Source organism: Panthera onca, chromosome D3 (assembly GCF_046562875.1).
Source record: "Panthera onca isolate mPanOnc1 chromosome D3, mPanOnc1 haplotype 2, whole genome shotgun sequence".
In the NCBI taxonomy this organism is placed as follows: Eukaryota; Metazoa; Chordata; class Mammalia; order Carnivora; family Felidae; genus Panthera; species Panthera onca.
Genome location: NC_138350.1, coordinates 67900465 through 68477180, shown reverse-complemented (window position 1 = coordinate 68477180; position 576716 = coordinate 67900465). Strand labels below are relative to the sequence as shown.

General features: G+C 44.7%; 5 protein-coding genes, 3 long non-coding RNA genes, 5 other non-coding genes and 2 pseudogenes across 26 annotated transcripts; 11 read left to right on the top strand and 4 right to left on the bottom strand.

Annotated features, from left to right (window-relative positions):
• The first annotated feature begins 10868 nt into the window (after positions 1-10868).
• On the top strand, positions 10869-14762 carry LOC132665063 (uncharacterized). Its single transcript, XR_009603945.2, has 3 exons — positions 10869-10972; positions 12227-12426; positions 14450-14762. It is a non-coding gene; the product is annotated as an uncharacterized LOC132665063 (long non-coding RNA).
• A 21344-nt stretch (positions 14763-36106) lies between these two features.
• Positions 36107-58737, bottom strand: LIPG (lipase G, endothelial type). 5 transcript variants are annotated; one of them, XM_060611844.3, is made up of 11 exons: positions 58464-58736; positions 57291-57421; positions 54302-54483; positions 52481-52660; positions 51244-51355; positions 46045-46266; positions 44162-44404; positions 43324-43444; positions 42410-42628; positions 40292-40396; positions 36108-38131 (listed from the first exon to the last, which is right to left on the bottom strand). In XM_060611844.3, exons 2-11 carry the CDS (start codon positions 57385-57387, stop codon positions 38110-38112), a joined length of 1503 nt encoding a protein of 500 aa, XP_060467827.2. In that variant the 5' UTR covers positions 57388-57421; positions 58464-58736; the 3' UTR covers positions 36108-38109. The 5 variants fall into 5 exon arrangements, with proteins under 5 accessions (XP_060467828.2, XP_060467829.2, XP_060467827.2 ...); XM_060611845.3 differs by lacking the exon at positions 57291-57421 and having other exon boundaries at positions 36107-38131; positions 58464-58737; XM_060611846.3 differs by lacking the exon at positions 58464-58736 and having other exon boundaries at positions 36107-38131; positions 44216-44404; positions 57291-57777.
• Positions 58738-94558: 35821 nt separating this feature from the next.
• RPL17 (ribosomal protein L17) lies at positions 94559-98226 on the top strand. Its single transcript, XM_060611853.2, has 7 exons — positions 94559-94568; positions 95115-95167; positions 95259-95299; positions 96049-96183; positions 96425-96523; positions 97384-97575; positions 98092-98226. The coding sequence occupies exons 2-7, from the start codon at positions 95128-95130 to the stop codon at positions 98137-98139; spliced, it is 555 nt and encodes a 184-aa protein (XP_060467836.1). The 5' UTR covers positions 94559-94568; positions 95115-95127; the 3' UTR covers positions 98140-98226.
• LOC132666147 (small nucleolar RNA SNORD58) lies at positions 94966-95031 on the top strand. The gene has a single exon (XR_009604525.1). It is a non-coding gene; the product is annotated as a small nucleolar RNA SNORD58 (small nucleolar RNA).
• Positions 95401-95465, top strand: LOC132666146 (small nucleolar RNA SNORD58). Its single transcript, XR_009604524.1, has one exon. It is a non-coding gene; the product is annotated as a small nucleolar RNA SNORD58 (small nucleolar RNA).
• LOC132666145 (small nucleolar RNA SNORD58) lies at positions 96274-96338 on the top strand. Its single transcript, XR_009604523.1, has one exon. It is a non-coding gene; the product is annotated as a small nucleolar RNA SNORD58 (small nucleolar RNA).
• A 924-nt stretch (positions 98227-99150) lies between the features above and the next one.
• CD3H18orf32 (chromosome D3 C18orf32 homolog) lies at positions 99151-104564 on the top strand. Its single transcript, XM_060611854.1, has 3 exons — positions 99151-99281; positions 102643-102832; positions 103849-104564. Exons 2-3 carry the CDS (start codon positions 102668-102670, stop codon positions 103912-103914), a joined length of 231 nt encoding a protein of 76 aa, XP_060467837.1. The 5' UTR covers positions 99151-99281; positions 102643-102667; the 3' UTR covers positions 103915-104564.
• A 412-nt stretch (positions 104565-104976) lies between these two features.
• LOC145712995 (uncharacterized) lies at positions 104977-110600 on the bottom strand. Its single transcript, XR_014135893.1, has 2 exons — positions 108642-110600; positions 104977-105333 (listed from the first exon to the last, which is right to left on the bottom strand). It is a non-coding gene; the product is annotated as an uncharacterized LOC145712995 (long non-coding RNA).
• A 4037-nt stretch (positions 110601-114637) lies between these two features.
• On the top strand, positions 114638-467300 carry DYM (dymeclin). 9 transcript variants are annotated; one of them, XM_078435252.2, is made up of 19 exons: positions 114638-114907; positions 143230-143421; positions 173410-173462; positions 183686-183779; positions 184752-184885; positions 200796-200868; positions 225302-225427; positions 226852-226994; positions 258552-258734; positions 263836-264014; positions 265807-265932; positions 276876-276989; positions 278395-278489; positions 321355-321519; positions 360212-360314; positions 403243-403425; positions 417196-417309; positions 462548-462640; positions 466898-467300. In XM_078435252.2, exons 2-19 carry the CDS (start codon positions 143282-143284, stop codon positions 467045-467047), a joined length of 2268 nt encoding a protein of 755 aa, XP_078291378.1. In that variant the 5' UTR covers positions 114638-114907; positions 143230-143281; the 3' UTR covers positions 467048-467300. The 9 variants fall into 9 exon arrangements, with proteins under 9 accessions (XP_078291378.1, XP_078291379.1, XP_078291376.1 ...); XM_078435253.2 differs by lacking the exon at positions 114638-114907 and adding an exon at positions 133294-133411; XM_078435250.2 differs by lacking the exon at positions 114638-114907 and adding an exon at positions 133759-133780.
• Positions 140871-140977, top strand: LOC132666186 (U6 spliceosomal RNA). Its single transcript, XR_009604550.1, has one exon. It is a non-coding gene; the product is annotated as a U6 spliceosomal RNA (small nuclear RNA).
• Positions 192724-193432, top strand: LOC132665148 (large ribosomal subunit protein uL1 pseudogene; annotated as a pseudogene).
• On the bottom strand, positions 217809-217874 carry LOC132666157 (small nucleolar RNA SNORD69). The gene has a single exon (XR_009604532.1). It is a non-coding gene; the product is annotated as a small nucleolar RNA SNORD69 (small nucleolar RNA).
• LOC132665059 (L-lactate dehydrogenase A chain pseudogene) lies at positions 237793-238863 on the bottom strand (annotated as a pseudogene).
• On the top strand, positions 284019-288520 carry LOC132665065 (uncharacterized). The gene is made up of 2 exons (XR_009603947.3): positions 284019-287427; positions 288143-288520. It is a non-coding gene; the product is annotated as an uncharacterized LOC132665065 (long non-coding RNA).
• A 77073-nt stretch (positions 467301-544373) lies between the features above and the next one.
• On the top strand, positions 544374-575446 carry SMAD7 (SMAD family member 7). 2 transcript variants are annotated; one of them, XM_060613806.3, is made up of 4 exons: positions 544374-546580; positions 547887-547940; positions 553777-553848; positions 573395-575446. In XM_060613806.3, exons 1-4 carry the CDS (start codon positions 545968-545970, stop codon positions 573931-573933), a joined length of 1278 nt encoding a protein of 425 aa, XP_060469789.1. In that variant the 5' UTR covers positions 544374-545967; the 3' UTR covers positions 573934-575446. The 2 variants fall into 2 exon arrangements, with proteins under 2 accessions (XP_060469789.1, XP_060469788.1); XM_060613805.3 differs by having other exon boundaries at positions 544375-546580; positions 553774-553848.
• Positions 575447-576716: the final 1270 nt, after the last annotated feature.

Genomic DNA, 576716 nt, shown 5'->3' with positions numbered 1-576716 from the left:
TGGCGGCAGCCCTGACCTCAGGCGTGAAGAGGACCAAGGGGGAAAAGGAGGCAGGGAGTGTGTGGCTGGCCCCAGCGCTGCCCCACATGATCAGGATTGCAGCACGTGCGATAACACAGGATATCACATCAAAACATGACACAGCCCAGCACCTTTGCAAAGGGCCAGAGTCGCAGCTGTCAGGCCCTACACGTCCCCTGGCAGCTGGGCGCACCAGCCAAGCTTTCCAACCTTGACTTCTGTTCAAAAAGACCCTTGTTAAAATCAAACACAGCAGAATACCAGACTTGAAAATTCCCCGAGCAGACACAAGCAGTTTCGTCACACAGGCAAAGCTTAGTTTAGCTTATTTTGCAAGACAAGGGAGGCTAACTTTATCTAGGTCACTTCTTGCTTCTGCCTCTGAGAATTGTAGGTGAGATTTATATTGTTCTCTAGAATCGATATGAGGCAACCACCAACCAATTCCTTCTTCATTTAAGAAAATTCTAGGGGCACCTGTGTGGCTCAGTCAGTGAAGCATCGGACTCTTGGTTTCAGCTCAGGTCATGATCTCACGGTTTGTGAGTTCAAGCCCCACATCAAGATCTGTGCTGACAGCGTGAAGCCTGCTTGGGATTCTCTCTCTCCCTCTCTCGCTGCCCCTCCCCTGCCCTCTCTCTCTCTCTCTCTCTCTCAGAAATATATAAATAAACTTAAAAAATTTTTTTTAAAAAGAAAGTTCTAATATTGTAACTCATCACTGTGAAGAAGAACCAGTCCCTGCTTCCACACTATATAAGCCGCTGGATAGCAATACGTCTCTGAGCCTCATTCCATGTTTTGGTTTGAGCGCTCCTGGTTTGCCAACTGTCTTTCTGGTGTGTGCACAATAAACTTCTACCGATTACTATTTCAGTGACTTATTGGTTTTACTTCAGTTTGGGCAGGGAATCTTTTGACACTCTGGAGGGAGCCTATTGAACTAGGACTATGCTTTCAGCCCAGGAGCAGAGGCAGAACAGGGACAGTTGTCCCCATGCCCTTTATAACCACCCAAGGAGTAATGGGATAGAAAAAGCAGAGAATCTAAGGGGAGAAGCTGTCAGGACACCACAAGTGTGCCTCTCAGGCGCAGTGTGCCTTGAGTGCTGGACGGCTGGTCTGAATCTCATTTTCCCTGTCTGCAAAATGACACTAATGAACACCCACAGGTCAACTGTATTAAAAGGGAAAACAAGAAAGTGCTCCTGGTCTTGGTTGGAACCATGGCAATGATTATCCGGTCTCTTGGTTAATCAACATGGTTTTATCACTCTCCTGCTACATGCCAAGGACGTGCTACACATTGCCTCATATTATCTTCACAAGAACCCTAAGAGGAGGGTATCATTCCCATTTTATGGACAAGGAAATGGAGGCTGGGCTGTGAGGTTAATCATTTGCTCAAAGTTGCTTTGCTAAGTGATCATTCACTTGCAAGTGTTGGGCTTCCGAAGCCCATGCTCTTTGCACTACAGGACTCTGCCCCCACCCTCTAGGGCAGGAGACGTACACGAGAGATACAACGCATGTGCATGGAACCAGTAGAACGAGGGTAATGATATCGGGTGTAAGACTCACACTGAAGGAGTTTAGCCTCCAGGGGATCAGTGGAGCCAAGGTGCAGGGAAGCTTTGTGCAAGAGATGAGAGCTGCCTGGGCCTCACATGGAAGGTGGAAGACACAGGTGGGCAGACAGCAGAAACCGTGGCCCGGTGGCCGTCGAGGCCTGGAGCCTACTGGGGCCAAGAAGAGGGCTGGGCACGGTGAGAAAAGGGCACCTGATTTGGGACACCTGCAGCATTGGCTGCGGGCCGGGCATCATCTGGGCGTGGCGGGCATAATGGGTGTCTCTAGGATGCCCCTGTCACCACAGAACTCCCAGTCCAGTGGGAGATTCAGGCAAATAGAGAAGCCACTGGTACACAGACAGCCATGTACTCTGAAACACAGAGGAGACGCACCTCACCCAGCTGGGAACACACATCAAGAGGCTTCCAGGAGTCAGGCTGAGGCAGAAGGGAGGCAGGGCAGGAAAATGGGTTTCCAAGAGCCGCCATAACACATTACCATGAACGTGGTGAATTAAAGCAACAGGAATGTGTCCCCTCACAGTTATGCCAGCTAGAAATCCAAACTCAAGGTGTCACAAGGTGTCACCAAGGCCATACTCCCTCTGCAGGCTCAAGGGGAGAATCTGCTCTCACTTCTTCCTAGCTTCCGGTGGCTCCAACAATCCTGGGCGTCCGTCGCTGTGTCACCCAATCGCTGCCTCTCTCTTCACATGGACTTCGTGTTTATGTGCCTCTCTGTGTCTTCTCTTCTCATAAGGACCCTTGTCCCTGGATTTAGGGCCCACCCCTTGCAGAATGAACTCATCTCCATCTTTAATTATACCTGCAAGGATCTTACCTCCAAAGAAAGTCCCCATTCTGAGGTTTCAGGTGGACGTGAATCTGGGGGCTCACTCTTCAACCCACTGCAGAAGGACAGGATGGAAGTGGAGGGAGACAAGGTCACAGCCACGGGCTAGGGGACGCACACAGACTCTGGACTTCATCCAGGGACATTGGTGACAGGTGGATGTGTTTAGGCCAAAAAGTTATACGACACAATTTAAGCTTTAGAAAGATACGCTGGCTGCAAGGTGGAGAGCAGACTGGGTTCAGGCAAAATTAAATGCACAAGAACCATTTAGAACGGTATGGCAGCAACACAACGAGAAGTCTCTCTGACATTTAATCGCTCTTTGGGGACAGAACTGACAAGCTTCGGTGGTGATTTGGAAGTAGGAGGAAGGAAAGGAATCACATTTTGTTCTCGAGTTTCTGACTCAGGCAACTGAAAGGAGGAGAGGGAACATGGGAGGAGGGACAAGCATGGGGAGGCAGGAGAGGGCAGGTCCGGTGGGGATTCGGGGAGGACTCTGGACTCAGTGCAGTAGACTTTAGCTCAGGGGACCTGTCAGGGCTGGAGAGAGAGAGCCCATGGATGGGCCTGGTGCCATGAGGCGTGAGCCTTGTACAGCGTGAGGGGACAGGAAGGCTCAGAACAAGATTGGAGGGGCACCACCATTCAGGGCTCGGGCAGACAAAGCACTTCCCACAAAGACTGAGAAGGAAGGGAGAGAGCCTAGGAGAGCGGGCGACAGGGAAGTCACCCAAATTTGACAGTGCCCAGATCTTTCCCTGCCCTGCCCCCTGTCCTTGCTTCCCCTCCAGTTCCCTTTCTACTTCGCCACCGCAGTGAAAGCACTTTACCTTTCTCGGGGTGATGGGAGGACAGCCTCACAGGACAGAGTGTTCAGCCCCTTATTTATTTACTCAAGCATGTTCTGTGCTTTTGTTTCCTAATCACAGCCTACACTGGACAAACCTGGGTTCCCCTCTGTCACTTTCCTCCTTTAAGCTCCAGCCCCAGACTCCTGGGTTATCTGGAACCTTCCGCTGTGTCATTCCTGGCAAAGAGCCCACACCTTCCAGCTGCTCTCCACAGTAAGGCAGCTATTAGCCCCAGGTGGCTATTAACCAGAGGAGGTCCAAATAGAGCTGGTCGAAATTGATTAAAATACACACACTTTCACAGACTCAGTATGAAAAAAAAAACGTGCTATCCTGGGAAAGATTTTATGTTGATTACCCCCAAATTATATTTTAAACATACTGGGCTGGGGCGCCTGGATGGGCTCAGTCGGTCGAGCCTCGGACTTCGGCTTAGGCCACGATCTTACCATCACTGAGTTTGAGCCCCATGTCAGGCTCTGTGCTGACAGCTCAGAGCCTGGAGCCTGCTTTGGATTCTGTGTCTCCCTCTCTCTCTGCCCCTCCTCCACTCATGCTCTGTCTCTCTCTCTCTCTCTCTCTCTCTCTCAAAAATAAACATTAATTAATTAATTGGGTTAATTTAAACAGTTTTTAAATTAATGTCACCTGTTTCTTTGTGCTTTTTTTAAAAAAGAAACTATGGTTCTTTTTTTTTTTTTAAGTTTATTTATGTATTTTGAGAGAGAGAGAAAGAGCATAAGTGGGGGAGGTGCAGGGAGAGGGAGACAGAGAATCCCAAGCAGGTTCTTCCCTGTCAGCACAGAGCCCCACACGGAGCTCAATCTCACAAACTGTGAGATCATGATGTCAGGCGAGATCAGTTGGACACTTAACCGACTGAACCACCCAGGCACCCCCGTGCTTTTTTTTTTTTTTAATGTGGTCACTAGAAAACCTAAAAGTACATATATGGCTTGCATTGCATTTCTATTGGACACTGCTGCCTTAGAGATCTTATCTGATGTCAAAACTTACTTGAGGGGCGCCTGGGTGGTTCAGTCGGTTAAGCGGCCGACTTCGGCTCAGGTCACGATCTCTCGGTCTGTGAGTTCGAGCCCCGCGTTGGCCTCTGTGCTGACAGCTCAGAGCCTGGAGCCTGTTTCGGATTCTGTGTCTCCCTCTCTCTGACCCTCCCCCGTTCATGCTCTGTCTCTCCCTGTCTCAAAAATAAATAAACGTTAAAAAAATTTTAATAAAAAAAAAAACAAAACTTACTTGAAACACAGAACACTTTTCCATTTCCCAGAGTCCTGCTGGCACAGTCATGGGAAGGGAGAAAGGCGTGTCCAATGTTGCATCTGTGTTTCACATTTTCATTGTATTTCTTTTTTTTTTTTTTTTAATTTTTTAAATGTTTTTATTTATTTTTGAGACAGAGCACGAGCAGAGGAGGGGCAGAGAGAGAGGGAGACGCAGAATCCCAAGCAGGCTCCAGGCTCTGGGCTGTCAGCACAGAGCCTGACGTGGGGCTCAAACTCATCAACCGTGAGATCATGAGCTAAGCCGAAGTTGGACACTTAACCGACTGAGCCACCCAGGTGCCCCTCGTTGTATTTCTTATAACTCATAAGAATACTTCTTTCTTGGGGCGCCTGGGTGGCTCAGTGGTTGAGCGTCTGACTTCAGCTCAGGTCACGATCTCTGATTTGTGAATTCAAGCCCCGCGTCAGGCTCTGTGCTGACAGTTCGGATTCTGTGTCTCCCTCTCTCTCTGCTCCTCCCCTACTCGCACTCTGTCTCTCTCTCAAAAATAAATACACATTAAAAAAAGTTTATAAAAAAAAAATACTTCTTTCTCCCCCAGATTTTTAGATGACAAAACCTGAGGCCAAGCTTAACTAATGTCTGTTCAACTCCTAAGGCCATAATTTTCCCAATACACAATGTTGTCAAGTCTAATGGTTGATAATAGTCTTTAAAGTACCTCCTCAGATAGTAATAATCCCTTTATGCACATAAAGCATCTCATATCATTTACATCATCCCATTGGCTCCAAAAGAAAACCTTACAACCTTCAATATAAAATACATTTATTTTTAAGTTTTGTTTATACACGGCAGAAAATTAAAAGGTACAAAGATATGTGGAGAAAAGTCAGCCTCCCACCCACCCATGACTTCCTCCCTCCTACCACCCTCCGTCCACACCCATCTCCTTCCCCGACCCCTGCCAACAACATGCTCTGTATATTCAGCCACGGATGTTGATGCACAAATCCAACGAGGTATGTGGGTGGATATATAGCCATTTTTTTCTTAGACTCAAATGGTAGCAGGTTATACCCACATTCCACATTACTCTGTACTTAGCACCTTATCTTGGATACCCTTCCATATCAGTGTATACGGTCTGCCTCTAACATACGTCATATTTAGGGGTGCCTGGGTGGCTCAGTCAGTTAAGCATTCAGTTTGGCTCAGGTCATAATCTCCAAGTTCGTGGGTTCAAGCCCCACATCGGGCTCTGCTTTCAGCTCAGAGCCTGGAGCCTGCTTCGGATTCTGTATCTCCCTCTCTCTCTCTGCCCCTCTCCCTCTTGCGCTCTGTCTCTCTCTCTCTCTCTCAAAAATAAATAAACGTTAAAAAAAAAAGTTGTTTAACTGGTATGTCATATTTAAATGAAAAGAATTTTATAAATCACAAAATACAGTAAAACCTTGGACGGCAAGTAAGTTGGTGTGCGATGAGCAAACATTTCTAGTAAATTTTAACTTGATAAATGAGCAATGGCTTGCCATACGAGTGGTACCTGATGCCAAACAGCACGTGTTCACAAGTGAGCCAGTGGTTCTTGAACTTCTCTTTGATATACAGGCGCTTTGGATTACAAGCATGTTGCTGGAATGACTTATGCTCACAAACCAAGGTTTTATTGTATATTCAAATTAGGAAACGAAGTTTGGAGAGTCATTGGTTCTTTGACAGCGACTGTGAGAGAATGAAGATAGGACTCAGGCCACCCGACCCCTGACCAGAACCTGCTTCTTCTCCTTGAGGCTCCCAGGGTCCCTATCTGTAACATGGTGGAAATAATTCCTGGCCCACCTACTGTGAGCCTGACATGGAGACCAAACACGCTGTCGAAATCTGGAAAGTGTGATCCAAGCAAGAAACGCTGTCATTATTATGACTGTAACTTTTTTATCTGAGTCACACCTAGGTAGAATCTTGAGTAACCCCGGGGAGAATAGGTCTATCTGAACAGGGGACTCCCCCTTGAATCACAGCCCAAGGAAATTATCCACTGAACCCATTGTATCGTCCCCCACCCAGTGTTGCTCTAGCCCAAGACAGATCCTGGCTGTCCTTCCCAAAAAGTTTGCAACGTTCTGAGGGACTCAGGTGTGACCGTCCAGCCCCTTGTCTTATGGGGGATAGGTGGCCACCGTTCTTGGGCCCTGAGAACAGGCCTCCCCTGAGGGAGACTCTATTCACAGGACCAAGACAGAAACACAGACAGACGTAGACCTGGAAATCTGGAGCCAGGTGAATGGAAAACTGTCCTCCGCTCAGGAGTGGCTGGTTGTTTATGTATGGGCAGCCACAGCCTGACGTTTTCCAGGCCCAGGCCCAGCACAGGGAGCTGAGCGGCCTCACAACCACAGCTTTGGCCTCCACGCAGGGAGCAATGTAAACGGGATTAATCACAGCAAAATTAGCCAAGCCAAGGGGTCTGGCTTGTGCCATCGGGTGAGCAACTGACTGGTTAAAGAAACGCAACCTTATTTCCCTTGGTGGTCATGCCCACAGCCTTGGTGTCTGGGACTTGCTTCTTGCTTCTTCCTGGGTCTCCCCTGGCTCAGGGTTTGAGGAGAAAGAAAAGGGAAAAGTAAATCTCCAGGGAAGAAAAAAGCAAACCCAGACTTACCCAGGCGAAACCCAGGCCACTGGCCACCTAGCCTAGATACAGTCCACATGTCCTCCTAGCTTTTCTAAGATGGTCCCAAGGTGCCCAGACTTGCAGGGGAACTGTTTCTGTTGTGTGAATGTGAGGACCAAGCTTCCAGGAGCTCCCTAGAGCCTAGGAGAAGTGCCCACAAAGCACAGGGCTTCCAGAAAGTGTGCCTTCCTTTACCTTGGCAAATATCCACATTGCCTTCACCCAGGGAGGTGGAAGGCAAATCCACCCATCCTGTTTATAGAAAAGGTGTGGGGAGAGTGAAAAGACACCTCCTACAGAAGACACGAATAGACACTTCTCCAAAGAAGACATCCAGATGGCTAATAGACACGTGAAAGAGATGCTTAACATCATTCATCATCAGGGAAATACAAATCAAAACCACAATGAGATACCACCTTCCACCTGTCAGAATGCCTAACATTAACGACTCAGGCAACAACGGATGTTGGCGAGGATGCGGAGAAAGAGGATCTCTTTGGCATTGTTGGTGGGGATGCAAGCTGGTGCAGCCACTCTGGAAAACAGTATGGAGGTTCCTCAAAAACTAAAAATAGAACTACCCTACGACCCGAAAATTGCACTAGTAGGTATTTATCCATGAGATACAGGTGTGCTGTTTTGAAGGGACACATGCACCCCCATGTTTATAGCAGCACTATCAACAACAGCCAAAGTATGGAAAGAGCCCAAATGTCCATCGGTGGATGAATAGATGAAGAAGAAGTGGTAGGGAGATAGATAGATAGATTTATATAGAGAGATAGATAGATATAGATATAGATATAGATATAGATATAGATATAGATATAGATATATAATGGAATATTACTTGGCCATCAAAAAGAATGAAATCTTGCCATTTGCAACAACGTAGATGGAACTAGAGAGTATTATGCTAAGTGAAACAGACATTCTCCCTGATCCATGCTGCCCGGCCATGGCTGAGACAGTCGTGTTTCTCAAACTGCCAAAACCCCGTTGTTACATTTCTACCTGCACTGTCTACAGAAAGCAGAGGAAATGTTACCAGGGCCTGGGGTGAGGGGCGGATGGAGGGTTATTATTCAAAGGTGTACAATTTCTGTTTGGGATAATGACAAAGTTCTGGAAATTGATGGTAGGGATAGTTGCACAGTATTGCAAATGTACTTAATGCCACTAGATTATACACTTAAAAATGGCTAAAAAGGTAAATTTTATGTTATGTATAAATATATGGCATGTGTTTTACCAAAATAAAAAGATTAAAATTTAAAACCATACCATAAAACTGACCCATGGCCCAAAGGTGATCTGAAAGACGCAGAGCGGTAGATCCAGAGAGTCGGCACCTGTTGGGTGGGGGCATTGCCACTGTGAGACATATGGACTAGTGACTCATGGCGGGAGTGGCCTGGGGCCTTTATCCAACCCAGTAAGGGATCACATAGTGGCCAAAGAAATATTTGGATTGAATTGTCTCACAGTCCAGTAGGCTGAGGAGATGAAATCAACATTAAACTGTGTTATTAGTCATGGTTCTCCAGAGAAACAGAACCAGTAGGATGTATACGAGAGAGAGAGAGAGAGAGAGAGAGAGAGAGAGAAGATTTATTGTAAGAATTGGCTCACATAATTATGGAAGCCAAGAAGTCCCAGGATCTGCTGTCAGTAAGCCAGAGAACCAGCAAAGCTGATGGTGTAATGCAGCTCAAGGCTAAAGGCCTGAGGATCGGGGTAGATGGTCTAAGTCCCAGGCTGAGTCCGAAGGCCTGAGAAGCAGGAACACTGGTGTCTGAGGGCAGGAAAAGATTGACATCTCAGTTCAGGCAGAGTGAATTTCCCTCCCCTGATCTTTTCGTTCTTTTCAAGCCCTCAGTACATTGGGTGATTCCTACCCAATATTGGTGAGAGTCTCCATTTTCCTCAGCCTACCGATTGAAATGCAACCCTCATCAGGAGGCATCCTCACAGGCACACTCAGAAATAATGTTTTACCAGCTCTCTGGTCATCCTTTAGCCCAGTCAAGTTGACCCATAAAATGAACTGAAACAAGCTGTTTTAGAAATTAAGAACTATGCCATTGCTTGCAGACCAAAGTTGGTGAACCGGGTCTTCCCAGTTATGAGAGATCTAGAGGTGGTTACTATGGGTGAGGTAGGGTTCAAGCGCACCTTGAGAACAACGGGAAGGGCTTGGGGCAACAAAGAGAGGGACTGGAGAACAGAAAGAGCAAACACGTGACAGCCCAGGTGAGCAGGGAGTGGGTGGCAGGGACGGTGAAGAAATGGCCTTGGCGGAAAGAGTGTCCAAATTAGGGAGCAGGAAGGAAGCCACTTTGAATGTCTCTCCTCCTCAGTATCAAAACACATCTGTCACTGAACACCTCCATGTCCCAGCTTCTGGGCCGTGTGCTGCCGAGTGCAGAGAGAAGTGAATTGCAAGACCTGTGCCTTCTTGAGCTTCGAACTTAGATGATGTATGTACATGGAGTTACACGCTCAAGGCAGAGTGCCAAATTAGTGACATGGGTCATCGAGGCATACTTACTTATCAACCCGGTCCTATTCAGCTTCTTCGTACCATGCTATACTCTAGGGATATGGAGACAGATAATACAAAGCGCCATTCTGGAGAATTGCAGATAAATCACTCCCAGTTGAGGGAGATCTTCCAGAACTGGACCTGCATGGGCCAGTAGACTTTGATGAGTATCTAAGGAGGAAGTAGGTATTCCGCACCTATGGTGCAATGGACACAGGGACAATGGCCTGTGAAACGTCCCAGAGGAGGTGGAGGTGAGGTGGGCAGAGTGGGTCGGTCTGAGAATATCTGAGGTGAGAGCAAAGAGACAGATAGTTGGAAGGTTGGAAGGACAGGAGAGGTTGGAAGCTGACGATAAAGTGTTCTGGATGGCGTTCCAAAGACCTCTGGGCTTCAGACTCTGAGCGCCTGGTGCTACCGAGGACCCCTGATGTGGGGTGGGGTCCTGAACGTGTGTGATGCGCGAAACCTCCCTCTGCTTTCAAAGTGAGTGGCCAATGGACCCAAGTGGGGCTCGGTGTTTTCATGTGGGGAACGTGGCCCAGTAAAGATGATTTGTGGTGCCGACCTCTGAGTAACTCTTCTCCCAGGCTCCTGCCAGCTGTAGGCAGTCACCAGAGCCTGGAGGGGCCCACATGTTCTCGAACAGCTCTGGATTTCCCTGTTTCTTCCAGTCAGACTGGAAGAGACAACAGAGCGTCCCTGTCACATCAACCTCTGTTCCACATTGCTAGCTGAAAGGGGAGGATAAGGAATTCCCGAGGCCCACAGCAGAACCTAAGCTCACTTCCTGAGTCCCAAGAATGCTTAGATGGAGTCAGGGCCAGCCAGGCCTCGCTGACCACAAACTTAGCTATAGGATACACAGAATGTTTCTTCAGGTGCCTGAGGCAGGTCTGTGTGCGGGCACGCACGGGGCTCCTGGGTCCAGGGTGTTGGATAACCCACATCTGATGTCCCAGCCCAACAAGCAGCCAAGGGATTGTGACAGGCTTTACCTCTGAGGGTGCTGACAAACAAGTCTCCTTGTGAGGTCATTGTCCCCAGGAGCCTTGATGTCATGAACACATTGTACCATATGCTCCCTCTTCTCACGGACAGTACAACTGAAACCAAACACCCAAGCAGTGTAGATTTTAAGCGACGAGGCTACGCTTTCACCAACACCCAGGTTCCCAGTGGATGTGTGTTGATTAAAAGGTAAAGCGGTCACAAAAAGACCAACCCACGGCGCTGTAGTGAGTTGGAACTTGTCTGTCCCTTTTCCTCAGGATGGTAGGCATGGCGGTGGAGGCAGTGGGATTGATGGGGAAAGAGAGGGGGGTAGAGATTTGCTGCATCAGAATCTCCGGGGAGTTGGAAACCAGGCACGAATATTTCCTAAAGTACCCCAGATGAGGTCAAAGACTGAGAAACCAGTGTCCCCCAAGAGAGACCCTTGCCCCAAGCGGAATCACGTGCCGGGAATAAACCAGCCCACCACGTCTGGAGAATCCCCTGCCAGATCTCCATGGTCACCCAGATCCTTGCCTCAACCTATGGGCCACATTACAGGCGGGGCTCGAACACCCCTGCTGCCGCTGATAGCTGCTCCCCTAGGAATTTCATCCAGTCCCAGTTCAGAAGAACACAGGATCACCACCTTCCAGACCCCACCATCGCCCACACTGCACATTCAGAGACCCCCCCTATCCTGGAAGAAGTACAAAGAGTTTGGGAATTTTTTATTTATTTATTTATTTATTTATTTATTTATTTATTTTTTGTCCCCACAAGCAAGCGGGGGTCCGGATATGGGCAAAATACGAGCAAACTTGGTGTGTGACTTCTGGACGCTGGGATGAACAGTCAGGCCAGACTGCTGCCCTGCCAGGGTACCAAGCGAGCACTTAGATTCTTTAAATGCAAATTTCCCCTGGGGCAGCCCTGGCTTCCTCCTACAGGGACAGCAGCCACCCTGGGAGGAGAGATGAGATTTAAATTGGTAATAAAGCACTGTACCAAATTGGACTTTGACCTTGTTCAGAATTCCACTGGCCCACGTTCCCTGACCTGCCACCCACCCCCTTTCTGCCCAATTGTTCCCTTGAGTAGCTGTCTAAGGCAGTCGGGCAGGCTGTCACCAGCTTCTGCTTCTCTGGCTGCCTTCCACCTGGCGGGCTTGGAAAGGCTTGGAAATCAAACAGCTCTGCCTTTCCAGCCTTTCTTGCTACCTCTGAGCCTGGAATGAGGCACGAGTGGTCTGGCTGAGGCCTCCGGCCCCGGCTGGGCCTGCTTGTGGGGCATGGGAAGAAGCGAGGACGGCCCCAGCAGGCGACTGTCACACATTCTTGGTTACCAGAGCGATTCCCAGACAAGGCCTGGAATGGCCCGAGTGGGCCCATTCACCTGCTACGTCCATGGAAGCAGCATAGAGCCCTCATTTAGTTTTTTCTGCTCCCTCCACTGCCCCAGAACACCTTCCGCTTGCTGCAAAACACCAACTTTCTTCTGCCTTGTGTCCTTCGCCCGGAAGGTCTCCCACATTCTCTTCCGCGTGTGTAAATTCTGCTCTTCCTTCCACGGCCTGGGAAACCACTTCGCACCACAGAGCCTACACCGCCCTGCAGTCCTGGCGCCCTTCTCTGACCTCCTCAATTCAAGATTCGAATCAAGTATGTGAGGCACCTAGTCACATGCTGATTTGCCTTGTTGTCTAACTGTTTTAAGCCTCATTGTCCCAGTGCGATGGTAAATTCCCCGGGAGCGTGTATTACCTGGAATTGGACCTGGTAGTTCTCCTGAGAAGGAGTAAATCAAAGGACAAATGAATGAGGAAATGGATTGCTTTGGTCAGAGCAATGTTTTCTTTAGACACCCAGAATTCTCCCCAACAAAAGAGCTGTTCTTTCCATTGTCTAAGCCACCGGTGGAAACAGTTGCCAATGCCTCATATAGCACAGGAAGCCAGGCGTGTTTCACCGGGAGTCAGTTACCCAGAATAGCTGGACCTCCATCAGCGTGCAGGGCACTAGTGAGTCCTGGGAGCCTATTTCCTGCCCTCCTTGATCTAATCGGGGTGATAGAATGCGCTCACATGAAGACGTGGCTTCCGGTTGTGCCCACGTATATAAGGTCTTGGAGAGGGACTCAGGCTAGGCTGTCCTAATCAGAGAGCATGTAGAGGATATAGAAAGTAGGGCTGTTGAGTAGAGGCAGAGAGGAGGCAAAGTCTAAGGCGGGGGGGGGGGGGGGGGGGGGTTGCGGCACAGGGAAGAGCACCCCCTCCTCCGTCTTAAAAAAAATAAACTTAAATAAACAAAGGAAGAGTCCAAATACACACGTGTGTGTGCAGGGAAACTTCCTTTCCCATTCTAGCCGGAGACACAGACATCAAGAAAGCAATCAATTAACTAATAATTCTGTAATTATTAATTAGTTAAACAAGTTATTAAATATTTTTATGATTTTTAATGAATGATTGAATCAGAATTGTTATTAAACAATTAAATAATAATTGTTCATGGTTAGCCACTAACCGTGATTACCTGGGGGGAGGAAGGGGTTGTGTGAGAATGTCTTTTATTATGAGGAGGGTGGGTTAAACTCCTAGAACATCTGATAACTACATATTCTTGAGAGCACACACCCACACATATTGTAGTGTTGAGGCCAAGAAACAGTGGAAAAGCACAGTCAGAGAGGGAACAGAAAGGGGGCTGATATGGAAGTTCATGTTCCATCTCCAATCAGTCTACACTGAGTTAAGACTATGGTTCCCACACCGGGCCCTGCGGCAGAATCGCCTGGCAAGGTCAGTGAACATGCAGGTTCTTGGCCCCACTGCTGTCCTGCCAAGTCAAACCCACATGGGGTGGGGAAATTTGTGTGTGTGTGTGTGTGTGTGTGTGTGTGTGTGTGTTCAATGAGGTCCCCTGGGATTCTAATGCCACATGCCTCAACCCTGAGTTTGGAATTGTTTGATTGGTGAGCAAATTCCACGCAATTTGGTGATGCTCTCACTCAAGGCCACAGGCAGCCCTCCAAGGACAGACCCTGAACCCAGAACGTGGAATGGGCAGGCCAGGTCGACTCCCAGGGAAGCACTGCACAGCCTGAGCATGTGCTCACCTTAGGTTGGTTGGGCTTCCATTACTCCCCAGAACCTCTTTTCTAGCACTTCGTGGTTTTCTTTGACAAAATCAACTGTAGCTGAAAGACTTTAAACTGCACAGGAGCACATATTGGTGGTGGGTCTTTTTCAGTAAATACGGCACAGTACTACAAATGTATTTTCTCTTTCTCATGGTTTTCTTAACATTTTCTTTCCCCTAGCTTACTTTATCGTGAGAATATAGTATATGATATATTTAATGTATAAAATATGGGTGAATCTACTGTGCATGCTATTGGTAAGGCTTCTGATCAACAGTAGGCTATTACCAGTTAAGTTTTGGGGGAGTCAAAAGTTAGGTATGAAGTTTGACTGAGCTATGGGTCAGTGCCCCTAACCCCTCTGTTGTTCAAGGGTCAGCTATATTACAAATATTTGATGATAGAAACTTGAATGTTGACTTCCTTCCTGTTTAACATATTTGTCAACCAATCTTACTTATCAGAGGTAAGTGGAAACTTATCAGCCCCTGGCTCATTCAAGACAAGCCTGGGGTCACTAAACCATTATCTTATTTACTTTAGAGTTTCTGTTTGCCTGATCTGTTTTACCTTCCACTGCAAAGTGATCTGGAAAGTCGGGATTAGACCACTACCCCTGAGAGAAACGGCTTGGGCAGATGAGACAGTGCCTCTGTTTCTTTGGGCTTTGTTTGCTCCTAAGGTAAGTATAAGGTCACAGAAGAAAGAACACTCCTTCCACGTTGATGGTGCCGAACCCTTGTAATTTACCGGTGATGTCTTACTCACTCATGAACTATCCTGGGTCTGAGTCACACACAGTGGGGCCGTTAAGAGGAGGGGAAAAAAAAAAATTCTTGAAATAAATGAGTTACCTTCTGGCCAGTGAGGCAAGACAACAGAAGCACTCACTCTCCCCACACAATGGGTACTGATAGCTGGTGGGGATTGGTGGAAAAGGTTGTGAAGTTGGGGAATATGGAAACAACGCCTAAGGCTGTCCCGAGGGTGTGTAGTCGAATAGGACACTGTACTGGATCCCCAAAGGGCTACATGCAAGTGGAAAGAGGGAACTAGAAAAATATCTGCCCACAAAGCAAGGAAGATTACTTGTCTCAATCCTTGTCACTGGGTCCAAGGAAAATCATCTCCCCTGGGAAATGAAGGAAGGAGGCAGGGAAGAAAGAGACAAGAACACTGACACCTATCGAGTGTCGTTTATGTGACATCTGTTATATGATAGGCACTCACATCTTATTAGCATAGTCAGTCCCACAAATTGTCACCTTCTTAATGGAAGAGGAAACTGAGACACAAAGGCCATGACCTACAACATGAGCTTGCAGATCCTATGATCACTGGTGTTGTGGAAGACGCTTTGCTGGGACACCAGCTACCACTGCCAACCACTGCCCGGGAATGGGTTCTCCACATGCACTCCCAGAACAACACCTTCTTTCCATTCATTTGGGATACATGTTTTGCTCTCAGTGGGAGGATCTTGGCATACCAGCCTCCAAGACCAGGAACAAACACCTAGGCCAGTGGGGAACTTCATAGAAAAGCAAGATAACCAGTCTGTGATGGTTAATTTTAGGTATTAACTTGGTTGGCCCACAGTACCCAGATATTTGGCCAAACGTTAGTTGTTTCTGTGAACGTATTTTTTTAGATGAGATTAACATTTTAATCAGTAGACACCAGTAAAGCAGATTATCCTCTTAATGTGGGTGGGCTTCATCCAATGAGTTGAAGAACTTGATAGAAAACAAAGACTAACAACCTCCCCCAGGAAGAAGGGATTGTGTCAGCAGATTGCCTTTGGACTTGAACTGCAACTCCTCCTCTGGGCCTTCGGCCGGCAGCCTAGCCTGTGGATTTTGTGCTTGCCGATCTCCACAATGACATAAGCCAATTCCTTAAAATAATCTATATGTATACACATCCTGTTGGGTAATACGCAGTCCAAGAGACAAGGGCATCCACACCACACTGTAGACCCATGCCACATGCCAGCAAGGAGACCTTTGGCCCTTGCAGTGAGGCCGGCTGTCACAGTCACAAACTCAACACGGACTTAGCCATGGTTTCCGTGTTGCTGCTATCAGGGGCACAGAGATGTACGGGGGGGGGCAGAATGTCTGTCCTCCAGTGGCTTGCTAACTCGTCACAAAGTTCAAGAGTTGCAGTGCTGAAAGGGACCCCGGTGAAACTCATCTAGTTCAACCTGTTTAGTGGACGGAAAACCTGAAGGGAGAAGTCGGGATTAGAGCCTAAGGGGAGCTTAGATGAGAGTGAGATGTGAGAGATGCTCACATGAGAGTGAGCATGAGCGATTACATGTGCATATGACACCCGCACTGAAGGTGGTGGGAAGAGAGTTAGCCGAAGGAGGGGAAGCTTTGTGGGATCTCTTTTCTTTTTTTTTATTTTCAAAAAAAATTTTTTTTAACGTTTATTTATTTTTGAGACAGAGAGAGACAGACCATGAACGGGGGAGGGTCAGAGAGAGAGGGAGACACAGAATCTGAAACAGGCTCCAGGCTCTGAGCAGTCAGCACAGAGCCCGACGCGGGGCTCGAACTCCCGAACCGCGAGATCATGACCTGAGCCAAAGTCGGCCGCTCAACCGACCAAGCCACCCAGGCGCCCCTGTGGGATCTTCTTTTCAACAGCGCTGATCCCATCCCCGAGGGCTCCACCCCCATGACCTCATCACTTCCTGAAGTCCCCAGCTCCTAACACTGCCACTTTGGAGATAAGGCCTCAACATAGGAATCTGGGGGAGACACAAACATTCAGACCAGAGCAATACACACAACACGCATCACACTGTGTTGGCACCTCCCTCATAGCGGTTGTCACAATCCGCTGCGGGTCATAACGACATGTGACTGTATTTAACACCCTTTCTCGTAGATTCCTGACGAGGAAGCATCCTATGTCGTTGATTCTTACATGCCTGTTCAAAATTGCTCTTGGTGTGAAACTGATCATTTTTTTTTTTAACTAAATTCCACAGTCCTGATGCTAACGTTTGGGTTCAGCCACCACTCAGAGATAGCCCCCCAGAAAGCCACCACCCCCTCCTCTGGCACTGACTTGCTTCCCATAAGAGGTGGGGTTTTTTGTGGGTTTTTTTTTAAGTTTGATTATTTACTTATTTTGAGAAAGAGAGCACAAGCGAGAGGGAGAGAGAGAGCAGAAGGGAGAGAGAGAGAGAATTCCAAGCAGGCTCCGCACTGCCAGTGTGGAGATCATGACCTGAGCTGAAGTCAGACATTTAACGACTGAGCCCCCCAGGCGCCCTTCCCATGAGAGGGTTTCAATGAGATGCTGCCCAAGGGCTCATAAGCGACACCTACCCCTTATCCAGATCTTCAGCCCTTCTCAACCCAGCTGCCTCTCAACCACAAGAGAATTTCTGGGACTGTCTGACATTCCAAGCGCACAGTTGTCATTGTCCTGTGCGTGATTCCTGGTCTTCTCGCGTATTCATTCAACACCGGGGTGTGCGACAGAGAGGTGGGCTGGGCTCCAGTCGTGTCGTCACTGGGGGGAGCAGCAAAAGGCCTGCCTGGCCATGAAGGTTATCATTGTCCCAGAGATGAAGGCCAGGCTTTCATCCTTTCCAGCAATGCCCTTCTGGGGGAGCTCAGAGTGCGGCCCTGGGGAGGCTCGGTTTGCTCATGGCAGGAACCAGGAAGACATTTCTGGCTCTAAAGCCCCCACTGCCTCTCCCTTGTGGGGCAAAATGGGCAAGAGATTCAAGACAACAGGTTGTGCTGCCAGTTAGACGGTCCTGGATGGGGTGGAGCGAGCCTCATGCCACATGCAGCCCACACATCCTGCGGGCCCGTGTGGTCTGATCTAGCAGATACCTGGAGGAGGCAGAGCCAGCCGGATCCTGATCAGAAGAACCATCTCTTTCCTCAGGATTGCACGTGGCAGCTTCTAAGGCTCCTTCCTATTTTCATCTCATCGGGTCCTCAAAACTAGGCTGGGAGGGGCAAGGATAATTATTCTTATCCCCACTTTACAGATGAGAAAACTGAGGCCCGGGTTGTGACGTATCCATGGATCTCGAGGGGCAGCACTACTCAGTCTTCTGACTCCAAGTTCATTGCCTCCCCTTTTCAGGGTGTAGTGAAAAACAGACTCCACAGAGGCTGGAATTACTTCACCCTCTCAAGCCAACTTGACGACAAGGCATCAGAAAGGGTCTCCTCAACTTCAAGCTGTAAAGACCACTTCTTAGAGCAAACCCTGCCTGACCAAGTCACAAAACACGCTCTGGCTACCTGATCAGAACCAGAAGGTGACCAAGGCTGCTTTGGGGTGTCCCCACTCTGTGGGGCAGTGGGTGCAGCTGATCCGGGAGTACATTCCACTGTGGGAGAAGGACCCAGGGCACAAAATTCCCACCGTTCAAACAGCTAACTTGAACTTCCTCCTTCGGGATGAGGTTGAAATGGCAGATTTCAACGTATATAAGTACAGAAATGCGAAAAACCGCTTCGCTTTTGCACTTTACAATTGATTTAGTCAATCAGCAAGTATTTTCAGGGCAACACCTGTTTGCCCAGCCCGATGCGAGGCGCGGGGAGAGCTACAAGCACAGCAGAAACACAGGCTCCGTGCAAAGTTAAGGACAGCAGAGCCCTGGGAGGCATCCTCCTATCTGCTTTTCCTGCCTCAAACCTCAAGGTCAAAGAGAAGAAAGAACAAAGCTCTCTCAGAATCTCCGCTCTATCCACTCAGACTCAAAACCAGGCCTTCATGGGCCAGCATCGTCAAGGGCAGAGGGACATTCCTTGCGTGCTTTCGCTGTAGCGGAGGGAGAAGACTGTGCCAAGATGTTCCATCCCCACAGGCTGGGTCTGCTCTGGCCCTGGCTTACCTGGAGAGGTTGATTATGGCACTGGGTAGAACCGGAAGCTGTCCAGGCCAGAGCAGATCCAATGAGAAGGCCCTAGAAAGAATGGTCCCAGGGAGTCCTGAGACCACCTCATGGGCCCTTGGGTTTCTTCCAGGGCAGGTCTGACCTCCTCTGATCCAAACTACTGTTTCCCATTGGATCCCACGTGTATCACTTTGCCCGAACTTGCCGTCACCAAGAACTTGCCTTGACCGTCAGGGTATCTCATGGCTGCTGTCATCCTGACTCCTCAGCTGGATGGGAAGTGACACGAGGGAGGTAGGCAGCTGCTCTCCCAAAGCCATAATCTCCCATCTCTCAGCCTGTCACCCTTCTTTCCTCTCAAACGCTTACCATCCTTCCGGGCTCTTCCTACCAAAACCCAATCTCCAGAAAGCATCTCAAACTGAATCAGAGGCAACAGGAGCTGAAATGACTTGCTGACTTCCCCAGGTGAGGAGGCTGAGGTTACTACGTCGTTCTGTGTCCCTACCCCTGCAGGCCACACTTAGAACAGGACAACTGCAGGCACCAGTGAGGAGTGGGACACTGAGTGGTCAGAGCCTTTCCTCCACAGCACCCATTTATGAAATCAACGCTAGGACCCTGCTTCCCATGAAGACTTTTCATGACCCAGGAAGGACAAGACTTAGCACATCCTTGACACCACAAGCCCCAGTTCCGGGAACAAAGGAGTGAGCCACTCTGGGTCTACGCAGCCGACATGGGCATGCTTGAGCTTGCACTGGCCTCAGCAGGTGATCAGAGCAACCTCAGAGGTTTTGCTCTTTTGTCATTTTTTGCGGTCACGCTAGAGTCACTAGCTGCCTTGAGGCTCCAACCCCCAGACACGCGCAGCCCTTCAGGCTCTAAAATACTTACTGATTGACTGAATTCATCGTAAACTGCAAAAGCCAAGCGGGCAGCGTCTGGAAGCAGGAGCCTCCATCCGATATCTCGCTCCCACAAGCTGGTTCAGGACGCATTTATGGAGCACCTATGTTGTTCCAGGCACTGGCAGGGGTGCTGGGAAACCCACACCACACGCTTCCTCCTGGTCTGATGGGAAGACACATAGGCAACCAACAACCTCAGTTCCTCTCGGGGTGAGGGGAGGCTGAGAGAAGGGTGGGGAGGCAGATGTCCATCTGCACAGATCATTTCTGTAAAATGTGGAAAGTGAAAGGAAAGAGAGATGTACAAAATCTGTCTTAAAAGGGAAGTCTTGGGGCTCCTGGGTGGCTCCATTGGTTAAGCATCTGACTCTCGGTTTCGACTCAGGTGGTGATCTCACAGTTCGTGAGTTCAAGCCGCACATCAGGCTCCAGGCTGAGAGCGCCGAGCCTGCTCGCGGTTTTCTCTCTCTTCTCTCTCTGCCCCTCCTCTGCTCATGTGCTCTCTCTCTCTTTCAAAATAAATGTTAAAGAGAGAGAGAAGTCTTCCCCGGACCTGTTTCCCTTTTGCTTCATTTTATTATCTCCTACCCTTCACAAAAATGTTTTTGCAAATATTATGCACACTCATTTCCCACTCCGCTGAAAGTGCTCTAAAATGACTAGGAACCTCGGGACGGATGAGCTGCAGTCTCCCCCTTCATTCCGTAAGCCCCTGTGATGTCTGGCCTCTTGGACACTCCCTCCTCCCATCTGGGTCCCCCTCACCCCTCTCTCCTAGCTGGCCGGCTGCTGGCTCCTTGGAGATTGTGTTCTTGACTCTCTCCTTTGCACAAGGCTCATGCTCCCCAGGGCCATTTTACCCACACCCGGCTTCAACTTCTCCCTGGTGACTTAAAACGACCAAGTGTCTCGGCGGCCCAGATGCCGTGCCAGGCACCCTCCACATATTCCCTGATGCAGTCCTCCTGCAGCCTGGCAAAGTAGGACTTTGATTCCTTTTCCGCCAAAGTGGAAAGCAACGCACAGACGGCTTGTAGATTGCGTCTTCCTCCGGTTTACGCGACTAGTAAGAGGCAAAGCCAGGATGCAAACTCAGCCAGCCTCCTTGCCTTTCTTCTCGAAGATGGTGACACCACCTCTGATGTCAGATCTCTCCATCCCCTCCCTCTCCTTCACTCCGGGCCCCTCCCATGGGGCAGGTCCTCCCTCGGGCACCACAGACGTTCTGTGTCCGGGACAGAACTTGTCCTCATCCCTGTCCTGATTCCCGTGGCAACATCACAGACACATGACCCTGGGCTGTGTCACCCCAGACGCCCCCCTCCCTCACTGTCTGCTTCCTCTCCCCGCTCCCCCTGCCTGGGTCTCATTCCTCAGCACTTTGATATCTTCCTGGTCCCCCCAATTCCAGGGCGCCCTCCGAGTCCATCCTCAGCACTATGGCCCTCGCTTTCTGAAACACAAACCCCTTACTGGTTGCCCAGTGCTCTCAACCTCCAAACAATTTAGCTTGGAACATCAAATCTTCCAGGACTCAGCCACTCACCTCTCCGTTTTGTCTCCTGTCCCTCTCACAGTGGGCCCACAGTCCAGCCACCTCAGCTGCCTAAGGTCCTAGGAAAGCCCAAACTCTGTCCCGCCGTGGACTTCATAGATGCCTTTCCCTGTCTGGGACACCTATGTGATAAAATGCTACTCATTCTTTTTTTTTTTTTTTTTTTTAACATTTATGTATTATTGAGAGACAGAGCGTGAACAGGGGAGGCGCAGAGAGAGAAGGAGACACAGAATCGGAAGTAGGCTCCGGGCTCTGAGCTGTCAGCACAGAGCCCAAGGCGGGGCTCAAACTCACAAACCGCAAGATCATGACCTGAGCCGAAGTCAGACACTTAACTGACTGAGCCACCCAGGCGCCCCATACTCATTCTTAATAATGTTCCAATGTCACCGCCTCCAGGAAGGCTTCCCCCACACCTCCCCCCCACCCCACACCACCACACCTTCCCAGGCACATTTCCAGACCCCTTCCTCAATGTCCCCAGAGCATCCGATGCATTTCTCTACTCACCACTGGTATGTCACTGTTCACTCAACTGTGTACCCCTATCCCGGGCTGCACCCCCCTCCTTCCGGATGGTGGTGCCTTATTGATCTTGGCACAGTGCTGGGCAAAGAGTTTCTTTAATAAACATTGATTGGTTGATTGGCTGATTAGTGAGTTAAGTGTAAACCAAGGTCCCCTATAAAGGAACTGCAGCCCAGATGGGGAGGAAGGCCAATCTGGGTGAAGTGAAGGCCAATCTGGGCAAAGTCCTACTTTGCCAGGCTGCAGGATGGACACACTCATGCCAAGAACAAGCAGGTTGTCCTGACCACAAAGGACAGGGACCTCGAGTGACTGGAGAGGCAGCAGTCTTCCTGGATGAGAAAGGGGTTAATCATGCACAAGCCTGGGCCGTGGATCCACCTACACCTGGTTTATTTTCCAGCAGCAGCAACATTTGAGCAAGGGTTGGCACCAAGAGGCACCCGGGGTCCCTTCTACACAATTAACATGTCTCTCGGGGAGGCCTGAATCCCACAGTCTGGAATGTAGACAAAGCGTTTCTGTTCCAGTTATGCTAATTGCTGCCGCTCTCCCACAGAGGATGGGGCTGTGAGAGATTCCAGGAGGCGGCCCAGCAGATGGGGAATTCCTCGGCTCACTTCTCCCGGCCGCACCCAGGGAGGGGGCCCTCCCAGCCGAGCAGGCTGAAAGCTGGAGGCAGAGCCACATTCATAAGCCCCCTACACTTTCACTGAGGAAGTGCGGTTTGAAGACCCGGCAGTCTCCTATCCGGGAACCCCAAAGCTTAAAATTCCACTTTAGAATTAGTGCTTTCTCCTGGAAGCCACTTTTTAAATGCAGACGACCCTGGAAGAAGTAACACATTAAGTCCCTAGCACCTCAGTGTAAATGAGGGGGGAGGGGGTACGGCTCTCCCAAGGGGCCTGGAGGCCTGGGAAGGCAGGTGCCCTGCATTGTAGCAGGAATGAAGAGAAGACACGAGGCCCTGGGTCACAGACCCCGTCCTGCCACAAATGCACCCCCAGCCCCCACCGTTATTGCCCAGCAACCCCCTTCGGAACCGGCCCTTCTTTCTGCCACCACCCGGGGCTGAGGACCTCATGAATCCTTGGGAGCACCCACCATCCCTCTCCTACACCCCCTTTTCAAAGCCTTCCTCTCCTCAGAATCAGCCTTCTCCCGAGGCCACAGGCCGTCTCACGGGTTTACAGCCCTCAGCTACTCTACTGAGGTGTTAGTCCATGTTGGGGAAGCATTCATGGGGGGGTGAGAGCATTTGATACATATCTAGCAATGGTTCTCAAACTCCAGTGTGCAGAGAGCTTGTTAGAACAGATCACTGTTGGGGGGGGGGGGCCCTGGGGGGCCCGGTCAGTTAAGTGTCCAACTCTTGATTTCGGCTCAGGTCATGATCTCACGGTTCGCGAGATGGACCCCCACATCAAGCCCTGCACTGGCAGCGTGGAGCCAACTTGAAATTCTCTCTCTCTCTCTCTCTCTCTCTCTCTCTCTCTCTCACACACACACACACACACACACACACAAAACAGATCATTGGGTCCCATCCCCGGTGGGAGGAGCAAATCTGAGGTGGAACCTGAGAATTTTGCATCTCTAACAAGTTCCCAGGTGATGCTAATGCCTGTCCAGGCACCCCACTTTGAGAACCATGGCTCTATAGCCTTGAGACTCAAATGGTGGTCGATGGACCAGTATCCCTGGCATCATCTGAGAGCTGCTTAGAAACGCAGAACCAAAAGCTGCATTTTAATAAGGTCCCAGGTGACTTGTATGCACATTAAATTTTGAGAGGCCTCCTCCAAAGCAGGGTTTCTCAAAGTGTGGTCCAGACCACCTACAGCAGTAACACCAGGGGAGCTTATTAATAATAAAGACTCCCAGGCCCCACTCCAGGCCTCCTGAACCAGAATCTCTGTGGGCAGATTTCAGAAAAGGGCATTTAACAACCCTCGCGGTGATCCTCTGGACCCTAATATTTAGGAACAACATGGTCTCTACTTTGCCCATTAGAATATCCTGTGGAGTCTGTCCAGGCTGCACCCAGAATATTCAAATCAGACTCTTTTGGTAGGGGGGTGGGGGGAACCAGGCATCGGCATTTTTAAAGTTCCCCAAGTCATTCCCAATGTGCATTTGAAGTTGAGAACTCCTGGTCAACCACGTCATCGTCTCAAGGGCAAATGTGGGAGCACATACCCTAGGTTATCTGACACCAGAAGTTCTCAAACCTGCCTGCAAATCAGAATCTCCTGGGAGGCTTTCAAGTTTGTTTGTTTTTTTAAGATACTATTCACAAAACTTAGAATCCATCATTGTGACCATTTTAAAGTGGAAAATTCAGTGGCTTTTAGCATAGTTGCAACGTCCCACCACTATCACCACTATCTAATTCTAAAATATTGTTATGGGGCACATGGCTGCCCAGCCCATTAAGCATCCGACTTTTGATTTTGGCTCAGGTTATGATCTCATGGTTCATGAGATTGAGCCCCAAGTTGGGCTCAGAACTGGGTGTGGAACCTGCTTAGGATTCTCTCTTCCTTTTCCTCTGTCCCTCCCCCACTCATGCTCACTCTCAATAAATAAATAAATAAATAAATAAAATATTACTATCATCCTGAAAGGAAAGCCCATAACTCTCATTTCCACCCTCCCCCATTCCCTGGCAACCATTAATCCACAAAGATGGATTTGCATATTCTGGAGATTTCATATAAATGGAGCCATACAATATGTGGCCTTTGGCTTCTTTCACTTAGCACAATGTTTTTGAAGTTCATCCACACATATAACAGCCACTTCGTTCCTTTTTATGGCTGGGCAATATTCCATTGTATGGCTATACCACATTTGATGTATCTGGTCATCAGTTGATGAACATTTGGGTTGTTTCCACTTTCCAGCAATAATGAATAATGCTACTATGAACATTCACGTACAAGTTTGTGTGGGAATATACGTTTTCTGTTCTCTGGGTCCTATTCCTAGGAATGAAATTGCTGTGTCATGCGACAACTCTGTTTTTAACTTGTTGAGAAATTGCCAAGCTGTTTTCCAAAGCAGCCGCACCATTTTACATTCTCTCCAGCAGTGTTTAAGGGTTCTGATTTCGCCTCATCTTCGCCAACGCTTATCTTTTGTTCTTTATTTTTTTAATGTGTTCTGAATGTTTATTGAATTTTGAGAGAGAGAGAGGCAGACCGCAAGGGGGGGAGGGGCAGAGAGCGAAGGAGAGAGAGAATCGGAAGCAGGATCCAGGCTCCGAGCTGTCAGCACAGAGCCTGACATGGGGTTCGAACCCATGAAGTGTGGGATCATGACCCGAGCCGAAGTTGGACGCCCAACCGACTGAGCCACCCGGGGGGCCCCTCTTTATTTTTTATTACAGCTATCCTATTAGATGTGAAGTACTAGCTCATTGTGGCTTTGATTTGCCTTTCCCTAATGACTAATGAGTTTGCACATCTCTTCACGCACTTACTGGCCATTTGTATACCTTCTTTGAAAAAACGTCTGGCCCAATCTTTTGCCCACGTTTTAGTTGGGTATCGGTCTTTTTGTTGTTGAGTTTTAAGAGCCCAGAAGGCTTTTAAAATCTTCCAGACTTAGGCCCCCAAACAGTTCAATGAAACCGGAACCTGGAGTGCACCTGGGCATCGGTATTTTTTCAATTCCCCTAATCTGCATCCAGGGTGGAAAAGCACTGGATGACACTACATGGCCAAGTGGAAACAAAAGCACCGTGTAAGAGTTTATGCCCTCCTCCACTCACCTCCAGAGCCATGTCTGCTCATCACCCAGCACTAAGTGCCTTCTTCGTGCCAAGCACGGCGCTAAGATGGGGAGAGGCACAGTCCAAGACGAAGTGGATAAGACATGGCTGCTGCGGTGTGAGAATTCTCAGGGCAACAGAGAGGCTGAGCCCCAAGCAAACAATTATAGTCCAATGTTTTAAGTGCTGTGATGGAGGGATGTAGAGTGCATCAAAGGGGCTTCAAGAAAGAGCAACTCAGCTCCTTCCTGACTGCATTAGTATTGCTGATTGTGGGTCGGTGGTCATGCAGGCCCTCTACTCAAAGGTAGTCCCCCGTGAGCTGTGTTAGCACCCCATGGCGGCTTGTTAGAAATGCAGAATCTCGGGCCCCATGCCAGCCCCACTGAATTACAGTCAAGTTTAACAAGATACCCAGGGGGTTCCTATGTACATTAAAGTATGGGATGCGTTGATCTATTTAACTAGGTCAGTTAAGAAGCATTCAGAAAGTCCACCCACCTAAAACAAAATAAAGCAAAAAGATTCTACCACAATGAGGTATGGGGTCATTAAATTGTTCCTTAAGATAATTGACTTGCTCTTTGCAAATGCAACATGTTAAATAACAGTCAAATATGTCTCAGCATGAATTTGCTTCTCAGAATGGTTTAGCCTGAGCCATTGTCTTTCTGCGGCCTCTGCCAGCCATATTGCTAAGGCCCAGGAGTTGAGACCAGACTGGAACAACACTGGTTCTTGGGCTCCAGGCACAGTTGAACTGAAGGACGGAAGTGACAGGGAAAATGAAAGGTGACTGCACAATTTTTTTCCAAACCCATCCCTACGGACACTTTGACACCAGATTTACAGAGGCAAAAGGCTTGCCCCAGCCTAACACAAGAGATTAGTGTAGCGGGAGATGGTTTAAGACTTGATTGAAATGACACAGTTGACTGTGTTCAACCGACCAGATTACTTACATCTGAACTTGATCTTGGGACAGGTGAGATTCCAGCCTCCCCTGGTTGCGGGCTTCCCAGAAGTCAAATAATCCATATCCCAGTCCCATAACTAGTTGCATCTTACTCCCAGGTGCCCTCATACGTGAAAGTTTCCATGTCTTCCAGAGGTGACTTGGTGCACTGTTTTGGGAATTTTGCTGCTAGAAAAAACCTTCATGGTTCTTTTAAATGCCACCTGCTACAATGGGAGATTACATCTTTTAGAGCCATGCAGTTTCCTTATCCATTCCAGGTTTCCACGCTGAGTGCCGGACAAGAGACACCCACTCTCAACCCCTCCATCTAAAAGCACCCAAGCCCCCAATGAGACCCCAGATACAGTGCTCTCTGAGGGATAAGAGGCATACAAATATACCCCCATAGTGTTGGTTCTATGAAAGCCTTAATACAAAATCTCTTTGGGCCACCATCCAAAGCCCTTCCTGGATCCACATCCTGAGACATAAACTTTTTTCTCTCCCTCCTCACTAACTGGGTGTTAACAAAGAAGTAGGAATTCCAGTATCTATTTAGTCATTTATTGAATGCCTCCCGGCTTTAGCCCCTAGTTATCCAGTACAGGAAACTTCTGTCACCGCTTGTGCTGACACTCAGGTCTGGTCCCAGGACTACACCAAGAGGCGCAAACACAGTTGAGGCTTCCCATCTACAGCACCTCAAGTCTTAGTAGAGGTCTCTCCTTATTCCATTTCAACCATTTTATTGAGATATAATTAACATATCGTACAATTCACCTATTTGGAACGTACTATTCAAAGGCTGCTAGTATATCCACAGAGTTGTACAACCATCACCACAGCCAATTTTAAGACTTTTCCATCACCTCTAAAAGAAACCCCATACCGTTTAGCAGCCACACTCCATCCTCTCTGCTCTAGGTCCCTCAGCCCAAGGCAACCATTAATCAACTACATCTGTAGACTTGCCTATATTCTGTATGGTCTCTTTTCCACATAGATGGAATCATACAATATGTTGTCTTTGGGAACTGGCTTCCTGATCTTAGCATATCTTAGCATGTGTCAGAACTTTATTCCTTTTTGTGGCTGAGTGATATTTCATTGTATGGACATACCACATTTTGTTTAATCATTCTTAAGTTGATGGACATTTTAATTGGTTCTCCTTTTTGGCTATTATGAATAATAATGCTATGAACATTCATGTACCCAAAAAAAAGTACCTTTTGCTTTCTGAAAAGACCAGAAGGAAAAAAACAAGGATCTTGTTGGTCACCCCAATATTTTGGGCAGAAAGAAACCAGTACAGGAGGAAAGGCAACAGACTACATCTCCTTGGACCATTTACTGGCATCAGAAACCTCAGGTTAGGTGCCCCTGAGCCATGAGCTCTTGACTAAGCTATTTGCTTTATCTGTGCTTTTTTTTTCCTTCTTTAATTAAGTACTTCCTACCTTTCCTAAGGGAATCAGAAGACTATGCATTAAATCATTATTGGAGTACTTACTTGTTATGAATGAGAGACTTATTCCAGAACAAAAGAAGGGAAAATTGACATCATCATGAATAACCTGGTATCAATCAGTCAGATGTTACATCCATTGCCAAATGTTCTAAACCTTCGTGCCTGTCCTTGTCGTGGTCAGACCCACTCTACCAGGATCTTCCCCGGGGCCCTCATGACACTCCCGGATGGTGTTAGCCAATACACGATCATGGAATTTGGGCAAACTCACCAGTCATCACGGGGAAGTTATGCACACAGCTGCAGGGCAGGGTGATCCATGGCCTGGAACATCCTCTAGGAAACGAAAACTTTCCAAGTGCCCCCTGAGTATTCTTCCAGTCTTTCATTCATAGAATAATCTGCACATCTTTACAGCTCAGGTTAATCTTGTGAATACCGGGTGATAGCCCTTCCTGGCTTTGCACAGATTAGGACAGGCTTCTTGGCACCTCTAGACTGGCTTAAGCCCTAGCCCTATAACATGTGTCTTTTATATTCATTTTCTTCTAAAAATTGTCAGGATTCTGATGAGCACATTATGTAGCAGGTGTAGGCTTTCCTTGCGTCTTCCTTCCTGGCCAGCCACTTCTGGTTATCTTTGCCCATTTCTGTACCTCTCTTTTATTCCCACTTCTCATACATAATTATTTGTGTACAAGCTTTTAGATTTATCTTTTCCTAAGTGTTGAAATTGGATTGGGCAAAGTAAAGATTTGCCACACTGTGGACTGAATTCTTGGTAGGCTACAATCTCCTTGATAAAAATAGGTCTAAATTACACGAAATCACCGTTTTTAGCAATATTCCATTTGATTCATTTTTGACCGGAATGCCACGGACTTCAACCCCAGTAAAGTCTATCGACAATTACAGGGAGTAAATAAAAAGGAGAGAATAGGTTATTTATCACCAAGTGCACATCCTGGGGCAGGCTTCCCAGAAAACGGTCTTTCTATAAGCCCAACTTTCTTCAGATTAATGTGGCTAGATGGGGCCATATTGTTTGGGGCTGTTGACATTCTGAAGGGAAGCAGGGGATGTAGTCTGAGAGAAAGCCACCCAAGCGGGTGACAATTACCTGAAATGATCACCAGGTCCCCTCCCCTCCTGCTCTCCCACTAGGGACGACAGTGTCCGGAACCCTGCTACAAAACAGTGTGGCATGGCCCAGCGGAGGAGGGACACGGTAGAGCCATTTGGCCCGCGGGGGCCCCGTGTTTCCAAGCAGGCTGCCAACCTGGGACAGAGCAGAGAAGGAAGTCATACTGAGCAAAGTCAGAAGACAGAGTACGAGACTTCTTTGAAGTATCCACAGATGTGGTCTGTGATGTGACCGCACGGGGGACAGTGGCAGTGCCTGAAGAGCCCATCTTCGGCACCGTGACCACCCTGGCCACCTCTCAGGGTTTAAACTGCTTATGCTTGTAAGGGATACTCCGATGGGCTTCAGAATGGGGAAGAAGATACCGCTCAATGCGGAGCTCAGGCGAGCACAGTTTCCCCAATGTGCCTTATAAGGTAGAAGGAGGTGGTAACCACGGTATTTTGTCTGCTGAGTGAAGGAGGCTGGACGCTGCCTGCTCCCCCACACCCCATCAACCCTTCCCCTTCTCGGTCTTAATCTTTCCACTAACTAAATGTTGAAGAAATATTTTAAATAGGGGGTCTGAAGGTACGCAATATAATTCCTTATCCCGCTTGCTTCATACACAGTGTAACTCAGTGTTTAAAAACAACCGATTTGGGGGCACCTGGGCCGCTCAGTCAGTTGAGCATCTGACTTCGGCTCAGGTCATGATCTCACGGCTCGTGAGTTCGAGCCCCACGTGCTGACAGCTCAGAGCCTGGAGTCGGCTTCGGATTCTGTGTCCCTCTCTTGCTGTGCCCTTCCCTCGCTCGTGCTCTGTCCCTCTTTCACTCAAGAATAAATAAAACATTTAAAAAAAAAAAACAAAAAAAACCGATTTGGTGTCAATGAGACCTGGGCTCGAAATTTAATTCCAACCTCCACTTATTGCCCTGATATTTGACGATTCAGTCTCTCCAGATCTCAGGGTCCACATTTGAAATAAAGGATGGGAAAATCCATTTCATAGCAGTGCAGTGAAGATTAAATGGAATGGAACTGAAAAGGGCCTAGTTCCACAATGGGTCCTCTACTACTTCCCGAACTTTCCATGCCTGCCTTACTGAGCCATAGCTGGAGCCCTTCTCCTCTTCCTGTAGCTGCTCCTTCCCTTGGGTAGCATCCCCTCCCACCACACTAAGGTGGTTCTGCTGGTAAAACATCTCCAGGCCATTCTTCAGGAATGTGATATCCCACAGCGAGCCAGTTGGGCAAGTTTGGAAATCCTGGTGACATCTCATCTCTCACTCACCTGGAGCACTGAAGAGACTATTTCCTCATTGTCCATTTTCTTATGAGAAAATCGTAGAATGGGTGTTCCCTCACAGAAAGCAGGTGGCCCCACCTCGCAATAAGTGAACATCCAGATTTATACAGAGGACAGACTCCCTCTTCGGAAAGGTAAAGTCTTCTAGTGCTTTTAAGGGAAGGAAATAACACAGGCTTTAATATCTGTGGACCCAAGTTAAATCCAAGTTCATCCACTGACTGAGAGGCCCTGTACCAGCCGCTGACCTCTGGGGACTTCAGTTTGCCCCTCTGCTAAGAGAAGGCATTGTTATGGGCATAACAAAACCTACAGCAGAGATGGTTGTAAGGGAACATAGGCGAGAGGACTTATTAGTCATTATATAATTAAATTTACAAAAACGTAAGTCTGTTGTATAAGGAAAACTCACTTACGTGAGCCAGCCCAAGGTTGTTTTTAAAGACCCCATTCTAACTCTTCAAACATGTGGGGGGATTCCATGAGGCACATATTATTGCGACAGAATAGGACAAGATTTAGGTCAAGGTGAATGTTGCCTGAATAGCAAAGACCACTTAGGAAATCCGTTCGTTAGGATACTGGTTGCCCACCTGTCACCTTGGATAGCTCTGGTTTTCATTCGCATCAGCAGCAGGTGAATAAAAACAAGTTTGAGTATCACAGTCGTATAGTAGTTTTTGGTGCCATTTCCTCCAACTTCCCATCTCACATGCCTGCCCCTGTTGAAAGGGAGTTGAGGAAAGTTACGAAGTGAGTCTTCACCTTCCACAAGTGCTCCCCGAACGCCCCAGCTCTGTGATACCCTGTTCCCCGCGAGCAAGCCTCTCTTCAGCTTCACTTGGCCTTGACTCAAAGCCTCCCTCTTTCCCTGTCTCTCCCACTGCATCATCCCTGTCCCTGCCAGATGCTTCCTCCTCCTCCTCCCCAAATCAGGGCAGCTTCAAAGGGTGCCATGTGAAAGAGAAAGCATGCCTGGGTGATGTAAGTGACTTTGGCCATAAGCAGTCATAACAGGCCAGTGATAATTGGCTTCCTATTTGGCCCAGTCTCATCTCTGAGCCTCAGGGGCTGACCTTATTTTCTCTGTCTACACTCCTCAAAGCTCGGAACTAATTGGAAGCTGGTTAGGAAATAATCTGGCCTCAGCTGAATTCCCAGAGACAGTTGTCTGCGTGAGGTGGAGATCTGCATGCAAAACTTTTGCTGGGGACTGCTCTCAGGGATCACACCTGTGGTGGGGAGGGGATGGGGGGGCGGGGAGTTCAAGGGCAGCAGGAGGGGCTGGTCCCACCAGGAGATCTGCAGGGGTGGGGGGTTGCTAATCACCAGTCAATGGCCAAGTACTGCCCCCCAGGGGAGGAACTGTGCCTTCGAGCTCCTTGGTTGGCTGAGGCCAATTCCTGGAGAGAGGCTCATCTAAGAGCCCTCAACTGCCAACACTCCCAGCAGCCTGGGAAGGAGAGTGGCAGTTCCCCCTACACCATGCAAAGTGGCATCTCGACATTTTTGGCCAAATTTTAAATTTTAAAAATAAAAATGCCACTGTAAGTAAGTGATTGCATATTGCTTAACATGGTTCTACTCAAAAGTAGTTTTTTTGTGCATTCAGAAAGAGTAAGCCAAGCCCCCTGAAGAAATAATGCTGTCTGTCATCGATAGTCAAGCTATAAAATACTGAATTCAATCTAAAAAGTGTTCCGTGTGGAGGTGGAAGGGGGTTACATGGGTGACAGACATAAAAGAGGATACTTTTCTGGATGAGCACTGGGTGTCATATGTAAGAGATGAATCACCGGGTTCTACTCTTGAAGCCAAGACTACACTGTATGTTAAGTAACTTGAATTTAAATAAATTTTTTGAAAAGACGTTGAGGTGCCTGGGTGGTTCAGTCAGTTAAGCGTCCTTCAGCTCAGGTCATGATCTCACGATTCGTGAATTCGAGCCCCACTTGGGGCTCTGTGCTGACAGCTCAGAGCCTGGAGCCTGCTTCACATTCTGGGTCTGCCTCCCTCTGCCCTTCCCCTGCTCATGCTCTGTCTCACTCTTTCTCTCAAAAATAAACCATTAAAAATTGTTTTACACAAAGAAAAAAGACATCAATTCTCAAACAGACCTCTAGATTCAATGCAATCTTACTAAAATCTCAGCCGGCTTTTTGTAGAAATTGGCAGCTGATTCTAAAATGTATATAAAAATGCATATGACCTAGAATAACTAAAACAACTTGGGAACAAAGTGGGAAAACTATCAGGGTGCAATTTCAAGACTTATTATAAAGCTACAGTGATGGAGAGAGTGTGCCGTTGACATCAAAACAAATGAATAGATCAGTGAAACAGAGAGTCTAGAAACAAAGTCACACACACACAGACGACAGCGTTTGACAAAGGTGCTAACACAGTTGTCTAGAGAAAATATGGTATTTCCAACAAATGGTACTGAAACAAATATCTGTATGCAAAAAAAAATGAACTTCGATCAATACCTCACACCATGTAAAACAATTAACCTAAAATGAATCATAGACTTAAATGTAAAACCTAAAACTATAAAACTCCTAGATAAGACAGAAGAGAAAATCTTTGTACCCTTGAGTTAGGTCAATTTTTCTTACAGATGATACTAAAGGCAACATCCATAAAAGAACAAATTGATAAACTGTATTGCGTCAAAATTTTAAACATCGTTCCTCAGAAGACTCCATTAGGTGACTAAAAAGATAAACCATAGCCTGGGAGAAAGTATATGAAAGTCATATGTCTAATAATTTATATCCAGAACATGTAAAGAACCTCCAGAGTTCAATGATAGGAAAACAAACAACTTCCCCTAAAAGGGAGAAAAGAGTTGAGCAGATACTTCACCAAAGATACAGGAATGGAGGAGGGAGGGGGAGATGGGGAGAAAGGGGAGGGGGAGGAGGAGGAGAGGGGAGAAGGGAGGGAAGAAGGGAGAGGGAGGAAGAGGTGGGAAGAGGAGAAGGGGGGAGGAAGGGGAAGGGGAAGGGGAAGGGGAGAGGAAGCAAGGGAGAGGGAGAAGCAGGAGCACAGCTAATGAAGAAGCCTGCCTTGGAGGGAGAGACAAGAGTTGCCTGATCACCAGGAAGATGGCTGTAGGGTTTATGAAGCCACCCTTCTGTCTCTTTTTGACAGGCCAGAAGAAGCCTGCATGGAGAGTTTAGGGTAGCTCAGTCAGAAAGAAGAAAGCTGTGTTTATCTTTAAAAAAGACCCAGGACAGACAGTAGGACTGATATCTCTGACCAAAAAATAAATAAATAAATAAATAAATAAATTGTTGAGCTCACAATACGATGGTGTCCCTCCCAATAAATCGCTGAGGCTTTGACTTCACAACCATCGCACTGAAGTTGTCTTGAGATACTGACCAGGGCAGCAGGCAAGATATCTTTACTTTTAAAGTGTGTTCCAGGGGCGCCTGGGGGCTCAGTTGGTTAAGCCGTCGGTTCTTGGTTGCAATTCAGGTCATGATCTCATTCTGAGAATCTAGCCCTGCGTCCAGGCTCCGCACTGACAGCACGGGACCTGCTTAGGATTCTCTCTCTCTCTCTCTCTCTCTCTCCCTCTTTCTCTGTCCCTCCCCCACTTGAATGCACCCACGCTCTCTCTCTCTCAAAATAAACAAATAAACTTTAAAAATAAAATAAAAATACAAAAATAAAGGGTACTCCCCCAAAAAGGGTGGGGGAACTGAGTGGCTCAGTTGGTTAAGCTCACCGATGCTCACCGAAGCAGACCCTTTGGCTCCAGTCACAATCTCACAATTTGTGAGTTCAAGCCCCTCATTGGGCTTTCTGCCATCAGCACAGAGCCCACTTCAGATACTCTGTCCCCCTCTTTCTGCCCCTTCCCAACTCTCTCTCTGTCTCTCAAAAATAAATCAACACTTAAAAATCATAATAAAGTGTACTCCCACCTTCCACACCCCAGTGAAATAACCCCAGTCTCTGTTCCTGGCCTCAACACTTGCAAGGTTCACATATGGCATCTGACCATGACCACCCACCTCCCGTGAAAGTATAGACAGGTAGAGTGTGCATTCTTTTGGGCTGCCATAACTAACGCTGGGCCAGTTAACTACTCCTTGCTGCTCTCTGGGCCTGAGCCCTTGCCTGCTTAGACCTGTCCTAGCTTCCAGACTCTTTCAGAAGCCCTTCCCCATCACAACACATACATACATGGGCACGCTATAAAGAAAGTCAAGGTTAAATGATATTGCTAACCACAGGTGTTTAGAACAAGTGACTTGAACACTAGTTTGTTTTACCTTTATTCCTTTACTTATTCATCTTTTTTTAGGAGAACCCATCCCCAATTTGTAGATAAACCCGCAGTTACAAAAGATAGCTTCGACACCTCTCGCCACTTCTCCGTGGCAACTACTGCCCCCATGGAAACTATTGGGGAGGAGGGGGAGGGAAAAAACAAATACAGGTGCTCCCGGGAGCTATAGGTCAGGAGTGAAGGCAGGGGATCAACTGTGCAAAACAGCAATATTTTTTGGAGGAAAGATTCCCAAGCAGGACCACCACCCTGACCCAATATTTTCCTGCCCTAACAGGAAAACTTCCTTTTGATTTGCCCTGCCACCTCAGTGCAAATCAAAGATTAATTTGGGTTAACAAGCATCCTATTTTGACAATGGGAATGACTCTGGACTGGCTAAAGCCTTACTAGCCATTGATACATTAGCATGACTGAGTTGAAAGCTTCCAACAATCCCTCTTGGGAGTTAGCTACACCGAATAAACAAGGGCTTGGGTCGAGGGAGTAGAAACTCAAGTAAATTTGGAAAAGGGAACGTCCGAGGGGCAGGGGAGGGGAAGTGCTTGCAGCCACATGAGAGTGTGCAGTAGGAAAGGAGGCACCAGGGGAACGCAGGGGGCAGGGAAGGAACGTGGACCTGATGACCAGCCATGGAGGGACAGCTAAGGAAAAGATGATGGTCCCCTCACTGTACGGACATTTCTGTGGCCATTTACAAAATGACCATTAAGCTCTATTGCAACAAGAGAAGTGCCCTTGATATTGTGTAGTGAAGAAAGCAAGAGGCATAAGAAAGAGATGTCAGAGTTTGACAAATATGAACTTCATCTAGTTCAATATTTTCAATATTGAAATAGTTCAAGAATAATAGTTCAAGAATATTTCAATATTCTTCTCCTCTTCCTTCTCATGGGCTGGAAGGGGACCTGACGGGGGACACTTTGGATTGTGGGGATGAAGCGAACACCCTGGGGTTGGAACAGCAAAAACTTAGAGCCTGGACCCTGCTTTAAGGAGCCGAGCCTCAATACCAACTGAGACTTTAATAAAATAGAGAATTCAGTTTCTACCTGCATAGTTACAGCATAAGTTACTGTTATCTGGGTCCCATGCAATGTGCACCAACGTGCAGCCACCCCTCCTTTTTCCTAACATATACTTCAGGCACTTCTGCCATTCAAACAGTTTTCCTTCTTGTTCTTTAGTGAAAGAAGCTGTTGCCCACTTCCTACCAATAATTAGTACCAAATAGAGACCATAGCTTATATGTAGGTCACTTTTCGTCAAACTCTAGGCTTGGGCAGCCATAATTCTTTCAAATGTTAAGAACTGAGAGGCCAGACCACAAAGAGTTATATAGATTTTTATTATTTTCCTATTAAAAATGTTTAATCTTGAAATTGGTTAATTTTAAAATAAAAACTAACCATATATTTGTTTTTATACATTATATACACTGGAGAAATAAATAGTACTCTAAGTGTTAAAAAAAAAAAAAAGCATCATTATATACAACTAAGGCTTCAAGCCAAATGTATAAATACAGGACCCACTGAGGATTTGATTCCCGAGGCTTCCATTCCTAAAAACAGAAGGCAGAAGTAATCAGGAGGCATGGCCAATAACAGAAGCTCCACTTTGGCTAGAAAGCATTCACAGAAGCAACAGAAGAAGCACACAATTTAAGAAAACACCTTGAACTAAGACTTGACTGGTTACGTCTTCAAAAGTTTGGCATTGAAAATTACACAACTTTGGCACAACATAGGTTAAAACAACATCTTTCGAAAAACCTAAGTACAAAGAAAAATCGCTCTTCTCCCCAATTTGACATCACACCTCCTTCCAAATAAATCTCGTCCATAAAAAGCCCAACCTCTTATTCTCCTGGCTATATACTAATATAAGGGTTTATGGTTTAATGCATGCCTCCAAAAACCAGCTCCTTGTTTGTCACCTCTGAGGCATATCAGGGTGAAAAGGCTGTAGACATCTTGAGGAAGTCGCAGGAATGAACATACCACGGACTTTGCCTCCAGGAAATCTGGGTCCTCACCGGGCTCCACCACCGACCTGGGATATAAATCTAGGCATGTGGCTGAACCTCATTAAGCCTGCGTGTTGTAAAACAGACATTAGCTGCCTTGCGCTCCTCTTGTGAGTCTCCAGCGAAGTGATGCACATGCAAATCTTTTGAAAAGTATAAACCAGTTTCTCAGATATCGCATATATTCATTTATGTCAAGATCTACAATTGGAGGCTTTTCTAAGTTCAACACAGAGAAGGCACTGCTATTAGAGCAAGATATTCCACAGAGGAAAAGGCATTCCATTGAATCTTAGCGCCAGCTCTGTTTGACAGGTGCTGGTTTCTGTATGAACAGATACGTATAACAGATATATGATGCCTTCTACCTCCCCAAGCAGAAGAGATTTTGCTCTGAAGCAATCGCATTTGGAGATGGGCCACTGTTCCCTCCCCAGCACGTGTGGCACTCTGCTCGTTTCCATGCAAGTGATCAAACATGTCGCTCTTACAGGGAGTGTGCACGTTAACTAACAAGAAATAGCTGAAACCACTTCAAGCCTCGGATCCCCGAGGCTTACACCCTGTAGCCCTCCCGGTGTCCATTGTGCCCTTCATCCCATGTATATTCCTGGATCATCTAAACTGGAAGGGAGACTAGAAATCCCAGCTCCGTTAGATTCCGAGTCTGGAACGGTTTACTAATGCGTCTACTGCCTTGTGCTAATCAAGTTTAAGTGCTTAATAAACATCTGTCCAATCAAACAATAAGCGACTGGAAAACCAAGACACCCAATGATGTGTGCTTTAGAGAGTAAGCTGGGGAGCAGGACGGAATGCCTGCAACGTAATGATTATTGACCAATGCAGCCCACCGAACCGCAACAGTGAGGGCCTCGCCACCTCCCCACATCTATACTGCCCTCCCTCTGGGCAAATGAGATCATGGGTCTGCCCATCCTGACACGAGTCAGCTCCCAGTGGAAAGACCTCTCCCCGCCATTCAGATCAGGCAGCTGACAGTCCTCCATGCGCTTTCACAAGTGTCCCCTGTCAGGCGAAGCACAGGCTCATCCAGTCACCCAGAAACCAGTGCAGTGCGCACAGGAGGCCCGGGCGTCCGACCCTTTGCACACAGGTCTGGAGTTAGAGCAATTCTAGAGCGGCAGGAACAGCAGGAACAGCAGCGTATGGTCCCCTCCGGCGAGAAGTCCCAACAGTCATAGGAGGTAAGGTCCTGGGCCCAGCAAACAGTCTCTTGCCAGTGCCTGAGGGTCAAGGCCAAGAGGGGTCCTTCCATCAGGTGGGTCCTCAGCAGTAACTTTCCTCCCTGTGTCTGGAAGGCGGGTGTGAGTGGGCCTCGCTGGCCCCTCAGGAAAGCTCCACAGTTGGGCTGAAAGGAACCGTGTAAGAGATATTTGGCACCTTCACCTGGCTTGCTCGGCAAACGTGCAGCCTGTACTGAGGGTGTGCTCTGTTTGCCACAAGTTCAAGCTTTCTTACACACCTATCACACACACACACACAAACACACACACAAATGCAGGGAAAACTATCCATGATCCTCTTTGCCTTGATCCAGAAATACGAGAGCAACTGTAGGGTGGCAGGAAGGGGGCAAGACAGAATCCAGAGATCTTGATTCTAGTCTCAGCTACATGAACATGCAATTGAACCTCTTGGAACCTCAGTCTCTTTATCGGTGAATAGGTGAACAGTATCCACATCAGGTGAGAGGATACCGAAGGCATAACCTATGTCTAGGGATTGTCACAACTTCCTAGTGTCGATGCATGACTCAGGCTTCTATTGCATTATGTTCTTTTGAGGGTAATGACCGGCTTTCTCAATGAGGTGGGACGAGGTACTAACATTACATAAGTATCAACATAACATCCTCAGCTGTTACAAAGTTCCCGAGCGGAAAAGAAGAAGAAAATGTTTTATCATAAGATATGTTATCATAACAATAATGATAAGAACAGTGATCCTTCCTGGGTGTGTACCATCTACACAGCTATTCTGAGGATCAATGAAATTGATGCACGGGGGAGCACTTTGGAAAGGTAATAATCTGAATATGAACGTAAAGAACTAAAGTTATTATTATAGCAGAATATCCTATGAGCCTGCACTAGGCTGAGCCATTCGATGGGCAGTTTTCAGAATCCTGCACGTCCTGTGATCACCAAGCTTGTGATCAGGCTGGTGATCCTGAACAGGACACAGAGCAGCCAGGATGAAGCCTGGTCCCCAGGGTTGGCAGAGGGCTCATCACACGGGCCCCCTGAATGGGTGCAGCTGCTTGATAATTGATACCCAGATCAAAGTGAGGTGATTTATCTGAGTAAGTGAACCCTCCATGCTCAAGAAAGAGTACAGACAGGGCACCTGGGTGGCTCAGTCAGTTGAGCTTCCGACTTCAGCTCAGGTCACGATTTCACATCCTGAATGTTCGAGCCCCATGTCAGTCTCTGTGCTGACAGCTCAGAGCCTGGAACCTGCTTTGGATTCTGTGTCTCCCTCTCTCTCTTTCTCTCTGATCCTTCCCCCCCCACTCATGCTCTGTCTCTCTCTCAAAAATAAACATGAAAAAAAATTTTTAATTAAAAAAAAAGAAAGAGTACGGGCTTTAAAATAAACCAACATCAAATCTTCACTCTACCATTGCCTGCTGGGGGAGCTGGAAAGAGTGACCTAACTTCCCTGAGCCTCAGGGTCCACAACAGTACACAGGGTTAACAGCACCAATGTCATGGGGCTGGTGATACAAGTAAATGAGCTAACATAGAAAAGGCACTAAACACAGGTGGGCACATGTCGTGTGCTCGGTGTATGGAGGCTGCATTATTATACAGCATCTCAGTTGGGGCAAGTGGTAGAAGCCATCGAGGGGCCCGTCTCTGTCCTCCAGAAGCAGGTGTTTAGGCTCAGAGACTCTGTGATGAATTTCCCTTTTGGATGCACCTGCCGCCTCACACCATGAGATCTGCCTTCCTCAAATCTGAAATAATGGGACTCCGGCATGGGGTCATGGGACACAGAATCAAGACGTGCCTTTTGTCTGGTTCAGTGTCATACACATGAGCACTCCTGCTTCTCCAAAAGGGGGAGAGCTGATCACTATCCCTGACACCCACCCAGGCTCCAGAAAACCTAAAAATGGGGATTATACCATGCTCTTCCCCTTTCCCTCCCACCTGAGTCCCCACTCCAAACTGGCACCCAGAAGGAAGCTAGGAGCCCTGGAATCTTCCTGTAGCCCCTGTCACTATGGAGAAGTTCAACCTAAGATGGCCTGACTCCAGCAGGACCATGGTCTGTGAACATCTTGAAGGGGAGTTGGACCAAGGGGCAAAGGGACACAAACGCCCTCCGACATCCTGCATATTCCATGGATCTGAATATCTCTTCCCAACAGGTCAGCTTCACGAAAGAGGAGATCTGTATCTGGTCTGTTCACTGCTACATCTCAAGCGCCCAGACCCATATCCAGCACATGCTAGGTGACCTAACAGGTACCGCATGACCCTATGAGAAAGTCCCTGGTTACCTGGTTTCATTTTTCATCCTCCAGCCATCCCGACACTTGTGAAACCAGAGCTCTTGGCCGGGAGATATGCTGGTGTGGTCGAGGTCTTCCACACAAAAGGTCAACCTAGGAGGAAGAAGAAACCACTAATGTAGCCAAAACTCAAGTGGGGGAGGCACATTGCCGTGCCTTAGCCAGACGGTGCTTTCTGGATCCAAAGTGGACCAAGTGAGGAGAAAAGGGCTTTCATCATGCCACACCTTGACTCAGAATCTTCAGAACCCCTCATTGCTGCTGCCGTGTCCCACTCTGACATCTCCCGTGGTTTGGTTCATGCAGCCCTTTGATCACACCTTCCACCTGTCTGTCCATCCAAAAGGCTGCCTGCCTTTCAAGGCATAGCCTCTCTGAAGTCTCCCTGACTGCCCAAGCCCTTGACCTTAATAGAAAAGCATATTGTTTTATCAGTGTTGCCTTTGCTGTTGTCATTCCTATGCACGGCATGGAATTAATAATAAATGTGTCGTCTTATTTTACGCATCATACACTGCCTCGAATTGTTCGTGGATTCCCGTATCTATGGTGGACCACAGTCTCCTCAAATGGAGGAATTCAATGTACCTCCAGTGGGGTGCTCATGAGCACCCATCAACAAGCATAACTGGATGCAGCTGTGAGTCAGAAAATGCTCAACCAAGGTCGCAGAAAAAAATCACTAGTCTAATAACCATTTCAACTCTAATGTACAGCCAAACCACGTGGGTTACCGCAGCCTCTGTGGTGTGGCGTTCGTATGACCCCACGACTGACCGATGTACGGGATACCTGATCCTGATGCCGATGGGAAGGACGAACGCCACCTGCAGAACAGGTTTAAGAACCTTTACCAGAGGGGTGCCTGGGTGGCTCAGTTAAGTGTCCAGCTCTTGGTTTTGGCTCAGGTCATGATCTCACGGTTCATGAGTTCAAGCCCCGCCTCAGGCTCTGTGCTGATGGTGCAGAGCCTGCTTGGGATTGTCCCTCCCCCTCTCTGCTCCTTCCCTGCCTGTGCTGGCGCTCTCTCTCTCTCTCTCTCTCTCTCTCTCTCTCTCTCTCTGTCTCCTCCCTCTCTCTCTCTCAAAATAAATAAATAGACATTTAAAAACAAAAGAACCTTTACCAGAAAGCCCAAATGGCCCATAAACATATAAAGAGGTGAGCCATCTCATCTCAATCAGGAAATTAAAACACGTTAAAGCAACAGTAAGGGACCAGTTCACACCCAACAGAATGGCAAGAGTGTCCCCTCCAGTGTAGGTGAGGAGGAAAGGAAAAGGGGGCTCTTACTTTTAGATTGTATTGGTCTAAACACTTTGGACAGAGATTCCATAATATCTAATCAAGTTGGAGAATACATCTACTGTAACCCAGGGACAGGGGTAGGGTGCAAAGAGGCCTCAGCTCTCCCCAGTTCACAGACTTCTAGACCAGAATCACTCAGACAAGGGACCCCCGCCTCTCTCCCCCTAAGGCCACACTATGCCGCAGACGATGGATGGAAACAGGACACATGAAGAACCGTGATGGGGAAAATACCAGATGAGGTACAAGGAGGGTGGTGCCTGCCTCCTATCATCCCCAGGCTGGCGGTGACCTCCTAGCGGTCTGCAGAAAGATATGGCTGAGGAAACCCTCCTCTTTTGACAAAGGTCCCACGGGCTTCCTTGGCTTCTGCTTAGAAGTTTGCTCAGAGAGTCAAGGCGCCATTTTAGGGGATGATACATAAAGGTCTAGAGTTTTCACTCTAAGCCTGAGGTTAAAACTCGTTGGGGAACTGCCCGCTGGCAGGGCATAGAGCATTCTCTGTGACTTGACGTCAGGGCCCCACCCCATACCCTTGACTCAGAGCCTTGGAAGGAAGGATATAATGCTCAAAGGGTCTGGGGAAATCAGGGCCTCTTGCAGACCTCAGCCGTGGGGGCTCCGTAGGCCTGACACTCTGGTATGCTCGGCACAGGGGCAAGCGAAGGCTTTGGTTGTGTGGACCCCACAGCAAACAGGTCATCAGGGCAGTGCTCGTAGGGAGCCCCGTCCAGGAGAAGCCCCCCGTCCTCCAAGCCAAGACAAGGTGCAGCAAAAGAAAGGTCGCGAAGCCCTTACCTCCGCTGGGTCTCCCCAGACTTGACCCGGATGCGCCTGATGTTCAGCTGCCGCTCAGAGCTGCGGGGCTGGGACAGGTAGCTGCGAAGCTCCTTCCACAGGTTGTACCAGGACTGAGCTGCCCCCTCCCAGGTGAGTTTGATCTTCAAGAGGTCTCCAAGGTCCTCCTCGGTGTAGACCAGGAAGGTGTTGGTGGCATTCAGCCCGATCTGCTCCACTCTACAAGGGGAGATAGAAGCAGGTCTCACCGCCTGGCCACCTGGAAAACTGCCCCACCGTGTGGGGTGACGCGGTGGCAGCACCTGCCACATGGTGACTGCAGAGAAATGAGCCCACAGACGCTCGCCTCCCTCTGAACTCCCAGCCCCTTCCTGCCTGTCCCCATCATGTGACCCTTGGGGGGACCTGTCCCATCCCATTTATGGAGGTGAGTGTGTGCATACATACCTGGTCCCCCAGCTAGACCCGGAGCCCTGGGAAGTGAGTACTTTGAGGACATTACTTTGCAGTCCCAACATGACTTGGCATGGCGCCTTGTACCTCGTGTGCGCTTAACAAACATATACCGGTCGCCATGTGCCCCTCCCACAGATCATTAGAAACGGTGCAGGGATAACATTTATGTTCCAAATTTCCCAGAGCCCCAGGTGTCAGGCGTTGCCTGAAACAAAGCAACAGTTTCTGTCCAGCTGACCCAGCAGTTTCTCATGCTGCTGATTCATCCTGGAGCATCCTTCCCAGAAACGGTCTGAGTCAAGGGCTTGGTGGAGAGTGTGGACCACAGAGCCACCCAGCCCCTCCCGCAGGCACTCAGGCTGCACTCCCCTGCACTGGCTCGCACGCTCCCACGCTCGCTCATTCTTAGCCGGACTCATTCTCGGTCCTGAACTCATTAAAGGGAGCCCGGGACTCACATTTCCAAAGGCAGGATCTGGGAGTCTGCGTTGGTGCCATAAAGGGTGACGTAAAAGTTGGGTTCGATGTCTCCCATATTCTTGTAGCTGAAGATGTGGATTTTCATCTGATAATGGTAAACTGCACAGACAGTGGGACAAAGGCATTTGTGAACTTTGCCGGTCATCTCAGGACACGCTGACCCAAACTGAGTCACTCACGACACTGAGTTTTTAGGGGCTAATGTCCCTTTGGTCCAGCCCAGCCTCCCTCTTGTCATCTTCAGTCCAATGGCATAAGGGATCACCTCAGTATAGGAGGAGCCCCAAACTTGGAGTCCAGTGACTCTTTTGGGGATTCCAACCTAGCAACTTTCTAGCTGTGTGACCTTGAATTAAGGACCAAGGTATTAACCGCTTTGGGCCCCAGCCTCCTCACATGTAAAATACCATCGGCAAAACCCTATGGTTTTCTCACATGTTGTAAAAATGCAAGACCTCATTTTGATGCCCTATCGGTCCTCCCTCAGATTTGCTGTGACGATCATGAGAAAAATATGAAATAGCTTTGCAAAAGTTAATTGCAAAGAAATGACAATTTTCCGTCTCAACACAAATTTAAGATACTGATGTTGCGACCATGGAGCGATGGTTTTCATCACAAAAGGAGTCCTCACCATTTATTTTTAAAGATTGACTTTCCTAGGGCACGCACAACATCGTTGATTTGCAATGATTTGGTTTAACTGTGCCCTGCCACATCTCCTGGGCTGGGACGTGCCCTGCTCCACAACATGGTATTAGACAAAGGGAAAGGACGAAGGTCCCTCCTCAGGACACTGTGGGGACAGAGGGTTACCTCTGAAGGGCATGCCTGCCCGGGTTTTGAGGTACATTTTGCTGTTCCTCTTACTCCTGGTTTTCTTGGCATTGTAGCCAATGCTGTTACAACGGTTCTTGCGGCAGCTGAGACAGATCCCCTTTTTGAAGCGATTTGAGTCCGTGCACTGGAACGCAAAACTCGGCTTGTCCTGATTCACCAGGGAGTCAACAAAGAGGTGTACGGCCCGCTCGTGCTCACATTTCACCACTTCCGTGATTGCTGGGGGAGGGGGGGACGGGCAGGATGAGCCTCTCATCAAATATACATTGTGCCCTCAAAGCCCACAGAGATGAAGCCATTTGCTCAGAGTCACATGATCGGTTGGTTAGGAAGTTAGGAGCGTAACTGGGATTTCCATGCCCACGGTACGTCCTATCTCTTGTAACCGGAAGCTACAGCCAACAGCCCGGTAAATCCCAGGACCTTAGGAAAAATTTGACAAAGCCACCCCCACCCCCTCCTCAGTAACACTACTAGTCTTAAGGAATGCCAGCATCTGAGAGAGGTCCTTGCTGGACCTCCAAGCTTTGCAGGGGCTACTTGAATATTATCACATTGGGAGAGGGCTACAGTCTTAAGACTGAATGACAGGGCGGGACATCCAAAGGGCGGAGCATCAGAGTAGAGGGAGCCAATAGGGGCCAAGACTTAGCAATACAGCCGAGACCAGAGGGAGTGAGAAAATGGGAAATCCAGAAAGGGGTTGGTCACTCCAGCCACACGTGGGTTTCGGCAGCAGATTCAGTTCAATCCAAGTCTGCTGGGAACAGGCTCAGGCATCCAGAAGGTAAATCGTAAGTGAATGGAGACCTCATCTTGGTTTTAATTCTTTAAAATGTCACAAAAAATTAAATTATAGAGCATCCATGCTGTAGAATATTGTACAGCCTTTAAAAAGAATAAGGGCGGGGGTGGGCGGGGTGGATGGCACCTGGGTGGCTCAGTTAAGCATCTGACTCTCGATTTCAGCTCGGGTCATGATCTCGTGGGTTCGTGGGTTTGAGCCCCAAACTGGGCTCTGCATAGACAGTGTGGGGCCTGGTTGGGATTCTCTCTCTCCCTTTCTCTGCCCCTCCCCTGCTCACTTGCCTCCCCCCTCTCAAAATAAATAAATAAATGTAAAAATACCTTTCTTTTAAAATGAATAAGATAAGTAAATCTATGTGTTCTGATGTTTAAGAATATTCACTATATATATTATATATATACTATATATATAATATATCTATATATTATATATAGTGACTATATATAATATATAGATATTTTATATATAGTCACTATATATATATAGATATATTATATATATAGTCACTATATATATATATTATATATATAGTCACTATATATAGTGACTATATATATAATATATATATATAGTGACCGAAAAAGGAAAATTACAGGACAATGTGATTTTAAAAAATATAATCTTACACACACACACATACACACACACACAAATGAATTTGCAAAGAAAAAAGACCAGGAGGATACACACAAAATTGTTCATACTGCCTACCTTTAAAGAGTAAAAGAGGCAGCTGGAGGAAGAGGCTTACTGTTTGCTCTAGGCGATTCTACAGTGCTTTTCCCAGCAGCTATATATTCCTTTTCTTATAAAAAGAAATTAGCCAATAACAACTGGGTCCTCAGTGCATGAGAGGGCAAAGCAGAAACCAACAGATGGCTGTTAGTAGACTTGCAGGAAGATAAACTGCACACGGGATCGGCCGCCCCCGTGGGGGGAGTGGGCATCGCGAAATGAACATTGTTGGGAGTACTACGTGCTCTGGCTGACTTAGGAGGAGATGCGATAACCGAGTCAAACCACTGTATGAAGCAGAAAGTAAGGAACTCACTTCCATACGCAATTGACCCCAAGACATCATTGAGTCCACAGCCCGGCTGGAAGTCACCCCCGTTGGGGTAGATGTCGATGTGGCCCACGGGCATCTGAATTCCGATGCTCAAGCCGAAGGAACGTGTGTAGGTGTGGAGGACATCCACAAAGTCCGCGTCGTCGGGGGACAGCCTCCTGTGGATGTCCACCCCTTCAAACAGCGGCCCGGCAGGATCCAAACCTACAGCAGCAGAGCAAGCCAAGAGCAGCTGCATCAGGTGTGCAAAGTCCTGGAGTCTTGATTGAAAAGTAAATCTAAGCGTGCACAGAGAAGCCATCCTCAGAGCCAAGCCCCGTAAATCTGGAACTGTGGGATGCCTGCGGTTGGAGGAACTTTTGCTTTCTTCTGAAGCCCTCACCTATCCTGACAACTCAACTGAGTCACAATGACATATGGCTCCAAGGAACCACAGACTGTCAGACTGGAGCACTCCTAGAAAGAACTCGGGCTGGCTGTGGCTGAACTAAGCCAGCCGTCCCATCTATTCTGCCACTGGGAGCCTTCTGCAGCCTTAATGTAGCAGCCCCTTTACAGAATAACTAAGCTACCTGCAACTTCTGGAGGGAGGACTCAGTTTCCCCAAACCGAGCTATTTGCATTTGGACTTCCTTTTCCCCTTCCTTTAGTTATGAATCAGGCCCAAAGGTGGATCGATGAGATTGAGGCAACGTGGGGGGGGGGGGGGTGGAGAGCAGACACGAGATGCACTGAGGATCCATATCCCAGGCCTCCAAATTCCTCTGTTTTGCAGCAAGAAGGAGAAATCTTTTTGCCTGCACACTTTCTGCATTAGACAGGCAAGCGGCAACGTAGAGAGAATCGGTTCTCACATTTGAAACAGCACAAATATCTCTGGGAGCTTGTTGAAAATTCAAATTCTATCATGTAGCTACAGAAAACTCTGGAAGGACACACAAGCCCCTGGCTAGCTGTGTGTATGTGTGTTGGGCGAGACGGCAGGGAAGGGAACCGAGCAGATGGTAACAACAATAAAAGACTTTCACCATCTTTTAATTTTGGAACCGCATGAATGTAAAACCATTAAAAAAAAAAAAAAAAAAAAGAATTTGCAAAGCATGAAATGCAGATTCCCCAGCCCCGCAGAGATCCTGACTGGCAAGCACCCCCAGGTGATGCTGAAAGGAGGTGAACTAGAGTGGAAAAAACTTCTCCCACCTTCAGCATCGTCAGTCAAATTAAACCTGAACGTCGTAATCCATACAGCGCATGTGAGATATACCAGCTGCTATTGCCAAGCTCGAGTAATTATGGGAGCCGAGTTCATGCCCGCATAGAAGGCTTTCCGCCCTATGGACACAGAAAGAGGACCTGGAAAAAGCTGAGAATACAGTGCACTATAAGGGGTGGGGGGGGTCTGTTGAGCCTGGAACAGGGGTGCCCAGCTAGGTGTGATTTTGCTCCTAAGGGGACACTTGGCAATGTCTGGAGACACTTTTGGTTGTCGCAGTTGCGGGGGGGTGGGGAGAAGGACGAGGACGAGAAGCCGTTAGCGTCTAGTGGGCAGAGGCCAGGGTGGCTGATAAACATCCAGCAATGCTCAGGTCAGCTCCCACAACAAAGCATTAACAGTGCTGAGGTCGAGGCACCCTGATCTAGAAACACCACGTGGGAGAGGAGTTTAGACGGAGAACAGAGTCATTAAAGGAGGAGATGGGTAAAAGAACCCACCAGATCCCAGTGCGATAGAACCAGGGAGCACCCTGTGAGGCCTGACGGGGGTGATTTTAAGCCAAGCAATAGGCCAAGCTATTGGCTGGAGTGGACGGTAAGCTTATGAAATCCGTCACTCACGAGAGCTGCGGCGGCTGGTGGAAGCAAGCGGGCTCCAGAAGAAGTTGAGATAAATGCATATGCATGGCCAAGGCAGAAAAGAAGCCCGAGCTGCCTGGCGGTTCATCCCCAGCCCAGGGCCCACAAGAAGGATGGTACAAAAGCAGTGACCCCCCCGGCACAGCCCACGATGACTCATTTCAGAGGCTGCCAAGGGCTACAGGACTGACACAGGCAGCCTCCCCCTGCCTCTTGCTATGTTTTCTGGAAGGAAAAAAAGAGGAAGGGAGAGAGAGAGAGAGAGAGAGAGAGAGGAACATTCTGCTTTGCAACCAATACAAGAGAGGGGCTCTTTGCCTGATGTGAACAAAAGTCTCCACCAGACGGTCAGTGCCATGGAAACCAAGCTGTGCTGTAGGAATGCAGGCAGCTGACAGGGCTTCTCGAAAGGATGGCTGGGGGGGCAGGCTGAGCCTTCACCCACCCAGACTGACCCAGCCTGACACAGAGCCAGGGCTCACAGACTCTGGGGAAAAGTGGTACGATTTACTTTTTTTCAACTAGGGATGGGAGGGAGAGCTTGTCCCCTCCAAAAAAAGAAAAGGTGGAGAGCCAGCCCTTCTTCCATTCGGTCAGACACCTTCCAAGATGTTCCGTCCAGCAAATGGAAACCACACACGGGTGCACACGCGCACACGCCCGGGAAAGCCTCTGCACTCTGGTCCGGCAGGGCAGGTCCCACTCGGTTCCCACTGCTGGTTTATCTTCACCAACCAAGAAGAGGCAGTGTGGCACAGTGGCCAGGGTAGGCTCTGCAACCCCACAGCCTGGGTCTGAATCCTGGCTCTGCTACTAAGGGTGTAAAATGTTGCACCTGTCATTTAAGCACTGGTTCCTACTACCCCATCCGCAAAATGAAGCCAAAAGGCCCCCTTTGCCCCACCGCAGCGTGTCTTGGAGAAGTAAATAAACATTAAAAAATTTAAGAAAAAGAGAGAGAAGTATAGGACCTCTTTCCTAGTGAGGCACAGAATTCTCTCAAAAGCCTAAGAAGGTAAAACTCTGGCAAACCCCCGTCCACAGCCCTAACCCAAGCAAGACTAGGGTTCAGGTGTCTCCCTGCTGGCCTCTGCATAGCAGCATCATGGGCCTTAGGACCCCACGAGAGCTACAGTCTGGTCCTACTACCAGTTGGGACCACGTGGTTCCCAGACCCAGGGGAAGTCTGCGGACTGAGCGAGAAGAACATCCATGCCCCTCCCCCACACCGGACATGCACAACAGCACCCGTCAGGTGAGCCACATGCCCTCTGAGGTGCTGCTGGGCAACTGGACAGAGGGTACTTCTTCCCGCCGGGCTCACTCAGGCCCCTGCCCGCAGAGAAGGGCTGGAGGAGAGGACCATGCTTGGGACACGCAGGCCCCATGCTGCGTGCAGACAGCACGGAGCACTGATTAGCATTCGGTCAGCAAAGCCCCCATCTCAGCAGCTGCCACCCAAAGAGACAGGGGGAAAGAACTGGAAAACTCTTCCCCAGCTCATTGCAGCTTTAGAAAGAGAATAAGGAAAGATCTGCAACCTGTCCTTGCTGCCCATGACCCTGGGCTGGCGGGGAGGGGGAGGGGTGGCTGGGGATTTGAATGAGCTGCAGTCTGAACACGGCTGGCCTGGTTCTGCAGCATCAGGCCTCTCACTGGGGGCCAGGAGGAGTCGCTCGGACCGTGGAACCCAGAGCGGCTCACAGCCCAACAGGGCTGTGCCAGCAACGGGTTAACGAGCAGTCGTGTGCGGCCACACTATCACTGTCCACCGGGATGATTAGGCCCCACAGTCTTGGTAAACAAAAATGAGGCTCTCAAGCTGTGCTAAATCAAGGAATTGGATCTAAAGGAGAGTGTGTGTATACGTGTGGGTGTGTGTACCTTAGACTGAAGCCCCGGGATGATTTGAGGTGAGCCAATAAAATTTTACAAATATCCATATATATTTAAATCTACCCCACTTGCTTGCTGCTAAAACCTGAAATTCTCCCTTTACTAAATTATTTCTTAGCTAAGGACTCCCTTCTTCCCAAGTCCTGTTTTAAAATAAAAACACTGCCAGGAAAGAAATTGACCAAATCTCTCCTTCGAGGTGAGCAGCTGGGCCTTGGTACCTCGGAGGTGAGAGGGAAGCTGGGAGTAAAGACAAATAAAAGAATTCTGGAAGGAAGATAAAGGTTTAGGACAACAAATCTGCCATTAACTTCAGCCTAGAGGTAGCTCTGTTTACAGATTTGAGGAAGCATAAAAATGGGAAGGAAAATCTTTCACACTTTTTAAATCATTAAATGATTTAATCCAAACACACATCAAAAGCTCAGCAAAAGGGAAACACAATTTTTTGTTGACAACCTGGGTGCCAATATCAGAAAGCCCTCTTTTTTTTTTTTTAATTTTTTTAACGTTTATTTATTTTTGAAAGAGAGAGACAGAAAACGAGCAGGGGAGGGGCAGAGAGAGAGGGAGACACAGAATCCAAAGCAGGGTCCAGGCCCTGAGCTGTAGGCACAGAGCCCATCGTGGGGCTTGAAACCACAAACCATGAAATCGCGACCTGAGCCGAAGTCAGATGCTTCACCGACTGAGCCACCCAGGCACCCCAAGCCCTCTTTTTTTTTTTTATGTTTATTTATTTATTTTGAGAGAGAGAGAGAGAGAGAGACCGTGAGTGGGAGAGGGACAGAGAGGAAGAGAGAGAATCTCAAGCGGCACATTCCAAACAGATAATTATCACTAATAAATGTGCCAGCTAAACATTGGAAAGAGGCTCTTGGTGGATGAAACAGAAATAAGGCAGAATTCAAACTCGACTCCACCACCCGTTCATTTCCCTTGAGGTCCTAAGCATCACTGGTGGAGAAAAGAGTGAGCCTCAAAGGCTGATAGGTCAAGACCCACTGCGGTTCTGTACTTTTCAGTTATTAGCTGTTTGCCTCTCGGTGTTTCCTTGCCTGTCAGACCAGGCCAGCGGTTTTCAAAGTGGGTTCCCTGGTGCTCTGGGATCCTGAGATTTCTCTGGGGATGGGGAAGGCCCAAGAGCAAAGCTAACACTACCCACCATATATCCAGCTTCGACCAGAACATCCCTTCTGTCTGTTTCATTTATCAGGGTCCCACACAAGCTCAACTTGAAAGAGGGATTCTGCGACTGAAAAGAACTTTTGAAAGCTCTGGATTCCATATCCCCAGGGTCCCTTCCAAAGCTAACCCTGTATGGCTCCCTCATGCTGCCTCTTTGGGAACACTCCAGTTCAGAAAAGCCAGCTTGGCCAAGGAGCCGGGGGAGCTCGGGGGTCAGCCGTCAGCGCAGGAAGCAGACCCTACCTGTGATTCTGCCCACCGTGCCTTTCACGAAGTTGCCAGCATACCCTGCCACGTGGGCTCCGAGGCTGTAGCCGATCAAGTGAACATTCCCAAGAGAAAAATCATCCTTCTCCTGCAGAAAACCACAAAAGTGTGTGAGCGCAGCCAGTGGTCCCGAGCCCACCGGGTCACCAACCATTCAATGGCGATGAGGAAGAGCCACGGGAACCAGGGACAGAGACTTCCCAGGGCATGGCCCTCATTGCCGGCAATGAGACAAGGAAGGGATGTAGCCAGGTGAGGGGAAGGCAAAAGGACTTTGTGCCAATTTAAATGCCAAGCGCTGGGGGCAGGGTGGAGGTTATGACTAGAAACCACATACCTGACCCTTTGGCTACGTTCCCATTCTCTCTGGCACTGCAGGAGGTGGGGGTGGCCGTGTGGAAATCAAAGCCACCAGACTCACTGGAGACTAAGTGCCAGCCACAGCCTGCAGCAGCCTACTCTTTCCTCGCTTCTTAGGCCCCAGGAGCTGCTGATCTGCTCACCACAAGCCCACCCAGGACCCCAGAGCTGAAGCACCATACCCTGAGAGGGCACTTCCTGGCAGGGGTGCCGAGGTGGGACTTTGGTCCCACAGCTCAGACACCAAGCTCTACAAAACGACCTAGGCAGAAAAATGAGGTAATGCTAGAGTACCCCTGACCAGGTGCTGCCAGAATTCATCAGATTCCAGGGGCAAAAGGAAAGTCAGGCTGGAATTGCCCAGATAATGGGGTCACTTTGCCAGCGCACCCTTGCCCCCAGGAAAGTCTGTGATCTCAGGCAAATCATTAACCTATAGAGAGTAAAGCTAAGACCTCAAGACATATTTTCCACACTTAATATTTTAAGTGTGGCATTAGGCTGCATTTGTGGGAAGCAACCCTCTCCTCACCCCTGAGGACAGCCACCCTTCAGAGGCAAGAGCAGACTCCAGGAAGTTTTTCATTCCCAACCTGAGGGCATCAGCAAGTAACAACCCATAAGGCAGATTTTCTTCCGGCAAATAAAAGAACAGAAAAGAATCCAGAGATATATCAATAACTAAAAAGCTTTCCCAAAGCGCCAGCCTTCAAGTATTTCAAGCAATACTTAATTCAGTAAAAATTTGCATCCCAGAGATGTTCTCAGACGCCTGAAGTTCACCGGAACACAGTCTGAGCTGTGTTTTCTTAAGAAGGTTCAGGTTCAAGATCCTGCTCTTAAAAGCACTTACCTGCAGCCAATCGAGCATCCTTGCAACACTGTGTCCCACCACCCTCGTGTTATTGACCGCGTCTGTGTAGAGCTGGTGGGCCAGGGGAAGCCAGTCAACCACCACAACATTGGCTTCTTTCTCTCTCATCTGCAGGGCGGACACAAGCTTGTATAGCCAATTTTCAAACATGCCACTCATCTGCAAAGAAAAAAGGACATTTTTAAAAATTCTCCTTGTCGGTTTCAGGAATCCTGATGAATATGGATTTCAGTTCCATGACCCTCTCCCCAGCCAATTCCAGAACGTTCGCAATGGCTGCTCAGGCACCAGACATTTGTACCTGAGCAGGGCCCGCCACAGACAGGACTGCTGCATGAGTGTTTGTCTTCCATTGCTCTTTATATCTTTTTTTTTTTTTTCCCCATCAGAATTTTCATAGCTGGTGTCTTAGGCTGCTACCCACTGTCCAACAGGACCATTACGAGATAAACATTGGTGGCGATACTGGCCTGAGGTTAGCCTGAGTCCCTGTCACAGACAAGCAAGAGGCCTCAAAGGCAGGTAGAAAGGGTAACCCTGGAGAATTAGCTTTTCTCTTGGAGACGCAAGGAGATGCGGTCTCCTAGGCGGATGCAGAGTTAACAAATGACCCCTTCCTACAACCGATCTCTGCCATCCCTCTTGACCCCAGAGTAGGGAAGATCTGTCCCTGGAATCCCAAATTAGAACTCAGAACACATTTTCCCACAGAAACAAAGTTATAAATAGTGACTAGGTCCAGTTGTAAACCTATCCACATGTACATTATTAGATAAATAGGTTTTCTGTGCGTGGCCTGGGAACCCAAACGCCATTTACAATCCTGCTTCTATGGGAAAAAGCTCTTCCAAGTTCCAGATTACAAAAGAACTTTCTGGAATGCAACCCATTTGGAAGTTGCAGGCAGTTTGTATTTGCATTTTGACAGGGGGGCTTAAAAAGGTTCAATTGCATGATTCTAATTGTAGGCTGTGGGATCAGGATGGATAGACAAGCCCCTGAACACCTCTTCAGTCACATTAGGTAGACAGGCGCCCCCACCCACAAGGCCTGACCCCAGCAGTTGGTGATAGACCTAAAGACCCAGAAAGCATGTAACGGATATGAATTTCTCATCATTAAAAGAAGGAATGTCCCCCCCTCAATTAGCCCAGGCAGAAACCTGCTCACTTAATAGTGTCATTTTCCTACAGACCATCATTATAGGAATGAATAAACCCCTCGCTGGTCAAAAGCTTCTAAAGCTGAGCGTTAAAGCCCTTTTTTGTTGAAGTTTGTCATGGGCCTTTCAATGTGAATTGCTCAGCTAGGGCGCATAAAGAGCCCCAGTGCCTTTAAACGGAGCCATCTCTATGCAAACAGGAGGGCACCATGCCAACAGCGGCCAGCGATCTGGGCCAGCTGGCTCTTCATAGACTCTCGGAGCCAGTCAAGTTGCTGCAGTTCAGCTCAGCTCTTAGGGAGGGAAGGCCCCCGCGAGGCAGTGGTTGACCAATGTAATTAAGTGTAATTAGAGGGCCCCTTAAGAGCCAGTGGAACTGGGCCGCTGCCTTCAGGAGAGCCACTTTCTGAAAGCCCGCTGCGTGCCAGCATTAAATACCACCCTGCTGGCGTCCATATAGCCCCCTCAGCGAAGTGCCCATTACATTCTTCACAGCTGTCTGAAACACAAGCAGCCCACAAGAAAAGAGAGAGAGCGAGAGACAGTAGAATCTGGAAGCACCAGCCTTCTTTTTAATTGACCAAAACAAAGGCAACCAAATCTGTGTCAAGCTGCCGAGCTCCCTCCACTGGGCTCACCGTCCATCCGTGAATGATGAAAAAGGTTTTGGCTGTCATGTTGAAGCCACAGTCTTCCAAGGGCTGGTTGTGGCCGAGGGAGAGGTAGCATCCTTCGTGTTCTGAGTCCCCAGAGGTGCGGAGGTTAAATCTCACAAGAGGTTTGGCAACAATCTGTACATTCCTGGGCGTACGGAGCTCATCTGGGGGAAAGAAACAGAGCGTGGGTGCATCTAGTAGGCTCGGGCAGTTAGAGATCTGGAGTCTAGTTCTAGTTCAATCTTGAGCACATTACCTAATCCTCTGGGTTTCAGCTTTTATACCTGCTGAATGTTTTCTCCTCATTTCCCGGAAGAGTTGCAAAGATATTATAAAGGGACATCTCAGAATTTAAGAATATTAGCCATCGGTACTAATTACTGTGACTCTGAAATAAATAGGTTCTCTTACCTTTCTTTCCTCTTCCCTACCAAAACGAGTTCTCCTTCCTATGCTCAAGTGGCTACTTTTAGAGAGTATGCATCCTCGATTCTTTTGCTGAAATGCTGGGGACCAGCCAAGTTTCAAAATTCAGCACTTTTCAGATTTTAGAAAGGCATCATGGCACATAAGCCACACAGTACATGACACCCCCAGTAGGGTCTGGGGGCATTCCCCAGTAATCAAACACACTAAAATTTCTGCAGGGAAATACGAAACTACTCACGCTCAAGGGCAGAAATCAAGTCTATCGATAGCCTCGTGTCAGTTCTGATCAGTTTTTGCTGCCACATGAGTTCAGGGCCGGTGAGGCCAAGTCTCGCTGCCAAACAAATTACCAAACAAATTTTCCAATTTTGAGAGATTCTGGATTTTGGAATTAGAGGTAAGAAGCCATCCGCTATCATACAATGGGCTTCCTCTAGCGTTGCCAGCTAGATTCCAGCACTTACTTCAAACACCTCCTGCATCAGGGCTCTTGCAGTGCTAAACATGGGCCAGACGTTCTTTTAGTTTGTTAAGTAAGTGACTGAGCCATGAGGAAATTCATAAAAGCAGCAAAATCGTAACTTTCAGTGCATACAGAGCCCTTATGCCCTTTTAACACGAAGCACTGTCATCACCACATTATTATGGACAGTCATAAAGGAACCCATCCAGCATTCTTTCAGCCATCCAGGAAACTACCTTTTGATAACAGGCTGGGAAATTAGAAAAATCAAACTCTCCTGTCACCCAGAAATCAAGGGAAAAAATACCAAATGACCAAACCAGGAGCTTCATTTATCCCAGAGTGGGTGGGCAAATGGCATCATGGAAAGAGACAGCAAAACAGTAGAGAAGGTGGTGGTGAAGAGGGCAGTGGGGAGGAAAAGAATACACCAGATGTACAAAGGGTAAGGTTCCAGAAAATGCAACTAAATATACATGAGCAGACATCGGGTTAACTGCCATTAAAGTAATGAACAAAAGCCCCAACCAGCAGAAATTTGAACCATGGACAAAAATAGTCTCCCTCCCCAGTTATCACCCAGATAGCTACTCACAGAGACCAGATGGGGAATTCTAGGAGAAAAGGAGAGAAGTCTGCTGGCTTCCTGGGACAGATTTGTGGATAAACCCACATACTGACATAAAACTTCCACCTTAGCATCCGGCCTTTTCTGACCCCAGAGTTCTCTGGCTTCATTCTTACCGCTTCCAGCCTGGGGCACTTCAACCTCTGGGACTTTGTGATTATTCTTACCCATGTGCTCTCATGGCTCATTCTCTCACCTCCTTCGGTTCCTTGCTCCGTGGTCAACTTCTCAGTGAGGGAAACCAGACCACAGATTAAAACTGTGCCACCTTCTCCCCCAGCACCCTGTTCCTTCCTCCTCTGCTTCACTTTTCTCCCACCGAGTATCATTACATATCTTAATTAGTTCTGCCGTCTGTCTTCCCACCACTGAAATGCAAGCTCCGTGAAGGCAGGGGTCTTCATCTGTCTTGTTCCACATCACATCCCCTGATCCTAGAACAGTGCCTGGCACTGAGCAGGCATACTTTCTCGATGGAGAGAATGGCCCACAAATATTCGGAATCACAGAACACGTGACACGGAAGGAGTGTTACCGATTTACAGGACAGGAGCTAGAGACCTGACCTACCCCAGGTCTCAGTTCCAGTTAGCATTGGAACATGTTAAGTAAAGCAAGGCTTTCCCGTTCATTCAAATTACCCCTCCCACAAGTACATAAACTGACATGGACCAGCATCGTTGGCCCAACCTCAGCAGACTAGAAGAAGGTGAAATAATGGGGTGGAGTTTGGGAGATCTCCCTTCTCCACTGCTTAGCTAATAGATTTGGCACCCAGATGGGTGATCCTACCCTCACTCCACCAGGGCAAGGCTTCCTCTGATGAAAGGAATTTGGAAGAAAAGCTAGCAGCTACAAGGAGGAAGGTGAAGAGAGGTAGGAAGAGGAAGAGCCGGGATGGGAAAGGGTGTTGGGGAGGAGGAGGCTGGCAACCTGGGGGAATCGGCCCAGCAGCTTCTGGGCACAAGTTACTCACCGAACGCTCTCCGCAAGCGCTAATCACACCAGAGCCAGCTACTACCCCTGCCGCCCAACTTTGCCAACACCTACACCCAGACTAGAAGGAAGGGCACCAAGCCACTTAGCTCTAACAACCTTCTCGCCTCGCAAAGGACACGGTTAAAGAGCAGCCGGCAGCCGACTCGGCTGGCTGGACAGCACCGATCCAGGGAATCTTATCAAGGAAGGGGGTGGGGCGAGAGGGTGAGCGCGGGCCAGCGCACACACTCGCCTGCGGCTTCTCGGATGCTTTGCTGGGGACGTGCACGCCCGGAGCGCCAAGAAACAAGTGAACTGCAAGGCTGATTGAGGAAGAGCGAATGGGCAGTGGGAAAGGAAAGCGGATTTCGCAGGCACCGGGAGGGGCTGGAAAAGCGTCGGCGAGACAGAGAGGGGGCATGGCCCGGAGAAGCTGGGGTGGGGGGCGGGTAATAAGGGTAAGTGCACGTTACCTTGCAGCCGTCCCTCCGGACCGGGGGGTGTGGGGCTTCCCGCCGCAAAGCAACAATGGACGCTCCAGAGGCAGAGCAGAGGAACGGAGTTTCGCATCCTTCCCCGCCACACCCCCTCTCCCGAAACAGGACTGAAAAGAAGAAGAAGAGGAAGAAGACCTCTCGGGGTTTCCAGCAGTCCGCGCTGGTAAGACCCGAAGTGGGCAGCCCTCTCTCGCCCAGGGAGAGAGTGGTGGCCTTAGCCAGCTGAAGGTGAAGGTGGAGGGGAAAACTTGGCTAAAGTGAGCCGTGAGGAGGGGACGGGGAGTATGAAGGGGCTTGAACTAGAGGTGCCTTCACCCGGGCCGCCCGCCCGCCGGGGAAGCCAGGACTCGCCGCTGTCACTCCTGGAGCTCCCGGCGAGGTAGTTTTTAAAGTATGGGAGTCATCTGACCCATCGCCAGATGGTGATTTGCATAATTTATTCCCGTCCCCGGACTCTGATTGGTTACACCTTCGCTGACGCCGGAACCTAGGCTCCCCAAAGTTTGAATGAAAGCGCCGCACACACCCACCGCGTGGACGCGCGCCTCGCGCCCAGCCCCGCCCGCCCTGCTGGCAGCCGAGCCCCCACCACCCCACTTCCTGCTAGTGTCCACTCTCAGACCCCCAGATTCTCCTCGCCCCTGCCGCCCCAGGGGGGACATTGCCCCGAAAAGCCGCGCCCGCTGGGGACGCGATCCCCGGAGAAGGAGGGTTACCCTCTCCAAAGTGCGCCCTAAGTGAGCTTTCCGCGCCGCGAGCCAAGGGTCAGGATGGAGGAGAGTCATCTGGGCACCCTTTTGGTCCTTCTCCTCTCGAGCCCCCACCCCCACCCCCAGCGAGGCCCGCGACAGGTGCATACGGAGTGACTTGACAAGGACGCGGCAGAGCTGAGGGGCTGTGGGCTGTGGCCTGGGCTTTTCAGGATCGCACAGTCCCTTCTGGAGTCTTTGCTCCGCCACTAGCAGTAAAACTCTAGCAAAGCCCCCTCCACCCCCCACCCCCCCAGCTTCTCTAAGGTTGTTCCGTCATCCGCAGTACTCGGGTGTTAACAGTGCCCCAAGCTTATGGCACTCGGGGAAATAAAAAGAGATAATGGGGTACAGCGCTCAGCGCGGGGCCTGCCAAGTGACGGGGTAGGCTCTCTCTTACCTTGGGAATGCAGCGCTAGAGGGATACCAGGCGACACTCTCCAAAGGGAACAGTGAGTCAAACTTGGGGTTCTCAGACACGTGGCCATTGCCAAGTCTCGGCCGACGCACGCAACCACCTGTTGAGTGGAATTAAGCAACTTGTTCCTTCGTCATTTTTTCCCTCCAGTCCTTCCCTTTATTGATTCCGGGTCCCTGTTCCTCCCTCCTGCGCTGGCTCCGGCTCCCTGCCCGAAGCGACCTCGGGACTACGAGCGGAGAGCGCCCGAGACCTTGGCCTTGAGTCTGCGTCTGGCGCGCGCTGGGGCACCCGCGGCACCAACCTCCCCTGGGGACGCAGAGCTGCGAGAGGAGGTGGCAAGAGGGGCCGCGGGGCGGGGCTGCGCTCCGCGGTCCCAGCGGGTCCAGCCAGCCAAAGCTGGTTCGGCAAGACTGCACCTTTGACCTCTAGTAACCCCACCATCGCAGGGAACCGGTCCCACCCCCGCCTGGGGAGGAAAAGCGCCCGGGCAGCTTCGCGCCCCTTTCTCCCTGGTGTTGGGGCCCCAGCCGAGGAGATCAGAGTGGGGAAACCAGTCCCGAGGAGCAGGTATTGTTCCGGCCTATCGTTGTTACTTTTGTTACTCCAGCCGCCAACGGAGCAAGCTTTGTCCTTCCCGTGTGCCGTGATTCATTAACAAGAAGTCGACTGGCTTTATTTTTCAGTATAAAATCCCGTGCACTTTATGGGATGGTAAATGGTACCCTTAAATATGTTGCTTCCGTTCCCCTCCAGCTCTCCTCCGTTGGTGAACAATGCAGACATAAGTCAGGTATTACTTACACATGAGGGCAGGCCCCCAGTAAGTCATGGGGGCAGGCTGCAGATTTGAAGGACATTTGACAATTAGGTCTCTCTCTCTCCTCTGCTCTCTGTTTCTTTTGGGCGGTTGACCTCTAACATATGAGCTCTTGGGAACCCTGTCTCCATCTGTCATGCCTCAGGGATGAGGCAATGGGTAACCTGTGAGCCAAAAATCCCCTTCTCTGTTCTGGGTTGCTCAAAGCCATAGTCCCTAGGACTTTAACCGGACAGTGTGGAGGATGTGTCTTGGGAATCTTTGCTACATGTAGATCCCCTAGGGGAATTAGGTATTCCTGCAAAGTTGGTTATCCTACCTGGAAAGGGGGAGAAAGAAAGAAAGAACGAAAGAAAGAAAAAGAAAAAGGGAGGGAAGGGAAGGGAAGGAAGAAAAAACAGATTCAACAAAGCCCATATCCATTTTTTTAAACTGCCAAGGCTATTAAACCACTTAAGTTTTATTGCTGGTTGGTTAGAGTGCCCTCCTGTGTCTCTATAATAAAATCTAATGTGATAACTGTCAAAAGACATAACGAAATTACAATCACAGCATCAGAGTAATGTGTAACATCAACTGTTTGTTATGCTTCATACTTTCCAGAAGAACCACGAGATCTGGGGAGCCTCCTGTGTGGAGGAAGTCTGTCTGAGGAGTTTCAACGGAAAATTCTGGGTGTGTGTTGCAGTCAAAATTTCAAGGTTTCAGGCTATGCTAGTGAAGGATTCTGGTCACTCTTTTTGGCTACCAACATGTGAAGGCCCCTTTCCGTGTTAGAGGAATGAATTCCCCTCTTAGGAGACCTCTCCTGCTTCCCTTGTTGTTAGAGTTCTCACTTTAAATTCCGTCAGTCGAACTCTGCACTGGGAGCCAGTGAGGCTAGAAGCATGTAGCCCCTCTCAGTGGGGCAGCAGCTCTGGCAGGCAGCTCTGTTTCTCTGGCACGGCAGTGGGAAGTGGGATTTAGGCACTGCCTGTGCAACAGAGGAGATCGCTTAATCACCACATGTAAATTGAGCAGCTATTACAGGTAAAGCACTGAGCAGAGCACCCCCAAGGAACGTTCACGAGGCCATCCCGGCTCTCACGAACACAGGCAGAAAGTTAGAAGTGGCAACAGCTTGCTGCGGAGGGGTTACCAGACACCCAGTGCTGTCCGACAGACATATAACACAAGCCACGTGTCTTAATCAGCTCAGGTTACGGTAGCAAAATACCGTAGACTGGATGGCTCGCACAACAGAAATTTATTTTCTCACTTCTGGAAGCTAGAAGTCTGAGATCAGGATGCCAGCATGGTTAGGTTCTGATGAAAACCCTCTTTTTGGCTTATAGATAGTCATCTTCTCACTATGCCCTCACATGCTCACATGGGAGGGAGAAAGAGAGAGAGAGAGAGAGAGAGAGAGAGAGAAAGCTAGCTCCCTGGTCTCTTCTCATAAGGGCACTAATTCCCATCGTTAGGGCCCCAACCTCCTGACCCCATCTAAACCTAATTATCTTTCAAAGGCCCCATCTCTAAATACCATCATACTGGGGGTCAGGGCTCCAACATATGAATTCGGGTGGGGGGACACAATTCTTTCCGTAGCCCCACATGTATAATTTTGCATTTTCTAATAGCAACACAAAAAGATAAAAAGAAACTTGTGAAATTAATTTAAATAATATATTTTTGTGGCACCTGGGTGGCTCAGTCGGTGAAGCATCTGACTCTTGATTTGGGCTCAGGTCAGGATCTTGTGGTTGTGAGATCGAGCCCCATGTCAGGCTCTGAGCTGGCTGTGGAGCCTGCTTGGGATTTTCTCTCTCTCTCTCTCTCTCTCTCTCAAAATAAATAAATACACTTTTTAAAAATAATACATTTTGTGGAACACAATAGGTCTAAAATGGTATTTCAACATGTCGTCAATATAGGAGAGTATTAATGAGATGTCTTACGTTCTTGCTCTTGTACTGTATACTTACAACGCATGTCAAATCAGACCAGCCACATTTCAAGTGCTCAGTAACCACACGTAACTGGTGGCTACCAAGTTGGACGGCAGAAATCTAGTGTTAAAACTAAGACAGATCTTAGAGATCATTCAGTAGAACTATCTCGCTTTACAAATAATGAAAGCAAGACCCAGCCAAAATAACCGACGTGCTCAGAATCACACAGCTGGTAAAAAGGCAGAGATGAGACACAAACCCAGGTTTCTGATTCCAAAATCAGTGCTTTTCTTGTGTCCTCTCTCTGTTCGAGGACAGAAACGATGAGCTGAGAGGACCCAACTTAGTGGAAATCCTGGAATAAAGGTGAATCACTGGTTCCAAGAAAGAAAAGAAAAAAAAAAAAAAAAGAGTACAAACTTGACCCCTTCGAATAGTTATTAAACATCTGTCACATGTCCAGCATACGCTTAATGCTATAAGAAACTCAAAAAAGAAGTCGAAACTATAATTAAATGTACAGCTTACTCAAACTACACATTATACATTCAAAGAAGAAAAAAATATAAGTGAATCCAAGCTATTGGGAAAAGTATTGGGGGGGAAGCAGGACTTGACAAGCCCTTAAAGAATGGAAAAGCCTTATGTCTCAACTCTTGGCTGGCACTGGGATCCTCTAAGTTATTTACTACTTACAATTTTTGGCAAAGGAGTGCAAACCTCCTTCAAGGGAGGAGCATCCTTCTGCTTACTGTCTCTTACTTCTGACCGACTAACAGGAATTAAAGTAAACTGGCTCTCCCTTTGACAAACTCAAAAGCCTGAGGTCTTCAGCTACTGAACTTCATATCAATCAACAGCAGCGTTTCTCCCAAAAGGAAAGACTGGAACAGCATTTCCCAGTGTGTGGGCCAGAAATGGTAACAGGTGCTACACAGAATAAAATGGGAACGCTGAGTAAAAAACAAGCTATAACAGGCATCCTCCCTGCAGAACTTCCAAGGACCTTCAATATGCTTTAACCCTGCAGTGGCTTCAAGTTCAAAATTAAGATCCTTCACATGGCCTACAACCCTCTCCATGGACTGCCCTGGGGAATGGCACCACCCCAGCTCCCACCACCCTCCTCTTCTCTCTCTCCCTTCCTGCCCCATGGGCCTTCTCTTCAGTTCCTCTGTCTGCTCTAATAAAATACCCATGAGCTATCTGTGACTTTTGAGCCCTTGAAATGGGACCAGTCTCAACAAAGATATGCTGTGAGTATGGAAGACATACCGCATTGCAAAGACTTAGAACAAAAAAGTAAATAAAAGACTGCATTCAGGGGCGCCTGGGTGGCTCAGTCGGTTAAGCATCTGACTTCGGCTCAGGTCATGATCTCACAGTGCATGGGTTCGAGCCCCACGTCAGGCTCTGCGCTGACAGCTCAGAGCCTGGAGCCCGCTTCGGATTCTGTGTCTCCCTCTCTCTCTGCCCCTCCCCTGCTCATGCTCTGTCTCTCTCTGTCTCAAAAATAATAAACCTTAAAAAAATTTTTTATGAAAAAATAAAAAAGAATACTGCATTCATAATTGTTTATGTTGATTACTGAAATGACAATATTTTGGATATATTGAGTTAGGCAAAATACATCATTAAAATTAATTTCATATTTTTATGTTTTTGTAACATGGCTGCCATAATGTGAAAATTTTTGATTACATATATGGCTCACATTATATTTCTATTGGATATTCTAAAGCGTCAAGATTTGGCCTTTGACCCTGGTTAATGTTAACTCTTATCAAACTTCAGATATCCATTTGTGTTTTCTTCTTTTAGAGACACTTTCCCTGGCCCCTGGCCTACGTTTTCTATAAGCTTAGACCTTTATTTTATAGAACTTACCTGGCTCTGTAATTAGACATTATTTGTTTGGCTATTTGATTAATGTCCATCTCCCTGTTAGTGTATAAGCTCCATGAAAGCAGCTTCTATATTTGATTTTGGTGTTTTGTTTTGTTTTTTCTCCTGGAGCCCAGCATAAATCCTGGCACATAGAAAGAACTTGTGAAATATCTGTTGAATGATTAATTCCATAAATAAAGTATATGATGAATTTCCAAGAGGGGGACAGAGTATCTGGCTTTTGCTAATTTGATTTGACCACAGAAACCTCACCCCATGAAAAGTTTAGTGAAGGCTCAGAATTCCCCAAAAAGATAGCCTGGAGAGCGCTGTGTTAGGAATTGTAACTACAGAGGAAATTCACTGAGCCTCAGTTTTAATCTCCATTTGTAGTATGACCTCAGCTCTCCCATATGCTGAAGGTAGCTATGGGTAGGCTTGTCTGGATTTGTTTATTTGTTTGTTTCCCTTCCTCTGCAAACCACAACCTCAGCACCTCGGATTCTTTTACTTAGAAGACACCTAGAGGGAGCTAAGTAATTCTCCTTAATAAAGAGATGTTCTTGCAAATCCGTATTTGTGGTTTACACATGGTTGTTTTCCTCCTGCATATATACAGGCATTGAACAGGTCAAATACTGGGTTTAACCAGGGGGTCGGATGGCTTAAGGAATTTACGTGAGAAACTAGTCAGGCCAGGCCCATTACTTTGGGAAGAGACCGTGTGCAGTGCTGGGCTACATTATCAGGATGAGACCCAGGGAAAGGATATTAAGCCCCATTCACACCCTCTACCCCCCACAAAACCAGAGTGGTTCGGCTCAGAGTGCCATTGAATTCACTGTTAGTAATCTTCTCCAACTAGCCCTACATATAAAAACTCAATAACCACTGTGATCCCAGCCAAGAACTTCAGGGTCCTGAGCAGGCCCGGGGGTCACACCTCCCACAGAGAGGACAAAAAGACAGCACCCAACTCCGTGCAGAGGGAGCCCAGCTGAGCAAACCGTGCAGGCCCTGCGAGGACTCTTTCTCTCGCCCGTCACGTCCACACAACAGAACAGGCAAAGGAAAGGCTGAGGCAGAGGGGCTCGTTGCCAAACTGAGAAGCACGGATAATGGCTCAAATGACAGCCTGGAAGACTAGATCACCAAATTAAGTCCATTTTGAAATGCTCTGGCATTTCCAAAGCTCTATAAAAAGAAAAAAATTTAACCTAATTCAGAAAGGTCCATCTTCTAGCAAAATCTGTTACAAAGAACTGACCCCAGAATATCTAGAGACCCAATAACCACAAGAGAAGATTGATAGTGACCAACAATTCTATCCTTACAACCCCCAGAGTGCCAGATGTATATGGTTCCCCAGATAAATTCCCTTAAACTACCAAACGTTCAGTTAAATCCAATTTTTCACATATTCCTATATCTACACCTACATAGCAGATAATAGCTGGGAAAAAAAATACATGAGCTTGCTAAGTTAAAGTAACCACCACTAACCTCACGTGGTCTTTGAAGTTTGCCTAGCAACCAACTTAAATTCCCTTAGACAATTTTCTCTTTCTACTCCTTCTCTTAGACAACTCTCTCCCATCTTGTCCTCTGCCCTCAGACCTCCAATGTCTCCCCCATCCATCATCCTGATGATCTGACTTCCCGTTTCGCTGAGAAAATAAAGTCAATCAGAAGAGAACACCCACAAACCTCTACCATCACACCCATCCATCTGTTCACATCTGTCCCCATGTCCTCAGCCCGCCTCCTGCTGCTAAGGATGAACACTCTACTGCTGTCTAAGCAGCCCCCCCCCCCCGCCCGGGGAGCCCCAGTTAAACACCAGATTCCATCCCCTCTCACCCACACGAGGACATCACCCCAACAATCCCCCTCTCTATTGATTGTTTCCATTGATCATCAGCACACAAACACGAGTTACAATGTCTCCATCTTAAAAAAATTGCATTGACTCTACCTCCTTCTGTCTCAAGACTCAACTTCTCAGATGCTCTTTACAGCAAAATTCCTTTAAAGAGTCCCTAATCCCTGATTCCAATCCCTCTCCTCCCATCCCACTTGGACTCCACCACCTTTCCACAATCTCTCTCATCAAGGTCACCAGTGGCTTCCACACAGCCAGGTCAATCCCCAGCCCTCGTCTTACCCCCATCACGGCCACTCCCTCAGCCTTGGAAACTCATCTGGCTTATAAATCCTCCTTGTTCACTGGTCCCTCCTCCTCAGTCTCTTTGCTGACTGACTTCTCATTGTTGGCATAGCTAGAGCACCCTAGGGCTCCATCTATGGAGCTCTTATGTTCCTTTATCTAAAATCACTCCCTCAATAATCTCACCTATTTTCACCCCTTCAAAGATATCTGTATGTGATTCTCAAACATATAGAGATATATACAGATGTATAGATATGATAGAGAGAGAGAGATAAAGACAGAGATAGAGATATATAACCTCCAGCCTGAACCTCTTCCCTGAACTCTAGACTTGTTCATGACCTTAGATGTCTTAAAGCCATCTCAAACAAACCATGTTTAAAACTGAATCCCTGATCTTTCCCCCCAAAACTACTCCTGCCTCAGTCATCTTTCCAATTTCAATAAATGGCAAACTAATCCTGTCAGTCACTCAAGCCAAAAATGGGAGTTCACTTTAACTTCTCCCTTTTTTTTATCGTCTCACATCCAACATTCAACGGTTCCTGGTGGCTTCCCCTTCAATGCTCATCCAGAATCTGACCACCATTTAACACCTCCATTGCCCCCACTATCATCTGTCACCTGAAATAAACCATCTGAAATACCTTCCAGTGGCTCCCCAATTCCTTTGTAGTAAAGATGAGTCCTTCTAATAAAGGGCCAGGCTCTGCAAGGCCTCCCCTGTACCTCTCTGACATTAATTCACCCTACTTTCCACCTGACTCAACCCCCTCCTCATTCTGGCCTTCTTATTGTTCTCTGAACACACCATCCATGTTCCATCTTGGAGCTTTCACCTTTGCTGTTCCTTCTACTGATTCCCCAGGTATTTACAGGGCTCACTCCCTCCCTGCCTTCAGATCTGTGCTCCCATGTCTTCATGAGGCTTTCCTGATGACCCAGTTGAAAGTTGTAATACCCCCCCACACACTGACATTCCCTATCTCCCTCTCCTGCTTTATTTTTCTCCCTAACACTTACCACCATCTGGCATGTGATGTATCTTAACTTCTTATTTGTTTACAGTCCGCCTTTCCCTGCTAAGATGAAAGGGATTTTTGTGTATGTTGGTCATTGCTGTATCTCCAGAACCAGGACTTAATAAATACTTGTTGAATAAGTGCCTGAATAAAATCTGTAACTAAACTTTTTCAGAGCTTCAAAATAAAAGAAGAAAAGCATCGAAATCCTTTCTACAAAATCAGAATAACACTGATACCAAAATCTGACAAAGATTGAAATGCAGAAAGAAAAAAGGAAAGAAAAAAAACTATAAGCCATCTCATTTCAAATGTTTTCAGTAAAATATGAGGAAAAGAATCTTTAAGAAGGATATAAACACAGAAGATAAATGAAAAACATAGTAAGCTTGACTACACAAAAACTTTTAAAACTTTTTTACTGCAGGAAAAAACACTTCAGGGGCACCTGGCTGGCTTATTTGGTAGAGCACACAACTCTTGATCTCAGGGTTGTTAAGTTCAAGCCCCACGTTAGGTGTCGAGATTATTTTAAAAGAATAAAATATTTTTTAAAAGTTTTAAATGCAGTTAGAAGACAATTTTGGACTGAGTTCCATAATATTTGTTTACATATAAGAACCCATTTCTAAATTTTGAAAGAATTAAAAAAAAAAAGAATCCAGGGGTGCCTGGCTGGTTCAGTCAGAAGAAGCATGTGACTCTTGATCTCAGGGTTGTGAGTCTGACCCACACGTTGGGTGCTGAGATTAGTTGAATAAATAAATAAACTTTAAAAAAAATACAATATGTCACCTTGCGCAAATCAGAGAAAGGACTCCCTTCCTCAAAATATTTTACCTCCACTTTTCTGAAAAAGACCACACCATGCTAATTTTGTAGGACCAGACACTTCACTGCTATCTGCCAGAAAAATGGCATAATATTGAAATCTATGATCTCTGTGATGTGAATAGCAACCCCCTAGGTTGGAGAGTATACAACCCACACAGCCATCGACACCCCCTATATTCTAGACTTAGGTAATGGTAAATAGTATTTTTCACTTTCATGAACATCCACTAAAATTAAAACATGGCGTTCGATGCCAGTAAATTCTTTTTTTTTTTTCCTTGCAGGATGAAAAGCATTCTTGCCCCCTCCCCAAATTCCAGTAATCAGTAATACCCTCTAATCATTGGAGCAATCATAAACACTCTTAGGCTTTTCCAAAATGCCCCCAGGAAATAGCACCCCACCCCCACCCCGCCCTTTGAGAACCAAGAACCAGTGGTGTAGATTGGTTGGAAGGGGTGGAGGAAGATTTTAACTCTTTATTTCATGCTTTTCTATACGGCTTGAATTTTTCACTGTGTGCATGCATAAGAAAATGAATAAAGTATGAAAATATAAGTTAATTAAATTAGTACACGGAAGAGCTAAATATTAGAGATAGAGGAATGATTCCAAGGAAGACACATAATATTGATCCCAGTACCTAATAGTTAACAGAGGTCTGAAGTCTACCACCCTCTCAGCAGTAACTGGTTGAGAGAGCCTGGTCCAGAAAGCCAAGAGCTTGACTCTGCCCCTAGGAAAACCCAAAATCAACAACCACCCTCACAGTGTGTTGCATCTCAAACCAGACAGATGGCATTATCTAGTGCAATAGTGTTCGAGCTCTTTGTAGATGGCAGAGCTCCTAAAGGTCATGATGCTTTTTGCCGAAGAGGGTTAAATGTTAAAATATTCCATTCTATCACAGAAACTATGATCTCACATAAACCATTTATTTAGCTCATCTGGGTTGTTTTAAAATGTCATTTTAATGAAATTTGCAAACTACAAAACGCAGTGTGAAAATACAGATGGAACACCAGCTGTCTCGGCATTATTGGCCAGTCCTGGGTTTTCCGTTACTACCCCTTTGTTACTTGTTGGTGTTCTTTTCTCTGTTAAAGGCACACAGTACTAGAAAGCACAAATAGTTTAAGAAAGATGATGGCTTTTCTGTAAGCCTAAAACTAGTTCAAAATAAAACTTTTTTTTTTTTTTTGCATGATAAAATCCAAATAAGGTTTGCAGTTAGGCTGGGAGTATTGTGCCCACGTCGGGGCCCTTGTTTTGACCATTCCACAGTGGTTATGTAGGGTGTCAACATTAGGGGGAGCTGGGTAAGGGAGAAGGAGCTCTCTGTACGATTGTTGCAACTTGTAAGGCAAAAATTAGTTCAAAACAAAGTTTAAAATTTTAGTTTACAAAATAGGAATACACAGCGCTGATGTAAAATTACAAAAAAAATCCAAGGTTAAAAAAAATTATGGGAGATGTACAACATAGTGACTATAGTTGGTGTAGTGCATATTTGAAATTGCGGTGTAGATCTTGAAAGTTCTCAACACAAGAGAAAAACATTTTATGTGTGGTGATGGATGTGAACCAGACTTATTGTGCTGGTTATTTTGAAATATATACTGATATCAACTCATTTTGCTATATTCCTGAAATGAGTATAATACCTCCATTTTTTTTTAAGTTATGGGAGAAAACTACGGGAGAATATTATTGATGTTAATATTTTTCTGCAAATTAGGGAAAAGCAGTTATTCCATTTTAGTTAAGAATGTTTTTATCTCTTCTTGAAACTCACCAGAAGGAGCACAGTTTGGAAAACACAGGTGGCGGAGGCATTGGAGGGAGCAGAGGAAGGGACAGTGGGGTGAGGGGGTAGTGACCCGGAGAATCCAACCTGGTTTTGCTCTGATTCAATCAGCATAACCCCTTCGTTTCCTCACTTGTAAAATGAGGAGGTAAACCAGATCTTTCTTACCTGAGAAGCCTAGGCACATTTATGTTGAAAAGCCGCTCAAGATGTTTATTCTATTCATCCTTAAAAATCTAAGTCAGAGGTCTCCAGAGGCAAGAGAAATAAAAACAAAAATGAACTATTGGGACCTCACCAAGATAAAAAGCTTCTGCCCTTTGCACTGCAAAGGAAACAATCAATAAAACTAAAAGGCAACCGATGGAATGGGAGAAGATATTTGCAAATGACATATCGGATAAAGGGTTAGTATCTAAAATCTATAAAGAACTTACCAAACTCAGCACCTAAAAAAACAAATAATCTGGAAGAAATGGGCAGAAGATATGAATAGACACTTTTCCAAAGAAGACATCCAGATGGCCAACCGACACATGAAACGATGCTTAACATCTCTCATCATCAGGGAAATACAAATCAAAAACCACAATGAGATACCACCTCACACTGGTCAGAATGGCTAAAATGAACAACTGAGGAAACAACAGATGCTGGCGAGGATGTGGAGAAAGGGGAACCCTTTTGCACTGTTGGTAGGAATGCTTCCTGGTGCAGCCGCTCTGGAAAACAGTGTGGAGGTTCCTCAAAAAATTAAAAATAGAACTAACGACCCTACAACCCAGCAATTGTACTACTAGGAATTTATCCAAAGGATACCAAAATGCTGACTTGAAGGGGCACATGCACCCCAGTATCTACAGCAGTGCTATCAACAATAACCAAATTATGAAAAGATCCCAAATGTCCATCAAGAGATGAATGGATTAAGAAGATGTGGTATATATGCACAACGGAATAGTATTTGGCAAGGAAAATGAATGAAATCTTGCCATCTGCAACAACATGGATGGAACTGAAGGGTATTATGCTAAGCAAAATAAGTCAGTCAGAGAAAGACAGATATCATATGATTTCACTCATACGTGGAATTTGAAAAACTCAACAGATGAACAAAGGGGAAGAGAAGGAAAAATAAGATAAAAACAGAGAGGGAGGTAAGCAAGAGATTCCTAAATACAGAGAAGAAACTGAGGGTTGCCGGAAGGGGGAGTGGGAAGGTGAAATGGGTGACAGGCATTAAGGAGGGCACTTTTGGGGATCACCACTGGGTGTCCTATGTAAGAGATGAATCGCTAGGTTCTACTCCTGAAGACCAGACTACACTGCATGTTAACTAACTTGAATACAAACTTTTAAAAAATCTAAGTCAGAAATCACCTCTTCCATGAAGCCTTCCTTGCCAGGAAAAGGCCAACTAGAATTCTGGAGATGTTCCGAGATGCAGTAAATCTACCTTATAAACCGAAAGGAGCTGACTGGCTCAAGGGTAGACTGTAATGAATACCACGGTGCTTCACCCAAATACCCTTCAGGTGTAAGGCGTGCGCCCTCCCGGCCGATGGAAGTGTGGGCTGCTGACAACTCACAGCAGAGTTCTTCCCGGGAAGTGCTCTTGGTTTAAGGGAATTGCCTGCCCAAAGTCACTCTCCTATCCCCCACTGTAACCTGCATATGCTGTCCGGTAGACCGGGTGGGGGCGGACCGGGTGGCACAAAGGCCAGGTTTCGTTGCCTGCCTCAACTTCACAGGACGCTGCTGGATGACTGGGGCCTCTGTAGCATCACAGTTCGCCACCTTCCTCTGCCCACTTCCGCTGCCTCGTTCCCTCCCTGATAGGACCCCGGGAACGTTCCCCTAATAAACCACCTACACACGAAATGCTGCTTCAAGTCCATTCTCTGGGGAATCCATCCCAAGACAATCACACGCGCCAATACCTTGGAATTACCCAACCCACTTTAAGAAATCTGTCCTTCATTCTTTGTGTACAAAGTCACACACACACAGAATAACTTATTGCAAATAGCAACACATTGTAAACAATGTCCATGGACAGGGAACTAGGCAAATGAGAATACTTATACGTACATGTTTATACAACCACAGAATATTTCTGGAAGGATTTAGAAGAAACTAGAAACATTACTTTCCTCTGGAGAGAGCATTCGGGTGAGTGGGGAGAGGGGGTTTGTTTGTTTGTTTGTTTGTTTTTTTACTCCATAGCTTTTTGGAACCTTTTGAATTTTGAACTGTATGAATACATAATCTATTCAAAGCTAAACTGACGCAAGTAGAGCAAAATAAAATAAGTGTTGCGAACCTAAAGGAGGCCTCTGGGCTTGGAGAACAGTAGCTGTGGATGGTTCTCGGGAAGAGGCTTCAACAGAGTGACCGAAGCAGTACATTTCAGGGGGTGCTGGGAGGAGAGGAGTGGAGAGAGGAAAGGGAGGCCCCCCTTTCTAGATGTCCAGGACAGCAGGCAGCAGACGTTTCCTCTGGACCCCCCACCCCGTCCTTCGTGCCCTCAGTCAAACAAAGCCCCTTCGGGGGCTGGCCAGCAGCCCGTGAGGTTGCCCAGACCCCCAAATTCGCCCATCCAGGAACAAGCGTGGCCAAATTTCTCTCAGCGTTTGAACTGAAGTATGTAGAAGCCAAAGAGCCAAGCCAGAACGATGCACAGAGAGAGGCTGTCAGACAGAGGGATCATGGCCCACGAAGCGAGCCAAAGCCAGGTAGGAGGTGGGGACAAGACACGCAGAGCAGCAGGTGAGGAACTTTCGCCGGAGGGTAAACGCAAGAGCCAGAGCGAGAAGGTAGCTGCGTCCCAACAACGGTGATTGCACAAAGCTAGGGCCGAGATCCACGAACTGCCGCTCTTGAGGCCGCCAGCCCTGCCTTAGACAAGGGGGTCACAAGGTGTGGTCCTCAGACCCATAGCATCAGCATCACCTGGGGATTTGCTCAACATGCAGATTCTCTGGCCCTTCCCTAGTCTGACTGAAAACGCTGGAGGTGGCCCAGCCATCTGTGCCTTAACAAGCCCGCCAGGTGATTCTGATGCACTTGAGAACCACTGGCACCTTAGACCCCGATGCCCAGAGGTACCAGGACTCCTGTGTATGGATCCCTGGCTGTGAGTGTCTTTATCACCAACCCCACTGCTAAAGCCAGCATGAGCTCTCTAGCAGAAGATCTTGCTTCCCGCATCAAAAGAGCCTCGTATAGCCTTACCCCACTGGGCAAGTGAACTCCAACACTTATGACACTTATGTGAAGCTTCGGCTCAAGGGCCACCTCCTCCAAGAAGCTTTCCCAGCAGATCTCTCACCGTCCAGGCTAGGCCTCCCCAAAACCTCTAGCTGAACACTTATGACTCGGTCCCATAACCAGGGATTTATTAGTTCACTTCCCACTGGGATGGGACTATGTCCTCACTGTATCTCCAGCGCTGGAAATGCAATTAATATTAGCTATTAACAGCTATTATTATTAAGCACTCAATAAATGAATATAATACATATATATTGAGTGATTACAGAGTTCCATAAATCACCACGGCTTCCTTAAACAGCGCTTAACTCTTCTCTGGTGAGCCTGCTGAGCCAAGCGATAATTGTTACTAACCGGCTGTGACAGCTCCTGAGCTGAATTAACCCTTTGTTTCTGTGCAGGGAATTCCAAGTAGTCAAGCAGATAATCACGGACAGGAGTAGCAGAAGAAGGCCACAAGACATGCCCAGCCAGTCGGGCCTGTCTTTGAGGTGCAGGTAAAAGGTGCCTTCACTCAAGGATTCTGCCTAACAGGGAGGCAGACCCACAATAGACCCTTAGAACACAAAGGATAAGTTTTACAAGGATGACACAATAATAAGATAATAAAGGGAAAGGCAGGGGAGGGGGGGACAAGAAAATACTTAGTATACATGCATAATATATAACTAAGTTAGCCAAAACCGTGAGTGGATAAATCAGAGAAAATACGCATAGCTGCTATGACCCTCATTTCTATAACAGGTCACAAGGCTGCAGTTGATATTTGTGACTTTCTTCTTCCGCTGCCCATTCCATGTTCCATTTGCCCTGGTGTGGTGAGCCAAACCTTCAATTCCCTGAATGGTCTGAAACCTGAGTGAGCTTGTCTTTTTTTGTCTTTTTTTTTTTAGGTGGTATACTTTTACGTTAGCTTCTATTATAGGACATGGAAGTACCAAGAGGTAGTCAGAGAATGCCCAGGGTCCAGACAGGGTCGTCTTTGCCCCAGTTGCATGACAGCAACCAAATTTCCCAGGTCATGAGGATCGATCCCTCTGGCCACGAGGTGCACTCACCTTTCAATTCTATGGAACCGATATGGTGTCTCCCAGTGCAATCATTCCTCTCTTGGGAACTAAGACCTCCAAACCAACAGAGTCCTGAGTTGCAGGAACAGCAGGCAAAAATTCTATGAATCGGTGAAGTGTAATAATTAATGGAGCCACTCCCTGTCTTTCCCTCGATTCCTAGACCCGTATGCTCTGCCCGTGGGAAAAGTAGCACCATATTTTGGTCACCAATTCAAAGCGTATACCACATCCTGTAAGCCAAAACCTCAGCTTTCCAGCTTGTTCCTCCAACTGGCATGGTATCTACGTGTTCTATTCCACAACTCAGGCCAAATGGGGCACATGGTAAGAACAGTGATCTCCATGGGCTTGAGCCCACTGCTACTTTTTTTCCCCCGGAAATGAAATGAAATGAGCTCCTTGGTCGCAAGCAATGTTGTGTGGTATACATTTCAGTGTAGAAGGCATTCCCTAAATCCACAGATGGTGCTGGTGCCGTGTGTCACAACTGGAGAAGGCAAATCACATTCAGAATACTACCTATTCCCGTTATAACAAAATATTGCTCCTTTCCTAATGAAAGGGACCCAATGTCATCAACCTGCCACCGGGTGGCTTCATAACCCCACCCACCACCCTCCAGGGAAAACTGCTGCACTGGGGGCTTAGCAGGGGTGCCTGCTATTAGCAGATTAGACTCTCAGCAAGAGGGGACCCATGTTTGTTTTGGTGAAGGGAAGACCTTCTCAGAAGTCTGAGCATCAACTAATCAGGGCCTGCCCTCTCATTATGAGGCCCCAGAAGGAGCTAGGAGGCCCCTCCTTCTCAGAAATTTCCGTGGAGCTCGTCCTCCAATACTCTAATTCTGATGCCCCAATCTCTTCTTCTTGTCCCCATCTCCCTCCCCAGGGATGATAGCTGCTTTCTTACTTCCGTGTTGTAGTTTTGTTCTTTTGGCCAATGGGAAGCGAACGGTGGGAGGAAGGAAGAAGCCTGGGTGTTCATCCCCCTCCCTCTCTGTCTCTTGCAGCTTCTCCAGAGGAGGCTCTGTCTGCCCCAGGGCTCCAACGGCTGTCAGACCTGCTGTGGTTCCAATCTTCCTCGGAAGATCCTAGCCTCTGGCTCTGACCACACTACCCCCTCCCTCTGACCCTCTGACCGAGGGGTGGGAGGCACTTCCTTCCATTGCTGTTCTCTGGGGGCCTCATTAGCCTGTTTGGTGCCTCACCTCCTTCATCACCTGTGTAACCCATGCCCACCATTCCACTCCCTCTGGGTCACATACTTCCAGTGGTTTCTCTCACCCTGGTTAGCCCCTAATGACACAGCTATATTTGATTGGGTTTTTTTTTTAATGTTTATTTATTTCTTTTGAAAGGGAGGGGGGAAGCCACAGAGGGAGAGAGAGAATCCCAAGCAGGCTCCTGCTGTCAGTGTCGAGCCCGACATGGAACTCGATCTCGCAAACAGCGAGATCATGACCTGAGCTAAATCAAGAGTCAGACCCTTAACCAACCGAGCCACCCAGGTGCCCCTGATTGGTTTGGTTTTTAAAGACATTTTCACAAATCCATGACACCCCCCCACACACACCTTTGCTTGCTTGCCTGAAAAAATCATATTTCATACTCAGGGTTCAGCTTAGAATTTCTTTCCTTTCTAAAGGCTCTCCCATCTCCCACTCCTACCTCATCTCACCTCAGCTGTCACCCTGAATTCCCTGCCTGCTTCTGGACTCTTCCAGCCCTTGGATTCATCTACTTGTTCCATATAATCATTCCTATGTCTGGCTTTTTTTTTTTTTTTTTTGAGAGATAGAGATAGAGAGAGAGAGAGAGAGAGAGAGAATTCCAAGCAGGCTTCATGCTCAACTTGGAGCCCAACACAGGGCTCAATCCCATAAACCTGGGATCATGACCTGAGCCAAAGTCAAGAGTCAGATGCTCAACTGACTGAGTCACCCAGGCGCCTTAGGACGGCAATTTCTTGATGGCAGAAACTAAATTGTATGCACCTACTTGTGTATTTGAAATATGATAGGTGTGCAATAAATGTTGATGGAACGAGTGAAGGAGTAATGGTGGCTTCCTCTGTTTAAAACAAGAACAAGGAGCGGTAGAGAGACTTGAGAGAGGGGTTAGTGTTTAACGGGGACCGAGGTGCAGTTTGGGAAGTTGAAAGAGTTCTGGAGACGGATGGTGGTGATGGTGGTGCAACAGTGTGAATGCACAGAATGCCACCGAACTGCACGCTTCAAAACAGCTCAAATGGTAGTTTTTACATTATGTATATTTTATCGCAATAAAAACAGCCAAGCTAACCACAATAAAAATACCCTTTATTCTCAACTGTAAAATGAAGCTGCATACCCCATGAACCATCGATTCTCCTTTGGGATTCGTACCTTGGGAACGTTCTCACGCTTGCGCACGAGGAAGGAAGCAAGTCCACTGAATTTCCCAGCAGCTTTGTTTGCAACAGCAGCAGCGAAGGGGGGAAGAGAGACAACCCAAAAGTCCCGTTAGGAAAATGGATGAATAAATGGCACCATTGCAAACTATGGCATGCTATATAATATTGAGAATGAAATCCATGAGAACTTCATTGATCAACGTGGCCAGTGCCAAAACCACAGGGTTAAGTAAAACAGAGGCAGCAAATTATATCTATGGTGTGATACTGTTCCGTAAATCTCAAAACGAAGCAAGAGCATAATGAATTGCCCACAGCTTCATTCATGTACACAGCAAAAGTATGAAAACACGCAATTTTGGGTTAGTGGTTAACCTGAAGGGAGGGAACAAGGTAGAATGAGAGTATTGGCCTGTAATATTTTATTTCCTGCAAAAGGAGGGCATTCTGAAGTACATACGGCAAAATATTATGCATTTCTTAAATCAAGTGAATGGGATGCATGGAGGCCAATTACATTTTTCTGTACTGTTCTGTATTCTTGGAATATCTTATAATTTAAACTCTAAACACTAAATTAAGTTGATCACTGACACATACCAATTCTAACCAAATTCTCACTACATACCAGCTTGCCAACGCAGGCATCTGCCCGCTTCCTGAAGCACGAGGCCGTGTGAGAAGATTTGAATATGGGGAAATAATTGCAACGGGATGATTTGGACAAGTAAAAACCTCACGCTACATCACATGATGCACGCACACACGCCAATCAGTTGTGGAGGGCTGAATAAAAAATACAAATTGCCACAGGAGGATTACAATAGCATAGAAATAGAATATTCTCTCTTTTGTATTAAGAATCAGGTCATTGCTTGAAAGTAAAGTTTCCACTAATGAGAGCCTTTGCAGGGAAGATTGTTTCCCAGGGGCTGGTAACAATGCAGGCAGGGAAGTAGTGAATTTCGTGTTGTCTGGCCTCAGCGGGCCTCCCAGGAAAGCCAGACTGAGGAATGGCAGAACTGATTGAGGAGCATAAGCCAGGACGGCAGGGTGCCAGTGGCTACCTGCCCAAGAGTTCCAGTGACCCACAGAGAAAACTTCACCCAGGCCTGAAGTGCATTGAATCCTTAAAATCTTCTCATCTAACTGCTCACCTACAATCTCTTCCATTGCACCCCTGTCAAACCTCTGCCCCAAGACTTCCAGAGTTGGGGCCCCACTGTTTTTGAGGCATCTGATTATATTATTGGACCATTTTAGTTGTTGAAAGAGTCTTATGGGTTTTAAAAAAAATTTTTTTTGATGTTTCTTTATTTTTGACAGAGAGACAGAGCATGAGCTGGGGCAGGGCGGGGTGGGCAGGGGGGAGGGAGACACAGAATCCGAAGCAGGCTCCAGGCTCCGAGCTGTCAGCACAGAGCCTGACGTGGGGCTCGAACTCACAAACTGTGAGATCGAACTCACAAACCGACTGAGCCACCCAGGCGCCCCTACAATTGACTTATTTTATTTTATTTATTTATTTTTTTAACGTTTTATTTATTTTTGAGACAGGGAGAGACAAAGCATGAATGGGGGAGGGTCAGAGAGAGGGAGACACAGACTCCGAAACAGGCTCCAGGCTCTGAGCCGTCAGCACAGAGCCCAACGCGGGGCTCGAACTCACGGACCGTGAGATCATGACCTGAGCCGGAGTCGGACGCTCAACCGACTGAGCTGTGTGTAGGGTGTGGGCACCTGTGCATTTGGGAGATCACGCCTCAAAATATAAAATATTAATATTCTGAGGGTTGGGATTGCTGGTGATTTTTATTTTCTTCTCTTTGTCTTCATTTCCTAAAATGAACACGTTTTACTTTGGTCAAGTGGGCAGAGGTAACGCACGTATTTTAAACCCAGCGGGGCGAGAAAGTTCTTTCTCACAAACGTGAAATAGGCCCTCTCCCGTCTTGTGTCCATTGGTACCAGTTCCATCAGATCTACTGTCGACTGGGCAGCTCAGAACTTTCGCTGGGCCTGGCTCACACTGGACACATGCCACCCGCCCGTGTGAGAAGAAAGGAGCTTTTCGGTAGCTACAGGAAATGTAAGCATGTCCACCCTTCACATCAGTGAGCTGGGAAAACCCAGGTTCCTCCCTCACATTTCAACCAGCACCTTCCAGAAATGCAATGATTTCCAGCTAAAGACAGGTTAGCAGAGGAATGTTTTGGTCTGAGTGCTCCAGAGTGAGTCGGGGAGGGGCAGAGATGGACAGAGAGAGAGACAACCCCAAGCAAGCTCCAAGCTGCCGGCCCAGAGCCCAACGCAGGGCTTGAACTCACAGAACCGTGAGATCAGGACCTGAGCCAAAACCCAGAGTCAGCCGTTTACCCGATGGAGCCGCCTGCGCCCCTAACAGGGAGCATCTTAACTGACGCTTCACCCGGAATGCCCTCTTCCCCACCACCCCAATCCAGACACACAGCGTGTCCAAACCCCTGCGTGTCTCTGCATGTGCTCACTTTGTTGGAAAGAAGAGCCCAAGCTTTTATCAGAGCCTCAAAAATGTGGGCCCCCTGGGATGATGGGTGCAGCCCAGAGCCGGCTTCTCAGCCAGCCCGCTCTGGGTCCTCATCCCTTACCAGGCAGGGGTGAGCTGTGTGATTTCGGCCATCTCCTGGGGCTCCTGCTGCCCCTCCCTTAGCCCACCATCCAGGCCCTTGGGTACCAGAAATTATTTCAAGAGCCTGGAGGGAGCCCGACCTTCCCTGTCTATCACAGCCTCCCACGGGACCTGCCGGGGAGCAATGAGGATGTCTGCCTGCCTGGTGACAGGATTTTCAGCCAACAAAACCCTCTGGCAGGCAGGAGGCTTGTGTGGCCTGTCCGGCTACAATGTATTCTCTTCGGTCATTTTGACTGAAGCTAAGTGCCAGGAGGGATTTGAATCTCAATGCTGCTGCCTCCGAAATAAGCTTAGAAAATATATACAGGCTCTCTCCAACAAAGAGCAAGCCTGGCTGAGTGTGAAGAACCACGATGGGGTTGGGATAAAGACACCCAGGCAGACACCGTCCAATTGAGCAGGGTCTCAGGACACCAGAAGGAGATTAACCTCTCACTGGAGGGACGGATTGAGCCTGCAGGAGAGACACTGGCTTTGCACAGAAAGGTGGGGTGAAGGCAGGGTGTGACCGGGAGGGACGGGGACTGTGTCAAAAAAAAAACTTGATGGCAGTCACCTGAATGATGCATCAGGGAAGTCGAGGGCCTCAGTAGGGAGAGGGGCTGTGTCAAGGACACACAGGGAAGGATGTTTGCTGCAACACAGTTGTCAACGGCAACAGAGTGGAGGAGAAAACCTGTCCTCACATCGCACATGGCCAGGAGGCTGCATCAGTGCACTAGTTACGTGGAAAAAAAAGCAAGGTGTAGCGTGTGATGTGTGTTGTGTATGTTCCTCTCTATGGGAATATGCCTGTACATCCGCATAATATCTCCAAGAGAATTCCCAAGAAATAGGTTAGGAGTGGGGTGCTGACTCACTTTTCACTATATACCTTTCTAGACCCTTTGAATTGTTTACCATGTGCCTGTATTCATGTTTGAAAATATAAATACATAAATAAATACATACATACAAAAATAACGACTAAAAAGGAAAGGGGTGGGGAGAAGTTTCTCCACCACTCCCCTTCCTCCAGAATCAGTTCTGCCATCCCTTCCCAGGTTTGATGGCTAGTTTTATGTCAACTCAGCTGGGCCCAAACTGGACCCAGATACTTCGACAAACATTATTCCAGATGTTTCTAGGAAGGTATTTTTTACATGAAATTAACATTTAAATCAGTAGACTGGGTGCGCCTGGGTGGCTTAGCAGGTTAAGTGTCCAACTTTGGCTCAGGTCATGATCTCATGGCTCGTGAGTTCGAACCCCATTTCGGGCTCTGTGCTGACAGCTCAGAGCCTGGAGCCTGCTTCGCAATTCTGTGTCTCCCTCTCTCTCTGCCCCTCCCCCACTCATGGCCTGTCTCTCTCTCTCTCTCTCAAAACTGAATAAACATTAAAAATCAATCAATCAATCAGTAGACTGGGCAAAGTAGATTACCCTCTGTGATTTGGGTGGGGCTAATCTAATCAGGTGATGGCTCTGAGAGGAAAAAGGCTGAGAACCCTTAAGGAAGAGCCAGTTTGACCAGCAGATGCAATTTTTGACTCCAACTGCAATTCTTTCCCGGGTCTCCAGCCTGCCAGCCTACTCTGCAAATTTTAGACCTGCCCGCCTCCACAATTGTGTGGACTAATTCCTTAAAACAAATTAAATAGATCTCTTTCCTACACGCTATATATATAGTCAAGAAATAGTCAAGAGTCAAGAAGTAATCCTGCTTTGAGTTCTATCATTTAATCCCTACAGCTACCATATGCCATGCTATTGGTTCTGTTTCTTTGGAGAACTCTGACTTGAGGGCTTAAGGGAATCACTGAGCCCAGGCTTGTGCACAGGCAGAGTGAGGGGACCTTTGTCACCCACTGGGCAAAGGGCAGGGGATGGCCACTGACCTCACTCTGGGGAGCAGGGCTTCGAGAAAGACAAGTGTAGCCCATCCTCGGTCAGCATGTGGAACGAGCCCTCCGGTGGCCCTCCCACAGACACTTGGGAGACTCCGGGAGCGGTAACAGATAGGTTCCTTTGCGTCCTCCTGGCCCTTCCTCACGCTCTGTCTTCTCTTTTTCCTCTCTCACTCTCCAAGTCCTTTCTCTTCCACGTCTTCTCTGTGAACAAGGTTACACCAACAAAGCAAAAATGAAGATGTTGCCTGTTGCTGTTTCCTCCCTGGGTACGATCCTGTTGGCCTCAGTTCAGTTACCCGTCATGGCCTCTGAGGCCAGCACATTCCACTGAGCAGAAAGGACAATCAGCCAGCTACTTCGTCTCAAAGAACCAAGTAAGAAGTTTAACCATTTTCCCCCCAGCTGTTCTTGTTTGACCAAATAAGACCAGGCAATTCAAGTCAAGATGATTGAAAATGACATGTATAGATACCCTGCTTTTTTCTCCCTTCCGAACTCATGACACACTGAATTATTCATTCAGACTGTGTTATTCATTGTCCATTCCACCATGAAAAGGGGCATAAAATGATCTCAAACCTAAGGTCCTTGCATTGGGTGGTCTTTTGAAAATGAGTCTCCTTCCATGGATGCAGCTTCAATTAAGCACTCAATCCACAAAGACTAAACCCAGTTATGATTAAGGCATCACTCTAGGCACCGAAAGGATTCAAAGGACCAGAAAAAGAGCTTATGTACAAGAAGATTAGATAAAGCACACACGTAAATAGATCATAAATTAGCAAAACGGTATAAGGCTATACAAGTGACAAATCAGAGGGGAGCAGTCACTGCGGGCTGGAGTGTTTCTGAAGGCTCTGGTTTGGATGCCAATGATGGCCAGGAGTTAAGAACAATCCTGCTTTAATTTCTGTTACATCATTTAATCCCTACAGCTACCCAGCAGGGTGAATAATTCAGGGAGATCTTCCCACTGTCCGGGTGGGTTCAGTTTGAGTCAATAAATATTTCCTGCCACGCATCAGGAATGAGTGTTCAAAGAAGCCAGGTGCTTTGACCAACGTTTATCCCGCACATCAAAGCCAGAATTGGGGCTGGATTTCCCAAACCCCCTGGTTGGGGCTCTGTTCACTAAATGAGAGAAACAGACAAGGCTTTCCAGGCAAGGGCATCAAAAGGCACAAAGTCCCAGGGGCACAAGGAAAGAGTGAAAAAACCAGGTCACCTGGTACACTGGGAGAGAGGGCTCACTCTCCATCTCCTTAGCATGCACACATACACGCATTCCTTGTTTTCCTCACATTACACTCTGCCTGAGAGAATATGAACAGCAAGCAAAGAATTAATCGCATATCAGCTGAATCAGGATCTGAAAGGACAGCTTTGATCTCCAGGCCCTTGCCCCCCATAGGAATCCGGCTCCAAGCCGATTCAGCAATTAATATAATGATACAAAAGCTTCTACTTGGGGGTAACATTATGTCGGAAACTCCTAGAGGAAGTAATAGTAATGCTATTCAGCAAAATAAATAAATAAATGAAAGGAGCTTTATTATGTATGCAAAGTTATGCGCACTGTTCCAGAACTGATAACGTTTGGCACAATTTCAGCTACACACAAAAGAATTATCAGTGAGACAAGGAATTTGTTCTAGGAGCAGTAAATAGTGGGGTGAGGTGTTCACTTCAGCTCATTGGCCTGGGGCTTCCAACTGGACAAGATTTTGCCATGGGGTGACCGGTACAGATACAGTGTAACTGAGAGCTGTTACAACCCCAGCTGATGTGAGCGGAAAGAATTGAGTGTGACCTGCCAAGAGATACTGGACAGTGACCTCCGCTTTCTCTTCCCTGGTTGGCCAGTTTCCTTATCTGTACAGTCAGGATAATAAAACTCTAAGAAAAGTGTCTTTGAAGGCCTCCGAGGGCACATCCACGTGGGAACAACTGCTCCCATCATCATGACCTTTCCTCCCAGGCAGACATTAGTGAAGACATGGAGAAGCATGCTGGGGGCCTCGTCAAGGGGTCTACCGACTTGGACAGATGCACAGAGTGAAGTGCAACTTCATCTGGGCTCTTTCCTCTACCTGGCTGCTGGGTTCTGCAGGGTCCGCCTTTAATATCCTTTAAGAGATGGGAATGCAAGCTGGCGCAGCCACTCCGGAAAACAGGATGGAGGTGCCTCAAAAAGCTAAAAATAGAACTACCCTACGACCCAGCAATTGCACTACTAGGTGTTTATCCAAGGGATACAGGTGTGCTGTTTCAAAGGGACACATGCACCCCCACGTTTATAGCAGCGCTATCAACAATAGCCAAAGTATGGAAAGAACCCAAATGTCCATCAATGGATGAATGGATAAAGAAGATGTGGTATATATATATATATATATATATATATATATATATATATATATACAATGGAGTACTACTCGGCCATCAAAAAGAATGAAATCTTGCCATTTGCAACTACATGGATGGAACTGGAGGGTATTATGCTAAGTGAAATTAGAGAAAGATAAATATCATATGAGTTCACTCATATGAGGACTTTCAGAGACAAAACAGATGAACATAAGAGAAGGGAAACAAAAATAATATAAAAACAGGGAGGGGGACAAAACAGAAGAGACATAAATATGGAAAACAAACAGAGGGTTACTAGAGGGGTGGTGGGAGGGGGGATGGGCTAAATGGGGAAGGGGCACTAAGGAATCTACTCCTGAAATCATTGTTGCACTATATGCTAACTAATTTGGATGTAAATTTAAAAAAAAAAAAAAAAATATATATATATATATATATATATATATATATATATATATATATATATATCCTTTAAGAGATACAGACTCTCTACTGCTGAGATCTTAATTCCTACTCAGCAGATTCCCATCGAGTGGTAGAATTCCCTCTGGTGTCCTGGACAAATGTTCATGCTTCCATGGATGCTGGTCAAACCCAAGTAATGAAGGGAACAGGCCACTTCAGGAGGCAGCCAGCTTATTCTATGAAGGTCACTGTAAATGGTAGAAGTCCTTTATTCAGAAGTTAAATCTATTCTTGATAATTCCCAGGACTGGGAATTAACTTCTGTCTACACCCTCATCTAAGTGGTTACCCAAGTTCCAAAAGACTATCAATATGAAAACCACCCCTGATCTGAGCTTCTCTGATCCAGGTGAAACACCCACAATTTACCTTTGTAACACAATGACTATATATAAGCTTCAAATCTGACAGGCCATGTTTGGAATCCCTCATCTCCTGTTTTCTACCGAAGTGCCCTTGGGCAAGTTACTTATATGCAAATCTTCCTTTTCTGCACCTGTATGATGAGAATAGAAAGGATAGAAATGCCCACTTCAGAGCTGCTAGGGCAGACACACGTTAAGATGGCCCCTGCGACACTCATCCCCTGGTCTCATGCCCTCATACGATCTCCTCCCCTTGAGTATGGGCAGGAAATGTGACAGGTTCCCAAAGTATACAATATAGCACAGGTGACAGGATATCACTTCCATTATTATGTCACGTAAGAGTCTGACATCCGTCTTGCTAACAGACACTGTCCTTGTTGGCTTTGATGAACTGAGCAGCCACATTGGTGAGGGCCACTTGGCAAGGGACTGAGGGCAGCCTCTGGCCAACAACTAATTAGGAACTGATGATGGCCTCCAGGTGATAACCAGTGAGAAACTGAGGCCCTCAGTCTGACAGCCGGCAAAGACCTGAACCTTGCCGACTACCAGCTGAACTTAGCAGATCCTCTCCCAGTCAAGCCTTCAGCTGAGAACCCAGACCTTGATTAGTCTTACAAAGAATCCAACCTCGCCTGGACTCCTGAACACAGAAAACTTTAAGATAGTACATGTGTTGTTGTAAACCACTAAGTTTGATGGAGTGCCTAGGTGGCTCAGCTGGTGGAGCGTCTGATTTTGGCTCAGGTCACGATCTGGTGGTTGAGTCTGAGCCCCACCTCGGGCCTACAGCCCCGCATCAGACCCGGAGCCTGATTCAGGTTCTGTGTCTTCTTCTCTCTCTGCCCCTGCCCTGCTTGTGCTCTGTCTTACTCTGTCTCTCAAAAATAAATAAATGTAAAAAAAATTTTTTTTATTTTTAATGTTTTATTTATTTTTGAGAGAGAGACAGAGCATGAGCAAGGGAGAGACAGAGAGAGAGAGAGAGGGAGACACAGAATCACAAGCAGGGTCCAGGCTCCAAGCTGTCAGCACAGTGTCAACATAGAGCTGGACGGGGGACTCGAACCCACAAGCGGTGACATCATGACCTGAGCCAAAGTCGGAGGCTTAACCGACTGAGCCACCCAGGCGCCCCTCCAGGCCTCCAGGAAAATGTACCTGTGTTACTGAGCTGGGAAGGGCCCTTCAGGAAAATATATTATCTTCACGCAAGCAAGCTGCCACCCTGGGAAGCAAACACAGGACTCTGAGGGAAAGGGCACAGCTTTGTTTTTGACGTGGGAGGGCCATTTGGAGCACGGAGCACCACCAGGAAAGGGCACATCTGGAAAAGGCCCTGTCTGGGAGGGCTTCCTAGGGGAATAGCATCCAAACACATGGCACAGGGAGAGGACTAAGAAAGGGGAGCGAACCTACCCCAGGGCCCTGTCTAAGGAGGCAGCACCTGCATTTTAAATTTTTTTTTTTTTTTTAACATTTATTTATTTTTGAGACAGAGAGAGACAGAGCATGAACGGGGAAGGGTCAGAGAGAGAGGGAGACACAGAATCTGAAACGGGCTCCAGGCTCTGAGCAGTCAGCACAGAGCCCGATGCGGGGCTCGAACTCACATACCGCGAGATCGTGACCTGAGCCGAAGTCGGACGCTTAACCAACTGAGCCACCCAGGCGCCCCAGCACCTGCATTTTAATATTCCATGCTCCAGCACCTGGAGGGCTCCACAGGTGGGGACTCTCCCAGTCGGACCCAGAAATATCGAGTCCCCACTCTGTGCTCAGCCTGGTTGCACCGCGCCTGTATTCGTGCACAGAACCCCTGTATGTCATTAAATTAGGTCTGAGCTTAAGAGCCTTAGGGACAGAGACCACATCTTTTTTATCTTTGACTCTTCCTCCCCGCAGGTGCTAACTAAGCTGTAGCAAACTGAGCTCTGCGGTGAGGAAATCTCGGTAGCTAGTCTTTGGAGAACTTTCATGGCAAAGGGGGCAAGAAAGGGACGGTGAAGAGTTGGAGGAAGAGAAGGAGGAGCTGGGGGTGTCTAAAGGCAGAGCGGGAGCCTGGCATTCGGCTGAGTAAGGAATGAGTGGGAGCCCCGCGGATGTTGGGGGTGGGGGGAGCCCGGCAGGTGCTGAGCGAGAGGAGCACCCCGGGAAGGGTGGGGGAGGTGAAGAGGCTCCGAAGTGAGGAGGCTAGACAGACGCAGGGTCTCTTGCACGGCTCAGGAAGCAGGAGACAAAGCCTTCCTCCCGGAGTGAAAGGGGACTTGGGAAAAGATGAGGAGCTCTGGACAAGCTGCAGCGACAATAGCTTCCGCATTTTCCAGAACAGGAGCATCATCCAGACACAGTTTTCTGATACTTATCAGGCCTTATGTCTCAACTTTTTATTCCATAAAAAAAAATGCGGTCATTATGGAAATCACCGCTGAGGGCAAGTGAAAATGAAAGGGAATTTAGCAGCAGACGGGAAGCAACAATGGAGAATCATTTCCTGCAAAGAAATAAATATACCTTTCCATGTTTACACTCGGTTGTGTTTGCCTAAAGAACACCCAAGTTAAAATAAGAATGGTGGTTACCAGGCTGCCTGGGTGGCTCAGTCTGTTGAGTGCCGACCTCTGGTCATGATATCACAGTCTGTGAGTTCAAGCCCTGCATCGGGCTCTGTGCTGACATCTCGGAGCCTAGAGCCTGCTTTGGATTCTCTGTCTCCCTCTCTCTCTGCCCCTCCCCTGCTCCTGATCTATCTCTCTCTCTCTCAAAAATAAACATAAAACAATTTTTTTAAATGGTAATTACCTGGAGTTTGAGGGGAGGGGTGAATGAGAGAGATTGGGAAAGGGATAGGAGTGAGACTTTTTATTAGATTTTTTTTATACTGTTTTGATTTTTGGAACCAATTAAATAATAATTAAAAAAGAAAAAACTGGGGTGCCTGGGTGGCTCAGTCGGTTAAGGCTCTGATGCCTCTTTTAGGCTCAGGTCATGATCTCATGGTTTGTGAGTTTGAGCCCCATATGGGGCTCTCTGCTGTTAGCACAGAGCCCCCTTTGGATCCTCTCTACTGCTCCCCCTCACGCGCGTGTGTGCTCTCTCTCTCTCTCTCAATAAACAAACAAACAAACATTTTAGAAAGAAAGAAAGAAAGAAAGAAAAAGAAAGAAAGAAAACTGTTTGAAAACTTTGTCTAGAGAGTGTTATGGGGACAAAAAGAAATCCCTGTCAGAAACAAAGAGGGGAGCAAAAGCCAAAGCCTCACCCTTTATCTAGTTGCCTTACAAAAGGCCCCAGCCACCAGGAAGGCCACAAGGCAAGAAATGTTGGGACAATATTTTTTATTAGGACAACCGGGTAAGTTGGGGATCACTTTCTGTTACACAGAAAACAACAGAATGTTTCTTCATCTGCATAATGAAAGAGTAGGGCTGGAAGAGCTCATCAGACCCTTCCAGCTCTAATGGTCTCACAGTCTTTGAGTGAGTTTTCTTGGTTCGGTGTCGTAGGTCAGTACTGTTTCCCTCTATCTAGCCTGCCAGCTTTCCCTGGGGCTGAGCCTTCATCATTCTGTGTCGTCCCATTCCCACCACCCCCCATAACCCCAACCCCACTCTCCGTCCATTCGGAGCCTCATCTTTGAAAAACTTAAGGCAACCCAGTTCGGAGGAAACACAGAGGCCATTAGATCAAAGTTATATTTACTTGTTAAAGTAAACAGAAGAACTTGCTACCCGCACCCTTTGCCCACAAAAATTACGGAGACAAGCTTTACCCAACGCTGAACTGGTGCCATCTAGTGGCTCATTGTGTCACCCAGCCACCCCACAAGAGACTGTATCCTTCAAAAGAAGTTTTTGTGAACAATATTAAGGTTTCCTTGAGGCTAGCCCTGGGTGAAATTGTGAAATACAAGGGAAATTTTCCCATTTTCCAGTTTTCCTTGTTTGGAATTCTTCCCCCATGACAGGCAGGTGTAATGGCGAGAAAAAAATGCTGGAGTGGAGTAACTAAGCCAAATGTGTCCTGTGCCACCTATTAGCTGCAGGATCCGGGACAAGTTGCAAAACTTCCCTGAGTCTCAGGTCCGTCCTCTGCAAAATGTGGACAGTACAACCTTCTTACAAAGTCATCGTGGGGAATGAGTGTGACGAAGCGTACGTAGCACTGAGCATGTACCCTAAACATGAGCTCCGTCCTCAAGTACATCATTATTTTTGAAATGGGCGTGAAAAAGACAAATATTGAGCTCTGGTCCCTAGAGGTATTCAAATAGAGGGTAGATAACCTCTGTTTATATGCCTGCAGGAAACAATTACATGCAGAGAGTTCACCAGAAGAGGCTTTAAGGAAATTGAGAGATGTGGGCAAACTAATAAGAGACACGGAAACACACCCAGAAACCTCACAGCACAAAGCCGTTTCAATGCCCAGGACTAGTGGGACAAGGAAAGTTGACACTGTAATGGAGTCCAAGGAAATCTGAGCCTGGGAGGAGGGGCAATCTGGCAGGGGTCGTAGTCTTGGAGGGATAGAGCCACTCCAGAACCCAATGCCAAGGCAGCCAGGGAGCTGGGAAGAAATAGCCCGACTTCTCTCCCCGTGACCTCCCAACTCCTGCCCATGCTCACCATTGGCCATCCCCAACCAGGGTAGCAGTCAGTGGGCTCCACCTCAAGGGGCACGGAGCAGGGCACAGACACCAGAGAATGGGTCTGGGGGAGACACCCCGAGGAAAACCACTGCAGAGTGTCGCAGAGGGACAAGTATCCGATCAGGTGATATCCAAGAATAAATTCTGAGGAGAAAGGAAGAGGGAAGGAACGACCCAACATTTACCAAATACCTATTTTATGCTATTCACAATGTCTTTTCACTATCTCCTATGTCTCAGCAATTGGTATTGTTATCTTCCTTTTTTACAGATGAAGGAACAAAGCTGGGCAAAACCAAACCACCTGCATTGAGTCACCCAGCAGGGAAGCACTGGGATCCCATCCCCGGTTTCTGGATGCCAGTATCCCTCTGGGTGATCCCCGCCACCCCAGCGTTAGCTCTGGGAGGTACAGGAAAGACAGACCAGGCAACAGGGAGGAGAGGGCAGCAGCCCATCAGCCTGAGGGGGAAAGAAAAGGCCTCCAACCCCCTGAAGAAGGGATTACATTTTCCTTATTGTCATGAAAAGAATTCCCCTTTCCTGGCAAATAAAGCCCATTTCCAAGTGAAGCTCAAACAGCATTGTGGGGAGGTTTAGAATGAGGAGGGCAGAATAAGTATCTGCCAGGGGATTAAGACGATCCTCCTTGGTTCTCCTGGAGGCCCAGGAGCCAACCCTCTAAGAGTATTATACAAAGGGGCAGGGAAGGTGGGGGACAATGCTAAAAGACAGAACACTGAATATTCACTCATCTGAAAATCCCCCAAAGACATTCTTTTCTGAGAAGATGGTCAGACTAATCCAGACTGGCCGACTGATTGAATGGCCAAGCAGACAGATTTTTTTCCCAACAGATTTATAGCTTCAGCTAAAAAAAAAAAAACCAGTTGTTTGGACAAACTGTCAAACCCCCACAGGGCCCACTTGATATCTTGACTTGTCGGGTCAGAGAGGAGAATGGCTACCACTTGGAAAGACTGAAGGTTTGTTGTTTCCTGCTGCTCCCTGGAGATCTAGGTAGTAAATGGAGCCCCAGAGGTCATCATTAAGGAGAAGCCAATAGGAGGTCTCAGGGGAGTTGTGTTTCTGTCCTGTTTCGAGGAGCCCAGAGGCATTTGCGATTCCCACCTTCTCTACCTTTGCCAAACTCACGACCTCATGCCTGAATATCTGCTAGTTTTTCTGGGGCTCTGCCACGATCCACTCTGAGGTTCCTGATCTCCCCAATCCACCCAGCACCTCAGAGCCAGAATAATCCTCCTCGACCTGCTCTCATTAGGTCCCTCCTATGAATGCAAGCAACAGTATTCTGAGAAGGTGGGAGTGTGGGCCAGGCCTGGAGAGCCTTGCAAAAGCTGGAGTGGAAGTCGAGAAATGGACTGTCCCGAGGCAGGACGCGGAAGTGAGGGCAGCCCCAGTGAGCCACAGGTCACCAGGAAACCTGGAGGTCACTGGGAAGCAGTCGGGAAGACAGGAATGTGGAGAACTGGCGGCAACGATGGTGAGAAAGAACACAGGCACGGAGAGGAGATCTGGGTTCAAATCCCAGCCCTGTCCCTTTGAACCTTGTTTATCTTATCTGTAAAATGAAACAACAGCGCCTGCTGCCGTGGGCACTGAGATGTGCCTCCCTCGTCTCTCTTCAGGAATGAAGGACTTCTCCCTCTGTCAGGAGAACTGTCAGTCCTCGGCCGTCTCAGTTGTCTCTGAGAATTGCCTGAAGACAACTGCTTCACATCTTCCTGGAGAAGCCCCATCCAGTGAGGGATCCATGGGTGGGACAGAGGCCCAGCCCCCACCCAGGTTGGGACAAGTCAGAAGGAACAACCAGCTCCAGAGGTCCCCTAAGTAGGAGCAGGTGCTGGCTGATACCTTCACTGGGACCGCATCCCACCCTAACTTGACCCTCTGATCAGTCCTGTCTCCTTTCCACGATACTGAATCCATGAGCACTACTTAATCTCTATCTCAGACTCTGCTTTCTGGGAAGCCCAATCTGGGCCATCTACCTCATCTATTCAGGAGTTTCCAGAAAGTGGCAAATGTAAAGCATGCAGTCACAACACCCAGTATAAGAGATGTCAATCGGGGTGGCTCCGTCGGTCAGGCGTCTGACTTCAGCTCAGGTCATGATCTCGCAGTTCACGGGTTCGAGCCCCGTGTCCGGCTCTCTGCTGACAGCTCAGAGCCTGGAGCCTGCTTCAGATTCTGTGTCTCCCTCTCTCTCTACCCACCTCCGCCCCCAGTTGTGCGCGCGCTCTCTCTCTCTCTCTCTCTCTCTCCTCTCTCTCTCTCTCTCTCTCTCTCTCTCTCTCAAAAACAAACAAACAAAGATAAACAGAAAGCAAGATGCAGAAGATTGTATACAGTATACTATCCTGGGAGTGTTTGTAATTCATAGAATTTTTCTGGAAGGATATAATACTGATATTGGTAGAAGCCTTGGAAATAGGGAACTGGAAGTTATTGGAGAGAGAAGGTATATCAGTGTGCTTGGGCTTTCATAATAAAGTGCCACAGATTAGCAGGTTTAAACAGAAATTTATTTTCTTAAAATTCTAGAGGCTAGAAGTCCAAGATCAAGGTGTCCAGGTTCTTCTGAAGCCTCGTACTGATCATCCATATAAACTCATTTTACTTTAATTACCTCTTCAATTCAATGCAGTCCCTATCAAAATCCCAGCAGACTTTTTGTAGAAATTAACAAGCTGATCCTAAAATTTATATGGAAACATAGAGGACCCAGGAGAGCAGAAACAACTTCAAAAAGAATAAAGTTGGAAAACATATGCTAGCTGATTTCAAATTTGGCTGTAAAGTTACATGACAGTGACATGTTGCTACAAAGATAATCAAATAGATCGATGGACCAGAAGTGAAAGTCCAGAAATAAATCCTCCCCTTTCTGGTCAATTGATTTTCAATAAAAGTGCCACAGCAGTTCAATAAAGAAAAGACCATGGTCTCAGCAAATGGTGCTAGAAAAAATGGAATATCCACATGCAAAAAGATTGATTTGGACCTTATGTCAAGTGAAACTGAGTTACCAAAATTAATTCAACCCAAATGTAAGAACTAAAACTTTTTTGTTTCAGTTTAGTCTAGGTGAGGTTAGTTTAGTTTAGTTTAGTTTAGAAAACATGGGAAAGAAATAATTACCTTGGGATAGGCAAAGATTTCTTAGGTATAATACCAGAATCACAATTTTTTTTTTTTAAATCAATACATTGAACTTCATCAAAATTTAAAACTTTTGTGGGGCACCTGGGTGGCTCAATCAGTTGAGTGTCCCACTCGTGATTTCAGCTCGAGTCATAATCCCAGAGGCGTGGGATAGAGACCCACACCGGGCTCCATGCTGAGCAGGGAGCCTGCTTAGGATTCTTTCTCTCCCTTTGCCCCTCCCCCCCTACCTCTCTAAAATAAACAATTTTTTTTTTAAAAAGGGAGAAAAAAATGTTAACTTTTTCACTTTGTTAGACATTATTAAGAAAATAAAAAGACAAGTCAGAGTCAGGGAGGACATATTTGCAAAGCTTATAAAACACTTGTATCCAGCATGAATAAATAACTCTTACAACTCGTAAGAAGACAAATAATCCATTTTTAAATGGCCAAAAGAGTTGAACACATACTTCAGAAAGCTGAATGTCAAATAAGCATGTGAAAAGATGCTCAATGTCATTAGACTTTAGGGAAATGCAGTCAAAAACCACAATGATATGCCACTACATAGCCATTACAATGACAATAATTAAAAAGACAGACAATACCACGTTTTGGCAAGGGCAGACAGAAACTGGAACCCTCATACATTGCTGGTGGGAATATCAAAAGATACAGGTGCGTTAGAAAACAGTTTGGGGGTTTCTTAAAAAGTTCAACATAAACTTAACATGTAACCAAGCAATTTCACTCCTAGGTATCTGCCTGAAAATAAATGAAAACACGTGTCCACATGAAAATTTGCACTCAGATGTTCACAACCGGTGTGTGCATCAGAGCCAAACACCTGAAACAACACAAATGTCCGTCTGTGGCTGAACTGATAAATTGTGATATAGCTGTATAACGGAATTCTATTCAATAACAAAAAAGAATGACTGACTGAGACACGCAACTTAGACTGAGACAGTCTAAATGAATTTCAAAAGCATTGTGCTAAACAAAAGAAGCCAGACACAAAACACTGCATACTATATGATTCCATTTACGTGATATTCTGGAAAAGGCAAAACTATAGTGACAGAAAGCAGATCAATAGCTGTTGGGTCCCATGGGTGGGAGAAAGGGATTAGCTATGAAGAGGCAGGATGGAACTTTGGGGAAGATGGAAATGTTCTACATCATGATCATGGTGGTGCCTATATGACTGTATTTATCTGTCAAAACAATAAATTCTATGCCAAAAAACTGGGGGAATTTTATTATACATCAAGTATACCTTAATAAAGCTGATTTGTAAAAATCCAAATCAGTCACCTTTGGCAAACCTTTGAGGAAACCAGCTCATTTTTCTGAAAGTCCATAAATAAATGGGAAGATTAAGTTTTATCCTGCCTTTTCTATATGAACTATATTTCAAGATAATCAAATAATTGAAAGAGGGAAAATTCTTTTTTACACAAGTCCAGCTAAAAAACACTGATAGAATTAGGGAGAAAAAAAATCACCATTTTTAACTCCAGCTGAAATAATGGATATAGGTAAATAATTTCAACAGCTGCTAAAGCCATTAGGTGAAAAGCTGATGTCGAACTTTATAAAGAAGGGATAAGACCTACAACTCCTGAACTCACTTACCCATCTTAACATCAGTACAAATGAGACAATCAGATGACATTACGTGCATTCTGATAGGATGCAAGGGGAAATACCACCTACACAATATCACCTATGAAGTTGTCTTGCCCCTGGTATTGAACTGAATCTAATCAAGCTTCAAGATATAATTCCAAGAAACTTGAATGGTAAGGGTACTTTAGGTTTCAAGTATTTGACCCCCAGACCTGCTGCGAAATATGTCCGGAAAGTTGTTTGATACTTGGGGCTAGTTAAGGCAAGAGATGTGGAATGGAAACCTTAGTTTGGGTGTTCTCAGCCTCTGCTGGAAGCCATGTGAGGGATGGGAACTACTGAGGAAAGACTGTGGAATCCATCATCTGGCAATGGAAGTCGACTCCAGGAGAGGGACCTAGGACTGAGGTCTCTGGAATTGAGGTCAAGAAACCAAGAGCGCTTAGAGCATTGTCCAGAGTTCTTTCACTTAGAGTTCAAATTTGCCTGGAGTGACAGTGCTTTGAAATAGAAGACCCAGTCAGAGGAAGACAGATATATATTTTCATTCATAGGTGGAACTTGAGAAACATAGCAGAAGACCATGGGGGAAGGGAAGGGGGAAAAATAGTTACAAACAGAGAGGGAGATCATAAGAGACTCTTAAATACAGAGAACAATCTGAGGGTTGATGGGCTGCTGGGGGAGAGGGGAAAATGGGTGATGGACATTGAGGAGGACACTTGCTGGGATGAGTACTGGTTATTGTATGTAAGCGATGAACCACGGGAATCTACCCCCAAAACCAAGAGCACGCTGTACACACTTTTGTTAACCAATTTGACAATAAATTATATTAAAAAGAAAAACAAAACAAAAAAAGAAATAGAAGACCCAAAGTGCTAACACCACCAATGGCCGAGAGGGAATAACCAGATAGATGACTTGGGTGAGGAAGAAAGGGAAGATAGTGCCCAAGGGTTTTTCTGCACCGGAAGACCTAGAAGTGGCACTCTTCAGTAGAACTGATTGGGTGGTATTCCCCTCCAGAGAATTCTCTGATTACCATAATTACGTCCCATCCTTTACATCTTCTTAATTGTCCATTTAGCTACCACTTTTAGGGGTACGTGATCACATAACCAAATCTAACAAATGTTGATGAATAAATGTCTCATCTATACCTAATGATATGTGATCCTGTGCTAGAATTACAGACCTGTTCTTGATTGATATTTAAAATCCATAACTTTATTTCTGGATATCAAAAAAGGAGAATTTTGAGACACTCCCTAAGAAGGCAATTCGTTTCCAGATCTTCTCAAATATATCCCACATTCCCTTTCTCTTAGCGCTCCGCCTATCTTCAAATCACGTTCTTCAGGCTGGAGATCTCGCGAGAGGTCGAGTGCGCATGAATTCTCCCAGGAGCCACCGCTCTTCCTCTTCCCGTAAGCGGCCTGAGGTGAGTGACTGTTTGCTATCTCTCTCCGAGAGCTGAATCCTCCAGTTATCGCCGCCATCCGGGCCTCGGTGGCGCTGATGGCTATGCCCGCGGGAGGAAGCCTCCTGCGGCTACCGATTCTTCGCTGAAGGCGATGTCCCTCTGTGCAGGGGGACGTGTCGGAGCAGAAGGCCGCGATGGGCGGGAATGGGGGGTGGAACGGGTACCGGCGGCCTGCCGTCAGTGCCGTTTCCGACTCCCGAGGGCCAGTGTGTTGCGGTGAGTGCTGGCCGCGACGCGGCGCGTGTGTGGCTGCAACGAGAGAGTTTGGGGGAGTAAAAGTGAAGTTGGGTTGAGGCGTCACTTATGCATTTGAACGAGTGTTTCAAGTTCGATGGCGCTTAACCTAATAGCCCAAAAGCACCTGGGAAGATGGCATCACCTTCTGTGGGGAGGGAGCGTGCAGAGGGTTGTAGACGAGCATTCTGCGGTGCCATTGCGTGGAGTCCTTACACTCCTGAGGGATCCAGAGTGGGGTTGAGACAGGCCACGTTCTCCTTCAGAGGGGAAAAGGGCTCATGAGGTCCGAGTCCCTAGTAGATGCAGCGGGGAAGAAAGCTCTGGAGAAAAGGATGGCTGCGATGATGGCATTTCTTAGGACACCTTTGGATTAACCGTGAAAACAACTACTTTCTGAGCGGCTGTCGGTAGCATTTAATATGTATTTAAACTGCATCGGTGACTGTAAATGTGTGTTGACAGAATTTCCTCCTGATCCCTTCCAGGTGATCTCTGAAAATGGTTCGCTATTCACTTGACCCGGAAAACCCGACAAAATGTAAGTGAACCGGAAGAGATCGAAATTCCTTATCTTGGGGTAAGAGGAATCCTAAGATAACCCAAAATTAACCAAAACTTTTATTTTTCAGCATGCAAATCAAGAGGTTCAAATCTTCGTGTTCACTTTAAGGTATGTGAATCCTCATATATGTTCTGAAAGGGTTGTGCCACATTGTTCCAGTGTTTTGTTTTGTTTCGTTTCATTTTGTTTTGACCATTCTAAAAAGGTGGCTGCAGTGATGCGTTTCTTAGGACACCTTTGGATTTACCATGAAAACTAATCAGTTCTGAGCAGTCACCTTTGAGACATCGAGTCTCTAATGATCAATCATATAATGAGCACTTTGATTTGTGGAATTGCGTGAGATGACCAGAGAACTGTTGGAGAACTTGGTGTAGAGATCAAGATAACAAGACCCTTAACATGATGGAGTTAAAGCATTATAGTTAGGGGGCACCTGGGTGGCTCAGTCAGTGAACATCCGACTTTGGGTCATGTCATGATCTCTCAGTTCCCAGGTTCAAGCCTCAGGTCGGGCTTCGTGCTGACCGCCCAGAGCCTGGAGGCTGCTTCAGATTCTGTGTCTTCCCTCTGCCCCTCCCATCTCATGTTCTTTTCTCTCAAAAATAAACATTTAAAATTTTTAAAAAATAAAACCTGTTACACTTAATAGAGGTTTGGGGTTTATTTTTCCCTAACTTCCAAGTCTCCCTGGCTTTTAATCACAGACAGTTTTTCTTCTCATATTCCCTCCCCTTTAAAGAACGGGAAATCTTTTGTCGATGTATGTTGACATTTTAAAAAACAATTTCGTGTTTACTTCAAAAATTGTTACTCTTTCACATCGTTAAGTCACAGTTTATACTGTTTATACTTAGAACACACGGGAAACTGCCCAGGCCATCAAGGGTATGCATATCCGAAAAGCCACCAAGTATCTGAAAGATGTCACTTTGCAGAAGCAATGTGTGCCATTCCGACGCTACAATGGTGGAGTTGGTAGGTGTGCCCAGGTGAGAACTCACAGTGGCTGTCTGAAATGACTTTGTAATGGAGAAGGATCGGGTGGGGTTAGGATCTGCCTGGAATCAGGTTCTTTCTGGTTGCTGGGATGACCATCTTAGGACACCTTTGGATTAACCATGAAAAAAAAACTGTTCTGAGCAACCTTGGTGTTGGATTAAAAATCATATTGGTTGTACCACTGATTAAAATGAGGGCAAATGACTAACCTGTTCCTTGGATTCCTTTCAGGCCAAACAGTGGGGCTGGACACAGGGTCGGTGGCCCAAAAAGAGTGCCGAATTTTTACTGCACATGCTTAAAAATGCAGAGAGTAATGCTGAACTTAAGGTACCTAAACCATTGACTTTTATTTATTTATTTAGAGAGCCAGAGAGTGCACGTGCGGGGGAGAGGCAGAGAGGGGGACAGAGGATCTGAAGTGGGCTCTGCTGACAGCAGAGAGCCCGATGTGGGGTGAACTCCAACAAACTGCTAGATCGTGACCTGATCCAAAGTTGGACACTCAACTGAGCCACCCAGGCACCCCAACATCTTTATTCATATGCATATAACTTGGATGGTTATTCAATTATTGTCGCAATTGTCCAGATTTGTTTCTTTGACTGTCTTGTTTTCTCAGTAACTGAAATTTCCCATTAGTTTTTTTAAATATCTACCTCCCAATTTCCAGAAGACCAAAATTTTGTGTGTGAAGATCTTCAGAAGCATGATCCACTCCCCTTCATGACTTTTAGGGAGGCCCCTCCTTAGAAGCTGCATATAGCACTGAGTTTTTTGTTTGTTTTTTTTTTTTTTTTTTTAATGTTTATTTATTTTTGAGACAGAGCATGAGTGGGGGAGGGTCAGAGAGAGAGAGGGAGACACAGAATCTGAAACAGGCTCCAGGCTCTGCACTGTCAGCACAGAGCCTGACGCAGGGCTCAAACTCACGGACCGTGAGATCATGACCTGAGCCGAAGTCGGACGCTTAACCGACTGAGCCACCCAGGCGCGCCCTGCACTGAGTTTTAATAGTTATTTAGATTTAAGGAAGGACCCTTAGAATAAAGGTGAAAGCAAAAAAATGTTTGACAGGCTATTTGAAGTCTTAAGGTTTGCCTTGCAAAGATGGGGACTTGATTTTCCAGTGATAAGGTTTATGGTGTTGAGCTAAAGATGTCAATTTGATTTTGTTCGTCTCTTCCCAGGGTTTAGATGTAGATTCTCTGGTCATTGAGCACATCCAGGTGAACAAAGCCCCCAAAATGCGGCGTAGAACTTACAGGGCTCATGGTCGGATTAACCCATACATGAGCTCTCCCTGCCACATTGAGATGATCCTTACTGAAAAAGAGCAGATTGTTCCTAAACCAGAAGAGGAGGTTGCACAGAAGAAAAAGGTAAATTACTTACTGTTACTTAGTCGTTGATCGGTTTTGCATATGATACTGGCTTTTTGTATATACGTATATCAGCACTGTATAATTATCTGCTGATGGCCCCACCTGAATTTTTATAGCAACTTAAAATGCAACATGTGCAAAAAAAGGTCCCCTCCGTCCTTCCCAAACTAATCTTGTTTGCAGTAAATGATCCCATTCAGTTCTTTAAGCCGGGAACCTGGGAGTGATTCTAGATCCCCCCCCCCCCCCTTCAGCCTAACTAACTTCTGTCGGTTTAATTGCTTAAATACTGTCTTCCGTTCTTGTTGCCACTTAATCACATGGTCTCCCTGTCTCCAGTCTTCAGCACAAACTCCCCTGCTTACTTTATTTTCTCCTGTCACTCCCCCAGTGCCATTTCTCTATGCCAGAGGAATTCCCTTTACCTCTTCCTTTTAAGATGTAGTGCAGACTTCTCCAGGAAACTTGTAACAGCCTTTTTTTTTTTTTTTTTTTTCTTTTTTCTTTCCCCAGATATCCCAGAAGAAACTGAAGAAACAAAAACTTATGGCCCGGGAGTAAATTCTGCATGAAATACATGCAAATAAAAGTAAAAACAGAATGCTGGTTGTCTTTATTATTAAACGTATTACAAGTATCCTCACAAAATGGATCAAATGGGTTTTCTTCTGATTAGAATTAGAAACTGATTATTCTGTTAGCCCTGTGCCACTAATGTTGATTTGGAGACATGCTGTTTTGAATTTCTTGGTGCTACCTTGCATAAAATGGGATCTGAGTATGGGGATATTTCTGAATTTTTTTCCAACCACTTTTATTGAGACTTAACACATATTCACCCAAACACAATTCAGTTGATGGCTTTTATTATATTGCTACACATCTGTCACCGGGCAAATCTTTGGACATTTTCATTATGCCAAGAGGAACCTTACCTAACCCAATCCAGCCTTGAGCAACTACTAACGTGGATGTATAGATTTGCCTCTTTTGGACATTTCATACGAATGACTGGACAGTATGTGGTCTTTTGTCACTGGCTTTCATTTTACATAGTATTTTGTTTGTGATAAAGCAAGTCTCTATTTTCTGACAAATATGTATGCATGGTATAAACTAATAACGTTTGGACCACTTTTTTAAGCTATTGTGGGTAGTGCAGCTGAAACTACAAGTTTGTGTGGGCGTGTCCTCATTTCTCTTGGGTCTGTACCAGGAGTGGATTTCCTGGATTTTGCCTGTCGTGCTGTTTACAGTCCTAACTGCAGTCTGTGAGGGTCCAATAAGCACTTAAAGCAACTTCGTGTTAATTCCCTGCCTGAATCTCCGACCCTTTTAACTAGCACAGTGAAGTTTAGCCACAACAGCGTTCGGTAACAGCCTGGTCCTCACGCAAGTGGAGTGACTTTCTCTATGGCGGTGAACCACCGGCACCCGCCGCATCCGGATCAACGTTTTGGATTTTGTCCGAGTGTCCGGGACAGCTGACCCCCGACTCCCTTGAGCGCAGGGTTTGCGCTTAAAGTGCCGGCGCCGGAAGTCAGGGCGCGCGTCCGCCTGGGCGTCACCGCTACGTCCTGCGCGTCCTCAGCCTGACGCAGGCGCGCCTTTGTCGGCCCCTTTTGCGGTGCCCATTGGCTCGGCGGCAGCACGTCCCTCCCTCCGGAAGTGCGGACATTTCCACTTGGACCCGGTGGACGCGGGTGAGCGGTGCCCGGTGGGCCGGGGCTTTCGGCTGCGGGTTCGGGGCGGGGGTGCGCGCGGGGGGTTCCTGGTGCCGTCTGACCGCTTCGCAGGCTCCAGCCTGGGTGGTGCTGAGCGAGCCCCACCCGCCTGCAGTTGGCCTGCGCCGGGCACCCCGCGGCCCGCCTGCGCTCTCCCGGGATACCCCGCTTCGCCCTCCAGACGCGCGCCCCTGCCTCCTGCCCTCCCCTCGCCGTTACCTCCTCCGTCCGCGGCCGCCCGCCTCCCGGCCCGCCTCTCCCTTTCCATATGTCCGTTTATCCTCTTCCTTGGCCTGCACTGTCGGCTTCACTTCGCTCTCTTGTCTTCACCACCGTTCGCTCGTATCTTGTCCTGTCCTTTGTCGTTATCTTTGAATCAGCCCGTCCCGTAGAACGATGTGCCAAACTGGGTTACCTGAAGGGAGGTGGCGTTCCGACACGGTACCTGCCAGATTTCTAACAGAGCCTCAGCCTTTTCCTCTGTAGTCCGTTGTCTTGGACTAAGCCGAATGAAAGCGAATTCCTCTCCTCCGACAGTTTAAATGCGTTTTGCCCGCTTTGCTGTAATATCCGAGAACTGGCTTCATGAGAGTAGAATGATAATCATCTTATCAGTTTGTCATAGCCAATTACTAGACCTTCCTAAGCCACAGTTTCCACATGTATGAAGTTCCTCAGAGTGTCATAAAGATTGAGAGATAAAATACAGTAGTTTCATTATGAAGAGAGCTAAACAGTTTTATAAAAGCCATGTTTGTGACATAAGCGATTGGTAGTACTTGCTCTTGAGAGTTTCTTTAAGACAATAATTAGGAGTAGGTAAAGATGAATCTGTGATGGGCTGCCGGTCATTAACTGAACCTAGTCCTAGGAGAGTGTCAGTTGTTTCAAAGGGTTTAAGTTGGTCTTGAAGGCTTGGTAGGAGGGGAATAACTTGATCATTGTACTTTTGTTAGGGGAAAAAGTAAGAGTATTGAGGTAGGAAACCAGAATTGGGAATTCTGATCTTAACCAACTCCAGTTACTATTTGCCTTTGCGTGAACTTTGGACAGGTTGCAGCTTTTGGATCTGGGTTTGTTGGTGGGGGGTGGGGGGTGGGGGGAGGTTCCGGGGGTTTTTTGTGGTAACAACGCTTAGAAGGCACTTAACCCATTCACACACTCTTCTGTCCTTTGTATTCGTTATTAACATATCTAATCCGTCTGCATCCCGTGAGAGAGGCTATTGTCCTAATTTTCCACTGGAAGGAATCAAGATCAGACTCCTTGGATAATTTGCCCAAGGACACCAATTCGAAAGTGGTGAGAACAGGTCTCATATTCTGGCAGCTGCCAACCAGTCTGCTTTGCTTAGTAGGCTGTGGTGTAAGAGTGCAAGACCTAAAAACCACATCCCTTCAGACCAAATTCAGAAGGTCTATGGCCAAAAATAATGATTGCTTGGTAAATGCTGAAAAAGGCTCAGTGCTCGGTTTGGGTTTTTTCGTCAGAAAATATGTTCTTTAAAACTTCGGAGGGGCGCCTGGGTGGCGCAGTCGGTTAAGCGTCCGACTTCAGCCAGGTCACGATCTCGCGGTGCGTGAGTTCGAGCCCCGCGTCAGGCTCTGGGCTGATGGCTCGGAGCCTGGAGCCTGTTTCCGATTCTGTGTCTCCCTCTCTCTCTGCCCCTCCCCCGTTCATGCTCTGTCTCTCTCTGTCCCAAAAATAAATTAAAAAAATAAATAAATAAATAAATAAAAATAAAACTTCGGAACAAAATAGTTTGGTAAATTCTTATAATGTTACTTTAATTTGACCAGAGGACTGTCTCAAAGAATGTAGCTATGAATCCTTTATAAATTAGCTGATCATTCCTTGATGTACATTTATGTTAACTTGTTTATAGCTCTTGTAATTCATTTCAAAGCCACATTCAGATTGGGTTGTCTATACTGCTGCTTGCTTGTATTGTGAATAGTTTCAAATCACCTTAGTGTAGTCATTGTGCCGATTCATTTGCCAGCAAGTACTACCTGATTTGCAATATTTTGAAATAAGTTTTTTGGGGGGTTTATTTTGAGAGAGCGAGAGAGTGAGCATGGGTAGGGGAGAGGCAGAGAGGGAGAGAGAGAGAATCCCAAGCAGGCTCCGAGCTGTTAGTGCAGAGCCTGCAAACCCTGAAATCATGACCTGAGCCAAAATCAGGGGACATTTAACCAACTGAGCCACCCAGGTGCCTCCAAAATAGGAAATTTTAGCATTCTGAACTATTAGTTTTCTGCACTGTTCTGAAGCTTCTTAGTTTTTCATGCCTACTTTAAGGGATTAAAAATTCTTGTAAATTTAAAGTCTTTGGTTCAGTAGTATATTATGGAAGTAGTGTTGGTTTTGAGAAATTTCAAGATTTCTAATTAAGGAAATTCGAGGTATTAATTTTTTTTTTGAAATGGACAATTTACTTATAACGGTAATAATACCGCATAATTTTTTTTTTCTCAGCATACTTTAATTGCTATTAAAAAGACAAAGGCAGGGGAGCCTAGGTGACTCAGTCAGTTAAGCGTCTGACTTCAGCTCAGGTCATGATCTCACAGTTCGTGAGTTCGAGCCCCGCGTCGGGCTCTGTGCTGACAGCTCAGAGCCTGGAGCCTGCTTCAGATTCTGTGTCTGCGTCTCTCTCTGCTCCTTCCCCGGTCACGTGCACTCGCGCTCTCTCCCTTTTTCAAAAATAAATAAACGTTAAAAAGAGAGAGAGAGAGCAAATCTATCAATGGAGAGTTGTTGCCTGGGAAAGTCCAGCTGATTTGCAGCCCAGAGGTCTTCCAAAGTGAGTCCTTAGCAAATTCCATGTTAGAAGATTTGCCCTTAGCCTTGGAGTTTTCGCTGGTCAATATTGTCAGTTTCTGAAGATGATTAGGCCCTGGGAGTTAATTCCCACCAAACTGGAATAGAAGTCATAATTAATGTTCCATGTCTTTGAGCTTACTTTTCTTTGTATGGAAATGGCAAGGGTACTCCATCTCACTGGATTTTTTGAGGATTACATAGTTAATAAATGCAAAGGGCCTAACTGCCTGGTACCCAGCAACTAACTGGTGTCTTTCCTTTATCACATTTCTGGTTGGGAAAAAGTGACTGAAGAGGCCTGGAGACGGGAGCCTCACTATTATTTTTATTATGTCTACACCTGTTACTCCTTTACAGAAAGCAGCGTTTTATTGAATAGACTTGTGCTTTTCGCTAATTAATGATTTAAGTTTTTCCTTTAATGTAGAACTGGTCCTGTCCAGTATCTTAACCTAGGTAAGTTCCTTGAGTCATTCATGTCTACTAACCTAACTTGTGTTTTCACGTGTGCCAGCACTTCGGGACCCCAGCCTGGGAGGATGGTGTGTATCCCTTGCATCGTCATTCCAGTTCTGCTCTGGATCTACAAGAAGTTCCTGGAGCCGTACATATACCCTCTGCTCTCCCCCTTTGTTAGTCGCATGTGGCCTAGTAAAGCCCTCCGAGAATCCCACGACAAAAACAAAGGCCAAGTAGACTGCAAGGTAGGAACACGAAGATACCTTGAATAAGGGCGGGTGAGGGGGGTGGTACAGTCAAGGTAAAATACGTGGCTTTGAAAAGGCAAGCTCTTGGAACCAGAAGCTTCCTTAATGTGCCTTTTTTTTTTTTTTAATGTTTGTTTATTTTTGAGAGAGAGACAGACAGAGCATGAGTAGGGGAGGGGCAAAGAAGGAGACACAGAATCTGAAGCAGGCTCCAGACTCTGTCAGCACAGAGCCCAATGCGGGGCTCAAACCCATGGACCACTAGATCATGACCTGAAGCAGTTGGCCGCTTAACCGACTGAGCCACCCAGGCGCCCCTTCCTTAATGTGTCTTAATTTCTTTGTTTAAAATAAGGGGTTTGGGGTGTTTTTTAAGTAATTAACATTTGGTTTGAACTAAGGTTTTAAACTGGACTTCTGGTCAGTGCATTTACGTCTTGATTTTAAGCCATAATAGTAACCAATATTTCTTAGCTGGTAAGAATAATAGTAAATAGCTAATGGATGAGAAGAGATGATATTAAAATATGCCAGTTTCATTGATTGATAACTTGGGTAAGAGATTTAGTTGGAAGGATCATAGAAATTAAAGCAAAAAAAAAAAAAAAAAACCCACACACACAAAAAGGGGCACCTGGGTGGCTCAGATGAGCATCTGACTTTGGCTCAAGTCGTGACCTCACAGTTCGTGAGTTCAAGCCCCGCGTCGGGGTCTGCGCTGACAACTCAAAGCCTGCTTTGGATTCTCCGTCTCCGTCTCTCTCTCTGCCGCCCTTCCCCAAATAAACTAAAAAAGAAAAAAAATTATTTTTTAAAATGAATATTTGGACAACTCTGTGTTTAGCATTGGCGCTTGTTAAGCTCAACTTCAACTGTGTTCTGCACTAATTTAGCTACCCTGCCCATTTGTGGAACCAGGGTTTTTTCATTCTGAAGTTTGTTTTTAAAGAGAAGATCTCTTAAAATGAGTGTCTTTTTGTCGTACTAATATCTAACCTGGTTTTTTATTTTAGGGTGCAGACATGAATGGGTTACCAACAAAAGGACCAATGGAAATCTCTGATAAAAAGAAAGACTAAAGTGCTTGTCCCAAAGGATCGCATTGTTTAAAAATGGACCTGATAATATGAAGCACCTTGCTTGTAATTGTCTCTGACCTTTTTCTCTGAGACCAGGATTCCGGATAGATAGCTTAGCTGCTTACCTGATACTAATCAGGAAATACGTGATATTTGTATTTAAGATGTGTTTAGTTAGTTATATTTAATGATCTCACTCCTGAGTTCCTTTTTCATTAAAGTAGCTTTAATTTCTCTTATTACAGTTATGAAGAAATAAAAGGGTTGTGCCTGTAGACACTGCTACTAAATCAGTACTCATAAATCCTTGGGCCTCTAGCTTTTGTTCAGACTCTTTGAATTTGAACAGAGCACGATGTTACTGTGAAACAGTGCAGTGAGACTGTGCGGTGAAAGGAAAGAGTGTTTGGAGGGATGATGAGGACTTGAAACTTAAAGATATAATTACTGTCTAATACAACGGAGAAGCTTACTCAGGAGGGTAGCAATTACTGCTTATGGCTCTGAGAAAATAGAAAAGACAGGGAAATTGGGGAGGCGCCTTTGAGAAATGGAATACCTTTTACAGAAATGTCTAATATACACTAATTCTAATCCTTGTTGCATTCCTTCTATTCTTACGAAGTATATTAAATATTCTGTTTAGCGTGTGGTGTCTTTTTTTTCTTTTAACGTTTAAATATTTAGTGGGTTGGCCGGTTAGCTCAGCTGGTTAGAGCGTGGTACTGGTAAAGTTTAAATATTTAAAAGGCCCATTTTGTACCCCATCAAAAAGCGGAATTACAGTGCGATGGCATCTGTATAGTTGTGAAACAACAATCTTTTTTTTTTTTTAAGAGTAGATTGTGGGGCGCCTGGGTGGCTTGGTCGGTTAAGCGTCCGACTTCAGCTCAGGTCATGATCTCTCGGTCCGTGAGTTCGAGCCCCGCGTCGGGCTCTGTGCTGACAGCTCAGAGCCTGGAGCCTGCTTCCGATTCTGTGTCTCCCTCTCTCTCTGACCCTCCCCCATTCACTCTCTGTCTCCAAAATAAATAAACGTTAAAAAAAAAAAAAAAAAAAAAAAAGAGTAGATTGTATCCATTACTGTTGCATAATAAGACACTCCAAAATTGAGTGGTTTTTAACAGGGGACTGGGCAGAGTCCTTTGCTGGTCTGGGTCCCCACATCGTCTTTCTTCCCTGGGCTTCTTCACATTAGTGTCGGGATGTATAAATAGTCAAAGACGATGACCATATCTTTGTATTGGATGTGTGCATTCCCTATGAGTTTAGAAGGAGAAGTTAGAAGGGACTCCTGCCCTCGAAGTCCTCGGTCCTCACCGAGGCTCTGTTAAGCTGTGTGTCGTGTCAGGTCATTGATCCACCCTGGACTTCATCTGATGCAAGGCAGTAGCTTTCAGTTTTTCTCTTCCACCCCACCTGAAGGATAAGAGAAATCCCCTTTAGCGACTGTGTTCAGCTGATTAGGTTTTTTGCACAGGACCCCCCAATGAGGGTTTTTTTTTAAGGTATAAAAACTATTATAAAAATAGATGTAGGGGTGCTTGGCTGGCTCAGTCAGTGGAGTGTGCATCTCTTGATCTTGGGGTTGTGGGTTTAAGCCCCTGCGTTAGGTGTGGAGATTACTTAAAATATTAAAAACAAAACAGCAAATGTTTGTAGTAGGAGAGTTCAAGAGCAAGTTAAATGAGAAGTTAATGTTCTTTCTCTGCCTTTATTCCAGCTCCACAGACGTAACCACTGTTAGTTTTTTGTGTAGCTTTCTAGCAACTTCCCTGATTGTTTTGTTTAAAAAAACTTTTTTAATGTTTATTTTAGAGAAAGAGGGAGAGACAGCGTGAGACACAAAATCTGAAGCAGGCTCCAGGCTCTGAGCTGTCAGTATAGAGCCTGAATGGGGCTCAAACTCACAAACCGTGAGATGGTGACCTGAGCCGAACTCAGGTGCTTAACCGACTGAGCCTCCCAGGCACCCCTTGTTTTCTTTAATGTTTTATTTTACTTTTGAGAGAGTGCTCACGTGAGCAGGGGAGGGGCAGAGAGAGGGAGACAGAGGATCCCAAGCAGGCAGAGAGCCCGATGCGGGGCTCAAACTCCGGAACCACGAGATGAAGACCTGAGCCAAAGTCGGACCCTCAACTGACGGAGCCACCCAGGCACCCCCTTAATTTGTTTTTATTAAATACATCACTTTTTAAAAATCATAATATTGCAAGGCGTATAATGTCCCTACTCCCTTCGTCCCCAAAGGCATTACTCATTTAGGTATTGTTGATCTTCTGCTTATCGCCATGTTAATAAATAACATACATGCTGCTGTCTTTGGAGCTATTAACTCTTACTTTCTACCATGGTTGAGCTCAAGCTATCTTACACTGCAAGTCCCAGTGCTTCTCCCGCACATCCTCCTAATTTTTCTTCTGAATTTGGGTTGTCACTAGTATTTATAGCATCCTGAGTGCGCCAGATGTCTTCCATTTGTCCCTCCAAATCTGCTGCCTTTGCCCTACTCTGCTGCCCAAGAAACGGTATGAACTACATCAACAGACTTCTGGCCTCTAAGATTCTGCTGGGTTTAGCCAGTGGAGATCTATAGCAGGGGGAAGGGGAAGGAAGGAAGGAGGGCGGTCCGGGTATTTATTCCCTTGGCTGCCTCCCTTGAGGGCCTCTTTAGGTCAATTCTGTCCCTCAACCAAAAGTCCCTGTGCCTCAAATTGGCCAACGGCACGTTTTCAGTTTCCATTAACTTCTCCCTCACCTTGTCCTTTGGGGCTTATAGGGGTGATAGCATCTCTTAACTACGGGCTGTGGGTCACTGCATTATCTCGAGTGCCTTCTGCTTTCTGGGACACTAACAACGAGCAGGCAGGAACCACCACTGGGTAGCGTGTGCTGCAGTCGTCCCCCCCCCGCCCCGCCCCTGCCTTCAGTGTTTGACTCACATCATCACAAGGGCAAGTGCGGGACAGTAAGATACTTTGAGGGGCGCCTGGGTGGCTCAGTTGGTTAAGCGTCCGACTCTCGGTTTCAGCTCAGGTCATGATCTCATGGTTGGTGAGTTCAAGTCCCGTGTCAGGCTCTGTGCTGACAGCTCAGAGCCTGGAGCCTGCTTTGGATTCTGTGTCTCCCTCTCTCTGCCCCACCCCAGCTCACGCTCTGACTCTCTCTCTCTCTCTCTCTGGCAAAAATAAATATTAAAAGGTTTTTTTTTTTAATAAGATATTTTGAGAAATCACATTCACAACTTGTCACGGTATAATTCTGTTTCATTATTAATGTCTAATTTATAAATTAAACTTTGTCATAGATATGTATGTGTAGGAAAAAATAGTATATGTGGGGTTCGGTGCTATCCACTGTTTCAGGCATCCACTGTGGGTCTCGGGGCGTATCCCCCACAGATGAGAAGGAACTACGGTAGCGTGATGTGTTTCCTTTCACAACAAGCATGGCTTTCCTAGAGTTGTAAATTACCTTTTTTCTCCCTATGCACTTCCTTTCCTGACTAGTTGTTGCCGAGGCCTGGTGCCCAGGGGCAGTTCTTGGGACTTGCTACCGCTCCTGGATCCCACACCCCACATCTTCCTCTCTCTCGGTTTTTGTCTCTCATTTTTTCTGTAGCACACCATTTTTCTAATTCAATACTCTCAGAGGTTGAGTATGGATACTTTTGTAAAGTTCTCCCCAGTCATCCCAGTTCATGTAAACTCACGTTCCCAAGAATTGCTGGTCTTCCGAGGCCCTTGCCCCTCTAACAGTGTCACACTCCAGCACTGATTCCCAGTCGTGTGTCTTACATACTAGTAAAACGTTCTTAAAAAGGTTGAGGGGACTGGGGCACCTGGGTGGCTCAGTTAAGCGTCCAACTTCGGCTCAGGTCATGATCTCGCGGTTTGTGAGTTCGAGCCCTGCATCGGGCTCTGTGTTGACAGCTCAGAGCCTGGAGCCTGTTTCGGATTCTGTGTCTCCCTCTCTCTCTCTGCCCCTCCCCCCGTCCATGCTGTGTCTCTCTCTCTCTCTGTCTCAAAAATAAATAAATGCTAAAAAAAAGAAAGAAAGGTTGAGGGGACTGATACACAGTTGACATTTTTATTTGGCCAACCAAGAATATTTTAAAAAGCTATAATGTTTTATCACCATTATTTCAGAAAAGACATTTTGACACTAAAAGGATGAAGAAGAACAGGAGAATAAAGGAAAACAATAGCCCGTCAGTTTGAATACGTTTATGAAAAATGTTTTTATGGAAACTTCACACTAATTTTGTCTACATTTTTCTTCTTCTTATAGTCGGTTGGTGAAAACTTATCACCTACCTTAGACAGGATTTGGTAACCATTGTTCTATACCACACCAGTGTTCTCTTGTCCCCAAATATCAGTCCTATCTATCGTGTTTCAAGATTGCCTTTCTAGTAAAAGCTAGAAAGCCCTGAAAAGGTGCTTTAAACGACCTTATCAAACAATTAAGCCACCACTCCACTCCCACACGTAGTGACCCAGTGGAGGGTTTGGAGATTTTGGTCCCTGCTCTCCTGTGCTCTTTCCTCTGGATATCCTGATCCCCATTCTCCATACAATGGCAGGATAGCACAGACGGGGGCCTAAATCCCTTAGGCTCATAGCTTCTGGGAGATTCACTTTGCCTAATGAGACCAGCAGTCTCATTATTGTATAATTATATCTTTCTACAAAACATGATCTAGTGTGTGTTAAAACAACACTTACCTAGTTTGGTTCATTTGTGCCAATAAACTCTAACCGTGTCCTCTGAAATCGGTTACATTTCTTCAAATCTTCTTTGGATTAGTTGGTTGTACCCAGTGTTATGGATTGAATTATGGCACGCAGCCTCCCACGCAATTTTTATGTTGAAGCCCTAACCCCCAGCATCACAAAATGTGACCCTATTTGCAAATAGGGTCATTGCAGATGGGATTAGTTCAAATGAAGTCATTATGGTGGGTCCTAATCCAGTATGACTGGTATTCTTATAAAAAGGAAATTTGGACACACGCGCACACACACCCGTGCAGAGAGAACACAATGAGAAGATGAAAGCAGAGATCGGGTGACCCTTCTACAAGCCACGGAACTCCAAAGGTTGCCAGGAACCCACCGGATGCTAGCTGGAAGGCCTGGAACAGAATCTCCCTCACGGCCTCTGAAAGAGCCAGCTCGGCCGACACCTTGATTTTGGACTTGGCGCCTCAAGAACTTCAAGACAATAAATTCTCTATTGTTTAAATCACCCGATTTGTGGTACGTTGTCACAGCAGCCCTGAATAACACGCCCAGGCATTGTAGTCCACCTTAGTTGGAAAGACAAAATAACCCTGAAGGAGTCAGCGTGGACCTTCACGAGTACCGGTGGTGTCGGTAAAGGGAGCCCTTGAGACGGCCTTGAGACTTCCCGTGGGCAGGTGTGAGCTCTACAGCCAGACCGCCTGGGTTCGAATCGCCACTGGCCAGCTTTGTGGTGTGAGGAAGTCTGGGTACCTATTCTGGAGGGTCATAAAGCCCACTGAGTTAATGCACCTGAAACTTTAGAACAGTGCCTGGCATGGGTAGCTGCTTTCCAGACTAATTCATTGAGTAATATTGTGACTCCTCCTGACTTGTCCCCAGCAGGAAGGAGACTGTGATGACGGCATAGTGCCCCCTCCCCCGGGTTTCTCCAGCAGCAGAGCGGTGGTCGCCTCCTCTCAGGAGGAAAGCTGGCAGGAGCTGTGGTGGTCTGGTTGGCCCAAGCCTTTCTCCCAAGGCTTAGCCTCAGAGCTCAGGATAAGTAAGGAGAGATGAACAGGAACCCTGTAGGCACGGCACAGATGTGTCCCCTACCGGTGGGGGTGGAGGGAATGGAGGGCTAATTGCGTAGCCTCTCGCTTGGCCAAGCAACTCCCTGGAACTGTGTAGTCCCTGCCTTTTGGGCATTCAACACTCTCCGTGGCAGGCGTCTGGCTGACTGCTAACAGCTGGCATCGTTGGGGCTTCGGTAAGGCCTGCGAAAATGGTCCGTCCCATAATCAGCTTACTGGCTGTGTGTCCTTGTCCGATCCTCATCCGTCCCTGGCACTCAGTCCCTCATCTCTCAAATGAAGGGACTTGACTGATTGCCAGTGTTCCTTCCCAGGTGTCCTTTTGACCACCTGTTTACCCAAGACCCAGCTCGAACACAGGTAGAGGGATTGGCATCTCATTTTTCTTCCAAGCGGACCATTTCGCTATCAGTAAGCCAACGTCCACTTAACAAACTATTGTGAAGTCCGAGTCATTTGTTTCCGAGTCATCAGTTTCTACACTAACCCTTTCTCATAGGGTTGTTGGGGGAGTTAAATAAAATAACAGTGCACAGCTCACGGCAAAGAGCCCGTGATGTGAATTGTTAATTATGAGTCCTGGTATTCTTGTCAGAAAGTTCTTTGGTGGAGCTAAAATCTGCATCCTATAACTTCAGACCTTTGGTCCCAGTTTGGCACTCTGCGACAACATAAAACAAGTCTGGTCATGCCTCCTGAGAGCAGTTATAACAACGAGTCTTAGTCTCGCTGTTCATACTCAGTTCTGCCAGGCATGCTACATCTGACATGATTTCCAGGCCTCTCACCGTCCTGATTGCCCTGTCCAGATGATCCAGTTCTGGTTAACCTATACTTCTCTTCAGAGGGATGCCTGGGGACTGGCAACGACAACATGTGAGTTGAGTACCATCTGGATTACGCAGGTGAAATCACATTTATTAAAAAAGGCATGCTAGGGCGCCTGGGTGGCTCAGTTGGTTAAGCGTCCAACTTCAGCCCAGGTCATGATCTCACAGTTCGTGGGTTCAAGCCCCACATCGGGCTCTGTGCTGACAGCTCAGAGCCTGGAGCCTGCTTCAGATTCTGTGTCTCCCTCTCTCTCTGCCCCACTCACACTCTGTCTCTCTCTGTCTCAAAAATAAATAAATATTTAAAAAAAAAAAAAGGCATGCTACCTGCATTACTTAATTCTCATCGCAACGATGAGATGTGAGGGGAGTATTCCTGCCTCTTTACAGAGAAGAAAATGAGGCTCAGAGGAGTCAAATAGCTGTGATGCACTGTGTGTTTGTGTTCTCCTAAACATCCTATCTTTAAACTAACCCTACCTGGGGTGACAGTAGGAAGCGGGGCCTTTGTAGGTAGTTAGATTTCAATAAGGTCATGAGGGTGGAGCCTCCATGATGGCTAAGTGTTTTCATTAGAAGAAACTGGAGCCCCAGGGACATCTGGGTGGCTTAGTTGTTTAAGTGTCAGACTTCGGCTCAGGTCATGATCTCACGGTCTTTGAGTCTGAGCCCGGTGTCGGGCCCTGTGCTGACAGCTCGGAGCCTGGAGCCTACTTCGGATTCTGTATCTCCTTCTCTCTCTGTCCCTTCCCTGCTGTCTCTTTCTTTCAAAAACGAATAAACATGAAAGAAGAAAGAAAGAAAGAAAGAAAGAAAGAAAGAAAGAAAGAAAGAAAGAAAGAAACTGGCACTCTTTCTCCACCATGTGAGGATACGATGAGAAAATGCTGTCTGCAAACCAGGACGAAGGCTGTCACCAGACGCTGGTTCTGATCTTGGACTTCCCACCTTCAGAACTGTGAGAAGTAATTGTCTATTGTTTAAGCCCCCCAGTCTACAGTATTCTGCTTATTTATTTCGAGAGAGAGAGAGAGAGCGCACGGAGCAGGGGAGAGGCAGAGAGAGAGAGAGGTAGAGAGAGGGAGAGAGAGAATCCCAAGCTGGCTTTGCGGGTGGTCAGCATGGACCCTGATTTAGGGCCTGAAACCATGAACTGTGAGATCAGGAACTGAGGCGAAATCAAGAGTAGGACACTCAACCAACTGAACAACCCAGGTGCCCGCTGCCTTCTTTTAAAGATTTTATTTTTAAGTAAGCTCTACACCCACCATGGGGCTCGAACTCACAACCCCGAGATCAAGAGTTGCATGCTCTATGGACTGAGCCACCCAGGCACCCCTACAGTTACTTTCTAAGTAGCATGGATATTTGTACGGTCTCAGACTGAAAATGTGTCGGGAAAACAGGCAGCCATTTGGAAAGTTTTCTTTCTTAAACTTTATATTTTGGAATGTATTCATTTTCCGTTGTTGCTATAATAAGTTACCACAAATTTAGTGGCTTCAGACAACACAGAATTATTATCTTCTAGTTCTGTAGGTCAGAAGTCTGACATAATTCTCACTAAGCTAAAGTCAAGGTATGGGCAAGCCTGTGTTCCCTTCTGGAGGCTCTAGGGGAGAATGTGTTTCCTCATCTTCTCCAGCTTCTAGGGGCCACTGGGCACATCCCAGTCTCTTGCCATCTTCTAAGTCAGAAGTGACCGACCGTCGCATTGCTTCACTTGACCTTCTTGCAGAGCCATATTTAGGACTCTCTTTTGGCTTCCTCTCACTTTTCATTGTCGTGATTACGTTAGATCCCCCTTGATAATCCCGGATAATCTCCCTGCTTGAAGGTCATCTGATTAGCAACCTAATACTATCTGCAACTCTCTGCCTTGTAACCTAACATATTCATAAGTTTGGGGGATTTGGATGTGGATATCTTCAGTGGGATCATTATTCTGCCTACCACATGGAATAATTTTAAATGTTTATTTATTGTGTGTGTGAGAGAGAGAGAGAGAGAGCGAGAGCGAGAGCATTCGAATGGGGAAGGGGCAGAGAGAGAGGGAGATAGAGAATACTAAGCAGGCTCTGCACTGTCAGCTCCGAGCCTGACGTAGGGCTCAATATCACAAACCATGAGATCATGACCTGAGCCAAAATAAACAGTTGGATGCCTAATTGACTGAGCCACCCAGCGCCTCTGCAATAATTTCAGATTTACAAAAGAATTGCAAGGTACAGAGAGTTCCTGTATATCCTTCTCCCAGTTTCCTTTAATGTTAATGTCTTACATAACCGTAACACATTTGTCAAAACTAGGAAATTAACATTGGTACAATACCATTAACTCAACTCCAGGCTTCATTCTGATTTCATAAGTTTTCCCACTATTGCCTTTTTTGGTTCTAGGATCTGACACAGACACTCACTTGCATTTAGTAGCTGGGTTTTCATGACTTTCTGGTAGTGTTTCTGCACCAACTAGACACTGATGTAATCAGGTCAAAGTTATCATGACAGCGGTTCCGGCACTATGGGGAGTTGATGACCAAGGATAATACTTAGCACATTACGTACACAATAAATATTTAGTGAAGGATTGCTACTCCAGCTCATGCTTCATATATTGGGAAAACCATTCCTAATCTAATGCGCTGATTTATGATGTTTGCCCAGCAGCGTTATGACATTTACCTAGGAACAGTGGTAAGACCCTTTTTATTTCAAGCCATCCCAAAACTATAAGAAAAAGGAGAATGTTTAATTTAACAATAGGATTGTCTCCAAGTAGAATGAATTGTTTCTTGGTCTATAGCGCTAGTTCTGGAGAGAGACTCACATTTGTTGCTTGGTCATTTGGGGGCAGGTGGAGGGTATAATTTTTGGTACAGGCAAAAATATAAAGTACTTTGAGTTTGGTTTTGGTGCCTCTCTTTTGCTATAATTTTAAAATAAAAATTATAAAATTATACATGTAATCATATTCATCGCAGAAAAAATAGAAAGCAGGGAACAACTGAATTTAATCACACACCATCTCATACTCCAAAGTTAATAATTAATATTCTTTTAGCCTTTTCCCCTCCTGGGGATATGAGTGTGTGTGCATCTATCTATCTATCTATCTATCTATATACGTAATTCATTTATAAAAATTGGACAAGATTACATATACTATTTCCACTGGATAGATCATGAGCATGTATCCTAGCATTCTTTACAATGGCTGCATAGCAGTGCCCATCTCTTTTTAGCTAGGCTCCAAGGTACCTTGTGTTTTTAGTATGTTTTTCTGTAATAGTCCTGACAGCTCAGGGAGTTTATTGGTAATAGATGCTAGAAAAGTGTATCTAAAATTCGTATAGTACTTCTCGGGGTACATCTGACACACTGACTATAAAAGGGAAATTAGTGATACTTGTCTCACCTTTATTTGTTGAAAGCAGTGCACAGCACATAGAAACCAACCCGGAATGGGAGTTGCTAAATATTGTTATTGATTTGCCAATAGTCCTGTATGGGAAGAATCATCATCATCTTTATGTGTTTAAGAGGAAACTAATGGGAAAAGTTCAAGGACGGACGTTGATCTGGTAACTTCAGCTCATTTGACTTCAAATTCCAAATTTTGGCTGTATAGATACTCTTTCCCAATGGGACGTGTGCTTTCTGTAAATGGTGCAGGTAACAGATCTGCTACCTGCCTCCATCAAAAGTTATTTTCCAAAAGTCAGCTCTCGACACAAGGGTTTGAAAAAAATAAAGATGGAGATTAAAAAAAAACACCAAAAGATTAATCATTTTCCTATTTCCCAATTCTTCAGAGCCCTACAAGGAATTGCTTGACTGTGAGTTGGCTATCCAGTTGGGATAAAGAGGGGCCTTAACAAAGTTAAGCCACCAGAACACGTGGAGCGGGCTAAGCGGTCCAGCAGTCTGTAAGTGGGCTTGGCCGCTTCTCGAATTTGCCACGTGGCTTTGCGGTTGCCCTGGACGCGCGCTAGGTGGGTGGAGAAACGTCTAACGTCTGAAGGACTACATTTCCCAGAAGCCTGCGCGGCCGCGCGCCACGTGACCGTCGGCCGGGGCGCGCCCGGCCGTTCGGTCCCCAGCCGCGTTCTCGGCCGCTTCCCTCTTCTCTCCCCGCCTCCCGGCCTGCGCGCGGACGCGGCCGGGGCGGGAGCCGAGCCGGAGTCGAGCCGGAGCCCGAGCCGCAGAGACGTGGAAACATGGAGGCCTGAGCCGGCGTGCGCCACTCCGGCTGCGGCGGCGACAGCGGCTTCTTCCGATCCCTTTCTGCCACCCTCTCGAGTGTCGCTGGAGCTGGAAGCGGATCTGCCCGCCGGCTGAGACAGGTGGGCTCTGGCGCCGCCCCCAGCGGAGCGGCCCTGAAAATCCGGCGGGGCCCCCGGCCCCTTGTCGGAGCGGGTTTGAGGACACCCGCCAGTCGGTGGGGCTTCTCCGCCAGGGCGGGGTAGAGGGTCCTTTCCTGCCAGTGGGGGACTGGGCCACCCTGGAGGGGCTGTGCCTGGGCCCCAAGAGCTGCCCACATCTTCCCTTCTCCCCGCCCCCTTCCAGGGAACAGTGGCACTCAGAGGGTGAGGGAGTGTGTTAGTCAAGAGTGTGAGAGGGACGTCTGTCCGAGTCGTGGTAAGAGTTGGAGGGATACCGAAGAGCAGGTAGATGCTCCGGGAGATGGGGCGATGTTGGTCTGACAAATGGGCGTGTGATGGGCAGTGTGAGCAATAGTGTTTTGTTTTTTTTTGTTTTTTTTTTTTGACATATACATTGTTATTGAGATGTAATTCACCTACCATAAAATTCACCCTTTAAAAGTACAATTAAAGTATAACTCCGTGGTTTTTAGCATATTCACTAGGTTTGTGCAACTCTCTAATTCCAGAACATTTTTGTCACCCAAAAGAGAAACTCCTACCCATTAACGGTCTGTATTTCCCCCTTTCCCAACCCCTGGCAGCTAGCAGTTGTGTGTCAGCTGAACGGTGAAAGGGTGGGAAGTTAGCCCAGGTGTTTGTGAGTTAGTGGCAGTAGCGGGGTGATAAAGCTGATCGCATGAAAGTACTGAGCTGGGGTAGAGGAGTGATGGGGTGACTGTAATAGGGCCGGCAAAGGGGTACACAGAATGGACAGAATGGGGGGGGGTAGATGAAGCGGGACCCTGAAAAGGAAGAGCGGAGGTTGGTGGGAGAGGCGTGTAGGGAGGAGCTGCTCAGAGATGTGGAAACATGGAGGGTGGAGGCCGGGGAGAGGAGTGTAATCTTACAGAGGAACCCAGGCTTCGGTCTGATGGGTTGAGAGCTCAAGAGAGAAACTGGAGGTGGAAGGGAGGAGATTTATAGGAATAGGTGAGTGGTTGCTGCTGAGCATGAAATTTATGATTTTTGGAAAGATTATTCTGCTTTATAACTTACACCTTGGGTATAATTCTCTTGGCAACTGAGACTAGCCAAATAGAAATACTCCCATTCTGCAGATGAAGAACTAGTCTCTCAGAGCTTAAGTGATTTGCTGAAACTCTTAAGGTTTTAAATAAGGTAAAATGACTTGGAGATTAAAGAATAATTGAACTATAAATTGCAGATGGTTCGAGTGGCAGAGAATTGAGGGGGGCGATGTCACAGGAAGGAGATTCTGTTAAATGTATTAAGTCTTATTTTGATAGAGGCCAAGGACTTTGTTTTTGTAACTTTTAAATACAAATACAGAAGAGTTCAGACATTGAAATAATTTAATATGCCCTCATGTACCCATTACCCAGCTTCACCAGTTAGTAACTCAGGCTAATTTAGTTTCATCTGTGTCCTTTATCCATTCCCATCCCCACTCTGAACTATTTTATTTAATTTTATTTAATTTTAATTTTATTTTATTTTATTCTAGTGTTTATTTATATTTGAGGGCGGGGGAGGGGCAGAGAGAGAGGGAGACAGAATCCGAAGTGGGCTCTGTGTTGGCAGTGCAAAGCCCAACGTGGGGCTAGAACCCACGAACCGTGAGATCATGACCTGAGCCGAAGTCTGCCGCTCAGTTGACTGAATCACCCAGGCTTCCTATTTTAATTTTAATTTAATTTAATTTAATTTAATGTAATGTAATGTAATTTAATTTAATGTAATTTAATTTATTTTTTAAGAGAGAGACAAAGAAGTAAAAAGACACCAGCGGGCAGAGAGGCAGAGAGAAAAGGAAAGAGAGAATCTTAACCAGACTCCTTGCCCAGTGTGGAGCCTGACAGTGGGGCTCAGTCTTACAACCTTGTGATCGTGATCTAAGCTGAAATCAGGAGTCCGATGGTTAACCAACTGAGCCACCCAAGCGCCCCCAAGCTATTTTATTTTATTATTTTTTTTAATTTTAGCAAGAAAGAGAGTGAGTTGGGGAGAGGGACAGTGGGAGAGGGAGAGAGAATCCCAAGCAGGCTTCATACACAGCACGGAGCCAGACTTGGGGGCTCAATGCCAGTATTCTGGGTCATGACCCAGGGCGAAATCAAGAGTGGGTCACTCAACTGACTGAGCCACACAGGTGCCTGGCCCCCTGTTTTAAAGCAGATCATAGGCATACCATTTCATTTGTAAATATGTGAGTGTATATCTGTGGAAGGTTGAGGTACTCTTTGTTTAATATACCCACATACAAGTATCACATCCAAAAAGATCAATGGTAAGCTCTTAATATCAATATTAAGAAGGACTTATTTTTTAAAATGTGGTATCCATTTGATACAAAGAAGTTACACAGTCCAACCACTTTGATGTTTGACTCTCTAAAAAAATATGGTATAATTGTTTCCTGATTTTTTTCCAGTTGTTCCTGGTATCCTGTTCCTTTTTCTTGGTTAATATGGTTCATCTTTTGTAAAAAGTTTGAAGAATTGTCACTTTGGCATTTTTTTTTTTTTTAATTTTTTTTTTTCAACGTTTTTTATTTATTTTTGGGACAGAGAGAGACAGAGCATGAACGGGGGAGGGGCAGAGAGAGAGGGAGACACAGAATCAGAAACAGGCTCCAGGCTCCGAGCCATCAGCCCAGAGCCCGACGCGGGGCTCGAACTCACGGACTGCGAGATCGTGACCTGGCTGAAGTCGGACGCTTAACCGACTGCGCCACCCAGGCGCCCCGTCACTTTGGCATTTTAATCGATGGAGTTTTGTAAGAGCGGGAGAAAGATAGAAGTGAAATGTAACACATGCACAGATTTTTAAAAAGTGAAATGTATATTCACAAATAACTTATGTCTGTTCTAAGTATGGGGCAATTTGATTATGCTTTTCTAGATAATTTCACATATTGTGAGAAGTTGTTTACTGTGTGTGTATTAGTTTTCTATGCCTACTGTAACTAAGTACCACAAATTTAGTGTCCTAAAAACAACACAAATTATTTTTAAAGTTCTGTATTTTAGGGGCACCCGGGTGGCTCAGTCAGTGATGTGTCCAACTTTGGCTTGGGTCTTGCGGTTCGTGGGTTCGGGCCCTGTGTTGGGCTCTCTGCTGTTATCATGGAGCCAGCCTCGGATCCTCTGTTCCCCCACCCCCACTTTTTCTTCTCCCCTGTGCGTGCTCTCTCTCTCTCTCTCTCAAAAATAAAGAAACGTTTAAACAAATTTTTAAAGGTCTCTATTTTAGAAGTCCAAAATGGGTCTCACTGGGCTAAAAAAATTAGTGTGTCAACAAGTCTCTGTTCTCTTCTGGAGTTTTCTAGGGGAGGGTGTTTCCTTACCTCTTCCAGCTTCTAGAGGCCACCCCCCGTTCCTTGGCTTGTGGCCCTCTTATTCTGTCTTCAAAGTGAGTAGTGTTGTATCTCTCCAGTGACAGTTGGGAAAGGTTAAGGACCCATGTGACTAGATCAGGCTTATCTAGATAATTCAGGAGGATCTCCCCTATCTCAAGGTCCTTGACTTAATTATAGCTGCAGAGTCCCCTTTGCCAGGTAAGATAGCAGTCACTGGTTCCATAGATTAGGACATGGACATCTTTGGGGGCTGTTGTTCTTTCTGCCATGGTGTGTTTGGGGACATTTTGCTGAGACTTCGGAAAATAGGTGAGGTGACTTCTTTTGCTACTACAAATTCAATGTAAGTGTCATCTTTCACTGTGTAGGCAATGGGAATGGTTAGTGGTAGAGAGGACCACTCCATCTTCCTTTTTAGTGACCATGACAAACATACGGGAAGTCCCTGTGCACTTGCAGTGTGGGCTTTGGTAAAATGAGACCCTTAAAAGTGATTAAGTGTATGGGAATGTAAGCTGGTACAGCCACTCTGGAAAACAGTATGGAGGTGCCTCAAAAAACTAAAAATAGAACTACCCTACAACCCAGCAATTGCACTACTAGGCATTTATCCACAGGATACAGGTGTGCTGTTTCGAAGGGACTCATGCACCCCCATGTTTATAGCAGCGCTATCGACAATAGCCAAAGTATGGAAAGAGCCCACATGTCCATTGATGGATGAATGGATAAAGATGTGGTATATATATACAATGGAATATTACTTGGCCATCAAAAAGAATGAAATCTTGCCATTTGCAACGACGTGGATGGAACTGGAGGGTATTATGCTAAGTGAAATTAGTCAGAGAAAGACAAAAATCATATGACTTCACTCATATGAGGACTTTAAGAGACAAAACAGATGAACATAAAGGAAGGGAAACAAAAATAATGTAGAAACAGGGAGGGGGACAAAACAGAAGAGACTCATAAATATGGAGAACAAACTGAGGGTTACTGGAGGGGTTGTGGGCGGGGGGATGGGCTAAATGGGGAAGGGGCACTAAGGAATCTACCCCTGAAATCATTGTTTCACCATATGCTAACTAATTTGGATGTAAAAAAAAAAAAAGTGACTAAGCGTAAAAGCGATGTAACAACCTGTGAAGTTTTTTTGTATTTCGTTTCGGTCTCTTTATATTCATGTTTCTAAAGTTTTGTGTACTTGTAATCAGAGTGTGTGTAACACCCAGCAGCTGCTTGAAGTCACAGGGCAGGCTGGGGCAGGGAGGGAGCTCCGACTCAGTGGGTGATCAAGGCACCCCCAGTTCGACGGGAAGCTCTTAAAGTGCGAAAACATTCAGGAAGAGTGAGCTCTTGACAGACCTGGGCTTGAGGCCCCTTCCCTACTTGTCCTTCTGTGACCTGGTTGGTTGAAAAGGGCTTTGAGCCTTTCCCAGGACCAGGGGAAGAGTGAATGTTGGAGGTAGAGAGGGCTTCGGGAAGGCCTCTGGTTTGGTGTCCTGCTTCCGTCCTCAGCTCCCGAGGTTGGGACCGTGTCGGGGCGTGAAGGTGCTGGCTCTGGTGGTGGTGCGTTTCCGGTTACCGCGTCTCAGGAAGAGCCTGTTCAGTATCTGCTCCTGCTCTTTACCTCGTTTCCCCTTGGGAGCTTCGTAGTGGCGCTTAATGCCCTGAACTTCTGCTTAAAACCTGCGTGTAAACAGCCTGTAAGTTATCTGCCTGATACTTCTTTGTAGTCCAAATAATCTAAACTAGCAGCGTTGAGAACAACTTTATAAACAGGTCTCACTTACTAAAATGTTCTGTTTCTTTTCATTCCTTTCGGGAAGTTTGGTTGGTACTTTCTGATCTCTAATATTTTTTAAGAGGTCTTTTTATTTATTTTGAGAGAGAGGGAGAATCTTAAGCAGGCTCTGCGCTGTGAGTGCAGAGCCCAGTGCTGGCCTCGATTCCATGAACCGTGAGATCATGGCCTGAGCTGGAATCGAGAGTCGGCCGCTCCACCGACTGAACCACCCAGGCCCTCCGATTTCTTCTGTAAGTTTGATCCCATTCGTTACATATGCGGACACCAGGCTGGGGTTACGGGGTGGGAGTGGGGCTGGGTGTGTGGACAAAATGGGTAAAGGTGGTCAAAAGGTACAGACTCTAGTTATAAGTCATGGGGGTGTGATGTGCAGCATGGCGACTACAGTTAATAAGGCTCTATTGTATATTTGAAAGTTGCTAACAGTAGATCTTTTAAGTTCTCATCACAAGAAAAAATTGTAATGTCGTACGGTGATGGATGTCAACTAGACTTACTGTGGTGATATTTTTGCAATATATACACGCATAGAATACTCTGTGGTACACCTGAAACTGACAATAATGCTTCATGTCAATTATATCTCAATGTAAAAACAATGCGGGCACTAAAAGTAGCTGTTAACTCTCCAATGACACTGGAAGAATTAAACAATACATATTCTGTATGTGATGTGATTGATAATTTCTTTTTTAGATGGAGTCAGTCACCAAATCATAACAGTCCCTTCAGAATATCTCTTGCAACCCTTCCCTTTAGAATACTTTTAAAAAAAATGTGTTTTTTTTTTTTTTTTTTTTTTTTAACATTTATTCAGTTTTGAGAGACAGAGACAAAGCGTGAGTGGGAGGGGCAGAGAGAGAGGGAGACACAGAATCCGAAGCAGCTCCAGGCTCGGAGCTGTCAGCACAGACCCTGACACAGGGCTCAAACTCATGAACTGCGAGATCATGACCTGAGCCGAAGTCGGACGCTTAACCGACTGAGCCACCCAGGCGCCCCTTGAATGCTTTTGAAGCCTCCTGCATCAGTTAAGATTCGGTTTGGCTGTGCAGAGCAGACTTGATTAAATAATAGCTTAAACGTCTTGTTTGTTTCCCGTGTAAAAGTCCAGAGGTAGACAGCTCAGGGCTGGCATGGTGACTCCACTGTCATTAGTTACCCAGTTTCTTACTCTGTCATCCCCGGGGTGTGGCTTGCTTTCTGGGTCCCGATGGTGCTGCATGGCATGCAGTTAGATAAATGGTCTGGCACCCACAAAGAGTTCTGGACTGGACGTAGGTATTTTGAAATCATCAGTGTATGGGGAAGAGTTCACTGATCTCTTAGAAGACCCAGGGATGTGTGCTATCTTCTGGTTCCAGTGGACAAAGTACAAACCCGTTAGTAAGTCGTCCTGTTGTAAAGCATCAGGCATCAGCCTGCTCTCTGGCCCTTTTTTGCTTCCACTCTGATTCCCTCCCTGCTCCAGCCCTGTTCCAGCCGTGTTGAACTTCTCTCAGTTCCTGGAATGGGCCCTTGCCTGTGTTTGTCTTCACTCTAAGCCTTCACGTGTGGTGTTCCCTTTGCTTTGACAACTTTCCGAACCCTACACCCAGCTAGGCCAGTCCTTCTTATCCTTCAGGCCCTAGCTTTGATGGTATGACCTTTGGGAAGCTTTCACTGAGTCTTGAATAGTTGCCATATTATAATTTCCTGTTGATTTACCTATATCTCTTACTCGACTGTAAGTCAATTCCATTCTTCACAATTTCAGTCTTGGTGCTTAGCATTGTTCTGGTCACTAGTGGGCACTTGGGAAATATCAGCAGACCCCCTGTGTTTGCCTAACATAATGTGATGGTGCTTGGGTACTGCTAGTTTGTGTTTTCACCCTGGCACTCTTCTTTGGTATTTGCACATTGAGTTGTTTATATGAATCAGTGATTGTGATGGTGAGTAGTAAAGCACGTTCTCTCTAATTTTATTTATTTATTTTTAAAGTTTATTTATTTATTTGGGGAGGGAGGGGCAGAGAGAGAGGGGCAGAGAGAGAATCCCAAGCAGGCTTTGCGCTGTCAACGCAGACCCGGAAGCGGGGCTTGAACTCACCAACTGTGAGATCACGACTTGAGCCGAAGTCAAGAGTGGGATTAACCAACTGAGCCACCCTGGTGCCCCTTCTCTACTTTATTTAAAAGTTAATTTTTCTATTTAAAGTAGTGCTTTTATTTTAGAAAAGATAAGAATAATAGTAGAAGAAGGTACATTATACAAAACGGGCAGTGCCTTGCCTTCTCTATCCTTTGGGGTCGGGTTCCCAGAGACAGCTACTTGAACTGTATTTATGACTAATATAACTAAATGGCCATTTTTTGGTTTATCAACTGTGGGTGCTACCTATTGACTCCTTGTTATGGTACACGAGGTGCTCTTCCTCCTCCTCCCCTGTCTTCCAGCCCTTCCATAGGTAAGAATTCTTGGCTCATTGAGCGTTCAGCGTTTACATTGCTAAGAGATATTGCTCGCTGCTGAGCTGAGTAATTTACCTGGTTTCCCTGCTCCCCACCCCCACTTGCTGCTTTTTTCACGGACGTATTACTAATTTTTACCAAATACTTTGAAAGGCCTGTGGGGATTGGGGCCCGGGAAACTGACGCAAGATGTTACTCTGGCGACCGCTGTTGCTGTGAGCACTGAATCATTTTGGTCCCTGTCCCAGAGCCTTCGTGGCTTTGTTAGTGTTCGGGTAAGATAAAATCTCAGACACTTCACACCCAGCCCAGCAGTGTCTACACCTAACACCCCTCTGCTTTGTTCCTGCTTTCTTCTTGGCGCTCCTGTTACTTCTGTCTTCGTGGTGTCTTCTAAGTTTCCATTTCCTGCTTGCCATCTGTCTTCCTGTCCTTTATTATGGGAGTTTCCTTGACCTTATCTTCTCTTTAGTGAATTAAAAAAACTTTTTTTTCAGGTTTATTCATTTATTTTATTATTATTTATTTTTAATGTTTATTTATTTTTGAGACAGAGAGAGACAGAGCATGAACAGGGGAGGGTCAGAGAGAGAGGGAGACACAGAATCTGAAGCAGGTTCCAGGCTCTGAGCTGTCAGCACAAAGCCCGACGCGGGGCTTGAACTCACGGACCATGAGATCATGACCTGAGCCGAAGTCGGACGCTTAACCGACTGAGCCACCCAGGCGCTCCTATTCATTTATTTTTGAGAGGGAGAGGGAAGCAGAGAGAGAGGGAGAAAGTATCCTGAGCGAGCTCCACGCTGTCAGTGCAGAACCCAGTGCGGGGCTTAATCTCACTAACTGAACTGTGAGGTCATGACCTGAGGTGAAATCAAGAGTTGGACAGTTAACCCACTGAGGCACCCAGGCGCCCCTCTCTAGTGAATTCTTTAAACAGTTTTTAATTTCAGGCATCTTTTCTTGTTCTTTGATTGTTTCCTTTTTTTTTAATGACATCTTGTTCTTGGGTCATGGAAACTGTGTGGTGTAGTGGTTAAGAGCATGGTTTCTGCACCCAGCCTGCCTTGGTGTGAAACCCCGGTTCGTCATTTTCTAACTCTATAGTCTTGGGGAAGTCACTTAATCTTTTTTCACCTTCGTTCCTTCTTCTAGGCCAAGAGTTGCCAGACATTTGTGTAAAGGGCCAGATTGTAAATAATTTAGGCATTGTGGGCCAAGAGGCAAAATGAAGGATATTATACAGGTACTTTTTTTTTTTTAATGTTTATTTTTGAGAGAGAGAGGGAGAGAGAGAGAGAGGGAGGGAGACAGAGGATCCGAAGAGGGCTCTGTGCTGAGAGCGGAGAGCCCAGTGTGGGGCTCGAACTCCACAACCATGAGATCATGACCTGAGCCGAAGTTGAACGCTTAACTGACTGGGCCACTCAGGTGCCCCTGTTATACGGGCACTTATGTGATGAGAGAGGAGAAATTTCCATAAGTTTTTTACTGAGGAAGTTGAAAATACAATACTAAAAATGGGTGAGAATAGGTTTTTTGTAATAAAGGTTTTCTAACAAGAAGAATGAAATCTCTTTTTGGAGGAGAGGGGATAACATTTTACCTAATAGGGAATACTGAATGTAAACCTCAGTTGTCAGAATTGATTACAGATGTTCATGTGTACTGTTTAAAAATTTTTTAAAAAATATTGGGGCACCTGGGTGGCTCAGTCGGTTGAGTGTCCGACTTCAGCTCAGGTCACGATCTCACGGTTCGTGAGTTCGAGCCCCGCGTTGGGCTCTGGGCTGATGGCTCAGAGCCTGGAGCCTGCTTCCGATTCTGTGTCTCCCTCTCTGTCTGCCCCTCCCCCATTCATGCTCTGTCTCTCTCTGTCTCAAAAATAAATAAACATTAAAAAAAAAAATTAAAAAAAAATATTTATTTATTTTTGAGAGAGAGAGAGAGACACAGAGCACAAGCTGGGCAGGTGCAGCGATAGAGAGGGAGACACAGAATCTGAAGCAGATTCCAGGCTCTGAGCTGTCAGCACAGAGCCCCGATGCAGGGCTCAAACTCACGAACTGCGAGATCATGACCTGAGCCGAAGTTGGACGCTTAACCAACTGAGCCACCCAGGAGCCCCTTAAATTTTTTTTTAATGTTTATTTTTGAGAGCGTGAGTGAGCACTCATGCACAAGTTGGGGAGGGGCAGAGAGGAGGGGAGACACAGAATCCGAACCAGGTTCCAGGCTCTGAGCCGTCAGCACAGAGCCTGACACGGGGCTTGAACTCACCAACTGCGAGATCATGACCTGAGCCTAAGTCGGATGCTCAACTGACTGAGCCACCCAGGTGTCCCTAACGTGGGTTTTTTTTTTTTTAATGTTTATTTATTTTTGGGAGAGAAAGAGACACAGAGTGTAAGTGGGAGAGAGGCAGAGAGAGAGGGAGACACGGGATCCAAAGCAGGCTCCAGGCTCTGCGCTGTCAGCACAGAGCCTGATCCGGGGCTCGAACCCACAAACTGTGAGATCATGACCTGAGCTGAAGTCAAACACTTAACAGAGTGAGCCACCCAGGTGCCCCCCTAACATGGGTTTTTAATGAGATTTTTTGTGTTTCATCTTTGAAAGTATTTCGTGTAAAGTTTATTTATTTTGAGAGAGAGAGAGAGAGAGAGAGCGAGTGGGGGTAGGGGCAGAGAGAGAGGGAGAGAATCCCAGGCAGGCTCTGAGCCTGTCAGCGCAGAGCCCTGAAGCAGGGCTCAGTCTCACGAACCGAACCATGAGATCATGACCTGAGGTGAAATCAAGAGTTGGACGCTTAACCGACTGAGCCACCCAGGTGCCCCTGAAAGTATCTTTTTCCATGGTGCCTCCAAATACAGATATCAACCCATGAACGTATGATTTTAGTGGAGCGTATTTATTGCTTGGAAGGCATCTGTTGAATTCTGCTAGATTGTTTTCTTGATACTTACTTTTAGCCAATCATCGCATTGCCCGCTAATCACTTATGATGGAAGGTTAGGTAGAAGTGTCTTGTTGCATAGTTAAATGGTTTTCGAAACGTGGAAAGTACTTTTTTTTTCTTTTTTCTTTTTTTTTTAAGATTTTATTTATTTATTTATTTATTTTTAAAAATTTTTTTTAACGTTTATTTATTTTTGAGACAGAGACAGAACATGAATGGGAGAGGGTCAGAGAGAGAGGGAGACACAGAATCTGAAGCAGGCTCCAGGCTCTGAGCTGTCAGCACAGAGCCCGACACGGGGCTCGAACTCACGGACCGTGAGATCATGACCTGAGCTGAAGTCGGACGCCCAACTGACTGAGCCACCCAGGCGCCCCTAAGATTTTATTTTTAAGCAGTCTCTACACCCAACATGGGGCTTGAACTCACAACCCCAAGATCAAGGGTTGCATGCTCCACTGAGCGAGCCACCCAGGTGTCCCTGGAAAGTACTTTTATACTTGTATTGAGGTCTGAAAAATGCTGGAACTGTAGTTTTATTTTGGAAAGTATATCTACTGCATATTTGTTTGGGATTGGAGATCCCATCTCATTTTAATTTTTTTACAGCCTAGAAAGTGTGTAAAGCAGCTTGACATCACTTAAGATTCAGTGTCAGTTGTCCTTGAAATGACTACCTCAGTATAGGTTTTGCATGGAAGTGCTATTGGCCTCCTAATTTTAGATTGAATTCATTGAGAAATATTAGCAAATCAGTAAAAATGAATTTTCAAAGCCATTCAGTGTTCAGTAACAGTGGCTCAGGGGGATGGTTCTTCAGAAAAATTTCATTCTCAGTTCTGAGCTCGAGAAATTTCCATAAAAACATACCCCTGCTAAGTCATGGTACTGTGTGGTAGGACACATCAGGATATTCAGCTTCTGTTTCAGACACAATTTTTATGGAAACGATGGTGGTTAAGTTCATGAAGGTAATGAAGTTAACGGTCGTAACTGGCTTAATAACACATGTTAGATTCAAATATTTTATGCAGTGCTCCTGCTCATTGATCATACAATGACTAATGAGTAGGTTGTTGCAATGAGTAGGTTGTTGCTATTGTTTTTTTTTTTAAAGTTGTTTTGAGAGAGCGAGAGTGTATGAGTGTGCGAGCAGTGGGGCAGAGCAGAGGGAGAGAGAGGATCCCAAGTAGGCTGCGTGCTGCCAGCGCAGAGCCCGATGCGGGTCTCAGACTCGCAAACCATGAGATCATGACCTGAGCCAAAACCAAGAGTCAGATCCTTAACCAACTGAGCCACCCAGGCGCCCCATTGTGTGTGTGTGTGTGTGTGTGTGTGTGTGTGTGTGTGTGTGTGTGTGTTTAAATACTGAATAGGTTATAAACACCTTGCATTTTTACAAGGTTTGTAAATTTGTCCATCTAAGCTTTTCTGATGGTGTATTTTTACCACCATCAGTTATTATGCATGTTAGCAGATCCCACTTCAGGTTGTACCGAATTAGTATTTTCCTCCACTTCTTTGGAAAGTAATCATAGGTGTAGTTGTTCCATTCAGACTGTTCTCTGAACAGTTATTTTCAATGGAGGGTCTGAAAGATGTTTATTTTTCCTGGACACGTTTCTTTGGCTGCTGCACTCACACACGATTTAGTTCATCTCATGATTGGTCAGTGACTTTTCTTGTTTGGTTAATACATGAACCATCCAGAGACTTTGGTTGCAGCCCTCGTTTTCATTCTTTATTGTTGGGAAAGCACCCTGCTGTGATGAAATGCTGTGTTTTGTATTTTTATTTGTTTTTTTAAGTTTATTTTGAGAGAGGAGAGTGTGTACAAGGTCATATGTGTGCGCAAGTGGGGGCGGGGCAGAAAGAGAGGGAGAGAGAAAATCCCAAGCAGGCTCTGCACTGTGAGCACAGAGCCGGACGTGGGGCTCATCTCATGAACCATGAGAATGACCCCGGGCTGAAATCAAGAGTTGGACGCTTAACCAGCTGAGCCATCTGGGCACCCCTGAAATGTTGTGTTTTAAATTTGCTGACTCTCCTGATCGTTGCTTTCGTGAACCGGGAGCGCTCCGTGGTAGGGCATGTGAGGCTGTGCGTAGCTGGTAATGTCTTCCTATGTGGCGTTCCAGTGCAAGCGTGATGCTGTTACCCGACAGACGTGATGCTTCCCCATCTCATCAGGTTTAAAAAAACGATCTCTGCTCTGCTATAAAAGCATGACGTCAAAGTCTGCTTTCTTCTTTTCTTGTTTTGACATGATGTATATCCAGTGGTAGTGAGTGTCACAATAGGCAGGGTACTTGCAGCGCTGACTTCTAACTGTTATTGAGATTTGTAGTGTGGGCAGCAGCGGTATAAGGGGATGAAGGCGTCGTCACATGCGGTCTGGGTAGTAACTATGCAGTTCTGCTGTTGTCACAAAAACAGCTACAGGCAACATGTGAACAAGTGAGTGTTGCAGTGTTCCACTAGAACTCTCATAACGTCCACATGTCACAACATATTCTTTTGTTTTTTTTTTTCATTCGTTTAAAAATGTAAAAATCATTCTTCAGGCAGCAGGCTGGACCTGGCTCCTTGGGTCGTAATTTGCTAACCCATGATCTATGTGACGAGAACGTAGAAATACCACCTTAGGCTGTGGTGAGGAACAGGTGAGTTAATATGTAGAAAGCACTTTGAATAGTGCCTGGGGGACGGGGGGGGGGGGGGGGTGGGGTGGGGTGGGGGGAACACCTGGGTGGCTCGGTTGGTTAAGCCTCATAGTCTTGATTTCAGCTCAGGGCATATTCTCATGGTTCGTGAGTTCGAGCCCCACGTTGGGCTCTGTGCTGACGGCACGGAGTCTGCTGGGGGTTCTGTCTCTCCCTCTCTCTCTGCTCCTCCTCTGTTCACTCATTCACTCTCTCAAAATAAACTTAAAAAAACTGAATAGTGCCTGGGGATATAGCAGGTGCTAAGTAAATATTTGCGTTCATTATTGTTACTGTTTACTCTCTCTGAGGCTATTTTAGTTTTTAATTTTTTCTTAGAATCATCTGTGTTCCAATTCCTTTCTTTGGTTGATTTTGGTTTCTTTATTTTGTGTCGGAGGCATTCCTCACGAGTCTAATCATTTTACACTGGGGCTTCCTCAGCTCTGCTGGTTGTTAGTACCCCTCTGTCACCTTTCCATCTTCCACATCTCTTCTGATCTTTGTGAGCTTAATCTTTTTATTTTCGTTACTCTCATTTCACAGGAGTGGAATACCCCACTGTACTTAATATAGCACTTGGAACATAGTGACCTTTTGGAGAATGTTCCATTACTTGGTGGACCAAAGGCATCTGTGTGTTTAACATGTCCTTTGGCCAGTGACTGTTGTCCACTATTTCTCTCGTCTCCTGTTTCAACCGTGAGGTTTTGTCTTAAAGTCTTGAGTACAGGGGCGCCTGGGTAGCTTAGTCTGTTAAGCGTCTGACTCTTGATTTCTGCCTAGATCATGGGGTGTGAGATCAAGCCATGAGTTGGGCTCCATGCTGAGCTAGCACAGAGCCTGCTTAAGATTCTCTCTCTTCCTCTCCCCCTCTTCCCTGCTCCCTCTCTCTCAAAAACAAAACAAAACAAAACATGTTTCTCTTAAAAACTCTCATACAAATGAGGGGGCATGTGTATTTTTTTTTTTCTTTCTCAGGAAGCAGGTGATTCTGGAATATAGCTTATGATTAATGGATTTTCAGCTTAAGTTGGGATAAAGTACACTGTGGTGTCATTTACATATTTTGAGGGTGTTAGGACAGAATTTGGTTATGGATTTTTCAGATCCACTAACGTTTATTTTCCATTTAAGGCACATTAAATCAGGAGACCGCGAGTCAGTACGCATAAAAGAAGAGACATAATTTTACGTATATATCAAATGTTTCATGAATTAAAAACAGAATATTGAGCATATCATTTCTTGTTCAGAGTATCATTTTTGACCATGGTGGTAAAATTGACTCGGGGAAATAATTGGCCGGAGAAGTTAAATAGCAGTATGAGAGTCAGACAGCAAAACCAGGTATTACCGGAAGGATAGTTAAATTCCAAACGATAGTGAAGATAGTGTGTTTTAGGATTACAGAGGAAAGAGAGGGCTCATTCTGTGGTTAGGGTCAAAGGGGCTGGGGATCGGGGGTGGTGGTCGAAGGCAGGCGTGAATGGCATGAACAGAGGTGTAGATGGGCATGCTAGCTGTTGACAAGAACACTTGCCTCTACTTTGGTTTGTTTGTTTTTTTTTTTAAGTTTATTTCCCTATTTTGAGAGAGAGAGTGTGTGTGCTTACACATGCTGGCATGAGCAGAGGGAGGTGCAGAGAGAAGGGAGAGAGAGAATCCCAAGCAGGTTTTGTACTGTCGGTGCGGAGCCTGACTCAGGGCTCGAACTCACAAACCAACCATGAGATCGTGACCTGAGCTGAAACCAAAAACTAGAAACTTACCGACTGAGCCATCCAGGCACCCTGCTCCACACCCCCCTGCCCCCCGCCCCACCTTTTTTTTTTTTTTTTTTTTTAGCTAGGAGAGCGCATGAATGGGGAGAGGGGCAGAGGGGGAGAGAGAATCCCAAGCAGGCTCCATGCTTAGCTCTGAACCCAACGTGGGGCTTGATCCCACAACCCTGGGATCATGACCTGGACCAAAATCAAGAGTCAGATGCTCAACCAACTGAGCCACCCAGGCTCATAAAATCATAAAATTTTACGAAGCAGCTCCTGCTGCCCCCCCATGCTAGGTCAGCTTCTGTAATCCCACATGATCGAGTGTAACAGTATCCAAATTTGTTTGCTTCCCGCCTCTTCACCTGGATTCACCCTGCACAGGCCACCACCGTATTAATCCTCAACAGGTCATTCAAGCCAGGACTGCGATTAAAACCAAAGGTTCTAGTATGAGACAGACCCTTACTTAAGTCTGTGCTGAGCGAGGGTGAATCTCCATTTTACACCACCGCATAATGGGAAAAACAGTACTTCCAACTCATAAAGTTTTCTGAGGATGAAGCAGGATGAAGCAGCATGCAAAGCACTCAGGAAGGGACCTGGGGGAGCGTGCCTAGCCAAAAAAAAAAGGTGAGATGTAATAGATCTTTAATGTGAGTGAAATTACCACTCCCGTCACTTCACGCACCAGCCCAATAACATTCAGTGATTCTTCATTACCTGAAACACAGAGTACGGTACTGGCATTCCAGACCCTCCACAGTCGGAAAGCTCGCGTTCCAACTTTATTTCCAAGTACCCTCCAAACCAGTGATTCCCAAACTTATTTAAGTACATCAAACACCCGAGGAGCATGTGATTAAAATGCAAATGCCTGTCCCTCCCCCCCCCCCCCCCCCAGGTTCACAATGTCAGAGGAGGGCCCAGGCATCTGCATTTTCAAAAAAGCGTTCATACTAATTTGGATATAAGTAGTCTGTAACCTCAGCCTATAGATAAGTGTCATAACAAAGTACAGGCAGGGCGCCTGGGTGGCTCAGTAGGTTGCAGTTGCACATCCAACTGTTGATTTCGGCTCAGGTCATGATCCCAGGGTTGTGAGATCGAGCCCTGTGTCGGGCTCCATGCTAAGTGTGAAGCTTACCTGAAAAAAGATGATGTTGGGGCGCCTGGGTGGCTCAGTCGGTTGGTTGAGCGTTCGACTTCAGCTCAGGTCGCGATCCCACTGTTGGGGAATTCGAGCCCCACGCTGGGCTCGGGCTCGTTGCTGTCCGCGCAGAGCCGGCTTGGGATCTTCTGTCTCCCTCCCTCTGCCCTTTCCCTGCTTGCACTCTCTCTTGCAAAAATAAAATAAAATAAAACATTAAAAGAAAAAGAGAAAAGATGATACCTAGAATTGTGGATGCCGCAGAAGAACCCACAGGAGTTTTTTTAATTTTTATTTTTATTGAAGTATAGTTGGCATACAGTCCATGAGTTTCAGGTGTGAAACTCATGAAATCGTTTTCTTAGAGAGTATACGCCCTTAAAATTTTGATAGATACTGCCAGATATCTACACACTAAAAGGGTGCCTGTTTCCTATTGCCTTGTGCTGCTATCAAGGTTTGTTTTTTTTTTAACCTTTACTAATACGATGGGTCGAAATAATACCATGTTGTTATAATTAGCATATTTTATTACTAATTTATACTGAAGATGTTTTTATATATTTATTGTTTGCGGGGCCTTGGCTGTTTCAACAGGTTGTTTTTTGGTGTTGGGGTTTATGTTTTTATTTGAGTAATTTCTCTTCAGCAGTGTGCTGCAGATTGATTGGAAATGGGGAAGAAAGGTAAAGCCTGATTCATGCCTCTCAGAAGTAATCGACCTCAGGAGACAGGTCATAGATACTACAGAAAGTTTCAAGATAGTTTTTACATAGTGGGAACTTTATGGGGGTAGCGGGAAGTTGAGAGGGGAAACTGATCTGGGGAGGGAGGATGGTATCCGTTTTTATGTGTGAAGCTCAAGTTCTTGACTACACGGCATTAACGACGGGTCCTTTAAAAGGTTTATTACTGGAAGCATTAGTGATAGCACACTTTATTTATTTATTTATTTTTTACATTTATTTATTTATTTATTAAAAAAAAATTTTTTTTTAATGTTTATTTTTGAGACAGAGAGAGACAGAGCATGAATGGGGGAGGGTCAGAGAGAGGGAGACACAGAATCTGAAACAGGCTCCAGGCTCTGAGCTGTCAGCGCAGAGCCCGACGCAGGGCTCGAACTCATGGACCGCGAGATCATGACCTGAGCCGAAGTCGGCCGCTTAACCGACTGAGCCACCCAGGCACCCCAACATTTATTTATTTTTGAGAGAGCAAGACAGAGCACAAGCGGGGGAGGGGCAGAGGGAGAGGGAGACACAGAATCTGAAGCAGGCTCCAGGCTCTGAGCTGTCAGCATGGATCCTGATGTGAGGTTCAAACTCACTTACCACGAGATCGGGACCTGGGCCGAAGTCGGACACTTAACCACCCAGGTGCCCCAGCACACATTTCATTTCTAGTCTAGACTTAGGTAAGGAGCATGGTTATCCACAAAATTACTGATTATATATACAGTTATATATTCTTGAATTAAAAACAACTGTAAGTATTTTAGGGTTACAGACAGAACTGGCACTCGGGTCAGAGGTTGGGAGTAGAAGCCACGAGTGAAACCGGGAGATAGGCTCTGTTCCTGACAGATTGAGAGAAGGCAGGGCCGAAAGCCCAGGAAGCCTGGTGCCCAGCCAGAGGGAAAAGCAACAGGGCCCTTAGGAGCTGAGGTGATTGGATAGTGGGTTTTTCAAGTTCCGTTTTATTCTGGGTTTCACTGATAAGGGTCTCACTGATAAAGTTCCAAATAAATTGTGTTCAGTTCAGGTGGCGTGTGTGCATGTGTTTGTGTTTGGAATTCTTGGCATGAATCGTTGCAGAGGAGAGACCATTGGGCCTCGGTTTTCTACTTTGCTTTCTGTGAGGGTTGGGAGCAGGTGGAACTTTCTGGCAAGAATCTCCAGTGGCTAGTTGTCTTGCTTGGCTGCCCTTGTTCCTCCTGGGTCTTCCAGCTGCCTGAGGCCTGGCCTTGGGTGCCGCCTTCACTGTTCTCGGCAGATAGTACTTACTGTTGCTCCCTGGGCGAGTGAGGGCAAAGGTGACAGGCTGGGTGTCATCCCTGTCAGTTGTCCCCGGGCTCCCTGGGCTCCGGCATTTTTCTGGCCTTCTGCTTCCGGACTGGAGTTGCTGTTTATACTCTTGCTGCCCTTGATCAGAGGCTCTTCTGCCTGCCTTGGGATGCCGCTTCCCTTCTCAGTCCATCTCTGGCTGTTTTCCAGTTTCCGGGGATGCCTCACAACTTCTGGTCTCCTGTGACATTCTGAGTATGGCCGTGGCATTACTGACAATTAAGCTTTTTTTTTTTTTTTTTTTTTTTTTGAATATTCTGTTCAGTCTCTCCTGAGAAGCTTATAGGCTTGATTCATATTGTTGTTTTAGAAGGGTTTCATAGTGGTCCTGGATTGAACTGACTTTAATACTTTGTGGCCTATCCTCGCAGCTTTGAAAATAAAATTTATTTGCTATAAATCAATAAAAAATAGGCAAAGGAGAAGAACAGGCGATGGCCTCTTTCACAGCAAAAGAAATGCAAACTAAAATCATACTGAAAAACTTTTCTGTCTCAGCCGTTGGCAGGGATCAGAAAGTTTGATGAGACGGTGGTGGCCGTGCTGTGGAGAACAGGTGCGGAGGTGAGCGGGGTGCAGGCTGGCAACCTCTGAAGAGGGCAGCTAAGCGGTACACGGGAGGAAAAGAAGTTCCCCCTCCACCCATCTGAGTTCATAGACCCTTGTCACGGAAGACAGGTTAGCAGGAGAAAACAAGTAGAAGTTTATTAACGTGTGTACCTCATGTATACATGGGAGATACCGAGGGAAAAATGAGCACTTCTCTGAGGTGGCGTAGATTTCAGACTCAAATACCGGACAGGGGAGGGGAGGTGTGGGTCTCTTAGGGGCTCGTAAATGGTTTCTAGGAAAGAGGAATGAGCCCTTAGAAGAACAGACGAGAGGTGCGTTAGTTTGGGACAGTGTGTCTGGTGTGGTGAGTTCTGGCCTTCCCTGTGATGAGTTACCCGGTTGGCAAAACTCTCAGGGGAGGGATTTATAATAATGAAGTTCTTTTGGAGGAACGGTCCTTAGGCAGATAGACAGCTTCGTCCTGCATTTGTTAGTTTTCACATGCCTGTGGCTCAAAATCATCAAAATGCCAAAGTGGCATTTTTAAATATTTCATTGAGACATATTCAGGAGTCTCAGGGATGATTAGAGTATTATAATTCTGTTATTAGAATTGGAAAGCTTTGATAAAAAAGAAGTAGGTAGTTGAGGATGACATCTGCTGTGTATTCCTCAGAATTATACAGTTAACAGGAACTCCCTGATGGACCCAAATGCATGACTTCTTTTGCTTTTATTGAAAAAGCTTGGTTTTGAGTAAGACTTGAAATAATTTATCTGGGGAAAGTAGTCTGTGTAATAAAAGAGTGTTCCAAGCCACCAAGTAAAATAATTGTGAGCTCTTAATATCTCATCATGTGATGTTATAGGTGATGAAGTAACGTAATAGGTAAAAATAAACCTAGTGGTTGTGATAGAAAGTACCTGTAAGACTTGCTGGCACCTTTCTTGGGCACGTGGGTTAGACTTTGAAAGGGTTTGGCTTTTTTTCTTTTTTACCTGATTAAAAAAAAAAAGCCTTTATTTTGTAACGATTATAGACTCGTAAGTTGCAAAAATAATGTGGAGAAATCCCAAGTACCTTTCCCTCAGCTTTCCTCAGTGTTAATATAAGGATTGTACATTATCCATTCCAGGAAGTTCATATTGGCCCAAAATAATAGACGGTGGACTGCACTTGGGTTCTTCAGGCTTTACGTTCTTTTTCCCTTGTGTGTGTGTAGCTCTGTGAAATTTTATCACATGCATAGATTCGTGCAGCCATCACCACCACCGCCGCAGTCAAGATACAGAATTTTTCCATTCCCACAAATGAACTTCCTCAGGCTGCCCTTTTATGGTCACCTTCTGCCCCCTCCACGCCCTGGCAGGCCACCGATCTGTGCTTCCCCACTAGTTTTGTCATCTTGAGCGTTACATAAATAGAGTCACGGTGCGTAACCTCTTTGTTTGCCAAAACTCTTTTTCAATAACAAATTACAAGCATACAGAAAAGTAGAGAGAACAGTACAACACAATATAAACGCCTGTTCCTTCCGTCCGGATTTAATAATTGTTAATAGCTTGCCATGTTTGCTTTGTCTGTATTTTGTTCTGAAACCGTTTGAAAGTTAAGTTGCAGAAAAGATTACTCTTTACCACTAAATGTTCAAGCACACATCTCCTGAGAATTAGGTCATTTTTCTGCTTACACTCTCATTATCTCACTTATGTCCATATGATATCTTCTGTTCAGTCCATATCCAGTTGGGTCTCAAGATTGTCTTTTATAATGGTTTTTTCTCTTTACAAATCTGGGTTCGTTGAAGATTCGTGTATACATTTGGTTGTTACAATATCCCTTCAGTCTCCTCCAGTTGAGAGAAGCCCCCAACCCCATGCACAGGGTGGTGGTTCTTTACAACGAATGTCGTGTATTCTGCATTTGTCAGAATATTGCCGCATGTGGTCATCTCAGTCGTTTCTTTATTCTCAAGCTTCTTGGTTTTGAGCGCTCAAAAGCGCTTCTTTTAAATTTGTTAGGATGTTGTAAGGCCCAGAATGTGGTCTGTTTTGGTGACTATTCAGTGTGAACTGGAGGGCAATGTGTATTCCGCTGTTGTTGGATGAAGTAGGCCGTAGATGTCAGATCCGGTTGATTGATGGTGGTGTATAGATCCGTCAGGTCCTTACTGATTTTATTCCCCGCTGGGTCTGAACATTTCCGAGAGAGGTGTGCTCAGGTCTTTGTTCATAATCGTGGTTTACCTCTCCTTGCAGTTCTGGTAGTTTTTGCCTCCGTATTCTGACGCTGTTGTGTTAGGCGGTACACGTTAAGATTAGGTCTTCTTTGAGGGGCGCCTGGGTGGCTCAGTCGGTTGAGCGTCCGACTTGGGCTCAGGTCACGATCTCACAGTTCGTGAGTTCGAGCCCCGCGTCGGGCTCTGTGCTGACAGCTCAGAGCCTGGAGCCTGCTTCACATTCTGTGTCTCCCTCTCTCTCTGCCCCTTCCCTGCTCATGCTGTGTCTCTCTCTGTCTCAAAAATAAATAAACATTAAAAAAAAATTAAAAAAAAAAAGATTAGGTCTTCTTGGACAGTTGACACCTTTATCATTATGTAATGCTGTTTTGTTTTTTTTAATCTGTGATAAGTTTCCTGGCTCTGAAGTCGACTGTGTCTAAGATTAATACAGCTTCTCCTGCTTTCTTTTGATTAGTGTTAAATGATATATCTCTCTCCATCTCTTTACTTTTAATCTGTATGTGTCTCTTATATTTAAAGTGGGTTTCTTGGGGTGCCTGGTGGCTCAGCACAGAGTCTGCTTTGGGTCCTCTGTCCCCCCTTCTCTCTGCCCCTCCCCCGTTCATGTGCGTGCACACCTTCTCTCCCCCCTAAAACAACAACAACAACAACAACAACAAAATATTAAACAAAACATAAAGTGTTTCTTGTAGACACATTTGGTTGGGTCTTATGTTTTGATCCACTTTGACAATCTCTTTTTTTTTTTTTTTTTTTTTTTTTTTACATTTATTTATTTTTGGGACAGAGAGAGACAGAGCATGAACGGGGGAGGGGCAGAGAGAGAGGGAGACACAGAATCGGAAACAGGCTCCAGGCTCTGAGCCATCAGCCCAGAGCCTGACGCGGGGCTCGAACTCACGGACTGCGAGATCGTGACCTGGCTGAAGTCGGACGCCCAACCGACTGCGCCACCCAGGCGCCCCTTGACAATCTCTTTTAATTGGCAGATGTAGGCCATTGATGTTCAGGGTGATTATTGATAAAGTTGGATTAATGTCTACCAGTGTTTGTTCCTCTTTTCTATTCACTGCCCATATTTTTGTTCCTTTTTTGGTCCTCTCTTTCTCTGCCTTTTGTGGTGCTGATGGAGTACTTACGTGAATCCCTTCTCTCTCCTTTCTTAGCGTGTCCATTGCGCTTTTTAAAACTTTTGTTTAGTGGTTGCCCTTGTGTTTGCAATACACACAGCTAACCCGAGGGCACTTTCAGACCACACCCTACCATTTCACAGGTAGCGCAAGTACCTTGCGATAACAAAGTACATCATCCTCATTCCTCTCTTCTGTTCCTTTTATCATCCCTGTTGTTCATTCACTTTTATATAAACTAGAATCACTAAACACAGTGTGGCTCTTCTTATTTTGAGTCTGTAACTTTTGGGGATGGGCTTTGCTCCCTTATCACAATGCCCTGGAGACCTGTGCAAGTTAATTGGATATATCAAAGGGTTCCTTCTTTTTATTCCATTATACGGAGGGACCTCAGTTCGCTTATTCATTCACGTGTTGAAAGAACATTTGGGTAGTTTTTTTGTGTGAACCTAAGCTTTCATTTCTCTGGGATCATACGTAGTCCCGGAATGCAACTGCTGGGTCAAATGGTATGTCTGTGTTTAACTTGGTAAGAAACCGCGTAACCGTTTGCCAGAGTTGCTGTTCCATGTTACGTTGCGACTGGCACTGTATGAGAGTGCCACTTTCTCTGCATCCTTGGGAGCTTTGGTACTCTCAGTGTTTGTTTGTTTTTTATCTTAGCGATTCCAGTAGATGTGTACTAGCAGTATATCATTGCGCTCTTAATTTGTAGTTCCTTACTGGCTAATAATGATGGAATATCTTTTCATGTGTTTGTCATTTGCCTATCTTCTTTGGTGATGTGTTAAAATCTTCTGCATATTTTCTAATTGGACTGTTTTCTCATTGTGGAGTTTAGAGAGTTCCTTCTGTGTTCTGGGTACAAGTCCTTTGTTGGCTCTGTGACTTATAAATATTTTCTCTAAGTCTGTGGCTTTTTTTTTTTTTTTCATTCTCTTTACAGGGTCTTGCACTGACCAAAAGTTTTTAATTTTTGTGAAGCTTAATTTGTCACCTTTTTTTTTTATGGGCTGTGCTTTTGTGTTATGTCTAATAAGCCCCTCCTAACCCCAGGTCACAAAGATTTTCTCCCTTGTTCTCTCCTAAAAAGGGTTTTATAGACTTTTGTTTTATGTTTAGATCTGTGATTTATTTTGAGTTATTTATTTATTTATTTATTTATTTATTTATTTATTTTTTAAATGAGCTCTGTGTCCAGTGTGGGGCTTGAACTCATGACGCTGAGATCAAGAGTCACAGGCTCTACTGACTGAGCCAGCCAGGTGCCCCTATTTTGAGTTAACTTGTAAGATGCAAGGGTTTTTTGTTAGTGGCCTCTGGATTCCAGCACCATTTGTTCAAAGAACGGTCTTTGCTCTATTGAATCGCTTTTGCATTGTTGACAAAAATCAGCTGGTTGTATTCTAGTGAGTCCCTTTCTGGATTTTCTGTTTTGTTTCATTGATCTATGTGTTTATCCCTACTGTGGGTTTGAATTCAGTTCCTCTTTTCTGACCAAGCTGTGACTACTGCTTGTCAGTAAACACATAATGGTGGAAATCTGAAATTTAGATTTTGGGAGATAACTTTAATAATATAATGACATTAAACTATATCAGACAAATAGATTTCTTAAAGTTTGCTAATTGTTTGCCTCCGTAAAGAATAATTTACATTTTTGGTCACTACGAATTTAGTTATGATGGTAACTTTGTGTTTTCCATATATGTTAAAAATTTAACTATGAGTAGGTGAAGGAGCTTAAACATATTTAATTTTTAAAATCAAAATAATACATAGACATAGTTAAAAAAAACTCAGATAATCCGATGGATGTAAAACAAAAGGACTGCATGACCACCCTCTCCACTCCAGAGAGGGCCACACTCTAGTCTCTTAGCTGTTGTTTCTGGTTATTTATTTCCTGATTTGTAACTAATATACTTTCACTGTTATTTGCCGATTTAGTAACTAGGTATTTTCTGCTGACTTTCTGCCTATTATGGAAGATGAGAATTTCACACTCTTAAAGCATCACTACTGTTTCTTTTTTAAGCATCTTCCCGATATAGTTCCCTCACAATTTTTGGTTAAATGTTTACTTCTTCTATTGTGATGATTATATGAATATTGATAACTGTAGAATTGAGTCATGTACTATGATTACATGACCCTTAAACAATTTTTGTTTTTTTCAAAGTGCATAATTAAAAAATCATTTGTTTTCTGTGTAGCTGTCCTTTGTTCCTACCAGATTCTCCTACAATATTGGTAACGTGCCACAGAATAAGGTCAGACATGTCAGGTGACCTGTCACTCTCTGGCTTGCTTCCCCCCAGAGGTCATGGGGGCCGTCTCGACTCGTGTCCCAGCCTGCTGCACGTGTCTTCTCCTGGGTGTCTCTTACTCCTGTCTTGTGTTGCAGCCTTTGTTTCTTGAATTCCTTGTCTTCATTTTTCTTGATTTATTCACTCACCTTGAAAGGGTACATCTTCCAGTACCTTCCAGAAGATGGAGCCATGGGAGGCTTTTTTGAGTTGCAGCAAGTCTAAAAATGCCTTTATTCTACCTTTATACTTAATTGGTAGCTTGGCTAGCCAAAGAATTATAGTTAAAATTGTTATTATTATTTTCTTAAATGTTTTTATTTATTTTTGAGAGAGCGTGAGCAAGGGAGGGGCAGAGAGAGAGGACAGAGGATCTGAAGCCAGCTCTGTGCTGACTACAGCAAGCTTCATGTGGGGCTTGAACTCACAAATCGTGAGATCATGACCTGAGCCAGGTTGGATGCTTAACCAACTGATCCACCCAGGCACCCCTAAAATTATTTTTTATTAATATTTTAGAGACATTGCTTCCCTATCATTTACCTTCCAGTATTGCTGCTGAGTGATTGAGAAACCATTCTTTTAAAACAACTCTCACTCTATATTTATGGCAGGAACAGAGGGTAATAGGCCAGACCCCTGTACATACTGTCCATTTTCAGCAAGTCTAAATATTTGGCACATGTGCTTCATCCCCTTCCCATAATTTTATTTTTAATTATTTTTTTAACTTTTATTTGTTTTTGAGAGACAGAACGTGAGCGGGGGAGGGGCAGAGAGAGAGAGAGAGAGAGAGAGAGAGAGAGAGACAGAATCTGAAGCAGGGTCCAGGCTCTGAGCTGTCAGCACGGAGCCTGATGCGGGGCTCGAACCCACGAACCGTGAGATCATGACCTGAGCCAAAGTTGGACGCTTAACTGACCGAGCCAACTAGGCGCCCCCATCCCTTTCCCTCTGTTCCTTTCCCCTTTTCTGTTTGAAGAAAGTGTTTATTGATACCACTAAAGCTCCTCTGTTCCTCTCCTGATAACATTCTGTAAAAGCATTCTTCTGAATTTGCTGTGTATTTTTCCCATGTATATTTTAATAAGTTGTAGTAGGTATGAACATATCCATGATATTGTTCGCATGTTTTAAAATCATATAAATGAAATCACACCATGTCTGTTATTCTGTAGCATTTTCTTTAGTGTGTATTTTGTCCGTGTTGGTAATTGTAGCTCTAGTTAATTCATTTTCATTAGTGTAATGTACCCCATTGTAAGATTATATTAAAACATTTCATTTTAAATGACTTAAAATGTCTAAAATAGCTTTGGAATTGGGTGTGACAAGTAAGGCATATATATATTTCAGAATTTTTTTATAGCATTTTCTATTGGGCTTACTAATTCCTCATTTAAGAAATTAAACCACAGTGCTGGCTTGGGCAGCGCACATACGAAAATTGGAACGATACGGAGAAGATTAGCGTGGCCCCTGTGCAAGGGTGACATGTAGATTCGTGAAGCTTCCAGATTTTTTAAAAATAAAAATAAAAAATTAAACCACAATCTAGACGTACGATTAGCTGGCTTGATATGGAGGCTTAGTTGGAGCCAGCTGGTTTTGGGGTCCCTGTCCCCTGGGTAGGGAAGAGGAAAATGCTAGGTGGTGTTGAATTCAGGGCCAGGTGACAGGAAGCCAGATTAGTATTTCTCCCTCCTGTTCAGAAGACCGGCTGTCCGTGTGCACTGGGGGAACCTCATCCATTTAGGTAATGTAGCTTAGTCCAGTCGCAAAGTTCCAAAGAGAATGTGGAAGGCATGCTTCCAAATTCTGATGTTGGCTTCAGTGTCTCTGTGGAGTAAGGAGGGACAGACGTAAGAAAGTAAGTCACTACCAGTGGAGGTTCTCATCCAACCGGAGTTTTCCCTTTGGACGTGGTTTCCTTTCATCGCGATGGTAATTTTAGCATAGTGTAATTATTATTCATCTTACCACCATTTTATATTGTCAGTGAGAGGCTTTCCTGAACAAATTGAGATAGAGCATGATCTAGAACTATGTCAAGTGTGGTTTGATGAAGACAGCAATTCATGCTTTAACTAAACCTTCTGCCTTCACCGTGGTCTCCCTGGGCTGCCTTGGGCACAGCTGGGCCCTACAGCACCACCGTCACTTGTCCACACCTGGCTGGAGGGGCCGGGGCTTTGGGAAGAGAAGAGCGCTTTCCTGCAGAAGTCCCCTCCCTGGCCCCATCTGCACCCACCCTGTCTGCACATCCCCCCCCCCCCCCCCCCCCCCCCCCCGCCGGGGCCTGGGGTGGCCTCGGCAACAGCTGGGCCCTGAGGCCATTACCAGCTTCCGGCCTTTACCAGAACAAGGGGGCTGGACCCTAGTGTGGTTGGCGGACACTTGCCCTGGGGGAGCCCCTTTGACAGGCGCATGAGGAATGGGGGGCTGCCGTGGGGCCGTGAGGCTGGCCTGCTGCTCACGGATGCGCTGAGGGGCGTTTTCACCCCTGTGCTGTGAATGTCCCGAGGAACTGCCGTAAGGCCCACGTTGGGGTCAGTTTGTTCCCCCTCAGTACACACTGGAACTGCTTGTCCCTCGGGGGTCCCCACGCCCTTGGCCAGTGCCTGGCCGCCTCCTGGTGCTCAGACGTCCCTGGCCGTCACTGTCACCTGATGCTGGACTCACCTCTGTGCCTTGCTGTGTCCCAGGCCTGCCGCGGTGCTGTGTGGGGCTCAGTGTGCCCTGATGACCCTGAGGACCACCAGAAGAAGCCCGAATAAATGGTTTGCACTGTTAAAAGAACAAAAAGAAAAACAAACAAAAAAACCTCAAGCACAACAGATGTTGCAGATGCTGATCATTTATTCGCCTAAGCTTTCCTTCAGCGTACTGCTCAGGGCATACCTGTTACTTGCTAGTCTAGACACTGGGGAGAGGAAGGTGAATCAGATAGTTCTTATTGTCAGAGAAACCAAGTGCCTCATGGTTTAGGGGAAGAAGCGTGTCAGCTAATGCTGATATGCATGACAGCACAACGAGAGGGACACTAAGTGTCAGCTTTGGAACGGGGAGCCCGTTCTCTTTCAGCACATAACTCACTTCAGGTTCCTTCTCCCCTGAGTGTAGGTAGCTGATGGCCGTCCCTTCGGCTACTTGCCCCCCTTCTGAGCACGTTCAAGATATGCACTCTCTATCTCTTTATCACCATCATTTGTTGTAAAAGGCCTTCATTTTCAGGGGCGTCTGGGTGACTCCGTCACTTAAGTGTCCGACTTCAGTTGGGGTCATGATTTCATGGCTCATGGGTTCGAGCCCCGTGTCTGGCTCTGTGCTGACAGCTCAGAACCTGGAGCTTGCTTCGGATTCTGTGTCTCCCTCTCTCTCTGCGCCTCCCTTGTGCTCTCTCTCTCTCTCTCCCTCTCAAATATAAATGAACATTAAAAAATAAAAGTAGCTTCATTTTCAGACAGTTGGTAAGAAGTTATCATTGTTAGGGATTTGCTTTGAGACGTTTCCTAGGCAGAGCTATGCTCATTTGAAGATCTAAAGCATGGAGTTGGACTTTTGTGTGTGCGTTAGCTAAGACAGATTTTAATTTTAGCCCCTTTCTCTCCTTTGTGACTTTGTATCTGGTGTCTAATATATTTAAAAATAAAGAGAAGTGTGATTTCCTTAAGTAATTTTCCGGGTTGGGTTTTTTTTTTTTTTCATTTAGGTCAAGGATGGGAAAAGTATGATTAATGTTGAGCAAGTTTGAAATTTCTTTTCATTCTTTGTAGATTGTCTTGCGGAAATGAAGGCTTAAGGACAAGTTATCTACCAGATTGGAAGATGGGATCGAACAGCAGCAGAATCGGTGATCTTCCTAAAAATGAGTACTTAAAAAAGTTATCGGGCACAGAATCCGTCTCTGAGAATGACCCGTTCTGGAATCAGCTCCTCTCGTTTTCTTTCCCTGCACCAACCAGCAGGTAAGAGGTTACTTGGAGATTGAAAATTCATGTAAACTTGTGTGGTATGCCGATTCAAAAAAGAAAGTTTTTAACGTTCTGTCTGTCCATCCTCTGTCATACATGTACCCGTAGAAAATCCAAAAGGTATGGAAAGTTGGAAATAAGTTTTTCTCTTCCCTTTCTTCCACCCAGCCACCTCCCTTCCCTGGAGGTGATTCCTCATAGCAGTTTCTTTTGAATCTTCTAGAATAATACAAGGTTATTTAAGCATATATGTCTCATGTAGTTTTACAACATTGTTTAAACACAAGTGCCAGCATCCTGTACATGTCTTGCTTTTTCTGTTTTTGCTCCTATCCCTTGCTTTTTTTTCCCTACAGTTAAGTAAAATGTATTTTGTAAACGTGTGCTTATATGCAACTGTCTTATTCATTCAAGTGGCTACAGAAAATAAACTTGAAAAAAACAATGAAAAAAATGAAAAAAAACCCCAACGACCCTCTCTCTGCCCCTCCCCTGCTCACTCTCTTGTGTCTCTCTCTCTCTCTTTCTCTCTCAAAAATAAATAAACATTAAAAGAATTTTTTTTTTTTAAATAAAGTGGTTTGAGGGGGGGCGCCTGGGTGGCTCAGTTGGTTAAGCATCGACTTCAGCTCAGGTCATGATCTCATGGTTTGTGGGTTTGAGCCCCTCGTTGGGCTCTGTGCTGACAGCTCACAGCCTGGAGCCTGCTTCAGATCTGTGTGTCCCTTTCTCTCTGTCCCTCCCCTGCTGTGCGTGAGCACGCACTCTATATCCCTCTCTCTCAAAAATAAACATTAAAAAAAAATTAAAAAGAAAGAAAGAAATGTAACTACCAGAAGCAACGAATGCAACTTATTTAGTTCCTAATTCTAACAGACATTATAAAGCAACTGTAGAAATGTCAATATGGACTCGGTAGGAGAATTTATTGTTAATTTTGTTGGGTCTGATAATGGTATTATGGTTAAAGAAGAAAATGTCCTTATTTTACTTTAAAATACTTTGAAAAAAGTAGGTGGAGCAAATATGGAAACAGTCAGAATGGTATTAATTATGAATGGATAAGCCAAATATGGTACATTCATGCAACGGACTATCACTGAGAAATGAAAAGGAATGAGGTATTGATATATGCTGTGACATAACATTCACAGATCCCAGGGACTAGAACATCTTTAGGGGGCTGCTGTTCTGCCTGTCACACTAAACCTGTGTAGGTATTGACTATGTGGGTATTCAGTATTCTAGTCACTCTACATTATTATATGCCTATCGGTTTTTATAATAAAGTTAAAAAGGAGATCTTGGTTTTCATCTGTCAAATTGGCACAGGTCAAAGAGTCTCACATTGCATTAAATTGACAAAAGGGTGGGGAAACAGACCTTCTTGCCCTGCTTGTAGGAGTATAAATTGACACAAGTTCATGGAACAGTGTGGCAAGATCTGTCAAAATTATAAACACGAACACTCTGACCCAGCAATGCTACTTTGCAGAATTTATACTAGAGATGTATTTGGACACAGGGGAAATGATGTATGCAGCATTATTTGTTATGACAGAAGTCTAAAAACAACATCCATAAATAGAAAACTGATTGAATATTTTCTGTAGATACCCTGCAGCCATTAAAATTTAAAAAAAATTTTTTGTTTATTTTTGAGAGAGAGAAAAAAACTTTTTTTTAAGTTTATTTCTTTTAAGAGACAGAGACAGCTTGAGTGGGGGAGGGGCAGGGAGAGGGGGAGGCAGAGAATCCCAAGCAGGCTCTGTGCTTGAACTCACAAAAACTGCGAGATCATGACCTGAGCCGAAATCAAGAGTCCTATGCTCAACCCATTGAGCCACTCCAGCACCCCAGTTACATTTCTTAAATGTCTTTATTTATTTATTTTTAGAGAGAGGGGGAGAGAGAGCATGAGCGGGGCAAGGGTGGAGAGAGAGGGAATCCCAAGCAGGCTCTGCGCTGACAGCTGGATCTCATGAACTGTGACATCATGACCCGAGCGAAACCAAGAGTCAGATGCTTAACCTACTGACCCACCCAGATGCCCTTTAAATGTCTTTATAATAGACATATTCACTCTCCAGCCCCTGCCACATTTTTCCCCCCTGTGCTATTAAATTTTTCAACAAACTGGGTGTGTTTTTCTGTAGAATGTTCCACCTTCTGGATTCACCTGATTGCTTCTCATATCTTGTAACTCTGTGTGTGTGTGTGTGTGTGTGTGTGTGTGTGTGTGTGTGTGTTTTGTAAACTGGAAGTCAGATTTAAAGGCTTGATGCAACTTAAACAGTTTTGGTAAGGGTACTGTGTAAGTGATTCCATATACTTGATATTGTGCTACATCAGGATACAGAAACTGTGGTTTTTTATCAGTTACCGTGCTAAGATTGATTTGAGGTTTGAGTGTGTTTTAGCCTCCATTGATGACTTTGGTCTGAATCACCTGTTTCATAAGAAATTACAAAGTGGTGATATTTTTAATTTGATCCTTTCTTTTGTATTTGTTAACTGGAATTTTTCTGTAAAGAAGAACTCTCCTTCATCTTTTAAGTTATATGCAGTTTTTACTCTATGATTAAATAAGGGTGAACACTTAATTCCTTTCCTTCACCAATTTTCAGTATGAAAATAGGATAACGGTGACAAATAAGTATTTCCCCTCTCCCTCAACCCCAGGCTTGGGAGGCCTGTCTCTCTGCCTTTGGATGGTGAATTAAAAAGAAAAAAAATCTATGGATGTATGTTGTGGTCCTTATGGTTTTAATTTGCCTTTTTTTTTTTTTTTTAAGTTTATTTATTTATTTTGCGAGAGAGTGTGGGCACGAGTGGGAGAGGGGCAGAGAGAGAGAGGGAGAGCAAGAATCCCAACCAGTCTCCACTCTGTCAGCAGAGCCTGACGCTTGGTTTGATCTCACAAACCATGAGATCATGACCTGAGCCGAGGTTAAGGGTCGCTTAACCGACCGAGCCTCCCAGGCACCCCCAATCTGCCTTTCTTTAATGATCAAGCGTATGTGTATTTTTATGTGTTTAAAGAGTAAGGATTATTGCTATTTCCTTTTTGTGAACTATTTATATAGTTTGGCAATAATGTTCCGTTTCTAGTTTCTGGATACAGTTGGATTGGGCCTTGGAAGTTTCACTTAGTTTACGGTTTCATGTGATAGCATGGATTAGTTGCATGTTATAGGAAGTGGGTACTTACTACTGCTTCTGAGATCCTTAGGAAGTTAAAGAAGCCGTGGCTTGGTGGGAGACGTCAAACTGAAGACAATTATAGCATCAGCAGAGTACGAAACCGTTTTCCTTCACAATCAACAAAACTAACAGGCAACCGACAGAATGGGAGAAGATATTTGCAAATGACCTATCGGGTCGAGGGTTAGTATCCAAAATCGATAAAGAAATTACCAAACTCAACACCCAAAAACCAAATAATGTAGTGAAGAGATTGGCAGAAGACACGAATAGACACTTTTCCAAAGACGACATCCGGATGGCCAACAGACACATGTAAAGATGCTCAGCATCACTCATCATCAGGGAAACAAATACAGATCAAAACCACAATGGAATATCACCTCACACCTGTCAGGATGGCTAAAATTAATGACTCAGGAAACAACAGATGTTGGCGAGGATGAGGAGAAAGAGGAACCCTTTTGCACTGCTGGTGGGGTGCAAACTAGTACAGCCACTCCGGAGAACAGTATGGCGGTTCCTCAAAAAATTGAAAATAAAACTACCCTCCGACCCAGCAGTGGCACTACTAGATATTTATCCAAAGAACACAGGAGTGCTGATTTGAAGGGGCACATGCACTCCAGTATTTATAACAGCACTATTGACAGTAGTCGAAGTATGGAAAGAGCCCAAATGTCCATCAACTGGTGGGTGGATAAAGAAGATGTGGTATGTCTATACAATGGAACACTCCTTGGTAGTCAAAAAGAATGAAATCTTGCCATTCACAGCAACGTGGATGGAACTGGAGCGTATTATGTGAGCGAAATAAGTCAGTCAGAGGAGGGCAGATATCCTGTGATTTCACTCATATGTGGAATTTGAAAAACATAACAGATGACATAGCGGAAGGGAAAGAAAAATAAGATAAAAACAGAGAGGGAGGCAAACCATAAGAGACTCGTTAACTACAGAGAACAAACTGGGGGTTGGTGGGGGTGGGTGGGAGGATGGGTTAAAGGGGTGACGGGCATTAAGGCGGGCACTTGTTGGGATGAGCACTGGGTGTCCTTTGTAAGAGTTGAATCACTGGGTTCTACTCCTGAAGCCAAGACTACACTGTATGTTATCTAACTTGAATTAAAAAAAAAGAAAATGAATCTGTTTCCTTACTCCGTGAGGAGTTTCTCACTGAGTGCCACTGCTCGTGTTGAAATAAGACTTAGAGGAAAAAGGGCATAGAGAGACTTCGTCATTTGCTGTCACACACGTTTTCTTTTCACTTGTGTAAGCTACGGTACAGCACAGTTTTTAGTGTCTTCTGAAAGGCATTGAAAAAGACTTAACTAAATGGAGAGAGATACCATGTTGAGAGATGAAGAAGACTACCGTAAAAATGTCAGTTCTTCCCAAATGGACCTACAGAGAAGGTGATTCCAGTTAAAAATCACAACAGCTTTTTATGGGGGCTGAGGGGATAAGGTGGAGAGATTTTGATGAACTGATTCTAAAACTTAAACGGCAAAGAGCAAATGCTAATAATCGAAGAAGAAGAAGGGTGCGTATGCGGACATGTATTTGATTTATGCAGAACTGGCACCTTGGAGCACTGGGGGAAGGATGAACTTCTTAAGGAATAGTGATGGGAAGAATTCGTTACTTTTTGTCTATTTCGTACCCTCTAAAGTTTGCCATATTTTTGCTGGTGCTTCGTGGTTTGAATTACTGTGGCTTCATAGTTAGTTTTGTTAATTACTGCTCCTTCTCGAAGATCCTTTGCTGTCCTCACGTACTTATTCTCTTTGATGTCATACCGTTTTCTTAATTCACCCTAGTTTATACGAAAAAGCATATAGGAATCTTAGAAAGTGTGAAAAGTTGTAAAGTGAATAAGCGGCATCGTGCAAGTGTGTGTGTGGGATGGTCCTGGAGGCTTCGTTTGTGGCATTGTACGTCTGCCCCTTTGTGCTGGTATTGTCCCTGCCCCTCGGTGCTGGTGTTTGATGTGTGACCTGTAGAGCCTTGACATTGAGCAGGCCCTGAGCTAGCAGGTGCCGCCTCATTGGCAGAGTCAGAGATGGGATTACCTAGTGTATGAATTATTCAGCACTACGATGAATCTCTGTAGAGAAGACTGAATTTAGATGGTTTTTAGATTGCTCACTCCTGGAATTTCTTGGATCCATATGTGCGGTTTTCAAGTGCAGCCCATTTTTTGCAGCCAAAAATTGATGTCTGCCTTTTTTTTTAAGACACTGTAAGGCCTTTAGGACTAATCTAATTCTTGCTTACTATAAATTATTTTTGGCACTAGAGTAATCAGATTTTGTTCGAGTTTCCAGGCATGGTTGCAAAATCCTATTAAGATTCTTCAATAGTTTTTAACTTTTCACTGTATTAAAATTACTTGTGAAGCAAAAGTCTGAAATAAAATCAAGATTAATTTAAGAGTAGAGTTTAAATAATATGCTGTTTATTTTTTCTTTTCTTTTTTTTTTTTTTTTTAAATTTTTTTTTCAACGTTTTTTATTTATTTTTGGGACAGAGAGAGACAGAGATGAACGGGGGAGGGGCAGAGAGAGAGGGAGACACAGAATCGGAAACAGGCTCCAGGCTCCGAGCCATCAGCCCAGAGCCTGACGCGGGGCTCGAACTCACTGACCGCGAGATCGTGACCTGGCTGAAGTCGGACGCTTAACCGACTGCGCCACCCAGGCGCCCCATATGCTGTTTATTTTTTCTTAATAAAATATTTAAAATTACTTGCATGGCCAATTTTATATATTTCTAAATACTAAATAATAGCAGCAAAAACAAGAAACAAAACCGTGCTTGTTATTTTTTGGTTTGTGGGCATCCGAGTATCCCCCCGTGAGGGTATGGTATATGGGAACACATTTGTAATATGTGTCGTCCTTGTGACTGGACCAGATGACCTTTCGTTATTTATAAGCTATTATTAATTTTGTAAATGTTTATTTTTTAGTTTTTTGAAAGAGAGAGAGACAGAGCATGAGCGGGGGAGGGGTAGAGGGGGAGACACAGAATCCGAAGCAGGCTCCAGGCTCCGAGCTGTCAGCACAGAGCCCGACGCGGGGCTCGAACCCACCAACCGCGAGATTGTGACCTGAGCTGAAGTCTGAGCTTGACCAACTGAGCCACCCAGGCGCCCCTGTAAGCTAAATTTATCCATTTACATCTCAGGATATAATGAAGAACTAGATAACGTCTCTTGCCCTCGAAGAGCTTATAATCTGTCTGTAAACCAACACATGAGTGCAGTGGAGCATGAACACAGCAGCAGCATCTCAGGGTCTGAGGTAGAGCGGGACAGGGTGAGTCACAGATTTCCTGGGAAGAAGTGGCACTTATGTTTTGAAAGGGAATTCATTCTCATGGTTCAAATCCCAGAAGGTACCAAAGGCTATGTCATGGAAGTCTCCTTCCCACCCCTGTGGCCCTCAGCCAGTAGCCCTTTCTGGAGGCAACTGAAGAAGGAGAGATGCTTAAGTGGCCTCCTGAGCCCTAGGGAATAGGAGGGGCTGGCCCCAGTGGGGGAGGGGCAGAGGGGAGGCCCGGTGTGTGGAACTGGAGGTGAGGGGCGGGGGCTTGGCAGATTTGAGGGGTCTTGTAAAAAAGAAAGCAGTTTCGATTTTGTCCTAATGTGATTGAAAGATTTTTATTACAAAGGCCGGGATCAGACTTTCATTTTATTAGATACTCTGACTGCATCACCTTGTGACTGTCACTGTGTCCTTCAGCAGAAATTACGGTTGACCCTTGAACAGCACAGATTTGAACTCTGCGGGCCCACGTGTATGTGGATTTTTTTTCTAATAAATGTAGCCCTGTACTGTAAATCTGTTTTCTCTTTCTTACGATTTTCTTTAATGGCATAGTCTTTTCTCTAGCTGACGTTCTATAGGATATAATACATATAGCATACAAATACGTGTGAATAGACTGTGTGTTATTGGTAAGGCTTCTGGTCAATAGTAGGCCCTTAGGGGTTAAGTTTGGGTCAGTAGTTATATGTGGTGGTTCCCATGCCAGGGGCACCTGGGTGGTTCAGTTGGTTAAGCGTCCAACTCTTGATTTCAGCTCAGGTCATGATCTCATGGTTGTGAAATTGAACCCCGTGTCTGGCTTTGTACCAGTGTGGAACCTGCTCGGATTTCTCTCTCTCTCTCTCTCTCTCTCTCTGCCTGTCCCTCCCTCTCTTTCTCAAAATAAACAAATTTTGAGAAAAAAGTAATATGTGGATTTTCCACGGTGCAGGAGTCGGTGCTCCTAACCCCCCTTCATTGTTCAGGGTCCACTGTATTACTTCTTCAGTGTCTTTGTTTTGTTTTGTTTTTTAAATAATTCGGTTACAGGATCAGTTATGTATGTTTCAGGTAGGTGGAATGTTAGAAGGTATATGGATGCTGTGTAGGATAGTCAGGATTACAGGACTCTGGAAAGTGTTTTGGAGGGGTTGGAATGTGCCACCCGGGCGCCCCTGTAGCTGGAATTTTAAAAATTATCATTTATTTTTGTCTGAAAAGATAATACATTCTTGAGGTCCCGAATTCAAAAGACACAAAAGGCTACAAAGCACGAAGTCTCCCTTCCTCCATCCTGTCGTGTGTCCAGTTCCCTTCCCCAGAGGCAGCCGATGTTGCCAAGTGTTCTTAGATGTGCTTTCAGAGGACGTCTCATGCTGTCTTAGTCCGTTTAGGCCCCTGTAACAGAAACCCCCCCCGACCGGGAGCTCATGAACAAGCAGAGTTTACTGCTCATGGTTCTAGAGGCCAGGAGTCTGCGGCTGTGACACCAGCATGACTGGGTGAGGGCCCTCTTCCTGGTGCGTAGTCAGGACCTTCTCTGGCCCTCACGTGGTAGAAGGGGTGAGCAGGCTCTGTGGGGGCCTTTCTAATAATGGGAACTGATCCCATGCCTGAAGGTCTCACCCCTCCCCCAAAGGCCCACCTGCTAATCCCATCACCTTTTGGGGTTAGGATTTCAACATATGCATTATGGGAGGGGGATCCAAACATTCAGACCGTAGCACATGCATTTATAAACGCATGCACGTACATCCCCCTTGTTTTAGACACTAACGTATGTTACATGCACTTCTGTACCTTGGGGTTTTGGATTGTGTTTTGGAGAGCCTTCTCTATATTAGCTTCCTCATTCTTTTTGATGAGGGCATAGCATATACCCTGAATATACCAAAATTAATATAGCCAAATACATTAACCATTTGGATTGCTTCCAACGTTTTGTTATTACATTGCAAGCGAGTGCCACAATGAATAGCCATGTACGTGTGGATGAAAGCGATTCTTGTGCTGTGAGTAAAGCATGACCGAAGGACTTCCATTAATTCTTCTAGTTTGTGTTGGCGGGGCACGAGACACACGTGTGATAGGTGGGGACCAGATTTTACGGATCACTAAAAATGCTTCCCAGCGTGATTCATGGTGTTGCAGGGCAGAGTCATAAGCCTGCCCGGGTCTCGTGGCCTGGAGAAGGGTGCTTATTTTGGGCCACACCTGTTGAAAAGCTGAGGATTAGCGTTGTAGGTTCTTGTTGAGTAGGTTTGGTTAAAGTATTGTTTTAGGGAGATCACTTGTTGGGGAGGGTGAATGGTAGATTGGAAGGAGCAGGAAAGAAGAGAAAGTAGGGCAGGAAACCCACACGCCAGGCGCTGCGGGAATGGATCCACCGCGCGATGAAGGTCTGAGTGTCTGTGCCGACGCAGGAAATGGAAAGTACTGCGTCCTCCTGGAACTGGCATAGCCAGCTAACAGAACAATGCATAGAATGACGTATTTTAGGGGCGCCTGGGTGGCTCAGCCTGTTAAGCGTCTGACTTCAGCTCAGGTCATGACCTCACGGTTTGTGAGTTCGAGCCCCACACCGGGCTTTGTGTGGACACCTCAGAGCCTGGAGCCTGCTTCAGATTCTTTGTCTACTCCTCTATATCCTTCCCCACTCCTGCTGTCTGTCTGTCTGTCTCCCTCTCAAAAGTAAATAAACATTAAGAAAACCATTTTTTTTTAAAATGAAAAAGAATGATATATTTTAAAAGTTCTTTTGTTTTAAATTGATGCTTGATTTGAACATAAATACTTAATGAGCTTACAGCTCTAGATTTGAGAGCAATGCTCAGCCATGTAGTGACAGCTTGCGCACTTATTTTTTAATTTTAACTTTTATTGAATTACGGTTCACATGCAGGGTTCTATTAGTTTTAGGTGGACAACCTAGTGATTCAGCAGTTCTTCTGCATTGCGCAGCGCTCCCCACAATGTGTAGTCGCCATACAACGTCATTACAGCATTATTGATTGTGTTGTCTGTTGTACTTTTCATCCCATGACTTATTTTATGACTAGAAGTTTAAACCTCTCAATCCCCTCCACTTATTTCCTCCATTCCTCCACCTCCCTCTCCTAGCAACCACCGGGTTTCTTTCCTTCCTTTCCTTTCCTTTCCTTTCCTTTCCTTTCCTTCCTTCCTTCCTTCCTTCCCCCTCCTCCCCTCCCCTTCCTGTCAAATGTTTATTTTTGAGAGAGACAGTGCAGGCGAGCACGATCAGGGGAGGGGCAGAGAGAGAGAGGGAGACAGAGAGTTCCAAGCAGGCTCCTTGCTGTTAGTGCAGAGCCCCTCTTGGGGCTTGAACTCATGAACCATGATATTATGACCTGAGCTGAAATCAAGACTCGGGTGGATGCTTAACTGACCAAATCACCCAGGTACCCCTGTTCTCTGTGTTTATGATTCTGTTTCTGTTTTTGGTTTGTTTGTTTGTTTGTTTGTTTATTTATTTATTTATTTATCTATTTATTTTATTTTAAGAGTCCACATGCTTTTGTATACTTATTAAGAATGAGAATCATTTTACCGAAAAGGTGCACTGACTTTTTGAGTGACCTGTAAGGAATGGAGGCAGTGAAGCATGATAGGGGGAGCATAGATTTTGGAGCCAGACCAACTTTGTCTGGTTCCACTGTCTCAGCTCCACTACTGACTAGTTTTGTGAATTTAGGCAAGCTGCTTAATCTCACTGGGACTTTTGAAGCTTCTGTAAAATGGAAACAGTAACACCTGCCCTCTAGATTTTTTGGTGTGTGTGTATGGGAGGGGGTATAAAACACCATAAAGCATGTAAAAGTGTTTGACTTTCTGCTTCTTTCAAGGATTAAATATCAATCAGTTTAAAAAAGAGGAAAGGCTCTGTCTTGGGACAGTCTAAAATATTTGAGGGCTGAAAAAAAAAGCAACAGGAATTACCAATTTCTCCGATAACTGCTATTTCCTAAAGTTTGAGAATACTCTGACTCTTTTGAATTAATTGTTCAGTTGTTTCAGAAAATTAGATCAGCCACATAGTATAGTAATACTTGTCTTTGTGCTTGCATAATGTCCTTTTATAAAGATCACCTTTAGAAACCCTTACTGCATTGTGAAAATTGTCTTATGTTTTCCAACCACTAGATGGCGCTCAAACAAGGCAAGAAGGCGGCTTTTGGCACACACAGTTAACTTAAGCTCATTTTTACTTTATTTTATTTTATTAGTTTGTTTTATTTTACTTTATTTATTTTATTTTATTTTTAATATGTGAGATTTATTGTCAAATTTGTTTCCATACAACACCCAGTGCTCATCCCAAAAGGTGCCCTCCTCAATACCCATCACCCACCCTCCCCTCCCTCCCACCCCCGTCAACCTTCAGTTTGTTCTCAGTTTTTAAGAGTCTCTTATGCTTTGGCTCTCTCCCACTCTAACCTCTTTTTTTTTTTTTTCCCTTCCCCCCCCCCATGGGTTTCTGTTAAGTTTCTCAGGATCCACATAAGAGTGAACACATCTGGTATCTGTCTTTCTCTGTATGGCTTATTTCACTTAGCATCACACTCTCCAGTTCCATCCACATTGCTACAAAGGGCCATATTTCATTCTTTCTCATTGCCACGTAGTACTCCATTGTGTATATAAACCACAATTTCTTTATCCATTCATCAGTTGATGGACATTTAGTCTCTTTCCATAATTTGGCTATTGTTGAAAGTGCTGCTATAAACATTGGGGTATAAGTGCCCCTCTGCATCAGTACTCCTGTATCCCTTGGGTAAATTCCTAGCAGTGCTATTTCTGGGTCATAGGGTAGGTCTATTTTTAATTTTTTCAGGAACCTCCACACTGTTTTCCAGAGCAGCTGCCCCAGTTTGCATTCCCACCAACAGTGCAAGAGGGTTCCCATTTCTCCACATCCTCTCCAGCATCCATAGTCTCCTGATTTGTTCATTTTGGCCACTCTGACTGGTGTGAGGTGATATCTGAGTGTGGTTTTGATTTGTATTTCCCTGATGAGGAGCGACGTTGAGTATCTTTTCATGTGCCTGTTGGCCATCTGGATGTCTTCTTTAGAGAAGTGTCTATTCATGTTTTCTGCCCATTTCTTCACTGGGTTATTTGTTTTTCGGGTGTGGAGTTTGGTGAGCTCTTTATAGATTTTGGATACTAGCCCTTTGTCCGATATGTCATTTGCAAATATCTTTTCCCATTCTGTCGGTTGCCTTTTAGTTTTGTTGATTGTTTCCTTTGCTGTGCAGAAGCTTTTTATCTTCATGAGGTCCCAATAGTTCATTTTTGCTTTTAATTCCCTTGCCTTTGGGGATGTGTCAAGTATAAGCTAATTTTTTTGAATACCAGATAATGCATATTTACTTTTGGTACCTTTGTATACAGCAAAGCACAAAGAAGGAAAAAAAAGTAAAAATAATAGCAATCAGAAGTAACTATCATTAACATTTTGGTGTATATGCCATCAATTCTCTTGTTTAAAAAGGTGTCATATTCTACATGTTCTTTCTTTAACTTACATTTTTTAAATGTTTACTTGTATATTTTGGAGAGTGAGAGAGAGAGAGGGAGCGGGGGAGGGACACAGAGAGAGGGAGAGAGAGGATCCCAAGCAGGCTCTGTGCTGTCAGCACAGAACCCCACATGGGGCTCGATCTCACAACCGTGAGATCATAACCTGAGCCAAAATCAGAGAGTCAGAAACTTAATTGGCTGAGCTACCCAAGCGCCCCAACTTACATTTTCCTCATGTCAGTGTTTTTCTACAGCATAGCTTATAAATGGATGTATGGTATTCTGTCTTATGGATGTCACCATGTCAGTAATTTAACTAACATTGAACATTTTGGTTGTCTTTTTTTAAATTTTTTTATTTTTTAACGTTTATGTATTTTTGAGAGAGAGAGAGAGCATGAGCAGGGGAGGGGCAGAGAGAGAGGAAGGCAGAATCCAAAGCAGGCTTCAAGCTCGGAGCTGTCAGCACAGAGCCCGATGTGGGGCTCAAACTCACCAACCCCGAGATCATGACCTGAGGCGAAGTCTGACGCTTAACCGACTGAGCCACCCAGGCGCCCCTGGTTGTCTGGTTTTTGTCATTGTATGTAAAACTATGATGAACTTCTTGTAGTCAAGTCTTTTTACATATCTGTAATTATATAAGTGGAGTGAGCTCTTAGTTGATTTGCTGGTAAAATTGTCTTTTTTTTTTTTTTAATCACACAAATCTTTCATTGTAGAGAAGTTAGAAAATATGAAAACAAGAGGGAAAATAGTCATGTATTTTCTTCACATAAAGAAAGCCACTGTTGATATTTGGTATATATTCTTCCATACTTTTTATAATGCACATGCCTGTAGATAGACATGTGTATTTATATCTGTCTTTTTTTCTCCTACAAATATGGGATTATACTGTATTACTGTTATGCGACCAAAAAATTAATGTATTCTTTTTTTTTTTAAGGTTATTTATTTACTTTAAGAGAGTGAGCGAGTTGGGGAGGGGCAGAGAGAGAGGGAGAGAAAGAATTCCACACAGGCTCCATGTTATCAGTGCAGAGCCTGACCTGGGGCTCGATCTTAGGAATTGTGAGTCCATGGCCTGAGGTGAAACCAAGCGTTGGATGCTTAACTGACCAAGCCACCCAGGTGCCCCTGTATATATATATTTTTTTAATTTTATTTTTAAGTAATCTCTACACCCAGTGTGGGGCTTGAACTCACAACCCTGAGATCAAGAGTCGCATGCTACACTGACTGAGCCAGCCAGATGCCCCAAATTAATATATTCTATATGACATATTTCCTTTTCAGTAATTGTGAATTTTTAACGTTTATTTATCAAAAAAATAGTTACTGAGTGCCCCGTCTTCATGAGACACTGTTTTAAAGGCTGGAAATCTTTCTGTGAACATGAGGAATGAAGTCCGTGCCCTCTTATAGTTTGTATTTTAGTGGAGGAGATGGGCAATACATAAAGAAATAAATACATAAAATCATTTCTGAAAATGCCAAGTGCAGTGAAGAAAAATAAAGCAGAGCAAAGTCGCGGAGAGTGACAGAATGGGAGCAAATACAAGCAGGAGATTTCTTTAGATAGAGGGTCTCTGGGGAAGCAGCATTTAAGTAGAGACAGTAGCGAAACCAGGGACTGAGCCATGCAAATGAAAGAATATTCCAGGTAGAGGGAACGGCAGGTACCGGCATGCACCTGCCGCAGGAGGAAGTCCTACATGGCAGTGGAATGGCAGGAGGCAGAACAGTTAGCAGGGAAGCAATGGGACTTTGGCCACATTCGAGGCTTTTTATGTTGCATGGTATTCCAGAGACGAGCACGTTTTACTGCTGGCGTTTGAGAGGGGAGTCTAGTCTGTTACGACTTACTAACTCTTCTATACCACGGAAAGATTTTACTCACATAGTCTGATTTCTTATGGTAAAATTTACATAACGTGAAATTTACTATTGCAGTTGTTTCTGAGTCTGTGATTCAGTCAAGTACATTCCCCGTGTTGTATGGTCACCACCAGCGTATGTTTCCAGAACTCTTTCATCATCTCAGGTGGAAACTAGGTACCAATTAAATCCTAACCCCCCATTGCCCCTTTCCCAGCCCCTGGTAACCTCTGTTGTACTTTCTGTCTCTGTGAATTTGCCTCTTTGAGGTACTTCTTATAAGTGGAACCATATAACATTTGTCATTTCATGTCTGGCTTCTTTCACTTTCATCCACGTGGCACGTGTCAGAATTTCCTTTTTAGCTTGAATAATGTCCATTTTATGTACATACCATATCGTATTTTCTTAATTAATTAACTTTTTTATTTTAGAGAGAACACAAGCAGGGGAGAGGGGCAGAGAGAGAGAGAGAGAGAATCCCAAGCCCACGCTCAGTGCAGAGCCCGATGTGGGGCCTGATCCCACAACCCTGAGATCGTGACCTGAGCCGAAACCAAGAGTCAGATGCTCGCCTGACTGAGCCACCCAGGTGCCCCATCATATCATGTTTATTTGAACTTCAGTTTGTTGTACTTGCATATTCTTTTTAAAAAGGTCATTATTTTGGGAGCACCTGGATGGCTGAGTTGGTTGAGTGTCTGACTTCGGCTCGGATCATGATCTCACAGTTTGTGGGTTCAAGCCCCACGTCGGGCCCTGCACTGACAGTGTGGAGCCTGCTTTGGATTCTCTGTCTCCTTCTCTCTCTGCCCCTTACCCGCTCAGGCGTCCATGCTCTCTCTCTCTCTCTCTCTCTCTCTCTCTCTCTCTCAAAAAAAAAAAATAATTAAAAAACATAAAAATAAATGTTTTCTATTTCTGTTCAGCATTGTTAGGTTCCAGTCATCACTGTGATTGTTTTTTTGTTTTTTGTTTTTCCAGGGATCCCTCTTACATTATAAGAAACTACGTACATTCAGCCAAGAGACTCGGCTAACGTACACGTCATCATTCATTTAGCAGTGGTTTATTGCACACGTACTGTGTGGCCAGGTGCTGGGCTTGTTGCCTTAGGTGCCTGTCCATGTGTAGATCGCTTGTCGGGTCTGTGAGGTTGGGTCTGCACGTGAGACACTGAGACCTCGGGGGTTGTCCAGGCTCACGTGGCTCGAGGCTGACGGGAACCAGGTTTACACCCAGCTTCTGTAGCTCCAGAGCTGGATTCTGTGGGCCCTCATGGTACACAGTCTCCATTTGGAAGCAGAATCGCAGACGAATTCACACAGTGGTTAAAGAGCTACGACACCAAATTGTATGATGATCTTGGAACACAGAATTGCCAGATCATCTGTTCACATTTTGGAGCACTTTCAAAGCACAGTAGGTCACAATAACAGGTACTTTATGTCTGAGGGCCGTTATATACAATGTAATTGTGAGGATTACATTGTTTACAGCATGGGTAGGCTGTCCCCCATCTAGCCTGGCCTTGAGTGGAGTGTGACTTCCTCCTGTTTGCAGTGAGCTGCCTGAATGATCCTTCCTCGGAGTTTCTTGATGTTCCCTCAGCTGAGAAACAGGAAGAGAGTCTTTTATTTGAATTAGGTCACGTGGTTTTAACTGACAGAAACAATTCAGTGATTGCAACATTTTTTTTTTTTTCTTTGAATTTTTGATGCCTGTGTCCGCTGCTGTGCCTTTATTCCCTTTGGCATGCTTGCTGTTCAGTTTCATTAGCTGTTTCAAGTTGAAGCCGCCTGCTCTGCTGTTGGTGTAGTTGAATGGTGACCAGGGTCACGTACTCGGTGTTTCGCGAAGGGAATAAATAACTTGAGACTTTTTTTGGCACCTTATTTCCTCCAATCGAGGGGCCGAAAGAAGGTCGGTTTTCACATCTTGAGTCAAAACCTTTATTTCCTGTTCTTTCATTTATCCCCTTTTGCAAGACCACTTTAGAAGATGCGTGAGTTTGCCCGGGGTTGATGATTTCTCCCTCAGACTGAAAGTTGAAATGGGGGCAGTAGAACTAGCCTTGTTTAAAACATGAAAATGAGGGGCAAGTGCATTTTACTGCGAAGACTCCCTTCCTTCCTTTCCCCGCTGTGTTGGGTAGCATCTGGATTTTCAAGTCATTTTTTCTATCAGTTTCTTGAGAAAATAAAGACAGTATTATCTTGCACGGTGGCTGCTGAAACTGTGACATTTTAATAGTTATGCTTCCTTTCACTCTGGCAGTTGAATGGCAACATATAGGATTCTCTGTGAATCCCATGAATCTAAACACCTTTTAGGTCCTGCTTGGCGCATTCAAAATTGCTATCATAAATTTATATGCAGTTTTTAGCCTTTGGCTTTTTCCTATGAATAGGCCCTTTTGAAACATTCCCTTTCCCATAGTTGAACCAGTGAATGGGCTGATTCTAGTTAGTTTTGTGAATGATTTCTGCAATTTTCTCTTTGCTAAGGGAAAGAAAAGTCTCTAGGAATGCTTCCATACTTTGCTGAATGGTTACTTGTTTATTTACTCAGGTTGTGTTTTAAACTGGCAAAACATTACATATTTGTCAGAGTGTGTGTGTTGTGGGCTGAAAGAGATAGTACCAATATAATGTCAATTTTGAAATCATTTTATGGCAAAATCCTCAGTGAAAGGGACATAAGCATTTTCAGTTTCTTTTTTGAACCTCATGATTATAGTTTGATTGTTGAGAAATCTATGTATAATTTACCCCAACAGGTTTCTGTCCATCAGCTTTTCATTAAATATGATTTGAACTATGAATTTGTCATCTGTCATTATTGAGATTCATATGTGAGATGGGTGTGCTTGAAAGTGAAATAAAACCAGTCTAAATTGCTGAAAGCTGTGAATTAGGGAATATATAATTTAAAAATTTAGCTTCCTGACCAAAGTATAGTTTATGATTTCTAACAGTTACAAAAAAGTCCCATCTGACATCCTTCCACTTTCCTTATTAGGCTTAAAACTTTGTTTCCTTTAGTTTCTTACCATTCACATAAGCTTTACATGATTTTAATCATAACATACAATTTTTGTGCTGGATAATACGTGTGTGGCACAAGTTGTTTTAGGTATGTATAGAAATTCCAAGTAGTTAGTGGGAGTGTTTTAGATTGATGTCCTGTGGGTTTACTGTAATAAAAAAGCTAAATATTATTCATATTGTAAGGATATTAGATATAAGATGTGTTTATTCCTACATTGTGATCTTGGGCAAGCTACTTGGCTTCTCTGTTTCTGTTGCCTCTAAAATGAGAATACTCCTGGGGCGCCTGGGTGGCGCAGTCGGTTAAGCGTCCGACTTCAGCCAGGTCACGATCTCGCGGTCCGTGAGTTCGAGCCCCGCGTCAGGCTCTGGGCTGATGGCTCGGAGCCTGGAGCCTGTTTCCGATTCTGTGTCTCCCTCTCTCTCTGCCCGTCCCCCGGTCATGCTCTGTCTCTCTCTGTCCCAAAATAAATAAAAAACGTTGGAAAAAAAAAAAATTTAAAATGAGAATACTCCTGTTTTGTCAGGCAGCTTCTTGGGGTTTTGGAAAGCAATCAAGTGAAATGACCATGGTGAGACAACTTTGAATAGTTTCTAGGTCTATACACATTGCAAATTCTAATCAGCAAATTTATTTGCATATCAACAATTAATATGCTAAAGTCCTTAAATATGCTTCTTTTATAGAAGTTTTTTTTTTATTTTTTTTATTTTTTTTTTATTTTTTTTTTTTTAATTTTTTTTTTCAACGTTTTGTATTTATTTTTGGGACAGAGAGAGACAGAGCATGAACGGGGGAGGGGCAGAGAGAGAGGGAGACACAGAATCGGAAACAGGCTCCAGGCTCCGAGCCATCAGCCCAGAGCCTGACGCGGGGCTCGAACTCACGGACCGCGAGATCGTGACCTGGCTGAAGTCGGACGCTTAACCGACTGCGCCACCCAGGCGCCCCGAAGTTTTTTTTTTAAATATTACTTTCCTTTTTTTTTTTTTTTTTAGTTTATTTATTTATTTTGAGAGACAAAGAGGGCACAAGCAGGGGAGGGGCAGAAAGGGGGAGGGAGGGAGGGAGGGAGGGAGGGAGAGAGAATCCCAAGCAGGCTCCACACTGTCAGCACAGAGCCCGATGGGGGGCCCAAACCCAGGAACCGTGAGATCATGACCTGAGCCGAAATCAAGAGGTGGACGCTTAACTGACTGAGCCACCCAGGCACCCCTCTTTTGTAGACATTAAACAACGCTTGTCCTAAAGCTTCTCCCTCGTTGAAGTACTTTGTTTAAAATACAACATGAGGGGCGCCTGGGTGGCTCAGTCGGTTAAGCGTCTGACTTCAGCCCGGGTCACTATCTCACGGTCCGTGAGTTTAAGCCCCGTGTCGGGCTCTGCGCTGATGGCTCAGAGCCTGGAGCCTGCTTCCTATTCTGTCTCCCTCTCTCTCTGCCCCACCCCCGTTCATGCTCTGTGTCTCTCTGTCTCAAAAATAAATAAACGTTAAAAGAAAAAAAAAAATTAAAATACAACACGAAAGTCCGTTTAACCTCCATTTTAGCCAAACAGCCGAAATTCTAAATTAGTGGAGTTCAAATTAATGAAGTCACATTTTTAGTTAAAAAAATGTTTTTCTCTGTAGTGTAAAAACTTAAAAAAAAACAAACACCCTTGCTTTTATGTGGGAACCCACATACTTCTGTATTTGAGAGGATGGTAAGACTGTGTTTAGGCTGCAGTGTTGTTTTACAGCCAACTGGTAATCTCTTTTCTAAGATCGTGTTTATTCAACCTTTTTTTTCTTGCTTTAATCCCTGAGGGCCAGCACCATGGCCTGGCAGCATCCATTGGTACCTCTTATGTTACTCAAATTCCAGAGTGTGGCCGGATGAAGGATGACACAGATGGGTTGGTAGAAAAGAGAAGGAAGAGTCGGGGGCATTGGTGGGGGAGCCACATTGGATCGTAGAAACCACTTGAAGGCCACAGACAGGTCCTTCCGGTGGGTGTTCTTGGCCCCATGACACAGGTCACAGGTCAGCTCAGTCATCAGCCTAAATGCGCTGCCCCTGGGAGCTGCAGTGGTGAGTGTTTTGCTTGGCAGCCACAGCCTGGCTGACCTCGTACACCAGCTGACTAAAATATGGTGGTAAATAACTCTTCCATATTTTCATGTGTGACAATTAACAGGAAGAGGTATTTGGTTTATTAGATGACCCTTTTTATATATTTATTTTGGTTGCAGAACCTTGAATTCTTGAACTACAGGCCTCATTTGAAATTGGCTTTTTTTTCCCCTGCCAACCAATGTTCTTTCTTGTTTATTGGTCAGTTGTGGAAACCGCTCTCCGTCTCGCAGTGGCACTGTGTTGGTGAATGCAGGGACGTGTGCCCTCACACCGAGCTTTGGCCCTTTTGTTCTTTCATTTACCAGCTAATGTCGGGATCTCGGTGAGGTGGTTGTGGAGAGCAGATACCTAACCATCAGGGACAAGGTTGTTTCCCGTCTCTCCTGTCACCTCGTGAATTGCGGCTGAAGATATTTGGAGATATTTTCTGTATAAGTGGCTGATACGGTTGATTATTTTTATAATGAAAAAAATAGCCACAGTTTTTTGTTGTTGTTGTTTAATGTTTATTTATTTTTGAGAGAGAGGGACAGAGTGAGAGCAGGGGAGGGGCAGAGAGAGAGGGAGACACAGAACCCGAAGCGGGCTCCAGCCTCCGAGCTGTCGGCACAGAGCCCGTCGCGGGGCTCGAACTCACAAACCGCGAGATCGTGACCTGAGCAGAAGTCAGATGCTCAACCGACTGAGCCACCCAGGTGCCCCCAAAATGTCCAGTTTTTTACTTAATATTTGCTAATATTTTTCTTTTTCTATCACAACTGAACATTTCTTCTCCTTCCTGTTCTCCTTCTCCTTCTCCTCCTTCTTTTTTTAAAGATTTTTATTTTTAAGCAATGTCTACACCCAGTGTGGGGCTTGAACTTAAACCTCGAGGTCAAGAGTTGCGTGCTCTACTAACTGAGCCAGCCAGACGGACGCCCCACATCTGAACATTTCCGTATCCCTTTCACTGTACCATTTTGAAGTTACAGCCAGAGTTCTTTGTCAGAGGATTGTAACTTCAGAGTTTAAATCCAAAGAAGTCGTAAACTCTCTATACAGCAGTTCTTGATGTACCCCCATGTTATTTCATACAAAAATCGACTTCCTGGTATGATGAAAGAACTTAGGTGGTGTTGAATAGAATTTGCTTTGAATTTACAGTGGCATGATAATAATTTGCCAGACATCACATCCTTAATGAATTCCTCCCAGTAGACCATTTTAGAGGGGAAAAAATTCAATGTGATAAAGGCTCTTAGCTTGCTTTTGGTCAACATATGCTTATCTGAGTATTAGGATCACTGGATTTGGTGTTAAAAGATCTGGGCTAGTAATTTTGCAAATGTAAGAATATGTGTGAGTTTATAAGCCACAGTTATGCGTTTTTGGTGGGTGGTAATTGGTGAAATCTTTCTACAGTGTAATATGCAATATTCATCAGAACAGAAGGGTTCATTGGCCTACCAACTGCACTTCTGGAGTTTATGTTAAGGAAATAATTGGACATGTTCAGAAGAATGTGTAGAAAGATACATGTATAAAGACATTCATAGCAATGTTTATGAAAGAAAATTGCTAACAATCTAAATGTTCATGAGTAAGGAAATTAGATAAAAAAAATAAAAATAATGCATCTGCACACTGTAACATTACAGTCCTTAAAAATGATCATATGTTTATAGAAAGGGGAGGAGATTCACAGCATATTAAGTGGTTAAAGCCAGTTATAAAAAAAGCTCATATATAGTGTAATCTATTCAAGCAAAGTTGTATATAAGTGCGTATTTTAAAAATGTGTATATTTGTATTATTCTTGTATAGGTTTGTGTAGCTTTATTTTTATGATCCAGTTTTTAAAATTTGTTATTTTAAAATAATTACAGATGCATAGGAGGTTGCTAAAAATGTGCAGGGAGGTCTCTTGCATTCTTCACTCACCTCCCCCAGCGGTAACAATTCACATAACTACGGTTCAGTGCCAAAGCCAGGAAACTGACAAAGGTTCTCGGGATTTCAGCAGTTCTATATATGCACTCACTTTTGTGTGTATCTATAGCTCTATACAGTTTTTATCACATGTGTAGACTCGTGTTACCACTGCCACAGTCAAGATGCTCACCTCTTTCATCCCAACAGGGCTCCCTGTGCTTTGCCTTTATAGCCACACTCATCACCTTGCCCCCTCATCGCTAACTCCTGGTAGCCACTGATCAGTTTTCAATCTCTGTTATTTTGTTATTTCAAGAAAGTTATGTAAATGGCATAATACAATATTAAACATTTTGAGATTGACTCTTTTCACTCAGGATAGTCTTGAGACCCATTCAAGTTAGTCTGTATATCAGTAGTTCATTGCCTTTTGAACTACTACTGTGTATCAGTAGTTTTTATTGCTTTTATTGCTGAGTAGTAGCCTATGTTGTGTATGTACCATAGTTTGTTTAAACAATGACCCATTGGAGGACATTTGGACTGTTTCCAGTTTTTTGCAAGTTAAGGTTTCTTTTTTAAAAAATGTATTATCATTATTTTAAATTTATTTTTTAATGTTTTTATTTATTTTTGAGAGAAAGATAGTGCACATGGGGGAGGGGCAGAGAGAGAGGGAGACAGAGGATCCGAAGCGGGATCTGTGCTGACAGCAGTGAGCCCGATGTGGGGCTTGAATCCATGAACTGCGAGATCATGACCTGAGGCAAAGTCAGACGCTTAACCGACTGAGCCACTCAGGCGCCTCAGAATTTATTTTTCATTGAAGTACAGTTGATATATTGTTGGTTTTAGGTATACAGCATAGTGAGGTGATAAACAAAATACTCACCATGGTAAGTGCAGTTACCGGGTGCATATTTGGTTTTGTACAAAACTGCCAAACTGTTTTCTCATGGCTACATCATTTTACATATGATCTTTGTTTCTCTTCATCTTTGCTGGCCTTTGGTGTTGTCACTTGTTTTTTGTTTTTTGTTTTTTTAAGCAGCACTGATAGGTGTGCATGTCTTTAGCATGGTTCAGTTTTGCAATAAAAAAAATAAAAACAATTCTCTTAAAAAAAGAAAAATTGGGGCGCCTGGGTGGCTCAGTCGGTTAAGCATCTGACTTCGGCTCAGGTCATGATCTCGTGGTCTGTGACTTCAAGTTGGGTGTCGGGCTCTGAGCTGACAGCTCAGAGCCCAGACCCTGCTTCAGGTTCTGTGTCTCCCTCTCTCTCTGCCCCTCCCCTGTTTGTGCTCTCTCCCTCTCCCTCCCTCTCCCTCTCTCTCTCTCTCTCTCTCTCTCTCAAAAATAAATAAATGTTAAGAAAAAAAGAAAAACTACCTAGGTAAGCCTGTTCTGCCACTTATTAGAAGTTGCTTAATATTGATTGAGAAGTTTCCTAGGTGAATAAGGACTGTTGATTTCCTTGGCACTCCACTGGGGTTGTTCTTCTATGGTAGAACACTAATGTAAATAAAATCAAAGCCAATCACCTACCCTTGTTTGACACAAAAAGTATAAAACTACTTCAGAAATTGCTGAATTTTGTTTTATACTTCCCTTCTGTGCCATGGTGGGGAAGACTGGCAAATTACTTGTAAGGCGTGGTAAAGAATAATATATGCAAATTTGATATTTTAATACACATGGTTTTGTTGTCATGGTGGGTTAGGAGACTTCCATTGAGCTCTGTGCTGAGCACTTTCCATACCTTGCCATTTATTCCTTACAACTATCCTGCGAGATGGTGGTATCTTTCTCTCTGTTCTACAGACGAGGAAACCAAGACTCTCTCAAAGTAACTTTGATATTGCATATATATACCAAGTGACTTTGGTATAAGCTTATACCAATAGGAAACAAGGAAGCTGGCACTTAAATACATGGCTTCAAAATATGTACTCTTCCCATTATGCATGAACATTGCTTTCATTAACAGGCCACATGATTGGAAATTCAAATGCCGGTGTGTGTGAGTTTGGTAATTGATGGGAACACTTAAGTTGAGAGGTGGTACACCTGATGCAAAAGTATTGAAAATGACCGGCCTGTGAATCTAGTGGCGACAGAGGCCTTCTGTGTTATTCCTGTTGGTGTTCCTTCCCAGCGCTCCAATTTGGTATATCGTTTTAGCGGAATTAAACTAAAATTTTTAAGCGTTATGCACTTGACTGTGTTCTCCTTTAGTCACAGTTAAGTTAGTGATTTATCTACGTTTGCTGGCCCAACACTTGGTCTCATTGGCTAATTGCAGTGTTGTTGTGAGTGCACGATTAGGCTTCACACGCGTCACCAGAGGCATTAGTGTTATTCTTTTTTTTTTTTTTGTCTAAAAATCTCAAGATGGTTGTAGTCAAGGCCAGACATTTCACTGTTGTACACTTGGCTACCTTGGCTGCTGCTCTAAGAGTTCTCTGTGTCTTTGATTCTGTGCTCAGTAGCTTCCCATTGAATGCAGGATGAAATCCAAACTCCCTAACGCGACATGGAGGTTCTTCACTCTTTTTCTCTGCCGTGCCACTCTTCGGTGCTGCCTACACTTCGTAGCTATTTCACTTGGTTTTGCTGTATGTTAGTACATTCCGCAGAGGCGGCATAGAGCGTGTGGGCGATCTGAGACGTAACTTGGCAGTCATTGAGCTGTGTTACCGGTACTCACTGGGGAATTTTGTCTCAGAAGCTCTCCCACAAGCGTGTGGACAGTGTGAGGTTGAAGTCGGTAAGGGTTCTCCTTAGGGAGATTCTCTTCGTGAGAATCAAAGGAAGGAAGAAAGGGAGCAGAAAGGGCAGTTGTAATGTTTAAGAACTTGCCTGTGGTTGTGAAAATTTTAGGAAGTGCTTCATTGCCGAATTATCTTCAGCGAAGTCCAGTGAAGGTTCTTAAAACTGGGAACATCCCTGGAGCAGTTTCACATTTTCTTGTGATGCGTGAGTGTAATTCTTGGGACTGTCTCTCCACGGCCTTAGGCCTCATTGTTTAGCGTGTCACCGGCAACCTGGGGACTCCCGTGACTCCCACGTGTTGCTGCTGGAGTAGTGGCCCAGCCCCAAGCATGAGGAGTGTGATACCTTATCACATAGAAGGATGGCTGCAGACAGAGCCGCACCTGATCATCGGATCCGTCTGGTTGTTTGTCTAGAGTTTACTTCATTTAGCGAAAGTTTGATGACTGGTGTTAAGTATTTCTCCTTAATCTCCTGTCATTGACATTGAAAATATCGACCTGGGCGTTGTGGAGTTTAAGATACTCTGTGTGGTACTAATGTATTGAACCTGTACTGGTGTAAGTATTTGCTGCCCTTTCGCCCCCTTTTTGCACGCTCCCAGTGCCCCAAATTTGCCTTCAGAAACGACATTCGGTTTCTAATTGTAATTGTCTTGGAAACATCGGCATGTTTTGCAGCACCGTTTTACTTTTATTTACTGCAAATGATGATTTGTCAGTTGCCTGGTGCCAGAACATCTGAGTTCATTTGTTTAACTAAAACAGCCCTGTGCATCGATGCCTATAACGCACAGCAACAGTTACCAGCCACCCCCATTGCTTACCACCTCATTTTGGCTCTGAATCTAGCAAGTGAGAAAGAAGATCATTCCTAAAATGTTCCAAGAAGTTTAGAAAATGGGGAGGGTGGAGGGATGAGAGGAAGGGGGATTCTAGTAGGACAGTTGGCGTGTTGCTTTTGGCAGGGGTGTGCCTGGCTGGTTTTCTTTGCGGAAGAAAGTAACGCTTCAGGGTGCGGAGACCACAGCGTGTGCACTACAACAGAGCTCTGGATCTTTGATTTACTAGGTCATTACTCAAGTGTTCCGGCCGAACCACGGCACCAGGCGTGGCGGGTGAATGAGACACGTTCCCTCTTCTCTTGTTGCTCATACTCTGGGCGCTGGAGACGCTTCCGACCCGAGGTGGCGATTGTTGAGGTGGTGGCAGTGAAACGGGACTGTTCCAGGTCGTTCCCTGTGGGGGGGACCCAGGCCTGATGGGCCTGATCACAGGATGGCAGGTGCTGGCTGGCTTAACCACCAGAGGGAGCTTTCCAAGAGACGTGGGGGTGGGATAATTCCCAGCTTTTCTTATCTCTTCATCCAAGAAATCAGACTGCTTCGAAAGGATACATTTTGCCACACCTGGAATTAAATAAGTATTTAAAAATAGTTTAATAAAATTTAAACTTCGGGGCAGGCCTTGCCTTGAGGGCTGGAGAGTGTGAAGTGTTTCTTGAGGAACAAGGGGAAGTAATTAATTTTGTCCTCTGATGAAGTATCTGACGATGGCATTCATTCACTCAGTACATTTTTATTATGTGCCTGCTTTGTACCAGGCTGGGAACGCCGTGATGAGCAAGGAGTCCACAATCCTGGAGTGGAGCGGGGCACAGACAAAGAATTGGGCAATGTTGCTACCGAGTACTCGGTTTTGTAAGTGGGTGCTTTGGGGGCTGAAACCAGTCTTCTCACCTGGTCTTAGACGATCAAAGATTTCCCGGAGGAAGTGATGTCCAAACCAGCCTCGCTAACAGATGTTGAATTGATCCTTTTTTCAGGCTAATATTGTATTAAAAATAAAATCAGAACCCAGTTTTGGGAACATCCAATACCCTTCTGTTGAGAACAGGTTAAAGAACTGAACTCTATGCTCCAGCCATCTAGTATCTACTTTTCTAGTCTTGTAGTTTGCCATTCTCCAGTGTAGACGAACCTCTGCTTTCCAGAACGTGCCAGGCTCTCTGTGATGATTTGCATGCGCTGTCAGTCATGTCTGGAAAGCCCTCTCCTGATGTCTGCCAGACTGAGTTCTCTTGCGGTTACTTCCTCCAGGATGCCTTCCTTGATTGCTCCTAGGGTAGGTTGGGTGCACCTCTTAGGACCTTACATACAGGGCTGGGCTTGATCTTGGTGTTTCCCCCCCAACCCCTCACCCCACCAAATAGTCTAGCGGCTTCTTTATTCCTCCGTGTAACCTGGGGGCTGAGACAGCATCTTTCACGGAACCCAGCATGTCCTGAGCGCCCAGGCAGTGTTTGCTGAATGAACAAGCTTAGAAGGTCTTGAAGGCTGTAGCCACATGTATATAATTGAAGTTCTTGGTTCCATCCAGTTTTAAGAGAGTGTTATTGACTGAGGAAAGTCGAAACACCACCGAAACAGATTTTATGCGTGTGGTCTAGTTATTAACCTCATAAAGCTATTTACAGTCTTTTGCATTTATACCTCTTTACTTTTATTTTTTTGCCTGAGTAACCAATAAACTGAGTAATTCATAGTTTCTACTTCTTGCCAACAAGTGTATATTATTAAATCTGACCACAGTGATTTATTAATAAGAACTCTTTTGGTTATTAACAAGAATCAATTTGATTTGGCATATGGCAGAAAGAGGGGCATATGTGATGAAGAGACAGGGATGTCTCATTGAATCCAAGATCAAGAACACAGACAGGCTTTGGGAAGAGCTGGCCCCAAGAATTGGAAGGCCAGCAGGAATCCTTTAATTGCTCTGTTCATCTCTGCTTCTTTCCTCAAATCTCTTATATTCATTTTCTCTAGTTTCTTACTAACTTGCTTTCTCTGCTTCTCGGTGGATAGAGGATGGTTTCCCATAACTCTCAGCTTTGCAGCCATATTCTAGTTGTATGGAAAACCTTTCTTTCCGTTCCGTTCCAAATTCCCCAGACATTCCAAATGTCTGTCTCTGATTGAGTCAGCAGTGGCCAGGGAGTGGAGTCTTGCTGAACAAGCCTGTCTGGCTCTCCTCACCCCTGGGGAGTAGGGGGGAAGATGGAAGAAAGGGATGGGGACATCAGGCTGACAGACACTGTGAGGTGGGCAGACCCTAAAACTATTTTTGTAAATAAAAATACAGTGATAAAGCCCAGAGACCCACAAATGCTTTATTATAGCATTATTTCTAGGTTATTTTGGCTAAAAAAAACTTCAATGAGAAACTTAGAGATTTAACTTTGACAAGATATTTATCTTTTTGAATGTGAGTATAACTTGAGATTCTTTAAAAAAATATTTTTTTTAATGTTTATTTATTTTTCAGAGAAAGAGAGCATGAGTGGAGGTAGGGAGGTCGTGAGTGAAGGCGGGGGGCGGGGGGGGGGGTGCAGAGAGAGAGAGAGGGAGGCACAGAATCCGAAGCAGGCTCCAGGTTCCAGGCTCCGAGCTGTCAGCACAGAGCCTAACATGGGGCTCAAACCCATGAGCCATGAGATCATGACCTGAGCCAAAGTCGGACGCCCAACTGACCGAGCCACCCAGGTGCCCCTATAACTTGAGAATCTTAAGGTAATGGCCTGTTCGCTGAAGTAGCAAGTGGGTTCCAGCTTTGTGTGTGTGTATAATACTTATAATTCTTAGACATGACACTGCCTTCCGTTGTCAGGAGACAGGTTCCGGAGCAGCTCTCCTGCAAATACAAGGTGAGACACAGGTCATTTAAAGTTTTCCAACAGCCACATTAGAGAAGTGAAGCAGGCGAAATCAGTCTTAATAATACATTTCGTATATATCTATGTGTACATAAAAAGAGGGTTTATAGCTTCTGCTTATCAGAAGAGGTTGTCATGGGGCGCCTGGGTGGCTCAGCAGGTTAAACGACCAACTCTGGATTTCGGCTCAGGTCAGGATCTCACGGTCCCTGAGATTGAGCCCTATGTCAGGCTCTGTGCTGACAGCGTGTAGCCTGCTTGGGATTCTTTCTCTCCCTCTCTCTCTCTGCCCCTTCCCCACTCACTCCCTCTCATGCTCTCGAAATAAATATTTAAAAAAAAAAAAAAAGAAGAGGTTGTCCTGGGATTTAAATGCACTAATAAATTTTAAAGTGCTTTGAAAAATATAACATAAAGCATTATTTTAATTAACCGGGGGAGGGAGGAACCCATTACATTTTGGAATCAAAAATAGCGATCATTTATTAGGTTTTACTCTGTGCCAGATACTGTTCCAAGCACTTCATAACATGTTATGTAATTTAATGATAATGCTGTCTTTGGAGCAGGTACAATTATTTATCATCTCTGTTTTATATAGAAGGAACCTAAGACATAAAGGGTTAAGAAATTAGTCCAAAGTCACGTAGCTGGTAAGTAGTTGAGCTGGAATTGGAATGCACTTTTTTTTTTTTTTAATTGTGGCAAAACACAACATAAAATTGATCACCTTAACCATTTTTAAGTGTATGCTTCTATGACATTAAATACACTCGCATTGTTGTCTGACCCACCATCCGTCTCCAGAACTTTTCATCTTCCCAGACTGAAACCCGACTCATTAAACACTAACTCCCCATTCCCCCCGCCTTCAACTCCACTAACTGCCATTCTTTCTGTCTCTCTGAATCTAACTACTCCAGGGGCCTTCTATAAGTGGAATCATACAGTATTTCTTTTTTTGTGGCTGGTTTGTGTCACTCAGCGTAATGTCTTCAAGGTTCATCTGTGTTGTAGCACGTGTTAGAATTTCTTTCCTTTTTAAGGCTGAATGATGTTACACTGTATGAATGTACCACATTTTGTACCGTGATTCACCCATTGATGGACATTTTGATTGTTTCTACTTTTGGCTGTTATGAGTGATGGTGAATGTGATGTACAGATATCAGGTTGAGTCCCTGCTTTCAGTCCTTTTTGGGTATTTGTATACCCAGAAATGGAATTGCTGGATCACACAGTAATTTTATATTTAACTTTTTGCTGAATTGCCATACTCTTGTTTCAAAGCACCAGCACCATTTTACATAATGCACGAAGGTCCCCATTTCTCTATATCTCCTCCGACACTTCCCTTCTCTCTCTCCTTTTTTTTTTTTTTAAATAGCCATTTTAATAGGTGTGAAAGCAGTATCTCATTGTGGTTTTGATTTGCATTTCCCAGATGAATCGTGTTGCACATCTTTTTATATACCTATTGCCTTTTGTATGTCTTCTTTGGAGAAATGTCTCTTTAAATTTTTGCCCATTTTTAAATTGAGTTGTTTGGTTTTTTGTTGAGTCAGAGGTTTTTGTTTTTGTTTTGGTATATTCTGGGTATCAGTCTCTTATCAGATAGATGATTTGCAAACATTTTCTCCCATTCTGCTGTGTTGGCTTTTCACCCTGAGATAGTATCCTTTGATACGCAAAAGCTTTTCATTTTGATAAAGTCAAACTTACATATTTTTTTTCTTTTAATGTCTGTGTTTTTGGTATCATATCCAAGAAATCATTGCCTAATCCAGTGTCATAAAACTTTCCCCTGTGTTTTTTTCCGAGTTTTGTGTCTGTTTCTGTCTGTGCCTCCTGTCTCCGTGTCACTCATATCTATCTCTGTGTGTTTCTGTTTATCTTTGTTTATAAATTATTGAAGCTTATGTATGTGTTCTCGTGCTTTTCTTGCCTTGTTTCTTCCTTTATTTGTTGTTGATCTATTTTAAAGGTATTGCAGGTATCATGAGACTTCATGTTTCTCCTAAAAATAATGGCATTTTTTTCAAATAACTCTAACCCCATGATTGGTTCTCTCCGAGTACATTTTCTAATTATGTCGAAAACAGAAGCTTAACTTCATTTTGTCTTTTTATTGTTTTTTTTTAATGTTTTTATTTATTTTGAGAGACCAAGTGCAAGCGGGGGAGGGGCAGAGAGAGAGGGAGACACAGAATCTGAAGCAGGCTCCAGGCTCTGAGCTGTCAGCACAGAGCCCGACTTGGGGCTTGAACCCACAAAATGAGATCATGACCTGAGCTGGAGTCAGATATTTAACCAACTGAGCCACCCAATAAAATTTGTGATTTTATTGTTTATCATGGTACATCCTATTTTCCTTCTAAATTGTTTTTCTCTTCTTTATTTTATTTATTCCTTTAACTGGTCAGTGTGTACCTATTTAGCATTGTAGTTATTAATTACCTTTTCTTCTCTCCCTCCAGCACCGAGCTGAAGCTCTTGGAGGAAGCAACTGTTTCAGTCTGCAGGTCTTTAGGTAAGGGGCAAAATGAGTGAGTGAGTGAGTGTGTGTGTGTGTGTGTGTGTGTGTGTGTGTATGGGTGGCATTTATTTAAAAATTTCTGTTACAAGTTTTGGTAGTGTAATATGAATTAAATTAATGAAGTGATATATTCTGGATGATTATATTTAGTAATATTTACTCCTGTTCATGGTGCTCATTGGGGCCGCTAGAAGGTACCATTTGGTCAAGAGCAGTAAGACACGTGCTTGCTCACTTGCAGTGGTAGTAATAGACTCTCCTAAACCACAGACTGTTTTAGCTTGTTTTGTTTGGTGTTTAATTGAGGAATAGTTGGACAGTGTTACTTTGGCTTCAGGTGTATAACATAGTGATTTGATCTTGATTTGACATTTGTATGTATTACAAAATGCTCATCGTAATAAGTCTAGTTACCATCTGTCATCATACACAGTCATAATAGTATTACTGACTGTATTTCTTATGCTGGACTTGATCATCTCTGCGACTTACTTCTTTTATAATTGGAAGTTTGTACCTCTTAATCCCCTTTACCTGTTTCACCCATTCCACCCCCCACCCCACCTGTCAGCTACCGCTTTGTTCTCTATATTTATGAGTCTGTTTTGTTTGTTTTTTCTTTTTTCTTTTTTTTTTTTTTTTTGATTCCACATATAAGTGAAATAACACAGTATTGGTGTTTCTCAGACTTTTCACTTAGCACAGTGCCCTCTGGGTCTATCCATGTTGCCACCAATGGCAAGACTTCATTCTTACTTATGGTGGAGTAATATTCCCTTGTATGTATATACCACCTCTACTTTATCCATTCATCTATCGACGGACATCTGCGTTGTTTGCCTTCACTATTGTAGATGCTGCTGCCGTGAACCTGGGGCCACGTAGGTCTTTTGAAGTTAGTGTTTTCATTTTCTTCAGATAAAGGCTAGAAAGAGTTGCGTCATAGGGTAGTTCTATTTTTCATCTGTTGAGGAACCTCCATACTGTTTTCCACAGTGCCTGCCCCAGTTTGCATTCCCACCAACAGTGCAAGAGGGTTCCCGTTTCTCCCCATCTTCACCCACACTTGTTATTTCTTGTCTTTTTGATTTTAGTCACTCTGAAAGGTGTGAGGTGATACCTAATTGTCGTTTGGATTTGCATTTCCCTGATGATGAGTGATACTGAGCATCCTTTCATGTGTCTGTTGGCCATCTGTATGTCTTCTTTGGGAAAATGTCTGTTCAAGTCCTCAGCCTATTTTTCTTTAATTTTTTTTAATGTTTGTTTATTTTTGAGAGGGAGAGAGACCGTGTGAGCAGGGGAGGGCCAGAGAGAGAGGGAGACACAGAATCTGAAACAGGCTCCAGGCTCTGAGCTGTCAGCACAGAGCCCGATGTGGGGCTCAAACTCATGAATCGTGAGGTCATGGCCCGAGCCGAAGTCAAACACTTAAGTGACTGAGCCACCCAGGTGCCCCGCTCGGCCTATTTTTTAATCAGATGTGGGATTTTTTGGTGTTGAGTTGTATGAATTCTTTACATATTTTGAATATGAACTTTTTTTAAAAAAAGATTTTATTTTCAAGTAATCTCTACACCCAACATGGGGCTCGAACTTACAACCTTGAGGTCAAGAGTCACGTGGTACACCAGCTGAGCCAGCCAGACACCCCTTGAATATTAACTTCTTATGGAATATGTCATTTGCAGATCTCTTCTGCCATTCATTAGGTTGCCTTCTCATTTTGTTCATGGTTTCCTTTGCTGTGCAGAAGCTTTTTAATTTGATGTAGTCCCACTTGTTTATTTTTGCTTTTGTTGCCCTTGCCTGAGGAGACAGATCCAAAAAATATTGCTAAGACTGAATTCCAAATTTATTGCCTATGTATTTTTTAAGAGTTTTATGGTTTCAGGTCTTACATGTAGGTCTTTAATCCATTTCAAATTTATTTTTGTATATGGTTTAAGAAAGTGGTTACTGGAGAGGAAGTCTGAAGATCGTAATTTTTTTTTTTTTTGCTTCTTTGTTTATTACACTTTTTTCATTAACCATTATGATTAAGTGTTTCTCATTATACTTTTTTCTTTTTGATTTTGCCTGAAATTTGATGAGGTTTTTTTTATTGGCTTATTAAAGTCTTTTCAGTTCCAAACTTTTCTTTAGTTATGGTTTTGATTTTCCTTGTGTTTGGGTTTCTTCTCCCCCAACTTAGGATCACCTGTTAACAGTCAGCTTGGACTGTTTTTGCTTTCTGTATCTTTCTTTTTCCTTTTTTAAATGTAATTTTATCATAATATAATTTTATTAATATAATTTTAACATAATTTCTTTAAAAAATTTTTGTTAATGTTTATTTATTTTTGAGACAGAGAGAGACAGAGCATGAATGGGGGGAGGGTCAGAGAGAGAGGGAGACACAGAATCTGAAGCAGGCTCCAGGCTCTGAGCTGTCAGCACAGAGCCCGACGCGGGGCTCGAACCCACAGACCGTGAGATCATGACCTGAGCCGAAGTCGGACACTTAACCGACTGAGCCACCCAGGCGCCCCTATAATTTCTTTTTTAAATAAAATTTCTTTTTCAAATTAATTTATTTTTCAGAGAGAGAGGGGGCACAAGCGAGTGAGGGGCAGAGAGAGAGGGTGAGAGAGAATCCTACACATGCTCTGCACTGTCAGTGTGGAGCTTGAAGTGGGGCTCGAGCTCAACCAATGTGGGGCTCAAACTCAAAAACTGTGAGATCATGACCTGACTTGAAGTCAGAAGTTTAACTGACTGAGCCACCCAGGTGTCCCTGTATCTTCTTTTTCTTCATCATCTTTCTTTTCTTGAGTTTCCTCCTTTATGTCTTTGATTCACTGTTTCTATACATTACAGTTTTGTAAAGATTCTAGTGCATCTTTTATTTCATTTTTAGTTTGTTTTTAATCATTCTTTGTTTTTTCTGGATGTCAGACTACTCTCTTTTCATTATACTCATTTTTCCCAGGGGCTTTCTGGGTTTTTTTTTCTTCTTTCTTTCTTTCTTTCTTTCTTTTTAAATTTTTTATAAAGTTTTTTAACATTTATTTATTTTTGAGAGACAGAGAGGGAGCACAAGCAGGGGAGGGGCAGAGAGAGAGGGAGACACAGAATCTGAAGCAGGCTTCCGTCTCTGAACTGTCAGCACAGAGCCTGACATGGGGCTCGAACCCACCTACCGCGAGATCATGACCTGAACTGAAGCCAGGTGCCTAACCAACTGAGCCACCCAGGGTCCCCTCTTTCTTTCTTTCTTTCTTTCTTTCTTTCTTTCTTTCTTTCTTTCTTTCTTTTTTTTTTTGTTTTTTGAATAGACGTTTGAGGGGCACCTGGGTGGCTCAGTTGGTTAAGTGACTTTTGATTTCAGCTCAGGTCATGATCTCAGGGTCGTGAGATTGAGTCCCATGTTGGACTCTGTGCTGAGTGTGGAGCCTGCTTGGGATTCTCTCTGCCCTTCCCTCCCTCTCCCTGCCCCTACCATTCCCCTGCCCACTCTGTCTCTCTCTCAAAATAAATAAACATAAAAAAAAAATAGTCGATTTTCTCTTCTTCCGCTGATGATGCTTGCTACTCAAATTTGTTTGATAGTTTATTTATTTATTTTTTTAAGGTTTATTTGTTTTTAAGAGAGACTGAGCACAAGTGGGGGAGGAGCAGAGAGAGAGAGGGAGACACAGAATCCGAAGCAGGCTCCAGGCTCTGAGCTTCAGCACAGAGCCTGAAGTGGGACTTGAACTCGTGAACCATGAGATGATGACCTGAGCCTAATTCGGACACTCAGCTGACTGAGTCACCCAGGCGCCCCCTTGTTTGATAGTTTTGATTCAGTTCTTCCTCTGAAGGTTTACCATAGCCTGTTCCTTACTCTGTTGTTACTGTTTTGTTTTTCCTTATTCATGAAACTAGCAAATGTTTATTGAGCACCTACTATATTATAGGCGCTATTCTGTATACTGTGCTATATATTGCATAATATATTCCATATTCTGGCGCAAAAGACTGACCTAGATTCCTGACCTCATGGCTCTGTCTCGTTAGGGGAATCAGACCAGAAATAAACAGACCTACTTTCACATGCTGTGTCTCTTCAGAAAACTAAAGCAGGGTAGACACACAGAGAGTACCCATGTAGGTATGTTGTTTGCTGTCAGAGAGGGTGTAAATACACCTTGTTATTAAGCTTGTTCCTTGTGTGGATCCTGTAGGTGCTTGTTGAATCTGCTATTATTTAAGCTTGAAGGCAGGCTGCTGCTGTTTTCTAACCTAACTTTAGAACCCAGGAAGGTTTTATTTTGTGTAGGTTTTGCTTGGTTTAAATGGGACCTTCTCTTACCCTTACCCCCTGGCTTTGGAGAGAATTATAAAATTCCCTGAAGGAACATCTGGGTCAACATTTTTTGTACATGTACCCTCTAGTGCATGTTGCTCTGTGTCTGGCGTGTTTATTTCTCCCCAGTTGTTTTCAGCGGGGGTGGGGGGTGGGGTAGCCTCAGAGTTGGTGTAGGAAGTAGGAGGGAAGTGTAGGAAGTGGGATGAGTAACGTAAGTTTTCTTGTTGGAGTAGACAGGGGGGAGATTTTGTCCTTAAAGTTACTTTCAAGTGGTTAGCCTTGCTAACCGTCCATTGATTACCAAGTAAATACTCATCGGTTCTATAAACTCTGTAGTTCAAGTGTTCTCTGTTTTGGTGGGGAGAAGGACTGCCTGGAATTAGCATTTGTGTGAACTTGTGTCTTGTTGTATATTTTCAAGGGTGTTTGATATTTAGGTTTCATGCTTCTAGAAATGCAGGCCAAATAATGTAGTAAACTCCCATAAGTTCCTCTTCTGACTTCACTCATTTTCAGCTAATGGGCAGGCTTCATCTATATCTCTCAACCATTCACGGAAGTATGAAACATGTACAGAAAAGCCGACAAACAGAGAGCACGTCCTCGCATATTAGACACCAACCTCAGGCATGTCATTTCATCCATAAATATTTTGGCATAGATCCCCTAAGAGGATTTTTTTGTTTTGTTTTGTTTTGTTTTTAAGGAAAACAATACCACTATCTTACTAGAAAGCAATTAAAAACATTTTTTTTAATGTTTATTTATTTTTGAGAGAGAGGGAGAGAGAGAGTGTGTGAGCAGTGGAGGGGCAGAGAGAGAGGGAGACACAGAATCCGAAACAGGCCCCAGGCTCTGAGCTGTCAGCACAGAGCCCGATGCAGGGCTCAGACTCACAAACTGTGAGATCATGACCTGAGCTGAAGTCAGATGTTCAGCCGAATGAGCCACCCAGGCACCCCTAGAAAATCATTTTTAACATTATAAAATAACCATTGAGTGTTCAAATTTCTTATTGTCTTAGTTTATGTGACTCAGGAACCAAAATAGAGGCTATATGTTGTTATTGGCTGATACGTTTTTATGATTCTTTTCATAGCTAGGTTCCTTCTGCTATTGTCTATCTCTTCTTTTTTCCCCTAGTTATTTATTTATTTATTTATTTATTTATTTATTGAAGAAAGTGGGCAGTAGAGTTTCCCACAATATAAATTTTGTTGAGTGCATCCCCATGGATTGCTACCCTGTCTCTGTCCTAGCTTCTGTATATTTATTGGATTGGGGACTTGGGTATTTTAGTGAAATATTGGGAAAGGTTGTTTCAGGGTCTGGAAGCAAGTCCAACTTTCTTACCCCAGATGGAAATTTTCTTTATAATACCTTTACCTGAATGTTACTCAGACTTTGCTTGAACTCCTGTAGAGACAGGGAAGTCTCTTCTTTACACAAAAGCTATGAACGGATTGCTACAAGTTCAAACTCTAGAGTGAAATGAGTTAGTTTTTAATTTAAGTGCCATTGTTATTTAATTTTACAGTTGAGGAAAGTGAGGCATGGGGTGGGGGGCTGAAAGTAAGTTGCCAGGTGTCACAGCTAGTCAGTGGTGCAGCTGGGATTTGAACCTACTCAGACTCTGTGGTCTAATTCTGTTATGCTTTTCTGCCTTCCTGTCAGTTATCCCCTGTTCCTGCTCTAGCTTATTCAGCTTGAACATCATATTTGATTTTTACCAATTAACTTTGATTCCATTAAAGTACTTTGTACTTTGTACTTTGTTTTATTAGTCTATTTCCCCGTCTGCATCTTGTGTAAGAGTAGTGTAAAAACTGAAATGTTTTAGAATGTCAGCTGCATTAAGACTGTGCGTCCTGTGGGGCGCCTGGGTGGCTCAGTCGGTTAAGCGGCCGACTTCAGCTCAGGTCACCATCTCGCGGTCCGTGAGTTCGAGCCCCGCGTCGGGCTCTGGGCTGATGGCCCAGAACCTGGAGCCTGCTTCTGATTCTGTGTCTCCCTCTCTCTCTGCCCCTCCCCCGTTCATGCTCTGTCTCTCTCTGTCTCAAAAATAAAAAAAACGTTAAAAAAATAAAAAAAAGACTGTGCGTCCTGAGTATCTCCTTAGTACCTGAAAGAGTACTGGGTACGTACGTAGAATTAGCTCAATAAATACATGCTGAATGAATGAATGAAAAGAAAAGGTATCCACAGTGGTAGTAGCTGGTTGCTGTTCCCAACAACACAGTGTTATTTTTTTTTTGTTGTTCGTTTTTAAATAGCTAACCATTTATAAATTCAAACAATTACTTATGAAGTCATTCAGTAATAAAGGACCTGTTGAATGAACACAAGATTGTGAAGCTGGGGTTCTGAATAATGCTTGTAGTCATATCCTCTTTGTTTCAATATTTTTTTTAATTTTAAATTTATTTTTAACGTTTATTCATTTTTGAGAGAGCGTGAGCGGGGGAGGGGCACAGAGACAGGGAGACACAGAATCAGAAGCAGGGTCCAGGCTCTGAGCTGTCAGCACAGAGCCCGACGCGGAGCTTGAACCCCACGAACCGTGAGATCCTGACCTGAGCCGAAGTCAGACACTTAACCGACTGAACAACCCAGGTGCCCCTGTTTTGGTATTTTGTTTCGGTTTACAGTAGCTAGGTAACAATAATTCACACAGAGATGCACTTGCAAACATTAACTTTTTGTTTTTGTGGGTTTTTTTTTGTTTGTTTTTACACAGTGTATCCTGAAATCTCAGGATATTCTTTCATTAAGCCCCAAAGCTTGAAAGAGAAGCAGGAAATTTTTATTTCAAAGTGTAACTGACAAGATTTAACATCTAATCACATATCTATTCTTGATTATAACAGCCGGACAAAACCCGCCCTGACTTACCGCACGTGTCGCACCTTGCTGCCCACAGTGGGGTTCGCCGTTCAGCGGCAAGGAGCACCACCTGGGAGACAGTGTTGTAGACTCTCAGGTCACCCTCGACACCTGCGAGATCAGAATTGGAACTTTAAGAGTGCCTTGTGATTTAAAGGCACGTTAAGCCTTGAGAAGCGCTGTTAACTTCAGCAGGTGCAGGGGGGTGGCCCTGGGGTTCTGTATGTCCGGCAGGCTCCCACATAACGCTGTTGCCACCAGTCCCTGAACCACGCTTGGAATAGCAAGGTGCCGCAACGCTTTATCGCAGAAAGTTACACTGTAACTTGCATTGACTCAAGCTGTGACAAGAACAGCTACCCAGCAGGTTGACCTGAATTAACTTGACAGTTATTGAGCACCGAGCAGGTATGCTGTAATGGTGTACTTAATTCCCATGTGTGATTTTTTTTTTTTTATGTATGTATGTGCATACCTGGATTTTTAACATTTCTGGAGAACTTCGTTCTTTCAAATCTTTGACACATTTTCAACAAGTTCAAATATATTCATAGAGATGCAGCAAAAGATAAGTGTCAGGTCTGAATTTTTCTGGGGCGTCCGTGTGGCTCAGTTAAGCACTGACTTCGGCTCAGGTCATGATCTCACGGTTCGTAGGTTCAAGTCTATTGTCCGGCTCTGTACTGACAGCTCAGAGCCTGGAGCCCGCTTCGGATTCTGTCTCCCCCTCTCTCTGTGCCCCTCTCCTGCTCGTGCTTGGTCTCTCTCTCTCTCTCTCTAAAAATAAAATAAACATTAAAAAATTTTTTTTTAAATGAATTTTTCAGGCAGCAGAGGCCAGTGTGTTTGAGCGTTTGCATTTCTGTTTTTCGAAATAGTTAAAAATAACATTTCGAAAGAGAAACAAATATTCAGAACTCTGGAATCTCTCAGTTTGAAAACCGTTCGTAAAGCAAAAAGACTGGACATTTGTCACTAACATTGTTGACTTTGGGCCCAACACTTAACCTTTCTGGGTCTCTTTTCCTTCATCAATAAAATTAAAGTTTTTGGCTAAATGGTCTCTTCCTTCTGATGAGTTTTTTTTTTTTTTTTTAAGTTTGTATTTAGATTCATACAGTGTATTTAAATAATGTACAGTGTAGTATTAGTTTCAGGCGTACAACACAGTGATTCAGCCTGTCTGTATCACAAGTGCCCTCCTTAATCCCCATCACTTATTTCCCCCCCCCCCCCCACCGCCAGTAACCATCAGTTTGTTCTCTGTAGTTAAGAGCCGGTTTCTTGGTTTGCCTCTCTCTCTCTCTTCCCCACCCCCCCCCCTCCTTTGCTCATTTGTTTCTTAAATTCCACATAGGATGTGTGAAATCGGATGGTAATTGTCTTTCTCTGACTTACTTCACTTAGCATAGTACTCTTTAGCTCTGACTGGTTCTTAACTTCTGTGCTTCTGTGATGTATTAAGGTTGTCCACAGACCCAGTGAAACCAATGGTGTGAATTCCCATTCAAGTCCAAAGGCCTGAAAACCGTAAGAGCCAGTGTTGTAAGTCCCTGTCCAAGGGCAGAAGGCTGACGTTTTAGTTCAACAGTCAGCCAGAGGAGGATTCAGTCTTCCTCCGACATCTGTCCCGTTCATGCCCTTAATGTGTTGGATGATGTGCGCCCACTTTGGAGAGGCCAGGCTGTTTTACTCAGCTGAAAATTAAAATGCAGAGACACCCTCACAGATACACCCAGAAATAAGTTTAACCGGATATCTGGGCATCCTGTGGCTCAGTTAAGTTGACTTGTAAAATTAATCATCACGTGTGTCTTCCTGGGCAGCCTGATAGAGCTTTGTATCTTCATTAAGTCTGATTCCTTGATTAGAGGGGTTGGTGTAGCACAGCATCTTAGAGCCAGGGATTGTAACCAGCAGACAAGGATGTGTCCTTGAGCGGTAACAACAGAGACGTGAGGATCTGTGAAATGGAGGTGATATTGGTGCTTATCCCGTAGTTGGTTTTGAGGATTTGGTGAGGTGATATGTGTAGAGCACTTACTGTATATTGGTCAGTGTGTGTTTCCTGTTGCTTGATGAGAAAACAGGCTGGAGAAGAAAAGTAATTTGTCTGAGGTTTAATATTCTGTTAATTATAGCCTTGGATCTAGAAACCAGATCTTCTGATTCTCATTACTGTATCCGCTCAATTCTTTGGGCTATACTTGTTGAAATGCCCCCCTTTGAACTTAAACAACTTTTTGAGCAAATTCTTTAAAATTGTATTTGATCAAAATAGCTCCCCCCGGCCATAGTGCTTTATGTGTCTGTTTTTCGTTAGAATGATTTACAATGATCTGAACAGAGTTTTTGCCTTTACACTTGATTGTATTCTGTATACTGGGAATCATTTTTTGAGTTTTTTTTTAACATTTGCTTTTCTAAAGAGAAATAATTGTGTGTGTGTGTGTGTGTGTGTGTGTGTGTGTGTGTGTGTGTAAATTGAGTATGTATCAACTATCCTCTCTTTTCTTTACAGTTTTGAATTCTGATATGAATTGGCTACTTTGTCCTATTGTTTCCTTCATTTTCAGTTTGCAAATCATTTTTTTTTAAATTTTCTAAAATGTTTTTTATCTGTGTTTGAGACAGAGAGAGAGAGCGCGCAAGCACTTGGGGGAGAAGGGGGAGGGACAGAGGATCCAAAGCAGGCTCTGTGCCGACAGCAGAGAGCCCAATGCAGGGCTCGAACTCATGGACCGAGAGTTCATGACCTGAGCCTAAGTCAGACGCTTAACTGACTGAGCCACCCAGATGCCCCTTGCAAATCACTTTTTGTTCAAAATTAAGACCAGCAATTTCTCTCATTGTTTATTTTCCTAATTAGATGTGAAGTTGGTCATAAGGTTTGTCTGTGAGCAACTTCAGCTTGACAGCTTGGTTTTATAAGTGTTTTAATATGTTCACTTTGATTTCAGTTTTTAATTTTAACTTTTTAAAACCTTATCTTCTCTTGCAGTTGTAAACAATCCTCGAACAGGAAACCTTGGTGCGCTAATTAAGGTCTTCCTTTCTAGAACCAAAGAACTAAAACTTTCGGCAGAATGTCAGAAGTAAGCTGGCTGATTAAATCATGTTCTCTTTATATTTAGCAATATGAGTATTTTTCATTTTTTGGTGGAAATGGATTATGGTCTTTTTGAAAGCTATAAAGGAATTCTCATTATTAAAAAGTAAAAGAGAGGTTATAATTTACTGTCCAAGTCATTGTGGTGAGGTTATGAATTCTGGAATCTGTTTGATTTCAGCATTTCAGACAATCTTCAGAAATATATTCCTTAAGAAGGTTAATAGCAATGTAATTATTATTAAAAAAGATAGTTTCCCCGCCCCCATTATTATTGCTGTTCATACCTAGTTTAAATTATGACTAAGTTTGAGTATTTCATTCCACATCTGTTTCCTTTCTTCCTTTCCTAGTAGATGAAAGAAAGTTCTGATTAGATATTATAATTTTATTTTTATTTGAATTCCAGTATAGCTAATGTAGATATTAAAATTTTATATTTGATGCCTTGGAAGGTTAATCTTTGATGCCCTCAAGCATTTTTTAAAACCAGTTTTGCTTCCAAACAAATTATATTGAATCTAATTTAAATTTTTCTTGTTGAGTTCCTGGTTACTAATACAAATAGCGACTATTGTCCTGGGCTGCTGGCAGTGCCCCATTTAAAATTTGGGTCGTGTGTTTGCATATAATCTCTTTATGTTACTATATTTAAAAACATTTTTTTTTTCGCTTTTCTTTGCCCTGCCCACGTGTGGGACAAGTACGAAGTTAAGAACAAAGAGCGGCCATACCTAACGAAAATATTTTTGTTAGGTTGACTCACTAAGTAAAATGTACAGCATGAAACATGAAGTGGATTGGCATAGAGTAATATATCACTAGCCATGAAACGATAGGGACGCTGTGTTTATATTACAAACGGAATGGGCAAAACGGCCGAGAAATCATGAACGGCATGGTGCCCGTGCTCCTGATGAAGTGCTGATTCCCGTGTGGTTTGGTCTTTCCTTTCTAGCCACATCTTCATTTGGCAGACACACAACGCTTTGTTTATTATTTGCTGTCTGCTGAAAGTGTTCATCTGTGAGATGTCAGAGGAGGAATTGCAACTTCATTTCACGTACGAAGAAAAATCTCCTGGCAGTTACAGTAAGTATGGCCTTTGAAGATGCACGTGTAACACGGAAGGATGAAACCTGAGGAATCAAAGCGTAGTGTTGAAAATTCTCTCTCTCTTCCCTTTTCATTTTTAAACGACCTGGCACGCTGTCACTCCCTTTTCTCCTATATTTGAATGAGCCAGAGCTCTCAAAGTTCTTTTTTTTTTCCTTTTTCTTTTGAAATAAGGAAGCCGGTAGCAGCGAAGCTTTTACTTACTTTGACTCTGACGCATATGGAAAATAAAATTAAAAACCACAAATACACCTTTCAGAAAACAGGGTTGTCAACTTAAGTATCATTACTAGGGGAATACATTATTAAAGGAGACAACCAATCAGAAGTACGGATTTTAGACATATTGAAGGTTACTTTCATAGGACGCAGCAGTCTCTGGCTCTGTGGGTCTACTTGATCAGAAATAACATTTAAGGGCAGTTTTACGATGCCGAAATGTGCGGTCTTGTTCCGAAGACACAGCGAAATGTTGCCGTTTTCTCCTGATATTGCTGGGTTTTTTGTGTTACTTTTTTTTTTTTTTTTGGGGGGGGGCAGTGGTTAGGAGGGCCTGTAGTTTTCAAGATGGTGTTTTATGTCTTAGCATGAAAACTTACAGCCTGGAAGGTAGAAGGGCGGAAAGGGATTGTTATGTGAAATACAGGGAGTATAGGATTTTGTATCTACCCTTCCCGCTGACTTCTCTCTGAGGTTTGCAAAGGCAGTGTTGCTCCTGGTTCTGGGTTCATTTTTCTTTCTTTAAGAGAGAGAGAGAGGGTGCAAGTGAGTGAGGGGCAGAGAGAGAGAGAGAGAAGTGGGGCTCACCCAAAGTGGGGCCTATGTTTACCTGAAGTGTGGCTCGAGCTCACCTGATAAGGGACTCGAACTCATGAACTGTGAGATCATGACCTGGGCCAAAGTCAGATGCTTATCCTGGACTCATTTTTCAAAATATGTCTCTAGGGGTGCCTGGGTGGCTTATTTGGTTAAGCGTCCAGCTCTTGATTTCAGCTCAGGTCATGAGCTCACGGGTTTGTGCATTTGAGCCCTGCACACGGCTCTGCGCTGACAGCCCGGAGGGAGCCGGCTTGGGATTCTCTCTCCCTCTCTCTCTGGACTGCCTGTCTCCCCCACCCCTGTGTGTGTGTGTGTGTGTGTGTGTGTGTGTGCGCGCGCGCGCTCTCTCAAAATAATTAAACAAACTTAAAAAACCATGTCTCTGTTCTCATTAGACTTATTGTCTACCTAGGGTTTTTTTTTTTAAATGTTTATTTATTTATTTATTTTGAGAGAGACAGAGACAGCACAAGTTGGGGAGGGGCAGAGATGGAGAGAGAGAATCCCAGGCGGGCTCTGTGCTGACAGCGTGGGGCTCGAACTCATGAACTAGGAGATCATGACCTGAGTTGAAATCAGGAGTCGGACACTCAACTGACTGAACCACCCAGGCGCCCCCTACCTAGAGCTTTATATGTTGATTCTGAGTTTCAAGAGAGAAATATGTTCAGTTTACTACTGTGATAATCTGTGTTTGTTAAACATACACGGATGTTTAAACAGAGCTTTTAATCAGAATTCTGTCTGGCATGTGTTAATTTTGTTAATGCTAGGCTTCGTTTTTGTGGTACCGAAAGTGCCAAAGCAGCCCTAGGCAGGGAGGTGCAAACCTTTCCACCAAAGGGGTAGCAGCAGGAATGGAGTGCGTGTTTGCTTCATGGGGCCTGAGAGCTAAGCCAGCCAAGAACCTACAAACCCAACACTTTGCTTTGCTTTATGTCAAAACAATTATGCATATATTGTACTTTATTTACTTAAAAAATTAAAAAAAAAAATTTAATGTTTTATTTATTTTTGAGAGAGAGAGCGAGAGACAGAGTGCAAGCAGGGAAAGGGCAGAAAGAGAGGGAGACACAGAATCCGAAGCAGGCTTCAGACTCTGAGCTGTCATTACAGAGCCCGATGCGGGGCTCGAACTCATGAACCACAAGATCATAGCCTGAGCCGAAGTCAGACACTTAACCAACTGAGCCACTCAGGCACCCCTTGACATTTCTACTTATCAGCAGTCTAAGTCCTTTTTACATTTTCTATCAATGTCTTTTTACAGTTTATAAAAGTAATAAAATTAAATGATTGCATACATACTGTTAAATGGTTAAAAAAAAAAAAAGACGTCATTACGCAGTACCTAAAAACATCCATTTATCAGCTTGTAGGTGCATATCCGCATCAGGTGTGCGGAAGGCTGCAGGTGTAGATAGTATGCAGTTTGGTTGTTTGAAGGTTGAATTGATGGAAGTACAGGACCGTCTACAAACAATTGAGCGCAGTCAGCTGTGGGATTTTAGGATGGTCGGGTCACCACACCCTACAGCATTTTTGTTCCAATTCCTTGTCAAACTGCTGCGGCGAGATGGATATTGCTGGCATGTTCAGGGAAGCCTTCTTTCCAAGGCTAATGTGACTGTCAGTAAGCTCCCAGTTTGTAACAGAAATTTGTGAGGATGTCCTCGGTGAACATTTCCCCACGGGCTGTGGATGATGTGGTAATAGATGGTTCGCTGCGGAGAATTTGTATCCTCTTGTACCTCTAACTCTTGGTGCTCTTCCCCGCCTTTGAGAATAGTCAGAGGGGACAAAGCTAGCCCTAGGGGAAACCAGGAAGCGCGACAAAACGGCTTCTGTTTCCCCTTTGCCTTCGGTGTGAGTTCTGTTCCTCCTAGTGTCCTGCGGTTCTCGGTATCATCTTCCATCACCTCTGATACTTACTTTACATTTTGCATCTCCTAAATCCGATATTTGAAGTCCTTAGGGGTTTGCGTGTATAGTTTGTTTTTGCGAACACTTTGTTTCCTTAAGTATTTGAAGATGTTGGTTGTGAGCTTTTGCTGGTTGGATCTTAATCTGAGGCCCCAAATCAGGGAGGGATTTGCATTTGCTGCTGGAGGGATCTAGGGCTGCATCACCTGAGGCCATTAAGTCTCCTCCAGAGGTTCTGGGCCTAATGTGCCATCTCAGGTTCAGCTTCCCAGTGGCAACCCATACGGCCTTGTACCATCGTTCATCATCAGGGTCACCCTACCCTTAGCGTTTGTTTACTGCCCAGTGTTTTACTCTGGATTCAAGCCAGTTTGTTCGCCTGTGGTTGTGCTTTTTGGTTATGGTGCAAGGGTCCTTAGAGATTTCCTTTACTTTCTGGAAGCCCATCAGTGCACTAAAAAGAGTTATTTTAGCCAAGAACTACTTGTTTTGTATAGGAGGCCTCTTTGGAGTAACTACTCCACTAATATTGCTCCCAGTGGAAGGCAATTATAGTTTATTTACAAACATTTTTACATTTTTTTTAAATGGGGGAAGAAGTGGGGTGCCTGGGTGGCTCAGTCAGTTAAATGTCCGACTTTGGCTCAGGTCATGATCTCACAGTCCATGAGTTCGAGTCCCGCGTCAGACTCTGCACTGACAGCTCAGAGCCTGGAGCCTGTTTCGAATTCTATGTCTTCCTCTCTCTCTGCCCCTCTCCCACTCATGCTCTGTCTCTTTCTCTCTCTCTCTCTCTCTCTCTCTCTCTCTCAAAAATAAATAAACATTAAAAAAATGAAAAAAAAATAAATGAGGGAAGAAGCCTTGAAGATTGAGAGATTGAGAGACTGAAGAGAGAAGAAAAAAAAAGAGGGGGAACGAGCTGAAACGAAAGCCCAGGGAAGTGGGGGATGCTAGGATCAAGAGCACAGAGCGGGGTGCTTTGAAGGAGCATACCATGTGTGCCTGTGAGCAGGTGGTGGTGTGGGTGGGCGTTGAGGGCATGAAGGACATGGGTCATGTGCCAAGAGCTGGGGACAGCACAATGTGGAGCGTGGTGGTCAGTTATGGCTGTGCAGAGAGTAGGTAGAAAAGACGCTGGAGGTTGTCGGGTCCATGCAAAGGCTCACTTAACCACGTTTCCTTGGCATAAACTAGTTCAATATAAATTTATTCTAAAAAATCATACTGCCCTCAAGCATAGTGGATTGAAACTACATGTTTATCTTTGCGTTCTTCTGAAGCCCCAATAAAACATCAGTAAAAGCACTGTTAGAAAGTCATGATTTTCTTATTAAAGAGGAGGCAGGGGGAACACAGTGTTAACGTTTCGCAAGTTGGAAAGTGGAGTAATGGTGAACTCAACTGATCGGTGAAAGCCGAAGAAGGCTACATGCCTTCAGGGTTGGAGAACTCCAGGAAACAGCCAGTTCTTGCCATAGAACCCTGGAAAGGCTGAGGAATTGGAACTGTCTCCGAAGGCAGACACCCAGGAGGAGTGATGGAAAGAAACAGTGGGTCGCCCAGCTCCTCTCCCAAGCTCTGCACAGTCAGGAGACCACCCAAGACCACCCCCCTCCTTTGGGCCACCTGGGGAGCTCAGTCGGTCAAGTGTCCAACTCTTAGTTCAGGTCTTGATCTCAGGGTCATAATAAGTTCAAGCCTCGCATTGGCCTCTGTGTTGGGCAGGAAGCCTATTTAAAAAGAAAAAAAAAAACCACTAGAATCTCTTCTCCAAGAGACTGAACCAAGATACGGGGGCTCCCTGGCCCAGTGGAGGGGTGGTCTACTGAGAACAGGGCTAAGAGCAAACGCTACAAATGGAGAAGTGAGGCATCTTGACTTGGCTTCCAGGAATGTGGGCACTGGGGTTGTACCCACCATCTCGAAGGTTGATGCATACTCTTCTGGAGAAAATGAACCCAAAACAGGGAAAAGACGTGGAGATGCTGTTGTTTGGGTGTCCCTCAATGGAACAGCTCTGGAAGCTCCCCCTGGAGGCAGGCTGTGCCTGTGCACGCAGAAGTTCCATGAACATTGGCTTCCTTCTAGCAAGCAAATGGGGAACCAAGCGTCCTGAGCAGTTGAAAAAAACTTCCAACTTGTGAGAGACCAAAGCAAGGGAAAGACGATCAAGGATAGAATATTTGTGGAAATTTAAAAAAATAATCCATAATCATACCTCTCTAATGTAACTACTCTCCTTTTCATTCTCCTCTGGCTGAAAACCTTTTTGAAACTCTTTGGAAGTACCTTCAGAATCCATGATGAATTCATTTAACTAAATGCAGTAAAGGTAGATCTCCCTCCTTTGAAACTAGTTTTGAATTTTTTCAGATGGCTGAGGTGCTTTGGCTCCCATGGCAGCAGGATTTCACTGTTCTCTTCTCTTTGCTTGAGCTACCCTCTAGGGCCTGGAACAGGCTGTAGCTCAAGAGGTAAACCTGAAATTGTGTAGTGGGTAGGGGAGTTGTTTCTGTCTGGTTTATTTTTGTCTTAGTATAAAACTTAACAGTTTAATTTCATTAGTTGAGTAATGTAAAAAGCAAATAAAACAGTTGCTGGAAAAAGAACACAAGAAAACATGGATTTATTATTTTGAAATATTTAGCATATAAGATTTGTAATCTGTCTTTGCAGAAAAATAAAAGTGCTTCTAGGACCTCCTGAATTGTTCTTGGCCTTACATTAGGTAATACTGTTTTGTGATATTTCTTTTTTCTCTCTTTCTTTTCTGTTATCAGTGGAATAGAATCATTAAACTTTACTAATAGGTTGCTTTCTGATTTCAAACTATATCACAAAGCTATAGTGATCGAAACAGTGTGGTATTGGCATTAAAGCAGATACAGATCAATGTAACAGAATAGAGAGCCCAAAAATAAACCCACGCATATGTGGTCACTTAATTTGTGACAAAGGTGCCAGAAATATACAATAGAGAAAGGACAGTCTCTTCAGTAAATAGTGATGGGAAAGTTGGACAGACACATGCAAAAGAATGAAACTGGCAATCCCTATAAAAATACCACCAGCATTCTTCACAGAGCTAGAACAAACAATCCTAAAATTTGTATGGAGCCAGAAAAGAATAGCCAAAGTAATCTTGAAAAAGAAAACTGATGCTTGAGGCATCACAATCCCGGACTTCAAGCTGTATGACAAAGCTGTAATCATCAAGACAGTATGGAAATGGCACAAAAGCAGACACTCAGATCAATGGAACAGAATAGAGAACCCAGAAATGGACCCACAAACGTATGGCCAACTAATACTTGACAAAGCAAGACAGAGTATCCAGTGGAATAAATAAAGACAGTCTCTTCAGCAAGGGGTGCTGGGAAAACTGGACAGTGACATGCAGAAAAATGAACCTGGACCACTTTCTTACACCATACACAAAAGCAAACTCAAAATGGATGAAAGACCTAAGACAGGAAGCCATCAAAATCCTCGAGGAGAATGCAGGCAGAAACCTCTTTGACCTCAGCTGCAACAACTTCTTATTCAACACGTCTCTGGAAGAAAGGGAAACAAAAGCAAAAATGAATTATTGGGACCTCATCAAAATGCAAAGCTTCTGCACACAAAGGAAATAATCAGCAAAACTAAGAGGCAGCCAAAGGAATGGGAGAAGATATTTGCAAACGACATATCAGATAAAGGGTTAGCATCCAAAATCTATAAAGAACTTATCAAACTCAACACCCAAAAAACAAATAATCCGGTGAAGAAATGGGCAAAAGACATGAATAGACACTTCTCCAAAGAAAACATCCAGATGGCCAAACAACACATGAAAAAATGCTCCACATCACTCATCATCCGGGTAATACAAATTAAAACCACCATGAGATACCACCTCACACCTGCCAGAATGGCTAACATGAACAACTCAGGCAACGACAGATGTTGGCCAGGATGCGGAAAAGGGGGATCTCTTTTGCACTGCTGGTGGGGATGCAAACTGGTGCAGCTACTCTGGAAAATAGTCTGGAGGTTCCTCAAAAAATTAAAAATAGAACTACCCTACGACCCAGCAGTTGCACTACTAGGTGTTTATCCAAGGGTTACAGATGTGCTGTTTCGAAGGGGCACATGCACCCCAATGTTTATAGCAGCGCTATTGACAATAGCCAAAGTATGGAAAGAGCCCATATGTCCATCGATGGATGAATGGATAAAGATGTGGTATGTGTATATACACACACACACACACACACACACACACACACACACACACACACAAAATGGAGTATTACTCGGCCATCAAAAAGAATGAAATCTTGCCATTTGCAACTATGTGGATGGAACTAGAGGGTATTAGGCTAAGTGAAATTAGAGAAAGACAAATTTCATATGACTTCACTCATATGAGGACTTTAGGATACAAAACAGATGAACATAAGGCAAGTGAAGCAAAAATAATATAAAAACAGGGAGGGGGACAAAACATAAGAGATTCTTAAATATAGAGAACAAACAAGAGGTTTGCTGGAGGGGTTGTAGGAGGGGGGATAGGCTAAAGGTAAGGGTCAATCTATTCCTGAAAAAAATATTGTTGCACTATATGCTAACTAACTTTGATGTAAACTTAAAAAAATAAATAAAATAAATAAATAGAATGAAACTGGACCCCTATCTCATACTAAACACAAAAATTAATTCAAAGTGGATTAAAGGCTTGAATGTAGGACCTGAAACCATAGAACTCCTAGAAGAAAATATAGGTGGTAAGCCCCTTGATCTAGGTCTTAGAGATGACTTTTTTGAATCTGACCCCAAAAGTGAAAATAAACAGGTGGGACCACATCAAACTAACCAGTTTCTACCCAGCAAAGGAAACCATCAAGAAAATGAAAAAGCAACTTACTGAATGGGAGAAGTTACTTGCAAGTCATATATCTGATAAGGGGCTAATATCCAAAATATAAAAGGACTCAGCGCCTGGCTGGCTCAGTTGGTGGAACATAGACTCTTGATCTCAGGGTCATGAGTTCAAGCCCAAGTTGGGCATAAAGCTTACTTAACAACAACAAAAAAAAAGCTTAAGGATTCAACAGTTTTTGACCTCTTTTTGGGTTATTGCAGTGCATGGCACCACAAGCTGCAAAGCCTCCCGTAACACCCTGTACGAGGCGGTGCGGGAAGTCCTGCCCGGGAACCAGCGTGGGTCCTGGAAGTTTTGGGAGATGGTGGAGCTGCATATCACCTTGAATATCTGTGGCTCTCAGAAGGACAAATGCTTCTTGGGCACCATTGGGCTTAAGTCCACTCCCTGCCTGAAGTCTCTGTATGTGTTTTGGGGGACCAGCAACACTTGATGAGGCCAAGGCTGTGGATATTCCCCACATGGACATTGATGTGCTGAAGAACTCAACAGGAATAAAAAACTAGGCAAGAAACTGGCCAAGAAGTATGATGCCTTTTTGGCTTCATAATCTTTGATCGAGCAGATCCTGTGAATCCTGGGCCCAGGACTTAATAAGGCTGGCAAGTTCCCTTCCTTGCTGACCCACAGTGAGTACATGGTGGCCAGAATGGATGAAGTGAAGTCCACGATCAAATTCCAGATGAAGAAGGTGCTGTGTCTGGCATGAACGTTATAGATGATAAGCTTGCATACAACAGCTGTCAGTTTCCTGGTGTCATTGCTCAAGAACAATTGGCAGAAATTCTGGGCTTTCTACTTCAGGAGTGCCATGGGGCCCCAACATCTGTACTAAGGCACAGCTTAATAAACCATAGTGCTATCATAAATATATAATATATATATATACACATATATGTACATATATGCACACTATATATAATACATATATATACACATATGTATTATATATTTCAACTCAATAGGGAAAAATAATCTGATTACAAATGGGCAGACGATCTGAATAGACATTTTACCGAAGAAGACAGATGGCAAAGAGGTACATGAAAAGATGCTCAACATCACTAATTATCTGGGAGATGCAAATCAAAACCTTGGTGAGATATCACCTCACACCTGTTGGAATGCCTCTGGTCAAAAAAGGCCAGAAATAGCAAGTGTTGGCAAGAATGTGGAGAAAAGGTGAGCCCTTGTGTACTGTTGGTGGGAATGCAGCACACTGTTGGTGTAACCACTATGGAAAACAGTATGGAGATTACTCAAAAAAATTAAAAACAGAACTACCCTATGACCCAGCAGTTCCATTTCTGGGTATTTGAAAAAAAGGAAAACACTAATTAAAAAAAAATGTATGTACCTGCATGTTCATTTCAGCATTATTTGCATTACCCAAGATATGGAAATAACCTACGTGTCCATTGATGGATGAGTGGACAAAGATGATGTAGTATATATACACAACGGGATATTATTCAGCTATAAAAAACGAAATCCTGTCATTTACCGACAATGTGGATGAGCCTTGAGGGCATTAGGCTATGTGAAATAAGTCAGAGACAAATACCATATGATCTCTCTTATATGTGGAAGCTAAAAAATATTATACATATATCAGGCTCATAGATGGAAAGAACAGATTGGGGGATTGGGGGTGGTAGAAGTAGGTACATTTATTTATTTTTTTAGTATAAATTGAATGCAAAAAAATAACAAAAGTAGAATTTAAGAGGATAGAACTTTCAATTGGCCTAGAATCTAAGTATGTATTATGCAGTACAATACCTTGTCGCATATATATTCTATTTAGCTAGTGGTTACTCACTAAAATCTGTTTCTAAACTTTTTACAATGTACCACGAAACTGTTTTCTACTCTTTTCTGTTATCAGCAGTGTTTATACTATACTCAACTGAGAAATAAAAAAGGCGTATTTTTATTAAACCTGGAAGACTATATTATCCTTGAGTATAATTAGAAACATTTCCATTTGATTGTAGTAATAGCAGGCAGCCGGAATGATTGCAGATTTTATTGGAATGTGTGGGGCACAGGCTTACAAATAGTGTAATACATTAAAATGTAGATCAGTTTTCATTTTAGAAAAGAGTGAGTCCATCTGCTTTCCCTTAACTTATGATTATTTTATAGAAGCATGTTCGATTTTGCTCATTAGAAGTTTCAATATGATTTTTAATATTTTAGAATAATTCCAGGAGCCCCTGGGTGGCTCAGTCGGTTGGGTGTCCGACTTCAGCCCAGGTAATGATCTCGCGGTCTGTGAGTTCGAGCCCCATGTCAGGCTCTGTGCTGACAGCTCAGAGCCTGGAGCCGGCTTCGGATTCTGTGTCTCCGCCTCTCTCTGCCCCTCCGCCACTTGTGCTCTGTCTCTCTCTATCAAAAATAAATAAAAAATTTAAAAAAAATTTAGAATAATTCCAATATTAGTTTTACAAATAAAACTGCCAATTACAGACTTTACTATGGTTTTCTGAATATAAGTTTATAGTAAATACAATCCAGCTTATGTGTCCTCCACCTTAAGGAAGTCAGTTTTGCTCTAAGCTTTTGAGGCACTTTGGAACCTGTTTGTGGCATATGGCTCTGTTAGTTCTTGATTATATTTTTAATACTTGTGTTTGGCACGGTGTGGCTTTAAGCAGCATTTAGAAACTGGCAGCTTTCTACATGCAAAAGGAAACAGCAGTGAGCTCTCTGTGTTTTAATATTTCCATGCTACCTGATTTAAATGACCCATAGGTTTTTCTCTGGCTGCTGCTTTGTTTTCCTTTAGTGATGTTTCTTTCCCTCTTCCTCGAGTGAGTGCTTTTTTCATGATTTTCTCCCTCTCCCTTTCCCCTCCTACTTTGGTGGAAGGTATTTGATTTTAACAGTATCTTGCTCTCCTCTGGTTCCCTCCCTAAGGAGAGTGTGGTGTTTTAGCATGTACTGCATGGGGACTGAACAGCTCAGTTTCAAGTGGAGATGCCTGGAGTTGGAAGGGACCGTGGCTGTCATCTGGTCTTTGCTCCTTCCCCTGGCGTCACTCATAGCGACCAGAGAAGCAGGGTTAGGGCTTCAAAACGGGGAACCCCTGGTACAGAAGTAGGATTTCAGTGGCCTTGTTCTGCATAATACTCACAAAAACAGTTTCTATTTATTCATTGTTTGAGGTTATTTCTAACTTGGGTAGTTTTCTCTTTTTAATTTTAATTTTAATTTTTAACTTTATTTAAACCCAAGTTAGTAACATGTAGTATAATAATGGTTTCAGGAGTAGAATTTAGTGATTCATCACTTACATACAACACCTAGTGCTCAGCCCAGCGAGTGCCTTCTTTAATGCCCATCACCCATTTAGCCCACCATCCTACCCAACACCCCCCCCCCAGCAACCTTCAGTTTGTTCTCTGTATTTAAGAGGCTCTTATGGTTTGCCTCCCTGTTTTTGTCTTATTTTTCCTTCCCTTCCCCTATGTTCATCTGTGTTGTTTCTTGAAATCGTATATTTGTTTTTCCCTGACTGACTTATTTCCCTTAGCATAATACCCTCTAGTTCCATCCATGTTGTTGCAAATGGCAAGATTTCATTCTTTTTGATGGCTGAGTAATATTCCATTGTATGTAGATATATACACATCATGTTTTCTTTACCCATTTGTCAGTGGGCATTTGGACTCTTTCCACAATTTGACTATTGGTGACAGTGCTGCTATAAACATTGGAGTGCATGTGCCCCCTTCAAATCAGCATTTTTGTATCCTTTGGATAAATACCTAGTAGTGCAATTGCTGTGTCTAATATTTTTAATTTTTTGAGGAACCTCCATACTGTTTTCCAGAGTGGCTGCACCAGTTGGCATTCCCTATTTTTTCTTTCTTTCTTTCTTCTTCTTTTTTTTTTTTTTTTAGAGAGAGTGAGCACAAGCAGGGGAGAGGAGCTGAGAGAGAGAGAGAATCTTATGCACACTCCACAGTGTGGAGCCTGTCGCGGGGCCCGATCCCACGACTCTGGGATCATGAGTCGGTCACTCAACCAACTGAGCCACCCAGGTGCCCTTCTAAATGGGATATTTAAATCAAAGACTTCCAGTATGCATTCATGAATGTGTAACATGTCACCTTCATGTGTACCTAACACAGGGTATTTCATATCTCTCCCCTCATTCATTTACCAGGGGTTTGTATTTAGGGTCTTCAGTGAATCATGGGTTGTTGGACCAGGTTTTTTCCAACTTTGTGTAGAAACAGGTCTTTAAAAATCATTCATAATGTTTTTGTTTGTTTCTTTGTTTTTTTTTTTTTTTTTTTCTTTCTATGAGTCCGTCTGGATTTGGGTTCAAATCTAGTCTCTACCACTTACTGTAAGTAAACTGACCTCTCTGACCCTTGGTTTCTTTGTCTGTAATACAATGGTGATGATCATATCTACTTCTGAAGAGTTATTGTCAGGCGGGGGGCTGGCTCAGTTGGTGGGCTGTACAACTCTTGACCTCAGGGTTGTGAGTTCAAGCCCCATGTTGGGTGCAGAGATTACATAAAAATAAAATCTTAAAAAACAGAAAAAGCTATTGTCATGATTAATGTGGAATAAGGAATGAAATGCTTGGCACAGTGCCTCTCAAAGGGTAGAGTACTCAGTAAATATTAGCTATGAATGTTATCTCAGAGAAGCTAACATTGAAAATATGAGCCTATTTGACTGAAGCTATAAGAGGCAATTTAAAACTCTTTAAGAGAGAAAAACTCTGGGTATAAAACTTCACAATATAGTAAACACACTGAATCTCTTCAAAGTCCGTCGCTCATAGAACTTCAATTTACTTTGCCACTGACTTGAAGATTTCAAGGACTTTCTAGATTCTCTTTCCTGTGAGAAAGGCATGAGTGGTACTATAATTTTTGGCAGGTGAGTTTATGTCTACTTGTTTTTATTGGCACTAAGGAAGATATTTGGCCTCAAATGAAAGCTGAGTGATAGAAACACTGCTTGGACATCAGATCTGGTAAGCAGTCGGATCTTGTCCGTCTTCACTTGATACACAATTATCTGCTTCTAGATTAGTCCCAGACATAAGAATATGGTATTCTGTAGGGATATTTTGTTTTAGGAAGTGGAAGTTGTCTGAGATTTCAACTGAAAATTGCTTATTCTTGTCTTCTGTTAGAGTTTTGGCCTTGAAATGGTACCTTTCACTTGCATGAAATGTATTTATCGTCATTTTCATTGGTAGGTTGATGACAAAGCTGTGAATAGACTCCTTAATTGACCTACGCTGTAATCTTGGCCGAAGTCAGGATTTGGATGGCACGTGACATAGAATACAAAGTCCTCCTCAGGGTGTTAAGAGTTGAGAATGAGATGTGTTTATACCCCTGAAAGGAAAAAATCCAACCACGTGTGGGTCCTCAGCATTTGTTCCCTCACATTCTGTAATTAACAGACTGCTGACTACTTGGCTGAACAGGGGACACCGTTCAAGTGGCCTGCTGATTTGGTCTGAAATGTTCTTCAGGGAATCAATGATTGATTTTAAGTGTCCTTACTTGGGTCTGTGTCACTCCGTTCTGTAGGATGAGCCAGCGAATGACATTGCTGCAAGCTTGAATTGGGTATAGATTGTATGCCAGCAGATCAACTTGGAGTAGGTTATTGGCTCACTTGGGTTATGTTGGACGGCTTTTGCAATGAGAAGGATTTTAGTTACGTGTACTTTTTGTGGTGCAGCCTCAGAGACCAGTGTTACACATCTCCAGATTTTACTTTCTTCACTAGTTGAGCTAAGCCTGGCACTGCTCGAATAGATTTAAGGTAGTTATTGAACTTGATTCTTGCTGTGTGTTCTTTCTAGCACTGATCGTTGTGGTCAGTGTGATTTGGTATGTTCTTCAAGTTCTGCGTTTACCTCTCAGAGGGTTACTGTTCCAGTTGTGTTTGTAGCAAGGCAGGACGGAATTTCTTCATAATTTCTGAGTACCAGGTCATATGGTGGTCTAGAAAAAAGAATTGCTAAACTTTGAAGCTCCAAGTGCGCTGATGCCTCAGAATAACCACTAGATTTCTCCTAGACGCCTGGGTTAATTTAGTTCAGCAGACATGTCTTTAGTGTATATGGTGTGTGTGTGAAGCTCTTTGTCAGTCCTCATCCTCGAGAAGTACAGAGTCCAGGAGGAGCCTTCCCACATAGAGACAGGAATCAGGGCATAATGTAACCAACACATGCAGTGAAAGGCCCATGCATGAGGCAAGGTGCTTTGTAGATGATTATTTTTACTCAGAGTGAGGCAGGAGAGGTGGGTTTTATGGAGGAGAGGAAGGCTGTGGAGGATTCAGATGGATAAAAATTGGCCCTTAAAAAAGTCAGGTTTTTATCGTCGGAGGGCAGGCTCGGCAGAGGGAATGTTGTTGAGGAGGCATGAAATGGCGTGTTGCAGGTAGCCGATTTGGTCTGAATATAAGTTGTGTTGTTGGAGTATAAATTGTGAATAATGGGGAAGGGTCATGGTAGAAAGGGGTACAGGGCCTGTGTCTTGAAGCGTCTGGCCTGTGGTACTTTTGCACGTGGAGTATTTTCTTTTTAAAAATTTTTTTTTTTTCAACGTTTTTTATTTATTTTTGGGACAGAGAGAGACAGAGCATGAACGGGGGAGGGGCAGAGAGAGAGGGAGACACAGAGTCGGAAACAGGCTCCAGGCTCCGAGCCATCAGCCCAGAGCCTGACGCGGGGCTCGAACTCACGGACCGCGAGATCGTGACCTGGCTGAAGTCGGACGCTTAACCGACTGCGCCACCCAGGCGCCCCGACGTGGAGTTTTTTCTGATGCCTCGTATTCAGCTTAAAGTAGTTGAAAGGAAGTAAGCCAGGAGAGGGAAAGGAAGGAGTTGGGTTAGCTCTGTCTGGCAGCAGGCTGGAGTCTGGGTTGGAGACGAGGAAAATTGAAGGTGGGAGTTGAAAGAAGATCAGGAGTGAGTTTGAGTTTAGTGAGCTGGTTTAACTGAGCTGAGGTGATGAAGTAACAGAAGCCTGACGAGGAGTGCAGAAAAGAGGAACCGTGAGAGAGGTAGGCTGTGCCTGCCTAGAGTGGACCTAGAGATTGGTTAAGAAAGCTACGGGAGCATAGTCTGGGTTTGGCCCTGGCTTCTTGATGCAGTCACCAGAAGAAAGTAGAAAGAATAGATGGATTTCAAGCATTGGGAACGATGGGGTCAGGTTTGAACACACGGAGCTGGGGTACTACCGAAGCATCTAGGTGGAGATGGCCAGTAGGCCATTGGATATAGAGATAAGCAGTTCAGTGGCGAGGCCAAGAGGAGAAGAGCAGGTGTAGGAATCACCCATGTGTAAGTGATGGTTGATGAAGGAGGACATAGGGAGCAGGAAGAGAGGAAGCCAGTAACACCGCAGTAGTCGACAGAAATGCTAAGGAAGTGGATCCTGAGAACGAATAGAAAAAGAAGTAGATTGGAAATCAGGTGTCGTAGGACCTGAGGGGAGAAAGAATTCTGTGAAGGAGTAGGTGTCAGTAGCATCCACAGCCAGAAGTCACGTGAGCTGCTGATTTGATTGACTTTGGAAATGAGATGGTCGCTTAGAGCAGTTTGGGACAGAGGAGCATTTCTTCTGGATGCTTCTTTTGCATCCTACCATTGCCACTTCCTCTGTGACTCAGGAAAGCCATTTTACCTTTGGCTCTTTACTTGTAAAGGGGTGGTTGGCCTCTTGGTGGGTTTCGGTCTGTGATCTGTGGAGCCCCACGGGTTCAGAAAGGTGCTCTGGGGCCCATCAAGGAGATCCAGCGTTTGGTCACGTGTTTATTGGGGGGAAGAAGTATAGGTATTCTACTCATGATGCAAACAGAGTAGCTAGAGCAGGTTGATTTTTTGGCCTATTTTATATATTTCACTTTAGTGTAAGATTTTGTATGAAACAACATGGTGTAAAATAAGAGATTTGAAAACTGCCGCCCTACAGAACCATAAGAGACTTTGATGTGTTAAAAGTTACATACTTAATAGCTAACGTTCAAAATTCCTATACTAGATGAAGATCGTAGTATGTGCTAACTTGCTCATGGTTCGGATTTTATTAGAGGTCAACATACAGCATCTGACTTTATGTAATCATAACTGTTGTTATTCTTATTAGAAATGAAGACTGAACTAAAAGCTCAATTCTGTTTTACGCTTTGTTAAAAAACCATTTATGTCTCTTACCAGGTTCTGACGCTGAAGATCTTTTGGAAGAATTGCTCTGTTGTTTGATGCAGTTAATCACTGATATTCCACTCTTGTAAGTTCTGGCTCAGCCGGGATTTGTTTTATCTTCTTTTGTATATTGAAGATGGTAATTGATCACGTCAAAGAGTTTGTGGGTCCTGGTGTGGGTGTGGTTTTGTTTTTGTTTGAGAGAGCACGCCTGTGCACACTAGCGAGTGGGACAGGGATGCATAAGAAAAGGGAGAATCTTAAGCAGGCTTCACGCCCAGTGAGGAGCCCGAATCAGGGCTCGATCTCACAACTATGAGATCTTATCTGAGCCGAGTCAAAAGTTGGTCACTTAACTGACTGAGCCACCCAGGTGCCCCTCTGGTGTAGTATTGTTATGTATGCGTTTTATGTATGTCTCTGTGTACATCCATGGAGTTCATCTGTATCTTTTGCCTAATATTTATACTCTCACTATGCATTATCAAAATAAGAATTTTATGTTAAGGGGAAAATAAACTGATCTTTAGGAATATTGAGCAAATGGTAGGCACAGAATTAATCTCCCTAGCGATATCTTACAGAGCTCTGTAAGTAGGATGTAAGAGAGACTCTAATCCGTATGTGGTAGAGGCAGCTAGTTAGCCACCCAGCATCCTCCCCTTCTTCCTTACTTCCTGACCTCTTTTGGAGAGGTTGGATTTCCATTTCTAGCCTTTTTTGAAGATAGGTGTGATCCCTGAGATGTAAGGGGACATCTTCCAATAAAACTTCTGGGTAGGGGCACCTGGATGGCTCAGTCGGTTGAGCGTCCAACTTTGGCTCAGGTCAGGATCTCACGGTACGTGGGTTCGAGCCCCGCGTCGGGCTCTGTGCTGACAGCTCAGAGCCTGGAGCCTGCCTCGGATTCTGTGTCTCCCTCTCTCTCTCTACCTGTCCCCTGCTCATGTGCTGTCTCGCTCTCAAAAATGAATAAATGTTAAAAAAAAAATTAAAAAAAAAACCCAAAGAACTTCTGGGTAAAGCTTTTTAAAGGGCACCTGCCTCAGCTAGGAGATGTATCTTTTTCTTGACAGCTCTTTTTTCCTGCTATCTGGAATGTGGGACCAGGTAATTTGAATTGTGTGGCCATCTTTGCATGAGTCAGGAGACCCACAGAAAATTCTGCTTTGACGTCATTGAGCTGCTGAACCAAAGTCATCAACTACCAGTGCCCCCTTGTCACTTTCACTCCCTTCTCATGTGAGAAAAATACTTGTTTATTGTAACTGGATTTCTGTCACTACAGCCGAATGCAATTCTTGCATGCTATAAAATGTTACTTTTAAAGCAGTTACTCTCAACTTTTGTTTAAAAAAAATTGTCTCTCTAAAGCCTTTTTAGACATTTTTTAAATTGCCTCTCCCCACAAATGAAATTTGAATACCCCAGATAGACTGAATGTATCTTTATGTACTGTGGCCCTTTGGAGGGCCACAAACCATTATAAAAAACTATGCAGTTTTTTCACCCCTGAAGAATCAGTTTTCACTCTCTTACGGGTAAGATCACCCCATTGAGAATGCAGTCTTTTTCATTAAATTTTTTTTTTTTTTTTTTTTTTTTTGAGACAGAGAGGGAGGGAGAGAGACAGAGAGAGAATCCCAAGCAGGCTCCACACACTGTCAGCACGGAGCCTGATGCGGGGCTCGAACTTGCAAACCGCGAGATCATGACCTGAGCTGAAGTCCAAAGCTCAATATGAGCTACCCAGGTGCCCCAAGAATGCATATTTTAAAAGAATTATTATTTAAAAAAAATTTTTTTTAATTTTAATTTTGTATTTTTTAATTTTTTTAAGTATGCTTCATGCCCAGCATGGAACCCAGTGTGGGGCTTGAACTCACCACCCTGAGATCAAGACCTGAACTGAAATCCAGAACCAGACACTTAACCACCCAGGTGCCCCTAAAGATTTTAAAGTAATCTCTATACGCAACATGGAGCTCAGACTTAACAACTCTGAGATCAAGAGTTGCATGCTCTACTAAACAAGCCAGCCAGGCGCACTTAAAGGATTTATTTATTTATTTACTTACACAGAGAGAGGGAGAGAGAGAGAGAGAGAGAGACCGCTCAAATAGGGGAGGGGCAGAGGGAGAGACAGGGAAAATCTTAAGCAGGCTCTATGCCCAGTGCAGAGCCCTATACAGGGCTCAATCTCACAACCGTGAGATCATGACCTGAGCCCAAATCAAGAGTCAGACACTTAACCAACTGAGCCACCCAGGTGCGCCCCAGGAATTATTTTTTAAATAAAGATAAAGATTTTGAGATTGATGAGGACAGAATCTCAGTTAACGTGGTGATATCACTGGCCCTGTGTGCTGCTTGCCTGTGGCCCAAACAGGAAGGACCAGGTGTTTGTGAGAAAACGGGCTCCCGGCCTCTGTTGTGCACAGGTCCAGCATCCAGAATTGTAATCTGGATTTAGAAACGACAACTACCAAACCCTGTCGGGACTTGGTCTGATGATGTGCAGCTTGGAAGGTGGGGCTGAGGCAACTGAGGAATCACCGGGTGGGGAAGGGTACAGGGGACAAGGTCCTGTGGAAGTTGAACTCTGTGAGCGACACAGTTCCTTGCACTTCTGATGGCCCTTCTTGCCCTTTTTCTAACAGATGGCCAGTATTGTTTGGGGGGGGAGGGGGGCAGGCCTTCAGCTTGTCCGTTACCCATCTCTTCCTCCCTGGGATGCGGAGGCGGTACTTGGGTCGTCTTGAAGCCATTATGGTGAGTGCCACCTGCGAAGAATAGTGTCCCAGGAGCCCGGGATATGAATGTTACTATGGAACTATTACACCAGCCCTAGGTGGCTTATCTTAGGATTTCTTCTTAAGTGACAAAAATAAACACTTATTTTGGTTAAGCTACCGTGGTCAGGTTTCTGTTACATATGGTCAAATGTGGGAAGGGGAACCCCTATATCATCTACTATCTACTTGTCATAGTACGTGCGATATTTCGTGTGTTCTTGACTTAATTTTTTTTAATATTTTTTTTTAAATGTATTTTGAGAGAGGGAGAGAGAGAGAGAGAGCAAGCGAGCATGAGCAGGGGAGGGGCAGAGAGAGAGGTAGAGAGAGAATCTTAAGCAGGCTTCTCACTGTCAGCACAGAGCCCTGTGCGGGGCTCGATCTCATGAACTATCAGATCGTGACGTGGGCCGAAACCAAGAGTCGGACGCTTAACCGACTGAGCCACCCAGGTGCCCCTTGACTTAATTTTTAAAAGTTTCATCTCTATTATGCATATGTCATTATCGAATACCAGCAATTTAAGATATATCCTCAGTGAGTACATTCTTTTTTTTTTTTTTCTCCTTTGTTAATAAAATGTCTTGGTGAAGTTAGGGTGGATGGAAATACAAATAAATCTCTTTAGCCGGTAAATAAGCCTTGAATGCAATGAATAGACCAGCCACTTAAACACCCTTGAGGAGCAAGCAGACAGTGTTGCAATATATCAAACATTTCGGTGTCTTAATGTGTTTATACCTTGTTAAATGAACTGAAAATGCACAGACGACCAGATGTCTTATGTTATGTACACTCAGCTTTAACCAGCTGCTGAAACAATTTCTGATGATTTAACGTTCTTGGAACTGCATTCTACAAGAAGGTTTGTCTTAGTAACGGTTTCCATGTGAAACCAAACTACTATTTTAAATGGTTCAACTGCTATAACCGTAGTGCAGTGTGGTGGATCCACTTCTGGCTTAAGGCGGATGCTCTCACGCCTGACCATCCCCAGCCTCAATGTAACTTGTCATGTTTAACACGCCAGTGCGGTGCCAGCAGGTGAGAGCAGGAGGAAGGCAGTGTTTTGTTTGTTGGTTGGTTTGTTTCGAGAGAGAGAGAGAGAGAGAGGGTGTAAGCGACGGGCAGAGAGAGAGAGAGAGGGGGGGAGAGAATCCCACAAGGGGCAGAGAGAGCGAGAGACAGCGAGAGAAAGAGCGAGAGAGAGAAGTGGGCTCACCCAGCTCATGTTTTACCTGAAGCAGGGCTCAAGTTCACCCAAAGCAGGGCTCGAGCTCACTCGATGTGGGACTCGAATTCAGGAACTGTGAGATCAAGACCCGAGCTGTCGGATTCTTAACCGACGGAGCCACCCGGGTGCCCCATGAGGAATGCAGTGTGTTAGCAACCACCGAGGGCAACTTACAACCGGGACTCTGTGTCTCCCTTTCTCTCTGCTCCGCCCCTGCTCATACTCTGTCTCGCTCTCCTTCAAAAGAAATAATCAGAAAATTTTTTTTTTAAAAATAACTGGTTATTTATTATTAAGAGATCAGGATCAACTGTAGTAGTTTAGATAAACTCCCAGAGTTTGTGGGAATTCACTTGTAATAAAGATTGACTTGTAAGGAGTTAGTGGAAACTGCTTCTCTGATAGTTGGATATTTTGGTAAAATAATAATTGTATGAGATGCTAATCTTCAAAGCCTGATCAAAATAGCACATCTTCCAGGAATCCGTTCTTTACTCCATACCTCTCAGCATTTATATATTTCAAATAAAGACTAAGTCGTTCACAGGGTCATGACTTGGCATTTTTCAGTGTATATTGGGTAGATCCCACTAGAATTCAGTAAAAGCCTGTGCTTTGCTCTGCCTTCTCTGTGATCTCGAAGTGACTGGGAAGGAATAACTTAAGTAAGAGGAAGGTATTTTCCTCAAGACATGAATAGAGGGTGTAATACAAGAAATGGTTTGGCATGACAGAGTTGAACGTGTAACACTTAAGAGTTTGTGAATCGGTCCTCGCGGTGTTTCTGTTGGGGGTTGAATGAGACCCGGGTGACGCAGCCCAGTGGTTGAGCTTTGGAAGGGCCCCAGCAGCAGAGCAGTAACGTAACATCTGATACAGGATGGGCCCAATACTTAGGTTTGCTCGTGAGGCTATCTTATTATGAAATAGAAGTTATTTTGAGAACTTGAAGTGGGTTTCTTCTTTTTAAGGTTTATTTATTTATTTTGAGAGAGTGTACGTGCAGGGGAGAGAGAGAGAGGGAGAGAGAGAATCCCAAGAATCTGGCAACGCAGAGCCGGACGCGGGGCTCCTCGTGCGATCCTGACCTGAAATCAGGAGTCCGATTCTTAGCTGACATAGCCACCCAGGCACCCCTTGAATTGGATTTCTTAACTTGTCTGTCTTTTTGTCTGTCTTTGGTGTTGTTTTTGTGAAAGCCATGCCTCTTAGCTGTATATGATGATGCTCTTGTCAACCATGGGTCCTACCCGTCTCTACGGCTACCACTCCATACAGGTCCCGGTGAGGTTGGCTCCAAGTGGGCCATCCCACCGGCCCCAGGTCGGATGTACGGCCTCTTCTTCTGAGATCCATTTCTGTGGTCTCTTTATCAACGTGTGAACTCGCTGAGGATTAGGGCTGTTTAATTCTCAGCCTGGCCCCGATTTGCAGATTTTCCAGTTATGATTTAATCTAAGAACATTCTTCTTTTAGATGAGATACCCCTAATCGATTGCCTTTTTCTGGGTGTCTCTACTCGTGCAGTGTGACTTTGCCTACCGCTCGAGTACGGGGGGTGCTGACGCTCTCCGCTGACCTCATCCGTGTCACTCATTCAGTTTCAGCCACACAAGTGTCCTTGCTAATTTAGGACGTGCCAGCCCACTCCCTGTCTCCAGGGCCTTTGCCCTCTTTTCTTCTTCTGCCTTGAACGTCCCCCCTCAGGTACCCGCGTGGCTCGTGTCCTCACCATCATGCTTCCTTCTGCTCCGAGGAGGCCTGCTTCTTAGAAGCAGCTGCTCTGACCACCCTGAAATAGGACCCCTCTCATTCTCTGTTTTGTCGTCATGCTTTGTTTTTTGTCTCTACTCGACACTTACCACTACTTTCCATATTAGCTATTACTCTTCTTGCTTGTTTCCCTCAAATAAGATTAGGAGGAACGCTCCGTGAAAACCAGGACCGCTCCTGTGCCTGCGTTTGCTTTGCTCAGTGCTGTTACCAGTAGTGTTCAGGCCAGCCGGCACATGGTAGGCTCTCGGCAAATATTTGTCAAATGGCTGAGAGAGTAGGGGCACAACCTGTCCAGTGTGCTGAAAGCATTTTGTCTGTCCTCATCTAGTCTGTATGCAGACAGTATTGTGCTAAGGCACATTCCATGGCAAATGCAGTGGCTCAAAGCCCTTTGCAGATGGTACGTTGTATTATAGAAACTAGGTGTCCTATAGACGTTAGTAGTGGAAGGGGGCTATAGAAACAGAAACACGGAGAAATAACGTCTGACAGTATTTAAGGAAATGGTAGATTAGTTATAAATGCTGAGTGGTCTGAGACCATTGAGTTTAGGGACAGTCAACTTTATATCTCAGTAGTCCTCAGATTATCCCTTTACAGTATAATAATCTCTCATTAAGTTCATTCTCAAAAACCCGTATTGGGAATATGCCGTGTGTCTATACTTTACTAGGCCCTGGACAAAGAAAGGTGTGGTTTCTGAAGAGCTTGGAGATGGATAAGTACGTAGAAAGAGAGCCCAGGAGGAGGCGCAGTGCTGAGTGCTATAGTCATTGGGGTTGTCGTGATTAGCAGTGGCTCGGCCATCGAAGAGCCAGAGAGGAGCCGGCCCAGGGCCTCTTGAGTGTAAATAATGAATTTGAGGAATCATAAGTGCATTAGTTTTTTGTTTTGTTTTGTTTTGTTTTTAAAGAGAGCAAGAGAGAGCTCAAGTGGGGAAGGGGGCAAAGAGAGAGAGAGAGAGACTGACTCCCAAGGGGGCTCCATGCTCAGTGTGGAGCCCAACATGGGGCTCAATCCCACGACCCTGGGGTCATGACCTGAGCTGAGATCAAGAGTTGGACATCCAACCTACTGAGCCACCCAGGCGTCCTCATAAGTCCACTAGCTTGATTAGAGCAGAGGGTTTGTGGGAGATTAGGGATGGACTGTGTTGTTTGATGGGGCAAAGACTTGAATTTTAGAAAGACTGACGATTTGACTATGTTTAGAGTTCTCTGTTTATTAAGATGTAAAAGAAGGTACTTTTAGAGCTGTTTTTCTAAAATCCATTCTGGAAGTGTTTGGGAAGGGATGAAACTGAATAAGAATCTTATTTGTTAAATCACTTTATCCATAGGGTTTCCGAAATGTAATAAAATGATATGAAATGCATATTTATTTGACCCATAAACTAATGATATTGGCTTAGATGTTATACTGTGGAAAATTGGAAAATTCGAAAACTTTGGTGCTACCATTGAGAAGGTTTGAGAGTGTGAAAAACCATGAACAGTTACTTTATGAAGTCTACAGTTGATGGGGACAGTGAGGGAACTAGAGGACCCATTGCTGGCAGTGAAGGGCTAGACTATCGACAAAATGCCTTTCTGTAGAAGCCCCCCGCATGTTAACACCTAAACCCTTCTCCAAATCCAGCCTCAGCAGACCAGGTAGCTGAAAGAGCAAGTCCGCGTTTAAGTTGTAGGTGCTGTAGGGAAATGCCTAGTATGGCTTTCTGATTGAATTAGGGATTTTTGTCATTACGTGCTCCGAATTAAAGGTGATAGCATTTTCATATGCCAAGACAGTATTATATATTAAGTTCACAACAGCTTTTTAGTTTGAAAATTGATTTCTGGTGTGGTGAGGAGGGGGGGATCTCAGTTCTAAGTTCTTAAAAAATATCCAAACCTTGACCATGTTTACTGAAGTCTGGTGTGGCGAGGAGGGGGGTTCTCAGCTAAATTTTTAAAAAATATGTAGATCTACCATGTTGATGGAAGTCTGACTAAAACACCTCCAGTACCACAAATCATGTTGATTTTAGAAGTTATGTGCTCAGATTGCTCATAATTGCACAACTGATTGTTGAGAAGTATAGGACATACTGTGTGGTAAGGAAAAGACATTACTAATTCTGAATCCAGAAGATCGGGCTTGAATCCCAACTCTTCTGCTAACAGGCGATGTCCTCCACGTCTCAGTTTTCTCATTTTAAAGTTAGGGGTAATAGTTCAGACCAGAAATTGATACTTGGAAGAGACGTTTGAAGACATCTAGTTCAGCTGTTCAGCATTTTAGATAAGGAAATTGAAGTGCATCAGTTTGGCGATCAACTCCTGTGGCTGTTGGAGGAACAGCCAAGCCGTACATCATGTCCTTAGATGCAGTGGAGCGGCCAGCGGCTGAGAGGGAGCCCCGGAACCTGGGATGAGGTCTGCCTGGTGTTCTCACTGCCTACTGTGTTGCCAGAGCAGTGCACTTGAAGATGCTTTTGTACATTTTAAAATGCTTTAGGATTATAAAAGTGTATTGTCTTACGCATCCTGAGTACTCAAGAAAAACACTGAATACATTTGCTCTCTGAGTTAATTTTCCTATTTTAGACTTCTCAGTGAAAAGGAGCAGCACTGGGTCACCAACAAGTATAGTGGGCAGAGGGCACATGATGTCTGAGATTGCAGAGAACAAGGCTGAATCATATGGGAACTGAAGGGAGTTTCTGTCATGTTTGGCTGCCCGGGAGGACTGGTGCCAACCTGGCCTTTGGTGGGAAAGATTAGCAGCAGCAGAAGTGGGGTCCTGAATCCTGGCTATCATTTTGCCTGTTTGCATATTTTCCTTGCAGGTTGTGAGCCAGATAATCGTTGGATTTTTAGAACGAGAATTCAGCTTTTCTTTAGCCTAGCCCTTTCATCTTCTGTATGATGTCCCTGGAGTAGAAGGGATATGCGTTTCCTAAGGTCAGTTTGCAGGATTCTTAGGTGGCCCTGAAAACACTGACTGTCTGCCTTCAAAGAATTTTTACTGTCATAAAACCAAGACTGGCACGGAATACATTTGTTAATTCCTCTTGCTGTTATTAGTACACGGATAGCAAAGTATGAATGAGGAAGTTCGATAGTAATAATTGCAAAGTTTAATTCTTCAAGCAAAGAATTGATTTTTTTTTCTTTTTAATTTTGTGTCACTTATAGAAGTTAATTCTTGACACAGTAATTTCTTTTCAGGTATAATCCAGATTACATTACACGTGGATATTTAATACTAGCCATTGATACTGATGCAATTATTTTATTTATTTTATTTTTTAATTTATTTATTTTGAGAGAGAGTGAGGGTGTGCATGCATGCAGGGTAGGGGCAGAGAGAAAGGGAGAGAGAGAGGAATCCCAAGCAGGCTCCACACTGGCAGCACAGAGCCCAACACGGGGCTTGAACACACGAATGAGAGAGAGATCATGACCTAAACTGAAATCGAGAGTCAGACGCTTAACCAACTGAACCACGCAGGCGCCCCTGATGGAATTATTTTAATGGTAATCCATGTGTGCTCATGGCTTTGGAAAAAAACAGATAGCACAGAGGGCTTATGATGAGAACAAATGCTGTTTGTCCTATCCCTTTGATTTCTTTCCTCCCCAGAGACAGTCATTTTTGATGTTTAACTGTTTGGGTGGTTTATAGAAATCTTTACCGTTATTATCCCTTTATGTATATATATTTCTAAATAATGCTATTTCTTTTTCTTTGAATTAGTAGGCTTTAGTTTTCTGAGCAGTTTTTGGTTCACAGCAAAATTGAGCAGAAAATACAGGGAATCCCATCTAATCCTTGTCCCCGCACTTGTGTAGCACTCCTACCCCCCTACAACATCCCACCCCGGAGCGGGACATTTGCTGCAGTCGAGGAACCTACATTGACACATCATTATCACCCAAAGTCACGGTTCATATTAGGGTTCACTCTTCATGCATCATACGTACAATGGGTTTTACCAAACGGGAAATGACCTGGATCCACCATTAATAGTATTATAAGAGTAGACTCACTACCCTGAAAGTCCTCTGTGCTCTGCCTGTTCATCCCGTAGCCACCACTGATCCTTCTGCTGTCTCCTTAGTTGTGCCTTTTCTAGAATGTCATACAGTTGGAACCGTACAGTATGTAGCCTTTTCCAGTTAGCTTTGTTAGCAGTATTCATCTCAGGCTCTTCCATGTTCATGGCTTTATAGCTCATTCGTTTTTAGCACCAAATAATATTCCATTGTTGTGATATACTACATGTACATAAATTAACTTCATGCGTGTGTACAGATATAGCCATCATATAAGTTTTAGAATTGGCATTAAGTGTGTACATTTTAAAATTTGGTAAGAATATAAATTTGGTTAAAAAACCCAAACTGTCCCTTAAAGAGATGATATCAATTATTATTTTTTGAAATTTATTTATTTATTTTGAGAGAGAGAGGGAGAGCATGGGGGAGCGGCAGAGAGAGAGAGAGAGAGAGAGGAGAGAGAGAATCGCAAGCAGGCTCCACGCTGTCAGCACAGAGCCTGGTGTGGGGCTCGAACCCATCAACTGCAAGAAAATGACCTGAACTGAAGTTGGACGCTCAACTGAGCCACCCAGGCACCCTAGATTATACCAATTATAGTCTCACCAAAATCATTTACCAGAGCCTCGCCAATATTGCATAAACTTTTTTGTAAGTTAAAAATGGAAATCGTAGTGTGATTCTTACATGTATTTTCTCATTACGAGATGGTTTAGCAGTCATTTTCAATTCCTGAGAACTCTTTTTCCTCTGATTCTTGTTTTATGAATGCAACATTTTAAGTTGGCATAATTGGAGTCTGGACATCCATATAACCATTTCAAGAAGTTATGTGGCTATATTTTATTGATGCGTTTGATGCATTGTTATATGTAGAGCACTGGCTCTTTAAGAAACCACGAAAAGACGGAATGGATATTTGAGTTTATTTGATCTGCCCCCTTGATTTTTTTTTTTTTTAATTTTTTTTTAACGTTTATTTATTTTTGAGACAGGGAGAGACGGCATGAATGGGGGAGGGTCAGAGAGACAGGGAGACACAGAATCAGAAACAGGCTCCAGGCTCTGAGTGGTCAGCACAGAGCCTGATGCGGGGCTCGAACTCACGGACCGCGAGATCATGACCTGAGCCGAAGTCGGATGCTTAACCGACTGAGCCACCCAGGTGCCCCCTGCCCCCTTGATTTTTACATAAGATGAAGTTGACAGGTGAGGTGGCTTATGAAGGTAATGAGTGACAGTTCTGAGACTAGAATCCAGATTTTTTTGACTCCTAGTCTCCAGGCACTTTCTGTTCCACTATTAAGATTTGTATAAACAAAAGGTATTACCAGGTCTTTGATTTTGTTAACTTTTAAAACCAGCCCCACCACTACTGACAGCATCTGTGATACACTGCACTCCTTCTTAGTCTTTCCTCGTATTTTACTTTCACAGTATCCTTGGTGGCGTGACAGTGATAATTCTAAATTTTGGTCTCAGTCCTTTGAATTTGTCAGTTGTTTTTGTTAAACATATGTTCCATTTACAGTACTGTCCGTTTTCTTATCCAATAGTAAGTAAAAAAGGAGGATGTTTTTCTCCTCCGTATTCGTTGACTTTGTCCTTAGCCAACACTAACACCCATTTCATGAAGGCTTTTGTCTTTATCCAAGTGTTCCACTCTGCCCTAGCAGAGCAGTGCAAGGTCAAGGCGCCTGTCCTTTTTTTCTTCGCATGAAATTAATAACTTGCTCCAACAGTAGTTTGTTTTAGGACGTTTCCAGCCCAGATGGTGGAAAGTTCTTGGGATAATATGGCAGCCAGAGCAACACTTTGGCTTTTTAAAGTTGACTTTGTTTTGGCGATTGTGTGATGCAGATCTTCTGAAGATCATACAAGGACATTAAAACAAGAAAGATCTGTTAGCTTAAAACATTTTTCATCTTTGAAAAACCACCACACTCAGCATGGTACCATTTTGGTTTCTTTTAAGTACTATTGGCCTGTCTGGCTCTTTTCCCTGATTATTTGGCACTTAGGATAGGCCAATTAATACATTTAAAATTTTGTTTTCACAGAAATCTAACATTGCCCTGAATTCCTTTTTTTGAGCGTTATAGAAAGTTACAGCAAGAAATGACAGTAGAGATCATTTTGCCCAAAGTACTTATTTAAAAATAGGAAAGCTGAGGGAGGGGTGCTTGGGTGGCTCAGTTGGTTAAGCGTCCGACTTCAGCTCACGTCATGATCTTGCATTTTGTGAGTTCAAGCCCCGTGTCAGGCTCTGTGCTGACAGCTTGCTCAGAGCCTGGAGGCTGCTCCGGATTCTGTGTCCCTTTCTCTCTGCCCCTCCCCTGCTCACACTCTGTCTCTGCTTCTCTCAAAAATAAATGAACATTAAAAACAAATTTAAAAATAGGAAAGCTGAGACCCAGAGGAATTATTTGTTAAAATTAACAGAATGAGGTTTTTTTTTTGTTTGTTTGTTTGTTTTTAATGAAATTTATTGTCAAATTGGTTTCCATACAACACCTGGTGCTAACAGAATGAGTTTACTAGAGAGCTTAGAGGCAGACCCTGAATCTCCTAATTTTGGACCACTGACTTCTACATCATAGCACAATGTGATTTAAGTTTTTGTTTGCTCTCATTTCAATATGTCAGCAGACGTGAATCAATGAAAGTTTAATTTTAACATTTATGACAGTCCTCTGTTTTTAGTTCTTGATTAATTTAATTTTAGAGCATATTTTTAAAATATCCAAATACCTAAGTGAACAGTCTACTGCCTCTTCTGGTTCCGCATCCCTCCAGCTGTTCTGTTTGCTTCCATAAGTAACCACTGTTCTTAGTCTCTTCTGTATCCTTCCCGAAGATGTTCATGCGATGCATATGCAGTTATGAGCACAGATTCTTATATCTCCCTGCAGTCACACAAAAGATGGGAAATTATACATACTCTTTTGAACTTTCTTCTTTTTCCAGTCAGCACCTTATCCAGGCAGCTTTTGTACACAAGCATTTAAAGAGCTTTCTCATTATGGTTATGAGGATATTCAGATACCCCCAGATTTACCCCTCGAAAGTGTATTATTAGGTGGTCGTTAGTGAATTCACACAAGTTGTGAAACCGTCATTACCATCTAATTATAGGACTCCTAATTGCCCCTTTGTGATATGAATTTAAAGTATTTTTTTTTTCTAAATTTGCCTTTCTTTTTTTTAAAGATTTGAATCTTTTAAGTAATCTCTACACCTATGTGGGGCTCGAACCCACAGCCTTGAGGTCAAGAGTTGCAAGTTCTACCAACCAAACCAGCCAGGCGCCCCTCTAGATTTGCCTTTTGACTTGACTTATTTGCTTATAGCACGCTTTTGTTTTGACGTGGTAAATTTTCAAAAACGACTTTTAAGAGTCTTAATTCATCCATTGTTGATAGCTTCTAGGCCTTCGGATGTATAAACTGGCTCATTGTTAACATTTTTGACCCTTTCTCTTTCTACTTGCCTTCTTGCACATTTCATTGTAGCCCCACTGGCTTTTTTGGCGTTCCTTAAATATGCTAGGCATGTTCCTATCTCCGGGCCTTTGCATGCGCTTATCCCTCTCCCTGGCAGACTCTTCCTGTGCCTCCTTGCTTTTTTTAAGTCTTTGCTCAAAAGTCAGCTTCGTGTTGAGTCTTCTTACTTAAAAGTGTAACACATCTGTGATAGATTGTCAGTGGTCCCTCAGATTCATTCTTCTGTTTATTAGCATTTGGCTGGGCAGTGGTTGTCCAGGCAGAGATGACGTTTCTCAGGCTCGCTTGCCAGCTAGCTACGGGTGTACCGGAGGAATTGATATATACAGCTCTTACGTTATTTAAAAAGAAATGACTCTCCTTGGAGTGCACTTTTCTCCCTTCTCTCTGGTGGGAAATGGTAACCAGAACAAACTTGGAAGCACATGCAAAGGGTGACAGAGCTTCCTTCCCGGCAGAGCCTTTGAGTGATCTTACTAAGTAGATCCTGCTTGATCTGACTGCTAAGTGGCAGAGAAATGAGCTTTGATCTGGTTTAAAACCTCATTTTGGACTTCTATAGTAGCGGCTTAGCCTCACTATTCCTAACCACCCTAACCATGTACTCCTTATCCAACCTTCATGCGTGATTTTCTTCATGGCACTCACAACCTTTTCATTTACTGCACAGCATTTTTGTCCGTCCCTCTAAAATAGAAGCACCAAAAGGCCTTCTTTAAAGCATGTTTTAAGAGAATCTTCCGTCTTGGCCCCTAGGATTTTCTTTTCTTTTTTTTTTTAAGATTTAATCTTCTGATCGATTTGGGATTTCTTTTAGTGTATAGGGTCTGAGGTGTAGATTCAGGTGTTTTTTTCCTTCTGAAAGCAGACCGCGCAGTTGTCTGGACAGTACGTGTACCACTGTGTGTTTGGTGTTGTACTGATGAAGTCCCATTCTTAACTTGTATAACGATGATTTACAAATAAGAAGTGGCTGCTCAGCTCTTCAGTAGATGCCTCACAAGAGAGATCATTGTGGTCTCCATCATGATCAAATCTGAGTGACTACAATGTATTTGAACTGCTTTTTAGTCTATGCAAACAAAGAGACGCTAGATGCCCTTCTTTTCAGGCATTAGTTCTTTTTGGTTCTCTAAATCTTACATTTTTATTCATAGTAAATGGTGTATTGACATATGGGAAGTCTTGGTTTTGGCTCATAGTTACAGGCTATTTTGGAAATCAGAATAGCAAATACTGTATGTGCTAGCTTTATCTTGAGTAAAAAGTTTTTACTGAAATGTGTATTTGCTTTGGATAGTCACTAAAAACTAGGTGTCTGTGTTAGAATGCTGTTTGTTTCTTATGAAGGAACAAAATTTCTACGTATAAAGTCTTTCAAATATGCTTTCAACAACAACAAAAATATATGCTTTCAATGAGACTGAATCTGTGACTCTGTGCCCTCAGCTAGTATTCAAAAGTGTAACTTACATCTTTGATTGGCAAGTGTGATGGTTAATTTTGTGTGACAGCTTAACTGAGCTGAGGGGTGCCTAGAGGTCAGCCATGGTTTCATTATTTCTGGGTGTATCCGTGAGTGTGTTTCCAGAAGTAGTTAGCATTAGAATCAGTAGACTTAGTGAAGAAGATCATACTCACCCATGCTGGTGTCATCCAGTCCTTTGAGGGATGGATAAAGCACAAAGGTGGAGGAAAGAGATAAATTTACTCTCTTGCTTTAGCCGAGACGTCCATCTTCTCATGTCCTTAGACATTGGTCCTCCTGATTCTTGGGCCTTCTGACTTAGCCTGGGGTTTTTCTGGTTCTCAGGCCTTTGGGTTTAGACTGGAACTGTACCAGGCTTTTCCTGGGCGTCCACCTTGCATATGGCAAGTAATGGACCCCTCAACTTCAATAATTGTGTGAGTCAGTCCTTCATAGTAAATCTCTTTTTGTCTATATCTATTCCTATACTATTGATTCTCTTTCTCTGCAGAGCCCTAAGTAATACAAGTGTGGCTGACTCATTGCTGTGACCCGAGTGCTTGTGTCCTTCCAAAATTCTTATGTTGAAACCTAACCTACAAGGTGATGGTATTTGGGGGGAATGATTAGGTCATGCAGACAGAGCCCTCATGAATGGGATTGGTGCCCATGTAAAAGATACCCAAGAAAGCTTCCTTGTCCCCCTTCCACTGTGTGATGACACAGCAAAATGATGTTCACTGTCAGGGGCACCTGCGTGGCTCAGTCAGTTGAGCATCCGACTCTTGATCTCAACTCGGGTCTTGATCTCAGGGTTATGAGTTCAAGCCCCATGTTGGGTTCCACGCTGGGTGTGGAACTTACTTAAAAAACAAGAATAAAAAAAATTCAAAAAAAAAAAAAAAAAAAGCTCACTGTTTGTGAACCCAGAAAGCCAGCTCTTATCAGAAACTGAATTTGCAGGTGCCTTGATTTGGGCCTTTGGAACTGTGAGAAATAAATTTCTGTGCTTTGTGAACCACCCAGTCTGTTAGTTTGTCAATTGCAATCTACAAGCACTAAGGCACTCTCCTGGTAAATTGTTTTTCCCTAGTTACAAAGCTTTGTTACTTTGATTGCTCACAGTGAAGTAAGAGGGGTATCATTAAGAAGACCTATGGTTAAAATGAGGTTAGACATTATCCTCAGACCATCATCACTATGATTTTGTTTCTCAAGGAAATTTCCCAGTAGGCACAGCCATTTGGGAGCAAACATTTCTTATATTCATTTTCTTCATGCTCTTCCTATTTAAAAAGTTTAAATTAAAAATAATAAAAATAGTCACCTGTAATCTCATCTCTCAAGATTGCTTTTTTTATTTTTTGCCTGTTAGCACCTGCATGTATATTCATTCATATAATACATAATGTTCTACTATCTTTGCTCAATATTATGTCGCGAGGCAAATATTTCAGTAAAGTACGTCCCAGAAGCAGATGAGTAATGTGTTTTGTAAGGCTACCATAACCCTGATACTAAAACCTAACGAACATTACGTAAAAAGAAAGTTACAGACTAGTATGTCTTATCAATGTAGGAGAAACATATTTTTTTAAAAAATTAGTAAATTGCACCCAGTAATATATGATAAAGGGCATAGCATCATAAACAAGTGGGGCTTATCGGACGAATGTGATATTGTTAAGACTTGAAAATCCATCAACATAATATGCCATATTGGCAGAATAAATTAGAAAAGCCATATGGGTGTCTCAGTAAGTGTGGAAAAAGCATTTGACTAAATTCAACATCCATTCATGAAAAAAAAAAAACTTAGAAAACTAGGAATAGAAGGGAACGTTTTCAATACACGTAAATATGTGTAAAGTGATTGTCCATTTGCAGCGTTCTTGATTTAGGTTGATACACCATGAGTTCTAAATCTATAAGCCTGTCTTCTTTGATTAGTCTTAGCCTTTTTTGCCCACGTTAAGCATACCGTCTGTCACTGAGTGCTATTAGTTTTATTTTGTTCCGTATCATTCAAGTCTGGTTGCTCTTTTCCATTCCTGTTGTCAGTGTTTTCATCGCGGTCCTCATAATGTTCCAGCTAGGTAATTTATTGCATGCTCTTTGTTTCCTGGGTTGGTCAGAGCATTTCTCCATGTCAATATGTCTCCCAACCTCTGATGTCCCCCTTTGTCCCACTGTCCCTGATTTTGGACACATGAGGCATAGGGTTGAATAGATCACATTCTTCAGTTCAAGGCTGTCATCCCTGCTTCATGTGAGGTCCATCTCTCCCTCCATTTGATATTCATCTGTTCATTTATTCCCATTTATCCCCATTCCGTGCTGCTCTTCTTTCCCGTAAACAGCCATTTTAAATGTGTTTAATGCATTATTTTTATATGTATATGCTCAACTAAATGTTACATGTACATGTATTTTTAATGTACATAAATAGAATTGTTACAGAACTCATTCTGTTTACTTACTCCTCTCGGAACTGTTCTTAAACGTTACCCTTGACACTAAATGAACATCTAGTCTGCTGCTGCTGTTAAAACTTCATTGTGTGTATCCACCACATTTTACTTACCCAGTTCCTCAGTGATGGACACCGGGGCTTTCTCCAACTTTGCAACGCCACAAGTAACGAATTGTTTCATAGTTTGTTAGGATCAGGAGTGCGGGCACAGCTGGCGTGGTGCCTCTTGACTGAGATACCTCTTGAGGTTGTAGTTGAGCTTATTGGTGGGGCTGTGGTCTCGTCAGAAGCCTCAGCTAGGGAGGGAGAGACCTGCTTTCTTGATTTCTCATTTGCTGTTGGCAGGATTCTGTTCCTCTAGGGAAATTGGACTGAGGGCCTCAGATCTTCACTGGCTGTTGACTGGAGGCCTCCCTTAGTTCTTTGCCAGGTAGACGTCTGCATATGTCAGCTCACAACAGGGTGGTTAGCTTCTCCCACAGAAAGGAAAAAAAAAAGAGCAAGAGAGGGTACCCAGCACAAGCTATAGTTGCTTTGTAAGATAATCGCCCCTTGAAAGTGGTTAAAAGTGAGTTATTAGATTCAGCCTATACTCAAGGGGAGGCAGTACATAAGAGCATATGAATAGCAGGATGCAGGGATTACTGGGGGTTGTTTTAGAGTTTGCCTAGCACAGTCCTCAGCCATTTGCTGTGAATTTTTCTTTGGCATATATACATATTTGGGTCATGGGTTGCTCTCTAAAGATGACTTCTCTGGTTAATATTTTTATCAGCAGTACATGAGGGTTTATATATCATCATATGCCTGCCGGTACTTTGCTTTCTACAGCATAAAGGGATATCACACTGTCTTAAACTGTTTATATATTTTGTTCTTATTTCCTAGTGGAGTTCTCACCTTTTTCTTGGCCATTTGCAGGAGTTGCTGGCAATATTCTAGATATTAGTTTCTTGTTGTTCTTCTCTGTATCATCTGCCTGTTACCTTTGTCCAAGGTTTCATTTGTTGAGCAGTAATCCTGAATTTTGGTGTGATTAAATGTATTTTTTGGCTTTGTGGTTTGTGCTCTTAGGCTTTTATTTAAGAAGTCCTTTTTTTTGTCCTTCTGTTAGAAACTTAGCGTACATTTTCTTGTGTTAACTTTAGCTTTACCATTCACCTCCAGGTCTCTAATCTGTCTGTAGTAGGTCTTTGATAGGGATCCATCATTGTTTTCTTTGTGAAATGAGCCAGTCTTCTGTACAATCTCTTCTGTCCTCATTGATTTGTGGATCCATCTTTACTGTATATTGTTTATGTCTACACCGCAGGTGTGAGCCATACATTTGGTTTGTAGGTGGATTTCTTTTGTTTGTCTGTTTCTTCATGTGTGCAAATACCATGCTGTTTTTATTGTTACAGCTGCATAGCATGGCTTGATACCTGGTAGTGAAAGGCCCTCTCATCACTCTTCATTTTCAAGATTGACTTGGCCATGTTTACTCTTCCACAAAAAGTTTATTTCATTTATTTTATTTTTTATATATAATTTATTGTCAAATTGGTTTCCATACAACACCCAGTGCTCATCCCAACAAGTGCCCTCCTCAATGCCCATCACCCATTTTCCCCTTTACCCTGCCCCCCCATCAACCCTCAGTTTGTTCTCAGTATTTAAGAGTCTCTTATGGTTTGCCTCCTTCCCTCTCTGTAACTTTCCCCCCCCCTTCTCCTCCCCCCGGTCTTCTGTTAAGTTTCTCAGGATCCACATAAGAGTGAAAACATATGGTATCTGTCTTTCTCTGCCTGACTTATTTCACTTAGCATAACACTCTCCAGTTCCATCCACGTTGCTACAAAAGGCCATATTTCATTCTTTCTTATTGCCAAGTAGTATTCCATTGTATATATAAACCACAATTTCTTTATCCATTCGTCAGTTGATGGACATTTAGGCTCTTTCCATAATGTGGCTATTGTTGAAAGTGCTGCCATAAACATTGGGGTACAAGTGCCCCTGTGCATCAGCGCTCCTGTATCCCTTGGGTAAATTCCTAGGAGTGATATTGCTGGGTCACAGCGTAGATCTATTTTTAATTTTTTGAGGAACCTCCACACTTTTTCAGAGTGGCTGCACCAGTTTGCATTCCCACCAACAGTGCAAGAGGGTTCCCGTTTCTCCACATCCTCTCCAGCATCTATAGTCTCCTGATTTGTTCATTTTAGCCACTCTGACCTGCGTAAGGTGATATCTCAGTGTGGTTTTGATTTGCATTCCCTGATGAGGAATGGCGTTGAGCATCTTTTCATGTGCCTGTTGGCCATCTGGGTGTCTTCTTTAGGAAAGTGTCTATTCATGTCTTCGGCCCATTTCTTCACTGGATTATTTGTTTTTCGGGTGTAGGGTTTGGTGAGTTCTTTATAGATTTTGGATACTAGCTCTTTGTCTGATATGGCATTTGCAAGTATCTTTTCCCATTCCGTTGGTTGCCTTTTAGTTTTGTTGATTGATTACTTTGCATTTCAGAAGGTTTTTCTCTTGATGAGGTCCCAATAGTTCATTTTTGATTTTAATTCCTTTTCTTTTGGAGATGTGTCAAGTAAGAAATTGCTGTGGCTGAGGTCAGAGAGGTTTTTTCCTGCTTTCTCCTGTAGAGTGTTGATGGTTTCCTGTCTCACATTCAGGTCCTTCACCCATTTTGAGTTTATTTTTGTGAATGGTGTAAGAAAGTGGTCTAGTTTCATTCTTCTGCATGTTGCTGTCCAGTTCTCCCAGCACCATTTTTTAAAGAGACTGTCTTTTTTCCATTGGATATTCTTTCCTGTTTTGTCAAAGATTAGTTGGCCATACATTTGTGGGTCCAGTTCTGGAGTCTCTATTCTATTCCATTGGTCTGTGTGTCTGTTTTTGTGCCAATACCATGCTCTCTTGATGATTACAGCTTTGTACTAGAGGCTAAAGTCTGGGATTGTGATGCCTCCTGCTTTGGTCTTCTTCAGAATTACTTTGGCTATTCGGGGCCTTTTGTGGTTCCATATGAATTTTAGGATTGCTTGTTCTAGCTTCGAGAAGAATGCTAGTGCAATTTTGATTGGGATTGCATTGAATGTGTAGATTGCTTTGGGTAGTATTGACATTTTAACAATATTTATTCTTCCAATCCATGAGCATGGAATGTTTTTCCATTTCTTTGTATCGTCTTCAATTTCCTTCATAAGCTTCCTATAGTTTTCAGCATACAGATCTTTTACATCTTTGGTTAGGTTTATTCCTAGGTATTTTATGATTCTTGGTGCAATTATGAATGGGATCAGTTTCTTTATTTGTCTTTCTGTTGCTTCATTCTTAGTGTATAAGAATGCAACTGATTTCTGTACGTTAATTTTGTATCCTGCGACTTTGCTGAATTCATGTATCAGTTCTGGCCGACTTTTGGTGGAGTCTGTTGGGTTTTCCATGTAGAGTATCATGTCATCTACAAAAAGTGAAAGCTTGACTTCATCTTTGCCAATTTCGATGCCTTTGATTTCCTTTTGTTGTCTGATTGCTGATGCTAGACCTTCCAACAGTATGTTAAACAACAGCAGTGAGAGTGGACATCCCTGTCATGTTCCTGATCTCAGGGGGAAAGCTCTGTTTTTCCCCATTGAGGATGATATTAGCTGTGGGCTTTTCATAAATGGCTTTTATGATGTTTAAGTATGTTCCTTCTATACCGACTCTCTCGAGGGTCTTTATTAAGAAAGGATGCTGTATTTTGTCAAATGCTTTTACTGCATCGACTGACAGGATCATATGGTTCTTGTCTTTTCTTTTATTAATGTGATGTATCACATTGATTGATTTGCAAATATTGAACCAGCCCTGTAGCTCAGGAATGAATCCCACTTGATCATGGTGAATAATTCTTTTTATATGCTGTTGAATTCGATTTGCTAGTATCTTGTTGAGAATTTCTGCATCCATATTCATCAGCGATATTGGCCTGTAGTTCTCTTTTTTTGCTGGGTCTCTGTCTGGTTTGGGAATCAAAGTAATGCTGGCTTCATAGAGTGAGTCTGGAAGTTTTTCCTTCCCTTTCTATTTTTTGCAACAGCTTGAGAAGGATAGGTATTATCTCTGCTTTAAATGTCTGGTAGAATTCCCCAGGGAAGCCATCTGGTCCTGGATTCTTATTTTTTGGGAGATTTTTGATAAGTGATTCAATTTCTTCGCTGGTTATGGGTCTGTTCAAGTTTTCTGTTCCTTCCCGTTTGAGTTTTGGAAGTATGTGGGTGTTTAGGAATTTGTCCATTTCTTCCATGTTGTCCAGTTTGTTGGCATATAATTTTTCATAGTATTCCCTGATAATTGCTTGTATTTCTGAGGGATGGGTTGTAATAATTCCATTTTCATTTGTGATGTTATCTGTTTGGGTCCTCTCCCTTTTATTTTTGAGAAGCCTTGCTGGAGGTTTATCAATTTTGTTTATTTTTTCAAGAAACCAACTCTTGGTTTCATTGATCTGCTCTACTGTTTTTTTAGATTCTATATTGTTTATTTCTGCTCTGATCTGTATTATTTCTCTTCTTCTGCTGGGTTTGGGGTGTCTTTGCTGTTCTGCTTCTATTTCCTTTAGGTGTGCTGTTAGATTTTGTATTTGGGATGTTCCTTCTTTCTTGAGATAGGCCTGGATTGCAATGTATTTTCCTCTCAGGACTGCCCTCGCTGTATATCATAGTGTTTGGACTGTTGTATTTTCATTTTCATTTGTTTCCATATATTTTTTTAATTTCTTCTCTAATTGCCTGGTTGACCCATTCATTCTTTAGTGGGCTGTTCTTTAACCTCCATGCTTTTGGAGGTTTTCTGGACTTTTTTTCCTGTGGTTGATTTCATGTTTCATAGCATTGTGATCTGAAAGTGTGCATGGTATGATCTCAATTCTTTTATACTTATTAAGGGCTGTTTTGTGACCAGTATGTGGTCTATTTTGGAGAATGTTCCATGTGCACTCGAGAAGAAAGAATATTCTGTTGCTTTGGGATGCAGAATTCTAAATATATCTTTCAAGTCCATCTAGTCCAATGTATCATTCAGGGCCCTTGTTTCTTTATTGATTCTCCGTCTAGATGATCTATCCATTGCTATACGAGGAGTATTAAAGTCTGCTGCAATTACCACATTCTTATCAATAAGTTTGCTTATGTTTGTGATTAATTGTTTTATATATTTGGGGGCTCCCGAATTTGGTGCATAGACATTTATAATTGTTAGGTCTTCCTGATGGATAGACCCTGTAATTATTATATAATGCTCTTCTTCATCTCTTGTTACAACCTTTAATTTAAAGTCTAGTTTGTCTGATATAAGTACAGGTACTCCAGCTTTCTTTTGACTTCCAGTAGCATGACAGATAGTTCTCCATCCCCTCACTTTCAAGCTGAAGGTGTCCTCAGGTCTAAAATGAGTCTCTTGTAGACAACAAATAGATGGGTCTTGTTTTTTTTATCCATTCTGATACCCTGCATCTTTTGGTTGGAACATTTAGTCCATTTACATTCAGTGTTATTATTGAAAGATACGGGTTTAGCGTCATTGTGATGTCTGTAGGTTTCATGCTTGTGCTGGTGTCTCTGGTACTTTGTGGTCCTTGCAACATTTTACTCACAGAATCCCCCTTAGGATCTCTTGTAGGGCTGTTTAGTGGTGATGAATTCCGTCCATTTTGTTTGTTTGGGAAGACCTTTATGTCCCCTTCTATTCTGAATGACAGACTTGCTGCATACAGGATTCTCGGCTGCATATTTTTTCTGTTCATCACATTGAAGCTTTCCTGCCATTCCTATCTGGCCTGCCAAGTTTCAGTAGATAGGTCTGCTACTACCCTTATGTATCTACCTTTGTATGTTAAGTCCTGCTTATCCCTAGCTGCTTTCAGAATTCTCTCTTTATCCTTGTATTTTGCCAGTTTCATTATGATATGTCATGCAGAAGATCGATTCAAGTTATGTCTGAAGGGAGTTCTCTGTGCCTCTTTGGATTTCAATGTCAGGCTTGTCTTTCATTCAGTTGAAGGAATAAGAACAAATAGGATTGCATTTTACATGGTTAATATTTATGACAGTTAAAGAAATGTCAGGAAAGAGAATTTTTCTGTAGTGCTTTAAAAGTAAGATTTCTGATTAGAACTGAGATTTATCCATTATGTAATAATGTAAATTGCATGGACCTCTTGTGTTGTTTTGTATACTTTGCTTTTAAAAGAGATTTCTGTCAGCAATAACCCCTTAAAATATCTGGTAGAAATTAAGCGTGCCCAATTCTAGAATCAGGTCATATTTAATTTGTTTAATGAGCCTCACTTAAGTAGGTGTTAAGTGGGTTTTGGTTTTTTTTGTTTTTTTGTTTTTTTTTTTTGGATTTCCATGCATATTTTAGTTCTGTCAGAATATTTTGATACTCTTTCGGAGCTGTTACTCTTTTTGTTGTGTTGTTGAAATCTCCACTTTCCTGATCTGTTCCTGTTCCCCGTGATCATCATGTTTAAACTTTTGCAGTAACCGAAGATTACTTAATGCGTTTATTCTTTTTTTGTGCTTCCTCCTCAGCCAAAACCTTGTTTCCTTTTTCTTTGACCTAAGACTTATTTCTAAAGAGAGTTAATGATCTTGGGAGGACAGGAGTAGTCCTTCATAATAGAAATATGCTTAATAAAACAGGAATAATTTGTTCACTGTCCATATTTTGCTGAACATACAGAGGTGGCCTTATGGAAGCAGACACTAGAGATGGGGGGATGTAAGGTACACATTGTTCTGATTGTTAAGTGATTATCAACACGAAAAGGCATTGTTTTCTTCCCTGCACTGTGACTTACTCTTAAATTTGACAATCTGAATATTGGGTTTCTGCATTATAACCAAACAGGGATGAACCTAAGGTTTTAGGGTTTATCTTCAAAGCAGAACGTTGCTGCTAACTGTTTCCATTCTACAATAATAGACTTGTCATTCAGCAGGAGATTGGAACTGGAAAATAGGAAAGTAATGGGATGCCTGACCCGAGTACGAAAGCTAATGGTTGGGAAAAGCTTTCGTATTTTTGCCTGACTTAATTTTTAGGTAAAACACACTAGTGTTTCTTTGTAACCTAGAAACATATTAAATATTTAGGTTGAGTTTTTAAATGTATAGTTTATTTAGAAAAGAGCAGTCCTAATCTTCCAAAGTGATCGTTATTCTGTTTGCTTCCTGTTTCTGCAGAGATATTACATATGAAATCTCAGTAGAAGCTGTATCGACAATGGTGGTTTTCCTTTCTTGCCAACTCTTCCACAAGGAGGTTTTGCGACAGAGCATCAGTCACAAGTATTTGATGCGAGGTCGATGGTATGTTTCTATTTTACATTTTTCTACCTTCTTTTTTTTTTTTTATTGTACAGATCTCTGTCTCAGGTCTTGTCCTCTAACCTTAACGTTGTCCCAGATGTCCCGCCGAACGTTTCCTTCGGTCATTCTGTCCACACTTCAAACCCCACGCATAAGTAACCCACTTCTGCTTTCCTGTTTAAACTGCCCGTCCTCCCCGCCCCTTTCATCCCCCAGCTTCTTACCTTCTCAAGTGGTTTCTTTGTAGAAGTGAAACGTTGAAGTCCTCCTCCTCCTTCCTTCTGCATCATTCTCTATGTGTAAGCACCCATCAGTCATGTCTGTCCGCTGAAGTTGTTTTCAGTCTCCCCCTCTCACTAGTCCCATTGAAACGACCATCATCTCTGCCCTGTCACCCTGTGTCTGGACTACTCCAGCAGCCTCTTAGCTGACGGTTCCTACTTTCATGTGGTCACAGATACTTATTGTGTGGCGACCGTGTGCCAGACATGTGTTAGGATGGGGGGCTCTGCTCTTGAGCAGAAACTTACAGTCTCCTAATGGGGGGCTGGGAGTAGATACAAAATACACACACACACACACACACACACACACATCTTCTATTGACACAGTCTTCACAGAACTTGAGATTGTAAAACAGATACAAACCAAGTAGCTTTGATGGAAGTTCTCAGAGAGTGGGAGCTCTGTCTTTGTCATCTCGTCCTTGCTGCCTTGGTTGTCTGTGTGTCACCTCTCTCCTTGAGTATCCTGTGGCACAGCCATAGAATCCCTTAGGGCTCTTTGGAACATATTTGAAAACCGCTGATAATAGAGAAGGAGCCTGGGCTTTGGCTCAGGATTCTATTATAGAGTTTTCTCTAGATGGCAGGAATTGATTTATCACCTTAATTTGTGGACACATATCCCTTTTCACCTGCGTTCTCTCCCTTCTCCTCTCATTCCATCACTTTAAAGCAAAGAGTGTTAACATCTAAACCACTTGTATGCATATGTGTCTTGTGTGTGCATGCATAAATTGAATGATTTCATACTTAAAATGTGTAGTCTTTTGTATTAATGCTTTCTTAATTCTTATGTTTCCCTACTGATTCTATGGTACTATCTCCCTTCAAGCACCAGGTACCGTATAATACCCTGAATTAATAATATCTCACCTGTTATACGGGATTACCAGTAAGGTAACTGAAGCTCAAGAATTGAGGTGATTTGACCAACAACTGTGGCATAGAAACAGGAAAGCCAGAATTCAGCCTCAAGTCTGATCTCAAAGCCCACGATCTTCACCGTTATGTGACAGTGCTAGGTTCCTTCGAAGCGTTAATCCCTTTAATATTAATAGATTCTGTAGATTCTGTTTATTGTTACACAAAGTCAGGCGACTTCCACGGGTTTGATTTTCTTCTTTTTTTCTTTTTGTGTAGTCTTCCATACACCAGCAAACTTGTGAAAACCCTATTGTATAACTTTATCAGACAAGAGAAGCCGCCCCCTCCAGGAGCACACGTTCTCCCACAGCAATCCGATGGGGGCGGACTGCTGTATGGACTGGCATCCGGAGTAGCAAGTAAGTCTGATCAGGTTTTGTCAGTTCTCTGGCGTAGATAGAGTTTGTCTAATCGGCATAAGAAACTGCGTTTGCTCGGCTGCCACTACTGATGGTTACGTCGGCCCTGTGCAGCTGGCTGAATGCGAAATACCGGAAGTAACTGAACATATTTTGTCCATTTAGTGCAGCGATTGATGCGGTGAAATATATGCAAATAACGAATAGATTGTTTACCTGTAAAACACCACTTTCCAAGAATAATGTTTATAAATATGCATATTGCGTGCGCTTTAGCGGCACAGTATTATACAGTTAAGGTCTTGGAAACCTTTTACTGCTGTGCTGTATGAGGAGACACTGCTGTTTTAGAGGCGTTATTGGTCAGGATCTTACGTGACTAATGAGGTGTAGTTTCTTGAGGTGTAGTTTACGTGACTAATGAGGTGTAGTTTCTTACGTGACTAATGAGGTGTAGTTTTCTTGAGGTGTTTTGTTCATTCAGTGACAAATGAGCACGTTTTGAAGAATTTTGTATTGAATTCTGGAGTGGCACAAACACGGGTTTTATCAGATTGGAAGCAGATTTCATTAACTGAGGGAAACCTGTCCCTCCCAGACAGTGAAGCCTCATTTCCGGTTCACGGTGTCGGGCGTGAAGACCCTGGGAGTGGCAGCAGGAGCTCCGGTCCTTTCTCTAGTTAGCGTGGCGGGCCCGTGTCGTGTGAAGTCACGGAACCCGACCTCCTGCTTTATTCTGAAGGAGAATCAGAAACCAGGCTGGCATCGCGGCAGCTGTAGGGTCTGCAGGCGCCTCTTACTAAAGCAGCCGCGTAGGCCGTCCTTGCGTAGTGCAGGGCTCGGCTCTTTGAAGGAACTCTACGTCGAGCCCAGTCCCACGGCCGAATCCTGGCTGCAGCGTGCCCTCCGCACCGCGAGGGATAGCAGTTTGATGTGGAAGTGTAGTCCCGCTTGGTAATGTACTAGGTAATGAGTCTTGGGAACGTCTTTGGGTTGAAAGACCTCTGTTGGGCACCTGGCTGGCTCAGTCAGTTGAGCATCCGACTTCAGCTCAGGTCATGATCTCGCGGTTCACAAGTTCGAGCCCTGGAGCCTGCTTCCGATTCTGTGTCTCCTTCTCTCTCCGCCCCTGCCCTGCTCATACTCTGTCTCTCTCTCTCTCAAAAATAAATAAAACATTAAACACATTTTTTTTTTTTAAAGACCTCTGTTGACTTTTGGAATTGGTCTCTGGGCCAGGCTTTCCAGATTTGCCTTCCTTTGATTTCTTTTAACACTGTAGGTTGAATTACGTTTGTGCTCCCTCCTAGCTCTGTCCTCCGTGCTGAGCAGGCTCCCTAGCATGCCAGACCCGCCGAAGTCCGTTCCCTGCTTTGCTCCTACCCGCTGCCCTCGTTTCTGATGGGGAGGCATTCATGGCTTCCGAACGCAGCATAGCACTGGCTTCTCGTGTTTTCTTTTTTCGATCATTAAACTGGTATGAGGTTATAAAAGCTGAGTATTTTCCAGTACTTCAGTATGGTTGGGGATTTGGGGCAGGGGGGAGATAGTATAAGTTCATTAACTGCTTTCTTCGAAACAATGCCAATTCTTTGCACTTTTCTGGTTTTTGTTTGTTTTTTAAGGGCAAACATAGATTTGTGTGTAGTGTTTAGTTTTTCTTGGAGTTATGTGTCGTCAGAAGAATGTCCAGTATGGGAATGTGGTGTCATCAGTACCAGGTGCCAAAAACCTTTTAAACTTCAGAGCTGTTTCTACCTAGTTAGCAGTGTATCAGAAGGAAGTCCCTTAATTTCCCTAGCTTCCGGTTTTTTTGTCTGTTGAAGGAGAAGGTTGGAATAGATGATCTCTGAGCTTATTTCCCTATAACTTGCAACGGTTCTATGGCCTTTCTTCTCACCAGTAAAAAATTTAACATTCAGAGTCAGGGGGAGAGGTGGCAGTGAAAAAAATTTAATATTCAGTTAAGGGCATTAAAATGGACTTAAGATTTTTAGTGTGCTGTAGTCACAAGACATTTTACGTACCTTCTTACGTCTTCGTAAGATTAGTCATATAAAGGTATAAATCATGATGGAGTGATTATTCATTATTTCACAGTAGGTGACTCAAAGGATTACAAAAAAACAGCAAAAGGATGTTCTCTTCCTAAAAAGTACAGCTATTTATTATTTATTGCGAAAAGGATAAGAAAGGAAAAATAGTCACGTAATTTTGAATTAAGCCACATTCTGTGAAAGTCAGTCAGGTTTACAAGAACATTTGACTTCAGTTGTATGACCACTTTTGAAGATCTTTTGGTGGGTAGTTAAGGAATTTTCTTACTTTTTTTTTTTAAAGTTTATTTATTTATTTTGAGAGAGGGACCCAGAGAGAGAAAGTAGGGGAGGGGTCGAGAGAGAGGGGGAGAGAGAGAATGCTAAGCAGGCTCTGCACCAGCAGTGCAGAGCCTGATGCAGGGCCCGAACTCCCAAACTGTGAGATCATGATCTGAGCTGAAGGTGGGGTGTTTAACCAACTGAGCCACCCAGGTGCCCTGGGAATCTTCTTACTTTAGCATCGGCTTAAGAAAAATATGACTTGGAAGCTCCTGCCTGAAAAAACAAATACTCCAAAGCCAAATATAAACTCTTTTGGGTGACATTTATCTTCACCGGGATTGAGTTTTTCCTGATTATAGAAAGCCATTTCCTGTCGCAGCAGTGTACGTATGATAGGTTTGACTTGATTAATTTCCTTTGAAACCGAGCGCCTTATTTTGGAAAACTTTATAGCTTTGGATGGTGAAGTTTTGTTGGCACTAGCAGGGAAGAGGAGCTTGCTCGTGCTAGGTGAGCGGTGAACCACTCATCTGGACCCTCACAGGAGTTAGGCAAGGCCTTCTCCGGTTTATCCTCACTTTTTCAGATTTATTTTTAGTTATTCTACTGCTGTGTTTGTTTCTCAGACTCTAGCCAAAACTCTGTTACTCTTTACACGCCTTACGCTTTCTCCCTTTCATGTCCTTCCTTGGATTATCTCTTCCACCTACGATCCTGTTTCCTCCTCTCTTTTTTCTGCCCGTCCATCCGTTAAGCGCTGTCTCAGGTACCACTTCCTCCACGAAGATTTCCTCTTCTCTCCTAGCCAGGGGTGATCTTTTCCTGTGGCGTACTTAGCACTCTGCTTTGTGTTACGATTACTGTGTGTAGACATCACCTCCGCACCTGGGCTCTACACGCAATACAATGAGAACTAACATGTATATAACACTTGAGAGGTCATAGAACAACTTCTTGTGTATTTCACTTTATTCTTGTAGCAACCTTGTCAAACACATGATTTCACCTTTTTAATGTGATTGATGAAGAGATGTTCCCGGTTATTATCTAACATCACATAGGAGGTGATGTTGGTTTGCACTTGAGCTCAGTTTCTTTGACTCCTGACCTTTGCTTTCTGGTCGTTTCTGATCAGCACTTGAGTCCTGAGTACGTCAGCTGGTGCTTGACTTACGCGAGCATGTTCACTGCAGTCTCCAGCAGAGCACCTTACGTTTGTGGATTGTCAATAGATTCTTGTTTGTAATTAAAGACCAACAGCTAATACCTTGTCTACGTTCAAGATAGATGTGAATTCAGTTTATAATAACATGTCTATCGTTTATTGAATGCCTTCTGTTTTGCAGTCACTTTATTATTATCTTTTTCTTCTCCAATTTTTATTTAAATTCTAGTTACTTAACATATACTGCAATATTGGCTTCAGGAGTAGAATTCAGTGATTCATCACTTACATACAACACCCAGTGCTCATCACAACAAATGCCCTCCTAAGTACCCATCACTCATCTAGCCCATCCCCCACCCACCTCCCACCATCAATCCTCAGTTTGTTCTCTATCTTTAAGACTCTCCAATGGTTTGTTTCCCTCTCTCTTTTATCTTTTTATCCCCCATCCCATATGTTCATCTGTTTTGTTTCTTAAATAAGACATATGAGTGCAATCATATAGTCTTTCTCTGATTGACTTATTTCACTCAGCATAATGCACTCTAGCTCTGTCCACGTCATTGCATGTGGCAAGCTTTCATTCTTTTTGAAGGCTGAATAATATTCCTGTGTGTGTGGGTGTGGGTGTGCGTGTGCGCGCGCGCGTACGTGTATTTATCCATTCATTTCCAGTTACTTTAGTGGCTAACTTACATACAGTTACAGTAGCTGACTCACCTCCTCTTTATTTTGTAACATTTTATTGTGGAAAATTTCAAAGATGGATAAAAGTAGGGAGATTGGTAGAATGAATCCCCATCTATCCATAACCCATCTTTAAGAATTATCAACATTTTGCTATTTTTTCCTCATTTATCTGCTTCTTGTTCTTTTTAAAAAGCTTTATTTGGAAATAAGTTCATACATGTATAAAAGTTCAAAAACTAAAGGTATTATAAAAAATGATATAGTATCCAGATCCTATTAGTTTTGTATCTCTATTCTCTCCCTGCTTCTCTCCCATTCTACACACACACACACACACACACACACACACACACACAGGGTTTTTTTTTTTAACCATTTGAGGGTAAGTTACATGCATTGTGACCCTTTATCTCTAAATATTTGAATGTGTATTTCCTGAAAGGGGATATCTCTTACACAACCTCAGTACACTTACCAACTTCAGTAAATTCAGTATTCAGCCACCCTTAAAAACAAATGTTTATTTCTTTGTCAGTAAAACTTAAGAAATAGAGATTTCCTCTGTATTCTGAAATCTGCTTTATTAATACAGTATCATTTGGGTTGCACCTAAATTGAATTTTTACAATTAGGTGTTCTTGTCACTATGCTGCTAACAACTTATCTATCTCAGACTAACTGCTCCATGATGCAGCCCCCACACCTTTCTTCTTTCTGTTTATTATTGGTCCTGCAGTATGCAGTGAGTGTTTGGATGATGTTTGAATAGAAGGCAATAAATAAATGGAGGAATTGTTATTATCTTTTAATGACCACTAGTAAGTTTTTTCCATAGTTAATGAGAGCAATGAAAATTACTTGTATGGATTTTGTTCTTTTTTAAAAAAGTTGTTTTCACACGTGTCAAGTGTGGTTTCTGTCTTTCCCTGGAAGTGGTTAGGATCAGTCGTACATTAATAAAATACTTTACCGGGCAGCAACTGTGATACATGCCAACAAGCCTCTTCATAATTTTGCAGTACAAGAAATCATGGTTTCCTTCCTCTTTATAGCTTTTTAGTTTAGATGTTTCTCTAAAATGCTGACAAAATGGAAGAAGAACCAACTGATACATCACTTTACCGTTTCCAAAAGAATGCTAGAATTTTAATTAACATATCCTTTAATGAATCGTAGAATTCCAAGATTAGGAGAAGTGAGGCTAAAGGGCAGCAGGTGACTTCTCAACATTAGCAGTCCATCTGGCATAATTAAAAAAAGTGCACGCACATGCGCTTACACCCTTTAATTTCTAAGTCATTACACATGTGCTTGGGCCCTGTCATAGACATTTTCAAGAAGCATTCTAATATAGCTGGTCCATTTCAGTACCACTCACTTGGTCTGGGTCCCTTTCCCGTGCTTGGATCTATTTTGCTGTGGGCCCATCATTACATAGTTGAGCTGGTACTATTACCTACTGAGGAATATATTGTTGTCAGGCAGCTCTGATGGTTTTAACTGACCTTCTGCTCTTGTGTTATCTTGGTTGCTCTTCTTGTTGTTCTCTTCATTGTTTCCTGTTGCTGATGAGGTTCATTGTATCAGTTTATCCTGAAGTGTGACCATTGGTACAGTACTCCAGCACGAAATAGATTGGAGTCTAAACTCCCTGATTCTGGACATTGCATTCTTTTTTTATTAATCTAGACTAAATGCTCATTAACTCTTTTGGCAGGTACTATTCAGTTATTAATGAGTTTTTGCTAGTTTGATCATCTCAGTCTTTTCTGTACCTGCAACTTTATGTCCTATCTTTCCCCTCCAGGTTTTATACATGCAATGTTCAGTGTGTCTCAAATATAGTTTTCTTAGGTATGGTATGATCCATAATTTTAACTAACGGTAATATTTGTGCTTATTTTCAGCCCTAGATTATCCTTAAACAGATATTTTGGGGCTTCCTCCTTTATTCATGGTTCTGTCCTTGGCACCATATTGAAAGCAGATTTACTGATTCTACGACGTTTCTTTATTTTTGAGAGGCAGAGAGAGACAGAGCACGAGTGGGGAGGGGCAGAGAGAGAGGGAGACCCAGAATCCGAAGCAGGCTCCGGGCTCTGAGCAGTCAGCACAGAGCCCAATGCAGGGCTCGAACTCATTTACTACAAGATCATGACCTGAGCCTAAGTGGGAAGCTTAACCGACTGAGCCACCCAGGTGCCCCCAGATTTACTCATTCTAATTCCTTTGTGGAAAGCAGGGTGTTTCTGTAGGTGGCACATGTTAAATAACAAAGAAAATTAATGTATTGAGGGCTCTTGTGACTTTTCTACATAGACTCAATTTCATTTCCTGGAATCCCAGCGAGGATTAGCTGGGGTGGAGGCGGGGGACAAGAGCCTGGTTTTCCCAGACAGCAGACCTCAGAGTTGATGAGGATTCCCACAGTTTCTCCTGAGTTTTAGGACTTACCCACAAGGCTCTTCATGAAGCTAGAGCTCGTAGTCCCTTAGTGGCAAGAGGTGCTGGCCAGGCCTCTTGTGAGTTCACACCAGCGCCTTCCCCTCGCCTCATATCTCCACTCTAGATTATACCACAGGGAGCTCTCAGCTGACTTTTCTCTCATTCCTGGAAGTCCTTGTGGATAAGGATACATTGCCAGAGCTTGATATTGAGAATCAGATGATTTGGAATGGAGTCCCAGGTCAGCATGATCTTAGACAAGTTCTTTACCTCTTTGAATCTCATTATCCTACCACATAAGCCTGATAAACAAACAAGACTTTTTGTACCAGGTTATTGTGAAGAATAAATGAGGTATTGTATGTAAAATAACTTCTGAAACTATACAGCATCTCTCCTCATCGAATAACTTTTTTTTAACCTGCATCGAAGCTCTTCTGCTTTTTGTTGAAGTCAAAATAATTTAAAAGAAGATACATTTAATTAGATGATGTGAGTGATCAGAAAATCTCTGATAAACTTATGTGAGTCTAAAATTTCAGAGAATATTTTGTCTTTTTGGTCTGTTCGTCAGACTTCAAAATTTATGTAAACAGTGTTTTGAAACACCAGCCGTGTTTTTGCTCTTTCTCCAACTGGCTTTCCATTTTATGTGGTGCAAAATTTGGCCAATGACAGTCAGAAAGGAAAATCTGATTGTTAAATAGATACTGCCCACAAGAGATTTCTCCTTGCTTCCTAAATGAACTTGCCTTGACAACAATTGCTATGGTACCACTTCTTATTCACTGATCTATCTGAAAAATATATAGTTTCTTTTCGATAGTTTGTGAAACTAGCCAAAGACTTTAGTACAAAAAGACTTGATGCCGACCTAACCCGTATCGTAATAAATACTTCAGATGTTCAGCTCATCAAAGGTATCAGTAGTATTGGTAGCCTTAGTTACAGTTAGTAAGGCAGTTGATACTTAGTTCTTACTTTACGCTGTAAGCATATCACCCTCCCCTGTTAAAGATGTTCTGCAAAGCCAGCGATCGAAGACACTTAACCTCTCTGATTGTGATGCGACGGAGCAGGGTATATGGTGATGACACATAGCTCACACAGCTATAATAAAATACCGTAGCCTGGATGGTTGGAACAACAAACACTTGCTTCTTTCAGTGCCAGAGGCTGGGAGGTCTAAGATCCAGGTGCTAGCAGATTTAATTCTTGGTGAGGGCCCTCTCCCTGGCCGTCTCCCTGGCGAGCTCTGTTTTCACACGGTGGAGAGAGAAAGCTCTGGTGTGTCTTCCTCTTCTTGTAAGGGCGTTAATCCCGATGTAGGGTTTCCACCTTCGTGACCTCCTCTACACCTGATCACCCCCAAAGGCCTCCCCTGTTGTTACCATCGCATTGGGGGTTAGGTTGTTTGTTGACAGCTAAGGCATCTCTAAGTGCCGGTCATTCTTTGTTTTAAACCACAGCCCTGCTTGTGGTGGGGCCAGAGCAGGCCAGTCGCAGCCTCTCCCGACCTCACAAATGTGTTTTTTTGTTTTTTTAAAAAGGACATTCCAGAAGGTGTAAGGAGTCCCTCCAGAAATAATTCTGTGATTGAAACAGGTTGTTTTCTTTTCTGATTTTGGAGGCCACCATTTACATCGTCCTTCGGAGGGATTGGCTCTAGATTTTGATAATCGGAATTGTGTAAGGGATGCAAGTGTGAGATTGGCTGTTGGTGTCAGGCACCTGGAACTCAATGCCAGTCCTGCTGTCAACCGACTAGGTGTTCGCTGTTAACTTCTCAGTAGTGACTCAGATCAGTCAGGGTAAAATGAGGATAGTACCTCCCTTTGTAGGACTGCCGAGGTGATCAAATGAGCAAAAGCGTAGGAAAGAGCCAGGCACCTAGCAGGTACACAAAAGTGGTCACTATTAGTAATGGATATTACATAGTAATATTTAAAAGATAACTTTTGTTTAAAAATTTTCTTTGAAAAAGGCCAGTGACCATATAGTGATTTACAAGTTTACTCAGATTTCTAATGTAACTAAATTATGAAAATATCTGCTCTTTGGTATACACGTTAAAAAAAATTTTTTTTAATGTTAATTTATTTTTGAGAGAGAAAGAGAGTGGGAGCAGGGGAAGGACAGAGAGAAAGGGAGACACAGAAAGTGAAGCAGGCTCCAGTCTCCGAGCTGTCAGCACAGAGCCCGACGCGGGGCTCGAACTCCCGAACCGTGAGCTCATGACCTGAGCTGAAGTCAGCTGCTTAACCAATTGAGCCACCTAGGTGCCCCCAGTATACACATTTATAATAGAGATTTCAGATAGTCACTGGGAGAATTACTAATTACGCTGAATATTTGATATTGGGAGAAAGAAAAACATAACAGTTATTTAGTTTTCTTTTGGTTCTATCCTTAACTTCTTTGACCTTGTCTTTTCTTATATTTTCAAGCTTTTTACTTGCCTCTGATGCCTAAAACAAGACTTGAAGCAAGGAAGGGCTGACCTTGAACTTTCTTGTGTTTTCTCTTTATAAGACAAAGCTGTAATGTGATTATAACCGAGTATTTAATGTTTTCAAGAGCCAACCCTAATTAAATGTGTTCTCCCACACTGCGCTTTCCGTCAAAGTACTGAGGTTTTACACAATAACTTCTGATATATGGCTTTTCCATTTGAATGAGCCATCAAAAATGTTTTTTTTTCCTTTGCTTGCGGTGGTGGGTGTCCCAGCCAAATTGCAAGGCCAAAGTTGTGATTGTTTGTTTAGGCGGATGCTGTCGTAGAGAAATTAATAAAGTAGAATTTGAAGATTAAAACTCCTATCTCTCCCGGTTACTTTTATTGAGAAAGTTATTGAATCCGTTACGACAGGTATGCTATGCAGTGGTTGTAATTTATTTTATGTGATGGTTATTTTTCTCTTCGGTTTTGGCTTTTTCTGGGCTGACTCATTGCGAGAAAGAAAAACTACCGTAAGAGAAAAAGTATGTGGCCCTCAGAAACAGGCATAGTTGTGAAAACATTTCTAATGAAAGTGCTTTGAACTTTCAAGAAAAGGAAGTGCTTTGTAAATAAACAATAATTACATTCTCAGTTCATTTTTACTTGGAATGATTTGGTAGATTTTATATACCAGGTGAAAGAATGCCTTTTTTTTTTTCCACCCTCCTTTATTTTCAGGACTGAAACTAATTGTGTGGCTTATAAAGTAGAGTTAATTTCATTTTGCTGGTTCCTTGTGGTGGCTCCTTGCAGGGATACATGGAGTATATAGGTCAGTATCCGCAATCCAAATGCCTGTGTGCAGTTGTAGGGTGGGAACAGGAGCGATTTCACTTTTAACTGCTCTCTGCAAAAAAGTATTTCCGGTTTTAGACTTTCTAAAAGGTGTTTCCTAAATGATATTCATTGGACATAGTATGGTGTCAAACTACAGTTTTGGCTTCTCTCGTATTATCCTTGTAATTTGCTGACCACCGTGCCTGAAATGGCCGTGAAAGTCAGTGTGCCAGCCCTCTGTGCTCGTTTCCTTTTTAATAGTTGTGAAGGGAAGATCGGGGCCTCTTTTCTGTCACAGAGAGTTGGGAAGCAAATTCATTCGTATTCACCAGGAAGGTTATAGAATAAAGCAGTCAGTTTCTTTTCTTTTCTTTTCTTTTTTTTTTTTTTCACTGTTCGAAGCTTATTTGATATGTTAGTTGCTTGGTGTGACACTTAAGATAGTTGGTTGCATCGTTTATAGGTAGATCTTTCTTTTTACATCATATGGCAACGTTCACTATGTTCTGACTTACACCGTACACAAAATAAGATCCTTTAGAGCAGTTACGCACAATACATGCAATGCTGAATTTAAACATTGGATCCCAGGATGTGATTGGCTGGAGAAAACAAAAGTTGCACGAGGCATGTTGGGTGAAGGATCCAGAAGTAAGTCATACAACACACAGTAAATACACATCTGGTTTGAATAGCGAACTGCAGCATATTCATTATGGGCGGTGGTGTCTCTGAGGCAGTGGAACTGTTTCACGTTAACTGACTTGGGACGACGCAAGATGGGTACCATCCAGCATCAGGATGTAGCCGCAAGGCTTTGTGAACCATTCCTATTTGTAACTTAGGAAACTGACGTTTTTCCTAGGCCATTTTTAACGTTATTACTTGAATAACAGAACACGATATACACAACCTCCAACTAAAAATCCCGTTGTAGTCTAGACGGTGATGTGGTACAACATTAGAAGACTCTAAAACTGCGGCTCTTTTTGGATCCCCCAGAGTGTATCTGCACTCTTCTTCAAACGGGCCACTTCCTCAGGAGTCAGGGTCACCTTCACAGCGTCTGAGATTCCATTCTGTCCCAAGATGCAAGGAACACTAAGGAAGACATCATCTTTTGTTCCATAGAGACCCTTAATCATGGTGGAAATCGGATGCACCCGCCTAAGATTCTTCATTATACTTTCTGCCAAATCTGCCCCAGACATTCCAGTGGTCCAGGAAGTATAGCCTTTCAGTTTGATCACCTCATAGGCACTGTCAGCCACCTGTTTGTGAACCTCTTTCCACTGTTCCTTATCTGCATCAGTGTCTGAGTCAGGGTGCAGATTCTTCAGGGAGACACCAGCAACATTTACTCCACTCCATACAGGCACACTGGAGTCTCCATGCTCTCCAAGGACCCCCCCATGGCAGCTTACCGGGTGAACTCCCAGCCTTTCCCCCGTTAGGTAACGGGACCGGTGAATCCAGATTGCAACCACTTCCAATAACACGGTTTTTGCGAAAGCTGCTTATCTTCCAAGCCTCATAGGTCAAGACATCCACTGGATTGGAAACAACAAGCAACTTGCAGTTTGGGCTGTATTTTACAATATTAGGAATGATGAACTTAAAGCTGGTCACATTACGCTGGGCCAAATTAAGACGGCTCTCTCCCTCCTGCTGACGTGCCCCAGCTGTGATAATAACCAGCTTGGAGTTTGCAGTCACATTATAGTCTTTGCCAGAGACAGTTTTTGATGTTCTGAGGAATAGGCTGCCGTGCTGGAGATCCATCATCTCTCCCTTCAGTTTGTCTTCCATGACGTCAACAAGAGCAAGTTCACCTGCCAAGTCCTTCATTAAGATACTGACGGCACAAGCCATGCCAACAGCACCAACCCCAACAACTGTAATTTTATTCCGGGGGGTATGGTCTTCCTTAAGAAGATTCTGAATCAGTTGATCCTTGAGAGTTGCCATATCTAATTATCTCTATAACCTTAGACTTAGAAGCAGAAGGAATCGGGAGTGCACCTCGGGCAGGCGGGCGTCGGCAGCATGTGGTGTTGGGTCCGGACTTGGTGGCAGCCGCTCCCGTACCAAAGCAGTCAGTTTCAAATGAGATCCTGACTCACAAGGTTCCAAGGCTTGCTAGAAGTGATTTGATCTGCTTCTAAGACTTCTGTGACGGAATTTATAGTACTGTGAAATTTTAAAATATTAAAGAGTTAAAAAAAATAAGAATATTAAAGCTAGGGAATTTCCATTTTTTGGGAAGGCAAATCTTATTTGAAATATGAAGCAGTTAAAATGGATTTGCTTTAAAACTGTTAAATTCTATCACAGTCAAGTGAGTGTAACTTTTATGAAGCAGCTGTTTTAACTTATGTTAATTTCAACATGGCTATTGGAGTAAATTCAAAGGCGACTTGCTGACAGAATTTGTGAATGGTAGTAAAAACGTTCTTAAAGGATAGTTGGTATAGTTTGGGACCACCTTTTACATGAGTAAATAATATTCCAAAATTTATTGTTTTGAGTTATTCACGACTCCCACTTAAAATGTATCTGGAGGGGCGCCTGGGTGGTTCAGTCGGTTAAGCGTCCGACTTCAGCTCAGGTCACGATCTCACCGTCCGTGAGTTTGAGCCCCGCGTCGGGCTCTGGGCTGATGGCTCAGAGCCTGGAGCCTGCTTCCGATTCTGTGTCTCCCTCTCTCTCTGCCCCTCCCCCGTTCATGCTCTGTCTCTCTCTGTCTCAAAAATAAATAAACGTTAAAAAAAATTAAAAAAAAAAAATAAATAAAATGTATCTGGAGCTTTGCTTTGAAATACATTAACAAAATAAGCTACACTGATGGGTGAAGGTAGGGATGCATAGATGGGTAGGGATGTTATCACAAATGTAGCAAAATGTTCATGTAACATGGAGGTGGTGGGTATATGGGTATTCACTATATAATTCTTTCAATTTTCCTGTATGTTTGACAGATTTCATAATCAAATGTTGGGGGATGCCTGGGTGGCTCAGTTAGTTAAGCGTCCAACTTTGGCTCAGGTCATGATCTCACAGTTTGTGAGTTCGAGCCCCGTGTCGGGGGCTCTGTGCTGACAGCTCGGAGCCTGGAGCCTGCTTCAGCTTCTGCGTCTCCCTCTCTCTCTCTCTCTCTGCCCCTCCCTCGCTCACACTCTGTCTCTCTCTCAAAAATAAACAAACATTAAAAAAAATTTTTTTTTGATGTTGTAAAAAGAACAGAATCACTGTGAGGATGAGTTAGTGTTGTAAATTTCAGCTTGTGCATTAACAAGCTGTATCTTTGCTCCTGAGCCTTTCAGAATTGTTAGGTAAGATTCTGAAGAATGTGGAAGTAGACCAGACCGGGGTTTAAACCCTTTACCGTAAGTAATCTAATTATCTCTATAACCTGTGAAAGTTTTGTATCTCTCTAAGCCTTTCCCTGTCTATAAAAATGGAACCATGATTCCTTGCGGAATTATGGTAAGTATCTTTCGTTTTTCTGCTTTTGTGAGCCAGACCCTGGTCCTCAAAGGCTTATTGAATCCAGTTGGATGAATAGTGGAGAGAGAAGGGGAGGTATAATTCATTGGTGCTTGGGAGTCTCCAGATTCACTTCCACAAGGCCATAGAGGTCCCATACTTGACAGAGGCCAGGCGAAAGAAAGGGAGGGAGAGAGGCAGCTAGAAATCTTCCCCAGCGGGATGGTGAGTTGGAAGCTTTTGGCATCAGATCTGAGCTAGAAACTGGGCCCTGCCTTCTGCTAGTTGTGTCACTTTGATTAAGTTACTTAAACTTCATCGAACCCTAATTCCCTCAGTTTAAAAATAGAAGCTAGAATATCATTTACCCTGTGGGCTTCTGTTACATTTAAATAACATATATATGACAAGTAGTGAGTAAGTGTTTAGAACATGATAAGCGCTAAAAGCAAATGCCATTTACCCTTTATCGTCCTCATCTTTCCCCCCTCCCATCTGTGTCACTTTCTCCACTTTTCCAAACACCGTTTATTTTTGTCTTTCGTGTTTCGTGTTCCCTCAGCCTTTCTGCTGACAAAATTAAGGCTATTGCCTCCCCTTTTCTAGATGATTGAAAAGGATGATAAGCAGATCCAGCAGCAACCTCCTTAGCATCCCTGGCCATAACTTCGTCAAATTGGAAGCCTGGCTAGCTATCAGTACTGTTTTTCAGGCCATTTGGTGCAAAAGCAAGCCAAGTTGAGATCATTTTGCAATTAAAAATTTCATAAGCTGCTGAGTCACATATTTTCATAGTCTGACATATTATACTTCCAGTGGCTCCTGATGCTATGGATTGAGGGTAAGGGTTGGAACATTTTAAATTCGTCTTTTTAAAACTCTTCCTAATAATATTTCTGTGCCTTGGTAATATTAGTCAATTCTTACCCCCCGGCTTGTTTATCTTAGAAAGTATAGAGAGACTGACAGATACCAATTTTAAGAGAGGAGGTCTTTTCAATAGTAGTTATTCTAAAGTATAAAGCTTTCCAGGAATATTTCTAAAAGTAAAAACAATTCTGCCCATTTACATATTTATACCGCTTAAGAGATGGTGCTGTTTGAGTAAATAACAGTTTGTGGGTCTATCTATTGTTTCTGTTTTGAGATCCGTTTGATTTTGAGACGGCCCCAGTTTGCTCCACTACCCTTGGAGCCTTCCTACCCGAGCAGGAAGCCTGTGGAACCATGGTTGCATCTGCTAGAGAGCCGACCGGAAGCAGAAAGAAAAATGCCTTCTCTATTCTTGTCCACTTCCAGTCTCATTGTCTGCTCTAATCTGAAGCCAACAGGCAAAGGAGTTTGGAAAATAAGAGTTTGTGGGTTTTGGCCCCCCACACTACTGATCATAGGTGAGAGCAGGGTGGCAATGAGAGCAACAGACATTAAATGGTACTAGTGTGATCCTTATTTTACAGACGTTATGTAATTTTCATTAAGTCACACAGCTGGTAGGTGGGAAGACTGGACTTTAAGATTACGTGTAGCTTCAAAACCAGTGATGTTTTCGTGATACCATCTATTGTCCATACTCTATGCTGTATGTGTGTAATATATATATTCCTGTGTGTGTTTATAAAAATGTTTAAAACATTATAGCACAAAGAGCGTTAGAAGTAATGAATATTTAAACAGATAAGCTATAATTCTACCACGGTGTAACAAATCAGCTGTTGCCATTTTTTCTCATTCTTTGTCAGTTCTTATCCTTGTGTATGTATATATTTGTATATAGCAAATTAAATGTTAAAGCAGGAGAGACTTAAGATGTGCCAATAAATACCAGGTTTTATTTTGTCGTTAGGGTACATTATGAAAATAAAATAGCATTACTATATACTTGCAAAGTTTGATTTCCAGTGAGGAAAGGCGTGGCTTAAATCCAAGCTGTTACTTTCGTTAATTTCATAGCTGACTTGGTCAAATCAGGAAGCAGGCAAATTCTTGCTGTGTAGTAGCTGAAGTTATTAACCCCTTTCTTTTGTGGTATGATTAATAGCACGTGCTTTGAGGCTTCCTGTTGCTTATATTAACAACAACCACAAAAAGGATGTCTTGGTTAAGTGTACCAGTGTTCCTGCCAGTTCTCAAGTTGTCCATAAAGCTCACTGGTTATCTGGACACACTTGTTTCCCCTGAGCCGAGTTACAGAAAGGGCTCAGAAAGGCAGGGTATGTTCAGCACACTAGCTGTTCCATCATCTCAGATGGAAGGGGCATCTTTAGGGGGCATTGCAAAGGATTTATTCGAATATGGTATGACACTGACTGCTAGTTTGTCTCTTCCCCCATATTAGCGGACTACACGGATGCCGAGAATAGATCACATTTCTCAGAACCTTTTGCAACCATATATAGTCTGCATTCTGGCCAAGGGAATGTAAGCAGAAGCGATATGGGCAAACTTGCAGGTAGAGTTCTTTTTTTTTTTTTAAGTTTATTTATTTATTTTGAGAGAGAGAGAGGCAGAGAGGAGAGAGAGAGAATCCCCAGCAGGCTTGGTACCATCAGCATGGAGCCCGATGTGGGGCTCGAACTCACGAACCGTGAGCCTGTGAGCCCAAGTCAAGGGTGGGACACTTAAGTGACCGAGCTACCCGGGCGCCCCAGCAGGTAGAGTTCTTAAAGGGAATGCGTGTACTTACCTCTGTCCTGCTGACTTGAATGAAAATGTGATGGCTGGGGCTGGTGTAGCCATATTGGACCATGCGTGACACTTAGGAATGCAGACTATACGAAGTAGAGCCACAAGAGAACATCACAGAGCAAAGTGCAACTACTCTGGGACTTTTATTGAAGCCATTATTACACGGGTCTGTTACTTGTAACTTACCCCTGGTAAGTTACCCCTGGTTACGATCCTGACTTACCCCTGGGTGGTGATATATAGTGGATGCAGACAAGGCAGTAGTATAATAAATTAGGCTTCTAGGATGGGTGGTTTGTAGGGTTTCTCATCAGAACTTCACGGTGACCAGAAAACCGTGGGATGAGGCAGAGCCCTGTATCTCTCCCTCTCTGCGTACCACTTTTTGTCCTCAGTCTCCCAGCATTTTTGCTCTATTCTACACAAACTGCAGCGTGTAAGTGCAGAACAAAAGAAAGAACAAAAACAGTTACAGAAAGAATCTTTTGTTGTTGTTAAGCAGCTCTTGAATTCTGCCAATCGTAGTAATTCACGCATTGATGAGATAGCAACCAGAGCTATAATAGTGCTTTTTTTAGCCTAGTTACAATAGCTGAGGCAAGTGAGTACATAACCTTAAGGATGGAGGAGTTTGTCAGAAGCCGCTTGGCCCACGCTCAGGTTTTATATTTTATCTTCTTTTTTTTTTAAAAAAAATTTTTTTTTAACGTTTTATTTATTTATTTATTTTTTTTTTTTTTTTTAAATTTTTTTTTTCAACGTTTTTTATTTATTTTTGGGACAGAGAGAGACAGAGCATGAATGGGGGAGGGGCAGAGAGAGAGGGAGACACAGAATCGGAAACAGGCTCCAGGCTCTGAGCCATCAGCCCAGAGCCCGACGCGGGGCTCGAACTCACGGACCGCGAGATCGTGACCTGGCTGAAGTCGGACGCTTAACCGACTGCGCCAACGTTTTATTTATTTTTGAGACAGAGAGAGACAGAGCATGAACGGGGGAGGGGCAGAGAGAGAGGGAGACACAGATTCGGAAGCAGGCTCCAGGCTCTGAGCCATCAGCCCAGAGCCCGACGCGGGGCTCGAACTCACGGACCGCGAGATCGTGACCTGAGCCGAAGTCGGACGCCCAACCGACTGAGCCACCCAGGTGCCCCTTATCTTCTAAATTAATGCACGTTTAAGTACTCCTTCAGTGAGCATATCCGTGCTTGTTTCATTTCTGTTAAGATGGAATTATTTGCCAGTTCATGGGCTTAATTAACTTCCTTGGAATCTTTGGTGTAAAATTAATAGTTCAGGAAAAAGTAGCATGTCTGTTTTCTGACCTTATTTGTTGACCTTTCTGATGTGCTTATTCCTAGCACATCATGGACCATCTCTAGGAGTTCATGCATTCCAGTTGGAGAAGTAGCATATGTGTGATTTGAGCCTCATGGGATCTCTTAGCACTCTGTCTCCTCTTTTAGTGATATGATACACTGCAAAAAGCCTGAAACCTGGATTTAACCTTGTTAGTTATCTGACCTAGAGGTGGTTATGGAGATCCTTAAACCTCTCCTTTCTGGTAGCTTGCGTGATCGGCAATTTTATTGTGTTGCGTTATGTCTCTGCGGTTCTCTTCGGAAATTCCTGTCACTCATATATTGGACCTTCTTGTTCTGTTCTTCCAATCTCTGTCTCTCTGAGAATTCTACTTCTTTGCATTCGGCTAATTTCCGATTTGTGTTCTAGTTCACTAATTTTCCTGCTGTACTTAATCTTCTGTGAGATTCTTTCACGGAAGTTTTCTAATGTGTGAGTTATAACATAGGTACAATAAAGTACCTAGCTGGGTGAGGAGGGAAGCAAGGGCATGGGGGTGGTGACGGACGTTGAAAAAGTGATGGAGACCCGATCAGGTCCAAAATGGTTTGAGTCTGGTATTCCACGGAGGAGGTGACCTGGAAAGCTGGGAGATAGTAACCAGAGCCTGCAATGCAGGAATTCAGAACTGTAGTGGTGGCGCAGTTAGAACATGTAGGCGGGGTGCGGCCTTGGGAGTGGCTCATTGAGGTAGGATAGAGGAAGTGAATCAGCAGATCAGGGCCTCTGAGGCTTACTGTTGGGTGGCTTGACTGAGAGTAGGTTGAAATTTTTAAAATGAGGACCGGAGTAGTGTTGAGAGAGAGACGGGGTCAGTGCTCACATTACTGGAAGATGAGCAGAAGTGACAATGATGTCTGTAGACGACTATAGCAAGAAGGACCGATGGGATGTCTGAAGGTCGCGGGAATGTGTGGAGAGAGGTAGTTGGGAAGCGGTAATGAGTCTGTGGTACATGGGCTGTGGAGAGAGAAAAAGTGAGTCATCGCTTGAAACGTCTTCTGAGAAAGAACTGTCCTCAGGGGACACCCAGGTTTCTGTGATATCTGAGGCATTCAGAGAGATTGAACTTGAAAGCGTAGAGGGTTTCCCCCCCTCCCCCGCCAAAAGACCTGGGTTCCAGAGGGCTAGTAGAAGGATCCGGATGGCGAGAGCTATTTAAGTGACGTGCCGAACGATATGGCGAGGAGCCCAGGTGTGATAGAACTTCAGACCTTTTTGCTGCTCTGGGTAAACAGCGACGCAGGGCATAATGCAGTTCATCCTGACGAGCTTTTAGGGGAAGGTGGGTGATCAGTTCCAGTTGTGGCTTTTGACGGTTTGTCCTGGTGAGGCTTTGGCCTCATGGCCCTGGAAGGAAGTGTCTTATCTGAGGGACTCAGAGCTCCGTGAGCCTCCGTTGCGTCCCGCTGGGTGGCTGTGGCCCGGCGCGGGGAAGCGTGCCTTGGTGGCGGGGTGGTCTTCCCAGTTGTGCATCACTGTGCTCTGGAGGGTTAACCAGAGAGCCCACAACCATCTTAATTGGTCATTTGGAAGCCAATGTAACAAATTTATAACTCAGAAAGGTTAAAGTGCATCACTTAAGACCATGACCAATTCAAAACAAAACGGGGAGCGCAGGAATGCCAAACGCCTGTCGTGCGTGCCTGGGTGCACATCGCTTGTCCGGGCATAAGGAGCTTGGTAGCACAAACAGGCATTGCATAGCAGCTACTGGAAAGAAGACTTAGGATTTCCTGTAAGCTCTGGTGATCCTTTTTTCTAGTTTATGAAAGCCAATTACGGATCCCATAACTGATTTAGTACATTCGTAATGGGTCAGTATTAACTGTAGGTACACCTGAAAATGAATATGGGATAATTGTCATTCTTTTGTGTGAACATCAGAAAAGACTTGAATTCTTGGCCTGCCTGGGGCCCTTCAGAATCGGGCAGTGGGTCGAGCATTCCTGGAGAAGCGCTGTCCTGCGGCCCCCGCCCTCCTAGTCTGTCCTCTCTTTCCAGCCTTATCTCACTCCTCATTGCCGACTGAAGCGCTAGGAACACAGAAGGGCCGTGCTTGACCAGCTTTGTGTGATAGCGTTCCGTGCACTGAAGATGCCTTCCTGCTCTCCACCTGCATGCAGATCTGTCACTCACCTGCACGCCCCAGGTCACAGGAAGCAGCTTTGGGAGGCTCTCCTGGGAATGCGCTGGCAGAGTGAGCGCTTTCTTCCCACGCGACTGTGTAACACTCTCACTACACGGTGTTAGAATTACATTCCTTCCCGTCTCCTCTCTCAGGGTTGCGGGCACCCTGAATGTAGTGCCATCAATTTATTCATTGAAGGAGCTGGGCACACTTGCTAGAGAGAGAATTTGGAAAGGGGTGCCTGGGTGGCTCGGTCAGCTGAGCATCCGACTTCAACTCAGGTCATGATCTCGCTGTTCTCGAGTTCGAGCCCCGCGTCAGGCGCTGGGCTGACAGCTCGGAGCCTGGAGCCTGCTTCGGATTCTGTGTCTCCCTCTCTCTCTGCCCCTCCCCTGCTTGTGCTCTCTCCTTCTCTCTCTTTCTCTCAAAAATAAATGTTAAAAAAAAAAAAAAAGGATAATTTGGTAAATGTTTATTCACCATAAGAAAGGGGCAAAATGCCTAGGAGAGATGATGGTTCCTTAGGGGGAAATCAAGAAAATACACATGCATTACCAAGATGAACAGAAGCAGAAGGTTGAAGAACAACAACAAAAAAACCCAATCCATGCAAAAACAAAAAATGACTCACTTTTCAAGTGAGAGAGAAGTGGGGTGAGATAATTGGGGTACAGACTCATTTGTGAAGCACAGAATGCTGTTCCTGGTAGCAAATCGATCGAATTTAGGCCTGTTATATCCCAGGTATGGGAGACCTGATCTACGGTAGGATTTCAGTTTGTAATTCACGGCTAAGACCAGGGGCTGCCTTTATTGTTTGGGAGCCAGAGACGCAGTGAGGGCAGTGGGTGAGAGTATTTGCTTTAGACCGAGAGCAACTTGGGTGCTAAGGAACTGAGGCTCTCTGAGTTTAATCTGCCTGTAAAATTGGGTGAATGATAATAATGCTTGGTTTGGTTTTAATGTGGTAATTAGTAGAGATCGTCATTAAATGGCAGAAACTGCTTTTTTCTTCCTCTTTAGATTCCTTGTCTTCTGTTTTCCCCCGCCTTCAACACTTTCTGGAGTGTGGTAGTCTTCAAACATTATTGATCATCCACCCCATTGATATAACCTTTTATAGCAGCCCCCTAATTTATTTATTTATTTATTTATTTAAAAAAAAATTTTTTTTTAACGTTTATTTATTTTTGGGACAGAGAGAGAGACAGAGCATGAATGGGGAGGGGCAGAGAGAGAGGGAGACACAGAATCGGAAGCAGGCTCCAGGCTCTGAGCCATCAGCCCAGAGCCCGACGCGGGGCTCGAACTCGCGGACCGCGAGATCATGACCTGAGCCGAAGTCAGCCACTTAGCCAACTGAGCCACCCAGGCGCCCCAGCAGCCCCCTAATTTAAGTGAATTGATTCATAAATTATATAGTGCATTGTTAAACTAATGTGTCATGTACATTATAAGACATCTATAAATTGACATCTTCCAAAGAATACAATTAAAAATTTTTTTAACATATTTAAAATTGTGTTTATTAATAAGAAGAAAATCTTTTTGATATTACAGAAATTATTATTAATAATCATCCTGATGAGTGTTTCAATGTCTTGCTAATCGCGATGGTTTCACAGTGTCATTATATAATATCTCAAGGAACCGTAGATATTTATAGCCATTTTACTTTTTAATTTATTTTTTTTAACATTTATTCATTTTTGAAAAGCAGAGAGAGACAGAGTGTGAGTGGGGGAGGGGCAGAGAGAGAGGGAGACACAGAATCCGAAGCAGGCTCCAGGCTCCAAGCTGTCAGCACAGAGCCCGACATGGGGCTCAAACCCACGAACTGCAAGATCACGACCTGAGCCGAAGTTGAATGCTTAACCGACTGAGCCACCCAGATGCCCCTTGCTGAGCATTTACATCTTGGGAACCTATTGGATTCGTTAATTAAATGAATTTAATATTCCAAATATTTATGGATGGATGTCCTCATTTTAAAGATTCTAGTTTCCTAGTGCCTTCCAAGTTCCCATCCTATTCTTTGATGGTAGATGTCTTTAAGGCGTTTAAAAATTCATTTCAGTTTTTAAAATTTTTAAATGTTTTTATATGAGAAACAGGGAGAGAGAGAGATTGTGAACGGGAGATGGGCAGAGAGAGGGGGAGACACAGCATGTGAAGCAGGCTCCAGGCTCTGAGCTGTCAGCACAGAGCCTGATGCAGGGCTCAAAGTCCTGAACCGTGAGATCATGACCTGAGCCGAAGTCAGGCATTTAACCGACTGAGCCACCCAGGCACCCCTAAAAATTCATTTTAAAATTGAAATGATCAGAGTTTTGAGAAGAAACTCCTTCCGTCTTTCCATCAATGTCATTTTCAACCAGGGAGTAGTAACAGATTCTCAGTTTATAATTCCCAGAAAAGTAACACTTGGAGACCTACATGGAAAAAATGGTGGCTACCGAAGGTAGGAATAAATCTATATTGTTTATTACCTCTGCACTTATTTGATTTATATTTACTCCTTCACAAGTGGAAGCTGAATGCTAATGTGGGTAATCAGTCTAAGATTTTACTGGGTAGAAACTTATTGGTAGATTCCAAATGGATTCGCTTTGGTTACTGATACTGTTTATTTCCTGTGTTTTTTGAGGATTGATCCTACAGTTAATCTAGGTAGTTTCTGACAAAATCTCATGCATAATTCAGACTTTAACCTTGATTTTTATTTGGAGAAGGTAAAGAATTTCATATGAATATTTTTACATAAAAAGTAAATTTGAGGCGCTTGGGTGGCTCAGTCATTTAAGTGTCTGACTCTTGATTTCGGCTCAGGTCATGATCTCGTGGCTGATGGGATCGAGCCCTGCATTGGGCTTTGCGCTGACAGCACAGAGCCTGCTTGGGATTCTCTCTCTCTCTCTCTCTCTCTCTCTCTCTCTCTCTCTTTCTTTTTGTGATGGTCAAAGTATTCCTTCTGGGATACAGGATGGGGTAGTAATATCATGTTGTTTTGTCTTAGGAAAACTGAATTTGACTCAAAATTGTTTTAGGAACTAGCAGTGACCAGATATTTTAAGAGGGCTTTAAATGTAAACACATGTAAAAAAACGAAGCTATTAGTGACCCCCCTCCCCATCACCTAGTATTATAGTATGACTGGATGTAGTTCAAGATTAAGTATGTTGCTCTTTTATGTTCATTTGAAAATGAAAAAATAATTGCTAGGGATCATGTTTTCTTAACATAAATTTGGTTACAGAGATAGACGCTTGACGACTATGCCCTTTAATAAAGATAGAACATCAAGTATGATTTTTTCCTCATTAATCCAATATTTTAATATATTTCTTTTAAGAAGTATTGTTGTAAGGATACCCCATGAACTTTTTGCGGATTTTAGGATTTCTTTCACTACATGCTCAGTTTAGAAATCAAAGCATTCTTTTTTTTATTTAAAAAAAAATTTTTTTTTTTTTTAACGTTTATTTATTTTTGGGACAGAGAGAGACAGAGCATGAACAGGGGAGGGGCAGAGAGAGAGGGAGACACAGAATCGGAAGCAGGCTCCAGGCTCTGAGCCATCAGCCCAGAGCCTGACGCGGGGCTCGAACTCACGGACCGCGAGATCGTGACCTGAGCTGAAGTCGGATGCTTAACCGACTGAGCCACCCAGGCGCCCCAGAAATCAAAGCATTCTAATGAGGAAAACAAATCACTTTCAGTTCCAGTAAACAAAGACAACCACTTTGAGCACTGTGGGATATACTTACCATCATCATCTTACAAAAAAGGATGCATACTTTGTTTTGTTTTGTTTTTTTTGTAGTAGTTAACATTTTTTTTCTTAGTGGTAACATACAGAAAAATACACAGATGAAGTGTAGTTCAATTCATTATGATAGAGTGAATGGACATGTATGTAACTGCTGGTCAGTCAGATCAAGTAATTCTAGCCCCCCAAAACTCCTCTCACACACTCACCTGACCTCTCTCCCCTCCCAACTGCAAAGGAAACCACTATCCCAACATCTAGGGCTGTAGTTTTTCGTCTGGCTTTGAAATGTATATAAATGGGATCACATGCTATGTATTCTTTTGTGTCTTCCTTCTTTTGCTTATTTGTAAAATTGATCTGTGGTTTTGCATGATGCATAGTTTGTTCATTTTTATTATGTAGTATTCCATTTTAAGACTATCTCACATTTACCCATTCTCCTGTAATATGTATTTGATATTTCCAACTTTTGGCCATTAAGACAATGCTGTGTACATTCGTGTACCTGTCTGTGCACACATGTAAACATTTTGTTGGCCCACTAATAAAATAATTAGTGGAATCGCTGGGTTCTAGTTGTGCCTCATTCACTTATATTGGTTACAAGTAAACTGTTTTCCAAATTATTTGCACCAGTTTGCAGTCTCACTAGAGTAAATGAGAGTTCTACTTGCTCCGCATCCGTGCCAACATGTTTTTGGAGAGGGTAAGGTGGAGTCAAGTTTATTGAGATATAATTTATATACAGTAAAAGTTGCTTTTGCAATTATGTTTATTTTAGTCATTTTAGCAATTATGTGCAGTTATGCCAAAACCACCGTCATTAAGATATTGAGCATTTCCATCAAGGTCGAGACTTTGTAGTTGGACCCCCAACAACTGGCCCTCCACCATAGTTCTGTGAGGCAGACCTCCACCACTTTGCATCCATAATCCGTTCATGAAAATCAGACATTCTGCCGAAAGTGCTCATCTGGAGCCTATTTACCATTATTTTAAATTAAAAAAATTATAATGTGATAATGACCCAACATATTCAGCCAGTTAAAAAAAAATTTTTTTTTCATGTTTGTTTATTTTTGAGAGAGAGACAGAGCACGAGCAGGGGAGGAGCAGAGAGAGAAGGAGAGAGAATTCCAAGCAGGCTCCACTGTGTCAGCATGGAGCGCAGAGGGGCTCAATCCCACGAACTGTGAGATCATGACCTGAGCCAAAATCGAGAGCTGGATGCTCAACCGACTGAGCCACCCAGGCACCCCTACTCAGCCATTTTTTTAAGGCACACCGAATGCCCGTGTTTAAGAAAGAAACTAGTGGGTTTGTTTTTTTTAAATATAAAATGCTTAAAACATGGCTTCCTGATCAAGTAATGATCGCAAGTGAACAGGTGTTTTGTGAATAGTAACATCTCTTCCATTCTAGTCATTTTGCTCCCTTTGCCAGAATTTTAACGCATTTTCAGCTTTTGCCTCTCTGTGTAACACTTTAGCAAAACCAAGGGCTCAGCGTGGAAGGGCTTATGGGAAACCACTTTAGTTTGTGTGCCCGGTGGGAGAGAATGGCTCTCACGGAGCAGGACGCAGTGATGCTCTCTTAGCATCGATAACACCTGAGGCATACATCTAATTTTTTACACTCAGTTCAGCTTTAAAAAGTCAACAATTTTGTCCTACCAGTTATATTGGTAATGAGACCTGTCCCCTCCCTCACATTTTGATTGTTAACGGATAAATAATCTTGAGTCCATACTTTTAAAAGATTGAATCATCAACACCAGATTTGTTCTTTTAGTTTATTTCCGTGCTTACTAGTTTTAGTTAGATACATCTTATTTCAAGAGTTTCTTTGGAAGACCTGAGTGAGGGATACAATTAAAAAACTTGGGAGACCATCCTTAATTTGCTTTTTTAGAACAGAAGGAAACATACTGTAACTTTCCCTTATTTTTCTGGTGGAGAGAGATTTTGTTTGCCAACAGGAAAATGCAATTCCACTAAGATTCTTGGGTCACAGATCAGAGACTTGGATCAGCAAAAAGCAATGAACTTTTGGAAGAATTCTGGTCCAACATCATGGGCCAGTTTAAACTACAATGTAGGCAGTGGCAGGCAGCCTCCCTTCTCCCTATAAGGAAAGGCCGCCCTGCAGTGATATTTGCCAGGGCAGGGAGGAGGGATGTGTGTGGTGAGGGCAGGCGGGGCTGCACTAGCTTCTTAATAAAAACTTAGTGTGTCTGACGTTGCACGCAGCTTCTCAGCCCCCTTTGGGAAAACCCGAAAGGGGCAAAAAAATGAGAGTGGAGTTGTGCCGTGAGACGTTTGTGAAATTTGTTCCAGGGGCGGTCAGCTCTTACTTCTTCTAGTCACAAAGATGCGCAGCTGTGAAGAGAATCTGCAAAACAAACAAACAGAAAAACAAAACAAAACAAAAAACCCCACTTATCTTTTACCTTGGAGAGCACTCGGTGATTATTTTTCTTGCAGATTGAACTTCCTGATTGTGTTTTTCTTTGCTTGCGATCCTGGAACACACAGCGGTGGAAGCAGGGGTACACGGTCCCGGGGCATACTCTGAGTGGAAGGAAGTGACTGGAAGCTTTTTATAATGTTAAGATAAACAACAAATCAGTCCCAAAGCAAATATTATCTGGCTGCTGGTTGCGCTTTCTTAAACGATTCTGAATCTCTTATGAAATGTTTCACATTCCGCAACTGTTCACATGAACATTGCTTTGAATCAGTTTAAGTTTGTGATGTGTAATGATGAATTATTAGTTGATAATTTTTATTCAAATATCTAAGTTTTCCTAATGCAAAGCAGGGAGCACAGTGCTAAACAGAAATTTTACGGTCTTTGTCAATCATCTTAAGATCTTTCCTACGTTAAAAAAAACATCCTTTGGATAATTTCTCTTCCTGGGCCTCAAGTTTGCTTGTGCCTGCACTGGGGGTTCGTACTGGGCGTTCAGTGCATGCTGAGCGTCCCTGCATGTTCCTTCGGGGACCTCCAAAACGTGGGCAGGAATACCCCCACTGGAATAGAAAAGCCATTCCAGTGAATCATAGAAAATGTTTGAGATTTGCAGGACCACAATTATGTAAGAAGTGATATACTGATAGGGATCCATGCGGTAGTTTTATATCGTGTGTTTACTCAAAAATGTAAAATATTAGAAATGAACAGATGGTCACACTGAACTGTTGACGGTGTATAAAAAGGAAGTGAAAAGTATCTACCTGTGTTAGTTCTGGGAAAATGACATTTCCCAGTTTTGTTTATTTGCCTTCCATTTAAAATTTCTTTACCAAAGCATTTAATTTCTTTAACAGAGGTGTTCGTTAAAAATGTCATCTGCTCGTTATAACAGGTAATCAAAATAAAAACCTAGATGAGTACAAAGACTAAAATATCACGACCATTGCCCCCATCCTAGATGTGATCAGTGTTAATGTGTTGGCGTTTATCCCTCTAAAACTGTCAGGAGGTGCTTTTTAAAAATAAAGATCATCAGGCTGTATCCCCTAGCCCAGGTGCATATTGCCTCATATCTTGTGGGGTTGGTGACCAGGAATTTTCTCCCTTCCTTCACTTCTTTCATAATGTTTTTAATTGAAAGTTATGCTTGAATATTGATATGTCCACGTCGTACAAGAGTTGGGAATAAACTGAATGAAATAAGAAACTCCTTCAGGCCACCTTCACTCCTACGCTCCTCTATGATCAGAGATAACTTCTGTCAAAAGGGCACCCTGCCAGGCACCTGTAGGTGCTTTTACATGCAGAAAGATGTACATTTGTAATTTTTTAAACACAAGTGGGGCATGTTGTGTATATATATTATGTTTTGTGATTTGCATTTCCACTTAATGATGTATTGATAAGGTTTTTCTATATTCTATATAATCATATGCCTATGAGGTCTCTGGTGGTCTGTTTTGTTTGCTTTAAAAAAAAATTTTTTTTAATCTTTATTTTTGAGAGAGAAAGAGCACGAGCAGGGGAGGAACAGAGCAAGAAGGAGACACAAAGTCTGAAGCAGGCTCCAGGCTCTGAGCCATCAGCACATTTATTTATTTATTTCTCAAGGTATTTAACATGCAGTGTAGTTTTGGCTTCAGGAGTAAAACCCAGTGATTCATCACTTACATGTAACACCCAGTGCTCATCCCAACAAGTGCCCTCCTCAATGCCCATCACCCGTTTACCCCACTCCCCACCCTCATCAACCCTCAGTTCTTTGTGTTTAAGAGTCTCTTATGGTTTGCCTCCCTTTCTGTTTTTATCTTAATTTTCCTTCCCTTCCCCCACGATCATCTGTTAAGTTTCTCAAATTCCACATATGAGTAAAATCATACGATAGGTCTTTTTCTGACTGACTTATTTCGCTTAATAGAATACCCTCCAGTTCCATCCATGTTGTTGCAAATAGCGAGATTTCATTCTTTTTCATCACCAAGTAGTATTCCAGTGTGTGTGTGTGTGTGTGTGTGTGTGTGTGTACGTACGTGTACACACACACATATACTACATCTTCTTAATCCATTCATCAGTTGATGGACATTTGGGCTCGTTCTGTGATTTGGGTATTGTTAATAGCATTGCTATAAATATTGGGGTGCACGTGCCCCTTCGAATCAGCATTTTTGTAAGTGCAGAGCCTGACACACGGGGCTCTACCTCGCGTACTGTAAGATCATGACCTGAGCCAAAATCAAGAGTTGGATGCTTAACCTCCTGAGCCACCCAGGCGCTGCTGTTCTTTGTATCTTTTTGAATTTTGTTTCTTGCATAACAGAAAGGCTTTCTGAACTCAAGGTTCAGACAGGTACTTTTATAATTAAATACTGGGAAAATGATTAAATTCTGCTGTCCCAAAGACATTTCTAGAATTTTGTCTTTACTCATTTGGAATACTACCTGTATCATAAGGTTAATTCTCAAAGATATGTGGTTCTGTTGCTGAACTTGAACTCATTTCTGGTCCATCCAGCTAATTTGTCTACTGCCAGTGTCACGCTTTTAAATGACCTTAGCTTTATAAAAATTTTGCTGTTTAACCAGGAACATTCCTCCTCAGCAATATTTCTTTTGCACTGTATTACAAAATATTACACAAATTCCTCTTGGTATTTTGATAGTGATTATCCTGAAGTTTAGATTAATTTATGGGTAGTTTTGCAGTATTGCCTTTTAATCTAGAAATCTACTGTACCTCTGTATTAATTTAGATCTTATACAGCCTTCAGTCTCAAGGTCTGTGGTTGTCTGCCCGAAGGTATTACACATTTCTGTTGATTCTTTTAAAAAATTTTTTTAAATGTTTATTTAGTTTTGAGAGAGCAACGAGCAGGGGAGGGGCAGAGAGAGAGAGAGGGAGACACAGAATCTGAAGCAGGCTCCAGGCTCTGAGCCATCAGTACAGAGACTGATGTGGGGCTCTAACTTTTGAACCGGGAGATCATGACTGGAGTTAGAGTTGGACACTTCATCAACTGAGCCACCCAGGTGCCCCTCTTTTGTGTTGACGTTTGAAGATTTTATTGATTCTTGATGATTGTTTGTTGCTGCGGTGATTGGACTTTGTGATTGTTTGTTGCTCACGTATAGGCAGGTTTTTGATTTTTTATGTCACTCTTTTAGTTCTAGACTGTACCAAAATCTGTTTGTTCTGATAGTGTGTCAGTTGATTCTCTTGATGTTCTAGAGCAGCTGTGTCTGATACAAATGTGAGCCGTAGATGCAAACCGCATATATGATTTAAAAATTTCTGGTAGTCATATTGAAAAAGTAAAAACAAACAGGTGAAGCTTATCTTAACAATACACTTTAATATAATATGTCCAAAATATTATAATTTCAACATGTAATCAGTATTTAAAAATGGGCAAAAAAATTTTCCTTTTGTATTAAGTCTTCAGAATTGAGCATTTTATACTTCCAGCATGATGCGTTTGGGACGAACCACATTCCAAGTGCCCGGTACCCACAGTGGTTGGTGGCTACTCCATTGGACAGTGCACAGTCAGGTTGCTTGCAAATAATTTTGTGTGTGCGTTTACGAGTCTGTCATGGTTTGCCTCCCTTTCTGTTTCTTTCTTATTTTTCCCTCCCTTCCCCCACGATCATCTGTTAAGTTTCTCAAATTCCACATATGAGTAAAATCATATGATCGGTCTTTTTCTGACTGACTTATTTCGCCCCGCCCCCCGCCCCCCGCCCCCCGCCTTGCCTTAACACTTTTGCTCGGAGCACCTGTAGTTCATTGGTGATGTTGGTGATATCCATAGGGGTGTTCTCCTAATGTTTGACCACCGTGGATTTCTGATTAGGTGGACTTTAGAATCCAAAGAGGTTCCTTTTCTTTTCTAGCTTGTAAGAATTCTTCAAATTAAAAAAAAATTTTTTTTTTAACTTTTATTCATTTTTGAGAGACAGAGCGTGAGTGGGGGAGGGGGACAGAGAGAGCAAGAGAGAGAGAGAGAGAGAGAGAGAGAGAGAATCTGAAGCAAGCCCCAGGTTCTGAGCTGCCAGCACAGAGCCCAATGCAGGGCTCGAACTCGCTAACTGTGAGATCATGACCTGAGCCCAAGTTGGATGCGGAACTGACCGAGCCACCCAGGCGCCCCAAATTTGTAAGAATTCTTAATGGGCTTTACATTTAATTTTAAAAATTGGCGAGATTATCTTTTCCTCCGTCTTTTTACAGTGAGTAACAAGCATACTTCATTTTATTGTGCTGTGTTTTACTGTGCTTTGCAGATACAGCAGTTTTTATTGTTTGTTTGTTTTAGGGTTTGTGGCAACCTTGCACTGAGCAAGTCTTTCAGCACCATTTTTGCAGCCACATTGGCTCACTTTGTGTCTCTGTGTCACATTTTGATAATTCTCACAAGTCTTCAAACTTTTTCATTAATGTATTTGTCATGGTGATAATGCGATCAGAGATTACAGCTAGCAGAAAGCTCAGATGATGGTTAGCATTTTTTAGTAATAAAGTATTTTTTAATTAAGGTATGTACGTTGGTTTTCTTAGACATAATGGTATTGCACACTTCATCCACTACAGTATAGTGTAAACATAACTCTTTTTTTAAAAATTTTTTTTTAACATTTATTTATTTTTGAGACAGAGAGAGACAGAGCATGAACAGGGGAGAGGCAAAGAGAGAGGGAGACACAGAATCCGAAACAGGCTCCAGGCTCTGAGCCGTCAGCACAGAGCCCGACATGGGGCTCGAACTCACGGACCGTGAGATCATGACCTGAGCCGAAGTCGGACGCTTAACTGACTGAGCCACCCAGGCGCCCCTGTAAACATAACTCTTCTATGCCGTGGAAAACCAAAAACTTCATTTGATTCACTTCACCACAATACTAGTCAGAACCAAACCTGCAGTATCTCTGAAGTGTGCCTGCCTACAAATTAACAGACTTCTAAAATGATGAACAATTCTTGCATTTCAGAGACAAAACTTTCATGATCATGCTGCATTTGTTCTTTTAACGAATTTTTGTGTAAGATTTCATCTGCGTTTGTTTGATTGAGTCTGTCTATAAACCTCTCTTTTCATTTCTCCCTCTTGTTTTAAACACTGTCATTGTCCAGTTTCTGTAGCAGGGAGATTTTTCTGGTCTTGTCACATGAGTTGTGTATATATGACTCTTATTGTGTACTTCGGAGCTGCTTATGTAACACGGGAATTGTCTGTGCCGGGAGGGCTTGGTGGACTTATTTGTGAGCTTTGGACTGGATTTGGTTTTTAGGGCTAGCTCTTGGACTCCGTTTTCTGCTCTTCTAAGATTGTTTGTTCATTCAGGCTTTTGTCTTTGGCCAATTTTGGTATTTTGTATCTTCCTAGGTATTTTAGCATTTTGCTTAGGTTTTCAAATCTGTTGGTATAAAGTTGCACCTGAAGTTTTCTTATAATTTTGTAGATGTTTTGATATGTAAAGAAAATGTCAAAAGACCTAAGAAGTTCAGCAGTGCTTATCTCTGGGAAGTAAAAGTAGGTTATAGGAGTGGGGAATGATGGTCTTAAGGAATTTTATATCGTTGGGCAATATGAGACTTTTCACGTACCAGACTTGTTTTACTTTAATAACTGAAAAGAGTGTTTCTTCAAAGTTTGAAATATGAAAAAGTGTACAATATCATACAGAAGTACGCATTTCCATCTCACTAGTCCCAGCACTTCTTAACTATGTGTTTTTTTTTCTCAAGCTGGCCTCTGGACGGTCTTCACACTGGGCGGCGTGGGCAGCAAAGCAGCTGCCACTCCAGAACTTTCTTCTCCTCTGGCCAACCAGAGTCTCCTGCTTCTGCTGGTGCTGGCCAACCTGACCGACGCTGCAGATACACCAAACCCCTACAGACAGGCCATTATGTCCTTTAAGAATACGCAAGGTTTGTGGTACTTTGTTCTCTGAGTATTCTTTCTAATGACAAATGAGGGTTTTGCTTACCCATGTTACATTTTATAGTTGTGGAGATGAATATTTGTATATTTTCATATTGGTTAAAGATGAGAAAGAGTTAGATTTTTCTGTCTGTATTCTTAGGAAGGTCAAATAAATCTTAGGTAAAAGCTGTAGTTCTTTAGAGCCACTTAAAACTATTTTTTTTTTTTTTTGGTCCAGAAATAACCAAGCCAGCAATATGCTTCATTTAGATCCTCCTGTCCCACCTGTTAGGGATAGGAATTAACCTGGAAAACTCTGAGTGATAGATTGTTTGAAGGTTTTCATTTAAAGTCTGTATTCCAGTTAGAGTTTTATAAAACTAAAAATTAGAGCTTAATAAACTTCTTCTGGAAAGATGCAGACCCCTTTGTAGGGTTATGCGGTGTCTGTTACCATCTCTTAACTCTGCTGTGGTAGCACAAAAAGCAGGCATAGATAATAAGGAAGTGAGCATCGCTGGTTTCTATTAAAACTTTATTTCCAAAATAGGTGGTGAGCTTGCCTGTGGTCTGTAACTTGCCCTGTAGAGCATGGGTAGATAGTTCCGTGTTGAAAGAGTAATCTCCAATCAAAAGATTACACTCTGTAAGCCAGGTTAATACAGTAGCTAGATTTTCAAGATGTATTGGACATTAGTATAATTAACATGGGTAAGAAGTGAAATTATTGGATGGGAACATTTTTAAAGCTTCTGACATGCTTTGCCATGTTCCTTTCCAGAGTTCTAATACACGTTTCTTCTTTTTCTCTTAAGTTTATTTATTTATTTTGAGAGAGAGAAAGAGAGTGGAGAGAGAGAATCCCAAGCAGGCTCCATGCTGACAGCACGAAGCCTGACACGGGGCTCAATCTCATGAACCTGTGAGATCATGACCTGAGCCGAAATCAAGAATCAGAGGCTTAACCAACTGAGCCATCCAGGCTCCTCTAATACACGTTTCTTAATAGACAGTATATGAGTGTGCCAGTTGGGTGTACCTTTGCCAACTCTGGTATTACTGTTTGTAGGGGGAAATAATGATAGGTAACCTCTAACAATTTGATAGATAAAATGTGAAAAGTCATGTATCTGATAGTACTTTTCTGTTCCCATTATTATTACATTGTGGCTTACTGGTTAAGAAAACAAGTTTTGCAAAGCAGATGAACATATTGGTTGGGGGGGGCGGGGGGAGAAAAAAGAGAGAGGGAAACAAATCATAAGAGATTCTTAAAGATAGAGAACAAACTGAGGGTTGATGGAGGAAGGTCGGTGGGGGGATGGGCCAGATGGGTCCCAGGCATTAAGGAGGGCATATGTAAATGATGAATCACAGAATTCTACTCCTGAAGCCACTATTGCTTAAATAAATAGAATAAATTTAAAAAATAATTAAACAAAAATTTGAAAAGAAAACAAAAGCAAGCAAGTATTGGAGTCAAGCAGACAGAGTTTATGCCACACTGTGTCACTTCAGAGCTGTGAAGCTTCTCACAGTTTGCTTAACCTCAAGCCTCCCTGGCTTTGTCTTTAAAATGGGAATAATGTCCCCTAATATTTGTATAAGCATCAAGCAAGGTAAGGTTTTAAAATGATTAGCTCAGTTTTTGCAACATAGCCAGATACTCAGTTTATAGTATATAGTGTCACTTTTTTTTTTAATTTTTTATTTTTTTTAACGTTTATTTATTTTTGAGACAGAGAGAGACACAGCATGAACGGGGGAGGGGCAGAGAGAGAGGGAGACACAGAATCGGAAGCAAGCTCCAGGCTCTGAGCCATCAGTGCAGAGCCCGACGCGGGGCTCGAACTCGCGGACCGCGAGATCGTGACCTGAGCTGAAGTCGGACGCTCAACCGACTGAGCCACCCAGGCGCCCCCATATTGTCACTTTTGATGCTGAGGCCAGATGTTGCTATTGAAGGTTGAACCTTTCTGGGGTAGCCATCTTCTTTGGTGGACAGTTGGGTGCAGGGATTCTGAGCAATGACTTTAGGGTTAAACTGCCTTGGGTTCATATCCCAGTTTTTATTCTTTTTCTTTTTTTTTCTTTTTAATTTGTTTTACATTTATTTATTTTTCAGAAACAGAGTGAGACAAAGCGTGAGTGGTGGGGGGGAGGGCAGAGAGAGAAGGAGACACAGAATCTGAAGCAGGCTCCAGGCTCCGAGCAAGCGGTCAGCACAGAGCCGGATGCGGGGCTCCAACCCACAAATCATGAGATCATGACCTGTGCCGAAGTCGGATGCTCAGCTGACTGAGCCACCCAGGCTCCCCTCTTTTCTAATGATTTAAGTTTATTTATTTGTTCTGAGAGAGAGAAAGAGGGAGGGGCAGAGAGAGGGGGAAATAGAGAATCCCAAGCAGGCTCCATGCCACCCGCGTAGAGCCCGACATGGGGCTCATACCCACGAACCACGAGATCATGACCTGAGCTGAAATCAAGAGTCAGAAGCTTAACCGACTGAGCCACCCAAGTGCCCCCAGTTTTTATTCTTTAAATACCAGTGTCTTTAATCTGTAAAGCAGGGGTTATAATTTCTACCTTACAGGGTTTTTATAAAAATTAAGTATTTATCATAGTACAGGGTCATTCTATTATTGCTGTAATTATAAGAAGCAGGATAATGCAGTGGTGACAACAGAGGGTGATCCGTGTTTTACTTGGGGCTGCTCTAGGAAAAGTTCATCTCCCCAGGCCTCTATTTCATCCTTTGTGAAGTTGGTCAGAATAATGACATGATCCTTGTATGCATTAAATAAGGGATAATACATGTAAATCTGTAAATAATAGCTAGGTCATAGCACTTATTAGCTAGTAATATATAAATGTTATGGATACACACACATCACACATACTCCATTCGCAGTCAGGTATAAATCAGCCTGGCAAACATGTTACTTTGCTTCATTGTAGAGAGGCATAGTGTGTCTAGAATCTTCCTCCATTGAGTGTTCTGTAGATGCTGTAGTCATTTGCATACTCATAGATGATATGCAACGCTTCCTTTTGCCATCCTTTGCAAAAACAAGTCACACAAAACAGTGATTTTCATAGCTGACCAAAATACAGTGTTAGGATTGGAAAACTAACCTATATGCTAAATGTGGGAGGAAAAGTGAGGGCACTTTGTAGTAAAGTTACAGACACTTCAGATAATTCTCACAACGTACAGGTTAGAAAGGAGGCTCCGGGGCGCCTGGGTGGCACAGTCGGTTAAGCGTCCGACTTCAGCTCAGGTCACGATCTCACGGTCCGTGAGTTCGAGCCCAGCGTCGGGCTCTGGGCTGATGGCTCAGAGCCTGGAGCCTGCTTCCGATTCTGTGTCTCCCTCTCTCTCTGCCCCTCCCCCGTTCATGCTGTGTCTCTCTCTGTCTCAAAAATAAATAAACGTTAAAAAAAAAAAAAAAAAAAAAAAAAGAAAGGAGGCTCCAAGAGGTACGGGACTGTGCTATCAAAGTTGTGTTGGTACACCTTTCTTTTCCGTAAGAGTGAAGCTTGTGGAGATTCTAACGCAGGAATTTAAAAATTTTTACTTTTATTTATTTTTTGTGTCTTTAAAAAACATCTTGGTTCTTTCCAAGATATTATTAAAATAATCACCTTGTTGTGCTGTCATGTTCCAGTGTTCTTATCTGATAGGATCATACTTTTCTCTAAGTCAGTTGACCCGTCTCTACCTCCTTTTTGACTTGCTAACTTTGCTGGCTTCGGTGTTTAAGCAAGAGTCCAGTGCATGTAGGAAGGGGGCTCTGCTCTCTCAGTTTACAGAATCAGGAATTTTCCCACATGGGCTGGGATTTATGGCTTTCATCATGCTAGTGACTCTAAAAAAAGATCTACAGGGGCGCCTGGGTGGCTCAGTCAGTTAAGCGTCCAACTCTTGGTTTCAGCCCAGGTCATGATCTCACGGTTCATGGGTTTCGAGTCCCACGTAGGGCTTTGTGGTGAGAGTGTGGAGCCTGCTTGGGATTTGCTCTCCTCTCTCTGCCCCTCATCTGCTCACGTGTGTGCACTCACACGCTCTCTCGCTCTCTCTTTCTCAAAATAAATAAATAAACTTGAAAAAAAGGATTTACAAAATCACGTACATGTTCTGATAGTTGTCTGAGGTTCAGTATATTCTAAGAAGCTAGTGCTGAACTTGCTGATAGTACTTTAAAACTGGCTAGGGGAACCTGGCTGGTGGAGCCCACAGCTCTTGATCTTGGGTCCTGTGTTCAAGCCCCATGTTGGGCATACTATTTGCTTAATAAATAAATTTAAAAAAAAACAATTAAAAAATAAAAGTAATTAAATTATGTGTTGCTATCCTAGCTGTTTTTTTCATAAATGGATTAGTGACATTGGTGAGTACTTGAGCCGTAGTTATTCATTGGAAAAATATTAGCTTGAAGTCCTTTTTTCTTTTTAGCCCTTACAAGAGGATTTTCTGTTTTATATAGAAACTTTTATATTCTTTGTCTTGGTATTCTTTATTTAGGACTGGTGGCCATTTAATTTTGGTAACAGAACATTTCAGATGTCATGGTTAAATTGTATTTATTAAAGGGCCTTTGGGCTGGGCCCGTAGCTCTGTTTATTTAAGCTTATGTTCTTATAGCCAGTTTAATTTAGCTATATTAATACAAAAATAGTAAATGAAGTCAAAGTATGTGACTTAGTTGTTTTTTTTTTTATATTTGGCTTTTTAAAATATAAACTGTCACTCTGTTAAGTGGTATTTGCACATGTATTTATAATCATTCGAAGGCTGTGGTTTGGATAGTACAGAGAAATAAACTGTCCCAGTTTTTCCCCACCCTGGTGAGAACATTTCAGTCCTATTCTCTTAGCAAATTTCAATTACGCAGTGATGTTACCAACCATAGTCACCATGCTTTAATTAGTTCTTTAAATACAATTTAAAATAGAAATAGAAATTTTGAACCTGAAATGTGGCAACATACAAAATTAATGGGAATCAAATTGTGTACATTGACAGTGCTTTTATTAGTTATATAAGGCATGGTCCAGAAAATACCAGCGTAATATTCCAATAATTTTGTGATTTCTATATTCCAGATAGCAGTCCTTTCCCCTCGTCAATTCCACACGCTTTCCAGATTAACTTCAACAGTTTGTACACAGCTCTGTGTGAACAGCAGACGTCCGACCAAGCAACTCTCCTCTTGTACACATTGCTGCATCAGAATAGTAACGTTAGAACATACATGTTGGCTCGCACAGACATGGAAAATCTTGTAAGTATCACGCTACCCTCGTCATCCTTTTTGTATTGTATAATCTTTTGAAGAGCAGATTCTTTTCCCAGGAGGGTAGATACGTTTGCCTCATTGCAAAGCTGAGGGTTGACAGGTTGACGGGGAGCTGCCAGCAGACACAGGCGGGGGTAGGAGTTTTACGGTGTAGGAGACAGTGCACGTGGCAGTGTGCTCACAGCGCCCGAGGACCCCGCAGCGCAACCAGCTTCTCTGAACTTCAGGCCTTCACAGCTGCCCGTTGCCCAGGATCCAGCCCCATCAAGTCTTCCAAGAAGCACCGCCTCCCATTCTCAAGACATTTGTACCCTGGTGGTTCTTTCCAATGCTAAGTGTCCACCTACCGAGGTCATGTAGCTAGTCCTGTTTGCAGCAAGTTCCTGGTGGACATGGCTAGGATCCGGATTGGTTTCCCACGTGTCCTGACCCTTCATGAGGCTTAGACTTGAGGTCTGCCTGAACTCAATTCCTAGAGGGGTAGAGTTTAAAGTACCTGTGCCAGAGAGCACTGAAATGTGGCTGCAGAACTCCTGTAGTGAATCAGTGATTTCTGTTTGTAACTAACGTGTAAACAAAAATGCTTCCATGACTGGACAAGTAAACCTTATCTCACCAAGGTGTTAATATTATATTTGAAATGCGTACTATAGAGATACCTGTGGGCTATTTATTCATTAATAAAGTTGTGAACATTCCTGCAAGAGCCAGCAGCTTGCTGGTGGCAACAGGAATGTTCCCCCTGTACCAGTTTTTACAAGTTGGTAACAGGATTCACGAGGGATTTGGTGGCCATTTTTTCAGAGTTAACGTGAAAATACTGCAGAACATGGAATATTAGAATTCATTTGAAGAGTATGTTCTGTGTCAAAGTGACGGTAAAGACCAAACACATGATGAACAGACCTGTCTGCACACCCACCGTATGTGGAAAACATTGGTTATTTTACATAGTAAAATTGGATGTAACAGTGTTCTGCTCATGGGAATAAAAACTTGGAGCGAAGGCCTGTTTACTGATGGGTGAGTGGGAATAAGCGGAGACAATTCTGAGCATGATGTATCCTAAGTGAAATGATGGCAACAAGCAGAAAGCCCATGACACCATCTGTTCTAGAAAGTTCATGGTAAGGATGTTAGTACATAAGAATACTCCTCTGTATATGATGACATAACACCAGTAAAAACTTAAAAGGTTTTGTTTTGGGTTTTTTTTGGAGTGGGGGTGGAGGGTTATATATTTACTTTTGTTTTTAATTTCTTGTATAGATTATTTTGATAATGTCTCAACTGATGTCCTTACCTGTCCTTTGCCTTTCGTCAATAATATTTATTGAGGCTATGATTAGAAAATGTGTTATTGGTAGGAAATTTACTGTGCTGATTTGATTTTGTTGTTAACCGTTCTTTTATTCTACAATCTTTCCTATGAAGAAGATAGTGTTTGACACATTAGTGTTTCTAAGAATACCTTACTGTGTATAAGCTCCTGCTAGGCTGGAGGCAGATCTCCCTGTACTCAGTGCCACATGTTGGCCCAGATGGTGTCTGCAGACCCACTCTTTATGTGGTGGCAGGGTGAAGGTTTTCTCTCCTGCTATCTGAGCTGTGTACACAGAGAAAGTACTTTCAGTCATAAGCTGGTTTGTGTGGTTTTCTTTTTCCTTTAAAGAAACCTATAGCTATGAAACAGTATATAATAAAAGCATAAAGGTTGAAAACATTGGTCTCCTAATAAAGTAGTTGGAATAGTAAATTAAAATTTTTTATTTGACAGGTTTTACCAATTCTTGAGATTCTGTATCATGTTGAAGAAAGAAATTCACACCATGTGTACATGGCCCTTATAATATTACTGATCCTTACAGAAGATGATGGCTTTAATAGATCCATTCACGAAGTGGTAAGTTATTACTTAAGGGTGTCAGAGTTACAGAATAGGCCTGTCCCTCCACATGATTTCCTACAGCTTTAGCATTTCTTCCTTTTCCTTCTGGTAGATGTTTCCACAAGAACCTCAGAAATGGTGTGTCTTTTTTCAGATTTATGAAATGCTTTTTTTATGAATGACTAGTAGGCTGTTAAAAATTCTCAAAATTGGGGCATGTGGGTGGCTCAGTTGGGCATCTGACTTTGGCTCAGGTCATGATCTTGTGGTTTGTGGGTTCCAGCCCCACACTGGGCTCCGTGCTGACAGCTCTGAGCCTGGAGCCTGCTTCGGATTCCGTGTCTCTCCCTCTCTCTGTCCCTCCCCCAGCTTGCAATCTCTCTTTCTCTCTCTCAAAAAAAAAAAAAATAAACATTAAAAACAAAAATTAAGGGGCTCCTGGGTAGCTCAGTAGGTTAAGCGTCCGACTTCAGCTCAGGTCATTATCTCAAAATTTGTGGGTTCAAGCCCCATGGCAGGCTCTTTGTTGACAGCTCAGAGCTTGGAACCTGTTTCAGATTCTGTGTCTCCTTCTCTCGCTGCCCCTCCCCCACTTGTGCTTTGTGTCTGTCTCTATGTGTGTGTGTCTCTTTCTTTCAAAAATAAATATTTAAAAAATTTATTTTAATTCTCAAAATGGTTTCTTGGGACGCCTGTGTGGCTCAGTTGGTTAAGTGTCCGACTCTCGATTTCAGCTCAGGTCATGATTTCACGATCCATGGTATTGAGCCCTGCATCAGGCTCTGCACTGACAGTGTGTAGCCTGCTTGGGATCCTCTGTCTCCCTTTTTCTCTCTGCCCCTCCTCTGGTCGTGTTCTCTCTCCCTCAAAATAAACATTTGAGGGAGAAAAAATTCTCAAAACAGTTTCTTTAGTAATTGAAGTCAATGTTTTTGCTGTCACTGAGTTCGTTTTTCCTCTTGTTTCATTTCCCGTTTTTAGTTGTGACAGAAATTGTCAAACAGGTCAGCCCCTTGTATACACAGTAAGTGAAAGAATAGGGATCAGTCAGAGAAAGACAAATATCATATGACTTCACTCATATGAGGACTTTAAGAGACAAAACAAATGAACATAAGGGAAGGGAAACAAAAATAATATAAAAACAGGGAGGGGGACAAAACACAAGAGACTCTTAAATATGGAGAACAAACAGGGTTACCGGAGTTGTGGGAGGGGGGATGGGGTAAGTGGCACTAAGGAATCTCCTCCTGAAATCCTTGTTGCACTATATGCTAACTAATTTGGATGTAAATTAAAAAAAAGAAAAAGAAAAAAAGAATAAGGAACAAAAAGAAGACTGAGAAATTGTTTCATATTAAAAAAAAATTTTTTTAATGTTCGTTTATTCTTGAGGGAGAGAGAGACAGTGTGAGTGGGGGGAAGGACAGAGAGATAGAGGGAGACACAGAATCCGAAGCAGGCTCCAGGCTCTGTGCTGTGAGCACAGAGCCCGACGTGGGGCTCGAACCCACGAACCACGAGATCATGACCTGAGCCAAAGTCCGAGGCTTAACCCACTGAGCCATCCAGGTGCCCTGTTTGTTTTTTTAAAGATTGTGTTTTTAAATAATCTCTGCACCCAACATGGGGCTCGAACTCCCAACCCTGAGATCGGGAGTCACATGCTCCACCGACTGAGCCACGCAGGTGCCCCAATGATACTTCCTTTGAAAAAATTGGGTTTGGGGGGGCACCTGGGTGGCTCAGTCTGTTAAACGTCCAACTTTGTCTCAGATCATGATCTCACGGTTTGTGGGTTTGAGCCCCGCGTTGAGCTCTGCACTGATAGCACAGAGTCTGCTTCAGATCCTCTGTCTTCTTCTCTCTCTGCCCTTGCATGCTTGCTCTCTCTCTCTCTCTCTCTCTCTCTCTCTCCCCCCCCCTCCCTCTCACAAATAAACATTTAAAAAAATAAAATTTTTTTTTGTCTTATTACTGAGTTGTAAACTTTCTTTATATATTCTGAATCACATGGATTTTTTTCTAGTCTGTTAATGTAGTTTATTATACTGATTAAGTTTTGAATATTAAATCAATCTTACATTCCTTGGATAAACTTGGCCATAATATATTCTCTGTTTTTATATATAGTGTATTTGGTTAAAATTTGAGCTCTGATTATTTGTGTCTTTCAAGGAATTTATACATTTCTTCTAAGGGATTGATTTTATTCCTGTAAAGTTGTTCATAATTTTTTTTTTACTTATTATTGCTTTTTTCTTATTACTGTTTTTTCCACTTACCTTTTAAAAGAATTTTTTTTAATGTTTATTTATTTTTGAGGGAGAGAGAGAGACAGAATGCGAGTGGGTTGGGGCAGAGAGAGAGGGAGGTACAGAATCCGAAGCAGGCTCCAGGCTCCGAGCTGTCAGCACGGAGCCGGACGTGGGACTCGAATGCACGAACCATGAGATCATGACACAAGCTGAGATCAAGAGTTGGGCCTTAACTGACTGAGCCACCCAGGTGCCCCCAGACAATCTTTTTATTTAAAAAAAATTCTTTTTTAATGTTTATTTTTGAGAGAGACACAGAGTGTGAGTGGGGGAGGGGCAGAGAGAACGGGACACACAGAATCCGAGGCAGGCTCCAGGCTCCAGGCTCCGAGCTGTCAGCACAGAGCCCGACCCAGGGCTCGAACTCACAGACCGTGAGATCATGACCTGAGCCGAAGTCGGACGCTCAACCGACTGAGCCACCGAAGCGCCCCGTCCACTTACCTTTTTATATCTGTACTAGCCGTAGCTTGCTAGCCACGAACTTGCTTTTTGTTTTTAAGATTTTTTAGATAGAAGCTTAGATCTTTGATTTTAAATCTTTCTACTTTTTTTCCTATAAGCAAAATATATGAAAACTCATAAAATTGATAACCCCCTAGAAAGATGATCAAGAAGAGAAAAAGTTACAAATATATATTACTGGGAGTGTATAGGAGATTAGGACACATACCCCAGAGATATTTAAAAAATGTTCAGAGGGTACTATGAGTATTTTATGCTGCAAACTTTAAGCATTAAATGAAATGGACAGATTTCCTCCACTCCCAGAAAAAAAGTAACCAAAGCTCACAAAAGAAACAAAATACAAATAGTCCTGTTTCTATCAAGGGAACTGACTTTGTAATGTAAAATCCTAAACAGAAAATTATCAGCCCAACTGATCTTTACCTCTGAATTCTTCTGAAAATTGGAGGAAGAGGTAACACCAGTCTTCTAAACCTCATCTAAAGACTAGAAAAAAGGGAAATCTTTCCAGCTCATTTTATGAGTACAGCATAATCCGGATACCAAATTTATCAAAATTGGATAAAGGAAAATTACAGGTGGATTTTGAGTTGAGAGGCAAAAATTTATTAAGTGGCACAAATATAATCAGAAAGCTTGTAAGTCTAATATTGTAAAATGGAGTAAAGCAAGATAGTAAAAAGAACGTATGTCAATAACAGTATTCCAGGAATGCACGGGTGGTTTAGTATTAGAAAATCTCTTAATGTAATTTATTAGAAAAACCATAAATCATGTCAATAGATAACAGCAAAGGATTTGATAAAGTTCAGCACCTATTCATGGTAAACAAGGCAAAATTCTCACAAAATAGGGGTAGAAGAGAAATTCGTTGTCTTTTAGTAAAGTGTATCTACAAAAACCTACAGTTAAAGCATTACACTTGAGGGGTGCCTGAGTGGCTTTAGTCGGTTAAGCGTCTGGCTCTTGATCTTGGCTCAGGTCATGATCTCCTGGTTCCTGAGATTGAGACCCGAATCTGGCTCTGTGCTTTATAGCACAGAGCCTGCTTGGGATTCTCTCTCTCCCTCGCTCTCTGCCCCTCCCCTGCTCATGCATGCTCACTCTCTAAACGTTCACAAAAAAAAAAAAAGCATTATAGTTGATTGGAGAATTTTAGAAATAATCTCTTGAAAGTCAGAACAAAGAGGATGCTCTGTGTTACCCCTCCTCTTCAGCATTGTATCAGAATTCTGAGCAGGTCATTTGAACTAGAACAAGGTGTAAATGGTTTAAAAATTGAAGAGAGGAAATCAAAATGTCCATGTTTACAGAACTTGTGATTGACTGCATATATAATTCAAGAAACTCTAAAATTAGAACTGTTAGGAAAGTTGAGTGAATTTTCCGGTTCTAAAGGTTGTATACAAAAACCAGTACAGTTTGTACAGTAACAAAGTGCTTCAAAAATGTGACCTAGATGTTCTATCTACCTACCTACCTACCTACCTACCTACCTACCTACCTACCTATCTATCTAGAAATATTGAGTATGCATGAGCAGGGGAGGAGCAGAGAGAGAAAGGGAGAGAGAGAATTCCAAGCAGGGTGCGCACTATCAGTGCAGAGCCCAATGCCGGGCTCGATCTCACGACTTGAGATCATGACCTGAGCTGAAATCAAGAGTCAGACAGTTAACCAAAGGAGCCACCCGGGCGCTCCTAGAGATGCTATTTAAAATGGCAATAATCAGCAAAAGTACGTAAATGAAAGGTACTAAATGTGACATAATAAATGGAGAGAGGATACTATCTTGTGTTTATGGACAACTCTGTTCAGTGACTGAGTTGTTAATTTTGCTTTCGAATTAATCACTATGTTCAATGCAGTTCTTACCAGAATTGTAGCAGTTTTTTGGGGGAGACTTGGTAAAATACAGTTTGAACAACATGGATTTGAACTATGTAGCTGCACTTGGACGTTTTCAATAAGTACAGTAGTGCTTATCACTAAGTTTTTCAGGAGTCAAAATTTTGTTATGGATGGATTTTTGACCGTGGAAGGGGTCAACTTGTTCCACATTGTTCAAGGGTCAACTACGATCCCTGAAATTATATGGAGGAGTATTTTGCCCAGAGAGTTTTTGGAGAAAAGCAATGTGGACTTACCCTACCAGATAAAACTAGTTACAAAACATTAGTAATTAAGATGTGTTTCATTAATAGTGGAATAAAAAAAATAGAGAAATGCAAAAGAAAATAGAGAGTACAGAAATTACTCACACATGGAAACACAAAGTATGACAGAAATAGTAGGTAAATTGTGCTAAGACTGAGAGCTTGGCTTATCTAAGTAGAAAAAGTAAAATTATATGATCCTTGCCCCACATACAAAGACAAATTCCACTTGTGTCAACAAGACTTGGATGTGAAAAGCTGACCTTTAAAACCTCCAAAGAGAAATGAAAGCTAATATTTGTTACCAACTAGAGACAGGGATTTCTTACATTTTATGTTATACAATGTATAAACCATGAGTGCAAACATTAATAAATTTGACTACATTAAAATAAAAAATTTTCATGGTAAGATGAGAACAAGCCATAGACTACAAGATGGATTAGCATTTTTTAGGATTGGCATAATCAGAAAAACAAAGTATTCAGTAGAAAAATGGGCAAAGTAATAGAAAAACAGAATATAAAACCTGAACGACTAATAGGCATTTTAAAAAGATGTTCAACCTAGTGATTCATTAGGATCCTGCTGACTAAAATAACTGCAGTGTTTTGTCCTTGTCAGTTGGGCAGAAATTACAAGCCCTGTTAAGAACCGGAAAGGATATAGAGAAAGACGACTCTCCTAGTCCTCTTTGAGAGGACTGTATAAATGAGCAGACCGACTTTCGAGAGGAATCTGGCCTTTCACATTCCTCAAAAACTGCAGAAGTAAATAAATACTCTGCCTCCCAGCAATTCCGTTTTCTGGTTTGCGTCCTCAGAAAACCTTTTTCAGATTTTCACAAGAACGCACTTGAAAGAATGTTCATGGTAGCATCGTTTGTAGTGTTCAAAGATGGCAAACAGCTGATAACATCAGTGAGATACTGTGCAGCAGCCAGAACGAATGAAATAGAGCCACATGTATTGATAATAGTAAATCTCAAAAATCTGCATGGTAATCAGGTATCCAGTTCAGGCTGCCAGAGGTTAGAGAATAGGATCAGGGAGGAGGAGTTCAGAAGCAAAGATATTAACATTTGATAAAATGGTGAAGATACAGTGGTGTTCTTCATAGCTGGCTATTTAACTTCTGTGAACTTTGAAACGTGATGACAGAAATCTCTAACTGTACTCTCTGATACGGTAGCACTTGTAGTGTGGCTGGTGTGACCAAGGAATTGAATTTTTAGTTTTATTACAATATTTAAGTTTAACTTAAGGACCCACCTATGGCTAGTGCTACTGTGATGAACAGTACTGCTCTGTGCTTTTTAGTTAACAGGGACCCAAACCTGCATTTATTTTAAAAAAAGAGCTATTCAGTGACTTTGCAATTTTGCGTCCTAGCAAAATCTTGGCGATTTGTTTATGAAGTCAGGAAGTACTGAAAAGTGGGTGGCTTAAAACAGGTGTTGGATAGATTATTTTTCTTTAAAAAATTTTCGTGATTCCTGACTTCGGATAATGAATGCTCAGGCAATAAAGGTAGAGTAAGGAATCTCTGGTTTCTGAGTTTCATAGAGTGAGATTTTGGATAGTTAAGGGTAAGGATCTATATCGTAACATTGTTTTTACTAGGGGAAAACCTGGAAATAGCCTAATTTCCATTAGTAGAAGAGTGGACCAAAAGAAATGTGGCCTATGAGTGCAGTACTCTTCAGTGCTTAGATGGAAGGAAGTAGAGGCGATATTCAGATACTTAACAAGTATGGTACCAAAACCAGCCAGTAAGAATGGGTGTCAACCATGGTCTTGTGTTGTCTGCTGTATGTTAGTTGCTGAACCCTCAGGAGGTCCTGGGGGAGTGGCTTGGCGTAACAGCTCTTACTAACTGCCATAGAAGTATTCATTTTAAAAAGTGATCGGCACTGTGGGAATTTGGCATATGTGGTAAGTATTAATGTTCTTAGATGCATCAACATAGGGGGCTTCCAAGAACCTACTGAGTGAAAAAATAAGATGCAAATAAATACCTATGTGTGTTAGTGTCCTGGGCTGCAATCCTGCTGCAGTCTGGGTGGCTAAACACAACAGAAATTTATGGTCACAGTTCTGGTGATTAGAAGTTCAAAAGCAAGGTGTCAGCAGGGCCATGTTTTCTCTGAAGGATCTGGGGGAGAGATCTTGCCTCTTCTTAGCTTCTGGTGGCCAGTCCACGCGTGTCCTTGGCATGCAGTTTCAGTGTGTCTGTTGTCTCGTGACCTTCCCTCCCGTGAATGTCTGTTTCTGTGTCTCTCCTTTTCTTATGGGGACACCGGCCATATTGAACTTAGGGTCTTTCCTAACCCAGTATAATCTCATTTTAGTTATATCTATAAAGACCCTGTTTTCAAATAAGGTCATATTCACAGGTTTGGGGTGACATGAATTTTGGAGAACGCTATTCAGTCTAAGACACAGTGATACTGTTTTTGTAAACTAGCAAATATACAAAGGAATCCTGGGTTTTAGGGGGAGTGTGTGCACACATAAAGCATTTGAAAGCGACTGGAAAGATACATACTAAACTCAAGATAGTAGTTGATTAGTGGTTGATAGTGGGGGAATAAAATGGGATTTATATATTTAAAAAATGAAATCTTAACAGTTAATGTCAATTGTGGGAGTATGGAGGTTAATTATTCTTGGTCTTTCTATACATATTTGATTTTTTTAAAGAGTTGATATTATATAATATGTTAATGTATACTACTCTAGCTTATAAACATTTTGAAGAGATATATTCAATAAAGCCAAATTTGTATAGGGGGGAAAAGCTCAGGAAAAGACCTAGGACAAGCAATTCTCTCAGGTACTTTTTGAGAAGGAAGACATCTTCAGATCCTTGAGGGGTTTCCTTCTGCATGTTATTTGAGTTAGTTTACCATGAAATGATAAATATATATATTGCACAATCAGGATAGCAGTCTATGATTATTAAACTGTCTGTATGAGTATTGAATACGAGAGATGGGGAATTGTTTTTGTAAGAACCAGTTAAAGAAGTCAACAACTACAGCTAGGTTACCAAGAAAATTTTCCGTATGTTACCCATTCTGCATTGATGTCCCATGGAAAGCTGTGTGAGCTTTGTAAGGAGTTATTTATAATTCTTCTTAAGCACTACCAGAATTTCTAAACAATGATCATTTTTCACAGGAAGAAAAGAAAGAAATTTACGTAAACACTAAATTGGATTTCTGATTTTTATAGTAACATTGTAAGTGTACTGTGTGGCTACTATTTAAATATTTGTAGAATGTTAAATGAAGAAGACTGCTTTTATTCCAAACACTCCTTCCATCCAGTTATATAACGCACACACACAGGCAGATGATAAGAACTAATGACCTCTGTTTCAAATAAGGATGCCTTAGGATAATTTATTTCTAAATCAAGGAGCCGAGAGAAGAGAAACTGAGCTGTACTCAAAAGTGTGACCTTTAAAAAGACAGAAGCTGCTGTCTCTAGTAAAGTTGCTTAATGAGTATCGTGTGTTATGTGTTAGTTCCCTTGCAGACTTAAGAGCACTGGTTCTAAAACTTTTTGGTCTTTACGCTTGAAAATAATTGAGGCCACCAAATAGCTTTTTTTCTGTGGGTTATAGTTTTGTACATCTATCTTATTAGAAATTAAAACTGAAATATTTTAAAAAATATTAGGTCATTTAGAAATACTGGTCATTATAATGAGCCCATTACATGTTAGCATCAATAATCCATTTTTATGAAAAATAACTGTTTTTCCCAAACAAAAATTTAGCAAGAAGAATGGCATTGTTTTATGTTTTTGCAAATCTTTTTTTTTTTTTTTTTTTTTTAAATTTTTTTTTTCAACGTTTTTTATTTATTTTTGGGACAGAGAGAGACAGAGCATGAACGGGGGAGGGGCAGAGAGAGAGGGAGACACAGAATCGGAAACAGGCTCCAGGCTCCGAGCCATCAGCCCAGAGCCTGACGCGGGGCTCGAACTCACGGACCGCGAGATCGTGACCTGGCTGAAGTCGGACGCTTAACCGACTGCGCCACCCAGGCGCCCCTGCAAATCTTTTTAATGAATTGCCTTAACAGAAGACTGATAGATTCTCTCGTCTGCTTCTGTGTTAAACTTGTTTAACATGACTATCAGCCACGTTGTATAGTGTCTGGAAAACTCAACTACATACTCATGAGACAATGAGCGTGGAAACTAATGTCTTGGTGTTATCATGAAAATAGTTTTGACCTTGAGAATGCTCCAGAAATGTCTCCGGGACCCCTGGAGCATTCCGGGACCACGTTTTGAGAACTGCTCCATTAGAGAGTAAGTCAGAAGGACTGAGCACTTCACTGTTCCTTTATAAAGGTTCAACTGGTCTGTTTCTATCCCCCCTTTTTTCATTTCTAATAGTTTTTGGACTTTCTGAGGGGCAGATTCACCAGAGAAATACCTATTTTAATGATTTTTTTAATGTGTATTCATTTTTGAGAGAGAGAGAGAGACCGAGAGTGAGCAGGGGAGGGGTAGAGAGAGAGGGAGACCCAGAATCTGTAGCAGGCTCCAGGCTCCGAGCTATCAGCACAGAGCCGAAGCAGGGCTCGAACTCATTAACCATGGGATCATGACCTGAGCCAAAGTCGGATGCTTAATTCACTGAGCCACCCAGGCGCCCCTATTTTAATGATTCTTTAGAAGAACTGAAGTACAGCTGTATTATTTGGTCTCAATCACATTGTCCTGATTCCATGGATTATAATTGTGGTTTGTTATTGCTTGAGTTTTGTTTGGTAGTCGTTATTGTCCTTCTCTTGAAGTCACTTTGTGTTGTCACAGTGGAGAGGATGAGCAGCTAAGTAGTTACATGTGTGGTGGTTTGGGTTTTTCCCCAGAAATGATGCATGGGCGGCTCATGTTGATTCTTTGCATAATTATAAGTCTTTATTTGTCTGTATACTTGTGTGGTGGTTTCTCTAGGTATAGAATTTTAGAATCATAATCCATTCCTCAAAAATTTATGGACATCGTTCTCTTGTTACGCAGATGGGTGGTGTTGAAGATGAGAAATCTAATGTTAGTTTGCTTGTCTTTCTTTTGCTGATAACCTGTTTCTTCTGTCTGGAAGCCAATAGGATTTTATTACATACTGTAAATTCAGAAGTCTTCCCAGAATAAATTTTGCTTTCTTTCAGTATTTCTGCTCAGAATGTTGAAAGTCTTTTTTTTTTTTCTTTTTCCTCAGAAAAATTTTCTCCTGTCACTAATTATTCTGTTCTCCTTCTAGTCTTGTACCCTTTGGAACTTCTATTAAGTAGATATTAGGTCTCCAGTTTGCTCTCATACTTTATTTTTGTCTTTTTGCCTTTTATTGCTGTTGTCTCAGAGAACTTTTTCAATTTTTTTCTTTCAAATCACCAACCTGCTGCACTGCCCAGTTTTTGCCTCTCTCTCTGACGCCATGTCACCTATCTACGGTGGAACCGCGCCATCTTGAGCTGGAAAACAGTTCTTGCTTTCTGAGGTGTGGCGGTGAGCGCCACCGTTGCCTGCTCTGAGGAGCCGGAGCAGGACGCGGCACGTCTGTTCCGGAGCTGGGCTTATCTGCGTTTCTTGGCCTTTCCTGAACACAAGTCTGAAGCTTTTCTGTGGTGGTTGGGACAGCTCTACTTTTCAAGAGACTCCTCAGTTTTCTTCTTTTCGCTTTCAAACTGCTGAGCTCTGATTGGGTTTTCTCTCTCGACTTGGTGCCATCGTCTTCCAAACATACCTCCTTTTCGTCTATTAATGATATTCTCTGTTTTCCAGATCTATTTTCTTTCCTTTTCTGTTTAAGAAGGAAGAAGTAAACACCTCAGCACTGCTTCACTACCTTGAACTGAAAGTCTCACAGTTCACTTTTATATACTGTCTAACTCACGTTCAGAGCAAAGTCAGGGCTTATCAGAAATTGGAGACATGGATAATCCCTCTTTTCCGGAAGCAATCCTGTTCACTTAAACTTCTCTTCCCCACTACAGATATTAAAAAATATCACTTGGTATTCAGAACGGGTTTTAACTGAAATTTCACTGGGGAGTCTCCTGATACTGGTCGTAATAAGAACCATCCAGTACAACATGACAAGGACAAGAGTAAGTACTCCGTGGCTATTTTTTTAATTGTTATGCATATAGTACAATTAGGCCTGTAGTTTAAAGCGATCTCAATATTTCGAGTACTAACATTTTCATGAAATATGGTCAGAAAATACAGATCTGCGTATAGTCACTGAATTACATGATCCTGAAATAACATGTATAGTGTCTGTGTTTTAATATTTAATAGATTGCACAGAGATATTTTACATGAAACAAAAGGAGCAGTGGGCATATTTCGATAAAAAATGTTTACCTTCGCTGAACCAGTAAAACCAATTTTCCCTTTAAAAGCAGCCACAACAGGGGCACCTGGGTGGCTCAGTCGGTTGAGCGTCCGACTCTTGGTGTTGGCTCAAGTCATGATCTCACGGTTTCGTGAGTTCGATCCCCACGTCGGGCCCTGCACTGGCAGCTCGGAGCTTGCTTGGGATTCTCTCTCTACCACCCCGCCTCCCGTCTCTGCCCCTCTCCCACTCAAACTGTCTCTGTCTCTCTCAAATAAATAAATGAAACTTAAAAAAATAAAAGCAACAACAAACTGTGTGAAGATACAAAGTGTGAGAGAATTATGAATTCAGATGGGAAAGAAAAGTAGAAAGAATACTTTCAAGAGTAAAAGGAAAACTTCAACTGGATTGTATTTGCAGCGCCTGGGAGCAAGTTTCAGTTCTGGTCTATAGAGAAGGAATATACGGAATTCAAAGCTCAGAGAAATGGTCAGGTTTACTGCATTGTGTTCAGTTATTTCCCTCAATGAGGCTAATGTAGATGCTTGCCCATAATCTTTTATGTGAAACTCTAGGAGCCGGGTATGGTTAAGAATGGAGAATTTTTTGATTTTAGAAAGCTAATTACAGTACTTACATTACAGTGCTGCAGTGTATGGAACCATTAGGTTCCTGTAATTAAACATTAGTATTTCTGCAGCGGAATAATTCAGTATCCGCCAAGAGAGGGATAACGAAGACCATAAGTAGCATCGTAATCTTTTGTACCGGCATGAAAAAACTTTGAATTTTTTTTTTTAATGTTTACTTATTTTTGAGAAGAGAGAGACCCAGCATGAGCGGGGGAGGAGAGAGGAAAAGGGAGACACAGGATCTGAAACAGGCTCCAGGCTCCGAGCTGTCAGCCCAGAGCCCGACGCGGGGCTCGAACTCACGGACCGCGAGAACACGACCTGAGCCGAAGTCGGACGCTCAACCGACTGAGCCACCCGGGCGCCCCAAGGCTTTGAATTTTCAATGCTTTATTAAGGATTTTAGAATTAGAGAAAAGGGATCGTGGACCCGAACTTTCTAGAATCAGTGACAGTTGAGTCGACATTTCCTTCTGGTTGACCTTGCTTCAGGTGTAGAGACGACTCCATGTCTGTTTTCACCTTGCTATTTTCTCGCAGGACAAGTACCTTCACACCAACTGTCTGGCCGCCTTGGCAAACATGTCGGCACAATTTCGTTCCCTCCACCAGTACGCTGCCCAGAGGATCATCAGGTAAATATGAGCTTTACGAGAAATACTGAGGTGTGCCTTTTGGCTGACCCAGCGGAACGGGTACCATGGTGGTCCCTTTTTAATGTTATCCACGAGGGATATCAAACTTTCCTGCCTAGTATTTATCACCTTCTTGTTTCGTTGAAAATACCTCATCCTGCGCTGTCTTCCTACCCAACTTTTTGGTCAGAGTTAATTGTATTTACTTTTCTGTCTTTTTATAAAATTTAGTTGTACGCTTTGCATGTCAGCTTTTTACAGAGGAGCAGGTATATTTCTTAGTAACGCAGACCACAACCATATTTGCTGAGCATTTTGCAGAGCATCGCATTACGCTTTTAAGGGAGGGTAGCTGTGTTTGTTTTAGAGAATTCCTCCAGTAGCACTTTACTGTTGCATCACTTTCCTATTGACTGTTGTAACAGATGACCCCAAATTAATGTCTTAAAACAACACAGATTTATTAATCTGTAGGTTAAAAGCTCAACACAGGTCTCACTAGGCTGCAATCAAGATGCTACCGGGTGGCGTTCCTCTCCAGCAGCTCTAGAGGAGGAAGTCTGTTTCCTTGGCTCTTGCAGCTGCTAGAAGCTGCCAGCCTTCCTTGGCTCGTGGCCCCTTCCTCCACTGTCCGTGCCAGCTGCATTAGGTTGTTGAGTCGTTCTTATGTCTCATCCCTCTGACCTCCTCCCTTTTCCACTCAGAGGATTCTTGTGATCGCCTTGGCCCTATCCGGGTAACCCAGGGTGACGTACCCGTCTCAAGGTCCGTGGCTGTATCACAACTGCAGAGTGCCCTTGGCACATTCACAGGTTGGGGGATCGGCAGGTGGACATTTTGGGAGTGACCATTATTCTGCCTGCCACAATGTCACCAGAAGGTCCTTTCTGTCCTCTCTCCACCCTTTGCCAAAGACATTGTCTTTAAGGGCAGGAAAGCTAATTAACAAATGATGAATGGATTTTAAGTTTATTTATTTATTCTGAGAGAGATAGAGGGAGAACAGGAGGGGCAGAGAGAGAGAGAGGGAGAACAGGAGGGGCAGAGAGAGAGAGAGGGAAAGAGAGAATCCCAAGCAAGTCTTGCACTAATAGTGCAGGGCTCAAACTCATGAACCATGAGATCTTGACCAGAGCCAAAACCAAGAGTCAGATGCTTAACCGACTGAGCCACCCAGGTGCCCCTCATTTGCAGAGATTTTTAATATATGTGGGTACTTTTGGTCTTTGGGGTGGAATGCACAAGATTGTCCTCGAGGCTCTGAAGTAGAGCATTTGTTATGTAAGTCAGTGAAGTCAGATCGTTTCCTCTAGACCTTGCCTTTGGAGCAGTGCAATTCTAATGATTAGTTCTTGTGTTCCAGGCATTGGTGGTAATCACAAGTCTGTATCACTTTTAAACTCTGATCTTACTTTCCATCCATTGGTTGGAGACGCTTACTGAGCTGGCCTCATTTTTAATAGTCACTCAGCATTATATATTTATCCTCAGAATTTAGCAAGGATATTTCCAGTGACTCACTGGTTAGTTGAGGTCCGGTCCTAATACATTATATTGGCTTATTTGGGGGTTTGTACTTAGGTGGTTGTCTGTTTGACTGACCTTGTACTAACACTAACTTGATGACTTAAAGCTCACATAGCTTCTCCTCATACCTCAGGTTCTTCCAGGTGTTCTGAAGATTCTTTAGCTTCTAAATAGTAATTTTTTGTTACTATGCTTTAGTGCAGCATGGCAGATTTAATGATGTCGTGCCGCTTTGAGGTCTGTTTGTGTGTGTGTGTGTGTGTGTGTGTGTGTGTGTGTGTGTGTATGTAGCTTCATAGTGGCTTGATGAAGGTTTCAGTACAAGATTCATTTTCCTTAATGGATACACCAACATTTGACCCGTTCAAAATGAAATTGGCAAGTGAACTGGTTCACATTTCGAGTTCTGATAACAGGTGTCAAGTGAGATGAAATAAACAGTTTCTAAGTAGAAGAGTTGGAAAAGCAGATAAAGCACTGTGCCCAGTTTTCTATCTATGATGAATAAAGCAGAAAAGTGATTGGATTTGGAGAAATAAGTTGTGAAGGTTCCTGCTTGTCCTTCAGTAGCTGAGATAAGATGAGGACCAGCGTATGTACAGCAGAATGTCTTAGAATGAGAGACAAATCCCTATGGTGAGGGTGACTGGTTGGTTCAGAGAAAGGGAAAATTACATCTTACTGAGAAATCAGGCAAGGTGATTCGAGAGAGGTGGCTCTAGAGATCGGCCTGATAAGGAAAAGCACCAACCACAACAACACAGACCAAGAGGGGCTGTGATAAAGAGCATTGTATTTAGAAAATAACCAGTCCCATTCAGATGGCATGTTGTGGACCTGTATAGGGATTATAGGAGGAAAGCCTGGAAGAACCAGCTGGGGCCGCCTTGGAGGGTGCTTAGGTCTTAGATGCATAGTTTGGAATAATGCAAGGAATTGAGAGAGGAGAAGGTCTGATCTTCAGTAACAAAAAAGAGACTGTGAATGAATGAGCTGTAAGTGGATTTTTAAAAAAATAATTGAATAGAAGCTTCTGGAGTCCTCAGTTTCAGCAGATGATATTGGTATGCTTTGTTTGTCACACCGAGGGCCCTGGGCAGTTCTAACAAGTTCCCAGATGCTGCCAGCACTTCAGGTTCAAGGGCCACATGTGAGTCACCAGTATAGACCGGGACGTCGTCATCCAGGAGAGGAGTGAGCCCGTTAGAAATGTGAGTGTCAGCCCAGCTTTAGACCTGCTGAATCAAAGTCTTCAGCCTAACAAGATCCCCAAAGATTTGTATGCACACTCACATTTGGAAAGCACTTTGAGCTTGGACCTGGAAATCAAAATTTATTCCTGTAGAAAACACTCACTTTCAGATGGAAATGGGGGCCAACTTTTTAATCTTGAGGAAACTCGTTTTTCGACTAAATATTTGTGTTCGGGGTATGGAATTGTCAAGTATGATAAGGAATGCATAACAAAATACACAGATTTATTATAGCAGATCTATATATAATAGATACACAGATTTATTATAGCAGTACAACTCAAGATTCACCAGATGCTTCAGTAACTCCTTCAAGTGAGAAGTAATCAGTTTCATATACACATTTTCTAAATCCTGCTTTAGGAAGAGACCACACAGTATCTATCAGTTGCAAAACGTAGGAGAGCCAATATTTCATGCCATCTTCAACAAAATGCAAAATAGAGTAACATGTTACATTGCTGTGACGTAGGCTGTGAGTAAAGCTTTTAAAAGCCTTTTTAGCTGGACATAAGTGTAAGGAATGATTTCTTATGGTGTCTGTGCTGTTGTTTCATGTTTAATGACAGTGTATCTTCCACAAACTCTCTTGGTATTCTAGAAAAATCTCATAAGCATATATGATTTGAGTTTTGTTCAACTATAAAATCTTTTGAATATTCTATAAGCATGGGCATTTGATATGATCATTATTTGGGATTATACTTAGCTCAAAAACATTTATTTATTTTTAAAGTTTATTTATTTGAGAGAGTGAGAGAGAGCAAGAGAGAGAGAGCAGGGGAGGAGCAAAAAGAGAATCTCAAGCAGGCTCTGCACTGCCAGCACGAGCCCAACATGGGGCTCGAACTCACGAACCGTGAGATTATGACATGGTCATGACCACTCAATTAAAAACATTTATGAAGAGGGGGGCACCTGAGTGGCTTGGTCAGTTAAGCATCTTTGATTTGGGCTCAGGCAGTGATCTCATGATTTGAGTTTGAGCCCTGTGTCGGGCTTGTGCTGGCAGTGCAACCTGCTTGGGATTCTCTCTCTCCTTCTCTCTCTGCCCCTCCCCTGCTTGTGCATATGTGCACTCTCTCTCAAAAATAAATAAACACTTAAAAAACATTTATAAAGAGTAGATTATAGACCCAGAAAAGAATAGAATATATGCAGGGAATTGTGGGTTACAAAGGCATCATTAGTTACTTCCTGCCCTTAAGACCTTCCCAACTTGCCACCACCCCCCACTGGCTCCTTCCTCTGGCTTTGCCTTCACCTTTGGCTTAATACATACTTTTCTCCAGTATTTCATGCTACGTTATTTTTTTCTTCTCTCTTTGCTCATTGTCCCTAGGAGTTCACAGACATGCCTGTGACTTCACCTACCATGCACTTGTGTACGGAAAACCATCCAAATTCACGGTTCTGATCGCTCCATTTTTTCTGAGGCAGGCAGTACAGTATAGTGGGTAAGAGCATAGACTCTGAGTTTGGGATCCCCGCTCTGAAACGTACTAGTTCTGGAACCGTGGAGAAGTTACTTAACTTCTCTATGTAACAGCTTCCCCATTGTAAGATGGGTGACAGTAGTTGTTATTTCAGGGGATGTGGTGAGGGTTAAGTGAGTTCATATTTGCAAAAGGCCTGGCACATAACATGCACTCTCTATAAGTGTTGACTGGCCGAACACTTACTCTACTAACGTCACTCCCTGGATGTATCCCACACTCACCTCAAACTTTTATTAAGTTTAAAACTTAATAAAAGCTCACCTTAAGCTCAGTTGGAGCCGAACTCCTGCTCTTTCAAACCCGCTCTTCCTTGTAAATTCCCTGTACCAGGCAATCGCCCTCACCCTAACCGCCTAAGTTGCCAAGTAATTCTCCATCATTTCTCCCTTTTCTTTAAATGCTATATCCATTTGGGCCCCGGAGTTCTGTCTTACTCTGCCGTTGAAGCTCACACTCCTGCCCCATGTCCTGTCTCCGCCAGTACTGCCTTGGTTCACAGGTTCACCATCTTGAACCACACGGTGTCATTAGCCTGCCTGATCCTTTGCCTCCTCACCTGCCCTGCCCATAGGCTTTGGCTCTGCTGCTTCCGTTTGAAGGCGTATCTCAACACACTGCTCCTTAGGCTTCAAGTTAGTCAGTAGCTTCCCTTCGCCAGGAGGTTACAGTTCAACTTCCTCAAAGCGGTGGCTCTCAGCTTTGAGTGATTTTGGCAGTGTCTGGAATAAGGTTTCGTTTTTTCATTGTTTTTGTGGGGTTTTTTGTTGTTGTTGTTTTATTTGGTTTTTTTTTTTTTTTTTTTTTTGGTTGTTGCAACTGGGGAGGAGGTTGCTACTGACATCTAGTGGGTAGAGGCCAGCGATATTGCTAAATATCCTATAATACACAGTACAACAAAGAATTGTCCCGCCCAGAATCTCAGTGGTGCCGAGGCTGAGGAACTTTGCCTTATGGGAAATAATCGGGGTCCTGCCATTTGCCCTCTGTCTTCTGTTACAACCTGTGATATATTGGCAGGTGCCTGCTGCTCTGACTTCGCTGAATCATTGTAGTTCCTTGCTCTTTCACAGCTGCACTTCTGTGTCTAGCCCTGGAAAAAAGTTGAGGCTTTTTCACTTTTTATCACCTCTTCCTTCTGCAGAGCCTTTTCCACCAGCTTCCTACCCCTCTGTTGCATTTTACCTTGCTCCTGCAATGGCCAGACCTCCCGGCCCGCCTCCCCCCACCCCCCTACCCCCCGCCTCCCCCCACCCCCTATAGCTCTTGGGTCTTTTTACTTTAGACCTAGCTGCTGCTAACACAGTCAATTCGTGTTTCCCGGTTCAGATTACAATGAGGAAGAACCCAGCTGGCCCTATTCATTGCTTCGTAGAAGTCCCAGGTCACCACCAGTTTCTGGCCCAGTAGCTACTTACCGGGCCAGGAGTGGGGCCAATGGGCCAGAAAAGGAGAAGGTTACCTGTTGGAAAATGTGGCTTCTCCCAGAGGCGGGTGTGGGAGAGAGATAACTGGAGCGTCTTCTTGAGCTGACCATTATAGGTACTTGTGACACATGGGCCTGACCTGAGGTTGCAAGTCTTGTTGCCTAAGCAGAGTAGTAATTACTGGAAATAAAAGACTTGTGCTACATTTCTTTGCACTAGTGTACAGAGAGTCGCTCTCATGAAGCACACTGTAGACTTTTAATAAGTACTTACCGACCGATTCTTAGAAGGTGGACTGACATCTGACATTTTAAGCTTAGTTCTGGCAGCCATCTTTCTGAAACTTTATGTAAATTGATTTGTCTCTAGCTGCATTTTGCACATACCTGCTGCTGCTTGGAGCCAGGGAAGTTGATGACAGTGCAGAGTTTTGTTGGAAGCTTTCTGGTCTTCCAAACCTCTTGACAATAAAATAATATAAAACGTAGGTTAGATTTTTATTTACAACTATTTTTTTAATGTTTATTTACTTTTTTTAGAATTAATAAGTGAAGTTTTATTTATTTATTTTTTAATATGACATTTATTGTCAAATTGGTTTCCATACAACACCCAGTGCTCATCCCAACAGGTGCCTTCCTCCATGCCCGTCACCCACTTTCCCCTCCCTCCCACCCCCCACCAACCCTCAGTTTATTCTCAGTTTTTAAGAGTCTCTTATGTTTTGCCTCCTTCCCTCTCTGTAACTTTTTTCCCCCTTCCCCTCCCCCATGGTCTTCTGTTAAGTTTCTCAGGATCCATATAAGAGTGAAAACATATGGTATCTGTCTTGCTCTGCCTGACTTATTTCACTTAGCATAACACTCTCCAGTTCCATCCATGTTGCTACAAAAGGCCAGATTTCATTCTTTCTCATTGCCAAGTAGTATTCCATTGTGTATATAAACCACAATTTCTTTATCCATTCGTCAGTTGATGGACATTTAGGCTCTTTCCATATTTTGGCTATTGTTGAAAGTGCTGCTATTTTGAGAAAGAGACAGAGCACGAGCAGGGGAGGGGCAGAGAGAGAGGGAGACACAGAATCCGAAGCAGGCTCCAGGCCCTGAGCCGTCAGCACAGAGCCCAATACAGGACTTGAACCCATGAACTGTCAGATTATGACATGAGACCAAGTTGGATGTTTCACCAACCGAACCACCTAGGCGCTCCTAATTACAACTATTTAATAGTAGTACGAAGGAGGTTTTTTTGGTAAAATCTAATCAGTAATCTAAGAATTTAAAAATGCTTCAACCCATGATTTTTGCTCTTACCTTTTCTCACCGATAACAGCCAGCAGTAATGAATGTAGACTCTTGCACATTCTCCTTCTCTCTGTCTAACCAGCCCAGACTGGCAGTTATGTAAGCTTCCTTGTTCCGCTCTGCATATTTAACAGTAGACATTGTAGTCATCCAGCATTTTTCTGAAGACTGCATAAACCAGGTTGGTTGTTTAACTCTGAGTGGTTAGCTCCTGTATTTTGGACAAAACTAGGTCATTCAGGATGGTTCATGGAATCAAAGACAGACAGTTTGCTTTTAATAATATTATCTGGTATTAACTTACCACATCAGGTTTCCTCACTTCTGTCCCCAATGAATTAAGTTTTCATTTTTTTCTTTTTTCTGAGCCAAGCAATACATTGAACTGAAAGCCTACAAGGAAATATTAAGAAGCAAAATGGTCTGTTGTTGGGATGAATTTATATTATGCAACATAAAACACTCAAATATACCCATATATAGTGATATATCTGGTTATTTCTCTTGGTTATGGTATTTCAGCAATACTGTCTTATTTTTAAAATAAGGCCCATTCGATGATAAATTTACACCTATCACCTTCAATATCTCTCTGCTAGTTTCCTTTTTGTTGCATTTAAGACTAGTAAAAGTGTGGAGGCTTAGGGTATTGATGCTACGCAGCTGGTAAGTGTGTCCAGATTAAAAGCCCAGGTTCATTCCACTGCACTGGCAGAGAGGGGGCGGGGGGAAAGCATTATTTCTGAGGGTAATTCACATATCCAAGCTATGGAGGTTTTCTTGAACAGATGGTTCTCTGCCATGGAAGGTGACCAAGCTCTAATTGATCATTCCATTCCCCCCTCATTTCAGCTTTCTCCCGATAATATAGCTAAGTACCTAGAATTACAGTTGCAAAGACTGGAAGGTCTTTTCTTTTGTTCTTAAACTTGCTAGTTGAGAAAGGTATGGATGTGTTGAGGCCCTGCTGTACATGGTGCGTGGATATTATCCTGCAAGATGACCTTCGGAATGAGGACAAGAACTGTGCATCATTCAGCCTACAATTCTAATATTTTTTATGTATTCCACTTAATCCTTGACATTAGAATTTATTTTTAATTCAGTAAGTACTTATCAGGCTTTTGCTGTAGACCTGCTACTACTGAAATTCTCTTTAATTTTAGATATTTCACATTTTAATTTCAGATGAAGGCCATTCCTTGTATCTAGAAATTCAGTGTTATACTCATGTTGGTTTTATTTTTTAAATCTCTAATAATTCAGTTGCAATCTGTATCGTTACCTGATATCACTGTATTCAGGAAAGTATTTCTTTAGGGAAGGAATTCTGTGACATTAAGGATTATAACAAAGTTCAACTCTGTTTCTGAAATCCTGGTAAGATGTGTTTTCTGATGACGTATGTATGCCTCGTGCAAGTGTGGTGAGACTCATTAATGGCTTGCCAAGTCTTTAGCAGCTGTCTCTTTTAACAGTTTTGTGACATTTTTGAAATAATTTTAATCTAAAAATAAATCTAGATAACATCCCTACAAAAAAATTTCTTGCTCTCTGTTAATACTCCTGGATTCTGATTTCCTTGCCCAAAGGATCATCAAATTGCCCATATATCCCAAATATGTCACCAAATGAAAACGTCATTGAATATAGTTTTAAATAATATGTCTTATTTTAGATTGGTAGAAGGTCTGAGCAATGGTTTTGCAGTTTAAATACTTCTGTTAGATTTACATGGTTTATTTTAGAGGAGAGAATTAACTTGTTTTTGCCTGACGCCTAGGCAATGCAGTACTCGCAGCTTCCCAGTTGCTTTGGACTTTGCCGATCCTTGTCTGATCTTGGCATAACAACCAAGAAAGGAAGGAAAAATATTTTGCCATAAAATCTGGCTTCTTGCACTTCCTACAGTTAATGGTACTTTGAAGGTAACTAAATTTTGCGGGAAAATCAGACATGGTTTGCTTTTTAGTTTAGCCCTTTCTTAAGTTACATTGAGAGTACTTAGCTCCCAGTTGAAAACCTGTGTTTTCAATAGAAAATTTCTAACCATTCAGAGACTGCTAGTTTTTAACAATAAGTGTATCTGTGTAGATTTGATGGGACATGTGAAAACTTCACAATTGGTTTAATTTTAGTTTAGATTGCTCACCCACTCAAAATACCAACTTTTAAAGTAGCATGGGACACACTTACCTGAATTTTTATTTCTTATAAGTACAGATTTTTCTAAGCAGAATTGTCACATGGGACATTAAGCCTTAAAATAACGTGCATGGAACTTTATAGAATGTTCTAGTCATATTGTAGAGGTAATGGAGAGGGTTCACACTTTGTCCTTTAGCCATGAATTATTAAGCCCCTATTCCTGTCTACTATAAAGGATCTGAGATTTTTACCCAACTTTCAAGCTGACAGATTAGATTCCACAGTTTCATGGGTCTCGGTAGAGACTCAGTATTCTTGGGTCAGAGACAAAGGACAGTCTCTTAACCACACCAGTGGGAGGAGCCAGAATATCATTTTTGTGTGTGGTTCCTCATGTGTCCAGAGCACGACACAACAGGGGGCATCTGTACACGCCGTGGGCTGCATTACAGAAGAGGAACTCTGAGCTTAGAAAACTCTGATCTTTTCCTATAGGATTCAAGCAACCTGCCCAGTCTTTGCATGGAGGCCTCTTTAATGTATTTGATAGCAAACAAACTGCCCTCTACTCTAGAGGGAGACGCCGTCTTCACCTTCCACGTCTGTTCACTCTGCAGACGCCCATGGAAAGATAGTCCAGAGCATGAGACCATCACTGCCTCTGCTTTCAAGATGTGCAAAAACTCGAGAGACTCATGGGAAATTGTGTCCCTGCAGTCTTCACTGAGTTACATGTTTCTGTTGCCAATTGGAAAAACCTGTCATTGTGTCATTAAGGTAGCTAGTCGCTGCTACTCTGGGTTTCGTGTGTCACTTGCTAATGTGTTGGATTTATGTATCTTAGAAAAAGTAAGAAAGGATTGAATGGCCTCACTAGTCTCGGCTTTGTCATGTGTTATAATGAATTTCCCACTCACGTGTCAGTGTCGTTGGCACAACCCTTAAAGCCTTGTTTCTGAGTGGCTTTGACATAAGCAAGAATATCTTGGTTTTAAACACAAATTACGAAATTTTAGGTTTGGAAGGACCTTTAAAGAGCATCTGGGACTAGTTTGCACGTTTTACACCTGGAAATATTGAGACCTAGATTTGTTATGTGACTAGTCCAAGTGGACATTGCTACAGAGGCCGACGTAGAAAGCACATCTCCCAGCTCCTTGCCTCGTGTTCTTCCCAGAACAAAAGAGAGAAAAAAGGCATGCATTTATGTGCATGTATTCTCTCTCTCTCTTTTCTTCTTCCTCTTTTTTTTTTTTTTTTTTTTAACATAACTGTGATCCCTGATATGTTATAAAATGCTAAGGTCAGGTAAGAGAAATAAAGTGACTTAGAAAGCATTTTTCTTTTGATGAATTGCATACACTTCACAGACTTTGTAAAAAGCACCTTTTCCAGCCAAGATAGACAAGGGTGGTGGTAACAGGAGAAATAGGAGTATACAGAAGGCTCAGTGATTGAAAATGACTCTCGTGGCCAGTGTCGTGCATGCAGAATCGGATGGAGCCCAAACGAGGCCATGCAAGGGAGGAGAGACCGCTTCCGGTGGGGAGGTGGTGGGGAGGGGGTGAGGTGGTGGGGAGGGGGTGGGGTGGGTGGGTGTGGAGGGAAAATGGAGATGAGAAATGGTAGCCGCTGGAAAGGTAGGAAGGCACTCCCTGTCGCAGACATTCACCAGTACTCGGAGCAGTCACCATTGTTCATTTGTCTCATATGCCTCAGTTTCCTCACTTACAAGCGGGGATATTCCTCCCAGTGCTATTGGGAGGAATAAGTGAGTTATTACATGTAAAACACTTGGAATGGCCACCATGTACTTCTCAGAGGGAAAAATCTTCCTGGTTAGAGGACAGACAGCACTATGTCGTGTTCCTGGTGGCTCAGTGAAATTCTTACGGCTTAGTTGGATTAAAATAAAGTTAAAATCTACTGGCGATAGGTGAGGTAGAAACAGCGTGCCATATGGACTACCGTCTTGGGGTTTTTGTACAGCCGGTATCTGCCATACGCTACACACTGGGCCCTCTGCAGGGCTCTTTGTGTTATCTGATGATACGGGTGTCGCTATTTCCAGTTTACGGTGAAGAAACGAAATCTCAGAGGAGTAATTTATCTAAGGTCCCGTTGCCAGACAGTGACAATGTTGGGATTGAAACCTTCATCTGTCCTCCATCCACCATACTGTACCACATTCCACTGCCAAGTGCTTCTTAAAAATGAAGTTTGAAACTAAAAACGTGTGAATAATTGGCGTACGAGACATTTAATACTATATCCTGCCTTGGGCAAGTTGTTTTCAACCTTTTTAAGCACGTGATCCCCTTGTTTTTTTAAAGAAAACCATTGACAGCCATTTAGTAGTTGCTGACTGAGATTTGAGGGGGAATTGTGGGGTCTCAGACACCTTGCGTCCCCTAGCACGCTTTGTCATTTGGGGTCCCACGAGCGAGCCTCCCTGTGGAGAACAGGATGAGTGGCCATTTTCCCCAAGGATGGCACGTAGCCAAAACCTTTCTAAACACGTAGGAGAGGAGTTAATTGATGACAAAATTACACTTTTTCAGGAACCCTGTTTGAAAAAGATCTGAGGGGTGTTCTGGGTTTGAGGACCACAGACCTAAGACAAACCTCTGTAGGAACCCGATATGACATTGCTATTAGTGCTGTTTTCCCATCTAAAATGTGCCTGTTTTCTTAGCCTTTATTAGTCAAACATGAAGATCATAGAATATTACACATTAATATATATTACAGTATTATACATTATTTAATAAACTTTCGTGATCTCAGTCCTGGGTTCAGAAGTGTACACAGCTCTGTATTTACTCCCTGATGTGAGCGTAATAATGGTACCTTAACAGATAAGATGATAAAAGACCTTCAGACCTTCACGTCATCGTAAATTTCCCATTTAGAATCACTCAGTTGCTGGGATTCTAAACATACCTTCTGAGAAATGAGAGTAACTGCTTCTAATAATCTTTTCTTCACAATATTTAAATCGTTTTAGAACAACGGTAGGTACTTAGGGATCATGTCCTCATTTATCAAGTATTTTCTATATGTCTGCCACGTGTCAGATACTGCCCATCGTCGGAGATGGATGCGACATACCTTTCCTCCTGCCCAGCGTGGCGGAGCTGAGATTGGAATCCAGGTGTGACCTGAGCCCAGAAGTGTTGGTTCTTCTCTTTGTGGCAGACCTGACGTTGATAAGTACTGGGAAGGACAGACAGGTGTCAACCACATTACCGTCAGACTCTGTGTTGTGAGTGAGTGGTGTCCACCGTGTAGAGTTTGGGGAATCACACCAACGCAGAGGTTCCCAAAGTGCGGCCCACAGACCGCATGGGTTCCCTGCAGTGGGAGCTGCTTTTCGAATGTCATTTGGCGTTTCCTCTGTGCTGTCCTTTGAACCAAAATTACAGAAGCAAATTGGGGTAAAACATAAGTCAAGGCAGTGGTGCTGGGTTGTCGTAGTACTCACTGTGTTTTCTACAAGCACACACTTGGAGTGAGGGGTGGGGGACAGCCACGTTTACTTCAGAATGTCCTTGATGAGCCAGTAAAAATGATCAGTTGCAATACATTTTGACCTCTGGATACATGTCTGCGAAGCACCGTGTGTGATGAAACCGGCTCACACGAGCACTTCTACGTACTGAGCCGCAGTCTTGTGGAAGGCACACAGAGGATTGAGCTGTGAACTCAACTAGCCACTTTTCTGATGCGATACCACTTCTCTGGTGAAGAATGAGTGACAATCTGATTGTTTAGACTTGGCAGACATTTTTGCAGAGATGAATAAAATGAGCCCATCACTTCGAAGAAAACAGCCTCTAGTGTTGGTTGCCAACCATAAAATTGGAACTTAGAAGCAAAAATTAGAATTGTAAAAAACTCCTATTGGCACCATGAGTTCAACAGCTTCCCAATAATTAAAGACTTTGTGATGCGATCGAAGATGATGGTAAGTTTGGGAATTTGGGCTATTGTGTGATGAAATGTATCAACATTTGGAAGATCTGTATGACTCAGCAAACCGATATTTTTCAAGTGACCAAAGCATGCAGTTACAAAATGAAGCATCGGTAAAAAGATTCATTGAAAGTACAAAATAGACCAACGGATCTTAATGCAAAAGACTCAAAAAATTTTTCATTATTGCTTCCGATTCCATACTTTAATCTTTTAAGAAACTACCATTTGAATTTTATTGTAGTGTCAAAGTAGAATATCTACAGTCTTCTGGAAAGGGCATTAAAATGGTCCGCCCTTTAAAAAAAATTTTTTTTTAATGTTTTTATTTATTTTTGAGATAGAGACAAAGTGTGAGCGGGGGAGGGGCAGAGAGAGGGAGACACAGAATCCGAAGCAGGCTCCAGGCTCCGAGCTGTTAGCACAGAGCCCGACGTGGGGCTCAAACTCACAAACCGTGAGATCATGACCTGAGCCAAAGTTGGACACTTAACCAACTAAGCCACCCACGGCGCCCCAAGATGGTCCTCTCTTTTCTAAGTACATATATTAGGAAGCTGCATTTTAATATGCTTCAACTAAAACAGGATTGACTTAAGAAGTAGGAGTGAGGATCTGTTTTCTGTTACACCGGACAGTAAAAGGATTTTTCAGAAATAGAAAATAAAGTTACTCTTCAGACATTTTGTTTTCAAAAGGGGTTATTTTTTGTTTATATTAACGTGTAATGTGTTATATTTAAATGAATTTTTATTTTTCTCATTTTTATTTTCATTGTAGTTAATGTTTATATGTATAATCCGCATACAAAAAGTTTTTTGGGGTCTTCAGTAATTTTTTAGAAGTCTAAAGGGGCCCTGAGATAAGTTGAAAGCCATTGTTTTAATGCCCTTTCAGAGGATGGGGTAGAGATAGTGCATCTGTACATGTCTGTATTGCAGAGTTCCTTGTATATACTTTGAAATATCTACCATTTCTGAATTAATTATACCCTTACTTCCTTCCATCAATATAATCAATAGTTAGCTATGTTTGTATTATTCATGCTTCCATTTAATAAATATTTATTGAGAACATAGTTATCAAGGGGTTGGAAGGGAAGGGGGATAACACAGAATACATAAATCATGTTTATTCCCTATAAGAGAGCGCATGGTCTCTGTCTTTAAAAGTCATAAACTGGGAATGTTACTGTGCTAAATTGTCCTGTAAGTTTGTTGCTCCCCTTGCCTGGGTGTGGCTAGAAAATAGTTCCGGTTATTTATTCCTGTGTAACAAATCCACCCCAAAACTTAGTTGCTTAAAACACTGGTTACTAATTATCTCTCGCAGTGCTGTGGATTGATTGCTTAGCTGAGTGATACTCGCGTGAAGTCTCTTATGTGCTTGGAGTCAGACAGCATCTGGGTTAGATGTCTAGTGTGGCCCAGTCTCGTGACTGGTGGTCGATGTCAGCTGTTAGCTGGGAGGGCTGTTGAAATGTGGACTAGAACATCTCATTCTTTTCCACGTGGCCTGTCCATGAAGCTTGGTCTTCTCACAAGTGCCCAAGACGAACCGCGACATAGAGATCAAAGCACTGTGTTGTACCTCTGGAACTAACGGAATATTTATGTCGACTACAAATTTTAAAAAGGTGGGGGGAGGGGGAAGGGTCCCAAGAGTAACAGAAGTGGACCTAGCTCATCTATCCCAGAACATCACTCTTACCACATTTTATCTATCAAAAGCAGGTCACAGGACCAGCCCAGATTCAAAATGAGGGGACCACGGAAGGACATAAACACTGGGGGTCTTGGTTCCTTTGTAGCCATCTTTGGACACTGCCTGTCACGGGACTGTTAGAAATTATTCCCAGTGTAGCTGCGAAAATGAATGGCTACTTCCATCCTTCAATTCTAGGCTTAAGATAAATGTCTGGATTTCTTTTCAAAATAGAAAATTCAGCTGAATCCATTCAGATGCCATCTTTGTATTTTGTTTGTTTGTTTAATCTACATTTGACGTAGAAGTTCTCTCCCCTGACTTCTGCCTGTATTCAGTTTCATTTGTTGAGAAGGAAATGCCCACTTTCTAGCAACGGTGTCTTCTCTACTTAGAACAAGTGGGCAGAGTTCCTGTCCTCTGAAGGCTCATGTTACTGCACTTGATCTAGTCACTGAGCAGTTGATATTGGCCTGATCTTACCTTTGGGCTGAGAAAATGTAGAGCTGTGTTATCCTGGGGCAGTGTGACTGACAATGGCAGCCGCAGAAGTTCTGTAAAGGGAGGTTAAAGGGGAACATTATATCTGGAGGGTGGAACTCAGAGACACTTTGGAAGTAGCATTTATACAGCAGTCATACTGTCTGCAATTCTATCATGTGTTTGCTGTGGCTTAGAGATCTGGAAATTTGATGTGAGGGGGTGGGGGGGGGGGGGGGATGCTTTAGCTAAAGCTCCCCTTGGTGGTGCTGTTGTGCTATAAACTTCCAAAGAAAACATTTTCTTGGTGCCTTTTCTTTTCTTTTCTTTTCTTTTCTTTTCTCTCTTCTCTTCTCTTCCTTTTCTTTTTTTTTTTTCCTTAGCAAATTGGACACCTAGGGTGTACCAGGCCCTGTGCTAGGCTTAGAGGAACTAATAAGACACAGTCATTATCCTCATAGCCTAATCCTGCCTGTTCACTTTCCTGACACTTTCTCAAAAGAGGAAAAATAATACCTAAGTGAATTCAAGCCAGGCCCATAGCTGCCTCTAGACACCCTAAAGGTGTAACCAGTTTGCCTAAAGATCACATATTCACAAAATTTAGGATTTTTGAAGTTACTCCAGAGGGAATCATATAGCCCTTAAATAGATTTAAAAATGCTCCATTTAATGAGAAAAGTGCAATTTAAAACTTACCTGAGATTACATATTTACCTTTCAGATCAGAAAAGGCTGCTTGTGTAGTTATATACAGACATTCTCAAACTTTGCCCGTGGGAGTATACATTGGTACAACTCCTTTGAAGAACAGGGTGGCAATTTCTATCTAAATTCCAAATACATTATTCCTTGACCCAACAGTCATGCCCGTATCTGTGCAAAATGACAATGTACTAATTTATTTTGGCAGTATTTTTTATATATTAGCAAAAGGTTAGAAGCGCCTCAAGGACCCATCAATAGAGGCCTATTTAAATAAATATAATACACTGATATAGTAGACAATGGGTAGCTACAAGAAAAAGTAAAGTTACTGATAGAAGGCTCTCAGAGATATGTGAAGAAAGCCAGGCACAAAACAATAATGTGGAGAATATGATTATTGTAAGCAGGATAAATAATATATATTTGTGTTTGTTCTTATTTACTTGGGAAAACTGTGGAAGGGTACATAATAAACTGATTAAAATGGAGTCTGCAGAGCAAGACTTTTCACTGCCCTGTGTTTCTCTTCTCTTACTACACAAGCACCAGAGAAACGGGGATCTTTGTACTCACGAAAGTCTCTCAAGTACCTATAACAATGCCTGGCACATAAATAATATTTGCACAATAGATGATTATGCAAAAATAGTACAGTTAAAAACCAAAAGCAACACAGACTCATTACAAAAATATAGACAAGTCTGAAGACAGCCATAGTTCCCACTTGTGAGTAATCCTTAGAGTAATGCCTTAGTATGTAATACTCCAGATCATTTTTTATTCATATACATGTACATGTTTTCCAAAAAACAGACTATAGCATACATAGTTTTGTAAGCGCTTTTGTGTATGTTCGCCTCACCTGTGTTGGGAGAGTTTCATAATATCATTTGATTTATCCAATAAAATACATGTCATGTATTTGGACATTTAAGTTGTTTGCACATTATTACACATACAGCTCTGGAAAGAAAATTCTTGTGCATGCATGAGAGTCAGTATGTGAAAGTCAGTGGTAAGTATACACTGGAGTGAGACCCACCTCTGCCTCTAGCTAGCTGTGTGACCTTGGGCAAGTTAAATAAAATGTGGATAATAATAGTTCCTATTCTGTAGGGTTATTGTGAGGAGTCAGTAAAAATATGAAAACCATTTAGAACAGTGTTCAGCATACTTAAGTATTAGCCAACACTCCTTTTCTCCAAATATAGAGCATGGGGAAAAAAGGGTAGACTTGGTTCTGAGTGACCATTACTGTTCATTGTTAATGAGCCTCAAAATCCCTCATAAGCATTTGTTTGTAGCTTATGTACCTTTTGGTACTGTCCTTTAAGTACCTTTAAGTACCTTTTGGTACTGTCCTCCAGAGTGATCTCTGGGGTTACAAGCAGAAGACTCTTATGGATAATTTGCTTGATAAAATTTAGGATGAGGATATCCTGAGTGAGCCGCCGCAGGAGAATTCTCTTCAAGGAGGCGAATCCCTTGCTACTGGTCCCAAATCTCAGGTGTGTCTTGTGTTTCATTAGGTAGCAGGGAAAATTGTTTCCGAGTCTTCCTGGGGGGTCTACAGCTACACCACCCTGAATGCACCTGATCTCGTCTGAGTCTTCCTAGGCAGAGCAAAGTCAAAGGGCTGACCATTCCTCTGTTCACCTTGATAAGTGATATTCACAAAGAGAAGACCTGATTGGACTGATCTGACCCTACTGGGTGTACATGGGTTTATAGCTGTGTTCACCCACTGCCTCAGCGGCAGGGAGTTCTTCAGGTTTGGCCCTTAGTAGTTGCCCTTTGGGGTAGTCAATTCACATTTCCCCACCTACTTATGTCATTACTTTTTTTAAAATTTTCATTTCTTATTCATTGTTAATTAGCCCTTAGAATTCATTTCTGTTTCCATTCCTGAGTCTTATCGTTTAGAAAGCAATTTCTTTTTTCCACATATTTTCTTAAAGTAGGGCATACTTGATCAAATTGAAGCAGTTCTGAAATACAAATAACATGACTGAGAGTAGCTGTGTATTTTCATTTACGTGTTAACAGATATTTCACGGACCACCCTCACTTAAAGGGAGAACTAGAAGTGCTTTCTGATAGTTGTTAAAAGGTTTTAATTTTTAGATTATCCAAAAGTGACACCTGAAAGGTGAATAAAACATTCTAGAACAAAACAAAATGTTTAACTAAATTATCAAATATTGGACACACGTGTTATTATACCTTACATGTCTAGAAGTCAAGTGTTTCATGTTAAAATGAAGATTGAATAGCTTAAGCAAATTTTGTTTGCAGAAGTCTTTTATTCCTTATGAAGAAAAAAGGGTAGCATGAGGATTTGATAGTATTATGTCTTTATATTGCCATTATGAGATGGATTATTTCCATATATTTGGAAAATTTTAGGCTTTAAGATACCTATTTTTTTCGTTCCCAGTGACATGTAGTACTTACTCAAAATTGTGCTTTTCTTTTCTGCCAAACCATTTGTACCTATTTTGCTGATGTATACTGACGTTATTGTAGCCAGTAAGTAATTCCTAACCCTGACTGGTCCGGACACTGGCAGTGATGCAAACTTAAGCCATTTTTAAAAGACTTTCTTAAAATTGGGGGAACTAATATTTTACTTGTCTCCGCTGTTCTTCAGATGTTGGTAATGATACCGTGCTGTGTTGAAAGGATTTCATCAAGTGTATCAGTCAGATTTAGGTTCAACTGTGAGTAACTGAAAAAACTGACAATCCTACTAGTTTAAAGAAGAATTTTATTTTTCTCCCAGTAGAAGTCCAGAGCACGCCTTCAAGGTCTGTTGAAGGTTCTGCTCCAGTAAGTATTAGTTTCCTTTAGCTGCTAAAACAAATGACCATCAACTCAACTGCCTAAACTAACACAAATGTATTATCCCATAGTTCTGTGGATCAGAAGTCTGACATGGCTCAGCTGGGGTCTGCTCCAGGCTTCACAAGGCTGAAACCCAGTTTTTGGCCTGCAGAGATATTACCAGAAGGCTCTGGGAAGAATCTCCTTCGAGATTCCCTGTTGTTGGGAAAATTCAGTTCTTTGAGGTTCTTTATACCTTTCTGGCACTCAGCTGGGGCCTTCCCTTTGCTTCTAGAAGCCTCTCTCTGGTCCTTGCCCATGGGTTCCTACATCTTAAAAGCCAGTGGCACATTAGATGATTTTCATGCTTCGAATCACTCTGATTTATCCTTTTCCCACACCTTTCTGACTCTAGCCAGAGAGAGTTCTGTGCTTTAAAGGGTTCATATGATTAGTTTGTGCACATCTGGATAGTTCAGGATTATCTCCCTATTTTGAGATCTGTAATCCTAGTTACATCTGCCAGTCCCCTCTTGACTTGTAACATTCACTGATTCCAGGGATTAGGGCATGGACATCTTTGGGTAAATTCCTTTTGGTGTACCTCCACCACCCCTAGGGTCTGACCTTTGTTGTTATGGTCCCAGTCAGCATCCGAGTTCAAGCCACCGGATAAGAAGAGGAGACAAAGAGCAAAAAGCAAGACAAGGCACCAGGTGACTCTTAAGAAAGGTTCCCAGAAGCCGCCACGAAATACTTACAGCTGGTAAAGCCAGAACTTAGTCGTGTGACCCCACTTCGCAGCAGTAGAGGTGGCAGCGCGTGCTCGCTGAGAGTCTGTCAGGAAGGGAGTGGGTCACTGGAGGGCAGGGAGCACCCCGTCTCTTCCCAAGTGCATTTTTCTAATCCCTGGAAAGCAAGAAACTAGAGAGGATTTCAGGAGCACAGCCACCGGGCCACGGGAGCGGGACGACAGGGCTTTCTGGCAAGTTAAAGGCCCTTAGGAGCAGATGGAAGAGAAATTCTTGAATAAGTGTAGCTTGACTCGAAGAGCATCTAGCCTTGGCTTGTCTTTCTACTCTTGTGTGCCTGGCGCAGTGTTTTTACAGAGTGGGTTTTAGTAAATATTTTTGGAATGAATAAAAATGTTGCTACTCACGTGACACTTGGAGTAAGGTAAGCAATTTTGTAAAGCTACGGTGGATGTGTTTTTTAATCCAGCTGTTTTCTTAAAAGTACCTTTTTGGGTATTGTCTTGAATTCCAACCAGAAACACAGTATATAACCAGCCCATCCATTTTTGCATAATATAGGTCCTTCATTCCTATAGCATCTAAGTATCTTTTCTCCTGAAAGGAAATGTGAAAATACAGTATAGGAATAAGAAATGCAGTTTCAATTCAGTCGAATTTCTACATGGCCGACTATAATATAAGACAGCAAGTGAGAAGTTTTATAAAATGCTGTTAGGTACATAGAAGAAAGGGGGGAGTAATTCTAACCTAGCATAAAATGGAATACTTCATGAAGTACACAGCATTTAACTGAGACCTTAGAAGGGCGAATAACATTTCAACAGGTAAAGGTACAGGGGAAAGCAAAATCACACGTGTGACTAAAATACATCAATGGGCCGGCAAGGAGGCAGAATTTTGGAAAGCATATAGAACTGCCTGTTACTATAGAAGAAGTTTTCATATCAGTGAATGTTTGCTTCTGAAGTTTTCTGGTCTGCAGCCTTCCTTACTTTTCGAGTCAGCGGAACTAAGATCAGATACAGGCACTATCAATTTTTGGTGAAGGTGGCTCTCTTCAAGGCAGACCGGTTAGTGCTGCAGTCTGTAGACTCTGAGTAAGGTTTTTCTAGTAATCTTTCAGCTCTAGGTGTGCTAATACAGCGTGAGGCAGTTGAGGGGCTGCGTGTGTCATCAGAGAGGCCACTTGGTTTAGAGGAACCAGACACAAAGAGGTCCGCCACGCCCTGCTCTGTTGTACCACGGAGGGCGTGTGAATGCTAATAACCAGGAGGGGAGCACAGGTGATTCATACGTTTCAGTATGGAAATGTGAACATGGGACAGTGTAGCTCTCACCAGGGAAAGGACTCACATGACTGAGGCCATTTAACACAGGCTGCACAGTTTTGAAGGCGCCACAGAAGAGGCTGATGAAAAATTAAGTAAGGTCCCTCTCAGCATCCAAGATGGTGGGATTCTGGCTTTGTGCTTTGTGTGTAGTTCTCCTGTAGGCCTCTTGTCATCCTTGGTGATGGCAACATGAGCAGCCAGGGCTCCCAGGGCCCCTACTCCTCCTAGAGTAGCTTTCCTCTGCTAGTTATCTGTTTTACATGCTACACTTCCACATCAGATGCATGTGAAGAAAGGGCACCATTACTTGAAATATGTGTGTACGTCTTTACCAACATGTGTAAATAGCTTGGGAAAATTAGAAGACACTTCTTTAAGTGATGGAATAATGAGGTTGATCTTAAGATGTTTCAGACTTCTCAAAAGGTGGTGCATTATTCTAAGGTATTATATCCATCTGAAAGATGGACATTGTACAGTAGAATAAACATTAGTGAAGTCGTTTTTAAAAAACAATAAATAATGGGTCCATTTGATTATCTAAATGCTGTGCATTTTCTTATATATTTGTAATGTAGAAACACTTTCTGTCTTCTTTTATTTATTTCTACATATAGATTGAGTTTTTCTACTTGGTTCTATTATTTATTCTCTCTTGGTCTCTGCCTTCTGTAGATTTTTATCTATGAACAGATAGAATGTAGATTCTTATGGAGAAAGTCTGTTTTATTAATTATAAGGCATATGTCTTAGGCTACCAACCAAGTATACTGAGTGTTTTGAATTAAATATTTAGTGTTTCATTGACTATTTCCTCTGACTTCCATTAAGACCTCTAGAAATAATTCTTCTCTCATAAGCCTTTTGTTTGTTTTGGGCCAATACGCAGATTGATGTGGAAAGAGCCATTGTTGTAGTACGTAGGGTGTGGTTAAGCTTTTCTCTGTCACCTGTCTAACTTCAGTAGAGTTCATTTTTGGTGAGATGTTAAGTTTCTGTCATAGCAGGAAACACTTGGTTGTGTTCCCAGATGTCTTATAGTGGTACTGTTTTGAGAATAGAAAGAAACTTTTGATGATGGCATGGAATAAGAAACTTTAAAAGTGTACAGAGATAATAAAGGGCTTAGTATTAAACATTTTTACTAAAATGCATGGTCTGTTTGATCAGGGTATTATAGAGCTGAGCTTGGAATCTAGAACCTAATTTTCTTCTTTCCTTGAATGCAGTTGGTATATTTGACTAGCACAGGCTAATGTTTCATCATAGGTGATTGTTGTTATTATTTCTTTAAGACAGTTAAATAATACGTTCTATTATACATAGAAAATCTCCCCTTTTTAGCGTACAGTTCTTTGAATTGACAGACACATAGGGTCGTGTATCTGCCCCCACGATCATGATAAGGAAAAGGTTCCTCTCCCTGAAGATTCCCTATGTAGCTCTGTAGTCACACCCTTCCAGCCACCTGAGCCCCGTTCTGTTCCTGTAGTTCTTTCTCTTCCAGATTGTCATAGATATGAAATCGTACGGTATGCAGTCTTTTGAATCTGGAGACTTACGCGTGTTGTTGTATGGTTCCTGTTTTATTGATTTTTTTAATGATTTTTATTTTTGAGAGAGACAGAGTATGAGCAGGGGAGAGTCAGAGAGAGAGGGAAACACAGAATCTGAGGCAGGCTCCAGGCTCTGAGCAATCAGCACAGAGCCTGACACAGGGCTCCAACTCGTGAACGGGGAGATCATGACCTGAGCCGAAGTTGGACGCTTCACCGACTGAGCCACCCAGGGGCCCCTGGTTCTGTTTTATTACTGAGTAGTATGCCACTGTAAGGATACCACAGTCTATCCATTATCAATTGAAGGACATTTGGGCTGTTTTCCTTTTGAGGCAGTTATGATGAAGCTGCTGTAAATATTTGTATAGAGAATTTTGTGTCAATGTAAGTTTTCATTTCTGCTGGATAAATGCCTAGGAATGGTGTTTTGGGCTTCATGGTATGTGCATGGTTAAGTTTATAAGAAACTGCCAAACTCTTTTCCAAAGTGACTGTACCATTTTGCATTCCTACTGGCAATGTATGAAAGTTCCAGTTACTCCATGGCCTCATCAACAATTAGTATTGTCCTTTTGTAAAAGTCATCCTAACAGATATGTAATTGTAGCTCCTTAAACTTTTAATTTGCATTTCCCTAGTGACTAATCATGTTGAGCATATTTTCCTGTGCTCTTTTTGCCATCCATGAAATACCTCTTCACACTTTTTGTCCTTTTTATATCGGGTTGTTTGGGTTTCTTCTGTTGACGCTTTTGAGAGTTCTTTTTTGTTTCTTTTTCTTTTTTTGGGGGGGGGGGGTGTTTTATTTATTTATTTAAATTAAGTTTGTAATTTTAATTCCAGTATAGTTAACATGTTATATTAATTTCAGGTGTACAGGATAGGGATTCAACAATTCCACAGATAGCTCAGTGCTCATCAAGACAAGTGTACCCTTTTTTTTTAAGTTTATTTATTTATTTTGAGAGAGACAGAGACAGCATGAGTGGGGGAGGGGCAGTGAGAGCTGGAGAGAGAGAATCCCAAGCAGGCTTCACGCTGCCTGCGCAGTCTGCTAAGGGGCTCGAACACACGAAGCTGTGAGATCATGACCTGAGCTGAAACTAAGAGTCGGACACTTAACCGACTGAGCCACCCAGGTGCCCCAGGACAAGTGTACTCTTTAATCCCCATCACCCAGTCCACCCATCTCCCTACGTGAGAATTCTTTTATCTATTTTGAATGCAAGTCCTTTTACAGGTGTATATTTTATAAAGACATATTTACCAGTTAGCAACTTGTCTGTTCTCTTAATGACATCTTTAAAGGCTAGGGATTTTATTTATTGTTGTTGATGAAGTTCAGTTCATCAGTTTTTTCTTTTACAAATTACGCTTCTGGTATCTACTTAAGTAAGGTCTCTTCTGTCTAACCCAGGGCTACAAAAATTTTCTCCTATGTTTTCTTCTAGAAGCGTTATGGTTTCGGATGTTACCATTAAGTCTGTAATTCATTTTGAGTTAATTTTTGTATATGGCACAAAGTATGAATTAATGTTCATTTTTTTTGAACTCAGATATATAATTATTCTAGCAAAATGTGTCAAAAAGATTATCCTTTCTCCTTTGTATTTGGCATCATGCTAACAGTTGATTTTTTTTTCTCCCTGTCCCCAGCAGTTGATTTTTTTTTTTTAAAGGAATTTAGGGAGATACATCTCTCACCAACCATGTCATTCTTACTTCCAACCTGTAAGAATTAATAATTGGTAAAGAGAAATTTAATTAAAAAAACAAGAAAATTGTCAAACATTTGAACCCCATGCCCCCTTTTTTGAGAAGTTGACCTAATCACCACGTGTACGGGGGCATTGTGGAACATTCCCGTCTTCGCTTGTAACCTCTGAGCTTCAGCCTCCTAAGTTGAAGGAGACGCGAGCATCCTGTCCCTTCCCCCTCCCATTCTCCTCCAGATTTCTGCTCTGGTGGTGGTCTGTCTTGAGATGATTACCATCTGAAACACAGAAGCTGCAACTGCAAATTATTAAAGCCACATTTTTATCTTTATAAATCAATTTAATGTTGAAGTGATAGATTAGAAGCATCAAAGCATTTTTGAAGTGAAGAATTACCCCGAAAGCAGCCAGCATCCCTCGGATTTAGAATAAGTCAGCACCTATACACAATTGAAGTGTGAAGGAAAAATTGCTCTCTTTTCTGGAGGATAGAATTTGTGCAGCAGATTTTGGCATACCTCAAGTGTAATTCCGGCCATTTTAGAAAGGATTAGGGCCCTTTGTTCCTTTGTTTATATTGTTCTAAGTTACACTACATGTTCTTGGAAAATGCTGAAGTATTTTAAGGAGACATGAAGAAGACCTACAATCTGTGGCTTGAATTTGAAGGCAGGAGTTTGGAGGAACCTTTCCGAAAAGCCTGCTTCTGCTTCTGCTCAGTTCTAATCCTGCTCTTCATGTTCTCTACCACCAGGTCAGAGGCCATCTGTTTATTCCTCCTGTTCGTCTTTCAGGTCTTGGTGTAGGTGTCACGTCCTCTGAGATCCATTTTTCCTGTCTCCCCACTGGGGTTTGGGTCTCCCCCTCCCCACTGCCATTCACCCCACCCACCGCCTCCCATTCATGGCATTTTTCATATTACGCTGTGCTGTAATTAATTGACTCTCCTTCTCCTCCTCTTCCCTGTAGCCTAGACCTTTGGGGGGCTGCTGAGTGGGGACGCAGGTGCTAGGCAAGTAAACACATGTACTGGGGGATTTGAGATGAGTGAAAGTGAAGGCTGGGTGAGGTGAAGTGACCGCAGAACTTCTTTAATCGGCTGGTGGGTCAGGAGAAGCCCTCCTTCAGGTAGTTTGTTTCTGATGGTGAGGTAATTGTGTCTTTTGTACTGTAATTCAGAGTGGATTCACAGTTAACCCTGAAACATCCTTTTAATGGTCCCGCTTGCCTGTGTTGCTTTCCAGAGGGGGGAGAAAAAGAGAGCAGGTGAAGCCCAATCTTCGGAAGCTGAACACAGGAGTGTGTCGAGAGAGCAACGCCTCGGTCAGTGTTCTGGTAGCAGGAAATGCCTGAGGGCAGCTCGACGAGCTTTCAGTTTTCTTCCTGTTTTGAGTCCTCCATTTTAAGTGATGACGACATTGAAGCGGGCCGAAGGGGCCCGCCCGCCGCTGCCGTCCTCACCTCAGCTGTTAACCCAGTGTCTCCTTGTCACCTGCTCCACTCCCCTCAGCCTGCAGGGAAGGGGTTGTGGTGACCATCTTTCCCACTGTGTTCGTTTCCTGCGGCTGCCGTAGCAAATTACCACAAACTGGGAGCTTAAAACAACACAGATTGCTTGTCTCACAGTTGTGGAAGGTAGACGTCCGAGATCAGGATGGCAGGAGGGCCGTGCTTCCCCTGCAACGTGTAGGGAAGGATCCTTCCTTGCCTCGCCTGGCTTCTGGCGTCTGCTGGCAGTCCCGGGCCCTCCCTGGCTCGTAGATGCTCCAGTGTCTGCCTCCTTTGTCACGTGGCCATCTTCTCCCCGTGTGTTTCTGTTTCTTCTTAAAAGGACACCAGCCATATTGGGCCAGGCGCCCACCCTGCTCCAGAATAACCTCCGCTTAGCTAAGCATGTCTGACAACCCCATTTCTGAGTTGCTCCTTTTCCCCTTGCTCCTAACATCTACATTCCCCTCATGTCTGATAAAATGTATTTTAAGTGATGTCATAGACAGGATTGTTTAAATTTAGTTAACTCTCCATGCCCTTCAGACTGTGATATTGTGTAAATGTCTATTCTGCTCTGGTTTGTGTGAACTGGGGATGTTGGGGGGTGTTTGTGGTTATCTTACCTGGGGAAGTTCTTATGTTTATCTTGCTTTTCATGTGTCTTTCTGTAGAAAAAAAAAAAAAAGTACTGGGGGTCAGGCTTCCACGTCTTTTGGTATGATACAATTCAACGCGTAATACCTACTAATATTTGTCTCCTCATACTTAATCCTTTATAGTTCATAGTACTCTTTTCTGTTCCTCTTCTTACACCTCTCATTGCCCTAGATTTATCGTGTTGCCACTTAGGAAATACATGGAATTGTGATGTGTCTTAGGTGGTTTTTTGTCCTTTAATTTTTAGTATGCTCATATCTTGAATCTTCAGCTAGATTATACACTGCTTGCTGGATGACATTGATTAATTTTCTTATAGATCAGGTATCAAATAGAGATGAGAAGAGAGAGTGAATTGTTGATTCAGATGCTAGATAAATAATAAGCCCTGGTGTCCCTTCCACATGAAATAAGTCTTCTTTGTATTTGTACCCTGTTCTCTCCTTCTCTGAATGGTCACCAAAAACACACTTTGGTCTGTTGTTTTGGGGTTTTGTGGGTTGTTTTTTTTTTACAGTAAACGTTTTCCCCCTTTTCTTTCTTGATTTCTTTTATCCCATCTTGCCCATTTCCTGTATCCAACAGTTACACCTTTTGTCTTCAAAAAGATATGAAGCCTTTCTAAGGCATCTGGTTCTCAAGGTTGACAGATCGTTGCTCATTTTGCTCCAAAAAAGTGTAATTTTATAATGAATAAAGTGGTAGCTAATAAGGTCTTCCAGCTATTGCCCGACGGCCAGCTCTGAGGTTAATCATGCTCTCTGTTTTCTCTATTCCATGGAAAGAAAGTAAGTTTTTGTTTGGTCGGAGGGTAGAGGTGATTACGACGATTGACTCTTTTGCACTTCTGAAAAAGTGGACAAATCATGGATTTCGTTTAGGAATTTAAAAAGTTAGCAATTAAGGCCTTAGAGAAAAATTACTGTGTAAGTTCCTATTCCCGATGATTTATAGGCCTTTGCTCACTCTTAAGGAAGGATGTAATTTTACATTTATGGTTATGACTCTCCCAGCCCAGCCTGAAGTGTGATTGTCAGTGTAGCATAAATGCATAAAAACTTCCCCAAACAAGGTAACTTGTGGATCATTCGATATGGGACATTAATTTTCGTCAGTTTTTCTCTAGTGACTTAAAAAATACGGTGCTTTCTTAATACCAGGCATGTGCTGGGTGCTAGGGAAAGAAAACTAACAATTCAGAATCTTCCCTCAGAGAGGTTATGGTTGAGAGGGGAGAGAGATATAAAGACAGTTATAAATGCATTTTTGTCGTACATTGGCAGGAAGCACAAGGCACGATCAGAACCTAGAGGGGGTGGACTAGATGTGCCTGCAACAATCAGGGAGAGCGTCAGAAGAGTCGCACGTGAAGAATGGAGGAGGCGGGGGTTGCCAGAAGGACAAGGAGATGGACGGAGCATCTCCACATAGTTGGCGGCAGGCGCAAAGACCTAGGGGCAAGAGAAGGCGTGGCCTGTCCTTTCCCCCAGGAGAAGGTGTCCTGGTGTGGTGTGTCCGTGAGTTACTGTGGCGCTCAGGCTAGTACTGCAGTTAGGCTGACGAGAGCGTCGAGCTAGTGAGCCCGACACCAAACTTTTCATCTCCGCCCACCTACGCCAGGGAGCTTCACTCTCATGATTACCACATTCCTGTAACAGACGGCACCCATAATCCTTGCTGCCAGCTCACAGACGTGGGTTTAGGGTGTGTCACCACACCCATGTGGGTGAAAGGGTGGGGGAGTGTGGGTGTTTCAGCGTACATCCATGACCACAGCCAAAGAATGACTCCGAGATGGTCTCCCGATGATGAGTTATTAGCATAACTTCTATATATGAAGACTTGTCCTGATTTTTAATGACCTTAATAGATTTCCAACTCTTCTGATTATAGAGCACTTTATCTTGTGTGTATTTTTTTCCTGCTCTGCTATAGAAAGGATGTGACATAAATATTTAATCAGTCTCAGCAGAATTGGCCTTTTTTCATGGCTCCAGATTATCTAACTTCGCTGATCTAATACTTGTGGCATGTATCTTGAAGAATCAAGACTCAGAACTCAGATCGTTCAGGAGGATTTTACAATGATTATAAATCCTTCCGTGCCTTTTTGTCAAGAGGGAGTTTGTAAAATATAGTGACTTTAGAAGTGAGCCTGATGGTCATAAAATGTGATAAATATGCTGTTTTTTAGCTATTTGTTTGTGAACCCAGTCTTTCCATTACATTTGTAGTGTTTATACCTCAAATTACTCAGTGTAGACAGATGTGTGTGGACTGAGGAAGACTTTTGAATCTAGTATATAGTCATCATTAATGTCCCCTAAGGTCCAGATTTCTTTAAAAACACATCTCTTAATTTTGCCAGATATGTGTAAAGATAATTTTTAGCTTTCAGGCTGAGTTCTGGGTCTTTGATAGCCAATTCTGTAATGAGCACATGCTTTTTCCTTTTCTTCCTTCAATCAGCTCCACCCCCACTGGAACCAACTTGGCTTCTGTGGGAGTCATCATTGTAATGGGTGCTCTGTCAGTCCACCAGTTCCCTTGGCACAAGCAGGAAAATAGTAACTTATTGAGATGCTTCTGTTAAAATACAAATCGTAAACAAATCCAATCAAGAAATTCTTTTCAAGTGAATTTCCCTTCCTTATGAAATGTCCATCAGTGTTCCCCTCCTGCTAACTCTAAGGTCATGAAAAGAAAATGTTAGCAGGGAGCTTGGGATGAATGAATGTGTTTGTAGATTTTTTAGACCTGCTTATTAGACCCTAAGCAGAGCAGACAGCAATATGCTATTAACACATTGAAATACAACTTCAAGCCATATAGCATAACTGTGCATTGCTGGGAACCCAGCCAGCTGTACATTGCTGCATGGCCTTATTGGGCATTTGCAGAGCAAATGTCTGTAGTGGAGAACCACAACAACATTCTTTTTAAATAGTTGCTTTGTCCAAAGTCAAAAGACATTTTTCATATACATATGCCATGTAGAAAGGAATGCTGGTAATAAGCCGATGTGTTTATCGACACCTGTAAATATAGATGGTCACACCATCTTTAAAACAAGGGACAGTGGTATATTTAACGAGTCAGTACCATGTAAGTTTCCATCTACTTAGTCTAACGAATATGTAAATATCTGGTATGTAGGGCCTTTTACTGTTTACAAAGCTTAAAATTTTTTTCAAGTGCCTTGTCTCCTTTACTTCAGTAGTATGAAGATCAATGCTTTTACTTCGTTTTCTATAAAGAGGAGAGGGAGATTCTATTAAATGAACTGTGATCAAGTCTTCAAAGACAAGTTGAAGTTTTCAGAAACATTCTTGGATATGCAGTTTGTCCCGAAAGGAAAGTATGATTAATTCTATCGATACTGCCAAATTTATATTTGATTATAACAAATATTATTTTAGTTACAGGAAACAAGTAATTTGACAAAAACATTGTGAAATTGCTGTCTCAAATATTTGGCTGTCTTTTAAGCTCCTATACATGTTTACATTTTAGGTCTTTATCGATGGGTGTATATCCCAAAATAAGTAGCTAGTTGAGGATGAAAGATCTTATTGGAAGATTTTCAAATCAGCAGAGAGTTTGATTAGATTGATTAGACTGCAAGTATCAATGATAGTGTGCATTCTAATTGATTAAAATGTTTTGTTAGACAAATCTAGGGAATTTTCTTATTTCGATTTCTTTAGCAACTGAAATAATAAATCATAGGAAGAAGTTTATATTATAATGTTATATTGTTAAAGAGGCCCTTTTTTATTGTTATTACGATCTTTATTACTTTCTAGATCTGGCAGCGAGATATTAGGTCATTTCATCCCTTCTGAGCTAGCACTAGATTGTTCCTTTCAATGTATTTTCCAGTGGTTGGGCCAGTATGTTAATCCTTCATACTAGAGATTCCCAGGATCTTCATTGCTGGCAGTAGGTTAGCTCCAGGAAAAATGGCTTCTGCTGCCAAGGAGTTAAATGACTCAAGGGCTGTGCTCCCACCACTGTTGTGTACTTTCCTGACATTCGTCCCAGATTTTCCTTTGCTTATTTTCTTGGATGTCCTTAGATATCCACATTGTATTGGAAGTTTTATGCTGTGTAAAATTGTGTGTGTGTTATTTTACAAATGTTTTGGTTTGCAAAAATCTCCCCTGGAAACTTAATGATACTTAATGCATGTGAATGAGCTAATCAATGGGATTAAAGATAAGAGGTCTTATACTCAGGGTTGGGTTTTAATGAATGGTATTTTTTGACATTTCCAGCATCAGCCCTGTCGGTTGTCGTCAGTGACTTTATATTGCTAAATCCAGCGGGCATCATCTGTTTTATTTGCCCTCTCAGTTGGGTTTGACACTGTTAACCACTCCTTCCTAGGATAGTCTCCTCTTGGTTCTTTCTTCTTTTTCTTTCCTTTGTAAAGTTTTTGTGGTGTCTTTTTTTTTTTTTTTTTTTTTTTTTTGGCCACTCCTCAAAATTCTGTGAAGATTTATCTTCCTCTGTCTAGATTGTGATCTTATGACGCTGTTAAATTTGGCACTTCTCAAGGTCACGCCTAGACCCCTTTCTGTTCTCTCCTTACCTAGGTCTTGGCCACTCCCACCTATATACTGATGACTCCCGAAATACATCTCCAGAGTAGACCTATTCTTGGCCTTTGAAACCTTTTTTGTCCTTTCAGATACCTGATGTCATCTTCCTGGTTTTTCAGGGTTACTGCAAACCTCAGTGTTTTCAAACTGGAAATCTTCCCTTTTTCCTGCCCTTCCCGATCCTCTTTCCTGTCCCCTGCCTCAATGAATGACATCACCTTTTATGCAAGCCAGAAGCCTGGGAGTATTTTTGATGCCCCTTTCCTCTCATCTACCATATCCAATTCATCACCGAGTCTTGTGAATAACTTTGTCATATCTGCTGCTTCTTTCCTTCGACCCATTACCTTAGTTCCCTGCTCTACTGCAGTAACTTCCCTTAGGTTTGTTATCAACTCTCGGCTCATCAGTCTGAAGCTAGACTGATCCTTTCAAAACGCAGATCTTGTCCTGAAACTGCTTATGTAGCCTTTCTATATTTCTCATTGTTCTTAGGGTGAAGACCAAACTCCTCTGTAATCTGGCCTCTTTCACCGCTCCCTCCCTCCCTCCAGGTCAGCGCAGATCCTTAGTCTGTGTTGTTCCTTCTGCTTGTATTCTTTTCCTGTTCATCTTTATTCATCCTTTAAATCTTGGCTGAATTATTACTTTTATAGGGAAAACTTTCCTTACCTATCTGATCAGGTGAAGTCTCCTTATTTTTAGTTTTCATTTGTAGCACCTATTACCTGTTTGCATCAGTTTGATTAGTTTTTCCACACAAGAAAACTAACAATTCCTTAATCTCATAGCAAAGCAATACTCCTGTTGTGCCTGATTGAAAAATACGTTTATTTTGCTTAGTTCAAATCAGAGTCCAAATGAGGTCTTCACACACATTAAACAGTCATGTCTCTTAGGATTATTTCAATCTAGAGCAGGATCAGGATTTTCAAAATAAAGTTTTATTAGAACACGACAGTGATCATTTATTTACGTCTTGTCTATATCTGCTTCATCATACTAATTACAGAGTTCAGTTAGTTGTAAGAGAGACAGTAATGACTCACAGGTCTAAAACATTTATTACCTGGCTCTTTAGAAAAAGGTTGCTGATCCCTGACCTAGAGCAGTACCCCCTCCTTTGCTTTTCTTTTTGTTTTCTTTCTGATTTGTTTGTTTTGTTTTTATTTTTGTTTTTTAACTCACAACTTTGATTAGTTGATCAACAGGTTAGTTGTTTTACAGAATATCCCACATTCTTGGTTTATCTGTTTGCTTTTTTCTGTGTCCTTTAATTTGTTCTTCCTGTCATCGATTTCTTCTGTAAACTGGGGTATAGATCGTTGAGATTCAACCTTTTTGGCAAAAGTTCTTCATTAAGCGTTCCTGTATATTTCATATTGCGTAGTATAAGGAGATACATGATATCTATCCCAGAGATACTAAAATTGTTCAGTGGGTTCAGTTGGTGATAGCCTAATCCCTTCCTTCTGAATTACACTATTGTTCTTTCACATGATGGTTTCATTCATTGATGATCTTTTACTGGATTAGTTGTCTTACCACAGGCTGCCAAAAGGAATTTTTTTTGTTAAGATTTTATTTTTAAGTAATCTCTACACCTAACATGGGGCTCAAACTCAAAACCCTGAGATCAAGAGTCTCATGCTCTACTGACTGAACCAGCCAGGCACCCCAAAATGAAATTGTAAAATTATAATATCACATGCCTATTTTTTTAGATACAATTCTTTCTTCCCAAGTAAGTTTGCCTGGAAAAACAGGGTTTTTTTTAACTCTTATTTTTTTTATTAAAAAATGTTTTTTAAGTTTATATATTTATTTTGAGAGAGAGAGACAGAGAGATCGAGTGGGGGAGGGGAAGAGAGAGAGGGAGAGAGAGAATCCCAAGTAGGCTTTGCACTGTCAGCACGGAGTCTGATGTGGGGCTTGAACACACAAACCGTGAGATCATGACCCGAGCCGAAAACAAGAGTTGGACGCTTAACTGACTGAGCCACCCAGGCACCCTGGAAAGACAGGATTTAATGCTTGTTCTTTTCCTTTAATATTTAATTTTCAGAAAGAGAGATTGATGTCCTTGTTACCTTCAGTAGTAAACAAAGCATTTTGCTTTTTGGTTTTTCACGTGTGTTATTATGAACTCTTTGATTTTTATATATATACCATGTGTTTCAGTCACTTGCAGAAATTATCTTTTCTGGTTTCTAACTGTGCCATCTTCGGCCAGTGGGAGACTCTAATGTTGCCTTTTGATGGAACCCTCTTTGTCATTGATAGTTTCCCTGCTTCCCCACTCTGAGGCCACTAGTAGAATGTCTCAGGCTCATCTTGCACATTTCCTGTCTCAGACCTAGCAAACACCATTCTTTCCCAGAGCTCTGGTTTCTTTTAGTGGAAGTGATACTTAGAGACCACAATCTGGTTGTGGGTGATAGGGGTGCTAATTGGTAAGGAGTGTGTCTTTTTTTTGACATCTCTTCGGTGGACAAAACTAGTAAAATATAAATTCTTGAAAGGAAAAAAATAGTTCATACTGTTAGTTTTGATTCATATTTAAGGTTATTTAATATAAATTCTAATTTGATTCTTCGAACTGCATTAATATATTCTCTTTATTCCTCTCTCTCTCTCTCTCTCTCTATGTCTTTATATGTACATGTAATTGTTTTAAAATAATAGTAATGTTACTACTATAAGTGAACAAAGTTTAGGATTTTTTTTTTTTTTTGTCTCTGACCTTAGGTATCCCACTGAGTATGTATGATCAATTCTATATTTTAAAATAATTTTTTATAAGTTTAAAATAATTCTTTGTGTTGCTTCATCTCCTGATAGTTAAATTCATTTGTTTTAGTTTTTAATTTGAGGGAATTTTTTCATCTTGATTTTAGTTTAGTTTTGTTTTTTTTTTAAGTTTATTTATTTTGAGAGAGAGAGAAAGAGAGAGGAGGGGAGGGGCAGAGAGAGAGGGAGAGAGAGATAATTCCAAACAGGCTCCACACTGTCAGTGCAAAGCCCAGTGCAGGACTCAGACTCATGAACCATGAGATCATGACCTGAATCAAAAACAAGAGTTAGATGCTTAACTGACTGAGCCACCCCAATGCCCTGATTTTAGTCTTTGAACATACATAATTTAAAGCTGTAGCAATAGAATATAATTTTCTCATCATTGCCCAAACACAACACATCTAGAATAATGTGTTCACTTCTGCCGTATTTTAAGAATAAATATTTGGTAAGTGGCATACCAAGGCTGGGATGATACCAGTGGTTCTGGCAATGCATTGTCTTGGGTCTGTAAACCGTTTTAAAACTATGATAAAACTGACTAAAAGTTGGCCTGCTTTTTTATTATCACCATGTATCAGCAATTCTAAATACTATCAGTGAGAAAATACTCCTCTCTGCTCTTGTTACGTTGCTGAGGAGGTAATCAATCAATGTGAATATCCAAAGGAGAGTAATATAATTGATGATGAATCTAGAAACTGTAGCCCATGAACAATGAAAGAACAGATGTTTAATATCAATCAGAGCAGAAAAATTTTAAAGGTTTACAGTTTCTATATATATTTGAAGGCCATCATGTAGAGAAAAAAGTTAACACTTTTCTTTCTAATTCCAAATGACATAACTGGGTAGAAATTTAACTTAACATTACTAGTGAGATTTTGAGTCTGTGGAGGATCATGGCATCCTTTTTTGTATATTTTATCTTCCCATCGAGAATCAAGGCCTCTTTTCTGCCCAGCGGTAAATTTTTGTAATATTCTTCATGTAGGTCCTAAACACTTATTATTAATTTGATTTCCTGGTATTTCATATCTACTAGTGAATCTATCAACAAGCTTTTTCTAAAACAATTTTTTAAATGGACGTTGGAAAGGGATACACATCATAGTCTAGAGAGTTGATAAAGTTTAACCTGCTCCTGGTGAGCTCGATATTTTTTTCTTGAAAGCTTGTTAAATGATTAAGAAAATAAATTAATAAAGAGTTGTTATGAAAATGTACTTTTATTGCCAAGGTGCTGTAAAATACATTATTAGAAAGCCTGACTCGGGGGTCTTTTCAAAGCATTATTCTTTTGCTTGTGGTTTTGGGCATCTTTTCCAGATTTAAGTGTTGTTCTAGGAGAGAACATTTTGATACTTTACTCGGGTGAAGCATAACCATATCAAATAACATTTCAGAACTATACATTGCATAATCTTGGACATTGTCATATAAGAAGGCACTAATGAGATTTTATTTTTTATGAAAATGCAGCTCTTACTTAACAGTGACTGTTTTTTATGGGCCAACTCCAGACCACATTTGCTTACTTCCCACGCTCTAGTTTTTCTGATGTCCGAAGCTTTAAGTATAGAGGTCAGAATGACATTTTCATGCTCTTGATTGGAATCTCATAATCTTAAAATGGGTATTATTCAGTGTATCAAAAAGCCTAGTTCTGTTTTCTTTCTTATATTAACAATAAATGAATTTTTTATATTTTAATATCAATTTTTAAAAATCTTTTATCTTGAAATTGCAGATTTGCAAAAAATACATAAAGATTTTTCATTCACCTTTCACCTAGAGTCTTGAAATGGTAAAATTTTACAACCTTTGCTTAATCATTGTATTTTTTTTTTTTTTTTTAACATTTGAGAATGAATTTATAGACATGGTGTACCTTTTACCACCAGGAACTAAAGTGGCTATTTCTTAAAAACAAGAACATTTATCCTAATCAAGAAATTAACATTGTCAAATCTACAGACACTCAAATTTTGTCATTTACCCCACTAATTTCCTTTCTAGAGAAAAAAATGCTTTTTAACCCTCTGTAGTATGGGCTCCAATCCCAGAATCATGTTGCATTTTATTCTCTTTCACCTCCTTTAATCTGGAACAGTCCCTCTGCCTTTCTTGGTATTTCAAAATTTGAAGATTGTAGAACTTTTTTTTGTTTTTGGGTTTTATAAAATACTCTTCAATTTCTATTGGTCTTTTGATTTCTCAAGATTAGATTTAGACTCTGCTGTGATCGTATCAGGAGTTACATGATGTCTCTTTACTGTTGATAATATTTATTGCAATCACTTGCTTAAAAATGTGAATCACCACTGCCTTAACACAGTTTCTATGTTTTCTCAAGTTTTGCTTTCCTTTGGTGGATTGAGTCCTGAAATGTCTAATGATAAGCCTGTTTAAAAAAAAAAAATCTTTTTCACTCTGTCTTATCTTAGACATTACCAGCTTCTTGAGACTTGACTTGGAGAGAAGTGGGCAAGGCCAGGACTTGCACAGCTTCTGGACTAGGTGGGTCCTATAGAGGTTATAAACAGAGGTTCCTAACTCTATTTAAGAATGATTAGGGGCTCCTGGGTGGCTCAGTTGGTTGAGCGTCCGACTTCGGCTCAGGCCATGATCTCATGGTCGGTGAGTTTGAGCCCTGCGTCGGGTTCTGTGCTGACAGCTCAGAGCCTGGAGCCTATTTCGGATTCTGTGTCTCCCTCTCTCTCTCCCCCTCCCCTACTCATGCTCTGTCTCTCTCTATCTCAGAAATAAATACACATTTTTTTAAAAATTTAAAAAAAAAGAATGATTAGTCTTAGAGATTCCTTTGTCGGGCATAGCTGAGAAGTGCTGATGTAAACGCAACATTGTATTTTTATTTTTTTTATTTTTTTTTTTATTTTTTTATTTTTTAATATATGAAATTTACTGTCAAATTGGTTTCCATACAACACCCAGTGCTCATCCCAAAAGGTGCCCTCCTCAATACCCATCACCCACCCTGCCCTCCCTCCCACCCTGCCCTCCCTCCCACCCCCCATCAACCCTCAGTTTGTTCTCAGTTTTTAACAGTCTCTAATGCTTTGGCTCTCTCCCACTCTAACCTCTTTTTTTTTTTTTTTTTTTTTCCTTCCCCTCCCCCATGGGTTTCTGTTATGTTTCTCAGGATCCACATAAGAGTGAAACCATATGGTATCTGTCTTTCTCTGTATGGCTTATTTCACTTAGCATCACACTCTCCAGTTCCATCCATGTTGCTACAAAAGGCCATATTTCATTTTTTCTCATTGCCACGTAGTATTCCATTGTGTATATAAACCACAATTACTTTATCCATTCATCAGTTGATGGACATTTAGGCTCTTTCCATAATTTGGCTATTGCAACATTGTATTTTTAAATCCATTTTCACATCTCTGCCTTTCTTTTGAAACATTTTATGTAGACCACAGGCTTTTAAAATAATTTCATAATTAAAATCTAGTTCAGCAACCAATAATTATTTACCCAGTGGATGCTCATAGATAATAATGACAGGTTAATATAATTAAAAGCCAATTTCCTGTGCCTTGATTTATATTTAAAGAATACAGATTAATTGTGCTGAATTCAAAATAACAGAGTCTAAGTGTAGAGTTGACTAAGTTTTCGAACTCACTTTTTACCATTATTATAGTTGCTGTGAAAGTGTTAAGACAGACTTCATGATAGAATTGTAAGTGATTAAAAGATAATTGTTAAAAACTAGTATTATTTTTTGTTCATTTCTTGGTGGGGTTTTTTTTTTTTTTTTTAAAGCTGAGAGTAATGGGACCAAAGGATTTTTCTCATAATGAGAATACATCTCTCATGTGTCTGCTAATCAGCAGGGCTATTTCCATTCGATCTCTATTAAATAATAATAATAAAGAATATTTCAAGATTATTAAATTACGAGGAAGGAACATCTCTAAATTGGACAGGAGCTCCTTTTCCTTTTATAAGAAAATGTTAACTATTTCAGTCATACGGCTTGTGCAGCATATATGGAAATTATCTTCAAGGTGTATCATTACCATGACCTTCTTAAAACACCTTCTGAAAACATCTGTAGATTTTCTTCTTACTTCTCTAGCTACCACTTAGTATTCTTTACCGCACCTCTCTGTCTTTAACTTGGAAATCCTGGAATTTCTTGGTCCGGGTCCTGTCTTTTCCCTCTGACCTTGTATATGTTCTCCGAGCTTTGACCTTCTTCTGTGTGTCTGTCTATAATCCATCTATACCTCTGGGTTAATCTACACCCTCTCTTAGCTTTAAGCTTACGTGTATACCAGCATTTGCTGACATCTCACAGCTGCGGCATCTGAAACTGAGCATGTCCAAAACAAAACTCATGATCTTCTGCATAAAACCTATCCCTCCTCTGGTTTCTCCTTCCTCAGAAAACGTACTTTCATTCGGTTCCTAATATGAGAAATCAGGGAATTACTCTTGATATCTTCCTCTACTGGTCCCATCCCCCATTCCAATCAATTAGCAAGTCCCATCGGTTTTAGCGCCAGGATAGTTTTGAATCTGCTGTACCCCTGCTCTAAGCCATCAGCAGTACTTGCATAAACTCTTGCAGTAACTGCTTACTGGTCTTTGCTTTTCTACTCTTGGTGCTTCTAGTGTTATCTTTCAACTTTTGCTCCTCCCCAGTTTTATCATTGTATTGCAGAAATGCACCTTTAAAACAGTCAATCATATCAGGGCGCCGGGGTGGCTCAGTCAGTGAAGCATCCAACTCTTGATTTCGGTTCAGGTCATGCTCTCACGGTTTGTAAGTTCTGCAGTGCAACGCAGAGCCTGCTTGGGATTCTTTCCCTCATTCTCTCTCTGCCTCTCCTCTGCTAACGCAAACACACACACACACACACACACACACACGCACACACACACACACACACACTCTCTCTCTCTCTCTCTCTCTCTCTCTCAAAATGAATACTAAAAAAAAAAAAAAAAAAAAAGTCTTATCTAGCTGCTCCCCTGCTCAGACCCTTAATTAGTTTTTCATGATGCGATAACTCACAAGGCACCACATGAGCCGACCTTACCTTTCACCATTTTCAGGTATACACCAACCATGCTGAACTTCCTTTGGATCCTTGAACCTGCCTGGATCTCCCCGCTTCATCATATTCCCTCTGAAATAATTGCTCCTGTGCCCCTTTCCATTTTTAAAAATTACTTAGCCATTAATTTATGTCTGATACATGAAAACGGCAGAAAGTGCACACAGTACGAAAGATGCATCGTGCAAAGTGGCTATTTATATTTTCCATTTTTATGGGATCAGATTTATGAGTCATATTTTTTAATGGCTCTCAGGTATATGGTTTATTTGTGAACTTATATAGTTTTATTTTTACCTTCCAATCTTTGATCAACCTGGAATTTATTTTAAGAGGTAAGGTAAAGAGCTCTGTTTTTTTTTTTTTTCCTAGTTATCTACTCAGTTATCCCAGTACCATTTATTGAATATTTCATCTGATTTTCTGTTTTAAAGTGCCACCTTTACCTTATATTATGTTCTCATCTTATTTTAGTCTCTTCTAGTGTCCTGTGTGCTCATGTACCATGCCAAACTGTTTCTATTAATGTCACTGTATGGTATCTTTTTTTTAAATTTTTTAATGTTTATTTTTGAGAGAGAGAGAGAGAGAAAGAGAGAAAGGGGCTGAGAGAGACAGACATAAAATTCTGTAGCAGGCTCTAGGCTCTGAGCTGTCAGCACAGAGCCTTACCTGGGGCTTAAACTCACAAACTGCAAGATCATGACCTGAACCGAAGTCGGATGCTTAACCAACTGAGCCACCCAGGCGTCCCTATGGTATTTTTTTTTTTTAAAGTTAGTCCCATCAACTATAGTTTTCCAGAATATTCTGGCTTTTCTTAAATGTTTAGTTTACTAAATGGAATTCGGAATTAATAGGGCTAGTTTTTTTTAAATCTTGTTGATATTTTTTGAGAATATGAATTTTTAGATTAATACCTGAACATTGGATGACTTTACAATCCTATAATTTCCTGTCTAAAAATGTTTTTTTTTTTCCATTTCATTGACTCAGGGCTTTTGTTACCACCATTTTAAAGATTTCTTCATAGATATTTATACATCATACTTGGATATTTCATCTTATCTTCTTGTCAGTGTAATAGAACCACTATATTTTTCAAAAGTGATTGTTTTTTAAAAACAAACAAAAAGCAGAAACTGACCCAGAAGAGAAAAAACTAATGGTTGCCAGAGGAGAGGGAGGTGGGGAAATGACCAGAATGGGTGAAGGCAAGTGGAAATACAGGCTTCCAGTTACAGGGTGGATGGGTAAGTCACGGGATGAAAGGCACAGAATAGGGAATATAGTCAGTGGTATTTTAATAGCCTGGGTATGGTAACAGATGGTAGCTACACTTGTGAGCACAGCATAATGTCAAGAGTTGTTGAATCGCTACCTTGTGCACCTGTAACTAGTGTAACATTGTGTCTCAACTGTCCTTCAAATAAAAAAAACAACAACCTGTTTTTTGAACAGAGAAGGGTTGTTAATTTTGAACCCACTCTCCTTACAATATTCATGTATTGTTTGTAATCGATTTTTAGCTCATTCACAGCTCCTCTTCCCCGGTCCATAATCTATTTAGCCACCTTCCATTCTTCCTTAAGATGTCAGCTTAAAGTTCACTTTGCAGGAGCCCTTTCCTAACTTCCATGTCTCAGGGAGAGAGCTCCATATTACTTCGCTTAGGGAACCCTATACTGTTTCCTTCAAAGGGCTTCCACAGTTAGAACTTACACAGTTTACATGGGATTTTGTTATTGTCGGACGTGTCTTTCTTCTGTCTTGCAAGCTGCCGGGGAAAGAATTGTGTCTGTTTTCTTCCTCACCCTGTCCTCAGCTCAGTGCATAGTTCCCACGTGCTACATAGTAGATACTGCTTGGCTGATGAGTAGACAGGCTGGTTAATAGGTTGAATGGATGATTGGATTGTCCAGTTTTTGGAAATTTGCCTATTTCTAATCTTTCAATCTATTAGCTTTATTTCGAATTCAGCACACTTTAAAAGTCACACGTTGCCCCTTGGGAACTTGATGTACGTGGGGTGTAGATTTTTATTTTTTATTTTTTTAATTTTTATTTTTAAAAAATGTTGATGTATTTATTTGGAGAGAGAGAGAGCATGCAAATGCAAGTGAGCAGGGGAAAGGGAGGGGTAGAAGGAAAGGGAGAGAGAGAATCCCAAGCAGGCTCCAAGCTTCGTGCAGAGCCCTATGCAGGGCTCGATCTCACAACTGTGAGATCATGACCTGAGCCGAAATTAGTCAGATGCTTAACTGACTCAGCCACCCAGGCACCCCATGTGGATTTTTAGAAAAGGTTCTCAAAGACGAATGGTTTAAGCATATCGGTTAATGTGTTCATGGTTTTGCTGATTCACTTTGTCAGATTGATTGGGTATTTTCCTCTTTCAAACTTGTTATTTTCGAGCAGTCTGAAATGTGGCACAAGTGAAATTACTCTGACAATAATAATTCTTTTATTTTTTTAAGTATCACTTCAAAATTTTGGAATAATTTAACATACTTCTATGTTGCAATTTGTGGGATTGAGGCTTGGAGAGATCAAATACCCACTGTTACAAAGCTTCCAGTGGCTGGATCGGGTCCAGATTTTGAAGTTTTCTGACTCCTAATTCAGTGTTCCCTCTACCATGGTATCTTCCGTATCGCTGTACTATTAATTGCCTGCCTTCCAGGAATGTATTTGTAGTATTGTAGAGAGGAAAGTCTCTCACACCACTTTGCTCTATCAAGGCAATTTTCCTATGGTTAACTAATGACACCATCATATTTTGAAAATGTTCCCCCTGTCAGTAGATCTCCCCCCACTTTTAAATAGCCTTTTTCTTTAAGAGCAGCTCTAAATTCACAGCAAAAATGAGCAGAAAGTACAGAGAATTGCCATGTATGCACCCTGCCTCCCTATACCCACAGCCTCCCCTGCTGTCATCATTCTGCACTAGAAGTGTTACCGTTGATGAACCTTCCTTGACATCATTCTCACCCAGAGACCATAGTTCATGTCAAGGCTCACTCTTGGTGGTGTACTTCCTGTGGGTTTTGACAGATGTACAATGGCGTGCATCCACCGGTAAGGAATTCTAAAGAGTAGTTGCGCTGCCCTAAAAATCCTCTGTGCTCTGGCCTGTTGATCCCTCTCTCCCCACTAACTCCTGGCGGCCACTGGGCTTCTTACTGTCTGCAGAATTTTGCCGCCTTTTCTGGAATGTCATGGAGTTGGAATCCTACAGTTGGTCGCCTTTTCAGAGAGGCTTCTCTCACTTAGCGACACACGTTTGAAGACTCCTCCGTATCTTTTCGTGGCTGGCTTGCTCCTTTCTTTTTACCACTGACGACAGCTGGATGTACCACGGTTGGTCCGTTTACCTACCAAATGACATCTTGATTGCTTCCAAGTTTGGGCAGTTACGAAAACTGATAGAAACGTCCATGTGCAGGTGTTTATGCGGACAGAAACCGCCAGCGCATTTGGGCGAATACCAAGGAACGTGCTTGCTGGATGGACCGTGTGGTAAGAGTATGTTTAGTTTTGTGAGGAAACAGAACCTGTCTTCTGACACGGCTGTGTGATTTTTGCCTTCTCACCAGCAGTGAAGGGCGGTTCTCGTTGCTCCGTGCCCTCACCTGCAGTTGGTGTGGTCAGCGTTCTGGACTTTGGCCTTTCTCGTGGGTTTGGAGTGCTGTCTTGTGGCTTTGATTTGCATTTGCTTCATGCCACAGGAGGTGGGGCATCTTTCCATACGCGTATTTGCCGTCCGTATAGCTTCTTGGGTGAGGTGTCTGTTTAGATCTTCTGCCCCTTTTTAAATCACGTTGTTTGTTTTCTTTTTTATGGTTTTAATATTCACTTTTAACACTTGTTTTTTGTTTTTTGTGTTTTTTTTTGTCCCTTGGGCAGCATCTAGTGAAAATACACAGAAAGCTTTGAGGACATTGAGAATGGTTTATTTTTTCAAAGGAAAACTCCTCTCTTTCTGTTTTTCTCCTTTTACCTTTGTCTTTCAGTTATACCTGCCGCCACTTGCGGAGATATGTTTATGTGTTGGACAAACTGTATTTCCCCCACTATCACTGTTCTACGCTTCAGCATTGCTTCTCGACCCTCAGTGACAATGGAGAGGAACTCTTGTCTTTAACTTGCTCTCACATTCTCAGATCCTATGCTTCCAGGTTATTAACCTCTGCTGTCTGTTTACTGCATGCTGCATGCTGTATGTGACTGATAATTGCATGTTTGAACGGGATACATGTCGGTGAAATGATTGCCGAGGAGATTTCTATTTGAAATGGTGCTAAATGATTCCTTAAAATAATGGCTGGGATTTGTTGCCTTACAAACGTCCTCTTAAGTACTTTATGTTTCATGGGAGAGAGAGAAGCTTTCAACCACACAGTTGGCACGTAAACCTGACAGAACTTTTCTATACTTTGCTCCATTTGGAAATCTTTTGATTTATGTGTAATAGTTGGGAGGTGCTCTGTCTGGTTTCTGTATGAACAGACTCTACCGTTACTGTTAATTACCTATGAATTTTCGGTTCTCTTCCTCGCTCTGCAAGCACCCCCGAGAGCTGACCGTGGCATTTCACCCATGTTTGGATAGAAGCACATTCAGCTGAGCAGGTTTGATTTTATAAGAAGGTAGAAATTGTCCTCTGGGGTTTTGCATTTCTCACTCATTTGTATATAGAATAGTTACAAAATCAGTAAGTTCCAGTGTGTCATGGGCGAATGTAGATTAAACAGAGCAACGGTGGGAGTCATAAGAAAGAGACAAGCCACCGATGTCAAGTATCAGAGAAAATCCGTACCTGCTGTGTAGTGTATATCACACGCCAAAGGAGAGACGTAGTTTGCCACGACTGCTTTGTATTTTGTAGGTGGCATTTTAAACACACATTTTCTGTAAGTCAGGAATGACTTGCGCACCAGCCCTATACTGTTAGCTAGGTATGATGTTTGAGGCAGTGTCTTCAGTGCAGAATGACTTCGAGGAAGAAAGAAGAAAACTTCCGTGACCACCTTCTAGAAAAGAGCAAGCTTTGGAATTAAAATAGATCTCTTCAGGTGAAGAAACATGCAGAAGCTTTACACAGCATAAGTGAAATTTGATTATTATTTTGAATACATTTTGATTATTAAGACTAGAAGGTAGTGTGACATCTAAGCTGCCGGCCTGTTTTTGGTGGCAGAAATATTTACAGACACATAATGATGTCGGTCAGACTCATAATTAAGCCCGTAGAGACATTTTGAGACATAAAGAAAATCAGAGACAGAAATGTTAAGTGAAAATAATGGAATAAGCCCTCGTGCATATAATATGGGAGAATTTATCAGAGGAAAGCCATTTACTTTCCGCTGACTCCGGGAAAACGAGTGAGTATCGGGTAAGTGATGGTGTTAGGAATCGGGGACAGAATGTGTCCAGTTGTAGGGAACAGAGAGCCGTTGCTCATCACTGAGCCTCTTGAGTGGGCAGCGTAGCTATTCCTGCCCTGATTTCCTAGTGGACCCACCGAAGGTTCCTCCAGAGAAACAGAACCAGCAGGACGCACGTGCACGTGTGCGTGTGTACGTGCAGAGAGAACGAGAGATTGAGAATTACTTTAGGGAATTGGCTCTTGTGACTGTAGGGACCGGCAAGTCGGAAATCTATGGGGGCAGGTTGGAAATTTTGGTGAGTGTTAATGTTACAATCTTAAATCTTAAATCCACAGGTGCCGGGCAGGAGGCCGGAAACTCAGGCAGGGTTTTTGTGATATAGTTGTGAAAAAGAATTCTTCTTCCTCAGGAAACCTCAGTCTCTGCTCTTAAGGCCTTTTGTTAATTGGATGGGGCCCACCCTCATTAGAGTAATTTTCTTTTTTTTTTTTTTTTTAATGTTTGTTTATTTATTTTGGGAGAGAGACGGCGTGCGCACCTATGCGAGCAGGGGAGGGGCAGAGTGAGAGAGGGAGAGAGAGAATCCCAAGCAGGCTCCACACCGTCAGCACAGAGCCCAATAAGGGGCTTTATCCCACGAACCGTGAGATCATGACCTGGACCGAAATCAAAAGTCGGACACTTAACTGACCAAGCCACCCAGATGCCCTGGTAATTTGCTTGCCTTAAAATCAGCTGATTAACCTTCACAGCAACGTGTAGGTGAGTGGTCGCCCACTCTACTGGCCCCGTAGCCCAGCTAAGTGGGCACGTTAAGGCCACCACCACACCGTACTTGTGTTTTTTCTCCGTGTGTCTTCACGTACGACATGTCTATCCGACCAGACTCCGAGCCTCGTGCAGTAGACGTGCCATCTGACCCCTCGTTGTGGGCCTGGCAGCACCTCACACCTGCGTGCTGGTCACCTGTGTTAGTTGCTGCAGGGTTTCACCATCTGCTGTTTGTACCCGAGGCCGCTATCCGCTTGCCTCTGGGTCACGCCCCTCCCCTCACGGGGACACACGGGAGAGAGGGATACAAGGGGAAGTGGGAAGGTAAAAGGGAACAGAAGGGAAAGGACCAGGAAGACAGAGTCGGAAGACGTGAAGAAAGTCAAGAGGGGAAACGTAAAGGCCAAAGCAGCATGGGATTCCTGTGTGCCTTCACCCGATTCCTGGCAGAGCTGAAGTACCCTCTGTTTCTTGGAACAGCATTTTCTTTCATGTGTTTTGTTTCCTCTTTTAGCACCCCTCCTGGGGCCCCTTCCTCATTCTCAGGAGGTTGCTCGGTACTCGCATCTAGGGTCGAAGGTAGTAAGTAACCCTCCGAAGGGCATGTGTTCAGTGCATAGCCCTCCTCGGGACTGAAAAGCCTTTAGGCTGCCTCTAGAAGGAAAATCAGGCTGTGGTAGACCCAGGTAGATGGGTTGAGGAAATAGTCTGAGGCCAGGAGAACTCTATGGCATTTTTGAAACGCTGTCCCTTTGCAGTCCTGGCCTCTCTCCGACTGCCGGCCCTCTTCTCTCACCTTATTCCAGAGCTGTTAAACCAGGTGCACCGTCTCCTGGCCTCCAGACTCTGCCAGGCCCTGACCACCTTCTCTGAATGGCAGAGAGGAAATTCAGCGATTAGGGGCGTGGGCACTGGAGGGAAGGCCACGCTCCCTCCTCCACCGGCTTTGCATCCCAGCTCCACCCCTTTGCTGTCTGGGGCAGGGAGCCTGAAAAGCTTGCATTCTGGACGGACCTCAGAGTGAGCTTGATTTTCACAAAGGGAGATACCTGGTCACCTTTGTGCCACGTTCATGCGCAAGTGACTGACATCCTGCATCCACAGTGACACGTGGTCAAGTGTAATGTAGTCTCTGCAGTTGACACATTTTTCTTTCAAGAGACCTGTGTTACTTAGCAGGACAGACCAAGCCGAATGCCTGAATGGAGCCATCTCGGACTCACTTCACAGTCTCAAGTAGCTTTTGGTTACGTAGTGTGATCCTCACGCCAATCAGTCTCTGGAGAGAAACATTAGTTTATCCTTAAAGAACTTGACCTCAGTCTAACATGAACTACTGCTCTAGGTAGAAATCTCAGTCACTGTGCGGCAAACTTCTTCCCGGTGTAAGAATTATTTCCATAGCCTCCCTGAGAGAGTGCTTCTGGGTGCTTCCCATGTCGGGAGGCAGCGGGGTTCTTACTGTTTCACTGTTAGAGGGTCAGGTTGAGTCCACCTGCCAATAACTTTCAACCATTTTAAAATTTGTTTTAATATACTAAAGATGTGGTGTAATCCTGGATTATTTTGCAGCCATAAGTTGCAAATGTAACATAAAAAATGGTAGAAGATAGTGGATTTCTATAAAGAAATATCTACCGAAAGTTATTAAAATGCTAATATCTTGAATTTATTATTATCCTAGGGAAATAACCCAAGGTAAGAATGATATTTAAGAACAAAATAAGGGATTAGTCAAGTAAACCGTATTTTGTCAACTCAATGGGAAATCATGTAGCCATTAAAAATATCATAAAGAAAAATAGAGGCTCCTGGGTGGCTGTCCGTTGGGGGACCGACTTCGGCTCAGGTCATGATATCATGGTCTGTGGGTTCGAGCCCTGTGTTGGGCTCTGTGCTGACAGCTCAGAGCCTGGAGCCTGTTTTGGATTCTGTGTCTCCCTCTCCCCCTCCCCATCTTGTGTTCTGTCTATCAAAAGTAAATAAACATTAAAAAATAAAGAAAAATAAAGAGGGGCGCCTGAGAGGCTCAGTTGGTTAAGCCTGCTACTCTTGATTTCGGCTCAGGTCGTAATCTCACAGTTTGTAAGATCGAGCCCCGTGTTGGGCTCTGTGCTGACAGTGCGGAGCCTGCTTGGGCTTCTCTTTCTCCCTCTCTCTGCTCCTCCCCTACTTGTGCTCTCTCTCTCTCTCTCTCAAAATAATAAACATTTAAAAAAAAAAACATGGAAAACATTCGATATAATGTTGAAAAAAGAATATAAAATTATATACTGATATTAAAACTATTATATGCGTGCGGACAAAAACTAGATAACATACAAATACTTGCGGAACATTAGTGAAATATACATGACATTTAAAAGAATTTTAAATTTATTTTTTTAGCATTTAAAAATTATGCAAATTGACATTACAAGTTTCTTTGTTTTTTCCTCAGCCTTCCATCCACTGTCCCAAGTTAAACGTATATCTCTGGCTGTTTTTTTGGTTTTTTTTTTTTCCCTCACCACCATAACATAATGTCATTTTATTAATTGGCAAAGAACTGCAGTGGTTTATGGGAATAGATAGGAGTTCCTTCAAGTGTGATCACAGAAAATTTCTCCCATAGCTTATTTTAGCATTTTTATAGTTTTGGGGGGGGGGGGAAGGGATGCTTTTCTTAACGGAATTGGTTTATTATTCTAAGTAAGCACAACATTAAATCATGTCTCTAAACTATAGCACTTTCAAATTTAGCAGTGTTTTCACCCATTTGGTATGTCTTTCATACTGTGGTTTAGAAAAATGACATCTGGTGCCATTTGATTGCTTTGAAAGAACTGCATCCTCAGTCTGAATCTAGGACAATGTCCTAATGAGTTTCCTCAAAAGAGGTTTTTTTTTTTTTTTTTTTTTTAAATTACTAGAACAGTCTTGTCATATCGTATACCACTGTCTAAATCTGTCATGAATAAATATTTGCAGCCAGAGTAATAATTTTTCATGCATATGATACTGTCTTAATAATTTTGTTGTGGCTATGTGCTTTATTGATTTCCGTGCCACTTCTGTGGCACGAAATGAAATGCATTATTCCACTTAAACCATTATGGTTTCCTTTTGAATTACGTATTCACTGCTTGATCCTGTCATCAAGCTTATTCTCTTTTCTGTAATGTGGTGTTTGGTCTTGAGATGTACTTCTTTAGTGCTCAGTGCCATGTAAGGCAAAACCAGGCAGGTAAATTCAGATCAGAAAAGCTGGAACGAATAAACAATATGTCGTTAAATTTTTTTTAGAGTCACTCCTTTAATGGAGCATGTTTCCTTGTTTGGGCCCTTGGGATTGTCTTTTTTTCTTCTTAGGAATTATAGGAGTGAATCATGGCTGTGCATTCTGGAGCGGAGAGGAGGGCAAGGCTTGACATAGCAGCTACCGTCTCTGCTTGGTCTCAGAGCTGAGGTAGACAGCTTTGCCTACCGCCTTCTCTTGGCTTCTGGGACAGCAGAGTCTTGGCTTTCTTCCCACCGGTTTGCCATTTCTCGGTAGGCCTTTGTTGTAAATGTTGGAATTCCTTAAGGCTTGCTCCTGAGGCCCTACTCTCTTTTCGTTTAAACTCTCACCTCACGGGGCACCTGGGTGGCTCAGTCAGTTAAGCATCCGACTTCGGCTCAGGTCCTGATCTCACAGTTCGTGAGTTCGAGTCCCGCGTCGGGGTCTGTGCTGACAGCTCAGAGCCTGGAGCCTGCTTCGGATTCTGCGTCTCCGTCTCTCTCTGTCCCTCCCTTGCTCACACTCTGTCTCTGTCTCAAACATAAAAAATAAACATTAAAAGAAATTTTAAAAACCTCTCACCTCAGGCATTTCCATCTCCTTTTATGACTTTACGCACCATCCATGTGTCAGTACGTCCCAGGCTGGTAACTCCAGCTGCAGTTGTGAGCTCTAGCCCCACACTGTCAGCTGCCTTAGTGTTAACATCACTGCACTCACACCTCTCCTGCCCCGTCTCCCAGGCCAACTCTTAGCCCTTCTCCACAAACCTTGTCTTTTTGTCTCCTCCGTCTCGGCAAGTGGTGTCTCTAGCCGTCAAGCTCGTCTCATGAGAATCCTCAGCATTTGTGTTCTCTCGCCCCCCGCGTCCATCCTCACTCTGTCCATTTCAGTTCTGTATCCAGAATGTACATGGAACGTGTCCTCTCTTCCTCTGTGCCTGCTGCCAGCCGTGCCAGCTCACACCACCCTCACCTCCCACGTAGATGGCGAGAACCTGCCACCTGGTTTCCGCCAGTCTCACTACACAGCCCCCCCCCCCCGCCCCGAGCAAGCGTCTGCAGAGACCCAAAGCCAGATTCCAGCTCTTGCTTGTTCAGATCCCTGTGGCGCCTTCCCTCTGCCCTCAGGGTGGCACGTTCCCTAGCCACACCAACTGCCTTTCTTTTCCAGGATTCGCTGGCCCCTTTTCCGTCTTAGGGCTTTTTACATGTTCTTTCCTGTTCAGAATAGTTCCCTACTCTGTATTTCCTACGCTTGTTACTTCCTTACAGAGGTCTGTCCCTTAACCTCAAATCCATTGTTATATTTAATATTATGTTTCCCCTCACATACGTGCTCTGTCTTTTTCTCTCTTAGAGTAGACTGTAAGCTTCAGGAGGACAGAAAATGTGTGCTTTTTAAAATTTTTTTTTTCAACTTTTTAAATTTATTTTTGGGACAGAGAGAGGGACAGAGCATGAACGGGGGAGGGGCAGAGAGAGAGGGAGACACAGAATCGGAAGCAGGCTCCAGGCTCCGAGCCATCAGCCCAGAGCCTGACGCGGGGCTCGAACTCACGGACCGCGAGATCGTGACCTGGCTGAAGTCGGACGCTTAACCGACTGCGCCACCCAGGCGCCCCAAATGTGTGCTTTTTTGAATCCACTTACCACTAGCGCCTCATGTGATACTTAGTCCACAATAGGTGCTTCGTATTTACCTGGAAGGGATGATTTTAGTTTATTATAATGAACTTTTTGCAGACTTGCCCAGTCTAATAACGGCTCCATTTTCAGAGATTACTTGGGAGAAGCAGTAAGGTGGCAGTCCTATTAAAATGCCACTATCTCTTCAAAAAAGCATTCAGGGTAGCATCATTAGATAATGAAGCATTCTGGTTATAGTTTCCCTAGTTCTATAGTAAAACTGCCTGGCATGTATGGGATTGCATTGCTTTCCGCTCTCTTTTCCTTAAACATCTTATAAGCTTTCTACTCTTTGGATTTACGTAGTAAGCCACGACCATCCAAGCAGTATCAACATGCTTTGAAAGATGCCTCATAAAAATGCAAAAATAATATTTTCTCTGGTGGCTTTAGCTGAGCAGAAGAAACTCAGAGGGCAAAGTAAAATTAGTTTACGTGAAATTTTGCCTCTTAAAATTGAAACACAGTGCTATAAGATAACTGGAAAATCGGGTAGTTTGAACAAGCTCTATCACCACCCTCCACCCCAGAAGTTTTCCTTTGATACAGTAAATTATGGAAGCTACTGGCTACAGTAATAGTAATAGAATGAAGATTCAGAAATGTGGATAAGAAATAAAGTATATCCCAGTAAGTATTAAAAATTCTATTTAACTTCCTTTTTAATTCAAAACTATTTGGTAGGCAAGCAAGCAAATTTGTTACACTATACCTAATCAGAAATGTTTTTAAAAAATGTTTTTGGTGTGTTCCACCTATGAATATTGGTAGTATTTATTGATAGACCAACAGTAGCATTAAAACCCCATTCAAAATAGATGCTACACTAGCCTGCCATGGTCATCTGCCCTGAACCGTCACTTAGTTGTACAATTTATTGTCCAGAGGGGAGAAATTTATTTATTTATTTTTAATTTTTTTTTTTTTAACATTTATTTATTTTTGAGAGAGACAGAGACAGAATGCAAGTGGGTTAGGGGCAGAGAGAGAGGGAGACACGGAATCCGAGGCAGGCTCCAGGCTCCGAGCTGTCAGCACCAGAGCCCGACATGGGGCTTGAACCCATGAGCTGTGAGACCATGACCCGAGCAGAAGTCGGACACTCAACCGGCTGAGCCACCCAGGCGCCCCCAAAGGGAAGAAATTTAGATGAAATCAATAATTAAAACATAAAAGATACTTATTCTGGGAGATGGATGCAATGAGAATTTGGGCATATGAAACCAAACTTAGAAAGAAATAATAGAATCCTAGGGAAAAACAATATGAGATTCATACTTGATTCAAAAAAGTGGTCATCTTTTTTTCCCCGCCCACTGCTCTCAGGTATAGAGAGCATTGGTAGAGGAGGCACCCAGATCATAGCCATGTATTTGTGGTGTATAGGTGTAACCAGAGTTCCTGAAGGTGAACGCGTTAGATAACAAATTACAATTTCTCATGCAGGTTAGACTGTGTATGGAGTGGGTACAGAATTCCCCTAGCTGGATGCTCTTCCCCTGGGGCCGCCATTTGCAGGGGATTCCATGTGCATATTCAGACACGCAGACTTGCGTAACTGCTTATTATAGAAATATTCTTGGTCACTAAATGTCCAACAGACTTAAACTTACAGGGTTTCCCATATATGGAAGAAAAGTGATTTCCACCCACTCTCCATGCCCTGGCATGTCACGATGCCAACCCTTACATTTATTTGACTTCTAGAATTTAAATAGGTGGTGATGTAAATCAGAGTTCATGTTTTACCTACTGACACTGAGTAACCCAGTCATCGTGATGTGCTTTTCAATGTGGCTGCACAGTGGGAGGGGCACTTATTCTAAGCTCATCCCTCTAAGTTAGATTGACAACAAAAGGATTTATTTCTATCTTATAAAAGACGAGGAAGCAGAGAAGACTATAGAGAGGTTACATGGTTTGGCAGAGATCACACAACAAAGCGGAAGTAGAATCTAAGTGTCTTTACGGGTCTCTGCTATGATCAGAGTTTCGTCTTTACTGGATAATACAGCGTGAGAAAGTGAGATAAACCCATCTCACCATACATGTGCGGAACAAATTACTCTCAGTAGATAGCTTCTTCTATTTTTTAAATATCCTTCATTCACTCCTGTTACATTTTCGATCTCCACCCTACGTATTTGAGCTGGAATGGGAACTGAAGAGTCCCTAATTTTCTCAGGCATTTTTCCACGTGCATTCTTACATTGATCTAAACTAGAGTCAGATGTGTTCCAACAGGCCACTTGTTTTGTACAATAGTTCTACGAAGTAGCTGTCTATAAGAGGCAGTTCATTAAAAATTAATTTTTAAATGAACTTGAGATGTATGGTATAGATTTTCTAAAGGCTGCATATTGGAGCATGCATATAAAATATTTTCCTTGCCCAGTAGTGCTAATAGTAGCTAATATTTATTGAGCTCTTGCTCTGTAACAGACACTGTTCTAATTATTAACTATTTTTATTTTAATCCTCAAGGCAGCTCTATGAGATAGTTAATATTATTATCCCCATTTGATACACAAGGGAAATGATGCATGGAGCGATTTAATTCTTGCTAGAAGATGGTAAAGCCAGTATTGAAACCCAAATATACTGGCTCTAACTTTTTTTTTTTTAATTTTTGAGAGAGATTCAGAGTGCAAGTCGGGGGAGGGACAGAGAGAGAGGGAGACACAGAATGTGAAGCAGGCTCCAGGCTGTCAGCACAGAGCCCGACGTGGGGCTCGAACCCATGAACCGTGAGATCATGACCTGAGCTGAAGCTGGATGCTTAACCAACTGAGCCCCCCAGGCACCCCTGAAAGCCCCACTTCTAATCTTTTACTGCCTCCCATCAAACCTTTTAACAACAGTATGATTTTATTAAGTAACTTTGCCTTTGAAATTATTTTGACCTGTCTTAGGACCTACTACAAATCTGATATTCTGTGATGATTATATATTTTCAGCTAATTGTGTTTAAGTTCTTGAACTTCTGTTCTCTATACACTCAACAGTTTCACTTGAGGTACTTTATAAAACTGGCTAAAATTTAAAATTGAAGTGTAGACTATAGATACAGAAATTCAAAACTGTGTTTCTCGGTTCTTTAAATTCTGTGTATGTACCATTTAGTCTGGTTGCTACTCTCTAAACATGTAGTGTCTCTTAGTTTCCAAAGCTACTAATCCTTACAAAAACCCTTAGACATCTCAGATGTCTAAGTTTGGTGTTAATTTTGATATGGATTTGGTTTTTTTTCTTTTTCCTTCTCAAAGTGATAATAGATACAAGCTGTTCTCAAAAGGTCTTTAACCAGATTTCACAAAGCAAACATGTATAGGCAGATTTTCAAAGTAACCCAAAGGATACGTTGTGCATTTTACTTGCCACTGGGAAAATTAAGAGCAATTATCAACCGAATATAATTTCTGATAGTGACTAAAAGTCTTACAGCTTCTTTGTCATTCTTCTGTTTAATGACTAACAATTGTGCTGCTCTTCTAACATTAAAAAGGCAAATAAGCAGAAGCTTTCCTGGGGATTTAGAAGTAGAGTTACATATAGACGTGTGTGTGTGTGTGTGTGTGTGTGTGTGTGTGTGCGCGCGCGCGCGCGCGCGTGCGCACTAGAATAGATAACATTTGTATAGAGTTTTGAAGTATTAAGTTTGTTCTTGTTGTACCTCTCATTGACACGAATAATTTCTTTTATTATGTGCCTTTATTTTCAAGTAGCACACAGTATAAGCCAGGTAGTAAATTCAAATCCCTGTTACTCTTGACAGTAGAAATTTTAAGAGTTTATTGTAGTCTGCATCCTGGCACACGGGGCTCGTGACAGCATTGGGAATCTGGCAGAGAGAGCAATTTGTGTCTTGTTAAGGTAGGTCCACCTTTTAGGATTCATGTCCCATCCTTCAGTCCTAAACTTCCTAAACATTTAAAGGTAGCAGTGGAACTACCTATAATGATACTTTAGTATCTTTTCTGTAAAATGTTAGATAGTAACAGAGATGTTAACAAGTCAGTCTAAAACCGGGGAATAAATAGCTGCAGGTGTATTTATGTCATGTTCAGTAAGAAAACCAGGTCTGGGGAATACTTTTCATAGTTTAGCTGGTTGTACAATAGTGTCTGGATTTCTTTTACTGTCCTTAAATGGTTAGGTTGGAGAGCCTCATTGTGGACTGAATACTGGTCAGTAAAACACAATGGGCAATCATCTATGTTTTTTTTTTCCTCCTTGCTGTCTTGTCCAGTATAGCGATACATTACTGTAGCAAGCAAAGTATTGTAGCAATGTGTTGCGACTCTCTAGTTTAAAGGAAAGAAGAGAGCTTTGATTTTCATCAGTTTTTTAATATTCCTTCTGAAGAATCACTATCTCTGGATTTCTTTGCCCGGGCACTAAATTGCAAGAGGTGTCCAGGCTACAGAAGTTTGCATGACACTTGGTGTGACTGTTACAAGAGTCTGTGGCATTTCCTGTTACCACGGTTTTGAGACGTTTTATTTCATTCTCACTGTCTGGTTTTCTAGTCCCTCCCTTCCTCTTGTGCATGTAAGGATGACAATAGTACCGTTTCTGCATCAAAATGTACGTACATTAATGACTTTTGGTCCCACTGAAAGATGGTCCACATGAGCTGGAGTCATGATAGAAACTAAGAGCCACTGATTACAGACTTAACTCATTTATGTCCATGATTCTTGGGTAATTTGTTCTTATTCTACTTTTGCTCTGTTGGCCTACATTCTTGTTATTAAGTCATTTCTGGGCTTAGCCCGTTGTTTGGCAGATAGTACATATAGATTGCTTTTTTTTTTCGTTTTTCAACTATGTTGGAGACAGAATATGGTAACAGTGTATCATCTGTTGCTTCACAGTACTCCATATGCCATTTAGAAGTTTGATCAGAACTGTAAAGGCAGAGTGTTTTTAGCCCCAGAGAAGGCACAGCAGCTGTACCGATATTTTTTTTTTTTTTTTTTTAAGTTTTTATTTAGTTATTCAGTTAAGTAATCTCTGCACCCAACATGGGGCCGGAACTCACGACCCTGAGATCAAGAGTTGCATGCTTTTCCAACCGAGCCAGCAAGACGCCCTTGTACCCATATTCTTGAGGGGAATTTCTCAGTTATGAACAACCACATCTTCAAGACTCACTTTTCTCTTCCATTGTCAATGTTTGTGCCACAAAGTACTCACTGACAAAGACGATATATCAAGAACACCCACCTTCCGTATACACCCCCCGCCCCCCCGGGTGTTGTTGAAGAAGGTAAAGCAGACTTTATTCAGGGAGACTGCCACGGTGGGGTTTTGCAATAGGGGAAAGAGATTAGGCTCTCAACACTGAATCTGAAAAAGGAAAACGGGCTTACAGCCAAGCAGCAGATTTGGGGGAGGTAGGTGTCAGTGACTGGAAGATTACTAAGAAGGTAGGGTAATTCTTCACTAAACTGACGTAAGAGGATTCTTACTGAAAGCAGGCTAGATCAGATATTACCTGGGGGATATCGGAGGGTGAATATTTGATCAGATATCAAGGGTGGGGGGACTCTGGCCAAGCCAGCTTGACAGGATTCTTACTGAAGCTGGGCTTCTAGAAGACATGTCCAAGAATGGAACCAGTTCATACTCAGGAGCCTACCTGAGTCTGGTCAAGGAGAGAGTCTCTTTGGATCGTGCACTACCAACGAGTGTGGTCTTCCTCTTGACAATCAGATAACCACATCTGTTTGTCCCTGGATCGTCTGAAAGCAGTGGTGGGATTTATGAGTTTTAGTAAGATCCCTCTGGATTGTATATTCTCTTTGGTTAAAAGCTATCGACATACCTAAAAGCCCTACTTTGAAATTGTAAAGTTTGGCAGGAGTCACGTTTGTTTTTGACGTGAGTGAATATGGTCAAAACCTCATGATGTAATAGCAGAAACATTTCAAATTTGAGCCTCCAAGAGGTTAGTCTGACAGATTTGGTCCATAAATAGGATAGGTGGGTGGATGGGTGATCTCAGGTAGACTTCACTGACTAAAGTGACTTTTAAAGTGATTTGAGGATAGGTGTTTGGTAGATTCGTAGGTTGTTCCCAGCGGGGGGGGGGGGGGGGGGGGTGCGTCCTGAAAGAAGATAGAGGGAGGAGTGGGCGAGTGAGACAAAGCGTTCGCTGATTAGGGAGGAGCAGGGACGGGGACTAGGTGTGGGAGGAGAGGAGACCGAACATTCAATGAAAGTTTGGTGGGGCCATCTGGAGATGAGGAAACATGTGCCTTGAATGTTCAGAGAACCCCACTGATGAGAGAGAGGGGACCCGTACGGAGCTCACACCCCCAGAAGAAGGAACGACAGCAGATTATCATGTTTCATTGCTTAATAAGAGAGACAGTGAGTGGGCAGAGCGAAAACTGAAGTGATTATCAAGTGGGTGCCCATAGAATTCATCATTCAAATTAGGACCCTTGAAGAGAATAAAAGGGGACTCTAATCCTCCCACTGGGACCGAGTGCATAAACTGGGACTGTCCTGGGCAAATTGGGACAAGTAACTCATGAACAGATCACAAAGACAGGAAAAATTAAAAATCTGACTTTTGAAAGTGGTACATCATAATATTCCTTAAAAAAAAAAAAAATGGTAACTAGTTAAGAATCAGATTCTGGCCAGGATCAGCAGACCCATCACCGAGGCCCGTTTGCAGGTGTTAGTGTTTTCGTGGCTGTGTAGCATGGTGCTTAGGTGTTGGGTCAGGCTGCCTAGGCTTGTGCCGGCTCTGCCACTGAGTAGCTGGCAGTCTTCACCAGGTCACGTGAGGATGATAGGGAAACCCGCCCCACCCTGTGTTGAGGTTAGGTTTCAATGAGATACTGTATGCAGAACACTTAGCTAATGCTAATGTCACATATCAAACACCATTATTATTATTTTTCCGCACTTACCACAACAACTACTCCTATTTCTATAGTGGTGGTTAGCCTGTTTTCCATTTAAATTAAAGTACTATGTGCTTTTAGCTTTCTGGTGTCGCTGCTAGTGTCTGCCTTTTATTTATAATGACAACTCAGTAATTAACGAAAAATAAGTTTGGAAAAATATTTTTCATTCCAGCTGTAACATAATACAGCTCACACCTCACTATCTGCCTGCCAGTTCTTTTCAGAAGTAAACAGACTTTTCACAGTCGTTACTGAATTATTGAATGTAGTGATTCCCTTTTGCGCTCAAGTAAATCTTAAAGATGGTTTCAGCAACATTGTGTTTTTCAGATCCAGTTTCCTGTTCTGCAGGGGGTTGATGGCTAAAGAATAAGCATTTAACTTTGTTTTAAGTAGGAAAGAAGTAACTTAATTTTGCTAGGGGTGGGATGGGGTGATCTTGGCAAACAAAAATAGTGATGTGTTTTAGAATTTTTTAAGCTTTAGACAATCATTTAAAGAGATTCATGAGATGTTTACCATTAATTCCACTTGAACGTGCCCTTCTTCCATTCACTTGCATTTCTAACTCCTTTTCCCTAGAATGTCTTTCTCCAGATGGCCACACAGCTCACACACTCCCTTTCCTTACATCTTTGCTTAAATGTCACCTCCTCAGTGAAGCCCTCTCTGGCTGTCCCATCCAAAACCAGAGCCCATGTCCACACTTCATTCTTTCTTCAGCCTTATTGTCATAAATGATGTTCTATTTATTTATTTGTTTGTTTGTTTGTTTATGTATTTAAGACCTTTAAAACATTTCTTAAATTTTTTTTTTATTTTGAGAGAGAGGGGAAGAGAATGTGAGCAGGGGAGGGGCAGAGAGAGAGGGAGAGAGAGACTCCCAATCAGGCTCCAGACTCCGCTCAGAGCCCGACTCGGGGCTCAGTCTCATGACCATGAGATCATGACCTGAACCGAAATCAGGAGTTGAATGCTTAACTGGCTGAGCCACCCAGACGGCCCATAAATGACAGTCATTTTAGAAGCGCTGTGATCGTTCTTCATACCTCCGAGATGTATAGTGCTGGCGTAACTAAAACTCTGTGATGGAATAAAAATGTGAGCTTGTCTCATACCTCAGTAACCCAGTCCTTACGGGAGCGAGCTTTCTTTTAGTATTGATTTACATGTAAACAGGGTTAGGCCAATCTGATCTTGGTTTGGAGTGAGTCGTGCCGCAGAGTTGACCAAGAACGAAATAGTGGCACTGTTTCAAATATAGCCCTCTGGAGAGAAGGCAGACATAATATTTTTTCAGCTGAAGAGTTTGTACTGCTGGTCCTGGAGACCCAAGAACCCTGCCTGCCTCCTAGTTGGGGGAGAGGAACAGCCTCATCTTAACCACATCCCTGTATGTGTTAGCTGAGCCTGCTGTAACAAAATGCCATAGGCTGGGAGGCTAAAACACCGTGCATTTATTTTCTCATGGTTCTGGAGGCTGGAAGTGCAAGATCGAGTACTAACAGGATTGATGTCTGGTGAAGGCTCTCTCTCCCCTTGGGTTGCAGATGACTGCCTTCCTGCTGGGTACTCGTGTGATCTGTTCTTTGTATGTGCCCGGAGGGAGAAGGGCAGGGAGACCACTCTTCAGCGTGGATTCTCATAAGAACAGTAATCCTGTTGAATCAGGGCCCCACCCGTATGACCTTGTTTAGCCTTAACTACTTTCTTACTCCAAATTCAGCTACACTGGGGAGTTAGGGCTTCAACATATGAATTTTGGAGGAACACATACACTCAGTCCATAACATGCTGCATCCCATATTATTTCTGGGTTTAGTTCAATTAAACATTTTCTGAGAACGTTTTACATATATAGGTACCGTACTGGGCACTAAGGAGGCCAAAGTGAATTAGTCCATGCTCAAGCACTTAATATTTTAGTGAAGGAGAAAAACAGGGACACAGCTAATTAGAAATTGTGATCAGTGTTTTTTCTAAGTTTGAAGGGTGAGTGGAAAATTGGCCAGACAGATTGATGTAGGAAAGGGAAGGATACACCCTGAGGTTGGCCTGAGCAAAGGCACGGCATGTTCAGGAACGAGCTGGTCAACACGGTGGCGTATGAAATGAAGTAGGCAGGGTGGCCTTCAACCGGAGATGCAGAACTGCTCTGTGGTCTTCCCTCATGGTGATAACAACGTTACCTGAAAAAGTGGGGAGTACCTAGTATGGTGATTTCTGCAGTGAAAAAAAATAGGTTTTAAAAGCCTAGAGTGATTGGCATTTATAATCTACAACAGGAGACTAATTATGCAAATAAAAGATAGTGGTGCAAAGCACGTAATTAGTGGCATTATTTTAAGGGAGTAAATTCTCCATACACGATAAAGTAAATGTATACTTAGTGTCATATTTGAGAAATCAGGGCGAAATTTAAAATACTGTGATTATGAGAAGTTGGGAAAAATTATGCAGCACAACTTCAAGTGAGGGAAAAGAGTAAAAATCTTTGGTTTTCTCCATCATTCCTGAAGTTTCTACAGAAAATTTCTAAAACTTTTTTTTTTTCATATGGATGCTTAAAAACCACTTTTTGCTTACCCTACTGCCTGAAACAACCCCAAGAACATTCAAGACATAAGAAACATTGGTTTTCAAAATACTGGGCATCAGGCAACATAAGAAACTAATACCTAATGGCTGGGAAAAGATGGGAGTGAGCCCTGTGAGTATCACAGCTTACGGTTCTAATAGAATTTCCAGACCCCTGCTTGGAATTAAACAGCTAAAAAGCCAACTGATCAAACCATAAAAATACTCAATCCAAAAGAAGGCAGAAAAAAAAGCAAATGGGGGAAAAGAATGTTTGGGACAAATAGAAAACTAACAGTGAAATGATAGCTATAACCTTAGCCATCCATAGCAGTGGTCAAAAGAAAGTGGGAGTGACTTCAGAGCACAAGATATTCCCAGGAATAAAGAAATTATAGTGATAAAGGAGTCACTTCCTCAAGAGAACTATTAGAATCCTAAATGTATGTACCAAACAAATAACAGAGCTTCAAGATAAAAAGTAAATAAATAAATAAGCAAAGAGAAATAGAAGATTCCACGATTATAGCTAGAGATTTAAATACTTCTTTCTCCATAATTGATAGAACAAGTAGACAGAAAATGAGTCTGAATATTGGAGATTCAGACAGTGCTATCAACCAATTTGGCCTAACCGACATTTATACAACACTCCAACCAGTAACAGCCAAATACGCTTTCTTCTCATTTGCACATGGGAACATTTATCAAGAAAGATCACATTCTGTGCCATCAAGCAAGTCTTGATAAGTGCAAAAAGGATTCCACTCATGGAAAGCATGTCCTCTGATCACAGAGGAATTACAACAGAAATCAATAAAAAGCTCTCTGGAAAACCCTCCAAAGAAATCAAATAACATTCTTCTGAATAACCTATAGATCAAAGAAAAAAAATGAATGGAATTTTTAAAAACTTTTTTTTTAACATTTATTTATGTGTTTTGAGAGAGTGAGCGTGCGGGCAGGGTAGTGGCAAAGAGGGAGGGGAGGGAGAGAATCCCAAGCAGGCTCCGTGCTGTCATTGCAGAGCCACTTGCGGGGCTCAAACTCAAGAACCACGAGATCATGCCCTGAGCTGGAATCAGTTGGCTTAACCAACTGAGCCACTCAGGTGCCCCAAGAAATGAATGGATTTTAAAAAGTTATTTTGGTTCAGGGGCACCTGGGTGGTTGAGTTGGTTAAGTGTCAGACTCCTGATTTCAGCCCGGGTCATGATCTTGCGGTTCATGGGATCGAACCTCTGCTTTGACAGCACGGAGCTTTAATGTTTATTTCTTTATTTTGGCTAAAGAAAATACAACAGATCAAAATGCTACTAAAGCAGTATTTAGAGGGAAATTTATAGCCTGAAATGCCTGTAACAATGTTGGAAAAGACGAAAGGTGTCTATCAGTGACCTCAGCTTCCACCTTGAGAAACTAGAAGAGCAAATTAAACCAAAATGAGGAGACTGGGGGCACCTGGGTGGCTCAGTTGGTTACGCGTCTGACTTCGGCTCAGGGCATGATCTCGTGGTCGTGAGTTCAAGCCCCACGTCAGGCCCCGTGCTGACAGCTTGGAGCCCGGAGCCTACTTTGGATTCTGTGTCTCCCTCTCTCTCTGCACCTCCCCCCACCACTCACACTCTGTCTTTCTCTCTCAAAAATAAATAAACGTTAAAAAATTAAAAAAAAAAAATGAGACCAAAGACAAAGAGCAGAGCTCAGTGATACAGAAAATGGAAAAGCCGTAGAGCAAATCAATAAACAGAAGTTCATTTCTTGAGAAGATCAATAAAAGTCTGTTGAGTAAATTTGGATTTATATTGTAGAGGTTCAGAGAACAGGGAGTAACATTGTCTTTACTAAGTGGGGAATCAGAGATTAAATTAAGGTATATTTATATAGGAGCACCTGGGTGGCTCCCAGCACAGGGCCCGACACGGGGCTCAAACTCATGAAACCGCGAGATCATGACCTGAGCCGAAGTCGGATGCTTAACCGACTGAGCCACCCAGGCGCCCCAAATAACCACTTTTTTGAAGTACATTTATATAGAAAAAGATTTTAAACTGGAATGTAACGATAGTTCCGAGTTATTTCAAAACCATGCTGTGCCAGGGAGACAGGCTTTTTGCTTTGAATTTCTCCCATAAAATCATCTTCACCTCCACCCTTGACTTTTCCTGCCAGAGCGTATCTCTTTGTTTTAACATCCCTGTAACCCCGGGACACCCTTGAGTCCGGACGCTTTGCTCTCCTGGATGACATGTGGCACTTCCAGCAATTCTCCAAAACAGAAACTACGTATTGGTGGCTGGTGGTCCAGACTCAGCCCAGAGAGCTGCTGTGGTTGGTTTGCACGGTGTTTTTCAGAAGTTAGAATTTGCTGCCACCATAACAGCAATTAAGAGTTGACACAGCTGGTAACCAAGAGCCCACGTTCCTCCATGCTGAGAATCAAGGGGAACTGACTGGTGGCCTTTTCCTTATGCTCCCCGTGAGGCTTTTTGCTTTTCCGTCAACCTGCCATCACAGCAAGTCTTAGTAGCTGTCACTGTCCTCATCACTGCATTTTGTAAAGAAGCTTGAGTCTCTGGAAAGTGAAGTGCCCAAGTTCACACAGCTAGTAAGTGGACGACTGCTGTTTAAACCGAAGTGTGTCTGAATTGGTTTGAATTCCTTTCTTTGGAACATCAAAGACAAGGCTATTTTTATCTGTTATTTCAGTCGAACAGTCGGTATCTGTAAATATTCTATCCTGCTACCTATAGAGCCTCGAGTAACAAGTTTATCACGTTATTTAAATTATGCAAGGTTAAAATTGACATTCATGTGTCATTTCCCCTAAATTCCTTAGGTCTGGATTTAACCTAGGCTGCTATCTCATTTCTTGTTGTTGTTTTAATTTTTTGAAAGAGGGATTTTTAAAAAATATTTTTATTTTAATTTTTTAAAAGTAATCTCTGTGCCCACCGTGGGGCTTGAACCCATGACCCCGAGATCAAGAGTCACATGCTTTACTAACTGAGCCAGCCAGGCACCCCTACTTTCTCATTTCTAAAATTTTGACATTTGTTGTCTTATATTGTCCAAATAAGTTACTGGTAACTTATTAAGAAATATGTTCATTATAACACCATTTGCCTATTTTAAAACTCTAACAGGATTCCCTCCTGTGAAAATAACCAACCACTCCCAGAGAACAAGGATAGGTGGGAGCTGATGTCTTTAGTTTTCTGTTTTCAAGAGGAACACAGAATTTAAACTTCGCTTTGAATAAAAATTGTCTGTGATTTAGATAACAATTTGTATCTTTCATCAAGAAACAAATGTCTCTTCCCCACAAAGACAGACTTGTATATTTTAGCTTAATAAATATTTACTTTTTGTCTGAACAGATTAAATTCTTTAATCCCAGACTGTTTGTGTCTGTGTAAATAGTATTGTTATCAGACTAGGGCTCGTGTTTTCAGTTTTCCACACACTGACTACTTGACAAATAATTAAATACATCAATTATACAAAAGTCCATTGGAAATAAATACTAACGTATGCTATGAGTTAATGAACATTTATGGTATGGGCCATGTACTTTGCTAAAAATAAAGTATTAACCCTCCCCACTTTAGCTTAAATTTTAAAATAAATTACACAGTGTTGTGTTCTTAATAAAGTATCTTTTGCCCAAAGCTTTCTTTTTTGCAGGAGGTGGGGTGCTGGTGCTGGTGGTAAGGGAGCATCTTCTGTTATTGTCTCTGTTGATTAAAGAATGAACAAAATATCTATAAAGAGTTCGGTACAGAGGATGTGGTAGAGACTTGGCTATGACACAGACCTTGGGCAGGCTACTCTCCCTCGGCTTCCTCTCTGTAAAACACAGACAGCAGTGCCCTCCTTATAGATTGTCCCTGGCACAGATTTCTGTAAAGGCCCAACCCTGTACTTGGTATGTGATAGGCACTCGATAGACGGTACTATTCCTCCCCAACATCAACGAAATGACTTTACGGTTTTTACTAACATGAAAGCATACTGTATGATGACGATGTCTTCTAAGGCAAATATTGTGACATGTGACTTATTGTAAGTAAATAGTAGAAGCACATTGGAGAAATGTAAGTATTCGGTGTGTTAGGAAACTTTATAATAGGTCACTGTCCAAGAAAACTAGAATCGTGGGAGGTCTTTGAGCCTACTCCATCTCTACTGAATACTGTCAGATGCCTTAATCAGTTGTAATTACAGTCGAGTGAAAAGTCTGTGTGTGGCTCAGAGATATCCTGTTCTAGGTAAGTTGCAGGAAAGTATAGGTCAGTGAATCTTGTACGTGAAGACATTGAGATCATCATGGAATAGGAGGAGCCCAGGATCGGAAATAAAAAGACCAGGATTGTTCTGTCTCTCAGCACCCTGTGTGACCTTGGTCAGTTGTTTTTCCCCTCTTGTTTTTCCTCAGTGCTCAAAAGAGGGAGCTGGCTTATATCTCTGACATCCCAAACATAACGTGCCAGTGCTATTCCGTGTTGTATTGCAATTATCTTGTACAACAAAAAAATCTCTCAAGATTATAGCTACAGAGCCAGCAGAGGGAGCACAAAGCATGAATTTATGTCTGGGTCTTAGGAAACTTGGGGGGTTTTATGTGGTTAAATATTAAGCACAGCTCTTCAAACGGAAGGTTATTCCTTATCAGGTTATGCTCACCTTCATTTGAGCTCGAATTTTGTTCAGAAGTGGTGATATTTTTGCAACTACCTCTAGAATTCCACCTTTATAAATTATTGGTAGTTGTAAGAAAGAGCTGTGTTCTACAGGGACATTTCATAGTGATTATTTGTGAGGATCACTATGGTTTGTATCCTGTATTGTCAAATATATTTTAATTTTAAAACATTGTAATTTTATATCAAATATTCTGATTGATACTCTAATAACTGCTGTTTGAGCTTTAACCCAGAACTAAAAGGGACTGTTCCTTCAAATATTACAGGATTTTGAAGTTCTCTTTAAGTGACACCCTATTTATCTAGCATCCCTGGGAATTACAGAGTTCTACATACTCCGGGTGACAAAAGTATGTTTCATGAAAGCCCTACCTTAAAATGGCTGAAAAGTATTTTAGATAAGAGACCTTGCTGTTGCATTCTGTCTGGAGTGTTTGAATGCAAGACCTTGTGCACAATTGAACCTTCTTGGTATTGCAGGGTTGTCGCTTAAACATGGACTGTTGTGCTGAACTGCAATCGAATTTTGAATTTGCTCTTACTTTAATGTCAGAACTCTTTTGTGTGTTTTTGGTTATGCTACACTTAAGCTTTTCCTTTTTCATTGCTTTTTTTTTTTTTTTTAAGTTTTAGCTGAGGAAGCTAATAACTTAGCTTGTTGAGAATTATGTTAAATCGGATTAATAAGACTTTGAGTTAAAGTTCATAGCTTTCCATTGGGCACTGATTCATACATGGAAATCTTCCTCTCTTTATTTGTGGTTTGGGTTTATGTCTTCAGGGGAGGAATGGGGGCTGCTCCCGTATTTGAGAATGAGTCATGGTAGAGGTGGGCTGACTATGAAGTTACTATAGATATATATAGATATCTAGATATCTATATATATATCTAGATATCTAGATGTCTCTATATTTGGATTCTTGGTTTTTCTAAAAAGTATTTCTCGACTCGAACTCAAAAGTATATTTTCCCACCAATAATCAATCATATCTTAAGAATTTATCCGCTGACCAGGATATAATTGTTTAAAAAGAACATGGGGAAGGGGAGCAAGTAACTCGCTATGCATACACAGTAGACTTTGCAGAAAACTTGAAAGAAGAATAATGGACATCTGTGCCCTTAAAATTATGTTCTTAGAAGAAATGGGATAAATATACAAGCAAAAGATAAAGGAAGATACATGTTAAAAGCATATAGAGCAAGTATAAATTAGTAATTAAGTATACAAAGGTTGAAAGGAAGTTGAAATAAAGAGATAGTTTTTATAAATCTAAGATTTTTCATAGTAATGAGTCTGGCAGAAGTTGAAAAAAGGCATTTACTAGTAAAGACCTATAATTCCAATTAAGACTTCCTGTTCCTATAGCCCTCCCAAAGACTAATTATATTCGCTAAATTAAGATTAAGAGCTAAACAAAAGAAATCTCAAAATTCTAGTTGGGATCCCCCAATTAAGGATCAACAAATAAGGAAAATATCTTCCTGGTAAATTGTGTTATAATATAAAGGTAGGTATTCTGCAGCATTTTCTAAATAACAGTGATTAGTGTCACATTTCCTGTGACTATCTTTGTAAAATCTGACATGTAGCAAACATACTTCATTTGGTAGGCTTCCCCTGAGAGGAAATTTCTTTATACTTAGGAAGTGCCTTTTAACTTGTGACAGTAACTTCTAAACTGTCTGACCTGACTCCTCTTGCATTCACTGGGGGGAAATCCCACTTTCCAGATGAATTTTGTCATTAAATATTATTTCAGTCATAATCGTTGCCATAACATTGTGACATTGTGCTACAGAATTTGTTGTTGTTGTTGTTGTTGTTGTTGTTGTTTTTAAGCGGATGGGTTTGCTGTCTGCTTGGCATTTAGTTTTCTCAAGGGACTAAGAAAGAGAACCAGAGAAAGACAACCTAAGTTCTTTCCAGGCAGGAAATCTGTTTCTGTTTGTTACATAATATACTTGAAAATACCGTTTTGGTTTCTTTCAAATTGCGTACTAATTAGAAAATACTTTGGGTCTTTCATTGCACCTGAGTTTGCATAAGAATATCATTTTTAAGTATAGTCTCTATGAAAGAGGTATAAAAGTAAGTTAAAATTAGGGATAGAGCTTTTCCTTTGAGACAAATCAAATTACAAAATTTTTCATTTACTTACGTCATTCTTATTAAATAGTGTTTCTGACCGAGGTTAGTCAGGATTGGAAAAATCTGCTTAAGAAAACAAACCTTTTGCATTGTGTCCACTCACTACACATTTCTCCACGGAATGACTTTGAAGCTAAAAACACACAAATCTGCACGAACACATTTGTGAAAAATAAAATCATCTTTTAACCTAAAGATGGAATCTCTTATTTCGCGCTTACATTTTTTTGTAATATATAGTTACCGGATTGTGTGCTGGCAGATCATGTATTTTATCCATTATTTCCAAAACATTTTTACTTGTAATAATTCATGTAACATTATTTTTAAAGTTGTTAGTTACCTTCCAGTTTTCTTTCAACGGCTTCCTTATTTTGTTACCTTTAACCGTGGAAATTCAATTCCTGAGTTTTCAGCATTTTTTTAAAAAGACCCCTCATTTCGTTGATGATCTTGCTCTGGTCACGTAACCAGTTATTTTTGCATCCGTGTGTCATTTTTGGATATATAGTCGTACAGTGGAAATCATTCTGGACGTCGTAACCGTAATTTCAAGTTCTCACTGAGATACCTTGCGTGTTGTTACGGCAATACAGTTGGATTCTCCAGCTTTAGTTCCAAGCATGCCCTTTTGGTGGCAACTGTCCTTAGTAGATTTTATAAATGCATCTCTTTATAGCTTTTGCTTTTTACCTTCAGCGTTTTTCAAGAAGGTGAGTTACCGAATTTTTCTTCGAGTGTTGAACCAGGGAGCAGTGTAGATTCTAGCTGATCCAGCGTGACAATGGACACATGTTTCTGTGCGTTGCTGTGTAGACTGCTGATCTGCTAAACATTTGCATTTTAACAAGCCTGACTCAACAGTCGGCAGGCTGTTTATTGGTGGTGAGGTCTCCTGTTTTGTGCTCTGCCTTACGTGCCACAAAATCAGTGCCATTTTAGCACTTGTCCTGGATGGAAATGAATTTTAAGCTATTTATGATATGTCTAAAGTAATATTTATGGTTATTAAGTCAATTAAATGTGAATGGACAGTTTCTTCTCCTCTAACCTTACTTCTTTGTGTAAATGTCAGTGTTCTTAGTAAAGATAATTATGCAGTTAGCCATCTTCTTCATTTCCGTTTTAGATCCTTAAAAATAAGATTTTTTTTTTCTAAGAAAACAAAAACCTCGTGTTTCCAGTTTTATAAGGAAGGAATACTGATGTCTTCGCAGTTTCTTTTACTGGAGAAAGGGAGAAGAGGAAAAAAAAGAAAGACAAATCATTAGTAGTAAGCATATTTTAGACCCTCTGGTGTGCAGAACACTGTAAAAATGTAGAATCAAGGCCTAAATGAACTTAGCATTTGGGGAGAAAACCCCATGTTTACCATACATATAATGCATTATATGTATTATGAAACATACATATAGGCATATAGCAATTTAAGAGCATAAAACAGCATATTGAAACAAATACATATATAGTTTGGTTGAGAGGACAAGCCTGGAAAGTTACTAATTCTAGCATATTCCACAAGTATAAGGGGACATATTTCATAAGATGAGTAATAATCTTCATAGACTTTGATGAGTTTTTATGTTCTCAAAGATGTTCAAGATTCTCAGATTTTCCCCCACGTTTATTAGACCCATCCATCCAACAGCTGTTCCCTCACCTTTGGTTTGGTCTTTGACAGAGGCTGCCTGACTCTCGTTCTTGGCAATCATTGGTCTGCTCAACTTTCTCTGAATAGATAGAAGGATTCTTCATGAGAAGCAAAGAAGTGGAATGAGAAAGAAAAACATTTTATGTGAACAGACTAATATTTCAGAAGTAGTAGTCAGCACTTTAGGTTCCCCTGCAGCTGGACACACACACACACACATACACACACACACACACACACACACACACACACGCACGCACGCACGCTCTGGGGGCCTGTTCCCCATTTTCCCAGTACAGGTGTACATACTTTTTACATCAGTGACTAGTGCTTACGTTGGCTGTGAGATATTATTCACCAGTGGTCCATATACTATAATGTGATCTGTTTACTTTCTTAGACAATTTGTCTGAAAATATCTTTATTTTAACCTTTAGAATAAAAACTTGTCAGGGTTCAGAACTTGAGTTATTTTCACTCTGCGTTTAGAAGGCATTGTTCATTGCTTTGTAGCTGTCGAGCTGTCTAATGTCATAGTAATTCTTGACAATTTGTATATGGCGCTCACTCGCGCTCTCTCTCTGTTACTAAGACCTTCCTTTTGTCTCCAGTGTTTTGAAGTTCCAGTCATATGTGCTATTATGTGGGAGGATTTCTTTGTTTTTATCTATTTTCTGCATTCTTGGTGGGCTCTTTCATTCAGGAGATGCATGTTTTCCAGTTTTGGGAACTTTCCTTAAAATAATTTTTAGTAATGTCCACTTTTCCCCCTTCCATTTTCTTTTTTCTCTTAAAACATTCTCTGCTAGACTGTGTGGACCATTTCTCTGCCATTTTGCTATTGTTTTACATCTCTTTGTCTTTTCTGTTCCACTTTCTGGGAATGTTCTTCAAATTTGTTTTCCAACCCTTTCATTGAATTTTTCATTTCTGCTATCATATTGCACTTTCCAAGAGTTCCTTTTTGTTGTCTTTTTATACCACCTCCTTCTTGTATCCCAGCTGACATGTTTGCTTCTATTCCTTAGCTTAATAATTGTAACATTGTCAGAGTTTTCATTTTCTCCCTACATTATCTCTGTTTCATTTGGGCTCCTTTTTTCTTTTTTTGCTTGTCATTTTAGTGGCTCTCTGGTGATCTTTGGCAGAGCTCATATGTAACAGTGAGGCATCAAAGAACTGACTGGAAGTTCTGGGTGCTCAGGTTGGACTTTGCTGATTGGTTGCTTCCTTAAAACTGTTCTAGCTGGGCGGGTGGGGGGGGGGGGTGCCTGGGTGGCTCAGTCGGTTAAGGGTAGCACTTCGTTCAGGTCATGATCTTATGGTTCATGGGTTTGAGCCCTGTGTCGGACTCTGTGCTGACAGCTCAGAGCCTGGAGCCTGCTTCGGAGCCCCTCCCCCACTCATACTGTCTCTCTCTCTCAAAAATAAATAAACACTAAAAAAAACCCAAAAACAAAAAACCCGTTCCCCTGGGCTGGGTTTCTTGAGAAACCCCCCCAGGGTTTCTCCCTCCCCCCCACCCCGTGTCAGTATCTATGGATAACCTTTTCTTACACTTCTCCTCTGTTCACGAGACAGTCCTCCTCAGTATTTCTCCCGAATGTACGAGCCTAGCTGACAGCATTCTCTGAGCTGATGGGGGGCGGGGGAGCAGGGGGCTGACAGCAGAGATTTCGGTGTTCAGCCTCTAGGCTGTTACATAATCACCCTCTTTCGGGATAGCATGCCCATCCTTGGTGGTGCCTTCCACCTCGAAACCCACTGTCTGCTTCAGCCTTTCAAGAGTGAACACCTCTCCTTCTGCCAACACGCAGGAAGGCACTCATTGGGCCGAGTGAGGGAGGAGAGGGGAGCCGAAAGTCTGATTTTTTCAATACAGATCCTCAGTCTGCCTTCCTGCCTGTGGCCTCCTCTGTGCCCCACCTTCGAATACCTGGCACTTCTACTGAACCGAACCTTGTCAGAGTCTCAGAGTATAAGCACCTAGCGTCTGGTCTTCCTTCATTCCTGGCTTAGGTTTCAGCCCTTGCTGGCCTCTCTTTTTTTTCTCTCTAGGCTAAATACTGAGTTTTCTCATCCATTGCCATGGCTTTAAATTCCGGTTGTGTGTTTTCAGTTCCCAAATACATGTCTTTAACTGGAATCTCTTTCCTAAAGCCGGAGTATCTACCTGAAACTTTCACTTGGATAGCAAACAGGCATCTCAAACTTACCCGTTTCCAAGAGGGGACCTCTGAGGGTCTCCTTGGAACCTGTTCCCCAGATAGTTTTTCCTATCTCAGTAAGTGATGTGCTCACTTTTGTGATGCAAGTAAGTGAGTAAGTGATGTGCTCATTCCGTTTGCTCGGGGTTAAAAAACTTTGATGATCTCCTTGACTCTCCTCCTCTCTATCCCAAATCCGGTCTGGCAGCAACCGCAGGCAGCTCTGCCATCAATTAGTTTTGTACACACAGGAAAAATATTGGAGGATTACTCTCAGGAAAAACTGAGAAATGTGAGTCAATCGTATTTCTAGGTAAATGGGAGAGAATACTTGTTTTTCTAAGGTAGTAAAATAATGGAAAAAAGATACTGTCCTGGCTGTAAAGAATTAGCTGTTTGGCTCAAGTCGGAAACCAGATAAACTTTGAAATTTTAAACTTAACGAAGGTACATTCTTTTCAGGGGATGTTTTCCCTTTGTGTTTTATTTAGTGAACCAATAGCAGATACCTGCTGTGCACCAGCCATTGTTCTAGGCACTGGGAATATAACAGTGAACAAAACAGGTGGAAATCGCTGACAGCATGGAGCTTACATTCTAGTGCAGGAGTGAGGAAACTTTCTCCGAAGGACTAGATAGCAAATATCTCAGCCTTTGCCTGCCAGATGGTCTCTGTCATAACTACTCAACTTTGCCATTGTACCATGAAAGCAGCCATAAACAATACACGAATGAATGGATGTGGCTGTGTTCCAATAAAACTTTATTTGCAAAAACAGATGGCGGACCAGATTTGGTCTTCAAGCTGTATTCTGCCTACTTTTGTTCTAGTGGATGGAAACAATAAAAACATAAGAAGAGCATATAGTATTTTAGAAAGTGGTATGTAGTGTGGAGAAAAAATAAAGCAACAGAGAGAAAATAGGATGTGCCAGGATTGGGTTGCAGTTTTGACTAGAGTGGTTGTGGTAGCCCCCAAAGAACAGATGAAGTTTGAACAAATACTTCAAGATGAAGGAGGAAAGCCCTACCAGACCCTAGCCTGTGTAAAAAGGAGGTTTGTCTTAAGAGATTCTTAGTGGGGAAGAGCTGACAAAAGAAATGTAGAAGGGGCACCTCGATGGCTCAGTCGGTTAAGTGTCCGACTTCTGATTTCAGTTCAGGTCTTGATCTCATGGTTCGTGAGTTCCAGCCCCGCGTCGGACTCCGTGCTGACAGTGCAGAGCCTGCTTGGGATTCTCTCTCTCCCTCTCTCTCTCTGCCCCATACTCTCCCTCTCCTTCTTCCTCTCTCTCTCCCTCCCTCTCTCTGCCCCGTACTCTCCCTCTCCTTCCTCCTCCCTCCCTCCCTCCCTCTTTCTCTCTCTCTCTCTCTCTCTCTCTCAAAATAAATTAAAAGAAAGAAAGAAAGAAAGAAAGAAAGAAAGAAAGAAAGAAAGAAAAGAAAACAATGCAGATGTTGGGGCTCCAGAGGTGAGGTTCCAGAGAGTTGAATTGAGGAGTCAGTACCTCCAGAGTATCTCTCTGCCTCTTGCTTTGTGCCTTTCTTGTCACTGTTTCAGCTTAGGCGGATTCCCTTTTCTTGCATCTGGGTTTTCTCTGTGAAACTAAATCATGACCATGGGCACCTCCAGATTAACATCTCTACAGTCTTCTAACCAAGGGGAACAGCAGTCTTTCTCACCGTTCCCGTTCGTGGATCAGAGACTTAGTATTGTTGAGATCCTGAAATCTTAGGGAAAGTTTCCGTCTGGCCCAACTTAGAACGTATGTTTGTCTTTGTGATCCAGGAAAACGGTATGATAATTAACTCAGCCTTGTGTCAGGAGAGTCGTTAGACATTTTTCAGGAGAGTAGTCACTTCTGTTCTTAAAAGAAGGGAGTAGGAGTGAATCATGAAGGAAGGGGGGGGGGCGGAATTCACTATAATCAGTAAAACAAATCTCCTGATAAAAGATCATACGGTGGTTATGAGTGCAAAATTGAAAGTCAGCTTACCAGGATATAAATTCTAGCTCTTCCACTTATGAGCAGTATAATCCTCGACAAATTAATTTACCTCTCTAATGCCTTAGTTTCCTTTGTATAATGTGATGATAATGGTAGTGCCCTCTTAAGCCTGTTGTGTATGAATTTAGTTAACAATTATAAAAGTTGAGTAAGGTGCTGGGCACAGAGGATGTTCTCAGTAAGTGACAGCTGCCATCATTATTTCTTCTCAGCATATGAAAGGATGGATAATGAGTGAGATACATCCTAGGAACATAAGGTTGCCTCAACATTCCATGCTTTATCAGTACAATCCACTATATTTAATAGACTTAAAAAGAAAACCACGTGATCTTCTTAGGTACAGAAAAAGCATTTGACAAAATTCATTGTCTATTCATGATTTTTAAAAAAAAATTCAGTTAACAAGGAATAGAAGGGATTTCCTCAACCTGATAAAGGGCATCTATGGAACATTTATAGCTAAAATCATACTTAATGGTAAAACACTGAATGTATTCTTTCCTAGGATCAAGAAAATGACTAGGATATTCATTCTCACATTTATTCAGCATTATACTAAAGGTCCTAGGCAGTGCAGTGAGTCAACAAAAAGAAATCTGAAAAACTCAGATTGGAAAAGAACACTTAAAACTGGCTTGATTCACATAAAACAGGGTCAGATGTTTAAAAAATCCTAATCTACAAAAAAATAGGAAGAGATGAGTTTAACAAAGTCAAAGGATATAAGGTCAGTATATAACAATAATTGTATTTTGCTATTCATGTGACAGTCAGAAATTGAAATTTGAAAGCAGTACTGTCTATGGTATCCTAAAAATATGCAGTAACTTAGGAATAAACATAACTCAAATACATGCAAGATGTGAATACCGAAAACTGTAAAGCATTGTGGAAAGAAATTTGAAAAGATCAGTCAAATCATGGTGTTGTGCACCTGAAATGAATATAACACTGCATGTCAACTGTACTTCAATAATAAAATTTTTTTAATTTTTTAAACATTTTTAAAAAAGAAATTAAAGAAGACTTAAATAAACTCGGTGATCCCATGTTCATGGATCAGAGACTTAGTATTGTTGAGATCCTGAAATTTATCTATACATTTAACACAGTCCTAATCAAAATCCCACCAGGCTTTTTGGTAGAAATTGACAAGTTGATTCTAAAATTTAGCCTGAGTGGCTCAGTTGGTTAAGCATCCGACTTCGGCTCAGGTCATGATCTCACAGTTCCGTGAGGTTGAGCCCCGTGTCGGGCTCTGTGCTGACAGCTCAGAGCCTGGAGCCTGCTTCAGATTCTGTGTGTGTGTGTGTGTGTGTGTCTCTCTCTGCCCCTTCCTTGCTCATGCTCTGTCTCTCAAAAATAAATAAACATTAAAAAAGGTTTTTGTTTAATTTATGTGGATATACAAAGGACCCAAAAGCAATTTTTAAAAAAAAATTTTTTTCAATGTTTTTTATTTATTTTTGGGACAGAGAGAGACAGAGCATGAACGGGGGAGGGTCAGAGAGAGAGGGAGACACAGAATTGGAAACAGGCTCCAGGCTCCGAGCCATCAGCCCAGAGCCTGACGCGGGGCTCGAACTCATGGACCGCGAGATCGTGACCTGGCTGAAGTCGGACGCCCAACCGACTGCGCCACCCAGGTGCCCCTCAAAAGCAATTTTGACAAAACTCAAATTGGAGAACTCACACTACCTGATTTCAAGGTATACTATAGATTACAACTAACATAGTCAAGGCAGTGTAGTATTGTTGGTGTGCAATAGAGTTGTAGACCAATGGAATGGAATAGAATCCAGAAGGAGACCCATTCATATATGCTCATATATGAAATTTTGACAAGCCTGTCAAGGTAGTTTAAGGAGGAAGGAATAGTCTTATCAACTAATGGTGCAGGAACAGTTAAACATTCACATGCAAAAAACCAAACCAATTACATAAACCCTGACTCTTGCTTTATGCCATACATACATCTGAATGGAGCACAAACCGTAAATAGGAGAGGTAAAACTACAAACCATATATAAGAAACCATAACCCAAGGCAAAAGTTTTTGGGTTAGGCAAAAGTTTTTTAGTACACAAAAAACACCACTTGCATTTTAAATTTTGATGAATTGGACTCGATCAAATTCTGAAATTTCCCCTACAAAAGACACTGTTAAGAACAGGAAAAGAACCCCCCACCATCACCACCACCACTGGTCTAGGAGATAATTTACAAAGAAATACCCGATAAAGGACATACTTCTAGAATATATGAAGAACTCTTACAGACTCAGGAAGAAGAAGGAAAACAACCCATTGTTTAAAGGGCAAAAAAGATCTGAATACACACTTCAGCAAACAACACCCAAGAGCACAGGAACATTCCTCAGGGGATGCAGGTGAAAACCACAGCCAGATTTCACAGCCACTGGAAGGGCCAATGCTAAAGAGACTGAAATAGCAAGTGCCAGCAAGAACGTAGGGCACAGAACCTAGCAGTCCCACTTCAGGGATTTATTCAAGAGAAATGAAGACTTAGGTTCACGAGGAAACTTTTGTGAGAATGTTTATAGCAGCTTTATTCATAAGGGTCCAGAAGGGGAAACGGCCCAAGTGTCCATCAGCTAATTAATAAATAAATACATAAATAAATAAAAATTTAAAAAAAACATGAGGTTTGTTCCTACAATGGAAAACTACTCAGTGATAAAAAGGAATGAACTGCTGATACCAAACCCTGTGGATGAAGTGCTAAGTGGTAGAAACCAGACGCAAAAGAGTAGGTCTGGTACCGCAGCCACAGGAAACAGATCAGTGGTTGCTTGGGGCCAGGGCGGAGGGGGGGTGGAGGGGGGTGGAGGAGGGGGGAGGGAGGTGGAGGACGGGAGAGGGGGGTGGGGGGTGGAGGAGGGGATTGTCTACCAAGGGGCCGGGGACTGTCCTGGGGTAATGGACACGAGCTAGGTCATGATTATGGTGATGAGTCACATGCATGTTTATATTTTTCAAAACTCCTCGAATTGTATACTTAAAATTGGTTAATTGTAGTCTGTGCTGCTGATTCCTCAGTAAAGCTGATTAAAAATAAGGTGACCAGCCATGTGAGACTGTATTTAAGCGTCAGCTGAGGTGTGGAGAAGTTAGAAGTTAGTGTGGTTCGGAGGCAGGGTGAGCACAGGTTAGAGGAATCCTTCACAGAGGGTATGGAATCGACAGCATGCGGCTGTGCCTCGAAGGCCAGGCAGCATTTAGATGGGCAGAGAGGAGAGAGGGGGATTCCTGCGTGTGGAAGGAGTCACTGTCTACAGGGAAAACACGAAGCTTGGCGTAAGGAGATTCAGTTTCTGTCCATAGCTCTGCCTTTAACATCCTGAATAATATTTTGTATTTCCTTGCATTTTAAAATGGCTCTTTAGGATTTGTAAGAGAGCTTGTGTGTTCACTACACTGTGACTTTAACCTTGGACGAACTACCAGTTGTACACCTAAGTTTCTTTACCTGCTCCCATTCTTTTGCGGAGTTAAGGTAGTCCTCGTTTCTCAGGGGACTGCTCTTATGAAGGAGGGACTGGGGTGTAGAGAGAAGGTGCCTAGAAGTTGTGAGGGGGAAGATTGTTGTGGGAAAAGTCTGCAGTATTCAAGGAGGGAGCCCCATGCCACCTCCTGAAAGTGACCTCCCAGTGTTGCCTCCCCTTTAGGGTATTACTCTAGCCTTTACCTTTTGACAGTGATGGCCACTCTTCCCTTGAGATCATTCTCTTGGCTTCCAGAATGTCTTTTCTCTTCTTGTTCTTCCCCTTCTATGTCTCTGGGGGGCCCTTTGCTGTTTCCCCTTTTAGTCATGGTGTCGCCCAGAATTTTGACCTTGATCTTCTTTTCTTACTTGCCACATTATCCTTGGGTGATCACCTGTAGTTGCGTGATGTCAGCGGATGCTGATAACCCTAAAAGGTCTCACCTCTCTCCCAAGCACCAGCTTCATGTTTCTGAACTGCCCACTTGGGTATCCCTGACCATCTCCATCTGGATATTCCTGAGCATCTCTGGGTTTTGTGGCAGAATCATTAAGAGCACAGATACTGGGCACTTGCGTGGCTTAGTTGGTTCAGTGACTGACTTCAGCTCAGGTCATGATCTCACGGTTCATGAGTTCAGGCCCCACACTGGGCTCTGTGCTGACAGCTCAGGGCCTTGGAGCCTGCTTCAGATTCTGTGTTTCCCTCTCTCTGCTCCTCCCCCACTTGCTCACGCACGTGCACACGTGCTCTCTTTCTCTCTCTCAAAAATAAATAAACATTTAAAAAACACAGATTCTGGAGTTTGCCTGCCTGAATTTGACTCCTGACTCCACCGCTAAGTAGCTGTGTGCCTTAAGCAAAGTACTCAACCTTTGCCTCGATTTCATCCTCCCTAGAAAGGATGGATAGTGATAATGTGCACCTCATGCGATTATTGTCGAGCAGTGTCTGACACACAGCGAGCCCTATGTGCGTCCTCGTAGCTACTGCTGCTGCTCTTTTCTTTAAGGCAGAGCCCTGGTCCTCCTGGGCCCTCTCCCTGCTCTTCTGCTCTTCCGTTCCTAGCACATACATTCACGTTCTCAGCCAGCTGCTGTTTCCCAAGTTGGGAACCTCGGAGTCGTCCATGACTTCCTTTCTGTCACTCTCTCTGTTGTCTCTTTGCCTTCCTGGTGGCTCAGACTGCTTTAGCTCGGTTACCTCCTCCGCTCTTGAGCAGCGTAGAAGTTACCTAAAGGATCTGCTTCTAGACCGTTCTCTTGGCAGCCCTTGTCTGTCCTTCCCTCTGGGGGTGGAGGAATCTTTCTACAGCAAGCACGCAGTTATGTACTTGTGCCTCACTCCTCGGGCTCTAGTTTTCAGACTTTGCTTCCTGGAGCCCTGGGGTTCTGTGGCGGGGACTGCCTGGCCACCGTGGGATGAGAGTGCACTGGGGAGAGATTGAGGACATAGACGAACGAGGAATGATCACTTCCTGCCCATCCCTTGCCCCATACTCCCCACCTGAACACCAGACACAACAGCTTCGCTTTTGCCTCTCCCGTTGTAGCCTTGCTGTCATAAAATTCTGGCATTCAGGATGAAGCCCAAGGTCTAAGTGAGACACGAGAGACGCTTCATAAACCATCCCCACTGGCAGCTCAGCCTTAACCCCGTGCTCTGCCATGCGTGTGACACTCGGTGAGCGTGTGTGCCCTCCCATTGCCTGCACTTGGATGTCTGCTTTCCCTTGTGCTCTTTTCTCTGTCCAGATGACCTTTACCCTTTTGCCCCATTTCCTTGGCTGACTCCCAAGTGTTCCTTCGGATTCCGCTCAGGCATCACCTCCAGGGCTGACCTCCCGTTCCTGCCTTCAGGTGCAGCTGGGCAGCCTCATCTGTGTCCCCATAGCTCTCCGCGCCCATCTCCATCGTTGCACTGACGATAGAACCTTCTGTGTACGTTTGTCCCCAACGCAACCACCTCCTCCAGGAGGGCAGGACAAAGACCACGTTGCTTTTGCATGTCACTGTATCCCAGGCAACTTGCGCATTGCCCGGCACATAGAAGGTTCTTGGTAAATATTTGACTTCCTGCCTGCCTCAGTGACTTCGACAAGATGAACTGCAAACCCCTTAGCATGTTTTCTTTGACAGCCCATCCCTGTCTTGCTAAACTTCTCTCTTGCCCCCACTCACCCCGTGGACTTGCGTCGTTCTGGCGTTGGTACTTCCCTCGAGTCTCTCTGTGCCTCTGTGGGCGCTGTTTCCCCTTCTGAGTTCCTCTTCCTCCCCCTGTACGTCTCCCAGCTAGCAACCCCCTAAACGTCAAGGCCACAGAAAGTAGGTTTCCTCCGAAATGTACCCAGCCTTCCTCTGTGTTCCCACAGCCTACTCTTAAGACCCATGGTGTTCTCCAATTTCAGAATTGCAGGCTTTTTGTTGTTGTTGTTTCTTATCACCTTAGATGTGAGCTCCTTGGGAACAAGGAACATGTCTCTTTCATCATTTTGGAAGACAGATGTTCCATTAGCTTCTTCTCCGCGTAGAATCAAGCCCCGGACTTTTGATCCTTCACATTCGGTCTCAGACATCTCCATTCTGGTCTCATCTCCTGTCACTGACTGTGCACCTTCAACTGCAGCCTTTTCAGCAGCTGGTGGTTTTTTTAGCTTGTGTCATATTGGACTCACCGTACATATTCTATCCACATGCTGCTTTCTTTGCTGAAATGTTGGCTGTCGGGGCACCTGGGGGGGCTCAGTTGGTTAAGTGCCTGACTTTGGCTCGGGTCATGATCTCGTGATTCAAGAGTTCGAGCCCTGCGTCAGGCTCTGTGCTAGCACTGTGGAGCCTGCTTGGGACTCTCTCTCTCCCCCTCTCTTTCTGACCCTACCCCTCTTGAGCTCTCTCTCTCAAAATAAATAAATAAACTTAAAAAAAAAAAATGTTGGCTGTTAGCAGGAACTCTCTTGTCTTCAGGGTAGTGTATTCTTTTTATTCCAGTTTTTAAAATGTATATAGTATTTCAAGCATACGTCGAAGAGATAAATATAGCAATCCCTTATGTATGTATCTAGCGTAACAAAAACATTTTACATAGAGAGAGAGAGAGAGAGAAAGCAAGAGAGAGAAAGATTCAGAGAGAGCTAAATCCCTTATTTTTCCCCCTGTCTGATTCCATTTCCTTCCCTTCTTTCTCAGAGAATAATAGCTATCTTAAATGTAGTATTTATCACTTCCATATGTTTTATTCAAATGTTTTATCCATAGAGGACAGGTAGTATCATTTTTGCATTTTTAATACACTATTTAAATAATATTCTTTTGGTCACATTCTTCTCTAAGGGCCCAGCAAACAACATTGTTTTTGAGATGTATCCATATTATTGCGTGTACCTTTAGAAAACTTTAAATTACTACATAGTTTTTCATTGTATGAATATCTCACAGTTTATTTACCCATTCCATTCTTCCTCAGTGTTCTGGTTGTTCCCAGTTTTTCAGTGTTGAACCAGTTTGTAGTGAACATTCTTGTATAAAAAGAAAAGTCTAATCTTTTAAAAACAAGCACTGTGGCAGCCATATCCTGAGTGAATAGTACAGTTGAAAGCCAGCAATTACCCGTTTACGTGCAAACACTCTACGTCTTTACCGTGTACTCTGACCAGCATTAAGCCAGGGCTGGTACTTTGGTTGCAAAGCTTTCAGCAGACATTACTTTTCTCAGCAATCTGCAAGCCACGTCTCATACAAATTTAGGTCATTTTGCCTTAAAAATGTTAAATGCGAGCCAGAAATAGAATGTTTAAAAAAACAAAAAAAGAAGTTGAAAGCTCTGTGGCGGTTAAGACCTGAGGGGAAAGCCTGTTATATTGTAGAAGAATGACAACTTGAAGTAAGCGTGACTTCTCGGCTTCTCCTTCACGATAGAAAGCTGGGAGTGACCTCAACTCCTCTGTTCCCAAAACAGCTTTCTTAAGAGCAGCCAGGAATGGTGGCCACAGCTCCTTGAGGTGGACCATTGCAACATTATCTGCCCTTACTACTCAGATTTCCCATCATGCCCAGCGGAAAGAGTTTGTGTTTGCATTGAAGCTCACTTCCTGGTTTTGTCTTCTTCTAGCAAGGAGAGCGGGTTGTTGGTATTCACTTTTAAAGTAAACAAACTAGCCTTTCTTCTCCAAAGGAAACCATTTCGAATCCTTTCTGCTTTGATTCCTACCGCTCGTTTAATGAGTTTCTTCAGGTTTGATGGAAGTTACCCTAGATTACCTCTGTTGTCCTCTGAAGGTGAGCTCAGGGCATGGACAGAACCCCCAGTTTGTTGAACCCATTAAGCAGCTCCCGAGTTCTGGTATTTTGTGAACTCAGTAGAGTGTGCTGTCTTCTTCAGTGGCCCCCCCTTCTCCTCACACCGGGAAGCTCACTTCTTCCAGGAGCATTTATTGCTTTCCCTTCTTGTGTGGGCATTCGGTTCAGGCCTATGAGTCTTGCCATTCTCTATGCTAGAACTAACCATGCAAATTCTTTCAGTCTCAGAAAACTCCTCTAAAATTCCATTTGTTCCTGAAATGCACTGCGAGCAAAAGAATCTTACCAATTTTTCTCTTTGTGCATTTCCGTGGGGATATACTTTACACACTATCCCAACATATTTTTGCCTTTTATTTTCATTATTTACAGAATAACTTGTATATTTGAAAAATGTATACTGCTACACAGTTCACTGTTCTATTCTTTTCCATTATTCTTTTACTCAGTAGTTTCACTTCAAGGAATTTATCCGGTAGATAGTCGCACCTCAGTATGCTAAAAATTATACAGAAGGGTGTTCAGCACAGTGCCGTTGATAGAAAAATAACTAAATGAAAGTGGAGACGTCGCAATGATTAATAATAGACTAGTTAAATTATGATATACCCGTATGTTTAGATAACCAAGTTACGGCACTCGGTGTTTATTGAATGGATCAAGAAATGCAAAAAGTATGAGGTGCAAAACTGTACGCATTTGGTGGTGGAATAAGAAAGATAGATGTGTGTGTACAGCATTCCTTCATATACATGCCTTGTCGCATATAACATTTCTGGAATCACAGATAACGTAGTGCTGCTCCGTACTGGCTACCAGCGCGTCGTGGCAAATGGGTGTGAACGGCAAGCGTGAGGTTCGCTTTCAACCTCAAAAGGACAAACAAAGAAAACCAAACCTCAAATGGAGAAGACCCTTGGGCAGGTTTCTGGACCTCCCTCTTGCGTTTCTCTCCAGTCTAATGATCTGCCTGCAAATTCCACCTGCCACGCAGCCGCCAGTCCTTCCCTCTGATTTCAGCGCAGCACGACGCTGCTGCATGCTGCCGGGTGCCAGCTTTCCGTACCACAGTCCGGAAGGCTTGTCTAGGCGCACACTCTCTCGTAGGGACCACAGTCCTGCCCTGCGGGTGTTGTACGACATCTGGAAAATGTTGTCTCGTGTATCTCGTCCAGTTTTCCTAGGTGTTAATAGCAGGAAGGCTGTTCGGTACCAGTTAACCCATCATGGCCAGAAGTGGAAATCTTCTAATAAATGTATTTAAAGTCCTTGTTTTTGAGAAGAATGTAAAGCTGTGATAAGCGATAGACTGTATTACATTAGAAAAATAATCTGACCCAACACACTTATTTGAAAGATGAGAACATTGAGATACAAGTTCAAGTGACTAGTAATAGATCACGTTCCAAGTTACTCATAAAGTTCGTTCATATCCCAGACTGTCTGAATCTCTGTCCACTACTGTGGGAAGAAAATTATCCCGTGTTTGAAATATGGTCTTTAAGCTGTCAAACTTTTTTTATGCTTTAGACTCCTTATAATTTAAACATTCTCCTCACTTCATTTTTTGTCTTTTTGGTAGTATTACTAATCCTGCTATTAACACAGGCATGAAAAAAGTCACTACATGTATATTTTAGAATAATTGACGTCTTGTGGAACTCTATAATTCTCTATAAAACCTAGAAAAGGAGATACTCATTCTTTTTTTTTTTTTTTTTTTTCAGTTTGTTTTCCTTGCTGTCTAAAAAACACAACAAAGTTCTGGAACAAGCCACACAGTCCTTGAGAGGTTCACTGAGTTCCAATGATGTTCCTCTACCAGATTACGTAAGTAGTTACCTTACTTTGTCGGCAAGAGGTTTTCCTTTCATGGTTAGGTTCGTAAGAAACAGTACTCCTCTCTTCTCAGTGTCTGTCTATGGCCACGACGCCTCTACTGTGCAGAGAAAGAAGTGATGTCGCAAATCAAGGAAGAACTTTAAATGATTATTATCAAGTGGTTAAAGAAGTCAAACCTAAGCCAGTGATTGTTAATAATTTGGACTCTTGCGGGGCGCTCGGGTGACTCAGTCGGTTAAGCATCCAACTCTGTCTCAGCTCAGGTGTTGGTCTCAGCATTGTGAGTTCAAGCCTCGTGCTCTACGCCGGGCGTGAAGCCTACTTAGAAAAAAAAATAGGACTTGTTACCTTAGGCAAGAAACCCACTCAAACTATTACATAAAAGCACAAGGAGCAGTTTTATGGAAACTATGCAAAGGTTTCTCACTGAACTCAGGGGGGACAGGTACACCTAGATATCAGAGAACCAGAACCTGAAATTGAAAAGCCTTTTGGATTCAAGAATATTTTGTCTTTCTGAGGCTTTAGTTTAGTTTAGTTTCCAGGCTCTGCTTCCTTTTGCTTCGGTATTATTCTTGTGCTGCTATCGGCCAGATTTCCCCATTCGTTGACTGGGACCTAAAACAGCCACTCCAGCTTCCTCCCTCCCAAGCTGTAACATGTCCTGTGAGGGTCGTGTCTTCAGCCACCTGACCAGAGTCATGAAGTCCTCATTCTCACTTCACCTGGGAGAGAGAATCCAGTTGGCTCTGTTCAGATCAGGATGCTACCCTGGTCCTGTAAGCCATGGTCAGGGGACAGCAGCACTAATGTACTCCCTTGATTTCACCCACTTCAAAGATAAAGAGCTTATTACCACCTAACTTCAGAGGATGATGACAGAATAGAATGGGAGCAGCTCGGGGATGAGCATTATGACAGGAAGGAGAGAACATTCAGAGTTCCTTTAGGGCAGTGTCACTAACTGCAACAGTTCTTATATTTTGTTGGAACATGGCTTAGATGATGATGCTAAAAATCCTCATGTCATAAACCTCAGAACTTGTCCATCAAGTCTAATAAGGACTCCCTGCATCCCCCGACGACAGCTCAGTGGGTTGATGTTCAGAAACTTCACGAGAGAATTTTGAAGCTCTGGGTTTGAAGTGGTGATGCATGCCAGACAGCCGGAGAGTTGTTTTGTTTCCTGTGGTTTGTTTCATTTCTAAATGGCTGTGCTGATAGGAGACTGTGGGAACAGCACCCGGTCCGGGTAGCAGTCGCTGACAAACAAGAGATAGCCGTGAGCGTTCACAACCCGACCCGTGCTGTTTGTCTTCTTTTGTGTTTATTGTGTGCGTGTGTGTGATGCTGTGATCTGTCATTCCCATTAAGGTATTAAGTTTGTAATTCCAAAGTATTTCTCTCTTACCAAAAAAAATATATATCTTTTCCTAATTGAATATTCTGAACTTAAAAAAAAAATAGCATAATAGCTCACTTCTATCCGAGCCATGACTTGTTATGGGAAAAATATTTCTTCCTAATCACTTCTTGGAAACCTCAGTTGGGGCCTCAGAGTGGCAGTGGAGATTGTGTTTATTGAGAGCTTGAAGTCAATGCATCTGTAAATGTTTTGTGATTTCTTATACAACTGTCATTTGCTTATGTAGTACTCCTGTGTCATTTCTTTCACAACAATGTGTTGAATGAATTTAGTCTTGACATTGTGCCAGCAGCATCCTCCTGTAATCAGAGACCAGAAAAATGACAATGTCTTTGAGAAAATGGGTCGTGTTTAATGTATTCGCCAATCATGGTGATTATGCAGTGACGGGACAGGTTGAACTCCCAACGGACATATGACCTCTACTGTTGAACTTGACAGTTTTTAGAGTTGCTGACTTCTTCTTGCATGAGACTTTCACTGAGTAACAGTGAATTCCCTAAAGTATCTGCTCCATAGAAATGCTGGGAAAATTCCATTTGGAATCTGTCATTGACAGTCCTCATTTTAGCAGCCATGCCACAACATACTCCAAGTGCATTTATGAACTTGAATTTTGCTGCCTTTCCTTAGAGTTAATTGAAGAGGGTGGGTGGCCCTGATTCAGTGGTAGTGACAGTAACGGAATCACTGCAAGGCAATTGAGGAACACGATGGCAGTCGTAAAAGTAAGTACATGTTCTTCTTCCGAGGTAACCGGCTGTTTTCACTCGTCATTCCCAGTGTTCAAAACACCATGAGCGAGGTGCATATTTGAAACCACATCCTCACTGTCACTCTCTTTTAAATTGGTCACTAACTGGGAGGGGCGCCTGGGTGGCTCAGTCGGTTAAGCCTCCGACTTCAGCTCAGGTCACGATCTCACGGTCCGTGAGTTTGAGCCCCGAGTCGGGCTCTGGGCTGATGGCTCAGAGCCTGGAGCCTGCTTCCGATTCTGTGTCTCTCTCTCTCTCTGTCCCTCCCCTGTTCATGCTCTGTCTCTCTCGGTCTCAAAAACAAATAAACGTTAAAAAAAAAAATTTTTTTTAAATAAATAAATAAATGAATTGGTCATTAACTGGGAAAATAAAATGTGTTTCCTTTTTCCCTCCCTAGAAATTTTAATTAAATGTCTCTGTCACCAGCCACATAAAGCTCTGTGTCCTAGACTGATGCTTTCGACCACGTATTTGAAAAAGATGGAAAAGGAAAAGGAAAGGGTCTACATGCAGCAGTGGAGATTGAATGAGTTTAAATAAGTGCTTAAAATCAGGAATGTGTTTTTCTTCTCACTGTAATACACAGAGTGCTTTGAGTCTACCTAGAGGTTTCTGAGTATATTAAGAAAATATTTATTCTCATTATAGTGTGTAATTCACAAGCCAGTTGAGTAACACCACAGAAAACAATAGCAAGCTACCAAAACATCAGTATTAATTCTTTAGTACAACCTTGTTTGTCAAAACATCTCAAGGGAAACCTGAAGCCTTCCACCAAGTTCCAGATAATGAGGGTACTGGTCCGGCTGCTTGACAGGAAATAAAATTTCAGTGAAAAAAAATTGCACTCAAGTCCTCTTTGGGGAGAGAGAACCCGTAGTGCAGAGAGTCATAGCTGGTTCTGCGGTCTTTGTACAGGGGCAACGTACATGTTTCGTGAAGCACATGAAGTTCAGTTGACGACGTGGCCGCGCTTTGGTATCTTTATATCAGGATTTCCTAAAAGTTAATTCAATGACTAAAGGGACAGGAGAGAATTGTTAGAATCTTTCAAGATTTTTTAAAATTAAGAATAAGTCTCAGGGCGCCCGGGTGGCTCAGTGGGTTAAGTGTCCGACTCTCGATTTCGGCTCAGGTCACGAGATTGAGCCCCGCGCCTGGCTCTGTGCTGACAGTGCAGAGCCTGCTTGGGATTCTCTCTCTCCCTCTCTTTCTCTCTGCCCCTCCTCTGCTTGCTTGTGTGTGCTCTCCCTCCCCCCCTCCCCCATAAATAAAGATTTCCAAAAAAAAAGTAAATAAAATAAAAATAAGCCTCTAAAACAACTTTGGTCATATAAGAAACCTGAATCTAGAAAGTGAAACAAAAATAACAAATGAGTTTAGTTGCTTTTTAAACTATAACCGTGGTTTTTCAATTATGAATGTTATTACAATGTCACATAAGCTTTATTTCCCTAATTTCTAACAATCATCTTAGCAACTATTTGAGATGAGAAGACTAACTTTATTTTAGGTGGAACCATAAGGAACCAAATTATATTGTCCTTTGATCATCAACAAACTTGGGAAACTTTCTGTAGGACTGACTCTACCATCTAATAAAAAAAAATTTTTTTTTAATGTTTATTGATTTTGAGAGACAGAGCATGAGCAGGGGAGGAGCAGAGAGACAGGGAGACACAGAATCGAAAGCAGGCTCCAGGCTCTGAGCTGTCAGCCCAGAGCCTGATGGGGGCTGGAACTCACGAGCCGCGAGATCATGACCTGAGCCAAAGTTGGACACTCAACCGACTGAGCCACCCAGGTGCCCCTCTACCATCTAATTTTAAATGGTGAATTCAAGGATGTAAACCAAAAAGACCCAGCCAAAAAGATTAAGGAGACAGAATCAGAAAAAAACAGCTGAGGTATAAACAGCAGCTAAGAGTTTATCATTGAATCTAAGCAAGTATAATGCTACTAACTTACATCTATGTGTCTGTGTACACACACATACATGCACACACATCCCAATGGTTTTCAAAGTCTCATTTTTATTCTCCTTCTCCTGTACCACTGTAGGGTAGAGTTGTCCAGAAGCTACATGGTCAATGATCATTTCATTGCTCTGGCAGCTCACAGAATGCGTTGTGTTCTTGTGTTTTAAATTGTTCTTGGCTTTAATTTGTAATATAATAAATACCACTATATATAATCCACATAAAAACAGTTTCTTAAGAGCATCAGAGATTTTTAAGAAGATAAAAGGCTCTTGAGATGAGAGGACCAGTGGTATACATGATCTGTTGCACACACACAAAGAAGGAACAACTAAATATATGCTCTTTTCTATCCTGTAATTGTTTCATTTGTAATATCTTCTCTCCTAGTAGGATTGAGTGCACTTTGAAGTGCGCATGAGTCTCTTGTGTCTTAGGCTGAAAAAAGGAGGCTAAATATTAACTGGTTAATTGATGGGGATGAAGCTCTGTCTCCGCACGCCTGCACGCTCTTGCCGGTGTCCAGAACTGAAAAGGAGTCTCAGGCCTAAATTATATCTGTATGACATTTAATTTGAATGGTTTAGTCATTTTCTTAGTCAAAGAAGATTAGTTTCCAACACATGTCATGGATGTGTGTAATTTTTTAAGCTAAATTATATATTTTCTCATTAATTTGTACATGATCTTTATATCACAGTTGCTTCTTTCCTGGGGTGCCTGGCTGGCTTCCTCAGTGGAGTATGTGACTCTTCTTTTTTTTTTTTTTTTAATTTTTTAATTTTTTTAATTTGCATCCACGTTAATTTGCAACCACTGTTGCATAGTGCAACAGTGATTTCAGGAGTAGATTCCTTAATGCCCCTTCCCCATTTAGCCCATCCCCCCTCCCACAACCCTTTCAGTAACCCTCTGTTTGTTCTCCATATTTAAGAGTCTCTTATGTTTTGCCCCCCTCCCTGTTTTATATTATTTTTGCTTCCCTTCCCTTGTTTTCATCTGTTCTGTGTCTTAAAGTCCTCGTATGAGTGAAATCGTATGATATTTGTCTTTGAGTGACTAATTTCACTTAGCATAATACCCTCGAGTTCCATCCATGTAGTTGCAAATGGCTGGAGTATGTGACTCTTGATCTTGGGGTCATGAGTTCAAGCCCCATGTTGAGTATAGAGATTACTTATAAAAATTAAATCTTAAAAAAAAAAAAAAGAATTGTCTCTTTCCTATTCAAAGGGTAGTTGTAGCGTTTTTTCCTTTTAGTTCAGTACACATAAAACAGGTTGTTCAACGTCAACTCGATCTAATAATTTGCTGTCTTAAATTGTAGCTTCCTAAAGAGCAAAAGCCATGTATTTGAGCTTTCTTCTGATCAAGTCTTGACTGCTTATCATTATCATTCTACATGGAACCCCAAAATATTGCTAACCCTGGAATATGTCATTTGACTTACCTTTTGAACCAATACTCTCCTGGCTCTTGTTTATTTTTGCTTTTGGACATTTCATTTCTTCAGAAAGAGGCTACGAGGTATTCTGAACTGATTCTGTACGACAAGGAATTACTTTTGGGTGTTTATTCCAGTGATGGTGACATTAAGAAAGATCTTGATCAAACTTCTATCCGGGAATTACTTTAGCATGATGTGAGAGGTAAAAATGAAGTAAGCATAGCGCCTGTACACAGGGAATCTGAGAGGCTAATGAAAACAAGTGCACAACTAAATTACAATTCCATGTGACATATTTTATAAGGTGGCTATAACCAAACCTGCGGGGTTTCAGAAGAGGAAGAGAACAATTTGGGGGGAGTAGGAAAGGAATTGGGCCGGTTTTCATGGAAAGGAGTTGCAATTTGAGCTGGGTAGTACTTTTAAGAAGAGAGATTAAGTCGGGAAAATAATCCAGGAGTTCTGCTTCTTGAACAAGGGCATAGAAGTGAAAACGGCACGTCGTCGCCATAGGGTTTCTCGTGTGTGACAGGGTGTCTGGCGTGTAAGAGCGGCTCACACCATACCCAAAAATTAGCTCAAAATCTAGCAGAGACCTTAAATGTAAGAGCTAAGACTATGATATCCTTAGAAGAAAATGCAGGACTAAATTTTAGGTGACAAAAGAAAAACATGTAAATTTGACTTCATCAAAATGTAAAGCTCTTGTGCTTCAAAGGATATCCCATCAAGAGAGTGAAAAGACAGCCCACCGAGTAGGGGGAAATACTTGCAAATCTTATATCTGATAAGGGACCAGGATTCGGAATATGTAAGGAACTTTTAACAGCTCAATCACAAAAAAGGCAAACAGTCCAAATTTTAAAAACGGGTGAATCTTTTGTAAGCTGGTTCTGTAACGTGTATATCTTACGCATAGCTATCTGGCCTTGGACAGGTCATTTTGCCTCTCTAGACCTCCGTTGCTTCGTCTGAAAATCGGAGTAACAGTAGAATCCACTACGCAAGATTGTTGTCAGGATTAAATGAGAGTCCAGGTAGGATCCTTGGCACAGCCAAGTGTTTAGTAAGTGTTAGCTCTTACAGATGTGCTGTGCAGTTCATGTTTGGGAAGGATATTCTGGGGCAACAGGAGTTGGTTCGGAGGATGGAGATGGCTCCACACCCTCTAGTGACAGGGAAAATTCCTGCAGGCTACGTGTGACCCCATCAGATGGAGGGGGAGAGATAACGGGAGCCACCATGAACTGACCACAGTTGAGTGGTACCATCAGGAAGCATCTTTAATCTGTCTTGAAATATCTAAGTAGTTATTTGGCACCAAAGGGTGAATCTCAGCCCCATAGAGGGGCCTTCACTCAGCATGCTCCCTGATGTTAGAAATATACCAGGGCTGAGTGTGTCCCAGAGTTCCTAAGATGAACCAAACCAGAGTGACCACCAAAAGCAAAAGGAGTGTCTTGTGTTGGCATTTTTCGAGTCCATCAGCCACTTTTCCTGAATGCCAGACACTCCACTAGGCCCTGGGTGAGGCAGGAGGGGCTGGATGCTCACCGATCCCTGGATATACAACTAAGCACTTTTTTCCATTGTGCTTGCGTCTTGCACGCGAAGGGGGGGCGTGTCCACCTCCCCCTAGCTCTCTCATCATGTGCTAGCTTGGATGCAGGAAATCTATTAAGAGATTCCAGGGTCCATAGTATGGCAAGTGCATGGACCCCCGAATCATCTTACTGAAAGCCAGTTGGGTACCCTGTTGGACTGTGATGCAAGAGAGCAATAATGCTTTTACTACATTACAAAAGAAAACGGGCACAAAGGATCTGAATAGTCATGTCTCCAAAGCAGATATACAGGTGACTGGTAAGCGCTTTGAAAGATGCTCAACATCATTGTCAGAAAGTGCAAATTTTGGGACACCTGGGTGGCTCAGTCAGTTAGGCATCTGACTTCAGCTCAGGTCATGATCTCACGGTTCGTGAGTTCAAGCCCCACATCGGGCCTGGAGCCTGTCTCAGATTGTGTCTCCTTCTCTCTGCCCCTCCCCCACTTGTGCTCGCTCTCTCTGACACTCTCTCTCTCTCTCTCTCTCTCTCTCTCAAAAATAAATTTAGGGGTGCCTGGGTGGCTCAGTCGGTTCAGCGTCCAGCTTCGGCTCAGGTCATGACCTCATGGTTTGTGAGTTCGAGCCCCGTGTCGGGCTCTGTGCCGACAGCTCAGAGCCTGGAGCCTGCTTCAGATTCTGTGTCTCCCTCTCTCTCTGCTCCTCCCCTGCTCGTGCTGTCTGTCTCTCTCTCAAAAATAAACACTAAAAAAATTTTTTTTTAATTTAAAAAAAGAAAAAAGACAAAAAACTGAGAACAAACTGAGGGTTGATGGGGGGTGGGAGGGAGGGCAGGGTGGGTGATGGGTATTGAGGAGGGCACCTTTTGGGATGAGCACTGGGTGTTGTATGGAAACCAATTTGACAGTAAATTTCATATATTAAAAAATAAAAAAAAAAAGAAAAAAAAAAGAAAAAAGACAGTGCAAATTTCAACCACAGTGAAGTTTCCACCACCAAGATGACTTATCAAAAGACAGAAAATCACAAGTGTTGGTGAGGGTGTGGAGAAATTAGTACCCTCATTCAACTCATGGTGAGAATGTAAAATTGTGCAGCTGGTTCGGAAAACAATCTGCAGTGCCTCAATAAGCTGAACATGGAATAATCATATGACCCAGCATACGATGATACTCTCAAAGAATTGAAAACAGAAGTCCAGGCGAAACGTGAGTGGTCATAGCACCTTTATTCCTAATAGGCAAAAAATAGTAACAATCCAAATACCTATCAACTAACCAAGAAGTGTGGTATATCCATACAATGGAATATTATTGGATAGTTAAAAAAGAATGAAATACTGATAGGAGCTTCAACATGGATGAACCCTGGAAACGTTGTACTAAGTTAAAGAAGTCAGTAACAAAAGGCCACATGTCATTCATAGGAAATGGCCACAACAGGTCCACATCTTACAGAGTTAGGTAGTGGATGCATCGGACTGGGGATGTGAAGCAGAATGAGGAGTGACTGCTGAGGAGTACAGATTTCTTTTGCAAATGATGAAAATGTTTTAAAATGAGATGGTGGTGATGATGCACAACTCTGTGAATATACTAAAAGCCACTGAATTGTACACTTCAAATCAGTGAGGTATATGGTGTATGAATTTTATCTTGATGAAGCCATTTTTAAAAAGTAGTGCTTGGAGCACTAGGAAAAAAGAACTATTTGTCGAATGGGCTGGATAGATACCAGCTTGACTGGCATTGTGGCATAAGGATGAATGTCGGAGAATAAAGCTCATACTTTGAAAAAGTTCATATATTCAGGGAGGGAAACTGTGTCTTGAGCAGTGATTTGACTTGAGAAACTGTTAAAGTCAGTCAGATCTGCAGCTGCACAAAGGTGTGTTTGTTTTTCAGCCTGACTTACGAACAAAAAAGTGCAAACAAGCAAAATATCCGTTAACGGGGAACTGATTAGAAAAAGTATAAATTCATCCAGTGCGATATTCTGCAGCCATTTTTATAAAAACCAAATCCAGGCCATATGGGTTTGTGTGAAATGTAACACTTAAGTAACCAAACAACAACAAAAAGAAAAGAAAAAAACCCCAGAAAACAGAGAACTTTGTAGTATGTAGGTTATACGTACATTTAAAAATACGCCTTTAGTTTTTCTGGAAGATGCATAAGAAACTAATAAATAATAGTCACTAATAAATAAATAGTAGTGGGGAGTCAAACTGAAGGCCAGCAAGGGCAGAGAACTTGTACTTTTTACCATATACTTTTCTTTACAGGCTCAGTTACTGAAATTTTTGCCAAGGACACCCGGGACTTACTTTTCCCTTCCTTCCCTCCTTCCTCCTTTCCTTTCTTCCTTCCTTTACCATTTTAAGATAACTTTTGACTTACAGAAGAGTTTTAAGGAACTTCCATATACCCTTCACCCAGCTTTCCCTTTTGTTAATATCTTACATGACCACAGACCATTTATCAAAACTAAGAAATTAACCTTGGTCCGTACTGACTCAAATCCAGATCTCATGGATGCTTTACCAGTTCTATCACTGATGCCCTTACCCTTTTCTAGGATTCAAGCCAGAATCCCACGTTGCGTTTTGCGTCACGTCTCCTTAGTCTTTCCTTGTCCTTCTTGACCTTAACATTTTTGAAAAGTACTGGTCAGTTAGTTGGTAGGATGTCCCTCAGTTTGGGTGTGTCTGGCATTTTATCACGATTAAATTGACGTTATGCATCACTGAGAAGGGTACTGCAGAGGTGACATGCCCTTCTCGGTGCCTCATGTCAGGGAACGCATGACGTTAGTGTATATTGCTGGTGACGTTTACCTGCATTTGCCTTGATCGGTTCACTATAGTGATATCTGCTAGGATTCTTGACTGTGCACTTGCTGATTTTTCCCTTTGTAATTACTCTGTATTTGGGGGAGATTCTTTGCGACTGTGCCAGTATGCTGTTTCTGCTTAAACGTTATCCCACAAATTTTAGCATCCAGTGATCTCATCTGCATCTTATATTGCTGATTTATTAGTGATTTTCTATTTGTCTCATTCCTTTTACATCTGTTGAACAGTTCTGCAAGGAAGATTTGTCACCTGTCCTCAACGTATTCATTTATGCAGTTATGTATGTATATCAGTGTGAACTCATAGATCCTAATTTTATTCTTTCTTTGTCTTCTAATCCAGGGCTATTGCTATTTTGTTGTTCAGGTTATTCCAACTTTGGCCATTAGGAGCCCTTTGGGGGTGCCTCCTGTGCCCTTTGAATATGCTCAGACCTTTTTCTTTTTCTTTTCTTTTTTTTTTTTTTTTTTGAGATATTCAAGATGTTCTAGCTCATCAGGTGTTTCCCCTGCTCCAGCTCTGGAATCCACCAGATTCTATAAAGAATCAAGATCTTTATAGCTGCTTTCATAATGAAGAAACTGCTCTTAAAAAAACCAGACAAGGAAATCTTCTAAATAACGTTGGTAAACATCTCTAAAGAAACAACTGCTTTGATCTCAAATAGATCTCAAGCCCCACATTGATTAGGTCCCAGGAAGTTTCTTCTTTAGTACAATTGATTTTCAAATTCAAATAAATAAACCCTCTAGCAAGTAAGCAAACCTCCCCCCTTCCACTACTACTTTAATTACAAACCAGGCCTGACTTTAACATAATCAAACCGATTTTCTTGGTTGTATTGTAACTTGGCTTTGGACCCACTTCTGAACTAGACGTTTCAGAAATGCGCTGAGAATTCTAAGGGCAATATTTAGTTGGAAGACTCTCCTCTTATTAAAAAAAAAACAAACAAAATTCTTCATTCTTAAAAAGCACACCTCCATTGAGGGAAAGAATATTGCCCTTTCCTTATTCCTGGAAAGGATGTTTGTCCTGTCTGTTCTTAAGGAGTATGGTAGAGTATTCTTTTTAAGGACTTTTAAAGAACAATTATCATTAAAAATACTTAAATAACTCTTATGTTCTTTCCTCTGGCTTGTAAAAGGAAAATAGGATGCATTTGCATTGAAGTCTGGCAATGATTAATTAACTTTCGAAGCAAAGTTTAAAGAGTACAGAAAATAACCCATGCGTATTAAATTCAGTAGCAGTATGTGAATATATTTATAAAAACTAGTGATAATGGGGGTTTTTTTCCCTTTCCCATTGTGCTGAAAAAATTCTTACCTGCTGCTGTGCAGAGCTAATATGAAAATACCTTTTCCTGTCAGTCTCCAAGTTTTATTTATTTAAGAAATCTTAATTTAAATTTTCTGTTTCCTCAAATTTTGAATGTTTTTCTCTATTTCTCCCTTTCTGACTGAGTTTGTAGTTCCTAATAGGAAGAAAAGAAGTCTTCTATTTGGAATTTTCTTTGATATATCCTTGATTTACATGGCAAATAGAAAGCAGCTGTCTATTTAAGCATCTAATTCTTGAAACCATAGTCCCCTCAAGCGTCATCTGGAAATAATGTAGCTTGTAAAACAAAGCTAAGAAGAAAAGGCAATGTTTGTTTTATGTGGGATGAATGATTTCTGTTAGGGTCCTTTAATTCGGCTATTATGAGGGTTATTAAAAAGCAGTATTACAAAAGAGGTTTAAATGAAAAGAATTTTTTTGAGCTGGTATCTTATTATTACAGTTGATTATAGTCAAAGCTGCAAATGTTTTATAAATGGCACTTTATTTTTGTTTCTCCAAAAAAGACCCCCAAAAACCAGTAATCTTATTCATTGTATGAGTGGAAATTCAACTCTTTCCTTAGCTGATTTAATTTACGAAACAAATTATATTTGAGAATTCAGCTCTCCCTGTTTTTCTGGAAGTTTCATGGATTTCTGAAAAATTCTTAAGAATCCTTACAAGAACATTTGAGGAACACCTTACAAATGCAAAAACGAACGTGAAAGCATCAGAGTTTTATCCAGATTTCGGGTATTAGAAGATTCGATCAACACCAGAGAAAGTTAAGCCTAAATTGTTTATTAATTTACTCATAGATTATTTGAGTTTTTGAGATGTGAGTTTGGAGGCCTCTGTCATGAGAAGCGGTATATGGAGGGAAGTAGAAAGGCAAGTTCATTTGTGATTTGACATTTGTTAGAGGTGTTTTCATGATTGGAGTATATTGGTTTTCTTCTTTTGTTAATACAACAAAGCAGTTGTTTTTGGATAATTGACATATAAGAACTAAATTCAGTCCTTAAATGTACTTGCTACCAGGGAAATGATATTACTTAGCATGTTTGTTTAATAACGAATAGCGCATGGTTAATTATTTTCATGCATTTGAGGCCCCTTGTGATCTCTCACCTGGTACCCTCTGTGATCTCAACTTTGCATTTTGATTGAGGTCACCAGAAGAGTATTGTGTTGTTGTGAAACACGTCTATTTTCCTTGAATGTGCAATGCTAGCTGACCATGTCAGTGACTGATTTAATGCCATCCTTGTTTGGATCATATTCTAAGGCTACAAAGTACTGAGCCTTTAATAATTAGGTACGCTCTCTCTTACGAAGTTGTTTCATACTGGTCACGAATTCAGATAAGAGTAAGAGTAACTTTTGTTTCACTGTGCGTCGCGCTTTCGCTTATTAACCAATTCCAAGTACTAAATTCCCCGTACCCATTGGGAACGCTCCATGATATCATCACTCATACTTGCCTGGTGAACAGTTAGTGATAACGGTTCCAAAGGAGCTATGCATGCATAAACACGCTCCATATGGCACTTGAAATTCCTTATTCTTTCCTCCCACATGTTGTTAGCTGCTACCATTTTTTTCAGGTACCTTTCTCTTCCCTGGGAGGACACCAGTAAAGATAAAACTCTCTGCCCTCTTGAAGCCTACCTTCTCATAGGGAGAGCTCTGTAACGATTGCAAGCCCGGGTGAATGAATGAACAAATGAATGGCCTGTTAGAAGATCCTGTGGGAAAATGGAGGATAGACAGGGATGGAAAGCGCTGGCAACGGGAAGTTAGTGGTGTCAGTGGGCGGCCAGTGGAGTGCCTTCCTCATTGAGAAGGCAACATTTGAGCAAAGACAAGTCAGGGGGCTGTGCCAAAGACGTGTGCTGGTGAGATGGAACAAGGCATGCACAGGGCTTCGGGCAGGAGCGGCCATGAGCCTGGCAGGGTGTTGAGGCTGGGAAAGAGATGATCTGGATGCTGTGGATAATCACCTTGAACAACTGCGGGGTGGAGGAGTAATCCAGAAAAGTTTGAGATAGAGCAACAGCCTGAGAAGCAGAAGACCTGTGCTCCGTCTTTTTCTTACCTTTAACTTGCTGTGAGCTTTGGCGACTTACTTTGCCATTCTGACGCTTGATTTCCTTGCCTTTAAAATGTATCTTGAAGTAGCTTTTTTGCGTGTAATTTCCTTAACATTAGCATTCGCTGGTTCCCTTATTTCTGCGAGGATGCACTGGGTAGACAGAAAGGGATTTGTCTGGATGATTGTTGGAATGCACAATTGGAGGAGACTCCACTCGCCTTGTATTCGGTGTGAACGATGTCCCCTGAAACACGGCCTAGAATATGGTATGAATATTGTGCCCTGGAGTTACACGGCGGTAGTGGGCCCAGGTGTAGGAAGAGGCTTAATAGGAAATACAGAATCATGGTGCAGATCCTTTCTTTAAGGATTTGAGACAGACGTTTTTAGATGTCACAAAATGACGGACATATTTGTAGATAAACTAAATATCAGCCTATGTTTTATAGAATGCTATAAATAAAAAGGCTTCCCTGAGAAGGCATAGTAAAAATTTGGGGTGGTTTTCATTCAAGTCTCCTATAGTAGAAGGGCCTTTAACTACATCAGTATATAGAGTGGTTGAGAGTGTCGCCTTTGTGAGAAGAATTCTCAGAAGATGGACCCAGCCTTATATTTTTTTTAGTTTCCTGAAATTTCCCTATGGAGGCAACAAAGAAAATGCACCCGCACTCATTCACACTAACATCTGCAACAAACGAGATGGCAAAATAACCACCGGAAACCCAGAATCCAAGAGAGTGGATACAAACTACCAAGAACTACAAGATCCCTGTAGTGTCTGTGTGGGAGGAACTAGAAGGAAGCAAAGAGATCTGAGAACAGGAGGACCCCAAAGTAGGCAGAAGGGACTCACTGGAAAGCATACTGGAGAGGCCAGTTTGAGAAAAGCACCTGAAACTCTTAGGGGTTTTGCATACTCTAATTCACAGTTGAATGTAAGGCGTCTGCTGTAAGATCTGAAGGAGTTCTAGACTTCGGGCCCTATGAACTTTTAAAACTAAACAGCTGAAGCTTTCTTCTAGAACCAAACCCCACACTGACGTGAAGCTACTAGAAATACAGCCCACAGAGAAGGTCAAGGACACTAAGCAAACTAATAAAAAGTTCAGATAAATGTCGGGCTAGAGAAGAGAGCCAGAAGATCCCAAAAAGAATGTGGCGGTATTTAGGAGCACTTCTCAAAAACTAAGAAAGGTTTGCCCTAGTGTCCTGAGACTAGAAAGTGCTAGACCCACCCCTCCCTCCTAAAATGTTAGGAAAACTAACTTTATTAGAAATGAGCACAAGAGAAAGGTCAGTCAAATCCAGTGCAAAGATAGAAGATAAAAGAAAATGAAGAGAATATCTGTAGTGATAATGAAAGCATGAGATGCACCCATAAAATAAATGAAAACTCTTACATAACTTTTCAAAACAACTAAAAGAAACTAAGAAAATGATACAAGTTAAAATAGAATGGGGCTCCTGGTTGGCTCAGTCAGTGGAGCATATGACTCTTGATCTCGGGGTCGTGAGTTCATACCCCACATTGAATGTAAAGCTTACTTAAAAAAATAAGTACTGGAAAACAGTATGGAGGTTTCTCATAAAACTAAAAATAGAACTGCCCTACAACCCAGCAATTGCACTACTAGGCATCTATCCACGGGAGAGAGGTGTGCTGTTTTGAAGGGACACGGCACCCCCATGTTTATAGCAGCACTATCAACAATAGCCAAAGTATGGAAAGAGCCCAAATGTCCATCAGTGGATGAATGGATCAAGAAAATGTGGTATATATATACAATGGAGTATTACTCGACAATCAAAAAGAATGAAATCTTGCCATTTGCAACTACATGGATGGAACTGGAGGGTATTATGCTAAGCGAAATTAACCAGAGAAAGACAAAAGTCATATGACTTCACTCATATGAGGACTTTAAGAGACAAAACAGATGAACATAAGGGAAACAAAAATAATATAAAAACAGGGAGGGGGACAAAAAAAGAGACTCATAAATATGGAGAACAAACTGAGGGTTTCTGGAGGGATTGTGGGGGGGGGGATGGGCTAAATGGGTAAGGGGCATTAAGGAATCTACTGAAATCATTGCTTCACTATATACTAACTAATTTGGATGTAAATTTTAAAAAATAAAAATTAAGTTAAAAAAATAAAGATTTTTTAAATTTTTTTAAATAAACTTTTTTTAAAAAGTAAAAAAAAATAAGTAAAACAAAAACATAAATCAGAAATATAAAAACTGAAATGGGTAATTTTTTTTCTTAATAAAAGAATCATTTCAGAAATGTCATCTATACACAGGTATCTAGTAAATAAATACAATGCCTTAGTAGAAGGTGAAAAGGATGAAAAACTTGAAGGCAAAAAGGAATGAAAGAAAGAAAAAGGATTTGAGAGAAGCTAAAGAATATAAAATACGAATCTCCCCCCCCCCCCCAAAAAAAAAGAGAAATACTAAAAGCTATACTTCAAGAAAACTTTCCGAAAATAGAGAAGAAAACAGATTCGAAACTGCATGTGGAAGGACAGTCGGTACCAACACAGAGATAAAGAGAAAGAAATTGAGGGGTAGCCAGGCAAAAAAGACCAGGGCACTTTTAAGGGAAGAAAATCAAACTATCAACAGACTTTTTGACAGCAGTGTTTTATGCTGGAAGAAAATGGAATTACATATTGAAGATACTCAAAGAAAGCACATATAAGCAGGGATTTTATACCCCACCAAACTGACTTGCAAGTAAGTCAGGCACAGACAATCTTACGAAATGTAGGAACTCAGTATTGTTTCCTTCCTGAGGACTGTCTCCTACTCCTGTCTCTGAGTAGTGACCAGCAAAGGTTTTCCAGAAAGAGCCAGATAGTAAATGTTTTAGAGTTTGTAGGCCACATGGCTAGTCTCCATTGCCTGTCTTTGTACGGGGTGTTTAGTTTTTGTTTTGATTGGTTTATGTAGCCCTTTAAAAATGTAAGAACCATTCTTAGCTCAAAAGGTCGTATTAAAATAGTCCACAAACACGATTTGGCCCATGGTTCGTTTGCCAACCTCCATGCTAGAGAAGGAGCTTTGTACAACCACGACGATTGGACAGACCACACACATAGACTGGTGCTACATTTTGCTCAATAGAAGGTTAAGTGAGAGGCAGAAAGGAGCAAGTGTAGTGAGTGAAGGCTGTATTTCTGACAAGTCTTAAAATACGGAGAGGACCGTGGGGAGAACATGTGAGAAGCAGAATAAGCTTGCTGATTAGAGGTAACTAGGAGTTCGAGGATTATTATTTCAGGTCGGATTGTGGGAGAGAAGTAGAATGTAAGAGAGGCAGTTAGCTAATTTCAGTATCGCTTATAGTAGTGAACCAACAGAAAATGACGAAGAATGAGAAGATGAGAGAAATGATATGTTTTTCAAATAAAGATGACCATTAGAATAAAAACACAGACTTCCTAAATACCAAAAAAATATACTAAAAGACAAAATATAAAAAGACAGCGAACAAAATAGACCACATATCAAAAGTCTCCTTATTGAAAAAAGACTTAGATACGTATGAGTAGAACATAAAATTATATGAGAGCGTTGGCACCAACCAAGCTGATCTTTAAGGCTCCCTCCGTGAGAACTGGTTGGGTAACCTTCAGTGCATTCACACAGCAGTGTCCTGTGCAGCTATAAGAACAAATAAATACTTCTATATGAAGCTCTGCGTGCCACCACATCATCATCCTCAGGATAGGTTGGTGATATCCACTTGTATCTTTTTTTTTCCTTTTATTTATTTTTGAGAGAGAGAGACCGAGTGCGAGCAGAGAAGGGGCAGAGGGAGAGGGAGACACACAATCCGAAGCAGGCTCCAGGCTCTGGGCTGTCAGCACAGAACCCGACGTGGGGCTCAAACCCACAAACCGTGAGATCATGACCTGAGCCGAAGTTGGAAGTTTAACCAGCTGAGTCACCTAGACACGTCTATTTTGGGGAGGAAAAAACCAAACAAACAAACAAACAGTGGGGGCACCTGGCTGATTCAGTCGGTAGAGCATTGACCCTTGATCTTGGCCATCTGTTCGAGCATCACACTGGGGGTAGAGTTTGCTTTAAACAACAGCAACAACAATGGAAGGATAAACTGTAAACTGTAAAAATGTATATATATATATATTTTTTTTTTTTTTTTTGAACAGTCACCTCTAAGGAGAGTGAAGGAAAGTGATAGAGAGGGATAAGGCAAGCCTCTGAAGAACTGAAGAACTATCTATGTAGTTCCTCCCATATAGAGTTGAACTGAATACTAGTGATGATACAAGAGCAAACCTCTAACATGTAAATACATTGGAATAAGGGACGCCTGCGTGGCTCAGTTGGTTAAGCTTCCAACTTTGGCTCAGGTCACGATCTCGCGGTTTGTGAGTTGGAGCCCCGCGTCAGGCTCTGTGTTGACAGCTCAGAGTCTGGAGCCTGCTTTGGATTCTGTGTCTCCCTCTCTCTCTCTCTCTCTCTCTGCCCCTCCCCTGCTCTCTCTCTCTCTCTCTCTCTCTCTCTCTCTCTCAAAAGTAAATAAACATTAAAAAAAATTTTTTTTTTTAAATACACTGGAATAAATAAACCTAAATGTATAACCAGTTGGTGGCGTATCCAACGAACCAAGTGACTCTTCATACTTGGTAGGCTATACCTTAAGGACATAATTGAAAACAAAATTAAACTGTTTCACTAATCTTATGTGTGTAGAAGGCTTGTCATTGTTATTTCAAGAAATGTGTGTGTAACATGAGATAAAGCCAATGAACAATTGTACAGTATTCTAATTTCGCTTCGCTCATTGCCTTGGGAACCTGGATTCTTGGCAGGGAAGCAGCATGTGCAGATGTAAAATAGGAGAGATTGAGTAACACCCCTTTGATCTTAGTTTGAATAGGAAGTACCTGTATGGACTCCTGTTCTTGTTTGTTTAATACCTCTGGCTGTGGTTAGTTGTCCTCCTCCTGCCTTTTGAACTCATGGAAACAGTGACCCACCCAGTTACGCAGTACCGAGCGCCGCTAGCAACCAGGTTTCCACTCAAAGGAGTGAAGAATTTATCCTGCCTTTTATACAAGATGGTAAGAAAACAGCAGAGAGGGGAAAGTTCCTCTTTGGAGAAGTAGTCCAGCTAACAACTGAAAAGAGAGAATATGATCATTTTGCAGACCTTCATAAATTAATGGATCTGAGCCCTGAGCATGAGTGACGCTGAACTTACAAAAACAGACAGCCAGACCTCATGTGCCCTCCAATGTGGGACACACCACCGTTTATGAAGTAGTTTTGTTTCAAAAGGGAAAAAGAGTCAAACCTGATCTGATCAAGCCTTTAGACTCAGCTGCCAATATGCTGGAAACATCCAGAACAGAGAAACCTTCACCACCATCACCAAAATCCAGATCTCAAGGAACTACATAGGACAAATAAGCTGGTTTATGCAACTAATCAATTGCGGTGAAAAAAGGAGAGAAACACTTTAATAAAGACCAGTTGCACTATAAAAACTTTATTTGGATCCTCATTCTGTTTTTTAAAAAAGAACAGAAAGTTTTTTTGACCTAATTGGATTAGATTGACTGGGTATTTGATAATTTTCAGAGATTGCTGTTAACTTGTCTGTGTGTGAGAATGGCATCACGGTTATAGTTTTAAAAAGAAAAATGTTTATCTTTTGGAGGTACTTAACAATATGCTAATGACTGAAAGATATGTCTGGAATTTGCTTCAAAATAACACTTGATGGGGAGGAAATGGAATATAAAGAAACGAGACCGGTATGCAAATTTAAAAAAATACAGAATTTTTTAGGGGTGCCTGGGTGGCCCAGTCAGTTAAGTGTCCGACTCTTGATTTCAGCTCAGGTCATGGTCCCAGGGTCATGGGATTGAGCCCCGTGTCAGGCTCTGAGCTGAGCATGGAGTCTGCTTCAGATTTTCTCTCTCCCTCTGCTCTTCTCCCCGACTTGTGCTCGCTCTCTCTCTCTCTCTCTAAAATTAAAAAAAAAAAAAATTGTAAAGAATTTTTCAAAAAGACACTAGTGGGAAAAAACAGAAAAGAAACGAGATTTGTCAAGACTTTCACCTCAGACATACCTGGATTTGAATCCTTCTGTCTCTTACTAGCTATGTGATAGTAAGGAAGTTACTTAATTTTTTTGAGTTTCAGTTTCCATATTTGAAAATAAGCACAACAGTCCTGTTACGAATTACTTCTTATTAGTTTTTACATAGGATTAAGTACAGTAAATACCAAAGTGAAACAGCATATATTCAAGGAGGGCATCATCCATTTAAAACACATGATTTTATTTGTGTCCTGTTTTGCCCCAGACATTGAGTACACAGTGATGAATGAACAGAAATGGACCCTGCTGCACCTCAGGAGCTGGTGGAGGGGAAAAAGCCACAGTCATTTAGCAAGTAAATAAATGCGACATTATAAATAGGGCTAGGGAAAATAACTGTGACATGATGCGAGAGAATTTTGAGAATCTCAGTTTAAATGGGGGGGGGGGGTGGGGGTTGGGGAAATGGGGTATTTGCTCTGTGAGAATTAAACTGAGACCTGATAGATGAGTAAGAGTCTGCCAGAGGAGGAGTGGGGATAGAGCGTTTTAATGGCATGTTCAAAGGTCCTGAAGGGGGACTGTTTATTCAGCAAAGTGTAAGCAAGCCAGAATGTCTTGAAGAGTGGCATTAAGTAAGCCTGGAGGTATAGATCGGTGCTGTTCCTTGTCAGGAGTTGGGATGTTACCCATAGTTGGGGCATTAAGTCATTGAAGGGTTTTGAACAATGGAGTAACTGGTACATCAGTTTCAAAGGTACATCAGACCTTTGAAAAAGTGATTTTGAGAGGTGATTTAAAGAGGTCAGAGTTGAGGCCCGTTAACTCAATCCGGTGAAAGATGAGAGTACGCTGGCTTGGAATCCGAGAAGTCTCAACCAGAGATGGAAACATAGGTGTCGTCTACCCGAATAAGGTATTCAAAGCCATGGCAATTGATGAGAGCACAATGAGCAAGAAAGAGAGAGAGGCAGGAGAAGGAAAGAGGGATCAGTGCAGAGCTCTGAGGGCTGAGGGGCCTCCAACCTTCAGAAGCTGGATAAAAGAGGAAGTGCTTATAACAGGGGGAATTAGGGAAACCCCAGGTGCATGGTGTCAGGTAGGTGTGTCTTAGAGGGGAAGAAATGGCGAACCAAGTGTGGATTGAAGATTGAGGATGCCGTGAAGGTTAGAACATAGCCACTGGATCTGGCAAAACATAGATGGGATCTGGGCATGTAAAAGTGGGAATTATTGTGACTAGTAGAAGCTGATAGGTAACTAGATTAATGATGAGAAGATTCTTTAGAGATTACGTTTTTAAATTGAAGTCTAGGAAGGAAAGAAAATACAAAACTAACTATTTTCAATCTCCTATTCAGCCTTTCTTACCTTAGAATATGTCTATACCCCTATTCCTATTTCTTAACATAGCCAACTTTATGAAATTCTTGTGTGGATGGATGGTGAGAGTTAAGCTTGTTTAAAAAGCAAGTTAGTACTTTAATAATAATTTATAATAAACCTCATAGTAGCTAAATATCCCGATTCATTTAAATCTATATGTCAGAATTTAAATTAAGTTACGCTTAATCAACCAAGTGGAAAGCACTAACATTAAAGTGTGTTTTCACAAGTCAGATTATAGGAAGCTCCAGGTAGCCCCATAAAAGTCCTGGGATTACTTCCATGAGATCGTAGGACATATTTAAGCATCTCTTACATTATATAGTAAGCCTTGCAGTCACCATCACATCCATGGTTCAGAGGAAATACTCCTTAAAGCATTTTTTTGCTTTATAAACGTTTGTCATTTTCCTTTCTAAAAATTGTAGAGGAAAAGATTTTGAGAACTGAGTACAAATGAGCAAAATGCGTGCTGTGTAACAAAGGATGGGGGGGTGTGCACATGCACACACACACACTTGCAGGCACTAGCCTTCCCCAAAAGCTTTATTGTTTTTTTCTTTTCAGTCTTACATTCTTGTGTCCTTACTATTATGTTACTTGTGTAGAGCCTTCTGTCCATTGAGTTCAAAGCACTTACAATCATCAAGTCATTTATTTCTTGGATTTATTGAATAGGTGCCCATTGTTCAAAAGCCTGTGGGCGTAAGTACAAAGTTATAAAAGCACACAAATTAAATCTAATAGCACAGGAGCAAGAGAGGAAGCCGGCAGGATCACTTTTGAGCCTGTTGGGAATGCCAGACTCTTAAGAAAGAAAAGAGGAGAAAACAAAAGAGAGGGAATAAAACCACCACCTAGGATTTGTCCTGTTCTGAGAGTTACAAAATACATTTGTCTGTCAAAGGGAGTGACCATGGGGTACAGTTAGGAGAAGCCCAACTGAATTTAGAAAATGCTCTGAGTCTCACAGTCTCAGATTCGACTCTAGTAAAAAGAGCATGAGAAATTATTGTTCCTGTCCCTCATTTTACAGATAAGACCTTCACATACAAGGCCCTGTGGTTAACTGCTGTTGTCTCAAAGCAGGGTCATAACATTTGAAGCATGATCTTTTTCTCAGATTCCCAGTTAGATCTTGCTTTCAATTCTTTTCAGCATTTTAGAGAGACATCTATCTCTTTTTAGTGGTCTCCTTCATATAGTGGTTTTAAAAAATGGATATTTTCATAGTTTAGTAAATTAGAAAAATTTAAGCTGATTTTGAAATTAATTTAGAAGAGGAAAAGCCTCAGTTTTCAAGGGTAAGAAATCAATAGACAGTTGAAAATTATAAAATTAAAAATTGAGACATAGCACGCGTTCTTTCAGAATTAAGACTACAGATGTTAGAGGAAACAGATAAAATGGTTCAAAATCCTTGCCTCTGGGGAGGTGGGGGTTAGAGAGAGGCAAAGGGTGGCCCAAATCTGGTAGTAGCCTTGGCTTTTAAACTAGGCTCATTTGTTAATTTGATAAAAGTTTAGGGAGAAGAAAAATAAGAACAGGAAACCAAGCCCTCACGTGCAGTATTTGAGATCGTTTTCAAAACGGAGTTTAATGCGTGATTGCCTGTCTTAGCCCGTAAAGTAACAGACTCATCAGCACCCCCACACTGTGAACCTTAGGTGGATTGTTGGTAATTCAAGGGAGATTGGCGAAAACTGCTAATACATTATGCAGTCCACAATTAGGTGTTTCCTCCTACTTCTGGAAGTCTTATTTGATTGGAAATCTCTAATGACACCGAGGGACACTTCTGAAAGCATGATGATGCGATGTCTTAAATGGGACCCTTCCTCTGCTGCTTTCTTCAGGTCTTTGTCTAAATTGTATCCACTTATCCTCCTGTTTCTCCCTTTTCTCTGCCTTCACCGAGTTTCCCACAATTCACAAGCTCTCCCACCAGACTCGACACGCAGTACAGGCAGGGGGTTACATCGTTGGTCACTGCTTCAGTACCGCTCCTCGCTGGGTACATTTTCAGCACAGCCATCAATCGGTATTTGTTAAACGAATGACAGATTTCACCTGGGAATATTGTGTGGGCTAATGGGTAGCTACTGGGAGGATTGATTAAATTGCATCAATTAGCCCAGTAACCTGAAGGAGTTAATAAAACTTCCCAGCTGCCTAGAGTACATTGAACCAGACCTACTGTGGCCGGTAAATTACAGGGGAGCCCAGAAGCCTGGGCAGGTGTTCAGTTCCTTGCTGTTAGCAAAGCTCTTAGGAGGTGTAAGGAATATTCAGATAGCAACTGTTGATCTTTTATAAACTGAGATCTTTTATAAAAAAGGCAGCTTGTAACTGGAATTTTGTATATGCGGTTAATTCATTGTTAGTATCTCCCTCCGTGTCTCTGTTTGTCTGTCTTACAGCTTCTGTACCCTTTTGGCTCGACATGTTTGATTCCCCATCCAGTCTCCTTACATTTTAATTGACATAAAGTTGAGGTTTTTAAGAAGGTTATCGTCATTCCTCTGTTTGGCTTGTTGGCACCCCAAGTTAGAGTTAACTTGACTGTTGAATAAATAAAACCCAGTAAATTAGTTCAAATAATGTCACAACATATTTCCTCACTATAAATCAAACACCTACAAGGGAAAAAAACTGCTTCCTAAAAATTTTGCTTGGAGAGGCACTTTTATTAAAAAAGTAATAACAAAATTGCTAAAATTGATTTTATACTGCCATTTTCCGGTTCTTTGGATATTTGAGAGTCCTTGTTTGCCTAGCTCCCGGTGTGATCTCCTGGTAAAACCAAATGATTTTCAGGAACATTTTAAGTGAACATTGGCTTTATTGATGAAATGAGGTGGAGATTTGTCTGTAATTGCTGCTGTGCACATTCAGGTCCTTGCCAAAGTTAAGCAAATGGCGTCTGTTCCAAGAGACGTATTGCAGCCCAGATCTGTGATGGGTGCCCATGTGGTGAGGCAGCACTTGTGCTGGTGCCTGTCTAATAACACCTCTGACTTTGGACTGAAGCTGCCTGTGTCCTGTTTACAAACTTACAAGACAGCTGGCCGAAGGGGATTATCATTAAATTGCCACTTAGTGGTCTACAAACTGTAGAAAAGACTGCATCTTCTTCATATTATGTCCTTGTACTGCCTATAACTGTGCTTTTTTTTTTGAGATTTTTTTTAAGTTTATTTATTTATTTTGAGAGAGCACAAGTTGGGGGGGGAGAAAGAGAGAGAAAGAGAGAGAGAGAGAGCGTGCGCGCAAGAATCCCAAGCAAGCTCTGCACTGTCAGTATAGAGCCCAGTGTGGGGCTTGAACTCAGGAACCATGAGATCATGACCTGAACCACTTAACATTTAAGTCGGCCACTTAACCAACTGAGCCACCCAGGCGCCTCATCTGTGACTATGCTCTTAGGAGAAATTCCACCAAGTGAATTTTAGTTTTGTTGCCGTTGAAACTAACACGTGTACTTGAAAGTTCTCTTGTTACACTACTTGTTACCCTAAAATGTCTTTTGCTTGCATTTCGTATCTTCCTCATAACAAAATCCTTTCCTTATTCCCAAATTGGTACAAGTAGACTCAAGAAGTGTAATAGGAGATGAGCAAGGGGGGAATCACATTCCTTCTTGCCAAGTAGATTTTTGACTGAAGAGACTCATTTAATAGCTCTTTTTCTATGTTTCTATATTAGTATCACTTTTTCTTTGCCTCTAAAAAAAGATTTCCTTTATGCTACATTAGGGTTTTTCCCATCCTATTTTGATTTTATCTTTTACATATTGGTAGTTGTTGCTGCAAACTCCTTTCCAGGAAAAATATCCAGAAAATAAAATTAGGCATCTTCTTCTTACAAAGAAGTCAGCACCATGTAGCAAAATGGCAGGCAGCCCCAACTCATGGCTTCACCGACTGCTAGGCCTGATCCAGAGGTGAGCCATTTAAAGTCACATCCATGTCAGCGTTACAGGTTAAGTTCCATTCCCCAAAACTAATTTCATATTATACAAACACAAAAATAGATTAAAATGAATGTAAAGTTTGTATTTTATAACACTGTATCACAAACAATAGCAAGATATAAATTGGGCTTATATATACTTTTGGGTGCCTTTGAGGCTTTTTGAAAATGTAAGTCCATTGACAGACTAAAGACATCTCATTTTTAGCAACTCTTCTTGTAGTAAGCATTCTTCATTACTCTAAGGACCGTCAAACTGCTTTTAAAATTAGTTTCTGCCCAAGAAATAAATCGCAAATTTAATACAGAATTGCCTCCCAAAGTTTTTGAATGGTAATTGCTGGGCCATAGGTGGTTTCCATGGCAACTTTTTCAGTGATTCTTTGCTCTAATTGTAACAGAAGACTGAGTCAGCCTCATGGCTATTGACCTTGACTGAATTGTGAGCATTGGCAGTTGTTTGGGCAAACATTGATCCCAGTCATTAGACAACCATAAATACAACTTTGGACATTATATGGAATATAGTTACAGTGCAGTGGGTTTCAGTTTAAACTGTCTTCAATCAGGGGCCATGTGTATTTCAGCATTAGAATTGGAGTATTTTTGAACACGGTATTTCCTAAAGGAATTAGCCATTTAGTATAACAACAGCATTTAGGTTCTTAAAGATCTCAGATTCACAGTTAGCTTGGTGCCTTTCACTGCAAGGCACTCAAATGTTCTACAATTCAAATTTCAACATCCTGGAGGCCTTTCTCTTTAAATAGACATGAAAGTGTAAGTCAGAAACATTACAGTTGTTTGTCTTAGTGCCTGATAGAGTTCACTTCCCTCTGAAATACCTCTGTCTCTACTAAGAAACTTTCATTAGTACTGTTGCTTTTACTAGTAAGAACAACAAGTTTTGAACTGCTGCATGTTAGGCATTGGGGCAGGTGTTTTTATTCATTTTCTTGTTTCCACTCCACTGTAACAGTTCTGCTGATAAAGAAATCCAGGTTTAGAATCTTGCCCAAAGTCACATGAGCGGTAAATTGGAGAACAGGGATTCAAAGGCCAGTCAGGGTGACCCCAGAGCCGGGGCTGTTAACTCCTGTGACAGTATTCCTCTTTTGCCGCTCTGGCCACATTGCCATAAAACTGGGAAGTCTTCAAGATGCCGAGTAATTGCTTCTGATTTGAGTCCATGAAAACAGCTTTTGGTGTCTAGATTGAGGTCCAGGATCCCTCAATTATATTTGCAGTACTATTTCCAAGTGAAAACACGAAGTTAGGTTTTTCTGTAAGGTTGCATACGTATGTTGAAAGAAGCGTTTTTGAGAAATTTCTGCCTTACACAGCTAGACGGGATTTTATAACTCCCAAGGTGAAATAAAGGTCAAGGACCGCATCTTATTTTATATCCTCAGTACCTGTTCTCTGTGCTTTAGACAATGCTACAGGTCATGATGTTGGCCCTCAGTTACTGTTCGCAAAATCATTGTCTTCTGTGGTTATTTGGTATTTTGTTTGTCTGTCACAACTGAGAACCTGTTTTGTCAAATTTTGTTGAACTGTGGGGGTAGGTTTGTTTATGCCCATTGAGAAATAATTGAATCGAGACAGTATTTGTTTTATGTGTTAATTATTTTAGGGGGAACTTCCTTTTTGAAAATAAAAATGCCTCAAGCATGAGATATAATTTGGTTTTCAAATTAACAATTCAAAAAATGCATCCTGTATTATTGTTTTTCTATTTTAACTTGCTAATTATCTGAAGAATCAAGTGGAGTGATATTTAATGCTGTTTGAGACTTAGTCTCCTTGTAAACCTTATGCAGAAGCTTATTTGCTGCTGCTTTGCTAGAAGTCTCCTAGACACCTAGATTTTCACCCAATGCAGTTTGAAGATCGTTGAAGTAGGGCTTAGAAGACCATTGGGCTAATTGTTTTTTCCCCAACATCTTATTATGAAAATTTTCAAATGTCCAAAAAAAGTTGAGAAATTTTTATAGTGAATAGCCATAAACCTACCACCTAAATTCTACAGTTAACATTTTACTGAACTTGCTCTATTACCTACCTACTTACCCCTGTCCTTCTATCAGTCCATTCTCAGTTGCCCAGTACCTATCATTTGAATAACTACATGGTATTCCATTGTCCTGATGTACTATAATTTATTTAACTAATCATCTGCTGTTGGACATTTAGGACTGCGGTAGGTGTAATGACCCTCGAGTAATTGTGGTAATGACCTCTGAAAAGTGTCCAGGTCCTAATCCCCAGAACCTGTGGATACATTAAGTTACACAGCCAAAGGGACTTAGCAGATGTAAGTAAGGCTATGGACTTTAAGATAGGGAGATTAGTGTGGCTTCTTCAGGTGGACCCAATCAAAGCATACGAGCCCTTAAAAGCAGAGAACTTTCTCCAGCTCAAGTAGAAGAGATAGGCCCAAAGGGGAGGCTGGAGAGATTCAAAGCTGAGAGGGATTTGACACGCGGTTGCTGGTTCGAAGATAGAAGAAACCGGGCGATGCAGGCGCATAAAGCTGCTAACAGAGACTTCCAGCTGACAGCCAGCAAGAAAATAGGAAACTCAGCCCTGCAGCCAGGAGGAACTGAATTCTGCCAACAACCTGAGTGAACTTGGAAACAGATTCTCCCCCAGCGCCTCCAGATAAGAGCCTCGCCCAGCTGACGCCTTGAATTTGGCCTCGTGAGACCCAGGGCAGAGGAACCAGCCAAACCCACCCGAATGTCTTCAGAACTGTGAAATAATACGTTTGCATTGTTTTAAGCTGCACAACTTGTGATAGTTTGCTGTGGCAGCAATAGAAAACTAATTGAGGGATGATGAGAATTTTTCATTATTATATCGTAAACATCCACAAGGCAAAATCCTTGAGCACAGTCTTATTTCCTTAGAATAAATTTCTAACATTAGAATTGCAGGCACAAAAACGTCTGGGCACTTTTAAAGGCTTTCTTAGTAAATATTGATAAGTTGGCACCTGGGAAGAGTTGTGTTAGATCATGCTTCCATCTGGACTCTGCTGAGAAGGCCCATTTCGTTTCTTCTTGACCACACTGGGACTTAGATTTGTTATCTGTATCAATAGGTCAAAAAAAAAGGTAGAGCCTTATAATTTTACTGGGTATTTTTAAACTGGCAAAAGTGAACATATCTTAATGTTTTTATCTTTTGTGAATTACGTGTTTGTGTCCATGGTGCATTTTTTTTCAAATGAAGGCTCTTTCTGTTTCTTTACCAAACAACTTTTTAAATGGACTCTTCTCAAGTTCCTTTAAAAAATCCGCTAGGATGACCATAACTTTTTTCTCCTTTGAATATTTACTGTGATCTCTTAGTATTGCACTATTCTAGAATTCCTGAAACTACTTGGGTTATAGAATTTTTTAGTAATGTTGACTTTGATATGTATATGTTTTGAGTCTTTTAATGACACCGGCTTTTGTTTTCACTTTTGAGCTAACTTTACCATATTTTGAAATCAGTTACGCTACCCTCATTTAAGGAAAAATGAGAAACTATCTTTTTTTCTGACCTTAAAAGCTTAAACAGTGCGGCGCCTGGCTGGCTCAGCCAGTAGAGCTTCTGACTCTTGATCTTGGGGCTGGGAGTTCGAGCCCCACGTTGGGTGTAGAGATTACTTAAAGATTAAAACCTTTTAAAAAAATGAATAAAATAAAAGCTTAAAGGGCATAGGAATTACATATTCCCTGAAGATAGAATCAAGGAGCTATTCATAAAACTACATAAGTACAGCCCCCCTTTTCAACAGTGTATCTCTGATAGGTCTTTTACTCTTTTCATGTTATTCTCTTCACATTGGTGATTGTTGCCCAAATGAGTCGATTAGTTAAGAATACAGCACTTTTGTTTTCAAAATTTATTTTTCTTTCTACGTTCATTAGCTGTAGTTTTTCTAGAAAGAACGATTCTTTATCAGACAAGGTTAGTTGAAATGCAATTCATAAAGGAAAGGCTTAATTATTCCCTTTTAATCTCAAGTTTTCAAAGTAAGAAGCTAGTGGCCTGTATACTGACAATGTTGTCCAATGAATTGGTGGGTTTGGGAGGTGAGAGATTTTGCTCTCATTTTTTGAAGGGTTACATTATTAAACTCACGGAGTTTTATATGTTGAATATGTTTGAATTCATTGCATTCTTTTAAAAAAAACTTATTAGCGAAGTATTGCACACATACAGAAAAGTGTGCAAAACATAAGTTGATAGAAGGATTATCATAGATTGTCCCTCTTTGGTTGCTTTGAAGATTACTCTCTTTGTCTTTGGTTTTCAGTAGTTTTACTGTTATGTACTAAGATCAGTTTTTGTCAGATTTATCCTGTTTAGAATTCATAACGTTTCTTAAATTTGTTGCTTGATGTATTTCTCAACTAATATCTATCTCTAAAATACTGATTCAGTTCCTTGCTCTTTATTCTGGATCTTTTCTTATCAGCTGTTTTCTTTCCTTTTTTTAATCTTTATTTTTGAGAGAGAGAGAGAGAGAGAGAGAGAGAGAGACAGAGTGCAAGTGGGGAAGGAACAGAGAGAGAGAGGGAGACCCAGATTCTGAGGCAGGCTCCAGGCTGTCTGAGCTGGCAGCACAGAGCCCGACACGGGGCTCGAACCCACGAACCATGATATCATGACCCGAGCCGATGTTAGACCCTTAACTGACTGAGCCACCCAGGCTCAACTATTTTCTGCTTCACTAATTTTCTCTGCAGTTGTGTCTCACTTGCTATTTAAGCCATCCATTAAGTTCTTCATGAGTTATTAACGCATTTTTAATATCTAGATTTTTCATGTAGTTCTTTTTTGTAGCTTACAGTTCTTTCCCCAAATTCTGTCTCATCCTCAGATTTGTTAGGCATAATCATTTTAAAGCATGCATTTGAGGTTTTCCTGTGGACCTGTTTCTACTGTCTTGTTCCTCTTGTCTTTCAGTTAGGGACCTGGTTTTACTGCACCTGGTTTTATTGAGTGCCAGACATTTTATATGAAAAATGGTGGAGATAATTTGAGGCCCTTGATGATGTTATCTCCTTCCAGAGAGGATTTTTGCTTATGGCAACTGGTGAGGCTAGGAATGCTATTACACCCAGATTGACTTCATCCGATCTGATTGAGATGCTTCAAAGCTAGACTTGAGTCTTTCTGAGGGATGGTCTGTTTGTTTTTCACTTGTACAATTCAGGTATAGCTCTTAGACTTCCAGATAAAAGCCTGAAGGAATTACCTGGGTCCCTCTTCTTCGACAGATCCTAAATTCCAATATTTACCCTTTCCACCTGTAACTACTGTGAGCCAGTCAAACCTTTTGCTAAGCTTCCCCACCAACTCGGCTTCTGAGGCCCTCAGCTGTACTTGAGCAAACATCTTTAAGGAAAAAGTGGTCCTAAATGCCAGACTTACCTCTCTAGATCTTTCTGTTTTCCCAAATCTTGCATCTACAATTTTGCACTACCTTGATGGCTTTCTGAGGCCATTATATGGTATATGTACGTGCATATGTGTATACACACACATATGTACATGTGTAGCTTTTATAGCTGTTCTCAGGTGGGAGAGTTGGTCTGAAACATCGGATCACCTGCCAGAAATCTCATTATATGTGAAGTTTAGCTCTTCGAAGTTTCGTCTTTGGTCACTGGATATCACATCACGTTGACTTCTGTGTCCTTTTAACGCAATCCACTGGCCATGACAAGCCTCCTGGATATCTGTCTAGTGCAGGTGTCTCAAGTAATACTCTGTGTGTTCAGGCACAGGCCTGGTACCGGTCATCCTTTCAAGGAGGCTTGGGTTGTTTTGTTTGTTTGGTTTTTGGTCCTGAATGGTGTTTAGAGAACATCATCTAACAGCTGGTGCTCTCATTGCTGTTTGGTTGTCATTACTAGACCTTTGCAGTGGACTGTATTAGAAAATGCATATTTTTCGAACAACAACAAAAAATCATGTTTATGATTTCAAATTCACATTCAGCATTACAAGTTTTTTTAGCTTTCCTTTTTTATTTGGTTTTATGTTTTGAATTCCTCTCTTATTCTGAAAACCTTGATTCTTAAAAACCTTAACCTATTTACTTGAATTAAGTAATCTGTAGCTTCAAAACAGTGTCACCAGTGTGACTACTAAACATTAGACTATTGAACTAAGTTTGAGATTTCATTTCTGTTTTTAGAGTACAGTCTACTTAGTATTCTGCTAGGAAAATATTTATGTACAGTCAATAGGATTTCAAAGATACTCGAGGTAAGAACTTTTGTCAGTATCATCATGTTACAGTTCTGATAAATTGTTACAGTTTATTGTCAAGTTTTTTTTTTTAAGTTTATTTATTTTGAGAGAGAGAGCGCACACCCACACAAGTAGGGGAAGGGTAGAAAGAGAGGAGAGAGAGAGAATTCCAAGCAGGCTTCATGCCGACAGCACAGAGCGCGATGCAGGGCTCGATCCCAGGACCCTGAGATCGTGACCTGAGCCGAAATGAAGAGTTGGACACTTAACCAACTGAGCCACCCAGGCACCCCATATTGTCAAGTTTTAGAGAATTCTTTTTAATTCTCAATTTGATTTTATTTTGGAATATGTAAAACATTTGTTGCCAAAGTCAAAACTGTGTAACAGGATATACGCAGAAAGCTCTTGCTTTGGTTCCTGTTCCCTCTTCCTTGTTCCCTCCCTTCCTTTGTAGGTAACTATTTTATTTAATTTATTTATTTATTTATTTATTTATTTATTTATTTATTTATTATTTTTTATTTTTTATTTTTTTATCCTTCCAGTTTCTTTTTGCATGCACACAGACCCAGTCTTCCCCAGGTCCTTTCTTACCCAAAAGATAACACACGGTGCGTTTGTTGTACAACTCGCTGTATTCACGGTATAGCCCAGAGGTCACTCCATGTTAGTGTAGACACATCTTTGCTTGTCCCAACTGCGTAGTATTAGGCTATGTGGAGATACCATAGCTGCTGGATGGACACTTTGTTTTCTTTCGTTATTTACAAATGCCATAATGACTAACCTCGTGCATATGGTGTTTCATAATCAGGCAAACATGCCTTCGTATTCACCTCCTAAAGGTGGGATTCCTGAGTCAGGGCTCATGTGCACGTGTAATTTTTTTATATATTGCCAAATGTTCCTCCACTGAGACTGTACCACTTTGCATTCCCACTGACCTCTTTTGAGAGTTACTGTTTTCCTGCGGCCTCACTAATAGAGTATATCATTCGTGTTTTCCACTTTTACCACAGATTGTCAATTTTTTTAGAGAATGATACAGAGAATCTTCATTGGAATGTTTTCCAAATCCATAGTTCTGTTCCTTTTCCTTTCCCTAATGTTTTATATATAAATTTTCCTTTTGTTCCTCATTAACATGTTGTCTGCTTTTCGTTTGCTTTTAAGGTAAACCAATGTATTTATTTACCTCTCTCTTGTGGTTTTACTGCATTTTCTAATTTATTTCTTTAGGTTTTTTGGTTTTTTTTTTTTTTTTTTTTGGTCCTTTCTTCTATCCTGCTTTCTTTGGACATACTTTGTTTACTTTCTCAATTTTACTTGTTCACTTCTGAGTGACTGGGAGGCCGTGCATTTTTCTGTTAAGAACAACTTTGGTTGCATCCATTACTGATTAGCATTTAGCCATTGGCTATTTGTTTTTCTTACTGATCTGTAAAATTTCTTCATGTGTTTTTGCTTTTTATGAATATGTTGCTAATATTTTTCTTAGTTGCTATTAGTCTTTTCTCCATTTTTAAGGCTCCTTTTCTCATTTCAAAAGATTTACATTTTTCATGTATCCAAAACTATGTGTTTTTTCCCTCAGAGACTCTGGATTCTTTTCTAAAATGTCAAAAAGCCTCCCAGCCTCTCTTTACCCCATCCCTGGGTCAAGATTATAAAAATATTTACCTGTATTTTTTTTCTAAACCTTTAAACTTTATTTTTGACTTTTTAATCTTCTAGAATTCTTTTTGTTGAAGGAATTAATTAGAGATCTAGCCTTTACATTTTTTTATATTTAATTATTACTCAGCCCAGTAGCATTGATTTGATTATTTATCTCCTCTGGTATAAAGTCCAGTCTGTATAATTTACTGAATTCCCACATATACTTGTATGTGTTTCTGGGTTCTTTCTCTTCCACTGTCTTATCTTTCTGTGTATGGTGTCCTATCTAACATATTACCTAGTATAGCATTGCACTACATATTGTTCATTAGAAAATGTCAGCTCGGTGTTCTTTTTCAAAATTTTGGATGGTAGTTCCAAAGTTCATCCTTGAGTTTCGGTTTCTGCTCTCTTTCCCGTTTCTCATGCCCTTTGCACTGTGGGTAGCAAGCCATAACACCCGAATGTGCGCCTCTGTAGCTTTTCAAAATGCGCTCTCTGGACCTCTCCAGAATTGTCTCGCCTACCCGTCTCCAGGGCCGCTTTGTAGCCAGAAGTGGGTTTTTCTTCTTTTGGGGTGTTTCAGAAGTAGGAGGGCCCCCAGAGTTCCTCTTTACACTAGGGGAAGTCCTGAAGTCGTCTGACTTGGCCAGGGAGACCCGTTTGATCTGGTTCCACCTCTTGTCACCCTCTCTCACATTTGACGTTCTAGCCAAACTGGATTTCCTCCCCGTAGCATGGTCCATGTCGCTGTCAGGCTTTCTGTGCATGCACTTTTCTGCCTTTGACCTCCCCGCCAACTTAGACAGGTCTCTGCCTGCTCGTAATAAGTAGTCATGGGACCTACCATGTAATGAGCACCAGGCAAGACAGCAAATGTTTTAAAATATATTGTTTAATCATATCCTATGAAATAGATAATGTTCTAATTTTTGAGATGAGAAGGCTGAGTGAGGTTCATAGGACACATAGCTAGTAAATGCTAAAGCTGGGGTTCACATCCAGGTGTATCTCCAGAGCTTATGTCCTGACTACTCTGTTGTACTGCCTCTCCCCTTTCTCCCCAAGACCCTCAAGTGTTCCCATGGCACCCTGTACCTCCCAGTGGGTGTCTCCTCTAAATGATTACCTGTGGGAAGGTGCGGGCATGTGCGTTTCACTACTCTGTCCCCAGCACCTACCGCGTCATATACTCTATGTGACTCACGAGCCATATGATTTATGTGCCTTAGTTTTCTATTCAGTGCCAGACACTGTGTATAGGAGAGTGGAGTCTGGAGTAAAAAGCGCACCTAAAAACGGACACACCTCTGCTGATGTGGGAGTTGACTCATTCTGGTTGGGACTGGAGCTGCGTTTAGCTTTCGTCTTCAGTGCTTGCCAGCCTGGCATTCCCCAGTAGCTGTTGCCTGTGCCTGAAGGGCGGGCCTGGGTTCTGTTCCGTGTTGCTCTCAGCAATCCCTGCGGCCGAGTCAGAGAAGGGCTGTTTCTGTTGTCCTGGCCCAGACTCTTCCTTGGGGAGCCTGTGTGCGTGCCTGGGTCTTAGAGGTGGGGCTTTCTCGACGCCTCTGTCCCTCCTCATCTTGTCAGCTCTGTGTCTGCGGTTGGCCTTAAGCGACAGTTCCCCGCCCCATTCCAGTGGTAGCATGAGATTCAGGTATAGGATTCTGCACCCCATATGGTTTCCTACCCTAATCCCCACTGTTAGAGGGTTTTTGTTTGGTTCACCCACCAGCAGAAACCGATCCCTGCCTAGGTCCTGGAGATGAGTTTCCTGCTTCTCATTCAGAGGCAGATGGGTTATATTTCTACTTCTCCCCCAGAAACAGTGGAAATTTCCGTGTGTTCTGGGCCAGTAGAGTTTGCTGCCCCAGTAGCTTCAAGCTTTTGCTTAGCATGAGAGGAGGGTGTGGAAAGCGGGGTCAGATAGAGGGTTCTTTTCCGTCTCCTTCTCCACACCCAGCCTTTCTCCTGAGCACCTGGTGACGGCTGGGAGAAAAGAGCTTTCAAGTGAGTGCAGACTCCACTGTATCTGGGGCTCCAGCTTTCCAGACTGACACATTAGACCACACTTAGCCTTTAAGAACGTATTGAAATAGTGTCTGATTTCTTTCTACCAGCTTGTGTGGAGACCATGTCTTCCCCCTGTGCTTGCCAAAAACAAGAGGGTGTGTGTGCTCCTTCTCTCTTTAGAGGGGCTTGTCCCTCTGGGGAGTTCATGTCACTTGATGGACTTCCAAAATTACTCTCTGATGGCCTCAAGAAGACTTAGGATTTACTAAATTATCTGGCTTTTTCTCACTGGTAGAGTGAGAGAGGTGATCTTCACACATCCTAAGCACAAGCCAGTGTGGGTCCCTTATCGTGCTTCCCTGCCTTGCCCCAGAGTGCCCACTTATTTCACATTTGAAGGAGCCGAGGCCCGGATGGTAACTTGTCCCGTCTATGGCAAAACTGGGGCTAGAACCCAGTCTAGAGCCTCTCTCCACTGAGTGGCAGCTACTTCTGGTCTTCCTTTTTCCATTTTTTTTTTTTTTTAACTGGGCTGTAACTCTCCTATATGTGATTCTTAGCACCACTGACTCTTCTTAGGGAGAAAGAATGAAAAAAGGGCACCCACGTTTAGAAATGATTCCCCTAGGGCCACCTGGGTGGCTCAATTGGTTAAGCGTCCAACTTCGGCTCAGGTCACGAGTTCAAGCCCCACGTCGGGCTCTGTGCTGACAGCTCAGAACCTGGAGCCTGCTTTGGATTCTGTGTCTGCCTCTCTCTAGTCCTCCTCCACTCATGCTCGCTCTCTCTCTCTCTCTCTCTCTCTTTCTCTCTCAGGAATAAAGAAAGTTAAAAAAAATTTTTTTAAGTAAAAAATAAAGGAATGATTTCCCTTTTGTGCATTAACAATATCAAAGATAATAAACCTTGACATTTAATGCATGATAAAAGCCACAGGGTTTAGAGAATGATTATTTTCAAACTCAGACTTACACATTTTTACTCTCAAAGGTTGTTGAGTGGTTTTCCCTTCTAAACTAACAGTGGCTCTATTCAAGGTGCTGGGGTAATCTGACGTAAATTCTGAATTTTACTGAAGTTTGAGGTCATCCTAAAGATTTTTCTACATTAATTATGTGTTTGGTTACTCTAATAAAATTTGCTTTCTAAATTCAGTGTTTTCTGCATTCTCTATGGAAGCGAAGACTCCCAAGTAGCAAGGGATTTTTAAAAAAATTTTTTAATGTTTATTTATTTTTGAGAGAGACAGAGACAGAGCGCGAATGAACACGAGTGGGGGAGGGACAGAGAGAGAGAGGGAGACACAGAATCCGAAGCAGGCTCCAGACTCTGAGCTGTCAGCACAGAGTCTGACGTGGGTCTCAAACTCATGAACTGCGAGATGACCCATGAGCCGAAGTCGGACACTTAACCAACTGAGCCACCCAGGCGCCCCAGCAAGGGATTTTTTTTTTAATCTTATAAGCACTTGTTTTTGCAGATGAAAAACTACAGCCTAGGTGAAGTGACTTAACAAAGGTCATACAGCTCGTTGTAGGCAGAGCTAAGACTAGAACGGGGCTCTTCTCTTTCTGATTGGGATGAGGGAGCCACACAGTGGAACATCAAAGCCGTTATAAAGAAAAGATACATCTTACTAGGGAGTTATTTTACTCAGATTTTACTTTATAGGATGTCAAAGGATATTCCTTTTTAAATTCTTTTGTTTTGTTTTGTTTTGTTTTGTTTTGTTTTGTTTTGTTTTAGAGAGGGAGGGAGGAGGGACAGAGGGAGAGAGAATCCCAAGCAGGCTCCAGGCTCGGCGCCGAGCCCCACGTGGGGCTTGATCTTGATCCCACGACCCTGGGATTGTGACCCAAGCTGAAATCAAGAGCCTGACGCTCAACCAGCTGAGCCACCCAGGCACCCCAGAATCTTTCTTTTTATGATAAAACACCAATACAGTTTGAAGAAGAGTGGAAATGAACACTAATTCTTTAAAAAAAAAATTTTTTTTTAATCTTTATTTATTTTTGAGAGAGAGAGTGTGAGCAGGGGAGGAGCAGAGAGAGAGGGAGACACAGAATCCAAAGCAGGCTCCAGGCCCCGAGCTGTCAGCACAGAGCCTGACGCGGGGCTGGAACTCCCGAACCGTGAGATCATGACCTGAGCCGAAGTCAGATGCTCAACCGACTGAGCCACCCAGGCACCCCATGAACACTAATTCTTAAGGCAAAACGATACATTTTTAAAAACAGAACAAAAAAACTCCAGGCTTGGATGTCCGCTTGCTGTCTGCCCGTACGAGGGCCTGAGGAAATCAGAACAGCACTGCCCCACACCCCACTTTACGCCCCGTGTGAGGAGCCTGCTAAGGTAATGGGATTGTGGGGGGCTGCAACTTAGTTGGATTTCCATCAGAACATTCCTTTTTTGTGCGAGTTCTCTGGCTCTTTTCCAGGTATGGAAAAACATGTAAAGTTAGCCAATGTCCCCTAGCAGCCACCATTATCTTGCCTTCCTGCCACCAGTAAGCATGTTTTAAATAACAGACTTCCCAGGCTTCTAGTTTAGGCTTGTGGGCCATGTTCAAACCCTGTCCAAAGAATGAAGAAAAAGACCACATCGTTTTACATTCCCACACGAGGCCGAGGCCGGTGGTGCCTTTGCTCTGCCTCCCCCCACCACTCCCCTACTCCCGCGTTATTAAGGTTACACATTGTCTCCTCTGGTCACAGGATTTATTCTTCAGCTGCGGTTTTCCATGTAATATAAAGCTAGTTCTTGCTATCAGAAGCTTGATATTTGGGGGCGAATCCAGTTCTGGCTAGAACTAACATGGTCACAAAGCTTTTTAGTGTGTGTGCCAGTAAATTAACAACATAAAGATAACAAGAGTCTATCACCAAATGATTGGCTTTGAAGGCCATTTGCACATTAACTTTAAAAAGAGCGTTGCCTGTGCATTTCCTCCCCCTTCATCCCCACTTTGGCAAAGTCCCATTAATTTTGTTGAAGGTTTTATTTTCTGCTGAAAATGCAGGAAATTTAGACAACTCTCTTGGAATCCCCCCAAAACTAATACAAACAAGATACATATGCTTCTCTTAAGGAAACTAAAAATAAATGATTTGAAACTATTTAACTGTATAAATTCCCTCTTAAAAGGAAAAGGAAGTTTATATAATGAGGCAACCCTGAGCACTGTTGACAGGGTCAGATCCTCCCACAACTGCCTGCCTGTTTGTTAGATGTGAAATCACAGCTTCGCACAGAACCTGTTCAGTGTTCATTACCAACATGTACAAAAACCGTCAGAAACATCTGAACATGGGACCATTTTTCGGGGTCCCTTTTTTGAGACTTTGCACAACTAAATAAGTATGTGTTTTTGGTTTTTTGTTTTTGGGGGGACTCTGGGGGGGTTTTTGGAGAAGAAAGTCTGATCTGGGATCCGTTTCTAGAATGGAAACTGTATGTGCTAAAAACAAAGTCCCATGAATGAAAAAGACATGACATTCTCCACATACTTTGCTGCTCTCCCGGTGAGCCATCAGGTTTTCCCTGAAAGAGCTGATTTTGACACAATACACAGGAAACATGATTGGTTTTTGAAGACACATATTTTTATAAAAACCTTACATAATTCCATAAACGTAAGTCAGGTTTTCTATACATGCCCTGTAATGGACCAGTTTTATAAATTAATAGAAGTGGAATTCAGGGCTTATATTTAAGACTAAGAAATGTGATTTCTAACTCTTTATAGTTACAGTAATTGAATTAATTTATCAACTTTGGAAAGGCATTTATCTTTTTCTTTTTATATAATGGCTGAAATTACCATGATTTTTCATCTTTCAAATACATTATTATTTTTTTTAAAAAAACACTCACATGGTGCGGTCCTTACTGTGTGTTACACACTATGTTAAGGGCTTTACAAGTGCTATTTCATTTCATCGTCATGGAAAAAAAAAAAAATCAAATAGCAATCTTCTCTAAATACCATTTGAAATTCTGACACCCGAATGGTGATGTGATTAGATAACATTTAGGTCTGTTTAAATATTGAGATTTGTACAATTCTGAAATTGTAAAGAAACTCTTACTCTTATTTTTCATCTTTGTACAAGTAGTGATTATTGCCCAACAATGCCTTTTAAAAATGAAGCAGGAAGGATTCCATTTGCTTATTGCCATGCATAGTAGGTACCTGCACCAGAATCCAGTCATAGTAGCAAATAACTTGTAAATTACCATGGTCAGGATCGTTTTCTGTGGGAATTAGAATTAAATAAAAGTTTGAGAATAGATAATTAGATCTCTTGGAACCATCATTCTGTGAGGAAGTTCTTGCCACCCAGAAGAGACCATGTGCAGAGAATCAAAGACCCTGCCCCCACTCCCCAGCTACACCTCCCACCCTTTTTCTCACAAGCCACACCAATCTGCCAGCCGTGTGAGCTGTCATACCAGGAGAGCCTCTAACCTACAGTCAGGCATCCCCATGGGAAGCCACATGGAGCAGAGACCTGCTGTCCCCATCAAGGCCAGCCCAGATCATTAGCAAACCAAATGATTATTGCTATTCTACACTGCTAAGCTGTGGAGTAGTTTGTCACACGGCAATAGCTAACTGATTTAAAAGTCACAAAACACGATGGAAGGAATAAATGCAAAGGTGCCAACAATGACAACAAATGTAAGTGAACTAAACTCACTGAAAATTCAGAAGCTATCAGATTTTTTTTTTAATGTTTATTTATTTTTGAGAGAGAGAGAGAGAATGTGTGAACAGGAGAGGGACAGAGAGGGAGGGAGACACAGAATCCAAAGCAGGCTCCAGGTTCTGAGCTGTCAGCACAGAGCCCGACGCAGGGCTTGAATCCACGAGCCGCGAGATCATGACCTGAGCCTAAGTCAGATGCTCAACGGACTGAGCCACCCAGGCGCCCCACAGATTTGATTTACAAACTCTGAAACCTAGCTATATAGTTGCTTTTAAGTATATATGTTTCTAGTAACACAGACAGTTTGAAAATTAAAGGCTTGAAAGTTAAAGATATACCTGGCAAATGTTAAAAAAAAAAAAAAATGAAGATGGTCCAACAACGTTAATATCAGTAAAGCACATAAAATAAACAATATGGATTGAGAGAAACAGTAGATAGTGATAAAAATGTGTTGTTGGTTTTTTAAAGATGACAATCATGGACCTAGAGTCACTCTGAATATGTGAATCGCTTGGAGGAATAGATAAACCCTTTCTTATTTGGGGAAATTTTGACATAACTGTCCAGAAGTGATGAATCTTTCAGACAGTGACTATTAAATGAGATGATTATATATGTGGATGAGAAACTCAGGCATAAGCCTTCCTACATGACAGTGTACATGTGTTGTCATTGCTCTTTAAGCAACAATCTGGCAACATCTATTCACGATACAAATCCAATATTTTCAGCAGTCCCTTTCCTGGAACCTGTCCCAGAGAGGTGGAAGGACAGATATAAGCCCCAAGGACAGACAGAAGACAGACGTAAGGGCAGATCTACCAATACACTTACTGTATCATTGCTGGTAGAAACGAGGAGACAGGAATTGATTGGATGGCCATTAGTAAGAGAATGTTGTGATGTATTTTACATATGCAATAAACTGATAATACATTGTTCCTATTTTACTTTTGAGACCAGTTTTCTTCTAGAATGATTAAAAAATAAAACTGTCCTTATTTCCTTGTGTAGGTCTACCATCCAGTCTGGTTTTATACTCATTCTAATGCCCGAAGAAATTGTTGTACATTTCTCACAGTACAGGTGTCTCCTACATTATCTCAGCTTATTTTAGTGTGAAAGAAATCCCTATTTCACCTTCACATTTGAAAGATATTTTTGCTAGCTATAGAATTCTTCTTTGACTCTTCTTTAGCACTGTATCCATGCCCCTCCATTTAGATCAGCTTGTGTCGTTTCTCCAAGCCCCCTCGTATAATTCCTACCCTTGTGTCTCGTACTTAATGTGTTTTTGTCTTTGGCTTTCAAAGTTGAATATGGTGTATCTGGATGTGTGTTTTGTTTTGTTTTGTTTTGTTTTGGGTGCATTTGTGGGGGGATATTCTCTGAGCTTCTTAGAAGATCATTGTTTGATTCTTTCATTATTTTAATGCTCAGCCATTATCTCTTCAAGACTCTGTGAAGTCCGCTATTGAACCCACCTAGGTGTTCTTTACTGCTGATATATATATATTATATAATATATATATTATATATATATAAAAAATATATATAGGAATATATATTATATATATATGAATATATGAATATATATATATATATATATATATATATTCCTATATATATATAGAGAGAGAGAGAGAGCAGGGTGGGGAGAGAAGGGGACAGAGGATCTGAAGTGGGCCCTGCGCTGACAGCCAATGTGGGGCTTGAACTCATGAACTGTGAGATCATAACCTGATGAGTTATGTTGGACACTCAACCAACTGAGCCACCCAGGGACCCCTATATTTTTTAAAATTCTAGCATTTACATTTGTCACTTTCTTACAGTTTTCAGCTCTACTAAAATTCCCCATCAATCATGATAGATTTTGTAAATTATAGTTCTTTAAAATTTCTTGTTAGATATTCTTAATATCTTTCTGTCAGTCTGATAATGCTGGTTACTTTGATTCTTGGATGTGAGTTGTTTTTACTTGGTTTTTGTTTCTTTGTCTTGCACATTTCGATTGAATGCTGGACATTATACTTCGTATACATTGTACAAGTGGAGATAAGTTGTGTGCAAATAAGCATAGCTTTTTGTCTGCTGGACCAGATAGTGAATATTTTTTACTTTGCAGGCCATACCGTCTTTGAGGTATACTTTATCTGACACTAATAGATCAGATCATTTCTTTCAATTAATATTTGCATGGTATATCTTTTTCTCATCCTTTTGCTTTTGACCTAACTATATTTTGAAGTGAGTTCTTGGGGCTGGCATATAGTTGAGTCTTGTGTTCTTATCCACTCTGCAAAACTTTGAGTTTTAATTATTTACACAATTTGCAATTAATGTCATTACTGATAGATATTTTAGAGCTTAAGTCTGCCATTTTACTTTCTGTTTTCTGTTTGTTCCCTATTTTTCGTATGCCTGTCTTATTTTTCTGCCTTCCTGTAGATACTTGAACACTTTTTTAGAATTCCATTTTGATGTATGTATATACTGTTTTTGTGTGGATCTCTGTGTAGATTTGCTCTAAACAGTATACATACATAACTTGTCACAATCTAGTATTGTTGACATTTAACAGTTCAAGAGAGAAGTAGAAACCTTTTCTGTCTTTACATCCCTTTGCCCTCCCTGGTTTATAGTATAATTGTCTTAGATATTCGCTTATAAACATCAAGAACCACATCAGACAATGTTATAATTTTTTGCTGTAACTTTCAGACATAATTTAGGAAACTCAAGAGGAAAAGGAAAGTGTTGTATTTACCTATATTTTTGCTCTTTCCGTTGTCCTTTCGTCCAAGAGATTTGTTGATTGTTTTTGCTGTCTTGTAACTATTTCATGTTTAGATTCCCAAAGACTATTGACTGGGGAAAAAGAGACAAAACAGTAGGCTATTTATCTGTAAACAGAAAGATCGACATGACAGTGTAGAGAAGTGAGGTCATGTTCTGAATGAGGCACTTTTCTTGGAATTGGTAAGACCCAACCACCACCTTAAACTGTGGAAGTCTAATGATTTACGGTGATGCCATATGGGAATACCAACAAGAGGTTAGTAAGTAAGGGCCTCAGTAAGCACCACATTTCCTCCTAGACTGATGAGTCTATGATTTATTATTTCAGTTTCTAATTGTGACTATCTGAGTTCAAAAGATTTTTACTCAAATACTGTAGTAAGTGATCAACCTGATTCTAAAGATTCTTGACAAAAATAATCAGAAAAATAATCTAAAGATTCTTGACAAATGATCTCTTTTGCATTATCTTTTCAATGTCATTATAATTTTAAAGCAGTTACTCTTGGTCTGATTAATTCTGTGTTAACGAGAAGAACACTGTGTGTGTTTTCTTTCTTTATCAGGCACAAGACCTAAATGTCATCGAAGAAGTGATTCGAATGATGTTAGAGATCATCAATTCCTGCCTGACAAATTCTCTTCACCACAATCCAAACTTGGTGTACGCACTGCTTTACAAGAGAGATCTCTTTGAACAGTTTCGAACTCATCCTTCATTTCAGGATATAATGCAAAATATCGATCTGGTAAGTGTAAATGGAGATCCCACGATTCTTTTTTGAGTGTTAAAAAAGTTGAACAAACTTTGATAAAAAAAAAAACTACATAAGTTAGAATCCCTTCTTTGAACATAAACTAGATTTGTAGTCTGTTCTGCCATAACAATTATTGTATTCCGTGTGCATTACACACACACTATTTAATAGAATCGAGATCATACTTTATACAGAATATATTCTGCCGTATTTACTTAGCATTTAGATCATCAACATTTTTCTGTGGTATCATCAATTCTTTGAAAATCTCACGTTTTAGTATCTGTGTGACGTATAAGATAACGGATGTCCCAAAAGAATATTTAACCATTATTCCATTTGTGCTCATTTTGGGTGTTTCACATATTTTATATTATTTCATAATTAATGAACAGTTTATAAATAAATCGTATTTCCCCTGTATTGTTATATTTTTGGTATGGTCTTAGAACTGGAATTGTACTAGTTTTTATTTTTGGAGGATATCACTATTTTTAAAACTCAACACACGCTGCCATACTACTCTCCAGAAACACTGGGCAGAAACACCTGTAAATCCAGCAACACCTGTAAATCATCTTATTTCCACGAGTGATCTACGAGAGGATTTGTCTCACTACACTCTTCTTGCAGCTTTGAGTAGTATAATTATTTTAATATTTGTCTTTTTATATCAGAAGTGGTATTTCATTATCATTTTTATGTGAATTTCTCTGGTAAGTATGTCTAAACACTCTTCCCAGGTTTATAACCTTTCTGTCCTTTCTAAAAATGTTTTTGCTGTAATTTCTATTGCTGTGTTAGTGTTTTCCAGTTCAGTTTGGTTCCACAACTATTTCCTTTTTTTCTCACAGATTAACCTCCTACTAATTAACTTAACATACTAGGGAAAAGCTTAAAGAAAGTAGCCAGAAAATATGTTCAGTAGTTTATCAAGCAAACCAAATACCATGAGCAGGTAGCATTCGACCCTGGAAAGCAACCAGCCTTTCCTATTGATAATTTATTTATTGTAGTAGAGCAAATGAGAAGAAAAAAATCATCCATATATAATAGGATCATCTTATTAAATGCTAAAGATATTGCATGAAAACAAACACTTCTGAGGAAACTGTGAATAGGATATTTCTTTTTTTGATTTTTTTATTTTATAATATCAGTATAACTAAAATACAGTGTTCTGTTATTTTGAGGTGTACAATGTAGTGATTCAACAATTCTGTACATTACTCAGTGTTCATCATGGTAAGTGTACTCTTAATCCCTTCACACAGTTCACCCATGCCCCCACCTACCGCCACCCTGGCGATCATCTGTTTTCTCTAGATAAGAGTCTGTTTTTTGGTTTGTCTCTTTTTTCCTTTCTTCACTTGCTTTGTTTCTTAAATTCCACATATGACTGAAACGATACAGTTTTTGTCTTTTTGTGACTTATTTCATTAGCATGATACCCTCTGAATCCATCCATGCCGTTGCAAATGGCAAGATTTCACTCTTTTTTGTGGCTGAATAATATTTCATTGTGTATATATACTCCACATCTTCTTTATCCATTCATCTGTGATGGACACTTGAGTTGTTGCCATAATTTGACTGTTGTTAATAATGCTGCAGTGAACACAGGGGTGCATATTTCTTTTCTAATTAGTGTTTTTGTGATTCCACAACCGTTTCTTGAGTAATTAATCTGATTCACAATACCAGGCACCAGAGTAAACTGAAGAGCCAACATCCTTGTCCTTATATTACTTACATTCAGAAAAACATTCAATAATTAAATTCTTTTTGTTGTTGTTTGTTTATTTTTGAGAGAGAGAGAGAGTGAGTGAGCATGAGCAAGGGAGAGGCAGAGAGAGAGAGAGAACAGAGGATCCAAGCGGGCTCTGTGCTCATAGCAGTGAGCCCAATGCAGGGCTTGAGCTCATGAACAGTGAGATCATGACCTGAGCTGAAGTCAGACGCTCAACAAACTGAGCCACCCAGGTGCCCCTCGATAGTTAAATTCTTACACGGTTAAACTATGTGAGTTTGGTCATAAGTAAGCACAGGCACATACCCTTTTCTGAGACGTACGCCCAGAAGTGGAATTGCTTAGTAGGTAACGTGTATTATGCCAGAGTGCTTTCCGTGGGGGGCTACTGTTGACTCTCTGACCAGTGGTGTATGAGAGGTTCTGTTACTTCACATGCACTTAGTTTTGTCAGTTTTGTGATAGCACCTCATTATAGTTTTAATTTGCAATTTCTTGATGACCACCGAGGATGAGCATTTCTTCCCCCACCTCTTACGGGTTTCCACTTTTATGAGTTTCCATTCAAATCCTTTGCCAGGTTTTCTGTTGTTTATCTTTGTGCAGATACTTGATGCGTTCTGGATTCTAAGCCTTTCTTGATGATGTGTTACACGCATCCAGTCATGGACACAGTGACAGACTTTCAGCCATAACTCTAAAACTCCTCGCAAAATGGTCAAGCAGATCAGATCAAGTTTTTGTTTCCATTCTCTTCTTGGAGACCTGCTTTCTGCCCCAGTTACAAGGTGCTCTGGTTCTCCTGCCCGGTTGCAACATCTTCCTGGGAATTTCCTTCCCCTGTCTCCTTCGGCTGACTTTGGCTCCTGTGTCTTCCTCTTTCTCGGCTGACCGCGTCACGTTGGCAAGAGTGTATACTACGTAGTAGCTTTCTGGGAAAAGGGTGTACATGAAGTATATCTCATTTTAACATTCAATTTATAGATAAAACCAGCTTAGAGAGATTTTACCTTGCTCACGGTCACATATTCTTAAAGTCATAGAGGCAGGACTCAGACCAGGCAGTTTGATGACAAAGCCCATGCCCATGTGTGAAATCACCATGCCCACCTACCGAACCCCTTGACTAAATGCTCCCACAGTTTCTCGTACACTGCCTAAAAACATCTAGTCCTATCCACAGAGATTTCACCATTTCCTTTCTCTCTCAGGATCACGTCTAATGATGTCCGATCGGTCTTTATTCCACCAGTGTTAGAACTGAGGATCCTTCTCAGTAACCAGACAGATGACATCCTTAAAAAAATATCTCAGAAGGGCCATATTGGTTTTTGAAGAGACACACGAGAACCATGCAGGGAGAACCATGCAGGAAACTTCATTTCCTTGGAAAGATGTAAGAACCAGAGTGGAGGTGAGGAAACAGAAGGGACCTCGCTGTGCTTTCACACGGTGCGTGACCACATGGAAATGAAGCAGCGTGTTAACTGGACATCCACCCAGCGCTCGCTCTCCTGAGCTTGAGGGGCAAAATGGTCGGCCCAAGGTCACTTAGCCAGTAGGTCACTCAGCCAGGCCTCGAATCCGGGTGTTCTTACCAGAGACTCTCTATGCTTGCAGCATTCACTTGAATAAACCTGACGTAAGATTTCAAACGAGCAGGTTTTCCAACAACTTTTTGTTGAATGCTGCCGTCCAAAATAGTGCAGGGCACAATGGAAGATCATTCAAAAAGCATTTTAAACTCTTTTACATATTTTGGAAAGAATCCCACGATAGAGATAAAAATAACATCCCTACTTTTTGTCTCTCTCAGTACTTTGCCTTCCCCTCCGCTGCCCTAAATGCCCCTGAAATTTGGCTCAAGCAAGCCGTTGCTCTATCTTTTTTCGTGGAGTTAACCTTGAAAAGTGTTGGTAGACTATGAATTGCTGTTATTTTTAGCTGACAGGCAGTTCAGAGTTGATATTTTTCATTGAGACATTCAGCAATGTTGAATATCTAAGACAGGAGAGACTAACCTTGGAGCACTTTTAACTTCCATGGAAGGACATCGACATGTGTTTCAAGTGGCCAAATTTCTATTAGCCACTGCCACATATCCTTCCCATCTAACCCATAAAGTGATATGATCTGGCTGAATTAAGTAGCAGGGCGATCAAATTACCGCACCAAATGAGAGAAGACGTGAAAGAAATTTCATGGCTGCATGTAAGGAACAGAGGCAATGAACAGTCAAGTCATATAGTGTGGTAAAGGCAAGAACTATTTTTATCTCTGGACAGTGTAAAATTCATGCTAGATTTTGTGTATTTCCAAACCTGACCATCCTTGCTGAGCTCCAGACTAGTGCATTCTGTTGTCTACCTAACAATCCCACATAGGGGCACCTGGGTGGCTCAGTCGGTTGAGCGTCCGACTTCGGCTCAGGTCATGATCGTGGTCTGTGAGTTCGAGCCCCGCGTCGGGCTCTGTGCTGACAGCTCAGAGCCTGGAGCCTGTTTCAGATTCTGTGTCTCCCTCTCTCTCTGACCCTCCCCCGTTCATGCTCTGTCTCTCTCTGTCTCAAAAATAAATAAACGTTTAAAAAAAAAAAAAAAAAAACAATCCCACAAATTTTGAACAAGGTTAAATCAGAATTCTTTTGTTTTCTACAAAAAATGAAACAGAATGAATCAACTCTTTCTTCTGCAGTTTTCCTGATCTCAGTAAATGACATCAATATCTACCAATTGCTTAAGGGAAAAAAAAAAAGGGGGAGGAAGAATGAGTGCTGGTTGGAATAAGGGTGGGAAATTGCAAACCAAAAGAGCACAGTCAGAGAAGGCCTGTCTCTGAGTAGGTGCATCTGAGCTAGGACTCGAAGGAGGTAGAGAGTAAGCCAGGCAGATATCTGGGGTTAGAGTGTCCCAGGCAAAGAGAACATAGGGGTGGGATCAGGGTATGTCTGTGTCTCCCTCAGGAGCAAAAGGTAGGCCTGCTTACTGACCATTATAAAAGATTTGGGCTCCCTGAGCTCACGGTTCTCTTCCTATAATATAAGCTACTGCATGGGGGTGGGGAGGGGGGTCATCCAGCTTCTTGAAACCACCTTTGTGCAAACTGGGGCTTGCAGAACCCGTGAAAAAAGGCCAGTGCTCTGGTTGCTGCTGTTGCTTGACTAATAACTGTCCTTCATCACTGACCCAGAAATTTCCATATCCTTCCAAGATCCGCAAAATGGTAACTTGCAGGTGGGGCCAAATTCTTCAGGTCTTCACGTGGGAAAGGGTATTTCAAAGGTAGACTGATAAGTGCAAGATGTCTATTATAAACTCTAGGCCAACCACAAAAATTGAGAAAGAGAGAACTGGTCAGCCAAAGATGGAGATGAAATAAAATCATAAGATTATATTTAATCCAAAGGCAAGTTTAAAGCAAAACAAATAATAGTAGAAAGGGGTGCCTGGGTGGCTCCGTCAGTTAATCGTCCCACTCGATTTCTGCTCAGGTCACGATTCTCACAGTTCACTAAATTGAGCCCTGCATCAGGCTCCGCGCTGACGGCAAGGATCCTGCTTGGGATTTGCTGTCTCCCTGTCCCTCTCTGCCCCTCCCCTGCATGTGCGCTCACTCGTGCATACACACTCTCTCTCAAAATAAACTTTTAAAAAGTCGCAATGATAATAATAGTGGCACAGTGAGAAAACAGGCAATGCGATAAATTTAAATCCAGCCCTGTCAATAACCGCATTTAGTGCCTCAATTAAAAGAGAGTTTTCAGACTGGATAAAAGGTAGAATCTAACTCTGTGCTGTCGATAAGAAACTCACTGTAAGTAGAAAGAGCTAGACAGGTTAAAAGTAAAAGACTGAAAGAAGTTTGATCATGCAAGCACTAATTAAAAGAAAGCTGGAGTGACTGTGTTATCAGCAAAGTGGATTTCGGAAAAAACATTACCAGAGATAAAGAGGACACCATGTAACAATAAAGAGGTCAATTTACCAAGGAGACATAACAATCCCAGATGTGGACGCACCTAACAACAGGGCTTTCAAAATACACGAAGCAAAAACTGATAGACTTGCAAGAAAAAATAAGCACATCCATAATTAGAGAATTCAACACTTCTGTCTCAATAACTAATACAGTAAATAGAAAATGAGTAATGATACGGAAGACCCAAGCAATACTACCAACTTGATTTCACTGACAATTATAGAACATCCCACCCGTCATCATCAGTGCATCTGGAATGGTCACTGAGATAGAGCACAGACCAGAAATAAAACAAACCTCAACACATTTTAAAGACTTGAAATCATATAGAATATGTTCTTTGACCACAAGGAAATTAAACTAGAAATCAGTAAGAAAGACATCTGCAAAATACCCCCACATATTCAGAAAGTAACAGTGCACTTATGCATCACAAAGAGGAGGTCAAAAGTAAAAAGAACCTATTTTTTTAATTAATTAATTTATTGTTTAATTTACATGCAAGTTAGTTAGCATCTAGTGCAACAATGATTTCAGGAGGAGATTCCTTAGTGCCCCTTCCCCATTTAGCCCATCCCCCCTCCCACAACCCCTCCAGCAACCCTGTTTGTTCTCCATATTCAAGAGTCTCTTATGTTTTTGTCCCCCTCCCTGTTTTTATATTATTTTTGCTTCCCTTCCCTTGTGTTCATCTGTTCTGTGTCTTAAAGTCCTCATATGAGTGAAGTCATATGAAATTTGTCTTTCTCTGACTAATTTTGCTTAGCATAATTATATTATGCTAAGCTCCCTGTTTTTATATTATTTTTGCTTCCCTTCCCTTGTGTTCATCTGTTCTGTGTCTTAAAGTCCTCACATGAGTGAAGTCATATGAAATTTGTCTTTCTCTGACTAATTTTGCTTAGCATAATACCCTACAGTTCCATCCACATAGTTGCAGATGGCAAGATTTTATTCTTTTTGATTGTCGAGTAACATTCCATTTTATATATATACCATATTTTCTTTATCCATTCATCCGTCAGTGGACATTTGGCCTCTTTCCATACTTTGGCTATTGTCAATAGCACTGCTATAAACATTGGGGTGCATGTGCCCCTCTGAAACAGCACACCTGTATCCCTTGGATAAATGCCTAGTAGTGCAATTGCTGGGTCGTAGGGTAGTTCTATTTTTAATTTTTTGAGGAAACTCCAGACTATTTTCCAGAGTGGCTGCACCAGTTTGCATTCCCACCAGCAGTGCAAAAGGGTTCCTCTTTCTCCGCATCCTCGCCAACATCTGTCGTTGCCTGAGTTGTTCATGTTAGCCATTCTGACGGGTGTGAGGTGGTATCTCATTGTTTTGATTTGTATTTCCCTGATGATGAGTGATGTTGAGCGTTTTTTCATGTGTCGACTGGCCATCTGGATGTCTTCTTTGGAGAAGTGTCTATTCATGTCTTTTGCCCATTTCTTCACTGGATTATTTGGTTTTGGGGTGTTGAGTTTGGTAAGTTCTTTATAGATTTTGGATACTAACCCTTTACCTGATATGTCATTTGCAAATATCTTCTCCCATTCCGTCGGTTGCCCTTTAGTTTTGCTGATTGCTGTGCAGAGCTTTTTATTTTGAGGAGGTCCCAGTAGTTCATTTTTGCTTTTGTTTCACTTGTCTCCAGAGACATGTTGAGTACGAAGTTGCTGTGGCCAAGGTCAAAGAGGTTTTTGCCTGCTTTCTCCTCGAGGATTTTGATGGCTTCCTGTCTTAGGTCTTTCATCCATTTTGAGTTCATTTTTGTGTATGGTGTAAGAAAGTGGTCCAGGTTCATTTTTCTGCATGTCGCTGTCCAGTTTTCCCAGCACCATTTGCTGAAGAGACTGTCTTTATTCCATTGGATATTCTTTCCTGCTTTGTCAAAGATTAGTTGGCCATACGTTTGTGGGTCCATTTCTGAGTTCTCTAGTCTGTTCTATTGATATGAATGTCTGTTCTTGTGCCAGGACCATACTATCTTGATGATTACAGCTTTTTGATATTTCTTGAAGTCCAGGATTGTGATACCTCTAGCTTCAGTTTTCTTTTTCAAGATTACTTTGGCTATTCGGGGACTTTTCTGGTTCCATACAAATTTTAGGATTGTTTGTTCTAGCTCTGTGAAGAATGCTGGTATTATTTTGATAGGGATTGCATTGAATATGTAGATTGCTTTGGGTAGTATCGACATTTTAACAATATTTGTTCTTCCTATCCAGGAGCATGGAATCTTTTTCCATTTTTTTGTGTCTTCAATTTCTTTCATAAGCTTTCTATAGTTTTCAATGTAGAGATTTTTCATCTCTTTGGTTAGGTTTATTCTTAAGTATTTTATGGTTTTTGGTACAGTTATCAATGGGATCAATTCCTTGATTTCTCTTTCTGCTGCTTCATTACTGATGTATAGAAATGTAACGAATTTCTGTGCATTGATTTTATATCCTGCGACTTTGCTGAATTCGTGGATTAGTTCTAGCAGTTTTTTGGTGGAATCTTTTGGGTTTTCCATATAAAGTATCGTGTCATCTGGGAAGAGTGAAAGTTTGACTTCCTCCTGGCCTATTTGGATGCGTTTTATTCCTTTGTGTTGTTTGATTGCTGAGGCTAGGACTTCCAACATTGTGTTGAATAACAGTGGCGAGAGTGGACATCCCTGTTGCGTTCCTGACCTTAGGGGGAAAGCTTTCAGTTTTTCCCCATTGAGGATGATGTTAGCGTTGGGTCTTTCTTATATGGCTTTTATGATCTTGAGGTATGATCGTTTTATCCCTACTTGCTTGAGGGTTTTTATCAAGAAAGGGTGCTATATTTTGTCAAATGCTTTCTCTCCTGTTGAGAGGATCATGTGGTTCTTGTCCTTTCTTTTATTGATGTGATGAGTCATGTTAATTGTTTTGTGGATATTGAACAGCCCTGTATCCCAGGTATAAATCCCACTTGGTCGTGGCGAATAATTCTTTTAATGTATTGTTGGATCCGGTTGGCTAGTATCTTGTTGAGGATTTTTGGACCCATAAAAGAACCTATTTTAGAGTTAGCAAAAATGAAAATGTAATATCAGAATTTGTGGGATACAGCTAAAGGGAAATTTATGGTATTAAATACTTCTATTAGAAAAGAAGAAAGGTCTTGAATAAATTATAAGATTACACATTAAGAAGTTAAAAAGAGTAAATTAAACCCAAAACAAGAAAAAGGAAATAATAAAGATGAGAACAAAAAAATCAGTACAGTTGAAAAAGAAAGAAAAGAAAATTGGTGATACCATAAGAAATCTCTGCCAGTAAATTTGATGACTTAGATGAAATGGACAAATTCCTTGAAAGGCCCAAACTTTCAAAGCTCACTCATGAAGACATAGATCATCTGAATAGTTCTGTATCTTTAATAGATACTGAATTAATACTTAAAAATTTACCAACAAAGAAAACTCCAGGCCTAGAAGGCTTCACCTTGAATTAATTCTGCCAAACTTTTAAGAAAGAACTATTACTATCTCAGTACAAACTCCTCCAGATAATACAAGGAGAGGATACTTCCCAACTCATTTTATTAAGGACATTATTACCCTAATGCCACTACTAGACAAAGATCTTACAAGAAAAGAAAAGTACAAGTCAGTATCACTCATAGACACAGACATAAAAATCCTCAAAATATTAGCAAATTGAATCTAGCAATGTATCAAAAGAATAATGCAGCATGCTCAATTATCATGTAACCCAGGAGTTCAAGGCCAATGTAATTCACATTAGCAGACTAAGGAAGAGAAACCAGTCATCTCAATACATGCAAAAAAAAAAAAAATTTGTCAAAATTCAGCATTCTTTCATGATTTAAAAAAAACGCAGTAAAACTTTCTCAGCGTTGTACTGTTTACATTTTCTGAAAATAATAAAATGTAAATTTCTTTGAAAGAGAAAGGTCATGCATAAATTCATCAAGTAAAAATAGAAGAGTTTTAAATTGACCCTCAGTAACGTATTAGGATGATCACGTTGGACTTTAAACAGCAGGCTTTCCTGGAATTTTCAGTAGATTGCGCTCGCTACTCCTGTCTGGTTTGGTTGATCCGTAAGTTTCACATGTATTGCAGTTGTTTCCTACATGGTAGGTAGGGCACCGTTGTCACTTTATAAATGGAGATACTCAGATACACTTAATAATAATGACGGAAACTGACACTTCATGAGCACTTACCATGTGCCAGGCGTTGCTCTTTGCACTTTGAAGGTATTAACCTATTTCATTTTAACAACACCCCCATGAGGCAAGCACTGTGTTTTTCCTCATTTATAGATCAGGAAACTGAGGCATAGAGAAGTTAAATAACCTGTCTACATTTACAAGCAGAGCTAAGAATTAAGCCCAAGCATCTGACACCTGGTAGGTGCTCTCAGCTACTGCGTGATGCTGCACAGAGAAGAAGCTGAGTATCTTACAAGTCCGGTAGCTGGTAAGTATCCGAGGCAGGACCCAAACTACATCTTCTGACTCTGAGCACTTCACAGCCCACATTACCACGAGGTCTAATCTATGTAATGACACATGTTCAGTCTTCATCTTGTCCTCCAGTTACATCGTGTCTTTCTTGAAAATATCATCTATTTTCTTTGTAAATCCTCTGGAGATCTCTCCCACTGACTAGGCTGTTAACACATGTATTGATTAAAGCACAAAAACTTGAGGAAAAACTGAGAATCAGTGGGGAAATACATGTATTTTACTTTTCAAAATGTGTTTATTATTGTCTTAAGAAAAAGAAAAAAAAGGCTTAGCTCTCTACTTTTACCTCTTGGAAGAATGGCCATTTAGCAAGCAAGAATGCCTCTCTAATACATACTTACTTCTTTTTTACCCCCATCTACCCCACCAGAGCTTCTCATTTCTATAAATCTGTGTTCTAGTGATCACTCACTGGTTTCATAATAAGTGGTTAAATGTGATTGTGACGTTACTCAAAGGGTGCAGCCGATTAATCAGAACGTGACCTTGGATAATTACTGTTCACAACTAATAACATAATTGAAGGTAACATGCTGTACTTAGATTTCAGGAATTGTAGCCAAACGTGGTGGGCGGAGGAAAACTGTACACGCCCAGGGAAAAATCCCTCCCTTTGAAAAGTTGCCTTTGAGTTGCACTGACATATCATTCATTCCCATTTTCACCTTAAATATTTTATCTTCTGCAGACATTATCAGAGGGGAAATAGTTGATCATTTTTTAACAGTTTTAATGGTTGCTCTGAAAGTTGATAAAAGCCACCTAACTGTTAAAATCATCATCACTAAATTTACTGTTGTCTGCAAAATTCTAATGCAGTGGTAGGAAATACAAGCGTATATCTTTTTTTTTTTTTTAAGTTTATTTGTTTTGAATGAGAGAGAGAGAGAGAGAGAGAGAGAGAGAGAGAGAGAGAGAGAATCCCAAGCAGGATCTGCGCTGTAAGCACAGAGCCTAATGCGGGGCTTGAACCCCCGAAGCGTAAGATCATGACCTGAGCCAAAATCAAGACTCAGATACTCAACCCACTGAGCCACCGGGCGCCCCCGAGTCTATACCTTTGAGTAAATTGTTTCACGTTCTTGGCTGCTGTGGCAGCCTGACTCCAAATGAAACTGGGGACGAAACAAATTACACCTTTCACCCCAAATATTTTCCATTAAGAAAAGTAAGGCTTTTGTTAGTAAGAACTGCTGGAGACAACATGATAAAGTAAAGAACATCCAAGTACTGGTCTCCCTCCGGACACTGACCGGCTAACTTGGGACAAGCCTCTCTCTCTCTAACCCTGTTGAGTCATCCGTAGGACAGAGCTTTATCAGCTCCCTGGATTGTTGTGAGAATTAATTAACAGTAGAGCACATGGTCCATAGTAAACATGCAGTAGATGTCCGTTCCCTTCATTTTTGATACATAACTTATACTTCCCTTCTGGAAGTGGTAGGTTTATCATTTTTTAAGTAGCGTGAGTTTGAATGCGACAAGAGGATATCAGCTTAAAACAGACGAATGGGAGCCAGTTTGAAAAAGGGAATTTAGTTAGAAACTGAGTCCCCTTCCTACCCCGCAGCTCTCCTGGTTGAGAACGGCAGTTCCTTGAGGCCCGGAGGCAAGTCCGCACATGGTACAGGGTGAACAAGAGTGGATCACCGTTGCGTTCCTTCCCTCTGTGACCATGTGGCACGCCCATGCTCTCCCTTGTGGGCTGTGGTATGTGTATTTGAGCAGCGCACAGTCTGCTTTGCTTTGATTCTGTACGTTTTGGTCTCCCCGTCAGCAGTCTCCAAAGTGGACGGGTACCCACCGTCCATAGCAGCGTGGGAGGACTGTATCAGAGCTTTCTTTTCATCTAAAAATAAAGAGATTGAGTTTTCCCAACTCATAGCATTGCACGGACCGCCCGCCAGGCTCTCCGTGTCGGCTGCAAGACTCTGGGTCTCCCGGGGAGGAGAGGGGCGGTCTCGGCTTGGAGGGCGTGGTGGGCACTCTCACCTTTCATTCACCTATAGTTCCTGGTGATGTATGGTATTCATGGTTATAAATCTGGGTTTAACTAAGTAAAGCCTCTACGATGGAGTATTGGGAAGAGTCCTGCAAAGGAGCCATAAATCAAAGGCGGTCCAATAGAAGTACACGTGACACAAAGGAAATGGCAGAGCCGAGGTCCCCCTCAACCTGGAGCAGATGCTAAATCACAGGGTGAAAACACTAACGAACCCTTCTCATCTCGCAAGAGACGGTTGCACAAAAATTGCCAAGCAGGGTGTTTGCGTTACGGGTTTGTATTTACTGTGATAAGCAGTGCTCTTACTGTGACCGATACCGTATTTGCTGTTGATAATGTGAAGCCTCTGTGACACGTAAGATCCAGGACAGTTAATCATCCAGATTCATTCTAAGGATCATATTTTAATGAGTATAAAAAGGTGTTTTGTGTCTGTAGTTAGGTAACGTTTTAAACTAGCTTTTCTCTTTCACATATAAAATAGCCTATAAATGGAGATACTCAATTTTCTAGCAAATTTTTATATTTTTACGTGTCTGACTGTAAATACTTAGGCTATTCTCTTGAATAAAAAAATGACCTATAATCTTCTTAATTTATTAACATCTTGATCTTAAAATGATTTCCTAAAAAAATACTGGCATTCTTTTAGTTTTTAGTGACCAATATTAAGGTGTGTTTTTTTTTTTTTTTAACATTTATTTATTATTGAGAGACAGAGAGACAGAGCACGAGTTGGGGAGGGTCAGAGAGAGAGAGAGAGAGAGAGAGAGAGAAGGAAACACAGAATCCGAAGCAGGCTCCAGGCTCTGAGCTGTCAGCACAGAGCCAGACACGGGGCTTGAACTCACAGAGTGGACATCCCGACCTGAGCCCAAGTCGGACACTTAACTGAGCCCCTTTAGTGACCAATATTTAAAAGACAGTGTTATTTTCAGAGCACCTCTGTTATTAGCATCTTGCTGCATAGTTCCAACTGTGCTGTCACACAAAACAAAAACAGTTCTAGCTTGCTGTTGATTAGCCTTGTTGATCAGGGATAAGAGTATGGTGATTACATTCCGTTAATAAATGATCCCCCATACGTCATTTTAGCTGTTAGCTTCGGATTGCTTTCTCATCGGGCTTTTTTTTTTTTTTTTTTTTTTTTTTTTTTTTTTTTTAGAGTTCCCGGTCATTAAGCCTCAAAATTGACAGATTTTAAGCTTTAGCTCTCTCTCCCCACCTTCTGATGGGTGCCACCCTCTAAATGAAATATAAATAAATGCAAGGTGAGGCTGCACACTGAAAGAGCAGAACTCCGGAGGCTTGCGTAAGCCCCAGCATGGGTCATCAGCCCGGAATATTCAGACGCTGGCTCTGACTCAGCCATCAAACGCTTTCAGAGAGGACCGTGTGCAGGAGAAGTAGAGGCGTAAGGCTGGGTCGCCTTTAGGAAATGGACCTACCACGTGAGGAAGGCAGCTTGTGTATCTCCTTGCTTAAGAAATAACACTTTGCCTTCCAGGTGATCACCTTCTTCAGCTCAAGGTTGCTGCAAGCGGGAGCTGAGCTCTCCGTGGAACGGGTCCTGGAAATCATCAAGCAGGGGGCCGTCGCGCTGCCCAAAGACAGGCTGAAGGTAAGACTGCCCAAGGACACGTGCACTTTCGTATCACTCGGTGTAAACACTAGTGTCTGGGAAGGCCCTACTCAGAGTCCTACCACTTGCCAGCACTTGGCTGGAAAAGGCTCTTTACTGCCTTCTCTACTCCATACTCGTACGCAGAACTGTGACGTAGAGGGATTCCAACGGGTTTTTAAAAGAAAACCGCCAAAGAAGGACTAACACCTTCATACCGTGCCATGCACTGTGAATAAAGAAGCCCCTTACTTTTTTAACCCAGTGAAATGATTCAGTCTTACAAGTGTCAAGGGTTGAAGGGAAGGCACTGCTGGTGGTGGTGACTCAGCACTGGGCCACACATAGTGTTCACTCAGTGCCCTGTGGCGTTCTGAGTGTCTCGTGCCGTTAACTGCTTCGATCCTCAGAACCCTTGGAGGTGGGTGGTGTTTCGCCCGAACTTTTCAGATGGAGAAACTGAGGCACAGAGAGGTTACACGACTTACCCAAAACCATGCAGCCAGAACACTGTGGAACTGGGAGGTTCATACTCACGCAGTGTGGCTCCAAAGTCCACGCTCGGAATCCCCACGCCATTCACTGTCTGCCTGCACATAGCTCTGGAAAGAGAAGCGTCTTTTGGAAGAGGTAGGGGAAATAAGGTATCTTACGAAGGCACTTAACGTTTGCGTGTTCGGCATGTTTCCAAAGTGATCTCATGATGTGAAACTCATACCCTAAGACTAATTTTCTCCTTAAAAAAAAAAAAAAGGATATAAAGGGAGTATTTTGTGAACGTACAGCATTGTAACACATTTTAGCTTTAATACTTCTTTTCAGGGTTTGCCTCATTACCTCTAATTTTTCTAGAGCACTCGTTCCTAAATTAACAACACAGGGCATCATAGTAGATGTTTGGCCGCCTTCATCATAGTGTTTTATCACAACCAACTTCTGTTCCAGAGTTACTGTTTGGGGGGCTGTGTTTTTAACACTATCACAGAACCACTGCTTCTGAATGCTCAAGAGAGGTTGTTGTAGGATATGAAAATATTTTCAGTTATAACAACAGAGTTTGTAAAATAATAGCGCATTAGTCATCATAACCACTTGCACAAGTTCCACCGAAAGTAAACAGCAGCGAGGTTTCTGTTTATCAGCTAAAATGGCACCACCATGTGGCAATAACATAGAAACTGATTCCAGGTCACCGGTCCCTCCAGCTTTGACTTGACTCTCTTCCTGACAGTTCTTTAAATGTAAGGAATTCATCTCGTTTCCATTCTTACATAAAGTAAGACTTCGGAGGTTTGTTGTTTTTCGAGGGTGCGCGTGCGCGTGTATGTGTGTGTGTGCGTGTGTGTGCGTGCGCACGTGCTGTTTCCAGTTTACCTGAACTACACCACGCGAACCAGTACGAAAACCCATGAAGATGGGAGTGGCTGCCTACAGGGCATGGTGGACCTTGGTGTCTCGGCTAAGTCAATAGAGAAGCGGAGCCGTCAGGAGGCTGGAGGGAAAGGGTCACAGAGGTATCTGGAGGGGGATTTGAATGAGATCAAAGAGGGGGTGCAGTGGAAGTAGTAGAAATGGGGCTGAATGAAGACGGCAGAAGGGGAGCACGTCTTGGTGACAGCGTGGTCTGGCTCTGGCCATGAGTGAGGGACTGAAGTGCTGTGCCTGCGAATGGAAGTCAGTGCGGTTGAGCCAGTTAGTGAACTGGAAGCCAGGGATGGGCTGGTCATTCGCATAAGCTTCCTAGTCCCTCAGGACGATGATGAGCCGTGGGTGGAGAGAAGGACTGTGAGCCAGATGCCGCGGTCAGTCAATGGCAGTAGGTGGCAGTGCACAGACGACACGAAGCTGGTACCAGCCTCCTATGGGCAGACCCTTCTGCTTAAGGGTAGAGGAATAATAGCCAGGAGACAGTAATGAAAACAAAGAGGGGACCAGCCCCACCTCCAGACCCTGAAGTCTGGAATGTAAAAGAATGAGCAGCCTCTAACTTCCAAAGGCTCCAGGGGAATCGGGAGTCCCAAGGGGAGAGAGCTGAGTTTCAGGTAAAGAAGAAGTAAGGAAGGCACCTGGATGGCTCAGTCGGGTAAGCGTCCGACTTCAGCTCAGGTCACGATCTTGTGGTTCACGAGTTCAAACCCCACATCGGGCTCTGTGCCGACAGCTCCGAGCCTGGAGCCTGCTTCAGATTCTGTGTCTCCCTCTCTTTCTACCCCTCTCCCACTAGTGCTGAGTCTCTCTCCCCAAAATAAACAAACATTTATTTCTCTCCCCAAAATAAATAAACATTTTTTAAAAAGGAGGGGGGAGTAAGGAGGCAAGATTCCATGCAGGGACTGAGGATGTAGTGATACTTAACAACCATGAAATAGGGGCTCCCAAGAGCACTGTGGGGTATGGGAGCAATGTGACCGAGTATCACATTAGTGACCCAGGTGGGATGCAGACGCAGGTGAAGTTACAGTAGGGAACCTGTAAACCACGTAAGGTGAGGAATAGAGGATGTGTAACCCGGAGAAGAGAAGACTTGAGGAAAAGGGCACACACGCGTGCGTATGCTTTCGGGATTATTCTGTAGAAGAGGAGCTGAGCAGTTCACTGTTGGCCCTAGGACAGCGGGTAGAAACTGAACCAAGACAGGTGTTAGTTCAACGTAAGAAAATGTTTGCTGACAACTTAAGTTGTTCAGCAGTCCAGACGTGGCTCCAGGAAGTTGCGAAGTACTCACAACTAAGTCTGGATGGTAAGCATAAGGGGAGTACCGGATGGCAGGGGCACTCAATCCATAACATAAGAAAAATGGCTGAAAGTTACAGGTGCGCCTGGGTGGCTCAGTCGGTTAAGCGTCCAACTCTTGATTTGGGCTCAGGTCCCAATCTCACGGTTCAGGAGTTGGAGCCCCGCGTTGGGCTCTGCACTGACATCATGGAGCCTGCTTGGGATTCTCTCTCTCTCTCTCTCTCTCTCTCTCTCTCTCTCTCTCTCTCTCTCTCTCTCCCCTCCTCTGCCCCTCCCCCGCTCACACTCTTGCTTGCTCTCTCTCTCAAAATAAATAAATAAACTTAAAAAAAAAATGTTTTTAAGTTACAAAGGATGATCCCAAAGATTTGCAGTTAACGGTCTGGACTTCTATCTTCCAAAATTCCGTGAAGAGTTTCTGTAGAGCGGTGCCCTAGTAACATCCTCCTCCTCTTGAAAATGACTTAGAGGTGAGCACCCTGCTGCTGCCAGATAAAGTCTGGAGTCCTGGGACAGGAACCTGACACCGCGCGCGTCTAGCCCCCAGCCGCTGTTCTCCATACTCCCCTTTCCCTGAGCAGTGATCCAGCCACCAGAACGATCTCTGTGCCTCCTGCGTCTTCCTTCCTGCACGTTCAGATTTGCTTACGCAGTTCTGTCTTCCCAGTGCACCGGCCCCTCACCCCTTTGCTTTTTGCTTATCCCTCCTAAGCATTTTAAGGCCTTGCTGAGTTTGTGAACTGTTGTGAAACCTTTCCTTTTACTTCTCCTCCTACATATGCTTCCGTCCTCTAAATGCCCGCAGCATTTGCTGAGACTCCTGGTCTCTTCCACCCTGTACGTAGTTGTTCAAATGTTTTCTCTTTCCCACTCGACTCCAACTTCCTTGAGGAGTCGTGTCTTGCTCATCTGTGTCCCCTTGATGCGTGCTTCAGTGCCTTATACATAGTAGCTACCCAATAAATCTGATGAGAAGATGAGTGAAATTCCCACTTTACATGCTCTAAAGAGGAAACAGGGACTCGTTGGAATTCAAAGGTTCAGGAGTAACATTTTTTATCTCCAGACCTGCTTTTCGTATTTTTATTCTACCTTCCTCTTCACAATTTTAATTCATTTAACTCTTTCTCCGTGTATGTGTCAGGCACCGTACTAGACTGTAGGTAGATACAGCCTTGGACAAAACAGATAAAAATGGCTGCCTTCATAGAGTTTATTTTTTGGTTGGGGAAATGGACAACCAGATAAATAAGTAAAATGTTTGCTATTCTAGGTAGCAGTAAATGGGAGGGAAAATATAGAGGAGGAGGAGAATACACAGCATTGGGAAGAAAGCAGTTTTGGATGGCATGGCAGAATATTGTTGAATCAGTGCTGCTTTGCTGTTTTTTGTTTTACATTTTCTTTTAAAATAATTTTAGACTTACCAGAAAAGTTGCAAAAACAGTAGGTATAGTTCATATAAGCCCTTCATCCAGGTTCCCCTAATGTTAACAGCACATATAACTCAAGTACGATATCAAAACCAGAAAATTGGAGCGCTAGATGGTTCAGTCAGTTAAGTGTCTGACTTTGGCTCAGGTCATGATCCCATGTTCCGTGGGTTGAAGCCCTGAACTGGGCTCTGTGCTGACAGCTCAGAGCCTGGAGCCTGCTTCAGATTCTGCATCTCCCTCTCTCTCTGCCCCTCCCCCACTCGTCCTCTGTGTGTCTCTCTCTCTCTCTCTCTCTCTCTCTCTCAAAAATAACATTTAAAAAAAATTTTTAATTAAAAAAACCCCACAAAATTAACATGAGTATAATACTATTACCTGAACTACAGACCTTATGTGAATATTACTATTTTCTTCCTCCTAGTGTCTTTATGCTGCTCCCCAGTCCTATTCAGATCCCACTTTGCATTTTGCTGTCATGTTTCCTTACTCTCCTCCAGTATGTAAGCGTTCCTCAGTCTTCCCTTACCTTTCATGACCTTGACAGTATGGATAGTGCTGCTCAGTTGTTTTGCAGAATGTTCCTCAGTTTGGGTTTTTCTCATGATTACATTGAAATTAACACATATTCTACCAACCTACGCATAGAAGTGATGTTGTGTCCTTCTCAGTGCATAGAATCAGGAGGTACCTGATGTTACCATGTCTCACTACTGATGATGGTTCTCCTTGATCATTTGGTTAATGTGGTGTCTACCAGATTTCTCCTGGAAAAAGTCACTGTTTTTCCCTTTATAACTGATGACTCTCTTAGGAGTGAGACTTTGCTAATATCCTGTTTCTCCTCACAACTTTTGCCCACTGAATTTATCGTCCATCAGTGGATCTTACCTGCACAGTTATTACTGTGGTGTTTACCTAATGATCATTTTGTATTTTGTTATAGAGTATAATTTAGTACTATCACTTACTTATTTTGTTGCTCAAATTGTTCTAGCTTTGGCCAGTGGGAGCTCCTCCGGGTTGGTTCCTGCATCCTCTGACATGCCCCTATCTTGTTTTGAGCACACCTTTACTTTTCTGAGGTGCAAGATACCCAAGACTCATCTCATGTTTTTCCTACACCAGTCCTGGAATCAACCACTTCTCCAATGAGCTCTGGTTCATTTCTTTTCTTTTTTTTTTTTTTTAATAAATGGTATTCAGGAGGGGCACCTGGGTGGCTCAGTTGGCTAACCGACAGACTTTGGCTCAGGTCATGATCTCACAGTTTGTGAGTTCGAGCCCTGCGTCGGGCTCTGTGCTGACAGCTCAGAGCCTGGAGCCTACTTCAGATTCTGTATCTTCCCCCCTCTCTCCCCATCCCGTGCTCATGCTCTGTGTCTCTCTCTCTCTCAATAATAAACAAATGTTAAAAAAAATCTAAAATTCAAAAAAATAAATGGTATTCAGGAAACAAGACCTCAGCACTAGGCAACCTTCTTCTTAGAACTTTATTCTAAGTTCTTCTAAGAACCTTCTTCTAAGAACTTTATGTACCCTTCTACTCGTTCCACCTTTCCCTATCTCCTTTCTGTTCTGTGGACAGCCAGTACTTCCTCACTCTGCTATCATACCAAATATTTTTCTTCTTTTATATCCCTCCCTTGCGATAAACCTTAGCTCCTTTCTTTCAGATTATTGCTCACCAATTGTGTCTTTAGTCCATTTTTTTCCTACCCATTCCAATCCCAGATTTTATTTTTTAATTCCTTTGGTGAATGCCCCTGGCCCAAGAGCCCCTCCATGGACCGTAGCAGATACTGAAAACTAATTCGTTCACTCTAGTACTGAACTTAAAGCAAAATGAATTGCAGTATACAGGCTGTATGTTTGAATGTTAATATGTTGTGCATTCATTATACTGTGTTCAGAAAGAAAGTGTTCTCTATATTTGAGGCAGTAACATATAACTGAAAATATGACTCTTTGTTTTTCAGGATTATGGTTAAAGAGAGATTAATTAATCTGTAGGAGGTCCCAAGCCATTTAACTCTTGTTTAGAGCAAGATCCTATGGAGACTAAGATCGTGGATAAATCCCTTAGATGCCGGTTCATTTTTTTCCAAAACATAGCAAGAAACTATACTCCTGACACCAGATTTCCATCTCACTCTGTGGTTGCAAGAGGGACAGATGAGGGAGGAGGGATGATTTAGTTTAAAAAAAAAAAAAAAAAAAAAAAGACAAGAAAGCAAGCCATCCCCGGTACTAGAAAAGAAACTAAAGTTATATTTATTCACAGATGGTGAGTCATCCTCAGTTGGTTTAAATGATAGCACATTATTACCACAGATGTTACCAGAAAAAAAGGCTGTTTATCTTTATAATCAAGCCTTATCTCAATTATTTTAATCATCTTTTTGGATTGAGTGTTTATAATAAAACGAATCACTTAAAACCTCTAGAGTTTAATTCATAGAACACTGCTGTATCTAGAGTTGATTGAAAATTCAAGCTGTGTGTTGAATAATATTTGTATTATACCACATGACAGCACATTATTGCCTTTTGGCTGGTTTACTACTATATACTGATAAAATAATTGTCGGGCCCGTAATAATAGCTTTGTGTGCAAGATTGATGTAAAAGAGGTTGTTTTAAATTGGAAATGCTGTTGTAATAAGGTCTTTCTGAAAGTGTGGGATAGTGTGCAGTTATTGATTTGTTCTTTTCCTAAAATATAAATTAAACATCAAGAAAATTCGGAGTTCTTTCCAACGACCCTTTGGGTTGTTAAGAGCAACACAAGGCTCCTTGCTCCTGAGAAATAATCAGCTAGTGTCAGCTGAAGATGAGCCAAAAGGTTTTGAAGTTTTCCTTGCATTATAGGACTGAAGCCAAATTTGTAGAGGAGTTATTCTTCCAATTTTGGGCAAGTAAACATTAAGATCTGGAAGCCCATGGCATAGTAATTGACTTTCAACCAAATAAAATATTTTTCAATCAAATGTTATTTGACATAGCCTTCTAAAATATTTGTGTAATATCCTGTGTGGGAACATATACTCTTTGGATAAATCTGTCTATATAGTTAAACAACTTGGCTGTTCAGAGTAAATAGTATTAATGTCATTCTAAACATCCTCTTCTTACTGGTATTCCGTGAAGTCTGGGAAAGGCAATACCAGGTAATTAGTTTTTTCAGACTCTCCTGCGTAAACAGAGACCTAAAGAACAGGCTCTGAAATTCTAAGTTGCTTATTTCTCCTTTAGGGGTTGGAAGGAAATAAATAAAGTTAGTGTGTCGTCCAGGAGCTGAGTTCGAAGCCACAGCTCAAAGTTCGCACTGTCTGCGTCTGCAACAGGGACTGTTCGGACTCCCAAGAGCGATCCGAGCGTCATGACAGTGGGTCAGAACGCATCCAGGCCTGTGCGGATTCTCCTACCACTACCACACCACCTCATATTCAACTGTATAAAGTCCCCCAGGTTCCCTCTTTTCTTTGATCCCGTGAATTATCTGTAATTTGAAAACTAAGATACCATATCTAGCGTTTGAAAATTAGGCCCTGATTTTCAGGGGGAATTAACCAGAAGATAGCGTCCCTTTTAGGATAAAGAAGAAGCTACGGAATAATACAAGTCACTGACAATTAACTAAACGTCTCCTCTCATTCACTTGATAAAGCATAGGAATTAAAGGCGGTTAGCCAGTTGCACACTAAATTGTTTTTAAAGCCTTTATTTTATATTCACTTTTTAGAATACTCTGTTGTTAGTCACGTAAAGAGAAATCTAGTTAACTGAAATTTCAAGAATTTTTTCATAGCTTCTTAATCCTGACTTGCTTAAAAACTTCCCCCTCTCTCCTACCGGGAGTCTCTCCCCATCCCCACCCCAAGTGTCTGTCAGCTCTGTGTCCCCAGAGCTGATTCCTGAGTGCCACCCTGGCGTGCCCACCTGCTGTTGGTGGCCTGCCTCCAGGTCCCATAGAAACTCTCGTCAGCGGGTCCGCAGCCACGCTCCCCTGTGTCCTTGTGGATTTCTTCCCGTGGAAATGTGACCAGCCGACATCCTCTCTAACTCAAAAGTGCCACCAGTTCTGTGAATTCTCGTTACTTCCCACAAGATCATGACCTGAGCCGAAGTCGAGTTCAGTGCTTAACCGACTGAACCACCCAGGCGCCCCTAGAATGTTGGTTTTCGAGGCATAGCCCTTGTGCCAGCAGCATCCGCATCCCATAGGAACTTGTTAGAAATGCACATCCTCGGGCCCCCAGAATTCCTGAAGTCGAAGCTCCGGGGCTGGGACCCAGCTGTCTGCGTTTTAACAAGCCCCAAAGGTGGTGTCTGATGTTAGTTCAAGTTTGAAAAGCACAGCAATGGCTAATTCCCCCCAGCACACCAGCAGCTCTCCACTCTTAGGGCCTTTGTACTGGTTTCTCTTGCCTGCTTCAACTGCTGTCCCCGATGTCTGCATACCCCCTTGGTGTATTCGCTCGCCCAAGCACCTGATGCCTGACTCCCTGAGGCCTGCCCTGACCTCTGGTTTCAATGTTCACACTCCCTGTCCCCCAATTCTGTATTTTTTTTCTTCCTTCACATTATTTATCATGTAACATACGGTGTGCTTATTTATTATTCTTCTCCCAGGTAATGGAAGCTCCAGAAGGTCAGGGACCTTCACGTTTTGTTAATTTGAAGAGTCTGAAACTCTATTGGCACATCAGGGCACTTCCATATTTGCCGAATGGAAGGGAGGCAGGCAGAAAAGGGGGTCTGTTGACCACGGGATGGTGATCTGAGATTCTGCTTCTGATTAACATGCTGCTTTGGAGAACAGCTCTCCATAGACTTCTTGCAGGGTCCACTTTCGTGCCAAAACACCATCGTAGAACAAAGGTCAAAGCAGAAGTCCTGGTCACCTTGTTGGAATAGTTCCATTTTTTAAGCCTATAATATTATTCCACACTGTGTATTCCGAGAGCTACAAAACCCTGATCTGACCTCCACTTGAGTGCACCCCTCAACAGGATACTGCCTGTGCAGATTGACCTCCCTAAATTTTTAATAGTATCTCTTCTTGCCTCTTGGCTTGCACTGATTTCATTATCGTTCAAGCAGAGGAAACTATTCAGATAAGCGACCTCATTCTATTTCTGAATCTTTCTTGGAAAGAGCGTGATGGAGCTACTGGGCTCATGTGAAAAATACGGAGCCAGTGTCTGCTTCTTTCTGCCTGATTTTTCTCTTCCTCGGGATGTGTAGAGCATGCACGTTCTCAGGTTCTGACAAACACCGAGAATAAGTCACTCGCGTTCGGACAGGGAAATTTGAGCTCCTGTGCCCAGCACCGTCCCACCGGCCAACAGTTAGCCTTTTCCTGAGATTCAGTCTGCTACTAGCTTGTAACTACTTTAATTGTTCCAGCGGCCGTGTTTGACTTTTTGACTTAATTTTTTTGTTTTTTTTTTGGACTTTGTTCTCTCTTCTTTTTGGAATATTATCAATCCCTTTTCACTTTTGGGTGGATTCTAGGAAGCACTAAGTGTAAAAGGTACAGGTCTGGGCTGGACTTCCATCCTAAAAAAAGGAACACTGGCTACATTCCTACCGAAGTTTCCCTAAACCCAGAATGATCTCTGCAGAAGTTTAAAAGTCAGAGTGGCTCTCCCTCCTGTTCTAAGCTCCTTGAGTTTCCTGCCCAGTAAAGACCAGCATCAAGTCTTACTCATAAGTTACTTTTGTCTCTCATGGAACAATAAACACAAGATCATTAGTGGTTCAGAAGACCTCTGGATAATGCTGGCAGCTGATTCTTAGGACCCTTCAATCCCCGCGTGAGGACTGTCTTAGGAAATACACGGTCTCAAGTGCACGTGCACGCACACACTCCCCCAACACACACACGTGCAGGATGTTGTTCTAGCTTTTCAAGTCACCGGTCTGCAAATGGAAAGTCTTAGCCAAGGAGAGCCATCCCCTCAGTAGAATCCCTCAGAGCAGTTTTTCAGGGCAAGAACCGTAGGAAGCACAAGAGAACTTGTGGCTGTTAGAAGCCTGTCTTTATGGGTGTTATGTAAGAACAAATCTGCCGTTGCATTGATCCGTGTGTCTGTTTTTGTGCCAGTTACCATACTATCTTAATGATTACAGCTCCGTAATACGTCTTTCTCTCCTGCCATCAACTTGAGGGTTCCAGGAGTGCACACAGTCACATAGAGCACTGTTTCCAAATGCAGATTTCTGGGTCTCACCTCAAATTCTGACTCCGTGGTTTGGTGATGAATTTGGGAACCTGTCACTTTAAATGGTTCCCTGAGTGGTCCAGATGATTTACTAGATTGAAGAACCACCGTCGTATGGCCTGGTTTCCTCCAAATCCCAGCCCGCACAAAGACTAAGGCCATGATGGTGAGGGTTACCAGGTAGCCTTGGTGGGATCAGAGCAGTTTTATCTTCCTCTCCTATAAAACACTGAGAACTCTTCCATGATAAACCGTAAAATAGAAGATTTGTCTTACATGTAACCCCGATAGAAGATACCACAGTTACTTTATAAACTAGACAGTCGCCAAAAATTAAAGTCCGTGTCTTTTAAAATGTTGCATATCTGTTCCTCAGTCTGACATAAATATCCCTCTTTTGGCTCTTTTTCCTTTGTTGTTTATTATCTGGTTCCGTTTATTGAGCACTTGCTCTGTGCCAGGTCCTCAGCGAGGTGTTTTTGTATAGGCGTTTTTATTTAGTCTTCCTGACAACTATAAGAAATACGAAGGTAATTTACATTTTGCAAGTGAGGAAACAGGCTAAAGAGAATCTAATGCTTTGTCCACATTCATTTCAGTTCATCTTCTCTTTGAGCCATGAATTTCCATTCTTTCTTTTAAACCTTAAATTTTTGTCTCCTAATTCACAACCCTGTTTGCCTATTAGATCAGTTTGCTTAACCTAAAGCATGCATAATACACCTAGTTAAGTTCTTGGCTTCAACAGTATCTTACTCAGGGTTGTAGAATGAGCTTAAAATGTTTGAAATTAGACTTATTGCTACTTTATAGAGTACTCAAACATACGTGGAGTGGTTTCTCATACATAGTATTGAAATTGCACTAAACATGCAAAAACTGCTTGTCATACTAACTTTTAGAATAGCCATTCTTGATCCATAGTCTAACTCATGATATTTAATGTCTTACATTATTTTTGTTTCATTAAACATATGGTAGATTTGTAAGCAGTTGATAGGATTTTTTTCCCTTCCTTGTGATGAACGAGAAAGAAATCAAACCTAGTTTTTACTCTGTGATCCCAGAGTATAAAACTTTAGTCTTTGTTTTCATTACATCTCACGTATAGTCATGAAAACTAGAACACATAATTGAAAAGTGATAAAAATCTGATTTTTCTGTAGGCAGAGAATTTTTGCCCAGTTCTCTAAACCACGATTTCTAGTGACCAAGGAAGGGACACACACACGTTTGCCATGCAAGGGCAGCAGTGGAAAATGCTGATACTCTTCCACTGAAAAGGAAACGTGAATGTGTATGGTTTTATCTTTAAATCTCTGCTATTGGTTTTGATAGAATTACTTTCTTTGGTAGAGGCAGAAATGTGTGATTCACAGACTAACATGTCTTAAGGAGAGATTCGACTCTGGTGGTTAAAAAAATTGACCCAGTTATTATTGTTCATCTGTCCCAGTCTTGACTTTTCCGTTAGGTTGACCATAATTACTGAGATTGTTCCATTGCCTTTAGAGCTACTGTTCAAGTCATTCGCTCTAATCCTTACAAAGTGTTTTGTAATGTAATTTATGACCAAAAAGAAAAGCTCCCTATCGTTACAAAATTATTTCTTTTTATTGGATAATAAGTGAAAGAATGAATTGTTTCTGAAAAAAAGGATGACTAACAAATTATAGTAATTTGTTCTGTGGGTTCTCCTTATTAGTACTCTCAAGCCAGAGAAAAAATAGAATGTTGTTAAGTGAAAGAATAAGAACACTAAATCATTGTGTTTGGTTCTGGTGATTTCGTAAAGAGATGTTCTTACTTGAGCATACACATCCCAAAAGTTTCTGAAAATTTCAAGGTGAGAAAAGACTTTTTAAAGAAAGCAAAGTCCACTAACTGTAATCCCTTACGTGTAGCAAAATTGGTTTGTTTGGAGGACCAAAACTACTTTCTTCGCGGTGGCTTTCATTTCTGGGGCACGCTGGAAAGAGCAGTGATTGGTCCATAAGTGATCACACTGAGGACGCTGGTAAGCATCTGGCCATACTCGCTAAAGTTTCTTTGTGCCTCATCCGTTAGCTTTAGAGGGCTCAAGGCCACGAAAGCCTGGTTCTGTGAAGAACGTGAATACTGTCAATGCCGATCAGCGACTGGGGATAACTAAGGAAGTGATGAAACAATTTGTTTTCCTGGCAATTCCCCACATCCAGGTTCCTTACAGGATTCTCGCCTGAGAGCTCTGAGGGCAGCAGGAAGTACCGCAGGCACTGCATGAAAATTGCAAGCAACTGAGTCCATTTTGAAAACTTAAAAGGTCTTCATAGCAAGCACAGCTAAATTTACGAACTTGGACAGATATTTCAGGGGGTTCCTAATCTCTGACCAATATAGTGCCGATTACTAGACTACGAAGATCACTACCAGTATGCCCCTCTTAAAAGAATCAGATATACAGAGACTCCAACATTTTAAAAAAATGATAAAATATCGGCTGGTTATTTGTGTCCAGAAAGGACCTGTGCTCATCAAAAAGATTTTTCCCGTGCTCTTTCAAACAGAACTGACCTTGTGATGTTTAAAATTGGGACACAGTTTTTAAAAAACACTTAAAGTTGGCTTTTCTTTGGTATTAAGTTAAACCTGTGTTTGCTATCAAATTATATTATTGCTCACTAGTCTTAGTGAGATTGGAAGGAACATGTTTTATACCCATTTTCAGAAGAATTTTGAGTCATAAGAATAATAACTGGTTCGTGGTCATGCCTCATGTGCAGATGTAGTCAAGGTTCCATTTCCTAATAAAGCCACCCTCCTTCTTTTTAAACTGTGAACAGCATCCTTATATAGATGACTACATAAGCTATAGATGTGTGCTATAAAAGAATAATTATAAAGTGACTATCCATGCATTCACTGTTCAGATCGAGACATGGAGCATTGCCAACAGCCCAGAAATGCCTAGAAATAAACGCTGTCCTGACTTTGGAGGTGACTGATTCTTCCTCATAATTTTACCATCCATGTGTATATGTCCAAACGACCTGGTTTTCGGTTTTTGAACTTTTCGCAGACGGAATCACGCAGTTTATTTTTCTTTGCACCTTCCTTCTTTTGCTCAGCATTGTTTATGAGAGACGTTTTTGTTGCTACATGAAGTTTGTTCCTTTCCACTGATGTCTTAATATTGCATTGTGTAAATAGTCCATGGTTTATCCATTCTACCGCTGGTAGACATGCAGATGATTTCCAATTTTAAGCTACCAAAAAAAAGTTCCCGTGCTATCTTGTATACAAATATGTATATATATTTTCATCTCTCATTTCATTCTTAGTCCTTTGCCATGCTGTCTATGGTTATGTCTCCCGATGGCATCTAGCATAATACACTGCCTTGCACAGAATAGCCACTCATCAAATGTGGCTGAATGAATTAAGATAGCTCGGTTGAAAATCAGCTTGAGAACACCTGCTTCTAGGTGTCGTAGACTAAGACCCCACATGACACCCCCTACAGAAATAGCTAGAAAGCCTGGACAAATAACACAACATACAGCTGTATTTTAGGCACTAGAGAGTGAATAGAAGCAAACAGATTCCAACAGGAGTCCTTGCTTATTTAGAGGAGGGAGATTGGAAGGTAGAGAAGTTTTGTGTCCTTGGCTTTTATAGCCTGGGGCTAATAAGAACTGCCCGTGTAGTTTACTCCCCGGTGGTGAGAGGTTCACATGGAAATACTTGGTTTTCCTGGCCTGAGGAACCACAGAAGTGAAGCTGGGAAAGCCTGAGTGCTGAGGAGACTAGAGGAACCCCAAAAGGGAAGGAGCCTGAGGGGCAATCCTCAAAGTGTGTCTGTCCCCATCGGTGAGTGATCCCTGAACCGTATGTGGGAAAGAGACTCCCAGCACTTCAGCCAAAGACCAGAAGTCTGAGGGAAGACCAAATTTGCCACCCTGAAGAAAGAGAGGAGTGCACAGATCAGAAGACCCTGGCGGAGAATACCTTCACTTGGAGGTTGGGGGATAACAAACTGACCTCCTTGTCCCCCTGAGGCTTTTAGCCTGGGGCTAACTGCAGTGGCGGGCACACACCTAGCAGAAACAGGGCGGGGCATGAGGGGAGAGTTGTAACCTTTCTGGCCTAGAGAACCAGAAAAGAGAGGCAAAGAATCTATGAAGTCTGAAAATCGTGAAGGAATCCCAGGAGAAAAGGGGATCCTAAAATGTGTCTCCCCACACCTCTGAAATACGTGTGAACCACACATCTAAGGACCAGACTTTAAGCAGCTGAGCCAAAGGCAAAAGATCTGAACAAGAGACCAGAGTGCGACACCAAATCCAAGGTTCGCAGCTCAAGGCCAGACAAGAATCTGCACAACTTAATATTATTCAGGATGCAATCCAAAATACCCCAACATCCAAGGAACCAAGAAAATGGAACACATTCTCTAAACAAAAGAAAATCAATCGAATTCAACCCCAAGATGAACCAGATGTCGGAACTAGCAGATAAGGATTTTAAAGCAGTTACTATAACTCTCCTCAGTGTTTTTATTGCATAAAACATGCTTTCAATGCATGAAAATCTCAGCAGAAAAATGAAAAGTCTCAGCTGAGAAATAGAAACAATAAAAAAGAACCAAGGGGCAGGGGCACCTGGGCGGCTCAGTCGGTTGAGCATCCGACTTCAGCTCATGATCCCACGGTTTGTGCGTTCAAGCCCCACGTTGGGCCTGGTGCTGACAGCTCGAAGCCTGGAGGCTGCTTCGGATTCTGTGTCTCCCTCTCCCTCTGCCCCTCCCTTGCTCACGCTCAGTCTCTCTCTGTCTCAAAACTAAATAAACATTTAAAAAAAAAAAAAAAACCAAGGGGGGAAAAGACAGAAATGTGCAAATGCCAGATGCTAGCACCAAGCAGAATAAACACAGAATGCCACATCAAGGCGTGCTATTGTCAGAAGTACCGAAAGCCAGTGATAAAGAACAAGAGAAAAATGTCATAGTACGTGCAGGAGCACAACAGTCCAGTTAATGTATCACTTCTTGTTAGAAACCATATCGTCTTAAAGAGAACAGAACAAGGGGCGCCTGGGTGGCTCAGTCGGTTGGGCGGCCGACTTCGGCTCAGGTCATGATCTCGCGGTCCGTGAGTTCGAGCCCCGCGTCGGCCTCTGTGCTGACAGCTCAGAGCCTGGAGCCTGTTTCAGATTCTGTGTCTCCCTCTCGCTGACCTTCCCCTGTTCATGCTCTGTGTCTCTCTGTCTCAAAAATAAAACGTTAAAAAAAAAAAAGAGAGAACAGAACAAGATTTCCAAAGTATGAAAGAAAAAACAATTGTCAGCTCAGAATGCTATATCCAGTGACAAGATCATTTAGGAATGGAAATGAAATAAAGACATCATCAAGTAAAAGAAAACCAACAGAACTCGCTGCCGGCACACTTGCATTATAAAAAGTGCTAAGGAAGTTCTTTAGGCTGAATGGAAATGATCCCAGACGGAAACTCAGATTTGGGGGAAAGAATGAGTATTTACCGGAAGGGGCAATATATCTGGGTAAATGCCAGTGATAGCATAAAGGTTAGGAGAGGATGGAATGGCCCTCCTGTGCGTTCTGTATTTTACATGAAGTAGTAAATTGTTGTCTGTAAGTTGACTGTGAAAAGGTAGACATGTTTATTGTAATCTCGAGGGCAGCCACTATAAAAAAAAATACAAAAATGAATAGCCAGAAAGCCAGCAGGAAAACAGAAATGTAAAAAACATCCAAATGATTCTCCCCTCCCCCATCAGGCAGGAAAGGAAGAACAAAGGAACAAATAGAAAACGGAAAAGAAGGTGGCAGACCCCACACCCAGTCACATCAAAAATTATATAAAATACTCATTCGCTAAACACTCATTAAAAGGCAGGGATTGCCGGAATGGAGAAAATAAGACCTAAATATATACAGTCTGCAAAGGAAGTGCTTTAACTTTAAAGATACAGATAGGCTGGGGATGGGGAGCCTGGGTGGCTCAGTTGGTTAAGCGTCCAACTTCCTCTCAGGTCATGATCTCATGGTTCACAAGTTGAAGCCCCGTGTCAGGCTCTGTGCTGACAGCTCAGAGCTGGGAGCCTGCTTCAGATTCTGTATCTCCCTCTCTGCCCCTCCTCCTGTGTTCTCTCTCTCTCTCTCTCTCTCTCTCTCTCTCTCAAAATGAATAAACATTGAAAAAAAAGATTTAAAGGTAACAGAGAGGCTGAAAGCAAATGACGAAATGACAAAGAGGTACCATGCAAACAGTAAGCATAAGGTTTAAGTGCCTATGTTAATATGAGAGAATACAGATTTCACATGAAAACCTAGGACAAAAGGGAGGAATATGTCATAATGGTCCAAAGGACAATTCAGTAGGAGGATATAAGCAATTGTAAATGTATAGGGACCAAAAACAGAGCATCAAAATCATGAAGCAGAAAATTGGCAGAATTAAAGGGAACATGAGACATTTCCACTATCATAGGGATTTTAACGTCCCAATCTCAGTAGTTGGTAGAACAACCAGACAAAACAGAATCAACAAAGACACGGGAGATCTGGAAAATACTATCAGTCACTTTGACTTGATTGATATTCATGAAACATTTCACCTAACAGTGGCAGAATCCAGGTTCTTTTTGAATGCACATGGCACATTTAGACCAAGATTGACCATATTCTGAGCCCCAGAGCAAGCCTCAATAATTGTAAGAAGACTAGAATCATCAAAGTTAAATGTGATGATTAGAAATTAATAAAATGCCAGGGTGCCTGGGTGGCTCAGCTGGTTAAGTGTCCAACTCTTGGTTTTGGCTCAGGTCAGGATCCCATGATTTCATGGGTTCGAGCTCCATGTCAGGCTCTGCAGTGATGTTTGGAGCCTGTTTGGGATTCTGTCTCTCCCTCTCTGCCTCTCCCCTACTCACGCTCTGTCTCTCAAAATAAATAAATAAACTAAAAACAAACAATTAGAATTAAAGAAATTAACAAAATGCTTAAAAAGACAAAATTGTGACCAAAAGCAGATCAGTGGCTGCCTTGGGCCAAGGGGAGCAGGGTAAGTGCAAAGGGGCAGGAGGGGCTTCTTAGTGTGACGGAACTAGGCAGTATCTTCATTGTGGCGATGCGTTGAGTGCATCCAAACAGCAAAACTTGGCGAATTGAACACTGAAATTACTCAATGTTATTGTATGATAATCTCAACAAACAAACAAGAAGGAAGCAATCAGTTTGGTCATTTTCACCTAACAGATGCCAGAGTTCAACTCAAAAATGTAACTGAAGGGGGCACCTGGCTGGCTTGTCAGTGGAGCACCCAGCTCTTGATCCCCAGATTGTAAATTCGAGCCTCACGTTGGATGTAGAGATTATTTTAAAATAAAATCTTTTTTTTTTAGATTATTTATTTATTTTGAGAAAGAAAGAGACAGCAAGAGAGGGGCAGACAGAGAGAGAAGGGATCCCAAGCAGACTCTGTGCCAGCAACAAGCCCCAACGTAGGGCTCGAACTTACAAACTGAGATCATGACCCGAGCCAAAACCAAGAGTCGGGTACTTAACGGACTGAGCCACCCAGGCGCCAAAAATAAAATCTTTAAAGAAAAATTTTTTTAACTGGAGACCAGGAAAACATTGCCAAAAGGAAAAAGAGAAAAAGTACTTTTGTGACACTCCCTTGTCGTGCAAGGCACCGTGTGTTTCACCACTGGAAAGAAGAGCTAATTAATGGTTCGATCATTTCAAGAGTTCAGATCTTAGAAAAAGGAGCTTTCCGGGCTATGGTCCTACAGGGGACTCGAGCATTCTTTCCCCGTGTTCCTTCTCACACAGCCCAGGGCTCGCCCTTGTGCCAGAATAAAAGCTCTTTAACACCTGCCCTCCAATACTGAGCTCCTCTAGGTGGAACGAGAGAAAGATTTTCCATCTAAGCGTCTTATCTGCCAAAAAGTTACCGGGACTGGCAGCAGGGGTGTGTTCTGTGGCATCCATAGCCTGGCCGTGCCACTCCCAGGGAGATTCCTGGGAGTAACTGAAACCACGTTTGTTCACTACCTCCAGAGATTGTCTCAGAGTGGAATATACAACTCACTCCTTTCCAGGTTTCTTCAGGATGCGAACGTTCTACCCTTTATGTTGTTCCTACATTCTTATGTGATAAGTCTTCATAGAAAAAGTCAACGGGCCCCGCCCGCAAAAATCATTCTGTGTGGCCCATAGTCCCAGAGCGTAGACAACACAGGGCTCATTATCACATTGGAGTGGTAAATTACTTGAACAATTACAATGTAATGTTTTACCAGAACACATGACAGTAGTTTACTTCTCTATAGTGTGGAGAGTAAACCAAAAGTAGGAAATAATTTATGGTGTCATCTAGAACGAGAAAGGCGTGGCAGCTTTTCTTAATGTCTTCCAGACTCAGAAACATCATAACACTTTTTACACGATTACAGCTATATTCATATTTGTGTTTATACATACGCACTTGTGTGTATGTGTTTGTGTATTCACCCATCCAACTGTAGACACACACACACACACACACACACACACACACACACACAGGACGATCACTCCCCAAAGAGAAAACATTTACTCACTTTGAGTAGTAAGATTAAGTGTGGGTTGGGGTTATTTGTTTGCCTGCCTGCTTATAATTCATTTGAACGTGGCCCTGCTTCTGCAGTCACAGGGTGCTGGTGCTAACGCTTTTCCGACACTGCTCTATCGAAAGGAAGGATAAACATCACCACAGCCTCAACATAGGAAAATATGTGTTAGCAAGCTCTTAAACATGTGGGGTTTAAACTCTTCCCATGTTATATCAGGTCCTTACTGTAAACTAGCCAGAATGTTTCCCAGCAGAAAATAATAATTATGTCTTCCACTGGAAAGAGCACTTCATAAAACTTTTTTTTTTTCCTATGAAACAGAGTAAACATTCTTTTGATCCCTCTGCTTCCCCACCTCAAAACTTAAACTACCATTCCTTCTTTCCAGGACTCAGAGTAGTAAATGTTTTGAATTCTCAGTGTTGGAAAAATCCTGACATTTTACAGCCATTACCCACTGCCCCCGTCGTCAAAACGTGGATGAAATTGCGCATCTATAGTTTACAGCTCATCAGACCTATTGCCAGTTTCCCAAGTAAGGATCCAGAAATGTGTATTTTCTTTGTGACCCTGTCGTCAACTCCCTGTTTCTCCTTTACTGAACCTCTCTGTGCCTACAAGTCCTCAGCTCTATGATGATCATATTTGTTCGCTTTGGCTAGACTAACATTGCTGAGTGACTCGGATCCTTGGATGAAAGTCTGAGGAGAGGCCTAAGGAATAGTGGGAGTGGGAGAGAACCCCACGTTCAGGCTGGGTCTGCCCCCGACACACTCAGCTCTCAGAGGGGAAAGTCCAGACTCACGTGGACTGAAAAGAACCTGAAGGAAGGAAAAGCACGCTGAAAGAGGGGGTTGCCCTGGCCCCTCCTCCTCATGAGAACCTCAGATTCCTAACTGGCCAGACCCTGGGATCTTGGGTCCTCACTCATTGTCTGGCTTGTAAAAATCATGCTGGCCGTCCTTCACCAGCAAGGAGGCAAAAGTTGAAGCGAGGTTCTTGACCTCTCAGAGTTTTAGTTGGGGAGCATCTGAGGGAAATCCTGTCCCGTCTGCCCTGCTTGGCAGCAGCTTCTCCTCTCAGAACCCCGGGAGTCTGGTCACACGGCCGTCTGTCGGTACACCCCCTCTCTGGAAGCCTTCCCCCCTCCCCCGCTCCCACCCCATCCAGCTTCTAAACCTGAGGGCGGCTCAAAGCAGCCGCATTCAGAAGAAAACAACAGAAAAACATTTTCATTCTTTTGGAACGCACTGTATAAGAAACCCATGTGCTTTGCAGAATCCTTACAAGAAACAGTTCTTCAGATTAATTAAAGGCCTCAGATGTGCTTTTGGCTTATTAAATACAGTAGTCATTCGTAGCTCCGTTCTGCAAAGCACTGGCGATTAACCTTTAAATAGCTCTGTTCATATTAAGAACCAGACCTAACGCTCCTACCACAGGTAATGAGCCCTATTTTTGAATTAAACCTTTGAGTTTTATCAGTTTTGCTTATTTTCTGAACTTGGAAGTCCCATGTACAGTTATTATATGCATAGATAATTAAAATTTGAAGTGGTTCAGAAACCCAGTACTTAGAAATTTATTTTTTGCTCTTGATTTAGAAGCCATAGAGACCAAAAGAGCCCCGGTGTTAAAGTGGCCTTCTTTTTCAGTTCACGTGACCAACGAGGGTCACAACTTAGACAGTTTTTAAATAGCCTAGGAAACTCCCGTGCCCTTCATTCTCCCCTTTCTGTTATCAAATTATGTGACCTAGCTCAAGCCAACTTAGTACTGGTTCTCTCCAAACGAATGCACAGACTTCTCTCCCTAGCCTGGGCCTGGAGACGGCGCAGCTCAGTGTCACCAAGAATCTAAAATTGAAGTCAAAGGAAGAATGTATCTTGTGGTCCCAAAACCATGGAAAAAGAGAAAAAAAAACCAAAAAACTGATGTATTGAATGGTTAGAGAAGAAGCTAAAGGGCCCACTGGCTTTCCCTTTTTCCTCATTCTCTGCGTTGTTCTTGGTGGGTGGAATCCGTGCTCCCCCTCGCTGTAAAGCCCCAGCATGTGCCCTCGTCACCATCACCACTGGCACGAGAATGCCTTTGCAAGGGTGGGGCTAATCAGCTCCAGGTTTCCCTGCCGCCGGTCCAGGCCTGCAAGCCTCTTGAAAGCTCCCTAGTTTCAGATTTTGTTTGCTTTATTTTTTATAATTAAGGGCCCGGAGCCATTTTTTTTAGGATTTTTTCCCTTCCCCTGCCTTCAAGTGTTCATTTGACTATTTTATATAGGGTAATTTTGTGTGTTTTCTAAGCAAGGCCAAATTAGCTTTTTTAAATGTCAAGCTAACCTTTCACAAAAATTCACTTGAATCCGGCATACCTATTTGAAAGTATATGCTTTGACCCCAATTCCGAATTAATGTGAAGGAAATGTTCAAGATCTTAAAAATTTGTAAGTATAAATACAGCATATAGGGTTGTATTTATGAGAATGGCCTTTGGGTTTACTTGGCCATACAGGTATTTATTTCATTTCAAGCTTAAAAGGTAAAGGTAAATACAGGTATTTATTTCATTTCAAGCTTGTGATTAATCGGGCTGCTTACATTTCAGGTAAACTTGTTTCAGTACTTTGAAGTACTTTCTGTCTTTCAAAACTGCCCTCCGATCGGCTTTCTACACGTGGCTCTTCTTTATCTGAGCATTTGTCTGTTTTTAGACATTACGTTCCCCCAAATCTGAATCTAAGCTGGATACCGAGGATATTTTAGAGTTTGTATCGGGTGGGCTGCGGGGGGGGGGGAGGGGAGGGGTTACGTTTAAGTGATGAAGACCATTAAACCCGCTGCTCTAAAATAATTTTAATAGGCATGTGTTTCCAGACCCACAGGTTAAAAGGGCCAGGATAATGGGAGGGGGTGCATACGATAGCAATATCGTTTCTTAAAGGGATACCACACGTTTGTGCCGGCCTCCGCCTCGCGCTCCAGTCAGCTGGGAGTGGAGTCTGGCAGCTGCCCTGTTTGCATGGGGCCGGCTGGCTCAGCAGTGATAAGCAATAGACAGGCTGGCTCCTTCAAGGAGTCTTTCAGTAAAGGCTGAGCTCTCAACAGTTCCGAAACTCACTGGCCGACTTTCCCCTGTGGACCATTCATTTATCAGGAAATGAAATTGGTTACTGGGCTTCTCACATTGCCAAACCTCACTGACGAAATCCGATTTCTTCCAGAGTTCAGGAGGAGCTTTAACTCTTTGTTAGTGGCTCGGGCCCTGGGGCCTCCTATCAGTATGAGGGTCCGAGGAGCCCCCCAAGGGAGGGGCTGCTGGAGTGGCGGGGTGGGGGTGGGGGGCACGTACGTCTGTGGAGGTATAGCCCCCGGACCATCGAGGGGCGGGGGTGGGTAGCTACTTCCATAGACATAAAAAGATGACCTTTGGGGATGGGATCGTTATATTTTGCACGTTATCCTCGCCTTTCAAACCAAACCAAAGTGTCAGTTTCACAGGACTGATTTTTTCCATTTTCAAAAATGAAGGCCCTTACACATGACGTGAGTCACCTTATTGGCAGCACAACCTGGTAACTTAGAGCAGAGACCATTGTTTAAATTTTGTGAAACTGTAAGGAACAAAAATAAAGAGAAGCATGTAGTTCTATGGCACAGAAAATGTTTGGGTAAGTGAAGGTTAAATTATCACAAAGTATATAATCTAGTTCGTATGTTTAAGGAGCGGAACTAGGCTAAATTATCTGAAATATTCTGACGTACTGAATCATTCCATTTTGTACAACAGAATCTGACCAGCAGGGCGTTCGGTTGTGGGCCAGTCTGGGGAGCGCAGTCTATGGCTGCGACCTCCTGTGTTTGGAATTAGCAGGCCAGAGGTAACACACAAAGTGCATGTGGCAGTTATTATGGCTGGGGAAGTGGCTGCTGGCTAATTGAGAGCAGTAGCAGCTAGAAACAGCCTTATTTAATTTTCAATAGTTCCTATGACAAGATGCTATAAATGAGACCCTTTGTAGTCTTACCATTATTATCCTTTCTCTCTCTGTCATTAAATATGCGATGTTTAACACATATTACTCAATTCCTCAGACTCTTCCCCGCTCTTTGGAGATACTCTTCATCTTAACTTTTAGCTCCCAAGTTAGTAAAACCTTACTATCTGTGAGCACCTTTCCCCTTGACTGGCGTAGCTCCTATTTGCTAAAAATATATTTAAAGTCACAAAGCCGCCCCGTGGCCTCTGATGGCTGGTGGCTGTGCTCATAATCTGAACCCCAGAGAGAGACCCTGGTTTCATAAAGGGTAAACGAATGACTCATTTTCTCTGTTCATCACTTAGAGATAAGCTTTTGTGAATTTGAGTTGCATTTAGAGCATTGTGCCCATGGTTTCCGTTGTATCCCAGAATATTACATAGTCTGAAGTGGTGATCTCCATTCAGTTTTGGCATGTTTATAACAAAAGACTGTATTTGAGGGAACGAAAGCAGTCTATCTTTAAAAACGTGCATTAGAGGAATTTCACCTAAGAGAACATTCAAATGGAGTGTCTAGTTCTTTCTTTGTTTCTAATGATTCCTGCCATTAAGTATCAGTCTTATCAAATTTGTGCATTCAGGGCGCCTGGGCGGCTCAGTCGGTTGTGTCCGACTCTTGATTTTGGCTCAGGTCATGATCTCATGGTTTGTGAGATCAAGCCCCGCATCAGGCTCCACACCAAGAGCATGGAGCTTGCTTGGGGTTCTCTCTCTCTCTCTCTCTCTCTCTCTCTCTCTCTCTCTGCATCCTCCCCACTGGCGTGCTCTCTCTGTCTCTCAAAATAAATAAGTAAAATGTTTTTGGTGGTTTTTTTTTTTTTAATGTGGGTATTCAGCATTTTTCCTGTTGATACAGAGATAAGAAATAATGCCAGGTAGGCACCATAAAAGATTTGCCTTCATCTCTGGCCACCTGTGTCCCAGCCCTAAGCTATAGGATCTGAAAATGAAAAATCAGTGAGTATTTTAGTTCTTTGCACATGTTCTCTCCGTTCCCTCACGTAGCCTCTCCTTGTTAACAGTCCCTGTTGAAGAAAACCACCAAATCCAACATTGAGGGTTTTTCATACCAGGATACAGTAGGATACAAGGAGCCGTGTGGGCTCTTGATCATTATATTTATTTATGGCTCCCACAGTCCTTGGACCTCTGAGTCCTTGAATAAATATCTCCAGCACCCAGTGGCTAGCTTTCCTCTTTTTACAAAGCTACTGTTTGCAATGAGGATTTTCTTGCCTCTCATTTATTTGTTCACCTAGTATTGATTGAGCAGTTCCTACCTGCACTGCACCCCGCTAGAGGGTGGCCCTTAAAGAGGCTTCCTGTATAGGAGGGCACAATTTCTAAAGCAGCATTCAAAGAAACAACTTCCTCTGTTCTGTTCCTTTGTAAATGAGGAATCGTAAGTAAATTAGGGGATGCCAATGGCAAAGGAAGGCTCCAGCCCTGCAGGATTGGGGGATACTTTGATTTCCCTGAGTGGAGAAATGATAAATGGCTATGGACCAAATACAGAGCCCAAAACCAATGCCCTGGAACACATAAATGGAGAGACGGGTAGGATACTCCAGGCCTTCAGAGCAAATCCTGTTTCCGCGACCTGTGCTGTCTCGGGCAGGTCACTTAACCCTCACTGTACATCAGTTCCTCACCTGTAGGATGGGGTCTATCTTAGAACTTTGCCTACTTCCTGAAGTAGCTGGGGAAATTGAAGAGACAATAAATGCACAGTTTCTAGTAAGCGCTCAGTAATCATTTAGCCAGTGTTCTTTTCCCACTTAACCATCAACCTCACTTCTCTAGAACAAAACCAGGAACTGGGGCTGAAGATTTAAATACCCAGAAGAGGTGCCTTCAAGTCCTTGCCGTGCTCTTTATCACTAGGAGACAGCTGGGAGCCCCTTGCTCTTTACAGGCTCAGCTCTCTGGTTCCCAGGTTTGTAACAGATCCAAGGCCACAGCTTGCTAGGACCGCCACAGGCAAGTCTGTTTGTACCACTTATTCCGGTGCAACGAAGGAAGGAACACAAAACAACATGTGTGAATCTTACTTTTTGTGTCTTATAAGAAATTTTATGCACTGTTCATGAAAAGATATCAGGAAAGGCGGCACATCTGTGGAGGGTGTGACCCTGAAGGAAAGTCAGGGCCATCATAGGACACTGAGCTGATCCCATCTCTGTCCTTTAGAGACATAGGCCTTGTCTTTCCAAACAGTGAGTGAATGACCTAATCCCAAGGCTCAAGTCACTAGTCTGAACTCTCAAAACAGATCACTTCCAGAGTAATTCTGGTTCATTCGGTCGGTTTGATATTTTAGTTTGGAAGGAATCCTAGCAAGATTCTTTTTAAATAGTAACTTTAAAATACGATTTGGTTTATAATAATATACAATTTATGCACTGTTGTTTGTGGCCGCATCAGTAGCTCTGGCAGAACTAAGTTATCTCCTTTAATTCACGCATCACTCCATCTAGAAAGTTCTGTGTCATAGAGTCAGGCTGAGCCAGGCTATCTGGCCCTGAAGCTCTGGTCTTTCCATAACCAACTTCTTTTACTACTAGTTTTGTTTTGCTTATGTTTCCTCCGTATACCTGCTGTTCTCAGTATACAGAACAAGTAAAACTTGGTATTACAGATTTTTCCGTGACTCCAGGATTTTCAAAAGACGCTTTATGTATTTACAAAAAGATCTGTCAATTCCATGCAGAGGTGCTCACACTCATCATGAGAGTTGACCTGACTCACTGCACAAGTGTACGTACCACTTTCCAGTCAAATAGAAGAGATGGTTTGGACTGCAGTTACTCCTGGAGAGGAGATAGGAGAAGCCGCTTCCTTGTTGTCATTTCCACTCTTTTTTTTTTTTTTTTTTTTTTTGATTTTTTTAATGTTTGTTTATTTTTGAGAGAGAAAAAGAGTACGCGTGAGGGGAGAAGGGGGAGAGAGAGAGGGGGACAGAGAATCTGCAGCGGGCTCTGTGCTGACAGCACAAAACCCAACGTGGGACTCAAACTCACGAACTTACGAGATCATGACCTGAGCCTAAGTTGGACACCCAACCAACGGAACCACCCAGGTGCCCCAAAGCATCAAGCATTTCAGTCTCCGGGTTTGTGGGAAATTCTGTTGTTTAAAGAAAGAGAGAGAGGAGCCAGGCGTGAGCTCTCTCGTTTATAAGGAAGTGAGCCAAAAAAAACCCCTTCTCTCAGCATCAGTCGCTAGAATAGAGAGATAAGAGAGATTTTAGAAAACCCCGTTTCAACCTTTCATTTTATGAACAGAGAAAATGGACAGAATCAACCCCTCGCCCCTGGTCACAAAGCTGATGGGTACATGGAGGCCCAGATCCAGGTTTCCTGACTCCATTTGTACCACTTTGCACGTCTGCATTCAGGGGGTGCTGTAACCCCTACTATTAGGCTAACCCACCCAGCAGTGAAGCCCCCAAAAAGTTACTATTACTATTACTAGTAATTGGCCCTTTGCTATTGTTCGTATGGATGATGTCATGAGTTTTTGCTGACTACTGATGGTGTATTTGTGTTCATTCAAATACTCTTTCCCTGTCCTGCGCCTTTATGACCAACAGAATGTGAGGGCCACTTCTGGACTCCTGTGTCAGTAATATTACAGATTTTTCTATGCCTTGGAAGGGTCACATTCTCAGTGTCCTTCCTAGTACCATATGTATTTTTAGAACTGTATTTTGAGGTAGTATTTGAACGCACACTTGTGACTAAGCATAATGTTTTTTAACTGGCAGACTTTTTTTTTTTTTATTGTTTTGCGTATCTTATTTGGCTGCAAGTTTCCTCTTCAGCTGGCCATTCAGGAGACAGATGCTGCCCCTGTGCAGCTATAGGGGACACAGATCATTGTTCCAGGATAACATTCATCCTTCCCTGTTCTCTAAACATAGCATGCACGCTCCCAGCCGTGGCCTTTGCTCTTCTTGGCCCTGTGTTTCCCTCGAGGCTCAGCCAAGATCAGCTCTCCTTCCCAAGATACTCACATATCAGCTTTACCCCTTCGTCTTCTCTACTTCCGCAGCATTCATGATCTACCCCAGTTACTAGCTGCTTGGTGCATCCTGCCTCTGGTGAGACTCCCCTTCTTTCCTGTGTGCCCCCTTTCCCAGCTCAGTTTTAACACGTGATGTCAAGGTCCTGCCATCTTCCTTTTTATATCCCTGGCCCTCAGCCTGCAACCCTACACACAGTAGGTACGCACTGCACGTTCATTTCTTCGTTGTGATGGGAAGGTGCGAGGCTGACCAAAGTACAGGAGGCCACATTGGCCAACATGCGAGTGTAATGGCCACCAAGTAGACTTTAACAGTTTCCAGTGACGGCTTGACAGAAGGGCAGGATCAGGGATAAGAAAAGCAACACACCAGGGGTGGTGTGTTTGTCGGAGGTCCTTTTAAAAAAAAAAAATCCAAATTGTACAAACAGTAGAAAAGTTTGGCCTGTCTGCTAAAGTTGAACATGCACACAGTCTGTTCCACTCTTCAGTGCACACGTAACACGAGCGCATGGCCTTGTGTGCCAGGAAGTACATACAGGGATGTCCATAGCATCATTGTTCATGACAGTGAAACCCTGGACAGAACCCAGTCCAACAGCAGAATTAATTAATAAATTGTGGTATATTTAGACAATAGAGTCCTGTGTAACCATGCAGATAAGTGAACCCCCAATATGTATGAAACCCACAGGTACAATGCTAAAGGGAAGAATCCAGGTGCAGTATAAGATTGTGTAATTCCGGGGCGCCTGGGTGGCTCAGTCGGTTAAGCGGCCGACTTCGGCTCAGGTCATGATCTCGCGGTCCGTGAGTTCGAGCCCCGCGTCGGGCTCTGTGCTGACAGCTCAGAGCCTGGAGCCTGTTTCAGATTCTGTGTCTCCCTCTCTCTGACCCTCCCCCGTTCATGCTTTGTCTCTCTCTGTCTCAAAAATAAATAAACGTTAAAAAAAAAAAATTTAAGATTGTGTAATTCCATTAATATGAAATCCAAGGAAAGGTAAAACTCAACTGTAGTGTTAAATTCAAATGTAGTTGGTAAAAATTGTAAGAAAGAGCAAGGTTTTACTTTTACTGTAAAAGTCAGGATAGTGGTATCTGGGGATACGAAGTGTTCTTGTAGACCCCGTGGTGGTAATGGCAATGCTCGCCTTACACTGATTTCGTTGTCGTATATTTGTCTTTGTGAACTTTTCTGTATGTGTGTTGTCCTTCACAAAAGAAAAGTCTAAAAAAGTGAGGGAGTCCGTGAAGACCCCTTTATTTAAACAATGAATGAAGTATATGTAATTAGTGATGGAAATGTTAAAGAGATTTCAATGAAGGTAAAAATGTTTTTATTAGTATGTAAGATTCATCTCTGTTTCTATCTGCACATGAAAATCAAATTATTTTACCCATTATTCCCCTTTAAAATGTGATCTATGCCCCCCCAAAAGGAATATATTATCAAAATATACTAGAGGAATGTATTATCAAAATTGTTTAATAGTCATTATTTGCATTGTGGAACTAATGATAATTTTTAAATCCCTGTTATAAAATTTTTCCCCAGTGAATAGTAGTAGATTTTATTTAATATGAGGTACATAATAGAATTTTTTTTTACTTTTAATTAAAACACACCCCTTGTCATTGCGACTATTTTTTAGAAAGTGTTGGTGAGAATGTGAAGAAATGGGAACCCTCGTGCGCTGTTGGTAGGATTGTAAAATGGTCCGACCACTATGGAAAACAGTTTAGAGGCTCCTCAAAAAATTAAAAATAGAACTGCCCTATCCACGATCTAGCAGTCCCACCTGTGTGGATATATCCAAAAGAACTGGGATCCGGGGTCTTAAAGAGATCTTTGCACCCTCGTGCCTGGCAGCACTATTCATGGAAACCAAAAGGTGGATGGATAGATGGATGGACAGATGGATGGATGGATGGATGGATGGATGGATGGATGGATAGATGAACAGAATGTGGTACATACATGCAGTGGAATATTATTCAGCCTTAAAAAGGAAGGAAATCCTGTCACATGTTACAACATAGATGAACTTTGAGGTCCTCGTGCACAGTGAAATAAGCCAGTGCCCAAAATGATTTCATTTATGCGAGATACCTGAAGTAGTCAGATTCGAAGAAATAGAGAATGGTAGTTGCCAAGGGGAAGGGGAAGGGGGAAAAGGGAAGACTTTAAATGGTACCGAGTTCCAGTTTGGCAACACGGAAGGAGTTCTTCAGCTCTTTCGCGACAATGTGAATATCTGAAACACTGCTGCGTTGTACATTTAAAATTGGACAGGATGGTAAGTTGTATGTTTTTTATGACTCTTATAAAAAAGGGAAAGAAAGACGATCAAGGCAGTATGAGGTAGAGGGGGTTATGCTGATGAATGTGTGGACTTCGGGGTTAACAGAGGTAATGGTTTTAATGCAAATGGGAAGGGGAAAATGGATTATAGCCCTGCTTTCTCTCAAATAAAGGCTCAAGCCGCCTCTGAGATATTTTAGTGACAATGCCATGCAAAGAACCTGAGCCAGGGCTTTGAGATTTGAGTGAGTGCTTTCAGAGAGTTTATACTCTTGAGTTATTCTCTCAGCTCTGGCGATGGATTTGCTAAACGAGTAGTTTTAAGCACACCTTAAATAGTTCAGTACTTTCAGAAATAAGAATGTAGCTAATTTAAATTCTACAAGTAAGTAAAAATTTTGAGAAAATAAGGTGTTTATAGCTTAGCAACCCATAGGGATTGGGCATCTGTGCTGTTAAGAGTCAATACTTAGTTATGACTACAGATTAATACTAGATGTATAATAACCAAGGAATTGAATTGCAAAGCAGCCTTTGAAAGTAAAGAAACTACAACTTTGAACATGGGAAAAATTAAAACTAGATTTATTTCAATTATAGATTTAGAAGTCTAAAAAGGAAAACTGTATATTTGGAACACAGTATCCCAGAAGATTTATTAATAGAACTTAATACACTCTTGCTGGAGATCTCAAATTCACGTTAGCTTCTCTGTGCACAGGTACAAAGGCCAAAAATTCCCTTGTATCAGTCTGGTGGAGTTTTGCGTTACTTTTAATTTTCAAGTAGGATTTAATCAAATAGATCATAGCTGAAAATTCAGAATGGCCTTCAGGAAGTGACTGTAAAATTTCTTACCCTTAACAGTTTCTTTAGAGAGTGTGAAATAGAGTTTGCTCTGGAGAGCTTCACAGAAGTTCATCTATTTTAAGAATGATGTATTTAATATAAATGTTTGCATGTTTATTTTCAAAAGCATTTTCTTTATAAGTGACAAGTGACTTTTGGGAGACTGAAATTTAAAAAAGAGTAGTTTAAAACAACTGAAATCTTAGAAGTTAATTTTTACTGACCAGTGAATAAGTTTATGAAGCCCCTTATTTTGACATCAGAGAATTTGTATTTCCAAGCCAGAGTCTACCTCAAAATGCTGCTTTTCTAGGCATTACGTTTGTTCTGATAGACATTTTTGTGCTGTATATGGTTTTTTGATAGAGTTCTCCATAGGCTTGTAAATTATAAACTGCCAGTTTGTAAGAAGTAAACCATTAAAACATCTAGTCCTTTGGGGAGTGACTAGTTTTACTCTCTCTTCTATTTTTTTTTTTTTTTTCTATTTTAGACAGTGAGCAAGCAGGGGAGAGGGGCAGAGAGAGAGAGAGAGAGAGAGAGAGAGAGAGAATCTTAACCAGGCTCCATGCTCAGTGGAGAGCCTGACACAGGGCTCTACCCCCAAACCCTGGGATCGTGACCTGAGCCGAAACCAAGAGGCAGATGCTCAACCGACTGGGCCACTCAGGCGCGCCTTTACTGTCTCCCTTCTAAAAGATGAAGTCACCATTGTTTGTGCACGCGTGACTCCGTTCACATCTTTCCCCGGTGTTTCAGGTGCTCCCTCCCTACCCAAACTGCCCCCTTCTCTCAGGATTTGGAAATTGTCACCGCTTCAGCACCGCCTTCCCTCCCGCTTTGTCAGCCCGGCCCTGAGAGCACTTCACACTTTGAATGACCAGCGTGTCCCGCAGCCAGCGCTGTCCCCTAGCCAGGAAGCGCCTCCGGGTCAGGTCCGCCCTAAACCGCATTCAACCCCCTAGCTCTAGGATACAGTGTCTTTCACTTACATATTTCTTTAGCTCTGGCTGTATAGGCATTTGCTGACAAACTACAATTTCAATATAACTTGCTCCTCGGGTTTCTTATGGTAAGAGAGAAATTCTTTAGGCATAGATGAGGAACATGATAACATGATGCTTTTTTTACCTCTTACGAATGATTCACAATTCTGCTGGGTTTCCATTAGCCTTCTCCTGTGAGTTCTCCTAGTCCAGGCCCTTGCCAGGTGTGGAAAACCACGCAGAGCGCACACGAATCTCCGTGGGAGGGTTCCTTGGAAGTCTGTTGTATTTTTCTTCACTTACTGAATATGTGTTTGGTCTCTTATTTGTCCCCTCGTTCTAAAAATAAAGTGTGCTCTAGTGAAAGTTCCAGTTAGTCGGGTTCTAGTTAAATCAAGTCTTTGCCACACTGGAGAAGAGGAAGTTGAGAAATGAATAAAAAAAAAAAAGGGTGATGACAGACTATTCCAGATGCAGAAAGCTCCCACTTGGGAAAACTGTTGCCGTCTACACTTAGATGAAGTCAGGTTACCTAAGTGGCTTTCCGATACCGTTATGATCTCCTTCCCATTACCCACTCCGTCCCCATCCCTGATTTCCAGAAGTGAAACCGGGAAGAAAATGGGGAAGAATCCTGGGAATGAAGTTTACAAGCACATTTCTGAAAAGGAGTCAGGTTTTCTAAGCGGGAACCCTTACCCTGATGTGTCCCAAAGGCTCCTGTTTCCTCTCCGGCTAATTCAGGAGTTGAGTCGTAGGGAAGCCACTTGGCAAACAGCAGGACCATTCGGGCATGCTTCGTGCATGAGAGACGGGAAGGGCCCCGTGAGGCACCTGGAGTCCAGTCCGTTTTAACTTTTCTTCCTGGAATCCTTAAGGTCCTGCTGTTTTTCCACAAACATGTGGGAAGCAGCTTCCTGGCTTAGGAGGACTATCCATCCGTCTCTGTGTCTTTGCAGGCCTTGGAGATCCCAGAGTCAAGGCCTGGGGACTGACCAGGGCATTCGTCAACAGGTCCTGAACTTAAGCTGGAGAAGGGTGCACTTCCTGGACTCCAGTGGAAAAGTCCGTTGAGGACGACCAGTCTGCCCTTGTTCCTCGCCATTGTCACTGCTCTCTGATCAAGAGGGACATGGACAAAATTGAGCAGAACATTTCTCTTCAGAAATAGGCATTGGCACCTTCTCCCAGGCTGTCTTTCCCCCTTTTCTAACTTTTATTTTTTTATTATTATTTTTTTTAATGTTTATTTATTTTTGAGACAGAGAGAGACAGAGCGTGAATGGGGGAGGGTCAGAGAGGGAGACACAGAATCTGAAACAGGCTCCAGGCTCTGAGCTGTCAGCACAGAGCCTGATGCAGGGCTCGAACTCACGGACCGCGAGATCATGACCTGAGCCGAAGTCGGATGCTTAATTGACTGAGCCACCCAGGCGTGCGCACCCCCCCCCCCCCCCACCTTTTCTAACTTTTAAAGCAGAGGCAGAGTTTTGATGGCCCTTCCAGACAGTTCGTTTAACCTGGGCCACGAGGCTGTCAGGACGGGACCTTATGTAGCAGCTGCTGCTGAGCTAAACACAAAATCATGGTGAGGTCCACTGCCGAGGCCCTTTCCCAGAGGCAGATAGGCTCAAAGAAACCATATCACAAGATAAAGACTCATTAGTATGGAGCCAGACAGAGGATGCAGACCGAGTTTTGTCTGCTCCTTTGTTTCCAGTGAAATAAGTAACAAAAGTCATTGGACTCAAAACATAGAACCATCAACAGAGGAGACCCTTGGGCTTATTTCTGGACCTGTCACTCGCGAGCCCTGATTTCCCTTTCTGGGGAGAGGCCTCTGTGACAAGCCGCCCCCTCCCTCCCACTCTGGTGGCATGGCCACCACCGCTCGGTTCCCACTCCGGGGCCTGTCACCTGGATCCCTGCCCTCATCTTCTAGCCCCTCTGTTTCTAGGGCCTGCTTCCCCACCCCACCCCTGACTCCAGGTGGAACCTCGGGAGTTCGCTTTGATGGTTTGTGTGAAAGAGAGGAGGCAGGAAGCTAGGAGGTCATGTGGATCTGTTTGTGTACATCGCAGGCTCGGTCTGAATCAGAGCCGGCAATTAGTCCGTTGCGTCTTCTGACAACAGGTTACATTGAAGAATTGCTTTTTAGTGATTCTTTTTTCCATTTGCATTTATCTTAGCTCTCTAAGTAATTAAGATTACTTTAAGGGCAGGGGCCATATTTCATATTTTGAAAAAACACGTTTATGATACAAAGTATCACTCTATAACTTAGTCTATTCTCCTATCATGTATCTTAAAAGAAGAGCAAAAAAATCTTACCTGTTTCACAACATGTAGGTCAATATTTAAGGGATGAAATTCTGTGTCTGGGCTCAGTACTGAAATAATTCAGAGGGGGGATGTTTGAGGTCAATGAAACAGGAGTGACCTTGAGTCGGTAACTTGTAGCTGATTGATGGGCACACTGTTGTCTCTGCTTTTGTGTCATGGGCTCTTGTCCCCGATAAAACATGAGGGGAGTGGTGAGCCTTCGGTGGTCCTGAGTAAGCCTCCAACTTGGGCTCCCCGCCTGCCGCCTTCACACTGCAGCACCGTGTGGCAGCCACCTGTGCCTCCCACAGCGTTGCCACGGCCCTGACCACCAGAACAGCCAGGAAAGCAGCCAAGAGTCAGCCAGGGGTCCTGGGATAGTCACAACAAATGATGCAAAACTCATCAGCCAGATGGCAAAGAAGACCATTATTTTGTATCCACCATTGTGTTAAAATACCATAATTGTTGAAGCATCAGTGGCTATAATTCAAATGTAAGTATTAGGGCTCCTTGGTGGCTCATTTGGTTAAGCGTCCGACTTCAGCTCAGGTCTGTTCTCACCGTTCATGGGTTTGGGCCCCATGTGGGGCTCTGTGCTGACATCTCAGAGACTGGAGCCCGCTTTGGATTCTGTGTTCTCCCCCTCTCTCTCTGACCCTCCCTCACTCGTTCTCTCTCTCTCTCTCTCTCTCTCTCTCTCTCTCTCTCTGTCTCTCAAAATTAAGCATTAATTTTTTTTTAATTTAAGTATTAAAACAAAGTAAGGGAGGATGCATGGATGAATAGGTCACCTTGCAAGAGGGGTTTTAATCAGAAGTTTTATCTCAACCCATCTTCCTTTATCAGAGGTGTTTGTATGTTCACTAGGATGGGAAAACCTTGGAAAGACTATTAGCAATGTCAGTTACTCTTGTAATAAGCCCAGCGTTTTCCCTTAATCTGCTGCTTTTAAAAGCAAAGCTCTATGGGCACCTGGGTGGCCCAGTCACTTAAGTGTCTGACTCTTGGTTTTGGCTCAGATCATTTCATTGTTCTTGGGATCAAACCCCATGTAGGGTTCTGCATTGACAGTGAAGCCTGCTAAGGATTCTCTCTCTCTCTTTCTTTATGTCCCTCCCCTGTTCATGCCCGCTTGCACACACGTGCTCTCTCAAAATAAATAAGTAAACTTTATTTTTTGTAAAAGCAAAGCTCTATTTTTTTATTTATTCTGAGAGAGACGGAGACAGTGTGAGCAGGGGAGGGGTAGAGAGAGAGGGGGAGAGAGAGAATCCCAGGCAGGCTCCACACCATCAGCTCAGAGCCCAGTGCAGGCCTTGACCTCACGAACCATGAGATCATGACCGGAGCTGAAACCAAGAGTTGGACACTTAACTGACTGAGCCAGTCGCCCCAATAACGCTCTAACATTTTAAAAACTCCAGAATTCAGAAGGTCATTGCTGAGCTCATAGTATTTCTCTGGGGAAGTTTATGGTTTTCACCTTGTTTTCCTATTTATCCCAAATTTTGATTTAAAAAAAAAATAAAACATGTCTGTATTCTCTCTTCTAAATATGCTCCAAGTATAAAAGAGCATTTTATTATTTGTTTAAAATATAATATGTTGACTATTGCTCTTAGAAAGAGCCTTTAAAACGTTTTTTGAATATTTTCCCGATAAATTCCAGCCTTATTTTCATGCTTGCAATATGTAACAAATTGAGTTATACATGGTTAGTCCCTGGAAATAAATGGACAGATAAGCAATGTATCTTTCTTTATTTGAATACGTAAATGTGGAATAATTAAGAGCCTATGTTGTAAAACACAAGACTCCTTCCTGTTAAGCCACTGTCATGTTTTGGAAATGACTTTAGATCTTCAAATGCTTCACCTACAGAAGTTTTACTGCCTTCTGGGGCATCGGTTTAAAAAAAAAAATGAGTAACTTTGGGGACCACAATGGAGAAGGGAGGAGTCCCTCTATTTCCCAGTTTTCCTGTGCCCATGACCTTTGTCACAGGGCAGGAGCCCCTCTGTGACACGACTCGAATAGGGCAGAGAGAGGTTCTGGCCTGGCCCGGCCCGGCCTCGCCTGGCCCCCGGCCCCACATGAGTCACTTAAGCACCACAGCCCCGTCTCCAGCATCATCAGCAGTAACGCTCCACAGATGGGGTGCTAAGTGTCAGAGAGGTGACGTGATTTGCCGGAGTTTATTATTTATTAGTGTCAGAGCCAGGTCTAAAATTCAGACATCCCGAGTTTCCCCTCCATTATACCAGTCAGAGCTTCGATGGCAGAGATACACTATTAATCTTAAAAGTTTATGCTTCCTTATCACAGTGCTTATTTCCATTTCAAGTAATCGGTAAGTGTGACCATTGCCAGAGGAGCATTAGGTACCAACCTCCTGCCTCTTACAGCTTACAGTCTGTGTCAGCTAGGAAATCAGAAGGGACAGGAGGCAAAGCGCTGGCCTGGCCCAGCCTCGGCCCCAGCAGTGGCTCCCGGCCCGGCTCCCTTTCTTGATGTTTGCAGGGACACCTTCTCTGCCCGTATTTTCAGCACACGGAGCAAATAGAAACAAGGATGACTCCCACACTCCTTGCCTTGCTCTTCCTGACTGCCGTGGCCCAGGTTTGTGGCCCTGCCCGACCCCGCACGTGAGCGGTGTCGGTGAGACCCGGGGCTCCAGGAGCAGGCCCCTTCACCACGTGTCCGCTCACCCTTCTGGGCCGTCCTGGCCTTGGCACTCAGTACCACTGCTTTGCCACCTCGGAACGTACCTCTGACCCGCCTGTGGTGCTGTTGCCCGTGGATGAAGTTGTAAAGTGTTCCCTTCATTAAAAAATGATGGGGAGAAAATTGAAATCACGTGAACTTCTGTCAGTGCAGTTGAGTTTCTGACCTGCCCCGGGACCAGTACAGGACTCCAATTTAGATGGGGTAAGCTGATTTTTAAACCTCTGACACACTAAGGGATGAAACAAAACCTGTGCCTTTTTGTACAGGAAAGGGTACACGCGGGATTCATGAATGGCAAAGAACAGACTTTCATAAATGGAAGATTTGATCTTTGTTTCCGCTTACAAGTATTGCTATCTTCCCCTTCATTAGCTTTCCGTGAGTGTCTTCTCGGTGCCATGCGGTCCGAGATCCACAAGTCATATTCGATCCGTGATCAAATCACCTGCCTCTTATCACCCTGTCTCTATGCTGGCTTTGGAAAGCTGAGAGCCTGGAGTATTTTTTCTTTCCTGCCGTAATATTGACAATAAAAACGCTCTCTCTCCAGTTGTTCTGGTTAGTCGTGGTGCTGAGATAAAGAAGGACTCCGAGATGTTCTGTGGCTCTCAAGTCTCTCTGAATTGTCGTAAGCGGCCTGCCTGTTTCAGGAAAGCAGGAACAGGGTGATGGCAGAGGAAGTGGGAATGTGACCAGAATGACTTAAAAAATGCTAAAGTCTGCTTTGGCCTTGTTCCTCCCTCCCCATCACTCACGCCCTGGCCGGTCTGGGGGGTGGGGACCGGGGTGAGGGGTGGCTGCCTACTTGCCTGTAGCAGGGCCAGCACCGGCACGACCCCTGGCCTGGCACCGGGGCCACTGTTAACCAGAGTCGTCTGCCGCCCGTGGCCGCTGTGTTCATTTTGCGTGTGCCCTCGCAGGTATTTCTTGGAACCCTGGAAGGAACCCTTTCTTCATTCAGCCTTTCTGTTCTTCAGCTCATCATACCCTTTGCCTTCCCATTCTCACTGCAGGGACACCTTTGTCCAAGGAGGGGAATTAAAATTATGCACACTTTGTTGGGGGGGGGGGGGGCGGGGGCTGTGCATCTTGGCCCTGAGCTGTTAAGAGGCTAGCTGTGAGCAGAATCATGCACGCACAATCTGTTTGGAACATCAAACCAAGAAGAGTGTGGATTGGCCAGAGCTCCAGACACTTAGTATTCCGAATCTGTGCCCCATTAACATGGTCATCTTTGCAGATAAACAGCGACAGCATAAAAGCAGTTAAATATTCGTGAAATGATTGCATGCTAGTGAAGCTAGGCAGCTCCTAGCGAAATTGAGACCCACTGGACTGTCTTGAAGCACCATTTTCCACCAGCCTCTCCCATATTTTTTATTGCCAGTCGCCTTCCCTTCGTTCTCAGGCTCCATGCCATTGGTTCCAAGCCTCTGTGTCTGGGGCCCAGCCTAGCCAGTGCCCCCAAATACTGATTTCTTGTTAGATCTCTGCCACATTTTAGCCCTGAGGATCACTGTTGTTGTAAGGCCTCAGTTTCCCCGTGTTCTGAATGAAGGAGCTGTGTGGACGGTGTCTACATCTTTCCAACTCCAGCACTCAGGGGCGCCTTAGCAGTCTGTGGTCTCAGTCCCCCCAGGTCCTGAGACCCTGTACTCCCACATACTGCTCCTCCTCCCAAACTAAAATTCTCGTAGCTCCGGTCACTCTTTCCCTTCGGCCTCCCCGAATCAAGGGATATTTGGCGCCCAAGAATTTGCATTTGAACAAGTGCCTACCCAGGTGGGACTGGTGCTGCTGCTCTGTGGCTCTCATTTCCCGACCGGGACTTTTGGCGGGGGACACGGGCTGGGTCCCTGTAGTTCGTTGGGAGAATGTACACACACGTACACACCACCATCATCACTGCCGCCCCTACCAGTCATCTTAATGAACTTCACTGTGTCTCTTACCTCCGTCACCAGCCCTCCCCAGTGCCTGAAGAATCCAGGAAAAATAACATCCAATTCAGACTCCGACCCTGTCCACCGTTAGCGCCCCGCCCCCCACCACCTACCCCCATGCTTCTTTGCCCCCCCCCCCCAGCCCCTGAACCCACTCTTCATTCCTGCCCTGCTCGTCCCTGCCTCCAACGGCCTCCTTGCCTCTTCTCCACGTGTTCTTGCAGCCGGGGTCTCACCGCCTCCATGAAGACTGTCCCACACGTGACAGGCTTAACAGACCTCTCCCTGCTGGAAACTCTTCAGTAGCTCACTTTCCGTATCATTCTTCTTGGTATTTAGCAACGAAGTGCTGTTTCAGTGCTCGGTTTGTGCGTTTATACTTCGTCCCCTTACTAGGTTACCGGGCCCTCCAGAACAGGAACTCTGCTTTATACTCACCATGCCTCACAGGGTTTCCCACGGAAGAGGCTGCTTAGTTGATGAGGATGCAGTGAGGACGAGGGGAGGAAGAAGTGTGGTGGCTCCCGGAGCCACGGCGTCCTTCGTACAACGCAGCACGTGACGGAAATACGGGCTTTGGTTCTTTCACGTGCTGGTGTATCGTTTGAAATCTTTACACCTGAAATTTTCAAAATTCAAACTCTTGAAAGCTTGACCCTTAACCACGTTTTTGAACTATAAAATAAGATGTATCCTATATTCCCTGGATATTTTGTACAGGCCTTTGGGTTAGTTCTCCTGTGATGATAACATAACAGGTATAAATTCTAAATTATATGCATCTGTGATGGTCCAGATTGGAAGGAGAGCTGTTCCACCATTCAGTTCTCTCAGCTGTACAGTTGAGTATAGGGTAGGGTAGGTTCCGCCTTTATTTTTCTCTTCTTGGTCCCAGTTCTCAATCACAGCTCTAGCTAGGGTTCTTCTTATTCCCCCTTCCTCCCCGACCTGCCCGACTTCCCACTTCGCTCTGTCTTCGCTTCTTCCCGTTCAGGTTTCCCTAGAGAAAAGTTAATGAACGGCTTTGATTAGTTCTTTTTTTTTAGTAAGATTTTTTTTTTTAATGTTTGTTGATTTTTGAGAGAGAGAGAGAGAGACAGAGAGCATGAGCGGGGGAGGGGCAGAGAGGGAGACAGAATCCGAAGCAGGCTCCAGGCTCCGAGCTGTCGGCACAGAGCCCGATGCGGGGCTCGAACTCATGGACCTTGAAACCATGACCTGAGGCGCCCCTTGATTAGTTCTTTCTGAAGCATTCATTGCTTATCTCCTGTCTTGAGGTGTTCAACCAATTGAACATTCGCAACTGATAGCCATTTGACAAATGGGAAGGACACACTAAGGTGATATCTTACAGTGTGATACATAACACGAAATCAGGTTTTTGGCTCACTTAATAGTATGTTTACTGACTTCAAGGAGATAAAAACACAACTAATTTATCAGTAGCTTTTTTTTTTTTTTAATTTTGGGGAAGTATCAGCTGCTTTCCCAAAGAGAAGCCTGAGTTTGAAGGCATTTGGGGCTGAAGTAATGTTATTAGTATATTAGGTTTATTAGATCAATCCAGTAGCCACTTAATGTGAATTCCAGTTGACGTGGTGTACCTTATGACTATTAAGGATTTCTGTTGTTTTATTTGTACCTTCTTTTTAAAAGGGTAGGAGAAGGGTGCCTGGGTGGCTCCTTGGTTAAGCATCCGACTTCGGTTCCAGTCATGATCTCACGGTTCGTGAGTTCGAGCCCTCATCGGGCTCTGTGCTGACAGCGTGGAGCCTGGAGCCTACTTGAGTTCTGTGTCTCTCCCTCTCTCTCTGCCCCTCCCCTGCTCCTGCTCACACTCTGTCTCTCTCTCTCTCTCTCAAAAGTAAATAAACATTTAAAAATTTTATAAAAGGGTAAGAGTATGTGGGAGGGGGGTGTTCAGTCCCTTCTGGTGGTGACATTCCACGATTCCATGAGTTCTTAGCATTAAGGCTCAGGAATGTAATATGGATTTTTCTAACTGACCTAGACCTGTTTTCTTTTTAAGCTAGGGGACCCCCCCCCCCCATCTTCTAGATAGCTTTACCTTACATTTACCTGATTTTGGAACTTCACAGACATAATGGTCCTTGAGTGAAATCTGAGACTCAACTTCATACCAAATTCTGCTTTTTGGCACATAGTAGTGTTAGGAATCATTTACAGCTCTCTGCTTCTGTTTCCTTTCTCTAGATTTCCTGATACCCTTTGTTAGTCCTAATGACTGTGCAGAAGTAAACAAATCTCATTTTGTGTTTTTCATTCACTCACAGCACACGTTGGAATAACCGTGGGGTCAAGACCGTTGACAGGAAGTCACAGGTGTGGCTCACCCACCCAAGGATCACGCTTGGGTCACTGGGCAGTACGGCCATAAGAAGGACTGAAACTGAATTTTAGGTTCTAAAATGCTTGCCATTAGAACCATGGCTTTTAAGTAGGGTTTTCTCCGACCGGATTGAGGAAAACATCATTGGTTTAGCAACCACAGGCTTCTCACATAACACTGGAATAGATTGTTCTTTCCATAAGCAGAGGGGGAAAATCCTCCTACCTATAATGGGTGCATGGGAATGTAGATTATCAGAGGCTAGTTTTAACTTCTTGCTAAAGAATAATGAAGGCGTGACTTTTTTTAAATGTTTTATTTATTTTTGAGAGAGAGAGAGAGAGCGTGAGGGAGAATGTGAGCAGGGGAGGGGCAGTGAGAGAGTGGAACAGAGGATCCAAAACGGGCTCTGTGCTAAGAGCAGACAGCCCGATGCGGGACTCAAACTCACGAACCAGGAGATCATGACTTGAGCCAAAGTCGGACGCTTAACCGACTGAGCCACCCAAGCACCCCAAAGGCATGCCTTTTCTAAGAATGGGTGATGTCCCTTACAGCCTTGGAAAACTAGCACATTTGCTTATAACTTCAATCCTAAGGATGTTCAAAGAAATTAACTCTTAAGAAATTAGAGATAACTCTTCCAAGGTGTCTCAGGTGGAATTGTCTTTCCAGATAGCTCTTTGACATATTGTAGCAAAGTCTGTGTTCTCACCTGACATGATCGCCCACACTCCCCCTCACCAGTGGCACACCAGTCTGGGCTGAAGTGTGCCAGGGAAGCCTCCTGCCTGCCTTTGTCCCATGTATTCCACATGTCATCCACACGTAACTCCCAGCGTGGACCTTTCAGACTCTACGAGGATTCTTGTTTTGCCAGAATTTGTCTAAACATGATTCAGAATCTTTCTCCGGATCTGTATCTCTCACTCCCCTAGTTCACATATTAATCTCAAAAAAAGAAAACAGTGTAAAGAAAGGTTATCACTGATATAGCACTTAGGGCTTAAGTGTTAATTTGAGGGCATCTGGCCATACCATAATCTGGACAAGAGTAAACCGTAAAGGACTGATTAAAAATAGAATTTGTCTCCATTTACATATTATGCACCAGTCTAGTCCATGACTATAACTGATATACAAAGAGTTCCCCATTTTCCATAATTAGATAGATTCTGAAATATAAAATAGGGCATTAATCGTGTATGTCAACAGTATCCATTATCCACGAGCTGGATTTTTCTACCGGCAAGAATCAGACGCGGCAGAATGGTGGCAGGCAAGGAGTGTGGCAATCTGAGAAGTAAACGAATCTGTTAGCTTTGAAGTATTGCCCCCCAGACCCCAGTGAGTCAGCTCATTGGCTTCTCAAAGTGACACGGGCTTAATGTGGCTCACTTTGCTCCCAATAAATTGAGACACTTATTCCACTAACTCACCTAGTGTGCCATACTCGATCTTCCAAACTCTCCCCCACCCCCGCTCCCCAACTGAGAACTGGGTTTTTCCGCAAACAGCAGTTTGTACACATTTGTTCATTTATTCCTTCCTTCATTTATTCGGCAAACAGCTCTTAGAGCCCTGGCAGTATTCTCAGCACTGGGGGACACAGCAGTGGAAAAATAAGAATCTCTGCCCTCCTGGAGCTCGTATTCTACTTAAAATTGCATCTAATGGTACTATATTTATTTTCTGGGATCTCACTCTCCTGGCCAGCTAGTCGGGCCCTATCCAAACTGAGGAGCCCCTGCAGGGGGATAATTCCTGCCACCACCCACTCGCCCAAAAGCCTGCTTCCAACAAAAGGAGTTCTGCCAGTAAGTGCTCCCCTTTGGCCCTCTGTCGCCCACCCTGGAATCAAAACGTCCTCCTCCTCCCAGCCTCCTGAACTGGAATTGATCTGCCTTAGAAACAGGTGCACTGACTCAATAATGCAGGTCAGTCTTCTTGACTAGTTTATACATTTAGCAATCCAGACCGCTGCCTCAAAGCTAATGACCGTTAAATTACAAATATCAGTCCCCAACCTGTTCTCTCACCAAATGAATGGACTCGTCATCCCGGCCCTCAAGGCCAGCCTCCCTGTCTCCACCCCCCGTCTTCCCAACACCATGGCGGCTGGCCTCAGGGCCTGTGCGCTGGCCCCACGCTGCTTGCCAGGCCCAGGGGTGTGCTCTTGGCTCATGAGGGTCTCTCCACGTGCAGTGCTGGTTCCCTGTCCCCAGCCCTGTCCCTGCAGGTTAGAACCCATCTGTCGGGGCCTTTCTCCAACTTTTGCAACAACAGGAGAGCCTGTCCATCCATCCTTCTCCTTTGTGCCACTGCACTAGCCCTCAGAGAGGGAGAAATTCAAAACTAAAGATACCTTTCTTTCTGTGATCCCCTTAACCTGGGTCTGTAAGAGAAGAGTCTAACCAGGGATATTTGCTCAGGCTTCGCACTCAAGCGAGTTTCAGATTCTGGCCGATGACGTGATGGTAAGTTTATGGGGAGCTCATCACCAGGTTGGGTTCAACTTTCTACTCTCCATCTATGTTTCCTAAAGTTTTTTGACCACTCATTGGTCACAGAAGCTGTGTCACTTGCACAGGTAACAAGACAAAACATTGTCCTGAGCGAGGGGTGGCTGGTCACCCCACCCAAGCTGCCAGGACAGGTGCCTACTCACCCATAACCCTCTTCCTAGGTCGTAACTTAACTTCCCAGAGAGTCCCCCCTCCTGGCCAGCCAGACTGCTCCCACCTACGCAATGTATTGTGACTGTCTTCTGAACCACCCTCATCATGGACTTCTTAATTTCAGCTTTGTATTTCATAATTTCTAACTTTTAAGAAGTAGCCCTTTATAATTTTCTATGTTTTGAATTCAGTTTTTCATCGATTTTGCAATTCACACAAGCTAGAACTCCACATTCAGTGTTGCTGTCATTCATAGACCAGGGCCCGTCTTTTTGTCAGTTAAGTAACAATACTGGTTGATAACATTTGTAACTCATTCTACTACACACAGAAGAGACTGCAGTCCAGGCTTGTGCAGATGGTAATTTAGCTGAATACAGATGCTTCAAGTGTCTGTTCCTTATTTCTCCTGGAGTTTGCTTTCTGAGCCCATCTAACATCTTCCGACCCCAGTGTTAGCCAGATGGACCAAGAAGGGAACCCTCCTGGGGCACTGTCCTTCCATATTCCGTGCTGCCCTCTGTTCTTATCCCTCTCGAGTTATACCCTCTGTTAGCGGAACATCCATTATTTCTCTTTCCTTCCTCGACAACCTCAAGCACAGCACATTGTATGCAGCTGGTGCTTAACCAGCATTTAACTTAAGGCCCCGTCGCTGAAGGTGGCAATGTTGCACAGCCATAGCATATGAGGGTAAGAAGGGGAGGGAAGCTGGATAACCCTTCCCAAAAGCACCCCCAGACAAAAACGTTGTCTGTGAATGCTTTTACCTTGCTGTCTTGCAACAGGATCTTGAAACCAGTTTGCTTTCCACGTGCACAGAACCTGCCCGCCACAGACACTTACGTGTGGCGCTAACGGGAACCCACCTCCTCCCTCCTAACCCCCACCCCCCCCGCCAGCAGTGATGGGTGCCTTGCGACTGACCATCACCTTTCACTCGTCTCTTCAGAGGCTAAATGTGGGCTTTCCAAGAACTCTCTTTAACGTGCTGTGTAGCTATTTGAGTTTAAGCTGTACTAAATTTCTGGAGCCGTGCCAGGTGCTTGCTAGAGTTTCTGGTGCTATCTATATAATCTGTAGGGGGAAGGGGGAAAACTCCATTGAACTTTCGTGGTAATAAAAATTATTGTAGTTGAGCCCTGTGTCTGCTCACTGAACTTCCTGTGGGTTTTCACCAAATCACATGACTGACAGCAAAAAGGCTTTTGGTCTTTAAAGCTTTCGGTCTGCTTGTTATACGCAAGTCTCAATCACCAAATCAGACCTTTGCTTTGTCTCTGGGCTGGGCGTCCGGATGTCCCACTGTGGTGGGTTGATTCACTGGAGCTGATAAAAACATTCCAGCCAAACTTGAGAGTCTAGCATTACCTCTGGCTCCAAAAATCAAAACAACCGGATTGTTGTAAGTAGCTTTGGATTGAGACCAAGCTCCAAGCTTTTTGAGAGATGGGTTTTCTCTCCTTATTGAGCTGAATCACAGGACAACTGTCTCAGAAAGAACGGGGCAAGAGCCTAGGCCCAAGGTGAACAGCACCCTGCCCTCTGCTAGCCTGTTCCAGAAGGTTCTTGCCATAACTATCAAGTCAAAGCCCCCGTGTCCCCAGAATGCCTCCTGTGCTTTCCCAGAGTTTTAGCAGTCCTCAGGCACATCCACCCGACAGCCTCTGGCTAGAGCCCGGCGGCGGGGGGGGCCTGAGAAGTCCAAGAGGAGATGCGGTTAGAGAGCGTGTGGACAGACGTCAGAGCTGGGAAGGCCTGGCAGGGCCCAAGAAGCCCAGTCAGAATGAAGACACTCGAGTGAGGAAGTTGGACTTCCCTCAGCCATCACAGGATGGCATTATTGTTCTCCACAGGCTTGAAAAGGAACATAAAGAATGATTTTTTTTCTAGGTTGTTGATCTGACATTCAGACTATGACATTTCTTGGACTGAATCCTGACAAAATGTGTCCCCGGTGTCATTAGTGCTAAATAAAACCTTTTGTCTTTCTTTTCCTTAGCTCTCAAGACTTCTAAGACACACTAGAGGAGCACATATTTTTGAGAATGTCTATTTAAATCTCCAACCATGTTGGCTCTCTGTAGCGAGACAGGTAAATTTGAGAGGGGATCATATTAAATGCAGCTTGCGCACGGCTTGTTATACAGAGGCTGCATTCACATTCAATCAGGTTGACTGAATAGTGTTTCCAAAACTCTGTTATAATTTCTGTCTATTATTTCACCCCTTTAAAATGTTCCCAGTACACGGCCTTAAAAACAACTCGTTGCAAAAAAAAAAAAAAAAAAAAAAAAAGGTAGCTCTTTACCTCATGCTTTCAAATGTGTGTAGCCAGTTTTAGGGAACATGCTCTTTTTTTTTTTTTTCCTGCTATTATGACTTATCCTCCGTTCTGAACCTTTTTAAAAAAGTGCCGGGGAAAAGTTCTGAGCAAAGAACCCCCAAAATAGCACCTCACGGCCTACGTGTCCCTTCGAGGAGAGAGGAGCCCGTAGTGTCCGTTCGGGGGCGAGCGTGGGTGCTGCCCACGGTGTTCAGGGTCTGCCGGTAATAGAAGTGCGTTCATGCTGTTCCGTCCGTGCTTGCTCTTCACCTCTTCTGTGTCCAGTGGCACACCCTCAGGCGACGATGACTTAGGCGTCCGGTCCGTGGCCTTCACGAGCCAGCACAGGCAGGGGCTGTGCCTGAACCTACACCCGCTGAGCCACAAGCTCTGAAGCCACAAGAGCAGCTCGGCCACAGCCTCGTGCTTGTCTTTGTGTTAAGCATTTGGGAGGCTTAGCCTTTAAAGCCCTCTATTGTCAACCCACAGAACAGCCCGGGACCGTTAGATATTTAGCCTGTCCCCAAGACCGCCACCAGCTCATCAGATTTGTCCCAGCCCTGTGAAGGAGACAAGATGGTCGAAATCAAAATCTCACGGTAAACTTTTATGTTGTAAGAGTCTGAGTGAGGATGTGAGATTTGTCCCAGGTCACCCAGCTACTGCGGCTGGACTTTGAGCTCTGAGTTGCCAGGATTATGCACGTCTTGCTCAGCTAGACTTTTAGTACTGTGCTCATGACGCAGTAGGCTCTCGGTACATATTTGCCGAATGAAAGAATCAGCGCCTTTCAGGTGCTTTTTCTGGGTACTTCCAAGATTTAATGAGTGGCTCAACGTGAAGTGTTAGAATGGGCCCGCCCTACGATAGGTGATCAGTTATGTTAGCCGTAGCCTCAGAATTGATGATGCTTTTACGGAGAACTTCTATAGAAATAACCATCGGTCAGCTTGAAGAAAAACTTCGTAATAAAATACATGCCTGGTATTGACAGATAAACTTGACACCATTTTATATACTGTCTTCCGTATGTTATTATGTACTGTATTTTAGATGTTCTTGCCACTCTGGGTATCCTCCCTTGTTGAGACTCTGTGTACTCCATCTACTCCAGAACGAGATGGGTTGTTGTTTCGACATAAACTTGAGCCACAGTGAAAACCAGGCATTTTCAGCTCTGTTTGATCAGGTGGTGGGAAGGATAGTCGCGGGGCCGCCGCATGATCGAAGGACAGGCTTGGACTCATCACTGTTTCTAACTGAAGAGTCATCAGAATCCCCCAAAATCGTGAGGGCAGGTGAACCTAGTGCCAGCCACTCAGCGACTCTTGCCTAAGTGTCTTTAATTAAGCTGGAAGGAGTTCTTAGAAAAGCATTTGGTTTTCTGGTTTTCTTTCCCATTTTCCCCTCAGAGATGCAGAGAGCAGCCTCACGCAAATGGCCTCACATCCCTTCCTGACGCCTTCATAGGAAAAACCCCAGTATGTCCCCGGATGGAGAAAAGGTTTCACATCTTTTAGTCACTTCTGTTTCTAACAACAAGTGCATCGTATTGGTGACATTACTACTTAGAAATGTAGGATGTTGTTATTTCCAGCGGGAAGAGGGAATGTGGGGCCTCTGAGCTTCCCAGACCACCACCCTGTACCCGCCCCTCCCCGGCCCCTCGCTTCTCTCCGGGTCAGTGGGAGAGGTTTTCTCAAGTTTGAGGCCATTCTGAGAACTAGGATTTTCATCCTTATTGTTAGGGGGTAAATTTCCTCTTCAAACACAACCCCTCATTCTTTCTTGATTAGGACATCACTGTGGTTTGGTAATTTTCGAAGGACCAGTAGTGTGCCGGGTTCTGTTCCATGCAGTGAAAGAGCACGGAACTACCGCTGAGGGGTTCTGCGGAGCCTCGGAGAGTTGAATTCCGGGACAAAGCACTAGGGTGGCCTCAACTCTGTGTCCGTTTTCACACAGACTTTCCCACCCAGTCAGACCTACACCGCCCCACGGGCTGGGTGACTCAGAACCGGCTTAGCCTCCAGGCCCCACTTGGGCTTCCATTAGTGGCGTTGTCTGGGTCGGCTCCATCAAGGCCTCGTGGCGACCACAGCATGCGCTCGGTCGCACAAGTGCAGGTTTTTCACGAGAAAGAACAGCACTGTGTTGCAGCCTATAAGACACCTGCTTCCGTGACAGAGACTTATTGCCACCTCCGAGGACTCTGTTCCCTCCGACCTGAGAACCCCGGGCCAGGCCGGAAGCAGCACAGAGCGTGTGAGGAGCTTCAGCAAGGGTGCCAAGGGCCCAGGCCCCCCAGCTGCTGAGCGGTTTTGGTGCACCCAGAGAATGCGGGCCTAGAGTGGGAGAGGCTCAGGGGGACTTCGGGAGCAGACAGCAAGGGGATGGCACACCAGGGGGCCCCACTGAATGCCAGTCACCTCAGGAAGTGCTGGCATTCATCCACTTCCCTTAGCTGACCAGACTTCGTCAGCCAGACTGCCCGGGGGAGCCAGGGTGGGGAGGAGGAACTGTCGCCTACAGCGTCACAGTCACCAGCATTGCCGTCGGCACACTCCGAGACTTTCAGCCTCCACTGACGGTAACGAAGAACCGATTCGGAACACTCCCGGTCTGAAAAGGCTGGGGTTCTCATTAAACCACAGTAGTTCTGCAAAGGCCTCTAAAGTATGGGGTACGTCGAGCGTGAGGGAGGCTGTAGGGGTAGGTATGCTGGTGCTAGAGTTCGGGCCACTGATAAATCCCATTTGTGTATATTCTGTATTTACATAACGCCTTTGGAGCCGTGGAGTAGAGTTGGTTTTCATTAAAGCTGTAACAGATGGGACCGGGCTCTGTGTGGTATGTTGAAGTAACATCCGTGACCAGGGTGACCCCCTTTCAGGAATTCCTATACACGTTTTCAAGATTTAACTCAGAACTCACCTTGCCAGAAGCATTTCCTGCTTACTCTGCCCTTCTCTCATCTTGCTGGAAGGCCGAGGATCCGGCACTTAGGTGTTGAGTCTCAGTTATTGCAAATGCTGCTTTCAAATCCCTACAACTCGGTAGGTGGATGGGTGGGTGCCTGGGTGGTTATCCTGCCCGCCCCCCCTCCTCCATCTTAGTTTAGGCCTGTTTGCCTCTCTCCCCCCGCCCCCGCCCTGGGCCAGGCCTATCTCCGCCTCTGCCAGGTGCCCTCCATTCTCCACACGGTGATCGGAGGCATCCCTGCACAGAGGCCTTCTCGCCAAGCCCCCTTCTCAGACCCATCAGAGGCTTCCAGGACACCCGGGGGCCTCGAGACCAGCAGCCCCTCAGGCTGCTGGAATGAGAACCACTTCCTCTGCCCTGGCACGGGTAGAATTAGAGAACCTAAAGGCCAAATCCTGGTGAGGCGCTACAGGCCGAGTGCTTGCTTACCAGCCGGGTCCCCTGGCTACGTGCACAGAGTCAGACCTGGGCGATTCCGGAGCCTCAGTGAGGAATCCCCCAGCTTCCCTTCATGAGGCCGCAGCCCTCACCATGGGCCCCAGGAGAAGGCCAAGGCCAAGCTGTTGGGAGCAGCTGCCGCCCCGGAACCGGCCCGGCCTTCCACTGTGGACACGTGCCTGCCCCCACAGGTCAGGGCTCAGGAGTCACGAGGGAGAGCGCTCATCTCCAAGGCGACTCAGCCCTGAAAGCAAAGTCTCTCAAGAAGAGCCAGCCCTCAGCCTGTGCGGCAGCTGGTCTCTCCTTGAGCCCTCTGTCAGCCCAGTCTGACTTTTGTCCTCCCGCCTCTCCCCCTGTTCGGGTCCCTGCTCCGCTCGGCAGACTGACATTGGCGGACAGGTACTGACAGGGTGACGTGTCTTTCCTGTGGGTAATTCGCATCTTCTCAGGAGTCATCTGGAAACTGGCCCGTAAAGCCCCTAGAGCTCTCGGGGCCCGTGACCAGTTAGGGAGGCGGGCTCCCTGCATAGCGCAGTACCACTGAGACACTGCCGCTGCTTTTGCACGGAACTGGAACATTATAAAATCGTCTCGTTTTTGTTGCAGAAATTTCCAGAACTGAAATTCAAGTATGTGGAAGAGGAGCAGCCCGAGGAGTTCTTTATCCCCTACGTCTGGTCTCTGGTCTACAACTCAGCGGTAGGCCTCTATTGGAACCCACAGGACATTCAGCTCTTCACAATGGACTCCGACTGAGGGCAGGACACCACGTCCCCCCCTCGCCTCCCTCCAGCCAAGCAGCCCTTCTAACTATTTTCTCTCTGGGGAACGGAAGTAGACAGATTGCCCGGTGTATCTTCCGTCAAAGAGGATCACCCGAGCATGTTTCCCTTTCACACTTGGATTTGGAGAATTGGTGCCCAGTTGGCAATAGATCACTCAGCTTAGATTGTAGTGCAGAAAAATGGGGAGGGGAGTACCCGACAATAATAAATGCAAAAACCTGCTATTCCACACGCAATTTTATTTCTAAACCAAAAATCTAGAGCTTTTCCAGGAACCTGATGCCTTAGGCATATAACACTTCACCAGTATATACTGTGGGTTTTCTGTTTCGGGTTGTTGTTTTTGTTTTCGCACATTCAAGATTTTTGTTTTGGGTGTGTGTGTTTGCGTGTGTGGGTGCGCACGCGTGCGTGCTTCTTTCAACATTAAGAAATACCTGAAAAGATGACAAGACAGGAATTAATGAGGACATGAAGTCACATGTGTGAGGGGTTGCCTTTCAGAGGGCCCATGATTTAATAAACACTATGGCCGGGCAGTTGGATAGAAGCCTTTAGATCAGATCCCCTGCATCTTTCTCAAAGAAAGAAATGGCTCCTTCTCATGAAGTTCAGATTAGCTTTTCTGTGGATTTGGCCTCTGAGCTGTAGCTGAATTAAATTGGAGTCTAGCACAAATTAAGTTAATCTACTCCGTATTAATCATTGGGAAAAGAAAAGTTTCATTTTGAAAGCAATCTTTTTTCTTCAACCAGACTAATAGGAGAAAAGGAGACCAATTTGATTAATACAGTACTCTACATGAGATGAAAAACATGTTTTTCTCTTCATTTCTGACTTTGCTTAAACCCTTTTGGACCCTGAGTTGGAGGAAGAAGCTTCTAGCCGCAGGCACTGAGGGCGAAGTGGGATGGTCCTTGTGAGGCCCGGTCTGAGCCCACGACCACCCTCTCACAGAGCGTGGCAGTTCCGTGAGGCGGAAATTTCAGTTCTGGAATGAGGAGCCTCATTTCCATTCTCAGAGACACAAAAAGAATTTGCTTTTCTCCATAGAAAGCACATGGTCCCAGATGAGACCAAGCACCCAGTTTCAATCTGCTGTTGCCTAGTCTGTATGAGGAACGAGATCCTCTCCTGTCCCTCTGTTCCCCGGGCTGGAGACCAGAGTCATTTTGGTCCGTCATGATGTGAGAGGGTCTGAGAGGAGCCATCTCCAGTCACACGAAGCTCTGGAAAGGTCAGAAACACACCAGCACATCAGTGCACACCTGTGTGGCTTCCACCCGTGAGAAGCTTGGGCTGCTCCCTCCCTTCAGGGGCTTTGCGGCCCACCAGGCCGTTTCCTTGTCGTCAGGACGATGCTGGAGCCGAAGCTCCCTGAGGCTGACTGACTGACGAAGGGCCGTCACTCGTGGCTAGACCCAGGAGGCAGGTGCAGTTTGCCCGTTGTCTCCTCAGGCCTTGCTCCGTTCAGGCCTCTTAACTGTCTCCACAAATGGCAGGAGACCCTCGTGGATCTCACTTACCATCCCGCGGACAGGGTCTCAGCCCAGCAGATGAGGCACGTTAACAGCTCCTGCTCAGTCCAGCCCAGTGGGAGAGGTGGTTTGAAGGTGGAAGGATCAACCCTCACATTCTGAACAATTACCGTTTTAGGTAGCAACATTTTCCCCCCCCCACAGGGAAGTGAGACCCAGCTGGAATTTGTTTCCAAAGCATGTTGATTTGCCTCCTTTTCCTTTAAACCAAAACACAGAATTTTAAAAGGGTCCCGGGGAGCAAGTGAACCTCTGGTGGGACCGTGGACCTGTCCTTGGAGGCCGAGGGCTGGGCAGTGCCGTGGGGTTGTCACCATGCCGCAGGACCATCCGTTCTTGTGGCAGGAGGAAATAGCGTCCCCCAAAAGTCAGTCAGGGAGCCCTTGATTGAGGGGATCCTGCATTGCCCCCTCCTGAGGGCCACCTGGCTCACCGAGGTGCCTCCAAAGCCCCATTCTCAGCAGGTTCCTCTCCCCCACCCCCCCTTAATTAACCAAACAGTGGGAGTGCTCACTGGTCTCAAAACCCAGCCGTGGCTACGGCCTCACGCCGTACATGAGCACATGCTCCCAGATACCAGTGCAGCCCTGCCTCAGCTCTGGAAACCCACCAGGAGTCTCTTCCTGATTTTTGTGAAAGACTTACTACGACAATAAATTTAACTGATAACCTTGAGTTAACGCTTGCATTAATTTGCTTAGAAATCTGTTTTCCACAAAGTAAAACTGTGTAGAATGAGGCAGCAGAGGACCGTCGCGTGTTTGGATGAGAGTTAGCCTCTGATTTTACCCAAGATACGGAACTGTTAACTACACTGTGTCATAAACCAAGAGTTCTGCCACGATGCTTCTTCTGGAAAGCACGGGACCCTCTCAATATCACCTTCCCTCTCAAGAGCTGAAGGCCACGTGCAAAAAAGCTTCAAAATGGTGCCTCTGATTCCCATAGTCACCCATCCAGCCTGGTGCTGGCAGATCTGTAAACAACAGCCTTGTAGTGTTGGCCCCACGGGGTGGCCATCATTCACCTGCAGACAGGAGCAGAGGTGTGAAAGATCTCAAGGACAAAGACCAAGAAAGGAAAGACTGAGAAGGTCCCCGAGGTGAAGCACAGGAAGGACACTGCTCTGGAAGGAAATCACAGGAGCTGGGGAGGAGGAAGGTGGAGAGAGGAAAGAACATAGGACCAGCATCAGTCCAAACACTCGGCAACTTCCTGAAGCTTGCTGAGGTAAAGACAGAGAAGTTCAGTGGAGTGGGGGATACTTCCACCGAATTTCTGAATCTCTTTAGGCAACATACTGGCCCTTAGGTTCTGGTGAGCCAGGGTTTTGCCTTAGGCATTAAATCTCTCTGTGTAACTGAGTCACTCTGTGCTCCTTTCCAGAGTCATAAAGTAGAATTGTGCTACTTGCTCACACTTTATAGGCTTGGGTTTGTAAGGTCAACCCTTTGGGTCTCTTAATTCCCTCCCAGGCACCCTGCCTGCAATTTCAGTAGTTGCCAGCTGATATTAGGGACTGATTCTTGGGCTTTCTGATGTTAAATTCAGGGCTATTCCAGTGCCCTACATTGCCTTCAGGAGTTAAGGAGATCAGGGTTTCTATTCTCTGATGAAGCTCCAAGCCTCATATGAATATGAAAAGCTGAGGAATGGATTATAGCACCCAATTCATAGCAAATAATACATTTTTTATCTTTTAAGAACTTTAATACAGCATACAATTTAATTGCACTAGGGTGTGTCCATTGGGGGATATCCCCTATATGGGGACAAAGCAAGGGAGATTCATCAGGACCTGCCCCACCCCCTCCCCTTGGTCAGGTCATGACTCTCCTGACTTTACAAGGCTATTTTTTTCTTGTATTTTTAAATTTTTTTAAATGTTTGTTTGTATTTGAGAGACAGCTCAAGCGGGGGAGGGTTAGAGAGAGAGGGAGAGAATCCAGAACAGGCTCCAGGCTCCAAGCTGTCAGCACAGAGGCCAACACAAGCAGAGAGAGAGGGAGAAAGAAAGAATCCCAAGCAGACTCCATGCTATCAGTGCAGAGCCCGACGCGGGACTGAACCCATGTACCGTGAGATTATGACCTGAGCCATGATCAGGAGTTGAATGCTTAACTGACTGAGCCATCCAGGTGCCCCTACAAGGGTATTGAAAGTGCCAGCTACTCAGACAACAGCCTCTGGAATTAGCAAAGACACCCCACCCCCACCCCAGAGGAAAAACAGTCCCATATGACTGACCAGGTAATACCTCACCATCCTGTTGGCTCTCACATACCTTCAAGCAAAATTTTAAATTTGTGGCCAGATTTCCAAGTTCTTAGCTGGAGGGTTGGTTTAGATTACCTAGTCCTCCTTTCCTATCAGTAGACTGTCCTTCAAGGATACTGTGACCCAGCTTCTAAATCGCCTCAGTCCTGGGGCATAAATAACTAAAACAGACAATCCACACCTGGACACATCATAGTAAAACTGCCGAAAACCAGAGAAAAAGAAATGTTAAAGCCACCAGTAGTGGTAGTGGTGGGATTACCTCTCAGCAGAAACAGCAGAAGACAGTGAAATCATGCCTTTAAGGTGCCAAGAGAGAATGACTGCCAACCTAGACGCTTCTAGTTGGCAAAATATCCTACAAGAATGAAGAAGAAGAAACGACACTTTTAGACAAACAACTGGAAGAATTCATCAGCACACATATCCTAAAGGAAAATTAAGAGTGTTTTAAGGGCAGAAAAGAAAATGATACCAATTATAGGGACAGTTTCAGGAAGGGTTGAAGAGCACTGAAAATGAGAAAAGTACAGGTCAACGTAAGTACCGATGATGTAAAACAGTAATGGTGTTGTGGAGTTCCAAATATATATCAAATTAAAATGCATGAAAGCAAAGGTATATAAATGGAGAGGGCTTACATACAGTTTAAGTGTTCTAAGCCCCCTGCATCATCCAAGAAGAGGGTTAAGAAAAATCCCACTTAATATTACACTTTGATAAATCAAGAATGCATGTCATAAAAAGTATTAGTAAAAGAGTGTGTGACTTTGAAACTAATTGGAGAAGATGGAATAACCAATTTAGTGGCAGGTTGAAGAGATACAAAAGGGATAAGAAAGAAGAAAAACAGTGGAACAAATAGAAAGCAAGTTGCAAGATATATGTGATAAATCCATTATTACATTAAATGTAAATGGGCCAATGCTCCATTGTTGACAAAGATTGTCAGGCTAGCTTTAAAAATAACAATCATAGGGTTGCCTGGCTGGCTCGGTTAGTAAAGCATGCAACTTTTGATCTCAGGACCTTGAATTCAAACCCCATGTATGACATGGAGTTTACTTTAAAAATAAATTTAAACAATAAAAATCATATGCTGTTTTACAAGAGATACTTTTTAAAACATAAATTGTGAAATTTTGAAAGAAAAGAATGGAGACACATATACCCAGCAAACAGTAGCCATAGGAAACTGGCGTAGATATATTAATATTGAAGTAAACTTTAAGGCAAAAAAAAAAAAAAAGCATTATTAGAAATAAAAAGAGTCAATTCAATTATCAGAAAGAGGTAACAATTCAGCAGAGAGAGAGGGAGAGAGAGAATCCCAAGCAAGCTCCATGCTGTCAGCACAGAGCCCAACTCAGGGCTCAGTCTCACAAACCGTGAGATCATGACCTGAGCCAAAATCCAGAATTGGAAGCTTAACTGACTGAGCCACCGAGGTGCACCTAAAATATTTTGAACTGAGTAATAAAATTATTGTATATCAAAACCTATGGACAGGGACACCCGGATGGTTCAGTCAGTTAAGGGGCCAATTTCGGCACAGTCATGATCTCATGGTTCGTGAGTTCAAGCCCCACAATGGGCTCTCTGCTGTCAGCACAGAGCCCACTTTGGATCCTCTGTCCTCTCTCTACCCCTCCCCTGCTCACTCTCTCTGTCAAATATACATTAAAAATACTTTAAAAAATTGGGGCACCAGGGTGGCTCAGTTGGTTAAGCATCCAACTTTGGCTCAGGTCATGATCTCGCAGCCCGTGTTGACAGCTCAGAGCCTGGAGCCTGCTTCAATTCTGTGTCTCCCTCTCTGCCCCTACCCTGCTTGTGCTCTCTGTCTCTCATAAATAAATAAATGTTAAAAAAAAATTTTTTTAATACTTAAAAAGCCTATTAACAAACTTGAGTTGCAATTAGAACTGTGCTTATAAATTTATATCTTTAAATGCATATGTTAGAAAATAAGCCTGAAAAACAATGACCTCAAAATTAAAAAAAAAAGTGAAACCCCAAAACAAAAGCCAAAATATAGAACACAAATATGCAATAAGGGAATAAAGGGAATCAAGAAAATTAAAAATTGGCTTTCTAAAAGGACTAAGAGTTTGGTAACTGTGTAACGAGACTGGTCAAGAAGGAAGGAGAAAGGGTGGGAGGGAGGGAGGGGGGCCAGAGGAATAGTCAGTATCAGAGTGAAGATGGGCAAATTACTTCAAATCATACAGATGTTAAAAATATTTAAGAGGATGTTATGAATACTAATAATTTTTAAATTTAAATTGAACAATCTTTTTTTAAAAGTAATCTCTATACCTAATGTGGGGCTTGAACCCACAACCCCGAGATCAGGAGTCTCATGCGCCACCAACCGAGCCATCTAGGCACCCCATAGATGGTACAGTCTTGATTGTAGTGATGTTTCAGGAGTATACACGTATGTAAAACTAATCAAACTGTCCACTTTACTCGTGTGCTGTTTTCATAATGTCAATTATACATTTTAATTATATAATTAAGACATTTTTAAACTTTGGGTAAAATGGACAATTTTTTTAAAGGTGGTTTTTCAAAACCGACATCAGAAAATCTTGAAAATTGGAATCATCCTACATTTGAATCCATAATTTAAAAATCTCACAAGGCAATCTATAGGCCCAGATAGGATTGCCTGTGAATTTTCTAGAGAAAAATAATGCCAATCTTACACAGACTCTTCTAGGTGATAGAAAACCTTCCAAATTCATCTTAAGAGACCAGTATATCCTTATATATCAAAAATTTGACAAGAACAGTATAGAAAATGAAAATTGCGTGCCAGTTTCTCTCATCATTGTAGATGCAAAAGGTCTAAACAAAATGTTAGCAAACAGAAACCAGCAAGGGATAAAAAGCAATGTGTAAAAATACATCATGATTAAATTGGATTATCATTAAAAAATCAGAGCCATTCACATTAATAGAATGAAGGGGGAGAAGTCAATGATAACAGATGCGGACAACACTTTTTATGAAATTCAACAATCATTGGGTGATATAAATGTTAATAAACTAGAAAGATAAGGAAATGTCAGCCTGATAAAGATATCCACAAAAAACGTAGAGTGAACACATCCTACTTGAAATCTCAAAAACTTTCCTCTAAGATTGGGAGCAAGAAAAAGAGGTCCCTGAACATATGTTCTACTGGGTGACAATAGGCAGGGCATAGTATTTAGGGGGAGTACTGATTCCTGAAACCACACTGAAATGCATCACTCACACACACACACCACCAACAACAACAAAACAGAAAAAGGATGAAGAAAAAGGATGGATGGATGGATGGATGGAAGAATAAGTGTGATAAACTTGGTAAAAATCTAGAATGGTAGAATCTCGATAGTGTGTGGGTGTCCACTGTAAAATTCTTTCAGCTTCATTGTATGTTGGAGAAAAACAGTACCTAAGGCCTCAACCCAGTGCGACGATGTTTTTAAAAAAGGGGTGGGGGTGCCTGGGTGGCTCAGTTGGTTAAGCGTCCGACTTTGGCTCAGGTCGTGATCTCATGGCTCATGATTTGAGCCCCGCATCAAGCTCTGTGCTAACAGCTCAGAGCAGGAAACCTGCTGTGGATTCTGTGTCTCCCTCTCTCTCTGCCCCTCCCCTGCTTGCACTCTGTCTGTCTCTCAAAAATGAATAAACATTATACATACATATATATATATATATATATATATATATATATATATATGAATGGATTGGGTGGGAAGAAAATAAACTGTTATTATTTGCAGAAGACATGATTAAGTATGTAGATAATCTAAAAGAATCCACCAATGAACTCGTAGAACTAGCAAGGTTTCTGGATACCAGATCGTATAACAAAAATCACTTGCATTTCTAGATGCCAACAACAACGATCTCCAATAGCGTTCTGAAAATCCATTAGAAAAAAAATAAAAGTTAAACAACAAAAATCCATTAGGTACTCAGAGACCAATCTAAAAAAAGGGGGGGGGGGGAGTGAAATTAAAGATCTAAATAAGCGGAGGGTATTAAATTCAGGGATTGGAAGGCTGCACAGTGCTACTGCAGCTGCGACATAGGTGATACAGGTGAAGGAGGATTCCGCCCAATTCCTCCCTTTACCCATCCAACACCCACAGAATCTTTTTCCCCACACAAAGAGCACCACCCACCCTCCCCAAAGAAGATAAGCCCAAAGCCCCATCCTGTTCCTGCGCTCGGCCTGACACGTGACCGCGGGCTTCCTTCTGAAGCACGGGAGGAACCAATTTGGTTCAAATGAGGGACTCTGGTTTCTCAGCCGCCGCAGGTGGATTCCCGCCATCGGCCACCCAGCCACCTCCCCAAAGTCAGTGGCACGTTTCGCATCATGTGATTTGCAGCAATCCTATGTGTAATCTGCTTGAGCTAATTTGGGAAGAAAAGGACTTGTTTCTGGGTATGAGGTAGCCACCAAATTCTGGGGTGCACCGTGGGAACTAAGCTTCGATACTGTACGACCAGGAGAAATCTCCAACTGCTGCTGCCCAGGATAAGGCAGCTTAGCCGCTGCCCCACCTAGCACCCTGGCACACAGCTGGGGACCAGTCACTGACTTTGCCCACAGCTGCCCCAGAGGAAGCCAGCGCCACCACCTTGCCCTCCTGCCCATGTACCTGCCACCCCGCTCCACGCTCACTCCCACCCATCCGTCCATTGATTGGCTCTGCCTCGGGAAAGCCAGCTGCACACGCAACCCCAGCCGCAGGGGAACCGAGACAGCGAAGCCTGTAGCTTTCCACGTGGGCTGGAGGGCACTGCATGAGCCAAACCGTGGCTTCTGTCATCTTACCTCATGCTATTGTTTGAGTCGTAAGTGAGATAATACTTAGAAAATTAATATAAATGCAAAGCATGGAGAAAGACAGGGATTTAGGTCTGACTTCTGTGTGTCTGCATCCCACACCTAAACCAGTACCTGTCCTGAAGAAATATTTGTTGAATAATGCCAGCATTTAGCACAGTTTCTAAAACATGGTAAGCACTAATAAATAATAGCTAGTATTAGTTCAACATGATAGGAAGTCCCAGAGAAAGCTAATGCAGCAACCCAACCCATCTTAAGGACACCAACTCTGCCTATCTGTAGCTCTGGCACCCTGTGGCTGGCTCCCCTCATAGTCACAAAGGAGCTGCCCAGTTCCTGATGTTGCATCAAGGCATGATCTCCTCTAGGGCACAGCTTGGGAGTGGGGCTCCTCTCCCAGAAGTGCCCTAACATTTTCATGCCCAGGCCTGCTTCCCATACCCATTCCTAAACCATCGTTGGCAAGGAGAGGGATCCACCATCAGAGAAAACTAATCAGGCTCTGGAGCCAGGTTGGACCAGCTGTGTGGAGAGAGTGAATAAAAATCAGCCTCCTTTAGGAAGTAGGAAGTGGGAGGCAGGATAGACAAGTAACAGACACTGTAAGCCATGAACAGGGCGGTGGGGAAGGCCAGAGCCAGGGCTCCCGAGTCCCAGCTCTCAGACCCTACAGACGGATGAGGCTGCTCAAGGGCCCAGGGACCATGCCCAGGACAAGGGCCTGTGGAAGAACAGGAGGTGTGCCGGCTCGATGCGCCCACGGCATCCACAGCCCCATCCTCATCGGGGTTCCCACACGCAGGCTGCGTGAACGAATGGCGGCTTCCCCATCTCCCAGAGTCTGCTTAATAGGAAACAGGACTTGGTGGGGAACAAACAACGTATGACAACCCCAGCCCTCAAACTGGAAACATCTGTCCTTGCCGCGGCACCCCCTCCCCAGCCCAGCCCAGCCCGGCTCCCGAGGGGGCCCGCCGGGCCTGGCTGGGGAACTCAAGAACCTTCTAGGGAATAAATAACATAAAGGAGCCTGGAGCCTGGGAGGGTCTCCAAGCTCCCAGCTTGGCCCCCAGAGCCTCACGGGCTCCTAGCTTCATCCTGCTGGCCTCGACACTGCGCCCACCCCAGGCCATGGGGGGATCTAAGGCTGATGGTCCCACAGGAGCCCTGGGCTACACTTGGCTTTGTTTCCATGGGGGGCCAGGGCCTCACAGGGGGATGCCCCTCAGATGGCCGAAGCTTCAGTCCCCAGGGCCGTCCCTTACCCATCGCCTTGTCTCTGCCCCCACTCTCTGCCCGGACTACCCTTCCCCTCCTTGTGTCCCTGCCAGGTCCTGTCCCCCTTCGAGGCCAGGCTCAGAAGTAGTTTGGGCCAGGCAGCCCGGCCCCAGCTGGTTAGATGACACGGGTCTCCCCTGGTGCCCCCAGAGTCGCTGTCGGGGCCATGCTAGCATCCGTACGGCCCCAGTGAACACGGGGCAGCAGAAGGGATTCATTGTACCTGGGACCAAGGGTGCCCGGCAGGGACTGGGGCACGCGGGTTCCACAGGCAGAGGCTGACACCCACACACACAGCTCCCACGAGGGCCGCTGTTTCTGAGGCAGAGATCAGTGCCGTCCCCTGGCTGTTCTAAAGAGAATCCGGCCTCACAGAGGCCCGCCTGGCTACCTAGTGTGCATCCCTGCAGCATGGGCCCGTCTCCAGATCTCCCCGGCCTCGGTCCCCGGTCTGGATTGGGATGGGATGACAAGCCCCTGGGGAGCAGGGTGGCAGAAACATCGTCTGCAACCTCTGCTGCCCCACAGAGAGTGGGGAGAACTGGCCTCGGGAGGGGGCCACCAGGGAGGGGGTTGCTGGCAAGGGCTATTGGGCAAGGGAGAAGCCTGGAGAAGCCTGGGGGGCTGCTCTCCGCTGGGAAAGGTGTTTCTTTGCCAAAGCCAGCCAACCAGCAGTGCTCCTGAGCACCCGGGGGTGGAGGACAGCCTGGAAGGAGAGTCCCACGTGGGGACATTTCCACCCAGCCCCTGGCTGCCCCCAGCCCTGTCCCCCCGCTAGGCCCTCCCAGGCCTGGACCAAGGACCATGCGCAACCCCCGGCCGCATGCCAGTGCAAGCCCCCAGCTGGAACAGGTGCTGGCAGAGCAAGGGGCGGCCAGGTGGGTGCAAACGTCTTTAGACCAGCCCAACCCCCCGCCAGAGAGCGGGAAGCCCAGACTCAGCCTCCCCCCTCGTCCAGAGACCAGGAGACCAGATGTCAGCTGAGGCGGCCATTCCAAAACGCACACATCTTCAAAGCGGGGCTACTTTCCATGTCCTTTGGGCAATTTTTAAACAAGTTTGTAAAACTGGAATTTTAATAGGTGACATATTAGCGTGTATGTGTGCGTGTGCGTGTTCGTGCGCACGCGTGTCTGGGCCCCTTTGGCGGCTATTGCCGCCACAGTGTCCTGGGAGATGGGTGGGGTGGGGGCAGTTTCCTAAAGGGCCACCCGGTTCACTTCCAGGTTCACAGTGTGTTGCAGAAGAGCTGAGCCTTTAAGAACTGGGGGGAGGGGGGCAGTGCTTCGGAGCAAGCTAAGAAAGGGCACCGCAGCCCCGGAGGCCTCCCCACCTAGGGTGGGGGAGGGGAGCACAGCCTGATGGGAAATCACTGCCATGCAGCCCCCGACACTTCCGTGTGCCCCTTCTCCTGTCTCAGCGTTGAACCCAGACGTATCATTGGTCTGCTCGGGCTTCCGTAATAAATATCGCAGACAAGGGGGGGCTTCAACCACAGACGTTTAGGTTTCTCACGGTTCTGGAGGCTGGAAGTGCAAGATCAAGGTGTTCACAGGTCTGGCTTCTCCTGAGGCCTCTCTCCTTGGCTTGCAAACGGCCGCCTTCTTGCCCTGTCCTCACACGGTCTTCCCCGTGTGCTCATGTTTATGTCCTAAGCTCTTCTTACAAGGACACCAGTCATATTGGCTTGGGGCCCACCCTCATTTTACCCCAGTTACCTCTTCAAAGACCCTATCTCCAAATACAGTGGACCTTGGAACAGCACAGGTTTGAGCCTCCCAGGTTTATACACTGATTTTTGCAGTGTGCTGCTATAAATGTATTTCCTCTTCCTCGTGATTTCCTTAACATTTTCCTTCCTCCAGCTTATTCCATTGTGAGAATACACTATATAATACATATATAAGGGCATCTGGGTGGCTCAGTGGGTTCAGCATCCGACTCTTGACTTCTGCTTAGTCACGATCTCACAGTACGTGGGTTCAGTCCTGCGTCGGGCTCTGCCCTGACAGCATGGAATCTGCTTGGGATTCTCTCTCTCCCTCCGTCTCTGACCCTCCCCTCCTCATGAGCCCATGCTCTCTCTCACTCTCTCAAAATAAACATTTGAATACAATAAAGATATATATCACATACAAACTATGTATTAGTCAATTTATGTTATCAGCAAGGCTTCTAGTCAACAGTAGGCTATAAAGTAGTTAAGTCTTGACGGAGTCCAAAGTTACAGGCAGATCTGCGACTGCATGGGGGTCAGTGCTCTTAACCCCTGCGTTGTTCAAGGGTCAGCGTAGTCACAGTCTGGGGCGCTGGGGGTTAGGGCCTTCACATACGGATTTTGGAGAGACAGAACCCAGCCTGGAACACCAGACGCCCTCTGTGAGTTTGCTCCCGGCGTGGTCCCACTTCAAAACCCTTCCATTTTTTTTTTTTAAATGTTTATTTATTTTTGAGACAGAGAGAGACAGAGCATGAACGGGGGAGGGGCAGAGAGAGAGGGAGACACAGAATCCGAAGCAGGCTCCAGGCTCTGAGCCATCAGCCCAGAGCCCGACGCGGGGCTCGAACTCACGGACCGTGAGATCGTGACCTGAGCCGGAGTCAGACGCTTAACCGACTGAGCCACCCAGGCGCCCCTCATCCCTTCCATTTTTAACTCCAACTCCTTGCTTCCCTCCTCTGCTGGGCATCCCAGGCAATGCCCCCACTCCCGCCCACACACGCCCACACCCTTGCACCAGCACTCACATGGACACGCTCCCACCCGGGACAGAGCCTTACCATCCTCCAGCTCTGGCCTGAGAAGCTGGACCCCCTCTTTCCCTGGAACCACCCTCAGACACAGCAGCAGCCACAATGGCCTCCTTGCTACCTCCCCGGGCTGCCAACGTCACCCCCCACATCAGGTCCCCTGTTGAGTCTGGTCTCTCCCCCTGGTCCTCGGACGGCCATCTCCCCCCTGGCCCTCAGCCTCTAAGGGGTCCACAGTCCCTGCCCGAAGAGGTTCCCCCAACCGGACCCTCCTGTTAGTTCCTCATCTGCCTTATTTATTTCCTTAACACCCTCGTTCTATCCCTTGTGAATGTTCCTCGTTAATTTGGTGACTGCGGACTGTCTGCCCATCCGATGGGGTGCTCTGTGGGGGCAGCACCAGACCCCAGGGACGTGCTCGAGGACGTTTCCACCCTCTGCTGCGGAATGGCTCGCAGCCGCTGTCCACACACTCAGAGTCAGACCTAATGCAGGTGAGGGGTGGGGAGAGTAACAGGGAACAGGGGCTCTGTGTTTACATTTTAGGGGAGGGAGCTGGAGAAAGAGCGAGACTCTAGTCTCAGGTGAGGTCGAGGGGAATGGCTGGCGTGAGACCTTTCAAGGCCCAGGGAAGTCACCACACGCAAGGTCACATTCTAGCTGTGCCTCAGAGTCTGGGTGGGGGACCCCGTGAGGAAGGGCCCTGCCAGCACAAAAGCAAGAGACAAGTCCTGGGAAGGGAAAGCAGCTTCTGGGCCAAAGGAGGGCCGCGGCCCCAGGCCTGGCCCCGGTCGGTCCCAGTCATGGGGGTGATGGTAATGTTGACTCTGGGATCATGGAGCAGGGCAAGGAAAGCAGTTTCAGAAGAAGGGCGATTCAGTTCTTCCATTCTAAACCTATTCCTCCAGTGGAGCCCATGCCACAATCGCACCTTTACCATGCTGCTGCCATCTTTAAACAGGGCAGAGTGCACGTAAGGACACTGATGTGAAGTCACTTTCCAGATGCCATGTGAATGAAGCGTGCGCGTGCGTGTGTGTGTGTGTGTGTGTGTGAGAAAGAGGATGGAGCCATCACCTCGCACTTGCCTACCATCACGTCAAAGTCTATGTGGGGGGCGCCCTCTGGAGTTAAGCAGTGCACGACCCACGCAAACTTCCTTGCCTGCCCTGCCCTGAGTCTCCCCGCTAGCGAAAGCCCTAGAGGCCCAGGCCCTGCTCCCCACCCTCTGCCTTCCCAGCTGCTCCCTAGACTCCCCAGCCTGCAGGATGAGTCAGGTAGGAGCTTGTGGCTTTCAACTCCCTGGTCTCCCAAACCACCCAAATTCCCCTCTGGGCCCCTCATGGCTTCCCCGCTTGGTCTCCCTGACTAAGCCGGGGAGGCTGCTCCCCTGGCCAGGTGGGGAAAGCAGTGCCCTCTGGTCCTGTTACGTACCTCCTGTAGACACAACAGGGATAGTAGGGTGGCAGGGCGTGTGACCTTGGCTCTGAGACTTTGGCAAGGCCCCACCCCTCTTACCTGAGTCATGGAATTCTCCAGAGGTGGGCAGGGCTGCTGCCTGGAGCCAGAAGAGGTGAGGTCATGGGTCGTGTCCACCACAGTCCCCGCCCCTCCCTGTGCTGGGGCAGCTGAGCTCATGTTTCCGGGAGCTTACTCGCCTTGACCCGGAGCCTGGAGCAGGTGGGAGGGGCCCTGTAGATACCGTGTCTCCTGCTGGGCTTCACGTCGCTTTCATCTTTCTGTCCCTTCCACTCGAAAGAGAAGCCAGGAGCCTGGAGGGACGCCCCGGGAGGGGCTGGGGAGGAAGTAGCCAGAGGGGGACTCTGTGCGTCAGGACAGAGACGGGAAAGGTCAAGGGCTGTCTTCCCCCCACCCCGGGGCATGGGGGTGTCTTGGGGAAACTCTGGGGTGGGGTGGAAGGAAGTCAGAGTCTGACTGGTGGTGGCCCTAGACTGGTACAGGGGATAAATCCACCCTTGAGGGATCTGAGCAGAGGCGTGTTTGGGCGCAGGTGAGGGCGTGTGGCCTGTCCCCAGGGTTGCGGGGGCCCTCGTGAAGGCAGGTACAGCTGGGCACTGGCAGCCACCAGGGCTCCACCAAGAACGGAGAGCAGGGATGGGCGGAGCTCCGCTCACCCTCTCTGTAGGAGTCCTGTATCTTCCCCCAGTGCTGACACAGACCGGCTGGCTCCAGTTTCCAGATGGGCAAGCCAAGGCTTCGAGAGGGTCACAGGGGGGCCGCAGGGGCTTGATCCAGCGCCGCCCCCAACCCCAGAGCTGTGCCCCTTCTTTCAGAAACGGTGGGACTCGGCCCCACGTGGCTGGACCAAGACAGGAGCAGCCGACAGTGAGGGCGGCGGGCTGTTGGGGGTGAGCAGAGACGATGGAGGGACTGTTTTCAGACCTGGGAGTGGGGAAGGAGCATCCACGCACATGTGGAAAAACTACTGGAAGGTGTGGAGTAGGGACAGGCCAGGATCAGGGCTTCCGAAGCCATCTCCCCAGAGGCAGGAAGGATGACCCCAAACCAGCGAGGCCCTCAGGTATTCAGAGGATTCGGAAGCAGAGCTACCCAGGACCTAAGGTGGGATGGGTGAGGTGTCATCCTGGGGGCCTGCGCGTTGTCAGACTTCAAGCCAAACCCCCAGAGATGCTGTGTTTGGAGCTGGGACAACCTATGGCCGTGGATGAGGGCAGAGGAGGCACAGGGTGCGAGGGGTGGCTTTCCGGGGATCCTCTGTGAGGCCCCAACCCTGATGGCTGGTCTGGTGGGGGGGGGGGTGGGGGGGGGAAGATGCTTGAGGGGCTGGGGGTGAAGATTTAGAGCCAGAGAGCGGCTTCGGGGGCCCTGCCAGCCTCCTGTCTGACGTGCCTCCTCATATGGCGGGCACAGCATGTTGGTCCCGCCCTCGTGCTGCCTGGGGACCAACTCTGTCACCCTTAGCAATTACAGGAAGGGCACAGTGGTTGGTTTGGGGACTCCTGGGGACAGCTGTCTTTACTCTCAAGCTCACTCCCAAGCTACACACCCACATACACACTCTCTCTGTCTCTCATACACGTCACACGTGTTCACACACACACACACACACACACACACACCTGCAGCCAAGATGTAGGCTCATGTCGTAGGGCCCGGGGACGTCCCCAGGAGGCTGAGTCAGGGGAACCCTGGCCGGGTGAACTCAAGGGAAGTTCATACTTTGTAGATGTGGCCCTGAGAGGGAAGGGCTTGTCCAAGGTCACCCAGCCTGTCAGGGCCCACGATGGCTAAGCAGCAGACGCCTCCAGCCTCTGCCCGGGACTCCCGGCTCGCTTCCCCTGCTGTGCCCTGGGCGTCTGCTCCCCTGCAGGCCGGTGCCTGATGCCCGGTGCGGTACCGTGTGCCCTGCAGTGGTCCCTTCCCAAGGACCCCACCCCAGGGGCCGGCTTCTCCAATTCGCACCCAGAGCACCAGCTCCTTGGCAGGTAGGGTTTCCTTCCCACTTAGCCCCCACTTACCATGGCCAGAGCTGTGCCCCATCCCTATGACCTGAAGAGTAAGGAGAAGAATCGGATGATGGGGCCACAGAAGCGGCCATACCAGCTTCCCCTCGGCTGGGCCAGGACACGCAGGGGCGAGGGAGGGAGCTGGCGGAGTCCTGGGACGCAGCAAGCAGCAAGCACGTACTGAGGGAGGAGTTTCCTGCTCTGTCATTTCCAAGTCTGTGACCTTGGGCAAGGACGTGCCCTCCCTAGATCTCACTCTCCCGTCTGTGACACGGCATCCACCTCAGAAGGCTTCTGTGGGGGAGCGGGGAGCGGGGGGTAATTGTGAGAACGCGTGTAGAGCACAGCGGGGACTCAGCAGATCGAAATCATTCCTCCGGGGTCCAGGCAACACCAGCCAGCCCGAAGAGGCAGCCGGCTGAGCTCAGTGGGGGAGCGAGGATGGGCCAGGTCAGGGTCCCAAGGAGGGAGAGGCCTCACTGCCCGAGAGCCAGCCCGGCCAGCAGGTACCCCGGGACCTGAGCTGCTGATCTGTGCAGGGTGTGAGGGGCGGGGTCTGCCTGGGGCTCAGAGGCCCAGAGAGAGGCCGGGGAGACCGGGGGGCTTCCCCGGGGCTACCAGCTCCCGACTGCAAAGCCACCCAGAGCTGGGTGGATGGTGGCCCTGGACATGAAGGGGGAATGCCTGCCCCTCCTTCAAAGCCCCAGATCAACGCCCCTCAGGGCTTCAGCTCAGTGGCTCCCACTAGCCCAGTGCACAACCCACCCACCCTGTCCCCTCTCTGGGCTCCCTGAGGATGAGGGCAAAGCCTTGGCCTTAGTTTCCTCCATGATGCACAGCAGTGGCTTCACCCCGAGAGGCCGCCCTGGATGTGTCTGAAGATGGGGACCGACGTGTGGGCGGGGGAAGGTGGAGACCAGATGCACCCGGATACGTACCAGGAGTGGATAGGCCGAACGGGGCCTTTGTGTTCTCACTGCCCTGATTTCTGTGGGTTTGGTGAAGGGGGAGGAGGGAGGCTTCTGGTTCCAGAAACCCACTGGCCCTCAGGCCAGCATCTTCAGGCGAACCCTCTCCCTCCTGGGCCTCAGTTTCCTCCTCCTGCGAGTCCATACCCGCCTGGTGCACCCGAGGCCATTCCCGTGACCACTGAGGTCATGACTGGGAAGCTGTGAGGTTCCTCCAGGAAGACGCGCCATAAATACCTCTTTGGTCTCATTATCTTCATTAGGGCCCGGGAGCCCAGGCGTGACAGCTGAGTGGGCGGGGAGCATGAGTCGCCCCAGAAGAATGGGGCCTCTGCTGGGGACCAGGGAAGCGGGAGAACGGGGTTTCAGCTCGTGTCCAATCACAGGGAAGGAGGAGGAGGGCCCTGTCCTGGCCCAGAGCCTCAGAGCCGGGATGTTTTCTGTTTGGGTAGGTGGGGCCTCCCATCCTGAGAGCTGAATGGGGATCTGAGGACCCAGAGTGCTCCCCTCAGTGGGGGGAGGGGGGGGGAGGAGGCAAAGGATGAGGCAAGGAGCACTGAGTTTTGGCCAACAAACCCAAGCAGGAGGTGGTTCTCTTGCCATTTCTTGAACATTCTTATACTGTATCTTAAAACCTCTTACGATAAAAACACTCAACGAACAAGAAAATAGAGGGGAACTTCCTCAACCTGATAGAAGATTCCTATGAAAAACCCACGATGGACAGATTGCTTTCTGGTGAAAGATTGAAGCCTCTCCCACTAAGATCAGGAACAAGACAGGGATCTCGGCCGCCACGACTTCCTTTCTTGTGCTGGAGGCTCCAGCCAGGGTGACCGGGCAAGAAGAGGCGTGGAAGGAAGGCATACAACTGCCTCTGTCTGCAGAAGACAGGATCTCGTACGTAGAAAATCCTGGGGCGCCTGGGTGGCTCAGCCAGTTGAGTGTCCGGCTTCAGCTCAGGTCGTGATCTCATGGTTCGTGGGTTCAAGTCCCACATTGCACTGTCAGTGCAGAGCCTGCTTGGGATTCTCTCTGTCTCCCTCTCTGTGTGCCCCTCCCCCGCTCATGCATGTGCTCTCTCCCTCTCTCTCTCTCTCAAAAATCAATATTTTAAAAAATGCTTATATTTTAAAAAAAGAGAAAGGAAATCCTGAAGAATCCACTAAAAAGCTATTCGAACTGGTAAACAATTCAGCACATTTGCAGGATACAAAATCCACTTTGTTTCTGTATACTGGCAACGAGCAATCCAAAATGAAATTAAGAAAACGATTCCGTCTACAATAGCATCAAAAAGAATAAAAGACTCAGAAGTAAATTTAAGAGAAAAAATGTTAGGTCTTACACTCTGAAAACTACAAAATATTGTTGAAAGAAATTTTAAAAAATGGGAATAAACGCAGAGACATCCCAGGGGCATTTGGGTGGCTCAGTTGGTTGAGCGTCCAACTCTTGGTTTCGGTGTAGGTCGTGATCCCAGGGTTGTGGGATCAAGCCCTGCATCAGGCTCTGTGCTCAGCATGGAGTCGGCTTTGGATTTTTTCTCTCTCTCCCTCTGCCCTCTCCCCCACTCAAGCTTTCTCAATCTCTCTAAAATAAAAAAAGAAAAGAAAAGACATCTCATACTCATGGATTGAAAGGCTTGGGGTGCCTGGCTGGCTCAGTCAGTAGAGCGAGTGACTCTTAATCTCAGGGTTATAAGTTTGAGCCCCACATTAAGTGTAGAGATTACTTAAAAATAAAAAATTTTTAAAAAAAGAAAAGCTTGGGGCGCCTGGGTGGCTTGGTCGGTTAAGCGTCTGACTTCGGCTCAGGTCACGATCTCACGGTCCGTGAGTTCGAGCCCCGCGTCGGGCTCTGTGCTGACAGCTCAGAGCCTGGAGCCTGTTTCAGATTCTGTGTCTCCCTCTCTGTCTGCTCCTCCCCTGTTCATGCTCTGTCTCTCTCTGTCTCAAAAATAAATACACGTTAAAAAAAAAAATTTTTTTTTAAAAAAGAAAGAAAAGCTTAATATTGTTAAGATGACAGTCATCCCCAAATTGACCTATATCAGTGTAATATCTGATATTACATACATATCTGATAATATCTGATAATACAGAATCAGTGTAATCCCTATATCTTAAGTCTCTGAAATGTCTATTTCTGTGAATCAGGGATGGGACCTTCTAGTAGGGGTCTTACCTTAGTCATTCCCTCAGGACCATCCACAGCTGACCCCAGAAGACTGCCCACTTTAAGGCAAAAAGTTAGCTGTAGAAAGAAAGCCCAGACTTAAGCCAGATAGGTCTGGAATGAATCCCAATGCTGTGTAACCTTAGACATGTTACTTAACCTCTCTGAGCCTCTTTCACACAAGATAGAGGTTAATCCCGCCTATCTCACAAGGTTGTGAAAAACAAATAAAACAAATGTTTGCAAAGCACCCTCCCCATGGTCCAGCACACAAGGTGCTCAGCCAAGGTTAGCTTCCTGCATATGTCCTCTCTCCTCTCTTTATGCCCCTGGGACAGGTGAGTGCACCTGCCTGGGAGAGGCCCAGGCCTAGGGAAGGCTTGGGACACAGAGTGATGTGCACTCAGGGATGTGGCCCAGTGCCTGACCTCCTGGCAGAGCTAGGATTCGCTTCCAAAGCCGTCGGGATCCTTGGTCAATGCTGCCGCATGGGCTAGAAGCAGTGCCGGGTGGAGCCTCCCTCCCTGATTTGACTCTCACCTCCATCACTTCCCAACTCCATGACCTTGGGCAAAATCCCTCAACTCTGTGAGCCTCAAATTGCTCACCTATAAAACAGAGCTATAATCTACTTCTGGTTAATGCGAGAATGACAGATCACATGTGGAAAGAGCTTGCGTGGGGTAGTTGCCCAACGTGTGACAGGGATGTGATTTGCCGTTCGGAACGTAGGGGTCCAGTGCGAGAAACGGATGTCGGAGGAACGAGTCACTGGACAGAGGGTGTCGTAAACGCTGAGGCCTTTGCACCAGACCGTGACCGGGAAGGAATGAAAAAGCACACCAAGAGCTGGGAATAGGAGCAGCCAAGTCGGGGAGGTGGGAAGTTCTGAGAATAAAAGACAGCATTTGTGTCCTGCTTACTAAGTGCCAGAAACTGGGCCAAACCCTTGCCGGGCACCAACACCTCAGTCCTTCCGACGACTCACTTTATAGGAAAGACACCGGGGAGGAGCACAGAGGGAATTCCCACCGTGAGGTGAACCATGAGCCCGGAAGCCAGGGAGCTCTGCCCGCGGGGTAAAGTGTGGGCAGAACAACTTGGGAGGGGAAGAGGAGGGTGTGGACAGGGGGTCTGAGCCAGGGACCGGGAGACCATTTTTGGAAACACAGGGCAATTGACCTTGCCCGATCAATTCCTTGACCCAGGAAATAAAAGAGAGGTGTAAACAGGCAAAACCAAACCACGGTGGCCCAGATGCCAACAAAACCAAGGAAGCCATCACTGTGAAGTCAGGATGGCAGCCATCTTGGAGGGGGGGCGGGGTACCAGAAAGAGGCTGAGATTAGGAGGGACCCTGGGATGGGGGGCAGCTTCTGGGTGCCGGAAACATTCCCAGAGTCCGTGTGGTGGTTGTGGGTGGTTCCTTTATAACCCTTCATTCAGCTGTACGTTTGTCTTAAACACACTTGTCTCTACGCCTATTTCATGATAAGAAAGGCTTTTGGGGGGTCGCCTGCGCGGCTCAGTCAGATGAGCCTCCGACTCAGTCTCGGTTATGGGATGGACCCCCGAGTTGGTCTCCACACTGACAGCCTAGAACCTGCTTGGGATTCTCTCTCTCTCCCTCTCTCTCTGCCCCTCCCCTGCTCGTTCACTCTCTCTCCCTCTCTCTCTCTCTCCCTCTCTCTCTCTCCCCCCCCCCTCAAAATAATTAAATAAACTTGAAAAAATAGAGAGGGGTGGAAAAACCCACAACGATAGAACCAGGGAAAGGGATCCTGACTGGAGATAAGCATGAGACTTTTATTTATTTATTTTTTTAATTTTTTAACGTTTATTTATTTTTGAGACAGAGAGAGACAGAGCATGAACAGGGGAGGGGCAGAGAGAGAGGGAGACACAGAATCCGAAACAGGCTCCAGGCTCTGAGCGGTCAGCACAGAGCCCGACACGGGGCTCGAACCCACGGACCGTGAGATCATGACCTGAGCCAAAGTCGGACGCTTAACCGACCAAGCCACCCAGGCACCCCTAAGCATGAGACTTTCAGGTTGTTAGGAAGTGATATACGTCATGGCACGCCATAACATCTGAAAATCGAGATCACGTGGACGATGCTCGTTTGGAATTGCTGGGGAAAGAGCCTCAGGAAGTGCTAGAAACTCTGAGTAGCTCTGGACAGACTCGAGGCCTGGGGTGGGCTCCAAACAGCCGGCAGGGACTTCCCAAGCGGTTCACTTCTGTGAGGGTTGCAATTTTTGTACACGGGGTATGGTACGCCAATGGTTTATGTATAATAGGTTTATCCGGAAAAGAACCCAAACATTTAGCAAAGAAAGGGCTGTGGTCACTACCACTGAGGGTCTGGCCTCAAGGTGGGGAGGCTGTGATCCAGAGACCAACGCTGCTGACCCATTTTCCGGAGACGCCCTCCAGAGGCCCAGGACATCACCCAGGTGTCTCCACTGGACTTGTGCTGTGGTCGGTTGGTCTGTCCACTGGAGCCAGAGCCCTATCCCTTCCAGAAAAGTCCTTTAACAAATCTCTCCTCTCTGAGTGCCTCGGAGCCAGCGCTGCCCTGCTCTCTCTTTTCCCAGAAGGATCTCCATTGGAGGGTGCAGGGCAATCCTGTCCCAAGGCCCCTGCTTTCCCGGGGCAGTGACGGGCCATGGAGTCCAGAGTCCATCTGCAATCTTGGGGAAGGCTTCTGAAGGCAGGAGGGGCTGTGCCCAAGGGCAGCCAGAGGCCTGGGGACAGAAGGGAACACTTTGGATACTTAGAAAATGAAAGAGAGGGAAAAAGAGGTCATAAACAAAGTTCAAAGACAAATGACACGGCAGGAGAAAGTATATATTTGCGTCCTAAGTGAAACATAAAGGATTTGTATCCTGAATCTGTAAACGAGGAAGAAAGAGAACCCAATAGAAATAGAAGCAAACGATGGGGAGAAGAAATCCCCCACCCCCCGAAATAAAATGGTCCGTAAACCCATGAAAATGGAAATACAAATCCACACCAATGAGATAGTAGTTTTCCTCTATTCGTTTGGGAGGAAGAAGATTGCCGACATACTGTGCTGGGAGGGGTGTAGAAAACAGCACGCGCCGTCGCTCTGAGAGGAAATCGGGGCCACCTCGTGCAGTGTTCATTTTGCAACAGCTATGCAGTGCCGCCACGCACCCGACTTTCAACCCGGCGAGCGAGTCCGGGAGCAGGGTGCACACTAGCACTCTCACAAGCCCACAAGGGTGCTTTGGGGAGAGGTCTGTGCAGCTTTATCCGGATTAGCAAAAAAGTAGCGACAACCTGAGCGCCCGTCCATACCAGGGGGCTCCAGTTAATCGTGGTATTTCACACGGTGAATCTCAGGCATTCCGCTCGCTTCAAGGAATTTCCACGATTTTGTGCTCAGGGTGAAAAAAGCAAGTCATAGCGAAATATATGTAAGGGGAGTCCGAATTTGTGGAGATGGGACAAAGCAAAGCTGAACAATAATAAAGAATAAAACACCGTGAGAGAGAAAGGGAGGGAGGCAGAGAGAGAGAGAGACAAAGTATTAGCTTCTGGGAAATGGAATTGAAAAAAGAGGCAGCTGGAGATGGGGTGCGTATTCACTTCGTATTTAGATACTTTTGTGTCGCTTTAATATTTTTCAGCAAAAAGGTGTTCTTTGATATTCTAAACATTCACAGAGAAAAAACTAAAAAGAAAAAGACACGATCATGAGAGAGCCAGCCAAGCGGTCAACTGTGGGTAATTTTGTCGGTGTCTGGGAGGAAGGGCGGGAAGCCGAGCGAAGGTGGAGGATAGCTGGCAGCAATGAGGCAGTGCCTCGATCTTGCTGTCCCCGCGGAGCCACTTCTGGCCCCTTGTGCGGGGGAGTGACACAGTCCTTTCCCTGGGGCGTGGTCTTCCTGGGGAAGCAGCCGCCTGCCAGGCCGCATCGTTCTGAAACGCAGAGTCCTCAGGGCCCCTGCCTCCCCGTCGGGACCCTGAGTGGGGTCCTGGCTCTTCAGCCCTGACTCTCTCCAGCCCTCCTTTCCTGCCCAGCCTGAGCTTCTTGCCAAAACCCACTGGCCACCGGGACCCGCAGCCCCCACCTCTACTGCAGGAGCGCGAGGGGCACCTAACTCTCCCTGCGCAGCAACCAACGCTGACCTCCCCCCAGGAGCCTCCCCACAAGAGACCAATTCCCCTCCTTGCTCCCCTGCTCCAGCAGTTCCCAATTTTCTTAAAATTTGTTGCCTTCAAAAAAAAAAAAATCACAAACATACTTGTTATTTTGAGCCCCGCATCGGGCTCTGTGCCGACAGCTCAGAGCCTGGAGCCCGCTTCGGATTCTGTGTCTCCCTCTCTCTCTGCCTCTCCCCTGCTCACAATTTGTCTTTCTCTCAAAAATAAATAAACATTAAACAAAGAACATAGCATGTTTGTGCCACATCAAGGAATTTAAAAACATTAAAACGAAATAAAAATTAATAAAATTTTAAAAAATAAGATAAATAAAACTCAAACAGTGGGAAGGATATAAAGTAAAAGCTCAAAGACCCTCACTCTTCCTCCAACTCTTTAGCGATGACCCCTCTTAACATTTCAGAATGAATCCTTCCAGACTTCTCCCCTGGAGGGATTGTAAAGAAAAGCAGTTAAAAAAAAAAAAAAAATCTTTATTTATTTATAAACATTTATTTATTTTTGAAAGAGTGAAACAGAGTGTGCGCAGGGGAGAGGCGGAGAGAGAAGGAGACGCAGAATCGGGCCCCAGGCTCTGAGCAACCTGTCAGCGCAGAGCCCGGTGTGGGGCTTGAACCCACGAACCGCGTGAGATCATGACCTGAGCGGAAGTCAGACGCTTAACCGACCGAGCCACCCAGGTGCCCCAAGGGAAGCAGTTTGCATACGCATACCCGTCGTAACCAAAATCGTTCCCACTTCCTCCTGCGTCCAAAGTCAGCGCTCCTGCCTGGGGTCTGGGATCCTGAGTGGTGGGTCTTGCCTGGCACCTTCTTTCTTCGCTCAACAACTACCTACGGAGCGTCTGCCGTTGGGCAGGCAGTCAGAGGACGGACAACCAGACAGACTGCCGTCCCAGGGATCCTGAGCTCTGGTGGGGGAGATGCTCCAGAAGAGAAGACGTGCTTGGATGTGGCTGTTTCAGCCTCCAGCGGGACGCGCGCTGGCTGTCTCCGCACCCCACCCGGCCCTCTGACTTTGCAAATCCGCCTCATCCTGTAAGCCGGCTCTCCCGAATTACCCCGGCCCATCCAGATCTGTCTTCTCTTCCAGATTTCTTTTGCTACCAAGCTGCGCTCTGTATGTTGCTGTTCCCTGGGAAGCCACATTTGTCCAGTGAAGAAGCCAAGCACCTCCGCGAACCCCCACAGTGTGCCCGGCTTCCGTCCCACAGAGTAAGGCCCAGTGGTCAAAGGGCAGGTAACGATCGAAACCCTGCAGAGTTGTTTCGGCCGTTTTACGTATGATGAAACTGAGGCACGGAGAGGTCAAATGACTGGCTCGAGGTCATCCTGCCTGACCCCTAAGCAAACCCCACTACAGGAATTGCATATTGGCTCCCACAGCTACCAATGTCCTGGGTTTCCCAAGGCAGCCCTGATTTCAACCCTTCTGGAAACGTGATGCCCATCCTCTGAGCCCTGTGACAGCTAAGTGGTGCGGTTTATACAAGAGATGGGGTGTCATACGGCCCGGGGACGCCTGGCTGGCTCAGTCGGTAGAGCACGCGACTCTTGATCTCAGGTTCGTGAGTTTGAGCCCCGTGTTGGGCATAGAGATTCCTTAAACAGAAACATAAATAAACTTAAAAGAGAGAGAGAGAGAGAGAGAGAGAGAGATGGGATGTGGATTTGTTGGTGCCCCCTCCCCTTTGCCAAGTTCGGGAAGAAGAGAGAGTGGGTCTGTGAGCAGAAGAAATGCCAGGCTGAGAAGAGCGAGTGGGAAGGAGAGGGCTGAGGACGGGCTGGCCTTCGGACTCTGCCTGAACCAAGGATCTTCCAAGTGTGTTTTGACGTGTCGCGCTCAGGGGAGGGTGTAATTATTTTCCGTAAGGGTTTCCTAACGTATCATTAATGGATCGTTTCCCGCCCGCTGCAGAAGGCGGTTGCTTAGAGACTGGGTGAAGGGGCACATTCTCTGTAGGGGTGCATGAGAATCTAGAGAAAGCTGGAAGGCCACAGACTGCCACTCCAGCCCGCCGCACTCCCCAGCCCCCTCCTGCGCCATCGGCCGACTCGGGGGAGGGTGGGGGGCCGGGCTCTCCCTTCTTGGTGCTCTTACGCACAGATCCCATGGTGGGGGGACCTGTGCCACCTTTTCCATACCCATGCCGCAGCATCCTGAGCCTGGGGGCTGCCGTGGCCTTTGGGGAGGATGGGTCAAGGGCAGTTGAGAGAAGCTTCCTTAGTATCAGGGAAATAACAGAGCCTTCAAAATCAGAAAGACACCAAGATCCAACCCCTCTAGCTGGGCGACTTTTTGCAAAATGCTTAACCACTCTGAGTTCTCCATAAAATGGAGATTGTGTTGCACGCCTACAGGGAGTTTGAGAGAATTAGAACCAATGTCTGAAAAAAAGGTCAGAACATAGTATATCCTCAATAAATGAGAGTTTCTTGCTTTTCGGGGTTATGGGGACATTCATTCATTCACTCATTCATTCATTCGTTCATGAAGCTTCTTGCTGTTGGCTAACTTCTCCCACTAGAATGCCAACTTCACTCAGGCAGAGGCTTTCCTCTTGTGTTCTGATGATCCTGAGTGCCATAAATGTGCTGGGCCCGGCATGTCTTTGTTGAATGAATGTATCCATAAGTAAGTAAACTGTATGAAGCACAAGGAGGTCATCAGAGCCATGATGAAAAACAGAGTGGACTTTTTCTTTTTAATTTTTTTTTAACGTTTATTTATTTCTGAGATAGAGAGAGACGGAGCATGAATGGGGGAGGGTCAGAGAGAGAGGGAGACACAGAATCCGAAACAGGCTCCAGGCTCTGAGCCGTCAGCACAGAGCCCGACGCGGGGCTCGAATCCACGGACCGCGAGATCATGACCTGAGCTGAAGTCGGACGCTTAACCGACTGAGCCACCCAGGCGCCCCCAGAGTGGACGTTTTAGATAAGGTGGGAAGGGAGGACCCGGCTGAGAAAATGACATTGAGCCAAGACTTGATGGGGGTGAGAGAGTGAGCAGTCGAGACAGCCAGGACAAAGGCCCTGGGGCAAGGGGGTGTCTGCAGTGTTTGGGGGTCAACAAGGAGGCCTGTTTGGCCAGAATGGAATCATTGATGGGGGCAGAGAGGCAATGAGGTTGGGTAGGCAGGGTAGGCAGTGGGGCCAGGTGGAGCAGGTCAGCAGTAGACCAGGAGGTCTCAAACTTGAGTGTGCATCCAAATCACCAGGAGGGGTTTATGAATAGACTGTTGCTCCTCTGCCGTCAAAGTCTGGGGCTCAGTGGGTCTGGGACAGGGCCTGAGAATGTGCATTTCTAATAGGTCCCCAGGTGTGGATACAGCTGGTCCGATGACACTCCTTTGACAATCACCATAACAGGTGACTGACTGTCAAGACTTTGGGTTTTCCTCCCGGTGCGATGAGGAGCCATTGGAGGGTTTCGGGTTTGGGGCCCAGGCATGATATGGCTTGCACTTGAAAACGACCGTCTGGCTACTCTGAGAGCTTAGACTGCAGGGGGACAAGGACGGGCACAGGGACACAAGTGGGTAATGGAAACTTTCAGATGTGATTACCGCGGTGAGAAGTGGTAGGATTCTGGCTAATACTCCGAAGGCAGAGTCAGTGGGATTTCCTGGCCGATTAGACATGAGGGAAATGAGGTCAAGGATGACAGCAAGGGTTTTAGCTGTCATCTAAAGTTGCCATTGACCAAGACAGGGAACGCTCACAGGGGGGCAGTCTGGCGGGGGAGCTCAGGAGTTGAGGTTTGTCCTGCTGAGTTTGATAAGGTTGCTGGACGTCCTTGAAGAGGTCAAAGAAGCTGGTGGATGTGGGAGCCTGGAGTGCAGGGGAGAAGGCGGGGCTGGACGATGACATGGGAGTCCTCTACGGACAGCAGAGATTGACGAGGCCACCAGGATCTCCCTCCTGTAGCCAGAGGGTAGAGCCCAGGAAGAGGTCTGGTCATCTGACCAAAATGGGCAGAGAAGAGATAGGGGCAGCTGGGCAGGAGGAAGGGGAGGAGGAGGAAGAGGAGATGGGGGGGCAAGGAGCCAGAGTGCTGTGACTGGCGAGTCAAGGGGAGGGGGCTGACCCTCCTTGAATGCTGCTAATAGATCGAGCAAGGTGAGGGCCGGGAGCAGACCAAGAGGCCCAGTAACACGGAGGTTGCTTTGCTTAATACTCTCCTTTCAGGCTCATAACTGACCCAGGCACGCATTCATTCGGGCACGTGTTGAGCACCAGCCCTGGGCTCGGCTGCGTAGCTGGTGCCTGGCAGGGCCACGGAGAAACGACAGCCCTCTTCCTCCCTGGAGTCAGATTTGGGGGCGCCCCACGTCATAGAAAGCTCTTAGCCACTGCAAGGTGCTTCTGCAGAAACTCTCCATTCTCGTTCTTCACAAAGGCACGTTGGAGGAAGAGGAAATTAGTTAGCTCCGTTCTATAGCCCAGAGCCCTGTCACTCACATGTCACTAATGGAACTTATTGACTAACCCCCTATGATAAACTTGTTTCCCGTGCTTCATACATGCTGGCTGCAGGGCGTATGGAGCCAGAAGTGCACTGGGTGGGGGCATGTGGGTTCTTCCCCTGACCTCTCCCCACACTGCCTGACTGACCCCCCCCTCCCTTCTCCTTCCCTGCCTTTCTCTCAGGCCCACCTCCAGGCCACCCACCCTGCCAGGGAGCAGCTGCTCCAGAAGCCAGGGTGGGAGTCAGGCCTCGGGTCCCAACTGGGGCAGGCTCCAGTTCAAGTAAAACACACACATTTCAAGCCCTTGGGGAGAAACAGCCAAGTTCATCTCCACCCTGGGGCCTAGGTCTTGAGAAAGCTCGGCCCTGAGCCTGTTCTTTCCCGCACCGCCTGACAGCCCGTGTCCTGGGTCTGGCCAAAGGGCATCTTGCCATTGGGCTTGTCACAGGAGTCAAAACCTGTGGGTGCAAGGGAGAAGAACTCCAGGCTGGACCCTGGATCTGGGGCTCTGGAGACTACGAAGGGCCTCGACCACAGGTACCCCTGCTCCACAAGCCCCACCACCCCCGCCCTGCCCCTTTGCTACTGGACCTAGGCGGGACAGGAGATCTAATTATTTGTGACAACAGCCCTTACATGAACCAGAATTGCACGGAAAGGACCAAATACCTCCCTCCTGCCCCCACCTCCACCTTCCCTTCCCTTCACCCATCCCAGGATCCCTTGTTGCCTGAGCTTTGCCTTTGTAGGGTCCTTTTCAAACAAAGACTGGCAGAATAAGTTGTGGTCCTTGCAAGCTCTGGACTGACACTTTGTCATTGCGAAGCACAAGGAGACCGCTGTGAACGGCCCCAGAAAGCCCTCCAAGATACCGTATCATGCTAGGAAGGAAAGTCACAGAACAGACTAAAGAAACAGCAACAAAACAGATACGCACGAACAGGATGTGGGTGCGACGGTGCCCGCAGACGCGAAGGGGTGCTTGCTGCCAGCCCAGGAAAGGGAACAAGAGGGCACACGACGGTGGAAGTTTTTATGGCCAGCATTTATCATGCAGCATGTGAGTAATTTTCTAATAGACCAAAGGGGGATGCTCGGGTGGCTCAGTCAGTTGAGCGTCTTACTTCAGCTCAGGTCATGATCTCACAGTTCATGAGTTCGAGTCCCGAATCGGGCTCTGTGCTGACAGCTCAGAGCCTGGAGCCTGCTTTGGACCCTCTGTCTCCCTCTCTCTCTCTGCCCCTCCCCCACTCATTCTCCCTCTCAAAAATTAAAAAAATAAAAAAACGTTAAAAAAAGTAGACCAGAGAACTGTTCACATCTAAGTGGTGAGTGAGATGAAATGAACGTCATCGCTCCCACTTTGTAGATGAAGAAAACTGAGGCCCAAGGGAGTTGATGAAGAAAGGTGATCAGTGGGACAGAGGGCTGGCTCAGTCGGTGGAGCATCTGACTCTTGATCTCAGGTAGTGAGTTCAAGCCCCACATTGGGTGTGGAGCCTATAAGAAAGAGAGAGAGAGGAAGGAAGGAAGGAAGGAAGGGGGAGGGAAGGAGGAGGGAGAGAGGAAGGAAAGAAGTTGATCAAGCTAATGATCAAGAAAGCACTAGGCCTAGGATTCCAGGCCCCCTTCCCAGAGCACCTTTCCTGGACATCGCTGGGAGAGGCACCTTAGGAACATGCCTGGGGCTTGGCTCGTTGGAGCCTTGAATGTGACAACCACAGGACCATTTGTGAGCTGAGTGTTGGCTGAGTGCTGGCCCAGGGCTTGGTTCTCTGTCACCGGCAGCACCTGGCACAGGGCCCCGTGGCGGCCTTTGGCACCTGGCAGGGCAGAGAACTCACTCCCATTCTACAGAAGAAGAAGCAGGCCCAGAGGGGTTACGTGACTTGCTGGGGTCTCACACTGTCTGCCTGGTGCTCACACCTTCCCATATCCACTGGGGACATGGGCGGTCCCTGCCATCGTTATGATCAAAGCTGGCCCAGTTGACTGGGCCTGCACGGGCTCAGGGAGATGTGAGGCAAAGGGGAGAGGGGACCAGGAGAGCCGGGGAGGATCTCAGGCAGGTTTAAGTCTCCCAGTGTGACTTCCGGCAGGCTGAGGACTCGGGGGCCTGGCACAGGTGAGGCAAAGAAGGTTCTGGGGCAGAGGCCTGAGGAGGGGCAGAGAGAGTGAGGTGTCTATGTTCGCCCAGCGCCCCTAGGGGAGCCCGTGTGCCCTGAGGGCAGAGGGGCTGCCGTGAACCCTCTCCCCTCCCCTGTATTAGTGCTCTCTAGAGAAACAGGGCTGATGGTATGAGTCCAAAGGCCCAGGAATCAGGGTTCCGAGTCCAAAGTCCTGGGAGGCAGGCACCCCATGGCCAAGGGCCGAAGCTGGACGTCTCAGCTCAAGCAAAGACAGCATCACCCTTCCCCACACCTTTTTGTTCTCTTCAGGCTCTCAGTGGATTGGATGGTGCCCACTCACATAGGGGAGGGCCTCTTTTTTACTCGGTCTCCAGATTCAAATGCCAGGCTCTTCCAGAAACATCCTTACAGATATGCCCAGAAATAATGTTTTACCAGCTCTCTGGGCACCCTTTAGCCAGGTCCACAAGTAAAATTAGCCATCACTCCACTTCAACTTTGAGCGGTGGGCCAAGCTCCCCCAGGGCCCTGGGCACTCTGCCGCTACCCATGTGGTTGCAGATGCCGGGTGGTTAGCTGTAACAAGCACTTTCCTCCTCCCAGGACCCAAGATCTAGATCCTTCCTCCCTGAGGGACAGACCCTCAGCCAGGGGCATACTTCTCTGGATGGCAGGGCGTACAAATTAAGTACCAATTTCTTGTGTACTTGTTGCTAGAATGAATAGGTAGGTGTGATGTTGATTTGATTTTTACCTCAGTTTTGACATCTGAACTGTATTTCAGGAAATGTAATCGATTATTTTATGCTCTTAAATTATTTGGCCAGCTCAATATTATACTTCAAAACTGACCAGTCGGGGTGCCTGTCTGGCTCAATTGGTAGAGCATGCAACTCTCGATCTCGGGGATGTGAGTTCCAACCCCACACTGGGTGTAGAGCTTACTTTAAAAAAAATCTTGGAGTGTCTGGGTGGCTCAGCCTGTTAAGCAGCCAACTTTGGCTCAGAGCATGATCTCATGGTTTGTGAGTCCGAGCCCTGCATGGGGCTCTGTGCTGACAGCTGGGAGCCTGAAGCCTGCCTCGGATTCTATGTCTCCCTCTCTCTCTGCCCCTCTCCCGCTTACGCTCTCTGTCAAATAAATAAACGTTAAAAGAAAAAAATCTTAAGAAGAAAACAAAAAATTGGTCAATGTTCTGTACATTAAAGGGAACAGTCAGTACAGTGAGAAGGAACAATCAATAAAATGAAAAAAATATTCGCAAATCACATATCAGATAAAAGGTTAATATCCTGAATATATAAAGAACGCCTCCGACTCAACAACAGAAAACCAAGTAACCCGATTTTTAAACATGAGAGAAGGACCTTACTAGACATCTGTCTGAAGAAGATATATGAATGTCCAACAAGCATATGAAAAGATGCTCAATCATTACAGAAATGTAAGTCAAAACCGCATTGAGGTATCACCTCACACCTGTCAGGATGGCCACGAAAGAAAGAAAGAAAGAAAGAAAGAAAGAAAGAAGAAAGAAAGAAAGAAAAGTGTTGGTGAGGATGCGGAGAAATGGGAACCCTTGTACCATTTTGGTGGGAATGTGAAATGGTGCAGCCACTGTGGAAAAACAGCACGGAAATGCCTCCAAAAACTAAAAATAGAACTATCATCTGATCCAGCACCCCCACGTCTGGTCATACATCCAAAAAAGCTGAAAGCAGGGTCTTGAGTTACGTGCACATGCACGGTCATTCCAGCCTTATTCACAATAGGCAAGAGGCAGAAATAACGCAAATGTCCACTAACAGATGAATGAATGAAGACAATAGGGAATATTATTCAGCCTTTAAAAAGAAGGAAATCATGTCACGTATGCCAACAACATGGATAAACCTCAGGGACATTTGGCTGAGCGAAACGAGCTTGTCCCCCAAGGACAGGTAGTGTATGATTCCGCTTCCATGAAATAGCTAGTCAACCTCATGGAAACAGAAGGTAGAAGGGTGGTCACAGGGCAGGGCGAAGGGGCAGACGCTGTCCCAGAGGCAGAGAGCTTCGGTCCTGCAAGACGAAAACGTTCCGGGGACCTGAGACACAGCAACGTGAATAGAGGTGACGTGACCGCACCATTCACTTACACGTGGCTGAGAGGGTACGTTTTATGGGCTGTGTACCACACGGAAAAATCAACGCATAAACCGACCAATGAACAGATTCTACAGTTTTCTTTTAGCGGGCAGCCTCTGCTTCCTCGTTGGTGAGCTCAACGCTTCGCTGTTCCCATGCGCACACCGCCGTGATTCTGTTCTCCAAACCCAGCAGCCAGCACCCCGAGAAGGCCCCGCCTCCTGCCATCCGAGTCCGGGCCTAGCACCCTAGAGGGCCGGGTGCACCCACACAGGGGAGCCTGGCCCCAAACAGGCACACGGTATGCCGGCAGCTGAGCCCCCGTGCCTGGCTGACAGCCCGGGAGCCTAAGGAATGTGGGCTTCAGACGGGACGGGCAGGTCTACCCCTGGCAGACGAGGGCTCCGGGATGGCAGAACCCGGGGGCGCCCAGGCCCCAGACACACTTGCCCGAGGGGAAGGGCCCAGCAGCTGGTCAGAGAGGTGATGCCAGTCAAGAGCCGCTGGCTCTCAACCTAGGCTGCGCACTGGAATTTCAGCATCACGTCAGATCTACGTCGCTTAAAGCTCCCCGGGTGATTCCGGCGTGGGGCCGAGGTTGAGGACCGCTGCTCTCGAGAACGGACAGACGTGTACTCCCGTGGCACCAAGGCCTGAGCCTGTCCGCAGTGGGAGCTCCTACCCAGTCCCCACGAGGCTCAAGAGGCCAGCTCTTAGCTGCACCTGACCTTGGTCAAGAACTGGCAGGCAGGCACCAAGGGTCCTGCCTAGGATTCCAAGGCTGTCACACGTTCCCCACCATCCTGCGTAGGAGCCAAGGGTGTTACATCATGTTCAGAGCCGTGAGTCACTGCAAGTGTCTCTGGCAATGGGCACAGAGAGGCGAGTGCCCAGGGGGAGGGAGGGAGCCACCGCACAGCCAGGCTCCCACGTCCCCTCTCACACAGAGGCCCCGCAAACAGGACCAAGCTATTTTAGGGCAATAAGATCAAATGTGGGTATCAGTTCCCCCAGCTACTTTTGACTCGGTGCTCCAGGTTATTTCTGTGAGGGCGCAGGCTGGCGACATCCCGTGTCACTGAGCGCTCTGGGTCTGAAATTAAATGTGCGTCTGCCTGGAAGAACGAGTGTGAATTCCTATAGGATAGACAGTTGCCTGGCAACCGCAATGTCAAGGCCAAAACATGGGCCAGGACAGGATGGGCGCGGGAGACGCTCAGGTTTGCAAAGTGCCAAGGGTCTCCAATATTCCAGACCCCGACGGTTGGCCAGAATTAACAGTGAGCCTTTAACGGCACACAGAGAATATAGTCCGTGGAGCTAAGAAGCTTGGGCCTCAGGGCACCTCCTAGGCTGAGCCCCTGCCAGGGCCCCGCACCTAATTTTGACTGGTGGTTCTGCATTACTTTTCTTAAGGAGACGCCCTCACAAACTGCATAAGCTTCAGGGCCCCCCAGAATCTGGAGCAACCTGTGACCATACCGTAAGAACGACAACAACAAAGTTTACTTCCGCGTACCCAGGTCAAATTCATTTACAATAAACATCACTGCAGCGAAAGTTCCATCGATAAAATGGCTTCCCGGTTAAAAATCAATTCTGGGTATGTAATGGGAACAGGCAAGGACCTTACAAACCACCTGGCTCAGCCCACTTTTAAGATGGGCAAACTGAGAGGTAAGGCAGCTCGCCCCAAGCCCCTCAGAGAGCTGCCACAAAGCCCCCGCTGTACGTCAGGGGGCAACCTTTCCCTGCTTGCACCCCAGGGCCCTGGAACTGGTAATAAGGCGAACGGATCTGTGATTATTTGCAGAACGTGCCTCAGAGGTGAAAGACACCGGGTGCAAAGTGGCGATTTTATTATTCTTGTGATGTCATCACTTGGAGAAGCTTACCCGTACACACATCTCCCCACCCCAACAACAAAGTCAGCTTCAAAAAAGAAAGCCCTGAAGCAAACTGTTTGTTTCATGAGTTGCTTAGCAAGGAGAAGCATCTGCTCTCCAGATTCTAAAACCGTAGGTGTCGTGGGCAGCGAGGGCTCCCAGGTCTCGCTGGCCTGGGCTGGGCCACGGCCGTGTCTGGGGGCCTGGGGGGCAGGGTGGTGCCTGGGAGGAGGGCTGCAGCCAAGACGAACTGGGGAGGCAGAGGAAGGCTCAGAGCCTTCTCTTCAACCCTCGCCCAACCTCAGTGGTTTCCAGAACCCTTGGCCCCGGCCTGCCCACCCTTGCTCACCGCCTACCCCCTCCCTCATGCCGGTTCACACATCCTCCAGGTGGTAAGTCCAATGGCTTTTCCGATGAGATCTCAAGGCTCTGGCATGCTGGGAGTCTGTAGGCCACGTGCTGCTGGCTTCTCAGGCACCCGCTTTGTTTCTCGAGACCGCCACTCTTCTCTCCTTAAAAACCACCGCTCTTGGGGCGCCTGGGTGGCGCAGTCGGTTAAGCGTCCGACTTCAGCCAGGTCACGATCTCGCGGTCCGTGAGTTCGAGCCCCGCGTCAGGCTCTGGGCTGATGGCTCGGAGCCTGGAGCCTGTTTCCGATTCTGTGTCTCCCTCTCTCTCTGCCCCTCCCCTGTTCATGCTCTGTCTCTCTCTGTCCCAAAAATAAATAAAAAACGTTGAAAAAAAAAAATTAAAAAAAAAAAAAAAAAACCACCGCTCTGAGTCCTTTTCCTTGGGAGATGTGCTACACCCCGTGGTTTTCAGAGTGTGGTCCCTAGACCAACAGCATCAGCATCACATGGGAACTTTCTAGACAAGCAAATTCTCAGGTCCCACCCGAGACACCTACTAAATCTGAAACTCTGGAGCTGGGGCCCAACCTTCTGTATCTCAGCCGCCTCCCAAGGTGATGCTGAGGCACCCCACATTTGCTAGACTGCAAGCCCGTGAAAGCAGCGATCCCTCTGCTTTGTTCACGGACACTTGAGGGGAGCTCCCAGGATAGAGGAGACGTGAGGAGGCCCTCCCTTCTCGAGCCGGCACGATTCACCCGACCTCTTTTACCGAAACGGTCCTCGGTTTTAGGGGAAGCAAGGCCTGTGAAAGAACAGGAAGGGACAAGTGGATCATCACAAACTGGAAACTAGCTCAGGACTCGGGGGTGCCTCGTGAACAAGTTTTGGAAACAGAAGAGCCGATGGTGAACGTGTCATTTACTCCTCGTCCGGCCCACAGTCCAGCTCTGGGCCTGTGTCTCTGCCTGCCTTGTGCTCTATCTTTCTGGCCGGTCTCCGTGCATGCCCACAGAAAGGGGGTTTCCAGAAAGGGCCCTCGGTCAACAGCAGACATCGCCGGGGCTCCCGCGCTGTGCCGTGTTAGGGCAACACGTACGTGCGGCCCCACCTACGCCATGCTGGTCCCCACCCTGTGTACCGGGTGATGTGGGGACACTGACTCAAAGACAGCACATAGCAGCCACACAAAGCTGTCTGAAAAGCAGGCGCTGAAAAGGCAGTGGGGCCTCCCAGGGCTGCCCCAGTACAGAGGGGTCAACTCAAGGACTGGCTGGTGGAAACGTCAAGAAGGGATGGGTAAGGGGGGTGGTGGCAGGAAGTTCCCCACGAAGGCAGGGCTGACGCGGCGGTGTCGGGCAGGGGGGGTGTCTGTGGTGTGGTGGCACTGAGCGGTGAGCAGGACTCGTGAAAAGCAGAGCGGGGCAGCTGCGGCAGGTGAGGTGAGACAGGTCACGTTTGGGGAGGTGTCACCATCGTATCTGCTGCCCGGATGCTTCCAGGCTCATCAGGAATAACTGGAGAGCACCCAGGACAATACCCTCCCCCCCAAAGCCCCCCCCCCCCCCGACCGCCGCCATCTCTGAGGGTTTGTCGGAGCAGGACGTTCTGTAAGGTCACTGTGTGGAGGGTGGGGGTGGAAGGGGAGAGAAGCGGGTCGGGAGAAGAGAGGGAAGTGCCTTGGGAATATTTCTACATAAATAACTTACTATTTCAGTCTCCCTACTAGACTAAAAGCCAAATATCAATTAATTTTTTTGGGGGGGGGAGAAAGAAATAGCTGTATTAATCCCCCCTTCATCCCTTCGTGGGCACGTCTGCCCTCTGCTCTTTGTGAGGCTGTGCGTGGGTGTGAATGACCGTGTGTGTGCACGAGAAATGTTTTATAGCATGCATACCGAACACGCACCTTGCGGGATACGTATTCACATCCAGCTAATACGTGCCTTTCAAAAATCATAAAGCTGTTTTATGAATCCAACCCCGGAAATGACTGGATTCGGCATTTTTACGGGATGGGACGGCGGGGCGCGTCCCCTTCACGTGCCATATCCCACGAGGACAGAAAAGAACATCATACTTTATTTTATGACCGACAGGTCATTCGTCTATATCTGCTCTTTAAAGCCACCGAGGACATTTTGCCAATCACTAGGAGAAACTAAATAAACAGAACCAAACAGTGTCAGCTCTCCACGGCTGAGTAATTATGAAGAATTCCTCTTTAAATAGAAGTTTAGGTAAATATAGAAAGATCACTTTACAGAAGGCAGCACAGGAGGAGATGGGGGAACCGGCAAGTGTGAGACCCCTTCTAGGTCAAGGGGGGAGGTGAAGATGAGGCTCTGGAGAAGTGGGAACCGGGAGACGGGGCTTCAACTGTCCGTACCTCTCCAGCTGGAGGGCCAGTAAGCCACGCTTCGACCTTGCTTCTGTCTTCGCGTTGACGGGTTTCAAGTTCAGACGCTTCATTCATAAAAATGGCTCCTGTTCTGGACCTGGGACCAAAACCCTGGCCCCAAAGGTTGGCTCTCTCTGTCAACCAGCTCCCCGGGGTGCCTGTCCCTCTTGGTCACTATTCGAAGCCCTGGGGAGGGATAGGGGTGTGGATAACAGGTAGAGCTTGGGAGATCAGTGGGACACACAGAAAGAAGTCACCGGAAGTGCTTGGTAATTAATTAATACCGTTTGGTGCTAGGCGGGCAGAAGAGGCCAGTGGTGATGCACCAGTCAAAGGAAAGTCGCTGCCCTGGCCTGGGAGCCAGAGGGCAGTGGAGGCTGGTGCCGGTTCAGATAGGCGGGGGAGGGGGAGAAGGTATTCCAGGCTGGGGTCACCTGGTGAGCAAAGGCCCAGAGGCTGAAAAAGGTCAGGTGGAGGTAGGGGGGCAAGACTAGAGCTGAGCGGCCAGGGCAGATGAGCCCGTTGGAAGCGGGAATAATACCAGAGAGGCAGGGAAACTCTGGAGCCCTCAGAGCCCCAGACTGGGTCGCTCCCTCCTGACACAGGACTCAGGGATCCTGAGGTCCAACCACACCCCATACTCACTAGCGAAGTGATTTTAAGCTGTCTCTACTGGCAACTGTTGGGGGCTGGTGTCACCTTCAGCTCCAAGCACCGTCAGAGCACCCAGGCCGGCCAAACTGACGGTGACAAGAAATAGCCCAGAACATTCCCTCACCCGGCAAACAGTTCTGAGCTCCCACCACATGCCAGGCACCGGACCAAGTGCTGGGGGATGTGAAGGAAAATGAGCGGTGGCCCCTGCCCCAGGGGGTGCACCTGCAGGGGGCCCTGGAGGACACTGAGAATCCTGCTGGGTTACCGGTCAACCCTGAGCAGAAAGGAGTCACTACAACAGAGCCTTCCGCCGGGACTGGGGGAGCATGGAGGCAATGCTTACCTGGTCTTGATTGCAATGGCAGGAGAGTCCTCCCAGCTCTCCTCCCTGGGAGTTTGTAAGGACGAGGGAGGGATTTGTTGGAAGTGGCAGGGCACCTACTCGGTGATAAAGCGTATCCGGTTTATGTAGTCCGTGTAAATAAAAACTATACATCCGATAGTCTCTGGGCCCTCAGACAGGAGCTGCAGCGATTCCCGCCGGAAGCCTGGGCTGCATCTTTCAAGAGCGGGAAGAAGTGCTCCTCCAACCCCACACCATCTGCGGCCCTGGACCTCTGCTTTTTCTGTCCAGCATTTTTTTTTTTTTTTTAAGATTTTTTAAATGTCTATTCATTTTTGAGAGAGACAGAGAGAGAGAGAGAGAGAGAGAGAGAGAACAAGCGGGGGAGGGGCAGAGGGAGACACAAAATCAGAAGCAGGTTCCAGGCTCTGAGCTGTCAGCACAGAGCCCGACACAGGGCTGGAACTCACGGACCACAAGATCGTGACTTGAGCTGAAGCCGGCCACTTAATCGACCGAGCTACCCAGGCGCCCCAGTGCCCAACATCTTATTTTAAAACTTGTTTTAGAAGGCGTCTGGGTGGTTCCGTCGGTGGAGCGTCCGACTCAGGTCATGATCTCGCAGTTCGTGAGTTCGAGCCCCGCATCGGACTCTGTGCTGACAGCTTGGAGGCTGCTTCGGATTCTGTATCTCCCTCTCTCTCTGCCCCTCCCCTGCTCGCACACGGTCCTTCTCTCCCTCAAAATAAATAAGCATTTAAAAAAATTTTTTTAAATAATAATAAATAAGTAAAACCTGTTTTAGAACTTCCAACCTACAGCAACGTTAAAAGAATTTTACGGAGAATACGTGCTCATCCACTACCTGGGCTCTACTGTGAACGCTTGCTTGCTCATCTGTCCATCAACCTCTCTCTCTTCATCCGGCACACTTTCAGGACACATTTCAAAATAAATCGCAGACTTCGGTTCATCGCCCCCCTAAACGCTTCAGTGAGCATGCCATGCCCCAGAATTCCATATTTATTTACAGTGTTTTTTCTTTTGATATAAAGTATACATACAATGAGATGCAGAAGTCTTAAGTGTGTATTTGTTGGATTTCAACAAATGAATACACCGGGTAAGGCAAACGCCAGCAGGATACAGAACACGGACATCATCCCCAGAGAGCTCCCTCGGGGTGGGCCTCAGCTTCTTACTTGAGAAGTCTCCTTACAAAGCTGTCACCTGACACACGTAGGCCGCGGGCTCTGCCAGCTGCATCCTGCGAAAAACTAATAAGCCCCCCCAGCCCACCCCGTACGAAGCCGTGTGACGATCTCTGTCCTCTCTGAACGCTCTGTGGTTCCCTCGCGGGGCTCCAAATTCTCCATGGATCATGGCAACAGGAAGAGTGCCACCTTGAAAGCCAGAGTATTAGATGTGCTTCACAACGTAAAACGCCACATCACAGCCTGAGGCATTCCTGCCCACGGACCGGGAGGTCCTGGACGGCTGCTGAGGGGAAGTGGCACTTGAGTGGGGTTTTGAGGAATGAAGAGGAGTGTGCCGGACACAGGGAGAAAGGGCATTCCGGAACAGGTGTGATGTCTCAGGGGTGTCAACGACAGTACTTTGGAGAACTCCAAGGAGGCAGACTAGCTGGAATGTGGGTGGATGCATGGGAGCAGAGGGTTGGGAGGAGGAAAGGAGGGCAGACAGGGCCTGGGATGAAGGAAGGTCCAAGCTCCTTAGAGAGGACCTTGTCCTACAAGCAGTGACGAGCCCTGGGGAGGTGTCAGGGAGAGAAGTGGCCTGTCTCGGCCCCCATGTTTCAAACTTCCCAGTGGTTGCCATGTGGGGGAAGGTTTGAAGGGCGAACCAGAAGGGAAGCGGGAAATTCAGTTAAGAGAGTCCCAGGACGAGGTGAAGACAGTTCGCTAGATGGAACCAGGTTTTGAGACAGGTTGGACGTGTCTGTAGGACACCAAGGGGAGATCCGGGAAGCGGCTGGATGCGGGGGTCTGCAACTTTGAAGAGAGGTCCGGGTTGGAGATGAATCGGAGCACACGTAGCATTTGAGCACTTGGTTTAGAATGAGTCACTCCTGGGAGAGCTGAAGTGAGGACAGGGCTGACGACAGGCCCCAGGGGACCCTGTACGGGGGGCAAGAGGCAGGGGAGACTGAGGCCTCCCTCCAGAGGACAATCGGTGCAGGGGGCGTTCTCGAAGCCAAGGCCGGAGCCAGAGGAGAAGACGGTCCATGGCATCCTCATCACCGAGAATTCCCTGATGGCACACCCGAGAAGTGGGAAATGCATGACAACAAGGTGTGACTGGAGACCACAGAGAGGCTGGGCAGTGGGGACGCGGACACCCCAGGCCGGCCAGGCCTGTAGCTGTAACTCACCACCACCCACACTGCCTTCTGCCAGGGAGGTGGTTGTCTGCATAGTGGAGGGTGCAGGGCGCTGGCCGGCCAGTGCCAGGCGGGCGAACAGCAGCGGACAGACACATGACAGGCAAAATCCACTCAGGCCTCTCCCTCCCCTTGCCAGTGGGGAGGCCTCTAGGCAACCCTTGAGCTTCTAGAAAACCACCCTGTTTGGGCTTCTGTGAGGGCTGGCTGGCCCACCAATCAAACCTCTCTCCAGCATCAGGAAGGTAGAGGACATCTGAAGGCTCCTTAGCCTACACTTGTCCTTGGATGAAATCAGAGCATAGTTACGGGCCAGCCCACTGGGGTCACTGAGTTCAGAGCCGGGCTCTGCACCAAGTAGGAGGCCAACAGGCTGGGCAGGTGAGGACTCAGGGGAAAGTGAGGATGGTCTAAGTTGACGCGCTGGCCCTCCCTCCTGGAGGAGAGATTTAGGAAGTCAGGGAAGACATTCATCTGCTGGGAATCAGGAAACTGCAGGCAGGACCAGGATCCTGTCTAGCCTTAGGGCAGGGTGGCCCTAGCACCCCTCCCAAGAGGAACTTGGGAACAACTTGACCCCACTGTGACTTGTGACCTCTTCCTGGCCTCATTCCTAGCAGGTTCTGCAGAGATCGGCTAATCTAATCTTCTCCCAGAGGAGGAAATGAGAACATTACCGAGAGGTTAGGTGACTTTCCCAAGATCCCACAGCACAAGGCAGTAGAATCAGTTCTAGAGTCCAGGGCTCCTGATGGCTGCCAACAGGGAATTTTAAATGCACCCCATGGATCATTTCACTGTCAGATAAATACCCAGCATCAGTTCTGTGCCTGCCCCCCTCTTAGAAGCTCACCTAAGGGAGGGACTTGTGTGTCAAGTCCCTGACAGCAGGGAGGTGTGTGTGTGTGTGTGTGTGTGTGTGTGTGTGTGTATCCCAGAAGCCAGAAGCTGAATGGTCCCAGGAGCCAGCAGCTGAATGGTGGAGACCCCTCTTCCACACACAAAAACAACCAAATGCCTTGAGGCAGGCCCAAATGTGGCACCCAGGGGTGCTTGAATGAGCTCACAGGGGTTGGAGGTGGGGTGGGGGAGAACCTTTGCAAATTTAGCAGTGTTTTTGCTCTGACTAGCCTTGGAGAAAGGCAGGTAGGGTCTGGGTGAGCAGCTGGCGGGCAGAAGGTGTAGAAGGGGGAACTAGGGGCACCAGCCACCGGGATGGATGGGCAGGGAGGAGGCCAATCCTGAGCAAGGGCAGCTGTTGAGACGGTGCTGGAGGGAGCCAGGAAAGGAACAAGGACCCAGAGCAAGCCGGGCCTCTGGGGCTGTGTCCGGCCCTGGCTTCCCTGCCCCTTTCTCCTTCCTGCCCATTGCTATGCGAGCACCCAGCACTTACCCTCTTGTGGAATTGTCTTTAGGGTTGTGACTCTAGAGAGTAGTAGAGGCCTGGAAGTGGGGAGAGCAGCAGAAGGCTCTGCAGAATGGCCCCCTAGGATTCCCAACTCAAGTCACTTCCAAAGGGGGGCTCCTCCCGTGCCCTGGCCTGGCCCCTTCCTGGGGTTTTCCAGCTCCAAGCCCCCAAGGACTGGCTCTGCCTTTGGGAAGTACAAACCGCTTATCTTATCCGCTGGGCTCTGAGGAATTTGGCAGGGAGGGAGGAAGGGGCTCCAGGGACCCGGCTGGCTGGCCGCGATCTCCCCCCACCCTGGAGCAGGAGAGTGCTCGATATTAATAGCCACACAACAGACTCCAGTGATAAGCCCCCTCCACCTCCCGCGACACGGAGAGCCCTCAAGTTTGGAACGAGGAACCAGATGAACAAACTGCCAGACCCAGCATGGCTGGGCTTGGTCCACGTAACAGTTCCCGTGGCTTAATGCCACAGCCTGTGCCCAAGAGGGCTCCATTCGTTGGTCCCCCCAATGTGCCAGGAGTGTCTCTTAGTTCGGCAGATGCAGAGTTCATCCCACCCCGCTTCCTCCTCCAGAGGTCTGCCCCTCTCCCTGCCAACCCAAAGCTAAGTCCAGGCCAGCCGGCCGGCCAGACCCCATCCCAGCCCCCTGTGAGGGTCTCTGCGCCCCACAGGCTGTCTTCTCACAGAGGCAGAGGCATGCCTTTGGGTGGCGGTCTAATTCTTCCCCCCCCCACCCCAACCCCGGTGTCTCCCGTCCCCCAGGGGAGCAGCGGCCAGGCCACTCCCCTCTGAGGCCCCCAAACACCATCTTCTTAGAGCTGTTTTATGTATTTGCAGTTGTTCCTCGAGTACATAAATGAATGAGTGAGTCATAGAAATGAGCCCCCCTGGTTGCTGGATGTGGCCTTCAGAAAAATCACACTGCAGCCAAGTTTGTGAAAGCCGAGCAAATGGCCAGGGGCACAGCCAGGAGCTAGGGTGCCTCTTGCCCTGGCACCTCAGTGGCTCCTTCGGGACCCGGCATCCTTCCAGCAGGGTGACAGCAGTTCCTAGATGGAACTCACCCTCTCATAGCCCCCGGGTGGCCCCGGCTGGCCACCAGAGGCCTCCTCGGGACACCGGACCAGAGCCTTCAGGGCACAGCCGCAGAGCATGTTTTCGGTGCCAGCTCGTGAGCCTCAAAAAGCACTCAGCAGCCTACTTCCCAGGGCCCAACAGGAACTCCCAGACCCCTGGCTGGGGAGCTCAGTTCTGCCTGATTCTGATCTTGGCCCTGCCAGGCCTGTGACCACAGGAGAGTCTGCTGCCCACGGGGCCTTCAGCGTGTCCCCTTAGCTGTCACCTCCGCGAGGCTACGTTTGCTGTAACTGAGGCTTGCTGGGGCCTGGAGTCGGCTCCAAGCCCTGAGCTATCGGGAAAGGCCTAGGCGTGACCCCGCTGCCCCCCTGGTGGGCCTCAATGGCATAGGCCTCAGTGAGGCCAGGCCTTCCTGGAGACCCTTCTCCTGGAGCTCGGCTCAGAGAGGGCAGGAACCGCTTTAACCAATGACAACCACAGGTCCAGAGGAGCCACGCTGGGCTTCTCAGAAAAACATGACTCTCTTCCTCAGTACAAGCACATTTTGGAAAACTTTTAAACAAAGAAACCACGTGGGGAGAGTGGAAAAGGGGGGAAGAAGGGAAGGGCAGGAGAGGGCAGGAGAGGGCAACTTTTTTTTTTTTTTTCTGGAGAACACTTACTTCTCTCTGAGTAGCCAAGCAAGGCCTAATCCCAGCAGTTTTGGGGCCAGATTCAATAAAAACTCTGTCTGCAGAGGCCTGAGCAAAGCCACAGAAAATAAATACTTCGTGGCTTGTCCGGTGTCCTGCCGCCTGGAGCCCGGAGGGCTGTTGTATTGACTCTCGGCCCAGTGGGATATGGACCGAGTGTGGAATTTTCTCCGCAGCCACTCAACTTCCTCTCCCCAGTTAGGACCATTTAAAAATCATAAGTAGAGTTTCCGGTGTGGAGGGGGGAAAACAGAAGAGAGCATAATTTGGTCGAAGGAAGGAAAAAAAGAACAGCAGAAAAGCCAGTTTATTTTCAGTCCGAGCCAGAAGCCGTTGGACTGTCTTGTTTGTGTAAAATCGCATTTGGGGTTAGGGCCCTCCCTGAGCCGTCACACTTTCACCTCCCGTCTCCTTAAACAAATTCTCGTGTCTGCGGAAGGAAAGCCTGGTTCTCTCAGAACGCCCCTGTTGTGGGCTCTCTGGGTGCCTCCTGCCCTGGGGGCTCTGCTTCGCGGCTGACCGGGCCCAGCTCCGTGGCGACTGGGAAACTCAAGATAGAAAAACATTCAGGGCCGCAGACGGTGAAGAGCCGAACTGGGCCTCACCGGTCAAAATGGAACAGACTTTTATCAACAGGGAAAGTACAGAATTTGATGCTGTGCGGCAGGGGGCTTTTCCAGGAACAGGCAGGAAAGGAAAAGGAAGGTGCTTTCAGGACTCGGGGGACAGTCTTTGAGATGTTAGTCTGCTATCTTCCGGGCGGGGGCCTCACGGAAATACATTCCTTTCTTGTTTCACCTCCACTCATCCCTCTGCCTTTGGATTTGGTCAGTTGGCCAGTGGCCAGACCTGGTCTGTTTGGGACCCCCGGAGCCAGGTCCCTTGCACCCCTGTGCCCCAGCCACAGTAGGTGGGCGGGTGGTCCAATAGAAACAGAATGATGGCAGGAGAGCACCGCTAAACGCCCCAGGGGCCTGGAGACCAAAACTCCCCAACTTTTTACGAGGTTACAGGTCAAAACATTTGTTTTTTTGTTTTTTTTTTTTTTTAACGTTTATTTATTTTTGAGACAGAAAGAGACAAAGCATGAACGGGGGAGGGTCAGAGAGAGGGAGACACAGAATCTGAAACAGGCTCCAGGCTCTGAGCCGTCAGCCCAGAGCCCGACGCGGGGCTCGAACTCACGGACCGCAAGATCATGACCTGGCTGAAGTCGGACACTTAACTGACTGAGCCACCCAGGCGCCCCAGGTCAAAACATTTGGACAGCCATCTTGGGGTATGAAAAGTCCTAACTAATCCCAGCGATAGGCTGCAAGAATGTGACCTCTTTCCTACTCGTTGTCGAGATCCTCCCTCCGAGGGGTGCCTGGTAGGCTCCAGAGGGTGGGTCTGGTGGTGGGGAGTGAACCTACGCTCTTCCCCCTCAGTCCCTCCACGCCATGTCTAGGAAGAAAACAACGGGGCTGCTCTGGTCTTCCAAGGCAATGACAAAACAGAAGGCTGGAGGGCTCTGGGCCTGGGCTCTGGGGCAGCCTGAGCCCGGAGAGCCGTGTCCTCTGCTTTCGGCCACTGCCACTTCTGAGGGCCTGGTGGGGCTGCCGGGGGCCACAGACTCGGCCTATAAATACATTCCCCGGACGTGACATTCCGCCCGCGGAGAGTGACTCTAGTAAGTTAAACACTGTTCTCCGCCCCCCCCCCCCAAGTTCTTATTTGAAAATGCAAATACTCTTGAGAGGGCTGATTCCGAGAATGCGCCACTGATGAAACTCAGGAACTGATGGATGGGAGTACCCTGACCTGACCCCAGGGGGTGTGGGTTAGCTGTTCCCTCGGTTCCCTCTTCTGGCAGAGCCAACTGCTCCCCGAAGCTCTCCCCGTGGCCTCAATGTCAGGATGTGGTGGCTCCTTTGCATAAACAAGCTCCAAGTCCAGTGTTTTGGAAGGAAAAAGAAGAAAAGGATGACTAGAGTGTTCAAGACTGTCTTGGGTCTTGTCCCCACCGTCAAACACCGAGTAGTCACGGGTAGCTTAAAACAAGCTTCGGGGGCAGGAGCGACTTAATCTTTTGGTACAATAATTGTACTTACGAGTCGCGGCATGTCAACTAGTCAAAAATCCAAGCTCTAAAATATTCCCACAGGAGCAGGATTGAAACAGAAAAGACTTCTTAGCAGCCAGAAAAGATGGCAAAAACCCATGCTTTGAAAGACAAGCTCTTTATTTGTTGGTGAGACGGTTAGTCGAAACCTTTGAACTGGGGCGCCTGGGTGGCTCAGTCGGTTAAGCTTCTGATTCTTGATGTTGGCTCAGGTCATGATCTCACAGTCCGTGGGTTCGAGCCCCGCGTCGGACTCTGTGCTGACAGCTCAGAGCCTGGAGCCTGCTTCCGATTCTGTGTCTCTGTCCCTCTCTGCCCCTCTCCTGCTCATGCTCTGTCTCTCTCTCTCTCTCTCAAAAATAAATAAACACTAAAAAAAAAAAAAAAAACCCTCGAACTCATACTTTATATACAATTAGCTGTCTGCATGAGCTGATACCTCAATCCAAGGTTGAAGGAATGGAGAAAGGAGGGGAAAGTACTGTTAAAAGGGGGGGGGGGGGAGAGTGGATCCAAACTCGGCTGACTGGTCAGTTTGGAACGTGATGAGGGGCTCACCTTCAGAGCGCTCTGAGGTCACGGCCCAAGGAAAACACAAGCGTCACATCGGGGACCACAAGTCACCAAGAAAGCATTCAATTCTTCTCCGGGGAGTGTGTGACAGATTTAAGAAAGATTCCTACTCAAAACTGAACAATGAACAGGGCTCTATCTCTTAATGGAATAAATACTCATGTATCAGAGAGCATCTGGAGTTTCTTCTCCAGCTGAGCAGGGAGTAGAGGTTTCACTGCAGGAAGTTCTGGTTCCAGCAAGCTCTTCGGTTCCCCCGAAGCACAGCTAGAGGCAAGAAGAGAACCGGGCCCTGGCACCTGCATCAGTGAGCCACCCCGGATTGTGACCCATCAGCACTCAGACTCTGGAGCTCCTGAGTGCTCCAAAGGTAGCTCACACACCTGAGGAAGGTAGCCTCTAGTTTAAATAGCCACAAGTGGCTAGTGGCTGCCATTTCTGGACAGCACAGTGACCCTTGAGGGGTTCCACAGGGTCCTCTCAGGTCGCACGGAGGAGCTGCTTACTGCCCCATTGGCCTGGACAGGCATTCATTCACTGTGTATGTGACAATTATTAAGCACCTACTGTGTACCCCTCAGAAAAGGATCGTCATGTAAAATAGTCTGGTGAGTTATCAGTCCCTCTCTTTTTCTCTGCTTTTCCCTGCTTTCATGAGCAAATCTTGACGCATGTGCAACCAAGGGCTGGGTCCTGCCTGGTGGCTGTTCTCAAACCATGGGAGCAGCGGAACCACGGAGGACACTCGTTGAGTATGCAGAACTCCCCTCCCTACCCATTATTAGATCTGCTGAATCAGAATCTCCTGCATCCTGGGTCCTGCATCTGAGGCTTGCCACAAAGAATCCGAAGCCAAGAGTGGGTTCTTTTCTACCAAGAGTTTATCATTCGGAAGACGTGTTTGAAAAAACCAGGCCCATAAGTAGTGAGCTCATTTTAACAAACAGCTACTCCCCAAGAACTGTCTGCGAATCCCCCAGAGAGAACTAATACCGTGAGCCTTTTTACAGTGACATCTTAAGGGAATTCGTTGGCCAGATGTTTTTCCTACCATGGAGACGAATGGCTACAGGGAAAGATCTAGCCTCCAGTCCTGCCTTCGTGGCCTTCACAGAGGCCTTCCCCTCTCCCATTCTGGCCCCCATCTGTAAAACAGGGATGATCGTCCTTAACTTCAATGTCACCAAGCTTCCAGGAGAGGTGACAACCTTGAGGTTCTAGGGACCCTCAGGGCTAGCTGGGGTTTCAACCTGCAAGAGGGGGCGACGAAGGGAGACACCCAAATCAAAGGACCCGCAGGCCTTCCTTCACGCTGGGAAATTTTCAGCTTGGAAAACATCATGTTCTAATTGTCTTCCCGTTCAACCCGAATGCACTTAGAAAAGGCATAGATTTGATTTCAACTCAAACTGGTCCACTGGGTACTTTTTGAGTTAAAAAAAAAAATGAATTGAAGTCGTGCGTTAGTAAAATTAAAATCTGAATTCAGGGTTGAGCACTTCAGGTGGAAGGTTTTGATCGTTGGTTCAGTTCAAGTCCCTGTTGTTCAAAGGAACTCAATGGAGCATTTACTTAGCACCTACTTTGCTCCAGGAATGGGGATGGGACAGTTTCAAGGACATTCTTCTGCTCATCTGGGGAAGGAGACAACTAAACAACCTTACTCCCCAGGAGTAACACACCCAGGAACGATGACAGAGACCACCAAGTTCCCGGTGAGCCTGGCCTTGGAGGGGTGATGTGTGGATTGGGCACAATCCATTCACTGAACAGTGAATGAGGAGGGGATTCCTAGGCAGGGGATGAGGAGAAAGGCAAACTGGAGGATGAGAGAAGCTGGGAGGTACACAGAGCCATAGAAAGAAGGGAAGGGGGTAGTTTGGCTGAAGGGTACTCATGGGCTTGGGGAGGTATTTGGAGGCCACAAGAGGACCCAAGGCGGGGCCTCTGTACCCAAGACTATCCGCACGCCCCGTGTGGATCTCCATCAGTACAAAACATTCCCTGAGCAGAAGGAAAGGCCTTGTATGTATGAACATATCTGTTTGCCTAATAGCTTTATTGAATCTAATTTACTGCCACGCAATTCATTCATTCAAAGTATACAACTGAATGGTTTAGAGAGTACTCGCAGGCATGTGCAGACATCCCCACCGTCAATTTTGGAGCATCTTCCTCACCTCGAGAAGAAATTCCATACCCCTTAGCTAACACTCTCCTCTCCACCCACCACCACCAAGACTCCTACTCACACACCAACCCTACTTTCTATTGCTGTGGATTTCCTTATTCTGGACATTCCAAGTAAATGAAATCAGACAATATGTGGCTCTCTGCATCTGGCTTCTTCATTTAATATAACGTTTTCCGGGGCCGTCGTGTTCTAGCAGGTACCAACACTTCATTCCTTTTTATGGCCAAATAATATTCCACTGTATGGATACGCTACTTTTTGCTTATCCATTTGTCCGTTGATGGACATTTGGCTTGTTTCTAACTCTGTGACTTTTGTGCTGCCATGAGCTTCCCTACTAAATCATCCCTGTTATGACTCCCATGTTACGTACGTAACTAGGATATGTACCTAGGAGTAGAATTGCTGGATCATAGGGTAAGTCTAACTGTTTGCGGAACGGCCAGACTGTTTGGTATTTAGATGTTTATTCTGAGAAGACGGAAATGAATGAGGAGATGGCATAATAATGGAAATTGGCCTGAGGCCAAGGTGAGCCCGTGTTCAGGGAAGAGAGAGGTTAGGAAAGCAATCAGATTACCACGAGTGGCACTGCCGCGTTCCCAGTCACAGTGCCAGCTTGGAGGAGACAGGTTCAGAGCCAGCCTCTGCGGCCACCCACCTAGTGACCGAAGGCACTTCCTTGTCACCGCGGTCCCACTCCACAAACAAGGGCCCAGGCTGGCCGTGAGTCTCAAGGGAGCACAGCAAACACATCTGTGCCCCAGCCTGGCATCGGATGAGGACACAGAATCAGGGATGAGTTCGCTTTCCCAAGGTTGAATAGCTCATAGTGATGAGGCTGGGATTCCAAAGCAGCCTGTCTGGTCCCAGCGCCCACCTCTCTACGTCACCTCGATCATTCTTTCACAAGGACAAAACTGACATTCTCATTTCAGAGCCAAGGACACTGAGGCTGAGTCAGATTCCCTTTCCCAAGGCCAGAGACTCGGGACTGGTCTCTGGCCGACACCAAGACCTCCCTGTATGATGACAGAAGACAGAGCTAACACGCAGTGACTTACCGCAGTTGGAGGTGGAGGTGTGCACCTTCCTGCAGTGCTGCCTCTTCCAGGAAGTTTTTCCTGACTGCACCCCCAGTGGGGCTACAGGTCCCCAATCTGGGCTCCAGGAGCTTCAAGAGATGCTCCTTCCATGGCTTCATTCACTACGTATGACCACTGGCGTGTAGATGGCCGGTGCGCACTGACCATGAGCTTGACCTCATCCCCTGTGCATCTATCTCAAGCACTCAGCCCAGGGCCTGGCCCAAGCAGATCCAAGCAGGCATGTAGGGGGACAAGTGGGTGAACTGTTAACAGTGAGGTCCAGGCAGTAAGTGACAGAAGGGCTTGGGGACGGAAGGGCTAAGCTACCAGAGCAGGAGAGGGGTAAGGGGACCCCACGTGGGACGGGGACATCCAGTGGGAAGGGCTGGGGCTGGCCTTGGGGTCCTGAGGTCTAACAGTCCAGAGAAGCCCGGGGGTGGGGGACTCTCCTGTGTTGTGGCCAGAGCCACGGCGAGCAGAGCCGGGGCCTTTGTGTGAAGGAGAAGATGCCCTTCCCCCCCGAGGGTCACGGGTCCTGGCCGGGACTCGTGAGCTGCCACACACCCCCTCAGCTGGGCCCGTGGGTAGGACACAACCTGCGCACCGTGCGTGAGATTTTCTGGGGCGTGGGGGCGTATGTGTGCATGTGCCAGGTGCACGCAGGGGGCAGGTGTGTGTACGTGACTTGTGTGTTTTGTGCTGCAGTTTCCGAGTCCCCCGGCCGCTTGGCCTCTGAGCAACGAGGGCTGGGAAGCAGAGGCATGAGGGTCCCGAGTCCCAGAACTGGAAACGGGGTGTCTTCCCGAGGAGGTGACAGGGTTCTCGCCCTGCCACCTGGGAACGGGGCTGATGGGAGGCCCGCCACATGCCACGAACGAGCTGATGGTCCCCAGTTGGGGAGGCCACACGCTGGCCTTCTGCTCAGGCGAGGCCCTCCTCCCTCAGGGGACTGCTTAGCTGGGGAGGGGAAAGGTGTGGGCAGACTGGAAAGAGGAATCTGGGAAGGCAAACGGCCCCAGGCGGCTGGGGGTGCCCGGTCACAGAAGCCCGTGGCTCAGCCAGACACCCAGGAGGGCCTCTGGCCGTGACCGCAGGAGGGGCAGCCCTTGCAGAGGCCTGATTCGTCAGGGCAGGGGCTGCACGGGACCACCGAGGGAAGACTCGGCTGCCATTCCAGAATGCTCTGCGGTCCCGGTCAATCAGACCCAGCCACCTGGGCAGCGGGCTTCCTCCCATGAGTCGCACTCCCCGTCCCCACCCCCCGCTTGCCCAGTCAGCTGCTAGGATGGGAACATCGTGGAAACTGCAGTCTCAGAGAGGACTCTGCAGGACTTGTGTCTTCACCTCTCCCAGTGATGCGAAGACTGGGCCACAGGGACAGGGAAGCTGTGCTTCCAGTTTCTGACCCTCACCTTGAGACACAGTTGGGCTCGTGGGGTCCGTCCGGGAGACCATCTGTGGCTCTCGATGCCTGACGTGAGCAGGGGTCCCTACCTGACCCTTGCTGGGGAGAAGACGCCCCCCAGAAGAGCTGTGCTAAAACCAGAATCGGGTCTGGAGGGGACAGACGGCTTGCTCGGCTTTCCCTGCTGAAGCTGCCCCAGGGATATGGGGCTCCCCTTTGGGAACTCAATGTCATGAGGCCCCTGGCCAAGGATGGTCAGCAGGCCGGGAAGGTGAGGGGAGCAGGTGCTCTGTGAGCAAGGAGAGGCTGCAGGAGCTCCGGGTGCTGCCTGAGAACATGCGGCGGTGGCGGGGGGGGGGGGACGCACCTGTCCTCACAGCTCTGATGCGCCACCTCGGGGGAAAAGGCATGGGGGGCTGGATACCGAGAGGGGACAGCAGACACCCTGATTCAAGGACGGTATGGGGTCCAGCCGGTGGTGCGGCAGGGCATGGCTGAGGGTCCTCACGCAGGAACGAGCCCCCACACGAAGGTTCCCACAGGAGCTGCGGCCTACCCCCCCCCCAGTAGTGCAGGAGGAACCCCTCCTCTGCGCCGCAGAGCACGCTGAGGCCCTGAAGGGGAAAGGTCACAATGGTAGCAGCTAACAGGCATCCGACCAGACCTGGGAGGTGCAAGCCGCACTTCACAGACACTGGGGGAGGCTAACTGGCCCCAGCTCACACCTCTAGGCAGAGGACTCTAACAGGGTCCCCTCTGCCTCCAAGCCCTTGCTGGTGACTCCAAACCCCGAACCTCAGCGTCCCCCACTGAGAACTGCAGACAGTCTCTTCCAAAAGCGTGTAGTGAGGCTGACAAGTCATTTTATCTGAGTTCGTTTCCTTCACTGTTAAGTGGGGATGATAATTCTAACAGTAATATTCAGGGCTTGTAGGATTTCGGGATTTCGGTAAATAACACAAGTGAAGGCTTCTTTTTGGAGCCCTGATTATTCCTTCCTCAATCCCTTTCCCTCCCCAAAGCGACACAGGTATAATATTTTCGGTTATTTCTCTCAAAGCATTCTTAAATGCTAAGGGTGATGCAAACGCTGATTAGCCATATGACCTTAACAAAGCTTCCACACTTCTGAGACTAGCGTCCTCAATTTATTGGGGTACGACGTATGTACAATAAAATGCACCCCTCTCAGAGGATGGTGACTTTTGACAACTGCATACACCCACATAGCCACTTCAATCAAGACATGGGACATTTCCGTCCTCCCAAAGAGTTCCTTGTCTCATGCCCGTCACCTCCCCTGGCCCTTCTCCCAGGCAACCAATGATGGGCTTTCTGTGGATTATAGATTTGCCTTTTCCAGGGTTTTCACAAGGGAGTCCTACCGTACGTATTCTTTTGTGTCTGGCTTAGATTCACCCGCTGTTGCTTGTATCAGTCATTAGATTCTCCACAAGGACTTAACAGGTAGTGTGGCTCTTGTGACAGCCTGGGCCCAGGAACTGACCGGTCTCTTGCTCCGCCGCCGGATCTTCAGTGCTAACCACACAGGGCCTGGCCCGTAGTAGGCGCTCAAGTTTGTAAGCGACTAAATTGATTAACCATGCAATATTTGCGAAAGGCAAAAACCACCAGCTCAGGTGGTGAGTCATTTCATTGCTTTTTAAGCAGCCCCACCAGAGTGGAGAGGAAGGGGGTAAAACTTAAATAGGATGAACTGGGAAAGACGGTTTAAAATAAAGAATCTAAGCCGGCTCGGGAATAGTCCCCGCGTTCACGATGCAGCCCAGCCGGCCTTCCCCGCCCCCGCCCCCATCAGGGATAATTAAAAGCTCGACGCCTCGGTCCCTTCCCCGGGGAGGCGGCGGTGCTCCCGGAGTGAATGGGCTCAGAGGAATGAATAACGACACAGTGGCCTCATTGTTCGGCGGCCGGGGAAACTGAGGCCAGAGGGCGGGAGGGAGGCCGCCGGGTGACTGGAGGCTGGGTCACCGCGTGAGTCAGCGGCGCAGACGGGCGAGATCGCTGTCATTAAGGTTTACAGGTCGGCCGCCGCCACCGCGGCTGTGCGGCCCGCGCCCCGCCCGGGTCCCCGCGCCCCGCTCGGCCACCACGCCTCGGCGCCCGGCGGGGGCGCCCCCACCGGCTCCCGCTGCGCCGGCGGAGGGCCGGGGGCGGGGTCGGCCGGGGCCGGGCCCGCGCCGCAGCTCCGCCTCCTCGGCCCGCCCGCTGGCGGCGCGCAGCTTCGGGCCGGGCCAGCGGCTGGAACCTGAGCCCTGGGGTGGCCCCCGCCCCCGCCCGAGCTTCTACCTGCGCCACCCGCGCGGCGCCCCGGGAGGCGGCGCGGGCACTGGTAGCGCGGCGCCGGGCAGACGGCGCACGGCCGGGCCCGGTCTCCGCCCGGCGCCGCCGCGCGCGCTCCCGCCACCCCCCCCCCCCCGGGCGCCCCCTGAGGAGGCCCGGGCGCGCGCACAGCCCTTCACCGCGGGCGACCGGGCACCAACGCAACGCCTCCGGCCTCGGACCCCCGCGGCCCGGAAGCGGGCGGAGCCGGGCCGTTCCCGGCGGCTTTCGGAGGAGCAGCGAGCACCCGGGTCCCCCGCCCCTCAGTCCTCCGCGAGCCTCCCCACCCCCCACCCCTTCGCCTTTTCTGCACCCCGAGCGGAGTAATGCTTTCCCTCCCTTACCCCCCCCCCCCCCCCCCGCTTCCCCTCTCCCTCTGGCCTCCTAGCCCGGCCCCTGGCCACCCCCGGCAGCGGCGGGACCCCAGGGCCGGGTCCCTCTGCCCCTCCCCCGATGCCTGGCCCCCTCGCCGCCGAGTGGGATTGGGCGGGGGAGAGGGAGAAGGATCCAGTTACGGAGGGGACCCGGGCCTAGGCCGCGGCCCCGCCTAGCACCCTGTGTCGTGGGGGTGCGGCAGCGGGGGTGGGTGGTGGGGCCGGGGTCACCCGGAGGGGACGCGTCGGAGAGGGGCCAGGCGGAACCAGCGCCCCGCCTAACCTGAGGGGTGGAATGGGGGGTGTGCACTGCTGGACTTGATGTGGACTTGAATGCGTCCTGAAATTTTTAAAAATAGTCTCGCTGTATAGACAAGAACACTGGAACCTTTAAGTCCTCATCCTCTCGCCTGAGTCCGGAGTGAGACTCCAAACATACTTCTTAAGAAACTGTTGCTTTATTTTGATTCGTTTACATAAATTTTCCACCTTGGGGGGGATGGTGGTGGGCTTGTGGAATCCCTAAAATAACTTTTAATGGAGCGAAGCCTTCCATTATGGGAAGAGCCTAGACGCGAGAGGCGTCTGGAGGCCTAGGTTCCCGTCACAGCCCTGCCACCAACTGGCTGAGCCACTGAGGCACGTCGCCGCCCCTCCTGGCCCGTGTGAGGAAAGGGGACGCCCCCCCACCCAGAAAGGAGAGACCAGGGAGCTGGCTGAACCATTCAGAGACTGGGTTTTCCTTCCTGAAAATGTTCTCATACTACAAGAGAGGCAACGTGGAAATGAGATTAAAAAGAAAAGAGGTGAATGAAAGCAGTTTGCCCATCTGAACGGTGTCCTCTCTGCCTGACTCCAATTATATTTATGCTCAGTCAAGGTCAAGGTAACCTTCGCTGATCTGTGCAGTTCCATTAATTATATGTTATCCTATCACCATGGGGAAACATCCACTTTATTTTCGATATCACTTCAGAACCTTCAGACCTTTGTACAATCCTGCAAAAGGACACGTAGGGAGGGGTGCTACGCGCCTGACAGGAGGGACTTTTGATAGAGGGAGAGAATAAAGGTGGACAGGTGATGTCAACTTGATGTGTCACATTTCAGGGAGCCATAACAGGTTTATGGCCCTGACCCCGGGGGAGGCCCTGTCCACCCTACCACCAATGCTGGGAGAGGCTGAGTAATGTGGACACCTGGGTGAAGCAGCCATGAAGCTTTACCTGGTTGGTGACTTGTCCGGCCCCTGGCCTCCTCCCCTCTGCTCTGCAGGTGGAGTGGGACAGAGCCCACGGGGATTCTGGGGTTAAGTAAAACAAGTGTCAGGGTCCCCTCCTATGGCTCCCCCAGCCGCAAACATGGAGAGCATTTCTGTGACGGGCCAGAGGTGGGAGAGAAGCAAAGGGTTTAATTTCAAATGTTAAAATGGTAGAATGGTGGGAAGAATGAAGGGAAGGTGATTAGTGCCCAACTTTGAAAGAAGGCAGGGGAACAATTACTTTAAAAGGTTTTAATTGGTCATGTTCTGAAGAACTCACTCCTCCTGTGCTAAAACCCCAGGCCAGCTCAGACCTGTAGTTCTGGATTGCCCAAGTGCCTCCCTGTTTTTCCCCTTTGAACACTAGCTCTCACAGCAAGTGCCTCTGTTGCCCTCCCTCTGGTGCCTTCTCCCTTTTGGGGTGTGTGTGTGTGTGTGTGTGTGTAGCTAGCTGACTACTTATCTATCTTTATACAGCAGTTTTCCAGGCTGGCAGGTCAGAAGCCTTGCCAGAGGAGGACCTCTCTAATTTATTCTCCCAGCTCCGCAGCCTGACTCACTTGGGGCGGGTCTCCATCACAGTCCAAGTACAGTGAATGAGGAAAGTGGCTTCAAGCAAACTGAAAACCATTTGGGAGAAGGGACAGTAGGCATGCAGGGAGACACATAGCTACTCAAACCACAGGAACAAATCAAAATCGGCGGGAGCCCCCACGAAACACCAAACTACATTTAAAGTTGTTTACAAGTGGCTGGTTTGCACTGGATAATAAGGCTAGGCTATTTCCCACCATGGGGACGGCTTGCATCCTGAGAGGAAAAGATGGGTGAAACCCCGCCAATCCGCCCTTTGAACAAATGGCTGATTCTAGGGCTGAGACAGGACATACTCAAGATGAGCGGAGAGCATCTTGTAGGGCTAGAAAGTAAGGCAGGGCTGAAAGATCAAACGGATGGGGAGGTATATTAAAGGAACCAACCTGGAACAGCTCCTGATAGCCAAGGCTGGATCAATTTGAGCAAAAAACTTAATACATAATGTCATATTGGATTATGATCGAAAGCATAAAATAAATACCCATGAAGGAATTCAGACTGATGTGAAGAAATGACTGATGCGTCAATAAATAAATGGGAGAGAAGAGTCAAATCTCCCATATAGGAAATGCCAAATAATCTATGTAGATATTCTCCCCTCAAGGAAGTGGAGCTCAATCCCTCCTCTCCTTGAGTGTGGTCTGCACTTAAGGACCTGCTTCCAAAGGGTACAGTATAGAAAGGGTGGCAGGAGAGAACAACTTTGCAGCCGAGAAGCCTGGCAAGCGCTAGCTCAGCTGGGTGATCAACATCATTAGTGGTAAGTCATGTTACTAGCACGCATCCCTGATGTGACCTGATGAGAACAGCACTGTACCTCTTCTCCAAACCCTAGCCTCACCATGAGGAAAACATCAGACAGACCCAACTGAGGGACATCCTCTAAAAGACCTGGCCAGTACTTCTCAAAACTGTCAAGATCGTTAAAAACAAGGAAAATCTTGAGAGGCTATCACAGCCCAGAGGAGCCCAAGGAGACACAAGGAGCAAATCAAAGCTGGGATCCTGGAAGAGAAAAGGATGTTAGGGAAAACTGGTGGAATCAGAATGAAGTATGGAGGGGTGCCTGGGTGGCTCAACCAATTAAGCATCCAACTCTTAGTTTTGACTCAGGTCATGATCTCACAGTTTGAGAGTTCAAGCCCCACATTGGACTATGTGCTGACAGTGCAGAGCCTGCCTGGGATTCTCTCTTACTCTCTGTTTCTCTCTCTCTCTCTCTTTCAAAATAAATAAATAAACACTAAACAAATTTCTGTTAAGGGGCGCCTGGGTGGCTCAGTCGGTTAGGGTTCCACTTGGGCTCAGGTCATGATCACATGGTTTGTGAGCTCGAGCCCAGCGTCAGGCTCTGTGCTGACAGCTCAGAGCCTGGAGCCTGTTTTGGATTCTGTGTCTCCCTCGCTCTCTGCCCCTCCCCCGCTCATGCTCTGTCTCTCTCTCTCTCTCTCAAAAATAAATAAACATTAAAAAAACAGTTTTTTTTTAATTTTCTGTTAAAAAGAAAAAAAGAATGAGGTATGGAGTTAATAGTATACCGATGCAGTTTCTGGGTTGTGACAAACGGCACCATAGTAACAGATGTTAACAACAGAGAAAAATTAGTATTGAGCACAGGGTATATGGGAACTGTCTTCACTCTCTCTGCAACATTTTGGTAAATCTAAAACTGTTCTAAAGAAAAGGCTGAAAAAAACAAACTGATCTGGCTTGGCTTTTAATATTACAGGATTTAGGTGTCCTAAAGAGAAGGGGACCCACTAACAATGGAGCCCAGGGACCCTAAGAGAGACTGCTGAGACTCAGTTGGTGAGTTGATCAGGCAGAGTAAAATAAGTTGGTTTTTAAATTGTTTCATGGTCTATACAGGGTGGTTTTAAAGCAGCTTGCTGCCTGATGCCCAAACCAAAAACATTGCCGTCTTGAAATTCCTCTACATGTAAACTTAAATTTTTAATTGCTTAAAAAGAAAGACCATTTAGCGGTGCCTGAGTGGCTCAGTCGGTTGAGTGTCCGATTCTTAATTTCAGCTGAGATCATGATCCCAGGGTCGTGGGATCAAGCCCCACCCTGGGCTCTGTGCTGAGCATTGAGCCTGCTTAAGATTCTTTCTCTTCCTCTGTCTCTGTTCCCTGCTCATGAGCGCTCTCTCTCTCTCTCAAATAAAAAATTTTTAAAAAGAAAGAACATTTAAAACTAACGTGGTGGGGTGTCTGGCTGGCCTCATCAGAAGAGTGAGCAACTCTTGATCTCAGGGTTGTGAGTTCAAGCTCCACATTGGATGTAGAGATTACTTAAAAATAAAATCTTAAATTAAAAAATGTGGTGATCCCATTTATATAAAGTTCAAAAGCAGGCAGAAGTAATATCAGGTGTGAGGAGTCAGAAAAGTGGTTATCAGTGTTGGGGGGTGGCTGGGAGGAAATGAATGAGGGAGCTTTGAGGCACTACTGATGTTCTGGGTTTTGACCTGGGACCTGATTATATGGATATATTCGGTTTGTGAAAATTCACCAAGATGTATGCTTTTGATCCGTGCACTTTTCTGTGTGTAAGTTATCCACCAATAAAATATACATGATCAATTTATTTCAAACATTAAACTTTAGATCTTGGAAAGACGACTATGCCTCTCTCTTCCCCCCAGGAGGCAAAATCTAGAGTGGCCTAATAGTTGAGCCCATCCCTGCATAACCAGGGTTTTCCACTGGACAGCTCTATGGAACAGTTAAGAACTCTTTAATCAACTGACAGATCTGGGTACAGACACATCTTTGAGGAGGGAACCACAGGGAAGGGCAGTACCAGCACCAACCCGGGGTGACCTTACACCAAACTTTTATTCATCTGTGCCTCAGTTTACTCACTGTTAAAGAGGATCTTCAACCGCTATACTGTGTCTGTAGATCACCAAAAATGTCACTCTGTCATTAGTCTGGCTAGTCCTGGTCTGTCAGATTCTTCAGATTCTACTGTGTGCTTAGATCCCTGAGGTTTTATGCCTGGAAAATCGAAGGTGGGGGGTGATATTGGTGACTATAAAGGCTGCTGGAATGACAGAGTCTTCCTGTAGCTCTGTCTCAAACTCTGACCTCCAAGGACCATCAGAGGACTGACCTGTGGTCCAGCGAAGGGGATGCTGAGCCCCATGGGGATAAAGCAACTTACCCAGGATCACCAGGCTAATACTTCCTAAAGGTTCTTATGTCAATAATGTCCTCCAACAGTCTGGCTAACCAGGCTGCCACTGTGACCTTGAGTTTTATTCTTTCCTTCAATGTTTTTTGCTTTCATAATTTCTTTTATTGAGTAAAATCTAGAAAATATAGAAAAGTGGAAAGCATAACCACCAGAATTTACTTGTCATTCCAGCATTCAAAGATGCAACTGTCTGAAAGTCTTTGCATTGTGAAAGAACACCTATCATGGCATCACATCTTTGTATTTTTTAAATATGTAACCTTTGTGGCTAAGTTAAGCAGGAGAATGGGAATTCTTGGTTTGCCATTGTTGGGAGTTGAATAGGTCTCTGGAGATTTCTCCGGAGGTCTGGAGATGGGTGGAGTAGAGTCATGCTCAGAGGGGAGAAACAGGGCACATGGCCAAATTGCCCTGTACCCAGGACATCCCATGGAGGCTTCTCGAGGGGTTTCTCTCTTAACGAATTATACCATCAAACTCACAAATGAGACCTTTGAGAACTGAATTCAGCTTTTAGGTTGGGTTGTCTTTTATTTTCTTTAAGCATATTTATTTATTTATTTATTTATTTATTTATCTTTAAGTTTGTTATTTATTTTGAGAGAGAGAGCAAGTGAGCAGGGGAGGGGCAGAGAGAGAATCCCAAGCAGGCTTCTCGCTGTCAGCACGGAGCGTGATGCGAGGCTCAAACAAACTTCGAGATCACGACCTGAGCCAAAACCAAGCGTCAAACGCTTAATGGACTGAGCCACCCAGGTATCCCTATTTATTTAAGTAAATTTTACCCCATCATAGGGCTTGAATTTATAACCCCAAGATCAAGGGTCACATGCTCCACTGACTGAGCCAGCCAGGTGCCCCAAGGTCGGGTTATGATGTTTTTTGACTATTGTTTTTCAGAGCACTGTAGATTTCACCTGCAGCTGTGCAAAACACTATGGAGAGATCCTGTAGACCCTTCAGTCAGTTTCCCTCAGTGAGAACATCCTGCATTAAGACTGTGTTTTGGAGGTTCCCGACTGGCTCAGTTGGTAGAGCAGCGGCTCTTGATCTCAGGGTTGTGAGTTCAAACCCTACGTAGGGTGTAGAATTTACTTAAAAACAAAACCTTTTAAAAAAAAGACTTTTTGCATGATCTGATGGACTTAAGAAATGTAGTTAAAGATCATCAAGATAAATCCTCTTCTTGGCAAGAAAACTGAGCCCTGGGGTGCCTGGGTGGCTCAGTTGGTTAAGTGAATGACTCTTGATTTCAGCTCAGGTCCTGATCTCACAGTTCATGAGATTGAGCCCACCCAATGTCAGGCTCTGTGCTGTCAGCCTGGAGCCTGCTTGGGATTCTCTTTCCCTCTCTCTCTGCCCCTCCCCTGCTTGTGATTCCCACTCCCCTCAAAATAAATAAACTTTATTTTAAAGAGAGAGAGAGAGAGAAAGGCAAACGGAGGCCTGGGTAGGTAAGTGACTTTCCCAGGCTCACAGCTGGGAATGGGAGGCTCCAGACCTTCTCCGGCTAGGTTCCGTGGCTTTGTGTACATGGGGTTTCATTTTCTGTTCTGCAAAATGCCTGGGATCAGGCTAGTTTGGCAGGTGGAAGTAGACGCCCCCTTGAGTTTTATTCTTCCCCAGTGGGAAAACAACAAAGGTTTTTCACCTGTATTCCGTGTCCGTCGCGGGTTGGTTGGGGGAGGGGAGCTCTTCATGGTTCCGTCTGAGAGGGGTGTCACCTCCGTGGGAAAATGGTGGGAAAATGGGAACATGGTGATGGGACCCTGTTCTTCCACTTGCATTTTACTCTCAAGATATGTGGCTACACCCACTTCAAGGGGGCAAGGAAGCGGGTTTCAATCTTTGCCTGTGAATGGAACCAGAAACATTTGTTGAGTAGCTCCAATGAATGGCTCTCAGGAGAGACAGGCTTTTTGAGTTGGTCACTGGCGAGCTTCTTTCTTTGCGTGATTAGACTGCTCCTCTTCTGATTTCGCATTTCTTTGTTGCTGTGCTGCCTTCTTTGCAAGTCTCCCAGAGGGGTGGGCATCTGTCAGTGGGTCCTACAGCCTTCTCTCCCCAGGGAGAGAGAGGCTGGGGAGGCACGCCTATATCCCCAAGCCAATGATCCGGAAGCTTCTCGTGAAAATGTTAATATAATCTGAGGCTGTGGTAATACAAGGGAGATGATACTTCTGGTATATTATGTTGCTAATTGGACTACTCTGTTCATTCATTCATTCAACACTCATGCCTAGGATATTCTAGCCCCAAACTACTGTGACCCAGGGACCATACCCAGCAGGAGTACTAACCAACTGAGGATCCCCAGAGCAGGGTGATCATGATGGTGAAGGGTCTGGAAATCTTGTCCTGGGGCAATTGCCTGCCCGGACAGGGCATGTTTGGTTCATAAGGAGAGGAGGTGAAGGAGGACGTCGTAGAAGTGTTCGAGAGCCGGCAGGCGGACGTAGGTTGTCTGCTAGGTGGCTGCTGAAGGCAGAGGTGGATGAATGGATGGAAGTTATAAGCAGACAAACGTCACTTTGGGGGCAGCCTTTTAACTAGAGAGTCCACCAAGAGCACAGTCTTCCTTGAAAGCAGGGAATTCACAGTCCCTGAAAGTCCCCAAACAGGTTGGATGACCTCTCTTATTATTTCTGAAGCTCTGCACAATTCTTAGTCCATGATGCCCAAGGAAAAAAATTTCCAGCATCTCTTATTTCAGGATCTAAAGTTTCATCTTTAACTACAAATGAAGTCATCTACCTCTTAGCATAAGAGGTGGTCTTCTTCAAATACAGTTCAATTTAAATAACAACAAAATAGGGGCGCCTGGATGGTTCAGTCAGTTATGCGACAGACTCTTGGTTTAGGCTCGGGTCATGATCTCACGGTTTGTGGGTTCAAGCCCCGCGTTGGTCTCTGCGCTGGCAGCAAGGAGCCTCCCCTGCTTGCTCTCTCTTTCTCAAAATAAATAAAGAAATAAACTTAAAAAAAAAAAAACTAAAAAAACCCCCAAAAACTGAAATAGATGATTGTTACCCTACAGCTAACACTCACAGAGGCACTTACTATGTGTCAGGTAGTTTCCTAAATGCTTAACATATATTTAATTAAAACAAATATTTTTAATGTTTATTTTTGAAAGAGAGAGAGAGAGAGAGAGAAAGACAGAGTGTGAGTGGGGGGAGGAGCAGAGAGGGAGACGCAGAATCAGGCTCCAAGCTCTGAGCTGTCGGCACAGAGCCGACGTGGGGCTCGAACTCACGAACCATGAGACCATGACTTGAGCCAAAGTCAGACGCTTAATCGACTGAGCCACCCAGGCGCCCCTATGAATGTGCAACTCTTGATGTCTGTCTGAGTTGTGAGCTCCAGCTCCATGTTGGGTGTAGAGATTACTAATAAGAAAAATTAATAAACATAAAAAATTATTTTTTTAATTAAATAAAATAACCCATGGGTCAAAGGGAAAGGAGGAAAACAATTTTTTTGGGAAAGTAGAAAATATTTTTAACGACGTTATGATGAAAACGTAATCTGTCAAAACTTGTGGACTGTAGCTAAAATCATACCGCAAGACACGCATAGTCTTATGCATATATTATAAAAGAACAAAGCTAAAACTCAGTGATCACAGTGTCTATTTCAATTAGTGAGGGAAAGGAGCATGTTAAGTGCAAAGAAGAAAGAAAGAAAATGACTTAAAGAACAGTGAAAATGAACAAAATAGAAAATAAACATATAACATAGAAAAGTATCAAAACCATAAGTGAGTTGGTTGAAAAAAAAACCTGTATAATATGTTTTTCAAAAATTTTATCGAGGGGCACCTGGGTGGCTCAGTCGGTTAAGTGACCGACTTTGGCTCAGGTCATGATCTTGCAGTTTGTGAGTTCGAGTCCCGCATCGGGCTCTGTGCTGACGGCTCGGAGCCTGGAGCCTGCTTCAGATTCTGTGTCTCCCTCTCCTCTTCATGCTCTGTCTCTCTCTCTCAAAAATAAATAAACGTTAAAAAAACTTTAAAAAAAAAAAAAAATTTTATCGAGAAATAATTGACAAAAACCATATATTTATAAACAAATTTCTGGCCTCTCAATTCTGTTCTGTGATCTCTCGATGCAGGTGTCAGTAACACACTCCTTTAATTACTAAAGCTTTATAGTGTTTTTTAATACTTGGTTGGCCTTGGCCTTGTCTCTCACTCTGCTTTTTCAATTTTTACCTGGCATTTGCTTTTATTTAAACGTGAGGCTTAGTCTATCCACCTTGTCAGTTCCCCTGCATATCCCTTGCTTAAATCCTACTGGCATTTCTATTAGGATCAAGTTAAATTATACATTAATTTGAGAAGGATTCACAACTTTGTAACGCTGAGTCTGCCTATCCAAGAACACGGTATGTCTTTTCATTTATTCGAGTCTACTTTCGTGTTTGAAAATTTTCTTCAGATAGAGTGTGCATATATTTGGAAGGCTTTCCCTGAGTATTTTATCTTTTGGGTTGCCATCGAAAATGGGAGCTTTTCTTCAAATATATTTTGTAGTTTCAGTTGGTCAATTTCCAATACCTCTGTTTACCATGTAAGGAAGACTGTGTTTTAGACATTTTAGCTAAACTCATATGAATCATACTTGTCAATCACATCCTCTTTAAGCATGAAATACACATCCGACCTTATGTTTCTTTCCTACTTCTGGCAAATAATCTTCAGGCAACTGCTGATATAAGTATCCCAAAGGTTTCAACAAAACGCCTGCAGATGCCCCAACGCAGTATAAAGCATGTGGGGCCACAGTTACCTAATCACAAACATTTATCTCAAATATCCGCATTGTGCCCTGGTACTTTGCAGGCAGACCATGTACATTGCAGGTCTGATGCATCCGCAGGAGAACTTGTTGGAATCATACGTTATGCCTGTGCGAACCACCTCCTGACCATTCCCAGATCCAGCAGGGATCCAGAGACACTCCTTCAGGCTCTAAAGTCTTTTTTCATATTCATTTATCATTTTCCCCATAAAAAGTAATTAATGCATACTCATCATAGAGTATTAGGAAACATATAAGGACGAATATAAAGGGGCACCTGGGTGGCTCCATCGGTTAAGCATCTGACTTTGGCTCAGGTCATGATCTCATGGTTCACAGGTTCGAGCCCCTCATTGGGCTCTGTGGTGACAGCTCAGAGCCTGGAGCCTGCTTTGGATTCTGTGTGCCCTTCTCTCTCTGCCCTCCCTGGCTCGCACTCTCCCTCTCTCTAGCAAAAATAAATAAAGTTAAAAATAAATAAAATAAATAAAGACAAACATAAAAACGCATCTATAAACCCTACCACCCAGAGATAACCACCGGTTTATTTCCTTACGACCCTCTTTCCTTCCAATTATACCCATAAACATATTCCAAAATTGAGATCACCCTGGATAGATGGTTTTGAATCTTCTTTCTTATGAGTCTTTTGCCATGTCATTCTATCTTTTTCAAAAGCAGGCTTTTAAATGGCTACATGGTGTTTCCTAACAGATATTCTGTAATCTCTTTACTCATTCTACCATTATTTTCCTCTTAGGTTGTTTCCAGTTTAAAAAAAGAAACAAAAGACTTAAGTCAACAGTCTTGTACAAACATCTTTGCTGTCTTTTCTGATTATGTCCTTTGGATACATTCCTAGGTGGATTACTGAGTCATAAATTAGGAATATTTTTCTAAATTGCGGTAAAATATACATAACATAAAATTTACCATCTTGGCCATTTTTAAGTGTATTATGGTTCAGTGGCATTAGGCACATTCACACTGTTGTGCAACCATCACCATGCTCGACCTCCAGAACTTTTCTCAGCTTGCAAAACTGAAACTCTGTACCCATTAAACTCGAACTCTTATACTCTTCTCTCCCGGGCCCCTGACACTTTGGTTCTACTTTCTGTTTATGAACTTGGCTACTCTAATACCTCAGATAAATGAAGTCACAGAGTATTTGTACTCTTGTGACTGGCTTATTTCACGGAGTAATAATGTGTTCAAGATTCTTCCATGGTGTAGCCTGTGTCAGAAAATTTCCTCCCTCCATTGTGTGTACAGAGCCTTTTGTTTGTTGACAGGAGCATGTTTAAGGCTCTGGATTCAAATTATCTACCGCTGTCCAGAAAGATCAACCAATTTATATGTCTGCCAGGATTGCATGAAATAAAAATTCTAAAGTTTGCACACCTAACTCTGTATGATAGTAACTTGTGGCCTAATTTATTCGTATCGTATCTACATAGAATTTTCTGCGTTCACAGATATGTAGCACCTGGCTTCTGCAAAGGGACTTCCAAAAGGACTCCCTCCAAATGTGTGTGTGTGTGGGGGGGGGGGGGGGTGTATACATATACATATACACATATGCATATACGTATACATACGTATAGCTGAAGATAAACACATTTAGTATTTGTCAAAGAATAAAGGAGCTCTTCCATAGTTTGGATCAGAGCCTCGGAATCTAAACTGATGCCCAAACCGGCATTTGTCAGATTTTGACCTCCCCAGGTTCCATTCTTTTAAGCCTGATTCCATTTTTGTGTCTACCAAGAAAGGCACCAAAGATTTTATTTGCGAGAAAACATCGGGAATTCGTGTAGCGTGTTAAAGTTTTCAAGAAGCATGGCTTACATGATATCACCTAGTTTCTGTAAGATCCCTAGGAGGCAGACAGGGTGATACTATCAATCACGCGCGTGTAGACACAGATTCCAAGAAGGGACACTACTTCCTGAGTGTCGTATAGTTGGTGTTTCAGGACCTGAAGACTCAAGCTCCAATCTCCTGACCCCTGTGTACTGCTTCTGTCCCTTCACTGACTCCCAACTCACTTTTGCTATTGCCGGAGTGCTGCTCCTTTACTTGGCATGCCAACGTCCCTGGGTTGTCCAGGAATGTACTTTCTTGGAGAGGAAAGGAAATAGATATTTTAGCTACACACTGTGCTTGCCAGGCACCTAATAGGGACACTCAATAAATATTAATTAAAGAATGCAGCCACACTGGCTCACGGCTGGCCAGATCCTTTAAAGTGTCAAGAATATTCCATGAGAGATTGAGTGTTGGGCTGCAAGGCCGTGTGGAGGCAGAGGAAACAGCGAAGTTCTGGAGTATTGGAGTGTATTCTCTTGGAAGGTGAAAATAGCCCCCTGGGTAGGGGGGCCCTATCCATCACCTGGAGAGAAGGAGGAAGAGAACACACATTTGTCGAGTGTCTTCTGGGGCCTGGATTTTCCAGCTGAGCTTGCGTACTTCTGTATTTCTCAAGCCAGTGGAGGACACTGGGAGATAGCTGGCTGGGGTTAAGGGTGAGTGTGGTTTGTTGCGGGGTGGAGGGAGGTGGGTGGGAAATGGAATGCGTGTACCCACCCTCCTCTGGCATCCTGAAGGATTTAGTACTCGTACAGTAGGTGCCTGTTAAGTGTCTCTGGCTGGACAGAGAACCAGCAGAAGTCTACATGGGTAAGCAGTTCTGGGCACACAGGCAATTGTTGGAGTCTCTCCCCTGGTCCGGCTCCACAGTGGCTCCCAGAAGACAGAGCTGGTGTTCCCTGGAGCCCAGGATCACGGGAGAGAACAAAGTCACGCTGGGAGCAGAGCAGAGGGATGAGGCAGAGGGCCTGGGCAAGGAACACTTGCACAGCCACTGGTCAGGAGGGCTGGTGTCCAGCAGACTGATGTGCCAGGAGGCGGGACCCCCCAACCCCAGCCTGAGGAGGGCCAGAAGAGGGGATGGTTATCTCAAACCCCACCCACTGCCTGAGACCATCCTCTCTTTGCATCAGGATCTAATAGATGCCAGAGCATGTGCAAGGAACCTGGGGCTCCCCTGAAAGGCCAGAACCCAGGCAACGGTTTAGGACCCTGGGGCCTTTACAAGTGAGCCTGTATCTGTGTTCCTAGGCCTCTTTTGGCAGTTTTTCTTTTGTTCGTTTCTTACAAAGTAAGATTAGTGCGTTTGCGCAATTTGAAACAAACGTCAATACCAGATCATTTTGGTGTCAGTTTCTTCACCATCATCACCATGGAATTGTACTTAATTGCTCTTGTTAGTTCAAGGAGAGAAAGAGGAAGGGACCTGAGCTGTATGTTTGCATATATAGCCATGAAATAATAACAAATTTACTACGCAAACGATCTAGCAGTGATTCCACAAACGGAGCGTTTGCTGGTCAATCAGTATTAGTGCGTTAGTGTTCAACACTATTCAATGACGGGCTCAGCAATGCCTGATTGGAGTTTCTTCTTGCATCGTGATTCTGTAGCCCTATCTCTACGGTGTTCTTGGACATTGGTTGACTCATTTGATCTCAAGACAAATCCATGTGGGTATTATTATCCCCATTTTCTCCATGGAGAAACTGAGGTCTCAGGTGACACAGCCAATGGTGACAGGCTTGATGCTTGAACACAGCACTTCTGGTTCCAATGCTGGGGTGCTTTGCACTTCCCCTCGAACGGTAATTGTCTCCATTATCTTGGGTTTGCCAGAACATTCCGCTTAAGAAGCATAAATGCCTGGGTGGCTCTGCATGAACTAGCCTCTCCAGATCTCTCTTTTCTGCAACCCCAGTCACTCTTCCCATGCTGTCACCCCCGCCCCCAGCCACACGGGCCTTTCAAACTGTTCCTGTAACATGTTGGCTTACCTGTCTCAGGGTCTGGGCCCAGCCCATCGCCCTGTTCTGGAAGCACCTTACCTGATCTTTACTCCCACCCAAACACAGGTCTGAAACGGCCACGCTCGGCTCCGAAATAGCCCTGGTCCCTTGGTCGGCTTCATGTTTTCCAGAGCTCTTCTGTGTGAGATTACGTTTTCTATGTATTCATTTACTTGTCTCCCCAAGGAATGTCAACTCCCTGAGGACAGACTGTGTGCCCGGAGCAGTACTCAGCGCACAGTTGGGGTACAGAACTGGGGAGCCGTCCCTGCTCCCCTGGCCCACGGTGCAGCCAGGGCAATAGGGCTCTGGGGACTGTGAAATGTAATCCTGTGAACGATGAGATACAGACCAGGAGTGCCATGAGAGTCCCCGGAAGGGAGGCCGGGGTAGCAATCACATTCTTTCATTCGCTCACAGAGCACCTACTCTGTGCAAAACAGCTAGGGTCTGCCAGCCGGGGACGGACAGGCTGGTTTCTTTTTTCCTGTTTCTTTTTACCTGTACATCTGCTGTGTTGTCTTTTAGATATATGGGACACATGGGAGTAGAGAACCTGGGGGATGAGTTGCGTTCTGGACCTGAAGGTGCTTCTAACCAGCTGGGGGATCTTGGAGAGTTTGCTGTCCATCTTCCTGGGGGTCCACTTGACAATGCACGTGAAGCCCCCAGACAGAAAAGGGAGGCATGGAGCGGAGGGCACTGACTCCGAAGTCATCGAGAGTTTTCATTACCTCTCAACCTTGGGGCCACCTTATCCCTCAGTCAAGTATTTAAGAGTCCTCCAGGGTCTCTCCAGGTCTGAGATTCCTTCCTTGGGCTCGGGCAACAATTCATCAACTTTAAGGCTTTGAACTGAGGGACGCTTTTGACTCGATTGCCAGCATTTGATGTTGCTAAATAAATCCGTAAATGAACACCGTCTATGACCAGCCGTTTCCTAAAGGATAGGGCACATTAATCCCTGATCCAGGAAGGACAGCATCTCAGATAAAATGATGGATTCCTCTGTTATTGGTCATTTATTCAGCCGGCACGGGTTGAGTTCGGATGGCTTACTCTAGAGGTACTGTTGTGCAGAGTCCCTGCCCTCACGGAGCTTACCACTGGGGGGTAGAGGACCAGCACTAAAGGAGGGATTAGAATGGCAGGTGCTGTAAATGCTACAGAAGAGAGACGCCTGGGGCTCTGAAGGCGCATAAAGAAGTGGCTGGGTGACCTGATCTCAAAGACTGGGAGCCTGGAAGAGGCGTGGGAGAGCAGAGGAAAGCGTTTCAGGCTGAGCGACAGCAGGTGCAGAGGCCCCGGGGGCGGAAAGAAGACTCTGAGGTGACGGCCAGGGGAAGGAGGGGCACCAGGTCGCTCAGGGCTTGGAGGCCAAGGAAAAGAATTTGTCTTTGTTCCAAGGGTCGTAGGATGACTGCTGAGTGATGGTGTAGTCAGGCCAGCATCGAGACACGTCAGCAGTGCATCTGAGCGAGGGAAGAGCAGAAATGAGGAAAGCTCTGTCGTCAGTCACCTGAGTGTGACGATGGCTTCCGTTGGGGCGGGGCACGGTGGAAGGGCCTGGGGAAAAGAGCCTGGGTTGAGAGGTGCCTTTGAAGGTAAAATTGACAAGACGTTGAAGGCTGGTTTGGATGTGAAAGGGGGAAGAAAGGACAACGCCCACCACCCGGTGGAGGCCGGTGGGTGGGCTCTCTGAGGGCAGAGCTCCGGCGGAGAAGCAGGTTCTGGAAGAAGATGCCTTGTCTGGAACAAAACCTTGAGCTCCTCTTTGAGGCACCCAAGGGGAGACGTCAGATATGCTGGTGGCCACGTGGGGCCACCCACCTGTTCAAAGCACAAGTGAGCCCTGTAATTTGACTCAGTTTCGGCACCTTTGGCTGTAATGAGGGCTGCTTCTTGAGGGGAGGGAGGCCTGTGTGGCCGGGGCCGGGGCAGAAGGAAGCCTTGCTTTTCTTTGTGCCCTTTTGTACCCTTTGAATTGTGTACCCTTATGCATATGTTATCTGTTCAAAGGTCAAAAAGGTATAAAAAGAGAACTAAAAATGTCGAATAACGAAGCACCTGAGAAAACGCACCCCACGTTGCAAACTTGATTCGGGAAGACGAGTTCCCGTGTATGACAGGTCGGGGAATGGGACCCTGGAAATCGCTGCCGGCTCCGACCTCATGTCACTGCGCTTTTCTTACCGTTTCTTATTGAAAGGCCAGACTTGAGCACTGCAGAGTAACAGCGTATTTCCCCGACCTTGAAAGCCTTCAAAACAAATGTTTACGGGGTTTCTCGTGGGGGATCGGGACTGAACTCAGCAGGGCGGCATTCTGCCCGCTGGGTGTCTCTGTCCCCGTGAAGGTGGACCTCTTGTTACTTCCTCCTCGCCTGTCACAATCACCAGCAAAGTTATTCCCAGGACACAGGAAAATATTTCTGACTCGTAGTCATGCCAGAAAAGAACAAGAAACACTTTTTATTGTGTTCTCCCTGTGTCGTTCTAGGCAAACGATTTCCCAGGCTTGTTTGGTGGCTTGCTTTTAAACTCTGATGTTGGCCTTACTTCTTTGACAGTGTCCCGACTGGTCCTAGGGAAACCCATACAACGTCCCAGACACGAGGGAATTGGCTCCCTTCTTCAACACCCCATCCCTAGGACACTTCTCTCCTGGAAAACTTCATTTCCTACTTGGAAGGTTAAACAAAATGAGCTTACAGGGCGGCCCTGACCTCCGAATCCATGATAATCATGACAATTAGCATCTGTATGCCACTTCGTTTACATAGCGCTTGTGCTGGGGGGTGTGTCCACGCCTCGTCCCGCAACCCCGGGGTGAGGGCTTTGTGCTTGCAACCTCCCAGCAGGTCTGGCACACACAAGATGTTAAGTCAGTGTTTGTCGCAGGAGGAAAGCAGACAGACTGTGGAAACAGGCTTTTCCAAGACCGCGAAGCTAGTAATGGCAGGAAAGTAGATTTCATTGTAAACCTGGGCTGAGGGTCCCTTCTGTTTCCTTAGGTCCTCACCAGGAGAAATTCCTTTGCCATCACTCATGAGGCCTGGCTCCTTTGGTGGGTCCCAGAACGTGCCAGGACCAGTGTGTGTGGTCACCATGACTCTAAAGCTCTGCTACAGACATCATTCACCCCTTCTGCATGCTGCCGGTACTGATTCACCATTACCAGATGTCTCGTTACTTGGATCCTACCCAGCACATACTAGGCAGAACTGAGCACCGAATTCATCTCCTAATGACTTCTGGAATGGGAAGATAAAAATGGCAGGGGGGGTGGGGAGGGAATCAGAAAACAGCTAAGGTTAATTTGGTAATCCGATTCGGATTCTTCTTCTTTTTCTTCTTCTTCTTTTTTTTTGGTAGGAGGGGGAATCTATTTTGAGTGTGGCTTTGTTTTGTTCTTGGTTTTTGTTTTTTACATTTATTTTATTTTTGAGAGCGAGAGACAGAGCACAAGTGGGGGAGGGGCAGAGAGAGAAGGAGACACAGAATCCAAAGCAGGGTCCAGGCTCTGAGCTGTCAGCACAGAGCCCAATGTGGGGCTCAAACTCTCAGACCGTGAGATCAGGACCTGAGCCAAAGTCAGACGCTTAACCGACTGAGCCACCCAGGTGCCCCTTGGGTGTGGCTTTGTAGCCAGGGGGCACAGAAATGCGAGAGCACCTGGCTGGGTGGGGGTGGGGGAGTCCTAAACAGATCACGTTCCATCACTGCCCACTGTCAAAATCCAAAGGCATAGAAAGGAGTGGTGGTAGAAGAAAAGAATTTATTTCCGTGAAGCCAACACCTGAAGATAGCGGACTAGCTTCTTAAAGACGGACTCCCAAGTGCTTAAAATACTTCCAGGTTTATATCTGGCAAATGTACGGCAAAGGTCGGGGAGAGGGGGCAATGAAGGTCAAGTCCATCATGGTCTGGGCCTCGAGGAGTCAATCATGGGCGGGGTCGTGCTGGCTCAGGGCGGTCCTCATTGCTTGGGGGGGATGTAGTTTCGGCTCCCTTCAGGGGAGGCTCTGCCCTCAGGGTGTGCTGCCTGAGCCTAGAGACAAGCTGGAAAGAACCCAGCTAGAAAGCTTGAGGTCACAATGGAGTCTGCTTGAGGTTCAGAATGGAGGCGCCCTGCCCGCCCCCCAGGCATGGACGGTGGGGAGAAAGGTCAGGGTTCCTGAGGGTGTGTCCTGTTGGTTAGTTTCAACATCGATTTCCTTGCCTTGCTGTCTTTAAAATATTTTTTTTTCCTTTTCTATTTATGTACTTATTTTGTAGTGCCTGTGGCAATCCCCCAAATTGTCTGTCTGTACTGCGGTGGGGAATAATAATTTTTGTTGTTGGTATTTGAGAGGACTGTCTAAGCACTCCTGTTACTGAACTGTCACAGGCCTACTCCACTGTTGAAGGCACTTCCCTTGCACTTGTGTTGAAACTGGCATCATTTCCTGACGTGAACCAGTCTGACACAAGTGAGGCCTGGCTGTTGATTCGAGAAGGGGAGATCATGGAAATTCCCCCAGTTATTTGAGGAGAAACTTTTTCTGTAACTATAGACCGACTAGTGTCCGTCCCGCAAATCCTCTCTACGAAGAAAACTTTATGCTGAGGGAGACATCCCCCGACAACCTACTGCGGAAGCTTCACGTCCATCGTGGACTTCCTGAGGCTCAGGAGTGTTTGGGGATAAAGTCAGATACTTAAAATGACAAGCATGGTGGGGGTTTTGAAGAGTTACCTCCAAGCTGACAGAAAACAACGATTTGTTTTTTTCGTGTTTTTCTTCTGCGTGTGACCATTGGTACCTTGAACACCTCTCTGCCTGGTTAGTCAACTCAGCCAACTAGTGTGAAATCTTTGTTTTGAGAAACCTTTCAAGACTCCTCCCAGATAGAATAAGCTGCTTGAGTTTTCGTTCTCAAGAAAACATGCGCCTCCATTCTTCCTGCTAGGGTGGCTTTGGTCACATTTTGCAAGGATTTATTATTTTCATATTTTATTTTTATTTTTGAAGGAGAGAGAGACAGCACGAGCCGGGGAGGGGCAGAGAGAGAGGGAGACACAGAATCCGAAGCAGGCTCCAGGCTCTGGGCTGCCAGCTCAGAGCCCAATGCGGAGCTCGAACTCACTAACCAGGAGATCACGACCTGAGCCGAAGTCGGACGCCTAACCGACTGAGCCACCCAGGCGCCCTGACTGTTTTCATATTTTAACTCCCTTCTAGATGATGCGCCTCTTGAGGGCAGACACTACTTAGTATTGGCTTCACATCCCTGAGCCATCTCCCCCGGTGGTTGGCACATCTTGAATCGATGCTGGCTGAATGGATCGAGAATCATGTGAACACATTTCTGTTCCAAAACGCGAGGCTCTCATTTTCTCAGATCGGGCAGGCTCCTTCCTGTGTCTCTGGTCGTCGCGACATGAGTATTTATGAGGCCGGCCGGCCCGTGTTAGGACTTGCACCTGACTGATATCTAGAATGACTTTTGATTAGGACTGGCGTGTTTCCTCACTGACTCCCGCCAGGGTCATGACGAGGCAGCCTCCACCCTTGCCGTCTGCGATGACACATTGGCCTCTGTTGTCATCGGCCTTCCTGTAGTAACTGCCCCACAGAGAGAGAAGCTGTCTACGGCCTCCCTTCCACGTGGGACCTTGCCAACTCATCCTTTTCTACAAGGACATCAGAACAGCAAATTTCAGGAAACGAGAAAAGCAGGCAGAGTTTTTTGTCGCTTTCAAATCTTGAAATCTATTGTTGAATAAGTAACACATTCACATGGTGCAAAATTTGTAAAGGCACAAAAAGTTAAGTTTCCCACCCTGCTCTGGTCGTCAGCCATCCAGTGGGTGTCCCTGGAGGGAACCATATCTGTATGTGATTGTATAGTTGAATGTCTCTGTTGTCCTCGATCTTGACTTTTTCTGGATGTTCCTCTCGTTCCTCCAGAACAATGTTCTTTTCATCCTGCCCCTTCCCCCAGCACCCTGTCCTGAGTTGAGGGCCCTCCCTGCACAGCCACCTGGCAAATGTTACGGATCAGCTGACAGCATGTCTGTACTACAAGAATATTTGATGAGCATCTTTATTCGATTGTGAATTAGATGCATTTTCATTCACTTACGTTCCTGTTCTTCTAAGATAAGCCAAGAAGTGCTGATGGCCACATCGGCCTCACTCAGGCCATCTTCCGTTCATGAACCATTGCTTCCATTTGTAATGCTGCCAGCCCAGGATGGTTTAGAGCTCACTCACACATTTTTCAGGGGACGGTTGTGCAAGAAATGTCGATATTTTCCAGCACTTTTTTGGCCCCTTCAATGGTTTCTTCTTTTGGCTTCTGCAAGAGCAAATCCTCAGCCCTGCCTCACCCCTGTCCTCAGCCCTGCCCGCACACACACACCCACATGTGCTCGGGGCCTCTCTGCCCCTCTCTTCCCAGAACCATTGGAAATGAGGAAAGTACTGCAAGGAAGAAGCCTGGCTTCCTCAGGCAGGAGGGTTTTGTTTGTTTGTTTGTTTGTGTTTTTGGCTTTTGCTGAGGGTCGCTGGTAGGTGTGGCCTTTGCAGATACTCTTTTGCTCCCTTTTTCTGTCCCCTGACAGTTGTGGGGAGTTCACCTGCTTGTCCTCTGCTTCCTCCAGGCTAGTATAGCTCCCCTTCCTCGTGTACTCTGGGGCCCTGCCTGCTGGGGAGCAACCTCCCTCCGGCTTCCTCCCTCAACTAGATGCTTCGCCCACGGTCGGTCAAGTGGCAGCCCCCGCCGTCCTCTTGGTGCCAGTGGCCAGTGATTAAGTAGCCGGGTCTTTAGCTGAGTCCATCTTTGTTTGTCATAACGCTGCTGCAAGTTATTTTGGTCTCTGTGACTGGTGGCTGCACCATGATTAGGGTTTGATTACTATCACCAAAGTGACTAAAAGATGAAAATAGAAGCCACAACAGGAAATAAACCACTGCAAATGAGATATTTTATTCCATATTCCCTGCCAGCAAATGATTAGAATCAAACTCATTCACAATAGTTTGGTGAACTCTAAACTTTTTCTTTCTTTCTTTCTTTCTTTTTTTTTTTTTTAAAGGATCAGAATAGCTTGAAACGGGGTGCTTGTCAGTCTCGCTTGTGCCTGTGGAGACGAAAGGAACTCCCTTTCTAGGCACACCAGCCAGCCAGGAGTTCCTCCCTGGGCTGGCTTCTTTCTTGGAAAGGAAAGGGACAAGAATGCAGTGGGGCAGGGCTGGCTCTCAGGAAGGCTTGGGATGTTAACTGATTCAGGGGATGTCAGGGAGCCATAAGGCAGCACCAATCACTGCTGCTACTTGCCCAGCATCCCAGCCATCATCTACGTCGGGTAGTAAAATGGAGGAAAGCTGTGGACAGAGGGTAAGAGAGAGGTGACGCCTGAATTAAAACACCCACAATTACACTCTATGGGAACATATCTCTGCAAGTATATGCATGCTGTACTCAGACAAGCTGTGATGTCAGATTCAGCTTCTGAAACACCCACTAAATCTACCTGCCCTGTGTGTGCTCTGGCCTCTCATCACAGACTATTAGCACCATTGGCCAGATTTCTAAGAGTCTTCAGCTTCTCCATTTAGCCAAGATGCTTAATTAGAATTATGACATTTGCTTTCCCTTATTTATGTCCTTGTCACTTTGCAGCCTAGCCTAGCCTCTCTCGAAAAGCAAAGATCGTGTAGGGAGGCCCAGAGCAGAGAGAGGGAATGGGACCCTGTGAGGGTAGGAAACTTGCCCAGAAAGCTTTTTAATCCCTGCCAAGTATACGGCCGAGGCCAAACGTGAGGATAACCACTGGTGCAAGTTAGTGAACTAGTGAGGGCAGAGCCCCAGCCTGGAATCAGGTTTTCTGACGTCTAGCCTGGGATTCTTAATAAGCCTTTCTAAGGGGAGTATGTTGTGTATTTCCCAGAAATCTTATTTCTGTCTCTTTTGTCTTTCCTGCCTATGATGATGGGATCACCCAGAGCCACTCATCCATTTCTTCCTGGGGCTTTCTTGCTGCTGTGTTTGCAAGTTTGCAAGTTTGCAAGGTGCTTCTTTACAAAGTTTCACACACACACACACACACACACACACACACACACACGCGGTCTCAATGCCCTTTTCATTAGGCAACATTTTTATTTACAATAAAATTATGACCTTACACAATTGCAGCTATGTGGCCTTACAAAGTAAACGTTTAGAATGCCAGCTTCTGCCCTGTCCTACATACATTTCTACACTGCTCGGCACCTCTGTGTCTTACAAGTCAACAAGCTTCAGGGGTCTCTTGCCTGGAGCTGATGGTGTAAGCAACATTGCTGATTTTCTCTCACATTTTTATCTCCAAAGGTGCTTTTGTTAGATCTGGGGGGAGCAGTCCAAATGCCCCCTTTGCATCCTATGTTAGTTCCTCAATGTTTATTAAGCATCTACTGCCTGTCAGGCGCCTCTTAAATTGCTGGAGGGGAGGGGGCTGAACTGTAAAGCTAAAATTAATCTGTCCCATTTCCTTCTAAGAAGGTATAATTTAACTGGGATAATGAAAATAGTACATCGCACCTTTCCTGAAGATTCGTCGTTCATCCCATCCCCAATGAGGTTCACTGTTGTCCTGATATTACAATTGTTAATCCCTTAAAAAAATCTTTTTTATTTCACTGAATGATCTGTGAGGTTAGATCACCATGCCAACTAGTGGCCTCGTCAATAGTGATGCGTATATATTTAAATCATTTCTTTTCTCAGTACCATCAGTTTTCACGAAATAAACGCATTTTGGTCGTGTGCCCTACCAAGGCCTTACCCCATTTCCTTGCCGTAATCTGCTAGCTGGGTCTCTGCTTCTCCCGAACCTGGGGTCAGGGGCTAAACTCTATGACCCTGAGCACCTTGAACGCTACGGAGCCGAGAAGGGCGCAGAAACAGGCCGTGCATGCATATGCATGCCCTAGGCAGGTCTGCTCGGAAAGGTAACCTTCCCGCGCCGGGAGGCGGGGTGCCGGAGGTCTTCCGGGCTCCGGAGGAAACCTGCCGGCGGCGGGGCCGGAGAGCCACCCCCCACCTCGCCCCCGCCCCTTCTCCCGCCTGGATGCTGCCCCTCGCAGCTCGTCAGCCGGCCAAATGCATTCCAGAGCTGTGCACAAGACACACTTCTCCAGGCAGTCCTAGAAACCCGAGCCCGGAGCGGGAGAGGGCGGGAGGGAGCGCGCGGCCGCCGCTGAGGTCACATTCGCGCCGCCTCCCCGCCCTCGGCGGCCCGGCTGTTCCCTCCAGCGCACACTTCCCAGGGCCGCGGTCCAGTCCGGTGTAAATGTCTTTTAAAACGGAGACAGCGCTCTCCTCCCCCTTCCCTCCAGCGCGGCCAGGGGATCCGCCGCCAGGGCCTTTAAAACAAAACGAATGAATGAAGCGCTAGGACGAGCGCGCGCGGGACAGCCGCTGCGAAGCTCCCCCGGCTGCGTCTAAATCGGGCCGCCGACCGGTTCGTTCCGCTTGAAAACCCTCCGGCGAAGCCCGCTCGGTGCTTTTGGGTTTTCCCATTTCTCCTCTGATCCGGCCAGGTCTCCGTCGATTCTGGGAGCTCCTCAGCTCCCCACCTTCACCCGCACCCCCACGCCCCGAGTGGTACCCCTTCTGCAGACCGGGGAGGGGGTGGCGGTGGCGGGGGTGTGTGTGGGGGGGAGAAATAGCTTTTAGAAACCCGATCTGTTGTTTGCGAAACACAATCGCTTTTTTTTTTTTTTTTAAAGCGACAGGGTGTCTAGACGGCCACGTGACGAGGCCGGAGCCGGGCGCGCCACTGCGCAGTGGAACCAGCAGAGCAGAGGGCCCGAGGGGGGGGAGCGGGGGGCGGGGAGGAGGCGGCGGCGGCGGCGGCGGCTGGGGGCGGGGGAGCGAAGGGGGAGGAAGGGGGAGGGAAGGGGGCGGGGGCGGGAGGCCTTGCGGGAGGCGGCGAGCCGCGGGCACACTCGCTCACTAGCTCGGCGCACGGAGCAGCCTGTCCCCGAGCCGCGCCAGCCGAGCCAGCCGGGCGCCGTGCTCGGTCCGCTCGCCGCGCGGGAGAGAGCTGCCCGAGACAGAGCCAGCCCGCCGGCGCCGAGCTGCCGAGCGTCCGGCCCCGGAGACCCTGAGTGCGGCGCGGCGAGCCCCCGGCGGCGGCAGAAGGACCCGAGCGCCAGGAGAGGGCGGACGGGGGACAAGGAGGCTCCCGGGCGCGACGAGGAGAGTCTCGGTGGAGGAGGCGGCGTGAGGACACCCGGGCCTCCTTGCCGCCGCAGCCGGGTCGGGGCGAGCAGCTCCTACGGGGGGTCCAGGCGGCCAGCCGCGGCCAGGGGAGGGGGCGCCGGCGGCCCCCGCATTAGTGAACAGCTTGCGCCCAGGAGGGCGAGAGCGCGCGACCCGCCAGGGGCCCGCCGCCGCCGCCGCCGCGCCGCCCTCCCCCGCGCTGTCAGCCCCGCCGGGCGCAGCCGCCGCCGCAGCATCTTCTGCCCCTGCGCCCCCGCCAGCCCCGAGGAAGTCCCCGCCGAGGACCGGGGCCCCCGGGAGCGCAGGAGGAAAGACCAGACTCCCCCCAAACACGCAGATGCCGAGGATTGAAGCAGCCTAGCCAGAGCTTTCTGTGGATTAAAAAAATATACGATTTTTTTTTTTTTCCCTTGGCAGAAGAAAAGGAAAGGAAGACCAGCGGGGCTCTGCAAGGAAAAAAGGGGATGTAACTCGTGGATACGTTTTTTTTCCACCCCTCAAACGTCTTGTTCTACTTTGTAAACATTTTCTTTTTTTAAACCCCAGCTCCAGCCGGACGCCCCCAGACCTCCGGGGGTGCGAGGAGGTGGTGTTTTTCATTTTGGGCTTTGCATATTTGGTTCTTAGATTTTTTGAGAGCCTTCTCATTTCGCCAGACATCTCATGTGGGGTGAAGTCCACTCGGCCCCCTCCTCCGAGTCTTCGTGTGCACGGAATTCGAGGAGATCCGGTTACTAAGGATATAGAGGAAAAAAATAAATCGCGTGCCTGCTTTTTTTTTTTTTTTTAATTGCCTGTTTCTCCCCACCCCCAAATTAAGTTGCTTAGCAAGGGGGAGAGAGGCTTTTTCCTCCCTCCAGCAGCCCAGCCGAAAGCCTTTTCGTTTTTTGCCCCCGCGGATCTTCCATGTAGGAAGCCGAGGCTGGCGAGCCCGACACTCGGGAGCCGCTGCGGGGGGGCCTCTTTTTTGGGAGGCGCCGACCGGGGCAGGCTTCGCCGCCCCCAGGGAAGCGGCGGCAGCGTTCCTCCGGGGTGCGCCGGGGCCCGAGAGCCGCGCTCGGCGCGGGCCGCGCGGGGTGGGGCAGCCAGAGCGCAGGCCCCCGAGCCCCGGCGGGCGCCCCCGGGCCCCCGCGCGCGCCCCGGCCTCCGGGAGACTGGCGCATGCCACGGAGCGCCCCTCGGGCCGCCGCCGCTCCTGCCCGGGCCCCTGCTGCTGCTGCTGTCGCCTGCGCCTGCTGCCCCAACTCGGCGCCCGACTTCTTCATGGTGTGCGGAGGTCATGTTCGCTCCTTAGCCGGCAAACGACTTTTCTCCTCGCCTCCTCGCCCCGCATGTTCAGGACCAAACGATCTGCGCTCGTCCGGCGTCTCTGGAGGAGCCGTGCGCCCGGCGGCGAGGACGAGGAGGAGGGCGCGGGGGGAGGCGGAGGAGGAGGCGAGCTGCGGGGAGAAGGGGCGACGGACGGCCGGGCGCATGGGGCCGGTGGCGGCGGCGCGGGCAGGGCTGGCTGCTGCCTGGGCAAGGCGGTCAGAGGTGCCAAAGGTCACCACCATCCCCACCCCCCAGCCACGGGCGCCGGCGCGGCCGGGGGCGCCGAGGCGGATCTGAAGGCGCTCACGCACTCGGTGCTCAAGAAACTGAAGGAACGGCAGTTGGAGCTGCTGCTCCAGGCCGTGGAGTCCCGCGGCGGTACGCGCACCGCGTGCCTCCTGCTGCCCGGTCGCCTGGACTGCAGGCTGGGCCTGGGGGCGCCCGCCGGCTCGCAGCCCGCGCAGCCGCCCTCGTCCTACTCGCTCCCCCTCCTGCTGTGCAAAGTGTTCAGGTGGCCGGATCTCAGGCATTCCTCGGAAGTCAAGAGGCTGTGTTGCTGTGAATCTTACGGGAAGATCAACCCCGAGCTGGTGTGCTGCAACCCCCATCACCTTAGCCGACTCTGCGAACTAGGTAAGAAGTTATTCTGCGCCCACCCTCTTGCCTCCTCCCCCTGGCGCGCAAGTGGTAGAAGAACCCCCACTCTCCCGGGCTGTGTGTGTATGTGTGTGCAGCCGCCACCTCTCCGGAGGGGGGGGGGGTGTACATCCCCTCCTGGGAAGAGCCTTTAGGGACAAAAGTAGAAAAAGGACAAGGGGAATCTGCAAGGGCATTCCCTGGGGGTTCCCTTCCAGTTTTTTCTCCTCTGCTGCCCCGAGGTGGGCTGTGGGCACAGCTTGTGCACGCACTCCACAGACACGCGGCTCAAAATTTAAATGCCTTCATTTCCACAGCAGCTAGGCGGTGCAGAGAGAAGTGGGGGTCACGCCTCCCCTGCACCCGGAAAAGCACTGAGGTGTGTGGCCGAGTTGGATTCGGGCCAGGCCCGCCGAGGAAGGTTGGGAGCAGCGAGTTGTAGAGGCTGGAAAGTCTCTGCTCCTTTAGTAAATAAGGACAGTCAGGTCGGGATACTCCCCGGCCCCGCAGCTCTGGGGTCTTGGGGCAAAGAAGGTTAGGATGGGAGGCAGGACTGGATACCCGCTCTCAAGTCAGCCAGCCAGGATGGAAAAGAGCAAGCGATCAGAAGTTGGGTGTCCCCAACTTTTTCCTTTCTTTCAGTAAAGCACACAGTGGACTATAGGATGGTCTGCCCCCAGCGCCTCTGTGCCTTTGCTCCCCTTTTATTGCGCCAGGGCCTGGGCTTCGCCTCTGAGACCCCAGCCTCCCTCTCTTTTTCCTCCCAGCCTCCTCTGTTGCTTCCCGTTTCTCCACGTCTCTGTGCACAGCGGGGGATGTACCTCGGGCGCCCACAGATCCTCCCAAGTTCACCAGCGCACTTGGGGCGCGTCTCCCGGGTGGGCTGGGAATGGGGATCCCCGAGTTTCTGCGCGGGCGTGCAGCGGTGCGGCGGGAGGGGGGCGGGCGGGGTGAATTGCACCCCTGGGGGGCGGGGGCGGGGAGGGGGCTTTGTCGCTCCCCGCCCCGTGAACTGTGAAGTGCGCGGCCCGAGCCGGTGGTTTCCAGCCGGGCCGGCGGAGCGCGGCGGCGGCGGCGGCGGCGGCTGCAGACGTGGAGGAGCTGAGCGCCGATGCTGGCGCCAGGCGGCCTCTTTTGTTTATCTGACAGCTAAATATCAAGGCAATCACCGCCTCGCGGCCCTGCCTCCAACCCCCACAGCTAAGACAAACAGTTGGGCTAAAAGAATGTCTCTGTTATCATAAGTTTCTATCTCTCTTTCTCATGGCTCGGCCTTTATTTTCTCTTACTTTTTTAATTCCAGAGTCTCCCCCTCCTCCTTACTCCAGATACCCGATGGATTTTCTCAAACCAACTGGTGAGTAGATGATTTTAAAAATACCCTTCCTATCTCAAGTTAGAAATGGAGCCTCTAGAACGCGGATTTTTATGTCTAGGCAGCGGCTCTGGGGAGGCGCTGGGCTTGCCCCGAGGTGGTTCTGGGTTTCCTCTGTTGGAAATTTGGTGGATTTTTCTGTTTTTGTTGTGGCTGGAGAGGGTGTGTGTGTGTAGATCTATCTATCTACTATGATTTTCTTTTTTGCAAAGATGTTTTTGTTCCTTTTTTGTGTATTTTCACTCTGTAACCAAATTGGCTCAGCTTTAACATGTGGAATTTGATCCACGAAGAAGTGTCTTGAGAGCCAAATAGGACAGGTTGATGGGAGAATCCGGAGAGTTTTGTGAGTGCCAGAAGAATCAGTGAGAAGAGTGGATAATTTGATGACAGAGAGAAGACCGTTTCAAAGGTGCAGAGCAGGTCTTGGTTTGAAGTAAGAGCTTAGAAAATCTGAGAAGTAAAGGCAACACGTCCTGCTGGGTGTTTTGTGCTTCTGACACCTGCTAGTCAGCTCTGGCCCGCGTTTTCTCAGAATTCGAGCTCGGGACCATGCAGGTTTTTAGCATAACTCTGCCTGCCTGTTGCTTTGTCCCTAGATGGCCCAGGGCCAGAGCAAAAGCCCTTTTGAGACTGGCACCAGCCCTGTTGCGGTTGTCTGTATTCAGCTTCTAGCTGGCAGTGCAGGGGCTCATCCTGTGGAGGTAACAGTGCCACGGGGCACAGGGGTCAGCAGAACGGGGCTTTAGGAGTGCCTCCAGGGATGGGCCCCACTGTCCCAGAGCGCCTTCTTAAAGCAGCGGGAGATGTCCTAGCTGAGGAGTACGGATTGTTAACTTCGGTCTTCAGGCCTGTATACTGATGCCTGAAAAATGCAACCCTTGTGACATCTTTCTTTTGCCAAGGTTCTGGGAGAAGGAGAAGTGAAGGGTTGGGCCCCATTTCTGTCTTGGAATTCACAAGTCCTTCCGCCTCATGAGTTTTGGCTGTTGGGCCTTTCCCCCCACTAATTAAAAGTTTTGCTGGGGCGTTGTCATAAATTAAATACTTTAATGAACGGTGTAACCAAAGCCCATGTTCTGCAGCCAGCCCCCCCGGGACTCCGCCGCTCCCTGAAGTCGGGAGGCGTTGCTGCCTGCCCGGTGCCTGTCTAATAAGTGGCCTGCAAAGCATGTGATATTTTGCTTTCGATTTACAAAACACCAGATAAATGGTCATTAATGAGGAGATAACCGGCTCTCTGTATTTGTAACAAATGTTAGCTGAAATTCCCAAGCTCTGTTTTCTCAAAGAATGTAACTTGACTGGGCTTTTGGCATCAGGACCCAGAATTCTTTCATGAGGTTTGCTCTGTAAGGGGCCATCCCCGCTTGCCCCGTTTTTGTTTCTCCTTCTGTAGCCTTCCAATCTGGAGGGATTCCTTGCAAGAGAGAAAGACCAGTCACCTTGGCCCCAGGAGTAAAGATTGCTAGGGGTGAATAAATGCTCCCAGAAACCTCCTAAAACTGTAGAACAGAAGGGCCACAATTCTCCTGGGTTTCCTGCAGAGATATCAGGATAAATCTGTTCGCAGGATTCAGGCGGTCCTTCTGCCAGGCCAGGACCTCATTTGCAGTGAGTGGAGTGATATATTTATTCATTAGCAAGTGTTGACATTAGGTAGCAAAATGTGTGTAAACAGAGAAGCCACAAAGACAGGAATGTGCCATTTCCAAGGGGGAGAAAAAGTTTTCCAGATCAGCCAATAGGAAGTGATTAACCTGCCAATCGGAAACTCAAACAGCTGGTTACTCACCCAAAACGTTTTGTTTAAAACAAAACAAGAAAGGGAATGAAAAAAGGCCCTGTCGTGGAAGGACGTGAGGTGGTACAGGCCATGCCCCTGTGGAAGGAACTGTCCCGACTTGCTGGAGGGCAGCCAAGTCTGGGAACCGTGGGGCTAGGGACAGGTCTGGGGCCGGTTTTGCCGGCTGCTGTGGCCAGGGCCAGGGCCGTTGAGGTCACACACACAGATGGGATGCTGCCCCCGCTTTTCGTCTTCACCTTGTACATGGGAGGAGAGTACTGGGCTGGGAAATTCAGATCAGCTGCTTGCTTTCTTGAGTGTGTGAGCCCCAGGTTGAAGTTCTGGTCTGGGGTGACTAGGTGAGAACCAGGAGCCAGGTTTTATAATGGACAGCTGTTAAAATCTTAACTGGTTACACAACGAAGGGAATCCCTTCTGTGAAGTCTCCAGCTTGGAAGAGGTGGTGGGAAGGGAACTGGGGAAGGGACCTGGGTGCTAGGTGGTCCCAAACCAGTAGGATCTTCCGGGAAGGGTTAGACATACCTGAACCAAAGGGCAAGGTGGCTGTGACTTGTGACTATCTGAAGTCAAGAAGGTTCCTTCCTCTCCCGCAAGGGATAGGAACATGCTGTTCGAAAGTAGAACTTATGTTGTGGAGGGCGGGGGGGATGCTGAGGGGTTGCTATGTGGGCCCTGCTCCCTGTGTCCTCTGCATCTGATGGTGTGCAAGACTTCCCAGAATGGCTGGAGTTGAGGATGTTGCTGGGGACACTGTATTTGCTTAGGCCAGGGTCCCAGGTGACCAGCACCCATTTGGTAGATCAAGCCTCCAAAGGGTAGTTGAGAAGTCTGGAATCTAGGCCTGCTTTTACCTCTTAACTCAACGTCTCTTAATTTTTCTGGGCCTCTGTATAAATCTAGTTGATCAAAGAGTTAAGAGTTAGATGATTCATTCATTTGCTCATTTATTGGTTCGTTCATTCATTCTACAGGCCTAATGATGTGCCTGCCTGAAAATGTGGATGATTCCCATGCAGTGGATTGTGCTCTAACCAGGGTTCATGGGAGCTGTGGATTGGGGCAGAGCTGGGACATTGACCGTGTGGTTGGGGGAGCGGGGCTGGGGCTCCTTGGGCCCCGGTGGCTCTTGGGAAGCTCTGAACTATGCTGACGAGAATATCTGAGCTCTTCTGGAACCATTCTCTTGGTGAGAGGAATAGAATCCCCAGCCCCTTCACCTTGTGCCCCTTGTACAGCTCATTCCTTGGCTGGTCCCCAGGCTTGCGTCTTCAAGGACTGTCTTTTTCTCCCAGAGAACCCAGCACTTACTGGGTGCTTGGTAATGTTTAACGGTGGATAAGAGCCAGGAATGGCCTAGAGCCTAGAGTGTGTGCATCCTGGGCCCTGGAGAGCTGGGACCCAGGCAGAGGCTGAGACACTGGCTTTGGACCTCTGTCTCTGGGTGAGGGCTGGGGGTGTGGCCTCTTGGACCTTTACGAGCCCTGAAGTAGCTTGAGGAGGCCAGTCTGGATGCTGAGGCCGTCTGGGCCTAACTACCTGCAGGGAAGAGTGAGGACTTGGGCCCCTGGGGAGGGAGAGCTGTGGGATGGGCTGGATGAGCGCTCAACTCTTGCTCACGGCCCAGCTCACTGGGTGGCCCCCTGGGCTAGTCAGTGACGCCTCAGTTTACCAAGGTGCGGGTCCAACAGGTATACTTTAATACTTCACAGAGGTGGCGGGGAGGCCTAATTAATGTTTGTAAATCCCTCTTGAGATCAAAGGCTCTGCAGAAGGGCAGAGCACCATTTCATAAAAACGCTTGTGGTTGCCGGAGCTGGCTTACCTTTGATCTGAGACAGGCTGACACCTTGAATGTGGTCCCAGCTCTGCCCTGAGATGCCAGGCTCTTCCTTTGAAACCCACTTTGCCCCTGGGATTCAGCCAGCCAAAGCCGGAGGAAGGCAGGGGGCAGTGGCCGTGGATACGTCCTCCTGTTTAATGTGGGAGTGTCTTCCGCTTGTGGGTAGGTAAAACCTATCTCTCGAACATGGTGAAGGCCATCCAAGTAGTTTAAAAAGTGCAGGGTATACACCATTTAACAAGCAGCTTCCATTTTCTGCTCCCCTATTGTTTTCCATTTGATTAAGTGTCTCCTGTAAAACTGTATATTCCTGTTAGGAATTACACTTTATCCTGATAAAATGAGATTACGCACACAGTCTTTTCTCTCTTGCTCTGCCTATGGCCCCCACCCCTCCCCTCTGCTCTCCCCCCCACCTCCCCCCACGCCCCTGTTGAGAATTCTTGAAAAGTTGTTCTTCCAGCCTGAGAGAGAATGCGGGAGACGGAAGGTTCTGGGATTAGAGAGAGAATCTCAGAGTTGGAGGAGTAGGCAGCAGAAATCCAGACGTGGTTTGGGGGCCCTGGGTAGGCCATGCTCAGTCCCTCCCCCCCCCCCCCTTTTATTGGGGAATGAAGGCTGCTGCTGGGCTACTAAATAAAGGACTCCAAATGGGCTTACTTGCCTCCGGGCTTCTCTTTCCATTGGCTTCCTGTTTGCCAGCGTGGCCAAGTGGTTCCAATGGGAAACTGGTAGAACACACCCCAGGTTCATCCTGCTGGTGACCTGGGGTGGTTGGGGGACGGGAATTGAACCATCCAACCCAGTGTGCTTGCGGTGGAGCCGCGAAGCCCCTTTCCGGAGCCGGCCTCTCACTATGGCTCTCAGTTTGGCCTTGGCAGTGATGCATGATGAGCTTTCAGGGTCTTGTGTACTTTTGTTTCATGGGGCTAATTAGTTGTGTTTCGTGGGCATTAGGTTTTGGTTTAATTGCTCGGAGGGAGGTTGTGGAGTCTGTTTCTCAGCTAGAATTGTCATTAGCCTCGTTAGCGTTTAGGTCACCGTGCTAAGCACCTGAGGGTGACAGAGACATTGAAGAGAAGCTTATAGGCTGGTTAGGGCTTACAGGATTTGAAGGTAAAAGATGAGCAAAGTCGGCAGAAGGGAATTCCAAGTGCTGGATGCCAGAAAAATTTTATAGGAACCAAGGGCAAGGGAGCCTTGCAGGTCTGGGGCTGCCCGGGAAGGTTTCCAGAGAGGAGTTTGGACCAGGCCTAGAAGGAGGTAGAACGTTTCCCCTTCAGCTGGGAGCCTTGTTCTCGGTCCTGATGTGCCGGTGGCTTTATACAGATGTGCACATGAGTAAGATTCATTGGGTCCTTTTTATTTTATTTTAATTCAAAAATTTTTTTCATGTTTATTTATTTTGAGAGGGAGACAGAGCACCAGCAGGGAAGGGGCAGAGAGAGGGGGAGAGAGAGAGAGACAGACAGACAGACAGAGACAGAGAGAGAGAATCCCAAGCAGGCTCTGTGCTGCCAGGGCAGAGCCCGACACCGGGATCGATCCCATCAATCTCGAGATCACGACCTGAGCCGAGATCTAGTGCCGGACGCTTAACCGGCCGAGTCACCCAGGCGCCCGCCATGGGGTTGTCCTTGAGATTTGTATGCCTCATTATACTTCTGATACATTAGTTAAAAGAGAAAAAATTCCCTTCAGCTCAAGGGCAGTCTTGAGAAAGTCCTGAAGAACTGGGAAGTGTAACAAGATGAGGGAGACACTGGTCTATGGGAGTGGCAGAGAGGCCCCTGGATCTACAGGAAGGCTTCACCTTGGGGGTTGAGAGCAGAGCCCAGGCTTCCTTTGACCTTGGGAACTACCTGGTTTCTTCAATGGGGGACTTGCAATAAAAGAGAAATTCCAGCCAGTCTGCGACCGAGCCTGACTTGACTAATGATTAACTGGCTGCCCAGAGCCCAGACTGGTGACAAGGTGCTGTGGTCTGTCTTCTGATGGGCAGCGAAGCCTGAGCAGACCATTAATAATCAGGATCGCGGTGGGGAGTCAGCTGTTTGGAATGTGTGGTTTCTCTTTAATGCTGTTTAGAATGTGCTTAAAAATTAATCTTGGTGTTTTTATTTATTTGTTTGTGTATTTATTTCTCCCTCTCCTTTTCACATCCACAGCAGACTGTCCAGATGCTGTGCCTTCCTCCGCTGAAACAGGGGGAACGAATTATCTGGCCCCTGGGGGGCTTTCAGGTGAGACATTTTCTCTTATTTCCCTGGCAGTTTCAAGACCTCTTGAAATGACTGGAGACGAGAGGAATCGGGGTGGCCTTCTGCCACCCCAGCTGGTCTGGAATTAATTCTCACTTTTATGTGCTTGAACTGGATGCATCCGTAGTGACTCTGGCCCTTGAGCTCGCCATTCTGCAGTCCCTTACGCATCAGGACCCTGGGCCTGCTCTGTTGAGGAAGTGGGGGCCAGCCGGGGACTGGCATGATGCTGTGTTTCATGGTTATTGTTAAAGCAGCTACTGGCTCTGGGGGCTTCCGCTCGGTGACTTTGGCATTAGTTCATGGGTTTAAGTTTAAGCTCTTTCTTGCACTTGCCCTTAGTGCATGGAGTGCCTTAAAAGGGGATCGATCCACCTTTTGGGAACCCGTTGAAGGCAGATCCCAGGCATAGGGTGGGAGTTCAACGCAGATGTCCTTGATGCTTCTGTGCAGGTTTTAATTCCCAGTCTAGCTTTAGTGCAGGATTCTGTAGCGCGTATCCGGAGACGGGAGCCACAGGATGGAGACACTGAGGACAGTAGAGACTTGGCAGTGCTACCCGGGAGGGAAGGTCTGGAATGCCAGTGCTGGAGGGTTATGGGAATGAGGGAGGTAGCCTGAGCATCACTGCCCCTGAGGGGCATGAGAAGAGAGTCATAAACTTGTAGGAGCTCATTAGCAATGTAAGTAGGAAGCATTTTCCTCTTTTTCAAAAGACATCCTATTTCTACCTGATTTTCCCACCCAGTGTGCCGTCTCTGGATTTTCCAAGAGCCAGCTAAAACAAGAGGGAGAGTCACCCGGTGGGGGGGGGGGGGGTAGGGGTAGGGGAGAAATTCCAGGGTTCCGTGCATTTGTTGCTTGCCTTTGGGACGTTGGCAGAGGAGCATGGCGGCTGAGATGGAACCGTCTGGGGGGGCTGCTGTGGTGTGCCCTCTTTTGTGAGGTGACCTCTGATTGGCTGGATGCTGCCTCTAGGCCATGGTCATGCTCATCCTGGCCAGCCCCTCCCAGGCTCTCCTGTCCAGGAACGGAGCTTGCTGAGGACGCCTTTAGGAAGACCCTTGTTTGTTTTTATTTCAGGGCAATATATACTCTTGACTTATCTGCCGCGGAGGGTATTGTTTACACAAAGCTCCTAATGAGAAGTGGGCAGGAAGAAGAGGGACCCGGTGAGGGGCGGGGGCATCGTGTGTGGGGAGGGGCGGGGGGACCGCGGCGGTGGAGGAGGGAGAACATGCTGGAACGGGTGAACTGCGTCTTTTCTGCTTTCTAAGGCTGAGAAAGTTCCTGAAAGAAAGAAGGCCAAGAAGAGGAGAGGGTCTGGGCAAAATAACACACTCAGGATGTTGTTCGATGGGTTTATTTTTTAAATCCTGAATGTGCAGGGAGGAGCCCCAGCCCTTTTGAACCACATGAAATAAGCAAGGGAAGTGGTAGCTTTTGAAAGGGGGCTTTTCGGAAGGGTTGTCTTATTGATAACATCTTGTCTGTCTTGTCTGCTGGAGGAAATGACGACACCAAGCTGAGCATCTCCTTCCTCGGCCCCGTGCAGCCCTATCTGAGTTAGGTGGGCTTTCTGTTCCCAAAGCCATTCCAGTCCTAGAAAGAAACCAGGACGGGGGGGGGTGGGGGGGGGAGGTGAGTAAAACAATTATTAACTGCTCTCCCCGCCCCCCCAAGGTAATTGCAACCATTTAGATTACTGAGGCCCTGCTTGGGAGGAGGAGTGGTTGTCTCTGAAGGGATCGAATGGTTTAACAAAACTGCAAAAAAGAAAAAGACCAGGGGGCCTCCACATGAAAGAGCATTTGTTTTGAATTTTAGCTCTTAATTTACTAATTCCCAAGGCTTCAAAGTTTGAGCTCTTTCTTCTTTCCGTTCGGAGTTGGAACAGCTTATTAATAATGTGCTGTGGGGGGAAATTGAAGGAACTTGAGTTTTGGGTTGGTGCCCAGTGGTTTGGGGGGTGTCAGGGGAGGCGATGGGCACAGAGAAACCCAGGGCTACACCCTTTGTGGCGAGAGTGCCCCCGAAAAGATGGTTTAATGGCCCGGGTCCAGGACGAGGGTTTTGCAGATGGAGAGAGCCCAGACCTCGTCCTTCCCAAGTTGATCTTTCCATGGGGGGGTTGGCTTGGGTGTGTCCACCTTGGAGGGTGAGGCTGGTGGGGGCTGCGGAGACGTACACGAGTGGGACAGGGCTGCGTGGGGGAAGGGGTTAGCAGAGGCTGGAAGGTGGGAGCCTGCTTCAGGAAGTGGGGGGCACTGGGCATCAAGGTGGGGAGCGGTGAACGCGCCCACAAGGATTTGCCCCCTCCTCCCCCTTGAAATAACCTCTCTGAGTGTCTCTTTCACAGGCTCTGTGTGCTGTTTTCCTTCCTGTCCTGCCCTGGCTGAGAGCGGGCTTAATGAATGGGGCTCAGTTTAGGGTGGGAGGAAGGTCGGGAGCGGGAGCCAGGGCTTGATTCTCTTGGCAAGGGAAGAAGGGAAAGAAAAAACAGCCAAATGTGAAAATGTGGTGCCTCGGAGGTGGGGGTGGGGGTGTGCTCAAAGGCATTCCCCTCCTGAACTGCCGGGGTGACTCCAAGGCTGGCCCTTCCCTCTCGTGCGAGGAAGGGGAGTGGGCGGGTGGGAGCCCTGGGAGCAGGCCCGCTGGCTGCACTTGAAGTTCCAGCCTTGCAGCTTGGGTCTGGCCGGGGAGGCGACAGGCCCAGGCCTCCGGGACTTGCAGGGAAACATACCCCACCCCTGCAAGTTTCCTCAGTCTGGGAAAAACGGCACATTTTTAGAAGGCTGTGACTCGGTTCCAGGAGATTGTACTTTCATTTCTGACAGCCGGCTCTCTGAGACAGATGGATTGCTTGGTGCATGGTTTTGTGTGTGCGTGTGTGCACACGCGTGTGCTGCAGACGTACAGATAGCCGATCCCGTGCACAGAACACACGAGCAGGCAGGTGCCCGCAGGCAGGCTGTGGGATGGGCCAAGGGGCAGGCGGACGGCAGGGTATGCACTCTGGGGGTCGGGGGCGGAGTGGAGTGTTGGTGCATTGGGTCTGATCTGGGATCTGGCAGCGCTTAGTTAAGCTCTGGGCGGACAGTGCCTTTTCAAAGGCGTGCATCTCCAGAATAAGCCCTTGCTGCTGGAGTGTCCGTGTCCTGGCCCAGGAAGACCCACCTTTGGAGAGGGCTGCTGTTGAGGGGAAGCTTCTTCGTTCGGCTCAGTGGTGGTGGGAGCGGGAAGGATTTGCTCCCGGAGCTTTTACTGTCTCCCTGGTGATCAAAAGCATGTGCTAGAAGCCGCCATCTTTGCAGCCTCCATCTGGAGTCCCCGGTGGGGCTCTCTCGTTTAGCTCGTCTGCTGTCCTGGTTTGGGCAGGATGGAGGAGCACCGTCTCGCCTGCAAATTCTGGGTTGTTCAGCTGTAGACCCATCCTTCAGCCTCCTCCTGTATATATTAATGTCTGGAGCCGGCTGGGCCTCCGCCATCAGTGCTTCCTTGGGTTGGGACACGGATTGGAGGCCAACACTTGGTACTTCTTTAAACTTCAAGAGAGACGCCACCGTGGATTTCAAGGAAGGAGCGGGGAGGCAGTGGTGACATAGGTACTGACGTGTCCCGCGGGGCTTGTTGGGGGGAGTTGAGGGAGGCCCAACTCTTGGCTGCGTAGAGTCGTGCTTATTGGAGAGACGCCGTCCCACCAGCCTAAGGGAGGCCAACTCCTTTGCAGGCTCTCCTTTGTTTAGCTTCTGGTTGCCACTTCTGGGTGACGGGAGGTCAGCGGCCACTCCTGGAACTTGTCTCTTCCTTCTCTTTGGTCCCTGCGGGCGTCTTGGATTGCCTCAGAGAGACAAGAGTCTTCAAAAATATCTGTCTGATCAGAAAATGTGGTTCCGGCTCCGTCCAAGTAGTAAGTTTATGCTCAAAGCAAGGAGCTTAGGAAAGTTTGCTTCATCTTGTTCATCAGATACCTGTGAACAAGTCCTTATTGTCTGGCTTGGAGTGGCGATGGGACACTGGGAATTTGGGACCCGGGTGGCTGTTGCCGTGTTTTTGTGTCTCCTTCCTCTGCCTGGGAACGAGCAGCTTGTGGTTTTTGCTGAGGTCTCTAATGTTTGGGGGAGTCAGATGGACCAGCACATGTGACTGTGAGTGAGCTTCCTTACCTGCCCACTCCCTTACACCCCAGGTCCAGACAGTCTGGATCTATAGGGACTCAGCCCATATCCCCCTAAATGCCTGTGTAATGACTCGGGCCTCTGTCGGCTCACCTGCTGCACACCTACTCCCCAGTGAAGGACCGGTCCTGGACAGCAGCTCAGGTTTTTGCAATGCTCGAGGTCATGCTCCCGGCCCTGGATCAGGGCTCACTGATGAAACCCCCTTTGTCCTGGAAAGAATGAGGTAGTCAGGCAGGGGTTAAATGCAGGGAGACAGCATTTAAAGTCTCTGGAGCAAATCTGGGCTGCTCTCCTGGCCAGACTGGACGGGCTTCCGCCTCATGCATCCTGTCACTGAGGCAGAACAGGGCCTCCCAGCAGAGGGGCAGGGGGCCGGGTAAGGGCCAGGTTCTGTCCGGAGTCGCTTCTGGGTAAAGTCCAGCACATTAAATCTCACCGTTCGCCTTGGACCTTCCCTTAGCCGGTCTGTAGCCTGGTGGCCTTCTAGACCTATAGGACCTCTCTGGCAAGCTCCGAGCCAGTAGGGCAGTGAACAAGGAAGACATGCCAAAGTCATGCTCAAGTTTGACTCCCTCTGCATCTTTATTGTTGCTGTTACTACACCAAAATATTGGTCCCGCCAGTGCTGTGATTGCCTTCGCTGCAGTGGCAACTTCAAAGCAGGTGCGAGCAACCCTGGCGAGAGAAAACAAGGCCCAGGGTGGGAGTGCCAGATAGATGTGCCTCCAACATCAGGAGACCCTGGGATCTTCTGAATCACAGTCCCCGCGGGTGGGGACCCAGGATCGGTATGTTGTGAAGCTCCCCGGGTGATGGCAGTGTGCCGACAAGTCGAGGAACCCCTCATGGAAGGGGAAGGAGGGGTCTGTGTCCCCGTGGGGGATCTCTGGCGGCTTCTCTTGGTGGCCCGGCAGGTTTTCTGTGATTCCCTGTCTGCTCCCGTAGTGAAGAATTTGACCGTCTGGCTGGCTCAATGAGCCTCTTCTCAAATAAGATTTTTGCTGCATTGTAAGAACTTGACAAGGTGCATTGACTTTGCACCTTCCTCCAGTTGACTTTGCTGTTGTTAATGACCTTGTAAAAGCGACCCGTGGGACAGAGTTTCCTTTTGGGGTGATAACAGTGTTCTGGAACTAGATAGTGGTAATGGTTACACACAGCTCCGTGAATGCACTCAGTGTCACTAATGGTAAATTTTATGTTATGTGTATTTTACCACAGTTTTTAAAGGTAGTGACCTGTGGTGGCTTTTAAATATATTTTAGATAATCAAGAATGGTGATTCCAGAGACTAAAAGTGGAGAGACTTGTGTTTGGTGCCTGGGATCCACCGTTGACAGACAGTCGTGTTGCCAAAGGACTTCTGAGGTCTCCTGGGTTGGGGGTGGGAGTGGGGGCCCTTTGATGGGCTGGGAGCCTGTCTCTCTGACTCTTATTACCTGAAGAAGCAGGGAGAAGTGGGCACATCTCTGTGTTGATTTTTTTTTTTTTTTTTTTTTTTTTTTTTGACCTTCCCTTTTCCATGCGGGTTGCAGAAATGAGAGGCAGGAAAGTTCCCTGTGGTTCTTTCCGAGCCTGACCTTTCTGCAGGGGAAGTGAGTGCACTTCTTCCCGCTCTGCCCCAGATGCCATTTTCCCCTGGTCTACCCAGCCCGGTTCCCTGCACCCTCGCCAGCCCAGGGATTGGAGACCGAGGGTGACGCAGGGACTGTCCCTCAAAGTCCCGGGCCTCCTGACCCCTTGCCCCTCCCCCGCGATCCAGACCCTTTCCCTGGCTCTGCTCCCAAGGCCCCTGGTCCATGTGACCTCCCCACTGAGGTTATAGGGCTGCAGAGGTGGGCAGGTGACTTCCCCGGAGCCCTCCCTTTGCAGGAGGCTCGTGAAAGGATCCTGTGCGCCGTGGCCGCTGGGAGGTCACCACTGGTCCTACCATCTTCCTCGCTCAGTATTGAATGGCCAGCCCAGAGGCTGGCTGTGTGCCTACTGTCACAGAGAGGCTTCCTCTCTGGGCTATTTTCAGCGGGAAGATATTATTAACTGCTGAGGCACAGTTCTCAATTTAGTGGCTAACACACCAAGAAAGCAACACTCTGTCAGCGGCAGCTCTACGCAAACACACCGGGTTGCTCCCAGCCCCTTCCCCGTCTCCCCGTGGGGTGTCCTTGGGGATCTGGGGCGGGGAAGGTACCATCGGAGATCCTGTCTGCCACCAAGAGATCGAACCGTTTTAATTGAGCCAATTGTTTAAAGGTGTAGGACATGGTAGTGTTTATTTATATCCTAAGGTGGGGAGATTCTGTGTTGGGAATGGGGACCCCAGATGGAAAAAGGAACTTTCTGTGGAGTTGAGGACCGTCATTTAAAACAGAGTGATAACTTTCACCTTGTAAGCGAACAGGAAATACTGGGAATAAGACAGGAAATTGCATCTTTCCTTCTATAAGAAGAACTCCAGAAAAAAGTTGTTCATGAAAGGTAGCGGCTAAGATGAGGCCAGCCTTTTTTTTTTTTTCCTTTTTTTTTTTTTGCGGGGGGGGGGTTCTCCCCCCTTCTTCCTTTCCACTCCCACGAGAACTTTTAGGCCATTTTGTTTAAGAAAGAGGCTGTTTGAGAACTTTATGTTACTTTTATTATTTAAAAAAATATTTTACCAGAAGGGTCACCTTCAGTTGAAATGTTAACTGCAGCCTTATTTCCTGGTTCACTAAAGAATCTTTCATGATTTTTTTCTGCTTCCTTCCCCAAATGGTGAGGCCAAGCAGCTCTTGGCTGGAAGCGAATTTTGGTTTGGCTGCTCGAGGTCCTCGACACTGAGCCCCACCCAGGGTCATTAGCTCCGTTTTAACTTGCAAAAGAAAAAAAACCTCTTTTTGGTAGGGGGTGGGTAAGAATTCGTTCGTGCCCACAGTGTTCCACCCCAGCGTTGCCTTCCCCTAACGTGGGTGCCTGGCCTGGGGCAGATTAGAAGTCAAGGCTGCCTCGAGGCCAGTCCTGTGTCCACCCCAGCAGCCCCCAGGAATTCCTTACCTTCTGAGACTATCTGTTTCCTGGGTGCTAGTGAGGAGTGGAGGGAAACAGGCTTCAGGGCTCTCCTGGTACAGCTCTGCTCTGCCCTGGGGGGACTGCACCCAGTCACCCAGAAGCTTCCCCCAGAAAGAGGGCTTGCCACAGCCTCATGTGGTGTGGAGAAGTAGGTGGTATATTGTCCTGGGTGTAAAAGCGGTTTCCATTTACTCATCTGTGGGTTTCTGACTCCCCTCTTGGACGATGTCATTCATCGTTCTGGTGACAGGGGCTAGTGCCCTGACCCATGCTGCTAAGGGGCCCTCTTTAGGCTGGAGGTCAGAAAGAGATTTGTGTGTGGCTTGCTTGCTCCCCACTCACTCCGGTCCCCCACCCCAGCTTTTTTTCCTTAGCGTGCATTGTTTTGTTTTCATAACACAACAAGAGCCCTGGGGTGTGTAAGAGCATTGTTCAACACTCGGTGAGGGTAACTTGTCCAAACAGAGCAGGACGCCAAGGCAGAATGCTGTGGGCAGGTGGTGTGCCCACAGAGGTTGCCGGGCCGGCGCCTGGCTTGGAAACACCTCCGGATATGCCGCAGCTGGCTGGGAAGTAGGTGAGGACAGGGGCTTCTCTCTGCCCGTCTCCCCTGGGAACTGGGACACGGCCTGGGCCTTTCTGGCTGACCCCTGCCTGGAAGGCATGCTCCCCTCCCAGCCCGGTTCCCTCATACCTCCCTCTGGCAGGTGTCAGGCTGGGTGGGCCACCTGTTCTGGGAGAAGCCAGCCTGTCTCTGGCTCATTCATATAGTGATTATTTATTGAGCATCTACTATGTGCCAGCCTCTGCAGTTTTGGGGCTGCCAGAGTCAAAACGAAGAGCAGCATGCAGTGGTTTGTCTGGAGGGCTTTTGGGGTCAGCGAGGTGGAGGCTTTTGCACAGAATTTGGCTCTGTCTGGAGTACAGACAGAGGGCGGCTTCTCAGGCAGTTTCTACAGGACAGAAGGAGCTTGGGCTCGGAGCCGGGCCGTAGGTGTTGTGAGACGCGGTAGAGGTGCAGGGATGGGCCCCTGGGGTGATTGTCTGAGCACGCCGGGGTTGGCAAGAGCTTTTCTGTCATCGGCTTTTGCCTCTGCTTTGGTTGTGTGGTCTGTTGAGAGTTGAGATAAAACAAAGCTTGTGGATAAACAGAGGTCTGTCTCCTCGGGCTCCATCACTCTCCCCCCCTTCCCCCCCCCCCCCCCCCCCCCCCCCGATTGTAAGATAACAAGCAGTAACCTTAGGAGGTACAGTTATAATCCAGACCCTGGTATAGTACCTGGGAGTGCTGTGTGGAGCAGAGGTGACCAGCCTTGCACTGGCTTAGCCCCCGGGGGGGGGGGGGGGGGGGAGGGGTGGGGACCAGACACAGATGTCTGGAGATAGTATTTAATGTCTTGACAGCCACAGGGCAGGTGGGCTATCTTCAAAGCCCTGGAGCTTGACTTTCCCTTTAGAACTCCTGTGGGCTTTTGCGGATGCAACTCTTGCTTTTGAATTTTCAGTCTGATGGTCAAGTCCATTTCTGAGATGCCGGCCCCATGTAGGAGGTCCCTGGCGGTGGTTTTGTACAGGGTGGTCGAATATGCAGTGACCAAAGTGTTTTCATTTCCGCGCTCATCCTGTCCCCGCCTGTTTCCCCCAGGCTGACCCGATGGCTCTGTTCGAGGAGGTCCCTCATTTAATTTATCTATCTAGTTTATCTACTACTGTGCTGTGGAACCCCACTGGCCAGAAACAAATCAGAGCTGGTTTGGCTTGGGGTTTGATCAGGGCAGAAAGGGAAGAACTGATCTCAACCCCAGTTTCATCTTGTCAGCGTTGGGAGTTTCTGTCCGAAGACAGCTCAGTTAACTGGCCAGGGACTGTTCGCGGCCCTCGGGTTTGTTCATTTGAGAGTCACCTTTTTACTTTTAACTTGGGGCTGGTCGCTCAACAGGAACAGAAACAGTAAGATGCCAGGCTGTGCTCTCTGTGGACTCACCTTTCTGCATTTGCCACTCGGAGGTTAAATAATTGTCCCCATCACCCTATCCCGGCTTCCACTGCTTCCAGGCACCTAACAAGAAGCTGGGAATGTCGCTTTGCCCAGTAGGCTGAATGAACTTCTGAGGCCACCAAAGGGTCTTGAAGAGCTGCTCAGCCCAGAAAGTGCTTGGGGACCTCGCCCGCCCCAGGGCAGCCTCTTAGCCAGCACAGCCCCTCCCCCTCATTAATGAGTAACCCAGAGGGAGAAGCTGGGTGCGTTGTACAGCTCTTAGAAATAGGCCCATCTCCAGCTTAGTGGGGTCACAGTTCAAACCCCGCCGAGAGGGGTTTCCTGGGGGGAGAGGCCTGGGGTGAGGGGCATGCAAAGATTCAGAAGCAACCCCCACCCCCAACTTCGGTCTCTGAGTCCTGGGAGGGCACCTGGAGAATGACAGTGGGAGGGAGAGCCCCCTCCAGGTGCCTGTCCCTAGAGGCTGGCCTGCTTCCGTGATTGAAGGTGGGGATTTCAGCCTCCAGGGCCACTCCTGTCCTGGGGCCTCCGTTGGTTTTTTTTTTTTTTTTCCCCCTCATCTGCAAAGTAAGAGATTGGACCTGGTCTCTCCAAGTCCCCATGCCAGAATCTTGCAAGACCTCCCGTGATCTGTGTGGTCTCTGGTTCTTGGATTTGAGGGTTTGTGGGAATGAGACCCCCTGTTGCTGAGGTGGTGGGTAGCTAATGGCCTCTTGCCTACTGAATAAAAAGATTATAGTTCTTCACTTTTCTTGGCTTGCAAACCTCCGGAGAATGAGTGAAAATTGAGGAATCTTTCTTTCCCCATAAAAATGCGTCTGCATATCAGCATTTGCATACATTTCCAGGGGGCCTTTATCCTTGTGATGGGCGGAAGCCCACCAGTGAATCCCCTGTACTTAAGGCAGGCAGGTTAATGGGGGAGCACGAGAAAGCATTAGAAGAGGTAGGGCCTTCTTCTCTTCCCCTTCCCTTTCTCCTTCCCCTTCCCTTCTTTTTGGGCAAAATATACCCAACATTTACTATCCTGACCATTTTTTTTTTAAGTTTATTTTGAGAGAGCGTGAGCAGGGGAGGGGGAGGGAGAGAGAGAGAGAGAGAGAGAGAGAGAGAGAGAGAGAATGAGAGAATCCCAAGCAGGCTGTGCCATGGCAGAGCCCAACGGAGGGCCCCGAGCTCATGAAACTGAGATCATGACCTGAGCTGAGATCAAGAGTCTGAAGACACTTCACCGACTGAGCCACCCAGGAGCTCCATCCATCCTGACCATTTCTGAGTGCACAGCTCGGTGGTGTTAAGTCTGTCACATCCCCGTGCACCCACCGTCCATCTCCAGAACCTTTTCACTTGCCCAGACTGAGACTCTGTCTCCACTAAACCCAACCCCAACCCCCCCTTCCCCCCCCCCCCCCCCCCCCCCCCCCCCCGCCCAGTCCGTCTCTCCCCTGGCAGCCGCCATTTTGCTTTCAGTCTGTGAATTTGACTCCTTTGGGTACCACATATGAGTGGAATCGTACCATATTTGACCTTTTGCCTCTGGCTTATTTCACTCAGCATACTGTCTTCAGTATGCTTCAGTATGTCTTCAAGGTTCATCCGGGTTGTAACCTGTGTCAGAATTGCCTTTCTTTTTTAGTGTGTGTGTGTGTGTGTGTGTGTGTGTGTCTGTCTTTATTCATTCATCCTTCATTGGACACACTTGGGTTGCTCCCACTCTTTGGCTGTTGTGAATAATGCTGCTATGACCATGGGTGTGTGCATAATCTCTTCAAAACTTTTCTGGACATATACCCAGAAATGGAGTTTCTGGGTCATGTGGTGACTCCATGTTTAGTTTTTGAGGCACCGTCATAGGGCAGGGCCATCGTGACTTGTGTCTCTGTGTGGATCGATCGCGTAGGGTGGGCAAAGTCAGACCAGCCATCACTCCTGGATGCAGCTGGGTGGGTTTCTGGGTGAGCCCTGGTGCAGGGGGAGTGAGAGAAGGGTAGGGGTGGCAGTGGGGGTGCTGAGTGTCCTTGCGTGGGAGTGGGGGGGCAGCCTGGCTCTCTGCAAAGTAATACAAGCCACATTGGAACCCAAAAAGAGTGTCTGGCCCGGAGTCCTCTGAAATATGGGGCACACAGCACAGAGCAGCCATAGCGATTTATGGTGGGCTCCAGGGGGCCTTGCCATGGCAAGTCCAGGCTGGGGGAGGCTTCATCCGTCTTTCACGGGGAGGGCCTGGAGGCCCTGGTGCTTTAGGGGTGAAAGGGCTGGGATGGCTGAACAGTGAGTGTGTCAAAGCCAGAGAGATTAGATTACAGAGGCAGACAGAAGTAATGATTAACTTTTCCAGTCTGCCTACTGTTGTTTTTCCCTGTGAGCACAGTGCGGGCCTGGCCTGGCCAGGCCCTGGTGTTGGGTTGTAAAGAAAGAAGGAATGACGGCTCTCGCGAGCTGGGTGGGGGGAGCCAGGAGCTGGCCGGAGAAGGGAGCCTTTTCCATCAGATCCCGCGTTGGAATTTATTGGCCGGAATGCAGTAAATGTTCAAAATGCCATCCCATCCAACAGTTTTCATAATTGTTATGGAACAAGGGGAGCTGGGGGAGGGGAGGGATGAAAAGGACTTTTGTTCCTCCCTGTGTTTTTCCACATCTTCGATGGTTTTTCTACCCCCTAGAAAAGCTGGAGCTGTGTGGGGGGATGGGAGGGGCAGGGCAGGGCCTGCGACTGGGTCCTGTAACACTGTACTGCCTTTTGGGGCCCCGGAGGTCAGTGTGCATGGGGCTTTATTAAAATGAGGCCCACAGCAAAGGCAGGCCAGAACTGTTCTGTACCTCTGGGGGTGTGTCCTTTAAAACAGTTGACATATGCATCCATTTTTATCAAGATCCTCACTGGGCTTTAGTGTGTATCCTATGTACTTAGAAGGGGTCAACACAAAGAAGAAAATGCGGGACTTTTTGGTGGTTTAAGAGAAGATCCTTTTGTTGGATTCATGTACGCATTCCCACTTGGGAATCCACATGTGGAATTTGTTGGGGGGGCCTGGGGGGAGGGCTAGCTCTGGACTCTCTCCAGGAGGGAGGCGGGTGGGTCAGCTCAGAGATTTGACTTGGACATCTTGTGTCTTCCTGGGACTGGCCGGGGTCATACCCCGTGGACAGGCAGGTGAACAGATAATGCCATGCGGGTCGGGGTGGGGGGGCGCTGTATGTGTGCAGGTGTGTGAACCCCCTTTCTGAAAAGAGTGGCTTAGTTATTTAGGGGGGTAATGGTGGGAGCTTTGTGGTACATGAGGGAGGGGAAGAGTCTTGAAATTCAAACTCGAGAAATGATGAGGCTGGGTGCATACCAACAACAGCCAGAGAGGCCCATTTACTGTAAATATTATGAATGGAGTTGGCCAGGCTGGGAGTCCCCACCCTTCCTCTGAGTCCTCTCGGAGCCGGGCAGAGCTGGCCTCCTCAGAAGGCAGGCAGCCGGGTACACGCTATAATTTGCATGGCTGAAGACTGGAGCACAGGAAGCCGTGTCAGCCCGGCTGGCGAGACAGACGAGAGCTTTTGATTTGTGTGGCTTCCCTCCCCTGCCCGGCACTACCCTCAATTATATTCTCCGCTGGCCAAATAACTTCTTAGGAGGGACCCCCAGGATGGGGGCTTTAGACTTGAACGTTTGAGGGGCCTTGGGAGACGGGGCTGGGGCCGGTTGGGGGAGCAGGGGGGGGGAGTACATTGTAGCTTTAGTAACTGATTACTCATCATCATTAGTCTGTAAGGCAGAGTCACGAATCAGTCTTCCAGACCAGCAGGATCTGCCAAATTTGTAAGCTCGAGAGACCTCGAAGGAGGAGGAGGGTGATGATGGGTGAGGAACTTAAGGGCACCAAGCCTGGGCAGACCCTCCTCCCCTGGGGATCCACCTTTTCCCGAGGGCCACGAAAGACAAGACAGAAGGGACACAAGTTTGTAACTTGAAGTTCTTAAAGAAAAATTGGTTTACAGGTGGACACAGCAAAGTCTGCCTCATATTTCCTTTTCCTTTTAATTTTGTTTTTATTGTTGGAAATTGAATGCAAAAATGTGCCCTGCTCCCCAAAGTGATTTTCTTATTCTCCTGAACATAATGAAAATAAATGGAAGGAGCGTTCGTAGGGATGGGGCATTTCTGTGATTCAGAGTGTAGCCAGGGGACTGTCAGAGCCCCAAGGTGGCCTGCTGTGCCCCAGCCTCCTTCATATGAGTTGTGGATGGGTGCGTCAGACTGAGACTCTTCGAGGGCAAGCCATTTGGCCAGGATCGAAGAGCAGCATGCTGGCAAAGAAACCGGTTCATTCCCTGCTTGGTACGAGGGAGCTGGACCCCACACTCAGCCCTAAAGTGGGAATCACGTTTCCAGAATGTTTTGGAAGGACGCGTCTTTTTCCCCTCTAGCATTTGGAGAGCTCCGGTGGCCTTAGAGGTCTGGGGTGGCTGCCCACTTGCCTGTTTGGCAAGTGACCTGTGTCTCATTTCCCCCTTCTTTAACATAAAGACAGTAATAGGATGCGACCTCACGAGGTTGTCACCAGCCCCTTCCAACAGGGCCTGTACATTATTAGGGGCCGGCATGGCCCAGAACTGTTCTGCCCCCTGGGGAGGGGTGGGGAGTGGGTGGGTAGCATTTTCTAAGCGGTTGGAGAACCCAAGACGAGAGGTCTGAGAGATGAGACCAGCATGTGAAGCCGCAAGCTAGGTCCTGGCCGCTGGCCACTTTGTATCAGATTGTCACAACAGCCCTATGAGACTGGCACTGGGAGCTGTTTTAGGGGAAGAGCTTAAGTCACCGCCAAGGTCCCATGGGAAGTAGGTCTCAGCAGGGTGTCTGACTCCATAACTGGGGGGTGGGAGGATACTGCACAACACTGGAGTTTCCTTGGGGCGGGGGGGCAGGAGCTGGCTGGGCACAGGGACCTGAGCAAGCACCCTGGCCTTTGAAGGAGACCCCGTGGTACCCGCTGCCCACCATGGTACCCAGTCCAGCCACCTCAGTGGAGATAGCTTGTTGCAGAGTGCTGAAAACAACCCAGCCTTTTCTCAGTCTTGCCGTCTACCAGCCAGAGTCCAGATCTCTTTGGTGGAGGAGCTTGGGGTTAGTGGTGATGGGTTGAGTCTGAACGTTTTCTGGGTAACTGAGGGTGAACCTGAAATGTTTCGAGTTTGTTTCACTCCCTTTGGGTAACTTGTTCCAAACCCCGGGGTTGTCCCTGCTCTCTTAGGAATCTGAGGGTGCCCTGGCAGAATCTGTCAGGATCTGGATGAGGTTGTACATATGGCCGATCAGAGCTCACTCTGGAACTCAGCGGTGAGCCCAGACACCTCAGCAAGTGTCTGCTTTGGTTTCTGGTCATTTGCCTCTCAGACAAGAGACCAGCAAGGTTCCTTGTGAATTGAGAGTGTTTGGGTTGAGGACAGATGGGGCGGATTGGCCCTGCGTCCTCATTATCTCAGCCCTTGTCCCTGAAGTGGGCTGGTTTGCTCTCAGAACAGCCAGTTTCCTGACCGGGGTGGGGAGCAGGGCTGACGGGTGCTGTTAACCTTTGAGATGTCTGAGGTGGGGGAAGGACAGGATGAGGCAACCCTTGGTGGCGCCTGAGTCCCGAGGAGGGAGGACCCTGGACCTACAGCAGGCGAGGCGTGGCAGTGTTTGCGTTCCAGGATCGCCAGGTTTAACTTCTCTGTCTCCCTTTGTGCCCTTTGCTTGCCCTCACCCACTTGTGTCAGGCAACCACTTCTGCCCGCCCTGTCTCCCCTGGCTTCTCCATGTTCAGCCTTCTGGCCCTGCGGGACCACTGGGGAGGGGGCACATAGGCCTTTGCCCACGGTTGGATTTTGGCAGAGACATGTCCTTGAAAAACATTTTTTTTTTAAATGTTTACTTACTTTTGAAAGAGACAAAGCATGAGCGGGGGAGGGGCAGAGAGCGAGGGAGACCCAGAATCCAAAGCAGGCTCCGGGCTCTGAGCTATCAGCACAGAGCCCCACGCGGGGCTCGAACCCACGAACCGTGAGGTCATGACCTGAGCTGAAGCCAGACGCTCAACCGACTGAGCCACCCAGGCGCCCCTAGAGAGATCTTCTTAAAAAAATTTTCTATTTTTATAAGTTTTATGTTTTTATTTTGAGAGAAAGAGCGTGAGCAGGGGAGTGGCAGAGAGAGAGAGAGGGAGAGAGAAAATCCCAAGCAGTTTCCGAACTATCAGTGCAGAGCCCAATGCGGGGCTCAAACTCATCAACCATGAGATCATGACCTGAACTGAAATCGAGAGTCGGGCCCTTGGGGCACCTGCGGGGCTTAGTTGGTTAAGGATCCAACTTCAGCTCAGGTCATGATCTCACAGCTCGTGTGTTCGAGCCCCTCATCGGGCTCTGTGCAGATGGCTCAGAGCCTGGAGCCTGCTTCGGATTCTGTGTCTCCCTCTCTTTCTGCCCCTCCCCCGCCCATGCTCTCAAAAATAAACATAATTTTTTTTTTTTTTTTTTTAATTTAAAATCCTGAGCTCTGGTCACCCTGTGCCATTGAGAACCTTGGGCGTGAGAGTCATTCATGAGCCTCCAGTCTTCTAGAAGGGTCAGGTCTGTTCATTCATGACCAGGGTAATTAAATAACTCTTTGTAAGAGGCAGGGAGCTCCTTGTTAAGTGGTCTTCCCTAATGCAAGTGCAAACACAAGCAAAATCCTTTCCCTTCTCAACACCCACCCACCCCCTTCCCTTTCAAGGGTAGATTTTATGCTTTAAGGGAAATGAGGAAGGGGAGGGGGGGAAAAACAACCTTAAAGGAATTTTAGGCGGATTCAGCATTTTTCTGGGGTTGCTCCAAAAATTCCCTAAACTGTAATAAAAAAAAAATTGTGAGCAGGCATCTGATTAGTTGGCTTTTTACAACACAGCTTTTCTTTTTGGATGCTTTAAAAATGCACAAATACAGTTTTAAAACAAGCCCCTGTATAGTTTTCTGAGGAGGGAGAGAAGTTGCTGAAAATACCGGAAAACGGTTGTAAAGCTGAGGGAAGTTAACAAGGGCCTGCGAGTCTTGCCTTTGGAGGTTAAGTATCAGCGACCGTGAGGAGAAGCCAAGTTGGGCTTCTGAGACTCTTCCTTAGTCCTTGGGAATGAGGGGGACTCCTCTATGTGAGAGCCTCCCAGCCCCTCGCCGTGAGGCCTGGGAAGCCCCTCGCCGTGAGGCCTGGGAAGCCCCTCTGGGGGCGAAGCGTCTGCACAGACCTTTGTGGGGAGACTCTTGTGGGCTGTGGGCCCAATTCAGGGGAATGTGCTTCTCTGAAGAGGATGCTGAATGTTTCCCAGAAATGGGCCCACATGGTGCAGATCTTGGGGGCAGGTCTCTGAGTTGGCAACACGGGCTGTTGTCATGGGCCCCCAGAAGTATGATGTGTTACAAGGGGCCTTCGCGGGGGTGACGGTTTCGCTGGAGAGCGTGTTTTTGTGCCCAGAGATAGCCCAAGAGCAGTGAGGAGAAAAGGGGCATCAGGGTGCTGGGAGGCTGGGGGGTGACAGCGGGGCGGGCTGGAGGGTCAGGGCAGGGGAGGAGCCGGCGAGGGTCCTAGTGGGCTTTCAGGGGCCTTGTTCACACACAGGGACACCCATTCCCCTCTGTTTATCTGGGTTGGGCCATTAACCTCAACAGAAAAAGGCTTTTTCCAGGGATGTCTGGCGGCAAATTGCTGGGTGGACTGGCGGGCTGTACAGATGAAAGAGAAACCCGCCAGAACACTTCCCCCCTCCCCCTCTCCTCCCCCTACCCCCCACCCCCAGGGCTCTGGGCCAGTCCAGCCCAGTCCAGCCCGGCTTCCCCCGCCTCCGGAGGCTGCTGGGCAGACAGGGCCCCCCACCCTTTACTGGTGGGCCTGGCATAGGCAACTTGATCCCAGGCCCCCACCCCACCCCACCCTGCACCTCCTCCCCCTGCCCCTCTTTTCCCTGCTAGCCGGTGCCAGGTTTCGGGGGGGGGGGGGGGCAAGATTCATGAAACAAAGTATCGGGAGGCTCCCGGAGGGTCTCCTGCACCTCCCTCCCAGTGACTCCCCCAGTCTTCTTCCCAGACCACATTTGTCGTCCTGAGTTGGGATATAATAATAAGCGAGAGCTTCCTACATTTCAAAACTCCCTCCTCCCCAAAACAGTGCCTTCCAGAAGAGGGTTTTCTCCTTCCCAGCAAACTTGCATGCCAGAGTATTCTTATTTACATGGATATTATGGGTCTTTGGTGTAGCCTTTAGAGCTGAACTCCCTCAACAAGAAAGTTCAAAGATTGCCAGCACTCACGAATTTATTAGCAGTTGATGGATACTTTGCAGAAACAAGTTAATGCCTGATGAGTCACCTCTGCTTGGAGCCCTTGTCCCTCTCTTGTTTTTCCATATGTTCCAGCGTGTGTGCACGCAAGCACACGCATGCTCACATAACACTCGCACGTGTGTTCACACTCATGGACACCCAGTGTCTCTCACATGCACTTGTGCTTTATAGATGCATGCGTTTTGGGGGGCAGGCCAGTTTTCTGGGGCTGATTTTCAGGGGGGTGGGGGTTGAGGGAGAGGAGTGAGCCCTCAGCTTCCCCATTTTGTGTGGCTGTCTGGGTAGGCATTTGGGAAGGTCGGTGGGGGTGTCCGGAGGAGACAGCCACTCAGGATGTGCGTTCGTGGCTGCCTCCGTGGGTCACGGTGCGCATTTGCACAGACTGATTCACAGAACACCTCCATGCAAGACTGCTGCTTTAAAAAAAATAAATAAATAAAATAATGGAACCGACTGGTTCCCAGGTCCTAACATGCCTGTAAAGGTTGGAAGCAGTTATGTGTTGAGCTGCCTTGGGTTAGTTATATATCCAGCCTGCTGGGGCAGCAGGACATGGGTCCCTGAGCCCTCCTCCACCCCTAGCTGCCATGCTATAGACTCCATCAGCACTGGCCCTCCGTTGTTCCAAAATCAAAAAGGCCCAAACAAACCAAAAATCGTCTCGCAGCCAACCCCCCCGCCTTCAGGCCCCAAACCCCCAGTGAGTGAGCAGTAAGGGCTACAGGGGAAGGCAGGAGGAGGTCTCTGCTGCCTGCCTTTCCCCATTTTTGTTAACAAATACAAGACTTCCGGTCTCCGCCCTGCCCCACAAACCACAGCGTTCCTGCAGCCCGGCCCGGCTGGGGAGATTTATGGTTCCCAGTCTGAGGCCTGCCCCGCTGGCTCCAGCTTAAGGAGGAGTTGGAATGCCAGCCGCTGGGGCCCCCTTTCCCTCCCTGTGATCCCCCCTTTAAAGACCTCCTAGCGTCTGTTCAGGAAAGTCACCTTCCCAAGATCCCCGCCCCCAGGTCTCCTGGCTGCCTGTAGGAAGAACCAAGTCTAGGAAAGTTGGGGTGGGGCCTCTGGGGGAGGGGGCTAGGGCAAGGTGTTTGCATGCTTCTAGGGAGGGAGGGGAGAGAGGGGGTACAGGCAGAGAAGGACACTTCAAGGAAGGTCAACCCATTTCAGACACATAATCTTCTGTCTGGGCTGAAGGCAGCTTCATCAAGGTAGTCTTGGTTAACACCAGTCGGTGTGTTGTGATTTGACATTTTGACCAAATTCACCCTTTGTGTACAGAGCTGCTGCTGACACACACACTGAGAGATGGTTTTCTATTAGGAAGGTGTTTCGGCCCCAAAGCAACTCCACTTTCCTTTTTTACCAGACGGCGCTCCTTTATGACTTGAGGCACTGACCTAAGCGCTGGGCGACACAGAGACCGCGTAGCACGTGACCCTGGAGTCTGGAGACCTGGGTTCTAGGTGTGGCTGTGTGGTCCGTGGGGCCCAAGCCAGCAAGCTTTCTGGGTCCTGGTTTTTCTCCTGAGGATGACCAGGGGCTAGAGCAGCTAGCCTTCTGGGGTCCGTCCAGTTGAAAGAACAACTCTAGGCCATCTGGAAGCCCTTTTCTTGCCCTAAAACAGGACCAGTGAAGTTCCTAAGGGTTCCCTAGCTTCTGGGCTCGGCAGGGATGGGGCTTCCATTGGCCCCACGGGTCAACGTGATGGCGTCCTGGGTTGGGGGAGTGGAGGAAGGAGGTGCCCCAGAGAGCCCCGTGTTTAAAGGTGGGTTCTTGCATCACTGAGTCAAGATTTCTGAGCCACAGTAGGACCGCAGAGCCGGCAGCCTATCCAAGCACCAGCACCGCCTCTGTCTTAGGAGAGCTCGAGGGTGGTAACAAACTGCGTGTGTGTGCCTCGATCCTTGAGGAGGAAAACGCCAATCCCCATCACCACCAACCGCGTCTGCCATTTTGTTTTGTAGATTCCCAACTTCTTCTGGAGCCTGGGGATCGGTCACACTGGTGCGTGGTGGCATACTGGGAGGAGAAGACGAGAGTGGGGAGGCTCTACTGTGTCCAGGAGCCCTCCCTGGACATCTTCTATGATCTACCTCAGGGGAATGGCTTTTGCCTCGGACAGCTCAATTCGGACAACAAGAGTCAGCTGGTGCAGAAAGTGCGGAGCAAAATCGGCTGTGGCATCCAGCTCACGCGGGAAGTGGATGGCGTGTGGGTGTACAACCGCAGCAGTTACCCCATCTTCATCAAGTCAGCCACACTGGACAACCCGGACTCCAGGACGCTGTTGGTGCACAAAGTGTTCCCCGGTTTCTCCATCAAGGCTTTTGACTACGAGAAAGCGTACAGCCTGCAGCGGCCCAACGACCATGAATTCATGCAGCAGCCGTGGACTGGCTTCACTGTGCAGATTAGCTTTGTGAAGGGCTGGGGCCAGTGCTACACCCGCCAGTTCATCAGCAGCTGCCCGTGCTGGCTGGAGGTCATTTTCAACAGCCGGTAGCCGCGTGGGGAGAGGACGGAGCGGGAGCCGAGCGGGCCCAGTCCAAACTACTTTGCTGCTAATACTTCCCTCCCGAGTGCTTGCTTTTCACGCAGACTCTTTCGTCGTCGTGTGTCCCCGGCCCCCGCCCCCCACCGTTCTGGTCCTTGTTTCTGTTCTGTTTTGTTTTGTTCTTTGAGAAATAGCTTATGAAAAGAGTTGTTGGGGTTTTGGGGGGAGGGCGGGGTATGGCTGGCCGAGCACACCCCAGGATGAAAAGGGGAAGCAACAGTGAGCACCCAGCAAAACACAGTGGAAGAATGGGGAGCAGGCCCTGACTTTGGGGTCCTCGTTTTCCCTCGTCAGGGCGCATGTGTGAGTGAGTGTGCGTCCGTGCGCGCGCGTGTCTTACGGTGACTGCTGAGAGGCCTGCGCCCCCAAGCTGTGTGTCGCCTGCCCTTTGGACATATGCTCAGTGGGGCAGAGGCCGTACCTGGGCAAGCTGGCAGCTGGGGTTTGGACAGCTGCCAGAAGCCAGGCTCTGCCCCTCCTCCCCGCCCCCGGGGAAGCCTCCCTGCCCCACCTCTCCCCTCCTAGGACACGGGCCTGTCTGCAGGCTTCTTAGAAGCAACCCTGCAAAGAGGCTGAACCAGAAACCAGTTGTTTCCTGCTTGTCCTAACTCCCCTCCAGCCACCCTGCTGTCCTTGTCACCTCTTTCTTTTTTGGCCATCTGCTCCTGGATATCTCTTGAGACGGGCTTCCCGAGGGCTGCCGGGGGCCACCCTGGCACAGTATTGCCCACCCAGCATCCTCCCAAACCCCTCAGCCTCTGCCCTGCCCTGGTCATATCAGGTGCGCACCCCCCCATCCCCACCTCCAACTCCGAAAACCAGCTCAGCACTTTCCTCCCCTCTGCCGCCTGGGTGTTGAGCTCTGCTGTTAGACCAGCGAGGGGAGCCGCCCTGGGAGGGAGACTTCTCAGCAGCCCCCCTTCCCACCAAGAAGGATTCGGTCCATCATAACCCAAGGTACCACCCTGGGCTGTCACCTAACTCTTTCATTTCTTCTACAAACTCATACACTCGTATGATACGTTGACACTGCTCTTAGCTCAATGAGCATGTTTAGACTTTAACATAAGCTATTTTTCTAACTACAAAGGTTTAAATGAACAAGAGAAGCATTCTCATTGGAAATTTAGCATTGTAGTGCTTTGAGAGAGAAAGGACTCCTGGAAAAAAAAAAAAACCTGAGATTTATTAAAGAAAAAATGTATTTTATGTTATATATAAATATATTATTACTTGTAAATATAAAGACGTTTTATAAGCATCATTATTTATGTATTGTGCAATGTGTATAAACAAGAAAAATAAAGAAAAGATGCACTTTGCTTTAATATAAATGCAAATAACAAATGCCAAATTAAAAAAAGATAAACACGAGATGGGTGTTTTTTTCTATGGGTGTTATCACCTGGCTGAATGTTTTTCTAAAGGAGTTTATGTTCCATTAAACAATTTTTAAAATGTATACTTGATTCCATGTCCTCTAGCTCCTTTTTCTTCTGCTGGGAGGGGAGTAGGGAGGGGCATCCTTTGGAATCAGGACATGGGGTCTCTTCGGCCCAGTGCTTGATTGGGGACGGGGAGGTGAGGCACCAAAGGGACCTGCAGGACACCTGCTCTTCCAGCATGTTACAAGGACCCCTCTTCCTGTTGGTATGCAGTGACTTCAGGGTGTAGCTGGCCAGGCATCCTGAATTTGTCACCCTCGGGGAGCCCCGAGTTGCAAAGGTGGGTGGATTTCTGCTGTTTGATCTAAACCACGGTTTGGACTCCAAGGCCTCTTGAGAAATGCTAATACATGTTCATTTATGCTGGAGCGTTAGTGCCAAATGGTCCTCTGGGTCAGCTTATTCACGTGAGCTGACGGGGAGCTCACTACCTCTCAAAGCAGCGTTTTGCTTTTTATCAGCTGAAGTGAAACCTGCCCCCATTCTAGTTCTGCAGCCCAGAATGAGTGTAAAATCCCGTGTCTGGAAAACACCCAAGGAGGGTTTTAATTAACTCCTGGGGTGGTAGTGTGGAGGAGGGGTGGGATTGGGAGGTGTTACATTAGGGAGCCGGCAAAGCCATTTTGGTTTGCTCTGACTTGCATCAACCCGCAGGAAGCACTTTAATAATAATAATAGCTGTCATTTATTGGATGCGTAACCAGGTGCCGGGCACGATGCTAAGCATTCAAGTGAATTAATCCTCACTGGGACCTTCTGCAAAAATGCAGGCTTTGAGAGGTTAAGAGACTTGCCCAAGGTCGCTTAGGGAGGAAGTGCTTAGATCAGGAGGATCTGGGCTTAGTCCTTGGTCCCAGCTGAGATGTTTATTTGATAGAATCCTGTATGGTGACAGCCCCGAAACTCACAATCAGAAGGGCCACCACACTGTGGCCTGGCCCCGCTGTTTGGGCAGGACCTTGGCTGCGGGAGGCAGGAGCTGCTGTGGCAGCAGCACCTGTGTGCCCTCCTGTGTTACCTGGGCTTGACTTTCAGCCCCAGGAGGCTGGAATTGGGGTGGGGGCGTGTGGACCCCGGCAGCCTGGCCTTCTGTGGGCAGGCAGAGAAAGAGGGGTGCATAGGGGAAGCCAGGTTTTCCTGGTAGCCCACCTGCCTCCCCTGGCCAGAGTGGTCATCACCCACAGGCCTTCCAAGTGCCACTGGAGGACCACACGCCAACCCACAGGCGAGCCCAGCCCCGGGCTCCCAGAGGCGGGGCTCCCAGACCAGCTGGGGTTTGGATTAGTG

Coding starts and splice junctions, on each gene's coding strand:
- LIPG (XM_060611844.3), bottom strand. CDS start 57,387: ATGCGAAACTCCGTTCCTCTGCTCTGCCTCTGGAGCGTCCATTGTTGC. Junction 44,405..46,044: donor GGGGTCAATTGCGTATGGAA/GTGAGTTCCTTA, acceptor CCCCTCCCCCAG/CAATCACGGAAGTGGTGAAA. Junction 43,445..44,161: donor GGCAGGCATGCCCTTCAGAG/GTAACCCTCTGT, acceptor CTGTCTGTGCAG/TTTACCATTATCAGATGAAA.
- RPL17 (XM_060611853.2), top strand. CDS start 95,128: ATGGTTCGCTATTCACTTGACCCGGAAAACCCGACAAAAT. Junction 95,300..96,048: donor ATCTTCGTGTTCACTTTAAG/GTATGTGAATCC, acceptor GTTTATACTTAG/AACACACGGGAAACTGCCCA. Junction 96,184..96,424: donor GAGTTGGTAGGTGTGCCCAG/GTGAGAACTCAC, acceptor GATTCCTTTCAG/GCCAAACAGTGGGGCTGGAC.
- CD3H18orf32 (XM_060611854.1), top strand. CDS start 102,668: ATGGTGTGTATCCCTTGCATCGTCATTCCAGTTCTGCTCTGGATCTAC. Junction 102,833..103,848: donor AAGGCCAAGTAGACTGCAAG/GTAGGAACACGA, acceptor TTTTTATTTTAG/GGTGCAGACATGAATGGGTT.
- DYM (XM_078435252.2), top strand. CDS start 143,282: ATGGGATCGAACAGCAGCAGAATCGGTGATCTTCCTAAAAATGAGTAC. Junction 143,422..173,409: donor TTCCCTGCACCAACCAGCAG/GTAAGAGGTTAC, acceptor CTCTCCCTCCAG/CACCGAGCTGAAGCTCTTGG. Junction 225,428..226,851: donor TATTTGATGCGAGGTCGATG/GTATGTTTCTAT, acceptor CTTTTTGTGTAG/TCTTCCATACACCAGCAAAC.
- SMAD7 (XM_060613805.3), top strand. CDS start 545,968: ATGTTCAGGACCAAACGATCTGCGCTCGTCCGGCGTCTCTGGAGGAGC. Junction 546,581..547,886: donor TAGCCGACTCTGCGAACTAG/GTAAGAAGTTAT, acceptor TTTTAATTCCAG/AGTCTCCCCCTCCTCCTTAC. Junction 547,941..553,773: donor GGATTTTCTCAAACCAACTG/GTGAGTAGATGA, acceptor TCACATCCACAG/CAGACTGTCCAGATGCTGTG.